The 569,742-nt window shown below is 42.4% G+C and overlaps 17 protein-coding genes, 2 long non-coding RNA genes and 5 pseudogenes across 34 annotated transcripts; 16 read left to right on the plus strand and 8 right to left on the minus strand.

The window, feature by feature from the left end:
- Window positions 1-129,518: 129,518 nt before the first annotated feature.
- Window positions 129,519-134,169, minus strand: LOC145349823 (uncharacterized). The gene is made up of 3 exons (XR_013888146.1): window positions 134,010-134,169; window positions 133,175-133,197; window positions 129,519-129,777 (listed from the first exon to the last, which is right to left on the minus strand). It is a non-coding gene; the product is annotated as an uncharacterized LOC145349823 (long non-coding RNA).
- Window positions 134,170-140,507: 6,338 nt separating this feature from the next.
- Window positions 140,508-262,447, minus strand: pikfyve (phosphoinositide kinase, FYVE finger containing). Of its 5 annotated transcripts, none has more exons than XM_080198392.1 (42): window positions 262,291-262,447; window positions 240,121-240,301; window positions 238,624-238,812; window positions 227,161-227,279; window positions 225,449-225,620; window positions 221,155-221,362; window positions 214,313-214,402; window positions 211,896-212,034; window positions 210,107-210,264; window positions 208,788-208,899; window positions 204,981-205,128; window positions 199,198-199,365; window positions 198,078-198,140; window positions 194,787-194,916; window positions 194,036-194,216; window positions 193,233-193,307; window positions 193,009-193,116; window positions 192,660-192,800; window positions 191,913-192,039; window positions 189,238-190,457; window positions 187,506-187,606; window positions 184,289-184,360; window positions 179,507-179,678; window positions 179,199-179,377; window positions 178,125-178,238; window positions 177,930-178,038; window positions 177,651-177,805; window positions 175,710-175,800; window positions 174,476-174,536; window positions 172,793-172,948; window positions 168,399-168,519; window positions 166,896-166,991; window positions 166,727-166,810; window positions 165,293-165,384; window positions 164,940-165,104; window positions 162,612-162,668; window positions 158,232-158,408; window positions 156,241-156,344; window positions 150,474-150,602; window positions 149,799-150,060; window positions 148,399-148,473; window positions 140,508-141,792 (listed from the first exon to the last, which is right to left on the minus strand). In XM_080198392.1, the coding sequence occupies exons 2-42, from the start codon at window positions 240,290-240,292 to the stop codon at window positions 141,677-141,679; spliced, it is 6,408 nt and encodes a 2,135-aa protein (XP_080054518.1). In that variant the 5' UTR covers window positions 240,293-240,301; window positions 262,291-262,447; the 3' UTR covers window positions 140,508-141,676. The 5 variants fall into 5 exon arrangements, with proteins under 5 accessions (XP_080054518.1, XP_080054516.1, XP_080054517.1 ...); XM_080198390.1 differs by having other exon boundaries at window positions 238,618-238,812; XM_080198391.1 differs by lacking the exon at window positions 262,291-262,447 and adding an exon at window positions 255,022-255,104 and having other exon boundaries at window positions 238,618-238,812.
- An 8,335-nt stretch (window positions 262,448-270,782) lies between these two features.
- idh1 (isocitrate dehydrogenase (NADP(+)) 1) lies at window positions 270,783-297,997 on the plus strand. Its single transcript, XM_080198395.1, has 9 exons — window positions 270,783-270,890; window positions 273,250-273,389; window positions 275,662-275,953; window positions 290,531-290,636; window positions 291,832-292,009; window positions 292,414-292,565; window positions 292,966-293,106; window positions 294,228-294,390; window positions 296,902-297,997. Exons 2-9 carry the CDS (start codon window positions 273,265-273,267, stop codon window positions 296,993-296,995), a joined length of 1,251 nt encoding a protein of 416 aa, XP_080054521.1. The 5' UTR covers window positions 270,783-270,890; window positions 273,250-273,264; the 3' UTR covers window positions 296,996-297,997.
- Window positions 297,998-298,110: 113 nt separating this feature from the next.
- Window positions 298,111-338,498, minus strand: LOC145349827 (uncharacterized). The gene is made up of 9 exons (XM_080198397.1): window positions 338,419-338,498; window positions 332,156-332,306; window positions 328,016-328,191; window positions 327,520-327,624; window positions 318,413-318,486; window positions 317,477-317,718; window positions 310,534-313,209; window positions 305,775-305,910; window positions 298,111-300,577 (listed from the first exon to the last, which is right to left on the minus strand). The coding sequence occupies exons 2-9, from the start codon at window positions 332,295-332,297 to the stop codon at window positions 300,433-300,435; spliced, it is 3,696 nt and encodes a 1,231-aa protein (XP_080054523.1). The 5' UTR covers window positions 332,298-332,306; window positions 338,419-338,498; the 3' UTR covers window positions 298,111-300,432.
- A 7,834-nt stretch (window positions 338,499-346,332) lies between these two features.
- Window positions 346,333-350,783, plus strand: LOC145349645 (uncharacterized). Its single transcript, XR_013888131.1, has 3 exons — window positions 346,333-346,447; window positions 347,055-347,136; window positions 350,700-350,783. It is a non-coding gene; the product is annotated as an uncharacterized LOC145349645 (long non-coding RNA).
- A 2,642-nt stretch (window positions 350,784-353,425) lies between these two features.
- On the plus strand, window positions 353,426-371,141 carry c9h2orf80 (chromosome 9 C2orf80 homolog). The gene is made up of 5 exons (XM_080198398.1): window positions 353,426-353,507; window positions 358,538-358,615; window positions 362,989-363,073; window positions 365,476-365,585; window positions 370,989-371,141. The coding sequence occupies exons 1-5, from the start codon at window positions 353,460-353,462 to the stop codon at window positions 371,067-371,069; spliced, it is 402 nt and encodes a 133-aa protein (XP_080054524.1). The 5' UTR covers window positions 353,426-353,459; the 3' UTR covers window positions 371,070-371,141.
- A 2,774-nt stretch (window positions 371,142-373,915) lies between these two features.
- Window positions 373,916-442,587, plus strand: LOC145349829 (gamma-crystallin S-1-like). 3 transcript variants are annotated; one of them, XM_080198401.1, is made up of 4 exons: window positions 439,962-439,970; window positions 440,078-440,306; window positions 440,456-440,466; window positions 442,312-442,587. In XM_080198401.1, exons 1-4 carry the CDS (start codon window positions 439,962-439,964, stop codon window positions 442,585-442,587), a joined length of 525 nt encoding a protein of 174 aa, XP_080054527.1. The 3 variants fall into 3 exon arrangements, with proteins under 3 accessions (XP_080054525.1, XP_080054527.1, XP_080054526.1); XM_080198399.1 differs by lacking the exons at window positions 439,962-439,970; window positions 440,456-440,466 and adding an exon at window positions 373,916-374,394 and having other exon boundaries at window positions 440,078-440,320; XM_080198400.1 differs by lacking the exon at window positions 440,456-440,466 and having other exon boundaries at window positions 440,078-440,320.
- Window positions 429,567-432,990, plus strand: LOC145349830 (gamma-crystallin S-1-like). Of its 2 annotated transcripts, none has more exons than XM_080198403.1 (3): window positions 429,567-429,575; window positions 429,673-429,919; window positions 432,722-432,990. In XM_080198403.1, the coding sequence occupies exons 1-3, from the start codon at window positions 429,567-429,569 to the stop codon at window positions 432,988-432,990; spliced, it is 525 nt and encodes a 174-aa protein (XP_080054529.1). The 2 variants fall into 2 exon arrangements, with proteins under 2 accessions (XP_080054529.1, XP_080054528.1); XM_080198402.1 differs by having other exon boundaries at window positions 429,673-429,915; window positions 432,715-432,990.
- A 3,331-nt stretch (window positions 442,588-445,918) lies between the features above and the next one.
- LOC145349831 (gamma-crystallin S-1-like) lies at window positions 445,919-449,452 on the plus strand. 3 transcript variants are annotated; one of them, XM_080198406.1, is made up of 3 exons: window positions 445,919-445,927; window positions 448,230-448,476; window positions 449,184-449,452. In XM_080198406.1, the coding sequence occupies exons 1-3, from the start codon at window positions 445,919-445,921 to the stop codon at window positions 449,450-449,452; spliced, it is 525 nt and encodes a 174-aa protein (XP_080054532.1). The 3 variants fall into 3 exon arrangements, with proteins under 3 accessions (XP_080054532.1, XP_080054531.1, XP_080054530.1); XM_080198405.1 differs by lacking the exon at window positions 445,919-445,927 and adding an exon at window positions 448,117-448,125; XM_080198404.1 differs by lacking the exon at window positions 445,919-445,927 and adding an exon at window positions 448,117-448,125 and having other exon boundaries at window positions 448,230-448,472; window positions 449,177-449,452.
- A 7,910-nt stretch (window positions 449,453-457,362) lies between these two features.
- Window positions 457,363-460,608, plus strand: LOC145349833 (gamma-crystallin S-1-like). Of its 3 annotated transcripts, none has more exons than XM_080198410.1 (3): window positions 457,363-457,371; window positions 457,463-457,709; window positions 460,340-460,608. In XM_080198410.1, exons 1-3 carry the CDS (start codon window positions 457,363-457,365, stop codon window positions 460,606-460,608), a joined length of 525 nt encoding a protein of 174 aa, XP_080054536.1. The 3 variants fall into 3 exon arrangements, with proteins under 3 accessions (XP_080054536.1, XP_080054534.1, XP_080054533.1); XM_080198408.1 differs by having other exon boundaries at window positions 457,463-457,705; window positions 460,333-460,608; XM_080198407.1 differs by lacking the exon at window positions 457,363-457,371 and having other exon boundaries at window positions 457,448-457,709.
- Window positions 460,609-466,646: 6,038 nt separating this feature from the next.
- On the minus strand, window positions 466,647-471,294 carry LOC145349766 (gamma-crystallin S-1 pseudogene; annotated as a pseudogene).
- Window positions 471,295-472,411: 1,117 nt separating this feature from the next.
- LOC145349834 (gamma-crystallin S-1-like) lies at window positions 472,412-473,442 on the plus strand. The gene is made up of 2 exons (XM_080198411.1): window positions 472,412-472,558; window positions 473,167-473,442. The coding sequence occupies exons 1-2, from the start codon at window positions 472,412-472,414 to the stop codon at window positions 473,440-473,442; spliced, it is 423 nt and encodes a 140-aa protein (XP_080054537.1).
- Window positions 473,443-477,147: 3,705 nt separating this feature from the next.
- Window positions 477,148-479,201, minus strand: LOC145349835 (gamma-crystallin S-1-like). Its single transcript, XM_080198412.1, has 2 exons — window positions 479,055-479,201; window positions 477,148-477,423 (listed from the first exon to the last, which is right to left on the minus strand). The coding sequence occupies exons 1-2, from the start codon at window positions 479,199-479,201 to the stop codon at window positions 477,148-477,150; spliced, it is 423 nt and encodes a 140-aa protein (XP_080054538.1).
- A 4,648-nt stretch (window positions 479,202-483,849) lies between these two features.
- LOC145349836 (gamma-crystallin S-1-like) lies at window positions 483,850-494,454 on the plus strand. The gene is made up of 3 exons (XM_080198413.1): window positions 483,850-483,867; window positions 492,304-492,546; window positions 494,179-494,454. Exons 1-3 carry the CDS (start codon window positions 483,850-483,852, stop codon window positions 494,452-494,454), a joined length of 537 nt encoding a protein of 178 aa, XP_080054539.1.
- Window positions 485,028-487,986, minus strand: LOC145349640 (gamma-crystallin S-1 pseudogene; annotated as a pseudogene).
- Window positions 494,455-499,195: 4,741 nt separating the features above from the next.
- LOC145349768 (gamma-crystallin S-1 pseudogene) lies at window positions 499,196-508,524 on the minus strand (annotated as a pseudogene).
- LOC145349726 (gamma-crystallin S-1 pseudogene) lies at window positions 501,344-504,991 on the plus strand (annotated as a pseudogene).
- A 3,981-nt stretch (window positions 508,525-512,505) lies between the features above and the next one.
- Window positions 512,506-516,197, plus strand: LOC145349837 (gamma-crystallin S-1-like). 4 transcript variants are annotated; one of them, XM_080198416.1, is made up of 3 exons: window positions 512,506-512,523; window positions 514,970-515,216; window positions 515,929-516,197. In XM_080198416.1, exons 1-3 carry the CDS (start codon window positions 512,506-512,508, stop codon window positions 516,195-516,197), a joined length of 534 nt encoding a protein of 177 aa, XP_080054542.1. The 4 variants fall into 4 exon arrangements, with proteins under 4 accessions (XP_080054542.1, XP_080054543.1, XP_080054541.1 ...); XM_080198417.1 differs by lacking the exon at window positions 512,506-512,523 and adding an exon at window positions 513,957-513,971; XM_080198415.1 differs by lacking the exon at window positions 512,506-512,523 and adding an exon at window positions 513,957-513,971 and having other exon boundaries at window positions 514,970-515,212; window positions 515,922-516,197.
- Window positions 516,198-521,584: 5,387 nt separating this feature from the next.
- LOC145349839 (gamma-crystallin M2-like) lies at window positions 521,585-524,223 on the plus strand. Its single transcript, XM_080198418.1, has 2 exons — window positions 521,585-521,704; window positions 523,948-524,223. The coding sequence occupies exons 1-2, from the start codon at window positions 521,585-521,587 to the stop codon at window positions 524,221-524,223; spliced, it is 396 nt and encodes a 131-aa protein (XP_080054544.1).
- An 8,905-nt stretch (window positions 524,224-533,128) lies between these two features.
- On the plus strand, window positions 533,129-534,414 carry LOC145349850 (gamma-crystallin S-1-like). Its single transcript, XM_080198441.1, has 2 exons — window positions 533,129-533,275; window positions 534,139-534,414. Exons 1-2 carry the CDS (start codon window positions 533,129-533,131, stop codon window positions 534,412-534,414), a joined length of 423 nt encoding a protein of 140 aa, XP_080054567.1.
- Window positions 534,415-539,549: 5,135 nt separating this feature from the next.
- LOC145349851 (gamma-crystallin S-1-like) lies at window positions 539,550-540,643 on the minus strand. The gene is made up of 2 exons (XM_080198442.1): window positions 540,497-540,643; window positions 539,550-539,825 (listed from the first exon to the last, which is right to left on the minus strand). Exons 1-2 carry the CDS (start codon window positions 540,641-540,643, stop codon window positions 539,550-539,552), a joined length of 423 nt encoding a protein of 140 aa, XP_080054568.1.
- A 1,718-nt stretch (window positions 540,644-542,361) lies between these two features.
- LOC145349770 (gamma-crystallin S-1-like) lies at window positions 542,362-546,595 on the plus strand. The gene is made up of 4 exons (XM_080198311.1): window positions 542,362-542,385; window positions 545,266-545,295; window positions 545,381-545,623; window positions 546,320-546,595. The coding sequence occupies exons 1-4, from the start codon at window positions 542,362-542,364 to the stop codon at window positions 546,593-546,595; spliced, it is 573 nt and encodes a 190-aa protein (XP_080054437.1).
- Window positions 546,596-550,129: 3,534 nt separating this feature from the next.
- On the plus strand, window positions 550,130-553,745 carry LOC145349841 (gamma-crystallin S-1-like). 2 transcript variants are annotated; one of them, XM_080198424.1, is made up of 3 exons: window positions 550,130-550,141; window positions 552,533-552,779; window positions 553,477-553,745. In XM_080198424.1, the coding sequence occupies exons 1-3, from the start codon at window positions 550,130-550,132 to the stop codon at window positions 553,743-553,745; spliced, it is 528 nt and encodes a 175-aa protein (XP_080054550.1). The 2 variants fall into 2 exon arrangements, with proteins under 2 accessions (XP_080054550.1, XP_080054549.1); XM_080198423.1 differs by lacking the exon at window positions 550,130-550,141 and adding an exon at window positions 551,461-551,478 and having other exon boundaries at window positions 552,533-552,775; window positions 553,470-553,745.
- Window positions 553,746-558,781: 5,036 nt separating this feature from the next.
- On the plus strand, window positions 558,782-564,964 carry LOC145349771 (gamma-crystallin S-1 pseudogene; annotated as a pseudogene).
- Window positions 564,965-569,742: the final 4,778 nt, after the last annotated feature.

Below are 569,742 nucleotides of genomic sequence, written 5' to 3' on the forward strand. Positions count from 1 at the left end.
GGCATATGTTTAAGATGAGAGGGGAGAGATACAAAAGAGTCCAGAGGAGCAATTATTTTACTCAGAGGGTGGTAAATGGCTGGAACGAGTTGCCAGAGGTAGTAGTAGAATTTAATTTTAAAAAGCAGTTACATGGGTAAGATTGGGTGAAATGCAGGCAATTGGGAATAGCTTAAAAAAGGTAGAAACTGGGTGGCGTGGACAAGGTGGGCTAAAGGGCCTGTTTCCATGCTGTAAACCTCTATGACTTTATACGAGTGGCTCTTAAAGCAATCATGCAACTGCTTAAGTATTAATATATTCCCAGCATATAGACAATGCAAATAAGTTTTTTTATCTCTACAGTCATTATACAAATAGTACACACCCCAAACATTTTGGTCTGATTTCATTTTGATTTGATTTATTACTGCCACATGTATTAACACACAGTGAAAAGTATTGTTTCTTGCAGGCTATACAGACAAAACATACCATTCATAGACAAGGAAATGAGAAAGTGTAGAATGTACTGTTACAGTTACGTAGCTAAGGTGTAGAGAAAGATCAACTTAATGCAAGGTAAGTCCATTCAAAAGCGGGGAAGAAACTGTCGGTAGGTATATGACTATAACTTTTGTATCTTTTTCCCGAAGGAAGGAGGTGGAAGAGAGAATGTCCAGGGTGTGTGCAGTCCTTAATTATGCTGGCTGCTTTGCCGAGGCAGTGGGAAGTGTGGACACAGTCAATGGATGGGAGGCTGATTTGTGTGATGGATTGGGCTCTATTCACGATCTTTTGTAGTTCCTTGCCGCCTTGGGCAGAGCAGGAGCCATACCAAACTGTGATACAACTAGAAAGAATGCTTTCTATGGTGCATCTGTAAAAGTTGGAGAGAGTCGTAGCTGATGCGCCAAATTTCCTTAGTCCTCTGAGAATGTAGAGGTATTGGTGGGTTTTCTTAACTACAGTTTCCGCGTGTCCAGGACAGGTTGTCGGTGATCCGGACACCTAAAAATGTGAAGCTCTTGACCCTTTCTACTTCATCTCTATTGATGTAGACAGGGGCATGTTCTCCTTTACACTTCCTGAAGTCGATGACAATCTCCTTTGTTTTGTTGACATTGAGGGAGAGATTATTGTTGCCGCACCAGTTCACCAGATTCTCTCTCTCATTTCTGTACTGTCTCATCATTGTTTGAGATCCGACCCGTTACAATGGTGTTGTCAGCAAACTTGAAAATCAAATCGGAGGGGAATTTGGCCACACAGTCACAAGTGTATAAGGAGTATAGCAGGGGGCTGAGAACACAGCCTTGTGGGGTACTGGTGTTGAGGATTATCGTGGAAGAGCTGTTGTCTATCCTTATTGATTGTGGTCTGAGTCAAGTAGTTCGGGATCCAGTCACAGAAGGAGGTGCCAAGGCCCAGGCCACGGAGTTTGGAGGCGTGTTTTGTGGGAATAATAGTGTTGAAGGCTAAGCTGTAGCCAATAAATAGGAGTCTGACATAGGTGTCCTTGTTATCTATATAGTCCAGGGTTGAGTGCAGGGCCAGGGAGATGGTATCTGCTGTGGACCTGTTGCAGCGGTAGGCAAACTGTAGTGGATCCAGGTAGTCCTGGAGGCTGGAACTGATTCGTGCCATGACTAACCTTTCGAAGCACTTTATAATGATGGATGTCAGAGCCACTGGCCAATAGTCATTAAGGCACGCTGCTTGGTTTTTCTTAGGGACTGAGATGATTGTCGTCTTCTTGAAGCAGATAGGGATCTCAGATTGTTGTAAAGAGAGGTTGAAGATGTCTGTGAATATCCCCGCCAGCTGATCCACACAGGATCCGAGTGCACGTCCGGGTACCTCATCCGGGCCAGTCACTTTCAGTGGGTTGACCTTCAAGAAAGTTGCTCAGACATCTACAATGGTGACCCCAGATACAGGTTCATCCAGGATGGAGGGCATCTCTCATTGACCTCTTGCTCAAAAAGGGCGTTGAACGCATTGAATTCTGAATGCGTTGGAGCCGGTGATTTTATATGCCTTCATCTTGTAGCCTGTTATGTCTTGCATAACTTGCCATAGTCGGCAGGGCTGGGTGTGGCTAGCCTGGGACTCTAGCTTGGCCTGGTACTGTCTTTTGGCATTTTTAATGGATCTCCTTAGATCCTGGCTTCCTTGTATAGGTCAGTGTCGCCTGCCTTGAACGCCTCAGATCTGGACTTCAGCAAGCAGTGGATATCCCTGATGATCCATGGTTTCCGAATGGGGAACACAGGGATTTGCTTCCTTGGTACACAGTCTTTTAATGAGGTCAGTTACTGTAATGGTGTCCTCATTCAGGCTGGTCACAGAAATGGGGAATTCCTTCAATTTCAACTAGTGACAATGAAGGAATGGTCTTAAAGGTTTGCCAGATTTAACACCACGTTGGAACTCACTGTGAAGAAGAGTGGTGAGTAGGTCAGTATTTTATTGTACAAGATGGATGGCTGTGTAGGTGATATACTGGTCAGGCAATGAAAATCCCTTGAAGATCCCAGCATGGTGGCACAGTGGTTAGCACTCCTGTCTCTCAGCACCAGAGATCCGAGTTCAATTCCCAGTTTGAGTCACTGTGTGTGGAGTTTGCACATTTGCCCTTATCTGTGTGGGGTTTCCTCCCACAGTCCAAAGATGTGTGGGTTAGGTGGATTGGCCATGCTAAATTACCCCTTAGTGTCGGGGTACTAGCTAGGGTAAATGTATTGGGTTATAGGGATAGGGCCTGGGTTGGATTGTGGTCAGTGCAGACTCGATGGCTGAATAGCCTCCTTCTATATTGTATGATTTTATGATTCTATGATTCTAAAAAGCTACATATGTTGAAATAACAAAAGCACTTGATGTCTCTTTCAAACTGTGAGAGATTACCATGGTTGAGAAGATCTAGGAATATGGCAGCTTACAAATAAACAAAGTCAGGGACAGAATCTTTCTCGAAGACTTGGGGATCATCACCACTGAGCTCCCCGGCACTGGATTGCGGGTACCCCAAAGATGGATTGTGGAATCCCTCCAGGAATGTTACAGGCAAGGATTTGCCCACCAGTGGTGCCAACTTCCTCTGGGAATCATCTGAAAATACAATTTAAACTGCAAACTTCTGGTGGTTCTGACTGACTTACACAATGAAGTTACTCCAAAAGAGAGTTAGAAGAATTAAATAGTTTTCTAATTTCCGGGTAAGCATTGTAAAGATCCAGCCCAAACCCCTCAAAGGCCTACACCACATAAACCTCCTCCCACACTCCAACAACACCCACCCCCACAAATCCACAGGCTGCTAATCCATCCCCCACCCTATCATGAGAATTCACACCCCCTCCACCACCCCCCCCACATACTCCCAGATCTCACCTGTTCCCCCCGACCTTGCAAGCCTGATCTAAACCCCCCCCCCTCACCCTGACTATACTGACCCGACACCGGCCCCATGGTTCAGACCCAAATCACCTGACACCTCCACCCATGAGACCTGACCTGACACCTGCCAACTCGAGTACCCGACGTGACCTGACCTCAAAACACACTCCCTGCCCACGAGCTGACATCCCCACAACCAGGCCCAAATCATCCTGCACCCTCCCCCCCCTCCCCACTCCCACAGCCATGGGAATGGTGAGAGAAGCAGGAAGGCCAGCGATAGGAGCGGGCAGCCAGCGGGGGATGGTTGGCACTGTGGTGAGGGGGATCGGGGCTGCGGGGGGGGAGGGGGGGGTGTAATCGGAATGGGGGGTTGGAGGTCACGGCGGGCAGTGGGGAGGGCAGGGGGGGAGGATCTGGGAACGGTTGGGGAGCTGGCGATCAGGCCATGGGGTGGTAGATAGTCAGCGATGAGGGTGTTGTGGGGCTGGCCAGCGATTGAGCCAGCAGTGCGGGGCCGCTGAGCGTACACCGATCGCAGCACTGACAGATCGGCGCACGCGCAGTGGCTCACTCAGCGCACCGATTTCAATCTCTCCAGGTGGAACAGGCCCCAGCCCTTGAAATTTAACAATATTCACTCTGGTGGCCTCTGCAGTGCACAGAGTCTGGGAGACACTTCTCTGAACTTCCACTAAATTCCTCCAGTTTTCACACGAATTCAACACCATAGGCAGACGTTTGCCAACACGTCTGCCTGAGGTTCGTGAGATCCCACCCAAGGCCAATAGAGAATCCTGTTCACCCAGCCATCGGGTGGGCATGCGGTAAAATTCCAGCCTTAGAATTTTTTTGGGAGAATTCCACCTAATATCCTTGATCACACCTTCCCCCATATTCCTTTAGCTCCTAGATCTCCATCTGATTCTTTCTTGAAATCACAGCATTTTAGCCTTTCTGTGGTAGTAAATTCCATAGATTCACCCTCTGGGTGAAGAAACTTCAGTTCACCTCAGTCTTAAAATGTTTATCCTTTATCCTCAAATTATGATCCCCTTGTTTTGAACTCCCCGGAATGTTCTTTCTGAATCTATTTGTCTGGTTAACTAATGTCCTTTAAGGATTGAAATCCCTTACAGTCTGGTCTGTATGCGATTCTACACTCACAGCTCGATTCTTAGACTCTGAAGTGGTCAAGAAAAACAGTTATTAAGAAGGCAGAGCAATTATACATTCTCCCTGTGTCTGCGTGAGTTTCCTCCAGTTTTTTCCCCCCACAGTTCAAAGCGGTTAGGTTGATTGGCCAGGCTAAATTGACCCTAGTGTCACGGGGGATTAGCAGGGTAAATATGTGGGGTTAAGGGAATAGGGTCTGGGTGGGATTGTGATTGGTACAGGCTTGATGGGCCGAATGGCCCCTTCCGCACTGTAGGGATTCTAATGATTCTTGGGGTAATTAGGGATAGGCAATAACTGTTAGCTTCAGCTACGTTCACATCGTGTAAATGAATAAAATAAAGTATTAAAATTCAACATCTTAACTGACACCCATTGCAATACAATTTGAGAAAACCACTCAGAGACCAAGGGCGGAGTTTTCCTGCCTACCATGGGAATCGTAGCTGGTGGGACACAGATCACGAAAAGGTCGTTGACCTTGGTTGGGATTTTCCGGTTTTGGGGTGAACACAGCTGGAAAATCTCGCCCAAAAGCGTTTACACTTTGGGTACGATTGTTCATTCAAGATCAAATCACAGACCAAATTGTGTGTGTTTTGGAAAGATTTCTTTCTTGCGCGCGAGCTTATGCTCAGATCTGTCCTGAACTGACACAATCAGGTAGCATTATATAATATCATTCTGAAAAGTGATTTAAAAAAAAATTATTTCTTAGGTCAAAGAGGGACATTTGATGCAGTTTGATTAACGCAGCTGAAAGTAAATCATCATGGAAAGTACTAAAGGCAAGAAGAATTGGATTCGGCTGGTAATTGTGTGTAAGTGGCTCAATGCATGATTACCTCAGCGTCTTCATGGTAATCCAGGCAGAACATGAATCTTGTGCAGCCTGTTAATTTTTTGAAGAGTGGCGTACGCTCAGCACTAAGTACGTGCAGGGTGACTGTAGGACCCAACGGGAGCACAAATGCAAGGCTAACACCACATAAAGATAATCAACGCTACTTAGAATTGACTGAACCTCTTAAAGGCTAAGTGCATTTTGGCTGGAACTGCTTTAAGAACAGCCTCTGAGCAGAAAGAGGAGTGGAGCTGGTGCAACAGGTCAGAGAGTGTGGTTCTCCTATACAGCCATCACAGCCTGTTGCAGGAGATGGACAAAAGAGATCCCTCCACTCAGGAAGTGGTTTCTCCAAAGAGTCCTCCAGAGAGATATTACACAGGCAGCAGATGCAGATGACTGATGGAAATCAGTGCCAGTGGTCTAATTCTACCTGAATGCAGTGTCACAAAACAGTCAATGAGCTCACACAAGTGATCAAAGTCAACGAAAGCATTTTCCCGTGACAATCCCTTACAAATGAAACACTAGCCTCACACACCATTCACCGACCTCAACAGGCACTGTCACACGGTAAAGAACAGGTGTGGGAGCCTGAAGTACAAGAGGAGGAAGAGACTGAAGGTGAAACCACACCAACACCTGCTGTCAAAAATCGCAGCTACCAGCTCAGATCCTGGCACTGTGCCAATAATAGTGGGTAGCATAGAGACATAATGAATCACTAGGTGTGATTGACTTACAGCTAGGTCAGAGGGAAAGGACAATGTGGCTATAAACTCTTTGGACGGCATGAGTTTTGTCACTGAAGACTAAGAGGAAGATTTTGATCAGACATTGGTGAAAAGTTGTTGGACATGTACACAAAATGCTCGATGTGTAGACAGGCCTGCCAGAAAGCCTATAATTACTGTCAAGAAGTAAAGAAAGATTGTCATAATAGAAAGGAATGGCAGCCTCCAGGCCTGACATTGCACTGAGATCATAGCCCATCTTTTGCAACAATTTCTTCGGATCACTTGTGGACCAACCATCGCGCAGCACCTCAAGATCATTGTCTCAACTTCCGTTAAAATACCCAAATCTGAACACTGGAAACCGGAAATAAAAATAGAAAATGCTGGAAACTTGCAGCAGATCAGACTGTGGACAGGGAAACAGAGGCTGGGATCAATGAACCTTTGGCTGGTCCATCAAGCTTTCCATCCCATCCACAGAGGTCCCTGCTGAGGATATAATTGGATAATCCTGATCAGAGTTTCAATGACCTTTTGCCATGGAATTTAAGATTGTTGCTATAGAGATCATGGCTGGGAATCCAAGGTCTTTCTGTGATGTACCTTTAAGGTATATCACTTCTGCCGGACTGCTGTTTATTGCCAAACAGCGTGTAATGTGCGTACTTATGTATCATTGGCAGATGATAGGAGCAGTCCCAGAGACCAAATCTATTAATTAGCCTCCCGGATATTGTTGTATAGCGTTTCCACTCTTTCAAGAGAAGGAACCCACTTAATTACGTCAACAATCCTTGTCACGTGGTTGGTGTGTTTGCCTTAAGTCTCAGTCCGCCTGCCGTTCCTGGTTTAAACTGGTACTGCTCCAATGATTGGGACAGCACTGCAAAGGAGCAATTGGCCAGGAAAATCGGAAGGCTGTCAAATTGGGAATGAACAGGAATGATTAGTTTCCATTTGATCTGATCTGATTTGATTTATTATTATTACGCTTTGGGATACAGTGAAAGTATTGCTACTTGCATGCTATACAAACATACTGTTCACAGAATACACAGGGAAGGAGGAAAGGAGAGGGCGTAGAATATAGCATTAGTCATAGCTAGGGTGTAGAGAAAGATCAACTTAATATAAGGTAGGTCCATTCAAAAGTCTGATGGCAGCAGAGAAGAAATTGTTCTTGAGTCGGTTGGTACGTGATCTCAGACTTCTGTATCTTTTTCCCAATTGAAGAAGGTGGAAGAGAGAATGTCCGGGTTGCATGGGGTCCTTGTTATGCTGGCTGCTTTTCAGCAGGAAGTGTAGACAGAGTCAATTGATGGGAGGGCGGTGAGTTTGAGTGATGGATTGGGCTTTGTTCACAACTCGATGTAGCCGCTTGCAGTCTTGCACAGAGCAGGAGCCATACCAAGCTGCGATGAATTTGGAAAGGATACTTCCTATGGTCCATCTGTAAAAATTGGTGAGGGTCGTAGCAGACATGCGGGATGAATGGAATATTGCCTGGTTTGGAGATAAAATTAGTACGAGAAATGGTTATTTTGTGGTAGATTTTATTTCTCTGTCGTGACTGTGACAGTCTATACGGGGGGGGGAAGAGAAGGTGTGTATCTGGTTGTAGCCTGGAGTTTTGGGGATGTGGTCAGCAGAATTATAATTGAGTAAGGTGATCACAGATAATCCAGATGGAATGGAGATCTGCCAGCTATCATCCTCCTCCTGAACAGCTCAGCAAATATACCTCGTCACATATTTCAGCATTAAAACAACAGATAGCATCCTGCGGGGTTTCTCACAATCACGGAACAGCAGTATGTACCTTCATTGCCTGTACCCCTCTATTCAAAGACAGCACAATGAACACTCCTCTCCTGGCATAAGGAACGCCGGCTACTTCTCTGATTGATAGCGATAATTCATATGATATCTGCACCAACCTAGAAAGATCACCACACAAAAGAAATCATGGCCAAAGTCGCCTTCGTAACCATTGGCAGCATCATCCTTGTCCTGTTCTGAGGCTGTAAATCTCCTTCTGAGAAGTGGCAAGGTTCTGAATGCACCACATTCGTAAAGTGCAGATATTGCATTGTTTGCTTCAGGAAAATAAGGGAAGTGATTCTGGGAGATGGTAGGTGGAAAAGAGCTGAGGCTGAGAGCCTTTACCTCCCTCCTCTGCCCTCTACAAGCACCATGCCTCTTTTTTGCTGCCTCTGTTTTATCTCTCTCTCATGTTACAGTCCAAGGAAAATTACACCTTGAGCATGGTGACTGGAAGCAGATGGTGGGCTCAAAGTCTTTGCAGCCACACCTGAGACCTTCTCCAAATGCAGCACCATTCTCTGCAGACTTCACTAACTTTAACCAATTCTGCAAACTACCAAGAACTTCCACAAATTCAAACAACAATAGTAGAGATAAAGCTATAACTAACCTGGAAGGAGAGTCATAGAATAGAATCCTACAATGGAGGAGGAGGCCATTCAGCTCCATCGATTCTGCACCAACTCTCTCCCAGAGTATCTTTCCCAGACCTGCCCCACATCCTATCCCCATAACCCCACACATTTGCGCCGCAAATCTCCCCGAACCTACACATCTTTGTGACACTGAGCAACAACTTAACCTGGCCAATCCACTTGCACATCTTTGGGCTGTGGGAGGAAACCCACGCAGGCACAGGGAGAACGTGCAGACTCCATGCCAACAGTCACCCAAGGCCGGAATTAAACCCGAGTCCCTGGCACTGTGAGGTGGCTGGGCTAAATCACTGTGTCACAAGCAGTCAATGATCCCTTTAAATATTACAGTTGGAAGATCTTTCCACTTATTGATTACATGTTCAACTGTATCTGTTTACAAGAGGGCATTACCTGGAGTAGCAAGATTGAAAATGAGAGTGTTGGCACTAAAACAGTAGTGGACACCGATTGACGTCAAAGAGGTGAATTTTCTGCCCACCACGGGAATTGTAGCTGGTGAGGGGTGGACCATGGAAAGGTCTGTTGACCTCAGGTGAGATTTTCTGCTTTCGGGGCAAGCGAGCCGGAATATCTTGCCCAAGATCTATGTTCTCTGTATGCTTCCACTACATAGTCCTAAAACCCACATTAGTATCATCATTAAGGTGCCCTTTGATGCGAAGTGCATGTGTGGCAGAGGTACCATTTTGGTATTCGAATGGCATCCGTAGTGCTGAAGGATATGGGCACTGTGCTGTCCAATTTTGCAGCCAGAAATTGTTAACCTCTGAGTCAATCCATCACCCATGAGTAACATTAGTTTAAATGAAAGAGCAGAGAAAGATTTGTTAATTCTGCTGGGGTTCAGTAGATGATTGATTGAAAAAGTTTTTTTGTTGTTGTGTATTACATTGTTTTACAAAAGTCCAAAAGAACATTGAGTTATTCTTGAGAAGTTTCGATTTTCTTGGATGAAACACCTATCTAAGGGAATTAAAACTTTTTCAGTCATGTCATGCTTTAGTAATGAAAGTCCAAAGTCATTCTTGAAAGGTTTGGATTTTCTTTCTTGCAATTCTTATCATGAAATTACAACATTCTCTGCCATGTGCTGCTCTTCCTAATGAAAGTCCCAAAAAATTGAATCACTATTGAAAATCTTTGATTTTGTTTTACTTTCCAATTAGTTAAAACTTATTCCTGTCACGTACTTCTTATAAATCATTGAGAAAGTTCATGGAAACTCAGTTTGTGAGGAATATAATTCACAATTAAAATTCTGGAACAGATTACATTCATTTCAGATGAATAACACTGGAAAACCAACACAAGAGTGAACACACGGCCAGTGACTGCTGCAACATTTAAACTGGTGTAAATTTTTTTCATTCATTTGTGGGACATGGGCATTGCTGGCTGGGCAGCATGTATTGCCCATCCCTAGTTGCCCCTGTTCAAAGGACAACTGAGAGTCAACCACGTTGCTGTGGCTCTGGAGTTACATATAGGCCAGACACTATTTGTACAGTGTAACTAATAAATACATGTCACCTCCATACTGACTGGCCTATCAAATGTCACATTTGTCCTTGAGGAGACGGGAATCAGGAAGGGGACTATGTTGACTGCTTGAATCTCTGAACTTCCCACAAGGTATGCTGTATGCCATGGTTTCTGAGGTAATCCACCAATTCCCTTGATGTGAACTGAGTTCCATTATCGCAAACTAATTGTTCCGGTTTTCCAAATTGTGTAAATACATCATCCAGTCATTCCATGGTCTTTTCAGTAATTGTTGACTTCATCATCATGACTTGGGGCCATTTGGAATGTGCACCTACAAGGATGAGCAACATTTATCATTTAATTGGTCCTGCAAAATCAATACATGGTCTTTGCCAAGCTTGTCTCAGCCAAACCCATGGCTGAAGTGGTTGAAGAGATGAAGTGTTTCATATCCTAGCACAAGATTAATACTGTCCTACTCTGCCTTCAATCTGTCAGTCTAGTCCTGGCCACCAGAAATAGCTGCTTGCCAGTTCTTTCACACGTATGACTCCTGGATAACCTTTGTGGAATTCATCCAGTATACAACTCCACAAGCATGCAGGGACGATCACCTGAATTCCTCGGAGTATTCTGTTTTGTACAGCTAATTCAGTCCCCTTGTTCAGCACGGCTTGAATTCTAGTTTCCTCCTCTGTTTATCCAGTGCTTTTCCTTTCAAGATCGTGTCCAAGTCCTTCCCCATCGCTAGATTTGACCTCAGACATCTTTGCACTTGAGACTCTGTAATGGTTACACTATCAACCGGAGAAAAGTAGATGTTCAGATAGGTCCACTATGATTCCACTTTGTTGCGAATTGGCAAACATGATAGAGCATTGGTGTTCCCATGTTACTCAGATCTTCTGTATTTTATCTTGTAATTATGCGCTGATGTGGAACCATCTCTGCAAATGACTCACAGCTAGAGACAGTATTCTTTTGTATGGATCAAATATCATTGTTAGAGGCTGTGGCCTGTTAACAAGATAAAATATCTTCCATACGGGTAGTGATAAAACCTCTTGATTCCAAAAATTACACTTAGGGCTTCCATTCCTGATCATTTAGTTCAGCATTGTCAACCTTCTCAAAATGAAAGCCATTGGTCTTTTATCTCCATTTGGCATTATATTTGAGACAATTGTACCCACCCCATAGGGTGATACATCACAGGCAAGTTGTATTCTCAAATTAGGGTCAAAATAACTGGCGTATTTTTGACTTCATTATCTGCATTTTCGCAGACTTTTGGCAAAGTCTATTGTTGGTTCACACATAATAATGTATGGAATGGTTTTAATAATATAGCGAAATTTGGGATAGATTTTCCATTGTAATTGATTAATCCTAAAATAGATCTCGGTTATAAAATATTCTGTGGTGCAGGAGCATCTAAAATCACAGCCATTTTCTTAGGTTTCACCTGGAGCTCATCTTTATCAATTACACGGCCCAGATAGCTTATTGATGGCTAGAAAAAATTGCATCATTCTTTCATGTGCTCCTCCAGAACCTCCATTATTTGTTCTGACTATTTTTACTAGAAAATTCATCGCCAGTTTTATCTTCTACTGTAGTAAATTTGAGTGGTCAGCTCACTTATTCAGCAAAGAAAAAAAGGATGAAAAAGTTGCCATACCGTGGGTTCCTTAACCAGTCCGTGGTTTATTAGACAAGTGTTGCTTGCTTACAGTCCAGGATAGAAGAGAGGGAAAATCTTCCAAGTCCCTCTGATGATACATCCACATGATCATGTTACACACTACACAGAGACATATTGGTTTACAATACGTTACAGATACAAACTCCTGTTCTTCCACATACCCCAATGCCACATCTCAAAGCAGCAGGCATAGAGAGAATGAGGGAGAAGGCAGATGCAAATCAAACCAGAAACTACAATCACTGCCATAGAGTGAAGGATTTACCAGAACTTTAATGAAGTGGATCAGTCTGGATTTGTGACCAGTATAGTGAAGAATAAAAGACAACATCTTGTACAGATTGAAATGAAATAGTGAGAAGGATCAGGATAATATTTGTCTCTACAAGAAGAAAACCATTGATGGAATTGACCAGTTATCCGGGTGATCACCATGATGACCTGAACAGAGAGCCAGTGGCCTCTGAAGATCCACACACACGACTCGAACAAGTTCGAGAGAGAGCACGGAGAACTTGAATCCTTCCAGAAAGCTGATAACAAATTGAGGGAGACTGGTAAAACCAGCACAACAGTTATCTCTGTGAACTGGGGATGAAGGCAGAGACTTCAGGGGGAGATATAGGATGATGTAATTAATATATTTTGTAGCGTCAGACAATTGGGGGAGATGTAGTGCAAAGATTCATGTTAAATATGTAAATAGACAGGCTGCGTTATCAGTGGCGTAAGATAATATGAAAACAGAGCATACTGAAAAATAGTTTAATATGAAACCTCATGCTAAGCCTTGAATTGTATGTGTGAGTAAAAGGTTGAATAAAAGGCAAAGAACAAGAGTAAAGAAAATTACAGCACAGGAACAGGCCCTTCGGCCCTCCAAGCCTGCACTGACCATGATGCCTGATTTAACTAAAACCCTCTACCCTTCCGGGGACCATATCCCTCTATTCCCATCCTGTTCATGTACTTGTCAAGACGCCCTTTGAAACTACCGTATCCACTTCCACTACTGCCCCTGGCAGTCAGTTCCAGGCACCCACCTCTGTAAAAAATCTGCCTCATACATCTCCTTTAAACCTTGCCCCTCGCACCTTAAACCGTGTCCCCAAGTAATTGATTCTTCCACCCTGGGAAAAACTTCTGACTATCCACTCTGTCCATGCCTCTCATAATCTTGTGGACTTCTATCAGGTCTCCCCTCAACCTCCGTTGCTCTAGTGAGAAGAAACCAAGTTTCTCCAACCTCCATACCAGGGCAACATCCTGGTAAATCTTTTCTGTACCCTCTCCAAAGCCTCCACATCTTTCTGGTAGTGTGGCGACCAGAATTGAACATTGTATTCCAAGTGCAGCCTAACTAAGGTTCTATAAAGCTGCAACATGACTTGCCAAGTTTTAAACTCAACACCCCGGCCAATGAAGGCAAGCATGCTGTATGCCTTCTTGACTACCTTCTCCACCTGCATTGCCACTTTCAGTGACCTGTGTACCTGTACACCCAGATCCCTCTGCCTATCTTAAGGGTTCTGCCATTTACTGTATATTTTCTATCAGTATTAGACCTTCCAAAATGCAGCACTTCACATTTGTCTGGATTAACCTCTGTCATGTCTCCGCCCAAGTCTCCAACTGATCTATATCCTGCTGTATCCTCTGATGGTCCTCATCGCTATCTGCAAATCCACCAACCTTTGTGTCGTCCGCAAACTTACTAATCAAACCAGTTACATTTTCCTCCAAATCATTTATATATACTACAAACAGCAAAGGTCCCAGCACTGATCCCTGAGGAACACCACTTGTCACAGCCCTCCATTCAGAAATGCAGCCTTCCTCTGTCTTCTTTGACCGAGCCAGTTTTGTAACCAGCTCACCTCTGATCCCATGCGACTTCACCTTCTGCACCAGTCTGCGATGAGGGACCTTGTCAAAAGATCATACTGAAGTCCATGTAGGCAACATCCACTGCCCTACCCTCAATCATCTTCATCACTTCCTTGAAAAACTCGATCAAGCTCGTGAGACACAAGCTCCCCTTCACAAAACTATGTTGCCTCTCACTAATACCTGTTTCCAAGTGGGAATAAATCCTGTCTCGAAGAATTTTCTGTAATAATTTCCCTACCACTGATGTAAAGCTCACAGGCCTATAATTACCTGGATTGTTAAAGTTTACTAAGAGCCTTGCCTCTAGCTGTCTCAATCGATCCAGGCTAGAATAATCTCTTCTAAGGCCCACAGTGATGACGAAAGATGCTTGAGGATTTTCAATTTCCAAACATCCACATTTCAGCCTAACACCGATTCAAATTTTGGATCCACTGCTCATCCTTCCCACCCACATATCATTTGTATCTGATAATCACTGGCAAAACAACAAATTATAAAACTGTGCTCTCGTGGAGAACCTTCTACTGACAGTGAACGGTGCCAGGTTTAAATCAAAGCCCTCCACTTACATTTGTTAATTATACATAGTCCTGCAGCCAATTAATGTATGCAATTTACTTAGATTTAAAGGGATTGAATTAGCTTCCAACATGGGAACAATTTTCAGAACATGATTAAAATTCCTAAATTTGATCGATGACATTCAAAACACCGAGATCCAAAAAGCAAAAACAACAATTGGAAATTTGCATCTTTGTCTAAGGTCTGATGTAAGCTATGATCACCTACTCAGCACTTTGTATTTACTGCATATCTGACATGTATTTATTTATCAATTCTGCAAATAGAGTGTGGGATGATTTACTGGATGAATACTGTTTCAAATATTGTAATTCCTGGTAGAATATTAATTTCATGAATTTAAATGCATCTTTTCTAAAATACGTTGCAACATTAACCTTTTCTATTACAATTATATTTGCATACCCTTGTAAATATTATGAGGTTAAGAGTTGTTTCCCTTCATTTTCAGGGACTCAGGTCATAATAATGAAACCTGCCAATGCGTACCATTGTTGTGGCAGGCAGCAGGCAAACCGTATGCTGCCTCTTCATTAGAACAATTATTGTATTTAACCTAGAAGGACCTGCACAAATGGCTAACAATGTACAATACTAGCACGTGTCCTAAATAACCTTTAACTGGTAAAGGTCATCAGACTATCTTAGAACAAAGCTGTACTCATTGAAAAGAGACTGCTCAACATTTTCTCATAAGATGATTTCTCCATCCCGGGTTTCACCCTAGTGAACATCCTCTGAACCACTTCCAACACAAAGTGCCTGTGTAAGTGAGGAGGCCAATACTGTACTCTAGGTGCAGCATCACCAATGTCCTCTACACTTGGTAAAAGACCCCCATGTTTTTGGTTTCATTGTAAGGGAGATGGATTCTAACATTTTCTTTTCATTCCCAATTACTTGTTTTTGTTTCTTCATTCATGAAATGTGGATATCACTGGCTGGATCAGTATTATTGCCCATCCCTAAGGGCAGTTAAGAGTCAACCACATTGCTATGACTCTGGAGTTACATGTAGGCCAGACCAGATAAGGACAGCAGATTTCCTCCTCTGAAGGGCATTGTTGAACCAGATGGATTTTTATGGTCATCCTTAGACTTTTAATTCCAGATTTTTATTGAATTCAAATTTCATCATCTGCTGTGGTGGGATTTGAACCCTGTATTACCCTGGGATTCTGCATTACTAGTCCAGTGACAATCGCACTACACCACTGCTTCCCTGCATGTACTCACATGCCAATGCTATGTGATTCATGTATGAAGATATCCATATCTACACCAAAACATTCTGCAGTCTCTCTTTTGGAAAACTAAATACACTGCATCTACTGGTTCCCCTTTACCCACCCTGTTTGTTACACCTCAAAGAATTCTAATAAATTGATCAATTATGGCTTTTCATTCATACACCCACATTGGCTCTACTTGATTGCATTATGATTGTCTAAATGTTCTGGTAATACTTTAAAGGACAAGGCTTGGTCACCTCACCATCAACCCTCTCACATATCTCAACACACCTCTATCGCTCAAGACTTAGGTCAAATAACCCACTTCATCCTCACACACCTTCTAGTGATATCAACTCTCAGCAATCACTTCTTGTTTACCTCATACTTCCAGATCTTCAACGGAAGGTGCAATGGCCAAATGCTGTGGAGAATATTCACTGAAAAGTTTCCGTCTCTCTTGCAGGACAAGTTGCCTAAAATAGAATGTACAAAGACAACCCAGTGGGACAGACATGGCTTCAGCCTCTGAAACCAAGGGATGTGATGGTGCGCTGCCTCGTGGGGCCTCTGCAACAAAACCACTAAGATTCAACAACATCAAGAGCATTCGAGATTGCGACATGTTACTGCCTCCTCAACTCGACTTTATCCTGCTAAAGCACAAGTTGCAGATGGTGTAACCGTGAACCTCTTTCTTTACATTACTCTCTCCCTTCCTCCTCTCTGCTCCATATTTCCGTTACTGACAACCAAACCCCCAACCTTGTGCAGACCAGGGTGACTGAATCCTTTATCGTCTCTGGATGCGTCAGCTCAGAAATAGAATTCAAATCAAGCCAGGGTACTTCTGCAAAATTTGCAGTGGCAGCTGAGAATGACAAGCACCTGAGCTGTAAGTTGGAAGCCTGGCCCTTTAAGTAGCATTTGTGGGGAAGATGCTCCCTCAGGCAGCTGAACGCATGTTAAACTATGAAAGATTAACACAGTCTAATGTTTAACAATGCGCGTCAAATTAGCCAGAACACTTTTCATCATCACCCAACCACTCCTGAATCTTCCCTGACACACAATGCACGTCCATCACGAGGCACCTTGCAGATGATGCCAGAAGTGACCAGAATCTCAATACAGGTCATTTTCTGCCTTTGGGGTTTCAGTTGTGGTGGCATCAGCTGTGCTATGGGTGACACAAAGACAGCAGTGCTAACCACAGTGCCAGGGACCCGCATTCAATTCCCAGCTTGAGCGGTTGTCTGCGCAGAGTTTGCACATTCTCCCCATGTCTGCGTGGGTTTCCTCCGGTTTCCTCCCACAGTCCGAAAATTGTGCTGGTTAGGTACATTGGCCATGCTAAATTCTCCCTTAGTGTACCCAAACAGGTGCCAGTGCGTGGTGGCTCGGGGATTTTCATAGCAATTTCATTGCAGTGTTAACGTAAGCCTAGTTGTGACACCAACATAAAAACTTATTCACAAGGGTTTTACTGCCTCGCTTGGCCCGAAACCGTAAAATCCCACTTGAGGTTAACATAAGAACATAAGAAATAGGAGCAGGAGTAGGCCATCCAGCCCTTCGAGCCTGCCCCGCCATTCAATAAGATCATGGCTGATCTGTCGCTGCTCAGTTCCACTTTCCCGCCCTCTCCCCATAACCCTTAATCCCCTCTCCTATCAAAAACCCATCAACCCGCGTCTTAAAAATATTTAGCGAGGCAGCCTCCACCACTTCAACGGGCAGAGAATTCCAGAGATTCACCACCCTTTGAGTGAAGAAGTTCCTCCTCAACTCCGTTCTAAACCGCCCCCCTTTTATCTTGAGGCTGTGCCCCCTAGTCCTATTGTCTTTTTTGAGCGGGAAGAGTCTTTCCACCTCTATCCTATCCATCCCATTCATCATCTTATACGTCTCAATGAGATCTCCTCTCATTCTTCTAAACTCTAACGAGTACAAGCCCAGTTTATTCAGCCTCTCCTCATAGCTCAACCCCCTCAACTCCGGTATCAGCCTAGTAAACCTCCTCTGCACTCCCTCCAAGGCCAAAATATATTTGCGCAGGTGCGGCGCCCAAAAATGCACACAGTACTCCAGTTGCGGCCTCACCAATGCCCTATACAGCTGCAGCAAGACCTCCCTACTTTTATATTCAATCCCCCTCGCTATGAAGGCCAGCATCCCATTCGCCTTCCTGACCACCTGCTGCACCTGCAAGCTGGGTTTTTGCGACTCATGCACAAGGACCCCGAGGTCCCTCTGCACTGTCGCCTGCTGCAGTTTTTCGCCTCGTAAGTAATAGTCCTTCCTACCATTTTTCCTACCAAAGTGGACCACCTCACACTTGCCAACATTAAATTCCATTTGCCATTTCCTGGCCCATTCGCCCAGCCTATCTAGATCCTTCTGCAGACTCTCAACACCCTCCGCACAATTTGCCGTTCCCCCAATCTTGGTGTCATCAGCAAATTTCGACACTCTACACTTGGTTCCCTCCTCCAGATCATCTATATAAATGGTAAAAAGCTGAGGCCCCAGCACCGACCCCTGGGGCACTCCACTAGTCACCATCCGCCAATCCAAATAGCACCCGTTGACCCCCACTCTCTGCCTCCTATTTGACAACCAATCCTCTATCCACGCTAACACCCTACCCCCAACTCCATGTCCCTCAACCTTCTGCAATAACCTCTTGTGAGGCACTTTGTCAAACGCCTTCTGAAAATCTAGAAAGACCACATCCACCGGCTCTCCTCTATCCACCGCCCTAGACACATCCTCATAGAACTCAGTAAATTTGTCAGACACGACTTCCCTTTAATGAAACCGTGCTGCGTCTGCTCTATCAAGCAATTCCCTTCAAGATGCTTTGCAATTTCCTCCTTAATGACAGATTCTAACATTTTACCTACCACAGACGTTAAACTAACCGGCCTATAATTCCCCGCCTTTTGCCTGGCACCCTTCTTAAACAACGGCGTAACATTAGCCGTTTTCCAATCATCCGGCACTTCCCCGGAATCCAGCGACGTTTGGAAAATAACCACCAAGGCATCCACTATCACCTCCGCCGTTTCTTTCAGAACCCTCGGATGCATTCCATCCGGTCCTGGGGACTTGTCCACAATCAGCCCCTCCAGTCTGTCGAGCACCGCCTTTCTAGTAACAGTAATGTCATTAAGACCCTCCAGTCCTACCACCTTTCCATCGCTAACACCCGGCAAATTATTCACGTCCTCCTCCGTGAAGACAGAAACAAAAAAGTTATTCAATACCTTAGCCATATCCCCATCCCCTACCACTAGGTCCCCTTTCTCATCCTCTAAAGGACCAACATTCACCCTAGCCAGCCTCTTCCTTTTTATATATTTATAAAAACTCTTGCTATCCTTTTTTATATTAAGCGCTAGCCCAGCTTCATAGTTTCTCCTACCCTTCCTTATCAACTTCTTTGTCAATCTTTGTTGACATTTAAACCTCTCCCAATCCTCTTCTCGCCCACTACTCTTAGCTACTCTAAATTCCTCCGCTTTTAGTTTAACACTTTCCTTCACCTCCTTCGTTATCCACGGCTTATTACCTCTCCTCCTACTATCCTTTTTGACCATCGGAATAAATTTCCGTTGAGCACCAAGAAAGATCTCCTTAAAGATCCTCCACTGCTCCTCAACAGACCCTCCCTCCAACGCGCTCTCCCAGTCCACATTCGCCAATTCTTCTCTCATCCTACCGTACTCCCCTCTATTCAAACAAAGGACGCGTGTCCGGGAACCCACTTTCTCCTCCTCCATCTGCACCAGAAACTCCACCATACAATGATCACTCTCCCCAAGAGGATCCTTCACCACAAGGTCCCTAATTCTACCCGCTTCATTACATAGCACCAGATCCAAGATAGCTCGCTCCCTCGTCGGCTCCAACACACACTGTTCGAGGAAACTATCCCGGCAGCATTCCAAGAACTCTTCCTCGAGCCCCCCACGTCCAACATGGGTCGACCAATCAATATGCAGATTCAAATCCCCCATAACTACGGCCGTCCCATTCCTGCACGCCGCACTTATTTGCGCGTTAACAGTCCGCCCCATCTCCAGATCATTATTCGGGGGCCTATAGACGACACCCACCAGCGTCTTCCTCCCTTTGCTGTTCCTAATCTCCACCCACAACGATTCCACCCTCTGCTCCTTGGCTCCAATATCATCCCTTGCTACCACCGTGATGCTATCCTTAATCAGTAGAGCTACGCCCCCCCCTTTTCCCTCCTGCCTATCCTTCCTAAACACTTGATAGCCCTGTACATTTAGCTCCCAGTCCCTGTCACCCTGCAGCCACGTCTCTGTAATGGCCACCAGATCATATCCATTTGTGTCGATCTGCGCCATCAGCTCATCCACTTTATTCCGAATGCTTCGTGCATTCAGATAAAGTGCTTTCATCCCAGCCTTCACCTGGACCTTATTTGCCGCAACGCCACCAACTATACTCACGCCCCCTACTCCCTCTATTATTGGGACATCCTCGGCCTCTTCCCTTACATGTACACTCTCCTTAACTTTAGACCTCGTAAGGTCACCTACCCTCACACCCTCCCCCCCCCTAATTAGTTTAAAGCCCTGTCTACAGTCCTCTTTACTCGATTCGCCAGCACTCTGGTCCCAGCACGGTTCAGACCAACCCCATCCCTCCCGAACAGGTCCCACCTACCCCAATACTGGTGCCAATGCCCCATAAATTCAAACCCATTCCTCCCACACCAATCCCTGAGCCACCCATTCACTTCCTTAATCCTGTCAACCCTACGCCCATCTGCACACGGTTCAGGCAGTAGCCCAGAGATAACCACCTTGTCGGTTCTACTTTTTAATTCCATTCCAAGCTTTTCATACTCCCTCCCCAGATCCTCAGTCTGCATTTTGCTTACGTCGCCGGTACCCACATGTACCACAACGACCGGATTCTCACTCTTCCACTCCAGGTTCCTCTGCAGCCCAGCTGCGACATCCCGTACCCGAGCACCAGGCAGACAACACACCCTTCTGTGCACTTTGTCATTGTGACAAAGGACAGTGTCAATACCCTTCACCCCACTATCCCCAATAACTACTACGTTCCTTTTCCCTTTCTCTTTGCCTATGTCCTGCTGCAGCATTGTACCGTGTGCAGTTTGCTCACCAACCTCACCTGCCTCGTTCTCGTCCAGCCTGGAAGCAAGAACCTCAAACCTGTTATGCAGATTAAGAGGCTGAGGCCTCCGCTCCTCACCCCCCTTCCTCTTCCCAGTAGCCCCCTCTTGTCCCTGACCCTTAGAGTTAGCCAGTCTAGGGGGGGTGGATGTCACTTGCACCCCATTGACAATGGCACCCTCTCTCCCCTTGATGAGCCTCAGTGTCTGTAGCTCAGAGGCCAGCTCATTTACCCTGAGCTGGAGCTCCTCCAGCAACCTGCACTTACTGCAGACATGGTCACTGGGATGAACCCTGGGGTCCACCAGTTCCCACATCATACAGAAACCACACATCACATGCCCCTCCATTATTCACTGTAGTAGTTTTGAAAAATTTTTTTTTTGTTTTTTTTGTTTTTCAAACGAACTCACTTGGCCTTTTTTCTTTCAAGCCCTTTTTGATATTAAGCCCTAGTAGCTCACTCTGCTTCCCTCTCACTCCGCTGCCCGCTCAGACGCTGCCCGCTGTCTACACCAGGCCTCCTTTTAAACCTGGCGCTGATTTAAATCTGATGGCCCACAACTGCCTGCTAACAGACCTTCCCATTTTCTGCTCCTCGCCCACTTCGATTCCTGTGGTGGGTAGGGCAGTAAAATTCTGGCCATAGAGCCCAGTTTCCTAGCTGGACTGTCTCTCTTGTTGTACTTCGATTCATGCAAATTGAAATGTAACTATCAATTAAAGTTTTTGAACTTATACCACAGCTCAAAAAGTCTGTAGCCAAAATTTATCATATCACCGAATCAAATATTCCCTTTCCATCCCACTGCAATCCATCCATTAGACTTTTAAAGCCTTTAATACACTGCATTCTGACAGCAGACAAAAGGAGCTGAACAATGCAGTTCACTTTGATTGGTTTTATTGTTCCGCATCTATTCAAAAGGTGGTAAAGCCTGTTTCGAAGGAAAATTGGAAGCATTTCTTTCCACAATGCCATTTTGTTCATAAATGGTATGAATTACAAGTCCTATGACATCAATTCTATGTCTGCGCGCAACACCTCATTTGCCTTCAATAACTTAACTGGTTATACAGCCTTTGCAAAGCTTGACTATGCTTCCATATTTAGGGAGATCAAGTCACACTTTCCTGGAAAGGAAAAAGTTTATCACCAAGTCGTTGACCATTCTCAGCCACCTCTCACCTCCAAACCCCCCACGTTTCTTGACTTTATAACATCAGTTTATTAGTGCACAGTGACCATCTGAACTTGCGTCTCTTGTTCTTTCAACATTCTTCATTTACAAAATGACATCTTTGCTTCTCTGTACAGACACACCATCTGTCTCCTGCTCGGAATTATTTTGTGTTAGGATTGTTATGCTGTACAACCCCTGACCTCTCTCAGTCCACCCTTCCCTGTGCACTCTTAAAGCATTTAACACTCAGCCTTGGTTTCACCATGCCATCACTTGCCTAATTATTATATTTTTATCCTTTTTAGGTTTGGTCCTTCAGTTTGGTTTTGAAATATTTTTAAAAGAGGGCGTACAGAGAGACTCAAAGAGAGCTCCTTTGATCTGATCAAGCCTTCCGTCAGCATATGGACTTTACTGTGATTGCTGACAATGACCCCAATAATCCAAATTTCACAATCCACCACCAGAAGTGTGATGGATCAGGATTGAAGTGTATCTGTTGACAAGTGTCTGTCTACAGAAAGTCAGTATCAGGTATAGCAAATAATAACAAAGATAAATGGAATGTTAGCATTTATTGCAAAGAGACTGGAGTATAAAAGTAGGGAAGTGTTGTTGCAATTGTATAAGGTCTTGGTGAGACAACAGAGAGTCATAACAGTGCAGCACGAGGCCATTTGGCCCATTGAGCCTGCACTGACAACAATCCCACCCAGGCCCTATCCCTATAACATCACATATTTCACCTACTAATCCCCCTGACATTCAGGTGCAATTTAGCATGCCCAATCGACCTAACAAGCACATCCTTGGAATGTGGGAGGTAACCGAAGCACTCAGAAGAAACCCACACAGACATGGGGAAAATGTGCAAACTGCACACAGACAGTCACTCAAGGCTGGAATTGAACCTGGGTGTCTAGCACTGAGGCAGCAGTGCTGAGCACTGTGCCACCCTGGAAGGGTGACATTGGTATATCCACCTGAGGAGGCAGGCGAGACCTTGCTTTCATCCTGATCTGAAAGATGACACTCCAGCTGGATTATCAGTCCTGATCTTTGTGCTCAAGCCCTCATGTGGGACTTGAACCCAGCATCTTGCTACGAGAGGACACAGGTTTAAGGTGCCGGGGAGCAGGTACAGAGGAGATGTCGGGGTAAGTTTTTCACTCAGAGGGTGGTAAGTGAGTGGAATCGGCTGCCGTCGGTGGTGGTGGAGGCGAACTCATTGAGGTCTTTTAAGAGACTTCTGGATGAGTACATGGGATTTAATGGGATTGAGGGTTATAGATAGGCCTGGTAGGTAGGGATATGATCGGTGCAACTTGTGGGCTGAAGGGCCTGTTTGTGCTGTAGTGTTCTATCTTGTGATTCATCTGGAGTATTGTGTCCAATGTTGGTCTCCTTATTTGAGGAAGGATGTGGTAGCGTTGGAGGCGATTCAGAGGAGGTTCACCAGATTGATTCCTGGGATGAAAGGATTGATGTTATGAAGTGACTTGTTTGGGCTTACACTCACTGGAGTTTAGAAGGATGAGGGGGGATCGGATCGAAGTATATAAAATACTAAAAGGGAGTGATAAAGTAAACATAGATCAAATGTTCCCTCTTACGGGGCAATCTAGAACAAGAGGTCACAGGGTATGGGTTGAGAGGCAGTAGATTTAAACCCGAGATGAGGAGGAATTATTTCTCACAGAGGGTGATAAATTTGTGGAACTAGCTGCTCCACAGCGCGATAGAGTCTGAATTATTTAATGGTTTCAAGGAGGAGATAGATATATTTTTGATTTAAAAAATGGTTTAAAGGAATATGGGGAACAGGTGGATTTGACACCAGGAAGAAATCAGCCATCAAATGGCAGAGCAGGTTGGAAAGGCTGAATTCTTGACTTCTGCTCCTAATTCCTCTGTTCCTACGATATACAACCTACCCGAGGTATTAGAACAGCCTCTGTTCCTACGATATACAACCTACCCGAGGTATTAGAACAGCCTCTGTTCCTACGATATACAACCTACCCGAGGTATTAGAACAGCCTCTGTTCCTACGATATACAACCTACCCGAGGTATTAGAACAGCCTCTGTTCCTACGATATACAACCTACCCGAGGTATTAGAACAGCCTCTGTTCCTACGATATACAACCTACCCGAGGTATTAGAACAGCCTCTGTTCCTACGATATACAACCTACCCGAGGTATTAGAACAGCCTCTGTTCCTACGATATACAACCTACCCGAGGTATTAGAACAGCCTCTGTTCCTACGATATACAACCTACCCGAGGTATTAGAAGAGGTCAGGAACTCCAAATGTCAACGTGCATGCACACATTAGGAGCAACCCTCTTTTGGCCAAGTATGGGCCAGCATGGAGATGGAAAATGGTACAAAAACCTGGGTCAGCTGGTCAGGGGTGTAGCGTCATTGTTAGCAGGTGTGCCAGGCAGGGTATAGAGCGAGCGGACAGGGAGAAATCACAAAGGAAGAAGGTCTAAAATGAAGAGTCCCAGACAAGGGCCAGGGACAGGAAGATGTTCCATTTAAGTTAGTCTGCTAGCCCGCTAGGGTAGAGGTAGGATCTGCACGTGGTGAGACAAAGGGCGTAAGTGAGCCATAGTCAGGGGGTATGCTGGAAAGAGAGGCTCACAAATAAATTCTGCTGCAGAGGATTTAGGTGAGGATTTTGATGGGCTATGCTACAGGAGACTGACGGGTATGCCTTATGAAGTCTGCCAGAAAGCCTGATGCCAATGTTAAGGATCATGGAGGATTCCAGCACAACTTGGTACATGGCTCTGCACCGAGCTTAGAGCCCATTCTTTCTCACATGGAACTGATAGTCAACTTCAATAATATGCTCAACCACAATGTGGATGACCCTTCATCATGAACAGCCATAGAATCAGAGAGGCTCACAGCATGGAACCAGGCCCATCAGCCCAACTTATCCATGCCGCCCTTTTTTGTTTAATTTAAAACCCCCAAGCCAATCCCAAATGCCTGTGTTTGGCCCATATCCCTCTATACCCACGTAACTGTCTAAACACTTTTTAAAAGACAAAATTGTACTCGCCTCTACTACTACCTCTGGCAACTTGTTCCAGACACTCACCACCCTCTGTATGAAAAATTGCCCTTCTGTACCCTTTTGTATCTCTCCCCTATGCCCTCTAGTTTTAAACTCCCCTATCTTTGGGAAAAGATATTGACTATCTAGCTGATCTATGCCCCTCATTATTTCATAGACCTCTATAAGATCACCCCATAAACCTCCTATGCTCCAGAGAAAATAGTCCCAGTCTATTCAGCCTCTCCTTATAACTCAAACCATCAAATCCTGGTAGCATCCTAGTAAATCTTTTCTATACTTTTTCTAGTTTAATAATATCCTTTCTAAAATACGGTGAACAGAACTGTACATAGTATCCTTACCTTATGTCTTGTGGCCTTACCAATGTCTTGTTCAACTTCAACAAGACGTCCCAACTCCTGTATTCAATGTTCTGACCAATGAAACCTAGCATGCCGAATGCCTTCTTCACCACTCTGTCCACCTGTGACTCCACTTTCAAGGAGCTATGATCTCTGTTCTATAACTCTCCCCTTCAGCCTACCATTAACCAAGTCCTGTCCTGTCTGATCTACCAGGATGTATCACCTTGCATTTATCTAAATAAACTCCATCTGCCATTCATCAGCCCACTGGCCCAATTGATCAAGATCTCATTGCAATGCTAATAACCTTCTTCACTGTCCACTGTGCCACCAATCTTGGTGTCATCTGCAAACTTATTAACCATGTCTCCTAAATTCTTACCCAAATCATTTATATTAATGACAAATAACAGTGGACCCAGCACTGATCCCTGAGGCACACCATTGGTCACAGGCCTCCAGTTTGAAAAACAGCCCTCTACAACCACCCTCTGGCTTCTGTCATCAAGCTAATTTTGTCTCCAATTGGCTACCTCATCCTGGATCCTGTGATATTTAACCTTATGTAACAACCTACCATATGGGACTTTGTCAAAGGCCTTGCTAAAGTCCATGTAGACAACATCAGCTGCATTATCCTCATCTACCTTCTTGGTTACCCCTTCAAAAAACGCAATTAAATTTGAGAGACATAATTTTCCACTCTCAAAGCTATGCTGTCTCTAATCAGTCGTTGCGTCTCAAAATGCCTGTAGATTCTCTCTCTCAAACTTACCTTCTCAATTTATCTACTACAGATGTGAGGCTCACTGGTCTGTAGTTCCCAGACTTTTCCCTGTAGCCCTTGTTAAACAAAGGCACCACATTTGCCACTCTCCAATCTCAGGCACCTCACCTGTGACTATCGATGATTCAAATATTTCTGCTAGGGGACCCGCAATTTCCTCCCTCGCCTCCCACAACGTTCTGCGATACACTTCATCAGGTCCCGGGGATTTATCTACCTTGATGCGCTCTAAGACTTCCAGCATCTCCTTCTCTGTTACATGTACACTCCTCAAGACATCACTATTTATTTCCCCAAGTTCCCTATGCTTTTCTCAACAGTGATGAAAGGTCATCTGGATTTGAAACGTCGCTTCTATTCTCTCTCCACAGATACGGTCAGACCTGCTAAGATGTTCCAGCATTTTCTGTTTTTGTTTCAGGTTCCATATTGTGTCCATTTAGTCGGGCAACATGGTCAGTGCAGGCTTAGTGGGCCGAAGGGACTGTTCTTGTGCTGTAATTTTCTTTGTTCCAGCATCCACAGTATTTTGCTTTTATCTTAGTTTTCAAGGATGTTGGCAAGATTCATGAAGGTCATAGATAGGATGAGCGCACAGAGTCTTTTTTCCCCAGGGAAGGGGAATTGAAAACTAGAGGGCATCTGTTTGAGGTGAGAGGGGAAAGATTTAAAAGGGACCCAAGGGGCAACTCTTTCGTGTATGTGGTGCATATACAGAGAAAGTGGTTGAAGCAGGTTCAACAGCAACATTTAAAAAGCATTTGGATAAGTACACGGATGGGAAAGAATTGGGGGATTATGGGCCAAAGGGACTAGCTGGGAGGGTACCATGGTCAGCATGGGCCATTTGGGTCAAGGGCCTGTTCCCACGCGCTATAATGTCATGACTCAATGACTGGAGGACTTCAACAATGAGGAAAGATCGAGTTGGCTGGAACTTTTTTTCTTTCAAACAGGGGAGGAGGAGGAGGAGGAGTGGGCTGGATAAAATGAATAAATAAGGATATTCTCTTTAGCAAAGAGACTGGATTTAAAATAATTGGTAGAAGGATTAAGGGAAGTTAAGGAGGATCTTTGATGATGTGAAGGTTTGGAACTAACTTTCTGAAAGAGTAATAGAGATAGAAACCCTCACTGCATTTAAATAGTTCTTGGATATGGAAACGCAAGAACCTACAAGACAACAGTCCAAGAGCAAGATACTGGGAGAAGGCAATACAGGCACAATGGACAAATGGCCTCCTTCTGTGCTGTACATTTCTATATGATTCTATGAATTTTTAGTAATTTGATTAACCACAAGAATTTGTGTGATTCCTTCTATACCACCCACCGACAGTCATGACGAGGGTCTAGTTACAGGCTCTCTGAAAACTACTGCTGGCTTTCCTAAGCCTTCAAGGCTGCCTCATTAGCTCACTTTCCTAGGCAATTATTAATGAAGGCACAAATTAAGCTGATTCAGGAACAAGTGCATTAATCAGCAAGCTGTAGTTTCAGCCTCCTCTGTTCGTAACAGTGGTTATTATGGAATAAGATAGTAAGTTAAAGAAGTTGAACAGAGTTATGACAGTACCAGCACTGATAAGTGTGGCGGTAAGCAAAGGCTCGACTGGAGAGTTCAAGTAGAGGGAATAAAAAACAAGAGTTTGGTTACAGTGTCAGTTGCCCCAATTTCCATCCCTTCTACCAGATCCTTTAAAAAAAGCAGTACAATTGTTTCAAATTGTTTAAAGTTTATTTATTAGGGTCACAAGTAGGCTTACATTAATACTGCAATGAAATTACTGTGAAAATCCCACACTTCTGCACCTGCTTGGGTACACGGGGTGAGAATTTAGCCTGGCCAATGCACCCTAACCAGCACATCTTTCACACTGTGGGAGGAAAGCGGAGGTAACCCACACAGACATGGGGAGAATGTGTAAACTCCGTACAGACAGTGACCCAAGCCAGAAATTGAACCTGGGTCCCTGGCGCTGTGAGGCAGCAGTGTTAATCACTGTCACCGTACAGCCCCGTGTGTGTGCCCTTTCATTAATTGAATTCCAACATACTTCAGTTTGATGCAACATGCTGCAAGTAGACAGATAACAATTTGCCTGTAATAATATGTGGTGGTGGTGGCATCACTCCCCAGCTACCTTACTGCCAATGTTTAACCAATGATGTGTACCTGTAAAATTATTCCACTCTCAGTCTCTACTCAAGGCAAAGGGAATTTCTTAGATAATCCATGCATTGACTAAGTGTCTTTCTGCCCAGAGAGTCCTTTCAGAGCATCACACTTTTTTCCCCTACTTTCACCTTCATTCAGCTTCTGTGACTAGTTTTCACTCCAACAACTGACCCCAGCAAATACACTTCTGGATGCCTTTCCCACTTGTTGCATGAGTAACAACATAGAGTTTAACAAACTGTTGCAATTTTCTTAGTCAATATTTTAACATCATTAGAATCTGTTCATGAAGGGATTAAAGATCTGGGCTTGCAATTGAAAGCAAATGGAACGATATATGTAATTTTTCAAACTAGGCAGGCTGTATTTTTTTTTAATTCATTTGTGGTACACGGGCATCACTGCTGGCCAGCATTTATTACCCATCCCTAGTTGTCCTTGAACTGGGTGGCTTGCTAGGTTATTTCAGAGGGCAGTTGAAATTCAACCACATTGCTGTGGGTGTGGAGTCACATGTAGACCAGACCAGGTAAGAACAAATTTCCTTCCCTAAAGGACATTAGTGAACCAGATGGGCTTTTACAACAATGGTTTCACGGTCATCAGTAGATTCTTAATTCCAGATTTTTTTTATTGAATTCAAATTCCACCATCTGCTGTGACAGGATTCGAACCTGAATCCCCAGAACATTAGCTGAGTTTATGAATTAATAGTCTAGCAATAATATCACTACACCATCGTCTTCCCGAGGCGCAATAAACGTGTTTATACATTTCTGGCATTTAACAAAGGCATAAGCCTATAATTACAGCAGGATCTGAGATTGAGGAGGATGTAGAGGAGAATGATTTTACACAGTGAGTTAAAATGATCTGAAAGGGTATTGGAAGCAGATTCAATATATTGTCCTAACATTGGGAAGATATAGAGGCGGTGGGGATTGTGCAGAGAAGATTAACAAGGATTATACCAGAAATGCACAGGCATACATTTCAGGAAAGGATTGACGGGCTGAGTCTCTTAACAAGAGAAGCCTGAGGGTGATCTAAGAGAGCTCTTTAAAATTCTGAAAGATTTTAATGGAATGGATACAGAGAGAATATTAGCTCCTGTGGGGAAGGGCATCAATATAAGATAGGCAGCAAGAAATCTAATAGGGAATTCAGAAGAAATGTCTTCATCCAAAGAGGATGTGGAAGTTGCTTGCACGGCAAACAATTTAGGTGTATTTAAGGGAAAACTAGATGGCCACAATGGAAGATGGCAGGAGTCTCAAGTGAAATATAAACACTGGCATGGATTCTTTGAAAAGAAACAAAGAAATCTCACAACACCAGCTTATAGTCCAACAAGTTTATTTGTAGCAAATGTCCCAAGCTTTCAGAACACGTTCCTTCGTCAAGTACAGCCACCCAATGAAGGAACATGTTCTGAAAGCTGAGATGTTTGCTACAAATAAACGTGTTGGATTTTAAGCTGATGTTGAGAGATTTCTTTCTGTTTTATCCTGGTCCAACGCCGGCATCTCCACATCACGGACTGGTTGGACCAGGTGGTCAGTTTCTGTGCCATATATTCTATGTAATCCTATGTAATAGCAATTCTCAAGCAGGAACTGGATATATACTTCAAAAAAAAAGGAGAAATTTGCAGCATTATAAAAGGAAAGAATGTGTGAGTGGGATTAACTTCGTAGCTCTTGGAGAAATCTCTTAATAAAGAAAAGAGAGTGAACAATATAAAACAGGACGTGTGAATTGGAAGGAGGCTAAGAGATGGGATCAGAGGGGATTTAGCCACAATAAAATGGAGCCAAAGATTGACATGAAAAAAACTGCAAATCTCTAAGGAGAAGTTTCAGTTACAAGCTAGGGACATTGAGGGACACCCCCACCCCTCCACACCCCTGCAGTCAGAGGGTCAAAGGGGAGTTGGAGGGTTGGTGGAGTCAGAATTTTGAGGGACAGTGGGGAGTCAGGGGAGGTCAGTGGGAGATTTGCCCTGGGGGGGGTGGGGGGGGGGGGTGCGAGCGGGGGGGTGTGGAGGGAGCTGCTATCAGTTGTGGTTAGCAAAAAGACACCTTTTGGCATTAGCCATCTGCTAGCAAAAACACAAGAAACGGTTGACCGATGGGGAAGTTATCAAGCAGGCTACGCTGGCTGACACCTTACTCTTTGATTTTAAAGTTTGTGAATAAGTTATGCCAGTCATCAAGGACATGCCACTTGGTACTTTAATAACAGCCAGAAGGGTGGAATTGTTGTCCTAAGATGTGTCTCAGCAAATATCAGGCTGTGAAAGTTTCTCACTGCAGTTTGATGAGTCAACAGACATGATGGATACGGCCCAGCTGAATGTTTCCATTCACATGGCATTCAAAGATGCAGCAACAAGGGACTTCCTCACGCTTTTGCTACTCAGAGAGAGGACCAGAGGTGAGGATGTCTACAGCGAATTTAAAAGGATGCAATTGAGAAAAACACTCTGACAAAGTAACTGGTTTCGATCACAACTGATGACGTATCCTCAAAGCTGGGTGTCAATGCAGGCTTTGTTGCACTTTGTAGAAATGATCCTGTTTTCCCCCTCCTTTGTCAATTCCTACTGTGTTATCCACAAACAAATGCCAGCAGGCAAGGTTATTGACTCTCTTTATGTGATGACAGTTGTTGTCAAGATCGTCAACTTAATTTGTCACAGAGCTCTGTGACATCGCTCGTTCGAATCATTAAATCGATGAGCTTGATGGCACCTACAGCGAGCGAATCCTCTTGCAGGTGTGAGCTGGTTAAGGGAAAAGCCTCCAGAGATTTTTTGACCTGCTCCCTGAAATCGTCTCCTTTCTTAAATCAAGAAACGAGGTGCACAGCGAGCTGTCAGATAATGTACGGTTACTGGGCTTAGTGTTTCCTACAGACCCAAGCGCAGAATTGAACTGTGAACTGCAGGGGAGGGACAGAGAGGTGTAACTCGTGATCAGTGCAGCGATCGTGTTCAAGCTGAAACTGGGCCTGCGGTTCTCCCAGTTAAAGAACAAAATTATTTCCCCAAATCTAAAGAAAATTCAACATCAGATCAAACAGGAAGGGTTCCAGCCAAACAAATTCTGTGACCCCCCCCCCACCGAACAAATTGGAAAAGGAGTTAAAGAGATGATTTCAGGAGTTAGACAAGATGGAACAAATCATTTCAGGGACAAATCTTAGCGGCCTTTCACACCCCACTCCTACTGTAGCGAGGACAGAGAATTTTTCACCCAGCAACGTCTCAGTTCACCGCAGTGGGACCAGAAAGCCCCGCTGGTGTGAAGGGAGGTAAGATTCCATCCTACGTTTGTCTCAAATCCTTTTCTTCAAGTGAACATTGGGAGAAGTGACAGCAGAATTTCAGCAGGTGTTCAGACAAAGCAGTGGAATTGAGAGTGTCACAGTGCTTAGCACTGCTGCCTCACAGTGCCAGCTTGGGTCTCTGTCTTGCGGAGTCTGCATGTTCTCCCCACGTCTGTGTGGGTTTCCTCCCACAGTCTGAAAGATATGCTGATTAGGCGCACTGGCTGTACTAACTTCCCCCTCAGGGCATCTTAACAAGTGCCGGAGTGTGGCGACTAGGGGATTTTCATAACAACTTCAGTGTAATGTTAATGAAAGCCTACTTGTGACACAAGATAAATAAGCATTAAGCATAATGGAGAGATAGTGCAGCCTGCAGCAAACTATTACTTACGTGGCGAAAAACTGCAGCAGGCGACGGTGCAGAGGGACCTCGGGGTCCTTGTGCATGAGTCGCAAAAACCCAGCCTGCAGGTGCAGCAGGTGGTCAGGAAGGCGAATGGGATGCTGGCCTTCATAGCGAGGGGGATTGAATATAAAAGTAGGGAGGTCTTGCTGCAGCTGTATAGGGCATTGGTGAGGCCGCAGCTGGAGTACTGTGTGCAGTTTTGGGCGCCGCACCTGCGCAAGGATATTTTGGCCTTGGAGGGAGTGCAGAGGAGGTTTACTAGTCTGATACCAGAGTTGAGGGGGTTGAGCTATGAGGAGAGGCTGAATAAACTAGGCTTGTACTCGTTAGAGTTTAGAAGAATGAGGGGAGATCTCATTGAGACGTATAAGATGATGAATGGGATGGATAGGATAGAGGTGGAAAGACTCTTCCCGCTCAAAAAAGACAGTAGGACTAGGGGGCACAGCCTCAAGATAAAGGGGGGGCAGTTCAGAACGGAGTTGAGGAGGAACTTCTTCACTCAAAGGGTGGTGAATCTCTGGAATTCTCTGCCCGTTGAAGTGGTGGAGGCTGCCTCGCTAAATATTTTTAAGAAGCGGGTTGATGGGTTTTTGATAAGAGAGGGGATTAAGGGTTATGGGGAGAGGGCGGGAAAGTGGAGCTGAGCCACGACAGATCAGCCATGATCTTGTTGAATGGCGGGGCAGGCTCGAGGGGCCAGATGGCCTACTCCTGCTCCTATTTCTTATGTTCTTATGTTCTTAAACCAGCCCCATCTACGTATTTGCTCTGCGAGTCTGCTCCGAAGCAGGAAGTATGGGCTGTTTCATGTTTCACCTAACAGCAAGACTCTCGTTATGTGCAATGCTGCCTGTGTGTGCATGGTCTACCCACCAGAGTGATGGGCCAAAGGATACCCGTCGTCACCCAATAGCCATTCTTTGGTTGCTGTGGTGCCCAAAATGCAGAATACACAGTCAGAATGAAGGCACCAGGTCTGCTGCCAAGATCCCAGGCATTGACACGTATGATCATTACACACCTGCTGTTGTTGAAGGAGTGGAATCCCTTTGAGCTCTGGTACATCGGAAAGTTGACATTTGGTGCCCAGCAAGGAAATGTGCACGCACTCACTGGTACCCTGCAATCCTCATAAAGCCCTGTGATCACCCAGCCTAATGCTCCCTGGCAAGAAAGAATGAAACGTGTTCAATTCCCTTGGATTACAGAAGCAACCTCACTTCATCCTCAGCAATTTATTTTTTGCTGATGTCTATGACAATATTGTTACGTGTGACTGCCGCACAGTCCTGGTGGAGGCAAAAGCCCACCGTGACAATGAGGACAGCCGCCATCTTGTTGTATTCACCCTATCGTTGTGCCAAATTGAATAGATCCAGCATTTCAAATTTGGGCAAGCGCACAGACATGGGGAGAATGTGCAGACTCTGCACAGTGACCCAAGGCAGAATCGAGCCCATGTCCCGGCACGGTAGCACAGTAGTTAGCACTGCTGCTTCACACTCCAGGGTTCTGGGTTCAATTCCCGGCTCGGGTCACTGTCTGTGTGGAGTTTGCACGTTCTCCTCATGTCTGCGTGGGTTTCCTCCCACAGTCCAAACATGTGCGGGTTAGGTTGATTGGCCATGCTGAGAAATTGCCCCTTAGAGTCCAGGGATGCATAGGTTAGAGGGATTAGTGGGTATAATATGTAGGGATATGAGGGTAGGGCCTGGATGGGATTGTGTTCGGTGCAGGCTCGATGGGCCGAAGGGCCTCTTTCTGCACTGTGGGGTTCTATGGCTCCCTAGCGCTGAGAGGCAGCAGTGCTAACCACTTGCCACTGTGCCGTACCTCAGATATTAATCTGGTGAAGCTGTACTCAGGAGTAGGTACATACTGAATAGGGAAAGCAGCACACTATAGACAAACTGACACAATCCCACAACCAGATGATCAGATCAAAGCTCTGCAGTTGTGCCACACTGAGTCATAAATACTGGTGATGTGTTCAATTGTTCGATGTTTGATAGCATGTCTGTTGACTGTTCATAGTGGTGTGTGTTGTGAGTCAAGCCCGTGGGTGTGGTTATGGAGAAAAAATACAGAATTGTAAGCCTGAGAAAGCAGAAATTTTAGTAGAATTGAAATAATGTTCCTATTCACACAGAAAACTGGTACGCATCATCAGAGGTGAAAAGACAAATAGGCAGGTAAACAATTAACAGGAGGTAGGGTTTGCTTCAATATCCCCATCCTCATGGTGGGCAGCAGCATGTCAGCGAAAAAGACAACGCAACAAGGCTAAAGTGTTTGCAACAATCTTCAACCATACGTGATGAGCGTTGATCCATCTTCACCTCCTCCTGAGGGTCCCCCCCCCCAGCACAGGTGTCAGTCTTCAGTCAATATGAATCACTCTTCTTCAAGGAATGCCCTGTGTGTTGGACACACACAAAAGATTATGAACTCTGACAACATCTCAACCGCGGTGCTGAAGACTCATGCTCCAAACTAGCTGCATTTCATGCTAAGTTGTTTCAATGTTAGCAGATATTGTGAAAAATTATTGAGGTAACTTTTACAGACACATCATAGAAAGCATCCTTTTTGGATGTACCACAGCTTGTATGGCTCCTGCTTTTACCAAGACTGCAAGAAACTACAAAGGGTTGTGAATGTAGTCCAGTCCATCACACAAACCAACCTCCATCCTTTGAGTTTGTCTACACATCCTGCTGTCTCGGAAAAGCAGCCAGCATAATCATGGACCCCATGCACCCTGGACATTCCCTCTTCCACCTTTTTCCATCAGGAAAAAGATCCAAAAGTCTGAGGCCGTGTACCAACTGACTCAAGAACAGCTTCTTCCCTGCAGCCGTCAGACTTTTGATTGGACCTACCTTATATTAAGCTGATCTTTCTCTACACCTCAGCTATGATGATAATATTGCAGTCTGCACCCTCTCCTTTCTTTCTCCCCGTGTATTTCCTGAACGAGAAAATGCTGGAAAATCTCAGCAGGTCTGGCAGCATCTGTAAGGTGAGAAAAAGAGCTGACCCTTTGTCATGCGGACTCAAAACATCAGCTCTTTTCTCTCCTTACCAGACCTGCTGAGATTTTCCAGCATTTTGTCTCAGATTCCAGCATCTGCAGTTCTTGCGCAAGTTCCAAGAAAAAAAAAGGCAATTGGAAAGCAGTCTTTGTCCCTCAAACAGAAATCAAAGGCTCAGGAGAGGGAATTGACTGAGGCCTAGGGATAGCTTGGACCTCACTTCATGGAGCACTGCAGGCAGACAAAGCAATGGAGACAGGGATGGAAACATAGGTTCAGAATTCAGGCCACAACAACAACATCTAGCTCAGTTGTTGAAGAGACAGTAATCCTTTTCCCCTCAGTGATGACTCTAACGGACCTGCATCCCGAATACCAGCAAACTCGCACTAGTTTCTTTTGGGTCAAACCAAGTAAACAAACTCAAATTACATTAGGACAAAGTTAAAGGGCAACTCCCCAAAAGGAAGGGGAATGGCCCGAACAAAAACAAACGTACAGAGGAAACTTAAACTCCCACGAGACCTTACCAGAGCGTACAGAGTGATCCCGGTCAGCCATCAGGCTGCATCAGGTGTGCTCATTAGGGGGAGTGCAGGTGCAGTGAATGTGACCAATCAGGGGCCCACTGACAATGAAAGCTTCTGAGTGGCTGCCTTCAGCTGAGTGTCACTCATCCCTCAGGATGCTGATTGGCTGCCATTCAATAGGCTGCTGTGCCCAAGAACATAGAACATAGAACATTACAGCGCAGAACAGGCCCTTCGGCCCACGATGTTGCGCCGACCAGTTACAAAAACAATGACCCACTAGCCTATACCAATCCCTTTTCGTCCATAAACCTATCCAGAGATCTCTTAAACGCCCCCAAACTAGACGCATCTACAACTGCAGCAGGCAGGGCATTCCAATCCCTCACCACCCGCTGGGTAAAGAACCTACCCCTGACATCCGTCCTGTAGCTACCCCCCCTTAATTTAAAGTCATGCCCCCTCGTGCTAGCTTTCTCCATCCGAGGAAAAAGGCTATCACTATCCACCCTATCTAAACCCCTAATCATCTTATATGTTTCAATAAGATCCCCTCTTAGCCGCCTTCTTCCCAACGAAAACAACCCTAGATCCCTCAGTCTCTCCTCATAGGACCTCCCCACCATACCAGGCAACATCCTAGTAAACCTCCTCTGCACCCTCTCCAACGCCTCCACATCCTTCTTGTAATGCGGGGACCAGAACTGCACACAGTACTCCAAGTGCGGCCGCACTAGAGTAGTGTACAGTTGCAACATTACACTGCGACTCCTAAATTCAATCCCCCTACCAATAAACGCCAAGACACCGTACGCCTTCTTGACAACCTTATCTACTTGATTCCCAACTTTCAGGGATCTATGTACACACACACCTAGATCCCTCTGTTCATCCACACTATTCAAAGTCCTCCCGTTAGCCCTATACTCGACACATCTGTTGCTCCTACCAAAGTGAATTACCTCACACTTCTCCGCATTAAATTCCATCCGCCACCTCTCGGCCCAGCTCTGCAACCTATCTAAGTCTCCCTGCAGACTATGACACCCTTCCTCACAATCTACCACACCTCCAACTTTGGTGTCATCAGCAAATTTACTAATCCACCCAACTATACCCTCATCCAGATCATTAATAAAAATTACAAACAACAGTGGCCCCAAAACAGATCCCTGAGGCACACCACTCGTAACTGCACTCCATGATGAATATTTACCATCCACCACCACCCTCTGTCTCCTATCTGATAGCCAATTCCTGATCCAACTTCCTAGATTACCCACAATCCCATACATCTGCATTTTCTGCAGAAGCCTACCATGGTGAACCTTATCGAACGCCTTACTAAAATCCATGTATACCACGTCAACTGCCTTACCCCCATCCACCTCTTTGGTCACCTTCTCAAAAAACTCAATAAGGTTAGTAAGGCACGACCTACCTGCTACAAAACCATGCTGACTATTTCTAATCAATTCATTACACTCCAAATAACTATAAATCCTATCCCTAATAATTTTTTCTAAAACCTTGCCCACAACAGAAGTAAGACTCACCGGTCTATAATTCCCGGCAAAGTCTCTGTTCCCCTTCTTAAACAATGGGACAACATTCGCTATCCTCCAATCCTCCGGGACTACACCAGAGACCAATGACGACCTGAGAGACCAATGACGACCTGAAAGAGGGGGTGGGTGTAACACTCAGGGCTCCCATTCAAGAGAGGGAACGATCACAAGCTGGGGTTGTGCATGTCAGCAGGGCAGCAGTGAGGACAGTACGTTCAAGGGATGGACGGATTGTGTATCTGCATTATCCAGATCCATGGGGGCATGAGATGAGCGGGCAGTCATGTCTGTGTCTGTGTGTGTGTGTGTGTGTGTGTGTGTGTGGGCATGGGGGGAGGGATCGAGGGGGAAGGGGCGCATGGCGGGGAAGGATCCAGGGGAGGGATCCAGGGCGGGGCGGGGAGGGATCCAGGGCGGGGCGGGGCGGGGGGGCATGTCGGGGAGGGATGCGGGGGGGGGTGGCGCACAGGGGGAGGGATGCAGGGGGGCGCATAGGGGGAGGGATCGGGGGGGGGGGGCGCACGGGGGGGGAGGGATCGGGGTGGCATATCGGGGGGGCGCATGGGGGGGAGGGATCCAGGGGAGGGGGGGCGCACGGGGGAAGGGATCGGGGGGGGCGCGTGGCGGGGGAGGGATCGGGGTGCATATGGGGGGGGAGGGATCGGGGGGCGCGGCGGGAGGGATCGGGGGGGCATATGGGTGGAGGGATCGGGGGGGGGCGCGCGTGGGGGGAGGGCATATGGGTGGAGGGATCGGGGGGAGCAGATTGGGGGAGATATGCGGGGAGGGGGGTACATATGGGGGGTGGGGGCTTGGTTTTGCGAGCCTGCAATGAGGCCTGGAAGGTCTCTGTGGGGGATTGTGGGGGCCAGCAATGAGGTCAGCGGTGTGTGTGTGTGTGTGTGGTTTTGATGACATTGATTTGGATGTTGGGAGGTCTTTTCCGTGATCTCCCAGCGATGTGCACATGCGCGGGTTTCCACATTTCCCCCCTCATCCCGCTGATTTCTTTGCCACCAACACCGGAGCATTTAATGAGATTCACTACTGGACCCTCCGCGTTGCACAGAGTGCGGAGATTCGGGTGAGAAGCTGAACTATCAAAACCGTCGCAATCTGGAACAGTTTTGTCGCCAATTCAGCGTTTTTGGGAGAATTGCCCCTGTCGATTCGAATAGTTTCCCAGATACATAAATAAAAATTCTGTTTATTACAGACTTACTATATCTCTGTTGAAAGAATGTTTCCATGGTGAGTGATAAGAGTCTCTGGTTAATTAGGGCATGAATTGTATTAAAGCCTGTAAATATATTTGTCGTTTTAGTGGTCTGTCAATGATGATTGCTGCAGAGTGCTGTTACAGGCCCTACATTGTTTGCTTGTCGTGAATTTTTTTTCAAAAGGGCTGGTGACAAATTTAACATCCTATCACAGGACCCATTCTGTTTGGAATCATTATGCTAAGTGTTACTTCTGATTGCAAACGCAATGACTAGTTTTCAGCATTATACTGAAAAAATGGGATCCTTTCTGCGGGTTTTGGAGAGATCAGAAATTACTGGGGAGATCAAAGCAATTTCCGTGCATAAATTAAGGTGAATTTGCTCTTGGGTTAATTTGGAAACCAGGTCAAACATTGGCTCGAGCAAAGCATAATACTGTTAAAGAACTGCTTTTAGCGTTAGGTATGAGTAAAAAGAGTTGGGAGAAAGCCCCAAATCATAACAAGAAGAACATGTTCTTCCCTGCCATCATTGGACGCACCCTTGGATGATAAATCCAAGTTGATTAGAATGCAAGTATTTGCAATACTACCTACATTCAGCCAAATTCCCCTTTCATGTGGATTATATCTGTATACCTTACATACAGGCAATGGATGAAAGCACCCATTTTCATTCGGATTTGAAGACACCAAACTAGAATGTAGATTGAACCTTACAGTTCAGGAAGAGGCCCATCGAGTCTGCACCGACCACAATCCCAACCAGGCCCTACCCCCATAGTCCTACATATTTTACCTGCTAATCCTTAGGACACTAAGGGGTAATTTTTAGCATAGCCAATCAACCTAACCTGCACATCTTTGGACTTTGGAATATGTTTAGAAACCTCAAGTTTTCATTTCTTTCTCATATTCCGTCTGAAGGTTATATTCATTTCCTCATTTTTAGCAGTTGTTGGTCTCATTTTGCTCTATTTTTCTCAGAACATATGAACATAAGAACATAAGAAATAGGAGCAGGAGTAGGCCATCCAGCCCTTCGAGCCTGCCCCGCCATTCAATAAGGTCATGGCTGATCTGTCGTGGCTCAGTTCCACTTTCCCGCCCTCTCCCCATAACCCTTAATCCCCTCTCTCATCAAAAACCCATCAACCCGCGTCTTAAAAATATTTAGCGAGGCAGCCTCCACCACTTCAACGGGCAGAGAATTCCAGAGATTCACCACCCTTTGAGTGAAGAAGTTCCTCCTCAACTCCGTTCTAAACCGCCCCCCTTTTATCTTGAGGCTGTTCCCCCTAGTCCTACTGTCTTTTTTGAGTGGGAAGAGTCTTTCCACCTCTATCCTATCCATCCCATTCATCATCTTATACGTCTCAATGAGATCTCCCCTCATTCTTCTAAACTCTAACGAGTACAACCCCAGTTTATTCAGCCTTTCCTCATAGCTCAACCCCCTCAACTCCGGTATCAGCCTAGTAAACCTCCTCTGCACTCCCTCCAAGGCCAAAATATCTTTGCGCAGGTGCGGTACCCAAAACTGCACACAGTACTCCAGCTGCGGCCTCACCAATGCCCTATACAGCTGCAGCAAGACCTCCCTACTTTTATATTCAATCCCCCTCGCTATGAAGGCCAGCATCCCATTCGCCTTCCTGACCACCTGCTGCACCTGCAAGCTGGGTTTTTGCGACTCATGCAAGACTAAGGAAAATTGGCATATCCATGACGACTCCCACCAACTTGTACAGATGCACCACAGAAAGCATTCTTTCTGGTTGTATCGCAGCTTGGTATGGGCTCCTGCTCTGCCCAAGACCGCAAAAAAACTACAAAGGGTCGTGAACATAGCTTAGTCCATCGCTCAAACCAGCCTCCCATCCATTGACTCTGTCTACACTTCCTGCTCCTCGGAAAAGCAGCCAGCATACCCACACACCCTGGACATACTCTCTTTTACCGGTTTCCATTGGGAAAAAGTATGAGGTCACGTACCAACCAACTCAATAACAGCTACTTCCCTGCTACATCAGACTTTTGAATGGACTTATCTCATATTAAGTTGATCTTTCTCTACACCCTAGCTATGACTGTAACAGTACATTCTGCATTTTCCTCTTTCCCTATCTATGAACGGTATGCTTTGTCTGTATAGCGCCCAAGAAACAATACTTTTCACTGTATGCTAATATATGTGACAATAATAAATCAAATCAAAATGATAGGAAAATATCAATTATTTGCTGCCTGGACCTTGCCTTTAATCAGGCTTTGACTCAAAAAGACCAAGTAGCAATTTGCAAACATTGACAGTTAAGGCTGCACACCTTAAGATGAATTAATTGTAATTTATGCAATAACTGGACATGTAAATTGATTGATTTTTCACAACATTACATCCAATTGTGCATTCAGTATTGGCATAATGCTGTTAGCTGAAAATTTTGAGCCTTTGTTTTAATCTCCTCAGTTCTTTTTCAGACAGTGCATTATATCCTAAATCTTTTCAGTCTGTAGCAATTGCAGTGTGAAGTGGTGAGAGGGCAGAAAAACAGGCAGTTGCGAAAGCAAAACGGTAAAATGAAAGGGCACAATAATATTATCCTCTACAAAAGCGCGGCACCAACATTAGAGTATTCAATTATAATGAAGCAAATGGTGTAAGTAATGGGGGATCTTTAAAGAAAAGCTGAAGTGGTAGAGTCAATCTATTCATTACATCACTTATCTATACGTGGGCTACAAACTGCCACACAGTCAATTGCACCAAATTTGTACTAATGTATCATAAGTGAGGCTTCTAATGCTCTACAGAATTAGGATTTCATGATTCATCTCATCTGCATATCGCTTCAACAGCCATCCAAGCAAGTTCCATGGAGACTCTGAGTGTCGCGGTTACTATTTAAGTGTACGAATCTACAAATCCATTGTCCAAAGGTTGACATTTGACTGCTCATTAGTCATTTTATCTTACTCTACGCGATTGTCTTCTGTTGGAGTATCTGAGATGAATAGACAAAGACAACGGTAGGTGAAGCAAAGGAAAAACTCACACCTTTCAGAGAAACTGATCTCTAAACTTTCCATGAGAAGACTGGACACAGAGGTGATTGACCGCTAAGTCATAAGATCATAAAAGCATAAGAGATAGGAGTAGACTTAGGCCACTCGGCCCAATGAGTCTGCTCCACCATTCAATCATGGCTGATAAATTTCTCATCCCCATTCTTTTGCCTTTTTCCCCATCACCTTTGATCCCCTTATCAATCAAGAACCTCTCTGTCTCTGCCTCAGATATACTCAATGACCTGGCCTCCACAGCCTTCTGTGGCAATGAATTCCATTAATTCATCATTAAAGCACGCAATACAGTGCCATACAGCAGATTTGTGAGAAAAGATGTAGCTCATGAAATAAAAAGGACATTAGCAATGTGGATACAAAACTGACTGAATAATAAGAAGCAGAGAGTAATGGTCAATGAATATTTTTCAGGCTGGGGAAAAAAAAATATATGTAGAGAGAATACAATATTCTGGGCAATAATAATAGGAGCATAGGGCAGAAGAACAAGGAGGTTGTGCTGAATTTATACAAGGCAATAATTAGATCTCAGCTGGAATATTGTGTACAGTTCTGGGTGCTGACATATAGGATGGATGTGAAAGCACTGGAGAGAGTACAGAAGAGGTTTACAAGAACAGTTTTGGGGATAAGAATTTCAATTACGATTTGATTTGACTTAGTACTGACATATGTATTAGTATTCAGTGAAAAGCACTGTTATGGTTTTATTCTTTATGTTGGCACAGTGGTTAGCACTGCTGCCTCACAGTGCCAGGGACCTGCGTTCGATTCCAGACTCAGGTGACTGTGTGGAGTCTGCACATTCTCCCCATATCTGTGTGGGTTTCCTCTGGGCACTCCAGTTTTCTCTCAAGCACTAAAGATGTGAAGGTTAGACTATATTAAATTGCCCTTCATGTTCAAAGGTGTATAGGTGATGTGGGTTAGCCACAGTAAATGTGCAGGAATAGCTTGCAGGACGGACCTGGGTAGGATGCTCTTTCGGAGAGTTGGTGCAGACTCGATTGGTTGAATGGCCTTCTTCTGCACTGTAGGGATTTTATATCAGCTGTGACAAAGTCCTGGAGACTGAGGTAGATCTTAACACTACATACCTCCATATCCAGCAGCTACCTGACAGGCTCTGAACACGTTCCATGGGTGACAGGTCTGCAGGAATAGACATCCAACTGCGCAGTGATGTTGGGCTTACGAAGCCAGATGTTTCCCAACTCTGTAGTCCCAACCCAGGACAGGAAACTGAGACCGGTGTTTCAGGGTCAATAACCTTTAATCAGAACTCAGAAAAAATTAAATATGTAACATTTTTATGCAAGTACAGAGGCAGGAAAAGGAGGGAGGAATGAAGAAAAAGATGGGTCAATGATAGGGTGAAAGGCAGGAGTAATTAAATGTCAAAAGGGATGAGCGTGCAAGACAAAAAAAGATGGAGCGGAACAAGTAAAGAAAGGAAAAATTGGTCCAGAGGAGGTGTCAATGGCATAGCAGAATCAATACCAACAGCAATCTGAAAAAATGGGTGCAAAATCAACATGAGTGGAGAATGGTTGATGCAAGAGGAGGACATTAAGAAGCATTAGTACGGGAAGTGACATTCACAGAACTGATGCATTAGAAATAAGGAGAATGGAATTTAAGACAGGTTATAGATGATTGTCATGATTTGGGTAAAATGAACAGCATTTGACAGGAAAGGATAAGAATTTAACAGTGAAAGAATGAGTGAATACGGTCAAATCGAAGAAAATTGTTAAAAGGTTAAAGTTAACGTGGTATAAATAGAGATAAATAGGTTTGATCCAATATCTAATATCTAATGCACCAGTGATATGACCAAGCTGGGAAACTAAGTATTCTAGGGTGCTTGACATTTTAAAAATGATGTATGGGGAGACAAGTCCCGATAACAAAAGCTGACATAAGAATGGTATCATGGGAAGATCTTGCTTTGGAAAAGCAGTACTAATATTGATAAGAAATCACAAGAGGCAGTGAACAATGATTAGAGTGGAAACCGTACTGAAGGACAAGCAATAAATCAAAAAACAAGAGGAGCTTGTAACAAGTTGGATAACAAGAACACTTACATCAGAGTTCTATTTACTTTTCCTACAAAATGCATCTCCAAACTCAATGGCCAAGGGCTCAGTTCCTCCCTCTGTGACTAGATTCTAGACTTAACCCACAGACCACAATCAGTATCAATAGGCAGCGACACCTCCTCCACAATTATCCTCAATACAGGGGCCCTATAAGGCTGTGTCCTCAGCCCCTTATTATACTTCTTATACACTTATGGCTGTGTGGTCAAATTCCACTCCAACTCCATTTTCAAGTTTGCTGATGATACCACCGTATTTGGGTCAAATCTTAAACAAACAATGATGAGATGGAGTACAGGGAAGAGGTAAAGAATCTGACGCATTGGCGCAACAACAATACTTTCTCCCTCAATCTCAGTGAAACAAAAGAGATAGTCATCGACTTCAGCAAACATAGTAGAGGACATATCTCTGTCTACATCAAAAGGGATCAAGTGGAAATGGTGGAAAGCTTCAAGTTTCTCAATTTCTCTCCACTCTGATGTAGGAAATTTGGCACGTCCAATACAACTCTCACCAAATTTTACAATGCACCATAGAAAGCATTCTTTCTGGTTGTACCACAACTTGGTATGGCTCCTGCTCTGCCCAAGACTGCACAGAATTACAAAGGGTTGTCAACGTAGCTCAGTCCATCATGCAAACCATTCTCATTCATTGGCTCTGTCTACCTGCCCACTGCCTCAGAAAAGCAGCCAGTATTATCAAAGATCCACACAACTCGGACATGTTCTCTTCCACCTACTTCCATCTGGAAAAAGATTCAGAAGCCTAAGATCATCAATCAATTCAAAAACAGCTTCTTCCCTGCTGCCATCAGGCTTTTGAATGGATCTACCATATATTAAGCTGATCTTTTTCTACACCCTAGCTATGACTGTACGACTATATTTTGCAGCCTCTCCTTTCCTTTTCCCCCTATGTACCCTATAACGGTATGTTTTGTCAGTATAGTGCACAAGAAACAATCATTTTCACTGTATCCCGATACATGTGACAATAATAAATCAAATCAAAGGCAATGCAATAATTGAGAGGGAATTTAGTCCTGATACAGTGTGAACAAACTAAGGCTGCTTGGAAGATGAATGCTTTTGAGAATGTTTCCTACAGCAATAAATCAGGAAAACAATGAAACAGGGCTTTTTAAAATCCTGTCTTGAGTAGTAAGATAGGGTTTATCATTAATGCCATAGTATGGGATCCTCTGAGAAACAGTGATCATAACATAGGATTTGGCATCAAGTACGAAAGTGGCATATGTAAAGTCTAAAGCTGGAGCACTAAGCTTATTTAAAACCAAATCAATGGAAAATAGGGACTGAGCAGGAAAGTAGAAGTGAGTTTGAAGATCAGCCAAACTTTTATTGAATGGCAGATTAGACTTGAGTTGTCATATTGGCCAACCCTGCTCAATCCTGGCCAAAGAATTGGGATCTGAAGTGAAGGCAATGCGAGAGGAACACAGAGTGGTGCAAGTGGAGATTTGTTGACATGGGAGTGTAAATATTTTGGTCTCTCCCAAGTAAAATGGTTACAGCTAGAACATTATGTCCGGAACCTCTCTCCTGAAAAAAAAAGTCAACCTTCTGAGAAGTATGACACCTTGACTGGTAGAGACTTCCCCGGGGTTGCTGGAAATTATCAGGTGCAGTAAAGGTGTGTGATCACCACCTCCTACATCGAGCAGCGACTACAGATGACTATGGCTGCAAGTCACCACATAATTGATGCCAGATCTCCCCTTCTGCCTGTAAAGAACACTTCTCAATGTCTCCTCACTAAGGTCATCAATGATCAATGACTTTAATGGTGTTTAACTGTCTATTCATTGCTGACGATCTTGCTGTACTCAACTCCAGCCTCACACTTTTCAATCTTCTTCTGCTCCTACCTGAATTATTTGCATAAAGAGTGCCAAAAATGACCCTGAGAAACTACCATCCCAGTTGATAGACGGGAATGTCAAAATCCTGAAGCGTATACACAGGCAGTCAGGAGCAAGTTGAAGTCAGTATCGGCTGAGTGATGATGAGAGAATACAAGAAAAGGGAAATAAGCCTCCAAAACCTCATTCTCAAATTGTTGCAATCATTACTCCAACTTCCAGAAATGCAGGGGACAGGGAACTCCTCATCTCCAATTCGCTCCAACAGCACTGAACGTTTCAGATTCTAGCTCAGCACATTGACAACAACAGTTGCAAACTCAGGGCTGGAGCACCACTAACACTCAGCACTGTCAGCTGCCTGGGGACTCGCCAAGCACATTGCTGGAAAAGCAAAATGTCATCGAGAATTAATGATTAGAAGTAGCATCCATCGTCAGAGGAAATGCTTACCCCAATTTAATGCTAAACAACATTTCCAAAAAGAGCGTGGAACTGGGGCATGTTCGGTAATGTCACAAAAGTTGTGCCAGCCTATCCTCTCTGAAATCAGAAATCCTTATCTCTGCAATGTTTTTGCAGTCAAATCTCGTGGTTTTACAAACACCTCTGCGAGATTATCTTTAATGAAATCCAATCTGTTTCTGTCAGAAGTAATTGAGAATTGAGGCTGTTCTTGTCAACAGGAGCCACATGGATTAGTGACGAGTGAATTAGTCAGTCAGTCAGTGATGTTGTTTTAAGGATTAATGTTGGTCGCAACGTCAGAACTTCCCTGTGTTTCCTTGAATTTTGCAAAGGGATCTTCTATGTCCATTGAAGAGGTGAGATGGAGTCTTGGTGTAACATCTCATCTGAAAGATGACACCTCCAAAAGTGCATCAATCCCTCAGCTCTCCAGTGAAGTGCTTAAGTTTCGGGAGTGGAGCTTGAATGCAGAACCTTCTGAGTCAGTGGTCAATCTTTTACCACCAAACCCAGGCTTGAGGCCATTGTGGGATATGGCGCATAAATCATCCGAGTTCTCAAAGATCCTTTGTCCCTTCCTCATGGGTGCAGAAAAGCAGCAACTGTTGCATCGTAATAACAGATCCAGACTCCATCACAAATTCTAAGAATGGAGTCACCAGCAACATTGGGGGAAGGCTTATCTGCCCCTTTACTTATGTGGAGGTGGAAGGACATAGTCTCCCCATTACAACAGTGAAGGAAATCAGACCAGTGCCCTACCACTCCAATTTGTCAAGAAGAAACCATTTAAGGACACAAGAATAAAATCAATTGATGTTGATCCTCTCCCTGCGAGGATTAAAAGGTCGGAAGGGAGAAGGTAACTGATTTTCTTTGGACCTGATTACTCCTCCTAGTGTAGTTCTGGGGATTTTCCAATGACTCTTAACTGGGAAGTATTTTGCAGAGGTTTGAGAAGGTGTATTTGCAGGAACTCCCAGGCAGATCCAGAACCGAACCAAGTTCACCCACCCATTGAGAAGTTATAGTTAGAAGACTCACCCCTTCCTACTGGCCTGAGTAAATGAGGCAGAATCTTGATGTAAGTGGCATGATGTAGCACCCTAAACTATAGCACCAACAGACAATCCCATCCAAGCTAGAATGTGATAGAATTTTGGATCTTACTTTATTTATAACATATTATGGTTGTTGCTGATTTATGCATTTACTTTGATAGAAATCTTTACTCAGAGAGAGATTCTGCAGTTATCTGGAAACAAAATGATGACAATATCAATTTCAATGATTTGAGTCGGAGAAATGGGGCAGAATTGATTCAACAAGGTCAAGATTAATTTCAAAAAGGTCAAGCGGCCACATCTACAGTCAAAATAATTTGCAAAAGTAAAAATCAACTTAAAAATGGACATTTATATCAGCTGTCCCACTATATGGGGGATGTCCCAAAGCACTTTACAAGTATTGAATTCTCTTTGAAGAGTAATTGCTTTGAAAATGTTTAAAAAATGCCACAGCTGATTTGCACAGAGCAATGTCCTACAAACAGTAACAACATATATTACTGGAGAATCGGTTTATCAGATGTTGAGTGAGGGGTAAATGGTGCTGCCAGTGAACATGGAGGTCACAGGCCACGCTGTGCCTGTGAGGTCACTGTCCTCCCAGCGCTTGGGTGGGGGGTCACTGTCCTCCCAGCGCTTGGGTGGGGGGTCACTGTCCTCCCAGCGCTTGGGTGGGGGGTCACTGTCCTCCCAGCGCTTGGGTGGGGGGTCACTGTCCTCCCAGCGCTTGGGTGGGGGGTCACTGTCCTCCCAGTGCTTGGGGTGGGGGGTCACTGCTGTGAAGATCGGTGCAGAGAGTTGTGTGGGAATCGGTGCGGACAATGCTCAGGGAGCTAAGTGTGCACAGTGCCGTGCAGTTGATTGTGGGCAGTCCTGTGGAGTTCAGTGTTAACAGGTCTCAAGGAGATCAATGTCAATGTTGCAGACGGAGCTCAGTGTGGACAGTGCTGTGGGGATCAGCGTGATGTGGAGATGCCGGCGTTGGACTGGGGTAAACACAGCAAGAAGTCTCACAACACCAGGTTAAAGTCCAACAGGACAGTGCTGCGGGGGTCAGTGCGGACAGTGCTGCGGGGGTCAGTGCGGACAGTGCTGCGGGGGTCAGTGCGGACAGTGCTGTCAAGGTTAGTGCATTGACCCTGGTCATAGATTTTTGTTTGTATTGCCTTTGAAAAACTCAGTTTTCCCGGTGTCCATGGCGATTGCTATGTTGTAGGGTATCTATTGCCTGCGTGAACTACCAAGTATTGATTTCTTTATGTGCCTTGTTCCTCCCACTGTATTTGCAATCAGTCATTGGTCAGAGCTCATTTCAGTGAAGTACAACCACTAACAGTGCATGTTTTGAGTTATTGAATGAGGCAATCTCACCAATTTACAAAAAGCTTGCAAGATAACAGCCTGTTCTTTTCAAAGGCATGCGTCTCAAATTAATGTCTGTTTCTTTGCGTTTGTGGTATTTAAAACGAGGCAGAGTAGTAGTGAATTCTGAGGATTGTTTTCAAACTGGCAAGTGTCACCGTTCGTTTACTTGGAAAGCGATTACATCAACATTCATGTTGGGAAGTACTTTGGAGTATTCGTATATTTGAAACTCCCAGCAGATTTGATCCTGCAAAATGAAATGAGATTCCCAAGGACTCTGTGTAATTAACTGATAGAAGTCAGAATAAAAACCTTCATGTTGGTGAAAGCATATGAGAAATTATTGTATCCCAACAGGCCAGAGATTGTCAAGAAAGTGAGAAAATCCCAAAGGATTGCCTAATGAAATAAAACAATCAACCATTTAAGATGATTAGGTTAACTGTCTCCCATTTTTGCTTGCTGGTTTGGAAATTTGCTTTTATGTTTTGGCCATTAAAAATAGGAAAACCAAATGTGTGGCAACCAATTTTGGAACTAAACGTGAACATAATTAATTCCAAATATCTGGGATTAAGAATCTACTGAATGGAACCATTGTCGATTGTTGGAAAACCTCTTCTAGTTCACTAATGTCCTTTTGGGAAGGAAATCTGCCGTCTTTACCTGGTCTGGCCTTCGTGTGACTCCAGAGCCACAGCAGTGTGGTTGTCTCTCAACTGCCCACTGAAATGTCTTTGCAAGCCACTTCAATGGCCGACTTGAACTGCTGCACTCTGTGATGCGGGTATAACCACATTGGTGTCAGTGACGGAGTTCCAGGAGTTTGACTCGGCAACCGCGAAAGAACAACAAAATATTTCCAAAATATTTTGGTAGCTCTGCCACCTTAGCAGCTGTAACAATGCTTCAAGAAGGCACCCCACCACCATTTTCTCAATGACAACTAGCGATGGACAATAAATGCTGACCACGCTCGTGCCCCACAGGATTACACCATCCACAGAACTACATTCACCCTTCCTCATTTGATATGGCTTCATGTGTTCTGTAGCTCTTGCATTCTGCAAACAATGCAGTATCATGTTTTTGATTCTTGATCTTAACAAGTCTTGATTGGTCCAGAACATTGCCTGTGATGGCACAACAGTTAGTGTATGTAAAAGGTCAAAGGCCATTACAATCTCTTGAAGTAGTGGAGGGGTTGATGAGCTTTCTGGTAACGGGAGATGACATAATGCATCCCCATGAGCTATGTATATCCCTGGCTGTGTTCAAAAGTATATGCATAAGGCACCAATGTCAGTGCCCATCATTGTATTCTAATAGACCCAATCAGAGAAATTGCTTTGTCTTCCTTAAAACACTCTAAAGGAGGTTTGTGGTCAATTATGATAGTGAAGTATCACCAATGTTGACAACATTTTTTAATACCACGTGTATCGGCCAGCTAGGACTTCCTTTGCAATTTGAGAATACCCTTTTTCAGCATTTAAAAGAAGTCTTGATATGTATCCAAAGAGTCTCTCTGATCCATCATCCACCCTATGGGATGACACAGCTCCCACCCATAACACTCATGCATCACAGTGAGAACCTATTTTTTGGTGGGGCCAAATATATTAACAGGCACGATGATTGAAATGCTTGTTTTACTTGGTTGAAAGGCTCCTTTTGTGGTATTTTCTAGTACCACCTCTGTCATTTTTTCCAATAGTGCTGGCACCTTTGCATGTAATGTTGATATATTTGGATGAACTGCCCATGGTAGTTGGTTAGCCCAAAGAAAGACTTGAGTTCTGAAGTGTTTCTTGGGAATGGTGCTTCTTTAATACCTCTCAGTTTGTACTCTATATGATGTAACATGTGCTCTTCCACTCTATCATCTATTATTAGCTTCCTCCTGCCTTTTAAATCTCTTCAAACCTTTGTCCAGGTTGGCTGCATGATTTTCCTCAGTGGATCCTGTTATCAAAATGTGGTCTAGATCAATCCTGCATTGAAAAATGACACAATCTGATGAGACCCCAAATGTCAGATGTATGTACAATACAACTCTTCGTTTGTGTGCATGGTGACATACTCGCTTGATCTATCATCCACCTCTAATCGTTGGCATGCGTGGTTCATGTCCATTGGTATACATCAGACCACTAGCCAAATTGCATACAAGTCCTCTATTTTGGGGTTGGGTACTATCTAGCTTCGGAGCCTGGTTTATTGTCAGCTTGTATTATCTGCATAGACAGGTGCCCTTTTCTGGTTTCATTACTGGTACAATAGATGCTGCCCATTCAGAGAATTGCACAGGCTTAATGGTGCTCAAGTCTTCAAAATGTTTAGGCTCTGTTTCAAACTTTTCAAAGGCCCAGGTCTAGCGCCAAAGAATCTCATTCAGGATCTTCACCTTTAAATCTTTGGTCTTCCTCAACTCTTCTTGAAATACTTGGTATCTTCTGAGGACTTTATGCAGGACCCCCTTTATTTACTTAAAACATTCCCAGCCAGTTCAATTTGATCTCCTGGAGTCAGTCACGTCTCATCAAACTCCGTCCTTGACCCGAAACCACAATCAGCTGTAGCTGAGCAGACTGATGTCTGTAGCTTACAGGAGCCATGGTCATTCCTATGATTTGGGTAGCTTCACCATTGTGGCTAGCTTGGCTGTGGTGTTCTTTAACCTCAGGGGTTTAATCCCCCTTGGAGATACCGATTATGTTTGTTCTCCAATGACCATGGCTGAGGCCCCCATGCCCGCCTCCGCCTTCAGTGGACGGCCATTCACCAATAACACCACTGTCATTGGGGGTACCTTACCCACCTTTAGGATATTCATTGACAAAATGATTGGCTCACCTTCGGGACGACTCTCCACATTATGTGCTGGAGCTGGATTCTTCACCTTGCTTGTGCTGCTTGTTTCTGCACTTGTGCCTTACATTCTTGATGGAAAGTTAAGGAAACTTGAAGGCGAAAGAAGTGTTTGGCACCAAAAGGAAAGCTAAACTTCTTGTTGCAGCAGAGTCAATTTTGCATTTTACATCAAGCTACGGTTACGTCATCAGTATCACAGATAATACTCCTGCGACAACACACATAAAGCATTGTTACTGCAATCGATGAAATTTTACAAGGGAATCTACAAAACAATGGGTTGAATCATCCGGTATGCAAGTACAAAGGCAATTTTGACAGAAAATGTGTACCAGCCACGCACTGCTTTGAACGATAATAATTCAACTTCCTGAATTGTTACCTGGAAGCTAAGTCAGATTATTAAGCAGAATGAAATAGCCCTAATGGAAATTAAACTGTGGAAAATGAACACTTCTGTTACTGAATGTGTTCAACTGCAGACTCGGTGTCAAAGTAAAGACGTGACTTGAGAAATCCTTGCGGACTGGGGGTTTTTGTGAAACAAGTCATCAAAAGGAAGGGAAAAAAAATGTACTGGTGGGCCACAAGTTTCCATCAAGGTTCCCCTGAGTAAAGTAGGTCAAAGAAATGAAGCAAGGTTTCCAGTCCTGATCTTTATCCAGTGAAATCAGCTGGACAGTGTGCATGCGTAATCACCAATTAAGGAAAGAATCAGACTGTGCTTCATTTGTATACCGTGGATTTTTACTTGGAGCCAGCATATTTGGTCACAGACTTTGTCCCTTCTACAAAGCTCCTCCAGCCATCAATAGGTACACAGTGGTCTGGATATCCCAGCCGATTGGGCACTTGCTGTAATGGGCCAGGTGGGAAGCTCAAAAATATCACTTCCAAAGGACTTCATGAAGTTCGTGGCCGTGAGGAGGAGATGGCAGTATTGGCATGAACCAGCTTCATCGATTTGTACACATGGATAAGTTATCTCACCTTCCTCCACATTCTCCACGTCTAACTGCACTCTTACTGAAGATCTTTCTACTCGTCAAACATTTTCATCCAATTTCAGACAGTAAACACAGCTGGCAATTAAGAATTATACTTTGTCATGCTTAAGTATTTTCAATTGTAAAAGTTACACTAATTCTTTTTGTTATATTTTAAATGTTAAATTAAGTTTGTTTTAATAAAACTTCCTAGTAAGTCAATAAGCAGAATACCTTACGCTCAGACTAATGCCAAGATCAAAAAAAGTTGGGGTCTAGGCTAACTTCAGAACATACCTTGACACCATGGAAGAATTTTCAAAAGTGTCTTCTTCAGTAAACAAAGAACAGTACAGCACGGGAACAGGCCCTTCAGCCCACCAGGACTGTGCCAATACAGATGCCTCTATTATTTTCTTGCCTTTACATTGTCCATATCCCTCTATTCCCCACTCATTCATGTACCTATCCAGATGCCTCTCAAACATTGCGTAGAATCTGCTTCCACCACCTCCTCCAGCAGCGTGTTCCAGGCATTCACCACCCTCTGTGTGAAAAGCTTGCTCCTTGCATCTCTTTTCAACTTTCCCTTCCTCACTTTCAACCTATGCCCCCGAGTAATTGACCTTTTAAACATTCACCTTGCTGTTTGCTGCCTCCGGAGATGCACTTCACAGAAGAATTAGAATTGGCAACAGCACTTAGAGATCATCTCTGAGAATAAGCCACAGTCTAATATTAAAGAACAAAGAAGAACAAAGAACAAAGAACAACCCAGCACGGGAAACAGGCCCTTCGGCCCAACGAGCCCGCGCCGCCGCATCACCCTACACCTATTCTACCCTGCATGTCTACGAATGGGACCCTACTCAGTCAGATTCAGGGAAGAAATAGTGTCAATTTGGTGGAAACCGATTAGCCTAAGAGCACATCTTTGGGGTGTGGGAGAAAACCGGAGCGCCCGGAGGAAACCCACGCAACCACAGGGAGAATGCGCAAACTCCCACAGACACAGGCCCAAATCCATGTATCTGCACAGCTAGCAGTGCTAGTCACTGAGCTGTTGTGGAGCCCGTCTATCGGTCCAGGATCAAGCACACACACCGACATGAAGTACTAGGCCACTCCTGGACTTCCAAGAGCAGCCCACGCACGACCCGCCGTGTGCATGCCCCTCGCTTGACACGAGGTGGACCTCCACTTGTGGAATAAAGACAAAAAATATTAATCATACAGCCTGCCCTTCCGGTGTCTCCCGAGGTTTAACCCTATTTAATAGCCCCTACCATATCCCTCCATTCTCGTTTCACTCATGTGCCTATCTAACTGCATCTTAAACAAGTCCAACGTTCCTGCCTCCACCACCCTACTCGGTAGCGCATTCCAGACCCCCACAACTCTCTGCGTAAAGAACCTTCCTCTTACCTCCAAATTATACCTCCCCCCCCTCACCCTTAAGTGATGACCTCTCGTGTTCGTACCCAGTCTAGGGAGCAGTCTCTCCCTATTAACTCTATCTATTCCCTTCAGTATCTTATATACCTCTATCATGTCCCCTCTCAATCTCCGTCTTTCCAAGGAGAATAGCCCCAGTCTCTTCAATCTCTCCTCGTAACCCAGTCCCCCCATGCCAGGCAACATCCTGGTAAACCTCCTCTGCACCCTTTCCAGAGACTCCACGTCCTTCCGGTAGTAAGGTGACCAGAACTGGACGCAGTACTCCAAATGCGGTCTAACCAACGTTCTGTATAACTGAAGCATTAGACGGCAGCTTTTATACTCTAAGCCCCTTCCTATAAAGGCTAACATCCCATAAGCCTTCCTAACAACGTTCTCCACTTGTGACGCAACCTTCATGGATTTGTGAACCTGCACTCCCAGGTCCCTCTGTACGTCTATACTCCTAATCGGCCTACCTTTTATCACATTGCTCCTCTCTGCATTATTCCTTCCAAAATGCATCACCTCGCATTTGTCAGGATTAAATGCCATCTGCCACCTATCTGCCCACTGCACCAACCTATATCCTGTTGTATCACCTGACAATCCAGTTCTGTACCCGCCAACCCTGCCATCTTGGTGTCATCAGCAAACTTGCTGATCACACCACCTACGCCCTCTTCTAAGTCATTTATGTAGACTACAAAGAGGAGAGGTCCCAGTACCGAGCCCTGCGGCACACCACTGGTCACTGGCCTCCAGCCTGACAAGGTACCCTCCACAACTACCCTCTGTCTCCTATTTCCCAACCAGTTCTCAATCCACCTAGCTACCTGGCCTCGTATCCCATGCGCCTTAACCTTTTCTACCAGCCTACCGTGAGGGACTTTGTCAAACGCCTTACTGAAATCCATATAGATGACATCAACGGCTCTTCCATCGTCAACCGTTTTTGTCACCTCCTCAAAGAATTCCACCAGATTCGTAAGGCAAGACCTCCCTCTAACAAAGCCATGTTGCGTAACCCTAATCAGATCGCAACGCTCCAAATGCTCATACATCCTACCCCTAAGTATTTTTTCCATTAACTTCCCTACCACCGACGTATTAGTGGTGGTGCCTTGTTTTCATTGTTTTTCTGTGTTCCAGATGGAAAGTGAACAATCTTCAATTAAATGGCACCAAGTGTCCCTTTCAAACATCTACTTGGAACCCTATGTTGCATCCCCTGGTCCCAACCATCTTCCACCTTCCCCCTTTTCTTCCTCCTACCCTTCTGACTCCTGAACTTGACCCTCTAATTGGTGGCTGATGATTGCCAGATTATGGAGCACATTGCAAGTTACCAGAAATCTGGAGTCCCCCTTTTCCTCCTCCAACAACTGGTGATGCTCTGCCTGGCCTCATCATCTCCAATTACTCCTCCAGACAAAGGGGGCACTCATAGCAAGATCCCAATAACCAACCATTTTATTCTCCTGGTGATTCATACAGGGTGTCCAATAAGATACAATGCCACAGCACTCATTTTCTTTAAATAAAGTCCTTTGAAAATTGCAAAAAAAAGATTTTGACAGAGTGTTTGCGAAGTCTTGACAAAGTGTCAAAGAAAGTCTTCCAGTGTGCATCAAGGGTCCTCTTCTAATGTAGTACATTAAGTTGATTTCAATCAGTGATGTACATTGAAAGTTGAGCCTGACTTGAAGAGGCACTTGCAATCCTGAACAATGACTTGTTTACTCCTCTATCCGCTTGCCGTTAGATTTCAGCCTGTACACAACTGCATTACAATTCACAATTCAGGATACAAACTCTGTGGTGGCAAAGTGGTTAGCACGGCACCAGGGACCCGGTTCAATTCCAGCCTCAGGTCACTGTCTATGTGGAGCCTACGTGTTCTCTCCACGTCCGCATGGATTTCCTCCGGATGCTCCAGTTCCCTCTCTCAGTCTAAAGATGTGCAGATTAGGTGGATTGGCCGTGCTAAATTGCCCCTTAGAGTCAGTGGGACTAGCAGGGCAAATAAGTGGGGTTAGAGGGATAGGGCCTGAGTGGGATTGTTGTCAGTGCAGGTTCGATGGGCCAAATGGCCTCCTTCTGCACTGTAGGGATTCTACAATTCTATGATCCTGGAATGTTAAACCAAGTTTAAAGGGATGAGCCTCATGAGGAAAAGCATTTCAAAAAGGGGCCCAAACGTTGAAACGCTTCTGAAATCAACCCCCATCTTAACCCTACCTTAACATGTAGGAGAACCAAAGCAAGGGAGATGTATTCAGGCAGAGAGCTTTATCGCCAGACACAAAAGATGGAGAAGATTGGACATATTATAATTATGCTCTTAAAGTACTTGCACAATATTTTATGCAACCTTTTAGACAAGAGTATTTGTCCTAGAGTTTCAATAATGCCCGTCGCCATGAGAACATTCACAGAAAATTCTAGAGCAGAATGTCCTAAAGGCTTGACAAAAAATTGCTGAACATTCAACACCATTTCAAAAGACAATCCTAGGAGATGGTCAATAACATGGTAGATAAGAGCTGAAGCAAGACAAGGGATTTTCAGAAGGTAATCCCCAAACTGCAGATAGAAATTGAGTGCAGAGTGTGCCACTAATGGAGAACAGAGTGAGGTTAGCAGCAGGATATGCACCGGAGAAGGAAGTAGGAAGGAAAGTGAATATGGCGGGGACAGAGCTGGAGAAGGTTACTGAGGTAGGGTGGGGATCAAGGCTACAGAAAATCTGAGGCATTCATTTTGCATTAAGTTCCCAAAGTTAACACCGTTCCAACTTTTCTGACAATGATTGCTTTAACAAAGGTTTGATATCAAGGTTAAATAACACATTCTGTATAGTTAACTCTGAATAACTCACAATGCATCTGTGCTGAGAGACAGTCTAAGCAGCTTCTGCTACTGTATCCTGGAACCATAAGAGAGCTCCTTGGGGATACCTGATATAAACTGGCATATAAATGTAAAGAAGCTAAGAAAAGTCACAATTGTAACATAGGTTAAGAAGAATGGCGTGAAAGTTGACCTGAACAACATATGGAGAAATCGTAGTGGGCAGTAGGCAGACAATGCAAAGGTCCATTGACCACAGGTGGGATTTTCTATTTTTGGGGTAAGTGCAGCCAGAAAATCCCATCCTGCCTTCTACACAAAACATCACACTTTGGGATGTCATTTGAGAGTATTTTCACCCTTAATAAACTTGTATATGTTTAGCATCTAGGCCAAGAATTCACATTTCAACACACAGGTGAGGACTGCAACCTAATTCCATCATTACTCTAGCACAGGGACTTGATTCAATGCACTAGACTTTGGAGAGTCAATTAGCAATAAGGTTTTGGATGACTGAGAATGTATAAGTTGTCGAACTTGGAAAATCAGCATAAAACTGAGCATTGAAATTATGAACCCAATAGGTGACCATTTTGCCAGTGGGGGTGAGGCGTTGTAACCATCTTTTACACAAAGCAGTACAGTTGGGAAAATGGTAATTTTTGTAAAAGGTCTGTGGAATTAATAATTGTTTCTAAGAATGTCTGAAAAAGACCTTTAAGAGTTTGCATTAATTGTTAAAGGAATTCTGGAAAGTTAAACAAGCAAGATACCACATTTCCATTTATTATGCTCTATTGGGAAATCAGTATTCCCTTTGAAGATCAAACTGTTTTAGGTTGAGTTATAAGGACAGGCTGGTTGGACTGTGACTTTTTTCTCTGGAGCATGGGAGCTTGGGGGTGATCTTATAGAGGTCTATAAATTAATGAGAGGCATCGATAAGGTAGATAATCAACATCTTCTCCCAAAGGTAGGGGAGACTAAAACTAGAGGGCATAGATTTAAGGTGAGAGGGGAGAGATACAGAGTGTGGGAGAGTCATTTTGCAAATCCTGCTTTAACAAAACCACCAGGAGTTCGGCTAGTTTATATGTGAATTTGGCACATAGAATCCTTTTGGGAGAATTGTGGCTATTATTTGCAATAATTGTGGAAATCGGTGGCTGGACCTCAGAGATTGCATAAAAACCTTTAAGGCAAAGGCAACCTAAAGGGAGAGGTGTAAATCCTGAAAGCGAAATCTTGATGGAAACGGTGGAGGGAAAGCATAATTTAAAAGAAGAATTGAAGGTATGACTTTTGAAGTCACTTGTGTGGAAGCCGGAGTTTCTGTTACTAACAGTACTAGAATTATCTAGGGGGATTTTGAGGATAAATCCACGAACATTCACTTGGGTTCAAAGTGACGTTTGTCTTACATAAGAAATAGGAGCAGGAGTAGGCCATCTAGCCCTTCGAGCCTGCCCCGCCATTCAATAAGATCATGGCTGATCTATCGTGGCTCAGTTCCACTTTCCCGCCCTCTCCCCATAACCCTTAATCCCCTCTCTTATCAGAAACCCATCAACCCGCGACTTAAAAATATTTAGCGAGGCAGCCTCCACCACTTCAACGGGCAGAGAATTCCAGAGATTCACCACCCTTTGAGTGAAGAAGTTCCTCCTCAACTCCGTTCTAAACCGCCCCCCCCTTTATCTTGAGGCTGTGCCCCCTGGTCCTACTGTCCTTTCTGAGCGGGAAGAGTCTCTCCACCTCTATCCTATCCATCCCATTCATCATCTTATACGTCTCAATGAGATCTCCCCTCATCCTTCTAAACTCTAACGAGTACAAGCCTAGTTTATTCAGCCTCTCCTCATAGCTCAACCCCCTCAACTCCGGCATCAGCCTAGTAAACCTCCTCTGCACTCCCTCCAAGGCCAAAATATCCTTGCGTAAGTACGGCGCTCAAAACTGCACACACTACTCCAGCTGTGGCCTCACCAATGCCCTATATAGCCGCAGCAAGACCTCCCTACTTTTATATTCAATCCCCCTCGCTATGAAGGCCAGCATCCCATTCGCCTTCCTAACCACCTGCTGCACCTGCAGGCTGGGTTTTTGCGATTCACGCACAAGGACCCAAGATTACTGCAGCATCTTGTAGCTTAGCTTGTAATCTGTGTTCATCTTAAAATCTGTGTGTAATTGTTAAACTAAGGGAGGGGAGTAAAGGAGTATTGTATAGTAATCCAGCTTTTCATGTTCAATAAATGCCCTGTGACATTCTTCTTCCACATCTTATGAAAAAATGTAGAAATTACAGTGTGAAATCTCCCCATCTTGCCCGCCACAGAAATCGTAGCGGGCGAGACACGAACCATGCAAAGGTCCATTGACCTCAGGTGGGATTTTCTGGTCTTGGGGTGGGCACAGTCAGAAAATCTTGTCCACAGTCTCTTGGGCCAGGATTGCATTCTGGGATCTTCCCATCCCGTTATAACATCAACTGAGGTCATTAAGCAAACTTGAGTTGAAGATAAATGCAGCCAACTTCAAGAGAACTCTCCTCAGTTTTGATTTGGAGAAGGATTTTCACTCAGTATCTAAACTTAGTGAGGAGCGAGTGGAAATGTATATCCTGTCGTTTGAGAAAATTGTCACATACTGAATTGACCAAAGTAATATTAGATTGTGCTCTTACGCTGTGTTCTGGTAGGGAAGATTTTTCTTTCAGCACAGCACTTGTGTATTTACAAGGAAGTAAATAATACGATATTAGAAATTTGACTAAAAGAACAATAGGCCAGATCTATGAGAATTTGCCAGGGAAAATATTTGATATGTGGTGTATGCTGATGAAGGTGGAACAGGGCTTCAATAACCTTAGGAAAATAATGTTGGCGAAGAGATTCAAAGAGAGTGTCCCCTTGGGTTAAGGACCCATCTGTAATATAATGGAAGTGTTGGTATGAGATGATTCTATAAGAACATAAGAAATAGGAGCAGGAGTAGGCCATCTAGCCCTTCGAGCCTGCCCCGCCATTCAATAAGATCATGGCTGATCTGCAGTGGATCAGTTCCACTTTCCCGCTTTCTCCCCATAACTCTTAATTCCCTTGTCTATCAGAAATCTATCTACCCGTGACTTAAATATATTCAACGAGGTAGCCTCCACCACTTCAACGGGCAGAGAATTCCAGAGATTCACCACCCTTTGAGTGAAGAAGTTCCTCCTCATTTCTTCTGAGTTCATTCACGATTAGTAACAGGCAACACTTTGGAATGCTCCAGAGAAACTGGAATGGAAGGAACGTTATTGAGAAGAGGTCAGATCCCATTGAGAAAGGGCTGAAAGTAAAGTCCCAGGTCCTACTTGCATTAGTTAAAGTAAAAAATTTGAGGACAGGTTTAGTTGGAGTCCTCAGGCTGCTTTTGTCACAAGAAAAGGCACATGAAGATGGAATGCTGAATGTTAACACCAAGTCTGTCCCATTTGTCCAGTCAAGGGCTGATATTGTGCTGACCGTTAGAATTCGTGACAAGCAGGGAATCTATCCTATATTCACAGAAAGGATGAATGAGGTGATGGAAAGCTATCAAGGATTAAAAGCAAATTACTGCGGATGCTGGAATCTGAAACCAAAAGAGAAAAATGCTGGAAAATCTCAGCAGGTCTGGCAGCATCTGTAAGGAAAGAAAAAAAAAGCTGACATTTCGAGTCCAGATGACCCTTTGTCAAAGGCGTAGAAAGTGGGAGATATTTATACTGCAGGGTCAGGGAATGAAAGATGAGTCACAGCCACAGAAACAAGGGGAAAGGCTAAGAGGTGCTAATGGCAGAGGAGCTGAAATCAGAGGGTGTAATCAGAAGATCAATGAAGTGTCCCCATGTTCATCTGATGATACAGGACAATCAATTATTATCCTTAGAGATACGGGATCAGCAGTTACTGATGTTAGCTGGAAACATGAAACTGTCTCCAAAAGGTTTGCTGAGTAAAAAGGTATTGATTTGGGATATTGATACAAATTGTTTATTTGTTCCTTTTAATTTAAAAGTGGGTTTAGTTTCTCATTCTCTTTCTATGAGTGTTGTTCCTCCTTTACATCTTGAAGATGTTTATTTCCTATCAGGAAACAACTTGGCAAGTTATAAAGTATTGCTGTCTCCAGTCATTTTGAGAAAGCCCATTGATGCTGTTGAAACTAAAATTGTACAGGAGAAGCTGAGTGACTGGAAAGAATCCCTCACATTCTATAAACCTACTGCTAGTTAAAGGAGAGAGGAAAGCAAAAGGAAGTGAAGAAAACTTGTGAACTGAATAAAAAGGAATATTGACCTTGCTTAGTTCAACATTCACACAATCTTAAACGTTAAAGAGGGTTTTACTCCACAGAAAAATGAACAGCTTGCACAGTAGGAGATGGTGTTAAACCGGCATCTCTTGGAAAATAAACCTGAAGGGTTATCATGGTGAAGAACTTAAAGTTAAAAATGATCCAGAAATTAAACATGCGGACAATTCAATTGTTATGTAGGATGGTCACAGAATCATAGAATCGTAGAGGTTTACAGCATGGGACCAGGCCCTTCGGCCCAACTTATCCATGCCACCCTTTTTTCTAAACCATTAAGCTATAACCCCAGTTGCCCGTGTTTGGCCCATATCCCTCTATACCCAACTTACCTATGTAACTGTCTAAATGCTTTTTAAAAAGACAAAATTGTAACTGCCTCTACTACTACCTCTGGTAGCTTGTTCCAGACACTCACCACCCTCTGTGTGAAAATATATGACTCAGATATTTGTCGACTGGAAATATTTTTCAGAGACTTGGGGCACAGTCTTACAACCTTGTCCCATCTGACTTTCAAAGGGGCGAGGTGGTTAAGGTCAAGCAGGAGGTTAAAAAAAATTGGGTTTGTGCTCAGCTTTCTACTTCCCCTTCCCGATCTTACCAACACAGTTTTGCCAGCGAAATCAGCTAAGTGGATTTAAATATTAATGACATTATTTGAATGTGATTAACAAAACCCAGATACTATCGTCCGGGCTCACTTGTCTCTAGCACCTCACCAGCCAAGGTTCTCCCCGACAAGAATCACATATGGTCCTCAGCATATCAATGTTTCTCCGACCATTTCAAGTGAAATTTATCTTTAAGTTTGAAGAATCATTTGCCGGGTAATTTCTGGTGCTTCTGAGCTATGTTAAAATAAAAGCTTCGAAGAGTAGAATCTTGTCAGTCATTTCTTCTCTTGGGGTCAATCGGTAAATTTGGTTGTTTTGGTTTCCGATTCCGGATTTTGACAGGGTAAAGCTGAAGCGGAAGCTGCCCATTTTGGCGATGGATTTGGCGGGTTGTATGTGATCATTGCAGTTTTTAAAATGCAAACTCTTCCTCGCAATCAAATTGAACAAAATGTTGCCCCAAAATAATGCTTTAGAAGCTGCTCATCTTACTGATATTAGTTACTAACAATACGGTTGAGTGTTAGCCATCGCTATACATTAGGCTATTTTTTTGTTGTTGATAAATTCCTTACTTAATAAATTTTCTTGAATAACTAATGTGCTAATATTGAAGCAATTATAATTCACCACTTCACCTTAAACCTCTCCCCAGAATAGCCTAATTTCAGCCTAAAATTAATCAACACAGTTTAAAGGTAAAGTGATTTTTGGGGACGAATTTTACCATCTCACCTGCTCTGATTTCCGTGGCGGACCATGGAAAAGGTCCGTTGACCTCAGTGGGATTTTCCGGTTTCAGGGCGAGCAAGTCTGGAAAATCCCATCAGTGGTGCCTGTATCTTTAAGACAGGAGAAGAGGGTCACCTGGCTTGAGGGACCAATGGGAGCCGAGAGTGAGTGATCATCCCAGAGGGTGGAGTCCTCTCTCAAGCATATCTGGAAGCCATGTAGTGAGCCTGTAAGGCTCCAAGGCAGCCTAGGGCTGTAAAGCCCTGCACATAATTTCTCTTTATTAATAAATACCTCTTTCATTCCTAACAAAGCATGAAGTGCCTTGGCAATGCCAAAAGCGAGCCACTACATAATGAAAGAGTTATATGCAAGAAATGTTTCAGCATCATCAGTTATTTCCATAAGTGCATTCCTATCACTTTAAGCACACTTTTCCTGTTGAAACTGCAGGAAAATGGTAGCAAATCACAGGCTTTGTACGAGAGGATACTGATTCATTTATCAATGATCACAAATCTCATATCCCCAGGTGAACTCTTTTTACAGAAGGTAGACTGAAATAGCATTCTATCCATATTAGTGCTTAGTAATTAAGTTATTTACACAGAATTCATGAATGAACTATGTGAACTTCTGCAGTGAGAACATATATTTCCCTACATTCAAAACAATGAAAATGTAATATTTTCTGCCCTAAACGTTGGCTCACCTTTCCTCACGCAACCCTTTCAATATGAGTCATTTCAGACTTTCAGAATGTAGACCTCTTATTTTTTATTTTGCTGCTGGCTATCAAAGTTACAAACTTCTGAGTAATAAAAATTGATGATTGAGAAAGATTGCCTTTGTGAATCTGCCCCAGTATGATTTTGTCTGGTATCTGATCTGCCATAATTGCTAGCTTTGAAACCTCAAGACACTATGTTAACATGGGGAGGGGCGGTCACCTATATGGTGAATTAAAAAGTTAAAGGAGACGGTAGAAGTGCACATTAATGATAAGGATTTTCAACTAGTTAAAGGAGCCGAGGGCTCAGGAGGGGTTAGTAAAGTTTCCAGACCATGTAATAGAACAGAGAGTATGGATAATAGCAGGAATTAACCTCAGGCAGAGCAAATAAGGTGACAAGTATGAGAAGGGGGGGTGGTCATAGCAGGACTGAGAGTGTTGTACCTACATGTGCACAGTGTACGTAACAAGGTACATTCAGTAACTTGGCCTCCACAGGTTTCCGTGGTACAGCATTCCACAGGTTCACTACCCTTTGAGTTAAGACATTTTTCCGCATCTCAGTCCTAAATGGTCCACCCCTGTATCCTGAGTCTGTGCCTCCTGGTTCTAGATTCCCCAATCAGGGAAAACATTCTCCCTGCATCTAGTCTGTCCAGCCCTGTTAGAATTTTATACATTTGAATCAGACTGCTTCTCATCTTTCTAAACTCGAGTGAACACAGGCCCAGTCGAACAAATCTCTCCTTATAGGATAGTCCCCTCAACCCCGTATCAGCCTAGTGAACCTTCGCTACACTCCCTCTATGGCAAATATATCCTTTCTTAGATAGGGTGACCAAAACTGTATGCAATACTCCAGGTGTGGTCTCACCAAGGCTCTGTATAACTGAACTCAAATCTTCTTGCAATGAGGGCCAACATACCATCTGTCTTTCTAATTGATAACAGCATTTGCCTCTCCATTTTCACTGACTGTTGTATAAGGATAGGCAGTGCTTTCAACACTTTTCTCAGCCTTTATCATCATTATTTACATTCCCTTTGTCGAATTTCACAGCCCCCAACCATCACCCACACTCCCATAGAATAAATTTAAGAATCATAGAAAAATCATAGAATCCTTACAGTGCAGGGGGCCATTCAGCCCATCGAATCTGCACTGACCACAATCTCACCCAGGTCCTATCCCCATAACCTCACGTATTTACCCTGCTAATCCCCCTGCGCTAAGGGGCAATTTAGTTTGATTTTCTTTATCTTCAGCTCTGAAGAAGGGCCACCCCAGACTCAAAACATTGGCACTTCTCTCTCTCCACATCTGCTGTCAGGTCTGTTGAGATTTTTCAACATCTTTGTTTTCATTTCTAAGTAGTGATGTTGAGCTGGGACTGCGAACAACCTGTTCAGCACACGGGCAGACAGACTTCCTGGAGGTAATGTCAAATCAGCTGGGATGGGTGTTTGAGGTCACGATGGCACCACTCCAGCCAGATGTACACCTGGCACCCTCTGACTGGCATTACATACACCTGGCACACTGGCATTATGTACACCTGGTGTACTCTGACTGGCATTACATACACCTAGCACACACTGACTGGCATTACATACACTTGGTGTACTCTGGCATTACATACACCTGGCACACACTGGCATTATGTACACCTGGCACACTGGCTGGCATTACGTACACCTGGCATACTCTGACTGGCATTACATACACCTAGCACACTGTGGCTGATGTTATATAGACCTGGCACACCTTGACTGGCATTCCTCTGAGCAGGAGCTGAACTGACACGTGGCTTGTGCCAGAACCGGTTAGAAATGCAGGTAATGCAACATTCTTGAATCGGGGGTATTGTGAAGTCCCCGATCGTGCCTCAGTTCTGTTGAGATAAATGGGTTTTGAAAGTTGAAAGCCTCTGAGACAAGCAAAGACTTCAATTAACACCACCAATGTCAGAAAATGAAATGTGATAATTAGTGGCAGCTGTACCGCAGAGAATGACAGCGACAGAGGGGATAAAATGATCATGCAAAGTGTGCATAGCAAATGGAAAAGTGGAAAGGATGTAAATCAAACTGTAGATACATTATTATTTATTCTGCACTAATGCCAAAGGGAAGTTTCACCCCCACTGGGGTGAAACCTGTCCCCAAAGAGATACCATGCCCACCACCACCCCCCCCCCAACCCCCAAAAGAAAGAAATCTCACAACACCAGCTTAAAATCCAATAAACCTGTTGAACTTTAACCTGGTGTTGAGAGATTTCTTTGTTTTACCCCAGTCCAACGCCGGCATCTCCACATCATGACCCCCAAAGAGATACAGAGGGTTCCTTGCACTATGGGCAGGATTTAATGAGCGGGGTTTTACTGCCTCGCTAGTCTCGAAACTATAAAATCCCACTCGAGGTCAACGGACCTTCCTATCTCCGCCCCTCGCCCGCTCTGATTCTCGTGGTGGACGGGCTGATAAAGTTCTGGCCTATTTCTTTGGAATGGCCACACACACGTGTATATATACACACACACACACACACACACACACACACACGTACACACACCTTTCTCTTGGTCCCAGTAGAACATAACCTTTAACTTCCCAATGAGATCTGCTAATGTGTGCCCACCAGTCCATTTTAAAGTTGTCCATTGCTGAAAAGGTTGCTTTCATATTAAAACTGGCTCATGTTAACATGACACTGAATTAACGTTTCGTGGAATTAAGCGAAGGAAATCAATGGCACAGTGGAAAGGAGGAGGAATTAATTCGGAAGAGAAAAGTTTTGAGAAGGTACAAAGGATCAGATGTAATGGTGAAGAAATAATAAGAAGTGGGGGTGGCGGGTACACACTGAAGTAGCTGTCAAATGTAAACTTGATTTTCAATCTGGAAGGTGACCAAACCTTGTGTCACTGGGTGAGTGCAATTTTCCAGGTTTCAGACAATCCTACTGTATGAAACAAAATTCCCATTAATATCAGGCAGCTGCTAGCAAAGCACTTAGAAACATTAGTCATGTATAATTGAAATTATAATCTGCCCATCATTAATTAGACAGCAATCACTCCAACTGTGGTGAATGCACCACTTCATATTAAGTACTGCTTGTATTAATAGCTGCTTGATGCTTAGTGATCTTGCAAATGTTGCCATTTTTAAAGAACACATCAAGTATTACAAAGAGAACTATTCTGTTTCATGAGCTGGATGGATGAGAACGCTTGGCTTAATATTCAAAACATGAAGGTGATCAGTGCTGGAGAAGCGTTGATCATTTCAGTACTATATCATCACAGGCAAAATGACTATTTCTACTTTATGTTGATCCTGATTGGAATTGTGAATCAGTAGCTTGATTAAGAAGGAACTTCAGCTGGATGATTGAACAGCCAAGTATTCAATCGATCGGAATGTTTTCGTTATAGCTGCCTCAAGATTGGGAGCTTTGACAAAAAGGTGTTTCGTTGAGATAGGCAACATTATAGCCTTCTCAGGTCAATTGCTGTTACTGGGCAACAGCACACAAACTCAACAGTGTGACAAGCTAGTTCCTTTTATAACGTATCGAGACGGCCAGCTCACCCTCTGTGAAAACGGAAGTCTTGCATCTGTGTCCATTACGTCTACAACATATTAAGCAGTCTTCTTTGAAATCCAAACCTTGATGTTGTCTCCTTGGGAAAATGCAGTCATAGCAATAATTGTAATTCATGGAAAGCATTTAGTCTCAAATCAGGGGGAGTACTTAATCAACTTTAAAGCAAGGACCTTGTCTGCCATTATTTATCCTGGAGGCATTTGTTCCTCTGTCATTTATACTGCTGTCTAACCACTGCAATGTTACGAAGGGCGGGTCCTTAAATTTAAGAAAAACAGAAATTGCCAGAAATACGTATGTTTGAGCCCTGGGTGGCACAGTGGTTAGCACTGCTACCTCATAACGCCAGGGACCCAGGTTTGATTCGCAATTTGGATCACTTGCTGTTCAGAGTCTGCACATTCTCCCCATATCTGTGTGGGTTTCCTCTGGGTGCTCCGGTTTCATAGAACCATAGAACACTACAGCACAGAAACAGGCCTTTTGGCCCTTCTTGGCTGTGCCAAACCATTTTTCTGCCTAGTCCCACTGACCTGCACCTGGACCATATCCCTCCACACCCCTCTCATCCATGTCCCTGTCCAGGTTTTTCTTAAATGTTAAAAGCGAGCCCGCTTTCACCACTTCATCCGGCAGCTCATTCCACACTCCCACCACTCTCTGTGTGAAGAACCCTCCCCCCCCGCAATATGCCCTTTAAACTTTTCCCCCTTCACCCTTAACCCATGTCCTCTCGCTTTTTTTCCTCCTACAATCTGAAAGACGTACCGGTTAGATGCATTGGGAATGCTAAATTCTTCCTTAGTGTACCCGAACAGGTGCCAGACTGCGGCAGAGGGGGAATTTTCACAGTAGCTTCATTGCAGTGTTAATGTAAGCCTATCTGTGATTCAGTAAGAAGTCTCACAACACCAGGTTAAAATCCAACAGGTTTATTTGGTACCATGAGCTTTTGAAGAGCTGTTCCTTCGTCAGGTAAGTGGAGAGTTATTCACAAACAAAGCATATATATATATATATATAGACACAGACTCAATTTACAAGAAAAATGGTTGGAATGTGAGTCTTAACAGGTAATCAATTTTTTACAGGTGCAGACAATGCGAGTGGAGCGAGAGTTAAGCACAAGTTAAAGAGGTGTGAATTGTCTCAAGCCAGGATTGTTAGTAAGATTTTGCAAACCCAGATAAATCGTGGGGATTACAGGTAGTGTGACATGAACCCAAGATCCCGGCACTAATAAATAAACTTTAAGCTTTGATGATAGCTGATCCACAAGGAATTCTTCAAAAATTAAAAATTTATTTTCATGACCTCTCAGGATTGTTGTACGTTTTCACTCCAGGGCTCATTACTGTAAACAACTTGCATGGCCTGTAGTTACAGTTCTATTCAAGTCTTAATTGCGTCATAGGAACCCTGACTTTAACATATTTATGGCATCAATGCCTCCCTGAGCTGAAGAAAACCCAAAAGTGAAAATGTTGATGGATTTTTTTTTATTCATTCGTGGGACGTGGGTGTCGCTGGCTGGCCAGCATTTATTGCCCATCCCTAATTGCCTTTGAACTGAATGGTTTTCTAGGCCATTTCAGAGGGCAGTTGAGAGTCAACCACATTGCTGTGGCTCTGGAATCACATGTACGCCAGCCCAGGTAAGGCCAACAGATTTTCTTCCCTAAAGGACATTAGCAAACCAGGTGGGTTTTTTTAATATTCAACAATGATTTCATATTCATCAGTAGATTCTTAATTCAAGTTTTTTTTTAATGGAATTTCAATTCCATTGTCTGCCATAGCAGGATTCAGCCACAACTCCAGGTCATTAACCGAGTCTCTGGATTAATAATCTTGCGATAATATCACTGGACCATTGTCCTCCCTTGTGTGTAAGAATTAAGCAGTTAATACAGTACCACTATTTTCACCCTCTTCATGTAACTGGAACATTGGACATGGGGGCAGAAGTGGGCCATTTCTCCCTCTGAACCTGCATTGTCATTCAATAAGATCATGGTTGATCTGGTTGTGGTTTCAGCCCCATTTTGCCATCTACCCCTCCATAACTCTTGATCGTTAGAAATTGGTTTAAGTCTACCTCAAATGCATTCACTGGCTTAGCCTCCACTCCTTACTAATAAGCCTCCGAGTGTATGATTTCTTCTCATCTTTGTCTTAAACAGCAGAATACTTACTCTTAAACGGTGCCCTCTGGTTCTCTTCTCTCCCACAAGTGGAAACATCCCCTTGGTATCCACTCTATCAAATCCCCTCATGATCTTTTTGTTTCAATAAGATCCCCTTTCATTCCAATGTGTCCCCAATCTGTTCAACCTTTCTTCATAAGATATGCCCCTCATCCCAGGAATGAGACAAGTGAACCTTTCCTGCATTGCTTCTAATGTGGTTAATTTTTTTTTTCTCTAATAAGGAGACCAAAAGCGGACAAAGAATTCCTGATGTGGTCTCACTAAGACCCTGTTAGTCTCAGTAAAACTTCTCCACTTTGAGGACACACATATTCCTCCATCCCACTGAGTCCTGCAATCTCTTTCCATTTCAACAATATACTGCTTTACTATTTTTCTTGGCAATTTAGCATGGCCAATGCGCCTAACCTGCACATCTTTGGACTGTGGAAGGAAACTGGATACAGGGCAAACATGCAAACTCCACACAGAGTTCCCAAGGCTAGAATCAAACCCGGGTGCCTGATGCTGTGAGACAGCAATGATAACCCATGTCATCCATCTTCTTCCTGTTAGCTACCCAATCCCTTATCCATGTTAATATGGTACCCCTCATGTGTAAGTGCACACATTCACATTTTTTCCACATTCTACTCTATCAAATTTTAGTCTCCTCACTTAACCTGTCTATATCCTTTTGCAGACTCACTTCCTCCTCTTGACAACTCACTTCCCTAACTGTGTCACCAGCAAATTTAGCTATCATACATTCGATCTCTTCATCCAAATCATTGAAGTAGCTTGTAAATTTAGTTGACGCCGCAGCAATGCTCCTTCCATTAGTTACAGTTTGTCAACCCAAAAAAGACCAATTTCCCATTTATCCCTCGTCTTAGAACAACAGAACCATAGAATCCCTACAGTGCAGAAAGGGCCCATCGAGTCTGCACTGACTCTCTGATGCATTAACCATGGCTAATCCCCCTAACCTACACATCTTTGGACACTGAGGAGCAATTTAGCATGGCCAATGCACCTAAAACACACATCTTTGGACTGGGGAAGGAAACTGGACATGGGGCGAACATGCAAACTCCACACAGAGTTCCCAAGGCTAGAATCAAACCCAGGTCCCTGGTGCCGTGAGACAGTAATGATAATCCATGTCATCCATCTTCTTCCTGTTAGCTACCCAATCCTTTATCCATGTTAATATGGTACTCCTCACACCAAGTAATCTTATCTTGTGTAGTAGTAACCTTTAATATGGCACTTCAAATGCCTTCTGGAAATCCAGGTATATCACATCTACAGGTTCCCCTTTAATCACTTTGCTAGTTACTTCCTCAGGAATCTCTGATAAATTAATTAAACATGAGCTCCCTTTCATAATCCCATGTCATGCTTGGGAGGTTTAAATCAGAACTATTGTGTCTATTCATGCTGTGAAATATAGACCTCACTCTAAAAATAGAGTATTAAATTAAAAGCTGATGCGTTTAGAGTAGCTAAGAGTAGTGGGCGAGAAGAGGATTGGGAGAGATTTAAATATCAACGAAGAAGTTGATAAAGAAAGGAAGGATAGACTATGAATCTAGGCTAGCGCTAAATATAAAAACGGATAGTAAGAATTTTTATAAATATATAAAAAGGAAGAGGCTGGCTAGGGTGAATGTTGGACCCTTAGAGGATGAGAGGGGGGACTTAGTGGTGGGAGATGAGGAAATGGCTGAGGCCTTGAATAACTTTTTTGCTTCGGTCTTCACGGAGGAGGACGTGAATAGTTTGCCGGGTGTTAACGATGGAAAGATGGTAGGAGTGGAAGGCCTGAATGAGTTCATTGTTATTAGAGAGGCAGTGCTCGACAGACTAGAGGGACTGATGGTGGACAAGTCCCCAGGACCGGATGGAATACATCCAAGGGCTCTGAAGGAACTGGCAGAGGTGATAGTGGATGCCTTGGTGATTATTTTCCAAACCTCGCTGGATTCCGTGGAAGTGCCGGAAGATTGGAAAACGACTGATGTTACGCCACTGTTTAAAAAGGGTAGCAGGCAAAAGGCAAGGAATTATAGGCCGGTTAGTTTAACGTCTGTTGTAGGAAAAATGCTTGAATTTGTAACCAAAGAGAAAATAGTGAGGCATCTTGAGAAGAATTGTTTGATAGAGCAGACGCAGCACGGTTTCGTTAAGGGGAAGTCGTGTCTGACGAATTTATTGGAATTCTATGAGGACGTATCTAGTGCGGTGGACGGAGGGGAACCGGTGGATGTGGTGTTTCTGGATTTTCAGAAGGCGTTTGACAAGGTGCCTCACAAGAGGTTATTACAGAAGGTCAGGGGGCATGGAGTTGGGGGTAAGGCGTTAGCGTGGATAGAGGATTGGCTGTCAAATAGGAGGCAGAGAGTGGGTGTCAATGGGTGCTATTCGGATTGGCGGTTGGTGACTAGTGGAGTGCCCCAGGGGTCGGTGCTGGGGCCTCAGCTATTTACCATTTATATAGATGATCTGGAGGAGGGAGCCGAGTGTAAGGTGTCGAAATTTGCTGATGACACAAAGATAAGTGGAACAGCAAATTGTGCGGAGGGTGTAGAAAGTCTGCAGAGGGATCTAGATAGGCTGAACGAGTGGGTGAGGACCTGGCAGATGGAATACAATGTTGGCAAGTGTGAGGTTATCCACTTTGGCAGGAATAATAGTAGGAAGGACTACTACTTACAGGGCGAAAAGCTGCAGCATGCTACGGTGCAGAAGGACCTGGGGATCTTTGTGCATGAGTCGCAAAAACCCAGCCTACAGGTGCAGCAGGTGGTCAGGAAGGCAAATGGGATACTGGCCTACATAGCGAGGGGGATTGAATATAAAAGTAGGGAGGTCTTGCTGCAACTGTACAGAGCACCGGTGAGGCCGCAGCTGGAGTACTGTGTGCAGTTTTGGTTGCCGCACTTACGCAAGGATATTTTGGCCTTGGAGGGAGTGCAGAGGAGGTTCACTAAGCTGATACCGGAGTTGAGGGGGTTGAGCTATGAGGAGAGGCTGAATAGACTGGGCTTGTACTCGTTGGAGTTTAGAAGGATGAGGGGAGATCTCATTGAGACGTATAAGATGATGAAAGGGATGGATAGGGTAGAAGTGGAGAGGTTCTTCCCGCTCAGAAAGGACAGCAGGACTAGGGGGCACAGCCTCAAGATAAGGTGGTGGGGGGGGGTGGGGGGGGAGCAGTTTAGAACAGAGTTGAGGAGGAACTTCTTCACTCAAAGGGTGGTGAATCTCTGGAATTCTCTGCCTGTTGAAGTGGTGAAGGCTACCTCGCTAAACATATTTAAGATGTGGGTAGATAGTCCCCTTGCCTACCAAAAACCTAAGGGTTATGGGGGGAAAGCGGGAAAGTGGAACTGAGCCACTTCAGATCAGCCATGATCTTATTGAATGGCGGGGCAGGCTCGAGGGGCTAGATGGCCTGCTCCTTGTTCTTATGTTCTTACTTGCAATCTTACTGAATCAAATGTACAATATTATAGCCACGCTATTCAAATTATTATAACACCTACCATTAAACATTGGGTCCAGCCTCAACTTGTGTCCAATTCTGGGCACATCACTTCAACAAGGCTCAGAAGAAATTTCAGTGGATATTTGGAGAAGTTGAGGCTGCTTAGAATCATAGAATCCCTACAGTGCAGAAAGAGGCCATTCAGCCCATCGAGTCTGCACCAACAACAATCCCACCCAGGCGTTCTCCCTTTAACCCCCCATATTTACCCCTCCAGCATGGCCAATCAACCTAACCCACACACGTTTGGACTGGGGAGAAAACCGGAAAACCTGGAGGAAACCCACACAGACATGGGGAGAACGTGCACATTGCACACAGACAGTGGCCCAAGCCAGGAATCGAACCCAGGTCTGTGGAGCTGTGTGGCAGCAGTGCTAGTCACTGTGCCACTATGCTGCCCATCCATTGAAAGGAAAATGTTGAAAGGAGATGTGACAGACGTTCGAAATCATGAAGGATCTACAATAATTTTGTTCAGATAAATTGAGTTACAAAGTAAGATTTAAGAAGTCTGAGAGATCATAATTTAAAAATCACTGGGGAGAATTCTATGAATCTTGCAGCAAGTTTGCTGGAGGGTTGGGGGATAGTAAAATTCTCCAAATATCTTTCCCATTACCTACATATCCCCCAAACTGGCTGTAATTTTCTCAGGCTGCCTCAGGATTCATAGATTACTTAAGCATCATGAACAGGTACACAAGGTAATCAAAAACGCAAATGAAATGCTGTCCTTTAAATCTCAAGTGCTAGAATACAAGACATAGGATGTTAGACCACATCTGGAGTGCCGTAAACAGGTCAGAATAATGCACCACGTAAAGGAAGCATTGACCTTGGAGCGAGTGCAAAATAGGTTCACCAGAAAGATTCCTGGACCAAGTCAGGATGAGAGATTACACAGACTTTTGCTACATTTCCTTGAAATCAAGGTAAAAGGGTGATTTGATTGAAGTTTTCAAGATATTAAGGGAAACAGATAAGGGAGATTTCCATTGATTTGGAGCCTAGGAAAATAGTCCAAAAATTACTTTTCTACTGTGAGACTAGGAAATATTTCTACATCAAAGGAACTCTCTTCAGCAAATGACAATCAATGTTACATCAATTGTAAATTATAAATACAAAATTAATAGATTTTTCTTAACCAACAGTATTGAGAGATAGAACAAAGGCATGGAGTTACACCACAGATTAGCCGTGATTTCATCAAAAGGCAGAACAGGCTCAGGAGATTAAATGGCTTACTTTGTTCCTAATTCCCTCCAAGATCATTAATACTTCCCCCCTGTAGCTAACCTGCTCACAGGAACCCAACTCTGGTCCGATTCCATTTTGTAAAGATTCCTCCTGCCACAGAATTATTCTCAACTGTCCCAGGATTCTGAAGTCCTACCTCTTCTGCACCTTGCCTCTTATCATAGAATCCTTACAGTGCAGAAGGAGGTCATTTGGCCCATCAAGCCTGCACTGATAACAATCCTACCCAGGACCTATCTCCGTAACCCCATGTATTTACCCTGCTAACTACCCCGACATTAAGGAGCAATGTAGCACTGCCAATCAACCCAACCCGCACACCCTTTGGAGTGTGGGAGGAAACCAGAGCACCCAGAGGAAACACACACAGACATGAGGAAAATGAGCAAACTCTACACAGACAGTGACCCAAGGCTGGAATTGAACCCAGGTCCCAGGTGCTGTGAGGCAGCAGTGCTAACAACAGATCATACAGCTCTCACGTTGGAGGTAGCAGAGTTTGCCCTCACCCCAAACTAACGCATCATTAACAACTGTTACACACACTTCACTGTAATCTCCTATACTGCCCTCTGCTGTCACCTCACTCGATGGTATTCAATGCTGAATATTGGTTTGAAAGCATATCAGGAAGCATTCCTGCTCTGCTGTCTCTCCCCACTCTCCCAGATGGCCACCTAATTGCTATCCTGAATTTTATTTTGTTCTGGAGGCAACTGCCCCCCTGAATCTGTAATGTGAGAAACATTCTGCCAGCTGTGTGCTAATATGATGGAGGAAAGAGGTAGCGATCAGAGTTACATGGTTTCCTGATGCGGAAACTACAGAAGAGTGGAACAAGGTTGGGCCAATTGCAAGAAATGGGAATCTTACCTTACCTGCACTGGTCAGGTCTTCCCAAATTGTTGTTGGATCTGTGGTATCAAACTCAAATTTCTTGCAGTCTCCTATGACTGGTGCTGCGCTATCTAATAGAGCAATCATCCTACAGTTTGTTCCTTCTGGAACCTTTACCCACAGCACCGTTTATGATGCAGGTGACTCCAACAAAAGACTTTTTTTTTGCAGTGGCAGCTGTTATTCACTATTCACTAAAAGACCTCAAATTTAAGAGATACAAGTTGCTTTAAATTGCACGAGTCCCACTAAATTTCCCGTATCATAGAATCGCTACAGTACAGAAGGAGGCCCATCGAGTCTATACTGAACACCTCCCACCCAGGCCCTATCTCTGTAACCCCACATATTAACCCTGCTAATTCCCCTGACACCAGGGGTAACCTGGCATGGCCAATCAACCTGACCCGCACATCCTTGGAGTGTGGGAGGCAACCAGAGCACCCAGAGTAAACCCACACAGACACAGGAAAAATGTGCAAACTCCACACAGGCAACGACCTGAGGCCACAATTGAACCCAGGTCCCTGGCGCTGTGAAGCAGTGTTAACCACTGTGTTCCCACCCTCCCAGAATTCAGCTGCCAATTAAAAGTGAGAGTAGTATTAATAGGTTGCCCTCACTATTTAAATAAGATACATACCTTAACGTGATGCATCTCAAAATTTAGGCAGATGTTTCAGCCACTTGGTGCCCATAGATGCAAGATTAAATTGCTTGCATTTCTTTTTAACTTATTAAAATTGGTAACTATGCTCAATTTTGACACATCCAACACTTGTCTGAACAATCACATTTTCCTTCTTCAGTTTTCTGCTGTTTTTCTTGCAATATCTTCTGGCACAATCCTATTAAAACTCTATTAACTCTTGGGTGGTTACCAAATTCGTATGTCAACTGAAAATCTCACCTGGGAGCCTATCAAAGGTCATTGAAATCTCAGAACAAATTACTGATTTTGCAGGAAGTGCAAAGCCTCACCTTTACTGCAATAATGAATCCCAAAGCTTTAATATCCAGTGATACTGATATTTTACAACTCCCTATATACTGTATTATGCATAAAATATTGTTTACCTTTCATTTTATAAGTTCTATTGCAAGTCTAAAAACTAATTAACAATGCCACAAACTTCCTTTTTGACATTTCAACGGCAGGGTTTTCATTTTAATGTTTGAAGATACCATTAATAATCCAAAATGTAAAGCCATACCCAGCACTGGGGTAGATATATTGCACGTTATTACGTAAACTCAGTTCCTGAATAGTAACTGGTGATTTCTTTATTTGTTGTAAAGTAGAATGTTCACTACAAACTGGTTGAAGCAATCAGTAACATTACACAAACAACACCAAAGACAAATACGCACTATGGCAATTCTTTGGGCAGAATTTTCCCACCAAGGGAATTGTAGCAGGCAGAAGAGAAAATTTGGTTCAAAGGTCGGTTGACCTTGGGTAGGGATTTCCAGCCTTGGGGCAGGTGCAGCTGGAAAATCCCACCCTTTTGTCTCTCGAGTTGAACTTCAATTCATTCAATTCTACAGTGGCACAGTGGCTAACACCGCAGCCTCACAGCAACAGAGACCCAGGTTCGCTTCCAGACTCGGGTCACTATCTGTGTGGAGTTTGCACGTTCTCCGCACGTCTGCACGAGTTTCCTATGGATGTTCCAGTTTCTTCCCACAGTCCAAAGATGTGTGAATTAGGTTGTTTGGCCATGCTAAACTGACCCTTTGTTACATGGGGTTGCGGAGATAGGGCCTGGGTGGGATTGGTGTTGGCAGGCATGATGGGCTGAATGGCCTCCTTCTGCACTGTAGGGATTCTATGATGCTACCACTCTACAGAATTATAATTTCCTCAAGAGCATTTCACATCACTTATAGCAGCATGACACTCTTAAGATGCTGGCATGGTACATAGTAAATGTAGGAAAAATATGACCAACATGGATAGAGCAGGGTCAGGAATGGTTGTTGCAGCTCCCGGGGTTCAAATGCTTTAGTCGGAGTAGAGGAGGAGGTAGAAGCGGGGGAGGGGTAGCATTATTGGTCAAGGACTGTATCACAGAGTCAGAGAGGAAGTTTGATGAGGACTTGTCTGTTGAGGTAGTATGGGCGGAGATTAGAAGTAGGAGAGGAGAGGTCACCCTGTTGGGAGTCTTTTATAGACCTCCTAAAAGTTCTAGAGAGGTTGAGGAAAGGATTGCGGAGACGATCCTGGTTAGGAGTGAAAGTAATAGGGTAATTGTTATGGGGGACTTTAACTTTACTAATATTGATTGGAATTGCTATAGCTCTAGCTCGTTAGAGGGGTCAGTTTTTGTACAAAGCGTGCAGGAGGGTTTTTTGAGTCAGTATGTAGATAAGCCAACTAGAGGTGAGGCTATATTGGATTTGGTGCTGGGAAATGAGCCAGACCAGGTGCTAGACTTGGAAGTTGGTGTGCATTTTGGTGATAGTGACCACAATTCGGTTACATTCACCTTAGTGATGGAAAGGGATAGGCATGAACCTCAGGCCAGTAGTTTTAGCTGGGGGAAGGGTAATTATGAGGCCATTAGGAGAGAATTAGGAAGCATAGGTTGGACTAGGAGATTACAGGGACTGGGAACGTCTGAAATGTGGAGTTTTTTCAAGGAGCAGCTACTGCGAGTCTGTGATAGGTATGTCCCTGTCAGGCAAGGAGGAATTGGTAGGGCTAGGGAACCGTGGTGCACTAAAAAAGTTGATTTGTTGGTTAAAAAGAAAAAGGAGGCTTATGTTCGGATGAGACTTGAGGGCTCGGGTAGTGCACTAGAAAACTTTAGATTGGCTAGGAGGGAGTTGAAGAGTGAGTTAAGAAGGGCTAAAAGAGGACATGAGAAGACTTTGGCTGATAGGATTAAGGAGAATCCTAAGGCGTTCTATAGATATGTCAAGAACAGAAGGTTGGTTAGGGCAAGATTAGGGCCAGTTATAGACAGCAGAGGGAAGTTATGTGTGGAACCGGAAGAGATTGGAGAGGCATTGAACCAATATATCTCTTCGGTGTTCACGCAGGGCAACAAGAATATAGCTGAGGAGGACACTGGGTTGCAGGGGAGTAGAATAGACAGTATTACAGTTGATAAGGAGGATGTGCTGGATATTCTTGAGGGATTGAAGATAGATAAGTCCCCTGGTCCAGATGGGATTTACCCTAGGATTCTCTGGGAGGCAAGAGAAGTGATTGCAGAGCCTCTGGCTCTGATCTTCAGGTCGTCGTTGGCCTCTGGTATAGTACTGGAAGATTGGAGGTTAGCGAATGTTGTCCCATTGTTTAAGAAGGGGAACAGAGACTTCCCCGGGAATTATAGACCGGTGAGTCTCACTTCTGTTGTGGGCAAGGTTTTAGAAAAAATTATTAGGGATAGGATTTATAGTTATTTGGAGAGTAATGAATTGATTGGAGATAGTCAGCATGGTTTTGTAGCGGGTAGGTCGTGCCTTACTAACCTTATTGAGTTTTTTGAGAAAGTGACCAAAGAGGTGGATGGGGGTAAGGCAGTTGACGTGGTATATATGGATTTTAGTAAGGCGTTTGATAAGGTTCACCATGGTAGGCTTCTGCAGAAAATGCAGATGTATGGGATTGAGGGTAATCTAGGAAATTGGATCAGGAATTGGCTAGCAGATAGGAGACAGAGGGTGGTGGTTGATGGTAAATATTCGTCATGGAGTTTGGTTACGAGTGGTGTGCCTCAGGGATCTGTTTTGGGGCCACTGCTGTTTGTAATTTTTATTAATGATCTGGATGAGGGTATAGTTGGGTGGATTAGTAAATTTGCTGATGACACCAAAGTCGGAGGTGTGGTAGATTGTGAGGAAGGGTGTCATAGTTTGCAGGAAGACTTGGACAGGTTGCAGAGCTGGGCCAAGAGGTGGCGGATGGAGTTTAATGCGGAGAAGCGTGAGGTAATTCACTTTGGTAGGAATAACAGATGTGTTGAGTATAGGGCTAACGGGAGGACTTTGAATAGTGTGGATGAACAGAGGGATCTAGGTGTATGTGTACATAGATCCCTGAAAGTAGGGAATCAAGTAGATAGGGTTGTTAAGAAGGCATACGGTGTCTTGGCGTTTATTGGTAGGGGGATTGAATTTAGGAGTCGCAGCGTCATGTTGCAACTGTACACAACTCTGGTGCGGCCGCACTTGGAGTATTGTGCGCAGTTCTGGTCCCCACATTACAGGAAGGATGTGGAGGCTTTGGAGAGGGTGCAGAGGAGGTTTACCAGGATGTTGCCTGGTATGGAGGGGAGGTCCTATGAGGAGAGACTGAGGGATTTGGGGTTGTTTTCGCTGGAAAGAAGGCGGCTAAGAGGGGATCTTATTGAAACATATAAGATGATTAGAGGTTTAGATAGGGTGGACAGTGATAGCCTTTTTCCTCGGATGGAGAAAGCTAGCACGAGGGGGCATGGCTTTAAATTAAGGGGGGGTAGTTATAGGACGGATGTCAGGGGTAGGTTCTTTACCCAGAGGGTGGTGAGGGATTGGAATGCCCTGCCTGCTGCGGTTGTAAATGCGCCTAGTTTGGGGGCATTTAAGAGATCCGTGGATAGGTTTATGGACGAAAAGGGATTGGTTTAGGTTAGAGGGTCATTGTTTTTTTAACTGGTCGGTGCAACATCGTGGGCCGAAGGGTCTGTTCTGCGCTGTAATGTTCTATGTTCTACGCTCTTATTGTCTTGCTATACGTCTCTCCTGTCACTATCTCTTCCCCCTTGCTGCTCTCATTCGCTTCTCCCCCTGTCCATTTTCTTTCCTTTCCCTTTCTCTCTTTCAGGAAGTAGGGTGTGGGTGCCGCAGAGAAAGGAACCAGCAAAACTGGCAAACTGTATTTCAGCTGGATTACAAGGAAACTATGACCGACAGTCCGGGATGCCTACAGTACAAGTCTCTATCGCTTGCAATTACTCAACCCCATCACCCTTAGCTTTGCCACTTGTCTCTCTCTTTCATAAGAGCCTCACACTTGAACCACTGTTTCTATCTCCTTCTCCCACTCACATCTCCTAATGATGTACAGTGTGAGGCAGTTCCCCCTCAGCACGCCTTCCCTTGGAAAGGCTGGGTGGCTTTTCAAAACAACGTCAAATTAGGAATCAGAAACATATCCTATCTTCCGGTTGATACATTTTCTGAAGTTTACAAAGCACAAAGAAATGCAATGCAGATACGCAGTCACGACAAACTGTTCTTTTTTCTTCCCAGGGATAAAAGCATCCCCAACTGTTTAAAAAAAAACTCTCAATAAACTTTACGCGAACTGAGCTTGACTTCAAATAATTTCAAAACAAAATCTGAAGAGAAACTGCAATAAGGTGTAGAAAACGATTCAGCAGTTAGCTGACTAGCTGATAGCATTGCACCCTGGAAAGCTAGTGCACTGCATTTGCTAGGATGGACAATCTACGAGGGCAGCACCGTGATACAGTGGTTAGCACTGTTGCCTCATAGCGCCAAGCACTTGGGTTCAATTACCAGCTTGGGTGACCGTCTGTGTGGAGTTTGCACGTTCTCCCCATCTCTGCGTGGGTTTTCTCCGGGTGCTCTGGTTTCCTTCTGAAAGACATGCTGGTTAGGTGCATTGTCCGCGCTAAATTCTCCCTCAATGTACCCGAACAGGCACCAGACGTGGCAACTAGAGGACTTTCACAGTAACTTCATTGCGCAAGCTGATTTGTGACACTAATAAAATAAACTTATAAAAACCTTGAGTTAACAAAGTCACAGTTAAAAAAGAAATGTATTATTCTAGAAATAAGGGCAGGAAAACTCCCACTCATCCATTCAGCCTGTCCCATCCTAACCTGGTGCAAATATGCAACACCTCCCCCTCTCCTTGCCAGCTTTAATTGTCTCACATACTCACGGCACAGAATGGTGACCTAATCCAGAGATTGAGAATTATCTGGGAAAAAAAGTATTCCTGACATTTAACCTGTTTTGCACTCAGGCCAGGATCTGCACTAAAATGGAGCGCTGCACTCAGCACTTCCCCTTTACATGGGAGCAGTTTGTGTTTCACCCAAACATAGTTCACAGAAGCCTTTTAAATCATCAGCTACCCTCACCTGAAGTTGGATTTTTGTATCCCAAGAGAGGGCAACACAACGTGTGCAGTGTAGACCTGGGTAAGAGCTGTAGACCTGTGTATTTCTTTTGATAGTCACATTACCCCTTTGGGAAGGTAAGGTGCCCCTTTGGATCTGGTCCAGGATATTTTTGGGGGACATCAGGTTTGGAGGAGATAAATTGCCCTTTGAAATTGTTAAAATTAGGCAGGAATGCGTACAAGGTCCACAGATTTTCATAAAACTGGCACTGGAGTGCGGCGACTAGGGGATTTTCACAGTAACTTCATTGCTGTGTTAATGTAAGCCAACTCGTGACACTAATAAATAAACTTGAACTCATGATCATGGATGATTAATATCATTCATGATGATTATGTTCCTCTATATCTTTCCCATGGACCCAAAAAACACACGCAGTAGTGCAGTGAAACACAACTGTTTATTGACTCTGAACAAATAGATTTAGTCCTTGAACTATCCAGGACATCATATCTCTTTCCATAGACGTGATATTCTCCATAATCATTAGTTCAAGTTCATTTACTAGTGCCACAAGTAGGCTTACATTCACACTGCAATGAAGTACTTGCGAAAATCCCCTCCTCACCACAGTCCGGCACCAGTTCGGGTACACTGAGGGAGAATTTAGCATGGCCAATAACTTAACCAGCATGTCTTTCAGAGTGTGGGAGGAAACTGAAGCACCCGGAGGAAACCCACGCAGACATGGGGACAATGTGCAGACTCTCTCAGCTGAGAAAATGGAGCAATCTCATTGAATTTCTGAACTACAGAATTCATAGTACACCTGATAGACACAAGAAATATGATAGTTTTTTTTATTATAACTGCATATATTTTAATTAAGATACATGCATTTATTTATCCAAATCAATCTATTCAACCGCCTTGTTTATTCCAGAAATTAACAAATCTTGTCATTGTACTTTTGAACGATTAAACAATTTCATTTAAATTGGAAATTGTAATTACTGTCCTACATATTGAAAATCCTTCAAGATTAGGATGAAGTTAGCTGCAAAAAGTAGAGGACCAATTCATTTCCGTAAAACCAACTCTGAAAATCTGAAGGTATAAAGATTGAGGGTATAACAGGATGAGATTGTTATTCTTTATTGTGTTCTATTCTGTTGAGTTCATTGCCATGGCAGTGTCAATATACCAGAAATAACTTCAGATATTTTTGCCTGGAGCTTTCAAGCTGTAAAGTGTCAGAGCTCGAAACATCAAGGCACCTCTCACCATTATCAACTTCAATATGCAGCATTAAGCAGCACAATATATTCCATTAATGCTCCATCAAGATAAGTGCAAAGCTCATGAGCTCATGCAGTTGTTCCTAGCCTGTTATTACTGCTGCATTATGGAGTCATAACGATGTTCAAGGGGGGCCATTTGGTTCATCAATTCCATGCTCTGTAGAGCAATCCAATCAGTCCCATTCACCTAGACACACCTAAAAAAATAGGGGGGAGGAGGCCATTTGGCCCTTCAAGCTTGCTCTACCATTCATCACGATCATGGCTGATCGTCTAACTCAATAGCCTAATCCTGCTTTCCCCCCATAACCTTTGATCCCATTCACCCAAGCGCTGCATCTAACCAGCTCTTGGATACATTCAATGTTTTGGTATCAACTACTTCCTGTGGTAATGAATTCCACTGGCTCACCACTCTTTAGGTGAAGAAATGACTCCTCATCTCTGTCCTAAACGGTCTACCCTGAATCCCCTGGCCCTGTTTGAAGCTCCATTTTAGAACCATTTATTACCTCCATAACTACCACCCTCAAAGGCAGCAAGTTCCAGGTCATTCGCAGTCGCTGCACAAAATAATCTCTTCCTCACACCACCTCCCCCACCCTACCCCAATATCTCTTGTCCACAAGCTTCAATCTGTGCCCCCTAATCATTTTACTGAAAATGAAATGTCACACTGTCCCAGAGAACCACAAGCTGCTCTCCTCTTTGAGAGCAAACTAACCAGTGGTGGCTTAATCTGAGGGTCACCACACCTAGGCAAGGGGCAAGCTCACGAAGGCATGGATAACCTCAGCCACCTTTTCTTTATCCAGTATACATAATACACAGCACGTGGACTGCAGTGTTTCAGTTCAGCAGCTCACAACCACCTTCTCAAAGGCAACTAGGGATAGGCAATCAATGCTGATCAGGCAACAACACCCATATCCCATGATTGAATGGAAAAAACGCTGTTCCAGTACAGATACAACATTCACATTTATCCAGCAGTGTGGAAAATTGCCCAGGTACGTCCTGTTCACAAAAAGCGCAATAAATCCAACCCGGCAGAATGATAGAAGGGCTTGTCGAAAGCATTATCAAGCAACACTTACTTTACAATAACCTGCTCACTGACACTCAGTTTGGATTCCACCAGGAACACTCAGCCCCTGACCTCATTATAATCTTGGGTCAAACGTGGTTAAGAAAGCTGAACTTGAGATGAGTTGAGAGTGACTGCCCTGAACCTCAAAGCAGCATCTGACCCAGTGCGGCATCAAGGAGCCCTGGCAAAACTGAATTCAATGGGAATCAAAGGGCAAAACCTTCCACAGGTTGGAATCATACACAGCCCAAAGGAAGATGGTTGCTGCAGTTGGAGCTCAATCATCTCAGCTCCAGGATGTCACTGCAGGAGTTCCCCAGGACAGTGTCCCAGACCCAACCACTTTCAGCTGCTTCATCAATGACTTTCCTTCCATCATAAGGACAGAAGTGGGGATGTTCACTGATGAATGCACTGAAACAGTCTGGGTCTATGTGCAGAAAGACCTGGACAACATTCAGGCTGGAGCTAAGTAGCAGCAAGTATCATTCACACCTGACAAGTGCCAGCCAATATCCATCTGCAACAAGAGAGAACCTAATCATTGCTCCTTGATTTTCAATGCCATTACCATCACTGAAACTCCCACTATCAACATTCTCACGGTCACAATCGACCGGAAACTGAACTCAATCAACCATATAAATATTGTGTCTACAGGTCAGAGGCTGGGGATTCTGTTATAACCTCCTGAAACCCCAAAGCCCATCTACCAGGCACAAGTCAAGAATGCGATGGGATATTCTCCACTTGCCTGGATGAGTGCAGCTCCAACTACATGAAAGAAGCTCAACAACTTCCAGGACAAAGCAGCCCACTTGAATGGCACCCCTTTCCACCACCAATGCAGAGTGGCAGCAGTGTGTACCATCTACAAGATGCCCTGCAGTATCTCACCAAACCTCTTTCTGCAGTAACTACCAAACTCGCAACCTGTACCGCCTAAAACGGCAAAAGTAGCAGATGCATGGGAACAGCACCACATGCAAGTCCCCCTCCAAACCTCACAACACCCTGGTTTGAAAAGGTGTCGGCGTTCCTTCTTTGCCACTAGATCAAAACCATTGCTGACAGCATTGTGGATATACCTACATCACGTGAACTGCAGCAGGTCGAGAAGGTGACCCTCCACAATCTTCTCATTGGCATTTGGGGGTGGAGAATAAATTTTGGCCGAGCCAGTGATACCCACATCCTGTGAAAGAATTAAAAAACACCATGAGAAATCAAGTTATATTAAGGGTAGAATGGACAGAGCAGAATTGTGACATTCAACACCATTTATTCCAGAAAGATCCAGTAACAAACAGGCTCAAGTCAAGGAGCAGATTCCTACAAACCGTCTATTCCCTAGACTGTAACCACCAGAGCTGCCGCCTTGTTGATTGGTCGACATATTGACAGATGAAGGCATTTCAGTTGTCCAGTGACCAAGAAGAATCCCTCCCATCAATAACCAGTAGGCCACCGTGGAATGCTTGGCTGTGTTTCACAGAAATGAAAAATGGGGGATGCAACTAAAATGAATGCTGTCAACTGTGGTGGTGTGAGGCTTGGAGGGAGATTTATAGGTGGTACTGTTCCCATGTATCTGCTACTTTTGTCATTTTAGATGGTACAGGTTGTGAGTTTGGTAGTTACTGCAGAAAGAGGCCTGATGAGTTCCTACAGTGCATCCTGTAGATGGTACACCGCTCTGCAGGGCCATGCAAACCTGAAGATCTGAAAGCCTTCAACCCTCAAACCTGTGTGGAACAGTGTCAAGGGAAGGTGTAGTGACACAAGGGGGAGAAATTTATCACAAAATACAACTAAATTGGATAAACACAGATGGCCTTTACAAATCTGTGCTGGCTCTCCAAGTGTCTGTTGATTAGTTTTTCCTTGATTGCCCATCAGTGGTGTTATCCTGACTGGCCTACATATTCTAGGAGCCTTTCTGAACCACATTTGTCACTCTCCAATCCTCTGGGCACCTCTGCTGTATCTAAGAAAGATTGGAAGATTATGCTGAGTCTTTCCTTTATCTCCACTTCCTGGGGTGAGGGCCCTCTGGACCTGGTGGTTTGCTGATTCTAAGCATTCCCAGTGTACCTTGCCTTTTAATTTTCACTCCATCCATTACTTACGCCATCTCTGCTTTTTCTGATATGTTGTCAGCATCCTCTTCCTTTTTTTCAGTTTATTTATTATTGCAAGTAGGCTTACATTAACACTGCAATGAAGTTACTGCGAAAATCCCCGAGTCACCAAACTCTGGTGCCTGTTCAGGTACACTGAGAGAAAATTTAGCACGGCCAATGCACCCTAACCTTCATGTCTTTCAGACTGTGGGAGGAAACCAGAGCACCCGGAGGAAACACAAGCAGGCATGGGGAGAACATGCAGACTCCGCATAGACAGTGACCCAGGTTGGGAATCGAACTCATGTCCCTGCTGCTGTGAGGCAGCAGTGCTCACCACTGGGCCACCTCACCCTGGTAAACACTCATTAAATTTTCTCACCTTGCCCTGAACATCAAAATATAAAATCACCCTTTTGGCCCCGAATAGGACCCACCCAGCCTCTCACTACACAATTACTAGTTACACGCCAATTGAAGATTTTTGGACTTCCTTTTATGTTCACTTCCATTCTATTCTCTTCTCGCTTCATCAATCTTATTTTCATGAGTGCATAGATAATTTGTTGGCCAATATTTGGTGTAAAAATTGTGACTTTCTGCAGCATTTACGGTAAATATTTGAGAAGGATCTATCATGCGTGATAATTTCTTTGTGAAATATAAAAATATATTTCAGGATAATGACCCTACAAGGGGGAGGTGATGGCGCTGAATTACTAAACTAGTAATTCAGAGACCCAAGCTCAGAGGATATGAGCTCAGATCGCACCATGGCAGCTGGTGAATTTAAATTCAATTAATAAAATCTGGAATGAAAAGCTGGTCATAGAGGTTTACAGCGTGGAAACAGGCCCTTTGGCCCAACTTGTCCATGCCTCCCTTTCTTTTTAATCCCTAAGCTTGTCCCAATTGCCCGCATTTGGCCCATATCTCTCTATACCCATCTTACCCATGTAACTGTCTTAATGCTTTTTAAAAGACAAAATTTTCCCATTTCTACTACTATCTCTGGCAGCTTGTTCCAGACACTCACCACCCTCTGTGTGAAACAATTGCCCCTTTGGACACTTTTGTATCTCTCCCCTCACTTTAAACCTATGCTGTCTAGTTTTAGATTCCCCTACATTTGGGAAAAAATGTTGGCTATCTAGCTGATCTATGCCCCTCATTATAGATCTCTATAAGATGACCCTAAGCCTCTTAGGTTCCAGAGAAAAAAATCCCAGTCTTTCCAGCCTGTCCTTATAACTCAAACCATCAAGGCCTGGGAAATCTTTTCTGCACTCTTTCTAGTTTAATAATATCCTTTCTATAATAGGATGACCAGAACTGTACACAGATTCCAAGTGTGGCTTCATCAATGTCTTGTACAACTTCAACAAGATGTCCCAACTCCTGAGCTGTTGTCAAGTGCTGTAAGAACTTTCCTGCTTCACTAATGTTCTTTAAGAAAGAGAGGCTAAATTGGTTAGGATTATATTTTCACTGCAGTTTAGAAGTGTAAGAGGGGATCTCACAGAAACTTATAAAATTCTAACAAAATTAGACACGGTCAATTCAGAAAGAATGTTCCTGATGATGGTGGGGCGGGGGGCGGGGGGAGGAGTCCAGAACTAGGGGTTATAGTTTGAGGATAAGGGGTAAATCTTTTAGAACTGAGATGAGGAGAAATTTCTTCACCCAGAGGGTGGTGAATGTGTGGAATTCACTCCCACAGAAAGTAGCTGAGGCCAAAACATTATCCGATTTCATCTTGAAATCAGGCATAGTTCTTAGGGCTAAAGGGATCAAGGGATATGGGGGAAGGGGGGAAAATCAGGATATTGAATTTGATGATCAGCCATGATCAAAATTAACATAGGAGCAGGCGCAAAAGGCCAAATGGCTTAATCCTGCTTCTAGTTTCTATGGGCGGGGATTTTATGGCCTCGCTCAAGCAAGACTGGAAAATCGCGCCCAAAGTCAATGGATATTTCCGTTGTCTTGCCCTGGCCTGTTCCAATTCCGTGGCGGACGGAAAGATAGAATTCTGGCCTATGTTTCTATATAAAATCTGCCATCCTTTCTTGGTCTGGCCTGGGTGTGACCAGTCCCACAACAACGTGGTTGACTCTTAACTGCCCCCTGAAGTTGTCTAGCAAGCTTCTCAATTCAAAGGCAATTAGGGAGAGGCAACAAATGTTGACTTTGCCAGTGGTGCCCACATTCCATGACAGCAGCTTGGAAGTAAGTCTCACCTATGAGAGCTCTTGGCCAACCAACTGGCCAGCAGATTTCATTTATTATTGTCACATATATTAGTATACAGCCAAAAGTATTGTTTCTTGCACGCTATACAGACAAAACATTCCATTCATAGAGAAGGAAAGAAGTGAGTGCAGAACGTAGTGTTAAGGTCACCGCTAGGAGGTAGAGAAAGATCAATTTAATGCAAGGTAAGTCCATTCAAAAGTAGGGAAGAAGCTGTTCTTGTGTCAGTTGGGATGTGACCTCAGACTTTTGTATCTTTTTCCCCGACAGAAGAGAGAATATCCAGGGTGTGTGGAGTCCTTAATTATGCTGCCTGCTTTGCGAAGGCAGTGGGAAGTGTAGACAGAGTCAATGGATGGGAGGCTGGTTTGTGTGATGGATTGGGCTACATTCACGACCTTTTATAGTCTGTTGCAGTCTTGGGCAGAGCAGGAGCCCATACCAAGCTGTGACACAACCAGAAAGAAAGAATGCTTTCTATGGTACATCTGTAAAAGTTGGTGAGAGTCATAGCCGACATGTTAAATTTCCTTTGTCTTCTAAGAAAGTAGAGGCGTTGGTGGGCATTCTTAACTATAGTGTCGGCGTGGGGGGGACCAGGACAGGTTGGTGGTGACTTGGACACCTAAAAAACTTGAAGCTCTCGACCCTTTCTACTTTGTCCCTGTTGATGTAGACAGGGGCGTGTCCTCCTTTACGCTTCTTGACATGCATCCAAATGAATACAGGGCACCCACCCATAAAAGTGGTACCTGCCTCCCTTGGCCAGCCACCAGGTCAAGCAGTGACAGCTACCAGGCTGCACACTTAGTTTGGGCCATTCTCATCACAGGTTTAATGCCAAACAGCGAGAGGCGGAGGCCCTGTAGTGGCCACTAATTGACTAATAAAAGGGCCTCAATTAGCCCAAGGGCGGGTGAGCCTCCCTCCTCACATATCCCGTCCCGCTTGTAAAAGTTCAATAGGCAGGCGGGCACTACGAATAGCACCCATGGCACAACTGCCCAAACGTACGGTCCCTCCCGCCTGCGTAGCCAAGCCAGGGGTCATAAAATCCAGCTGTGAGTGTGGCGAGCTGGTTGTTTTCAAAATAGGTGCATCGCATTTTCATTCTGATCATCATGACCAGCCAATGGACTTCCATTCCGATAACAAAATTAAGTGCCACACAGTTGGCACTTAAGAATTCATTTTGTTTGCATTCTAATAGAAATATTCTTTTTCTGAAAAAATGATAGCAATTGCATTGAAATTGGATTTTTGTAAATATTCAAACTTTGACATTAATTCACCACTAATCATTGGACTGAAAAATGATCCAAACCAGAACATGTCACAGACTAATATATTATTCACTTTGTTCCACTGTTTTGTACAGAGAATGCATAATCCATTGCCTCCTGGGGCCTTTTGAATCAGATCAGTTCTGGCAAAGTGGAATGACACTTTACGTTGAACATTGTTTTCAGCCATATCTTAATCAATTTACTGTAGCCTCTGATGCAAGTGAAATCAAACTCTTCCGTGAGATGGATTTCTGATTACCTGAACTTACCTTCTGTCAAATAATAAGACACGATGTTGTTGAGGATCTGAAACCAATTGGCTTACTCCATTTGCAGATGCCGGGGTCATAATTCATAATATGCTTTCCCTGGTTCTGTTAGAATTGGCCAGTTTGTAAATTTGGTTCCGGTGCTGTGCAGTGTGTCAGGCCAAGCAGCTGGCATAATGCCAGCTGCCCCGACACTCAGCAGGGAGTGGATCAGCATCTACAGGAGGGCACGTGGTGCAGCAGCCTTCTGTTTTTAAAGGCAGTCTCTCCTTAAAAGGGAGCTGCACTGAATCGCAAAGGTTGCTGCCAAATACTACTGGTGCAACTGTAAAGAAGGAAAGTGGAACACCTGGACTGGGAGGACAAGGTGACAGCTGCAACACGGGAGGCCTTTATGGGCAGGAGAATAGATGCCATGGTCCCACAGATACCTCAGACAGTATTTAATTCAATCAATAATTCAATAGTCAGTCAACTGTTCACTAGCTGATTCAATTACTGGTTCACTTATTCATTGATTAATTCTTCTACTTATTCAATTTTTTCATTAAATTAACAATTTGGCTTAGAATCATTCATTTCATATCAGTTCATTTGTTAGACAATGATTCAGTTGTGAACTATTGACCCATTCCATCAATCATTGGCATATTCAATAAATGATTCACCTTTTAATCATCAATCCAAACCTTCATTCAATTATACATTCAAATCTTCAGTAGTTCATTCAATCATCATCCATCCTTTCATTCAATCTATGACTAATGAGATCATGTATACCACCACTGATTTCAGCATTCAGGATTCCACAACTGATTGGATTTTTCATGCATTCACTTTCCAGTTAAACATTCCTCCATTCATCATTCACTCCATCAATCTATTTAATTAGGACTGTGATCCAAGATTTTCTGGTTGACAAAGCACAAAATGGCTGAAGAAATAGGAGCAGGAGTAGGCCATCTGGCCCTTCGAGCCTGCCCCGCCATTCAATAAGATCATGGCTGATCTGTCGTGGCTCAGTTCCACTTTCCGGCCCTCTCCCCATAACCCTTAATCTCCTCTCATCAAAAACCCATCAACCCGCTTCTTGAAAATATTTAGCGAGGCAGCCTCCACCACTTCAACGGGTAGAGAATTCCAGAGATTCACCACCCTTTGAGTGAAGAAGTTCCTCCTCAACTCTGTTCTAAAACGCCCCCCCTTTATCTTGAGGCTGTGCCCCCTAGTCCTACTGTCTTTTTTGAGCGGGAAGAGTCTCTCCACCTCTATCCTATCCATCCCATTCATCATCTTATACGTCTCAATGAGATCTCCCCTCATTCTTCTAAACTCCAACGATTACAAGCCTAGTTTATTCAGCCTCTCCTCATAGCTCAATCCCCTCAACTCCGGTATCAGCCTAGTAAACCTCCTCTGCACTCCCTCCAAGGCCAAAATATCTTTGCGCAGGTGCAGCGCCCAAAACTGCACACAGTACTCCAGCTGCGGCCTCACCAATGCCCTATACAGCTGCAGCAAGACCTCCCTACTTTTATATTCAATCCCCTTCGCTATGAAGGCCAGCATCCCATTCGCCTTCCTGACCACCTGCTGCACCTGCAAGCTGGGTTTTTGCGACTCATGCACAAGGACCCCGAGGTCCCTCTGCACCGTCGCCTGCTGCAGTTTTTCGCCCCGTAAGTAATAGTCCTTCCTACCATTCTTCCTACCAAAGTGGACCACCTCACACTTGCCAACATTAAATTCCATTTGCCATTTCCTGGCCCATTCGCCCAGCCTATCTAGATCCTTCTGCAGACTCTCCACACCCTCCGCACAATTTGCCGTTCCCCCAATCTTGGTGTCATCCGCAAATTTCGACACCCTACACTCAGTTCCCTCCTCCAGATCATCTATATAAATGGTAAAAAGCTGAGGTCCCAGCACCGACCCCTGGGGCACTCCACTAGTCACCATCCGCCAATCCGAATAGCACCCGTTGACCCCCACTCTCTGCCTCCTATTTGACAACCAATCCTCTATCCACGCTAACACCCTACCCCCAACTCCATGTCCCTCGACCTTCTGCAATAACCTCTTATGAGGTACTTTGTCAAACGCCTTCTGAAAATCCAGAAAGACCACATCCACCGGCTCTCCTCTATCCACCGCCCTCGACACATCCTCATAGAACTCCAGTAAATTTGTCAGACACGACTTCCCTTTAATGAAACCGTGCTGCGTCTGCTCTATCAAGCAATTCCCTTCAAGATGCCTCGCAATTTCCTCCTTAATGACGGATTCTAACATTTTACCTACCACAGACGTTAAACTAACCGGCCTATAATTCCCAAATGAAACTGAGAGTCAAGAGACTGATCCACACAATATGGTAGCTGTAACATCATGACAGGGGTGCCCCCTGCACTGTTCCCTTCCCATGGCCATGTTAACCTTAATGAGGGGCAACAGTCAAAGAAAGATATATCCAGAGCAATAAGGACAAAATATTATCCGGGAAAATTCCTCTTTCAGACAATCAAATCTGGTTGGAGATCACACTGAACAAGTGTGAACTATAAACATGGGCCACTCTGAGAATATGCAATCCCTGCATCAGTCAAAGGCCCCCAAAATGAAACACAAACATTAAAGTCTATTTCTTAGTGTCACAAGTAGGCTTACATTAACACTGCAATGGAATTACTGTGAAAATCCCCCAGTCGCCACACTCCGATGCCCGTTCAGGGGAGAATTTAGTATGGCCAATTCACCTAGCCAGCACATCTTTTGGACTGTGGAAGGAAAGTGGAGCACCCGGAGGAAACCCACGCAGTCACGGGGAGAACATGTAGACTCCGCACAGGCAGTGACCCAAGCCAGCAATCAAACCTTGGCACTGTGAGGCAGCGGTGCTAACCACTCTGCCACTATGCTACCCCTTGCAGCCTTTTGTCCATTTTGTTATCGTTCTAACATCATGTATTCAGGAAGAAATTGTTCTTAAAATGAAATCCAATCTTGAATTTTTAGCTGTGATCCAAGTAAAATCCCAATCCCTGTCAAAATTAGACTTACAAGATAGTTCAACCAAACTAGTTCAAAGGGACTGACTTTCAGATTTCTGGCAGAAAATCTCTAAATTCTGAATTTTCAAGGCCAACATTCAACCTATACTGGCCCTGTCTCGCCAAGACCAGGTCCAATGTGTTTCTCCATACTTCTCTAATTGTTACTAAAAGGGTTAATGATCACACAAGTTTAAAAATCACATAAGCTGCAAACTGTACCTGAGTCACACAGGGAAAGCTATGTGAAAAGAACAGGTCTTGTTTAAAGCAGACCCAGATAAGAGTCAAGGACCATTCAATTGAATGAGGTGAGGCTGCAGCTCATGTTTGTCCATTAGAACAAGGACCAATGGAAAAGGGAGGTTGATATACGTTGATCACAGATATTGCATCATTACTGCTTGATGATGTAATTAGGAAGACATGCACAAATTATAACTGGACAACTAAACCCTTATGTTGCTTGATGTAACCTTAATATATGAGTGGATAGAGATAACTCCTATACTTTGGTATATGATAATTACTCGTACTCAAATTTGAAATTATAATTGCTTATGTATTTCTGAATTCAGCACTCTGACCAGTTTTAAGAATTTAGTCAGGGTCCTGTAGCTGCAATTAACCAATAAGTCACATCACAACCTGCACATCTTTTGGACTGTGGAAGGAAACCTAAGCAGACATGGGGAGAACATGCAGACTCCACACACTCATCCAGGGCTGGAATCAAACCCAGGTCTCTGGTGCTGTAAAGCAGCAGTGCTAACCACTTTGCCATTGTCTTTCCTATTACCATTCTGTTCACTTTGTAAATCTGTTTTGCATCACTGCCTCTATATTAAATTATAATGGAGACAGAACTGTATACAGTACATCGAGAGTGCTCTGACAAGGTTCTATACAAGTTTAACACAACTTCTCAGATTTTCAATTCTATTCTTCTTAAGGCGCCTTGTTTTCACCTTGCTAATTTAACAGGCTGGTCCTAAATTTCACAGCCGATCCTTCAACTTTTGTGAAGCATTCATGTTTATCATGGGGAATAAGGTCAAAGACAGGATAAGTGCCTGAAAAGTTAACTTTTCTTCTTCTTCAGCAGATGATGAGAGGTCGACTGTAAAATTCCAGCCTTCTTGATAGATGGACAATTCAGAAAAACTCTCTCTTTCCCATAACGGGCTCTGCTGCTATTTTCCAGCACTGCACCACCTTGTGGTTCTTCTTCCAGCAGATGGAAGCATCGCACAGGACAGAACGACTTGTATTGAGACAGCATCTTTGGATAAGAGTTCCAGAATACTGAACCAATGAGGAGGAAATAACTCTACGTGTCCACGTGACTGGAGGTCACTAGCAGAGACAGTCAACATCAGCGGAGGTAAGGTGATTAATCCATTTGATCCAGAGTGTTGTCATTTTCCTTGAGCATTGTGCCAGAAGTTGTTCAGTAGTATAGATGGGTAGAGATAGAGTGACTGCAAGCAGGCTTTTTCCAGAGGCTAGGGGAGAAAAAAAAACCAGAGGGCATGGGTTAAGGGTAAAGGGGGAAAAGTTTAAAGGAAATATTAGAGGGGGGGCTTCTTCACACACAGTGGTGGGAGTGTGGAATGAGCTGCCAGATGAAGTGGTAAATGTGGGTTCACTTTTAATGTTTAAGAAAATCTTGGACAGGGACATGGATGAGAGGGGTGTGGAGGGATATGGTCCAGGTGCAGGTCAGTGGGACTAGGCAAAAAATGGTTCTGCACAGACAAGAAGGGCCAAAGGGCCTGTTTCTGTGCTGTAGTGTTCTATGGTTCTAGAAGAGTGAGTATTGCAATAGTTTGGGCCTAGAGGTGTTGCTCTTGGAGCCATGTTGACTTACCTGAGCCAGGTAAATGTCTGATCAATCGTGGGCAGCACAGTGGTTAGTACTGCTGCCTCACAATGCCAAGGACCCAGGTTCAGATCCAGCCTCAGGTGGCTGTGTGGAGTCTGTACATTCTCCCCATGTCTGCATGGGCTCCCTCCGGGTGCTCCAGTTTCCTCCTACGTCCAAAGATGTGCAGGTTAGGTTGATTGGCCATGGTAAATCGATCCTTAATGTCAGGGGAATCAGCAGGGTAAATAGGTGGGATCATAGAGATAGGGCTTGGGTGGGATTGCTGTTGTTGCAGGTTTAATGGGCTGAGTGGCCTCCATTTGCATTGTAGCAATTCTATGAATCATGAGTTCAGAATTTTTATGTTGACGATCCAGATAATTCTAGAGCTGTTGAAGGTTAAAGGAAGATGAATGCAGTCATTTCTGAGCACCTTGGTGGCATGAATGTTACTTGCCGGTTATTAGTCAAGTCTGGACCTTACCTGTGTTTGCATGGACTGCTTTAACGTTATAGGAGTTGTGAATAGACCAAAACACCATGGCATCGTCATTGAACTGTCAACCATGGCATAGTTGATAGCATTCTTACCTCTGAGGTTGTGAGAAGTCACACTTCAGAGACTTAGGCACAAAAATCTAGACTACTGTCGAGTGCAGTACTGAGTGAGTGCTGCACTGTCAGAGGAGACAGTAAAGTGACTGTCTCTCATGGTGAACATTAAAAAGTCCACATGATATTATTTCAAAGAACAAGGGTGCTACCCTTGGTGTTTTATTTCTGAATCAACATCATTGAAAGAGATAACGTGGTTATTATCATGTTGCTATTTGTAGAAGCTCGCTATTAGCAAGTAGCCTTCTGCATTTCCCACATTACTAGAGTGACAACACTTCAAAAGTACTTCATCAGCCTATAAAGCACTTTGGAAATGCTGATGTTGTAAAAGATGACATATATATCCGAACCTTTCTGCGATCGTTGACCTTTTAGCAAAGGTAACGTAATTCATGAAACAGCTGGAAATGGTTGAGTTAAGGATGCTTTCCTTAAGGAATTCTTATGGTGATTAGTCTCTGACAAAGATCATCGTTTTAGGTATATCTCAAACAATTGGGGTGAGATTTTTCCAGCCACATTCGCCCCAAAACCAGAAAGTTCCGCCCAAGATCATAAAATAACAGAATCCAGCAGTGCAGAAGGAGGCCACTCCACCGTCAAGTCTGTACCAACCACAATTCCACCCAGGCCCTATCCCCACAACCCCATGCATTTACCCTAGCTAGTCCCCCCCAACACTAAGAGACAACTTATCATGGCCAATCTACCTAACCCGCACATCTTCGAACAGTGGGAGGAAACTGGAGCACCCAGAGAAAACCCACGCAGACACGGGGAGAATGTGCAAACTCCACACTGACCCAAGTCAGGAATCAAACCTGTGTCCCTGGCACTGAGGCAGCAGTGCTAACCCACTGTGCCACCCTGCAAAGGTCAATGGATCTCTGCCTCCTGCCTGCAACGATTCCTATGGCAGGTGGGACAGGAAAATTTGCCCCCCCCGCTTCCGCCTCACCTTGATTTCAGTTTTGCCAGGGTTCCTTTGTGCCTCATTCAATGGGATTTGAATTCTGGGCATTCCGGTGTAGTACCATATTCTACTGAATGAATCCTGTAGACAAGTCTTCTGCTATACATTAGGGGAGTGGCATAGTGGGGTTGTCACTGGACGAGTAATCCACGGCAATCCTCTGGGGACTTGGGTTTGAATCCCACCAGGGCAGATGGTGACATTCAATAAAAATCTGAGTCATTTCTGAGCATTTAGTTGGCATGACTGTTACTTGCCAATTATCAGGCAAGTTTGGATCTTATCCAAATTCAATTAAAAGTCCATTAAATGACCATGAAATGTTTGTCATTAAAAACCCATCTGGTTCACTAAAGCCCTTTACCTGGTCTGGCCTACATGTGAACACAGTAAGAAGTCTCACAACACCAGATTAAAGTCCAACAGATTTATTTAGTAGCACAAGCTTTCAGAGTGTTGGACACTCCGAGAGCTTGTGTTAACAAATAAACCTGTTGGACATTAAGCTGGTATTGAGAGACTTCTTACTGTGCTTATCCCAGTCCAAAGCTGGTATCTTCACGTCATGGCTACATGTGAGCCACAGGAACGAGATTGACCCTTAAATGCCTAGTAAGCCATTCTGTTGTATCAAGTCAAAGTCAATAAAAAGGAACAAAACCGGACCAACCACCTGGTATCAATCTAGGCAAACCCAGCCCTGTCAACCCTGCAAAATCCTCCTTACTAACGTATAGAATCACAGAATGATAAAATTCTACAGTGCAGAAAGCCATTCAGCCCATCGAGTCTGCACCTACCAGAATCCTGCCCAGGTCTTATCGCCATAACCCCATGCACTTATGCTAGCTAGTCCCCATGACACTAAGGGACAATTTTACCATGACCAATCCACTTAACCCACACATTTTTAGAGTGTGGGAGGAAACCAGAGCACCCGGAGGCAACCCACGCAGATATGGGGAGAATGTTCCCCCCACCCCCACCAGATTCAGCTGATGAATCTTTCATATTGAAGACCATTTAGGAGGAAATACTGAGGCTGCCAAGGGCACAGAATGTACTCTAGATGGGGAGGGGGGAGGGGCGGTTCAATATCCATCCATGAGGTGCCATGGACCATCAGCAGCAGTAGAATTATGCTCAACCCACAATCTGTAACCTCATGGTTTTGCATAACCTCACTCCACCATCACCCTGTGCCTAGCCAGGGAGTGAACCCTGCTTCAATGAAGAGTGCAGGAGGGCATGCCAGGAGCAAGACCAGTCATACCGAAAAGTGAAGCATCAACTTGAAGTTCTTGACTCTTTCACTCTTCACAGAAGCTGTGGCAGCACAGCTTGGGGTGACACAGTAGCACAGTAGGTTAGCACTGCTGCTTCACAGCTCCAGGAGCCTGGGTTTGATTCCCGGCTCAGGTCACTGTCTGTGTGAAGTTTGCACATTCTCCTCGTGTCTGCGTGGGTTTCCTCCTGGTACTCCAGTTTCCTCCCACAGTCTAAAGATGTGTGGGTTATGTTGATTGGCCATGATAAAATTGCCATTACTGTCCTGAGATGCGTAGGTTAGCGAGATTAGTGGGTAAATATGTAGGGATATGGGATAAGGCCTGGGTGGGATTGTGGTCAGTACAGACTCGATGGGCCGAATGGCCTCTTCTGCGCTGTAGGGTTCTATGATTCCTAAGCTGCCAGACCTACTAAATTTTTCCAGCATTTTCTGTTTTTATTTCAGATTCATCATGATGACTTCTTCTCCCAGACGAGTATTTTCCTTAACGTGTTTTATTTTCCGTGGCTAATTTCCCACATCACATTGTCGTCACTGCAGTGGTTCAAAAGTCATAGATTTCACAGAAATCATTCTGAGTCAGTCTTACTCTGCAGGTCAGCTGGAATATGCTTAAATATGATGGACACTGTCACTTATTCCTGTGAGTGCAGACACAACAGCAGACTTGCTGACTGACACACTGCCACAATAAATACAAGGTACAAAACGTTGCATACGTTTTTGCAATTGACAATCTCTCATTTACCCAGCTGTGGGGTATGAATGTGCGGCTGCAAAAAAACATTAATGAATAACTTAGAGCCACTTTAAACCTCAAATTGGGACCCATAAGCATTTAAAAATAGGAAATTTTAACCCTTAAGAGTGCAGCAAGTTCAAAAGCCAGCTTTCTCAAGAAAAGATTTTAGCACAAAATTGTGTGATCAAGAATTTTCGAAGCACTGTTATAATGTTACTGAGACATTGGGAGTAGCATTCACACTGGAAGTTAAATGGTAAGATTAACATTAAAATTAAACGAGCAAAATATTGAGGATGCAAGAAATCCGGAATATGACTCTTCTTCGGAGCTGAAGCGAAGTGAAAATGTGATGGATTTTATATTGTTGACAATGCGGGGGGGGGGGGGGGCGGGTGTGTGTGTGTGTGTGGAGTGAAATGGGTCAGGGATTGGCTGGAGAGAGATAAAGTCAAAGATGTTTCATTCACATTGTCACTTACTCTTCTAAACTCCAACAGATACAAGTCTAGCCTGTCCAACCTCTCCTCATAAGACAACCTGCCCATTCTTGGGTTAGTTTTGTAAACCTTTTCTGAACCGCTTCCCCCAGTGCATTTACATACTTCATCAAATAGGGAGACCGTACTCCAGATGTGATTTCACCAATGCTCCATACAACTGAAGCATAATCTCTCTACCTTTGCATAGAATACAGAATCCCTACAGTACAGAAGGAGGCTAGTCAGCCTATCAAGTCTGCACTGACCACAATCCCACCCAGGCTCTATTCCTGCAAACCAAAACATTTGCTCTGCTGATCCCCCTGATTCTAGAGTCAATTTAACATCTCAATCCATCTCAATTCTCCTCTCAATAAATGATAACATGCTATTGGATGTCCGAATTACTTGCTCTACCTATATACTAGCCTTTTGTGATTCATGCATTAGGACACCCAGATTCCTCTGCACATTAGAGCTCTGCAATCTCTCACATGCTTTTTTTATTCTTCCTGCCAAAATGGAAAAATTCACATTTTCTAACATTATGTTCCATTTGCTAAGTCTTTGTCCAATCACAACTTATCTATGCCCTATTGTAGCCTCCTTATGTCCTCTTCACAGCTTATTTTCCAACATACCTTTGCGTCATCAGCAAATTTAGCAACATTTGGTCTCTCGAAGACAGACAGTAGGAAAATTTGTGATTTCTTTAAAATGTTTGTAGTATCTGTACCTATTTTTATGTTTGGAAAGGATGTTTAAGAGTTTGAAACAATTGTAAAGGGGTGAATTGTAATTTTCTTGATTAGTAAGAGATACTGACCCAAATGACCCACATACCTCTGACCTGCAAACAATAGCAACAGGAAGGAAGTTAAAATCAGAAACTGTATGGCTGGCAGACACAAGGGAAAGCTGCAGACACATTTTCTCACGTTATACTCCATTTGCCAGGTCTTTGCTTACTCATTTAACCTATCTGTATCTTTTTTAGCCTCACTTATGTTCTCTTCACAAATTACTTCCCTACCTCCTTTGTATCATCAGCAAATTTAGCAATCCATACATTTAGGCCCTTCATTCAGGTCATCCATATAAATTGTAAAAAGTTGAAACCCCTACAGCTTACATCTTGCCAACCAAAAAAAACCCATTTTTGCCTAATCACTGTTTTTTGTCAACTAGCCAATCTCCTATATATTTGATTTATTATTGTCACATGTATTAGTATGCAGTGAAAAGTATTGTTTCTTGCAGACAAAGCCTATCACACAGAGAAGGAGATGAGAGAGTGCAGAATGTAGTGTTACAGTCATGGCTAGGGTGTAGAGAAAGATCAACTTAATGCAAGGTAAGCCCATTCAAAAGTCTGATGGCACCAGGGAAGCAGCTGTTCTTGAGTCTATTAATAAGCGACCTCCAACTTTTGTGTCTTTTTCCCAAAGGAAGAAGGTGGAAGAGAAGAGTGTCGAGAAGGATCAACTTGTAGAATGTAGGGTGTAGAGGGCCAACATAATGTAAGGTAGGTCCATTCAAATGTCTGATGGCAGCAAGGAAGAAACTATTCTTGAGTCAGTTGATACGTGATCTCAGACTTTTTCCCAATGGAATGAGTTTAAAGTTTACTTATAAAGTTTATTTATTAGTCACAAGTAGGCTTACATGAGCACTGCAATGAAGTTACTGTGAAAATCCCCTTGTCGCCACACTCCAGCACCTGTTAGGGTACACTGAGGGAGAATTTAGCGTGGCCAATGCACCTAACCAGCACATCTTTCGATGCAGAAGGTGGAAGAGAGTATGTCCGGGGTACATGGGGTCCTTAAGTATGCTACATGCTATTATGTTAACCTCTACACGATGAGCTTTTATTTTTTGCAATAATCTTTGATATGGCAACTTAACAAATGTCTTCTGGAAATCTAACTACAGTACATCCACAGGTTCCCCTTTATCCACAACAAATTACATAAGAACATATGTGGCTAAGAGTAGTGGGCGAGAAGAGGATTGGGAGAGGTTTAAATATCAACAAAGAATGACGAAGAAGTTGATAAAGAAAGGAAGGATAAACTATGAATCTAGGCTAGCTAAATATAAAAAAGGACAGTAAGAGCTTTTATAAAAAGGAGGCTGGCTAGGGTGAATGTTGGACCCTTACAGGATGGGAGGGGGGATTTAGTGGTGGGAGATGAGGAAATGGCTGAGGCCTTGAATAAGTTTTTTGCTTCGGTCTTTACGGAGGAGGACGCGAATAGTTTGCCGGGTGTTAACGATGGAAAGATGGTAGGAGTAGAGGGCCTGAATGAGATCATTGTTACTAGAGAGGCAGTGCTCGACAGACTGGAGGGACTGATGGTGGACAAGTCCCCAGGACCAGATGGAAGGCATCCAAGGGTTCTGAAGGAAATGGCAGAGGTGATAGCGGATGCCTTGGTGATTATTTTCCAAACCTCGCTAGATTCCGGGGATGGGCCGGAAGATTGGAAAACGACTAATGTTACGCTGCTGTTTAAAAAGGGTAGCAGGCAAAAGGCAGGGAATTATAGGCCGGTTAGTTTAACGTCTGTTGTAGGATAAATGCTTGAATCCGTCATCAAAGAAGAAATAGCGAGGCATCTTGAGAAGAATTGTTTGATAGAGCAGATGCAGTACGGATTCGTTAAGGGGAAGTCGTTTCTGACGAATTTATTGGAGTTCTATGAGGATGTGTCTAGTGCGGTGCATAGGGGGGAAATGGTGGATGTGGTGTTTCTCGATTTTCAGAAGACGTTTGACAAGGTGCCACACAAAAGGTTGTTACAGAAGGTTAGGGGGCATAGAGTTGGGGGTAGGGTGTTAGCGTGGATAGGGGATTGGCTGTCAAATAGGAGGCAGAGAGTGGGTGTCAATGGGTGCTATTTGGATTGGCGATTGGTGACTAGTGGAGTGCCCCAGGGGTCGGTACTGGGGCCTCAGCTATTTACCATTTATATAGATGATCTGGAGGAGGGAACCGAGTGTAAGGTGTCGAAATTTGCTGATGACACAAAGCGGAACAGCAAATTGTGCGGAGGGTGTGGAAAGTCTGCAGAGGGATCTAGATAGACTGAGCGAGTGGGCGAGGACCTGGCAGATGGAATACAATGTTGCCAAGTGTGAGGTTATCCACTTTGGTAGGAAGGACTACTACTTACAGGGCGAAAAGCTGCAGCATGCTACAGTGCAGAGGGACCTGGGGGTCCTTGTGCATGAGTTGCAAAAACCCAGCCTACAGGCGCAGCAGGTGGTCAGGAAGGCAAATGGGATGCTGGCCTTCATAGTGAGGGGGATTGAATATAAAAGTAGGGAGGTCTTGCTGCAACTGTACAGGGCACTGGTGAGGCCGCAGCTGGAGTACTGTGTGCAGTTTTGGTCGCCGCTCTTGCACGAGGATATTTTGGCCTTGGGGGGAGTGCAGAGGAGGTTCACTAGGCAGATACTGGAGTTGAGGGGGTTGGGCTATGAGGAGAGGCTGAATAGACTGGGCTTGTACTCATTAGAGTTTAGAAGGATGAGGGGAGATCTTATTGAGATGTATAAGATGATGAATGGGATGGATAGGATAGAGGTGGAGAGGTTCTTCCTGCTCAGAAAGGACAGTAGGCCTAGAGGGCACAGCCTCAAGATAAGGGGGGAGCAGTTTAGAACAGAGTTGAGGAGGAACTTCTTCACTCAAAGGGTGGTGAATCTCTGGAATTCTCTGCCCGTTGAAGTGGTGGAGGCTACCTCGCTAAATATATTTAAGTCACGGGTAGATAGGTTTTTGACAGACAAGGGAATTAAGGGTTATGGGGAGAAAGCAGGAAAGTGGAACTGAGCCACTTCAGATCAGCCATGATCTTATTGAATGGCAGGGCAGGCTCGAAGGGCTAGATGGCCTACTCCTGCTCCTATTTCTTATGTTCTTATGAATTCAAATTTAACCATCTGCCATGGTGGGATTCATATTCAAGTCCCCAGAGCATCACCCTGTGTCGCTAGATTACTAATCCAGTGACAATACCATTACATGACTGTCTTGTCTATTGAATGAACTCACCAAGACTGCCTGATTTTTCCAATTTCTTACTGGATTAGAATACTTTACAATTATTACTACTTTTCTGACAAGCTCTCACTATTTTTCTTCATACTCCATCCCATCACACCACTTCCACAAGTGATTCTAGCATTATTCATTTCTCATTTCCACATCCTGATCCCCTGAACTTAAGTCACCTTCTCTATTAAGTTAATACAATCACTAATTAACAAAGCCACTCCTCCACCTTTCCCTGCCCACCTCAAATGCCATCTATCCTTAAATATTCAGGTCTCAATCTGTGTCATCCTGCAGCCATCTAATGGCAATCAGCTCATGCATATTTATTTCTATTTGCACTATCGCTTCTTCTGTTTTATTTTGAATGTGATGTGTATTTAGATACAGAGGATGTGATCTTGAGCCTGCCCTGCAATAACCCTTATGGACCGAAGATGGCTCTATCCCATATCATCAATGATTGGCTAGCCCCTGTATCCCTTCTATTTTCCTGCTCTTTCCAGAAAACAGGGATACGCTTTCCCCTCGTATGAAATCTTCAACTATCTACTTAAAGTGCCTGTCAGAATTTCCTTGGGCAGGTAATGAATACATTCCCACCTCGCTGGCTCATACCAATTCTTCCTTTTCTGCCCGTACGGAGGTTTGTCTTGCTCTGTAGTCCCAAACCCCACAGCGCTTTTACTTACTGAACACTTCTAAGTTCCTATCATTGCCGTGGCTTTCTCATTTTACTTCCAATGATTTGATCTTGTCTCTTCCGTCTTGTTACAATGGTAACATTCTACTTTTCTTCCTTCGCCAACTTTCCATTGGACCAAGGACAACCTGGTCCTTGATACTAACACTTTTAACCATCACTACATTTTCTATATCTCCAGACTCTTCTGATTTCTTTACGCCTCTTTTTCTATACTTAACCGTCTGTGTGGGATGTCATGCATATCAGATAAAACATCAGCCTCCCTCAGCTTTTGATTTTGTCTTTCATCTAAATGTGTCTTGATAGTTACTGGAACACTTTCTAAATTCCTCCACAATCATAACCCCTCTTACGCTTTCAAAAGTCTTGCCTAACTTCAGTGCCCTAGAATTTCTTTTTCTCTTGCGGACTCTACAGAAGTTTGATTAGGTCTCTTTTTTTATAGCCCTAAACTTCAACTGAGAAGCTTCAGGGACAAGCTCATTTGCATTTAATAGTCTCTTTTCTGCAACTTCGTAATCTCCTCTGATAGATTAGCATACACATTCAAAACTGTGCCCGACAAAACACTCCATAACAACATAGTCCAAGCTTCTCTTGGTCAATTCAATTTCATAGCTATCTTCTCAAATGAGGTGAAAAATCCGTCAACTCCATCATCTGAAAATCTGGGCAGTAACCAAAGGTTCTTATTGAATCAAAGTCAGCATCTGAATCACTATCTTTCCTTTCTCCCTTTATTTGAGGTTTTAGTTTAGACAGTTCATACTTTTTGCCTTTGTTCTCACTGAAGCTCTATGGACTTTGCTGAGTGGCACTCAGAGCATTTCACAGATAGTGGTAATATGTTCTGTAGCATGGATGTGCAGCGCAATGAACTCTTGCATGAGGGCAATAAGGAAGAGTATCACTGCTGCTCCCTAAATGAGATTGAATGGGATGAGCCTCAGGAAGATGTTGTGAATGTGGATGAGCCTCTACTGTATGCCAAGATCATGGAAACATACATCAGGGACAATCCCATTTGCAGGGTGTCTGCCCAAGGCTGAGGAACTTGAATGATGACCATTCTCCCATTACCAGGTTTGCCTGCTCACAATGTCTACTAATCCCTGATAGCCTCTCCCATGGCATGGTGATTCAGTATGTTACTGATGATCTCTCATTTCTTACCATTCTTGTTTGATGCCAATTTATGCAACAGAGAACAGGAAGCCCACAAGAGTTTGGTTCAAACTTTATAGATGACCTTCATAACTGCTGTTTGGAGCAGTACGGTGGCGCAGTGGTTAACATTGCTGCTTCACAATGCCAGGGACATGGGTTCAATTCCCAGTTTGGGTCAATGTCTGTGTCTAGTCTGCACATTCTCCCCATGTCTGCATGGGTTTTCGCCAGGTGCTCCGGTTTCCTTCCACAGTCCAAAAGATGTGCTGGTTAAATGGATTGGCCATGCTAAATTCTCCCTCAGTGTACCCAAACGGGTGCTGGAGTGTGAGCACTAGGGGAAATTCACAATAACTTCATTGCAGTGTTGACATAAGCTACTTGTGACACTAATGAATAAACTTAAGCTAACGGCAATGGCTGTGGCAATAAAGCGAGGTCAGAATACAGATCAACATCAGAATACAACATCACTCGATGTTGTTCTCCGTGGCAGATCATAAAACATGAAAGTATTTTAGCATCACCCGTATAACTGACCTTTAAATTGTGAAACTTCATAGCATCCCTAAAATGCAGAAGGAGGCCATTCAGCCCATTGAGTCTGCAATGACCACAATCCCTCCCAGGCACTATTCCCATAACCCCACATATTTACCCTGCTAATCCCCCTGACACTCAGGGGCAATTTAAATTAGCCAATCAACCTAACCTGCACAACTTTGGACTGTGGTAGGAAACCGGAGCACTTGGAGGAAACCCACACAGACATGGGGAGAACGTGCAAACTCTACACAGACAGTGACCCGAGGCTGGAATTGTCCTTGGAGCAGCGATGCAGCAGTGTTAACCTTGCCGACCCAACTTGTTCATCTTGGATTCAAGGAAACTCTAGATTGAGTTAAAAAAATTCTTCTAAACCTCTCGTTCAAGAGGTGCATTAACTGTTGGCACACAAGTATTTCTCTGACATTTCTATAATAAGCGGACTGAATGCCAAAGCTACTTAAAAAAACTGCGGATTATACTTCCAACAAGGGCGATCATTTTAACAAAATGATTGACAAAAAGGATCATTGAAATGAAGAGACATTAACAGCAGCAGGCTGCTTTCAAATTGAACATCAACGACCAGACGAAACCAGAATGTACAAAGTAAATTTGTGTTATTAAAATAGGAAAAGTCACATGTAAGTGTGCTCTTTTGCACATTAAGGACTATAATTCTCCTCCAGTTGCTGGATTAACAATGGGGGTAAGATTTCTGCCTTTTCATGTGATGCTGCCATTAACCCACTCATGTTTTGCAGAATGGCCCTTACTATTTACACAAGGTAACAAACAGTAAAATTAGTGATTGTTCGGTTAGTGCCACGGAGAGGGAGGGAGGGAAGTTGAACAATGGATTACAGAGCCTCACATATTTCTTAGTGAGGGAGTAGCAACTGCAAGGCTGTTGTTTGGAGGAGTCCCACGGCCGTCAGGCACAGGAAGATGGTGTTGGCAACGCACGGCACCCACACCAACACTGCAAGGGGAGCAGTCGCAGTGGAAGGTCTGGGGCAGAAATCTGTAGCCGTGGGTGGCAGGGTCCATGGCATAGCCCTATCTCTGTGGACCATATCTAAGGGCCTCAGGAGAATGCAGCAGACACAGCGGGTCATGGCTGTGGGCTTCCAGAGCATGGCCCAGTCACAGAGCAAGCTGCCTCCAAATCCAATCAGTTTCCTAACTGAAAACAGGTGCTGGCTGAAACGCTTAAAAGTATAGTTGGTGTTCTCTGTGAAGCTTGTGTGTTCTCAAATACCAGAAAATCTCTACAAACTCTACGATTCGAGATAATTGGCAGTAGGCGTAGCGGGGACACGAGGAAGAACTTTTTTATGCAAAGGATAATGGGTGTGTTGTAGGGCAATGTAACTGAATTATTCAAGAGTGGGTGCAGTGAGGAGTCTCACAACACCAGCAGGTTTATTTGGAATCACGAGCTTTCGGAGCACTGTTCCTTCATCAGGTGAATGGACTATTTGACTCACCTGACGAAGGAGCTGTGCTCCGAAAGCTTGTGATACCAAATAAACCTGCTGGACTTTAACTTGGCGTTGAGAGACTTTTTATTGTGCCTACTCCAATCCTACGCTGCATATCATGGCTACCATTAGAGAGCGGACACAGTTCCCATTTGCTAAATATTGCTACAAAGTGATGCAGTCCAAAAATCATTGTCGATACGATTAAACCAGAAGGCTCTCTCAGCTCGTCACAGGTTGTCACTCTCCCTGCAAAAGGGAAGAACAGCTAAAGTGCTCTGAGAAGTAAAAATTACAAGTTCCACCCACACGGATTATGAAGTGCACCTGCCTGTGGATATCAAGCTGTGGAGTGTGTGACGCACGAGTGATTACTGGATCAATTCACTGTGGTCTCATTCACATAGAAACACGAAGGTGCTTTGAAGATAGTCAGAAAGGCATGGATTCAAATTATTCAAAATAAACGATAAATAAACGTACGTAAATAAGGAAATTTGTGCACCACCTTATCATTTATCTTAACAATCACAAAGCAGGAAAAGGCTTGCAGTAATTTTGAATAAATCAGGAGTTTGCGACATGTCAGAGATGTAACCACTTTCAGACCTTAAGAATTTTTACAATTTTTATGTACTCACCATTTTTATCTACTTTCTGAAAGTTTAAAGTACTGCAATAATTTGAAAGAACTGTTGTTAATGAGAATTCAATTAGCATTACAAATATTGCTACAGGGAGTCAAACAACCCACACATTAAGTACTTAAAAAGACGTTATTCTGAAAATATTAGTTTTGAATTTCGTTAAAAGATTGATAGCTTTATAAAAAAGGTATTTGCCAGATATTTGCAGTGATTGAATTTGGACATGAATTCTGAACTCTAGGCCAGTAATTCTGGGGAATATCCCAAAGATGTTCTGGGGAATAATTTCCCCGCCCCTCTGGATATTCCCAAATAAGGGTGACACAACAATTGTCCAGGAAGTTTTGATAAGTAACAGCACCCCCACTGGGAACCAGTCCTATAATACAATTTAAATGGCAAACTTCAGATGGTTCCCACAGCCACACAGCAGTAAGTTTATGTACTTATTATTGTCACAAATAGGCTTACATTAACACTGCAATGAAGTTAATGTGAAAATACCCGAGTCACCATACTCCAGTGCCTATTTGGGTTCACCGAGGGAGAATTTAGCACGGCCAATGCACCTAACCAGCACGTCTTTCGGACTGTGGGAGGAAACCGGAGCACTCGGAGGAAATCTACACAGACACGGGGAGGATGTGCAAACTCCACACAGACAGTGACCCAAGCCTGGCACTGTGAGGCAGCAGTGCTAACCACTGTGCCACCATGTCCCCCCCACCTACCCAGAAACAGTTCAAAGAATTGAAGCTACTTCTTGCTCCTGGGTAACTATCGCATTGACCTCTCATGACCCCTCCTTATGACTCAACAATCCCCCCCCCCCCATCCCTCACTCTACTCTGAGTACACACCCACACTACAAATATTCATAGTGCCTCCTGTCAACTCGCCCCCTCCACAGCCCTGAATACACCCCCTCAAGGGGCCCCCAGCTTCAATCCTTCTTCACTTGTAAAAACATTCCTGTATGAATACTTGCATTGCTGAAATCCAAGCTTACCTCACTTTCTTTTGAAGAGACAGGAGTTTTTGCCTGTCAGGATGTTGTGTACTGCTTTCATTTTCAATGTGAAGTTACAGGCTTGTAAACAAGTAAAAATAAAGACATCAAATATGTTGAACGACAGAAGTGTCTGTGGGTAACAGCTAATTGTCATTGGCTGCCGCTTCTCTAAGTTTCATTTATTAGTGTCACAAGTAGGCTTACTTTAACACTGAGTTACTGTGAAAATCCCCTAGTCGCCACAATCCAGCGCCTGTTCAGGTACACTGAGGGAGAATTTAGCACGGCCAATGTATCCTAACCAGCACCTCTTTCGGACTGGGAGGAAACTGGAACACCTGGAGAAAACCCACGCAGAGATGGGGAGAACGTGCAGGCTCCTCACAGACAGTCATCCAGGCCGTAAGGGAGCACAGTGAAGTTTTACCAGGCTGATTCCTGAGACGGCGGGTCTGTCATATGGGAAGATAGTAAGTCAGTTAGGATTATATTCACTAGAGTTTAAAAAAGTGGGAAGGGATCTCATAGAAACTTATAAAATTCCAACAGGGTAAGACAGGGTAGCTTCATAAAGAATCTCCCAGTGGCGGGGGAATCCAGAACCAGGGGTCGTGGTTGGAGGATAAGGGATAGAACCTTTCAAAGCTGAGGTGGGGAGGAATTTCTTCACCCAGAGGGTGGGGAATGTGTGGAGTTCACTCCCACAGAAAGTAACTCAGGCCAAAACATTGTCTGATTTCAAGAAGAAATTAGATATAGCTCTTGGGACTAAAGGGATCGAGGGATTTGGCGGGAGTGGGGGGGCAGGGAGGATCAGGGTATTGAATTCGATGATCAGCCATGATCAAAAATGACAGAACAGGCTCGAAGGGCAGAATGGTCTGCTCCTGCTTCTAGTTTCAATGTTTCTATAAAACGAATCACGCCACTTGCTCAAGGCAGGGGTGGGGACATGGGAACAGCAGCGTGGGTTACTCCCATAGAAGATATCAACTTTAAAAAGACGCTGAAGTGAACAAGGATCAGGAGTTATATAATTAACTAACAGATGGTGCTCTGTGTCTGAGCCTGAGCCTGCGCTATTAACGTGGGAAACGTTCTCATGGCGTTCAAGTGGGAACAATGTCATCTGAATGTTTTAATCCTCTCCTGAGTATTGGCATTTTCAGATATATTTGTGCATCTCTTAATTAGTGGCTGTCGTATCTCGGTGCATCAGGGCAATTGTAACTGGCACATATTGCATCAACGCACAGCGATATCAAAGCCTCGTCCCTGCTATTTTCAACAAACTTCAAATCACAGTCGGATCCATGAAAATATCCAACTTGTTAGAAATCCCAACATGGAATGCGGACGGCAGCCGAGTTTAATGATCATATCTGTCCCATCCTGTGACAAAATACAGAGTTAAAATACAGACCAGCACAAGCTGTAAACCTTTGCTGCAAGTATATTGCAGGATCACAGTGCAGGGGGGAGTGCAACCTTGCAAAGGTTAATGGTGCCTTGGAGCAGTTTACCTGTAATCTGAGGCACATTGTTGCAAATGTTCAAGTTGGAAGTGCCTACAAGGGCAGCACAGTGGTTCGCACTGCTGCTCCACAGCACCCAGGACCAGGGTTTGATTCCCAGCTTGGGTCATTGTCTGTGTGGGATTCCTCCGGGTGATCCGGCTTCCTCCCCCCAGTTCGAAAGACGTGCTGGTTAGGGTGCATTGCATTCCATAGAACCCTACAGTGCAGAGAGAGGCCCTTCGGCCCATCGAGTCTGCACCAAACACAATCCCACCCAGGCCCTACTCCCATATCCCTACATATTATACCCACTAATCCCTCTAACCTCCACTACCCTGGACACTAAGGAACAATTTCTTCGCATAGTCAATCAACCTAATCGACACACTGTGGGAGGAAACCAGAGTACCCAGAGGAAACCCACACAGACACGAGGAGAATGTGCAAACTCCACACAGTGACCCGAGCTGAGAATCGAACCCAGGACCCTGGAGCTGTGAAGCAGCAGTGCTAACCCACTGTGCTACCATGCCGCTAGCATTAGTTTGGTCATTAATTGCATTAATTTAGTTAGCATTAATTTAGCATCGGTCATGCTAAATTCTCCTTCAGTGAACCTGAACAGGTGCCGGAATGTGACGACTAGGGTAATCTCACAGGAACTTCATTGTAGTGTTAATGTAAGCCTACTTGTGACACCAATAAATAAACTTAAGATCCAAACAGTGGTGAGCTTGAAGGGGTCTGAATCTCTACAGTGCAGCAGGGAGCAATTCAGCTCATCAATCCTGTACTGACAACAGTCCCACCTATTCCTGTAACCCCACATATTTACCCTGCTAATCCTCCTGGCACTAACAGTCAATTTAACATGGCCAATCAATCTAACTCGCATAATTTTGGAGAGTGGGAGAGAGATGGAGCCCCCAAAGGAAACCCATACAGACATGTGGAGAATGTACAGACTCCATACAGAGTGACCCAAGCTGGGAATCGAACCCAGGTCCCTGGCACTGTGAGGCAGCAGTACTAACCTCTGTGCCACTCAGACTGGAGTGACAATCCTGCTGATTGACTCACTTCCTTATTCCAAAGATGTGGAGACCACTTCTGGTATCCCCATTAACATGAGCTGAGATCACCTACTTCAGAACAGGTCCAGTGTTGAGTTTTGGAACTGCCTCTCAGCATTGTGCACTGCCACAATAGTTCGCCAGTCTCTTCAGCTGATGATTATCAACCTCTGCGTACGTCAGTAGCCTCCATCAGAGCATCTTCAGATGTGCTCTCTGCAGCACCTCTTGTTCTCACCCTTCATTGCTCAAACTCAAGATTCACTAGGCATGACAATGCAGTCACTTACTGATCAATATTCTCTCCCTCTCCCTGAAATCTGCTGTTGAATATATAATTGTCCGTAAGTAACATTAGTCGAGGATTCAAAGGCCTCCAAAATTTCACGCAGTTGGTTTTTCTGGTCCTTAGTAAGGTCTTGGGTGCAGTACAGTTTCCAGCACTCTTTCCTTCTGTTCTGACTTGTTCAAGTTTCTTGTTTAACTCTGTTAGTTTCATTATTCTGCTATTGAGACTGGAAGGATTTCTAATTCATTCTCAAATCTCTCAGATACAAAGTCTGAGATCGCATACCAACTGACTCAGAAACAGCTTCTTCCCTCTTGCCGTCAGACTTTTGAACGGACCTACTGCGCAATAAGTTGACCGTTCTCTACACCCTAGCTATGACCGTAACACTACATTCTGCACTCTCCCATTTCCTTCTCTATGAACGGTATGCTTTGACTGCATAGCACACAAGAAACAATACTTCTCACCGTATACTAATACATGTGACAATAATAAATCAAATCAATCTCTAAATCTAATCTGAGTTTCTACAGGGGAAAAAGTAGGATTAGGATGTTGCATTGGATGATCAGCCATGATCGTAATGAATGGTGGAGCAGGTTCGAAGGGCCAAATGGCCTCTTCCTGCTCCTATGTTTCTATGGGAACAGATACTGGAATATTTAAATTCACACTGACTCACCCAGCAATCAATGTGTTGTACAAAATTGCAGACTGAAGGTTTAATTATTCTCTTTTGTTTTTTTGCTAATTTGCTCACCTAATGAAGGAGCAGTGCTCCGAAAGCTCATGATTCCAAATAAACCTGTTGGACTTTAACCTTCTTGCTGTGCCCACCCCTGTCCAGTGCCAGCATCTCCACATCAAAAAAATAGTATTAAAAACCTATACTGGAGAAGTGTTGAAGAAAGATGCGTAAGTACCATTTGTGGCAATTTCAAAATCGCTGATGATACTGCCAATTACCACGACTCAACAAGTTGTCAATAAGCAGTTTGAGTGGAAACATTTTCTACTTCAAGTAAGTAGATAACACTGCTGTAACCACAGGACAAGTTAAGAATTATACCAGAAATGATCCAATACTGTCAGAAATTATGGACATGGTACCTTGTGGTACGACCACAGGACCAATTCTTGTTTTGCAATCACCCGAAGACCTGAACTATCTGCCCAAGCTGGTTGTCTCCTCTGGGGAATGAGGATCATCACTTCACCACTATTAAGGAAACCAGTATTAAGTTAACTACACAAAGGTCACTGTGGTATATTAAGGATGAAGGAGGAAGGCAGAAGTCATTTTTGGTGGCCAAGATTCGATACCAAAATTGAGGAGAACTGGGGGGATGTGTTCACCTTGTGCAGTAGTTCAGAACCTGCTACCACTAGTGCCATTACACAGCATGGCATAGGGCAGCACCATAGGGTGCCATAGTGGCAAGTGGTTAGCACTGCTGCCTTACAGTGCTAGGGGCTCGGTTTCAATTCCACCCTTGGGTGACTGTGTGGGACTTGCTTGTTCTCCCCGTGCCTGTGGGGGTTTTCTCTGGGTGCTCCACTTTCCTCCCACAGTAAGTAGATGTACAGGTTTGGTGGAATGGTCATACTGAATTGCCCCTTAGTGTCCAAAGATGTGTAGGTTAGGGGGATTAGTCGGGTATGTACGTGGGGTTACAGTGATAGGACCTGGGTGAGATTGGTTGTACAAGAGGTGATGCAGACCTGGTGGGCCAAATGGCCTCCTTCTGCACTGTAGGGATTCTATGATTTTCTATGATTACATCCTTGGGAGTGGCCAGGAGAACCAAGGCATAGAGTTCACATAGATTATGCCAGAGCTTTCAAAGAATGTATATTTCTCATTGTGGTCTACACTCGCTCAAATTGACCTGAATTCGCTACTATAAAAAGATGATCTTCGGAGAGAACAATAGAAAGACAGTGAGATTTCTGGAAGATTTTGTCGCCCTGAACAATTTGTTAGCGACAACAGGCCACAGTTCATTTCGCAAGAATTCACAAGCCATTTAAAAAAGAATGGAATTCAACACATCCAATCTGCTCCTTATCATCCTGCCACAAACAGGCTGGCAGAACAGTTTGTACAGACAATGAAACATCTGTTGACAGTACCGAGAGAGCTATATTCTTGTCCTAATGAATGAGCCTATTCCTGATACTGCACACAAATACCATACATTCAACAACCCAAGGTTTTCCAGCATTGCTCATGTTAAAATATCAGTTACCACAGTTTGATTTGCTTAAGCCGCCCAAGCTGAGAGAAATCGTCGAGAAGAAACAGCAAGGTCATGGTATATGACGTGAGAACAGGGCTAAGTTTGTGTTTTTCATAGGGGTCAAAAAGTGTTCTTACACTGCCAGTGAGAAGTGGATATCTGCCATCATCTTCGCACAGCTTGGACTGGTTTCCTGCTCTGCCCAAGACCACAAAGAACTACAAAAGGTCGTGAATGTAACCCAATCCGTCTGGCAAACCAGCCTCTCATCCATTGACTCTGTCTACACTTCCCACTGGTTCAGCAAAGCAGCCAGCATAATTAAGGACCCCACGCACCCTGGACATTCTCTCTTCCATCTTCTTCCGTTGGGTAAAAGATACAAAAGTCTGAGGTCACGTACCAACTGACTCAAGGAAAGCTTCTTCCCTGTTGCTGTCAGACTTTTGAATGGACCTACCTTGTATTAAGTTCTTTCGCTACGACTGTAACACTACATTCTACACTCTCTCGTTTCCTTCTCTGTGAACAGTATATTTTGTCTATATAGCATGCAAGCAACAGTTTTCACTATATGTTAATGTGTGACAATAATAAATCAAATCAAAATCAAATAAACCAGAGAAAATAAGAAAGGAGAAGACATGTAGGCCAACCTTTGGCAACTGGAACCAATTTGCCAGGAACAGAATCAACTTTTCAGTAAAGACTAAAAAGCAGATTCCTCAAATATCAGTCACCATCAAATCTGATGCATGAACAACAGCACCCCAGACTAGACCCCGAAATGTTGTTATGGTCTGGTTAGCAACCCGTAATTTTTTTTTTAAAATATAGGTGACATTTGGAATCCCAGTTACTCAACTAGAAAATAAGGCTCCAAGATTCCATGTTTTAAATAATCAGAAGAATTTTTACTATATCCACAAACACTAACTATCTATCCTATGCTCTAATAGCCAAAATCAACAGGAGGTAAACATGAATTAACAGGCAAACTGTGGATGCTATCAATAGGGAAAGAATTCCAAAATACAATCAAAACAGAACCTACAAATTCTCTCAGCAGCCCATCCAAATGTCAAGGATCATTGAGAGTCACAAAGATTCTTCAAATTCTATCTTCCTCGGAGGAAGGTCTCAGCTTGGCCTTTAGAGACTTGGCCACTAATTCCCTTCAGCAGAAGCTCCCATTCAAACTGAAGACCATCTTACTTCTTCAGCCTCCATTGAGTTGTCAGGTAATAGGATGCCAAATCTGACTGCTCACCTCCCAGTATTCAATCACTGCTCCTGATAATAAACTTGGTGAAGAGCGGCGGCACGGTGGTGCAGTGGTTAGCACTACTGCCTCACAGCACCAGGGTCTCGGCTTCGATTCCCGGTTTGGGTCACTGTCTGTATACAGTTTGCACGTTGCCACTGTGACCTGTATATCTGTACACCCAGATCCCTCTGCCTATCAATACTTTAAGGGTTCTGCCATTTACTGTATATTTCCCATCTGTATTAGACCTTCCAAACTGCATCACCTCACATTTATTCAGATTAAACTCCATCTGCCATCTCTCCGCCCAAGTCTCAAACTGATCTATAACCTGCTGTATCCTTTGATAATCCTCATCGCTATCCACAACTCCACCAATCTTTGTGCCACCTGCAAACTTACTAATCAAACCAATTATATTTTCTTCCAAATCACTTATATGTATCACAAACAGCAAAGGTCCCAGCGCTGATCCCTGAGGAATGCCACTAGCCACAGCTCTCCATTCAGAAACACAACCTTCCATTGCTACCCTCTGTCTTCTATGACTGAGCCAGTTCTGTATCCACCTTGCCAGCTCATCTCTGATCCCGTGCGACTTCACCTTCTGCACCAGTCTGCCACGAGGGACCTTGTCAAAGGCCTTCCTGAAGTGTAAGATATATAGGTTAGAGGGATTAGTGGGGTAAATGTGTGTAGTTATGGGGATAGGGCAGGGGCTGGGCTTTGGTAAGATGGAGATATAATGAATGGAGCTGGGCCAGTTAGGCTGAAATGAAAAACCGTAGCTGAACAATGGGCTAACTGGAAATGGTTTGGAAACAGTCAAGGTATATTCCCTTCAAAGAGAAAAGTAGAGCAAATGAATCCAGAGCTCCCTGGATGAAAAAAATACACATATAAAGAAGAGAAAAATACAACTGAGAACCACGAGGGATACACAAGGTTCAGAGGGGAGGTGAAAAAGCACGCTAGAAAAGTGAAAAGGAATTATGAGGAAAGACTGACAGCCAACATAAAGGATAGTGCCAAAGTCTTCTATAAGCATGTAAATAGCAGAAGGGGGAACAGGGCTGAATAGGGATTAAAAGGGAATTTATACTTGGAGGTTGGTGGCACAGCTGAGATAGTAAATGAATACTTTGCATCTGTATTCACCAAGGAGGGAGATGTTACCCAGGCCACAGAACAGACAAGAAAACTCTGTCCCTAGAAGGGTTCAAAATTGATAAGGAGGAAGCGTTGAATAGACTGTAGGTACTGAAAGTTGACAAGGCACCAGGACCAGGTGAGATGTCTCCAAGGATATTGAAGGAAGCAAAAGTGGAAATTGCAGGGGCACTGGCCATAATTTTCCAGTCTTCTCTAGGCTCAGGTGCCAGAGGACTGGAGAATTGTAATTGTTACGCCCTTTTCCCAAAATATGTTCTTATGATAACCAGGCCAGTCAGTTTAAAATCAATAATGGGCAATCTTCTAGAAATAATAATTTGGGATAGAATTAGTGTCACGTGGAAAAACATGGGCTAATTAGGAAGAGCCAGCATGGATTTATTTCTAAAGGGGAAGTCATATTTAACTAACTTGGAGTTTTTTTTTTGAGGTGGTAACAGAAGGGGTCATTGAGGGTAATGCTGTTGTTGTGGTGTACATGGAGTTTCAGAAAGTATTCGATACAGTGCCACACAACAGACCTATGAGAAAAGATATGGAGGAAAAAGGGCAAGAGCAATGTGGATATAAATAGACTGATGAATAGGAAGTAGAGAGTAAACAGCCAATGGATATTTTTCAGGCTGGATGAAGGTTTGTAGTGATGCTGTTGGAAACTTTGCTTTTCCTGATGCACATTAATGATCTAGATCTTGCTGTGCAGGAGACAATTTAAAAGTTTGTGAATGACACAGAACTTGGAAGTATTGTAAACTGCGAAAAGGACAATACAGAACTTCAGAAGGACATAGGTAATTTGGTAGAGTGGACAGATAGGTGGCAGATAGAGTTCAATGAGTGAGGTGATGAAATTCGGCAGGAAGAACACGGAAAAACAATTTAAAATAAGGAGTAAAATTCTCAAAGGAGTGCAGGAACAGAGGCACTTACGTGCATAGATCATTGAAGGTGGCAGGGCAGATGGAGAGCAGTTAATAAAACATGTAGTATGCTAGGATTTTTTAATAAGGACAAGGATTACAAGAGCAACTAGGTTATGTTGAACTTTTACAAGATACTAGTTAGACCTCAGCTGGAATATTGTGTACAGTTCTGGCTGCCGCACTATAAGGATGTGAACGCTGTGGGGAGAATGTGGAAAAGGATGAGAAACTTCAGTTATAAGGATAGACTGGAGAGGTTGGAACTGTTCTCCTTGGAGAGAAAAAAGTTAAGCAGAGATATAATAGATATGTTAAAACTCCTGAGGACAGAGTAAAAAGGAAGAGTTCCTGCTCATAAGAATCAAGAACGAGAGGCATAGATTTAAGACGATTTGCAAAAGCAAACGTGATGATAAAAAACTTTCACACAGTGAGTAGTTGGGTGTGGCATGCACTGTCTGGAAATGTGGTGGAGGCATCCAACAGGGCAATAGATGATTATTTGAATAGCAATAATGTGCAGGAATACGGGGAAAAGGCAGGAGAATGGCACCAAGTCATGATGCTTGTTCGGAGAGCTAGTACAAACACAATGGGCCAAATGGCCTCCTTCAGCATCGTAACAAATCAAGAGTTTTGTGCAGTACGCTATAACATTTACAAAAAAGATACACCCATACACAGAAGACGGCACATGGGACATGTCAATTTTTATACTTAATCACCTTTTTATCTTATTTCAGGTTAAATAGTATGTACTTGTGGTGCCATAGTCACTTCAGCTGGAGTGATTTAGGTGGTGGCATCAGTCCAGATGTGGGAGGTCATGTGGATAACATCACTGAGTCAATCAAAAAGCATTGGGTTTGAGTCCCGCCCCAGGACTCAGGGTTAAGGGCTGTGCATTCATACCAATCAAACAGCTTGAGTATCAACTTGCTTATCCTTCCGACACACACGACGTCTGGAGGCAAGAGTGGGAGATGTTCCTGGTCGGCCACATAGTGGAAAGAATGTTGGAGCCTCCACCATTGCTATCCATAACTCCAGATTACAATATACATGTATACATTGCCACAGCATTTCAGACTGCAAGTGTCAGCCTTGTGTGTGCATTGGCAAGAGCATTCAAACAATCTGGAACCTGGGGCTGAAATATAAGTACACAAACTGCATGAGTTTTATGAAAAAAAAATCTATAGAATCCTAGAATCCCCTCCAGTGCAGGAGACCATTTGGCCCATCGGGTCTGCACCAACACTCCAACAGAGCATCTTATCCAGGCCCTATATTTACCCCTATATTAATCCCCCCCAACCTAGACATCTTGGGACAATAAGGGGCAATTTAGCACGGCCAATCCATTTAATCCGCACATCTTTGGACTGTGGGAGGAAACCGGAATCCCATGCAGACACAGGGAGGAGGTGAAAATTCCACATAGTCACCCAAGACTGGAATCAAACCCAGGTCTTTGGTGCTATGAGGCAGCAGTGCTCGCCACTGTGCCAACAAAAAGAGACATTGATTGGTGAAATGTCATTTGATTTCCTCTAGTTATCATGTCACCATTTTCTTTGGTTGGTAAACAGTTGGGACAGAAGTAACATTGAAAATTTAAGGTAGTTATTTCACAGAAAAGCCAGAAATTAAACACCATCATATTCTCGAGAAACCAGAGTATAAAATATAGTTTAAATTTTATTTATTAGTGTCATAAGTAGGCTTACATTAACACCGCAATGAAGTTACTGTGAAAATCCCTGAGCCACACTCTGTCCAGAGAATTTAGCATGGCCAATGCAACTAACCAGCACATCTTTCAGACTGTGGGAGGAAACTGGAGCAGCTGGAGGAAACTCACGCAGAGAATATGCAGACTCCACACAGACAGTGACCTAAGCCGGGAATCAAACCCAAGTCCCTGTTGTAATGAGGCAGCAGTGCCAACCACTGTGCAACCATGTTGCCAAAGCTAGGTATGATTTCATACCCTTTAAGAAAGAAAGAAAGAATGCACAGAAGATTTAACAAGATATACAGTGGAGCAAAGCTACTGCTTCAAGTTTAATCATCAGTATAATCAAAGCTAAAAGTATGACCAGAGACAATTGTGCAGCATTACAGTTCCCACTCTGAAAATAAAAGATTAAAACTGCATCAATGAACAAACATAGGAATCTAATTTTATTAAACCCGTTTGCTTCTCGTGAATTCAAGGATAATTTTATTAAACGGGGATTGTGTAATTTCTCCCTCTATAATAGGAACTAAATTACACAATTAATTCAGAAACAACAATTACATTTATTTCACCATTTTAAATTTGCACTTGAATTTTTAGAATTTGGCGGGGAGGTAATGTTAGACCATCTTTAACTTAACTGATCCCATCTATTGAAGGACTTTGACACAATGATCAAAAATTCGAGCTTGGGTACGATGGGTAGAGAGGGATATGGGCCAAATGCGGGCTATTGGGATTAGCTTAGGGGTTTTAAAAAAAGGGCAGCATGGACAAGTTGGGCCGAAGGGCCTGTTTCCACGTTGTAAACCTCTGACTCTAACCCCAATCTGAGAAGCCATGTGGGGCCCTGGCCATTGCCTAAGGCCCTTCCTCTGCAGGTTGCCCCTCAACAACATCCCCCTCATCCGAGAAGATGCAGCACTCGCAACATTTTGCACCCACGTCACCGTTCTGACTGCTAAACTTGGGCTGAAACTTGGCCCCACCGGGTTAATACAAGCCGATGTAAACATATTGATATTCTTATAACACAAACTTAAGTACCTGATTAATAAACATGGGGAAAAAAGGCTGAAGCTCTGAGACTCTTGAAACCATATGGCATCCTAGCAGAATTTTAATAAGTAAATGGATTAGGAATTGAATACTAAAACGAGTCGAAGTATTCCAATACTGAGTACATTTCCTAGTGCAGCTCCAAATAAAGAATTCATGAAAAATGCACTAATACAAGTTGACCTACACTAAGGTCTATCTTGAGGTTTAAGCCCCCATAAAGCATTATCCCACCTTATTTCATCAATACATCCTACTTCATACCCCCTCACAGACTTACCTACCTTCATTTAAATATCATCAGTTCTGTCGAGATGTTTGTAGACGGGCTTACGTCATAGAATCCCTACAGTGCAGAAAGAGGCCATTTGGCCCATCAAGTCTGCACCGACCACAATCCCACCCAGGCCCTGCCCCATATCCCTACACATTTACCCACGAATCCCTCTAACCTACGCATCTCAGGACACTAAGGGCCCGATTTTACCATTTGGAGTCTAAGGGCTGGATCCAGGCATTGTACAGATTCAAGCCCAGAATCCTCTGTGCGGCACACCTATACACTTTTTGCCAGTTCCAGTCCGATTTGCACTGTGGATGGGGCTTACGCTGCTGGAATGATCGGAGCTCTGAACTGCACATGCACATTAGGGGAAAAAAAAAATCTGAAGCAGCGCGCCCAGGCAGGAAAGAAAGAAAGAAAGCAGAGAGAGCAGCTCTCTGACACATGAAAGAGTTAGCAATAATTATATCTGCTCTTGTTAGAGAAAATACTGTTCTAACAATCTGATAACGCCATTAAACTCAAAGCTTTTGTCAAAAGGTCACACTTGCAACTATTTCAACTGTCTGCTTTTGTCTCAGTAATGAATGAGAGCTGCTTGGGTTATTTTGGGCTGATTGTGTCTACTTGCAGGGCTCAAGTGAAAAATATAATTTGCATTTCTGAGAAACTTCGTCCACACAGAACAAAGTACATCCATTTCATTCTGAGCGTCCGTTCGTTCCTGTTGTCAGAGACGTCTCACCATCAACATATTATAAAATAAATTTCTAACAAACCCAGTACTTATAGCATATATCCTGAAGCAACAGTTGTTTAGAAGAAATTTCTAGTCCCAGGAACATCTAGGATATACTTAAACAGTGTCAGAAATTTAATATTTTAGATCAAATGAATGTAATGATAGTTTATGCAGGAAAAGTTTATTAACTTTATAGAAAGTGTAGCAATATTTTGAAAAGAGATGCTTTTTACTGTTAAAGGATTCAAATATTTCAATTCCTATCTTTTAACAGTAAAGCTGATGAATGGTTTATGTCCTCCTCCCTCAACCAGAGATCCATCCTCCCCCCGACAACAGAGATCCATCTGAGCCTCGCTCCCACCCCCCTCTCTGGTGGACACCAGTAGAACAGTGTGAAACCCAGTCACTTTAGCCATGGCTCCAAGTCTGTGGCCAGGAAGTTGCTGCAGGCTCTCGAAGGACTGAAGATGGTCAGGGAGGATGGTGGAGGAAGACCAGCGATTGAGGCAGGTTGGGGATGTGGTCTGCCAAGGGGAGCTGGCCTTCCGGGTAAAGGTGGGGGGGCGGTGGTTCTGATCCTGAGGGGGGTGGGGTCAGCAGGGGGTGGAGCGCTCTGCCAGGGGGTCAGCCTCCTGTCAGGGGGGCAGGGGTGTTCTGCCAGGGTGAGGGGAGGGAGGGATTGCCACTGCTGGGGGGGCATGGGCTGGATGTTGGGGTGCTCTGAGGAGGATGGTCGAGAAGGATGGTGGCCGCAGACAGATTTCACAAGGACAGAGCTCGCTTCGGAGGTTCCCCTGCAGAATAGAAATCCACTTCGGATTTTTATTTTGCAGGTCGCTTACAGCGCAGATCCGGAAAGGACCAGAAGGTGGTAAAGTGGGATTTGGTGGGACAGTTGGGCGCGTGGTTTGTTAAATCAATTTACACGCGTGCTAATTCATTTAAACCATCGGGCTGCCTGATTGGGACACGGACCAGATTGGGTGTCAGTAAAGTCACGAATTGCTCAGATTTGGGTACAGATCGCATTAAAAGCCCGATGCCAAATTTACTGCGATTTTGTGCCTGAAAATGGATGCAAATTGTTGGTGAAATCGGGCCCTAAGGGTCAATTTTGGACTGTGGGAGTGAACCGCAGCACCCTGAGGAAACCCACACAGACACGAGAAGAATGTGCAATGTATTCTGAGTTTGTGTGGTTTTAGGCTAAATTGCAGACAGACTGACTAAATAAAGTGATGCAATTTAAGTAAGCCCAGGCTTTGGACAAAATGGGATTACCTATTACAGGAAAAACAGCTATGTTTTGATTTCAGGGGCAATTTTCTGACCTCGCTGTCCCTGGTGTCAAACGGTTTGCCAGTCCAGATCTAAAATTCAGTTCCGCACCTGGCATCAAATGTTTTGCAACTGTCCCAGTCTCTTTTTAACGGGGCAAACCGGATCACACCCAGAAAGGATGAGAGGCAGATTGAAGTAGCATTTAAACAAGCAGAGCCTGTTCAATATCTAGCTCCCAGGGTTTTCCAACATTTGGTTGCAGCAGCAGACCACTGGGAATCACTGCTGGTCTCCACGAGCAGAGACCCGGCGCAATGGCCAGACTAGTGGGGCTCGGAGGCATGGAACCCCGGATGGTCAGGGGCATGGCTGGAAATGATCCATCTGGCAGCGTCCATCTGGCACGCTGGCAACACTCACCAGGCACCCTGGTTGTCCCAACTGGGCATTGCCAGTGTGCCAAGGGCCCAGCTGGCAGAGATATTCGCAGACATCTTCAACCTCTCTTTACAACTATTTGAAGTCCCTAATTGCTTCAAGAAGATGACCATCATCCCAATATCTAAGAAAAACCAAGCAGCGAGCCTTAAAGACTATTGTCCAATGGATCTGAATCCATCATTATGAAGTACTTCAAAAGGCTAGTCACGGCACAAATCAATTTGCCTCGGCTCCTCCCTCTGTGACTGGTTCCTGAACTTTCTAACCCACAGACCACAATCAGTAAGGATAGGCAACAACATCTCCTCAATGATCATCCTCAATACTGGTGCCCCACAAGGCTATCTCTCAGCCTCCTACTATACTCCTCACACACCTATAACTGTGTGGCCATCAAACAGGGATGAAATAGAAAGGGTCGAGAGCTTCAGGTTTTTAGGTGTCCAGATCATCAACATTCTGTCCTGGTCTCCTATGCTGACACTACAGTTAAGAAAACCCCACCAACGCCTCTACTTTCTCAGAAGACTAAGGAAATTTGGCATTTCAGCTACAACTTTCACCAACTTTTACAGATGCATCATAAAAAGCATCTGTTCTCATTGTATCACAGCATAGTATGGCTCCTGCTCTGCCCAAGACCACAAGGAACTACAAAAGGTCATGAATGTAGGCCAATCCATCATGCAAATCATCTACTGACTGTCTATACTTCTCGCTGCCTTGGCAAAGCGGCCAGCATAATTAAGAACCCCATGCAGCCCAGACATTCTCTTCCACCTTCTTCCTTTGGGAAAAAGGATGGAAAAGTCTGAGGTCACGTACCAATTGACTCAAGAACAGCTTTGTCCTTGCTGCCAGACTTTTGAACGGTCCTACTTTGCATTAAGTTCATATTTCTCTACACCTTAGCTATGACTGTAACACTGCATTCTGCACTCTCTCATTTCCTTCTCTTTGAATGGTGTGCCCTGTCTGTATAGCGCGCAAGAAACAATACTTTTCACTGTGTTAATATGTGATAATAATAAATCAAATCAAAAGGGGCAATGCCAAGAGGGTTAGTCCCCATCTCGGGGGGGGGAAGGGTATCTATGCAGAGGGACCATGCAACGTTGGAGCATAAGGCAGTGGGAGGGGGGGGGGAGCAAGTCGAGGGTCATGAAGGGGGATCCATTGGGGTGGTGGCACTGGAAAAATGCTCAGAGCCAGTGCAGACTCGATGGCTGAAAGAACACCTACAATGCAGAAGAAGGTCAATGAGCTCCTGTATCCCAAAGTTCTCTCAGTATTTCAATTGTCATTCCAGTTGTAAAGATGATTTCCTTTCTATCAATCCACATTTTCATTCAGGTGAGAGAGAATTTAAAAATCACAGTGTGTCAACTGTTAACATATATTTAAACAGTGAAGACTTGGGGAAAACTGGAATTCATTAAGGAAGCAATTAATCAGATTTCTGTTTTGAAGTAAATCCCAATATTTGAACTTATATTCCTTTGAAGATGAAGTATGATTTAATATTCATATCAGGAGGGAAAGACTGGTACACTTCCAAGAATTAAAAACAGAAAATGCCCACTGAGTGCTGATCTTTCTCTATTAACACATTCCACCCCCTTACCTTGATGCCACTATTAGAACTTCTTCAGTCCTTAATGCCACCATTAACACCCCTTTGTCTTGTGTCCATGAAATCTTTGTCAGTTTCTCCTCATCTTCTGTTCACCCATCCATGCTGCCTTTAGTTAACGTGTGACTCTCTAAATGACTCTGTATACAGTGCCTCAGAATCTGATCCAGCAATTTTCCCACTACCAAGGTCATGCTGACTTGCCTAAGATTATGGCTGAAGGGTTACGCCTTTCTCTTTTTAATCAATGGTACATGTTAACAGTTCTCTAGTATAATGTCTGTTGGCAGAGTGGATTGGGAAATGATGGTTACAGCCTCTTATTTCTTGCTTTGCTTACTGGCCTAGGAATCATTTCATCTTCTCTTGGTTTTCCTACTTTTGATCTCAATTTTGCCTCTGTATTCTACTTTGGGGTGGTTCGGTGGCACAGTGGTTAGCACAGCTGCCCCAGGGACCTGGGTTCAATTCCAGCCTCAGGTCACTGCCCAAAGATGTACAGTTTGGGTTGATTGGCCAGGCTAAATTGACCCTAGTGTCAGAGCAGGGTAAACATGTGGGGTTATGAGAAATGGTTTGGGTGGGATTGTGGTCGGTGCAGGCTTGATAGGCCGAATGGCTTCCGTCTGCACTGTACGGATTCTATGATATCAATCAATGGACTGCTCAGATAGGAACTAACAAATGGAATTCAATCCAGGGAAGAGTAAGATAATGTAATTAAGAAAGCAAACAAGACATGGGATTACACAATAAATCATAGAATTCTGAAGTGTTCGCTTGCAGATCCTGAAGATAGTAGGCTACATAGATAAATGCGGTCAAGGTGGCAAATAGAATTCTTACCTTCATTAGCAGAAGCCTAAAACATAAAAGCAGGCAGGTTATGCTCAAACTGTGCAAAGCTAATTAGACCACAAAGAAGATTACATACAGGGGTATTCACCACATTACACAATCACACTGCACACAAGGCATTTACAAGGATTTGCCAGGTCTAGAGAAGAGCAAACAATAACTAAAAGGCACAGATTTAAAGTAATTATTAGCAGCTTCCCTTCAGCACATATAAAACACTTAAATATACAATTGAGATGCCGTACCTGAGAGTGCTGCAAACAGCCACAAGTTAAGTTTTGACTGGATTACTCTTTCAGCTAGCACCCAATGGGCCAAATAATAGTCTTCCATGGCATACATCTTTCTCAGGTTCTTCAGATGAGGAAAGGTGATGAATATAGTAAGAGTTAAAACAAAGAGTACGTAAAGCAAATTGTAAGATATACCAAAATGAATTTTGCTTTAATTTTCAGTGATGTTGCCCTGACTGACACCCAATTGCCCTCAAGGTGGTACTGAGCTGTTCGAGTCCATATGGTGTAGGTACAGGCACAGCGCTGTTAGAGAGGAAGTTCCAGGTTTTTGACCTAGCATTGAAGGAACAGCAATATAGTTCAAGTTAGGCTGGTGTGACTTGGAAGAGAACTTGCAAGTGGAAGTGTTCCTGTGTGCCTGCTGCCCTTCATCTACACAGTAGAGGTTACAGATATGGATGGCGCTGTCAAAGGAGGATGATGGACAGGGACTCTAATTGGCAAGAGAGCAAAATGCTAGGTACAGCAGAAGTCCTAACTTGGAAGTCCAGATACCATCAACTGCTCTAACGAAGTCATCCAAAGTCATTTATTCTCTTCCCACAGATGCTGTCAGACCTGATTTTCCAGCATTTGTACCATAATAGAACATGATCTGACTGGTTTTAATATCTAGACAGATAGTCTTAAGTTACACAAGTCATGCATCATGAGAGATTCTGGGCAGCACACCATGGGAAAATATACTTGCAGTGTAGATTTACCAGATTGATCATAAAACTCTACCGTATAGGCCATTCAGCCCATCACATCTACACTAGCAACAATCCTGCCAAGGCCCTAACCTCCTAACCGACATGTATTTATCTAGCCAATTCCCCAGACATTAAGGAGCAATTTTGTATGGCTGATCAACCCAACCTGCACATCTTTAGACTGTGGGAGGAAACTGGAACACCCAGAGGAAACCCACACAGGGAAAATGTGCAAATGCACACAGACAGGGATCCAAGATGGGAATTGAACCCGAGTCCCTAGCACTGAGGCAGCACTGCTAACCATTATGCCACCCCCAAAAGGTAGACGAGGACAGGTATCACAAGCTAGAATCACATTCCCTTAAGTTAGGAGTTTTGAGGGCAACATTCCACAATGTAAGGTGTTACTGAGCCCTATTATATCAGACACTCTGTGCTAGAGCCCTATGAACATTTAAATAGGCTCAAAAACTTTGGTTTGTCTGAGTAGCTGAGGATTTTAAACAGAATTAAATCAGTTAGAGCTTGGTAAGTAGGAAATTATTTATTCTGTAGTTTTGCTCATCTGAAGTATGAAAGATTTTCATTATGCTACCAAGTCTGCAATGTCAGCATGCTTGCTTTTAATACGCACAATCACCAGATCCTTGGTATCACAGAACTGAATGGAATCAAGTCTTCACTTGATTATAATCCATAAATGAGTGCTCCAATGTGCTTGACTCATTTCATGACAGTGATCTGGGGCACAAGTGGATGAAAATGTTCCAAGACATTTCCATGGCAACGCAATATTTGTTCAAAAGGCACAATCTGCAGAAAACACTTAGACAAAATTTGCACTGATAAATATTCCAACTATTAAATCAGTTTGCAAAATTGCTTTAAGTGCACTTTACTTCAGATGTGCCATAAGTCAGGTTAAGCAACGAGATGCACTTCGGAGCACAGATGACTGAAAAATTCATGGTCCCCCAACATCCCATCTAATCAGATTTTTACTTCCTTGAGTTTACATGACTTATGCTTTAGTTTAATTATTAGTGTCACAAGTAGTCTTACATTACAGCAATGAACTTACTGTGAATACCCCTTAGTCACCACACTCTGGTATCTGTTCAGGTACACTGAGGGAAAATTTAGCATGTCCAGTGCACCTAACCAGCACATCTTTTGGACTGTGGGAAAAAAAACAGATTATCTGGAGGAAACCCACGCTGACACAAGAATGTGCAGACTTTCCACAGCGACCCAAGTTGGAAATCGAACCCAGGTCCCTGGCGCTGTGAGGTAGCAATGCTAACCACTATTCCTAAAAGCATGCTGTTAACAGCTCGTGGATTAAGCTGGGGCTAGCCAGAACAGAAACTGTCTAGTATTGAAAAAAATGAAAATGTTTCAATCTTACTTCTGTAAATTTAATGTGCAGCTGTACTTGAGCGATTAAACATTATTCTAAAATAAAAAAGGGACCAGACAACTTGAATCTGTTTATATCCAACTGACTGTCTAGAGGATATAAATTAGCTGATGGAAAAACAAAGCTGAGTTTTTGTAGCTTAAGTTCCACTTGATCAAGTACGTAAATAAATTTGTAGTTCCAATTGACTCCCCGTCAGTGGAAGTATTGTCCTATTATTCTAATCCCTTTTATCAGTTTAACCCTTACAATTAGATCATTCACCGATATTACATTTGACAAATGTCACTCCCTTTGTAAATGGATTCTAAAGAGACCTAAAGGAACAAACCATTTCAGCTTGGCCAGAGTCAGAGGACAACAACGCTTGACTGAAAATGAGGGGGCAAGAGGGGAAATTCAAAACTAACTTGCAACAATACATTTGGGATGCAGAACAAATAACTTTAGACATAGCTGTCAGCAACGTTTCCATATGTAGTTTCCAACTGGATTTGTGCATCATATATCTCCTTGTAGACAAAGGGAAATTTTATAAACAGGGCAACAACTTTTGTAGCATACACCTGCCAGGCCGTATCCTGATGCCATTACAGATTACTGACTGTTCAGTTACATGTGCATAGTCAAGAAAGGGAGACTGGTTGAAAATCCCACACATTTGCAGGGCACCTTCCCCCAACTCCTCCAAAAGATGAGGCAGGGGTTAGTGTAAGGCATCTTATGGACAAAAAATTCAGTACAATAGTGAAAATCTGTTCATTATCAAACTGCTTTGAGAATATTGCAGTTAGATAGCTCCATCTACTGGGCAACTGAGCTGATGTTCCCTCTAAAAATTGAATAAACTATTTCAGTCTCGGCATTTACATTAAGTAGCATTATTTTCTGTCCATGCAACTTTATCCAGACTAGAATCCATGAAATTCTGGGATGTGCCTTCCCAGCTTAATTAACTAGGGGGCAAATATCACCAGAGCCAATCTCTTGGACATGTCTTGATATTGTAATGGCAGAATCTCAGCTTAGCAACAGGTCAAATATTCTCAACTACCTACTTCAAAACTTTAAGTATAAATAATTGCTTATTCAAAGTACTGCACTCAATCCATTAGGAGGAAAGACAGAACATATCGAAAGCTTTTTAGCAAATGCTTCATTTGCTTACAGTAAGGTCAATGATTCTGTTCATTCAACTGAGAGGAATGTGGTGGCATTTTGCCATGAATTAAGTCAACTGTTGTTGAAACAAAGATTATCAATGAAATAGAAATGGAATTTCACAGGATTCAGAACCTACAGAATCCAAAAGAGTAACAAGCTCAGTCAATTCAATAAAGCATCACTACTAATGATGCAAGTGAATTAAAGCACATGATTTCACGCACCCCATTTCCACACTTACAGAATGCCACCTCCTTTGCAAATCACCCTCATCAAAAAAGGTATCCTTCAACCACATGCAGTAAAATTGAGTTATTCAGTATGCTCCAGGAATGATAGTTTATCAAAAATGAGTTAACAGCAAATTACTTCATTACATGGATTTCTCTTTAGAAAGCCTCAAAGACATCTGCAAGACACCTTCCCCCAACCCCTCCAAAAAGATAAGGCAGCCTTGTGCACCTTGTATAAGATGCCATCTCTGCTTGCAGAATTCCCTCAGGCTTTAATCAAATAACCATCCCCATCATCCTGTAAACTTTGTCAATTCCAACATCTCATCTCACCACTTCTTCCTACAACATATCCATCCTCATTCCATATCACTGCACCCTAACCCCAACAGCTTACCTGCCATTGCTTTTACCCTTCACCAACTGAGGCAAGTAAATGTTTTCAGTTTAATTGAATACGAGTTGTTTAAACCATTTCCCCACCCCCAAGTGATGCCATCTAAACCTGAAATCAAATGCCCATTGCCAACAAAAATACCAAAAAGGTGCCTTATGTCTCCACTCTATAGATGCAACCCTCAACCTGAACAAAACAACCTAGACTGAAAAATCATGCAGCTTTGGTATGAATGAATAATTAGGATACAAATTTGTGACTGCTTATTTCATTTTCAGAGGAGCCAAATTTTCACATCTATTTGCAAATGCATTTCACTGAGACACAGGCCATTCCTGTCAAATCCAAAAAATTTGCATTGATACTGCAGTACAAAACAATGCAGAAAATGGGGCAAAGAGCAGCACCCACCATCAAAAACTGGAGATAAGCAGAAATCGAAGGCACGCACAAAAAAAGTAAAGTGGAACCAAATGCTGGAACCATTCAGGTCAGGTCTAGCAATACGAGAGGAGGATTAGTGTTTCAAACCGGCAATCTCAGCAGCAAAAAGTGTGTTAACTGATTAGTCCAACAGATGTTCAGGATGAGTTAAACTTGATGAACGACTCTTAACTTCACCCAACTTGGATAATTTAATTACATGGCTCACAGTTCCACCTGGAACTAACAAAAACCCTTTAATTATTACATCCATGTGTCATTTCTGCATAAGCAGCACATTGGTGATCATGAAAATAAAAACCATCCTCCTGTTTGAAACAAAACCAACAATTCAACCTAGATCCCATGAATAACTGGAAGTAATTCTTTCCATAAAGAAGTGGCATACCTTGCATATTCTCTGCTCAGTTCAGAAATGGCTTCTTTTGTTTTGCATTTAGCTTAATAATTTATTTCAATTTAGAACACCAATCTGGCAAACGAGCCTCAAATAACGGTGCAGTCACTTCAGGCAATACTGTATAAACTACAAAGGAACTTAGCTGGATCGATGGTACTACTGATTATTAAGTGCAAACTGCTCATAATTACATACAGGGAGGTGATCACTGGCCACAGCCACCGATATCAGCAGAATGCACATTGCAGGAACTCATCTCAATAAAACTGTATATATTTAAATATCAACCACCCTTCGTCACAAAAGGAATCTAAGTATCTGATATATGTGAAATCAGATGCCCAATACAATTAGAGCAACCAGCATGTTCTCAATGCCCGTGTTAGTGCTACACATTTCCGAATTGTTTGGAAAACAATCAAGCAAGATACAAATTAGTTTTCCCATTTTATTTTGCAACTACTGTACATAAAGGCACAGTACCACAACAGATCAATGTACAAGATCTTCTCATGACCAGCATCCGAGGTGCCTCTGAGCCAATGGTCTTAGAAAAAGATGTATAAACAGAAGTGTCAAAGTCCATTTGCCATGTAAGATTTAACAAAGCCTGGTCAGTACTGCATCTTCAGCAGTCGTTCACCTGGACCTCTGCCTCATCTTTCGCCTTTTACGCTTCAGCCTGCAAGAGAGTCAGGAACATTAGTTGGATGAAAAAAACAGGTCAAGGGGGCAACTGTGATCTGGGAAGGTGGATAGAGGAGCAGCAATAGAATGCACTGAGCAAAGCTAAGTCAGCATCTTCTCATATCAAAGTGGGAGTCAAATCCAAAAGTAAATGATCAACCTGAATCAAGATTCCCAAGTCCCTTTGCATTTCCGATTTCTGGATTCTCTTCCCATTTGGAAAATAGTCCACACTCAAATTCTGCCTATAAGTGCATAATCTCACTTTTCTACTTTACATTCCATGCCACTTCTTTGTCCACCCTAACATGTCAATCCCTCTGCAGCCTCCATGTCTCCTCAATACTATCTGTCCCGCCACCTATCTTTGCATCACCTGCAAATGTAGCCACGTGCTCAGTTAGAATCATAGAACCCCTACAGTGCAGAAGACCAGTCAGCCCATCGAGTCTGCACTGACCACAATCCCACCCAGCCCCTATCCCCACGTATTTACCCTGCCAGTGTCCTTGATACTTAAGACAATTTTAGCATGGCCAATCAATCTAACCTGCACATCTTTGGACTGTGGGAGGAAACTGGAACACCCAGTGGAAACCCATGCAGACATAGGGAGAATGTGCAGACTTCTCAAAACAGCAATCCAAGCTGGACTGCTCAAGTTTCTTCACCTAGATCAATAATGAATTTGGCCAGAAGCTAATAGACGATAGTAGTTAGCTTCTCAGTACCTGGAACTTGGGTGTCCGTTTGGAGTTTGCACGAGTTTCCTCCGTGCTCCAGTTTCCTCCCAAAGTCCAAAGATTTTACTTATCTACTAGACACAAGCAGGCTTACATTAACACGGCAATGAAATTACTGTGAAAATCCCCTTGTCGCCACACTCCAGTGCCTCTTCAGATGAGTAGCTTAGGTGGATTGGCTATGATAAATGTGCAAGTTTATGAGGGTAGGGCCAGGGATTGTCTATCTTTTGAAGTCAACGCGAATTGATGGGCCAGATTGTGTCTTTCTGCACTGTAGGGATTCACCCCAGGTCAAATGAAGGGTATGGTTGTGAATATTGGTTTAATCATAAACAGTGACAGGAACTGAAATGGAGTTAGTTTCTAGGAAACAGTTCGGAAAAGGGGCTGACAACAGTGGCTTTAGTCTTCCCAATTTCTAATTGCAGGAAAATTCTCCTCCCCCAGTGTTGTCATCACAAAAGCTTGCATATCCTTGTAAAAACTAAACAGTTAAATACTTCAACATGACCTGCAATTAATGACAGAGCCACAACCCCCATTCAAAAGGAGCAGGTAGAGTTGGATACTAAGAGTAGTAATTCAACTATTACAAAAGGAAGACATTTGAGGGCAGCCTATTCAAGTCTGATCATGACTAACCTATGAATTCCATTTACTCACTCCACCTCCATACCATTACCTCAAAAATACACAAAGACCACTTAGATTGCCATTATCATGTCTGCTAGAAACACATCTATCACACTTGAATAGTCGAAGAAACTGTAAAGTTACACCATCCGTTCTGGATACCATCAGAGGAAACGGCTTCTTTCACCACCATAAATCTCACTGCCCATGACACTGTGTGCAAACAGGTTGTTCCTTTTCATTGCAGCTTGATGAACACTTCCAAATCAATTCCTTATTGCATGAGCACAACATCTTAGAGAGGATATTTTGGCCCTGCATGGAGTTCAACACAGGTTTACAAGAATGCTACCTGGACTCAAGGGATTAAGTCACTAGGAAAGATTAGGCGAATTAGGCCATTATTTCCTAAATTCAGAAGGTTGAGGGTGTGATCTGATAGAAGTCTACAAAATATTTACAGGAAAGGACAGATTGGTTAAGGACAAACTGCTCCATTAGTTGTAGGCTCCAGAACAAGAGGTCATAAATCTAAAAATTATGTTTCTCCATTCAAGAGAGATGTTAGAAAACATTTCTACTTGCAGAGTGCCGAAAGTTTGGAATTCTCTTCCTCAAACAGCAGTGGATACTGGTTCAATTGTTAGCTTTAAGTGGGAGATAGACTTTTATTGAGTGTGGTATCAAGGGACATGGGCCTAGGGCAGGTACATGGAGTTAGGCCTCAGATCAGCCATAGAATCCCTACAGTGCAGGTAGTAACCATTTAAGAACATAAGAAATAGGAGCAGGAGTAGGCCATCTGGCCCCTCGAGCCTGCCCCGCCATTCAATAAGATCATGGCTGATCTGTTGTGGCTCAGCTCCACATTCCCGCCCTCTCCCCATAACCCTTAATCCCCTCTCATCAAAAACCCATCAACCCACGTCTTAAAAACATTTAGCGAGGTAGCCTCCACCACTTCAACGGGCAGAGAATTCCAGAGATTCACCATCCTTTGAGTGAAGAAGTTCCTCCTCAACTCCATTCTAAACCGCCCCCCCTTTATTTTGAGGCTGTGCCCCTTAGTCCTACTGTCCTTTGAGTGGGAAGAGTCTCTCCACCTCTATCCTATCCATCCCATTCATCATCTTATACGTCTCAATGAGATCTCCCCTCATTCTTCTAAACTCTAACGAGTACAAGCCTAGTTTATTCAGCCTCTCCTCATAGCTCAACCCCCTCAACTCCGGCATCAGTAAACCTCCTCTGCACTCCCTCCAAGGCTAAAATATCCTTGCGTAAGTACAGCGCCCAAAACTGCACACAGTACTCCAGCTGTGGCCTTACCAATGCCCTATATAGCCACAGCAAGACCTCCCTACTTTTATATTCAATCCCCCTCGCTATGAAGGCCAGCATCCCATTTGCCTTCCTGACCACCTGGCCCATCAACAATAATCCCACCCAGGCCCCATCCCTGTAACCCTGTGTATTTAACCTGCTAATCCCCCTGACACACTAAGAGACAACTTATCATGGCCCATCCTACTTAACACATACCTTTGGAAGTGTGGGAGGAAACCCCCACAGACATGGAGAGAACTTTCAAACTTTGTGGACATTGACCAAAGATCAAAATTGAATCTGGGTCCCTGGCACCGTGAGGCAAAAGTGGCAATTACTGTGCCACCGTTTCGTGATCTTACTGAATGGTGGGTGGGCTTGAGGGACTAAATGGCCTAATCCTGCTGTTATTAGCTGCTATAACTGCTTGCTAAGCCATAAATGCAGGTGGCAAGCAATAGATTTAAGAGATAAACAAGGGAAATTTACTGGACTGATAGCTTGCAATCCACCCATTTGAAAGTGCATCACAACTGCTAAATGCTCAGAATTACACACACAGGAGGATAATCAGTAGCCAGGCAGCACTTGCAACTGAGAAAAACACAAACAACTGCACAAGACAAAGTTTTTCAGCACACATCACTCCATTGAATAGGAACTGCAATACATTTTCACATTACATACCTGCGCATGCGCTTCTTCCGCCACTGAAAAAAGAAAAAAAGATTGAAGTTGACAATTTAGAACAACAAAATCCCTTCAGTGGAGATGGGGACATTGAGCCCATACCAACCTTCTGAAAGAGCATCTTACTTATTCAAGCCCATCCCTGTAACCCCACAGATTTACCATGGCCAATCCACCTAACCTACAACATTTGGGTCATGGGAGAACATGCAAACTCCACACAGTCACCGACACTGGAAATCAAACCCAGGCCACTGGTGTGGAGATGCAGCAGTGCTAACAAATGTGCCACCATGCTGCCCAACTTGTACTGGGACACAAGTGAGCTTTGTTATAGCTACCAACAACCTTCAGTGCAACCAGTATTGGCAATACCACCCAGCCTTTAGGGCAATTGGAAAGGAATAATAGGGAAACCATACTGTAGTACTTAAGACCCATGCTGGGCTACATCTGACTGAATGAACAACTCCAGAAACAGATTAGTCTTTCAAATGCACAAATGAAGGTTTTGGCAAAATGAAGCAATGCATTTCTTGCCAGCATTTAGTAAACAATTGGTAGAAACTTGCAGCTATGGAGAGGGGAAAGAACCCCAGCCCAGCATGAGGGGGAGCAGATACATCCCCTTAACCCCGCATGGCTCCCAGAGCTGGGGCAGAGCGACAGGAGGCAATGCTGGAAGCTGGGATCGGCGGGGCCGAAGGCTGTGCGACGCCCGGAGGCCCACCTCCCCACCCGCATCCTCGGTAACTAGGCCCCAAGCCCTCACCTTCCATTCGATTTTCTCTTTTTTTGAAAAAAAAACGTTTAAACAGCCAGCGACGCTTACCTTCGCTCTCATGTCGCCAAGGATCTGTAAAAGGAAGAGAGGGGAAAGGTTAGTGCCGGCCGATGGCTGGTTTTAGTAGCCGATGCGGATCGGATTGTGCCGGGCCGCCAAACGCTCACCTCAAGACCCCAGAACCGAAAGGAAGAGGCGCGCTCGAGCCGCCTGGATATACAGGCCCCACGCGTGCGCAGAGAGCGAGAGAGAGAGAGAGAGAGCGACGGGCAGCGCCGCCTCCTCCCCGGCTGCACCTGCAGAGGGAGCTGCTGAGCAGCTGCACCCAAGCCCCGCCCCCAAACTAAAGCAAAACCCTGCGGATGCCAGAAACCTGAAACAAAACCAGAGAACCTCAGCCAGCATCTGGGGTAAACACAGTAACAAGTCTCACAACATCAGGTTAAAGTCCAACCAGTTTATTTGGTAGCAAAAGTCACTAGCTTTCGGAGTTTGCCCCGACGAAGGAGCAAACCCCGAAAGCTAGTGGTTTTCACTACCAAATAAACCTGTTGGACTTTAACCTGGTGCTGTGAGACTTCTTACAGCATCTGGGGACACAGAATAGAACTCTACAGATTCTGTCAGACGTGCTGAGATTTTCCAGCATCTCTGTCCCTGTCCCTGCACGTACCTGTATTTTGCTGCGGCTTACACTTTGGTTAGATTTCTGCTCCTCACCCTTCAGTTGAAAAAAAAAGCATTTGCGTTGTAACTTGCTGGATATGGGAGACTAACCGGGCATCTTTACGGTTCCAACACCGCATGCCCTGGCAAAACGTACCATTTCCAGGCCCAGGTAGCGGACAATCGCAGGGGCCCGTCCATCCTGACCGTCTGCCCCTCTACTGTGGCTACATGGGGGCCAGGTGTTCCTGGAGAGGGACCATGCGGTGTCCATGGACGCAATTGATGCCTTCCACGCCCGTTGGGGTGCATTATCAACCCTAATAATCACATTTTAATTTGATGTTTTTAAGTTTCCTTTGTACTTTGATTTTGTTCGGGCTGTTCTCCCTCTTTTTGGGGAGCTGCCCCTTTTACTTTGTCCTGATTAAGCTCAAGTTTGTTTACTTGGTTTGGCTTAAAAGAGGCCAACACTGCATGTATCCCCTTAAACAATGTATTGAAAAAAATAGAAAAATCCAAACGGTCAATAGGAGCCACATTAAATACAAAAAGAAATATGAAGACCAAAGATTGGATTGAGAAAGAAAAATAAAATCTAAATGTTTAAAATCTTGAATAACAACAGAACGCCATTTGAGGAGCACAGTGAGTGCCAGAGAAGAATCACAGAGTTATTCCGGTGCTTAAGGAGACTACTTAGCTCATTGTGTCTGCAATTGCTCTCCGAATCAGCATTATAAGTTAGCGCTATTCATAGAATCCTTACAGTGCAGAAGGTGGCCATTTGGCCCATTGAGCCGGCACCAACAATCCTACTAGACCTTATCCCTGTAATACCATGTATTTACCTCACTAATCCCCCTGACATAAAAGGGCAATTTAGCATGGCCAATCAACCTAACCTGCACCTTTGCCTTTTCCTCAACTCCTGCACATTGTTTCAATTCAATTAATCATCTAATGCCCTCTTGAATGTCTTAGTTGAACTTACCTCCACCACACTTCCAGACAGTGCATTCCAGATCCAAACCACTCACTGTGTGAATTTTTTTTTTCACACATTGCATTTGCTTTCTTTGCAAATTGCTTTAATTCTCTGTCCTTTCATTCTTGATCCTTTTCGAATTATGAAGAGTTTCTTCCTATTTACTCTGTCCAGCACCTCCTAGCTTTTAACATCTCTGTCCTAGCCTTCTCCTCTTAGCCATCTTCTCTCCAAGGAGAGCAATTCCAACCTCTCTCTCACTCCTAGAACCAACCTTGTACACCTGTTCTGCAGTAGTCAAGATGTGGGGCAGAAAATAAATCAGGAGATAGAAAAGGCATATAAAACAGGCAATATTACAATAATCATGGAGGATTTCAATATGCAGGTAGATTGGGAAAATCAGGTAGGTAATAGATCTCAAAAAAAGGAATTTGTGGAATGTCTAAGAGATGGTTTGTTTGGAGCAGCTTTTGGGGCCTTACCACGGAACAGGCAGTTCTGAATTTCTGCTGTGTATTGAGGCAGACTTGATTAGGGAACTTAAGCTGAAGGAACCCTTAGGGAGCAGTGACCACAATATGATATTTACCCTGCAGCTTGAGAGGGAGAAGCTGGAATCAGATGGAACGGAATTACAATTAAATAATGTTAACTACAAAGACATGAGAGGGGAACTGGCCAGAGTTGACTGTAAAGGGAGTTGAGCAGGGAAGACAGTGGAACAACAAGGGCAGGAGTTTTTGGGAGTTATTCAGGAGGCACAACAGAAATTCGTCCCAAGGAGGAAGAAACATGCTAAGGGGAGGACAAGGCATCCATGGCTGACGAGGGAAATCAAGGACAGCATAAAAGCAAAAGAAAAAGCATACAAAGTGGCAAGGGTTAGTGGGAAGCCAGAAGTATTAGTGGGTTAGTGGGAAGCCAGAAGTGTTTGGGAAGCATTTCAAATTAAAAAAGCAATTGGGGGGGGTGGGGAGGAAGATGAAATGTGAGTTAAGCTAGCTAGTAATATAGAAGAAGATTTTAAAAAAGTTTCTTTCAATATATAAAAGGTTAAGAGAGGCAAAAATAGCCATTGGACTAGTGGAAAATGAGGTCGGAGAAATAATAATAGGAAACAAAGCAATGGCAGAGGAACTGAATAGTTACTTTGCATCAGTCTTCATGGTGAAAGACACCAGTGGGATGCCAAAGCTCCAGGAGAGTCAGCCGGCATTGGTGAATGTAGTGGTCATCACTCAAGAGAAGGTTCTGGGAAAACTGGAATGTCTGAAGGTGGATAAATCACCAGGATCAGATTGACTACACTCCAGGGTTCTAAAGGTGATAGCTGAGGAAATTATGGAGGCATTGGTGGTAATCTTTCAGGAATCACTGGAGGCAGGGAGGATCCCAGAGGACTGGAAAGTAGCTAATGCAACACCGCTGTTTAGGAAAGAAGGGTGGCAGCAGATGGGAAATTATAATCCGGTTAGCCTGACTTCAGTCATTGGCAAGATTTGAGAGTTCATTATTAGAGATGGGATCGTGAAGTACTTGGAAGTACCTCCCAGTTACTATATAAAATATGGGCAGGATATTGAGCCCATACACTTTGAGATTGCCAGCAGCAGCTCAAGATCTGGAGAAACCTGGAAATTGCAAATCTCGTTAATACATATGTTAAATGTAATTAAAGACTCCCTCGCCAGATTCTTCCCACCTTACAAGATTTTTAAAGCTTGCCAATGTGACGTTTACAACAGAATTACCCATATGTGAACATAGAGGGGATCCACCACACCAACCCCCCCCCCCACCCCCCCCCCCCCCCCCGCCCAAAGCGGCACAAAGGTCAGTATAGACCTCAAGATTCTGCCCATATTTTTTAAACTTAAGTAAGGCTAATTATGATGGTATAAAAGCTAAGGTGGCTAAAGTAAATTGGCAAACTAAAGTGACAAACGCTTAAGAGGATGTTTCAGAATGCACAGAGTAGTCACCAGAGAAGTGGTACTGAGTAAACTACTGGAGCTGCAGGTTGTTAAGAGCCAGGGTCCTGATGGACTTCATCCTAGGGTCTTAAAAGAAATGTATAGCAAGATAGTTGATGTATTGGTTTTAATTTTCCAAAGATGCCTGGATTCAGGGAAGGTCCCATTAGATTGGAAAATTGCAGAGGTAACTCCATGGGGGTGGGGGAGGGGTATTAATTTTTGTTTGTGATCTTTCCCTGTAAGAACGGTCCCCTGATCTCAGTGGAGTCATTTCCTAGCTCTAAGAGTCCTCGCCTTGCTAGAGTGACTAAACCACGCACACATCTTTTTTTTTGACAGTTAAAGTGACAAGATCCGGAGAGAAAACTGACCAGTGGAGCTGGAAACTGGCTCCACTGGCCAGAACTGACACTCCGCCAAATTCGCCAATGATTCTGCCCCCATTCCTCTCTCCCTCAAACTGAATATAAAATTCAATCATATTACGGTCACGGCTTCCTAGGGTCGCCTTCACTATGAGATCATTAATTATGCCCATCCCACTGGACAAATCCAAGTCTAGTACAGCCTGCTGTCTTGTTGACTCCAGAGCACGCTGCTCCAAGAAATTATCCTCAACTTCTCCTCTAGGCTACCTATGCTCATCCGATTTTTCCAATCTATATGCATGTTAAAATCGTCAATGGTTATCTCTGTACCTTTTTGACAAGCTCCGATTATTTCTTCCTTTCTCTTCACCCTACCATGTGGTTACAGTTAGCAGGCCTGTACATGACTTCCACAAGTGATTTCTTTTTACCTTTTTCATTTCTACCCAAAATGTTTCCACATCCTGGTTTCCTGAACTTATATCTTACCTCCGTATTGTGCTAACATTATCTTTAACGGAGCCGTCTCTCCGCCTTTTCCTCGTTTCCTGTCATTCCTAAATATCCTGATCTCTTCCATATTCAGGTCTCAATCCACACCCTGCTGCAACATGTCTCCAGAATGAGTATCAAATCGTACTCATTCATTTCTATATGCTCATTCAGTTCATCTGTTTGGTTTTGAATGCTATAAGCATTCAGATAAGGTTTTAGTTTTATCATTTTTTAAAAGATAACCTCTAGTCTCATCTGTTGATTTACTGTTAGATTTGTGCTCACTATCCCTCCATCAACACAATCTGTTTTTCATTTTTTGTAATATCTTTCCCTTGTCTCTGCTTTTTGATTTACCACATTTTCCCAAATTTAAGCCTTTGCCCCCATGATTTAGTTGAAAACCCTCTCTATTTCCCTAGTTATATGGCACACATGAACACCAGCATGTTTGGGTGGATCATTCCAAAGGTACGGATTCCACTTGCCCCGGTACTGGTGTCGGTGTACCATGAACCAAAACCCACTTCTCCCACACCAATCTTTTGAGTCACACATTCAAAGACTGTGAATGATTGGTCCTATGCCTATTTGCATGTGGCTCAGATAATCATCCAGAGATTATGACCTTTGAAGTTCTGCTTCTTAATTTATCACACTGACCATGTAAAATCTCCTTCTTTGTCCTGTCAATGTCATTCGTACCTACATGGACTTGACCCCGACAACTGTGTCCTCCCACTTTAAGTTTGTCTCCAGCCTTGAGTAGGTGTCCCGAATCTTGGCACTGGGCAGGCAACATTGCCATCTGAACTCATGCTTTTTGCTGCAGAGAACAGTGTCAATCTCTTTGAATGTACCATCCCCTGCTACCACTACATTCATTTTTGTTCCCCCGCACTTGAATGGCTTTCTGTACTAGCCATTCATGGCTTTCCATGATGCCATGTTCAGTTAGCTCACCCACACTGCAACTTCCATTTCACCCAAATAAGCTAAAAAGACCTCAAACCTAATGGACAGTTTTCACAGTAACATCATTGCAGTGTTAATGAAAACCTACTTGTAACACTAAATAAACAAACTTTAACCAAATGCAAAGGTTGAGACTTCTGTGCTCCATCCCTCAGAGTCCTCTTATTTGCCGCACTTACAGTCAGATTCTCCTATATTTGACCAAATCAATAGACTCTGCCTTTAGAGGTGCAACTGTCTCCACCTCTTTGATATGTCACAATATCTGTAGTTCAGCCTTTAGCTTAAACTCTGAGCCAAAGCTGCTCAAACTTCAAACATTTAACTGCAGATACGTTTATCCTGGATCAAAATGACATCCAGTAGCTCCCACATGCTGCAGCTGCAACACATCACCTGTCCTGCCATCTTTAATGTGTTCTAATTAATTGTTTTATTCAATTATTTATTTTACTTCTTTTTAAATTAACCGTACCACCCGTTGTTAGATTATGTTGAACCTTAGGGATAGGCAAAACCGTAGTCACTTACTAGAAACTTGCCAAACAAGTTTCCTATTCTGAAGCAGATTAAAGCCATTCCCTGCAGGATAAGAAAAACAGGAAACAAAAGCAAAGAGTATCTCCTTCTTTCCTTACTCCCCTAACTATCCAATTCCCAACACTCTATTCTAAATCGCACCACTAGTGCAAGAGTGGGGTTATTGACACAGAATTAAAGCAACCAGCAGAAAACCCACAAGTGAGTTTGAAATATTTATCCTTTCAACATTTGAAAAATCCAGCCAAATTTAAATAATTTGAATTAAAACAAAACCCTGGAAAAACTCTGCAGGTCTAATAACATCTGTGGACAGAGGAGCAGAGTTAATGTTTTGAGTTTAACATGACTCATCTTTGGAACTGCTGGGCTTTTCCAGCAGCTTGTTTTTATTTCAGATCTCCAGCATCCACAGTATTTATTTCAAATCAATAATTTGTTTCATAATCTCACAAAATCAAGCAATTTAATAAATCGACACTACATGTGGCCTAAATAATAAATGGCATATTGTGAAAAATGCACCAACATAGCATTGTTCTTCATATTTTATTGTAATATCCATTAGCACAGTTATTTCCAGAAGTACCAACATGGTCTCAAATAACAACACATTTTGAGCATTATAAAATACCTTGTAGAATTTAAAGATTTATTATACATTAGTGCACCAGAAAGAGTTTTGGTGATATTTATTTTGTCTTAGACAATCCTCTAAAATGAATTTTATCTCATAGTGAATTCAAATTCCAGATGTGTTGGACACTGCATCTGTTTCCAAACATGATCAAAAACAGCTTTTCAAAGTGCATCACTAACAGTTGTCAAATTAGCCTGAATTATAATTCTTTCAAGTTACTTGTTATATAAAGACACTTGCATGAATTTGGAATGCAAAAAACCCAAATCACAATTTGCCAGTTTCAGCATTTTCTATTTACAAATCTACCTGTACCCGTGTTAGAAAAAAGATTTACAAAGTGCACCACTGGGAAAAATACTGCAGGATTAAAATTCATGGCAACAGTTCTGAAATTTGAATATGTGATTCTAATTCTGCAGCTTTGCCGTTACATATTGCAATGGGAGTGTTACATCAACACTGAAACCTGTTCAATCTTCTATTTACAGGCAGTATATCTTAATATATGAACACTGAGATAACAAGTATTTTTATAGATCACACAGTCTGGCAATCTATGTACAATACCCCATTTAATACATGCTTTCCCTATAGCTTGCAAAGGTATTATAAAGAGCATCTACAGTGTAAGTATACATACATTGAAAAAAAATTTGAGATAAGCACTTTGTGCTTTTTGTAAAGTAAACCCTCAACGACTTGCAGTATCTAATTATGCTTTATTTTAAGCATGTCAAAGTGGAAATACAGTTCAAGTTTTGCAGGCCTCATTCATCTCCCTTAAATAGGGCCGTTTATGAAACAGTAGTTTTCGTCCACACAAAATAAACCTAAAAATTAAAGAGTTTGTTTTCCCACTGAAACTGGCAAGTTCTCTTTCTGTTCTGATGTAATACTGTAATGAAACCCATTGTATATACAGTGTTTTCTGACTCAGTGCTGTCCATGGAATCAGCTTCCTTTCAAATAAACAATCCACATACGCGCCCTTTCCGTGGCATATCTTCAGTAATGTTGTTAGGCAGTTTAACCCATCAATGTCCAGAATGCTGTCCGTCTTTTCAGCAGCTCACACCCAGGCCTGTCCAGTGTTCTGGGACTTTCAGGAAATATTTGTCCATTGCTTCACAGAACCTAGTTCTATAAAGTTCTGGAGAAACCACAGTTGGCATTTTCCCTGCGTGAGAAAATAGCAATATTGTAATAGTTGTTTAGCAGTACAGAATTTTAGTATTGCTGAAAGAAGACATTTTGTTGAGGCTTTTCATTTTGCACTCATCAGGGCGATCGCAAGAATACCGATATGAAAGGAGGGTATTGATTGGTTGGCAAGTTGATTCTACTTAGTCCAGCTGGAGAATGCACCAGTTAATGTTGACTGACAGTTAACAGTTACTGTTTAAAATTGAAACTAGGCAGCTTGACTCTGGTAGGCTAAGGCATCGCCCTGTGGAATTAACCAGTGAATGGATTTCACTATTTTGTTTATTGAAACAGGCACAATCTGGACATATGTCCTTTTTATCTGCAACAGACAGGGCCTTGTCTATTAATATGTGTAGCTCTCAGTACACGCAATGTGCCACACTGCGAACTCAACTGACAATCTTAAATTGGTAGTCAGTGTAATTTTGAGCATTATTTAGCAAATGTTGTCAAATTGCAGCATTTCATCTAATATTGGACACTATGAGCAGGATTTTAGGTCCTCACTTGTCCTAAAACAGTAAAATCCTGCCTGAGGTCAACAGACCTTTCCATGGTCCGCCTCTCGTCTGCTCTGATTCCTGTGGCGGGCAGGATGGTAAAATTCCAGCCTATATTTTGCAAGCACAGACTGTTTGGGTTCGGTCTGTACTTTGCCCATTGTGAACAGTGTAGGGGACATGCTGTTTGATACAATTTGCCATTCTTTTTCACAATGGCAATGAAATTCATATATGACATTACTCATTTGTGAGATAGACAGAATGTGTTTTGACATTTCTAGTCTACTCACAAATGCTCAACTTCAGAAAGCCATTGATATTTGTGCTACAGAACTATTTCATGGCAATTTAGACCCCTCACCATTGCATGCCTAAATATTCATTGAGTTTACAAACTCAGTAACTCAGAGTTGAGCTCAGCTTTAACACCACCTAAATGCCCAAATTGATGGTGTTGCCATGGGATTTTTTTCTAGACTCAGCTCTCATAATCATCTTTCTTGGGTTCATGGAATGACGTCGATAGAATGACATCTGACCTACTCCTAGCACATTTCCAATATACGCATTATACTTTTGCTATATTTAGACTTGCAGCAGCATGTAATAATTTCCTCATAAGTCTTACTGGGCTCCATCTTGCATTCAAATTCACCGTTGAAATTGAGCAGTTAGATTAACTCCTTTTCCTTGACACACTAGTTAAGAAATCTGCCAGGGGGTTCTTCACCACGGGTTACCGCTAGTCTATATTCACTGGCTAATACACGGATTGAGATTCTTACACATCTATACGCTATAAGATTGGGTTTATCAGCAATCTCATAAATAGGTCTGAACCATTTTTTCACTGTTCAAGCATGAAGTTGAAATAGGACGCTGCACTGATCCGATCATTCTGCGCTGTATATCATAAGAATGGGTCTAAGGCCATCACATTCAGCCCTGAAAAAGTCTACCTCTGATTATCCAGGAAGGGAAAGGTATCTGAAAAAATTTGAGCAGCAGGTGAGGCTAGCTGTTTCACGCTGTTACTATGAAGTAACAACACAGGTGATATTCACCGTTAATAGGCTGCTGCCATCAAGCCAAACAGACATTCTGCCTATCACAGTGAATAATACGCTATATGAATTTCAACACCCATGCGATGCTCAGTATGTGGGCAGCACATCTTAAAGACTGGTGGATCATATCAACCAGCATGTCCTTCCCGCCGTTCGCAATGGGAAAGGTAGACTGTACCCAATCAGTTTGTTATTGGAAAACACAAAACGCAGTGTCCAACATTAAGTATGATTCTGCAATTAGACACCATTTGAGAAATAATCCTCAGTGTGCTAAACATTATGCTGACAACTAATTTCTGATTGCTGGATGGGGTCATGTTTGGTGCATGTGTGTACTGGAATCTACATAGACTGGGCCCTGTCCTTTGCAGAAAGAAAGAATATGTATATACATTGCATCAAGTTAAACTAAGCAATACAAGTGACAGCCATTTGCTGGTTCATTCCTCAGGGCAATGTCTTTAAATTTCAAACCATGCTTGGCAATTAACTGTCAGTCACCATCAGCTGGTGACTGACATCTCTATGGCAATGCCACTACTAAACAGAGTCCACTTGCCAACAAATCAGCACCTTCTTCTCATACAGTATAAAGTTGTTGTTTCACTTGACATTGGCATTCTTGTGGATTGTCCTGCTGAGTGCAAGAGGAAAAGCTACAAATGGATTTTTTCAGTGATACTATTGTGATGTTTTATAAACTGACATGGGACAAGGTTTTCACTGTTCAACATAAGAAAACTAATATCAGAGGGAAGGTATTTAACTGGCTTTAATATCTATAGATCTGAAATTATTACAAGTTAAAAGAAAAAAGTCTCACTACCTAATAAATTTTAAGCTAATCTGCATCATACATTGCATAGATACAGAAAAGGTTGCCAAAATAATAGACTTAGGTATTTAATAAGAACATAAGAAATAGGAGCAGGAGTAGGCCATCCAGCCCTTCGAGCCTGCCCCGCCATTCAATAAGATCATGGCTGATCTGTCGTGTCTCAGTTCCACATTCCCGCCCTCTCCTCATAACCCTTAATCCCCTCGCCTATCAAAAACCTATCAACCCGCGTCTTAAAAATATTTAGTGAGGCAGCCTCCACCACTTCAATGGGCAGAGAATTCCAGAGATTCACCACCCTTTGAGTGAAGAAGTTCCTCCTCAACTCCGTTCTAAACCACCCCCCCTTTATCTTGAGACTGTGCCCCCTAGTCCTACTGTCCTTTCTGAGTGGGAAGAGCCTCTCCACCTCTATCCTATCCAACCCATTCATCATCTTATATGTCTCAATGAGATCTCCCCTCATTCTTCTAAACTCTAACGAGTACAAGCCTAGTTTATTCAGCCTCTCCTCATAGCTCAACCCCCTCAACTCCGGTATCAGCCTAGTAAACCTCCTCTGCACTCCCTCCAAGGCCAAAATATCCTTGCGTAAGTACGGCGACCAAAACTGCACACAGTACTCCAGCTGCGGCCTCACCAATGCCCTATACAGCCGCAGCAAGACCTCCCTACTTTTATATTCAATCCCCCTCGCTATGAAGGCCAGCATCCCATTCGCCTTCCTGACCACCTGCTGCACCTGCAGGCTGGGTTTTTGCGACTCATGCACAAGGACCCCGAGGTCCCTCTGCACCGTCGCATACTGCAGTTTTTCGCCCCGTAAGTAATAGTCCTTCCTACCATTATTCCTACCAAAGTGGACCACCTCGCACTTGCCAACATTAAATTCCATTTGCCATTTCCTGGCCCATTCGCCCAGCCTATCTAGATCCTTCTGCAGACTCTCCTCACCCTCCGCGCAATTTGCCGTTCCACCAATCTAGGTGTCATTAGCAAATTTCGACACCATACACTCGGTTCCCTCCTCCAGATCATCTATATAAATGGTAAATTTACTATTCATTACTACTGTACTTTATAATGCAAGTACCACAAGTTTCTTTACACTTTCTACAAGCTTTGTATAATAATTTATTTCACACACTGAAAAAAAGTGATGAGATTATAGGAATTTCCAAAGGATTACATGCTAATATATAAATGGAACCACAGTGTCAGAATTACAAAGTGAGAAATTGCATCATCAAACCCACTCGTGCAGTGAACCAGACAGAGTTTAGATCACGGAGACCAAGGTCTTATGTTGAGTATAAGCAGACTCCTATTTACTGACTACAGCTCAGCCTTCAACACCATTATTCCCACGAAACTCATCTCCAAACTTCATGGCCTGGGCCTCGGCACCTCCCTCTGTGACTGCATCCTGAACTTCCTAACTCACAGATCACAATTAGTAAGGATAGGCAACAACACCTCCTCCACGATCATCCTCAACACCGGTGCTCCACAAGGTTGTGTTCTCAGCCCCCTACTACATTCCTTAAATACCTATGACTGTGTGGCCAAATTCCACTCCAATTCGATTTTCAAGTTTGCTGGCGACACCACTGTAGGGAGTCGGATCTCAAACAATGATGAGAGTGTACAGGAATAAGATAGAAAATCTGGTGAATTGCTGCAGCAATAATAATCTCTCCCTCAACATCAACAAAATGAAGGGGATTGTCATTGACTCCAGGAAGCGTAAAAGAGAACATGCCCCTGTCTACATCAACAGGGATGGAGTAGAAAGGGTCGAGAGCTTCAAGTTTCTAGGTGTCCAGATCACCAATAACCTGTCATGGTCCCCCCCATGCCGACACTATAGTTAAGAAAGCCCCACCAATGTCTCTACTTTCTCAGAAGACGAAGGAAATTTGGCATGTCAGCTATGACTCTCATCAACTTTTACAGATGCATCATAGAAAGCATTCTTTCTGGTTGTATCACAGCTTGGTACGGTTCCTGCTCTGCGCAAGACTGCAAGGAACTACAAAAGGTTGTGAATGTAGCCCAATCCATCACACACTCCATCCACTGGTTCTGCCTACACTTCCCCCTGCCCTGGCAAAGCAGCCAGCATAATTAAGGACCCCATGCAACCTGGAAATTCTCTTTTCACCTTCTTCTGTCAGGAAAATGATACTAAAGTCTGAAGTCACGTACCAACCGACTCAAGAGCAGCTTCTTCCCTGTTGCTGTTAGACTTTTAAATGGACCTACCTTGCATTAAGTTGATCTTTTTCTACACCCTAGCTATGACTGTAACACTACATTCTGCAACGTCTCGTTTCCTTCTCTATGAACAGTTTGCTTTGTTTGTATAGTGCTCAAGAAACAATACTTTTCATTGTATGCTAATATATGTGACAATAATAAATCAAATCAAATCAGAGTAACAGGCTATTCAGCACAATCAATGTTTACATTCCATTCAAATTTTCAATTAATTTTTGCCAATATCTGTCACACAAAGACATGATTATTTTAAAAATTTCCTTACAGGCTCTGGCAAGAGTTGCTTAAAAACTTGACTAGCACTCCTTAAATTCTAGACGGAGGGTAACAATCATAATTAATACTTTCAAGTAAAAAGTCTAAAAATTAACCTGCATGAAGGCAGTCAAGCAAAATACAATGTCAACACTATGATAAAAAACTGAAGTGTTTTGGTCTAACTTTATGGTATAGCATTACTAATTGAATTCTGTCACAGTATTCATAGGCCAGCACATCAATAGGACATTATTCAACCTGCATTGCTCTGAAGGAATGTTAAGCTGGAAGAAATAGATCGGCCTTGGACGAAGAGTATAAATTCCAATAGCTTAACAAGATGGTGCTGGAGCATGGCAATTCTTGTCAGCATACCCTCTAATTCTATTTCTTACTCTTGTTCTGTGCTTTTAAAACTTTATTCTAACTCCTTTAAACTCTCTAACATTGCTTTTACTTTTTCTGCATCCAGCTGTGACTGGAGTACTACATTCTGCACTCCCTCCTTTCTCACTCTATGTACAGTATGCTTTGCCTGTATAGCACGCCAGAAACAATACCTTTCACTGTATACTAAGATATGTGACAATAATAAATCAAATCAAAATAATGTAATTAATGGAAAAGGTATTTTTTTGGTCAGACATGCTTCAAAAAGAAGTTTGAAGGAATGGGGAGCTAGAACTCACCCATGGTAGTAATGTAAAATATGAAAGCTGAAACAATTCACACTGTAAGGGAGGCTGAGAAGATCAAAAACATATCATTCACACAAACAGTGCAGCACGCAGACAATCCCCACAAGACTAGCCTACAGAGCATGGATTGTTTAACGGATGATGTTTTAACTGATGATAATTTATGGTTAAATGCAACACAAGTATAACAACCTGAATTAAATGAAATGCAAGATTCAGAGCAGTGAGCGTGTTGCTGTTATATTTATAACTGTGACACAGAACGGCAAAAGATCTTAGGGCGGCACGGTAGCACAGTGATTAGCACTGCTGCTTCACAGCTCCAGGGACCTGGTTTGATTCCCAGTTTGGATCACTGTCTGTGTAGAGTTTGCACATTCTCCTCATGTCTGCGTGGGTTTTTTCCGGGTGCTCCAGTTTCCTCCCACAGTCCAAAGATGTGCGGGTTAGACTGATTGGACATGCAAAAATTGCACCTTTGTATCCTGAGATGCATAGGTTAGAGGGATTAATGGGTAAAATATATAGGGATATGGGGATAGGACCTGGGTGGAATTGTGGTTAGCGCAGACTCGATTAGCCAAATGGCCTCTTCCTGTACTGTAGGGTTTCTATGATTCTTTTACTGGGCAGCAAGAACAAACAGTAAATGGTTCCGAGTAAGCTCAGAAAGTTAGAGTATGGTCAAACTACATGATACTTTGCTGAAAGTTGGAATGATATGCACAGCACTTCATGATTTATCAACAAGATCATGTTCTTGGAAAAGGAAAACAGGTAAATATGAAAATATAATTAGAACAAAAACACTTCTTTGCTTCCCAGCTACATTTTTCTTCAAGGCCTATAATCTTGTAGAATATTTTGTCATTCTTTTTTTCAATAACTTGTACACAATGGCTATGAAAAACTGTTTACATACAGACTTACCTTGTCCACCTAAGATTCCTGTAGATTTTACAACCATTTCAAGTTTTTTATCCCAAGTAAAAGTCCTGATATAATCTAAATAAACCAAAAGAAGTGAGTCAGGAAGGGGGTTTGAGGAAAATAAACCACAAGTTTTCTTTGCATTTTTACTGTTCCTGCAAAATGAATAAAAAAAAACAGTTGAATTTGCAGTGCATTATGTACAATGGAAAAAAATGAAGATAGACCAGAAGTGGGCAGAGGCTGAGGCGTGATTTGCAAAGTGGATCGGAAGGCAAATTAGTGTCAGAGCAGTAGGAATCATGCAAGAATCAGACAGAGGAGATTCATGACAAACATGTTCCCACAAAGGAGTGGAACTCCCATGTCTACAATCCTTGGTCAAAGAGCATAAATGATAGGATAAGACAGATAATTGAAGTTTATGGCCATGACTAAGATCGCAATACTGCAGGAAGTCCAGATGGGCAGATAAAGTGGGAAGCGGAATTCAATCCACAGATGTGAGAGATAATACCTTGTTTTGCCCTACCACCTCCAAGGGAATATTCAATAAATGGTCAGAATGGAGAAGTGCAGAGTAATAGAGGATTTCGGGAGTGCTTGTCCATAATTGCCTGAAGGTGGCAGTACAGGAAACAAGGTGGAGGGTGACAAATGGGATACTTTCCTGTATGAGCAGAGGCACAGAATACTAAAGCAGGGAGTTTAAGTAAGAACTATATGAAACACAGATAAAACCATAGTGTTGTACACAGTTCTGTCATTGCTGTATACAAATGATATGATCACACAGGAGCAGGTATGGAGGTGATTTATGAAGATATTGCTCAGACTGGAGAATTCTAGATATGGGGTTTGGCTGGATTTGGATAGGCTTGGGTTGTTTTCTTTGGAATTAAGGATGCTGAGGGAAGATTTATTAGACGTAAGTAAAATAACAAAGTGTTTTTCCTCCTGAAGTAGCATTGTCAATAATCAAGGGCATAGATTGAATTAAGTGGCAGAATAATTGGAGAAGTTTCATTCAGGCGATGGTCCACACTTAGTATAATGGACCAAGAAATGGGAAGTGAGGTTAGACTGAATGGTTAGGTTTTGGCTGGCACAGATACAGTGGGCAGAGTGGCCTCCCTCTGTGCTGTAGATTTTCTATTTTACTCCACTGTGAGTTCCTATCTCTTTTCATACTGAAATCAGCTAGTTATAAAATGGTTATTGAGAAAGGACAAGTCATCTTCCCCGAGTGAGAGAAGAGTTATCATCCTGTACCACTGTGTTCACCTCATTGTATTCTCTCCCTCTTGTAGTGATAACCATGTCCACATTCTGCGGTGGTGAATGGTGCTGTGGTAAATTAAGTATGTTCAGGACCATAAACTACTTTCTATTCCACTTACCAATAATTCCAACAACCAATTCATTTGTAATGTCATCTCTGCCCACAAGCAGGGAGTAATCAATGATGAGATGGCTCGACAGAAAATATGCATCACTATGAATGGATGCTCGCAGCACTGCCTTGCAGTGTGATCGAATATAAAGAGGGTTATCACGAATCATTTTTAATAGGTTTTCGTCTAGTAATACAACATCACACGTCTCTTTTCCAGTTTCAGTTTTAACATTTCGATTCCTTAAAGAACCTTTTAAATCAAAAACCTGCAGGAAAAATAAATTAGTTAAGCTCAAAAATGTAAAGGTTTGGATTCAAAAAATAAATAAAAACTCATAGTCCAGTGCTGGAACCACAACATTTAAAATGCTACCTGGATTGGTCATTAGTTTGTCATACAAGATAATCCAAAGGTTGTATGTTATCAGTACTGTTTTTCCACTTTAAACTTGGTGACCTTTAGAAATATCACGCCACTCCTATTCAATGGCTCAGAATCAACTAGAAACTCTAACCATTATATTGCATTTCTATATAGGTAGGGCACATAATTAGGTCACAGGAATCATCTTCATTTCCCAATTCTTTACTAATATCTAGTTTACAATGTTTTATTAAATAATTTTGAAGTAAAACAACATTTGAATATAAACTAGAATCATTTGCTCATGCCACATACCTGAGCCATTTTTCTCCCATAAAAGAGATTCTCCATAACTAACAGATCAAGTTTCTTCTCTGTATTATTCTGAGAGTTTTTGTAACCAATACGATACACCCCTAGAATTTTTGCTAATGCAGTAGGTCTCTGTATTTTGAAGAGGAAAAAAAAATAAATTGAATACCCAATTTAAAGCAAGTGATTTGATACTATGTAAGAAATAGGAGTAGGCTATACAACCTTTTAAGCTTCCTCTACCATTCAATAAAATCATAGGTGATCTGCATCAACACTACTTTCCCGCCTTAACCCCTAAAACATATTATTTTCTGAGTGCCCCAAAATATTTTGAGCTCTGTGTTGAAGATTCTTAAATATTGAACATCTACAGAGTGCTGGGGTAGAGTGTACCAAAGATTCACCACGCTCTGAGTGAAGGAATCTTTCCCCATCTCAGTCCAAAGTGGTCAACTCTTTATTCTTACTTTATTTCTAGTTCCAGACTCTCTGGCCAGGGAATGCAGCCTCCGCGCTGTCAAATCCTCTCAAAATTTTGTACGTTTCAATGACATACTCTTTTTATGAACTCCAAAGAATATTAAATCTCTCCTCATAGGGTAATTGCATTATCCCAGCAATCAATCTTGTGAACTAAGGAAAATAAACTGCATACAGTTCTCCAGGTACAGTATCACCAAAGCTCTATATGATTGCAGCAAGACTGCCTTAGTCTTGTACACCCAACTCCTCGCAATAAAGTCACACTTCCTAGTTTGTGCATCATTATGTTTAACTTTGTGAATCGTGTATAAAGATACCCATGTAACTTTGCACAATAACATTTACTGGTCTCTTGCTTTTTAAAAAATATTTCCTAATTTTCTTACTGAAATGCATAATCTCACATTTGTCACATTGTACTTCATCCATTCATCACCCTCTGACACACGCGCTTAACCAGTCTGTATTTCTCTACAGCCTCTTTGAATTATCTTCACACTTTACTTTCTCTAATTATGTGTCATCAGCAAACTTGGATACATTATATTCAGCGCCCTCATCTAATTCACTGATATATATTGTACATAGCTGAGATCCGAACATTGACCTGTGCAGCACCCACAACATACAACCTGCCAATTCATAAGTTATCCTTTTATTCTGACATAAATGCAAAAAATTGTGGATGCTGGAAATCTGAAAATGCCTGAAGAACTCAGTAGGTCTAACAAAATTTGTGGAGAGCGAAACCGTAGTGGGCGGAATCTTACCGGTGAGGGATGGTGAAAATCAGAAATTGCGATTTCACTGGCAAGATTTGCAATTTCTGGGTTGTGCTGGATCTTGAGCCCCTACCACTGATCCCATGGACAGAATGGGTGGGCTCAAGATTGCCCATAATGTTTCAAGTCCATGTGACTCTGCTCCGCTCTGATTAAGAGTCATAGGGACTCAAAGCATTGGGTGGAACTTTACAACTTCACTGCACCCACGCGGGCGGGGGTGGGGGTGGGGGGTGTGGGGGGGTGGGGGGGAGAAGGAGGGAGCAGAGACCCGCTAGTTCCGCACGTGAGCGTCCCTTCGAGCAACCATCGGACATCGCGTGCCACCGATGACTCCAGCTTCAAAAGGAGACAGTGCAACACCTGTGCCATTTATTGCAGGACCTGGCACCTAGGAGCACCCACTCCCAGTGGCTGTGGAAGTGATGGCCACTTTAAACCTTTACGCCACTGGGTCCTTCCTGACCTCCAGTGGAGACCTTTGTGGCATTTCCTAACTATCCTCCACAAGACACAAATTCCCTATTTGTCCAGGCTGGCCAATTTGACCCAGGCCCAGCAGGAAATCTTGGTTGCAAGATTTGAGGCCATTGTAAGGATGCCAAATGTGTCGGGGGCTATAGACTGCACTCACATTGCCCTCAAGACCCTGATCAAGAATCCAGCAAGATTTGTGAACAGTAAGGGCGTCCATTCAATGAATGTGCAATTGATGTGTAACCATCAGCTGAATATCACGCACATGTGCGCCAGGCACCCTGACAGCGTGCATGAGCGCTTCATATTGAGGAATTCTGATGTCCCGAAGGTCTTTGAGGGGGAGCCCAAGGTACAGGGAGAGGTCATGGAGAACATGGGGTACCTGTTTCGGATTGGCTGACGGTGCACATGCAGAGGCCTGAGACTGATTCAGAGACCCAATACAATAAGGCCCACGTTGCCACCCATTCAATAATGGAGCGATGTATAGGACTCCTCAAAGTGCAGTTCAGCTGCCTGGACCGCTCTGGTGGGGCTCTTGAAATAGCTCCCTGATAGTGTCCCTCATCGTGGTGGTATGCAGTGCTCTACACAACCTAGTGCAGCAGTGAGATCGTTTTGAGGAGGGAGATGTGGAGACTGACCAGCAGGGCATTGCTGAGGAGAAGGCTGTCCAGCAGAAGGAGGAGGAAAAAGAGGATGATGATGAGAAGCAACAGCACCCAGGGATTTGAGGGCTGGCAGCAGCAAGGATCAGGCATGCGCAGTGAGGGAGGCCCTGATCACCACGCACTTTGGTCACAAGGGGTCTGTGTTGCTGCACATGGGTTCCATTCCCCACCCTGCACCCTTGGAATCCCTCGTGGGTTCTGGAGATGTCATAGCACATGCTGTAAGTTGCTGTCAATGCATGCCACCTGCTGTAGCCAGTGAATATTTGAGCCTGTAGCAGTGCATTGAGGGGCCTTCCCCATTGACTTGCAGTCGGTCCAGCATTGCTGCCAGTCCCTCCTGCATTCCCTGGCTCATTGCTGAATCCCCAGCAGCTGAGGGAAAAGTGATCGCAAAGACCCAGTATGTAACCTGGAGCCAGCTGAGCCCTTGCATCCAGGAAGCCTTCATGTGCCAGAGTCCTAGGACATTCCCTCCTCCACCCGATGTACATCAACAGATATGTCATGCGCACCAGAGAGTGACCCAGAAGCCCCATCACTAACTCGACCCACCGATGTGAGAATCTCTGGGATGGTGAGTTGCAAGGTGGAAAGCTGACATAAATCTGGAGCCGGTCTCAAAGGTCCCTTCACCCGCTTCCTCTGAGCTGTCAGGGGCAGGATGGGTAGAAGCAGCAGCAGGGGCCGTGATGCCAGATGGCCTGGGTGCATTGGGGTCCCTTCCTGCATCAATGGATGCAAGGTTAAGAGAGGGAGAGGTCTATGGGCTGCATACAACTCGCGAGATTTCTAAGTAAGTGGAGGATTGGCAAGCGCTCATTTCTACGCTCCAGCTCAACCATGCTGTTGCTAATGGTCTGCATGCCCTCTCTCATGCAAGCTCCAGTGCCCACTCCTCAAGAGGTGGGGGCACCCAGATCTCAGGCACACCAAACTGTCTTCGCCCTCTCCCAGTATTATGGGCATTCTTTGGTGGGGACAGAAGGAACCATGTAAAATCTGATGGCATGAATCCTGCAGTGTTTTAGAGGGTGGCCCTCAGAGGGCAAGAGTTGTGATACTCTTGGGTGGAAGAAAGGTGGTGCTTGGGGATCGGGGGTTGAAAGCATGCAGTGTGCTGGAGGTGGGAGGATCTGGGGGTCATGTAGGGGGAAGATGCTAGATGAGGTAAAATATTCAACCTTGCTGCCTGGATGAGGTCATTCAGTTTCCTGCGGCACTGTTCCCGGTTCTCTTGGCCAGTGCCCTGGCACTAATGCCACCACCTCCCAGGCTGCACTTCCATTGCTTCCCCTGGGACGGTGTACTGCCTTGCCTCCAGCAACCTGGCAGGATCAACATTGGAAAATCTGGGGGGCTGTCTTCCTTGACGCCATCTTCCTGTATTGCCAGCCTGTCCGTCTGTCCATCCTTTGGGTTTTTATGGAGCTCTCCCTTGTTAGAGCAGCCTAGCTGCAGGCAATTTGGGCAAGTCATGTGCCTGTTAGAGCATTCCAGCAAGTTTAAAGCCGTTTCATTGGAGGGGAGGCCAAGTCAGCACTTGCAGGTATGCTGATGGTGGTGGTGGTGATGGTTGGGGGGGCTGTCAGATTTTTCTCCTGCTTTTCCAGTGCATGCGTAGTTTGTGGCACTGGTGTGAGTTGCTGGTGTGCAGCGAATTAGGCCCCGCACACTGCCTCTAGTGGCCAGAAATGGTACATTTTCAAAGGCTGAGTGCATATGATTGGGTGTGAAAACTCACCCAAGAAATGGATCAGTAACTCTCCTGTTTTCACCTTAGCTGGACTCTTGTTTCCCTCTCCACAAATGCTGACAAACCTGCTGCGTTTTTCCAACATTTATTGTCTTTATTCCGACTCTATTTTTTGTCCTTGAACCAATCCTCATGCTAAACTAATACATTACCTACAATTGTCTTGCATAACAATCTTTTGTGTGGCAATGGATCAAATGTCTTCTGAAAGACATTTGCCAAACATAATTTTCCCCTGATAAAATTGTGCTGACTTTGCCTAGTTGTATAATCAATTTCTAAGCACCCTTTTATCATGCCTGATAAACTAGCACTTTCCCAATTTCCAAGGTCAGGCTAGCTGTCTTCCCTCTTTTCGCTTTCCCTCCTATCCTAAATAGTTGTGTTACATTTGGTACCTTCCAACCTGGGGAATAGGATAAATTATTTTGGAAGTTTTAAGTTGCAATCTCTAGAAAAGTAAGTTTGGAAACAATGATGTATGCTTCTATCCAATCAATTAGCTTCTACATACATTTTAGCAACTTTTTGGTTGTATCCATTTCCCGAAATTGCTTTCAGTTCAAAGAATGAAACGGTCCACAAACACATCTCCGCCAGATGGTGCATTTGTCTGGTAATATTGCATTCAGATACTGTAATTTCTTGAGGTTGCAGATTTGAACTAATGTCAGACCATGAACTTTGTCCTCCATTTTCATTTTTGCTTTCTTGCCAAGAGCCAGACTGAAACTTGTTTTTTTTATGTTTTTGCTTTAGGACAGAGCTGTTTATCATTCTGGCGTTCGCACACATACTGATAAACGTATGTTGCAAATAGCTTGCCGAATATTAAAGATAGAAGGATGGTAGGAGATGAGGTCCTTAACGCAATTACTGTCACTAGAGAGGTGGTGCTTGATAGACTAACGGGTCTGAAGGTAGACAAGTCCCCGGGACCAGATGGAATGCACCCCAGGGTTCTGAAAGAAATGGCTGAGGTGATAGCGGTTGCCTTAGTAATTATTTATCAAAATTTGCTGGATTCTGGGGAAGTGCCGGAAGATTGGAAAACAGCTAATGTTACGCCGCTGTTTAAAAAAGGTAGCAAAGTAGATGCTGGGAGGAACGCAAGTTTCCCAATATGGCTCACCCTCCAACTTCCCCCTGCAGACAAGCAAGTACCTGCATCTATAGCTCTCCAAGATGGTCAAAATCAGATGCTCAAACTGTCTGAATAAGTCTTGATGAACCAACATTCAACTACTTCAGCATGACTTCTTTTAAATTATTACAGTGCTAGTGCTTTTAAAAGAACATTATGAGGTAAACTTGTGCATCTAGCACATAAAAACGACAGTAGTGTAGTGAATGGAGATTACCGCCACACATAAACAAAGTCTGTCATTCCCAATCTAATCAGAACAATAAGAAAGACTTTATTGTGAAGTTCCCATTGGGTTACAATCCACCGACCGCAACTGGGGCAAGGACTCTAAGAAAACAGATATCCTGATTTCTTGTTATAACATAGATTCAAAAGTCTGTACGAGTAACAGAATTAGCAGGAAAATTAGAAACATCCACCCCCATGCCCCACTTTCAACCTCACTTACCTTTTGTTGAACAGCAGTTGTGATATAATTAAAATAATGAGGCGCAAAGTCCAGGAACGACTGGACTTCTAGGCGAGGCATCTGCTTCAGAATAAAGCGGTCATCTAGAAAAGATTTTTTTTTAAAATGGTAAAAGTTGCACAGAGGGTTTTTACAGCACTTTAAAGTCAAGGCAAAGCACCTTACAACTGGAATAAAGTCTTCTAAAAAAAACACTAAGATTTCTTAACAAAAACATAAATTTTGAATGCAATATTACAACTACACCTTCAATTAAATGCAGAGTACTGCAATTTCTCTTATTTTGCTTCAACATAGTATGACTGTCAATTGGGTCTTGCCCAAAGAATAATCACTTAAACCAGCTGCAAGGCACCGCTATGGTTCGTATTGATGATATATCACTAGATGAACAATGGCTTGTTGGCTTGTTTTCCAGTGAAATTGGGTTTTCAACTCAAGGTGAAGTTAACTGTAGATACACTTTCTGTGTAGTTATGGTGAACGAAGGAGGTGACCAGTCATTATTTCCCCATTCTGGAGGAGTCCACTATCATTCGTATCATGTGTATCATGTGTATGGTACACATCACATGGAATGGCCATAATGAACTTACTGCCAAAATTCACAATGATTTTTAAAAAATCACATATGTTCCAAAAATAAAAGCTTTCAAAAATCTACAAAACAAACATAGAAATCTCTTAATTGTAAGACAGAAAGGAATAAACGATTATGCCAATATGACTTAATGAAACAAGTCAAGAGAAGGCATGTGTGGATCAGTTTGCACCTTATGGACCGAATGGCAAGTTTGTGTGCTCTAATTTCCATGCAATATGTAACATGCAAGAATTTGGGCATCTCAGACGTCAGTTTCTATGGTATTCCACAAATTTATTTGCTTCTAAACATTTATGAATATTTTGAATTCCTATTGAATTCTTGTCCCTCTGCTCCAACATCCTCAATTCTATGAATGCATAGGACTTGGGTCTTTTTCACCAATTATCCAAACATTTGGGCTGCACAGTGGCACTATAGTCAGCATTGCTGCCTCACAGCACCGGGAACCCGGGTTCGATTCTGGCCTCAGGTGACAGTGTGAGTGGAGTTTGCACATTCTCCCTGTGTCTGCATGGGTTTCCTCCAGATGCTCCGGTTTCCTCCCACACTTCAAAGATGCGTGTGTTTGATGTATTGGCCATGATAAATTGCCCCTTAGTGTCAGGAGGATTAGCAAGGTAAATACATGGGATTTCAGGGGTAGGGCTTGGGTGGGACTGTTGTTGGTGCAGGTTTGATGGACTGAATGGCCTCCTTCTGCACCATATTGATTCTATACTTCTCTGCTATATGTACAATTGTTTTATGCAATCTTTTAAATTAAATACTACATTGCAAACAATTGCAAGGTGTTATTTAAAGAGCAGGATCTTTGCCAAACATCTTGGCAAACATTTCTTCCGCAACCAACATCACTAAATCAAATTAAATAGTTATCTTATCTCATTTGCTGCTTGTGGGACCTTGCTATATGCCAAGTGGTTTCCGCATTTATCTGCTTAACACAGTAGCTAATATACTTCAAAATTTAGACACAAATACTTTGGTTCAGCGTGATGTCATGAAAGACATTAGAGATATACAATTTGTAATTTTAAAAGATTCAGCAGAAATAATGCAAATTTAAACCACAAAATTGTCTTAATTTTAAAAAGTTCTCAGTTTATAAGTATTACATTTTTTTGTAAGGATCTCTGAAATTTAAAATGTTTTGTACTCTCAGTGTTCAGTTTTGTAAAAATTTTACTGTTTTACATTTATTTTATCTGAAGTGTACTTTGCTACACTGTTCAGATACAAAGTCCAGCACAAGGTACTTTCTATATTGTACTAGTAACTGATTTACTGACTATTTACATACCTGTTTCAATAAAAATGTCCCAGACTCTTTATTCCACTTTACTGAATCAGCAAATTATTTTACCTTCTGTAGCATAAAAAGCAGCTCCTGATTTGCCTCCTCGGGCTTGCCAAGGCACACAGTGAGACAGAGATCGGATGAAATCATCTTCGTTGCTTGCCAAAATCACTTCTCGCATTTTGTGGAATTCTTCAGCATAATAAATCCGACAGTAAAACTTAGCGTTAGCATCTGAAAATTCTGTACAAAAGAAAGAAACTTCGTTATAAACAAACCTTGGTTACTGGCAATTGCTGTCAGATTTTCTTTTAAGTACCTGATGGTTTTGCTCTCTGTTTGGCTAAAGACTAACCCATTACCGCCATCAACAGTGCTATCCAGTGGTAATTACAAAGCATCAACCTTCTCACTGATGCAGAGTTCTGCCAAATCCACAAAGCTCCTGACTTCATTAAAGTCTTATTCCAATGAAGGAGCTGAACACAAGGAGGGTGAGAGGGACTGTCCTTGATTACAAGGCAGCATTTTACTGAGTACAGCATTAAGGAGCTCTGGCAAAGTTAAATGCTCAACTTCAGGAGGAATCAAGCAGAAAGCTCTCCACTGCTTGGAATCATACCGAACACAAAAAAAAAGGCTGTGATTGTGAGAAGCCCATCACCTCAGCTCCAGAACATTGCCACAGGATTTCCTTAGGTAAAGCCTAATTTTGTTTAGGGGCTTCGACAATGATCTTCCTTCCACCATATGATCAGAAGTGAGGATGTTTGCTGATAATTGCACAATGTTCAGCTTCATTTGGTACTCCTCAGTTAATAAAGAAGTCTGTGCCAACATATAGGAAGATTTGTAGAATATCAGGCTTGGGTTGCTAAGTGATAAGTAATGTTTGTGTCACACAAGGGCTGGGAAATGACCATCTAACCATTGCTTCTTGACATTCAATGGCACTAACATCACTGAATCCCCTACAATCAACATCCTGGGGATTACTACTGTTCAGAAACTGAACTGGGCCAGAATGTGGCTGCAAGAACAGATCAGAGGCTGGGAATTCTGCAGCAAGCAGCTCTCTGACCAACTCCCCAAAGATCTATCAACCATCTACAAAGCACAAATGAGGAGTGTGATGAATTATTCTCCACTTGCCTTGATGAATGCAACACCAACAACACTTAAGATGTCACATCATTCAAGATAAAGCAGCCCACTTGAATGACAACCCACCAACAGCTTCAATATTCACTTTTGTCCTCCACCACCAATGCACAGTGGCAACAAGGCGGTATTATCTGCAAGATGCACGACAGCAGATCACCAAGGTGCTGTTAAGGCACCTTCCAAACCTTTATTCTATCCTCCAAGCCATTCAGCATCCTGATTTGGAACTATATCGCCGTTCCTTCACTGTCAAGGGATCAATCCTGGAACTCCCTCCCTAAGAGCACTGTGGGTATACCTACACCACATCAACAGCAACAGTTCAAGGCAGCAACTCATCACTTTCTCAAGGCATTTTAGAAATTGGGAACAAATTTAGGTCTAGCCAATGACAATCACATCCCGTGAACAAATTTTGAAAATGGAGAAATTAAAGATACTTATGCAGAGGTCTAGTGTAAGAGTTTGACCCAGTGAAAATAATAATTTTGGCATATTTTCATGAAGCCAGCAGAATTGGATCAATTCTAGAAGGCTAAAATCATCAAAAATATAAATTCTGTGTATGAAAGGTGGGCCAGCATTTACATTAATTGAGCAGGCACATTACTGAACTGGAAGTATATAAAATTGTGCAAGAAGCCGCATGCATGCCCTGATGTCATTGCACTCAAGTGCAATATAATGGTCAGTGTGCACGTGAGAGTCTGAAGTGCATTTGCTGATAAATAAGCCGGCAACTGCAATTAAGCCCATTAAAGCAATTGAAGGTAATATCACGTGGCCCGTCTACGTTTTATTGTTGGCAGAAGGCCAATTGGACTGGCAGCCTTGCATTTTTGCAACAAACATATTCCAGGCAGGATAAAATGTCCAGGGTGATGCAAAATAAAAGATGTTCCAAGCCTGAGGTCCTATGAGATCTGTCAGCTGTTTCAATTGCAATGTAAATACCGTTTGCAGCATTTCTTTGAGCTCATTTCATTTATATAGCACTGCAGCTCCCCGAGGCAACTCCACACCAGCCTTCAGGGAGCTCAGTGGAAACATCCACCCTCACTCTGCTCGATGCCAACCTCCTTCCACCCTGCAGCACTGAGCCTTCTCAGCAGGCATTTCATGTCACCTGCCAATTAACTGGCCAGCCAGCATCAATCACAGTTGGGGTCCAATTGCAGCCAGAAACACCTATTCTTTCACTTCCGGGATCACATGTGCCCGACAAGCTCAAAATTCAGGCTGTGGTGTTACAATTGAGCGTCATGGGCCATCTCTAATTATCCTCAAGAAGTTGATGGTGAGCTGCCTTCCTGAACTGCTGAAATCCACGAGGTGTAGGTATACAGCCATAGTGCTGTTAGGGAGGGAATTCCAGGATTTTGACCCAGTGACAGTGGCAATATATTTCCAAGTCAGGATGGTGAGTGGCTTGGAAGGGACATTCTAGGTGGTGATGTTCCTATGCTGCTCTTGCATTTCTAGGTGGTGGCGGCTGTGGATTTGAAAAGATAGCAATGCTTCAGTTGTTTCATGGAATCAGCAAAGTCCAAAATGTTGCTAATCAGCTATTTTACCACCAGGTACATTCAAAAAGTTACTCTTTCACTTGCAGTATTTTGGTGCATCTAGCAAATGCAACAGAACTTGTGGAATGTAGGTGGAAATACTCATGAAATGTGGTTAAACTAATTGCAGTATAAGATGGTATTAGTTTTTTTCCCCCAGTAGTATAATATTTGAATATTATTCACTACATACGCAACTTCATGACAAAAAGATGTCTGAGCTGTCAAATTCTGCCTGATAAGGCTCTTGTCAAGTACCTTGGGGTGTTTCACTGTGTGAAAACGTGCTACATAAATGAAAGCTGTTCTGTTAAAAACAAATTGCACTAAAGAGAACCTTATATATACAAAGCTACCTTCACAACATCTGAACACCCCAAAGCTCTTTGTACCTAATTAAGTATTTCAAGTGTAGTTAATGTTTAATAAAACTGTCAGTTAACTTGCACATTGCAATCTGCCACAAACCAGGCTATGATGAGATAATCTGTTTGTTGAAAGATCAACCTTTTGGCAAAGATCAAGTGTCTTGGCAGGGAGCCAACGAGGTTAAATTGAGGCTTCACCTGATGCAATTTTTTAAAGCCATCTGGGCATCTTTGGCTAAGATGAAGGGCAGATCGAGCCCAGGAAAGGGTGTAATGCCTCATCCTATCAGCTTGGATCTTGTTGATCGAGCCCAAGATGGAATGTATATCCTGTCTTGTCAGCTTGGATCTGGTTTGTCCCTCACGCGTGGACTCTGATTGGGATTATTGATTTTTTTGATGCGGAATAAAGTACCAAAAAAAATTGGGCAGGACACAGGAGAGCTCTCCCACTTTCTTTCAAATTGTGTCATGAGATTCTGAGGGAGGAGATGGGTTTAATGTCTCATCCAAAAGATGGCACCTTTGACAATGCAGCATCCCTTCACTATCAACCTGGATTATGTTCTTCGGTTAAGGCTGACACCTAAGCCTAAGGACTGGAAGGTAATGTGGAAGAAATTAAAATTAATACTAAAGCGGAGTGGAGTGTAACTGGGATAGAATGAATTTTCCAAGGAGTGCTGTAGATGGGTTGGATGTTATAAACAAAAATGCCAAGTCAAGATTTCTCCTCATGAAATTGTACAACTAAAGTCATCAGTCTTAAAGCAGCTTCAAATGTTAAATCATTTGTCAAGAGAAGTAAATAGTCAATTTATCTAAATTTTCCAACAGCAAACCCTCTTACAGTCCACCAAATAGTTGTTGAAGTAGGAATACTTAAGTAAATTATTCCAAATTACAGCTGAAAGGGATCTTCAGATAAACATTTTGTATCAAATTTACAAATGAAACTAATCATTACCTCTATCTCAAAACAGACAGTTTTAAAGTTTGCTTTTTCAGCAACTACATTATGTTGCAATGTGTTTGTGCGTATTGGGAATAACACATACTAGCAAATTGTCAAAGGCAATATTCAAGCCTAATCACTAACAGCAGATGAATTCAGAAAATACCAGAAAGCGAGAGTGGGAATTTCATTTCACTCAAGGCAACTGTAGCATTTCCAAAGCAGTCCCAGTTGAAGTTAACTAATTTGCCATAAATCAAGAATCTACTTATTATGTATCCCTCATGTCAAATCATGTTGTGCATTTACAAGTTGGTTATTAAAAGTGTAAGCTGAATATATTTGACAGTGAAGCATGCTTCAGAAAGCTTAACAGATCATTAACAAAACTTACGTAGCTCCACATGTGGATTTCCAAGTTGCTTCTTTTGTTTGTCTCCATCACCATCATCTAAAATAAAACAACACTGAACCACTTAACGAGTGCTGGCTAGACAATTTTAAACCTTCTTTAGTATGTTGCTCATATATTGTTCTATAAGATAATTTTTTGGTTGAAATGAGAAGATGATGATCAGAAGAACACTAAGTTCCAGATAATATCACCCTTCAATTTCATATGCATTTACACTGCAAATCTGCTATTTGGTGAAGTGTTATTGCAACCAATACTTCCACATAATAGTTGTCACTTGAAGACATATTTCGGGGAAGTCTGAAGGTGAAAACAGTTCATTGGTCAAACCAAGTGAACAGGTGACCTACATGCATCATTCAAGTTAATAAAAATGGTTAGTGATGTACCATAGGTCCCTAAAGCCACATTTATATGTTGATATATTTGTTTTCATATGCCTGCTCAAGAAAGACTGCGATAAAAAGAAAGTACAAACTTCAGCCATATGTTCAATTACTGGTTTAGTTTCAGTCACTTACATAAAACAACAATGATCTGTTAGTGGTTTATGTATCTAATCTGAATTAGGTGAACAGCATCAGTATAGTTGTTACTGCAATTATATAGATATAAAGTAACTCACTCTTAACAGCAAGTCTAAATTCACAATAAATAACTGGCATCTAAGCTAAATTTTTTTCTCATCTAATACATTGCGTACTGCATTCACTCAGATACGAAAATTACTTTCTGTATAATAGGACACATGGGGCAGGACTTTACGGCCTCATTCATCCCGAAACCATAAAATCCTGCTCAAAGTCAATGAATCTTTCCATTGTCCACCCCTCGCCCGCTCCAATTCTCTTGGAGGGCGGGACGGTAAAATTACGGTCTTGGAGACCAAACTTTGAAAAAGTGTTATCAACTTAATCCGAAAATATAGCTGATGGACTTAGAGGCACACTGATTTTTTAAAAAAAACTTTTGCACGCTATGTTTTAGACACAAATATGCGTATTTTGAAACAAAATTTCTCCTCTTTGTTTGAAAAAGTATGATCTTCAAGCCTATTTGGCTGCCCAGTCCTCTTGAAACAGACATAAGTGTTCAGTTTCCACGTGTAGTGGTAGAAGCCACAAAGTATGGCTGTGTAACTCAAGTGCTCCGAAGGAAGCTAAAGCTTAAAGCCACATGAAAATGCTTCTAATCTTGACTTATTATATGTTTTCAATTGTATATATTAAAAATATAACTTTATATAGATATACACCAGTTTGGTAAAGAATGTTGTGTGTTATCAATTACGTACCTGAAGAAAATCATGCATAGAAAATCTGAACATCTTATTTTTAATTCTGCTAATAATTTTGTCATACAAATGTAATGCTTTTGAAATTAGTTTTAATACATTGCGTTGCCTTGCACTGATACAAACTGTGTCTTTCGACACCAGAGGAACTGTCATTTCACTGTCAAATTTCAAAAGTTTAAGGGTTGCAACAGTAAAAACACGTACTTTGACTGTTATGTAAAACGTGATCAGTAAACTTTCTACAGGAACTAATGAAAATGCCGGAGACATATTTCATCATTGTACGTAAAATACTGCAGCCAGTCTTACGATGTGCACAGGTTCCCATGTTTCCTCATTTCAGGTCTCAACCTTTTACTATACTAGAGTTAATTTATGTGGAGAATTGCAGGAGTAAACCATCTTCTATTGAGAACCAATGAAATAAATATTTCAGTGGAGGCAAGTTTGTTTCACATGGATTTCAGAGGGTTAAACAGACTTGTCTATCTTTAAATAGGCTTTAAGTGCCAAGTTAGTGGATAAACAAATTCAACATTTTATTGGGAAAGGATGAACAGCTGAACAGTTTAAGCATTCCGATAATCAAACTCGAGAGAGAATGTGTAAACAGGTATTTAAAACTAACAAGTGTTTTTGGGGTGCTAATAATATAGGTTATTAAGCACACCAATTCATACAAGTTGCTTGTAACAAATGACCCAAGATAGCACCTTTCACACCATTAAATAACCAAATACATTGTGCATTACATAATTACGTTACCATTAAAGCAACTACCTCATACACAACACCCAGCTGTTTAGGCAGAGTGGCTCTCGTTATAGAAAGCTTGTCAACAGCAGCACTGATGAGGGAAAATAAGAGTCTCTTTCAGTAATGGCATTTCCAAAAACAAAACTTAATGGAATAAGGAAAAGTTAATATTATCAGCAATGTAGAAGTCCAAATGGTAAATGAATTGTCATTCTAAAAGTTTTAGTGAGTCAGTGACCAGAGTTTAACAGTACCTTGCGACTCTGCAGCTTGATTCTCTGCCCCTTCTTTCCCTGATTGAGAGACCTGGTAATAAGCACTATCTGCACCTCGCAAAGTTTCTTTTCTCTGAATGGACAGATCAGGGCTTTTACCCCCTGAACCTCGGAAAAATGACAAAACGCCAGATGTCTTTCTTGCTAGAAAAGAGCAAGAACATTTCTTTTTATAGTTTCTAAATGAATTCCTATCCGCTTTTGCTAACAACTACAAGAAGCGAGCCAGTGGTAGCAAAGAAATGAAAGCTGTGATGCTGCTGAGCTGTTTATGCTATAATGCACTACAAAGCAGGTACTGCATTTAAACAAGCCTTTAGCAATAAACTTACATGTCTGTTCAGAGTCACTGTTGCGATTTCCTTGCCCACTGTTGTTTTCCAAATGCCTTGCAGGGCTATTGGTCTTTGGTCTGTCAACGTTACTGAAACATAGTCAACATAAGAGAAACATTCCATACCAGTACTTCTTTAAATATATATATAAAAAAGCTTAATTGTACAATATATTTCAATCTCTTTTCATGAATAAAAAAGATCAGATTTAGTACAGACACCTGTCCCAGCATTTTGTCATGATGTGGAGATACCGGCATTGGACTGGGGTAAACGCAGTTAAGAAGTCTCACAACACCAGGTTAAAGTCCAACAGGTTTATTTGGTAGCAAAAGCCACAAGCTTTTGGAGTGCTGGCTACCCCTTCATCAGTGAGTCAACTTTGTAGCAAACAATCTGTTCTAGATACCTTTCAGAAGTTTTATTCAGTTGGTTTATAACAAAGACTGTAACTTTCCCACTGTTAAGGCACCAAAGGTAAAAAGAGTTTCCCACTATGCTTCACAAGGAAGGTATTAAACAGAAACAATGGGATATTGGTAGAATTTAATACCACTGTAAAAGGGGAAGAACTTGAGAATGAGCAACACCATGGACCCATAACTTCCTCAGAGTGGAAATCAATATCAGATTGCCACTCTGTCCCCAACTACCTATGTGATTTTTCTTCTGGTCCTAACTCACCCGACCATCTGACTCGAGGTGGGCGAGATCCAGGCAGTGCAGCACATCCTCGAAGCCCAACACCGAAGTCCAGCTCTGTCAAAGTGAAGGAGGACACACCTCCTTTAAGTGCTAGCTGCCATAACCAGATACATTAAAGATCCCACTGAAATTTAAAGGTCCTTAACAGGCCAGTAAGAATGTACATGTTGGAGGTTGGGAGGGGGTCAGGGTCAGATTGTTCAGGGTGTGGGGGGGATGGGGTGAAGATCATGGATCAGACTGTGCAAGGGATGCGGGGAAGTCAAGTGGGCCTGTTGGAACTATTCAAAGTTTACAATTCAAATCGCATATTCGGATGGTTTCTAGTGCGCGGCAATTGCATTTCTGGGAAACAGCTATGCAAATTTTACCTGTGAAGTTCCCAGTGGGAATCCCTAGTGCATCTTTAGACTCCCCACCCAGCCACAATCTGGTGCTAGAAAATATGCCCAATATAAACTGGGTGGAAATTCACAGCAATCATTTTATTTTGGAGCCTTTAATGTAACAGAATATTTCAAAGTGCTTTACAAAGAAACAAAATCTAAACAACAAAGCTGGTCTAATTCAAATGATGGATCACTTAGCAAGGAATAATGTTGTTGAAGAATCCGGACACCATTGAGTTTGATATCATCAGTAAATACAAGAATTTTGCCTCCACAGTCTTTTCTCTGACTCCCAACTACCCCACCCCACCCATACCCCCCGCCCCATCCGAATTACTTTGCCTGTTGTACTCCTTCGTCATTCCCATTCGTCATAGATTCTCGTCCAAGATCTTCCACAGCATTTTTGTATTCCTTGCAGCTGCGGAAAATATTGATAAGTTAATGGCCATTATTTACACAATATTTGTGAAGAAGAACAGCACTATAGAAACCAAGCACAGTACCTGAGTGCAAATGCAATGATTGAACTTGGCTCTTTCTCACATACAGTAATTGGTACACGTTCATGTTCCCACATAAGATAATGCTTATCTGGATCACTATGAAAGAAGTAAAAAGTCATGGTCACACAACCATACCAAAATCCTTTAATATGGTATATATAACATGGTCCTGACTATTGCCTCAGAATTTCCTTTCTTGAGTACTGTTGTCAAATGGACAAAGCCTGAGAAATTAGGCCCAACATAAAACTGGACATTTTAAATTAATATTGCTAAAAACTGCTTCTATGAGATTACCACCGATCAAAAGTCAACAGGACACATAATAGAACTATCTTGCATATCGAAGAGGGTAGTTCACCTTAACAATAGGGAAGTCATCGTTACTCGAACTCAGACTTCTTACATATTGGATAGAGAGGATCATACTTTACAATGGAAGAGTCGTTATACCCCAAAACTCATCAGGAGGTACTTAGCCAGAGGACATTATGATTGTATATGCCCTAGCATCAACCAGACTCCTGCTGTTAAAGAGATATCTACAACTAGGATGACTGGGTGTTGTGGCCCCATCCTGTCACCCCATTGGCCAAAAGCAACATTCGAAGAAGTAAGGAGAAGAATAAAAACAGCCATATTCAACACAAACTCCAGAGTAGACGTCACCAAACCTACTGCAATAGCGCAAGAGGGCATGCAAGATCCACCTTTATGCTAAGAGGACTCTGACTTTATCTGTCACCTTCAGCTCAGTGAAGCGAATCCAATAGCCCAAATCAATTTCACCAGAATAGCTAGTATCTATTTCTCAGGCAATTAGCCTAGTTTGGAGAAAGTTAACTTAATCTATTTGGAAAATTGTTTCTTTAATCCGCGAGTGCTTTTATAAAGATAATTTTGAATCACAGTCCTTTGTCTGTCTCAAAGTAAAAGCACTTGAGCAAATGTGACATTCAGATTGAAGTAGAATATTTTACAGGCAACAGTACTTAGTATAGTGCCAGAATGCACTATTAAAAATACTACTGAGTTCACAAAGGACTTGAGTTTTGTTGTATTTATTTGATTTTATTAGCAACTGGCTATGTTTCATTCTGAATCTTGGGTCATTTCTAATTCTTCATGTACTTTCTCTTTATGTAACTGTGAATGAAGAATTATCATAAATTGGGATTACGAGGCCTGGTGTTTGCGTCACTGTGATCAGCATCATGATATCAGCTTTCACTTATTTGTAGATGTGTTTTCAAAGAATTATACCAGAGTTCGGGTAATTGAAGCATTGCAACAAACAGAAATATGTTTGTACCTCATAATAAAAGTCTCCTTTTCAGAAAAAGAAAACTCAATTCCTGTATTCAAGTTTTCATTTCATCACTGCAAAGTAGGAACTCACCAAAATTTAGCAATGAATTCAAAATGGCATCAAACACATCAGGAAGTGAAAAAAATGAAACATTTTGATTTGACTTAAATCATATTGATAAGAACAAAACTTACAATGGGAAAGGAATGGAGTTATAACTGCTTCCAGGAAGTAAGTTTGCGAAAATAGCCTTCATAGTTGATTTTTCTTTCACTTGACTATCAGTGGAGCCCATAAGGTGTCCATCATATACATCTGCAAGTATTAAAGTAGTCTTTTAAAACTCTTTACATTCTAAATCATAACATGTTGCCCCAGCCAGAAGATCAGAAGGAAAATATATATCTACATCAATCTGACTACTCTATAAAATTATTTAATTTTTTTAAAAATAATTTTGAAATGGACAAGGTTTTACCCTGGCTAGCCATTACTTGGACCAAAAGAACTTCAAACCTTCAGAAACTAGCAGGGACCTTGTTACCTTTAAAGAGATGCTAATGCCATTGGTGATGGCAGAAAATTACATTCCAAAGAAACACACCAACACCCTTAACATTTTGAAAGCAGCCAATACCTCAGAATACCAGATGTGGGAAAATAGATCCTTTACCTAAAATGTAAGAGAATTAGTGGGAGGTCTGTCACTTGACATCCCCCGTGCTGCTTGAATCTGTCATATTACCGTGGAACCGAATCCAGCTGTCTACCATTGTACCATCAAACAAATAGCAGCAAAAAGAGCTCTGTCCAGCTAAATGCCAAGCACTCATCGATACTGTGAACTACTGCAACTGTAGAAATTTCTCATTGGCTTGAGGATAAGGGCTGCAGGGGGGTAGAACAAGGGTACATTTGAGACTTCTGGGTGGGATTTTTCATGTTCCTCATGGTGTATTTTGCAGCAGCACAGACAGCCTGCCATTGACAGGAAAAAGAAGTTCCTGCCACTATCAATGGGATTTCTGTTCCACGTTGCCAGGAAACCCATGGTGGGGCTTAGCCAAGGATACAGAGGTACAGCCTCTGTATCTGTGCCTTCAAGACAAATTCATCATGAAGTGCCTTCTTCCATTGTGGAAGCCCTTTACTGTGGAAAGACAGATCACCTTGCAACAGTCATCCTGCAACACACTAAAAGAATATGCCATTGAATTTTTGATTCTGGTCTTACATGAAACCACAGCTCTTATTTTTATAATGGTCTTTCCCTGAATCTCTTTCTTTCCTTTATTCCTCTAATTGTATGAATGCAAAAATGTTGCAAAATCCCTTCCTACGGTGTTTGCGTGCGTGTGGCGAAATAAACCAACTCTCTTACTTTACTTTATCTTGAGTTTGCTCTGGGACTATTAACAGAGGATTGGATCACACTAAACTGAAGGGTTGAGGAAAATACACCCTCACATGAAATCAAAACATCTTTTTGTTTACAGACAGGTAGTGAGAAGAAATCAGAGTTGTTTAAATTAATCTTCCTCCTGTCTGCAACCATGTAAACACAAGGAGATTGAAGAATGTCAAAGTCTCGACTGTACTCTTGTTCTACCCCCCTGTAGCCCTTATCCCCAAGCCTTCGGGAAATTTCTACCGAAAAGAACTATTTCACAAAAGTGAACTAAAGATGTAGGATGAGTTCTTTGCCTCCAGGCTATTTCTTGCTGTTCAACAAGCCAAGTGAATCAATAAATTACTTTACTTGAACATAGCATTTTATTATCCACGACAGCCCACAAAAACTAAAATCATTGGTTCTAGTAAAATGAGTAGGGCATTGACAGGATGCAGAAACACAAATTTGTCAATTTACTGCATTACAAGCTTCTTTAACGAAATTACAGGCTGTACTGGAAAACTTTCATTATTACTTATTTTGCATCCTTTTATTTGGTCCAGAGACACAAGACTGCGAACACTTAGAAGGACAAATACATCAAATTACATAAACATAGTTTAGTTGAGATTACATATATAAATTATCAACTGAATCCTTCAATTAAAACAGATCCCCACCAATTGCTCTTTTTTCCAACTATTGGTTATTAATTATTGTTGCCGTACTTACGCAAGGATATTTTGGCCTTGGAGGGAGTGCAGAGGAGGTTTACTAGGCTGATACCAGAGTTGAGGGGGTTGAGCTATGAGGAGAGGCTGAATAAACTAGGCTTGTACGCGTTAGAGTTTAGAAGAATGAGGGGAGATCTCATTGAGACGTATAAGATGATGAATGGGATGGATAGGATAGAGGTGGAGAGGCTCTTCCCACTCAGAAAGGACAGCAGGACTAGGGGGCACAGCCTCAAGAAAAAGGGGGGGGGGAGCGGATTAGAACGGAGTTGAGGAGGAACTTCTTCACTCAAAGGATGGTGAATCTCTGGAATTCTCTGCCCGTTGAGGTGGTGGAGGCTGCCTCGCTAAATACTTTTAAGACGCGGGTTGGTGGGTTTTTGATAAGCGAGGGGATTAAGGGTTATGGGGAGAGGGCGGGACTGTGGAACTGAGACACAACAGATCAGCCATGATCTTATTGAATGGCGGGGCAGGCTCGAAGGGCTGGATGGCCTACTCCTGCTCCTATTTCTTATGTTCTTATTAATGGAAAATAAAAATTCTGCCTACTGTGTTCATGTCTCAGTAATCAAACCAGTTAAATCGTATGTTTATATAAGATTCATAAAAGCTATACTATAAGTACAAGAACAGATCAGAGGTTAAGAATCCTGTGGTGAGCAACTCATCTCTTGACTCCCCTAAGCCTGCCACCATCTAAAAGATACAGGTCAGAAGCGTGATGGAATATTCTCCACTTGGATGAATGCAATTCCAACAGCGCTCAAGATGCTCAATACCATCGAGGACAAAGCACTGCATTTGATTGGCGTTCCATCTACAAACAATCATTCCCTTCACCAATAATGCACAGTGACAGCCATGTGCGCCACCCAAAAGATGCACTGCAAGATCTCACCAAGGATCCTAAGGCAACATCTTCCAAAATCACAGATACTATATTCTAGAAGGACAAGAGCAGCAGACACATGGGAAAACCACTACCTGGAAGCTCTCCTGCAAGCCACTCACCATCCTGACTTGGAAATATACTGCCATTCCTTCATTGGCGCTGTGTTAAAATCCTGGAACTCCTCCTGTGGAACAGCACTGTGGGAGTACCTACACCACATGGATTGCAGCGGTTCAGGAAAGCAACTCACCACCAATTTCTCAAGGGTAATTCGGGAAAGGTGATAAATGCTGGCCTAGCCAGCAAAACCCACATCCCATGAATGAGTAAAACAAAACACTCCAACCTTAATTCAGAATTTCAGGGAGTTTCAGGCACAAGGGAATTACCCATTTGAATCCAAATGTCCCAGGCAAATCCCACTTAGTGCTTTGGGACTTAAGAGGTCCTGAGCCCATTTTGGGGAGGGTACCTTTGAGGTACAGCCATTTGGAGGTCAGAAGTTCTGAGCCATAGCAATACAAATATGCAGAGCGTGAAAAGAATTCATAATTAAAAAGTATGAAGTCAATATTATTGAAGGTTTTGCCAATTTGTTTTTAAACTTAAGAATTTACAAAGCTCAACCTGTTTTTACCATCAAACATGGTGAGCAACTTAGTTACACAATAAGTGATTTTAGCAAAGGGAAAGTAAAAATAAGCCAAGGCTATTGAACATGAACTTAATAAAAGATAAAAAGGCTAAATTCCAAAATATTTCTCCGTTTCAAACCAGAAAAAACTCTTCTAAAAATGACTAAGTGCGAGGTGATTGTGATCTGATTCCCGTCGGACAAGCGTCCATTCTCACCCCAAAATGATACGGTCATTTTTGGGAAAATTCTGTCCTGATTCTTTTGCTACTTTAACCAACATGAACACATAAATGCATTCCCTTATTTCATGAAAATTCCTCCCTTGTTAACTAGCCCACCTGCCAAGTTCTCATTAGAGGCTTTGCAGTTCCCGGGCCCATAAAACAGCTGAAAATAACGTTAAAGATTTGGCTTGTCACTTTATGTAATCAGATGAAACTTTAAAGATCCACTACAAATTCAAAGTGAAGCTGGCTTGTTTGTTTTTGCATTGAAATAGGACCCAATTTCACGTTGGCTGATGAATCAATGAAGATGCATGGGGATCAAGAAAAAAGAAAGGTTTTACTTAAAAGTGAACTGGGTACTTGGCCTGAATGTTGGGGGGCATATTCCTTTTTGTACAGTGCTGAATTACTGCATCAAATTGACTGCCAAATGGAGAAGTTCCAAAAGTGTAATGAGTAGCATTCTAGAGAAGCAGGTAGAAGAACTGCTGTCACCTGAACAACATCTCAAAGTGACCGAGGCAGCCTATTCAGCCAATCTCTTAAATATAAAAGACCACAAACAGGAGAGGAAATAGAACTGTTTAGAGAGAAAACAAAAGAATTGAGGAACACCATCATGAAAGCAAGTTTCCAGCAGGTTTTTGTTTTTATTCCTTATTCATGTCACTGACACAGCAAAGGAATTTATGAATTACTTACCTTCAGCATTGTTGGTATCTTGGTCACTGATAATGGACACTGTTGGAATATTGGGCCCAGCAGACAGTTGCTCTGTGCATACATCAGGAGAGGAGGGTAACTGGGAGTTGGTATTGTTTGTAGAGTTAGCTGCCATACTAGTCAATAAGCGATCTTCTGTAAAACAGAATTTATTTTTCATCACAACAGTTACAAAAGTTTGAGATCACAAAAGCTAGTGCTAAGTTTCATCAACTCTTTTATTACATTTGCAAATTACTTTGAAACGCTCAAAATAAAAAAAAATCAAAATAATGAGGTTCAACTTATGCTTGCAGATTTTTTCCATCTAATAACTAAGTACACATTTCATTTAAAAGTGCATATATATCACTGCATAATAGAGGAAAAGACAGCTGAGATAATCATTCTATAGTGAACACAATACAACTCAGTTTCAGATCACATTGAAGATGTTTTGGGAACAGACCAAAAGGTGGTCTCACAACCTTTTGTATACACAAAACTTTGTGTCATGCAATAAAACATACATGTGCACCCTCAATTCTCAATGACAGTTAGTGTAAATATGTCACTGTGAATTATTGCCAAGCAAAGGGGAGGAGGTTTCCGATAGGAGGAAACCAAGAAAGTGAACAACTTTGGCCAGTTAAAAAACAGAAATAAGGCAAAACACATGCTGGCACAGATAGTAGATCATGCCAAGGGGAACCTTCCCATTCTTTCCACCCGAAAGAAATTGATGGTGAAAATGGGAATACAACAATTCAGAAAAATTTTACTTCACACATAAATATGAATAACTTTTGGGCAGTTTAGTTGTCAATTAAATTTACACTTCAACCTTCCAAATCTAGGTCTCAGGCAATCTTTACCAAACAACAACAGACTAGAAAGTTGTATTTGAACATGTGGACACTATAGTTATGAAAGCCCACCAATGCCTCTACTTTCTCAAGAGACCAAGGAAGCTTGGCATGTCCGCTACGACTCTCACCAACTTTTACAGATGCAACATAGAAAACATGCTTTCTGATTGTATCACAACTTGCTATGGCTCCTGCTCTGTTCAAGGTCATAAGAAACTACAAAGGGTGGCAAATGAAGCCCAGTCCATCACTCAAACCAGTCTCCCATCCACTAACTATACTTCCTGCTGCCTCAGAAAAGCTGAGATATTCATTCTATAGTGAACACAATACAACTCAGTTTCAGATCACATTGAAGATGTTTTGGGAACAGACAAAAAGGTGATCTCACAACCTTTTGTATACACAAAGAACCCCATACACCCCGGAAATTCTTTCTTTCACCTTCTTCTGTCAAGAAAAAGTTACAAAAATCTGAGATCACGTATCAATCAATTCAAGACCAGCTTCTTTCCTGCTGCTATCAAACTTTTGAATGGACCTAACTCGCATTAAATTGATCTTTCTCTACACCCTAACTATAACTGTAATACTACATTCTGCTCTCTCGTTTCCTTCCCTATGCACTGTATGCTTTGTCTGTATAGTGTGCAAGAAATAAAATTTTTCATTGTATACTAATACGTGTGACAATAACAAACCAAAACAAATAAAATCAGATTTGAAAAATCTGTGTTGATTGTGGTACTTGTTTTAAGTTCAGACACAATAAGGATTTTATAAACTGATCAGATTTTGAAAATGACCATACAACCTTTGTCTCCATTCGGTAATCCTGAAGAAGAATTGCGTGGAGAAGCATCCAGTACATTGCTCTGTGAAAGACAACAATGACAAGCCATTAAACAATGCACAGTGGCACAATGGTTGGCACTGCTACCTCACAGCCCCAGGGACCTGGATTCAATTCCAGCCTTGGGTGACTGTACGGAGTTGCATGTTCTCCCCGTGTCTGTGTGCGTTTACACCAGGTACTCGGCTCCCTTCCACAGCTCAAAGATGTGCAGGTTAAACTGATTGGCCATGCTAAATTGCCCCTTGGTGACCGAGTATGCATAAGTTAGGGGGATCAGCAGGGTTAATAAATGGGGATATGGGGATAGGGCCCCAGTTAAACGCTCTTGAAGAGTTGGTGTAGAGGGGCCAAGTAGCCTACTTCTGCACTATTGGAATTCTATGAAAAGGAAGCAAAAATAAATGTTTTTAAGATCCAAAAATAAATGTTTTTAAGATCCACAGATAATCAGGTCAACAGTATGTTCAATAGAAGTGTTACGAATATGAGGTTATAAGATGGTTATGTTCAAACTCTTTCAATTTAAGGTGAAACAGATGACTCTGGAAGTTGTAACAATGGACAGGGAGCTCAGGGTAAGACTTAGCGTTCAGGTATGAAATTGGAAGATGAGTCCTAGTGAAGCCAGGAGAAGAAATAACTAATGTTGGCTTTACTGCTAGAACTCATTTGAGAATTTCCAGAAGACAGAGGGAAAAGGCCTTTGACAGTTGCTGAACAATACAACTAAGTAAAAAAAAGGGAAACAACCCATTGGAAGTGGGACTGTTTAAAGAAATTCCGCATGATGCAAGATACATCGAAAAATCCTTCAGCTACTCCAATCATTGGAAAGTAAGGATGAGACGTGTGAAATTAGACAATTCTGGAAATACTCGGTGGGTCTGGCAGAATCTTCAGAGAGGGAAACAGTTAGCCCTTCAGGTCGATGACCTTTTAATCAAGTCACTGACCTGAAATATGAATGCATTTTACTGCTGAGTATTTCAGCATTTCCCATCTTTATTTTAGATTTCCAGTACCTGCAATATTTTAGTTTTTTATTAATGGGAATCTCAGTCTCAAATTCAGAAAAATCACTATTGCATTGCTGGCAACAACTTTTTGGGGTCAGTAAAGAACCTCAATAAACTAGGAACTGAGTGCTTATTAATGTATTCATATTAACTCAATCAATCAAGAAATTGAATACCTTGGTTTCTTCAGTTGATCTCAATCTGCCTGGACTTGGTGGTACTGTTGGTCGCTTCCGTCCTTTCTCTTGTTGAAATAGATCCTGTAGCCTACAAGAAACGATTTTTAAAAATACCGGTGCTGTACTACAAAATTTAACAGTATCTATTTTGTTATCCCTAAATGAGGAGATAGTAGTGTCAATGGACTAACGATTCATTAGTGCATGCTAATATTATGGAGACATGGGTTCAAATTTCACCAAGGTGGAATTTATATTCAAATTCATTAAAAAAAAAATCTGGAATTGAAAGCCAGTCTCAATGATGATAATTATAAGTCAGGATTTTATATGCCCACTGCAGGTGTGGTGAGCTATTCAAACATCCACTGACTTTGGTGGGACTAGAAGATCTCACCAAGAGAGGCCAGAAGATTTTCACCCATGAAACTAACATCAATTATAGTGAAAATTCATCTGGTTCACTAATGTCGTTCAAGGATGGAAATCTGCTATCCTTCCCTGGTCTGGCCTGCATGTGACTCCAGGCTCTCAGTAATGTGGTTGACTTTTAACTGGCCTCTGAAATGGCTGAGCAAGTCACTCAGTTGAAGAGCAATTAGGGATGGGCAACAAATGCTGGTTTTGCCAGCGATGCTCAATCCCATGAGAAAATTTAAAAAAATGAACCTTTAATGCAAATTAAGACATACCAAACTTTTAGTAATTGCATCAATTAAATTAGACATAGAGCATAGAACAGTACAGGCCCTTCGGCCCTCAACGTTGTGCTGAGCTATGTCCAAACCCAAAATCTAGCTATCCCACTCCCTATCATTCTGGTGCGCTCCATGCGCCTATCCAATAGCCCTTGAAAGTTCCTGAAGTGTCCGATTCCACTATCACATCAGGCAATCTATTCCACACCCCAACCACACTCAGTGAAGAATCTACCTCAGACATCCTTCCTCAATCTTCCACTATGAACCTTTTAGTTATGCCCCCAGGTAACATCGGAGGAAATAGTCTCTGCACGTCCACTCTATCTATCCCTCTTATCATCTTATAAACCTCTATTAAGTCACCTCTCATCCCCCTCTGTTCTAAAGAGAAAAGCCCCAGCTCCCTCAACCTTTCCTCATAAGGCCTACCCTCCAAACGAGGCAGCATCCTGGTAAATCTCCTCTACACTCTCTCCAATGCTTCCACATCCTCCTTATAGTGAGGTGACCAGAACTGAACACAATATTCCAAATGTGGTCTCACCAACATCTGGTATAATTGCAGCATAACCCCACGGGCCCTAAACCCAAACCCTCTGTTAATAAACGCTAATACACTATAAGCCTTCTTCACGGCTCTATCTATTTGAGTGGCAACCTTCAGAGATCTGTGGATATGAACCCCAAGATCTCTCTATTCCTCCACATTCCTCAGAACCCTGCGGTGACCCTGTAATCTGCATTCAAGTTTGTCCTATCAAAATGAATCACCTTGCACTTATCAGGGTTAAACTCCATCTGCCACTTTTCGGCCCAGCTTTGCATCCTATCAATGTCTCTTCGCAGCCTGCAAGAGCCCTCCACCTCATCCACTACTCCACCAATCTTGGTGTCATCAGCAAATTTACTAACCCACCCTTCAGCCCCCTCTTCCAAATCATTGATAAATTGTCATAGACATTTGTCAATTAAATATTATTTTAATCTTATTGTAATAATCAGGTGGCATGATGACATACAACATACCTTGTAAGTAGCAGGCTGTAATTACCTTTAGTTATTGATTATCACTTTTCAAATTTATCTGGTCTAACCTGGTGTTTCATGATGTAATCATCACATTCCTACTATGGCATGACTAACCTTTGTCACTATACATAACACAATTGTCTGCTATTAAAATCCATCACTATCGATATACAAATATTTGAAGTGATCACAGAAACCTCAACCGCACCTGTTATTCCAAGCCTGCAATAGTTCACACAGATTCTGTTTCTTGGTAATTAGGCAATCATCCACAAATAGCAACTGTTGAGGGTTGTCGATTGGGGAGGACATTAATCTTGCCTGAGTTTTCTCAAACCAGTTTCGAAACTCTGCCTCTTCCATCTGTGTCAACAGATAAAACATTTCAGCCTCCAGAATGAATTATTTCAATTATAAGGAAGTTGGCAAGATTTTGAGCATTATTTTACACATGATATGATCAAACTGGTGTGAAAAAGATAGTTACTTCTTTTTGTGCAAACAAATCTTCAATTTTTTCTTCTCTTGTTTTGTTGAAGGTATCGGTTTTCAGGGACACAAGGCGATCATCTACTGCTGAATAGATTTGTGATACCCTGAATAATAGCAGATTTTTTGTTAGTAATCATCTTAATCAAACTATCCAGAGAGCAATTGTTTACCAATTTGGGTTCAAACTTACTTTTGCGAAAAATCCTTCAAATCTTGAATAATCAATTGCTTTGACGGCATTTGATGTTTGATGTATATTTCTAGTGGTGGAAGGCAAATTTCAAGCATCCTGATGGGGGCAAAACTGGTAGAACAGAAAGTTAATATATTTGTCAATCAACGACAGAAATAACAAATCAGTTGCAAAATTAGTAGCTGGAAAATTATGCAAACATGCAATTATTCCACTAAAGTAATTCACTCAAAAAAACAGGAAAAATAAATAAGCTGAACATAGAAATTATATTTTGTAATTTCCATTTGAAGTCAGGATTTTAGTTGGTGAGTAGAAATATTTTTAGAAAATGGTCATTCCTTGTTAACATTAGGTGGAAGGGGTGCATTCCAATTTCCTCTCATACTGTTACCCTTTCTGGCTGGAACAAAACAGTGAATTTGGGTCCTTTCAACTTTGGTGGGCCAAATAGCCTCCTACTGCACTGTAGGAATGCTATGGTTCTATGATTCTTCATTACAATTCTAATCTGTTCACAAGGACCTTTTACTGAAGCTTTAGAAATTCAGGATGAGCAGTCAATTCCCATTCTTTACAAGATATTGAAATTAACTAGGATGCCACCACTCGCCTCAATATCAGAAGATTGGGTAATTATACAGCTATCATATTTTGTAGGCAATTAATAAGTCAGGTCACATCAGGCCAGTAATCACTCTGAACAAAAGATGTGGTGCATCACAAGTTATTGACAAAGCACATCAAGTAGCAAAAATCACAGGACAAAAATGAATAAATGAAACTTGTATCCATACGCGAGTTAATTCCTGAATGTGCTTGTTCACATGATTGGCATGAAACTTTAATAGGAACATTTTACATCTTCCATTATGAGAAATCATCTTTTCAGCATTAAAAGTATATATATATTTATAATATATAATTTTATATATATTTTATTTATTTGTGTGCATATATATACAGTTTCCTAAACATTCTAAGAAGTTTCATTAAGGTAAACTTTGATTAAGAAACCTTGATAATGAGCACAACATACCAATATAGAATAGAGCAGTCTCTTTTATTTACCTGAAAGATGCAACCATCTGATTGTAGGAGAAATACTGGTGATAATCATGATGCATAGAGTGACCACAAGGTTCTGCATTTGCTCTACGGGTATACTGATGGCCATAGAATCTTAACTCTAAGTACTTGGCAAAGGACATGGACCAAGAATCCCTGGAGAGTGGAACCACTGGAGTCACCTGCAAGAATACACAATACATGATACGTACTGCAAAAATATAAATCTACACACACTGCACTAAAATCTGGCAGAATACTATTTAACTTTATGAAATGGTTATCTTCAATGAGTGATTATGCTGATGTACCTGTTTACATATTCTGCACCAAGAGTATGTTAAGATTGTGTGTTGATAACCAGGAACAGGAGAATCCAGCTCTTTTAATACAATTTGTACACAGCCATTACCATGCACAAAACGGCGTATATGATGCACCATAGGTGTTTCACAGAACATGCTTGGACACTGATAGGAGGGTCTGCAAAAAAAACCCAAAATATAGAAATATATATACATTAAATATTTAAAGTCATAAAGGTTTTATGATTCATCATTCATTTTTATCCTTTGATATTTAGGACTTTGTTAGTATTTCAAGATCCCATTCTGTGATTGTCAACTTTTTCATAAAACTGCATAGCATTAAATGTTTTCAAGTATGCTTAAAAAAAAGTTCAGTTGTGTCTGTTTAACAAGGATTGAAGTCAGAAATGGTGCAACTTAATTCAGTAATCAAATGATATGTACGCAAACCAGTAATCCCTCATTTCTATTAAATAAATTTCTAATTCTAGTAATCACTTAAATTTATGATGTAAAGTTTAATAATTTATTGTAACGTAAGCAAACCATGCCAATCATCCTGGCCTATCAGCTATTACAAATGTTTGATGTGTTGTATATACATTGTTCAATAAACTAATATTTCTTGCACTTGTTATTTTATGCACTTGAATTCAATTCAAGTGCATAAAATTCACTTTTCAATGAATTCAGAATCTGCAACCATTAACTTAAACCACCAAATAACCTCACTAAAACACTGGTGAGCTCTTAAACCAGAACTTGCAACAATACATATGAGTGCTGTAAAAGTAAAAAGAAAACAATCAAACTATTGATTTTGCATCAAAATGCAATGTTTTAAAATTTCAAACACACACAAGAACAAATCAATCATATCATACTTCAGTATGAGTGATAGACTAAAACTAATTAAGATCTAAACTCAAGAATCACTGAATTTATGAGGTATCAGTATCAGCTGAGCAATGAATAGACGCCACGGGCAGAAGTGTTCATGAGCACGCAACAGTTACTTGTAGGACTAAATACTTGAGGATATCTATAACAACGCAAACTAAGCTAATTGAAGAGTTGTAAAAATAGCTGAAATTTGTTGGTTACAATTTACATTCGAGAATCCTGTCAATCACTGGAGCAATTCTGAATTTACAGCCATTTACAGACAATTTAATCACAAATTTTAGGTCACCAACACTAGAATTATGTTGGCTATTAATTTGAGCTCCATAATAAGGTATCATTAAGCAAAACCCAAAAAATGCATATAATCATGCAAGTTATTTTATTCAATCATGATTAACTGCTTTCTAGTTGTAATTTTGATGGTCACATCAACACAGGAATATCCTGTTTCATTGCATATTAGATCATCCGTAGGGTGTGAAGAACGTGGTGAGTAATAAACTGGTCGCATCAATGGGATATGGCATGTGTCTCCATCAGCTCTCCACAGAAGTAACTGAGCTAATCTAATTCACTGCCCTTCCCCAGTAGCAAAGCATTTTTAAAATTCATTTTTGAAAATCAAGACTTATCTACCTCAACCATAATCTCATGCAATGTATTTGTGGTTCTAACCAATTGTTGTATAAAAACGTTCTTTTCCATTAAATGTTCAATCCATCATTTAAAATCTCTGATCCTTGACATTTCTTTCAATAAAAGCAAGTTCTCTCTGTCCAGAGCCACCATGATTTAGAAAATTTCTACCAAATCTCCTCCAAGACAAGCAGACCCAGCATCCCAAAACTATCCACATAACTGAAGTCCCTCATCTGGAACCATTCTCAAAAAGCTTTTTTGTCTTCACATCCTTTCCAAAGTGTAGTGCACAGAATAGAACTTAATACACCAGTTGGAGGTCAAACCAGTGTTTTACAAAGGTTCATCATAATTTTCTTACTTTTAAACCTAAGTATCTTTTAAAACCAATTTCTCAACTTGCTCTACACCTTTGATAATTTGTGCCCATTTTGCTACACCCCTTTTAGAATTGTACCTTTCACTGCAGATCGATTCTCCTCATCCTTCCTAACAAATTGTAACATTTTTCTACATTAAATTTCATTTGCCACATGTGTCTATTCCAGTGGCCTATACCCTCCTGGTACCACTATCTCTTCACAGTTCACAATATTTACAAGTTGTGCCATGTGCAAATTCTGAAATTGCAGCCTATGCACCCACTTTATAGTCATTAATGTAGGGAAAGAAAAGCAGTGGTCCTAGTACTGATCATTGGGGAACCCTACTTACACCCAATAAACAATCATTCACCAATATTGTTTTCTGTCACTCAATCAACCTTATTTCCGTGCTGCCACTTTCCTTATATTCTACACAAAAACAGAAAATGCTGGAAAATCTTAGCAGGTCTGACAAAGAATCAACCTGACTTGAAACACTGGCACTTTTCTCTCTCCACAGATGCTGTCAGATCTGCTGAGATTTTCCAGCATTTACTGTTTTTGTTTCAAATTCTAGCATCCACAATATTTTGCTTTTATATTATCATACTGGTTTCAACTTTTCTGGAAAGCCCATTATGCGGCACTCTTATCAAACTCATTTTGGAAGTCTGTGTACACGATGAACATCAACACTCTCCTTTGCTTCAAAGAACTCAACCAAGTTATGCACAATTTTTCCATAATAAATCTGTGCTGGTTTTCTTTAATTAATCTGCATCTATCCAAGGAACTGTTAATTTTGCCCCAGATTCCGTCTATCAGTTTTCCCACCATTGATGGGTCTGCAGTTTCTAGGTTTATCCTTACTTGCTTTTTTGAACAACGGTGTAACACTTGGAATTTTCCAATCCTATGGCAGTCCCCTGCTTCTACACAGGATTGGAGGATCATGGCCAGTGCCTCCCTGATTTCCACTCAGACACCCTTCATATTCCTCTGATGCATCAACTTTAAGGGCAGCTGGACTTTCCAATACTGCTCTTGATAAATTTTTAGCTCACTCAATGTTTCACCGACCTCCTCTCAATGATGTTAGCATCTGATGAGGTGGCAGGAGAGGGTACAATTATAACATTTAAAATACACTTGGATAGGTACATAAATGGGAAAGGTTAGAAGGATGTGGGCCAAACACGGGCAAATGGGGCTAGTTTAGTTTAGGAAACCTGGTCAGCAGGTCAGGAAACAGGCTGTTTCCATGCTGCACATCTCTGTCTCTCTATGTCTCGGATACAAAGTACTCACTTGGTATTCCAATTGTGCCTCTCCTCCATACATCGATCCTCTTTCCCCAATTGGTTTCACACCTCTTACAATATTTTGCTATTTCTATATCAATGGAAGCCTGTTTAGATTCCTTCTCACATTAATTGTCAGTCTCTTCTCATACTCTTTCGGTCTCCCATTTAATTTTTCATTTCCTCTTTTAATTTTCAATACTCAGCCTTATAGTATTAACTTCACAACTGCCGTGCACACCCTTTTTCAGTTTCAACGTACCCTCTCTCAATTTCTTCATTCAGGGAGTTCTGGCTTTGATTGCTTTTCCTTTCCCCCCTCATATTGTGTCTAATACATCTTCTCTTTAAAAGGTGGATTATTGTTCCATTACAGTTTCATCTGACAATCTTTGATTCTAATTTTCCCAGGACATACCCATTCTCTGAAATTGGCTCTCCTACAATTAAGTACTTGCACTTCAAATTGTTCCTTGTCCTTTTCCACTAATGATATACTGTTCCCCAAATGTTCCTCTAACACTTGCTCCACTCAAACTACCTCATTCCCAGAACAGAGCCAGCAATGTTTCCTGTCTTGTTGGGCTTGGAACATACTAATCAAGAAAGCACTTCAAGAACTCTTCCCCTTCTTTGCCTTTTATACTATTGCAATCCCAGTCTGTATTAGGACAATTGAAGCCCTTCATTGTTGCTACTTTATTGTTTTGTACGTCTCCAATTTGTGCGCAAACTTACTTCTCTGTCATTCCCACTAGTTGGAGGTGACAAAAAAGTATGGCTCATTAATGGGACCTGAAGGGGTGATCTGTCACAGAGTTGGGTTTCTTCTCACTTGGCTCCAGATAAAGGTGACATAAGCAGCAAAAATCAGTTACAATTTTGAATTTGTTATAAATACAGTCTCCACATCAGTAACATTTGCAGCATGCTGTATATGACAATACAAAGGCAGGTCTTTCATTTTTGCTGCAAATCTGCGTTCACAAGTGAGGCAAATTAATTTTATAAAGGTAAATTCCTACAGACGCTGGGACCTGAAAAAACATACAATTCTGGAAAATCTCAGTAGGTCTGACAGCATCTATGGAGAGAGAACAGATCTTATTTTATACGTGCCTTATCCAAGATTATTGCCAGATTAAACTGAAATGGAATTCCAAAAACAAAAGATTTTTCCCCGTTTCAATATCTATTCTGGTCAGAATGCTTCTCAATGATATATTTGATATTGCTATAAACTGTCAATTTATTGTAGTCAAAGTAGTAATGTTAAAACTGATTACTACACACTTTGAAGACAAGTATGTAGATGAGCATGCTGGATGCTGTATAATCATAGCTTTTTGTTTAAAAAAGGGAACTAAGCACACAAACAGGATATTGGACCAGTGCAACTTCAGTTTCAGGCACTATTTTAAGAACGTTAATCTTGCTGCTAAACTTGAGTTTCAGTGCTCGAGGACAGACTTTATGTAGAATTTAATGCAAATAATCTAAATTCTGGATTTATCTGTAGATCTGTTAATAAAACAAACAAATTAGTAAAATTGGTAGAAAACCACCACACTCACCTGAAGCAATATCTTTCTAAAAATATTCCCAACGTTAGATCATTTTTTCCATAAAACTCCATTGTGACGATCCTACAAGCGCAAGTGCAACCACCATGATCAATAATTAAAGCATATTTGATAAAATTAAATCAGAAATAATTAGTCACTTAAAGTAGTAATTCTACAGGTGCATATTTAAATACATATTGGAACAATTCAAAGCAATATTTTTAAGTTTAGCAATTCATAACAGTGTTACAATAAATTGTTTCTCAGATCTATAAAAAAGGAGAAATAATTGTAAATTTATCATTTCATTCATCCTGTATAATTTATTGGCAAACGTGTTTTCATTTAAATCTTGACTTGGAGATTCAAGGAAAACTTTTATTAAAACTTTTCAATATTGTGGGATCAAGTTATATCCAATCAAAATGAGTTCGGAAAGGCTAACCACAGAATTAATGAAATGCTCAATAACATTGGGAATTTACAAGAACTTTAAATGAAAGTAAATCTTAGATAACAGTTAATGCATACCATCTGCTATTCATAAATGCGAATGTTTCATACCAACTTACTAGCAATTGGAAATGTCTCAAACTTGTGAAAGAATGTCACTTACGCTCATTATATTTCTCATTAAAAAAAGAGGCCTTTTTTGACACCATAAATTGAGTGTGCAAGCAGGCGGGTTGTACTTTAGTCATTGTTTCATTGATGCCTCCACTTCATGGTTTGGCTGTCACCTGAGTCAGAAGTCAATCAGTTCAAACCCTATTCCAAAATCTTCAGCACTTAAGATAACACGTGAGGGCAATATTGAATTATGTGTGACACTTGTTTGTGGTGCTACCTTTCAGATTAGACATTAATCAAAGGCCTGCATAGAAACTCTACAGTGCAGAAAGAGGCTATTTGGTCCATCAAGCCTGCACCAACACTTCAAAAGAGCATCATTAAACAAAGACCATTGCAAAATGCACTTGGTTGAAATGATTCCAATGTGTGTGGTGATAAATTATCCCATAAAATCCCTACAGTTCAGAAGGAGGCCATTTGGCCCATCTAGTCTGCACCCCCTCCCTATCCCTGTAACCTCAAGCCACTTACCATGGCTAATCCACCTAACCTATACACCTTTGAACTAGGGACAACTTGGAGATCCAGAGGATACTCACTCTGACATAGGCAGAATGTGCAAACTCTGCACAGTCACTCATAGTTAGAATCAAATCCAGGTCCGTGGCACTGTGAGGCTGCAGTGCTAACCACTGTGCCACTTCTCTCTCTATAACTTATACCATAAATAGATATCAGTGCAGCTACATCAGGATAATCAGGAGCATTCCAAGAACAATACTCATTAGACCATATTAATGTAAGGCTCTGACACGAGGCCTACATGTGAATGGCCCAACCGTCATGTTCATAATAAGAACTGCCTTTATTCATGTCATTTAAGTGGAAATGAAGGCAACTATTTAGGTAAGATTCTGAGTGAGACAACATGGAACTGAGGGACACGATGGGAGATACTTGAAAGGATGGGGGTGGGGAGCATGTTACCCTTGGAAGAATATGGATCATTGAATCACATGCAAGAGCCAATCAGTACCTGGAGCATTGAGGGAGAAAAGCAAAACATACTTACAAAGATGCATATTACATATAGTGGTTGAACACCAATGCCACCATCGTGGATTTAGAACATCATTTTTTTCTTATTCTACCACTATGTCTTTGTGCATCCCCAACATCCAAAGCAGAGGTGAAGGCATCCTCTGAATGCTTGAGGCTTGGAGGGCTCCAGCCTGCTAAGAGTCTCTTGTCTGGGGACAGATGCACCATCCTCAAGGCTGGAATCGATAGGGTCATGGCTGAAGGGATTTTGGCGAAGCTGGACATCCTTAGAATATTGAGTGTAGTCGCTGAGGAGTCTTGTTGATGTTCCTCCTCCTTGTAAGCGCTCAAGGCTCCCTCCTCAACTCTCTGAGGAGACACCAGGAATGTCAATGTGACTCAAATCCTCTCTCATCTAGCCATTGCTGCAACACACCCATGGCTAGAGTGATGAAGTGCAGGTAAGAGCTCCAAACCCACAGAGACTGTGTGTCATGCTGGACCTGGGTCGTCAAGATGGCTGCTACCCTTCCAATGAAGACTGTGATATATTCTCATGCCGGAGCCATGACATCAGACAGAACATGGACTGGCTCTTCTATTCTTCATTCCACTCTACTGATGGTTCCTGACAATTCTGCCTGATGTTTGCCTGCCTGCCATTGCATCTCCAGTATTTCTCTCTGAGCTTATCCGAGATGCTTGTCATCAGGCTCAGACTCAGCAAGGGCCTAGTCTCCAGCAGTCCTCCGAGTGTGCTGAGCAGCTGGCAGTCTCTCCAAGGAGGCCTCACTGAACTGTGGCGCTGAGGCTTCAAATCCTTTATCGTCATTGTGAACCTGAACCACAGAACACCTGGGCTGCAGAGAATGAACATGCTCTGCAAATGTGGTGCCAGAACCTTTAACATTATTAGGTAACAGCAGGACTGACAAATCATTGCCCACCCTACTGTAAGCTCCTCACTGACGCACAAATAACGAACTGAAATTTGGAAGCTCTGATGCAAAACCTACCCCGCTGTCCAGCAGGAATCACACACCAGGTTCCTGCCTGCGACAAATTTAGTCTCTGGAATGGAAAAACCCACCCAAAATGACAAAAACAAAATTTTTAATAACAATTTTCACTCAGCTCTACAGTTCTCATTTTGTGAAACTTTTGTCAGCTGGTGAGTTTTACACCGTTACACAAACATTTCTTAAAATTTGATGTTTATAATACATGACTGGTACAATGATACTGCAAGAATTGTTCTTACCATGTTACTTACTTCACAATATAGATTAAACAACTTATTGCAAGGAAATGGCAAATAGCATACTGCGTTGTTATGCAAAAAACAAACAATTATCGACAACAGGATTTCCACAACAATTTTTCCTGCATTGAAACATTATTGCCAACATTTGAACTGCATTTAAAATTAGGAAAAAAGAACATGTGTGGGTGCTGTCAAATAAAGGACAAGCGGGAGGAGGCAGGGGACCAAACAGCACTGATTTTTTTTTGCAGTGCAAATACACAGTACAAAAATAACCAGTACAGACCTCAAAGTTATAGGTTATGTTTTATCCAACTATTTATATCACAAGGCAAAATGGTTACTCACCACGGACTAACGCATGGATTAGGTGCATTGCTCGACTGCACAGAGGAGCTACTGAAGAGAACACAAAGCTTCTGATGATTTGCAGGGCTCAAACAGTCCACCTTAAAAACAAAAATAGATCTGACCAGCACATTCCTCTTGTATGCCAAAAACACTGCATCCATTCTAATGGATCATACAGATGGTCGTGCGCTGAATACAAAAAGCATTTCACTCATACCAGTGATTAACTCATAACCTGCCATTGTTTGGTCCACACATTCATCCAATGGGTCCCTGGGCTTTATCACTCAAACGTTTATTGATCATGATTATTTTAGTGTCAGGTCAGTCATTATATGAACCAAACATTAACTGACCTTTTCTCTACGTGTGGGTATGAAACTAGTTTATGATTGCTTCTCCTGATAATATAAAATACCTGCTCCCAAAGCAGTTTCATTGCAAGCAACATTTTGTACAGCTAGTTAAAAGTATTTTGATCCCTATGAGTACTCACGTTTTTGGCACAACTTTTCCTAATGCGCAAGTGAAATAAAGATATTTTTACACTCATATTCGTAAGTAGTTTGTCAGAAGAGCACAACAATAATATGGGAAATTTTACAGGTCAGGAAGGACGAGGTGGAATAGTTTATCCTTATCGCAAAGAGTTTCATTAGTGCTTTTGAAAGGAGCATGTTCTGAAGCAGAGACAGAAACCTGATTGGAGGAGTTCAAAATTGGAGTTTTCCGGAAAAGATTGGCTTGAATTTAGGAGGTAATAACATGCTCGAGGATTTTGGAGAAGAAAAATTTGATATGAGGCAATATCTTGCAAGAAAGATATGGTCAGCAGCCAATTTTTTGAAGAGTGGTGTGATGACAGTAGATTAAAAAGAGGGACAGAACCTGGACAGAGAGAACTATTAAAAATATCAGTTAACATGGGGATAGGAAAGAACTTTGGTGTTCAGCAGTGTAACAGGATCAAGAGTTGAGGAAGCAGTTGATTAGTCTCATGGGGAGCACATGGGGAGATAGATCAGAAGATACCAATTCAGGGTGACGGCAAGGGAGTGCATCAAAGGAATTTTAACCTAATTAGCTACGGGAAAGGGCAAAGACAGCTTCTCTGATGATCTTGATATTTGTAATGAAGAAGTCCATGAGTTCTTTGCACTTGTTGCTGAATGAGAGGGTAGAGGAGATAGGAAAGAAGTTTCTGAAATAAAAATGCTGGAAATAGTCAGCAGGCCAGACAACACATGTAGAGAGAGGAACAGTGTTAACTTTTCAGGTCAATGATCTTCCATCAAAACTGGGTAAAGTTAGAAATGTAGTAGGCTTCAAGTGAAAGGGTTGGAAGGTGGGGAAAAAAAGGATGTGGAAGACAGGAGACAGTAATGACAAAATAGTGGTGGTGTATAGTCAAAAGGAATGAAAGGTCATTATTCTGAAACATTGGGTGGAATTTTCCCGTCTGGTCTGCCTGCCACAGGAATCGCAGCGGGTGGGACACAGACCAAGCAACAGTCCATTGACCTTGGGCAGAAAAATCCTGCCCAGTAACTCTGTTTCTCTCGCCACAAACGCTACCAAATGTGAAGCGTATTTCCAGTTTTTTTTAATCATTTACTCAGTAAGCAATGATATGGATCTGCCCAGCACTCTCCTAATCTGGGTAGCTGGTTATTGGGAACTTAAACATTTGACCTTGAAGCTACTTTTTAAGAAAAAAAAACATCCTTACCTTTGATGCCCACATTAACTCATTCTGGATTTGTCCTCGCTGACTTTCTTCTTCTCCATCTTTCATCACTGTTTTACTGCTGTCTTCTTTGCTCTGCGTAAAAGGATCTATTACTTTGTTCTTTATTCTACCACCTCGAGCTCTATAATCAGCTAACAGCTTTGACAAGCTTTGGTTACTTCCTAAGGAATGAGTTATTCTGGCACTCAGCAGATCATGTGATGGAAGAATTTGAGTCGACTTTGCCTGAACATTGCCATTCAGTCCCTGAAGGTTTGTCAAGTCCTTCAGCAGTTGTTTCTTTCTCCTGAATTCGATTTCCTTTATATCTTTGTGTAAGAGAGGGGACCAATAGACCTGTTCTGGGAAGTAGTCTCTGGTGGGACATTTCATACCTTTGTCAGTCAATAGGAAAGGCTCTCTGAAAGTAATGAAAGGAGATATGCATAGAATGACATCTTTCAGTTCCTGCTTGAATGCAACAGAGTAGGATTTCAGCCTATCTTCAGAGGAAGTAACATGTTCAGTAACGAACAGGTCTGTATCATCCTGAAGGGGGTCACGGAAAAGTTTAGGCCTGTTTCCCACTGACTGATCATCAGAATCATTTAACGATCTGGGATGCTCATGTAAGAATGTGTGGTAAGTGTCTGGAGGTGTTTGATCTTTCTTACTTTCAGACATCAGTGAGTCAATTATGGATGCATGAACAGAAGATGTCATAGGAGGATCAAGAAAAGGGGTCTCAAAATCTGGAGGAGCGCTATCAGGTGTGAGTCCCTCAGGTTTTACAAAAATACTATCCCGGGAAACACTTCTTCTCAACAGCTTCTCCTCCTCACAATATGTATTTTCTTTCAGGCAGTCAAAACTGGTAGCTGGAGCAAATTCAGACCCCAAGGAGACATCTTCGATTGGAGCATCAGAGTCTTTGGAAAAACTACCAATCTTCTCATCATTAAACAAGTCTTGCCCATCACTTTCAGCAGCCTCTTCATCAATAATGGAATGGATTGATCCACTTTTAGATAAACTTGGAGGCATCGCAAACTCATCCATAAGAAAAGAAAGTTCCAGCTGAGAATGATAAGCTACACAGACCATGAATATGAGAATTTCTTTCACCCTTGCTAATTCATATTCTGAAGCACCTCTCAGCTTTACAGTACATCCCAGATGTTGGGGACAACCTTCAAAAAACATGAGTGTCTTTGTGTGACCTGGTGGGGAAAAATGCAAACAAATTCAAGACATTTCAAAATTATATATCTGCCTGTTTAGTCACATTCAGGAGCAAAGACAGTCACAAATAAAAATTGCCAACCAACATTTTTCTTTCTGACCTGATATATTTTGAAACTTCTCCTGGTATTTGTATTTTTTAAAAATATTGCTTTGGGTGTTGCCTCTTGCCGTAATACTAAAGTACTTCAGCGTGAGACTTGATACAGCAGAATGAAAGATTACTTAACACTGCAAGGCATAAATCCTATTTGTAGGTGGATTTAAGGCAAGAATAGGCACATTGCCACATCCTATGGATTTCTATACTTGCTGTTTGTGCCATAATTTGGACTGCAAATACTGCAAACAGTGAAAATGCTGGTTTATGTGCAGCAACCACTGACTAGCAACAAGTAGCTTGCTCCTACAACTCAACTTACCCGAAAAATTATAAATTGCCAGCTATGACTAGCAAAATTCAATGTTCCTACAAACACAGCAGTTTTAAAATATTAAGAGGGTTATAATATTTTAACAGAACATGATAATGTAACTCAGTGAATTATAATAATCTCACAATAGTACTAAGGTTTCATTTATTTTTGAATTAATCAAAACATTTCCAAATTAGGGAAAAGAATAAGGAAACAAATAGTGGTTCTGGGGCTATTTGAAAGGCACTGAGATAGTTGGATCAGTAAACCTTTGATTCAATATCTAGTCTATGCCAAGTTTTTTATTACACTATAAATACTTCATCTTTAAAGACAGAGAGAGAATATTTTCGGGGAAAGCGAACAGTTGGTCGGGAATATCCTTGGAACATCATCAGAAATTACACTCTCCACACACTACCATTCATTTATCGTAGTCAGCTGGGCTCTTCCTCAGTGACAATTCACGTTCATGGATAGCCAGGGTATAAACAAGGTGCGATAACACAAATGCAGAAACAACCTGAAGCACTTCACCCTTGAATGGCCTCCATGTGTTGGGAATACCTTTGGAGAAATAACTTTCAATGCCTTCTGTTCAAAGGGAGCGATGGTGTAGATGATGATGTGTCATAACTTGGTCAAGTTTCCAAAGTGGGGACCCACCTGGTAGCTACTAAATCCAAAGCTCTTCCCATCTCTTTGGCTGTGACTCAGCTGCAAGGCCACTAAATTGGCAACATACTTCCAAGTTAGAACTTGCATTTCTAATTGCTAGCCAATGACACCTAGTCTGATAAGGGTAGGTGAATAATGGGTTGTACCGGGGGGTAAAATGTGATACAGAAAACATGCCAAGTGAGCATATGGTAAAAGTTTGACTGCCACAGCTTCCTAAGCTGAAATCGTCTAACAATATTCAGTTGTCTAGCTCCATGATAGGAAATAAGTCCACAAGCACTCATCAAATTTCATCAAGTCTACCTTCAGGACAGTAAAAGATATGAAGTTACTTACCACTGGGTAACTGGAATGGTTGAAGGAAAAATTTATGGCACGTTCCAAGGCGAGGCTTTGTAAGAAGTTGGTCCATTGACATAACCAAATCACCCTGTGTAACACGACTCACTCGCTCCAGGACTTGCTATGCGTGAAAAACAAATGGGATGTTCATGGTCATCAATTTCCATAAAAACAAATATTGAAATCTCACCATTCCCTCCCCTTGCCAATGTTCAACTTCTGCACTGGGCTCAACAAATTCCCCATCTAAAGGTCAAACTTGTAAAACAATGGTCTATGCAAACTTTCAGAAGTATGGCTTTTACAAGTTACAATGCAATATTTTTGATTTGTATTTACTTAGAGTTTATCATTGTCTAAGTGTGTACGCACAATTCACAACAGTGTCCCTAGGCTAGCCAAAGGAAATTCAACTAGGATTCCACCTCCTGATCAGTAATATTTTTCCAAATAAGCTTTGAAACAGGAATAAAATAGTAACAGTCAAGATGCAGTGAAGGTCTTGAAAATGCCACTGAAAAGGTATCTCTCAAAAAAGGAATTAAGTTTACAGAATTTCAAGATCACTGAAATGTTTAACCAATGACACCAAATTCAAATGTAATTTGAATTACACTTACACAGCAGTTGGTTTTTCTTATAAGAGATGCAAAAAACCGAAGACCTTATAGATTTGCATGTGCAACATAATGACAGAAAGTCAAGAAGTTAAACGCTAACTTATAAAATTGGGGAACTCACTTGTTTTACGTTAATAACTAAGGTGATGCCATTTTCTAGAAGCATGTCTTGAGCAATACGAGAAACCGTCTTTTCCACAAGAACCAGATTTGGTCGAACGTCCACTATTCGCTGTACATAGTTCTTCAGGAATTCTCTTTCCTAAGTACAACGATGAAGGTCTGTGTTAATCTCCAGTATGAAGACATTTAACATGATAAAGATCAGAAAACCATACTGGCATTGTCTTACCAATTATCCTTGTACAATATAATTCAACTAATTTTCATTCAGATGCAGACTAGTTTTTGGGAATAATAGTAGCAAACTTTATCCATGAATGATCTTTAACACAATCGAAGACACAAACCTGTAGGACAATAGGATCAATGCATGTAAACTTGGTCTCCTCTCGATAGAGGTATTCAATGGAGCACTTCAGCAGCAGAATCTTTGGATTTTTAATGTGAGGATTCATCTGTGGAATTTTAAAAGCATTGTTATAGTAAAAGAATGTCACTGAACACAAACATAACCTCAATGAAATTGTAAAATGTGAATTATAATTAGCAAAAGACTTAAATTTATCATTACCTTCTTATGGGCAATGTTCTTGGTACAAACAAACCCATTAACAACTGCGGAATCAAACTTTTTACCACCTGGTATCTGCAAAGGAAAGAGCAAATGAAATATAATCGTGGGTTACATTTCATGTTAAACAAGCAAATGATTTTAAGGTATTTGGATTTAAAACTAGTTCTAACATGAAATCCCTGTTTTAAAAGGGCAAAAAGATTATGAGAAAACAGGATTTGCATCTAAATAGGATCTTTTACATCTCCAAAACTTCATTGGGAGCAAAGCAATTTAAACTGTGGTCACTGTTGTAATGCGAGTTTGCAGCAGTCAATTTGCACGCAGAAAGCTCATATAAAGAGCACTGCAATAATGAATAGACTTTTTTTGTGAGAAGTTAACTGAGGGATAAACATTGACCAGGGACCAGGGCATCTGGGATCCCACTTCTGCTCTTCTTTGAAATGGTGTCATGGGATCTTTTATGTCCACAGATGGGGTCTCAGTTTAACGTCTCGCCTGAAAGCCATCACCTCTAACAGTACAGCATTGGATCTACAGTTTCAATTTTTGTGCTCAAGTCCTGCAGTCAGACTTGAACACAGAATCTCCTGATTCATAGGCAAGTGTGCTACTAACTGAGCCACAGCTGAGGCCTACTGACAAAAACAAAAGCAATTAGAAGTTTCAGCCGGTAGACAGGGTTTTTTTTAAAAGAAAGGTGCTTGTGTTGACATGAAGCTTTGTAAACGGAGCATAAATTTTCATGTTGATGCGTGCATGTAGATGTGATGTAACTCAGCTTCAGCAAACTGTACCTTTTTTATATGAACAAATTGACGGATATCCATGTCATCATCATTGTTCTTGACATCAGGACGCACAGTCTGTACAACCTGACGGACGACAGGAACAATTATATCTCTCCAGGATAATGAGAGAGACTCACTGTAGAGCAGTTGCTGCAACAAGGCCATCATATGGCTATGGTTAGCTGAACTGTGTGTAAAAACAGGAGAAAAGAGAAATAAGTGTATATTTCCTGCTGCAACAAACATGCTACTTGCTAACTTAAAAGAAGCAATTCCTTTTTAAATTAGTGATAACTCAAGTTCTGGCTTTCAAAATATTACACAAATGAAAAACGTTTCCTGAATATACTCTAAAATAGAAATGACAAAAAATGGACAACTATAAATTAGCTATTGTTTTTCCATGTATATAAATCATTTACACAAATTAATTATTACTCACAACTTTAAATGCTAGCTCGAGTTCTTGTAGACTAATCAAGTTAAATAGATGTTAAACAGATTAATATTTAAAATATTCAAATGAAATTTGATTTTCCTTTTGTTTCTACTGTGGACAGATAAGTTACCAAGCATTTTAAGCAGTACTTCATGCATTTTAAACATAAGAGCTGCATTCTTTGGTAACAGATCTGATGTCACATACCACGCATCTATTATTTCACACTTCGGCCCCACATTCAGCGAAGCTAGCTTTTATTCTTAAAAATGCAAAAGCTGCAATAGACCACATTATAATTTTAACAGCTGCACTTACAGTAGTCTCTCCATTGCTTGTTTCTCTCCATTTTCCTCCCTAAGGTGTTCCAGTGAGCTGTGATGCCACCCAAGTGGTGTAAAAAGGAGATCTTTGGATTTTTCTTCAACTCGACGATTAAAGAGAGATTCTGGAGGCAAAGTACAGGCATAATTTAAACTATATCTTTCAACAATTCAGAAGGAAATTGCAAGAATCAAGAGCTTTATTTTTTTCAGTACATTATAATAATGTTTATCCAGTAATCACAAAATAGATTAAATGGTCTTCACCACATTACTGTTTACAGGAGCTGGCTACTAAATTTCCTGTATTACAACAATTAACACTGACTGCACTTCAAAGTACTTAAAACTTTGGGACGTCTGGTAGTCACAAAAGGCACTACATAAATGCAAGTATTTTGTTATCTTTATACCATGCTGCTGATTAAAAAACACAGGAAATAGTTTAATGTGACACATAAATATTTTTCAGTACAATGGGGAGAGAGCAGGGGTATGGCATTGAGATAGAGGACCAATCATGATCATACTGAATACAGGAGCAGCCTCAAAACTGCCAAATCACTGATACTTGCTCCTATTTTCTATGTTTCTTCTAGAATGGGTTAAAATACAGCTTTGATATGCAGAGCCCATGATTTTCTCTTTACTGTTCCGAAAAACATCTGTTGGTGAGCACAAAAACAGAATTTCTATTTCCACTAACTTTGTTCTGGACTATAATTGAATTTTAAAGATACAATGAATAACCAGAGTTTAGAAATTACTGCCAATATTACCAGACAAGTATCTATGGCATTGTGTGTTTGTTGGCAATATAAACACTTAGCTGTTTATCAACATTTACTATAGAAATTCAACAATAGAATTTTTTTTTGGTTTTTGCATACAAATTATCTGGTTCTGGCATAAGAACATAAGAAATAGGAGCAGGAGTAGGCCATCTGGCCCTTCGAGCCTGCCCCACCATTCAATAAGATCATGGCTGATCTGTCGTGTCTCAATTCCACATTCCCGCCCTCTCCCCATAACCCTTAATCCCCTTGCCTATCAAAAACCTATCAACCCACGTCTTAAATATATTTAGCGAGGCAGTTTCCACCACTTCAACGGGCAGAGAATTCCAGAGATTCACCACCCTTTGAGTGAAGAAGTTCCTCCTCAACTCCGTTCTAAACCGCACCCCCTTTATCTTGAGGCTGTGCCCTCTAGTCCTACTGTCCTTTCTGAGCGGGAAGAGTCTCTCCACCTCTATCCTATCCATCCCATCCATCATCTTATATGTCTCAATGAGATCTCCCCTCATTCTTCTAAACTCTAACAATTACAAGCCTAGTTTATTCAGCCTCTCCTCATAGTTCAACCCCCTCAACTCCAGTATCAGCCTAGTAAACCTCCTCTGCACTCCCTCCAAAGCCAAAATATCCTTTCGTAAGTGTGGCGACCAAAACTGCACACAGTACTCCAGCTGCGGCCTCACCAATGCCCTGTACAGTTGCAGCAAGACCTCCCTACTTTTATATTCAATCCCCCTTGCTATGAAGGCCAGCATCCCATTTGCCTTCCTGACCACCTGCTGCACCTGCAGGCTGGGTTTTTGCGACTCATGCACAAGGACCCCGAGGTCCCTCTGCACTGTCGCATGCTGCAGTTTTTCGCCATGTAAGTAATAGTCCTTCCTACCATTATTCCTACCAAAGTGGACAACTTCACACTTGCCAACATTAAATTCCATTTGCCAGTTCCTGGCCCATTCGCCCAGCCTATCTAGATCCCTCTGCAGACTTTCCACACCCTCCGCACAATTTGCCGTTCCACCAATCTTGGTGTCATCAGCAAATTTTGACACCATACACTTGGTTCCCTCCTCCAGGTCATCTATATAAATGATAAACAGCTGAGGCCCCAGCACCGACCCCTGGGGCACTCCACTAGTCACCAACCGCCAATCCAAATAGCACCTATTGACACCCACTCTCTGCCTCCTATTTGACAGCCAATCCCCTATCCACGCTAACACCCTACCCCCAACTCCATGCCCCCTGACCTTCTGTAATAACCACTTTTGCGGCACCTTATCAAACGCCTTCTGAAAATCAAGAAACACCACATCCACCGGCTCTCCTCTATCCACTGCCCTAGACACATCCTCATAGAACTCCAATAAATTCGTCAGACACGACTTCCCCTTAACGAAACCGTGCTGCGTCTGCTCTATCAAACAATTCTCCTCAAGATGCCTCGCTATTTTCTCCTTGATCATGGATTCTAACATCTTACCTACAACAGACGTTAAACTAACCGGCCTATAATTCCCTGCCTTTTGCCTGCCACCCTTCTTAAACAACGGCGTAATATTAGCCGTTTTCCAATCTTCTGGCACTTCCCCGGAATCCAGCGATGTTTGGAAAATAATCACCAAGGCATCCACTATCACCTCCGCCATTTCTTTCAGAACCCTTGGATGCATTCCATCCGGTCCTGGGGACTTGTCCACAATCAGTCCCTCCAGTCTTTTCAGCACTGCCTCTCTAGTAACAATAATGTCATTCAGGCCCTCCACTCCTACCATCTTTCCATCGCTAACACCCGGCAAATTATTCACGTCCTCCTCCGTGAAGACCGATACAAAAAAGTTATTCAAGGCCTCAGCCATTTCCCCATCCCCTACCACTAAGTCCCCCCCTCTCATCCTCTAAGGGTCCAATGTTCACCCTAGTCAGCCTCTTCCTTAAGCATGAGGCTTAATTGATAAGCAAAGTAAGAATTGTCATTTTTAAGTCATCTTACCATATCTTCAGGATGCTTTAAACTGTTTCACAGCCATTGAATTGTTTTTGAAGTACAATTATTGCTAATCAGGCAAATACAGCAGTTAGCCGTGTATAGTGAAATCACTCAAACAACAAATGACAGGTAACCTGCATTTTTAGTGACATTGAAGGAACGTTTTTTCAGACACTTTAAGAGACTCTACTTTTAAATAGGATCAGGATATTTATTGTATTCATCTGGAAAGTAGGGAGAAACTTTTCCTCTTTTAAAAAAAGAAGTAACTTCTCTCAGTATCAGCCTAGACAAAGTCTGGATTTTTTTGGATGGACTTCAACCTGTTTTAGAGGTAGGAGCGTGACCAATTAAATTTACACACAAGAACAAAGAGCAGTACATTTTGCAAAATTTTACTTAAACCTCTCAGCCATTTAAAGCAAGTCATGGTTACAGTTCCCTCGATCAAATATTCTAGTTATTAAGTCATGAATTTTACACCTAAGCTTTTACTTACCTTTAATAAAAGCATCACTTATACCAATGACTTGCTGGATTCCATCCTCAGATACCAAGAACTCTGTCAAAGGACATAAATTTATATGGGTTAGCCAGCATCCGAACATTTGTCATTCACATTATAAAGCCCACATGCCTGCAAGTCACTATTAGAATTGAAATCAGCATTTCTTAAACAATGTTTATAGCAATGAAACCAAGTCCGTTTATTAACATAAAATAAAAATTTGTGTACTTTTGTTCTGAAATTGAGTGTTCAAAAACGTAAAATACTAAACCATTTAGCCTTAGCTATGTCCCAACTGGTCGGAACAAAGATTTGTGTGCAATGGTTGGCTATCAAGAAGAACACATAGAAAATACCAGACAAAACTTGGTATATTAGAAGAACAAAGGAAACTTGCAATATCAAAATCATATAGATGCATATTACTCAGCAAATTACAGCACTTTGCAGCAACAACAACATTGGCTAAGGGAAGCTGAAATACAAGGAGATATTTAAACAACAGCAGCATTGTGATGGTTGATAAATGTAGCTTAAAATTGACAGGCAAGGGCAAGATGAAAAAGATAAACCAGAATAGGAACATAAAACAGTATAATGTAGGTATCCAGCTTAGCAAAAAGACAATAAATGACGTTATCTGCAAAGTGCTAGGTAAGTCAGAGTGCAAAAGCTGGTCGCAAAGCAGGTATTAAAAACAAATATTACCATGCAGAAATCTGGAAAACAAAGGTTACAGCACTGATGATTATATATATATTTTTGTAGAGGGAGTGGGGATAAAGCCGTGGAGGGGGAGATTTATGAAAGGGGAAGAAAAATAATCAGGACTGTTTCATTGGCAAGCCAAGGTGCAAAGACAGTCCAGTATTCAGAGGCAGCAGGTTCACTTTTTCAACAAAAAAAGCAGCATCTTTTTAAATGAAAGTTTTTCTCAAGTAAAAACTAGGGCTCAAAACTCTACACTAACCATAAGACGGCAACCATTGCTTAACTTTCAGTCAAATATGCTTTTGCTTGGGCATTATCTTCTTCCAAAACATTGGAGTAAAGAACTAAACTTCATTCCTACCACTGTCTCTTTCATTGCTTTTCCTTTTCCCTTCCATACCTTTCTGATCTGCTGGATGTGTTGGGACATACGGGTACTTGGAATGTTTCTTGATATGAAAGTTGACATTGTCCAGTTCCACATTTAGGCTGATAGAAGCTGCAGAGTCGCTGTCCACAACTGACTGAAAGCTGCTTACTGATGTACGCTTGCTAGGGCTGGAAAAGCCTGTAAAAAATTATGATGACTGTGTTCGTGGAAATTCAAGCAAAGCACTTTCAGCCTATGACATGCAAATTGTGTACCAAGCCAGGTTATGGCTTGTTTATTTTTAATTTAACACTAAACACTTGGTATTCAATTCTGAATCTGTTTGTTGTGACCCAATGTAGCCTGTATCACAGCAGTGGCTAATCTATGGCATAGGTGCCAATGGAAGCAATTTTAATTTTCATTTTCATGCAAAGTGAAAATAATTTTTAAAAATCTTAATTTGTCCAAGGTATTTAGCAGCACTCCACAATTCATGCATGGCATGACATGTAGCCATATTTGCACTTGAAGTCTGTGTTTTGATTAGCTCGTATGTTGGAAACCCTCTTAGTTAGATGGCTCTGGAATTGGAATGGGAAAATTAATGACTTTGAACAGGCAGAGATAGACACTATAAACAGGAAATCCATAAATCTCACTGATGTCGGCATGTAACAGTCTGGTAAGTGTATACTTAATGGCACAATTTCAAAATGATTTGCCATCACTTATGTCATTCTTATTTTTCTAATGTAATAGATTATGTAGCTGCATTAAAAATTAAAATGTCATCATGTCTTGTTGGCATCCACGTTCTTGTTCATCTCCTTTACCACAGTTCTGAAGCTCTTCTTTCCTCAATACAGTAGTTTACATTGATCACTCAACTATTTAATGCATGTATGCTTTGACTGCAATTTATTTCTGTAACACGTATACCAGTATTGGAAAACTGCATGCTAGTGTAAAGCTCTAACCATTTCCCTAGTTCAGTTTAGCAGCTTCCTCTAGACTTCAAAGCACAAGAAAGTTCTCCACATCAAAGAATACAAGAAGCTATTTTCATGACCAGAATAACCTTACAGATTACCTATATGTTGTGAAGTATCCAAAGCACTACAGTAAGGGGAAGGCGCAAGAACACAGGGTGAACACCTTTTAAAAATTAAATTTATAGTAACAATTTTGTCACTTACATAAATACTTCATAAATCTATGGCAGGACAACAGTACAAATAACAGGAACGAAAGACCTCACAACTATGACCACTGCAGATATAAATACACCCACACAGTACTAAATAGCACGTATTCTGTATTTTGAGCAACTATATTCCTACCATTCACCACAAACAATGCTCAATTAACAAAACTGAAAATAGTATAACTTTACAATACATTCTATGCTATATTAGAAGTAAAAATTGTCCACTGAAGAAAATAATCATGTTCAAAATGGACTGATTTGAACTCTTGGCTGCACTGTAAAACAGACCATTAAAAGTGTGCCAATTGTAATGGAGCTTGTTTTTTTTATGTTTATACATTTAATAAATAGAATATACCAAACAGCACATGGGACAGAGGAATCTTGCTGATTCTGCACAAGTACAAAATGGGAAGTGGAAAAAAAACAATAAAATGATTAAGCAACCACTAATCAATGTTAGAATTTAGCAGTGGACAGCAAACACACACATAAATACCCATTGTTCAAGTACCAGAGAAGCTATACAAGGCAATTTTTAAAAACTTTTTTTAAAGCCTCCCACTTAAGCATGGCAATAGATAGACTTCTAAATCATTTAAGAAATGAAGCACAAACAATGTAAATGTACCATTACCAATAGAACATGCTCAATGGACATTACTTCACAAGCAAATTCTCATATGTACACATTGGGGGGAGGGGGGTGATCCTCCCAAAAAAAATTCTGTGTCGAACTTTCATAAAAACTGGAGTAAATCACACTTTTTTCAGTGGGAGTTTCAAAATGAATCTCCCACACTCTGTGCACTGCAGAGTGCATTCATGTAAATCCTCTTGAAATTCAATGGGTGGGGTCTATTCCAGCCAGAGAGGCCGGCAGCATATCTGTCAGCACCCAAGATCGGCGCATGCGATGTGGCCCGTCTGCTGGCCTCTCCACTGCTGGCCAGCTTTGTAACCCCAGCATCGCCGGCCCTCCCTGCGCCTCCCCATGCCCCTCCCAGCCTGCCTCAATATGCCAGCCTCAACCAATATCCCTGCCAAGCCCTGATCTCCAATCCCCTCCACTCCATCCCCGCAGTCCCGACACTCCTTCCTCCAGCAATCTACTCCCCCCTCCCTCCACCACACCCCAATAGCCAGCCCCAATCACCAGTGCATGACAAACTTTCTGGTGAGACCTACACTTTGGGCTATGAAAAGTGCTTCAAGTTAAAGAATGGGGAGGACCAAATGAAGGGTGATTTAGAAAAGTAAAAAGAGAAAAGACCCAAGTTCAATTCCAGCCTAGGTTGACAGTGTGTGTGGAGTTTGCATGTTCTCCCCATGTCTGTGTGGGTTTCCTCTGGGGCTCTGGCTTCCTCTCAGTCCAAAGACGTGCAGGTTAGGTGGATTGGCCATGGTAAATTGCCCCTTAAGTGTCCCAAAATGTGTAGTTGGGATGGATTAGCCATGAGAAACGTGTGGGGTTATGAGGATAAGGCGGAGGAGGGGGCTTGGGTAAGATACTCTGTCAGAGTTGGGGATATCTCAATGGGCCAAATGGCCTCTTTTGTACTATAGGGATTCTATGAAAAATCGAGGCAATAGAGCAGTATAGCTATTTATAGTAATGACATGCAGCATGGGACAGAGGTCCAGCAAAGAAGCGTGGATAAATAAAAGCTTGTAACTGAATGCACAAAGCATTCATATCAAACTAGATGAACTTGCGCCACAAATAAAAATAAACTGATTTGATAAAATTATCAATGCAGACACAACTGCAAGGTGATTAAGGTTCAGAAATAAATATCCCAGAGTTCACAACATTGGAAAAGGCAAGCAAAATGGAACAGGAGCAGTAATCCTGATGATAAAGGATAACGCAGATTAGTAGTAATGAAAGATCATGGCCAGAAGATCCAGCATTAGAACTAGTACGGGAGGAGGTTAAGAATAACAGAGGTCAGAAAATTCTGATGGGAGTAGTTTACCGGCCCTTAACCATTAGTTATACCACTGGACAGAGCATTAAACAAGAAATAATTGAAGCTTGCCACAAAGGCAATGTAATAATTGTCGGAAACTTAACTTCATCTAGTTTGGTCAAATCAATTTGGCAAAAGTTATCTGGAAGGTGAGTTTTTAGAGTGCTTTCGCAACAGCTTCCTAGGACAACAGGCTGTGAAACCACATAGTCACAAAACTAGTTATGACTGTAATTGTGCAATGAACTAGGATTAATTAATAATCTCATAGTGAAGGATTCTCTGTGAAAGAGTAATTGTGATACAAATTCCATATTAAGTTTGACAATAATATTTTTGACTCCAAAACAAGAATAATAAACTTAAAGCCAATTATATAGGAATGAGGGAAAAGCTAGCTAAATTTGATTGGGTAAATAGACTAAAAGGTACGACCTTAAATAGTGCAAAACATTTAAAGGAATGAATCAAAATGTTCAACAAAACTATGTTTCATTAAAAAAAAGAGAAATATCCATTCATGGCTTACAAGGGAAGCTAAGGATAGCATTAGATTAAAAGAAGGGGGTTATAATGTTGTGAAGATGATTACTATGACAAAGGGGTGGGAGAATTTTAGAAGCCAAGTATAGATGACCAAAAAGTTAATAAAAAGGGAGGAAAAATAGAATTAACTAAAAGACTGTAGACAAAACATGAAAATGCTGGCAAATGTCAGCAGGTCTCAGCATCTGCGGAGAGAGAACAGAGCTACTGTGTTGAATCTGGATGACCCTTCCAGTCACTTTGCCAGCATTTTCTGTTTCTTGTTTCAGATTCCAGCATCTGCAGTGTTTTGCTTTTATCTGAGCAGTCTGTAGAGCTTTGACCAATGTGTATGTAGGAAGAGAGCCAGTAAATGTAAATGCTGGTCCATTAGAGACAGAGACAGAAACAGAATAATTATCATGGCGCATGAAGAAATGGCAGAGGTGTTGAACAAATATCTTGCATCCATCTTCAAATTGAAAGACCCAAATTACATACTAGAAATACAGGGTAAGCAAGGAGCTCATTAGAGTGAGGAACTTAAAAAAAAAATTAATATCCAAACAAAAATGTGGATGAAAATTTAGGGGACTAAACACCAACAAATCCCCAGGACTTGATGGCCTACATCTCGGACTCTAAAAGAGGTTGCAGCCAAAATAGTGGATGCACTAGTTATAATTTTACAAAATTTCTTAAATTCTACAACGATCCCTGCAAATTGGAGGTTAGAAACTATGACACTGCTATTCAAAAAAGTAGAGTGAAAAGAAAAACAGGAAATTAGAGGTCAGTTAGTCTGACATCTATCATGAGGGGAAGCAGTAGCATAGCGGTATTGTCACAGGACAGACACTCCAGAGACCCAGGGAAATGCTCCGGGACGCGGACTACGATCCCACTACAGCAGATTGTGGACTTCGAATTAAAATAAAAATCCGGAATTGAAAGTCTAAAGATGACGACAAAACCATTGTTGATTATTGTATAGACCTATCTGGGTCACTAAGTCTTTTAGGAAATTTGCCGTCTTCACCCGGTCTGGCCTACATGTGACTCTGGACCACAGCAATGCCATTGACTCTAAATGTCCAAGCAAACTACTCAGTAGTTACTGAAGGCTAATTAGGGGTGGGCGATAAATGCTGGCACAGCCAGTGACGCCCATATCCCATGAGTGAAGCTTTTAAAAAAAAATAATCAGCAAAATGCGAGAGTCTACTATTAATAAAATCAGCAAAATGTTAGATCCATTATTAAGGGAATCTTAACAATGCACTTAGGAAATCAAAGTGTGGTTATTCAGAGTTAAAATGGCTTTACGAAACTGAAATCACATTTGACAAATTTATAGGAGTTCTTTTGGATGGATTTCCAAAAGACATTCAATGAGCTATCACACCAAAGATTATTAAGCAATATGAGGACTCATTACAAAGGATTAATAATTTTGGACTGAGATGAGGATACTTCGTTTATCAAAAGGGTTGTGAATCTTTGGCATTTTCTATCCCAGAGGGTGCTCAATTGTTGATAATTAAGGTTGGGACAGATATATTTTAGGTCTCCCAGATAGGGAAAACAGGCAGAAAACAGAATCGAGGATAGTAATCAAGATAATCTGCATGGAGGAGCAGATGTAAGGACCCATATGATCTACTTGTGTTCTTATTTTTAATGTTCTCACACAAGTACTATAAGCTCTTGAATACAGTACTCAAGAGGTCCACTAAGCAGGTTGATAAGGAATTCATTCTGTTTGGTGTAACTGATCGATAAATAACAGTTATTATAACTGGCCGTAACAAATTTCATAAATGTGCTCCACCAATTTCACAGATGCAGAAGCATCCTAAGTGCTCCCAGAATGTATACCGACTAACATTTTTTCCAAAAGTTCCTGTTTCGCCCTGTCTTTTGCGGGAAAAAGTTTAACTTGACAAGTACCATTAAATAATTGTTTTGTACGTTCTTCAAATTGATTGTTTTCTCTACGGGCAGCAAAAATACTCAGATGTGATTGAAATGTACGCTCTCACTTTTTTCCACTCTCAGTATAAGGGATTAACTTCACCTGCTGCAGCTTCAGAAATGTGACTTACTTTGCATGATTTCTTCTCCATCATCCTGCATCTGCTCAGTGTCACTGTCATCAAACTTGATGTCCTTAAACCATGATGGTTCAGAGTTGCCTTCGACCGAATTTATTGAATCGCTGTCCGGAGAGGGTGTTTCAGAAAATTCTGTGCTCTGAAATTCAGACATTGGTTTTTGAAACCAAAATGGAGAAGAAAACATCTCTTCCTGTACAAAACTCAAATCTTGATATGTTATATGGCATGTAAAAATATGTTATTTGAAACTTGTTTATAAGTGTCTCTGTGCAAATGGAAAACCTCAGATACTACGTTTAACACAGACTAACTTTTCTCAGTATGAAACCTGGATATACAGAAAAAAATTTCCTGTTGTTCAATAACTTCCTTAGATACTACTTTCAATTCTCTAATTTTTTTATTGTTTAACAGGGAAGTTTGAAATTTAATACCTCCAAGTAGGTATTACGGGAATGCAGTAGAAAAAAAATGATAAAAGAATAAAATGCACACACTGTGTAGCAAATCAACTAACAATCAAGAACAACCAAAGGGTAAGTTTCAACACAAGTGATTTGGCTAAAATCCTACACAAAACTGAACAAGAATGCATTGGGAATAGAAGAAAATTCACATGGTGAGGGCTAGTTATCATCTCACTGCTTTAGTTATGATTCCTCGTCCCCAAACCCCAAGGGCATCATCACCAGCCATTCTTTTCCTGCCAACTCCACACAAACGGCAGTTTTGCAGAGTGATCAGGTCCGAGGCTAACTTCCCATCTGTGAGCCTCATCACTCTTTCCACCATGTGGAAGGAAATCCCAGGATGCAGAGGGCAGGTTCCAATTTCATCCACCAAAAGGTGGTTGTAACACTCTCCTTTACAACCAAGTCTGATCCAGAACTGATCTGACGTAAGTTTGATCTTGGAGCCTGAGTGGCACATTTGGGGAGTGTCTGCCTCATTAAAGTCTCTCACCACATTTGCTGCAATGCTGCCAACCTTTTGTGCTCTTGCAATGGCAGGTTATCTTTTGGTGGCAAGAAAACCATTTGGAACTCATCATGCACTTGGGATGAACATTTGGAAAATGGTTTGGAGTTGGGGCACATTTGGTAAGATTGGCATATATCCTGCTTCACTAGAATTCCACGCTGAAGAGCAAAATTCCAGTTTTCTCTCCCGACCTCCTATTTGAAGCGCTGAAAACAAGTTGGCCACGCCTGCTTTTCAAAGCTAACATTAAGTTTACAATGAGCAAAATGGTGCCAAGAGGGCCATTTGACGTGGAAGAATGTGCTTTCCAGGCTTTCCCCTGAACTTATAGATTTGTGAACAGGCGCATTTGTCTGACAGTGAAAACAAATCTGCTTAGCTAAAGTTCATTTATTAGTTTACAAAAGAAAATATCATTGAATAAGATGAATACAGCCAACACTTGGTTGCAGTAGAGGCTTGAACTGTACTGAACAGTCAGGATACTTTGTTTGTCTTCCTCTGCCTCACATGGTTCATATCATTTAGATATTTTTCAGTTTTATTTGTCTCTCAGATATACTTAGAATATATGATTGTTAGTATTGCTGTAAAAAGGCATGTATAGTTTTCCAATTACTGAATAGCAAAATTTAATTACGATACAAAACAATTTGTTTTCATATGGTGCATTTAATGTAAGGAACCATTGCAAGGCACTTCACAGTAGCATTATGAAACAAAGTATGACACCAGGCACACAGAGACATGAGGCCAGATGACCAAAAGCTTGGTCAAAGAAGCAGGTTTTAAATGGGTGGCTTAAAAGGAGGAAAGTGTGGTTAAAAAGATGGAGGGGGTAGAGAGGCATGCCGAAGTTTGGGGCCTAAGCAACTAAAAGCAAAGCCTTCAATGGTGGAGCAATTAAAATTGAAAATGCACAGGAAGCCAAAATTAGAGGCGAACAGATATCTTAAAAATTGAGAGGCTGGAGGAATTAACACAAATAGGGAGAGAGCAAAAGCAAGGGAAATTTGAAAACAAGGATGAGAATTTTCAAGTTGAGACACTGCCGTATGCAGATCTATGAGCACAAAGGTGATGGGGAACCAAACTTGCTGCAAGTTAAAAACGCAGCCTTCAGGTTTTGAATGACCTCAAGTTGAGAGAAGGTTGTATGTGAGGCACTAGCCAGGAGTGCATTGGAATATTTGAGTTAAAGGTAACAACAACATGAATGGGGGCTTTAGTAGCAAACAAGCTGACACCGTGGAAGTCCAGCCTTGTTACAGACGTGGATTGAAACAGCCTTAGGGGCAGCACTAATATAGCAGTTCATCTTAGGATCAAATGTGTCATCAGGGTTGCGAACGAACTGTCTTAATCTCAGACTCTTGCCAGGGCAGGCAATAGGGTCATGGAATCGTTCCAACAGGAGCCTATTCAGCCCATCATGTCTGCACCAGCTCTCCAAATAAGCATTGTAATTTTGTGCCATTCTCAGACAGTAGCTAGGGAATGACCGCAAATAATGGCTTCAGTGTTACCAATATTTAATTGAAGGAAACTTCTGCTCATCCAGGATTGGATGTGAGAGAAGCAAGCAGTCTAATAATTTAGCAACCTAGGAGTCAAGAGAGATGGTTCTGAGATAGAGTTGGGTGTTTGCAGTGTACATGTGAAAACTAACACTGTATCTTCACAGAAATAGAAAGGGACCAAAGAGTGATCCTTGGAGGACATGTAAGATAATGGTTGGGTTACTGAAGGGTAAGCCATTGCATTGTTTATGATTTACATAGATGATTTGGAGTTGGGGACCAGGCATAGTGAGTCAAAATTGGCAGATGACACTAAAATGGGTGACACAGCAAAGTGTGCAGAGGACACTGTAAGTCTGCAGAGGGTTATAGATAGTCTAAGTGAGTGGGCGTGGGTCTGGCAGATGGAGTACAATGTTGGTAAATGTGAGGTCATCCATTTTGGTAGGAATAACAGCAATTATTCTAAACTATTATTTAAATGGTTAAAAATTGCAGCATGCTGCTGTGCAGAGGGACATAGAATGTAGAACGTAAAATAGGAGTTCAGGCCACAAGGGCTCAGACCTCATGAGTCTGGGGACCACAGCTGTTTTTTAATTGAGCGCTCGAGTAGACAGAATCAGTAAAAGCAGAAAACAATGGCTGCTGAGGGTGAGGCATGGCTGAGTTCATGACCGGGTAGAGTCTCCCTATCTCCAGTCCTGCAGTTGGGAACTAAAGCTGAGCAATGGGCTGCAGTTGGGTTGGGGCCAATTCCATTGGTAACTGGGCCTCAGGTTGGGTGAGAGATCCAGCCATCCTCCACCAGCGGCAGCCCAATCCCAGAGCAGAGGTGGCACCAGGAAGAAGGCCCAGTGCAGGAGGGCACACTGCAGGGCTCAATGAAAGCAGCAGCTATTGGCTGCAGCCCCTGTATCACCCAATCACCAAAAGTGAGAGTCATCTGAAACATAATAGAAATCACTATCAGATCAGATTTGGCGCCATATTATAGAAAGATAAGCTGAGTTCAGGGAAAAAAAATTAAGGCTGCATTTTGTAATTCACAAGTCAGAATTCTGTCTCATCCCAGCGGCAAGAGCAGAAAACAGATTGGAAGGATCTGAACATAGTGTTTGGGAATAGATCAGAAGGTATTAGTACAATTAAGGACTTCAGAGATAAGGATAAGTTAAATAAACTATCAACTACATATATTTATTATATATACACATAATAACCACACTGTTCATTGTTGTAGTGTAACCAGAAATTGGCAGTGTCGAAGTAGGCAAATGCTATATTCACTTACCTGCAAAGGCCTGTATAAGGCATATTCATCCCTAAAGAGCTGATCATGATGGGTTACACAATCAAACCATCGTCCATCCACTAATGCCTGACCAATAGCAATTGCCTGTGCTCTGAAAAAGATATACTGAATGAAAGAAAAGTTGTCATAACACAAATACACACAAAACAGCACCTTGCATTAGAGTGTTACATTACAAATTTCCAAAGTATGGCTCAATCTTCTATAAATGAAAAGAAAACGTGGAGTATTATTCTGTGACAGGTTAATGTCTCTGAGACACGCTGGGCACTTTGACATGGCAGAAACTCTATTCTCAAGCACAAAACACAGTATAAAATTTTAGATTTGAGGAAAAGAGGACAAACTCACATTTAATATTTTCATTCTAAAGCACTGCTTTTAATTTTGCATGAAGCTGACTTTGAGAACAAATAGAACTAAAATGAAATTGTTACAACTGCTCACAAATCATAATTAAAATGGAATGTAATTTCAGTTGCAAACTGTATCTTCACAATAAAATAAGCTGAAGTGGAGTAAGAAATAAAAATAAGAAAAAAAAATGGATCCAGACAGCATGTTGTGTTTACCAGTGAAGTTTCAAAAAAGAACAAGTTCGAAATGCAGTGATTAGACAGATAAGCTAATGCAACACAGATTTTGCACTGAAGATGGCACGAATGTGAATAACTAGTTAAGCTGTTTTACAAAGTGTATGGTCAGGAAAGTAACATCGACAAGTCATCAGGAGCACTTCCTGCTCTTCTTTACAAAGAGCTACAGGCACTTTAGGATCCAATTTAACCACCAGAACAGCTTCACTTTCACAAGAAACCAAAAGCAGGTAAGGAAAAGCTGTCTCAAAGTAAAAGTTGTATTTAAAGCTAGTGTATGTTAGAGTTGAACTCAGAAAGCATACAGGTTTACCACAGAGGGACTCACTATGGGGACACACTAGGAAGGTGCATAGCTTAGAACAGTCACTTTCTTCACAGGACAGGGGACTCAAATCCATAGCCTTTGGGTGCTCCAAAACGCCACATGGCTCAAATATCTATTAACCTTAAACTGATAAAAATATCACATCAAGAATTAGAAGTAAAACCTGGTTATTTTGTGACAGAAGGAAAAAGATGCTCACAAGAGAAATGCAAATAAAGCAGCTCAGTCTCTTTTTCCTCAAACAGGCTTTCTCACCAAAAGAAAGAACAGGGAGATAAATTTTGTATTTGCATTATTAGATCACTTCTCCACTGATTCATGTGTAAAACTGTAGATACATTTTGGTACATCTCAATTTCAACTATGCAAATTACCGTGTGGTTACATGTCCATTTCTAATCAACCAGTTCACCAATTCCTTTCCCACTATGCAATTAGGATAAGTTCGCAACCAGTATCGATGATCCTGAAACTCCATGCCAGTACTGTGATGGCATATTTTCTTCCACAGGTCTTTAAGTTGCACAGAGTCCTAAAATGTAAATTAAAAATTCAAGATTAATTTTAAAGTAACAAAAATATTTCCTCATGTCTTCATGTCACAGTAGATTAATTATCAATGAAAAGGGCTTGTATTTACAGAGTATATTTCATGTGCACTGGATGTCTCACAGCCAATAAAGTATATTTGAGCTGTAGTCACTGTTGTAATAAAGAAACAAGTCGCAGTCTGTTTGCACACAAGGGCCCAAAAACAGCAATGTGATAATCACCAGAAAATTGGTTTTTCTGAAGTTGGTAAAAAGATAAATATTGACCATGGCATCTTTTACATCCACCCGAACGTCAGTTTAGCATCTCAAAAATAGTGCAGCAATAGACTGTGCTACAGCATAAGTACTGAATTGAAGTGTCAAGACTTTGTGCACCCAAGACCCGAAGTGGGACCTGAATCCATAACCTTCTGACTCATCAAGTGAGCTATGGCTGTCACGCAAAAACAAGGCAAGGAAATGTCATTAAAGTTTTATCACTGCAGTTTCCAATAGAGACTGCACATCTTTAGCCAGGTTTTTAAAAGAGATACAGAGGGAAGTTATTTTCAGAGATCGATATGAAATACTATGGGAAGGTTCTGGCTGGATCAGGATGGTCATGTCAGCTTGGAGATAAGAGTCAGCCTATAGGCTGTGTGGGTTGTGGGGTGGGGGGGTGTGGGAGGGGAGGGGAGGGTGGAGAATCCCATGGAGGGCTGTTGGGGAATGAAGGGGTTGGTGGTTGATCAGTGGGGGAAGAAAATAGGAGAGTTCTCCTGTGGCAGGCGGGACTGGGGTGTCCCGTACTGGAATAGATCTGGGTATTTAAATAGTTACACCAGTGTTAGAGGAGGTTTTATTTCTTCAAACTTTTCCTGAGTAACTAGCAAACCCCTGGCACAACCTTCTGAGGTTGGCTATTTAAATTGTGTTGTTGCGTAGTTCCCAACAAAGTGCAATTGTCATGGGAAAGTTAGCACTTCTGGACAATTGTCGCATAAACACTTACTGGGGAACTTCCAAGAAGGATTCCCCAGCACATTTTTGGGGCACTCCCAAATCTGATGCTAGACAGCCAGGAAGTTATGAGCCTATATGTCAGCACACAAATATATTTGGACATGTTGGGGACTAAAGAAGCAAGAATGATTTAAGTAATGGAAGTAGACAAAGAGGAAAAGACTGCATTTATTACCACAGAAAATTGCATTGCACTACATCAGACAAAATTCTGTGGGAGGCACAGTGGCTCGCCATGCTGCCTCACAGTACCAGGGACCTGGGGTCAGTTTCAGTCTTGGATGACTGTACGTGACGTTTGCATGTTCTCCGCATGTCTGCATTTCTTCTGGGTGCTCTGGTTTCCTCCAACAGTCCAAAGGTGCACAGGATGGATTGGCCACGGTAAATTGCTCCTCAGTATCCCAAAATGTGTAGATTAGGAGCATTGGTGAGGTAAATGTGTGCGATTACGGGAATAGTATGGGAGGTGGCCCTGGGCAAGATGATCTGTCAAAGAGATGGTGCAGACTCAAAGGGCCACTGCAGGGATTCTATGATTCGTGATTCTGACTCTGATATGTTCTCTAACTTCCAGAAACCATTAAAATCCAAGTTGCATGAGTACCAGAAGAATTTTTCTTTCATCTTCATTGGGGTCTGTTTTAACATATGCTCGAGAGGCCTGAGGACTAATAGAGCTGTCATATGAAGGAACCATGGGTGAAGCTGACCGGTCCAAAGAAAGATTGGTGATGCTTGCAGACCTGTCATAAAAAGGAAAATAAAATCATCATGAAGGTGAAGAGACTTGAAACTTCTTCACTCAAAATTATACAAGTCTGAGCCAAAACAAATCTATCACCCTTACCAGATTTGATGACCTGTTTTCTTGCAACTTTCTTTCTCACATAAGTGTATGTTCTCCAGTGACGCTAATTTGTTTCTCAGCGAAATAAGTGAATATGCAGCATAATGCAAACAAAACTGCTCCAAATCAACTATAGTGAACATCACGGTAACTGCCATGCATATTTGCTCATTCCAAAAAGGGGTAGAATGAAAATTATTGGACTAGCATATGAAGATGTTTCCTGGTACAGCAGCTTTATTTCTTTCTTATCTTCTGCTCTCTTGAAAGTGTTAACACTTTCGCCTTAAATCACTTCATTACTATTCTACACCAGAGATAAAAAAGAATGAGAACAGGTTTTCTAAACTGTGGCAATCAACAGATTAATTTCATGCTGCATCTATCCTTGTCCAATTCAGAAGACCATTTATTTTTCACAATATTTCCACATTTCATGCTTAGATGAATGGAGGTCAGTCACAATGCTGCAACCGTTTTACAGCATGAGGTCAGTTAACTCAGTATGGACAGAGAGCAAACACAATCAGTCTTGCCTTTGGTAACTTTACTAACTTGTTGGATAAGTCATCAGGCCACTAAGTACACTCAAAAATACTAGTGTGCGTCACTTTGACCATGTTGAAAACATTGGTCAAAAAGCAAATTACTTTGGCAGAAATACTGGGATCACTCCAAATAATTTGTTTCACAGATTTTCTGCAGATTAACATTTTTGTGAAATGCACAAGATAAAGGAACTTTTAATATTTTCAAATCATATCCTTCATCTTACATGATAAGGACATTAAAACAAAACGCAAGTCACAAGGCAATTCTCCAGCCAGAAAACATATCCCAAAGATTACTCAGTGGAGCAGACACACTATTTTGTTCTGCAAAATGTATCCTTTCAATACAAGTTTAATACAAGCTGTAGATTTACACTGAGAGTTTATAGGAACAATAATTCCAAACTGAACCCTATTCTCAAGGCAGATGGAAGGTTTTTTAAATTGATCAAAACCTTAAGTTCATCCAGCCCTCCAGTAAAAACCAAAGCAGCATTTTTTTTATGGTGGAATTTAAGGGACAAAAACTTGTGAAGCAACAAACAAGTTCAGAATCTCACATTCATCAAAGACAGCTTATTGGTGTTAGTGCACTGAAGCACCTTGCATGAATCAGCTGACGGGGAAATTCTTCCTTAAAGAGTCCAACTGCAAATGACAGCAGAAGCCACTTATGGATATTGTAGGAATACGCAAGGAGCATTCCTCCGGTCTCCAATTCCACAAACATTGCAGCTACTCTAAACTCATTAGGTTATTACATAATTCAAGTAAATGGTCAAACCAAATAAAAAAAGCACGTAAATATTTCCACTCGGTGTTATAGGTCCAGGATATCTGAAGTTATCACCATATTAAAATAAAGAAAATGAAAATAAAATGTTCTAATTTTTTTGAATTTAAAGGACAAAAAACAACCCAAAAAGGGAAAAGATACTTAAGCAGATACAAGTCATGACAGTTAAAAAGCTCGAAACAGGACAGCACCTCATACTGAAAACGCTCACTTTTTCCATTCCCCCTTGCTACACTTTCCTTATTCTTCAAAATACTCTTCAACAGAACTGTTAATTCAGTACTAATCTATTGTTCCATTAACCATATGAATAAAGGGGGGGCGGTTTAGAAAGGAGTTGAGGAGCAACTTCTTCACTCAAAGGGTGGTGAATCTCTGGACTTCTCTGCCCGTTGAAGTGGTGGAGGCTGCCTCGCTAAATATTTTTAAGACGCGGGTTGATGGGTTTTTGATAAGCGAGGGGATTAAGGGTTATGGGGAGAGGGCAGGAATGTGGAACTGAGCCACGACAGATCAGCCATGATCTTATTGAATGGCGGGGCAGGCTCGAAGGGCTAGATGGCCTACTCCTGCTCCTATTTCTTATGTTCTTATGTTCTAAAACAACAATGTAAGGCCAGTACATTCTTACTGGTCACATTTTCAAGGTGCCTTTTAGAATGGCTGTAAGATTTTTTAAAAAGTATTGAATTCTGTATTTTTAAACTTTCCCTTAAATGAATTATGGGAACTTGCAAATTTATTTCAATATTTGTTCCACCAGTTTGGCTGACAGCTAACAGCCAAAAACATTAAAAACATTGTTTAAAAGAATGTTAGAAACATACCTTTTCCGTGCAGGTGACTTTCCTACATCTTCTTGCACAGTGGTGAGGCGACTTGACATAGTATTACTCTGTGAATCCTGGTGGCCCAAGCTGATTTAAAGGAAAAGATAATGTAATCAATTCCAAAATTAAATTTTTACTGCCCTATCTTAACAGCAAAGTTTAAAATTTAACAGATGCATTGCATGCGCTTAAAACTATAGCTCAAAAACTGCTTGCTTTCCTGCAATCATTTCATGAATCTGTTTCAAACTCAACTGATGTTACTTACACAAAATCAATTTGCCAAATTAAACAGCACATTACCACACAAAGCAGTTTATCCTTGTTATCATATTGTATACAAGATCCATTCAAATCATGTATTTTGATGACCAGCACATCTTCAGCAACATCAGTTACTGAGAACATCTTAGCTGCTTTTTTGGCTGTGGGATTCTTTACTTCAAATCTATACAGTATAAAAGGGTCTTATTAAAACAGTGTCAATGTTCTTCCTTTTTCCTTCCCTTCAGAAGAAAACTACCTAAAGGACTAACCTAAGAATTTCACATCATAACACCTTGATCATGGAGAAAAAAATAAAGAAATGAATATTGATGGCAAGGGAATAAGTAGATATGGAACAGGAGTATAAAAAGTTCGTCAAGTAAAATGGAGAACATCATGTTAAAAATTGGTTAAGATGTCTGTACAGCAATACATGTAAGGCCCTATTTTGCCATTGCGTCCAGGCGCAAAAACGTGGTAAAGTCAGATGTGAGGCCATTAACATGATCCACATCCGCACAGGTGGCCACAACCAAAATGGGCACAACGGCGATTTAAATGCATTTGCATGTATTTCAATTGAATAAATGAACTGCCCACCCAACTCTATTAGCATTTCCCCGTTTACTGCCGCCTTCGCCGATCCAGAATCACGCCGAAATGAACTTGCTGAATAAAGCTCTGAATCAGGGTTTTTTTTTGGGGGGGGGGGTGTGCGTGTGTGTGTGTGTGTGTGTGTGTGTGTGTGTGTGTGTGGTGTGGTCAGATCATTCTCTGGTTTGGGGGAGAAAGAGGGGAAGGGGAGGGGAGTGAGACCAGATCGTTGTCTGGTCGTGGGTGGGTGGGGGTCAGATGTATCTGTGGTTTGAGGGGGGAGATGGCTGATCGTTGTCTGGTAGCAGATGGTGGCGGGGGGGGAAGGAGGCAGGTCAGATGTTCTCCGGGTTGGTGGTGGGGGTGGGGGTGGGGGGAGGCGGTGAGGTCACACCATTCTCTGAAGGGGTGGGGAGAAGGTTGAGTGAGCCCAGGCCATTCTCTTGCGGGGGGGGGGGGGGGGGGGGGGGGGGGGGCAGAGAGAGAGAGGAGAAGAGATGGATCTCTGGTAGGAGAGATGGGGTAGGGGAGCCTGCTGCCGCTCTGTGGGCGATCAGTGGAGGGTAAGGGGGAGGCAGGAGTCAGAGTCGATCTGGGTAGCGGAGAAGGGGGACAGTGATGTCTTTGGGGACCATCACTCCCGCTTTTTGCTCCCAGGCTGCTTTCTCCGGCTCAGGAGCGATCTGACACAGGTGCGCTTTTTCAAATTTTTTTCCAACAGCGCGCGCGCAGTTCAGAGCTCTCACGGTTTCGGCTGCACTAAGCCCCACCCACAACATGAATAGGACCCCCAATTTCTTTTTTTCAGGCTGAGCGCATATGGGAGCGCCTGAAAGCAGATGATTTCTACGTTGGATCTGAATTACGTCAGCACTTAGAATGAAAATGGTAAAACCAGGCCCGTAGCGTCCATAATAAAATAGGGCAAAGATTTGAGTAAAGATCACAGGACCCACAAAAGGGTCGAGGGATGGGGGGGTGGAGGTTGGAGAGCTAGCGTTGCTGGCCAGTCCTGCGACCCCTGCAATCAGGAGGCAGTGCAGGGCCCCCGCACATGCGTTGATCTCGACAACGACAGATTGGTGCATGCGCAGTGGCTGGCTCAGCGTGCCGATTTCAGCCTCTGTATCTCTCTTGTTGGAGACGGTCATTGCCTGGCACTTGTGTAGCATGAGTGTTACTTGCCACTTGTCAGCCCAAGCCTGGGTATTGTTCAGGTCTTGCTGCATTTGGACATGGACTGCTTCAGTATTTGAGGAGTAGTTAATGATACTGAGCATTGTACAGTCATCAGCAAACATCACTATTTCTGACCTTATGATTGTAGGAAAGTTATTGATGGTTCAAACTACCCTGAGGAACTCCTGCAGTGATGTCCTGGAGCTGAGATGATTGACCTCCAATCACCACAATCATTTTCCTTTGTGCCAGGTAAGACTCCAACCAGCGGAGGGTTTCCCCCATTGACACCAGTTCTGTTACGGCTCTTTGATGCCATGCTTGGTCAAATGCTGTCTTGGTGTCAAGGACAGCACGTTCTGGAGCAAAAGTCTTCAATACTATTCCTGGAATATTTTCAGGACCCATAGCCATTGCAATATCCAGCAGCTTCAGCCATTTCTTGATATCATGTGGAATGAATCAAATCACTGAAGACTGACATCTGTGATGCTGGGGATCTCTGGACAAAACAGAGATGGATCATCCACTGGGCATTTCTGGTTCAAGATTATTGTGAATTCTTCAGCCTCATCCTTTGCAGTCCCCCATCTCTGAGGATGGGAATATTTGTGGAGACTTCTCCTTCAGTGAGTTGTTTAATCGTCCAATACCATTCATGGCTGGATGTGGCAGGACTGCAGATCTTAGTTCTGTTGTTCTTGAGTGTAGCTATTGGCTGTATCTTTTGTTTTCAGTGATCATCTCCACACTTATTGGAAGTTCAGTTGGGGGCTAATTGGCTTGGGCTCAATTGACCATTGAGAACCTACTGAAAATGTTTGGCCAACAATGATAATGTGTCTTCAGGTAAATGTACCATCTCTCACTATTTGGTGTCATCCTTACTTTTGTGCCATCTATAATCTTCTTTCCAATCTGAAACAGTGATTTCTAGTCATTGTAGCCAGCTGAGTTTTGTGCTTCTTGCTTGTTTGTTGATAACTTCTCCTTTGTCTTTCTGGGCATTCCTCTTCACCTCTTTATCTTTATTTACAAAGGCAGTGTTTTCTCTTTCAATGTTCTGCTGAAATACCATGGTGTCACAAACCCCGCTGATGTCATCTGCGTCCCAACCTGGAATACCGATTCACGCTGGTGTATAATTTTATTTACAGGAATGGTGTAAAGGAGTCATGCGCAAGGCCCAGTGAGAGTAGTAACCAGCCTAACTGAAAACTATTTGGAATAATAAAAAGCTTTCCATGAAAATAAAAGATTCTAAAAGTGCAAATGTACTTTTCATCCTCCATCATCCAATATGGTGGTGGAGCCTGGAACCTAAATGCATTTGATACCAGATGTCTTCAAAAGATTCTTAGTTGAGCAAACACTACTAAAGAAAACTCAGAACAGCCTCCAGTTTCATCTATCATCTGCAGGTGTGTGACTAGCTTGGCCATCTCACAAACTTCTATCATGATCTGCCCATCTGACCGTGCAGTATGCTCCGACTAGGCTGGTTAATAGATTCTGGAACACTGGTTGTGGACTGAAGAGAATGGAGTGTTTTGTCTGTTTCAATAATCCCCAGACACAGGTGCTACTAAGTCAAAGTAAGTAATCATCAAAAGGAATGATGGTCATACCTTTAAGACACCACAGCGTACTGCACAGCTCCCACTTGTGTGAAAATTAAATGACAGTAAGACATCAACTGTAATAATTAGCTTGGATTTTGTGCCCAGCATCAAAGGAACAACTTTTGCCACTCATCTCATTGACAACTACCCAGACTTTTCAGTCTTGTCAATGGACATTATCACTAATTCACTTTCTCTTTCAGCATGACCATTCTACGTGGAATCTGCAGCAGTTTTGACCGTGGCAAGTCGCAGCCAGGGTTTTTTAAAATCAGATTGAGGAGTCCGACAAGACAAAGTCTAAACAAGAAAGTATAAACTAGGAATTATAAATTAGATTCAAATCATGTACAGAAAGCAAAATAGGATTAAGGGACAGAATAATGGACAAAATAACTAAACAGTTGGTTTCTTATACATCTCTGACATTAACTTTCTTCTGAGGAAATAACAGCACACATTTATAAAATTAATTTTAAGTGCCAGGGAGATTGTTTGCCAGCAATTATCATTTACCATTCAATAAAAAATCACTCTTAAATGGAACAGCTGTAATTTTTCCACCTGAGTTTTGAGCCGAACTAATGGAAAAATATCCAAAGTTCAGGACATGGCATTGACTTCATCGTCAAGATACTTGGCAACTATTACAAAAGAGTATCTCCATTTTAATAATATTTACAAACAATGGAACTGTTGCTATATCATACAGCTTGTTGAATTGTTATCATTGTGTTTACATAATGACATGAAGCTTTCTGATTGTAAATTTTTAAAATATTTATTTCCAGAGGTCAAAATGAGCCTACAGATTGCTGAAGAACTCCCTTACATCAGTTTAGCCTTTCAAATACTGTATTGCCAATATGAAACCTTGTAGCCTGTGTCAGATCTGACCATCCACCTGAGTCAAAAAGTCTTGACAGAGGCTGTTGCTGAAGGCTGGAAGATCTGAGGACTACACTGTGGGTCATGTAATCTCTACCCTAATCTTGTGAATTATCAATGCTATGAAGAGCAACGGGGGAAACCATATAGTAATCTTTATGCTGGACTGAAAGATATTTCACGTGTTTGCAGCAGATCTTCTGGAATTCTCTATCTTTTGGAAGAAGCCATTGTAAGCCTCCTGCTGAAAAGGAGTTTGGGGCTGCTCCCACAAATGGAAGGCTCCACTTTGTGGCTGGATTAATTTTTAGCTGAGATCATCCACTAGTGTGTCAGCACCCCTGCAAAGTACTCTGCAGAATGATCTTTGGAATTCCAGCTGTCCAGTAACAATTGAAATGCGTGTACCTTTGTCAATATAAAATAGCCATTATTACCTACAGAACAGTCCCATTATAACTTGCACAGAAAATTCTATCATTCCTACGCATTAAGTGAAATATAGATCATTTATGTTCATGTCTGTGAAAAATGCTGCTGAAGAATGTTTGTCCAAAGCAACGGTTTTCATGGAGATTGTAAAGATTTTAGAAAATGGTGCAAAGGGCACAAAAAGGATTATTGACATGAAGTATTATACACAAATAATACTTCATGCAAATATTGGATTGTAACTGGGAGACAACCATGAATCTGCAATCCAGCTGGAGATAGTTGTGTCCAGAACATACTGTAAATAGGATTTCTCTAGATTACTGGCAATGTTTTGTCCTGGGCAAGCTCAACTGATATCTGAAAGGATTCTTTCATACTCATACTGAGTGTTGTGTCTCTAAGGCTAATCTCTAAAAGAACCTACAAGTTTTGCTTGTGCTTCATTTCCAAAACAACATTCATCCGATCCTCACAGAAGTAAACTTGACCACATTTTCTGAAGGTTTGAAGGGCATTTTAGTGAAACAATGCTAATTTTTCACTCAGCAATATTTTCAGAGGCAACACTGCTCACCAACCTTGCATCCAGCACTTTTCATATTCAACCACTGCAGCACTCTAATCATTTGATGAATATTAACATTAGCCTATATCCGCTACTCTACCATAGGAGCTGTTGTTTTAAATGTTGAGTAATATCATCGAACAGAATAATGCAGTGAATATTAGTACATCAAAAAAACGATTTATTGATAAACCCTACTTTATGTGCAAGTGTAAACTCAATGAAAAAGGGAAAATCTTTCCTTGAAAATTTTCATTGGGACAGCTGGCAAATTACAGGAAATATGCTGGACTGAGTTAACAGAATCAGTCTGATTACAGGGAAAAACAAAGTCTTTTCAATGAAAGAGAAAGAATTACTAGAGAGAACAGAGAAGAACACTAAACAACCCAAAGACTGTATTCTAAGCCAGAGAAAGCAACCCCATCAGGGTGCCTTTCTTTCTGAAGAACAGGAAATTTTAAACTTAAATGCAAATGTTGATTTGAATGAAGAAAATTGAAGAAGGAACAATTCACACACTAATGACCATGAAACAATGGAGTTCAGTTTCCTTCCAATAATGATATGCACGTAAAACCAAATCTGCAATGATGACAACATATTCAGTGAATTGCTAGACAGAGAAAACAAGGATTGTTCACTTAGCTTACTGACACTGAATTTAAAAATACAAATCAAGGGGCCTGTACTGTACAAAGCGAAAATAATGTGTGATACGCTGCATCCAAACATCAATAACTGTTTTTCCTTCACAGTATATCTCAAATCATTCACATCACAAAACATTTGCTCTGAATTCTTAAAAAAACAACTGTAGTTAACTTGGCTCAGTTTTGGCTGCTCTTAAATACAATGCAAACACCTTGCAAAGGCTTTCCATAAAATGTTTTGGAGAACTTTACTCATTGTAAGAGAGAGCTATGGAGCAATTTTCCACTTTCAGAAATCTGTCAAAACAAATAATCCAAAATTAAGCACAACTTCTACCACAAGGGAGAAAATTTTAGATCAAACTACATGCAATAACTGAATGAGTGGTTTCTGTCGCATCAACACTGGTCTATTATTTAAATCGTTTAGCATTATAACCAAAACAAGAGTGTCATTTAATCATCAAATTAAATCACCATGAATCGGCACGTTAGAAACTATACTGAGATTACAGAAATATATTTCTTATGTCATTTGTAGCAACCAGGAATGAGGCTTTCACCAGTTTCCCCTGGACCCGAAGCCATATTGCATTTGTAAAAGACAGTTAAAATATGAACCCATACTTTTCATACCTCTGCCATGCAAGGTCCTCTTCCAAAAATATATTTCTGATGACTTTTCTTCCACTTACAGGAGTTCTAGGTTCACCCGGATCCAAAATGGATACAGAGTACATTGAGTCAGTCAAGACATTTAGATCTTCACCAATGGAGCTGCTGTCTGTGGAATGTGCATAGTTCAAAGCTATTTTACGACAATAAGTGCATGCTCGAAGATCACCTAAAAAGAAAATTGTGAATAGTTTAGAATCATTTCCAGGAAAAAGTATACATTTGAAAAAATTCACAAATCTACACTGCAGCTCAAATGAAGTTTTAAAGGCAAGCACTCGCTTTCCATGTTTACAAGATAATATGCCTTTTCGAAACAAGTGTTATTTATTATTACATATGGCAAACTGAGCACATGAATAATGCTTCACACCACAGGCAATATTGCTTCACACATGAGATAAGTTTAGTGGCTGAATTTTATTAATTATATTTCTTGTATATCAGTTCTGAAGCTATATATGACGTTTCCGACCACCTGCAGCCTACAGTACAATAGTAAATTAACAAATATAACAAACAGCAGCCCTTAGTACCAAGAATGATTTTAAAGACTGGAAGATTAAAATTCTTACATTTACTATACATACTTGTACAGAAACCAACCCTTTACTTTTTTTGCTATAAACCGCATCTAAAAGTTGACTCTAGGTTTTTTTAGGGACCAAACAGTGTTGCGATTATTAATTATTTACAGATTATTACTAAGATACATAGAGGAACCTTTAGGTTTTCCCTCTGTCAATTTGAGCAGCAACACCCCCTCCAAATGACAAGACTGATGTGTACCACAATGATTTATCACAATGTTTTTGAGAAAGAATATCAAGAATGCAGCTCGATTTAAAATAAAAGTTGAATTACCAAGACTAATAATTGTGCAGCAACAAGAGTTTTAATGTTACCCAGAAAATAATTAAGAGACTGGTGAAAGATATTGAATGAACTTAAACAGTGCTGAAGAATTCAATGCACCAGCAGAGTAAGACCAAGCAAGTGGCCTCACCTGAAGAAAAAAGTAGCAGAATGCACTAACATGCACTGACAAATTGTAATATTACAATTATCACTCATGGAGCTACCTCATTCAACACCCTCAAAAAAACAAAGAAAGATGGTATTCCAGAATTCAAGGTCAATGCAGGATGGTGTGCAAAATTCGTGAGATGGCATGATTTAGTATTCAATCTGAAAATGAAAATGTTATGGCGTCAGCCACTTGAGTGTAATGATAAAATCAGACATTCCAACATTTTATTATTTGACCTCCACTGTAAGACACCTATTGATACTGATTAGTTTCAGCATGCTAGAAAATTAAGATTGTGGTGCACTGTCGTAAAGACAATAGGTCACAGGAAGTTGCAATTCATATTGGTTCCATCTTGGCAGATGGCATAAATTTAAAACAGATGGTGATACTCAAGCACAATAATCTCCCCCAAAGAGAAATTTCAGAGAGGCTTTGACATCTATGTTCATGAGAAAGGCTGAACAGATGAAGGCTGCTGCAAGAAATTGATTAAAGAAGTGTGCAACATGAGACCAAGAGGATTATGAAAAAAAACTTGCTAATCTGGGACATGTTCAAATCCCACCTTATGAACAATGTAGGCAGTGATGTGAAGTCAATCGACACCAACATGGCAGCAATTCCCAGGAGTCTTAGGAGTGCTGTTTAGCCCTGAGAATTGAATCCCTCAAGGGCAAAAAATGTGGAACAACTGAATGTTGGAAGGGAAAAAAAACAACTACAAAAGGATGTAAATATGTGGGCACAAGCAGAATTGTGTGAATGGATCTAAGCATGGGATGAACTTGATCCCAATATTGGCCAAAAATCATCACAAAATTGCGGAATAATGAATGCACACGGCAGGACCGAGGATGATTACATGTGGAATGATGCTACTGAATTTAATGGTGATTGGTTCTTGATTAATAAGGGGATCAGGGGTTATGGGAAAAAGGTAGGAGAATGGGGATGAGAAAAATATCAGCCATGACTGATTGGCGGAACAGGCTTAATGGACCAAGTGGCTTAAGTCTGCTCCTATATCTTACAGCCTTATCGTGAAGGCGAAGAAGACCTATAAGAAGATGTTATACAATCAGGTTGGTGTGATTAATTGTTCAGTGATTCAAATAATGATCAAAAGTGATTCTGAAGGATTTCAATGTGAAGTATTATGGTTAATTCATTATGGTATGTACTTATATTGTGTTGGATGAAATGTATATAGTTTATGACGTTATAAAATAATGTTAGAGAATTAGTATTAAATATTCAGCGTTGTTCATTTTTATTCTATTCCATTTTGAGGGTCTTTTTCAGCTCAAATCTAGCACAGATGTCAATCCCCAAAAGCACTACCTGTATGAAAATCAATGACTTTTGGCCAAAAAGACTGGTCTCAAAAACTTAACTTTTATAAGATAGAACATAGAACACTACAGCACAGACAAGCCCTTCGGCCCACGAGTTGCGCCGATCACATCAACACCTACCAACCTACAGACCTATCTATAATCCTCAATCTCATTAAACCCCATATACTCATCCAGAAGTCTTTTAAAAGACCCCAGCGAGTTCGCCTCCACCACCACTGACGGCAGCCGATTCCATTCACTCACCACCCTCTGAGTGAAAAACTTACCCCTAACATCACTTCTGAACTTCCCTCCCTGCACCTTAAATCTGTATCCTCTCGTAGCAACCATTTCAACCCGGGGAAATAGCCTCTGAGAGTCCACCCTATCTATTCCTCTCAACATTTTGTAAACTTCTATCAGGTCGCCTCTCAACCTTCGTCTCTCCAGGGAAAAGAGTCCCAGCTCCCTCAACCTAACTTCATAAGGCATGCCTCCCAGTCCAGGCAACATCCTTGTAAATCTCCTCTGTACCCTCTCAATAGCTTCTACATCTTTCCTATAGTGAGGCGACCAGAACTGCGCACAATACTCTAAATGAGGCCTGACAAGGGTCTTATAAAGTTGCAGCATTACCTCCCGACTCCTAAACTCAATCCCTCGATTAATGAAGGCCAGTACACCATACGCCTTCTTGACCACCTCCTCCACCTGCGAGGCCGATTTAAGAGTCCTGTGGACCCGGACCCCAAGATCCTTCTGCTCTTCAACACTACTCAGACTCCTGCCCTTGATAGTGTACTCGTTCATCCCGTTGGTTCTGCCAAAATGGACGACTACACATTTATCCGCGTTGAAGTCCATCTGCCACTTCTCCGCCCAGTCCTGCATCCTATCTATGTCCTGCTGCAACTTTTGCCATCCTTCCAGACCATCCACAACACCACCGACCTTAGTGTCATCAGCAAACTTACTTACCCATCCCTCCACTTCCTCATCCAGATCATTTGTGAAAATGACAAACAACAAGGGTCCCAGAACAGATCCTTGAGGCACTCCGCTGGTGACTGACCTCCATTCAGAAAAAGCCCCATCCACAACCACTCTCTGCCTTCTGCAGGCAAGCCAGTTCTGAATCCACAAGGCCAAAGGCCCTTGGATCCCATGCCCTCTCACCTTCTCAAGAAGTCTTGCATGGGGGACCTTATCAAACGCCTTGCTGAAGTCCATGTACACTATGTCCACGGCACTTCCTTCGTCAATGTGTTCAGTCACATTATCGAAGAACTCAACTAGGCTTGTAAGGCACGACCTGCCCTTGACAATCCATGCTGACTATTCCTGATCATGTCAAACCTCTCCAAATGTTCGTAAATCTTGTCCCTCAGAAGCCTCTCCATCAGCTTACCAACCACTGAGGTCAGACTCACCGGTCGGTAATTTCCCGGGCTATCTCTGTTCCCTTTCTTGAAAATAGGAACTACATCCGCAATCCTCCAATCCTCCGGAACCTCTCCCGTCTCCATTGACGACGCAAAGATCATCGCCAGGGGCTCTGCAATCTCTTCCCTCACCTCCCACAGTATCCTGGGGTACATCCCATCTGGTCCAGGCGACTTATCTACCATTAATTCAACAACTTGTTTCCTGGTTAAATTTTGCCACAATTTTTTTCGAAGAATATTTCAATCACGCTCGATCATTTCTCTTTCCACCCACGAAAGAAACTAATACCATATTCCTGGCTTGTCGGTTATACTTATCCTGTTATTTAACCCATCATAATATACTAATCTTAACCCATCACAATATATCAAACTATCACTGGTTCTCTTGAGTTGTTTAAATAGATCAATCGCTGAAATTGACTTTGACATTTACATACCAGCATAACCCATGAATTTTCCAGGAATTTCCTGATTGCAACAGCGGCTACAGAAAATCTGTCCACATAAACGGCAGTGATGTCGGCGTCTAAAAGTGGTAAACTTCTCATTACAGTCATAACACTCCTTACACTGACTATCTGGCATCCAGTACTGCTTCAAGTCGGTATCCTGTATTGCAAAGTAGAAGTAATAATCAAGGGTTCAATGGTTTTGAACTATTAAAGCACAATAGAACTAAACATTATGAATCCCAAGTGCTAATTAATATCCACTTTAACCTTCCCTCCCCTCCATTTTTTCTTTTCTATTTTAGCATTTCAGAATACTTAGCTGGAAATCCATTATAATCCACAATAGAGTGACAGATCTGGTGATGCTCGAAACCAATTTGACTACTTAAAAGTCAGGCATTACTGGAACTTAGATAATGACAATATAGCTTGGGTACATGCATACTTTCAAAAAGATGTAACATAATATACATGCCTACCTTATGCAGTAGTAATTTACTTTTAGTAAAGTCAATTTACCTAGTATGGTAACTACACAAGTACTGTCAAAATATCAAACATACTCTCTTTAATTTATTACACAAAAACAGAAACAGCTGCATCAATCTATTCTGAAGACAAGTCAGTGCACATCATGAAGCTGAAATCCACTATTTAAATTCTAATAAATGGCCCTACTAACCCAAAAAGCTCTAAATTGGTGCCTAAATAAATGTTATTTCTTACAAAAGTGAAGACATCATTGGGCATTAAAATTTGATTAACAGTATTGAATGTGGGACAAAAATGTGTGTCCTCAAATTCTTCATATTTATCTTAACTCTTTTGCATCCCTGAGGAACATAAGGCAATAAAACAGATCACTATTCTGTCTCAGGGTTTTGTACCATGATCTTCTAGGTGCATGTGAACTGCAACCGCATCTGTCACTGTATTTCTTGGAATTACTCTTGGTCACATTTTGGGTTCTTCTCTCCCTTAGCTTTCAATTTCATGTCCACTCTTGGATCTGTGTGTCATGCGCACTCAGAATAAGGCCAAAGACAATTCATCTTCTCTCCTGGACTGTTATCCTCAAAAGTGACATTTACAGTCCCTGAAACATAACTCGAAGAAAATCAACTTGCTCTTCTCGAAGGCAGCCTACAATGGTCGACCTAATTCTGTTCAGGGTAATTATACAGATAAAGTTACCAAGGACACATGTAACATCACAGCACTTGTTACAAATGTTTCTGGTCCCACTTATTGGGAAGCTTGGCAAAGATCTTTCTGTCCAAATGTTTGATGTTGCCCCACAAGATCAAATAAATTCAGGATGGCAGTCAAGTTCTCTTTTCCAGTTCATGTAATTCTGAACAAACACTGCTCTGGCTTGTCAATCTCAGGTAGCTATGGTGGATCTCTGTTCTTCTATTGACCGTTTAACAGAAATGCATTGCTCACCTCCTCTTAAAGTCCTACAGTTGGTAACAAACTTGCTGCCAGATCTCCTGAATATTTCCTTTGTTTTACATTTGCTACAACCTTGTCTTTGGTGATTAAAGTCTCTCGTTAGTTTCTATGTAATGGTTCAGAGGGTCCTTACTTATCCCCACTTTTTGCATCAATTACTGCCCCATGAGCTTGTTTCTCCCTTTGGGATTTGTGCTGCAGTAAGTTCATAAACTTAAATCGTTGTTTACTACATACTGTACCTGGCTTTTTCCCTCCATGATTTCTTTCAAGCGCTTTAGAACTGTAGTAAGGCTCCTCAGTTGTACGGCTGTCCGAGGATCATGGCTTCCCATTGACACATCTGGTTTTCTATGACCATCTAATTAATAAATCAAAAGCGTTAACAAGTCATAATTTTTTAAAAAAAAACTAACTTTGATTACAACAGTACTTAAATTTCCTTTTTTTTTAAGTTGAGCTGTTACAGAGCTGAATGTTTTGCAACTTTCCTTATAGTCTGGCATTTATGCTATTTGGAAATAATATGCATGATATAAGGCACAGAAACAGGTCACTCAGCCCAACCAGTCCATGCCAGTGTTTCTGCTCCAGTCCAGTCATTATTTCTTCTTTTACCTCAACCATAACCCTCTATTTCTTTCTTTCTCATGGGTTTGTCAAGGTTCCATTTAAATGCATCAATACTATTAGCTTCAACTACTTCCTGTGGTAGTGTGTTCCACATTCTCACCAGTTTTTGGGTGAAAAAGTTTCTTCTGACTTCCCTGCTGAATCAGCGACTCACTCATATTGATGGCCTTTAGCTATGTTCTTACTCACTGATGGACAACTGCACGGCCTAACCAAGGTGGATACAAGATGTGGCATAACTTCTCCCCTTTTTAAGACAGTTCCTCTGGAAATAAAGCTGAATGCTTGTTTTTTATGTCTTGTCAATAGCACAGTTGCTGTAATTGTGCTCAAAGGTCCCTTTGCTCCTTTACCACCTAGACTTGCATCTTCCAAGTAATAAATGACCTTCTCTCCTGGACTGTTATCCTCAAAAGTGACATTTGCAGTCCCTGAAACATACTCAAAATGTACCACCTCACTTTTGTTTCTAACCTCATTTGCCAGGTTCTTGCCCATTTTGAAAGTTTCTTTCCATAATTTGTTGCGGTCCCCCTCAGTCCTATTTGGTACCACGTTCAAATTTAGAAAATTTGTTCTCGATTCCAAAGTCCAGTTTGTTAATGTAAAATGTGAATAGCAGTGGTCTCTACACTGCCCTTGCGGAAGACTACTTCCCACCTCCTGCACTCTGAATTACTATGCTTTAGCCCCACTCTCGGCTTTCTGTTTTGCATACTTGCTCACTGTGGCAGATACGAGCTAAATCAATGCTCCCATTCACTGTTAATTTCAAAGTTAGGCTGTTGCCCACATGAAAGCTTTGTAACCTTAGATTATTGCTGGATACTTCATATCACCTTAGCTGATCGATACCTCCATCATTTCACCTCCCTAGGTGGGAAGACACCCTTTATATATCCTTGTTGGAGCTAAAAAGATATTCGGACACAGCATTCACGAGTAATGGATCATTTACTGCTGCCTTACCGATAAAGAGAGAACTGGAGAATCCCTAAGGCTTCTTCAGTCTATTCAGCTCAATTGTGTACAGCCAGGCTTTCTTGTAGGGCATATCTTACAACTTCTAGTAAAGATAATTGTTTCTAGCCACGTAACTTATTTGCACGTGGTACAAAGAGGTAGGCCTGAGACAATAGCTATTTAATCGCGTCCCATCAGTATTGTCACAAACGTAACGTAGATGGATGGAATGTCCGTTCAGATAATGGTCACTTAATTGTGTCTGAATTACAGTTTTGGTGCTAATAGTAAGGACATTCAGCTGTTTCCTCTTGATAGATATAGTAAAACATCCACCTTTTGTCTGTGCTGTCTATTTAATGTATATGCAGTGACAGCCAAGCCAGAATGAGGGTGGTGCTGCTGACGTGCTGATTTTCCTGGCTCCCTGGCCGACCCCTGCTGAGCTCAGTTCTCCTCTCCCACAGCCTCACACCAATTGTTGCTAAGTTGGAAAACACATCTTCTGTAATGTAACCACTGTGAACCTGTACCTTACCAGGAACAAAAATAAGTTGCCTCAAAGCAAAGTTTATTTCAAAGAATAATATTACAACTTTTTTAGCATTGAGAACTGAAGAAAAGCAGAATTTAAAAACTTTAATTTCTCCTGCATATCTTAGGGCATTTTGTTTGTAAACAAAATTATGGAAAGCATACTGCTGCAAATCGTGGGAGTTCGAGGGAGTACGCATCACATGTTAATTTTATACATATATATTTTTCAATGTTTAATCAAGTAATAGGCATAATCTGGGGATTCACTTGTTTTACTTATGAGAGCAACTGTGTTTGCTTGGAGAGTGTATTTCTGTAAGTAAAAAAAATTTGTAAGCATGCAAAGACTATACTCCAGTTCTGTGACATCTAGGGGAACGTCACAGTAACTTCATCGCAGTGTTAATGTAAGCCTTATGTGTGACTAATAAATAACCGTCACTACCTGGCTAAATGAAATACTCCAAAGTGCAACATAAGTTTTAAGACATATTGTACAATACTAATTAAGAGCAATTGCATGCAAATGGGCTAAAGATCTTTTGGGGAGGGGAGGGGAGGGGGGGTCCATAAAAAGATTAAGTATCATTTCAGGTGAGAAAACTGCTGTGATTTGTGCCAGCCTGGGGTCACAATCTTCCCTTACTTGGGAGGGGGCTGAGTTTGGTGAGGGGCAAGGACTAAACATGCCAGCAAGGCCAACTTCACAGAGATCAGGTGCTATTGTTAAAAGGTGCCACAATCTGAAAGTGAAATTGAAGACCTCTGCTTCCCCCCCCTCTCAGGCATCAGGACCCCTTCTCCCCTCCCTGAAGTCATCCTGCCAGACCCCCTCTCCATCCCCAAACATGGATTGCTAGTCTGATCTCCTCTTCCCCCTGCCCTGAATATACATGACTGGTATCGGGGCCCTCACAATGGGTTCCCCTTGCTGCCTAGTATGCTTCATGCCCCCTGCATGCCCTGCCCCCAGGTTCTACCACTAGGTCCCTGGCATAACCAATCTGGTGCCAGGGCACCGGATAGGTACTGCCCAAAATGTTGCCGACTGTCTGGGGGCTTCAATGGCCTCTGAGCCCCTGGCATAGCCAACACATGTGCCGACACTATAGTTAAGAAAGCCCACCAATGCCTCTACTTTCTCAGAAGACTAAGGAAATTTGCCATGCCAGCTATGACTCATCAACTTTTACAGATACATCATAGAAAGCATTCTTTCTAGTTCTTTCACAGATTGGTATGGCTCCTGCTCTGCCCAAGACGGCAAAAAAACTACAAGAGGTCACGAATGTAGTCCAATTCATCATGCAAACCAGCCTCCCGTCCACAGATTCTGTCTACACCACTCATTGCCTTGGTAAAGCAGCAAGCGTAATTAAGGACCCCACACACCCCGGACATTCTCTCTTCTACCTTCTTCTGTCGGGAAGAAGATACAAAAGTCTGAGGTCATGTACCAACCGACTTACGAACAGCTTCTTCCCTGCTGCTGTCAGACTTTTGAATAGATCTATCTTGCACTAAGTTGATCTTTCTCTACACCCTAGTTATGACTGTAACACTGCATTCTGCACTTTCTTCTTTCCTTCTCTATGAACAGTATGCTCTGTCTGTATAGCACGCCAAAAAAAAATACTTTTCACTGCATATTAATACACATGACAATAATAAATCAAATCTGGTCTCTGCTTGTGGAGACCAATAGAGGTTCATGCTGGGTTCCCACTGCACGTGAGAGTCAGAGAATCCCATGAGCAGTGAGAATCCAGCTTGAAATTAACTACAGATGTTTAAATGCTTGGGGCACGAAAGTGGGGAGAATTTCAAAGGGGGTTTTCATCAGTGCTAAATGCACTAATCTTCTCCCCTGCAATTCTCTGATCTTCCATGGCCCCAGCGCAACTGTGCCGAGCGTGCGGGGTTGGAAAATTGCCCCCTTGCTTTCTGTCGGAATGGAAAAGAAAGTTATCTTAAGAATGGAACACGGTAACTACTCCCCCCATTGAAGATGCAGATTTCACAGATGTCATCCTTGAGTCATACAGCATTCAGGTGGGAGGGAGAGAGAGCGAGAGAGAGGGGAGAGAGAGCAAGACAGGGCTAGAGAGAGTAAATCTATCATCCAAGAAAATAAGTAGACTTGGTAATAACATGCCACAATGACCAATGTGAAAAAAAGATCATAGTTTCCTTTTCATACATGATTTTAAAAGGTGAAATGGGAGATATCGATCTTTACCAGGTTTCAAAATGAAGAATAATGCCAAGGCTGTTCTGTAAATCAGTCAGAAATCATGGATTTTATGGCAAAAGGTTCTGAAATTTACAAGATGAAAGCACCAGGCAAGGATAATAGGAAAGAACTTGCCCAGTTTCCAGTACAATAATATGCATTTTATGATTCCATGATTCTATAGATTCAGAGGCATATGGGCCAAATGAAGGCAAATGAGGTTAGCTTGGATGGGCATTTTGGTCAGCATGGACCAGTTTGGGCCAAAGGGCCTGTCTCTGTGCCATAGATTGTACGATTTATACAGCACGTTTAAAATGGTACAACATCCCAAGGTGCTTCACAATAGCATTAACAGACAAAATTTGAAACTGAGCTATATAAGGAGACTTGAAACCAGGTGACCAAAAGCTGAATCAAATAATTTAGTTTTAAAGATGATCCTGCAAGAAGAGCAAGATACAGTGACAGAGAAAATTGGGAAGGAATTCCAGAGCTTAGATTCAAGACAGCTGAAAGACTGCTGCAAACGGTGAGGTAATGGAAATACAAGATTTTGTAGTATTGTGTACTTAAGCAGAACTGCTCAAACATTGAGACTTCAGAGACCTTTAGGCTATGCAAGTACTACATAATTTTCTCTTCTTTAGTTCTAACTGGGGAACTAGAAACATCAAATCATAGGCCTGAAAGAAGCTATCCATCCCACTGAGTGCATGTTTCCTCCTTCAAAGAGCAATCCCAAGTATTCTCTCACATCTTTTCCATGTCCCGGCAGCTCTTTCATGTTCTAATATTTACACAATTTTGTTTTGAAAGCAATTAATGAATCTGCTTCTACCACCCTATTAGGTCAAGCATTCAAAATTCTAATCACTCATTGTGTAGAATAAGTTTTTCCTTGTATTGCCTCTGGTTCTTTTGTCAATCACTTAAACCTGTGCCCTATGTGCCATGATGTGGAGATGCTGGCGTTGGACTGGGGCCAATGTTCCCTATGTGCCAGACAGGAGTATGTTGGAATAGTCGAGTATGGAGGTAACAAAAGTCTACATAAATGACTTGGAAGAGGGCGTAGGTGGTGTGATCAGCAAGTTTGCTGATGACACCAAGATGGCAGGGTTGGCGGGTACGGAACTGGATTGTCAGGTGATACAACAGGATATAGATAGGTTGGTGCTGTGGGCAGATAGGTGGCAGATGGCATTTAATCCTGACAAATGCGAGGTGATGCATTTTGGACGGAATAATGCAGAGAGGAGCTATGTGATAAAAGGTAGGCCGATTAGGAGTATAGACATACAGAGGGACCTGGAAATGCAGGTTCACAAATCCATGAAGGTTGCGTCACAAGTGGAGAAGGTTGTTAGGAAGGCTTATGGGATGTTAGCCTTTATAGGAAGGGGCATAGAGTATAAAAGCTGCCGTCTAATGCTTCAGTTGTACAGAACGTTGGTTAGACCGCATTTGGAGTACTGCGTCCAGTTCTGGACACCTTATTACCGGAAGGACGTGGAGTCTCTGGAAAGGGTGCAGAGGAGGTTTACCAGGATGTTGCCTGGCATGGGGGGACTGGGTTACGAGGAGAGGTTGAAGAAACTGGGACTATTCTCCTTGGAAAGACGGAGATTGAGAGGGGACATGATAGAAGTATATAAGATACTGAAGGGAACAGATAGAGTTAATAGTGAGAGACTGCTCCCTAGACTGGGTACGAACACGAGAGGTCATCATTTAAGGGTGAGGGGGGAGAGGTATAATTTGGAGGTGAGAAGAAGGTTCTTTACGCAGAGAGTTGTGGGGGTCTGGAACGCGCTACCGAGTAGGGTGGTGGAGGCAGGAACGTTGGACTCGTTTAAGATGCAGTTAGATAGGCACATGAGTGAAACGAGAATGGAGGGATATGGTAGGCGCTATTAAATAGGGTTAAACCTCGGGAGACACCGGAAAGGCAGGCTGTAAGATTAATATTTTTGTCTTTATTCCACAGGTGGAGGTCCACCTCGTGTCAAACGAGGGGCATGCACACGGCGGGTCGTGCGTGGGCTGCTCTTGGAAGTTCCAGGAGTGGCTGAGTACTTCATGTCGGTGTGTGTGCTTGATCCTGGACCGGTAGACGGGCGCCGCAACAGCTCAGTGACTAGCACTGCTGGCTGTGCAGACACATGGATTTGGGCCTGTGTCTGTGGGAGTTTGCGCATTCTCCCTGTGGTTGCGTGGGTTTCCTCTGGGCGCTCCGGTTTCCTCCCACACCCCAAAGATGTGCTCTTAGGCTAATCGGTTTTTACCAAATTGACACTATTTCTTCCCTGAATCTGACTGAGTAGGGTTCCATTCGTAGACATGCAGAGTAGAATAGGTGTAGGGCGATGCGGCAGCACGGGCTCGTTGGGCCGAAGGGCCTATTTCCCGTGCTGGGTTGTTCTTTGTATGTTCTTTGTATAAAAACATAGATGACGGTTTCAGCAGCCAATAAGCTGAAGGAGTGGAGTCAAGCAATACTTGGAGGTGAAAATTGGTGATGAGTCACAAGTAAATCAGTTAAAAACCAAAAACATAGCCAAAGTACCGCAAATGTAATATGTATATACACACAAACATCAAGAAGACAATTACAATTAAAAGGGCATACACTTGTAGAAAAAAAAAGAAATGTTTAAAATACATTTAACAAAGACAAGATTACAGAGAACTAAAATAGCCACACATTGGCAAACCTCCATACATTAGTGCACACAGTTTCAACTAGGGAAATATTAGAGAATCCCAAGCTGATACCTGCTGCATTCTTTTTTTAACCACTGCAGATCACATTTCTGCTTGGGGGGATCTGGGTATGTCCTGGTTCGGGATCTTTTTTACAAAGCGTGTGATTAGGGTTTAGAATGTATTGCATGAGTGTGTATTGGAGGCAGGTTCAGTTGAAGCAAGCAAAAGGAAATCAGATAGATGTGAAAAGGAAGAATGTTAAACATTACAGGGAGAAGGCAAGGGATTGGTGTAGAGTGCGTTGTTCATTTGGAGCCGAGCAATGCAAACAAATGAGCCAAACGGCGTCCTTCTGCACTGTGATTCTGTGACCTTAGTCCTTCTGTTACCTGTCTCTGTAGTGCTCATATTGGCTACAGCATCTGCTAGTTTCTGGAGTTTGGCTCCTTTCTTGAAATATTACTGCCCTCAATATCTTATTTGTTAGTAGTTACGCTGTGCTTTCTTTTGCATTAAATTTTCCTCTCGCTACTCTAGACGATAAGAGGTCTCCCTTTTCTTCTATATTCTATTGGCCTATGTTATAGGCATCCCACTTCTGATTGTGGGTCTCGTGGTGCACTGCTCAATTTTTTTTTAAACCCTTTTGTTCTTTCTCGCCTAGCTTTGTATGTTATTCACTCTCTATCTTTCCTTAAACCATTGCCTGTAAGTTAATCTACTGACATTTGAAGGTTGTGCTTTTTAAAATCTAATTTGGTTTTCAAATTTTTGATGAAATTGTTTTTTGTTTTAGGCTTTCTGATTTCATAGGATTTCAAGGCTCTGTTAAGAAAGACAAATTAGAAAACTATAAATCAAGAACTATCACAGCCAAAGGACAATCACAGCTTTCCAATCTTCCTTTGTTAAATTATTCTCTTTGGTTAGTGTTTTAAGCATAGGGAGAGGTGAAGAGTCAGGGAATTAGGGTTAGGGTTGGGGATACGGATACGGTTATGTACATATAATATTGTATTTTTATCTATATATAATACTGTATTTTTAAAATGAGGAAAAGACTGTATCTATTGATGCTGTCAATTATAAAAGACTACAAGGTCATGGTGACCTTACTGCACATTCCTGTTATTATTCTATACATGAATAAATCTAAAAGTAAGTTTTATACCGCACATAGAACACTACAGCACAAACAGGCCCTTCGGCCCACAAGTTGCGCCGATCATATCCATACCTACCAGGCCTATCTATAACTCTCAATCCCATTAAATCCCAAGTACTCATCCAGAAGTCTCTTAGAAGTCCCCAACGAGTTTGCAGACCCCTATGAGTTTGCAACATTGGGTCAAATCTCCCAACAACTGACAACTGTCATCTCCAGCAGGAAAAATGGTAAAAATTCCATTGGGTGGGTCAGCATAACTCAATTTGCCCAGAGGTATACGGAGCTGGAGAATAACCTGAAGAATAGACTCTATTTTTTGCTTTTCTAAGGAGGAAGCAGAACACACTGATGTTTCTAGCAATTGTTGCCACAAATAGAAGGTCGTCTTTAATCCAGTAACATTCCAAACCACCCTCAGTGCTCATATAAGCTCAGGTTTCAGTTCACAATTAACCTCTAACTAAAAGGCACAAACCAAAAAGTTGTAAAGAGCCACAAATGGTAACACAGTCTCGCTCTGGGGAGCCAGTCTTACTGAAAACTCCTTAATCTGGTCGGGAATTGGCATCTGCAAACTGGCCCCTTAATTTAAATGAGAACCATACTCATAGCATAGGATAACAATGTGCTCCCAAATAATTCTTAGCTACCGATGGGATACCTGAAATAGACTTTCACAACAAGCTGTGGAAGGTCATTAGTATTTTGTAACCTCAGAGAAATAACACTCAAGCACGATAGAGAATCCGTCTCATTTTAAAAGAAGAATTAATTGGAAAAATGCTCGAAAGGAAAAAGCATATTCCTATTTGGCAACCTATTGCCTACTTCATGATTTACCCTGTAGGTTCAGTTAATAGCCTATTGGTATATATTTTATGTCAATTTTACATATTTATTTTAGATTGTTCACCATCTTTTTTTTAAGAACTTACAGTGAATAAAAACAGTGCAGAAGTTTGTCTATAGTTTTAGAAAATTGCATACATTTTACAGTATCATGTTTTATCATGCTTAAGGTCCAAACTAAGTATATTTGTGGACTAATCTGCTTAACTGAGTCAACTAAGTGTTTTTCTAAAACTTAATGAGATCCATGCTATCCTTGTCCTGGTTCTGTGTTTGCAGCGATCACAAACTTGTTTCAAAATTCTTTTTGGTTTAATAATTTTTTCCCCTTCACTTCCCCTTTCAAGTTTTGTCTCAAGCGCCCTTCCTACCTAGTACCACATTCAATGACAAGAGTCGGAAAAAAAAAGGTATAAACTAGTCACGTCTGTGTAGCTAATCCTTTATGAATTGAAACTTTTTTTAAAATTAGCATTTCAAACAAGAAAGTACAGACATTGCTCAATGCAATAAAGAAAAACTTACATCCTGTCAAAGAATTGATTTAACGACAGAACTTCTGCATTTTGTCACGGAAGACTTCACTATTTTGAAAATTTTCAATGCCATAACCACTAAAAGATTTCTACATGTTTCATACTCACCTTTTAAAACCAAAAATGAGTTAACAAGCACATAACAATTGTTAGGAGTAAGTTTCTCTAACAACAAACTTGCATTGTGACACAAACAGTAACTTGCTTTAATCAATAACCATATCCAGGACAGAGCAACCCATTTGATTGGCACCTTATCCACAAACAATCACTCCTTCCCCAACTAATGCACAGTAGCAACAGTGTATACTATCTACAAGAGGCAAGGTGCCAACTCTCCCTTTTCTCACTGGGGTATGGTCAGGTAAAGTGTCCCACTCCAACTACCTCACAAATTCTCCTCTCATCTTCCCTGGGGTTTGGGAAGTGAAGCAGAACATAAACTGTCCTCATCTCCAAATTTATCTAATGGAGGAGGTTGTGGGGAGAGTATTGACTTTGAAGAAGCGTTAAAAGCAATGGGAGACCCCAAAAGCAACAGAAGAGCCCAGGCAAACAAAGTTCCCTTACTGAGGAATTGGGGTAGGCGAAGAATGGCACAAGAGGTGCTGGGGGATGAACATCATGTGAAAGGAAGGATAGCACGTAGTAGGGAAGGGTACGTCGTGTGCCAAGGGAATGGGATAGTATAGGAAGTATGGAATGGTGACGGAGATGATTTAGTAGGAAGGAATGGAATGGGGGTGATATGACAGGGATGAAAGGAATGTAGCGGTATAGCATGAAAGTGTTAAGATGGGGATTTAAAAGAATTGCTGTTGCAATAAAAGCAAAAATTTCAATACATTCATCCTTTTGAGCCTGCACCAACAACAATACCACCCAGGCCTAATCTCCATAACCCCACATGTTTTTCCTGCTAAACCCCTGACACCAAGGGGCAATTTAGCATGGCCAATCCAACAAACCCACACATCTTCAGCTGGATATTAATAACTCAGAATGTTAACAAAATTTCAAGAATAAGTTTCTTTTTTGATCTGCTTACATAAGAAGCATTCACTTAAGATACCTGAACATTTTACTTTCAAAATTCTACAGTTAAGTATGGAAAGATTTTAGTTTATCTGTCTCACAAATGCAATGGAGGCATGATAAATATCATTAACACTAGAGAAACATTCCATGAAGCAATTTTGTTGGCAAGTCCCAACTTTCTTAACACATTTATGCAGCACCATAAAACCCAGAATTCACATCTGAATTTCTATCTAAAATTGTAAATGACAACTTTCTGTACTATTATTTTGTTTAAGTGGTATGAATTGTTTAAGAATAGAATTATTGCAACAATTGAATAATTACATTCTGTAAGGTATCTGATTCCATTGCAACTAACATTCAAAAGGCTATTTAAAAGCCAGCAGGAAGAAGTTCATTTATTCCACTCACGTTGCTGGATTCATAGTAGTTCAGTGAACACAAGTTGCTATTTGCATTCCTATACACAGCGAAGAAAGGGACTTCATTGCAAGAACATAGTTGAAATTTTGAGCACATACAATCAGCAGTAATAAAGCACAGAACAGCAGGATGCATCACAGAGCTATTTTAATCATGCAACACAGCTACCAGCTATAGTTTATGTGGCAGTAGAAATTTGTGATAAGAAACATTTCTGGTCAACAAGTCTGAAAGTTACAGGGCAAGCAAAGGTGCATCTCCTTAATCAGACTGAAGAATTCTTGCTGCAGCAGATTATCTAAATCAGGAAGTGTAAATTTTAATACTTAATTCCATTCAAAATCATGTACAGAAAGCAAAATAGCAGGAGAAAGACAAACAAGATTGAGAGTGGTAACTAAGACAGAACACAAAAGTAAACAATATTTCATTTTAATTTTTCAAAATCTTCAGTAATTAAAGTCTGAAAAAATAAGATTTGATGCTTGAAAATCTACTCATCACTGCCAGATTCTATTTGGCAGTATTCAATAATTATCACACTGTTAGCTTGTATGCAATTTACAGCATTTGCTAGATTAAGTTAGTTCATTAGACTTTTTGTTACCTGCACCTTGTGATTTGACTATTGACGCACTAGATGCTCTTCGTGGTTTCTCCCCTTTGCGTTGGTTTTTGTAGGTTGGTGATGATCTTAAATATGCTCGATCATCAACTTGATGGTTGGACCAATTTACTTCTGCACCATGTGGTTCACTTGGGAGCGATTCTGTTCTGTACGAGGTATTTGGTCTCCCGTCATCTAATGTTGGGTTGAGGAGAGATGTAAGGAAACAAAATAATTCTTTTTTACAGAATTTTCCAAAATGCATCCAAAGCAACAATTCTGATTTCATAACAAATATACAGCTCTATACAAAAAACACTGCCAAAGTAATCATTGTAGTATCCATGTCCAATTGCTTTTTTCAATCACTTATTCTTGCCGCCCATACTCAAGACAGTATTCCCAAAAATCAGGATTGAACAGTTGGTTGTGGTATCAATGACACTATTCCTAGTTCAATTACTAAAAGATGTAGAGAATAACATGTACCAATAATGCCACTCCTTACTCTTAGCACTTCACTTCAGTAAGTATTGCATAACCCTAACTTTCATTAAGGGACAGGTTGAATACAGTATGGGAGAGACTGGAAGAAGAACAAAATATAGAAACTTTGTTGAAAGACTATTCCACATGTTGAATCTGCATTTTTTTTTGTAGTAACTGAGACAATACCAGAATGTGAGATAGTAAGCCTACAATCTGTTGACTTTAGCCTTGAAAAGCATGATGAAATAAGAAATAGTTTCTTCCTATTGTCATAGGCTGATGATTAGTCATCAAGATGCCTTACCCCAATGGTTGACCACTCACTCAATCACTCCTTGTCTACACCTTCTACTGCAACATGGAGATAAGGGGTGGGTTGACTTGACTTCCTTTGTTTTGAAGATGCTCAACACCTCATTGACCACCCCATCATTCAGAAAGTCCAGTCTCAATATTAAATTTTCTACCAACCCTCAATTTACTGTAGACATTGCAGACAGCAGTCACATTATTAGGCTGTAAAGCAACCAGGACCAGGGATAGGGCAGATTCCAGAAGAGAACTAGACAGCAGTGGCCACAGGAGAAATGGATCTGTGTCTGAACAGGGAAAACCCCAGGCCAGGTACAGCCTAGGGCTGACAAACACAGGAAATACTAGATAGGCTTGACCCAAGAACAAAGATATCTCAGGTGCAGTGCAAGTTTCCTTCAAGGCTCCAATCAAGTGAAATGGGAAGACACACTATCCAGGGTGAAATAATTCTTGTTCAGTACTGTAAATATACTAAAGCTCATATAGGTGCTAACCCTTGTGCAAAATGTAGTAAAAGTCACTGTGCCATACTGGAGCCACATCAATCATTTGAAAAGGAAGAAAACACATTTTTGTGATTATTGGCAGAAGCTTAGAATCAATCTCAAGACTTGGACACATTGTTTTCAGTGCCTCGTCAAATCAACAGACTTCTGCTTGCACTTAAGTGTGCTTATAAGAAAAATGCATGCTTCTCACCTTTGTTAAAACGGAAAAGGCTGACAAAGGAGCTATAGGCCGATCTGAAGGGAGGTTCATCTTGATCAGGAGTCAGTGGTTTAAAATGGGTGAGGTGAGATGGACTTGCAGGAGAGCGAGACTGCTCATTCCCAAAATCCAGAGCTGATGTGGCCTTTTCCTCTGCTGCCATCCCAAACACCTGGAATAAAAATATTAAACTCCATGAAAATTTAAAATGGAACAAATTTTCAACTTCCATGCCAATCATGGTTCAGTTTGCAGTATTCTCACCTCTGACTCAGAAAGTCATGGATTCAAGTTTCACGCCAGAGACTTGAGCCTAAAATCTAGATTAATATTCCAGTGCAATGAGAGAGTATGACACGGTTAGAAATTCCAGCTTTCAGATGAGATGCTAAATCAAAACCCCATCTGTTACCTGAAGACCTTGAGAGGAATCTTTGTATCCTCACTGGCTAAAGGGGACCTCACGGTATGGAGATGCCAGCGTTGGACACAGTGAGAAGCCTCACAACACCAGGTTAAAGTCCAACAGGCTACCAAATAAACCTGTTGGACTTTAACGTGGTGATGTGAGACTTCTTATAAACAGAGGTCCCAGATGATTGGAGAAGAGCCAATGTTGTTCCTGTGTTTAAGAAGGGTAGCAAAAATAATCCAGGTAAATACAGGCCTGTGAGCCTTACATCAGTGGTAGGGAAATTATTGGAGAGGATTCTTCGAGACAGGATTTATTCCCATTTGGAAACAAGTGGACGTATTAGTGAGAGGCAACATGGTTTGGTGAAGTGGAGGTTGTGTCTCACGAACTTGATTGGGTTTTTTGAGAAAGTGACAAAGATGATTGATGAGGGTGGGGCAGTAGATGTTGTCTATATGGACGTCAGTAAGGCCTTTGACAAAGTCCCTCATGGCAGACTGGTGCAGAAGGTGAATCGCATGGGATCATAGGTAAGCTGGCAAGGTGGATACAAAACTGGCTCGGTCAAAGAAGACAGAGGATAGCAGTGGAAGGATGCGTTTCTGAATGGAGAGCTGTGACAAGTGGTGTTCCTCAGGGATCAGCGCTGGGACCTTTGCTGTTTGTAATATATATATAAATAATTTGGAGGAAAACATAACTGGATCGATTAGTAAGTTTATAGCCGACACAAAGATTGTGGATAGTGATGAGGATTGATGGCAGATGGAGTTTAATCCAGACAAATGTGAGGTGATACATTTTGGAAGCTGTAATACAGATAGGAAATATACAGTAAATGGCAGAACCCTTAAGAGTATTGATAGGCAAAGGGGTGTGGGTTACAGGTACAGAGGTCACTGAAAATGGCAATGCAAGCGGAGAAGGTAGTCAAGAAGGCATAAGGCATGCTTGTCTTCATTGGCCAGGGTACTGAGTTTAAAACTTGGCAAGTCATGTTGCAGCTTTATAGAACCTTAGTTAGGCCGCACTTGGAATATAGTGTTCAATTCTGGTCACCACACTACTAGAAGGATGTGGAGGCATTGGAGAGGGTACAGAAAAGATTTACCAGGATGTTGCCTCGTATGGAGAACATTAACTATGAGAGGTTGAAGAAACTTGCTTTGTTCTCACTAGAGCGACGGAGATTGAGGGGAGAACTGTTGGAAGTCTACAAGATTATGAGAGGCATGGACAGAGTAGATAGTCAGAAGCTTTTTCCCAGGGTGGAAGAGTCAATTACTAGGGAGCATAGGTTTAAGGTGCAAGAGGCAAGGTTTAAAGGAGATGTACAAGGCAGATTTTTTACACAGAGAGTGGTGGGTGCCTGGAACTCGCTGCCGGGGAAGTAGTGCAAGCGGATATGGTAATGACTTTTAAGGGCGTCTTGACAAATACACAAAAGGATGGGAAGAGAGGGATATGGTCCCTGGAAAGGTCAGGGGTTTTAGTTAAGTCAGGCAGCATGGTCAGTGCGGGGTTGGAGGGCTGAAGGGCCTGTAATTTTCTTTGTTCTTTGACAGTTCCTATGATAATATTTTGAAAAAGGACAAGGGAGTTATCACCAATGTCATGGCATCAATAAACATCACAGAAACAGATCATCTGGGAATTAACAATTGCTGTTTGTGGGAGTATAATTTCATAGAATCTCTGCAATGCAGAAAGCCATTGGCCCATCGAATCTGTACTGACTACAATCCCACCCAGGCCCTATTCCTGTAACACATTACCCTGCTGATCCTCCTGACACTAGGGTCAATTTAGCATGGCCAATCCACCTGATTCTTACATCTTTGGACTGTGGGAGGAAACTGGAGAAGACGAAGGAAACCCAAGCAGACACAGGGAGAAAGTGCAAACTCCACACTGACAGTGACCTGAGGCCAGAATTGAACCTGGGACCTTGGCACTAAGGCAGTAGTGCTAACCATTATGCACTGTGCCACTCAAATATGCTTTATGCAAATTAGTTGCCTCATTACCGACAGTATTACACTTTGAAATGTTTCATTGAGAAAATGCATTGGGATATCCGCCAGACATGAAAGGCACTTGACGATTGCAAGACTTCCTTTCTTTCAGTACTCTCCAGTGACATCTGTGCAAATACAGTTCTTGGTATTTGAAATGTAGTAAATGTACTCTGAGCCAGTCAGGTAATATGAAAGCACAGCATTGTTGCACTCTTACATAATAAAACAAATTAAAAACAAAAAAGGTGGGTGTGTCTAAATAACACTGACAGTTTATTTACTGATTGATTAACCTAAATAGATTGCAAAGATCTCTGGCTTGATGACTCAGTTTGAGTGGCGCTAGGGATGTTGCAAATTAAACTCTGTGCCCTTATCTTAGGGGAAGAAAAAATTAGCTCAGATTCCTGTCCTCATCAGATTTTGATCTGATTTTGGCCCTATCGTCACGCTGGGAATGCCTTCCATCTTGTCATGTGGCACTACCACGATGCTAAATGGGAAAGACACAGAACAGAGCTGAGCTCCAATGAGGCCCTGTGAGACATACACAGCAGTGAAACTGTACATGACCACAATCTGTAATATAAAGGTTTAATATACCCCTCCCTCTACTACTGCCATCAAGCCAGGAGATCAACCCAGGTTCAATGAGCAAAGTATGAGGCATATACCAACTTAGTAAAACTACAAACAGGACTAAAGGCATGCTGAATGCCAGAAGCAGCATATTAAAGACAAAGTTCAGTGACCCCAAAAGCACTGGATCACCAAAACTGCTACAGTCACAAAACAGGGGGCCCCAAAAATATCCTCAGCCTCAATGATGGAGCAACCGAGCACATCTGTGTAAAAGATGAGGCCGAAGAATTTGCAACCATCTTAAGTCGGAAATACTGAGTGGATAATTCACCTTGGCCTCCTTCTGAGGTTAGTACCATTATAGATGCAAATGGGCAGATAATTCAATTCACTCCACATGACATCAAGAAACAACAAAACATATTAAATACAGCAAAGGCTCTGGGCCCTGAAAACATCCTGACAGTAATTTTGAAGATGTGCTCCAGAACTAATCACACCCCTAGCCACCTTTCTCCAATGCAGTTGTAACACTGACATCTCCCCTAAAATGCACAATATTGTTCAGCTGTGTCCTGATGAGGAAACCTTTTAATCGCAAAATATAAAAAAAACAGAAGTGAAAGACACAAGGGTTGTGGTAAGTTAAAATACATGTAAAACATCACAGCACTAGGGCAGGTTAGGGGCCTACTGCCCAATTAAAAGGTTTCATCCAATAATGTAAATATCATATGACATAGAGCAAGTACATTAGAAGTCCCAATTCAGTACAATGAGTATAACACCATTGAGACGTGTCTACAAAATGGAAAGACAACTGGGAGAAAAGTATTTCATGAAATGTCTTTAGAAAAGGAAGGAAAATTAGATTAAAGAGAACCATATTGGCAAGGGACATTATTACAGGACTAGGCATTTAAAGATTTACGGGTAAAATTGAAAAATAGAGAAAGATACAAGATTTTGGTTTTATTGACCGCTAGATACTAGGCTAGATAAACACAGAGGTCAGAGAAGTTATAATGGGAGACTTCTATGCACCTATAGACAGTGGGAAGCAGTACAACAAGAACCAAAGGCAGTGATTTTATTTCACAACATTTAGGACAGTATTCTGGAACAATTGTTCTTAAAGTTAAAGTTTATTTATTAGTCACAAGACTTACATTAACGCTGCAATGAAGTTAGTGTGAAGTTCCCCTAGTCACCATAGTTCGGCACCCGTTCAGATCAATAGACCTAACCAGCATGTCTTTCAGAATGTGGGAGGGAACCACAGCATCCAGAGGAAACCCATACAGGAACAGGGAGAACGTGCAAACTCCACACAGACAGTGAACTAAGCAAGGAATCGAACCCGGATCCCTAGCACTGTGAAGCAGCAGTGCTAACCATTGTGCTACCAATTCTTGAATCAACAAGAAAGCAAGCCATCTTAGATTTAATGATGAACAAGTAGCCTTTATTAGTAAATAATCTAACAATAAGTGAACATTCAGCTATCAGTGATCATAACATAATAGAATTCAACATTAGGGTTGAGAAAGAGGAGGTAGAATCACAAGCTAAAGTTTTAAATTTAGGCAAGGTTGACTTTGGAGGGATGAAGCACAAATTTACCTCACAGGTTGGGCAGACTATCAACAGGTAAAATTACTGATGAACAGTAGGAGGTGTCAAAAAATTTGGTAGAATACAAGACCTGTACCTCTGAAGGGCAAGACATATGTCTGTAATTAAACAACCCAACAACCTTGATCAACATGGAATATCAGACACAGCAAATAACAGAAATGATTGATATGAAGGCAATAAAACAGTGAAGATCCCACAGGCTTGGGCAGCTACAAAAAGAACAGCAGAAAAGTGCAAATGAAGTGGTAAAAGCTTCATGTTTTTACAAATATGTCAAGGAAAACACGGACCCCTTAAAGACAGTTTCAGGTAGGAGGACACACACACACAATGAAGTACCAGGAATACAAGGAAACTAAAAACATTCAAAGAAAGGAACTACAATTAAAGTCAAAGAATGGTGACCAAGAAACTGATGAGATTGAAGATTAAAACCTTCCAGGATCCAATGATTTCCAGCCCAGGATATTAAAAGCAGTAGGTGAGGAAATTGTTGGTGCATTATGTCAGTTTTCCAAAACACACTAATCAGGAATTGTCTCCTTAGTTTGGAAAACTGCTTACACCACCCCATAACTTAAAGAAGGGTAGAAGAGATAACTAAGAAATTACAGGCCTTTCAGCCCAATACCAGTTCTGAGGAAGTTACTACAATCTGTCATTTGAAACAAAGTAAGTGGGCATTTGGACAAATAAGAGCTGACCATAGCAAGGCAGTAAGGATTTATGATCACAAGCCATGTCCAATGAAGCCAGTTGAAAATTTTGAGTGAATAATCAACATGGCAGGTAAGGTGCCTGCAGATGTCATTTTTACAGATTTCCAGAAGGCAAGCAATCAGAATTAAAAATGAGAGCAGAGAATAGGAGCCATCTATGTGGTAGCAGCAAAGATTATATTACTAAATAAAACAATGGAATACTTCACAGCTTTGTGAAAGTCCCTTGTCACCTTGATTCATAATCTTAGCTAAAATAAAACGTGAATGCAATGAAAACACATTTCCGTCTGACATTATAATGCAACAAAACCACATGTGTAAAAGCCCAATTGGGAGTTAAATAGCTGGGACCAATTAACAGATGTTCAATCTTGCAAAAGACTTTCAAAACAGGACTAAACATTTATACTTAGTGCATTAGCTGCATGAATAAAGCTAATTTCTCCATAAACAAAGACCAGTAAATTCCTTTGAAATCAAGAAAGCCATCAATTTTTAACATGCATTTGAAAGAATACTTCTGTTACTTTTTAAAATGCATTAAAAATGAAATCCCAATTTGATGTGACAAAATATTTAATCAAACTCAATTAGTAAAAACAAAACATGTGCGCGCTTTTGTGCGTGTGGAGTTCAAAGACACATGGACTTTTCTTTCAAATCCAAAAAATATTGACTGCATATTACGAAAGCATAATTGAAATGCCTTGCTAATTCTACATTCACCTAGCTTCCACTCTTAGAAAAAAACTACCACATCATAGGAGGCATGTACAAAATTTCTGGTGGACAGGGGATGGGGATTTGGTGGGGGAGGAGGGCTGGAGGTGCACAGTTAAAGTAGTTTATGAACTTTTGGTCCAATAGCTATTCAAACTTAAAGAGGTGCATCAGAAAGTTTATAACCATGTTGGAACGCTGTCCATTGAGTCACTGTCAGTGCAGAGTCTGCAAGCTCTCCCCGTGTCTGCGTGGGTTTCTTCCAGGTGCTCTGTTTTCCTATCACAATCCAAAAGGTGTGCTAGTTAGATGCACTGGCCATGCTAAATTCTCCCGAGAGTCAGTGCAGGCTCACATGACAACACCATCCACCAGGTACATGGTACATATTCTTGCAACTCGGCCAATGTTGTCTACCTGACATGATACAGTAAAGGATGTCCTGAAGCATGGTACATTGGGGAGACCATGCAGATGCTATGACAATGGAGGAATGAACACCACTCAATAGTCACCAGGCAAGAGTGTTTTCTCCCTGTTGGGGAACACCTTAGCGGTCACGGGCATTCGGCCTCTGATCTTTGGATAAGCGTTCTCCAAGGTGGCCTTCACGACACACTTTGTACCTCCTTCCCAGTAAAACAATCCAGGCTGCCTTTCAATCTTCAACAATTAACTCACTCAAGTTTGTTGTTAGCAGATTTCAGGTCACATGACACTCTTCATTTCTCCATTTTATCCTATATTAAACACAGTCCCAAAACTAATAACCTTATAAAACTTCACATTTGTAACAACAGGGAGAATCCATTCCCTTTGGTGGAAACATGCAGAATCAGAGTACACCAATTTAAGGTAACTGGCAAAAGAAGCAACAACGGCATAAGGAAAAACTTTTTACGCAGTGAGTGGCTAAGATCTGAAGTGTACTGAGTATGGCTGAGGAAATTTCAATCGGGACATTCAAAAGGGAATTGGATTTGAAAAGAAGAGCCAAACAGAGCTACATGGAAAAGACAGGACAGTAGCACTGGGTGAATTGCACCTGCAACGGGCCTTCATGGACTCGACAGGCCAAACGGCCTTCTCCTGAGCTACAACTGTTCTTTGATTCTATGATCAAAGTGAGTAACCACGCAATTCCCCACATTACATTCCATCTGGCTTCTTGTTGCCCACATATCTGCCTATATCTCTTTGCAGCCTCTATGTGTCCTCCTCACAGTTTACATTCCCATCTAACTTAGTACAGTAAGCAAACTTAAATACATTGAGTCCTTGTCTTGCATATTAACCTTGTGTGGCATCTGATCAAATCGAAGTATACCATATGTATTGGTTCCCCTTCATTAACCCCACTTGTTACACTTCAAAAAGCTAATACATTTGTCAAACACAATTTCCATTTGTAAAACCATGTCAACTTTGTCTGATCATACAATGATTTTCTAAAAGATTTTCGTGACAAACTTCTTAAATATACATGCGCTCAGACTGAACAAATAAGTTCAGGTCAGCGTGAAATTTAGCCAACGCAAAGATAATGTCACTTAGAGTTCAGGGGCAAGCAAGGTTCACTGTTACGCGTGCATGAGGCCTGCTGTGACCAATGGGCACCACAGAGGCGGTGTGTGCAATCAGCCCAAAAAATAACATTTTAATCTGGTTTGCTAAGTTTATTTTAAAAGTTTTGTCTTGTTACAGTGCCCGAGTTGATTAATTTGTCCATTCTTTAATTTTATTGGTGCTCAAACATGTATAACTAGATAGTCCCGACTGTCTGCCCACTTCTGTGGTTACATTCATGCCTGGATATTCCTGAAGAGGGAGCACACGGTGTCATAAGAACATAAGAAATAGGAGCAGGAGTAGGCCATCTAGCCCTTCGAGCCTGCCCCGCCATTCAATAAGATCATGGCTGATCTGTCGTGGCTCAGTTCCACATTCCCGCCCTCTCCCAATAACCCTTAATCCCCTCGCTTATCAAAAACCCATCAACCCGCGTCTTAAAAATATTTAGCGAAGCAGCCTCCACCACCTCAACGGGCAGAGAATTCCAGAGATTCACCACCCTTTGAGTGAAGAAGTTCCTCCTCAGCTCCGTTCTAAACCACCCCCCCTTTATCTTGAGGCTGTGCCCCCTAGTCCTACTGTCCTTTCTGAGCGGGAAGAGTCTCTCCACCTCTATCCTATCCATCCCATTCATCATCTTATACGTCTCAATGAGATCTCCCCTCATTCTTCTAAACTCTAACAAGTACAAGCCTAGTTTATTCAGCCTCTCCTCATAGCTCAACCCCCTCAACTCCGGTATCAGCCTAGTAAACCTCCTCCGCACTCCCTCCAAGGCCAAAATATCCTTGCGTAAGTACGGCGACCAAAACTGCACACAGTACTCCAGCTGCGGCCTCACCAATGCCCTATACAGCCGCAGCAAGACCTCCCTACTTTTATATTCAATCCCCCTCGCTATGAAGGCCAGCATCCCATTCGCCTTCCTGACCACCTGCTGCACCTGCAGGCTGGGTTTTTGCGACTCATGCACAAGGACCCCGAGGTCCCTCTGCACTGTCGCATGCTGCAGTTTTTCGCCATGTAAGTAATAGTCCTTCCTACCATTATTCCTACCAAAGTGGACCACCTCGCACTTGCCAACATTAAATTCCATTTGCCAGTTCCTGGCCCAGTCGCCCAGCCTATCTAGATCCTTCTGCAGACTCTCCACACCCTCCGCGCAATTTGCCGTTCCACCAATCTTGGTGTCATCAGCAAATTTTGACACCATACACTTGGTTCCCTCCTCCAGATCATCTATATAAATGGTAAATAGCTGAGGCCCCAGCACCAACCCCTGGGGCACTCCACTAGTCACCAACCACCAATCCGAATAGCACCCATTAATCCCCACTCTCTGCCTCCGATGCTACACTTGAGACTTTCCACAACTGGTGGGCAATGGAGTGGCTGAACTGCATTAACAGTCTTGGAAACACCATTTTGATTTGTTTCAATAAGTTAACTTTGAAAGTTTTGCTTTTTGTTACATTGCCCCTTTAAAGGGCTGTCAAGTCAATTAATTTAGTTGGTTATTTTGCTTTATTGGTTCAAAAAGAGCATATAACTGAACAGTTACTGACACTACTGTGGATCGTAGAGTTAAAACTATATATTTGACAGTTCATCATAGAATAGAATCCCTACCGTGCAGAAGGCGGCCATTCGACCCATCATGTCCACACTGACCACAATCACACCCAGGCTCTCTTCCCGTAACCCCATGTATTTATCCATGATCCTCCCCCTGACACTAAGGGGCAATTTAGCACGGCCAATCAACCTAACCCGCACATCTCTGGACTGTGGGAGGAAACCGGAGCACCTGGAGGAAACTCACGCAGGCACAGGGAGAACATGCAAACTCCACACATAGTCACTTGAAGCCGGAATTGAACCTGGGTCCCTGGTGCAGTGAGGCAGAAGTGCTATCACTGTGCCGTGCTTCACTTTGAAAATAAGTCTGAAAGTGAGTAGAGACTGACTCCTTTTTTATCAACTGGCTGTCAGAAGTTTCATAACAGGAACATTTAAGTCCTTGAGCCTGTCCAACCATTCAATGAGAACAGGATTGATACTTACCCTTCTTGCCCCAAATTCTTCAACATAAATCTATCAATCTTGGTTTAGAATTCACCAATCTTGCATCAATTGCCATTTGAAGAAGTGGATCCCAAACTTCTGGCACACATTGCATATGAAAGCTATCTTTAATTTCACCCCTCAAAGGTGTCTATTTTTTTTAGACGATGCCACCTAACCCAAGACTTCCCAGCCAACCAGCAGAAATAGTTTATCTCTATTTACCCTATTTGTTCTCCTTAAAATATTGATCAAGTCACCCCAGAATCTTCTAAATTCCTTAGAATACAACTCTAATACGTTATAATCACTCCTGGAAATTTAACTGTGCAGGGCTTTAGAGTAATGTGTACAACTTTGATGGCCTTATTTGAAAAAGATATAATTGCATTAGAAGCAGGACAGAGAAGGTTCACTTGAGTCATTCCTGGGATGAAGAGATTATGTTATGAAGAAAGGCTCCAGATGGGGCGTATATCTATTGGAGTTTAGAAGAATGAGAGGTGATCTTATTGAAACATATATGAACCTGAGGGGACTTGATAGAATACCAAGAGCATGTTTTCACTTGTGGCAGGATTAGAATGAGACAAGGAGGAGTTTTTCCTCTGAGGATTGTTAAATCTGTGGAATTCTCTTCCCAGAAAGTATTGGGGACCAGATCATTGAATTTATTCAAGACCGCGTTAGATTTTTGATAGGCAAATGAGCCAAAGTTTATGGGGCAAAGACAGGAAAGAGTCCATGATCTTATAGAATGGCAGAGCAGGCGTGAAGCTTGGACTGGCCTATTCCTGGTTACAAATCTGAATGTTTTCCTCAGAGTCCAGAAACCATCTGATAAGTCTACACAGCATTCCCTCCAAGGCCAATATATCCTCCCTAAGAGTATGGTGTACAGAATTGCTCACAATATTCCAGGAGTGGTCTAACCAGGATTTTGTATCCCTGAAGCATGAATTCTACCCATGTATTACAGCCCTTTAATGTAAAGATAGACATGTAATTATACCTGTAATTATTTTCTGTACCTGTTTGTAACATTTTAATGATTGACATACCTGGATACCTAACTTTTCATTGGTTAACAAAACATATGGGTCCCTGGACTTCAAGAAAATTGAGGCATTAATTAGAAAAGCAGGGAAATGGGTGGCATGTTGGCAAGTAGGCAGAACGGTGGTTAACACTGCTGCCTCACAGTGCAACGGACCTGGGTTCAATTCCAACCTTGGGTGATTGTATGGCCTTTGCAATTCTCCCCATATTTGCATGGGCTTCCACAGTATAAAGATGTGCAGGATTGGCCAGGGTAAATTGCCCCTTAGCGTCCCAAGATGTTAGGAGGATTAGCAAGGTAACTGCATTGGGTTAACAGGGATTGGGTGGTGAGGATCCTGGTTAAGATGTGCTATTGGAGAATCAGGTCTCCTTCTGCATTGTAGGGATAAGTTATGCTGAACTTTAAAAAAAGCTTTGGTTATGCTCCAACAGGAGTATTCAATCTAGTTCTGGTCACAACACTTTAGGAAGGATGTGGAGGTCCTTGAGATGGTGCAGAAAATATTTACCAGAACGGTCCCGCTGACGGGGGATTTTAGTTACGATTGAAAAAGTTAGAGTTGTTCTCCTTGAAGCAGGGAGATTGAAAGGAGATTTGAAAGAGGTGCACAATACTCACAGGTTTGGAGAAGGTGGACAGGGGAAAGCTGTTCCCATGAGCTGATATACAAAGAGGACACAGATTTCAGGTTCTGGGCAAAACATTTGGGGAAAGGTGAGGAAGAATTTTTTTTACGCAAAGAGGAGCAATGACCTGGAACTCACTGGCCATGAGGGTGGAAGTGGAATCAATGATTTCAAAAGAAAATTGACAGGCAATTGAAATAAATAACTGCAGAGTTATGGGGATCAAGCAAGGGAGTGAAATTGACCAGACTGCTCTGCAGAGGGCCAGCACGCACTTAAACAAATCAACCGCATTCCCCAAGACAAAAGTAGAGGGTCCACTGGTGCGCAGTATCTGCAAGATGCGCTGCAGCAATTGGCAAGGGCTACTCTGACAGCACCTTTCAATCCCACGATCTTTCCCACCTAAAAGGGCAGGTGGCGTTTGGAACACCAAAACCTGCAAATTCTTCTCCAAGTCACATACCATTTTAATTTAGACCTACATAGTTATTCATTGTTGCTGGGTCCCAAAGTGGATCACAATGAACTGAATTGTTTCTCTCCCTCTCCTAATAACATTTCTACCATATTTGAGATGCACGAGGAAGGCAACGTACCATATTTTGGTATGGGGCTCTCAATCCTGATTGCAAATGATGCTATTTGTCCCAAGAAAAGGAATTTGTGGAAGAGTTTTTTTTGGAGCAGCTTGTGACAAAGCGTACTAGGGAACAGGCAATTCTGGATTTGATGGTGTGCAATGAGGCAGACTTGCTTAGGGAAGGAACCGTTAGGGAGCACGTGACCATGATATGATAGAATTTAGCCTGCAGTTTGAGAGAGAAAAGCTGGAGTCAGATGTAACAATATTACAATTAAATACAGGTAACTACAAAGTCATGAGGGAGGAGTTGACCAGAGTAGTTTGGAAAAGGAGCCTAGCAGGGAAGACAGTGGAACAGCAATGGCAGGAGTTCTTGAGAGTTATTCGGGAGGCTCAACAGAAATTCATCCCAAGGAAGAGGAAACATGCTAAAGGGAGGATGAGACATCTCTGGCTGAGGAGGGAACTCAAGGATAGCATAAAAGCAAAAGAAAAAGCATACAAAATGTCAAGAATTAGTGGGAATTCAGAGGATTGGGAAGATAGAAAGAGTCTTTTTCAATATAAAAGGTAAGAGAGAGACAAAAATAGCAATTGGACCACTGGACAATGAGGCTGGAGAAGTAATAATAGGAAACAAAGCAATGGCAGAGGAGCTGAATACTTACTTTGCATCAGTCTTCATGGTGGAAGACACCAGTGGAATGAAAAAGCTCCAGGAGAATCAGGGGGCACAAGAGAATGTAGTGGACATCACTAAGGAGAAGGTTCTGGGGAAACTGAAAGGTCTGAAGATGGATAAATCATCTGGATCAGATAGACTACACCCCAGGGTCCTAAGACACAGCAGAGGAAATTGTGGAGGCATTGGTGGTGATCTTTCAGGAATCACTGGAGGCAGGGGGGTACTAAAGAACTGGAAAGTAACTAATATAATATGACTGTTTAAGAAGGGAGGAAAGCAGTAGATGGGAAATTATAGGCCAGTTAGCCTGACTTCGGTCATTGGCAAGATTTTAGAATCCATTATTACAGATGAGATCACAGAGTACTTGGAAGTGCATGATAAAATAGAACCAAGTCAGCACGGTTTTCTTAAGGGGAGGTCATGTCTGACAAATCTGTTAAGAGTTCTTTGAGAAGGTAACAAGGAAGTTAGATAAAGGAGAACCAGCGAACGTGATTTAGTTAGATTTCCAGAAGGCCTTTGACAAGGTGCAACATAGGAGACTGTTAAATAAGTTAAGTGTCCATGGTGTTAAGGGTAAGATCCTAGCATGGATAGAGGATTGGCTGACTGGCAGAAGGCAGAGTGGGGATAAAGAGGTCTTTTTCAGGATGGCAGCCGGTGACTAGCGGTGTGCCTCAGGGGTCAGTGCAGGGACCACAACTTTTCACAAGATATATTAACAGTTTGGAGGAAGGAACTGAAGGCACTGTTGCAAACTTTTGCAGATGATACAAAGATATGTAAAGGGGACAGTATTGAGGAATTGGGGGGCTGCAGAAGGATTTGGACAGGTTAGGAGAGCGGGCAAAGAAGTGGCAGATGGAATACAATGTGGAAAAGTGTAAGGTTATGCACTTTGGAAGGAGGAATGGAGGCACAGACCATTTTCTAATGGGAAAATGCTTAGGAAATCAGAAACACAAAAGGACTTGGGAGTCCTTGTTCAAGATTCTCCTGAGGTTAATGCACAGGTTTAGTCACCAGTTAGGAAGGCAATGCAATGTTAGCATTCATGCCAAGAGGGCTGGGATACAAGAGCAAGGATGTACTTCTAAGTCTGTATAAGGCTCTGGTCAGACCCCATTTGGAGTATTGTGAGCAGCGTTGGGCCCCAAATCTAAGAGAGAATGTGCTGACCTTGGGAAGGTTGCAGAGGAGATTCACAAGAATGATCCCTGGAATTAAGAGCTTGTCACATGAGGAACATTTGAGGACTCTGGGTCTGTACTTGTTGGACTTTGGAAGAATGACGGGGATCTTATTGAGACTTACAGGATACTGCGAGGCCTGGATAGAGGGGACGTGGAGAGGATGTTTCCACTAGTAGGAAAAACTAGAACGAGAGGGCACAACCTCAGGCTAAAGGGACGATTCTTTAAAACAGAGATGAGGAGGAATTTCTTCAGCCAGAGTGGTGAACCTGTGGAACTCTGCCGCAGAAGGCTGTGGAGGCCAGGTCATTGAGTCTCTTTAAGACAGAGATTGATAGGTTCTTGATTAATAAGAAGATCATGGGTTATGGAAAAAAGGCAGGAGAATGGGGATGAAAAAAAATATCAGCCATGATTGAATGGCAGAGCACACTCAATAGGCCAAGTGGCCTAATTCTGCTCCTATGTCTTATGGCCTTATTTGCCCCCGCTAATTATTGGATCCCAACGACCACCCCAACCTTCCACCCAGCTATGGACAGCCTCTTGCTCTAAGTAGTTGTACTGGTTAAGGATTTTTACTAATCCCAGACAAACTGTTAGGTAAGTCAAGTTGTAAAATTCAAAACATAATATAGTCAGCCATAGTTATGGTAACTTACTATGCACAGAAGTCATTACATGGTGTTAAACAACTCATGCTCTTTTGTATTTGCCATATATGGAAAAGTGTCTCAGAATTCTATAAGCTGGAGGATAAAATGGAAAACATGGGTAAAAGAAATGTTATAGGTTTTGAATGAAATGATGAAACTGGTATAGCAAGCTAGTTAGGTGATCAATGGCATTGTAACTGAAGGAGCAGTTACTGATGGTGCAGAGTGAGAGAGAGAAGAATGAACTAAAACATATACTTTGATGCAGAGGTTGCATATGATTGAAGGATACCAATGTAGATTAGGTCAAGATCAGAAACAGAAAATCCTGGAAACATGTGTCAATCACCTGTTGTATCCAGAGATGCTGTTTCTGCAGTTTCAAATTTCCATGCTTTACTGATGTTTTGTGTATTTCTTATTTAGGTTAAGCCATAGCCTTAGAGAAATCTGAAAACAAAGACAGAAATTCTGAGTTTAATTTGAAGAGACAGTCAGTGGAAGTTAGCGAGGACAAGATATTGGGAATGCTGGACACAGTATGGCGAGGACAAAAGGTCACAGCAGTCTAAATGAATTGTAATTTGCACATGGTAAGGCAGGAAAAGGGACCAAAGGAGTGCTTTATCAAACGAGGTATAATTTTTAAAAGGATTAGGGTATTAATGACGCCAAAATAGTTTAAAATCATCTCACCTCATTTGATGCATTTATATATCTACACTATTTGAAAATTTTGTCAAATTCCTGAATAACCAATCACAGCAGTAGTGATGTTTTCATCAATAACAGGTGATGGAAACAATTATTAATGAAATATTAATCATATGCTTTTGTTTAATAGTTCTCCAGTGAACATGGTAGGGAAATCCGTAAAAGCATTTTCTTAAATCAGAAAAGTCATATTTGCAGTGTTACAAATAAAGCTCCTAAAAGTTGAAGATTTGTAAACGCTTAAAATTTCTACTGTTCCAAGTACATTCAATTTCTTATATAATAAATTGTAAGGCATCATAAGACACTTGTGTACATGAATTCTTGCTGAATATGGAAAATAAATTAGATGAACATTTTATTAAGATTTTTCAGTAGCTTCATCACTTACAGTGTCAATTAACAGACGGGAACCGAAGTGTCAAACTGTGAGTTATATATTAATAAAGATGATGATTTGACCCACTTTAACACAACTATTAGAAGAAACAACTATTGCAGCATCCAGGTTTCTTAGAATGGTGACTCTGGCCTAAATGTAACTTCAGATCCACAGCAATGTGGTTGATTCACAACTACCTTCCAACGGCAACTAGGAATGGGCAATAAATACTGGCCAGTCAGCAACACCCATGTCCCACTGATTAATTTATAAAAGCAGTTACAATATTTAACAGCAGTCTGATCAGAGTGCTGGATGGATATAACATTCCATCCTCAAAATTTATACACTACCAATTTTATAATATAATTTTCCATGCTAATTGAATATGCCTATGTTGATTAGACCAATATTAGCAATGCTGGATTGCCCCAAAGTCACTAACTAGTGAACAGTTCTACAATGCATTCCTAACTTAAGGAAGAGGTGTATGGGGTGTCAGGGAGGGTAGTACCTCTGGTGGGGGAACATGTCGCATCCTTTTCAGGGTGGTTTGTCCACCCTCTGTCCCCACCTGGCACTCAGCTCTCACCAGTGGCTCCCCATAGCTGTTTGCATGCAACAGCAGCCACAACCCGAGCAACAGCTTCGACAAGCCAGCTAAACCAGGTGAGGGTAGCCAACGGGTCTCAACCCTCGGTGAGATAGGGAGATGTCTTTCCCAGCACGTGAAGACAGAGTCTGGCGGATTGAGCAGACGAGACCAATGGAAGGTCCAAAGGTCAAGAAGATGGTGTCTGCAAGCGTCATGGAACGTGAAGAGCAGGACAAGGTACAGAAGACGCCCTGGTCATCCACTGCGGCTAGTCCCACCTCCAGCCATTGTGACTGGAGGTCTTGCCACTGGATCGAGATGGGAATTGGGAAGAAAGAGTGAAGCTAACACTGCGCAACTCTCCCTCACTTTAATATAAATCAAGCTCTACTCTCGACACCATCATTGTCATCATCCTGTTCAACCTTTGAAGTCCTGTGGCAGTGGGTGAGCGACGAAGCAGCAGGTGCGAATACATTGAGAGCTGTAATCACGGACCTGCGGCTCAGGTCTAATGGTGGATCTCCGCTGACCGAAGCAGCAGTGAAACTTGGCGTCTACCTGAGTGACTGAGCAGTCCTCTTCAGGAATGCACTGCTCACCTCTGTGGAATGAGGGTGCCCGAAACAATGCCTGCTTCACTACACCCTGGCCAGTTTACCGCGGGTGGTGGTGATCCCATCTTGCAGTTGAACAAACAAAATAAAACACAAGGTGACACCACTCATCACTGGCACTTGGAACGTGCGCATGCATCTGGACGACCCTACAGCAGACAGGACAGAGAGAAGAATTGCCTTAGTTGCCAGACAGCTTGCAAGATACAACATTGACATTGCAGCCCTGCATGAAACTCATCTTGCCAACGTAGGTCAGTTGTCTGAAACTGGAGGCGGATACACTTTTTTCTGGAGCAGTCGCAGCAGTAACAAGCGTCGTGATGCTGGAGTGGGAATCGCCGTCAGTAGTCACCTTGTTCGGAAACTTGCTAGTCTACCCAAGGGTGTGAACGACCGGCTTATGACATTTCTGTAGCGGAAGCTGTACAGAAGTCAAACCACCCTGATCAGCACCTATGCTCCCACAATGAACAACCCGGATGAGATGAAAGACAAGTTCTAAAAAGAACTCGACACCTTATTATCATCAGTGAACAATACTGACAAGCTGACGATTTCAATGCAAGAATAGGGTGTGACTCTGCAATCTGCTCAATCCGCCGATGTCTGTCTTCACATGCTGGGATAAACACCTCAGAGGGTTGAGACCTGTCAGCTACCCTCACCTGGTTGAGCCGGCTTGTCGAAGCTGTTGGGAGGCATGGAGTGGGCAAGTATAACAGGTCTTAATGAAGGCCTATGCAGCACACGACCTTCTCATCACCAACACAACTTTCCGTCTGCCTACCCGTAACAAGACCTCCTGGATGCAGCCCTGCACTAAGTATTGGCTTCTTAGTGGACTATGTCATTATCAGGAGAAAAGACAGGCAGGATGTCAGACTGACCAAAATCATGTGTGGTACTGACTGCTGGACAGATCACAGGCTCATTGTCTCCAAAACGAGGCTCCACACCAGACCCAAGAGGCGACCACAAGAAAGCAAGGTAATGAAAAGAATCAATGCGGCCAAGCTAAAGAACCCCAACATAGTTTCAGCACTGGCTGAAGACTTAGAAATCAAGCTTGCTGACCTACACCTCGCAGGCAGCGCTGAGGATGACTGGGAATGCTTCAGGGATGCTATCCATCCATCTGCGCTGAAGATGCTCGGACCCTCTACCTGCAAGCAGCATCATTGGTTCAATGAGAATGATGAGGAGATACAGGCTCTACTTGTTGAAAAGCACCGTCTTCATCGGACCTGTCAGAATGACCTACCTTCAGCTGCCAAGAAAAATGCTTCTACCACCGCTCGTGTAAAATAAACTGCGTAAAATGCAGGATGCCTGGCTGAGCACCAAGGCAGATGAAATACAGGGATACGCTGACAGAAATGACTTGAAATGGTTCTATGAAGCCCTCAACACTCTCTACAGACCTCAATCCTTTGGGAGCTCCCCTCTCCTGAGTACTGATGGTACAACTCTCATTACAGAGAAAGCTCAGATCCTGCAGAGATGGGCTGAACACTTTGAAGCCGTCCTCAACCGACTGTCATCTATTAACGATGAATCAATAGACAGGATTCCCCAGGTCGATATCAACAGCGCCATGGATGACCCACCGGTAGGAACCAAAGTCACAAAAACTGTCAGCCAGCTATCCAGTGGCAAAGCCCCAGAGATCTACAAAGCTGCTGGTCCTGTACTTATCGAGAAGCTCACCGAGTTGTTCCATGCCCTTTGGAATAAAAGATCCATTCCTCAGGAACTTTAAGATGCTTCCATCGTACACCTCTACAAGAAGGTGGTCAATCGGCAAGTATGCGACAACTATCAAGGAATCTCGCTGCTCTCCATCACAGGAAAACCCCTCACAAGAGTCCTACTAAATCGTCTGGTCACTCATCTGGAGCTGGGCCTACTTCCAGAGTCACAGTATGGCTTCCGCAAAGGTCACAGGACTACTGGCATGATATTTGCTGCACGCTAACTTCAGAAGTGTCAGGAGCAGAATCGCGAGCTCTACACAACCATTGTTGACCTCGTGAAAGTCTTCAACACTAAGCTGACAAGACCTGTGGAGGATCATGTCAAAGTTCGGCTGCTCCCCAAATTCATTTAGATGGTACACCAGTTCCATGATGGCCAAAGTACTAGATGGTGGAGAATCCTCTGGAGGCATTCCCTGTCACTAATGGTGTCACAGTAAAAAGTCTGACAACACCAGGTTTTAGTCCAACCTATTTATTTGATAATATTCTCACAAGCTTTCGAGGAAGAGGGTAACCCCTCGAAAGCTTGTGAGAATATTATCAAATAAATAGGTTGGACTAAAACCTGGTGTTGTCAGACTTTTTACTGTGTTTACGCCAGTCCAACGCCGGCATACCCACATCATGACTAATGGTGTCAAACAGGGCTGTGTACTCACACCCACACTGTTGAGCATGATGTTTACTGCCATGTTGAATGGTGCCTTCCAGGACAGTGTTGCTGGAATCAGCCTCATGTACAGAGTGGATGGGAAGCTTTTCAACTTGAGGAAACTTCAAGCTACTACCAAAGTGAAGGAGACTGTTCTGAGAGATTTCCTCTTTGCCAATGACTGCACCTTGTATACTGGCTCAGAGCCAGAGATGCAAGTCCGTATGGACAAATTTTCCACGGCTTGTGACAACTTTGGACTCACCATCAACATTAAAAAGACCGAAGTCATGCACCAGCCTGCTCCTCATGCACTGTACACAGAACCCATAATCAAAGGGCAGAACGTATAGGCAGTGGACCAGTTCACTTATCTTGGCACTACCCTCCTGTATCCCTGTGAAACGTGGACTGCGTATCAAAGGCATGCAAGACAGCTCAATCATTTCCACATGACTTGTCTTCGCAGAATATTACACATCAGATGACAAGACAAAGTACCAGACACCGAAGTTCTCTCTAGAGCAAGTCTATCATCAGTTCACACACTGCTGATGGAATTGCAGACCAGGTGGGCAGGGCATGTCATCCATATGCCAGACGAGCGCATACCCAAGCAGCTCCTTTTTGGGGAACTCTCTGCTGGAAGATGCTCGCATGGAGGGCAGAAGAAACATTACAAAGACACACTCAAGGCCTCCCTGAAGTTGCTTGACATAGACACAACCACTTGGGAAACACTGGCACAAAACCACGCTATCTGGCATCCACAAGGGCCATCAAGCTTATGGAGCAAGGTGCATTGCTGAAGCACGAGCTGCACAAGTCCAGAGCCACCAGCGCAACAACTACACTGCCTACACAAGTCTGTCCAATATGTGCCAGGACATTCCGTGCTCAAATTGGCCTGATCAGTCATCTTCGGACACATTGCATCCAGCCTCAAAATAGCCAATGGTGTCGAGGTCCTCATCAACAACGACGGACGAACAATAACAATCTAAGGAAGCACCACAAGTATAATTGGCTGAACATGTGGTTCAGTCAAACTTTGAAAAAAACCCTGAAATTAAGGCTGAATCACAATATTATTGCTAAAAATTAGTTCTGGGAAAAGCAGCAGCCATAGAAGGTTTAAGCAATGGATCTGACACCACTAAATTTCTTTCAACATACCTCTAATTAGTCCAAAATCATGTACGTCAGCAATTTTGGCACGATTACAGTGGTTAGTTCTGCTGCCTCAAAGCGCCATGGATCGGGTTTGATCCGGTCTTGTATGACTATCTGTCTGGAGTTTGCACATTTCCCTGTGTTTGCATGGATTTCCCCTGGGTGCTCCAGTTTCCTCCCACACGCCAAAGATGTACAGGTTAGGTTGGTTGGCCATGGTAAATTGCTCCTTAGCTTCAGGGGGATCAGCAGGGTAAATACGTGGAGTTACAGGGATAGGGCCTGGTGGGATTGTTATTAGTGCAGGCTCGGAGGCCGAATGAATCCTTACCGTGCAGAAGGAGGCCAATGATTCTATGAAATTTCCTTCACCTGTCAACATAGATTTTATTCATTTTACTTTTTTCAGATCCTTTCTCTCTTAATGAACTCACCTGTCCCTCGCCACATTTTAGAAATACATGTAAACTGACCTGATGAATTTCCAAATCTAAGCTATTAATGTAATTTGAAAACAGTAATGGTCCAAGCAAGCGTCAATAGATGAAACACTCATTGCTTCCACCCTCACTCCACCACCCCTTGATCAAGCTACACATTTGACAGTTTTTTTAGCCTATTTCAATTTTTATCTTAAATTCACATAACTTTAAGTTTTGTGTCGTGAGCATAATCATTCTTCTGGAAGCCTAGGGCATATTACAGCCTATATAAGATGTAGCAATGGGAGGAGCAGAAGATGAAGTTGTTGTGAGGAGTGCCGCCACCACCATCCCTAGTCTAGTCATTTGTCCTTGTCCCCTACTCTAAATTTTGGATTACTTTATTTCCCAATTCTTAGTTGGCTGTAGTTCTACACATCAGGATAGCATTTTCTCAGAACAGCAGCAAATCCTGTCCACTATTTCAACTCTGGCACAAAGTGTCTCCATTACAAAACAAAAACTGTAATATGCAAAAATACACCAGTCTTCACTGACGCTGGAGACAACATGCGCAAGTGTCCAAAACTATGGTCTGTGGATCATGCCATGAATCTGGGAAATCTGGACCAAAGCCCAGGCAAGAAAGTTATATGTACACAGAGTTTTTTTAAAAATGATTATTCCTGTTTGGATTTTGGATGTTTCGGAATGGCTGCTCTTGCCTCACAAACATATCCGAAATGTAAAAATCTGAGAGGCGTTTGGTTGGCAGCTTGCTGTATATATAAAGTTTGTGTTTAAGGTGGCACACTCCCTCATAAACACCTCAGTGGGCGGCGACTACCAAAGGGCTTCAAAGCCTTTTGTGCTCAGCTTTGGCCATCTGCGCATCAGCCTGAAGGTTACGGATGATCACTGGGCAACAGTTGCATTAAAACAGCGGATAAAAATGAGCTGAATTCGAGCTGGAAAGTGGTACAAGTACCCCGCCTTTTAAAAAAAAATCCACCACTGGCAGCAAACAGCGAGATCAGGAACTGATCATGAGACTGAGCTCAGTCACCTCATCCTCACACACATGAAGGGAAGCCAACATAAACAAACTTATTGAACAGCTATCAGTAATGGTAAACACACAGCCCCAGACCCTGACCCGCCTGCAGACCGGCGGGGGAGGGGGGGGAAGGGGGGTTGCCCGCTGCCTCCCCCCCCATCGGGAGGCAGACAGGGTGATGGTGATGAAAACACACTGACATCCTGAGGCCTGAGCGGCCCCCGGGGCTCTTCCGCCGGCACTCACCTCTCAGCAGCTCCACACCCACCCAGAGAGAGCGGCCGCTGCCCTCCTCCTGCTGCCGGCCCCCTCCCCCGGGAACCGCTCATTCACAACATCACAGCAGCTCAACCCTCCTCACGGCAACATCAACCGTTGCACACCCGGTGACAGGCCACCGGCAACGTCGCCCCGGCAGCAGCGTGCGCGCCCACCCCCACGTCCCGGCAGCAGCGTGCGCGCCCACCCCCACGTCCCGGCAGCAGCGTGCGCGCCCCCCACCCCCGCCGCCCCGGCAGCAGCGTGCGCGCCCCCACGCCCACGTCCCGGCAGCAGCGTGCGCGCCCCACACAGCAGCGTACGCATCTCCAAACCGGTTATCGTCAGCGTGCGCGTGTGTCCAGCAGCGTCCGGTCTGCTTCTCCCTTGCTTCGCCTCGCCCGAGCCGGGGTTGCCTCTCTCTCTCGCCCCGCCCCAGCCGGGGCTGCCCCTCTTTCCCTGCGCCCCAGCCTGGACTGGCTCTCTGTCGCCCCGCCCCAGCCGGGGCTTGCCCCTCTCTCGCCTCACCCCGCCCCAACCTGGTCAATGGGATAAACTGAAGCGCACCAAGTACTCGAGTGGGATTTTCCTGTACCTCCGTATAGGGAAGAAGCGCCTAAATTGTCGGTGATGATTTTAATTCAGCCTTGAATAATGGGATAGATTTTCCAGCAGCTATCTAAAATGCAACTAAAAGTTATGTTTATTTATTAGTGTCAGTAGTTGCCCCTTCAGATAAATATGTGAGCTTAATGAGGTAGGGCCTGGGTGGGATTGTTGTGTGCAGGCTTGCTGGGCTGAATGGCTTTTTTCTGCACCAAAGGGATTCTATTGATTCTAAGGAGGCTTATATTAACACTGCAATGAAGTTACTGTGAAAATCCCCTAGTAATCACACTGTGGTACCTGTTCAGGTTCACTGAGGGAGAATTTAGCATAGCCAATACTCCTAACCAACACATCTTCTGGACTATGGGAGGAAACCCACACAGTCAGAAGGAAAACGTGCAGATCCTGTGTAGAAGACTTCTTACTGTGTTTACCCCAGTCCAACGCCAGTATCTCCACATCATAGAATCCTACAGTGCAGAAGGACACCACTTGGCCCATCAAGTCTGCACCAACCACAATCCCACCCAGGCACTATCCTCCAACACCATCCCCTCCCCCCCAATGTAGGGTGTTTTGGCTTAATTTCAGACTGTCCGGATTCTGATTAGAGAGTTTATAACACAAAAAGCAAACAGAGCATTAAGAAAGACTGAACTGTCACTTAGCAACCAGGGCCATCTTTAGGTTAGAATTTGAGTTTAGTTTTTAGCTTGACTCAAAGCAGTTGGTACTAGGTAGCTGGAGAGGAAACATCTCTCACAGGGGCTACGAACAGTAGAGCAATGGGAAGAAAGCAAGTCCCAGAAGCTAAATAGTTCTCGCAACCAGCAATAAAAGTGAATTGTCAGGAAGACTGAAGTTCAAGGGATAAAAGGAACTGTGTAAATTAAACAAAGTACTATTCCCTTGTTAAAGAAAGGGGCAGAGAGAAGCTCCCAGTTAAAGACAGAGCTGACAGGTGCAGACCTCATGGAGTTGACTAGCAAGAAGCCAGATAATGAAGCAGCCCTAAGATTGGTGACCTTAGTACAACCAAGAAGCAGTAGTGTTCTATTGGCATGTTTGAGTACCTGAGAGATTGTGTGGAAGCTTGCATGCACATAGAATTATAGAAACCCTACAGTGCAGAAAGAGACCATTTGCATCATCGAGTCTGAACTGACCACAAACCCACCCAGGCCTCACTCCCACACATTTACCCACCAATCCCTCTAACCTATACATCGCAGGACACTAAGGGGCAATTTTTAGCATGGCCAATTATCCTAACCTACACATCTTTGGTCTGTGGGAGGAAACCAGAGCACTCGGAGGAAACCCACGCAGACATGAGAATGTGCAATCTCCACACAGACAGTGACCCAAGCTGGAAATTGAACCCAGGTTCCTGGAGCTGTGAAGCAGCAGTGCTAACCACTGTGCTGCCCCATATAAATTCAAGGCAGAGAAATATTGAATGGAGACTTCAAAATCCTGGAAGTGGATCCTCTCTGAAAATTGCTGTGGGGAAAGCATTGTTTTGGAGAAGATTTTAAGACTTGTCTTTCTGAGAGTGGATTTTGGGGACACCTGTGTAGAAATCAGAGTTCCAGTGAGACCAATTGGCCCCCAGAGTGATAAGCATCTGGGGGAATTTGTTGAGAAATTCACAGAAATTTGATTGGGCATCTGCCACTTGGTTTCGGAGTGGAGTGTGTCTGACCATAGTTGGCCTGTTGGTTTACAGGGACTGTGTAAGACCTTGCATCCAGTAGTAACATCAGCTGGGATTACAACGGTGTGTGTGCATATGTGCATCTCATGTAAATGAGTGAGTGGGTGTTTGTAAGACAAATTTTCTCAGGTATCCCCTGGGGTGCTCTGTATTTGTTTAACCTCACTTAACCAATACATAGACTGTGAAAGACAGTATATAGTTAAAGAACAAAAAGGAATTTATTTGCTAATGCATGCTTCAGGACAGAGACACAGTCAATGAGGTTGACTGTCCTCTGAGCTAATATTGCTAGATAAAATTATTATATTATTCTGAACATTGCAATATCCCACCCAGTCTTGTCAATCAGACTGGAGGGTCCAATCACAATATTATTACCTTAGCCAATAATGCTTCACCTGTCAACAAGAATAGGAGATCATTAGGGGTGAGTTCCTTCCCCTTTACCTAGAATACCAATCCACGTCATTACCAGTGGCCAAGGCCACTATTAACATCTGTGATTTTTAATTGGTGAAAGGAGTCACCTCCTTTATCAGCTTGAGAGACTGCTCCAGCCTTGCTACCCATGAACGAATTTACTCCCTTAAACAGCAGACCTATGATTACGTTTGCCTTTCAGATATCCATATACAGATAAGAGAAGCTGCCTTTCTGTGCTCCATTGTATTAAACAGAATTTGGTCTGGCTACCACCATGTTTCCCATCATGCTGCATTCAGAATGAAGTTGGCCAAGGCGCACAATATACATTTATTGAAAATACAGTTTAAGCTTATAACACTTGATTATACAGTTGGTTATACAGTTTATAATACCTTTGCATATTTTGTTCCAGGCACATTGTGAATTCTCACTATATATAAGGCACTTTATAATTATCTTAACCCAGTCTATTTATTAGTGTAAAACTAAAATGAAGGGCCTCGTATTGAATTCAATACTACCCCCCATCAGTGTTGTTCTGTTTACATTTTGGGTGTTGGGAAAATGAATGTTTATTTTTTTCTTACCCTGTCTTGTATCTATTCTTGAAAGTCAAAGCACTCCTTTAAAACACATCCCGTTGAAGTTAGTTGAAAGGTGGAAAAAAGGGGAGCCTTCCAAACATCGCTCCATTGTCTGTAATATTCTGCTGAATGGTTCTAATATGACATTTAATTGACCTAATAGCCTGACACCACTCCTGCTAGAATGCAAATGGCACCCTCCAATGCCAGTTGTCAGGCATTCCCAGCTCTGGTGTTGCCGCCAAAGGAAATCTTAAAATTCTGCACTATATCTGCTTTTGCCGATCAGAAAGTCTCTAAGCAAATACACATCAGTGCAGGCACGCTCGCCTTGTACTGTGGCCATTCACACGTACACAGCTTTTCCTACCAGTGATTTTATCAGAACATGCCTGTAAGCCTTTCCACTGCAGCCAGAACTGGTTTGTGCTGCCACAGATGGTTAGCATGCATGGGTGATAACACTGAATTCAACCTTTAATATATTCATGACCTAGCCTCCACTGCTTTCTATAGCTGATCATCCACCAGAGATTAATGATTTTCTGGGGAAAAATAACCTCATCGCTGTTTAAAATGAGAGAACTCTTATTTTTAAAACATGCCTTCGAGTTTCTAGATTTTCCCTGAGGGGAAACATTGGTCCACAACTTCCTGGTTCCCTAGCATCATATTTGTGGGGGTAACCCAATGATGGACAGGGGAATCTCTCCAGGAAATTCCCATGTAAGAGCTAACGTCCCCTGGACAATTGCATTCTGCCTGGAACCGTCTGACAAAGTGATTCAAATCACTAACTTCGGATGGTTCAGCCAGTTTAGCTCTGATAGTTACTCTGAAAGGATTACGTTATGATGAGGAGGCTGTTCCTCTTTAAGATGTAATACTAAATTCCCCAAAGAGAAATATCTCAGCTTGTAATCTGTTAAAAATGTGTGGGAAGATGCACTGTCCTTCAGTAACATTTAATGGTTCACTAACGGAAAATTAGTGAGCTTGAAAATGAACATTTAACAATTTATTTAACTAACAGGGAACTTTAACTAAACAAATGCATACTGAATAAAATACAATTCTAGAATGCTGTTCAAATAAATATAACATTCATTAACCAAAAATTATAGAATTCTGTCACTCTCAAAATATACAATCAGGTTTTGTGGCTTTTGGATTTCTTTTTGATTGGTTACCTTTCAGTGGTGAAGGCAGGGTGGAGAGCTGCTCTCCCTCTCAACCTGAGAGGTAGCAGTCACTAATGCTCATTTCCCTGTTGTACTCTCTCTTATACCTGTAATGACCTATCAATTTTCCTACAACAGGATTGGTCCAACTTTTTCAGCATCATCAAATTCAAATCTTATAGGTTCTTGGTAGCTGAGTACTTGCTTTAAATCGATTGGGCAAAATTCAAAATTCCCCTTTCTAAATAAAGAAGTTACATTTGCTATTTTACAATCTAATGGAACCTTCCTCAAATCTAGGAAATTTTGGAAAATGAAAACAATGCATCAACTATCTCATTAGCCTTTTTTTTAGAACTTAGTGTTGAAAAGTTGAACGGAGTAATTTAGATTGGTCTTTGTAGAATTGTAAAATGCTAGGGAGAAAGCATTGTATGGTTTTTTTTGTGCTTAGAAAATTTTTAAAAAAAGCAAGTAGAGGGAGTGCCCAAGTGAAACATTTGTGTCAGACGGCCAGGAAGCAGGGTTGCCAAGGCAACAGGCTTTCAGGTATTTGATTTACTTAAATTCGGTCTATCAGTTTGAATTAGGCACTTGGATACCAAGAGCCTAATAATTTAAATTTGAAGGTTTTGGCAACCAAGGACCAATCATATTGTGGGGATATTGATATGTATTCACAGGTATAAAAGGAATGGGACAGTACAACAGAGGAGGAGAGCATCTGCCACAGCTCACAGCCCTACTTTCCATTATCAATTCCCCAGACACACTTTCTAAAGGACCAACATTCACTTTAATTGTTTTCTTATTTAAATATCTATAGAAATTCCTACTATCCTTTTTATTTCCAGCTAGCTTTTTCCCGTATTCTAGTTTTTCCTCCTTATCAATCATTTTTGCTATTCTTTGATGTTCTTTCTATTTGTTCCAATCTTCTGACCTGCCACTCGTTGTTACAGAAATATATGATATTTCTTTAACTTTAATACTGTCTTTAAATGTTTTAGTTAACCGAGGAATAAAGGCTTTGTATTTATTGGAATTAGTCCATTCTGTATATTCCGAAATACCCTTTTAAACATCTGTTATCGAACATCTAATTATCTACCCTTAAGTACATTTGCCAGTTCACACTGGCTAACTCTGCTTTCATGCCCTCATAATTGCCCTAATTTAAGTTTTAAAAAAACTAGTCTAGGACGCACTTTTCTCTCCCTCAAGCTGAATGTAAAATTCAATCATATTATGATTGCTACTGCTTAGGGGTACCTTCATTATGAGGTTATCAATTAATCCTATCATTGCACAATACTGGCTGTAATATAGTCTGCTCTCTGGTTGCCTCCAGAATGTGCTGGTCTACCAAACCATCTCAAAAATATTCTACGCTACCTTTGCCAATCTGATTTTTCCAATCTATACGTGGATTAAAATCCTCCACAATTGTCGCTGTACCTTTCCAACGAGCTCTAATTATCTCTTCATATATATTGTCCCTACCATGTATTTACAATTCCGGGGTCTGTACACCACTCCCACAAGTGATTTATTGCTTTTTTCGTTCCTTTCTCAAACCAAACTGTTTCTGCATTCTGGTTTCCTGAAGTTAGGCTATTCTTCTCTAATGTGTTAACGCCATCATTACTTAAGAGTTACTCCTCCACCTTTTCCTAGTTACAGATGGTTAAATGCCACAAATGAAACTTATAAGGACAAACAACATTCATTTTTTGAAGAAAAGGCCTCAGCATTTTGGAACAGGTGCTTACTAAAGCAATAATGGAATCCACAGCTATCGCTGAGAAGTAGCTCATAATCTTAACCCGCGTCGTGGCACAGAGAATCGCTCAAGCAAAAAATCACATCCACTTGCTGAGGAGCTGACAATGTTGTGCTTTTGAAATTATGATGAAAATGTTTGAAGAGCAAAAGGCCAAGGAACTGAAAAAATACAAATGTCAAATGGCAGATTGATTTAAAATCAGGAGACAGGTTTGCAGCGCATTGATTGGCTGCACAACAATGACTCTGCCATTTGATGAATTCACATGTATTTCTGAAGTATTCCAATCCTGCCTGTGGAATAAGGAAATAAGAAGTTTTCTGTTTTGTAAAGAGCTCAAGGTAATAACATTGGATAGTGTTTCATGCTTATATTATTTTGTTCACGAAAAAAGCTGACTTAATGTAAACACAACTTTACTATGAAAAATAATGTTCATCTCCAATAACTCATGACAGAGCAACTTGCTACACACGTGGGTTACAACTCTAGTGGGATTATTGCAGATAAACTGCCACCTTCGGCCCATTAAAACTATTATTAGGGAGGTTCATTAAAATTTCATCAGGCAACAGAGGTCATAAACTGCCTTTGGAGACATTTTGGTCTGAACCCTCCGACTAATTCAGCTGTACTTTTTTTCTCTGCTGCACTGTAAGTGTCGGGCTCAAGTAGCACAAGCTTCTGAAACAAAGCTGGAGTTTAAGCAATGTTTTAGTTTAGTTATTATAGTGTCACAAGTCAGCTTACATTAACACTAGCAATGAAGTTACTGTGAACCTCCTCTGAGCCCTTAGGGATCAACACTGATACGTGCTGAATGAAAGTACCTCCCTGAATTATTGCTCAACACCAGCAACAAGTTTCACATTATGTGCTTAGCACAATCAATTTCATACAGAAAAAATGCTTACGGTGCATCCCAGGACCTTATGTAACATGCTTCAGAAGCAAAAAAAATGTTTATTTCCAATAACTCATGACAGAATAACTTACCCGTAGGTTCCAAGTCTCGTTAATGAGAATATTGCAACTAGACTGCCAGCCTCGGAGCCAACAAAGCTACTACTAGGCGAGCTCATTAATACTTCATCAGACAACTTCCTCAAACCCATAAGACTCTCATGGCTTGATGAGAATATTATTCACTGCAATGCCAACATACAATGGAGAGCCAATCTGCACAGTAGGGCCATTGTGAGCGTTATGCATAGAATCCCTACAGTGCTGAAGGAGGTAATTTGGTCCAAGCGTGCACGATGGCATAGTGGTTAGCTTCCTCACAGCGTCAGGGTTCTGGCTTGGGTGACCACGCAGTCTGCAGCTATGGATTTCCTCCGGGTGCTCCGATTGCCTCCCACAATCCAAAAAGGTGTGCTGGTTGACGCACTGGCCGTGTTAAATTGTCCCTCTGCGCTGGACTGTGGCGACCAGGGGATTTTCACAGTAACTTCATTGCCTTGTTAATAGAAGTCTACTTGCGACGCTAATGTTATCCGTGTGTATATGGCATGAGCTGCCAGAAGTGGTTGATGCTGTCTGTGTTTCATATGCTCTGCCTGAGGCCAGAACTCTTCATTCACCTGACGAAGAGGGGAACCTCGAAAGCTTGTGAGTTTGCTATCAAATAAATCGGTTGGACTTACACCTGGTGTGGTCAGACTTCTTACTTAGAAGTGGTTGAGGCAGGTTCAATCGCAACATTTGAAAAGCATTTGGTCAAGTACACGAATGGGAAAGAATTGGGGGGGATTTGGGACCAGCCGGGAGGGCACCATGGTCTGCATGGAAGGGCCTGTTTCCACGCAGTATTGCTCTACAACTATGCAGATACGGTCTATCCCATTCAATGTTTCTGCTGCCGGAGGAGTGGGGAGGAGGGTTGACATGTAAATTCCTCACCGTTGGACTGTAAGATGTACGCCCGGCCCCGGTAAGCGCCAGAGCGCACCCAACTCCTTGTCCTCCCGGCTGAGCCCGGGACTGAGGGGACTGACCGTTAGGGCGCTCGAGCCACCAACCGCCAGCTCGAGCCAGCGGCTCGCCGCCACGGCAACCCTAGGTGGTGCCTCGCCATTGGACAGGAGGCGCGAGACCCGCCCCAGGCCTGGCCGCTGATTGGAGGGTGCCGTGGATCACGTGAGGTGGGGGCGGGACGACGGTGCCGGGCTGGAGCTGTCACTGTCAGTCAGTGGCTGCAGGAGGAGGAGGAGGAGTGGTGCTAGTGGTCGACATCGCTGTCCGGAGGGGGTGGATTTGAAGTAAACGCATTATTGACACAGGTGAGGGATATTCCTCCCTTCTCGAATTGTCTTTCTCCTGCGCTCGCTTTCGGTGCCGTGCCGTATGGAAGCGCTGTCACTTTAAAATAGCTCGGAAATGAATCGACTCCTTTGTGGCAGCTTGGAACAAGCCCGGCCGCTGATGCCCCGAAGGGGCTTCCCTATTGCGCCGATGATTCCTACGGGCTTTTTAAACATTTGTCCTTGTAAATGACCCCAGATTAACTGTTGCTGTTTATTGTCATCGAGTTCCCCCCCCCCCACCACCTTTTATCTCGAACAGTAGCCCCCCGGTCATGAATTTTAGGTGTTTCCTGGCACACCCCTGGAGCTCACATAGCATTGTAATGGGAAGGAGGAGAAGGGGGGAGGAGAGGAGGACTGTCTCATAGCAAAGTACATGATCTGTGAATCAAGGGGTAAAGAAAAATTCTTCAATTGTACTAAGAATGCTGTGGGTTTGTTTTCACACGCTATAAGCGTGATTTTTTTTTAAACACTTTTGGGCTGTCTGCCACTTATTCAAATAGAAACGCAAGAACTCAGTTTGTTTATCTATTAGTGTCACGAGTGGGCTTATACATTGGGGGAGAATTTAGCAATGCACCTCACCAACTCATCTCTTGGGAGGAAACCCAGGCAGAACCGGGGAGACTTTGTACAGACAGTGACCCAAGCTGGGAATCAAACCTGGGTCCCTGGCGCTGTGAGGCAGCAGTGCTAACCACTGTGCTGCCCATAGGAGCAGGAATCAATCATTTGGCCCTTCAAGCCATTAATTTAAATCATGGCTAATTGTCTATCTCAGTCACACCTTCTTGCATCTCTCCTGTGTCTCGTAGTTCATTTAGTGCCCAGAAATCTACCAATCTCTGTCTTGGGTATAGTCAGTAATTGAACACCTACAGCTCTGGTAGAGAATTCTGAAGATTCTCGACCCTTTGAAAACATTTCTCATCTCAATCCTAACATTCTCAGTAGACTGGACAGAATCCACTTTATGGCAGGGAAAATTACAGGGGTTTCAAAAGCTCCTCCTCTCTCTCCTTGCTCATTCGCTCGTATTTCCTAATAACTGATTATTCAGAGGGCTTTTATTTGGCATGTGGCATGAGTGTCGCACTGACAATTCAAAAATGTGCAGGTTAGGTGGATTGGCCCAAGATGTGCTTGTGTAGGTTAGATACGGTAAATGTGTGGGATTACAGGGATGGGGCAGGGGAGAGGGCCTCGGTAGGAGAATTTCTGTGGAATCGATGGACTGAATGGCCTGTTTATGCACTATAGGGATCCTAAGATTCTGACTGGGATTCTCCTGAAAAATGTCTAAGTTCCCAATTTGTGTGAAAACAGGAGTAACTCCAGCTGACTCTTTTTTTAGTGTGACTTTCAGACTGAACCTCTATGAACAGGTCCTAGTAGGATTCCCTTTGAAAAGCAGGGCTGGGGCCTATTCCCACCCAAGAGGCCAGCAGCATAGTGCTGAGTAGGCCGATCTGTCAGCACTGAGATCAGCACATGCACAGCGGCTTGCATTGTCGACCGCTGCAATCTCCCCATCACTGGCCTTGCAGAAACCCCCTTCCTCAGATCACTGGCATCCTACACCTTTCTGGGCAAGCCCCAAAGTTCCCCCCCTCCCCCCCAACAGTCCTGACCTCCCAACCATCCCTCTTCCCCGCCCCCCGCCCCCCCCAAACCTGGATGGCCAGCCCATCCTCCGTCTGCCTGTGATCCCAGGGTGGCATTGCACTCTGTCATAGGTCCTGCCACTGGGCAATGCTGGGGAGCAGCTGGCACAGTGCAAAGGGCACCCTGACCCTTGACTTCCCTTGAGGTTGGGGGGGGGCCTTCAATGCCTTCCCTTCACTCCAGTGGCATCAGCTGCCTTTTTCCCATTAATGGGGAGCAGTTGTAAACCCTGCTGGAGGGAACCACGCTAGTGGGCCCAGCAACTTCAGCCCCTACTAGAGCAGTGCAGTGGGCTGGGGACAATCACCCCCTCTGTAATGGGACACAAACCCTAGCAATGTAATAGATTAAATGGAAGATACTGAGACAGCTGCATTAAATCATTAAGATGGGTGAATGCCTTGGAGCATGAAAGGTCTTTGGAAGTTGTAGAACCAGTTTTTGAGTTCAGCAGGGTGAAAAACTAGTTTGGAGTACAAATTTTATCATGTGAACTTTATAATTGACACAAAATGTTGAAATTTGCAATCTGGTTCAGGATGATTTTCCAAGGCTGGTACAGTATCTTGATTTAATGAGTAATAGTGATTATTGTACATGTATATCACTGTGGGAAATTTACTCTAAATTGATTATTTTGTCATCAATGGCTATTTCTTTTCTGCAGAAACAAGACAAAAAGATGTCATGCAAAAAGATCATAGTTGGTTCTGTGGTGGAAATGAAAGGGGATGAGATGACCAGAGTTATATGGGAACTGATCAAAGAAAAACTCCTCTTCCCTTACATGGAGATAGACCTGCACAGGTTGTAATTCAAAGAGCATTAAAAACATATGGCTTGTACTAATTGTTTATTTTTATTGGCTTAACAAAATTGAAAGTGAATAAAATCTTTTGGCTTCAAAAATGCTACTTGTACTCCTGCATATTTACATTTTGGAACCTAACTAAAATAAACATTATTATTGAACTTTTAACCAATAACAACTTCCTATTGCCATTTCATAAAATAGGGAATGCTGATTGCACAATTCAGTGTGGTTGAGGCACTTGAGTTAACGTGCAGACTAAACCTTGAAAAATTGTTGAATCAGAGCTACTGAAAATACGTGCAGTAATTGTTTCAAATTTAAAATTTTTCAATAAATATTCAACTTTATCATGTTTACCTTCTGAACATGTTTTGAGTGCCTTGAAGTATTTTTAGAATTCTCCAAGTATTTGCAAGATAATATGTAGTATACGTACTTAAATAAAATACTGTTTTCTTAACCTTTGGCTCTATACTTTTCCAAGAGTGTTAAATACTGCTGAGTATTAATTGTCTCAAAGCTATTGACAAGCCTTTTGTATGTGCTGTGTCAGATGATATTTTCAGAAACTTATAGTTGAGCCTCATTCTTACTGTCCCCTGATATCCACGTTCAGCACACTTCCTTTAAGTGTTACAGGAAAGGACTCAGTAGTGGGTCACCATTGATGTGTTCTTATATAAATTTCATTGCAGGAAGGCCAATTTTAATGTCTTCCCTTCCCCAACTATACCATACTATCCTGCTTGACTTTTGCTAACTCTATACAAACTAAAAATTGAATGAGTATTTGTCATCCCAGTTAACCTGATAGGTGCATCAAATTATTAATGGGTGAGTAGAAAGGTTTATAATTTCCCTACAAGCAACTGACTTCCATTAATTGGTAAACCTAGCCTGTGTTTCATCGGAAACTCGAAGAAATGTGTTAGTGATTCTTTGCAGTTGTTGGCTTTTATTAAAAAATGATGGCGATAATGCAAACATTTTTTTTGAAGTATATGGAAATATAACAAATAAAATTGAAACAAAATAAATGTTATGTCTTTTAAATAGAAAGTTATCAGCATCATGTACACTAGTGGACTTGATGTCCTTGGAAGGTGTTTCATGTCATGGCCAAAGAGGTTGATAGTGATAGAAGGATTTACAAATTTCCTCACTATTCCCATAAGAAAAAAATTGCGCAAAGATATGTAAAACAAACATGGTGGCTGCCATAACCAATATTACCATAGTGAGTTGCAGTATAAGCAGTAGCCTGAAATGATATATCTGAGGAAAGAAGGTAGCTGATGTCGCATTACAGAAGAGATGCTGTCTTAAATAAAAATAAACAGTTGAAGGAATATGGCGGGATGTATGTGGGGGGGGATTGGGGTTGGCGATTGATTGGGAGGGTTGTGATTAGGGGCAATGACTGGGGGTTGGGTCTGCAATGTACAGGGGTGTGGAGGAAGTAAACAATTTTGCTCAGTACACTTGGAGATCTAGCAGACAGCTTCTCAGTGTAAATGGACTCTGTCCACTCCCCGTACTGGCAAGAGCCACACTTTGCCTCATTTTTTCTTCTAAGTGCCATAAGATTGTGGCTGGGAGCTCACCCAAAAATTGGTTGATCACCCCCTTGGATGTTTGGAGCCAGCGTTGCAGGAGCCTAGTAATAGCCCACTTATCAAATTTCATACTTGTATGAGGAAAGGAATAAACACTTTTTTTATATGTAATGGCTGATTAACAAGAAGAAAAATAAAATCAAGGCAATTTTAAAATAAACGAGCTAAGTGTTTGGTTTCAGGGCTTTTGTCCTCCTGTTTCCATACACAAAAATGCCCTGGAAACCTTTTGGACTATGAAACTTTTTTTTTGATGTGTGGTATAAACAAAATTAATATACATCGATAATTTTTATACTGAAACATGGGACTTGGAGTAGCTAATTCTCTGGAACCAATCTTCAGTTGCAAATAGAAAGTGAGAATTTTCCTTTAGATTTTTATTTAAGTTTTAAATTTTTTGGTTAACTTAAGTTCAGTCTGAAAAACAAAATTCAGTCACTTGAACGGATGCAGAAATTCTTTTTCATAAATTTGTAACCATCCTGAGAGTGTTTTATTGAAGCAATAATACTTTGCAATTTGGTGCACTTTTAAATGAGAAGTGCAGAAATATTTTTTAGAAAAAAAAACATCAATATGAAATATGTTTCAAACAGATTTTTTTATTAAAAAAACGTAGTCATGAATTAACTTTTTTTCATTTAAGTTATGACTTGGGAATTGAGAACCGTGATGCTACGAATGATCAAGTGACCATCGATGCTGCTGAAGCTATTAAAAAATATAATGTAGGAATAAAATGTGCCACCATTACTCCTGATGAGAGCAGAGTAACGGAATTCAAGCTAAAGAAAATGTGGAAATCACCAAACGGGACCATCCGTAACATACTTGGTGGCACGGTGTTTCGCGAAGCGATCATCTGTGAAAATATTCCGAGGCTGGTATCTGGCTGGATCAAGCCAATTATCATTGGACGTCATGCATATGGTGACCAAGTAAGATGAAATAACAATCTTGAAATCATGGTTTTAAATTTCTTTCTAAAAAGAACTTTGTCACGTTAAGCTATTTTGATAATCTTTGAAAAAGGAAAACTTTGAAGCTAACTTTATTTAAGATCTCGTTGTCGATAACTGCATATACGTTGTGTTACCTGGTTTAGTGTTTTGAACGTTGTCTGAAGAATATATAGCATTTACCCCAGAATTTCTACCAAGGCCTCGGTGTAACCAATCATTGAAAACAGACCCAAAAGTTTTGTATGGTTCCTTTGTTTCTTCTCCTGGGCTATTTGTATTAGAATGTCTTCATGGAGCCATTTAGCTTTCTAATGGTCAGAAAGCATAGTAGCCCTTTCTTCCAATGTCAATATGTTATACAACAACAACCAAGAAAGTACCCCTTAGGTTCTGAATCTTTGACTACAATACAACTACTGACCTGGAACTAAAGTTGTAAAGTAATTGGAGCACCTGTTCGTTTGTAACCAAAATGGATCACAATCTGAAAACCCTTTTGATTTAGCAAAAGATTTCACTCCTGCGCTAACGTTAGCAAGCTGCTGTAATTACTCGTACTTATATTTGAGAATAACTACTCAAATGCGAGTTTCCAATCTCCAGTGTAAATAGGTCTTCAACTTTTCTCTTTTTTTCTTTTTGGCCGAGGAATAAATGTTATTCAAATAGGACATAGGGAAGTTCATGCATAGAATAATGGATTTCGTTGAACTTTCTCAGTACGTGGCACATGGCTCCCTTGATTTACATGAAGGAAGGATACTCAATTGTCTATGGAAACGTGCCATTTTGATTCGTTGGTAGTTGGATGCTGTGATGACCTAGATTATGAGTGCATTCCATACATCTTCAGTGATTAACTGAAAACTCAATGCTTTGGACTGGCATAAATGTAAATCTGGAAATGAGCAACATAAAACTCAATTAGTATTTATTTTTATTGTGTTGGATACCTTCAGATTGACAACTGGACAAGTCTGAAACACAGTCTTATGGTTTAATCCGTGATATCATGATGGCAGCCAATATGATGGTTTTCAAAAGGAAGGAAATTATAACTTTCTCACGATATGACGTGTGTTTAAAATATATTCCCATATTAAGTGAAAAGTGCCAATAGGATGCTTCATATTTCTCATATTCACTTCTCTCTCCCTTTGTCATTCTCATTTCCATGTGTTGTCCATTTGCTTTGTGATGATTGTAATATATCAGAAACTGCAACATAGTTTGTAGACAGACCACTCTTTTTACTTAATACCCTTAAATATACACCTTCCAATATCTCCTTTGTAAATCATTTATAAACATTTTGCTCTGTTAGTTTTTACTTTTAATAGCGTGGAATGGCTAATGGTCTCCTTGTCCCTGTTTATGTACAGACAATAGGGATATCAGTACAATGCAAAAATGGAAATACATTACCTGTCAAGTTTTACATTTATGCAAAATTCATTTGAAGTAAAGAGCAAAATTAATCTGATGGTGTGTTCTTATTTACCACTTGTTTCTTCTGGTAAAATGTGGACAGGCACCACTTAATAGTTTTAAACTTGCAGCATATACCGATATTTGTGCAGAATCTGCAAACTATGTTGCAACAGTGTACAAATGATCCTAATGTGCCAAAAGAATTATGAAATAAATGTGAACTTTGCTTTGCAATGTGATTTGTATATTGTGCAATCAAATTGGAGACGAAGGCAACAAATCCAGTGAGCTATTCTTGGTTTTATGTGAATAGTGTAAATTTTACTCTCTATGCAAACCTACAATTTTTAGTTTCATTGATATCTGATTATTACTTAGAAGAAATATTTATTCTTAAAATGTTTTTTCCACTTTAATCTTTCTCCCTAATTTTCCCCATGGTTTGTATCATCCTGTATCTTTCTTGAGCACTTTATTTTCTCTCTGCTTTCTTATTTCTCTATTACATCATTTTCCTTTTACTAGCTTTGCTTCTTCTTACATTTTTACTTGGCTTGCTTTTTACCTTTTCTCTCTTTCGTCATCCTCAGAGTAAAAATTCACCTTTCCTGAGGTAACACTGGATGCTATAGAAATATAGAAGCATAGAAAATCGGAGTAGACCATTTGACCATAGGACCATAAAACAGGAGCAGAATTAGGCCTCTCAGCTCATCAGGTCTGCTCCGCCGTTCAATCATGAGTGATATTTTTCTTATCCCCATTCTCCTCCTTTTCCCTATAACTCCTGATCCCCTTATTAATCAAAAGTCTATCTATTGTCTTAAGACACTCAATGACCTGGCCGCCACAGCCTTCTGCGGCAAAGAATTCTACAGATTCACCACTTTGGCTGAAGAAATTCCTCCTCATCTCTGTCTTAAAGGATCGTCCCTTTAGCCTGAGGTTGTGCCCTCTGGTTCTAGTTTTTCCTACTACTGGAAACATTGTCTCCACGTCTACTCTTTCCAGGCCTCGCAGTATTTTGTAAGTTTCAATAAGATCTCCCCTCATCTTTCCAAACTCCAACAAGTACAGACCCAGAGTCCTCAACCGTTCCTCATACGACAAGCTCTTCATTCCAGGGATTGTTTTTGTGAACCACCTCTAGACCCTTTCCAAGGCCAGCACATCCTTCCTTAGATATGGGACCCAAAACTGCGCGTAATACTCCGAATGAGGTCTGACCAGAGCCTTACACAACTTCAGAAGTACATCCCTGCTCTTGTATTCTAGCCCTCTCGACATGAATGCTAACATTGCATTTGCCTTCCTACCTGCCAATTGAATCTGCACATTAACCTTAAGGGAATCTTGAACAACGACTCCCAAGTCCCATTATGTTTCTGATTTCCAAGGCATTTTCGCATTTAGAAAATAGCCTCCATTCCTCCTTCCAAAGTGCATAACCTCACACTTTTCCACATTGTAATCCATTTGCCGTTTCTCTGCCCACTCTTTTAACCTGTCCAAGTCATTCTGTAGCCCCCCTGCTTCCTCAATACTACATATCTTTGTATCATCTGCAAAGTTAGCAACAGTGCCTTCAGTTCCTTCCTCCAAATTGTTCATGTATATTGTGAAAAGTTGTGGTCCCAGCACTGACCCCTGAGGCACACCACTAGTCACCAGATGCCATCCTGAAAAAGACTCCTTTATCCCCACTCTCTGCCTTCTGCCAGTCAGTCAATCCTCTATCCATGCCAGGAGCTTACTCTTAACATCATGGGCACTTAATTTACTTAACAGTCTGCTATGTTGCACCGTGTCACAGGCCTTCTGGAAATCTAAATAAATCATGTCCGCTGGTTCTCCTTTATTTAACTTCCTTGTTACCTTCTCAAAGAACTCTTAACGGATTTGTCAGACATGACTTCCCCTTGAGAAAGCCATGTTGCCTGAGAAGTACTGCAATCTCACCTTTAATAACGGACTGTAAAATCTTGCCAATGACTGAAGTCAGGCTAAGGTGGCCTATAATTTCCTGTCTGCTGCCTCCCTCCTTAAACAGCGGTGTTACATTACCTACTTTCCAGTTCTCTTGGTACCCTCCCTGCCTCTAATGATTCCTGAAAGATCACCACTACTGCCTCCACAATTTCCTCAGCTATTTCTTTGAGAACCTTAGGGTGTAATCCATCTGGTCTTGGTGATTTAGTCACCTTCAGACCTTTCAGTTTCCCCAGAACTTTCTCCTTAGTGATGGCCACTGCAATCACCTGTGCCCCCAACTCTCCTGGAGCTCTGGCATCTCACTGGTGTCTTCCGTAGTGAAGACTGATGCATAGTAACTATTTAGTTCTTCTGCCATTGCTTTGTTTCCTATTATTACTTCTCCAGCTTCATTTTCCAGTGGTCCAATGAGCTTTTTGCCCCTCTTACCTTTTATACATTGAAAAAACTCTTTCTTTTCTTTTATATTACTAGCTAGCTTACATTCATATTTCATCTTCTCCCCCCCTGTTATTGCTTTTTTAATTGTCCTCTGCTCTCTTTTAAAGACTTCCCAATCCTCTGGCTTCCCACTAATCCTTGCCACTTTGTATGCTTTTTCTTTTGCTTTAATACTCTCGTTGACTTCCCTCACTAAGTTTCCTTGTCCTTGGGATGAATTTCTGTTGTGCCTGCCGAATAACTTTCAAAAACTCCTGCTATTACTGTTCCACTGTCTTCCCTGCTCGGCTCCCTTTCCAATCAACTCTGGCCAGTTTCTCCCTCATGACTTTATAATACCATTACATCTGATTCAGCTTCTCCCTCTCAAACTGCAGGGTAAATTCTTATTGTGGTCACTTTTCCCTGAAGTTCTGCTTTCTAATTTAGCTCCTAGCTGTTCATATTCCCTTAGACCCTTCAAACCTACTGTGCCCTTCATTATGATTATGGCTGATCATCCAACTAAGTAATCAAGTCTGCCTCGTTACACATCACTATATCCAAAATTGCCTGTTCCCTAATAGGGTGTGTCACAAGCTGCTCCAAAAAAAACCATCTGTTAGACATTCCACAAATTCCTTTTTTTGGGATCCACTACCTACCTGATTTTCCCAGTCCATTATATGATTATTTAATACTGCCTTTTTTATATGCCTTTTCTATCTCCTGATTTATTTTCTGCCCCGCATCCTGACTACTACTAGGGGGTCTGTACATAATTCCCACCAGGGTCTTTTTACCTTCACAATTCCTGAATTCTACTACCCACAGAGATTCTATGCCTTCTGATCCTGTATTACTACTTGCTATCGATTTAACTTCATTCCTTACTACCAATGCAACCCCGCCCCCTTTTGCCCATCTGCCTGTCCTTCCAATAGGACACATATCCTTGGATATTTAGATCCCAGCCCTGATTCCCTTGCAGCCACGTCTCTGTGATGCTCACAACATCGTCCTAGCCAATATCAATGTGCGCACATAGCTCGTTTACCTTGTTACATATACTACGTGCATTTAGGTACAACACCCTCAGTCATGCATTGACCACCTCCCTTCTCATACTTGTCATCTTTTTGGCTCTGTGTGAGGTTAGATTCTTGCCATCTTCTATATCCTCTGTTCTATTACGTGGTCTGGAAACTTTACTAACTTCTCCTGAGCCCTCAGCTCCACTAACCTGGATTTCTACCCTCTCTAACTTTGATTTTCTAATTCTCCGTACAACTGAACCCTGCACCCCCCACCCCACCCCATTATTTAGTTTAAAGCCCTATCTACAGCCCTCGTTATATGTTTTGCCAAGACTCTGGTCCCAGCAACATTCTGCCCTCTTACCCTATACTGGTGCCAATGTCCCATGAATTCAAACCCATTCCTGCGACACCAATCTTTGAACCATGCATTTACCTCCTTAAACTTATTGACCCTGTGTCAATTATCTTGTGGCTCAGGTAATAATCCAGACGTTATTACCTTTTTGGTTCTGCTTTCTAATTTAGCTCCTAGCTGTTCATACTCCCTTAGGCCCTTCAAGCCCACTCTGCCTTTCATTATGATTATGGCTGATCATCCAACTAAGTAACCTGCTCCTGCTTTATCCCCATGTCCTTGGATCCCTTTAGCCCAAAGAGATATTTCTAACTCAGACTGTCACTCTGGTTTGGACTGCCCCATTGTCAAGAACATCCTATATCTACCCTGTCTAGTCCTGTTAGGATTTCATACGTTCCTATGAGATGCCCCTTATTTTTCTAAACTCAAATGAATATAATTCTAATTAACTCCATCTTTCTTTGTACTTCGGTCCTGCCATCCCAGTACGGTAAACTTTGCTGCACTCCCTCCATAGCAAGAACATCCTTCCATAGATAAGGAGACCAAAACTGCATATTCCTGATGTGGTTTCACCAAGGCTTGTATAATTGCAGCAAGGTATGCTCCTGTACTCAAATCCTTTTGCTATGAAAGTCACATACCATTTGCCTTCTTCACTGCCTGCTACACCTGAATGCTCATTTTTAGTGACTGGTGAACAACGATACTGGGATCTCGTTGTCCCTCTCTCAATCTATAGCCATTCAGATAACTTGTCTGAAAGCAAAATATTATGGATGCTGGAATCTGAAACAAAAAATGCTGGAAAATCTCAGCAGGTCTGACAGCATCTGTGGAGAGATAAAAGAGCAAAAAGTTTGAGTTTGGATGGCCCTTTGTCAGAGTTAATAATCTTTCTTCCTATTTTTGCTACCAAAGTGGATAACCTCACATTTATCCACAATATACTGCATCTGCCATGCGTGTGCCTACTCAGTCAACTTGTCCAAATCGCATGAAGCATCTCTGCATCCTCCCCACAGCTCATCCTCCCACTCAGCTTTGTGTCATCTGCAAGTTTGGAGATATTACGTTTAGTTCCCCCATCTAAATCATTAATATATATTACGAATAGCAGGGGTCCTAGCACTGATCCTTACAGTACATCATTAATCACAGTCTGCCATTTGGAAAAAGACCTGTTTATTCTTACTCTTTGTTTCCTATCTGCCAACCAGTTTTCTATCCAACTCAGTATACTACCCCCCAATCTCATGTGCTTTAATTTTACATGCTAATCTCTTTTGTTGGACATTGTCGAAAGTTTTCTGAAAATTCAAATAAACTATTTCCAATGATTCTCCCTCAACAAGCCTATTAGTTGCATCCTCGAAGAATTCTAGTAGATTAGAATGATTTCCTTTTTGTAAATCCATGATGATTCTATCAATTCCTGCCACTGTTTTCCAAACGCTCTGCTGTTAAATCTTTCATAATGGACTCTTGCATTTTCCCCACAACTGATGGCAGGCTGACTAGTCAATGATTCTGTGTTTCCCTCTACTTCTCTTTTTAAATAGTAGGGTTACATTAGCTACCATCTGATCTATAGAAAATGTTTCAGAGTCTATAGAACTTTGGAAGATGACTACAAATGCATCCACTATTTCCATTGCCACTTCCTTAAATACTCTGGGACATAAATTATCAGGCCTGGTGATTTATTGACTTTCAATCCCATCAATTTCACCAACACTATTTCCCTAATACAAATTTCCTTTAGTTCCTCTCTCTCACTAAACCCTGTGGTCTCCATCATTGCTGGTGCATTATTTGTGTCCTCTTTTGTGAATACAGAACCAAAGTAGGTATTTAGTTGGTCAGCCATTTCATAGAATCACAGAAACCCTATGGTGCAGAAAGAGGCCGTTCAGCCCATCGAGTCTGCACCGACCACAATCCCACCCAGGCCCTACCCCCAAATCCCTACATATTTTACCCACTAATCCCTCTAACCTACACATCTCAGGACACTAAGGTGCAATTTTAGCATGGCCAATCAACCTAACCCGCACAGCTTTGGACTGTGGGAGGAAATCGGAGGAAACCCACGCAGACACGAGGAGAATGTGCAAACTCCATATAGACAGTGACCCAAGCTGGGAATCGAACCCAGGTCCCTGGAGCTAACCACTGTGCTACCGTGCCGCCTAATTCCTTTCCCATTTATAAATTCCCCTGTTTCTGAATGAAAGAGACCTACATTTGTCTTCATCAATTTTTTTCTCTCCATATACCTATAGAAGCTTTTATATTCACTTCAAGCTTACTGTTGTATTCTAGTTTTCCCTCCTTAATCCATTTGTCCTCCTCTGCTCAATTCTAAACTGCTCCCAATTTTCCAGCCTGCTGTTTTTTTTTTCTGCCTAAGTCGTATGCCTCCTAGATTTAATACCATCTCTAATTTCCCTTGTAAGTGATGGTTTGGCCATTTTATTTTTACACCAAATAGGAATGAACAATTGTTGCAATTCACCCATGTATTCTTTGAATGTTTACCATTGCCTCACCACTGACTTCCCTTTACATAACGTTCCCCAATCTATCGTAAGAAAACTCGTGCCTTGTGCCATCGTAATTTCCTTTATTTAGATTCAAGATCAGATTAGTCTCAGAATCAACTATGTCACTCTCCATCTTGATGAAGAATTCTATCATGATATGATCGCTCGTAACATGAAGTGTGTAATGCATAATGTTTCATGTACATGAGATGACTTGTCTGTAAAAACAGTATTGAGAGGCAGTGGAGCAATAAAATAATTGGAGGGAAGTCCTAGCTAAATAAACTCAGGATTAGAGCAGAAAGTAAGGCAAATCTCCATCTTCTCATCTTGCTCTCCAGTAAATAGAGATGAGAAAAAGGAGATGGGATGGTAAGGCTTAAAAGGAAGTGAAAATGCCAAGTCATTTCTCATAAAATGATCTCCCTCATGTCAGTTTTCATTTATTATGCTCTAATGAAGTATCTTGGGACACTTTCCTATCTTAGTTATGCTATTAAATGAAATTGTTATTCCTTTTTTTAATTAAGTTGAAAATGCTTGTTAGAAAGGAAGATTGAGGCTGGAACATTGACTCAATTCAGCAACTGTGTGATACTTCAATGGAACGATGCTTTAGATATTCCAGAGGAAGGGACCAAACAGATTTAAAATATTTTATTCAAACTAACCTTGCATATCACAGAGAGTGTGCTGAAGTTTGCAGCAAGTTGAAGGTCCCACTGCTGGGACTGGAAGCGGGATACACTGTTGCTTGGGCTGGAGGAGGGTTGAGGACTGGAATTCTGTGATGGCTGACCAATTAATTAAGAAATCGCTGAAAGTGGTGATACTATATTTAAAAGGCTGCCAGCATTTACTGACATTGAGTGGACCAAAAAGAAGCCTTTAATGGAAGGCCTGTCCAGAAATGGCAGAAGGAAGATCCCAGGTGGCCCCACAATAATGTGTCCCTGCAAGTTCTTCTCCAGGCAGTGGGTCCTCTTTCTCCAAGATGGAAGGAAGAGACCTGCCCATGGGGCCAAGCAACTCAAAATGGAGATTGCAGAGAAGGTCAAGAGCCTTGGGGAGGTCCTTTGAACCTGGCTGCACTGCTGCAAGAAGCTTAATGACTTAATGTGATCAGTGAAAGTGAATGCACCACGCATTGCTTTCCTTGTCATGCCTTGAAGGTGAGTTTGCTAGGAAATGAATTCCAACCTAGTCAGTGACAGAGGGGCCAGGCAGCACATTACCCGTAATACATACACCACCATATTGATGGAATGCATCGATCCATCAGAGCCTTCCCTGGTGTGATGACAGGTGGGATTCCTGCATTTCTGGAGTTGACCTTCAATCTCCCTGTAGGCCTCAGACAGCTAGATTGTCAAGATTATTAAAAGCCATGGAACATCAAGGTCAGCAGCCTGCCTTTATATTAGTTGTCAGCGCAGGGGATGCACAATGCAGAAGCACATGTTAGAGATTTAAGAAGAGCACTTACTTGCACTTTGGGTTCACAGGTTAATATTTTGTTAAAATATGCTGGCGGCAAATTTTTTAATCAGCATTAAGTGTGCGATGTGGCTATGCAAGAGGTTGCCTTGCATTCTTTGTAGGCTACTGAGACATAGATGGCGTGTAGTGGTGATGTCACTTAACAGAGGCTCAGGCCAGCCCTCTGGGAACCTGAGCTCAAATCCCATCAACTGTTGATGGAATTTAATTTAAATAATTAAACATAGGAATGCAGGCCATTCAACCCCTCCAGCCCTCTGACCTGCTTTGCCGTACAACCAGATCATGGCTGATAATCTACCTCAACACCATCTTCCCACACTATCCCTGTTCTCCCTTGATGTCATTGGAATCTAGAAATGTTGCAATTCCTGCGTTGAATATACTCAAAGACTGAGTGTCAACAGCCCTCCAGGATAGGAAATGCCAAAGATTTACCACCTCTGACTGAAGAAATTCTTCCTCATCTTGGTTTTAAATGGCCAACCTCTTATTCTGACACAGTTACCTGGTTCTTGACCCAAGCCTAGGGAAACATTCTTCCTGCATCTACCCTATCAAGCCCTGTAAGAATTTTGTACAGTTCAATAAGGTCACCTCTCATTCTTCTAAACTTCAGAGAAAATAAGGCCAGTTTTCTTCATCTCTTCTGATAGAACAATCCTGTCATCCCAGGGACTCTTCTGGTAAGCTTTCATTGCACTTGTCTATGGCCAGTATATGCTTCCATTAGGCAAGGAGACCTAAACTGAACACTGTACTCCAGATGTGGAGTGGGATTTGTTGCACAACCCACTGCATGTTTTGTGGTGACCACAGTAAAAAGTCTGACAACACCAGGTTTTAGTCCAACCTATTTATTTGATAATATACTCACAAGCTTTCGGGTTAGCCCCTTCGTCAGGTGAATGGAGAGTTCTGGCCTCAGACAGAGCATATAAAGCACAGACAGTTTAGAGATTACTGATTAGAATGCGAATCCTTACACCTAACCTGCTGTTCAAGACCTGGCCAGAGGTGGCCCACCATTGGCTGGTGGTGGGATCTTCTGATCCCACAGTTGCCAACGGGCTTTCCTGTTGAGTGCAGCCCTCACTGCACCTCAGCCAGGGTGTACTGGACTGAATGGCTGGAAAGTTCCAGCCAAGATCTCACCAAGCATCAATACAACTGCAGCGAGACTACTACTCCTATATTTGAATCCTCTTGTAAAAAGGCTAACATTTGTATTTGAAAAATTTAAAATTGGAAGTTATTCTCAGTAATGGTGACCATGAAACTTTCATTGATTGTTGTAAAAACCCATTTGGTTCACATAATGCCTTATAAGGAAAGAAATCTGCCTTCCATACCTGGCCTCAGTGATTCCAGAACCACAGATTGTGGTTGAGTCTTAACTGCCCTAAAGTGACCCATCAAGCTCCTCAGTTCAAGGCAATTAGGGATGGGCACCAAATGTTGGTTTTATCTGTGACACCAGCATCCCATGAAAGAATGAAAACATTCCCTGGCTCTGTCATACTAGTACTTTTAATGTTTAATTACTACTCGTAAATAGCTTGGCTAGTTTTGTTTTAATCTGGGTTTTTGGGCTGCTTAACTTTTATTATTCTCGCTCTACTGGAACTAGAGTTGTTAGTAAAGACAGAAATGCAGATTATGTCTTAAATGGGGAGAGAATGGGAAATGTTGATATCCAAAGAAACTCAGGTTTTGTTGTTCATAAGCCACTGAAAGCTAACATGCAAGTGCAATGGGCAGTTACTAAGGCAAATCACATGTTAGCCTTAATTGCAAGGGGCTTGGAGTGCAGGAGTAAGTCTTGTTGCATAGGGCCTTTGTGAGACCACACCTGGGGTATTGTGTGCAAAATCTACGTGTCAAAAAAAAGATATGCTGGCCATAGAGAATATGCAACAAAGGTTCAGCAGACCAATCCCAGGATGGTGAGCTTGTCCAATGATGATTGAGGAGACTGGACCTGTATTCTATAGAGTTTAGAAAACAGCTTGACACGTATATGCAGGAAAGATGCTCCCACTGAATGGGGGTCGAGATGTTGGCCACACACATCTCTATCAAAGACAGTCACCTCAGCACTTCACTGTACCACAAGCGTTGGACTGGGGTAAGCACAGTAAGAACTCTCACAACATCAGCTTAAATTCCAGCAGGTTTATTTGGTAGCACAAGCCACAAGCTTTCGGAGCACCGCTCCTTCATCGCAAAACCCAGCTTGCAGGTGCAGCAGGTGGTCAGGAAGGCGAATGGGATGCTGGCCTTCATCGCGAGGGGGATTGAATATAAAAGTAGGGAGGTCTTGCTGCGGCTGTATAAGGTGTTGGTGAGGCCGCAGCTGGAGTACTGTGTGCAGTTTTGGGCGCCGTACTTACGCAAGGATATTTTAGCCTTGGAGGGAGTGCAGAGGAGGTTTACTAGGCTGATGCCGGAGTTGAGGGGGTTGAGCTATGAGGAGAGGCTGAATAGAGTAGGCTTGTACTCGTTAGAGTTTAGAAGAATGAGGGGAGATCTCATTGAGACGTATAAGATGATGAATGGGATGGATAGGATAGAGGTGGAGAGACTCTTCCCGCTCAGAAAGGATAGTAGGACTAGGGGGCATAGCCTCAAGATAAAGGGGGGGCGGTTTAGAACAGAGTTGAGGAGGAACTTCTTCACTCAAAGGGTGGTGAATCTCTGGAATTCTCTGCCCGTTGAAGTGGTGGAGGCTGCCTCGCTAAATATTTTTAAGACGCGGGTTGATGGGTTTTTGATGAGAGAGGGGATTAAGGGTTATGGGGAGAGGGCGGGAATGTGGAACTGAGCCATGACAGATCAGCCATGATCTTGTTGAATGGCGGGGCAGGCTCGAAGGGCTAGTTGGCCTACTCCTGCTCCTATTTCTTATGTTCTTATGAGTGGAGTCGTGTTCACAAACAGGGCATATAAAGATGCAAACTCAATTTACAAGATAATAGTTGGAATGTGAGTCTTTACAGGTAATCAAGTCTTAAAAGTACAATGTGAATGGAGAGAAGGTTAAGCACAGATTAAAGAGATGTGTGAATTATCTCCAGCAAGACATTAAGTGAGATTTTGCAAGTTCAGTCAAGTCATGGGGGTTACAGATAGTGACATGAACCCAAGATTCTGGTTGAGACTGCCCTCATGTGTGCAGAACTTGGCTATCAGTTTCTGTTCAGCGATTCTGTGTTGTGTGTCGTGAAGGCCATCTTGGGTAACGCTTACCCAAAGATCAGAAGCTGAATGCCTGTGACTGCTGAAGTGTTCCCTAACAGGAAGAGAACGCTCCTGCCTGTGATTGTCGAGCGGTGTTCATTCATCTGTTGTTGTAGTGTTTGCTTGGTCTCCCCAATGTACCATGCCTCGGGACATCCTTTCCTGCAGTGTATCAGGTAGACAACATTGGCTGAGTTACAAGAGTATATATCATGTACTTGGTGGATGGTGTTCTCACATGAGATAATGGCATCCGTATCGATGATCTGGCACATCTTGCAGAGGTTGCTGTGGTAGGGTTGTGTGGTGTTATGATCACTGTTCTCCTGAAGGCTGGGTAGTTTGCTGTGAACAATGGTCTGTTTGAAGTTGTGCAGTTATTTGAAGGCAAGAAATGGGGATGGTCTTGGTGAGATGTTCGTCGTCTTCAATGGCATATTGAAGGCTCCGGAGAAGATGTCGTAGCTTCTCCGCTCCATGGAAGTACTGGATGACAAAGGGTACTCTGTCCGCCGTGTTCCGTGTTTGTCTTCTGAGGAGGCTGGTGCTGTTTTTCGCCGTGGCGCATCAGAACTGTCAATCGATGAGTCGAGTGCCATATCCTGTTCTTATGAGGGCATCTTTCAGCATCTGGAGGTGTCTGTCGCGATCCTCCTCATCTGAGCAGATCCTGTGCATATGGAGGGCTTGTCCGGAGGGGATGGCTTCTTTAACGTATTTAGGGTGGAAGCCGGGGAAGTGGAGCATCGTGAGGTTATCTGTGGGCTTGCGGCACTGTGAAGTGCTGAGGTGACCATCCTTGATGGAGATGTGTGTGTCCAAGAATGCAACTGATTCTGGAGAGTAGTCCATGGTGAGTCTGATGGTGGGATGGAACTTGTTGATGTCATCATATAGTTGTTTCAGTGATTGTTCACCATGAATCCAAAGGAAGAAAATGTCATCAATGTATCTAGTGTATAGCATCGGTTGAAGGTCCTATGTGGTGAAGAAGTCTTGTTCGAACCTGTGCATGAAAATGTTGTCATATTGAAATGCAAATTTGGTCCCCATGTGCCTGGATGAAGAATTAGTTGTTGAAGGTGAAGACGTTGTGGTCCAGGATGAAGCAGATGAGTTGTAAAATTGCATCTGGAGATTGGCAGTTGGTGTTGAATGCTGCTGCAACTGCCTCAGTAATGCCATTGTTCTGTGGGATGCTGGTTTAGGGTGCCAAGACATCAACTGTGACAAGGAGTGCTCCTGGTTCAATTGCTCCAAATGTGCTGAGTTTCTGTTGGAAGTCCATAGTGTCGCGACAAAAGCTGGGGGTTCTTTGTACAATGGGTTTCAGGATACCCTCAACGTGGCCGGAGAGGTTCTCGCACAGGGTCCCATTGCCTGATACGGTGGGATGACCAGGTGTGTTGGCCTTGTGTGTCTTCGGGAGGCAGTGGAGATCTCCAACATGGGGAGTATGTGGAATGAGAGCAGGGAGGGTGCTCTGAGGGTCTGAATCAAAGATGTTGTTCAGTCTGAGTTGACGGATGTGTTCTTTGGTCAGATCTGTGGGTAACCGTCTATAATGTTCCTCATTGTTCAATTGTCGGTACACATCTTTGCAGTAATCTGTTCTGTTCAGTATGATGGTGGCCTCCTTTGTCTGGTTTGATGACAATGTTGCAATTGGTCTTGAACCAGAAGATATAGTCTCAGAATAATGGAGTTTTTAGGACTGAGATGAGACATTTCTTCAGTCAGAGGATAGTAAATCTTCAAAATTTTCTACCTTGGAGCGCTGTGGAGACTCCAATTGGTAGATTTCTAGATACCAATGACATTAAGGAATTTGGGATGGTGTGAAAAAATGACATTATTAGAAGATCAGCCATGATCTAGTTAAATGTTGGAACAGGCCCCAGGAACAGAATGACCTACTCCTGCTCCTATAGTTTAACAATATACTGAATGTGGTTTGTAGAACTTAAAGTGTAAACATTTACGTTGTTGATTCAAACTTGTTCATAAATATATATTTTGTTCATAGTACAGAGCTACAGACTTTGTTGTACCTGGTCCTGGTACAGTTGAAATTAAGTACACACCTGACCATGATGCTGAGCCAATCACATGTACTGTTCATCGTTTTACAGGTAAGGTTTGCTTGATGGGAAGATGTGTTCTTTATGAACTCCATATTTTTACATGTTCTGCATTATGCATGTTAAGTGATTCTTTAAGTTGAGTAGGTTGTGTTGAATTTCAAATGTGCAGTCACTGTTGATGTTTAACTGGCAGATAAGATTGAAACAGATTCATAAGAACATAAGAAATCGGAGCAGGAGTAGGCCATCTAGCCCCTCGAGCCTGCCCTGCCATTCAATAAGATCATGGCTGATCTGAAGTGGCTCAGTTCCACTTTCCCGCTTTCTCCCCATAACCCTTAATCACCTTGCCTACCAAAAACCTATCTACCCGCGTCTTAAATATATTTAGGGAGGTAGCCTCCACCACTTCAACGGGCAGAGAATTCCAGAGATTCACCACCCTTTGAGTGAAGAAGTTCCTCCTCAACTCTATTCTAAACTGCCCCCCCCCTCTTATCTTGAGGCTGTGCCCTCTAGCCCTGCTGTCCTTTCTGAGCGAAAGGATTCAATAACTTGTACGTCCTTGCTTCAAGCATCTTACACTGACAATATCACTATGTAGTTTTTATGTTTTGAAAGAAACAAAATAATAAAATTCATTTTTCAAAGTGTACATATAGGGATACCTTGGTTAGGATAGATGTAGAAAACATGCAAAAATGCATACGATTGTTGCAATGCACAAAACTGTTTCATGGTTATAAATAGGGTTCATTTTCACTTTTATTTTTGTTTTTATTCTAATTCAATCAAATCAAATCAAGTCCAATTCAGAGTCTCAACAAGTTGAGACATTCCTGATCCAAGCTGACAAGACAGGGCTCTCACCTCCTCTCTTGGGCTTGATCTACATGATCCAAGCTGATTGGGGTAGGCATAGCTCCTCCTCCAAGGCTTGATCTCATTTGCATATTAGCCAAAAGGCCGAGATGCCGCTTTTAAAAATTGCTTCAAATGCAGCTAAAATGTAACCTAATGACTTCAACCAAGCACAGCATGTCAATACTACACTTGATCTTAGCCAAAAGCCCGAATAGCAATTTATAAACAGGAAAGGAGTGAGCTGAAATGGGATCTAGAAAATGAAGGGTTCTTTTGACATTAGGTGTAAGAGCCAAAAATAATGATTGACAAATACAAAGTAAAACTTTTGTTACATGCAACTTTGTAAGAAGGTCACTAAAACTGCTTTCTGTTGCAGATGGAGGAGGAGTTGCTTTGGGAATGTACAACACTGACTCCTCTATTAGGGACTTTGCTCATAGCTCCTTCCAGCAAGCGCTTGCTAAAGGTTGGCCATTATACATGAGCACAAAGAATACCATCTTGAAGAGATATGACGGACGATTCAAGGACATATTCCAGGAAATCTATGAAAAGTAACATTTTAAAAATAGCCATTCAAAAATATTTTTCTTTCCCTTCCTGCCCAATCACTTTTCTGCTACTTCGTTATTTTCCTTGCCTGCAATAAATCTTAGAAGGCTCTTCAATTGCAAAGAGGATGGACAGTTTGGACTGAGATTTACTTGCTCGTGTAATTCCATGATTAGTGAAAAAGAAACATGATTATGGTGACTGTGATCCATAAAGGAGGTTATGGATCAAACTGGCTAGCTCACCAACTTTAGTAAGAAACATGTAACAGGAGACAACAAGAGGAGGACAGCGTAAATATAAATATTTGGAAAGCTTAATTTTGTGGTATAGTTGTTGAAGTCAGAGGGCTAATTGTACATCTTTCAAAATGCTTTTTTGAATCAAGCATTGCTTTCTCTTGCAGTCAATACAAAGCACGGTTTGAAGCTAAAGGAATCTGGTATGAGCACAGACTAATTGATGATATGGTAGCTCAAGCACTAAAATCTGAGGGAGGCTTCATTTGGGCCTGTAAGAATTATGATGGTGATGTACAATCTGATTCCATTGCTCAAGGTAATTTTGCCAATGATAACTACATTTATCTACAACTGACTATGGTTGATGACGTATAGTAAACATCTAATTCTACTGATGATTTTATAGATTAACCTATTGTTTATTTAACAGAATTTATAAAAAAGATGGCAAATTCAGAAATGGTCTTGCAATTCCAGACTTCCCATTTTCAAGTGAATCCAACAGATGAAGAAATAAATTGACAGATTTGTTAGAAAATTCAAGAATTATTGAGAAAATTGCCTCCAGTTCTTGTCTCTACTCTCTGTCTCTGTATTTGACGGAAAATTAGGAGCTATTACTCCAGTCCATGTTTTTAACTTATTATTCATACTGAAATATGGATTCTTTATTTGAATTTTTTTGTTTTATAAGATATTTTTCTAATTGTGTGCAGGATATGGCTCACTGGGAATGATGACTAGTGTGTTGATTTGTCCTGATGGTAAGACAGTAGAAGCTGAGGCAGCCCATGGTACTGTGACACGCCATTACCGGATGCATCAGCAGGGCAAGGAAACCTCAACCAACCCAATTGGTAAAATTATTTTGCCTTTTCTTGTACAAATTTAATTATGAGTAATTATTAATTTTAAGAAATATAAAGTAATTTTCAAGCTTAAAACCAGAGGTCATTTGTTTCTGTGTCATCTTTGTTAGAGCTGTCCATATCTATGTTTTCCTTCAAAGCTTCAATGATTTGTCTTCAGAATTTTCTGTAGTAAAGCATTCTGTGCCGTCAACACCTGGCTAAGGAAATTTCTCCTAATCCTTATCACTATTTTACAACTATTTTAAATTGATGACTGCCCAAGAAATAGCTTTTCTTTCATCATGTGATCAAAGTGCTGTATCATTTTATGAACAGTATATTATCTCACCTGTCTATTGTCACTTCAAATCTCTGACCGCTTTATCTTCCAGGCAATCCACAACACCTTTAACTGGATTATACTCCTTCTCCCTCCAGCTTCTTCACAAATGCCTCATTTTTTACTGGCTAATTTTCAAACTCTAAATTTTTGCATTGCCGAAACTGCTCACTTCAACAATGTCATCTGCAGAACTAACTCGTGCTGCTACTAAATTTCTTATCCATTCTTTTGATTTGTTCAATATTTTCATTGCTGATCTTTTATCCTTTCAATACTTTTCAGACTCATCTGCCTGTATATTGTCCTAGTGATTACCTGTCTGAATTATTCTGAATAACTGTTACTAATGATTGAATTTCAACTCCTTGCCTTCATCTATAATCTTTTCCTTGGTCTCATTATTTTGACATTGCAACTTCCTCTAATCTCGCACTCCTTCCCATACTCTGAGTATACCTCTGTCTGCCTTGCTGTTTCTGCCCTCTCTTCAGCCAATGACAGTAAACGCTAATACCTAGAACCCCGTAAAATCATTGGCTTCATTTCTTGCCAGCCTATAAAATATGTGGCCACCTCTCCCTTTGTCGCACAGCACTACTTGTTTTATTTTTTCTTTTGTGAGCTGTGAAACACCCAAGAATATTTTTCTGCACTTAGCGTGCTTCAATAATGGTGCAGTGTATAGCAGTCTGTTGAATCGTAACATTTAATTAAAATTACTTTAGTTGCCCTGTGTATTGATTTTAATGCAAGTTTTTCCTTTCCCTCCTTAAATTGCTTTAAGCTTCTATCTTTGCTTGGACTCGAGGACTATCTCATCGGGCAAAGCTGGATGATAACTCTGCACTGCAAACCTTCTGTGCCTTATTAGAAGAAGTTTGTATAGAAACGATTGAATCTGGTTTCATGACTAAGGATTTGGCTGCCTGTATCAAAGGTTTACCAAAGTAAGTGTAAACACTGCTCGGGATAAAGAAATTTAAAAAATCTTGTTTTCTTGATAGGACTAGTCTATTCTGGATTGCTAATTTTGAATCTTAGTACATAGATGGTTAACACTGCCTGCTGAATCATAATTGGTATAATTTGATAGGAACATTCATTATTGTCTAATATGATGGCAGTAATTTGTTCCTGTTGGGATTAAAGATAAATATATTGTCTGTTCAATTCGGATCCCCTTATTATATTCTGTCTGAAATAGTGTTAATAATTGCTTGAACAAGTGTTAAGTTCCTAAAATCATAGGTTAATGTAGGTACAAACAGATCAATGGGTTTCTCAAACAAATTTTACCATTCAATTCAGATAGTCAATATCAGGAGAAACCAGACTTTGGGGACTTGAGATCTACTTTATCAACTGTTATTCTAATAAGATCTACCAGTGCAGTCTTCCCACCAGCCCCTGCAGGGTCATTCAAACATGTTACACAAGATATACTTTAATACTACCTGCCTATTGATAGAATGAAGCAAAATGCACTAAGCACACTCTTGAATACTATTATGCAAAGATTTCCTTCCCTAAAGGGTGTTATTAATGGAGGTGGGTTTTTACAACATTCTGCAACTGTTGTGGTCATTGGTTCCAAAATTTTAACCTAGTTTAATTCATTGCTGCATGATGGGATTTAAACTCCTGTCCTCCAGACCATTTAATCCAGGCTTCTGGATTACAAATCGTGTAACATATGCTTCTGTACCCAAAGTCGCAAAGGTTTAATATGTAATATTCAGTTGCTAACCCAGTTAACAGGGAAAAGTATTCTATATAAGTACTAACTTCATTCTGCTTTCAATGCATTGGAAGCATCCTATGTTGGATTTCTATTTGCCCTCTGAATTGAGTATATTTCAGAGGACATTTTAAGAGTCAACCACATTGTTGTGGATCTAAAGGTACATGTAGGCAAAACTAGATAAAGGGGACAGATTTTCTTCCCTCAAGGAAGGAACCAGATGGGTCTTTCCAGCAATCAGCATTAGTGTCATGGTTATTGGAATTTTAATTCCAGATATTAAAAATTGAATTGAATTCAAATTTCTGTATCTACCATGGTGGGACATCCTTGTTCAGTTTGGGTTCCACCCAGGTCATTTTGCTTCTAACCTCATTCCAGTCTTGGTTCAAACATGAACAAAAGAGCTGAACTCCAGAGTTGAGGTAAAAGTGATTGCCCTTGATAATATGGCCAAATTTGATCAAATGTGGCATCAAGTACAAAGCTGGTAAAACGATTTAATGGGATTCAGGAAAAAAAACACTCTACACTAGTTGGAGTCATACCTAGCATAAAGATAGCTTTTTGAGTCAATCATCTTTGCAGAAGCTCCTCAGGGAAGCATCCTAGGCCGAACTTCTTCAGTTATTGCAACAATGACCTTTCCATCCTGAAGTCAGAAGTGGGGATGTTTGCTGATCATTACAAGGGGCAGTATCATTCACAACTTGAAGCAATTTATGTCTAAATGCAGCAAAACCTGGACAAAATCCAGGTTTGGGTTGATAAGTGACATTTGCTCCCACACGTATGCCACAAGAGAATCTAACAATTGTCCCTTGACGTTCAGTGGCATTACAGTCTTTGAATCCCCCACTATTAACATCCGTTAACTAGAAATCAATGGCTTCATTTCTTGTCCTCCTATAAACTTCACTTCTGTGGCTATACATGCTGATCAGAGGCTCAGAATTTTGCAGTAAATAACTCACCACCTGCCTTCCAATCTACATAGCACAGGAAATGAGTGGTCCCTGCTTACCTAGATAACAGGCACCAGAGTATGGCAACTAAGGGAATTTCACAGTAACTTCATTGTGGTGTTAATGTAAGCCTTACTATGTGACTTTCGATAAACTTTTAATAAACTTTAGATAGGTGCAGCTTCAGTAACATTCAAGAAGTTTAACATTGTTCAGGACAATGCAGCCCGCTTAATTGGTATCCCCTCCACAAATATTCACTCCCTTACAACTAACACAGTGGCAGCAGTGTGCACCATCTATACAATGCACTGCAGGAACTCGAGGCATCCTAGACAGCATCTTCCAAATCCATGTCTACTACCACTGACTAGAACAATGACACGCACTGGAACATTGTCACCTGGAAGTTCCCCTCAGAAATATATTGCTGTTCCTTCAGTCGCTGGATCAAAATGCTGGAACTCATTCCCTAACCTCTGTGGGCATAAATACACCACATGGACAGTAGGGATTCAAGAAGACAGTTCACCATTACTTTCTCCAGGGCAATTAAGGATAGCCAATACATTGCCTAGCCAGTGATGCAGCATCCTCTGAATTAAAATATTCACTGGTTTAAAATGCACACAAAAATTTGGTACAAATTTGATGGTAAATTAGATTGTCGATTTTTTAAATGTAAAAATAAACTAACTTTTTTTAACATTTATTATTGACAAATATTCACTAATTTTATTCTGTTTTTGAAGTGTGCAACGCTCTGACTATCTGAACACTTTCCAATTCATGGACAAGCTTGCAGAAAATCTTAAACTGAAGCTGGTATCATCACACAAGCTTTAAAGTTGGCTATGTATTGTAGAAGGTACACGGCAATATTAAATATGGGCTGTTCAACATATTGAATGGCTGAATCTCTTCAAAAGAAATGAGGGAGTCAAATCTAACTGTTATATTGATGAAAGAGCCATTATCTGAAAAGTTTACTCCATATTTAGATAAAACTTCAAACACCCATTGTTGAACAATAATATTGAGCAGTTTGAAAAGTTGCTGCTAGCTTTGATCATGACTTTCTTTTAGATTGTGTTTTTCCTGAGATTACTAAATTAAATAATCAAGTATGTTTATGTAATGAACTTACATAGCCTGCCAGATGCACCATTTAAAGTGTCTTTTAATGTCTACACAGAGTTTGGAAAAATCTAAAATTTTCCAGGAATTAATGAATGTAATGTGTTTTCAAACTATATTCACAATGTACTTCAAATTTAAAGCCTTAAAAGGGAAAACTTTATTCAAAGCATTCCCACATTTCAAAGTATTTGACCCTGGAGAATGATTTTATTGAAAAGAAAATGACTTTCTTTCTAGCCATTTATTGCAAAACAACTCCAGCGTTCCTAGATAGGGGGTGTAACTCAAATTAGTGAAGACAAAGCTATTCTGGCATTCCTCAAGACTCTGGAGAACCCTGCCAACAGATAAAAATGCTAATTTCTAAGCTTGTAGCTTAAACCAGAAATCCACTCTGTTATCAACAAAGTGGACTAAAAATGTTATGACTTTTGCCTGGAATCTTGCAACAATTCTCATTCTTCTGTCAGTCTAACAGAAATACTACCACAAATGCAAGTTCCTTAAATAAAATGAGGGAATGCTTTGAACAAAGAATAAACCTTTTTGATGTACAAGGGCTTTACTGCCATTTTGATGACGTCTATTTTCACATTTGCAAAATAGTTGCAAACAATTTTCCTTGTGAAACTGCTAAAATGATTTACTAATGTTAATACAAGTTGTCATTTGAACATTTATTACACAAATAAAATTTACTTAAAAACATCTTCCACTGCTGTTAATTTAGCAAAGTAAAATTGCCACTTGAAGACCCAAGATATCTTGACTTGACATGAATTTTATCAATCCCCTAACCTTTGTACTGAAAAATGTTTTTTTAGACTTAATATGTACTTAAATGAGGATTTAAAAATGGAAGGGCATGAATGTAGTTCTTTGCTTCATTGAGGATAAATTTCAATGTTTAAATCCTCCAAATATTTTTAAACTAGATATTCCAGTTTTGCTGAAAATGGAAGAATTCTTAATTTTTATTTTCTCTAACACTTGTAAAACTTTCGGATCAACCAGCTATGATCATATATGTTACTTAAAGCCATCGGTATAATTACAAAAAAAACACATGGATGGTCAATAACAATTCCAATGGAATGCATGTTCAATAATGTGCCCTCTATCAGCAAATTTCTTCTGGCACTTTCAGAATGTTAATTAATCATTTGATATTATGTGGAATTGCACTGTTCTGATGTACAAATTATCCCCACTGCATTTTTATAATCTGATTTTTTTTGGAGATAAATACTTGATTTAAAATTGATGAGAGAATGTGAAAATTTGATAGACTGCCACGCAACCAGTCTCTCTTACTCTTCCTAATTTAATTCACTTATAATTGGAAGTTGGAAACAAATGTAGCTTTTATTTTAAATATGGATTCTGTACGAGTACCTTTCCTCTTCAATGAATATGCCTACAAATTAGCTTAATTTGAAAAGAAAGCTCTTGCAATGCACCAACAAATATTTTAATTTTACAACACTTACTTACCTGATGCATGTGCAAAGTGCAGTGAGTTTTTTTTGAAAAGGTGGTCTAGGGTGTCTTACAGGTGTTCCAATAATAGCGCAAAGCAATGATTGAAATTTTTAAGCTATTATGTCTACATGAATGAAAATCAAATGAGTTGCCATTTTTGAAAGCTGATAAATTCTAAATTTCTAGATGCAATTTGCAATCAGAACTCATAAGTTTCTTTATGAATTATTGCACTCAGTCTAGTCACTGCATGAAAAAATATATTATGGAAAATACACAATGGGAATGGCAAATTTAGTGATGTATGAAATGTGTAATTTTAAAAGCATTATAATCAAATTAAGACAATTAAAAATTTCAATTACATCAATAACTTGTAATTCAAAAAAATCATTGGGTGAACTTGTACATTACTGGTGTGAAACAAATCTTCTGAACTATATATTGTAGTGGTGATTCAATGTATTATCACAGAGTGATACAGGCATAAGAGTTTATTCAGTTTCAACTATTCACAAAGCAGAAAAGCACGAAAATATATACTTTAAAAAAAATCACTGCAATGAATAGTTGTTATATCAACTAAGATCAATTAACAATTTTAAGTAAAATATGTATAAATATGTAAAGTGAAAATTTCTTAAGTGAAGAACAAATTTGCATATCTGGTATGACAATTTTAAGTGGCAGAATTGTGAAGGCATTGCAGCAACTTTTAGCCGTGTGGTTCCTCCTGTTCCAAAAGTTTTATTAATTAAACAAGTAATGAGGTGTTTTTCAGACACCTTGCTCATCAGAAAGTCACAATAGTACAAATGAAAAACTGACTAGGATGGTCACTGTGGCTGCCATAAGATTCTCTGGGTCCATTGCTAGGCAGCCAGAGCTGGGCAGTAAACCTTGTTAAGATGGAAATCAGGATCTTAATGCCAAACCAGGTCCTGGAAATGCTATAAGGAATAATACTGGCTAGAGCATATGCCCAGTTCCATCTAGTGATACAACTGAAGCAGCCTAGGTGGTAACTTTTACTGAGGATGTGGAAGTACTTAGCAGGCATGCTCCTTCAGGTTTTCAATCACACACCCCTCCCACTGGACCAAAGACTTTTCTAATGTCAAGAGGCTGCCTGCTATTGCAGCTTATGTTATCAGAACTGAGAGGTTCCTGCCCTAACATGCAAATTTGTAGCCTGTAGTCCTAACGTTCATAATGCTGGCCTTCAAAGTAGACCAGGCACACACCCCCGACTCTGAACAAATAGGCAACCAATGGGCATGTTGTGCTCCTCAGATGCTCCATGAAATCACCAATTATTCTGATCAAGTTGATACTTTCTGAACAGATTTAAGTGTCCATGAACATTATACTGTAATTATATATTTTATGGTACTTCCACCATGAAAACAGCAATTTAATTTATTCTATTGTCATTCAGATATCAAACCCATGATGCACTTCTAAGATTTTAACTTGGACACAGAATCACAGTTTTAGGTTACTTCCTTGAAATAACTGGAAAGTTCTACTGTGCCAAAGTTATATAATCTATATGAGCAATAACATCATCATCATCTATGGTACACATGACAATTTCAGAGAAATTATAAAAATACAGGAATAAAGTGCTGCTTTTCTGAAATTTTGGTTGGAAATTGAAATTATGAAATAAAGTCAACTAAAGCCTTTTCCCCACGTGCTTTTTTGTTTTGAACGCTGCATCTTTTCTTTATTTTCTTTCCACTTTTAAATACAGGTGAACGCAGAAACCTCGAGTCTGTGAACTCATCCCCTCGACGCAGTTTTCTGCAAAAGAAAAAATGAGTTTTACACATTAGTACCTTACTGTCATGAGTTATTTTTGCATCAAAAAGGGTGCCTATGCATATAAAATATTTCTTGAAAAAGATATCCTGCAAAACTCCTGAATTTAAAAGTTAAAACGAATTACAAATCATTTATCCATTGAGAAAAAACAATGAAATCTAATTCACTATAATCAAAAGGTAAAATGCTGAACCACCTAATATTAAAATGAATTTGTACTGATTGGGCGAAGACAGCTATATCTAAAAATCAAGCGGATCTAAATATTGCCTACCCCAGAAGGGATGACATAATGCTATTATACATTTCTACTGTTAGTGGTCACAGCACGAGACTAAACTGAACATTTTTGACCTCCTCTCTGATTCAGCAACAGAATTGGGAAATATAATACAACAGCATTTTGCCTTTCCTTAACAAGCACAAATACAACTAGTCATTCTTCTCATTGCTGTTTGTAGGGATTTGCTGTACACAAACAATTGCTACATTCGTACATATATAGATGTCACTGTGCCTTAATGTAACCCACAGTTTGAAGCTCAAAACACTTGAGAAACGACTGCACAAACTCTGTCACAGTTAAATTACTCTTCAAATTTCATACACTGCCGCTTTGTGACCTGTAACAGATCCTTCTTCCACCTTAGTCCTATTTTCCAAACTGACCTCCTTAGAGACATCTACTTCATATAACCTTCAAGAAATCATTCGTCAAACCAAAGAGAAAAAACTTGCACTTAGTGCATTTCATGCTTTTCTTAGAGTAGTGCCTCATGTAGGGCTTCAGGTCAATTCAAAAAAACAGCACCTACAACACAGCAGCCTTCTTTCTACTGCACTGGAGCATATGTGTATAATATGTATCCATGTCTCTGGAGTGGAGCTTGGATTTTTGCCTCTGGAACACAAGATTTTGCCACTTCTTCCAACTCCACCCTCTCTCTCCCTGCCCATCATGACTCAGCATCCTTTCCTTTATTTTTGTCCCTCCCTTATCTCAAAAAAGGCTTTCTATGTTAAAGAGTCTATAGAAACAGAACTTGTTTATAGGATTGTGGATTCATGAGGAACCCAGACAAATACTACCTGTACATTTTCAAATGTTGAAGAGGTCCCTTCCATTTTGATCTTGGCAAGTTCACATGTATTGTTTCCATGAGAATTGAAAAGAGAGATATACTAATAGATTCCAGGAGATAAGCCTTCCAGCATTTATACATTTTATGAAGCAGATTTTATTAATTTGGCATTGCATTATTTGGAAGGCAGGCACTCTGTTCCATTTCATGGTAGATAAATGTGCTTTCTATATTGAATAATCATTAATGCACACACACTTAAATTTTCCCAGAAATTATGCTGGGGAGGGAAGGAATTTTTGCTTATAAAAAGGACAAAAAATAATCTCTATTCAATGCAGTTTATCTGATTGTATAAATATTGACTGTTTCTAGGAACTTCTTCCAATTGGCTGCACTTGTTTCAATTCAAAACACTTTTTCCTCCTGCAATAACTGGCTAAACGTCACTGGACTTAACACAGAAGATCTAGAGTTGAAGCTAATCACTTTTTAATTTCATCATCCTTGCTTCTAAAACATGTATTCAATATTGCTAAATGCATTCCATGATCTTGTAAAATAACATTCCGCAAAGAATTTTGCAGAGAAGTCATTTTGCTCATGAATTGAGAGAATATTTTTCTCCATGGAAGCTGGCACTCCCCACATATTTTTATTTATTTCTTCCTTCTCAAACATCTGTCCACTTCTCTTTAAAAAGTTAATCACTAGTTGAAAAATATTTATCCTGACTTATAAAATTCCTAATTGTAAATGCCCAGTTATGCAAGAAATTGAAAACTATTTCAATAGTACATGATCAAAAGATATTTTTATTATAATAACCCAATCCAATATATTTAATCCAAATGTTTCTCCCATCCCATCATTTTTATTTCAATGATCTTGCCAACTAACACCACGTTAGATGATGACAATGTGCAAAATCTACATACAATATTGTCTTTTTCTCTATAAAAATAATTACAGAATTGTGGAAGGTTGATTCCATAACAGTGCCTATGTTTTCATACAATACTAATTTTGATGCATGAAATGTAATGGGCTGGATTCTCTGATCTCGTCTGTGTCTGCCCCGCTGCAAGTGAGAACAGAGAATATGGTGTTCCAGCCAAAACACTGTGATGTAGAATTGCTGGTGTTGGACTGAGGTAGACGCAGTAAGTAGTCTCACAACACCAGTTTAAGGTCCAACAGGTTTATTTGGTAACACGAGCTTGTGGAGCATTGCCCCTTCATCAGGTGAGTGAAGAGTTCAGTTCAGAAACAGGGCACATATAGACACAAGCTCAATTACAAGATAATGATTGGAATGCAAGTTGTAAAGGTAATCAAGCCTTTACAGGTGCAGACAACGTGAGTGGAGGAAGGGTTAAGCACAGGTTAAAGAGATGTGAATTGTCTCCAGCCAGGAATTAGTGAGATTTTACAAGCCCAGACAAGTTGTGGGGGTTACAGATAGTATAACATGAACCCAAGATCCCAATTGGGGCCATCCTCATATGTGTGGAACTTGGTTATCAGTTTCTGCTCAGACGCTACGACAACGGATGAATAGACACCGCTCGACAATCACCAGATAGGGTGTTCCCTTCCTGTTGGGGAACACTTCAGCAGTCAAGAGCATTCAGCCTCCGATCTTCAGGTAAGCGTTCTCCAAGGCACACGATAACACAGAATCGCTGAGCAGAAATTAATAGCCTAGTTCCCCACACAAGGACGGCCTCAACCGGGATCTTGGGTTCATGTCAAGCTACGACATCTTCTCCGGAGCCTTCAACATGTCATTGATGAAGACGAGCATCTCGCCAAGCCCATCCCCACACCCTCACTTCTTGCCTTCAAACAACCACACAACCTCAAACAGACCATTGTTCGCAGCAAACTACCCAGCCTTCAGAAGAACAGTGACCATGACACCACACAACCCTGCCACAGCAACCTCTGCAAAACATGCCGGATCATCGACACGGATGCCATGTTCTCACGTGAGAACACCATCCACCAGTTGCACAGTACGTACCCTTGCGACCCAGCTGACGTTGGCTACTTGATATGTTACAGGAAAGGATGTCCCGAGGCATGGTACACTGGGGAGACCATGCTACGACAACGGATGGAATGAACACCGCCCGACAATCATCAAGCAGGAGTGTTCCCTTCCAGTTGGGGAACATCTCAGCAGTCACGGGCGCTCAGCCTCTGATTTTCGGGTAAGCATTCTCGGTGGCCTTCATAACACACAATGCAGAATCGTTGAGCAGAAACTGGTAGCCAAGTTCCGCACACGAGGACAGCCTCACCAAGATCTTGGGTTCATAACACACTACCTGTAATCCCCCTGACTTGCCTGGGCTTGCAAAATCTCACTAACTGTCCTGGATGGAGACAATGCACATCTCTTTAACTTGTGCTTGGCCCTCTCTCCACTCACATTGTCTGTGCCTTTAAGACTTGATCACCTGTAAAGACTTGCATTCCAACCATTATCTTGTAATTTAATTTTGTGTATGTGTCCTGTTTGTGAACTGAACTCTTCACTCACCTGATGAAGGGGCAACGCTCCAAAAGCTCACGCTACCAAATAAACCTGTTGGACTTTAACCTGCTGTTGAGAGATTACTTACTTTCAGCAACACTGGAAAATCCCAACCGTGAACAAGATCAAAGGTTTTCAGCCAATGTTTCTGAAGTAAAATGCAACTATATTTTGTTTTAAAAAGTGCGGACTTTGAAGAGAGAAAGCTGCATGACATGGAACAGTAAAAGATTTGGGGTTCAAAATATACAAGGAACATCTCAAGGAGAAAAGGCCATAATTAAAAGCCCAAACGAAGCTGGGTTTTATACTATGAGGCATGGAATATAAATTGCAGATGTAATTACAAATGTATATGAACTGTAGTTAAAATCAGTTAAACCTTTCTGTGCTGTTTTGAGCCTCACTGTTTGAATGGGGCGGAGAAAAGAAAGAGTTCAAAGATTTACTAGGATGTATTAGGAAATGTAAAGATTATGTAAAACAGGGTGATTTTGTGGAGCTGCTTAAAATCGTGGAAGGATGAAATACAGTAGGTAGAAATAAACTTTCAGCAACAGAGAGGTCTGGAATGAGGCTATGGGAACATTCACTGCAGAGAGGCTATTCGGCCCACTGAGTCTGAACCGACTCTCCAAAACAGCATCCCACCGAGGCCCTCCCCTCTGCCCTATCCCTGTAAACCCATGCATTTACCATGCCTGATCAATCTAACCTTCACACCTTTGGAGACTAAGAGGCAATTTAGTACAGCCAATCCATCTAACCAACAAATCTTTGGACTGTGGGAGTAAACCCACAGTCATAGAATCATAGAACCCTACAGTGCAGAAAGAGGCCCTTTGGCTCATTGAGTCTGCACCGAACACAATCCCACCCAGGCTCTACCCCCATATCCCTACATATTATACCCACTAATCCCTCTAACCTATGCATCCCTGGACACTAAGGGGCAATTTAGCATGGCCAATCAACCTAACCTGCACATCTTTGGACTGTGGGAGGAAACCGGAGCACCTGGAGGAAACCCACGCAGACACAGGGAGAACATGCAAACTCCACACAGACAGGGACCTGAGCCGGGAATCAAACCTGGGACCCAGGAGCTGTGAAGCAGCAGTGCTAACCACTGTGCCACCGCGTCCACACACATGCCGGAATTCTACTGCCCTGCCTGCCACAGAATTGGAGCAGGTGTGGGGCAGTCAACAGAAATGTCCGTTAATCTTGTGCAGGAATTACCAGTCTCATTCAAGCGAGGCCATAAAATCCTGCCCAGGCAGTCACTCAAGGCTGAAGTGAGCTCAGGTCCCTGACGGTGAGGTAGCAATGCTAACCGCTGTGCCACTGGGTGGACTATTTGGCCGCATGACATATATGTAGAAGGAAAAGATAACTTTTCGTTTACATGTAATGCACTTTTATTCAACTAGAGTTGAAATCTTAATGTAAAAGGATGAGAGGTGAAACATTATTCTTAATCTGAATTTGCTATTTGAAAGAATTTGACTTTTGAAATAGCCAAAGTAATCAACAAAATTCAATCAGATACCTGTGGAGTGGTGGTTCTTTGTAATTTAATACTGCAGTAGTTTGCCGTTTACCACGTAGACAGTGGTGTGACTGATGTGCGAGTTTGCTGGGAGTTACATTTGTCACATCTTTCAGGACTTCACATCCTTTTCTCTCTGAAAGAAATGGGAAAGAAAATCTCACTTTGTGATTGAAAAATAAATGAATTGACAAGAGTATGATCCTCAAATCCTCAAACTGGTATGAGTCAGACAGTTCTGTTGAAAAAAACTTAAGGCAACTTTAGTTTATATACATCAATGCCAAAGTAAGAGATGAGAAAGAAACATCAAAGTGTGAAGTCTGAAAACAAAAAATATCGGAAATTTGGTTGCAGTCTTTCTTCCCGGAAATAAGATCATGAAGTTTGTCAGTTCTTCCTATCCTTGGAGTACTGCGTCCAGTTCTGGTCGCCGTACTACCGGAAGGATGTAGAGATCCTGGAGAGAGTGCAGAGGAGATTTACCAGGATGCTGCCTGGTATGGAAGGGCTGTCTTACGAGGAAAGATTGAACGAACTTGGGCTGTTTTCCCTTGAGAGACGTCGGCTGAGGGGGGATCTAATAGAGGTGTATAAGATTATGAAGGGGATAGATAGAGTAAATGGTGGTAAGCTTTTTCCGCTATTAGAAATGGATAGAACGAGGGGTCACGGGCTTAGGGTGAGGGGGGCTAGGTATAAGACAAATATTAGAGGGCAGTTTTTCACGCAAAGGGTAGTGGGGGTGTGGAATGCACTGCCAAGTAAGGTGGTGGAAGCAGGCACGCTAGGGTTGTTTAAGAGTAACTTAGACAGCCACATGAGCGGGCTACATATAGGGGGATATAGCAGGCCTTACTAAACATTGTAGGCTTGGGATTACGTTTTTGCCTCAGGGATGTTACAGTCTTTGCCTGTTTAATAATGAATTTTTTGTCTCCACAGGCATTTAAGTCCAGCAAGGGGCATGCATGCGGCAGGTTGTAGTGGGCTGCTCTTGGACGTTGCTTCGGGAGTTGCCTATTGCTTCATGTCGTTAGTGTGCTTAAACTGGACCATCTTGAGGGCAACATGACAGCTCAGAGACTATCTCTGTTGCTGTGCGGACACATGGATTTGGGCCTGTGTCTGTGGGAGTTTGCACGTTCTCCCTGTGGTTGCGTGGGTTTCCTCCAGGTACTCCGGTTTCCTCCCACATCCCAAAGATGTGCTTTTAGGCTGATTGATTGGGTAACAAATTGTCCCTATATTGGACCTCCCTGATCCTCGCACATTAGGCGTAGACTAAGATCATGAATAGGTCACTGAGACAGTGGGACGGCGGCGCGGGCTTGTTGGGCCGAAGGGCCTGTTTCCCATGCTGTGTTGTTCTTTGTTCAATCAAATTTCTCGAATAACATTCCTGCTATGTCAAATTTACAGTGCAGGAGGCCGCCATTTGGCCCATCGAACCTGTACTGACAACAATCTCAATCAGGCCCTATCCCTGTAACCCCACATATTTACCCTTCTAATCGCCCTGACATTAAGGGGCAATCATGGCCAATCAATCTAACCCCCACATACATGAATTATTAGAGAGGTGGAGAGATTCTTCCCGCTTAGAAAGGATAGCAGGACCTGAGGGCACAGCCTCGGGGGGGGGGGGCAGTTTAGATCGGAGTTGAGGAGGAACTTCTTCACTCAAAAGGTGGTGAATCTCTGGAATTCTCTGCCCGTTGAAGTGGTGGAGGCTACCTCGCTAGATATATTTAAGTCACGGGTAGATAGGTTTTTGACAGACAAGGGCATTAAGGGTTATGAGGAGAGAGCGGGAGAGTGGAACTGATCCACTTCAGATCAGCCATGATCTTATTGAATGGCGGGGCAGGCTCGAAGGGCTAGATGGCCTACTCCTGCTCCTATTTCTTATGTTCCTATGTTCTTATGAATTACTGTGTGGAACTTCTGAATTTTGTTCAATGCTCCAGGTACCACTCTATCTGACAATGTTTCTCAGAGGTGGAGAAGTTAGAATCTAGTCTTTTCTATTGAACTGAGCTTGTTTCACAGTTCTGAAAATTGTTCAATACTGCAAACAGATATCGTGGGAAAACACAGACAAGATCTGCTACGACATGAGTATACATCTTGAAACCAGAGTTAATGTTAACTACAGTCTAAAGTGTTAACTGAAATAAATCTGCCCCAATTGGGCTTGGATATCCCAGAGCTATGAATAAAAATGAGTGAAATGACTAATGGAAAATCTGGAGGAGATCTATTTTGGTCCTCATAACTACAGCAGAATTCTCAGAAAAATGTACTTTTTCCAAGTACAAAAGTTTTAAAATTTATAGGTACCTTTTTAAAATAAACATACTAACAGAGCAGGAGTAGATTATTCAGCCTGTGGGGCCTGCTCCATTTAATAAGATCATGGCTGATTGGACAGTAACTTCAAAATGCATCCTGCCCAACCCGATAACCTACTGCTCCCTTGCTTTTGCTTACCGAAAATCTATCCAACTCGGCTTAAAAATACTCAAAGTTTGAAAAAGCCGTTTTGGTATAGTGATTGAAATCTATTTATTGCAATTTTGTCCCATGAAGACAAAAGTAAGATTATCTACTTTGGATTGAAGAGGGATAGAAGAGGATACACTATAAATGGTGAAAAGCTCGAAACAGTGGAAGTTCAATGTGTCTGGGGGTTCCAGGTACAAATATCATTAAAATGAAAGATATGAAATTTAAATAACAATAAAACAAAGAAATGCTAGCATTCATCTCTAGGACAGTTCTTGGCACCATGCCTTAGGTTCGTGAGATTACCCTTGGAAGAAGCAGTTTGTGGATTTCTTTGTCACTAAGACTGAGATGATAAAAATCAGCTGCCTCTGCTGTGCTTGCTCGCTGCCTCAACAGCACACTTGCCAAACTTCCTATAATGCTGTTGCTCACCTCAGCCCTGAACCTGCATATTTCCCTAGTTTCTCTCCTATCCCATTTCATTCCGAGCTCACTCTGTCCATAAGGCTTCTACCAGTGATCTTATTCCCAGTAAAATGCCAATTGCCCGACTTCTCCTGGCCCCCAGGTTAGCCAATACAGTGAACAATTTTCTCTTGTCCCCCTGTATTAATGATTATCTCTGTAAACAATGACTGTGTCAACTGTATCAAGTAACTTTCTCTTTTAAAACTGCATTTTACGGATTCTTTCTTGTGTGGTCCACTTGAATTCTTAATTTGTTTTTTGTTGTTCTGTGGCCCTTGTCTGACTGTCTAAATACATGGCTAAACCAAGCATTCACCAAAACCAAATTGTATTTCGAGAGAATATACCATTCCTCTGAACCTTACTTTCTGCTTGCACTATCGAATTAATTTTAACTGATAAATATTTTCCCACAGTTTCAGCACTGACTACGTTTGCAGAGGATTGTTCTATTGTCAAGTTATAGAGCTTTACAGCGTCAAAAATGGTGTTGGCCATCAAGAACCTATCGATTCTAATCCCATTTTCCAGCATTTGGTCTGTGGCCTTGTATATTATGGCATTTCAAAGGTTCATCTAAATATTGTGAAAGTTCCTGCCTTTACCATCCTTTCAGACAGAGATTCCCAGTGCCCTACAGTGAAAAACCTTTTCCTCAAATCCCCTCAATCTCCTGCTCTTACTTTAAATCAATGCCCCTGGTTATTGACCCTCTACCAAGCGGAAGAGGTCCTTCCTATCTACTTCTATGTCCCTCATAATTTTGTACACCTTGATCATGTTCTCCCAGCGTCTCTGCTCTAGAGGAAACAACCTCAACATTGTCATATTTTCCAGAGCACAGAGTTGAATTATGTTAACAGTTAACTATTTGATTTCCAATTTAGATTGCGTGCTGCTCTGAGAATTCTTCAATCTGATTGTTGACATCACTTTTCTATCCTATTCACAAATGTGCCAAGATTCCCTGAATTGGGAATTGTGCTGAATGACAAATATATTGAATCGGCACTCTTAAGCTGTCACAAGAAAGTTCATGAAAAGTCTGTGGCTCGTTTTAAGAATAAACAGCAAGCAGTGTGCCTTTGTTGCTGATCAGAAAAGTCGCATCAATCTAAGTATGGCACCAGTACACTGTACTGTTCAATGGGAATGATGCATTGTTATAGATGTCATCTTTCAGAGGAGACATTTGTTAGAAGCCGTGTCTAGTATTTTTTTTTCCAGAGGGCACTTACCTTTGTGCAGATCCCTTTAAAGGCATAATTCTCATGAATTTCACTGCACTTGGGCAACTGAGTGGATGAAGACCTGGGAAAGTTCCCCAAAAAGGTCCCACAAGCTTTGATGGATGAATAGTTATTTCAGTGTCAAAGCCCTACAACTCTACTACCTCTTCTCACTATCTCCCCCACCTCCCATTTTCCTCCATTTTCTTGTGTACACCAAGCCTCAATGTTATTCTGCTCCAATCACTCCATGCAGCTTGCAAGCACATTATGTTCACCATCGTGTAAAGGAAACTCTCAGTAATTCATTTGACCATTTAATGGTCATAATATATTTAAGAGGAAACACTACTTCACATCCATCTTATTCAACCTCTTCATAATTTCAAGCATCAAAATCTTATCTTCTTGGATCAGTTTTCCAAAGAAAGAGTGCCAACTCATTATTGATAGATTCACCTACAGAAGTCAGTCAGTCATTGTGAAGTACCATTAATACATACTATGCAAGTGAATATCAGCTAATTGCTTGACCAAAGATAAAGGCATACCTTGAACTTTTGAACACTGTGCACTTGAAAGATCCACTGCAATATTGTCTTCTCTTGGTAGCTGCAAGACAGTTTCACTGGAGCCACTTATGCAGTATTTTCCATCAACTTTGCATTCCATTTCTGAAATAGCCAGCCAATCAATTTTGTGAGTGTTCTGTTCACACTCTATTTGCTCTTTCTTGACTTTACACTGCAATGCTTTTTTCACTGGTAGAATTGATTGCGTTGGGCTTTTTTCAATATTTTTGTGCACAATAATTGTTCTATCCAATCTCTTCTTTATATTGCTATTGTTTTCTGGAGAAACACATGCAATTTGGTTGCAACTTTTATTGTTCTCCTTCTCTACACAATTCAAATGCTGATTTACACCCGGGATGATTAGGTACTGCTCTTTATCTTCATTTTCCACAGTTAGATTACATGAACTTTCAACATTCATTGGTATTTTATTTGCCACAAATGTCCTTTGGTCAGCTATTTCCTTTATATAATCTTGTGGTGGGTCAGAGGTTCCACTGCTCCCTTCTGTACTGGGACAATGTTCAGTTATCACATACTGTTCTTTATCTTTCTCCTCTTTAGTTAGCTTAGACAAACTTTCTTTAGTACTCCTATGTTTTGATACCACAAATGTTCTTCTGTCAGCCTTGCACTTTTCTATGCTAAGATCCTTTTGTACAGTATGAGAATTTTTATTGCCTTCTTCAAGATTACCCAGACAAAATTTATTGCCTATTACCATTTCTTGCAGCTGTCTGCATTTTTCCCACTTGGATGATTTTTTGTGTCTTGTAGGCACTGCAATCATCTTTTGGTTATCTTCATTAGTTGCATTACCAACTTCTAGGTTACCTAAACGCTCCATTTCATGTTCTTCTTTCCTTTTCTGCGATATTACTGAATTTGGTGGACATTCTTTAACAGTCTTGTGTTGTTCAGAGAATACAGATCTCCTTTGGCTAACCTTACCTTTATTACCAGTGTTTTCTTCTGAAGCATTACAAGTCCTGAAAATGTCTTCTAAACTATCTGAATACTCATTTGTGGCCACTGCACTCTGCTCTCTAAGTTTTTTTTGTCCCACCAACTTCAATGAGTTATCTGTAATAGTCTTGAGCTTTTCTGCTCTTCGGTTAGCTTTGCCTTTAATACCAATATTTTCTTCTGGAGCACTACAAGTCCTGGAACCCTCTTCTGAACGATCTGGATATTTACCTGTTAATATTACATTCTGCTTTCTAAGTTTCTCCTGTCCAATTGATTTAGGCGAGTTCTCCTTAATGCTTTCGTGCTCTCTTGTCACCACAAAAGTCCGTCGGCTAGTGTTCTTGTTATTTATATTTCCATAATCTTCTATATCTGAATGTTCAGCCATCTCCACATCATGTTCTGCCCCTTTCTGTATAACTGGATTAGATGTACTTTCTTTAATATTGTTGTACTTTCTAAGTTTCTTCTGCCCAATTGATATAGGCAAACTATCTTTAATGTTCTTGTGCTCCTTTGTCACCACAAATGTCCGTCGGCTAGTGTTCTTGTTATTTATAGTTCCATAATTTTCTATATCTGGCTGTTTGGCCATCTCCATATCATGTTCTGCCCTTGTCTGTATAATTGGATTAGATGTATTTTCTTTAACATTGTGGGACTTCGACACAATAAATGTCCCTTGGCCAACATTTTCTTTTACATTACAAAGCTGTTCTTGCAAAGTATTTGAAATTCCATTGCTCTCTTCCACATTTTTTAGATGTTCGTTTAACTCCATTTCATGATAATCTCCACTAGCTTCTGGTACAAATAAATTAGATGTGCTGTCTTTAACGCTCTTACGAACTCTGCAATTTTTTTTCTCATCTGTTTCCTTCATATTCCAAGCATTTTCTTTTGAAGCACTTACAACCTGGCTATACTCCTCCTGATTGTCTGGAATATTTACTTCTTGAGCAAGCCAATCATTTGGTCCATTGTTTGGAATACTTATATTGGGTTCTTCATTATTTATAAAGTCTTGGTCAAAGACAGAAAATTCATCAGAACATTTTTTTTCTTTCTTTTCACACACCCGAGAGTCAATATTGCAATTTCTTTTCGCACTGTTGGAATTATTTTTCTTTGCTCGTTTAACTTTTCGCAGTGTTTCCACATTCTTTGAAAATGTTTCAGTTTCCATCTTATTTCCTTCAGCCTTTTTCATTCTGCATTTTGTAGATTTAGTTGCAACAGTAACAATTTCTACTGCTTCACTGGATGTTAGATCCATTTCTCCATCAAAGATAGTCATTTCAGGTTTCTGCTCTTGAGTGAATAGATCAGTGCTGCCCTTTTTAAAATCAGAACATTGTGAAGTACAGTGCACAGGAGTAATTCTAACTTGTGACCCAACCAAACTTGTCCCGTTATAGTCAGAGGTGTCACTGATTTTAGAATTTCTTGAACAAGACTCTCTTGGCAAGCAAGTACTGTTCTTCTCCATTAATTCCATAGGCACTTTAGAACTTCGAGAGCATGAATCTTTCTTCCTTAAGGTAATATTTTGGCTTGCAAATATAGTTTCACTCAACCGAGTGTCAGGCATTCGTTCAGTGAATGATATTTGTGGAATACGAACGCTATTCCCAGCAGATGTTCTAGAATTCTGAGGAAAGCAGGTATGCTTTGAAACACGATCTGAAATAAATAAAACCAAGTACTTCTTTTTAAAAAGGGAAAGAAGAAACATTTTTTACCTAATTGCATACTGAACAGCAGAACAAAGGTGGGATTTTATATTCTCCCATTTGGAGAACTAGGAAGCCAGGAGGGCACTTAATCAGGTAGAATGGTGGCTGGTGGCACGCGGGAACAATGCCTCTGCTGGTATAAAACCAGTGCCAGCTGGGCCTGTCACATTACTCTAAGCAAACCTATGCACGTTGGTTGTGGTCTCCTGGGGTGGTGAAGGTCCTTCATTTAAAAGTCACACAGTGCCTGACTAAAGGACTTGGCATCAGAAAGATCAGGAGGGCCCACTGAGAGCCAAGCCTTGCTGCTGACCACCTCCATACTCCCTTTAGAGACCCCTCCCACTATCTCTTACCTCTGTCCTGTGTCCCATTACAATCTTGGAGCACAGTACCCATAGCAGCCACTGCCTCCTTTGTGGCACTACTGAGTAAATGAGGTGCTGGTTTGAATTCTTCAGCACTGTTCAGCAAGGGGGACTTCCAAAGATTCAGGACACCAGCACTGGGAAAGCTCTCTGGTAGCTTCATTGCTCGATTGCCTCCCTTTGGGCCCATTAGAAGCAAAGTGGGTCTCTTGCCAGCTCTGTTCGGTAAAGAAAATACCTAATTTTGTCAGCTGTCTCTCAGTTGGCTCAACTGAGTACCCAGGTAGATAAGGTTGTTAAGAAGGCGTGTGGTGTGTTAGCTTTTATTGGTAGAGGAATTGCATTTCGGAGCCGTGAGATCATGTTGCAACTGTACAAAACTCTGGTGTGGCCGCACTTGGAGTATTGTGTACAGATCTGGTTGCCACATTATAAGAAAGATGTGGAAGCATTGGAAAGGGTGCAGAGCAGGTTTACCAGGATTTTGCCTGGTATGGTGGGAAGGTCTTATGAGGAAAGGCTGAAGGACTTGAGGTTGTTTTCATTAGAGAGAAGAAGGTTAAGAGGTGACCTAATTGAGGTATACAAGATGATCAGAGGGTGAGACAGGGTGGATAGTGAGAGCCTTTTTCCTCGGATGGTGATGGCTAACACGAGGGGACATAGCTTTAAATTGAGGGGTGGTAATTATAGGACGTATGTCAGAGGTAGGTTCTTCACTCAGAGGGTAGTAAGGGCATGGAATGCCCTGCCTGCAGCAGTTGTGGACTCACCAACTTTAAGGGCATTCAAATGGTCATTGGATAGGCATATGGGTAACATTGGAATAGTTTAGGTTAGGGGGTCATTAGATTCATTCCATTGGTTGGCGCAACATCGAGGGCCGAAGGGCCTGTACTGCGCTGTAATGTTCTATGTTTCTATGAGTCAGAAAGTTGTGAGTTCAAGTCCCACCTTCATGATTTCAGCCTACAAAAACAATCCAAACTGACATCGAGTGCAGTACTGATATTTGGATGAGAGGTCAAGAGAGCATATAAATCCTCGTTCAGCGGGCATACAAGATCCTTTGGTACTATTTTGATGAGGAACAGTGGAGTTATCCCCAGTCCTGGCCAAAATCTTTCAATTAATGTCACTAAAAACGGATGACCTAATCATCACCACAATGCTGCTTGTTTGTGGGAGCTGGTCACATGAAAATTAACAACTGCATTTTCTACATTACAACAGCAAAAACAATCCCAAGGTCATACGGTACTAAATAAATGCAATTTTCATTTCAACAATAACTTGCACCTTTATAATGTAGAAAATGCTGCAAAGTGCCTCACAAGAGTTGGAATCAGAAATTAATGGCCATCAGCTAAAGAAAGAGAGATCATGGAACATAGAACATTACAGCGCAGTACAGGCCCTTCGGCCCTCGATGTTGCGCCAACCAGTGGAACCAATCTAATGACCCTCTAACCTAAACTATTCCAATGTTATCCATATGCCTATCCACTGACCATTTGAACACCCTTAAAGTTGGTGAGTCCACAACTGCTGCAGGCAGGGCATTCCACGCCCTTACGACCCTCTGAGTAAAGAACCTACCTCTGACATCTGTCCTATAATTATCACCCCACAATTTAAAGCTATGTCCCCTCGTGTTAGCCATCACCATCCGAGGAAAAAGGCTCTCACTGTCCACCCTATCTGGTCCTCTAATCATCTTGTGTGCCTCAATTAGGTCACCTCTTAACCTTCTTCTAACGAAAACAACCTCAAGTCCCTCAGCCTTTCCTCATAAGACCTTCCCACCACACCAGGCAACATCCTGGTAAACGTCCTCTGCACCCTTTCCAATGCTTCCACATCTTTCTTATAATGCGGTGACCAGAACTATACGCAATACTCCAAGTGCGGCCGCACCAGAGTTCTGTACAGTTGCAACATGATCTCGTGGCTCCGAAATGCAATTCCTCTACCAATAAAAGCTAACACACCGCACACCTTCTTAACAACCTTATCAACCTGGGTGTCAACTTTCAGGGATCTATGCACATGTACACCGTGATCTCTCTGCTTGTCGACACTACCAAGAGTCCTTCCATTAGCCCTATATTCTGTATCAGGAGGCCTGACCAACACATTGGTCAAACTATTGAGTTTTAAGCAGGGTTTTAAAAGCAGAGAGAGAATAAGCTGGACAGAGAATTCCAGAGCATAGGCTATAAGCAACTGAAGTCACAGTTGCCAATGGTAGAATGAAAGAGGGATGGCCTATTGGTTAGAATCAGGATTCAAGCTCAGGTAAGACTACACAGCTGGATAGATTAGCTAGGTCATGATCTAGATGAGAGTGTAAAAATTGACAGCACAGTGGAGACAGGGAAAGCAGGAGCCAGTTCCATTATATCCTTGCAAGAACAAGGGTCGTAGGCAATTCAGCCTTGCTGTAGGATAGTTTATAGTCAGCTGAGTATTGCATGAAATGAAATTTACTGAATGTGGCAGAGGGGCAACTTGACAGAAGAATATTAGAATAGCTAAGCCTGAAAGTCAGAAGGCATGTTTGAAGGTCACAGGAGCAGGCGGGCTTAAGTATGGGGTCAAGGACAATAATTACAGAAATGGAAATAACTGGTATTTATAATGGAAAAAACATAATATCAGAAGTTTAGTTTGGGATTGAGGACAGCTGGAAGGGAGGCAGATGGAATTTGTGGAAAGGATACAGAGTTTGTGGTGAAGAGCTAAAGACAATAGCTTCACTCCGATGTTTAATTACTTAATGCTTTAGTACTTACAGTTGATCCAAGACTGGACGCTTGACAAGCAGTCTGATAACATGGATATAATGGAAATGGTCAGGAAAGGTACATGTGTAACATTGTTGTAAACACCCACCGCATAGATGTGAAAGAGGAGGAGGGCAGGGATAGATTATTGAGGACTCTGGAGGCAGGAGGAGGTATTTCATTCATATGGGATGTGACATAACTATTGGCTTGGACAATCGTTCAGGACTATGAATTTTAGTACATTTGAAACTGCTTTAATACAAAATACAAAACTGCAATTATCCTTAGTGTTACAGAAATTCTCAACTATCTTTGGCTTGCTGTTATATAAACTCACACCTTTGATTCAAAGATATATCTTGAAAGGTTTCAGTTGTCAGATTCCTTCACCAGCTCTATCCTCAATTAAGTTCAACAAATGCATTGCATTGCAGTGAATGGATGCAAAATATAAAGCCTCACAAGTCTGATCAATCTCAATCATATAAAAATATGATTCTCACACTGTTACATGTCATACTTAAGAAGCTTCAATAATTTCCCCACCAATGCAGTGAAGAATTATTGGGATTGTATAATATTTTCTTGGGGATATAGTGTCCTCACTCCAGCTTAAGGGACAGAACAACAAACTTCCTCTGACGTGCCTGAATTCATTCAGAGCTCCCAAAAATAATTTCAAAGGAAAATATGGTGGCTGTTTTGGTCCAGAGAGCTATAAGAGAGTAGCTTTCCAAAGACACAATAAAGGAGATGGATTCAGAATATACTCTCAACCTACTGAGTTTCTCAACTGAGTCAGGGACTCTGAAGAAGAATCAAGGCAAGGCCAAAACAGAAGGCTCTCACCACCAGCCCCCCACCCCCACCCTTAAAAACTCAGCAATAAGCAAGGATTATGTGGATAAATTACTCTCATTTAATTCTTCCAGAACTGCATTTACTCAAGTTCTAGTTTGGTGCTAGTATTGCTTAGAATGTACATAGACAACAGGTGTGGTAAGTGAATGTCAGCAGGAGTATTTAGATAGAAAAAAGACATTTAAATTGTACTTGCCTTGACTAGAACGTCCAACCTCAGTTTGCTCTCCGATGTCTGGGTCATTGCTTGAAACATTTTCATGGAAATTTGCAGTAAAGGCTTGACATGTAGGTGCACCAGTTGAAGGTGTAGAATCCTCTACTGAAGTTGCTAAAGCTTGTTTCAAGGAATCAATCGTGTCATCCTGGATGTTGCTGGCTTGATACCTTTCTTCAATTTTAAACTTAGGTGGGACTCCTGATGGTAACCTTGTGTTTCTGTAATCAAAACAGGCATCCAGCTGGTCAATTTATCAACTGAACGCATTTTATTTTCTTTTGCATTTGCTTTTCACCCAAGGAAGAACACAACTTAATTCTTTTACACTATACTTGGTCTTCCCCAACCACCTATCAGGATGGATTTGTCTAATGAAAGACCACTTTTCATAATGGGAAAGGGTGTGAAATCAGATGATTTTAACTGAATTTTCATTCAGATTAGCATAAAAGCTATCTACTGTTGATGACAGTACATCAGGGGATTTGCTGACCTCAGCTAGGTGCTTTACCAAGAGGAAAAATACCCAGAACCAATCAAGAAAGCAGCCAAAACTTGCACAGTTTGATGCTTATCTTCTTAAGCTGGTGTAGGAGAAGGAGATAAAGAAATCAGTGAGGGTCAGTTAAAACTAAAAAAAAGTAACTCATTTCACAAGAAGCAATCTTGACTTCAGTATTCTCATACAATAGGAATGGTATACCTGAACTACTTCCATCAGTTATTACTATTTTCTAATTTAACTCCCCTATAGTTGAATTGCACAAGTTAACATCTCACCTGAGCTTAAGAGCCATAAATTCATGCAGTGTCAATTATTATTGATCTTTTTCTTTAAACTTCTTTAAAAATGTAATTGGCAGATCATTTGACTTTCTTTTAAACAGTATCATAATTTCATTGATTACTTACAAATTAGAGCCGGAATCTTCACTGACACTATTACTTCTTTGGAATAACATACCATTCCATTGATGTTCTTGAAACTACATTGAAAGAAGTAAATGCTTCAGTGGGGAGAATACAAACACATGCACTAAATGGTTAGTCTAATTTTTATTAATTTAATCAGATTATGTAATAAGTATTCTGGAGTTAAAAGAAATACCTATCAATCAGCTCAACAGGTGAGGGGATGGAGAAAGAACAGCAGGAAGGATTCAACACCCCATCACAAAGCAGAGCAAAAGTTAAGCCAACTACCTAAACATGACCACCACTCAACATACTTGCATGCCTAATACATGAAACTGGGGGCTTAATTATCACTACGGAAGATTGCGGAACAACACAAGACAATATTAATGAACTAACACAAGGTATGTAATTGGCAAATAAATTTCAATAAGCATGTTAAAAAAGACTGAGCCAATTTCCCAAAGGAAAGAGAAAATGTTGATTTGGCTGACTTTAAATATTGTGCATAATTCTGGTCTCCATTTTAAAACAAAGATATAGAAGAGCCATAGAGGATGCAAAAAAAAATGAGCTGAAAGGTCGTGCTCGTCAGGAAATACTGAACAGGCAGGAACATCTTTATCCAGCAAAATCTTGGGTTTAACCTGATAGAGGCCTTTATGATTTTTCTTATGAAAGGTTGAGAAGATGCTTCGACTGTTGGGGAAATCAAGATCATGGGACACAGACACAAGCGTCATATCCTTCCTATGCTGTGGTGTACAGAAATGGATGAATACTCCAGTTCACCCAAACCAGTATTTTGAACAATTTTATCATAACTTCTTTAATTTTGTATAAATGTCCCATGTGATAAAGCTTTGTTAAACGCTCTCTCAACCCACCCTGTCACTTTCAATGATTTGTACATGAACACCCACAAGTCAGTGTTGTAGTGACACAACATCTAAAAGATGCGCTGCAACAACACACTAAGGGTCTTTAGATGGCATCTTCCAAACTCATGCCTTGACAACAAGGATAAGGGCAGATGATACATGGGAACACCACCTCCAAGTCCCTGTAATGTCATTCCATTACTGTAACTGTATCAAAATTCAGGAACTCCCTCCCTTAAAGTACTGAGGGTGCATCTACACATGGACAGCAGCAATTCAAGGACAGCTGGCTATCAACTCCCAAGTGCAAGTGGGAATGGGCATCGAGTGCCGGCCCAGTCAGTGATTATCACTTCCAGTGAAATAATTAAAAAAGGAATACAAGGTTAGCAGTGCTCCTGTCTTTTAAACAGCAGCTGAGGAAGACTAACCAAGGCTGAAAAGATTAGAATGTGTATTAAATACATTCTGTATGCAGCTTACCAGAGCCTATTATTCATCCTCTAGTGAGGTGGAATTTTTGGACTCTGTATGGGCTGCATTAGACATACACAGATACGACAAGTTTAAGTACCAAATTGATGACTGCATGCAGCTTTATAAAATTGTACATTAAAATATTTCAAAATAGGTTTGGAAAGTTTGAGCTCACTTGACATTAATTTTTAAAGAAAAATTTAGATCTCAAAAGCAAATACAAAGAACAAAGAACAAAAATCAGCCCAGGAAACAGGCCCTTCGGCCCAACGAGCCCGTGTCGCCATCTCAACACCACCTGTCCACCTCTCTACCCACGACCCCTGTCTAATTTTTATGGCCATCCAGATTGAGGGAAACTGATTTAGGGACAATTTATTCCTGCCAATCAGCCTAACAGCACATCTTTGGGGTGTGGGAGGAAACCAGAGCACCCGGAGAAAACCCACGCAAGCACGGGGAGAATGCGCAAACTCCCACAGACACCGGCCCAAATCCATGTGTCTGCACAGCAATCAGCGATAGTCACTGAGCTGTCGTCTTGCCCAGTATCTTGTCCAGTTTAGGCACACACTAACGACATGAAGCACTAGGCCAATCTCGAACAACCAAGAGCAGCCCCAGTACGACCCATCGCGTGTATGCCCCTCGTTGGACACGAGGTGGACCGACTTAAAACCTGTGAATGAAAAGAAAAAACATTATTATCATACTATACCCATTTACATTACCAGGGACGCCCCAATGCTAATGACCCTTATCTAAAAGGATCTCCTATATCCACCCATCTCCAACTCAATCATGTGCCTGTCTAAGTTACTCTTAAAGGACTCTAGCATGTTTGCCTCCACCACCTTACTTGGCAGAGCATTCCATACCCCCCACTACCCTCTGTGAAAAACCTCCCTCTAATATCTGTGTTGTACCTCTCCCCCCTCACCTTAAGTCCATGGCCCCTTGTCCTACGTGTCTCTATCATAGGAAATAGCTTACCTCTGTTTACTCTATCTATACCCTTCATAATCTTATATACCTCTATTAGATCCCCCCTCAGTCGGCGTCTTTCAAGGGAAAAGAGGCCCAATTTCTTCAATCTTTCCTCATACCCCAGTCCTTCCACACCAGGCAACATCCTGGTAAACCTTCTCTGCACTCTCTCCAGAGTCTCCACGTCCTTCCGGTAGTAAGGCGACCAGGACTAGACACAGCACTCCAAACGCGGCCTAACCAACGTTCTGTACAACTGCAACATTAGACTCCAGCTCTTATATTCTATACCCCTTCCTATAAAGGCTAACATACCATAGGCTTTCTTCACCACACTCTCCACTTGCACTGCCACCTTCAAAGACTTGTGCACTTGCACCCCCAGGTCTCGCTGCGATTCTATACCCCTTACGGGCTTACCCTTTATCATATAACTTCCCCCTACATTATTCCAGCCAAAATGCATCACCTCACATTTATCCGGATTAAACTCCATTTGCCATGTATCTGCCCAATCAACCATCCCATCAATATCCTGCTGTATTGCCAGACACTGCTCCTCACTGCCCACCAATCCAGCCATCTTGGTGTCATCAGCAAATTTGCTGATCACACCACCTACTCCCTCTTCCAAATCATTTATATACACTACAAAGAGAAGAGGTCCCAGTACTGAGCCCTGCGGCACACCACTAGTGACAGACCTCCAGCTAGAAAAAGACCCCTCCACTACTACTCTCTGAGTCCTCTTTGCAAGCCAGTTCTCTACCCAATAGATCATATTGGAACTTTATAAACTGATTGTTAGACTTCAGCTGGATTATTGTGGGAAATTCTGGGAACAATATTTCAGGAAAGATGTATAGACCTTAGAAAGCACACAAAGGTTTAGCAGGAATTTATCAGGAGTCAAGACTTCAGTTATGAGGAAGTTAGAAAAGTTAGATCCAGAGTGGTAGACTGTGTATGGAACCAAAAGAGATGGAGGAGATACTAAATGGGTTTTTTGCATCCATATTTACTGAGGAAACGGGCATGGAGTCTACGGAAATTGGGCAAACAGGTAGGGAGGTCATGGAACCTTTACAGATTAAAGAGGAGGTGGTGTGGCTGTCTTGAGGATAAATCCCAGGACCGGACAGGGTATTCCCACGGACCTTAAGGGAGGCTAGTGTTGAACTTGCAGGGGCCCTGGCAGACATATTTAAAATGTCAATATTCATGGGAGAGGTGCCGGATGATTGGAGGGTGGCTCATGTTGTTCTGTTGTTTAAAAAAGGTTCCAAAAGAAATCTGGGAAATTACAGGCCAGTAAGTTTGACATCGGTGGTTGGCAAGTTATTGAAAGGTGTGATAAGGGATAGGATCTACAAATATTTGGATAGACAGTGACTTATTAGGGAGAGTCAACATGGCTTTGTGCGTGGTAGGTCATGTCTGATCAATCTATTAGAGTTTTTCGAGAAGGTCACCAGGAAAGTGGATGAAGGGAAGTCTGTGGATGTTGTCTACCTGGATTTCAGCAAGGCCTTTGACAAGGTCCCTCACGGGAGGTTAGTTAGGAAGGTTCAGTCGCTAGGTATAGATGGGGAGGTTGTAAATTGGATTAGACACTGGTTCAATGAAAGAAGCCAGAGAGTGGTTGTGGAGGATTGCTTCTCTGAGTGGAGGCCTGTGACTAGTGGAGTGCTGCAGGGATCTGTGTTGGGTCCATTGTTGTCTGTCATCTATATCAATGATCTGGATGATAATGTGGTAAATTGGAACAGCAAATTTGCTGATGACACAAAGATTGGAGGTGTAGTCGACAGTGAGAAAGGTTTTCAAAGCTTGCAGAGGGACTTGGACCAACTAGAAAAATGGGCTGAAAAATGGCAAACGGAATTCAACGCAGACAAGTGAGAGGTATTACACTTTGGAAGGACAAACCAAAGTAGAACGTGCAGGCTAAATGGTAGGACTCTGAAGAGTGCAGTTGAACAGAGGGATCTGGGAATACAGGTACAGAATTCCCTAAAAGTGACGTCACAGGTGGATAGGGTCGTAAAGAGTGCTTTTGGTACACTGGCCTTTATAAATCAGAATATCGAGTATAAAAGTTTGAGTGTTATGGTAAGGTTATATAAGGCATTGGTGAGGCTGAACTTAGAGTATTGTGTACAGTTTTGGTCACCTAGTTACAGGAAGGATGTAAATAAGGTTGAAAGAGTGCAGAGAAGATTCACAAAGATGTCGCCGGGACTTGAGAAGCTGAATTACAGAGAGATTGAATAGGTTAGGACTTTATTCCCTGGAGCGTAGAAGAATGAGGGGAGATTTGATAGAGGTGTACAAGATTTTGATGGATATAGATAGAGTGAATGCAAGCAGGCTTTTTCCACTGAGGCTAGGGGAGAAAAAAAACCAGAGGGCATAGGTTAAGGGTGACAGGAGAAAAGTTTAAAGAGAATATTAGGGCGGGGAGGGGGTGGTGCTTCTTCACGCAGAGAGTGGTGGGAGTGTGGAATGAGCTGCCGGATAAAGTGGTAAATGCGGGGTCACTTTTAACATTTAGGGAAAACTTGGATGGGTTCGTGGATGAGTTCGTGGATGAGTGGCGTGTGGAGGGATATGGTTCAAGTGCAGGTCAGTGGGACTAGGCAAAAAATGGTTCAGCACAGATAAGAAGGGCCAAAAAGCCTGTTTCTGAGCTGTAATTTTCTATGGTTCTATGGTTTTATGTTCTTCCTGAACAAAGCAGCAGGTTAAGAGGTGATCTAATAGATGTTTTCAAGATGAGGGGTTTTGATAATTTTAAACTTTCTCTAATTCATCTAGCCAATAACCAGAGATCACAGATTTAAAATCACTGGCATAAGATTACAACAGATTTTTTTTGCCCCCAACCTAATTGCCAGGATTTGGAACACTGCCTGAATAGGTGGTGGAAGGCAATTCTGTAAATAACTTTAATAAAAGGAGTTGGGATAGGTACTCAAGGATGCAGAACTTTACAGGGCTAGAGAGAAAAGGAGGGATATATGGGAATATGTATGACTATCCTTTTAAAGAGGCAGTACAGGCATGATGTTCCCTCTTCTGAGCTGTATGATTCTATGAACATTTCATCACAAGAGGGTATTCAAACCATTGTTATTATTGCACTACCACCTCAGAAGGACATTGGTCCTCATCAACAGCAGTTAAACCACAACCATACAGATTTGGTTCACTAATGCTCTTAAGGCAAGGAAATCGCCATCCTTACCTGATCTAACCTATCTGTGATTCCAGTACCACAAATTGGGGTGGACTCTATCTGTCTTCTGAAATCTTACCTAGCAAGCCATCCAAATCACCACAGAAAAGTCAGAAAGGACTGTAAAGTGGACACTCAGCACTGACCAAGGCACTGAAAACAACAACAAACCCAGTCCTGTTGATTCTGCAAAATCCTCCTGACTAACATCTGGAGGCTTGGGCCAAAATTGGGAGTGCTGTCCAACACCTACTCAACAGCCTGACAGTCACATTTACCAAATATGCCAATATCTCAGACACCATCTTTATATCCCTGGGCATATCCTGTCCATGGCAGGGAAAACCCAGCAGATGTGGTGGTGGTGATATGCAGTTAGAAGGCAGGTTCCCTGGAAGTCATCAACATTGACTCCAGATCCCACTGTCATGAGCAAGGAAAATTTCAAATGGATAACTGTCTACCACTCTCCCTCAGTTGATAAATCAGTCCTCCTTCATGTTGAACACGAAACTTAGAAACTGCACTGAGGGTAGCAAGGACACAAAATACACTTAAGATGAGGGATTTCAAAAGTGGCTCACTAGCACCTCTGGACAAAACTGAACAAGTTTTGAAGGACAGGACTACCAGATTGAGTCTGTGATAGGTGATGAGGTTTTTGATTTGATTTATTGTCATATGTACTAACATACAGTGAGAAGTATTGTTTCTTGTGTGCTATACAAAGCATACTGTTCATAGAGAAGGAAATGAGGGAGTGCAGAATGTGTTAGTCATAGCTAGGGTGCAGAGAAAGATCAAAATGCAAGGCAAGTCCATTCAAAAATCTAACAGCAGCCGAGAAAAAGCTGTTCTTGATTGGTTGGTATGAGTCCTCAGGCTTCTGTATCTTTTTCCCGAAGGAAGGTGGTGGAAGAGAGAATGCCTGGGGTGTGTGGGATTCTTAATTATTTAAGAATCCCACACACCCGAAGCAGTGGGAAGCGGAGACAAAGTCAGTAAATGGGAGGCTGGTTTGCGTGATGGATTGGGCTACATTCATGATCTTTTGTAGTTCCTTGCAGTTCTGGGCAGAGCAGGGGCCACACCAAGCTCTGACACAACCAGAAAGAGTGCTTTCTATGGTGCATCTATAAAAGTTGGTGAGAGTCACAGCTAACATGCCAAATTTTCTTAGTCTTCTGAGAAAGAGGCGTTGGTGGGCTTCCTTAACTATAGTGTTGGCATGGGGGGACCAAGACAGGTTGTTGGTGATCTGGAGACCTAAAAACTTTAAGTTTTTGACCCTTTCTATTTCATCCCCCATTGATGTAGACAGGGACATGTTCTCCACTATGCTTCCTGAAGTCAAGGACAATCTCCTTCATTTTGTTGACATTGAGGAAAAGATTATTGTTGACACACCCATTCACCAGATTCTCTATCTCATTTCTGTACTCTGTCTCATCATTGTTTGAGATCCAACTGATTACGGTGGTGTCGTCAGCAAACTTGAAAATCTAATTTGAAGGAATTTGGCCACACAGTCATAGGTGTATAAGGACTAATAGTAAGGGACCAAGAATACAGCCTTCTGGTGGGATACCGGTGTTGAGGATGATCATGGAGGAGGTGCTGTTGCCTATCCTTACTGATTGTAGTCTGAGAGTTAAGCAGCTCAGGATCCAGTCAGAGGGAGGTGCCAAGGCCCAGGCCACGGAGTTTGGAGATGAGTTTCATGGAAATAATGGTGTTGAAGGCTGAGCTGTAATCAATAAATAGGAGTCTGACATAGGTGTCCTTGTTATCTAGGTGTTTCAGGATTGAGTGCAGGGCCAGGGAGATGGAGTCTGCTGCAGACATGTTGCGGCGGTAGGCAAACAGTAGTGGATCCGGGTAGTCGGGGAGGCTGGAATGGATTTGTGCCATGACTAGCCAACAAAATGGAACAACCTATCTAACCTCACAAATCTACCCTGTGCTGATGTATCTGTCCATGACAGCACCATTAGGGGTGACCAGTGCACAGTTCTTGTGCAGATGAAGGGTTGTGCAGCACTGAACAAAATGAAAAAGACTGGGGTTAGATTTAGCTCAAAACTGGACATCCATTGCATGCCATCATCAGCAACAGCATTGTATTCAACCACAATCTGTAATCTCATGGCCCATCATATCCCTCACTCTACCATTACCAAAGACCAACCCTGGTTCAGTGACCGCAGAAAAGCATGCCAAAAGCAGCAACACAAGAACAAAAAAATCGGGAGCAGGAATAGGCTCTTTGAGGCTTTTCAGCCATTCGATAAGATCATGCCTGATCAGATGGTGGTCTCAACTCCACTTTCTTGTCAACTTTGTTTATCGATCAAGAGTCTATCTCACCCAGCCTTGAATATATTCAATGACCCAGATCCATGCTCTCTGAAGAAGAGAATTCCACAATCTAATGATGTTCTGACAGAAAAAAAATCCTCATCTTAGTTTTAAATGGGGACATTTAAAATACTTAAAATTTTAAAATATTTAAACTTTTAAAATTTCTTTTTTTTTAAAGCAGTGTTCCCTCACTCTGGAGTCCACACAACAGAAATTATTTCTCAGCATCCACCTTTTAAGTCCAGTCAGGATCTTATACGATTCAGCATGATATCCTTCTAAACTCCATTGGATGTAGGCCCAGCCTGCCCAAACCTTCCTCGTGAGATTCCTTCACCCCAGGAATTAGACAAGAGAACCTTATCTGCATTGGTTTGAATGCATTTATATTCTTTCTTAAGGAAGGAGACTAAAAATTGTACACAGTACTCCAGATACAGTCTCAATAAATCTGTGAAACTGCAGAAAAACATCCCAACTTATATACTTAATTCCACTGCAATAAATTCCAACATTTCCTAATCACTTGCTGTACCCACACATCAACTTTTTGTGATTCATATACCTCTGTACAGGAGAGATCTACATCTTGTTCTACTTAAATAACACACTGCTTTTCTATTCTTCCTGCCAAAATGGAATATAATGTGGGAAAATGTGAATTTGTCCATCTGCCATTTTCTTGCCCACTCATCTAATTCCCTTCATGGGCTCCATGTTTTCTTACACCAGGTACATCTACATCAGAGGGGTTGTAGCAGTTCAAAATAGCAACTCACCATCGTCTGCAAGGACAATTACAGATGAGCAACAAATGTTGGCCTTTTCAGCGATACAACGATCCCATGAAAGAATTAAAAAATTCTTACTTTCAAGTAGACGCCCAATTCTATAATTAATAAAGTTTCCACTGAATTTGCTTCCACTGCACTTCCACTCATTGAATAAATGTTTCTCATCTCTGCTCCCCTTTCCGTCCCTCCCTCAATTATCTTAACTTCGCTTCTGCATTAAGTAATAGCAGGCCATTAATTCATTATTATATTTTTTAGATTTCAGCTAAAATAATTTGGCTGCTATACGTTGTTTGATACTGTACCTGGGTTCTATCAAAAATCTACAACAGGTTGTAAAGAAACTGGATAAAGATAAATTCTTACATCACATTCACAGGTATTGATGGCAGCTGACAAGTAATCAGTAGCATCTGAGAAGCAGCTTTTTATCTTCATCAAGAATCCCTCCAAGGTTGAAAGTTTAGTATTCTGTTCTCAAAAGACACAAATTCAGATATCTTTTTGTCAGTAAATGTTAAATCCACACTCAAAGCTCAAATTCATTACATTTACACATACTCCTACTGCTTTAAAGCCTATCCCTTTGGCCACACTTTCAATTATCAGTCTTAGTTTCTGATATGTCTACCAGCACCTTTGTTTCTGGAGTTCGTAGTACAGACTGACCTTCTATGCTCATACAAGGCCGATGGATTTTCAGGCTGGAAGCAGCATTCTGACTCCAACATGCAAGAAGCCAGATAAAATAAACCAAAAAGTATCTAGCTGAGAAAAGGAAAACTCAGATGGATCTCAAGAACTGCTCAATTACAATCCCAAATTAAATAAACTGAGGCAGTTGGTAATATGCTCTTATTACCTGAGTAGTTAATCTTTGTTGAAGCATAACTATGTCATAATTTTGAGTGCATATTTCTTTTTGAAGAATTACTTTTTCTTGTTCAGCCATTCTGTATTTTTTCTTCTCTTCAGCAAGGGCCAATGCCAAAGCTTTGTTGTTATTTTTAAGTGAGATCTTCATCATTGATGAGTTGTCTAAAAGAGAAAAAATATCTACTTTGGACCAAGTGCAGAATGCAATTTAGAAATTGTTTCTTCCAATGTCTGAATGGTTTACTGTAGTAGCAGTTGTTTAACCATGCTTGTAGGAAGGCAAAGTGGTGAATTTAGAACAATTAAAAGTTGAACTCATTGCTGAACTGACGTGAAATGTACTATTATTTCTAAGAAAAAGAACAGAATTTAAGGAAGAACAACAAGTCTATCTTAAATCTTCCTATATGTGCATGGCGTTTGGCACAAATCAATTCTTTTAATTTTATTGAAAGCAGAGAAAAAGGAACACAAGGTTGGGAGACAGTCACAATAGCAAACTCTAACTAGTGGGCAGCTCAAACTGCCTAACCTTCAAAGTGATACTTTACTTAAATAGGACTTTTATATAAATTGTATTAGTGGTGCCACTCGTGGGATTGCTTTCAAAGTTTCACACATATTTCTTTACTAAACTAGATGTGAGAATAGTAACCTAATCAGCTGCAGAAACATATCTACATTAAATTGGGGGCAATAATTTTTCTAACCACAAGGGCAATAGGAAATATTGAGCTGATTAGAGATTTATTATGAATATTTTAATCAGGCTATCATGGTCTGACATGCATTATCAAGACCTGTACTGAAAACTTTTAGTTTGATCTTTCAAAGAATGCAAGTGGGAAGCGGTAGGTTGGGGCAGCGATGCAAGAAAGACTGTGGCAAGGAAGGAAATGAACAGCAGGATAGTGCAGCGAACGCAACGTGGTAGAGGATTGGGGCAGGTTCGGGAGAAGCACTGTGTAGGATGGGGTGTAACTGCTGTGAGGCACATTTTCTTCTGCAATCTCAATGCATTACAAGTCCATAATCCTTTCCCTATTACACTATATCACTCAACATCAGAACTGAAATAAAAGAGAAAGAGAGAGAAAGACATGAGGAGTTAAATACAAGGGAGTAAAGAGGCAACATATCCAGGTGATGCAGACTATTGAGCAGTGACAAAGACTGACAAGTAAAACATTAACCAGTTTTTCCCACTTGTTGTGTGCCATGCCATAGAAAAAGCAACAATAATTAAAATCTGTGTACTTTTTTCCATCTTTTTCTAAGAGAATTTTCTAGCTCTATATTTAAATTGACAGTTGCTTGTGTAAACCGATGATGTTCAAATTAATCCTTCCTGCTTGTTGAGGTCCTGACTGAAAAGGTGTAAATACAATGTGACAATTTCCATTACAAAAATCTGAAGGTGAGAATTTATACGAACTTGCATAAAAATAATTGGCCACAATACTACATTTGGGCTTCAAGATTTTAAGTAAAATATGGTGTGACCCTCCCTCTGCTGGTACTAACTGGAAACGTAGTAACTAATTAAGACTGATGACAATTCAGAAAGAAGTTAACATATAAAATTTAATGCACAGTGTGCAGTGATTCACTTTGATAGAAAGATTGATAGAAGGTGATCTAAACTAAACAATATTAAAGCAAGATATAGGAGCAGAGGGGGTGTTTGTAGAGGAGTTTTTAGAAAGTGGCAGAAGTTAGTGTCAAAAAGCAAATGAGATCCCTGGCTTTATAAATTGAGGAACTTAGCAGGGAATTTATGAAATAATTTATAAGATACTGGTCAGGATCCAACCGTCATATTGTGGTCAATTCTGGGAACACATTTTACGTCAATGCTTTACAATGGGTGCTGAGCAGAATTACTAGAATTATCAGGTACTGTTATCTGGATAGGCTACAGAAACTAAGGTTGCTCTTCTCAGAGGTGATAAGATTAAGGGGAAACTTGAAAATATTCAAAATTATGAGGTGTTTTTGAAGAGTAAACAAGAGAAACAGTTTCCAGTGGGAAAAGGTCAATAATCAGAGAGCACAGATTTAAGAGTACAGGCAAAAGAACCTTCACTGTCGCCAGATCCTCAGGACAACAGGTCACCACCAACTTCTCAAGGGCAACAGGGACAGGGAAATTTACAATTGTCCAGACTTTCTTCACAAGACAGCCTGCCCATTCCAGGTATTTATCCAGTAAACCTTCTCTGAACTGCTTATCCTAAATAAGGAGACCAATGTATACACAGTACGCCAGGTGTGAGTCTCACCAATACCCTGTATAACTGAAGCATAGTCTCCCCAATGCTGTATTCAATTCCCCTTGAATAAACTATAACATTGTAGTAGCTTCGCCAATTATTAACCTTTTGCAATTTATGCACTAGGACACCCAGATCCCTCTGCGTCTCAGAGCTCAAGACCTTAGCTTCGGATAATACAACAGCTCGACTCCAAACACATTAAGCCTTCACCAAACAGACTGATTGAACCTATCCAATTTCTATAAGCATTGTTTCTACTTTTCTTGTAACTAATCTTTGTGTGTGTATTACTGACCATCTTTACCTCAGTAACTTCCAGAGCAATGATGTGAAATAAGCTAATCTTTTCCTTTTCAAGTATAATAAGAAATAGGAGCAGGAGTAGGCCATCCAGCCCTTCGAGCCTGCCCCGCCACTCAACAAGATCATGGCTGATCTGTGGTAGCTCAGTTCCACATTCCCGCCCTCTCCCCATAACCCTTAATCCCCTCTCTTATCAAGAACCCATCAACCCGCTTCTTAAAAATATTTAGCGAGGCAGCCTCCACCACTTCAACGGGCAGAGAATTCCAGAGATTCACCACCCTTTGAGTGAAGAAGTTCCTCCTCAACTCCGTTCTAAACCGCCTCCCCTTTATCTTGAGGCTGTGCCCCCTAGTCCTACTGTCTTTTTTGAGCGGGAAGAGTCTCTCCACCTCTATCCTATCCATCCCATTCATCATCTTATACGTCTCAATGAGATCTCCCCTCATTCTTCTAAACTCTAACGAGTACAAGCCCAGTTTATTCAGCCTCTCCTCATAGCTCAATCCCCTCAACTCCGGTATCAGCCTAGTAAACCTCCTCTGCACTCCCTCCAGGGCCAAAATATCCTTGCGCAGGTGCGGCGCCCAAAACTGCACACAGTACTCCAGCTGCGGCCTCACCAATGCCCTATACAGCTGCAGCAAGACCTCCCTACTTTTATATTCAATCCCCCTCGCTATGAAGGCCAGCATCCCATTCGCCTTCCTGACCACCTGCTGCACCTGCAAGCTGGGTTTTTGCGACTCATGCACAAGGACCCCGAGGTCCCTCTGCACCGTCGCCTGCTGCAGTTTTTCGCCACGTAAGTAATAGTCCTTCCTACCATTCTTCCTACCAAAGTGGACCACCTCACACTTGCCAACATTAAATTCCATTTGCCATTTCCTGGCCCATTCGCCCAGCCTATCTAGATCCTTCTGCAGACTCTCCACACCCTCCGCACAATTTGCCTTTCCCCCAATCTTGGTGTCATCAGCAAATTTCGACACCCTGCACTCGGTTCCCTCCTCCAGATCATCTATATAAATGGTAAATAGCTGAGGCCCCAGCACCGACCCCTGGGGCACCCCACTAGTCACCAACCGCCAATCCGAATAGCACCCATTGACCCCCACTCTCTGCCTCCTATTTGACAACCAATCCTCTATCCACGCTAACACCCTACCCCCAACTCCATGCTGCTGGGTTCATTTTAAATTGAATTACTCACTCCAAGAGTAAAATATACAAGTGGACACATATATATGTATGTATACACACACACACACACACACACAAAACATATTGGTCATGGATAACTTTGTGGAAACACTTTTCAAAAGAATCTGGGAGAGTAATTCTCACTTATATTTTGCTCAGTTTTATTTAGATAATTTAAAACTGAAAATACAATTTTATTAAATTGAATACTTAAGTACCACCAAATTTTAAATCAGAATAACTTGAATGCAAATACCAACAGATTGTTGCATAAGTGGGTCGAGCAAGGTCAGGTTTGCTAGGTGTGCAGAAAATAGCAGAGTCAAGGAAAACAGAACACTTACTAAGAATCTTGGTCTTAATCTTAGAGATCAGAGATGCATTGTATTTTGTCTTTTTTAAAATACCATTGCGTTTTTCCTTCATTTTGCCAGAGAAGTCCAAATGGCTGGTGTTTACAGTCACATTCATCACGTCACTTTCCATAATTTAAACCTGAAAGAAAAATATAGCACATAATTCTACTCTCATAAAATAAACAATAAAATGATACACTCATTATAAATATTAATGACAATTCTACTTGTCCATACAATTACAGAATACACAACACAGCCAATCAATAACCGTGCTTATGACCCACACACCTTTCCTGACATAATGATGGCAGTGCGAAGTCCCATGAACTGAAAGCACGCCTATCTGAAAGAGGGGCAGATTTTCATAAAAAATGTTAAAAGTGATTTCAAACAATTTATAGGAAGGAATGCAGGAACAGGGAGTTGGCCATATATGTCTTCTAGCTCCTTCCGCTATTAAATGAGACACCTGATCTGTGACCTAACACCAAATACTTGTCTTTGCCCCATATCCTTTAATAAATTTGCTAAGTGATTTGAGTAATTTCTATTTGCAGAAATGAGTTCCAAACTCCTTTTCACCCCTTGCCTGTAAAGGTGTTTTCCTCCTCAAACTAGGCAAGCCTTGTTGGTTATATTTTATAACTGTTCACTGACATCAACCCCAGCCATTCCTACCCCAGTCTCTGAACTTCCAGCACTTCTAGTGTCTGGAGCAAATTCCATTCTAACCTTGTAGGCTCAAGCGGATGACCTGACAGTTGCCTCCACCGAACTCATTTGTCACAGTTTTGCCCACTTAATCTATCAAGATCTTTGTAAGTTTATGCTCACTTCTATATTCCTGGAAATAATTCACAATTGTTTTGAATAATTTTCCGGGGGGGGGGGGGGGTGGAAGGAATGCACAGAATTTCTATTAGAAGGTTGCAAAAGGGAAGAGAGGGCCAGCTTGTCCTTTTCTTTCCCCCAAAAATGTAGTTTATTCAAAAATTGTGAATATGTGTTACAATTCATAATTGGCAACACGAAGTGCAACACAGATCAGCTTCTTTCAATGAGTGTCTGATTACACTAACTATTACAGTTATAATTACAATGTACCATCATTGCATGTCAAACCTTTCCCAGCTTCTTGGTAGGAGGGCCTCAAAAGCTGCCTTTCCCTATTGAGTCCTTTATAATTGCTTCTCGAACATTAATGCTTCTGTAAGGCAAAGTTCAGAACTTGCATCCCCAATACAGATGTTGGGATGTCTTGTTGAAATTGTACAAGACATTGTTAAGGCCGTGCTTGGAATACTGTGTGCAATTCTGGTCACCCTACATAGAAAGGATATTATTAAACTAGAAAGAGCGCAGGCAAGATTTAGTAGGATGCTACCAGGACTTGATGAATTGAATTATAAGGAGAGGCTGAATAGATGAGGACATTTTTCTCTGGAGCATAGAAGGCTGAGGGATGACCTATTGAGGTCTATAAAATAATGACGGGCATAGACAAGGCAGATAGTCAATATCTTTTCCCAAAGGTAGGGGAATCTAAAACTAGAGGACATAGGTTTAAAGTGAGAGGGGAGAGATACAGAAGTATCCAAAGGGGCAATTTTTTCACACAGAGGATGTTGAGTGTCTGGAACAAGCTGCCAGAGGAGTACAAGAGACGGGTACAATTTTATCTTTTAAAAAGCATTTAGATAGTTACATGGGTAGAGGGATTATGGGCTAAATGCAGGCAATTGGGATTGTCTTAGGAGTTTAAAAAAAATAAGGGCAGCATGGACAAGTTGGGCTGAAGGGCCTGTTTCCATGCTGTAAATCTCTGACTCTCATTATTTACCATCTATAGTAATGACACACATGACAGCAAGGTAATGTATCCAAGTTTGCTGATGATGAAGTGGGAAAGTAAGCAGTAAACATACAAACAAATATATGCTGTCGGAGGAACTGGCCTCTCGAGATTGCACTGCCATTCAATAATGTGGAGATGCCGGCATTGGACAGGGGTGGGCACAGTAAGAAGTCTCACTACACCACGTTAAAGTCCAATAGGTTTGTTTGGAATCATGAGCTTTTGGAGCACTGCTCCTTCATCAGGTGAGTCAAGGGGCATCAAGACTCGAAATGTTGGCTCTATTCTATCCTGAGATGCTTTCAAACCTGCTGAGATTTTCCAAAATTTTTTATTTTTACTCCAGATGTGGTCTTATCAGTACTCTATATAACTGAAGCACAACCTCCCCACTTTTGTATTCAATTCCTCTCACATTAAATAATAATTCAAATAGCTTTCTTAATTACTTGCTGTAACTGTATACTAACCTTTTGTTATTCATGTACCAAGACATCCAGATCCTTCTCACTATTTACATAATATGGTATTTTATTCATCCTGCCAAAATGTACAATTTCATATTTTTCCACATTATATGCCATTGGTCAGATCTCTGCCCACTCATTTAACTGATTTATTTATTTTTGTTACCTTACGTCACAACTTACTTTCCTATCTAATCTTGTATCATCAGATTTGACAATCACTCCATTCATCAGTCATTTGGTAAATTGTAAACAGCTCAGGTCCCAACAACGATCCCTGTCACTCACTACTCGTTACATCTTGCCAACCTGAGAAAGGCTCATTTATGCTTACTCTATGCTTCCTGCCATTCGGCAAATCTCCTATCGATGCCAATATGTTATCTGCAACAAGTATTTTATTTTCCACAATAACCTTTGATATGGCACTTTATCAAATGCGTTCTGGAAGTCTAAGTACAGTACATCCATCAATTCCTCTTTATCCACAGAATAGGTTATTCCCTCAAAGAATTCCAATAAGTTGGTAAACATGATTTCCCTTTACCAAACCATGATCACTCTGCCTGATTTCTTGAACTTATCTAAATGCCCTGTTATAACTTCTTTAGGAATAGCTTCTAACATTTTCCCTCTGACAGGGTGTTAGGCTAACTGTGGTCTCCTATTTTCAGCCTCCCTGTTTTTGAGTAATGGAGTTACATTTGCTATCTTCCAATCTAAAGGGACCTATTTTGGAAAGAATTATAAGGGATAGGATTTATAATCATCTAGAGGGAAATAAATTGATTAGGGATAGTCAACACGGTTTTGTGAAGGATATGTCGTGCCTCACAAACCTTATTCAGTTTTTTGAAAAGGTGACCAAAGAAGTGGATAAGGGTAAGGCAGTTGACGTGGTGTATATGGATTTTAGCAAAGCGTTTGATAAGGTTCCCCATGGTAGGCATTGCACAAAATGCAGATGCATTGGATTGAGGATGATTTAGCTGTTTGGATCAGGAATTGGCTAGCTGACAGAAGACAGAGGGTGGTGGTTGATGGGAAATATTCAACCTGGAGTTCAGTTACAGATCCTCAAGAATCTGTTTTGGGGCCACTGCTGTTTGTCATTTTTATAAATGACCTAGATGAGGGTGTAGAAGGATGGATTAGTAAATTTGCTGACGACACCAAAGTTGGAGGAGTTGTAGACAGTGAGGATGGATGTTACAGTTTGCAGAGGGGCATAGATAAGCTGCAGACCTGGGCCGAGAGGTGGCAGATGGAGTTTAATATGGAAAAGTGTGAGGTGATTCACTTTGGTAAGGGTAACAGGAGTACAGAATATAGGGCTAATGGAAGGACTCTTAGTAGTGTTGACGAGCAGAGAGATCTCGGGATACATGTGCATAGCTCCCTGAAAGTTGGCACCCAGGTTGATAAGGTTGTTAAGAAGGCGTACGGCGTGTTAGCTTTTATTGGTAGAGGGATTACATTTTGGAGCCATGAGGTCATATTACAACTGTACAAAACTCTGGAGCGGCCGCACTTGGAGTATTGCGTACAGTTCTGGTCGCCGCATTACAAGAAAGATGTGGAGGCATTGGAAAGGGTGCAGAAGAGGTTTACCAGGATGTTGCCTGGTAATGGTGGGAAGGTCTTATGAGGAAAGGTTGAGGGACTTGAGGTTATTTTCATTAGAGAGAAGGTTACGAGATGACCTCATTAAGGCATACAAGATGATCAGAGGATTGGATAGGGTGGACAGTGAGAGCCTTTTTCCTCGGATGGTGATGGCTAACACGAGGGGACATAGCTTTAAATTAAGGGGTGGTAATTATAGGACGGATGTCAGAGGTAGATTCTTCACTCAGAGGGTAGTAAGGTCGTGGAATGCCCTGCCTGCAGCAGTTGTGGACTCGCCAACTTTAAGGGTGTTCAAACGGTCAGTGGATAGGCATATGGATAACATTGGAACAGTTTAGGTTAGAGGGACATTAGATTGGTTCCACCGGTCGATGCAACATTGAGGGCCAAAGGGCCTGTACTACGCTGCGCTAGGTTCTATTTTGATTTATTATTGTCACTTGTATTAACACAGTGAAAAGTATTGTTTCTTGCGCACTACACAGACAAAACATACCATTCATAGAGAAGGAAACAAGTCAGTGCAGAATGTAGTGTTACAGTCATAGCTAGGGTGTAGAGAAAGATCAACTTAATTCAAGGTAAGTCCATTCAAAAGTTTGACAGCAGCAGGGAAGTGGTTGAGTCAGTTGGTACATGACTTCAAGACTTTTGTATCTTGTTCCCGAAGGAAGAAGGTGGAAGACAGAATGTCTGGGGTGCATGGGGTCTTTAATTATGCTGGCTGCGTTGCTGAGGCAGCAGGAAGTGCAGACAGAATCAGTGGATGGGAGCTGGTTGCTTGATGGACTGGGCTACATTCATGACCTTTTGTAGTTCCTTGCGGTCTTGGGCAGAGCAGGAGACATACCAAGCTGTGATACAACCAGAAAGAATGCTTTCTATGATGCATCTGTAAAAGTTGGTGAGAGTCGTAGCTGACATGCCAAATTTCCTTAGTCTTCTGAGAAAGTAGAGATCTTGGTGGTCTTTCTTAACCATGGGGGGGACCAGGACAGGTTGTTGGTGATCTGGACACTAAAAACTTGAAGCTCTCAACCCTTTCTACTTCGTCCCCATTGATGTAGACAGGGGCATGTTCTCCTTTACGCTTCCTGAAGTCAATGACAATCTCCTTTGTTTGCTGACATCAAGGGAAAGATTATTGTTGCTGCACCAGTTCACCAGATTCTCCATCTCCTTCCTGTACTCTGTCTCATCATTATTTCAGATCTGACCCACTGTGATGTTGTCGTCAGCAAACTTGAAAATCGAATTGGAGGGGAATTTGGCCAGTCATACATGTGTAAGGAGTATAGTAGGGGGCTGAGAACAGGGTTGTGGGGCACCAATGTTGAGGAAGGTCATGAAAGAGGTGTTGTTGCCTATCCTTCTGATTGTGGACTAAGTTAGGAAATTTAGGATCCAGTTGCAGACAGAGGTGCTGAGGCCCAAGCCACTGAGTTTCGTGGAAATAATGGTGTTGAAGGCTGAGCTGTAGTTAATAAATAGGAGTCTGACATAGGTGTTCTTGTTGTCTAAGTGTTCCAGGGTTAAGTGCAGGGCCAGGGAGATGGCATTTGCTGTGGACCTGTTGCGACAGTAGGCAAACTGTAGTGGATCCAGGCAGTCCAGGAGGCTGGAACTGTTTTGTGTCATGACGAGCCCTTCAAAGCACTTCATAATGATGGATGTCAGAGCCACCAGCTTCTGGGATCTTACATATATCCTCTACAGTAAAACAAGAGAATGCTAGAAAAGAGTTGGGCATGTGCCATGGACCCAGTACTCCACCCGTGTAGCTCCTCCTGATGCATTTCCAGTTGGTGTTCAAGCTAATGCCACAAGATCTCATTGACGCACTGGTGGTTATCATTGCTATCTCACAGCACCAGAGACCTAGGTTCAATTTTCAGCCTTAGGTGATTGTGGAGTTTGCACGTTCCTCCAGTGTTTGCGTGGGTTCCAACTGGCTGTTCCAGTTTCTCCTCTCAGTCAAAAAAAACATGGGTTAGGTGGACTGGCTGTGGTAAATTGCCCCTCAGTGCCAGGGAGATTAGCGGGGTAAATATGTGGGGTTACAGGGATAAGGTCTGGGTGGAACTGTTGTCGGTGCAGACTCAATGGGCCAAATGGCCTCTTTCTGCATTGAAGGGATTCTATGATTCTACCTAGCTGGTCTGGCAACATCTGTAGGTAGTTGATCTTGTTTTAGATCATTTACACTATTTTGTTTATTTCCTCTATTCTGAAGATTGACACAAGATACCTACTCAATCTAACTGTTATTGCAGACCAATCTGAAGAGTGATATTTACCTTTACAAACACCAAGATGAAGGCTCTGTGATTGAATCTCTCACACACGCCAAATCTCGCCCTCTTCAGTTTTCTTTCTTGTTTCCCCCCCCCCCCCCGGCTTTGTTTTGCTCTCCTTCCCCTCTCTCGCTTTAGACCGACCCTCCTCGCCTCTTGCCCCCAACCCAGCTCCTCCTCTCTGTTGCCCCAGTCCAGTTCCCTACCTTCAATTCAGTCCAGTCTGCCTTGCTCAAGGCCAGTCCTGCTCGCTCCCTTGCCCCACTCCTCTCTCTCGTCACCCCAGTCTCATCTCTCTCTCCCCCGCGGTGTTTCTCTCTCCCCGGTGTGTTTCTCTCACTCTCTCCCCGGTGTGTTTCTCTCACTCTCTCCCCGGTGTTTCTCTCTCCCCGGTGTGTTTCTCTCACTCTCTCCCTGGTGTTTTTCTCTCACTCTCTCCCCGGTGTGTTTCTCTCACTCTCTCCCCGGTGTGTTTCTCTCACTCTCTCCCCGGTGTGTTTCTCTCACTCTCTCCCCGGTGTGTTTCTCTCACTCTCTCCCCGGTGTATTTCTCTCACTCTCTCCCCGGTGTATTTCTCTCACTCTCTCCCCGGTGTGTTTCTCTCACTCTCTCCCCGGTGTGTTTCTCTCACTCTCTCCCCGGTGTGTTTCTCTCACTCTCTCCCCGGTGTGTTTCTCTCACTCTCTCCCCGGTGTATTTCTCTCACTCTCTCCCTGGTGTGTTTCTCTCCCCGGTATGTTTCTCTCCCCGGTGTTTTTCTCTCCCCGGTGTATTTCTCTCACTCTCTCCCCGGTGTGTTTCTCTCACTCTCTCCCCGGTGTATTTCTCTCACTCTCTCCCTGGTGTATTTCTCTCACTCTCTCCCCGGTGTGTTTCTCTCACTCTCTCCCCGGTGTATTTCTCTCACTCTCTCCCCGGTGTGTTTCTCTCACTCTCTCCCCGGTGTGTTTCTCTCACTCTCTCCCCGGTGTATTTCTCTCACTCTCTCCCCGGTGTTTTTCTCTCCCCGGTGTGTTTCTCTCACTCTCTCCCCGGTGTGTTTCTCTCACTCTCTCCCCGGTGTGTTTCTCTCACTCTCTCCCCGGTGTGTTTCTCTCACTCTCTCCCCGGTGTGTTTCTCTCACTCTCTCCCCGGTGTGTTTCTCTCCGCCGCCGGTTGGAATTTTCCCTGCGCGCGGCGCGAGCCCAAAATTAAAAAACAACAATGGCCCTGATTGGTGAGGCAGAGCGCACGCGCAACCGGCTGCCGGGAGCGGACACTTTCATTGGTCCATCGGGCGCAGGGACTGGGACACGTGGCGGCCTGTCCGCTCTTTCTATTGGTCTGCCTCTGGAGAGAGCGCGATGTGTCAGGGGCGGGGGAGGGGGGGAGGGGGCCGACGGAGGGGCGGGGCGGGGCGGAGCGGCGGAAGGAGGGGGCGGGGCGGAGGGAGGAGGGGGCGGGGCAAGGCGGCGGGAGGGCGGGGCAGGGCGGCGGACAGACACTCCCGATTGGCTCACATGGTACTCAGGCCCAGCCTGGCGGTTGGGACGAACCGGAAATGCGTCAAGAGGTGTGTGGCGCATGTGTATTTCAGCCTTTCCAGCTGGCAGTTGATGGTGAGGGTTGTGTGGTGTTTAAAAGCAAATTACTGCGGATACTGGAATCCGTAACTGGAAGAGAAAATGCTGGGAAATCTCAGCAGGTCTGGTAGTATCTGTTAGGAGAGAAAAGAGCTGAGATTTCGAGTCCAGATGACCGTTTGTCGAAGTTAGGAGACATGCTGCTGTGGCTGTGTAGAGTTTGTTTTGTTCTCTAGCCATACCATTAGGGAAGCCATGGCCTAGTAGCTAATTGGTGGGTTATTAATCCAGAAACTCTGGGGACCTGGGTTCAAATCCCCTCATGGCAGATGATGGAATTTGAATTCAACAATATCTGCAGATTACACTGCCCCGAGTGGCTTGATCCAAAGCCATAACCTTTCCATTCAGATCCCACACTTGTTGGGGAATGTGTTGGAAGGCGGGGGGGGTTCCTGGTTAGCTTAGTTAAGAGCTGGTCAGGTGCTTTATCTATATCATGGGTTCAAATCCTATATTAAGTAATATGACCGTTCCTTGAATTTTTTTTCAATTTCTTTTCGCTGCTATTGATTTTTTTTTCCAATGCCTTTAAACTAATCAGCTCTGAGTTCATTGGATTTGGGAAGCTTATTTCATAAAAACAAGAAAACGCAAGAGTGGCGCAGTGGTTGGTACTGCTGCCTCACAGTGCCTGGGATGGGGTGTTGTGAGACTTCTTACTGTTTTTACCCCAGTCCAACGCTGGCATCTCCACATCACATGGTTCAATTCCAGCCTTGGTCACTATGGAGTTTGCATGTTCTTGCCATATCTGTGTGGGTTTCCTCTGGATCCCCCATGTCCTTCCCACAGCCTAAAAGATGTGCAGGTTAGGTGGATTGGCCATGCTAAATTACACCCTAGTGTCAGGGGGATTAGGTTAAATAGGCCCTATCCCTGTAATCCTAAGTGCATTTATTGCTGGTGCAGGCTTGATAGGCTGAGTCCTCCTGCGCTCTGTCATTTTAGGAGTAGGCCATTCAGCCCCTTGAACTTGCTCTGCCATTCAATAAGATCATGGCTGATCTGTGGTCTAACTCTATGTACCTGCCTTAGGCCCAAATCTCCTAATTCCCCTGCTCAATAAAAAAGTCTTTCAGATTTAAATCTAGCAATTGAATCAGCATCCACTGCTGTTTGATGAAGAGAATTCCAAATGTCCACCACCCTCTGTGTGCAGAAGTGTTTTCTAACATCTCACCTGAACAGCTTGGCCCTAATTTTTAGATTACGGTCCCTGGTTCTAGAGCCTCCAACTAGTGGAAACAATTTATCCTTTTCCACCCTGTCCTTTGCTGTAAATATTTTGTAGCCTTCTATCAGATCACCCCTCAACTTTCTGTATTTGAGAATAAAGGCCTAATTTGTCCAATCTCTCCTTGTAACTTTAACCCTGAAGTCCAGGGATAATTCTTGTAAACCTGCATTGAACTTCCTCCAGAGCCAAAACACACTTCCTATGTTGTGGTTGTGAGAAGTAGTGTAATTTTTAAGGCTGCAAGAGCCAACAGTACAATCAGCAGTGATGGACGAGTTCAGCAGCATACAGAAAGGGGGAGGCACATGACAGACAGTTAACTAGGTTACACGAAACAGATAACCACAGTGATGAGATTAAGCGCAAAATGGGAGTTGAGAGAGTGTTAATTGAAGGAATGACACAATACAAGCCATTTACAGTGTTTAAAGTTAACAAGGTTAACAGCCAAATAAGGGGGAATAACACAATACAAGCCATCACAATGTTTGAAAAACAGTATAAAATGTGCTGCAAATCTATGTAAGGTGTGCCTATTTTGACTAGACACCCGGTCTTGCAAGAACGACAAATAAAATCTTGCTCCTTCAGAACTTGACTTGACTAAATTGTTTAACTGTGAGCTGTGTTTCTCACATGGTGCCATACCTGTTCCCAGTATGCTAAATGATCTCTAAGTAGGGTTTCATAATCCTGTCTGAGCATTCCCCTGTTTGGACGGAATTTCACATTGGCCCGAAGCCAAGACCCCCCTCCCCAGGTCAGGTGCCCCACAGCATGAGCCGTCTGACGGAAATGTCCTCCGTGCCTTTTTCCAGCGCGCGGAGGCGTTTCCTGTACGGGCTGCTGCTGCACACCTTCCACTACCACATCCTTGCCCGTCGCCCGGACACACCTTGGCGGGCCGTGTTGCTGCCAGGCGGCGGAGGTCCCCAATGGAGGTCGCTCTACGGAGGGATCTCCCCCAATTACCTCGGGGACCTGGGGTGGAAGGTGCTGCATGTGGCACAACCGTAGGATTCACTGGTTCGCGGGCTCCTGAGACTTCTTTCTGTGGCCTTGAGGAGTCCGTGGACCATGTCTACGTTTTGTGTTATAGGTTGCACTCCCTTTTTGATTTCCTGAAGAACCTTTTATTGATGTTCCGTTTGCATTTCAGTCCCATGCTCCTGATCTACGGACACCCGGTGCGGAGAGGGGAGGGTCGGGATGCCGATCTCCTCGTGAACCTGCTCCTGGGCCTGGTGAGACGCGCCATCAACAGGTCCAGGCAGCGGGCGATTGACGGAGCCATCCATCCCGACTGTCCGCCCCTCTACCGCGGCTACATTCACGGCCGGGTGTCCTGGAGAGGGAGCACGCAGTGTCCGTGGGCACAGTTGAGGCCTTCCGTGCCCGTTGGGCACCGCCGGGGCTGAGGTGCCTTATAGACCCTGACAATCACATTTTGATTTGACGTGTCTTAAGTTTCCTTTGTACTTTTTGTTTCTGTTTGGGCCGTTCCCCCTCCTTTTGGGGAGCTGCCCCCTTTTTCTTTGTCCGAATGTAATTTAAGTTTGTTTGCTTGGTTCGACCCGAAAGACTGAACCACAAATCTCATTGGATATCCACTGAATTTAACTTTGTGCCTTTTATAAAGTACCCTGATCTATCCTTTTTCGATCTGAAATGGATGACTTCACACATTTACGTTACAATACATTTGCCACAACTTGGCCCATTCAACCAATTTATCAATATTCTGATGTAGTTTTGTGCTGTTCTTATTGGACAATGCTGTCCAATTTTGTGTCACCTACACATTTGGACATTTGACTTCTTATGCCATTATCTGAGTCATTACTGAACATTAAAAATAACCCCAAGACATCCCTGCAAGATATCACTAGTCACATCCTGCCAATTTGAGTAATTAGCTATTACGCAGATCTTTGTTGCTCAACAAATTTCCTATCCATTTCAGCAATCTACCTTCAATTCCGCGAGCTGCCACCTTAGCTATAAATCACTTGTGAGGGACTTTATCTAAAGTCTTGTGGAAGTCCATATAAAGGATATTCATCGACTTCCCTCTGTCCACCATCTGTGTCACTTCTTCACAGAATTCTGTGAGGTTTGTCAGACATGACCCACCCTTCATGATGCCATGCTGACTCTTCCCTGGTTAACTGAAATTTCTCAGTGATGAATTACCCTACCTTTGATTAATGACTCCAACAATTTCTCCACCACAAACGTTAAGCTAACTGGTCTGTAATTTCCTGGTTTCCCTCTGTCACCCTTCTTAAAAAGCGGAATGACAGAAGCCACCAGGTACGACTCCTGAATGTAGCGAACTCTGAAAGGTTTTAGTTAGGACTCTGGTAATGTGTTCTGTCTACTTGAACATGATGGAAACCATCAGGTCCTGGGGATTTGTCACTCTTTAGTTTCCCCATTACTGATGATACACTTAAAATAATTCTACTTAGACCCTGTCTCTGATCCTCTGTTAGTTTCCTTGGTATGGCAAGCTTTCCTCCCTTTTGCCAGAATCATTGACAACATTCCTACCCTCAGTCTTCAGTGGGCCAATACTGCTTTTAACCAGTCACTTCTCCTTTATGTAACGATAAATTCTGTTCTCATTTATGTCCCTTGTAAGTTTTCTTACATAGTCTCTTTTTGCCACTCTTATAAGCCTCTTTGTTGGTCTTTATATTTTCCCATTCTGTGAGATCTGTACTTTACATTTGTATAAACTGTTCCTTTTAATTTTATGCTGTCCCTAACATCCTTAGAAGGCCATGGCTGTATATTTTGTGAGACGGAACTTTTCCTTCTCATGTGCATAAACTGCTTCTGAATAGCATTAAGTGTTTCTTCAAATACCCTCCACTGTTCCTCAGTTGTTCTACCCATGAGCATAATGTCCCAATATATTGTGAACAATCGTTACCTCATCCCACTAAAGTCTGCCCTGATCAAATCCAAAATTTTAGTATCCGATCTTTGCTTATCTTTTACAAATGCTACACTAAACTTGATCATGTTAAGATCATTGTTTGACAAGCAATAAAGGCCTAATTTGTCCAATCTCTCCTTGCAACTTTAACCCTGAAGTCCAGGGATAATTCTTGTAAACCTGCATTGAACTTCTTCCAGGGCCAAAACATCCTTCCTAAGGTGTTGTGCCTGTCCCTGTTCCCAGTCTGCTAAATGATGTCTAACTAAGGTTTTGTACAACTGTATCCCTATACTTGGGCCCTTTATATATGAAGGCTAGCATTCCGTTAGCTATTTTCTGCACCGGTTTGTGGCATTTTAAGGAGCTATGCACCTGAACCACAAATCTCGTTGAACAACTAGGTCGCTAATTAAATCAGGTTCGTTTCTCAGCATCAGATCCAGTAATACCTGACCCCTTGTCACATCCAAGACATGCTGCCATAGGAAACTACCCTGGATACACTCCAGAAATTCATAACCTTTCTGGCAGGTACTTGTCTGTTCTTCTTTGTCTATGTTAAGATTAAAATCACCCACCAGTACTACTCTGTTTTTACTCAATAGTGGCCTAATTTCAGCATTTATATGGTCTAGAACTTCCAAGCTACCACCAGATGGTCTATATATGACAGCTATTGTGGTTTTGGTTCCTTTATGCTTCCTCAGTTCCGCCCATAGGGTCCCAACTGGAAGCTTTTCTCTAATTACATCCTTCCTCACCTTAGAAGTGATTCTGTTATTGATCAGAAATGCTACTCATTCCCTCTGGTTCTCCTCTGTCCCTTCTATATACTATATAACCTGGTATGTTTAGTTCCTAGTTCTGACCATTCTGCACCCCTGTCTCAGTAATGGCTACTAAATCATCGTTACCAATTTGAATCTGTTCTTGCAGCTCATTCAGTTTGTTCCTTACACTCCATGCATTAATGTAAAGAATTCTAATTTTGGCTGTTCACTCTCATCCCCCAGTACCTTTTTTTTTATTGTCTCTATCTCCTGACACACTCAATACACCTTCTGTATTTTCGCCGTTCTTTACATTTAAACTGGCCTTGCTGGTTGTCCTATTGGCTTCTATTTTCTCTTTACATACTGACCTGCTGCTCCGATTCCCACCCTCTGCTATTTAAGTTAAACCTTCCCGAATGGCACTAGCAAACTTCCCTCATTTTTTTCATTATTTACTCATCAGAAACACGTTTTGGAGAGAAAACAGTTGATTAAAAAAGAACAGAATCTGCCATCAGACCTGCTGAGATTTTCCAGCACATTCTGTTTTTTTTCAGGTTCCACCATCCACAGTAATATGCTTTTATTTTTGTTGATAAACATTACATGGACTAGATACAGGAACTATTCTAGGTTAAGGACTGAACAGACCTAAGAATGGGTAATTAACTTTATTGTTCATCTTTGTTAAGCCAACTTGTTTATATTGATGCAAGCAACTGATACTACTTGTGATATGTTTGCTGTGTGCATTTGAGACTTCTCCAAGCATTTGGTTGAAATGTCTGAAAACTACCCTATATTTATAAAATCAATATCTCTTAGTTGTCATCTATTTGAAGGTAACTTGGCAAACTAATTAATTGGGAATACAATTCTGTGAGAGACGTGTATGTAATTTAAATCCAAGGTGCCTGTTGCCATTTGTGTTTACACCAAGGTTTCCTAGCAACAAGAAAAGTACTTTGGTTTTTTTTGGATTGAGTTCAGAAACCAGAGTATCGTCTTTCAGAAGTACGGAAATTGCAGACGCTATGAAGAAGGCATCCTCTTAGTATTTATCCTGCAAACACTTTCTGATATCAGTCACTCTAAATTACATTTCTAGAAGCCTATATTCATTTTTAGGGATAGAACTGCTGTGATCCTGGAACCATTCCGTATTTGAGAGAAATATTATTCAGGTAACCTGCAATTGCTTTCAAGATTTTAAATTTGAGAAGAGCAATGTCCATGTATGAACAACATTGAAATTGGCTTGTCAGCATTCCCAGTTGTCTGTGGTAAGCTTTGCGGTATTACTCTAAGTAAAGAAACCTAAACTTCATTGCAGAGGATGAGCTAACGAATATAATACCTGGTCTTTGTGCGCAGAGTGACTTTAGCAGAACAGGAATGTCACTGAAAGTGGAAGAAAGGAGAATAAAGAAAGAAATTGAAAGATTATTGTACGTATCAAATGGGAACTCCCTCGCTAAATGTTGTGTTTTATGTGTGTGCTTAAACAGCAGCTTAAGGTGAGAGAGAGGGGAGAAAACGTTTAATTTGAAGGTTTTCAGAATGATTAATCATTTCTAATTTTCACATCTTGCATTAATTAGTGTGCTGAAAGTTTACATACAGATGCTGACAGTCCTCTAGTGCTTAATAAAAGTGGAAATTCTTCCCGTGTGAAGTCTGACAAGATCACTGACAAAATATTTGACCAACCTGGTTGTTAACAACTGAACTTATTCTTGCTGTGAACATCGTTATTATGCATACTTTCTACCAGTGGTCACTGATAGCAATCGAGATGGCCCTTTGTATGATTATTTACATGTAATTTCTCATCTTTTTAGGGCAGGAACCAATTATGGTCCCACAGTTTGTTACTTAATGCAGCATAGACTAAGAATCAAACCCTTTTTTTGTCTGTATTACTTACAGTTATGTAGGTCAGTAAAGCACAATGATATTTTATAAATCATAAAACTGTGTTTTTAATGAGAACATTGGAGTTATTGTCACTTGCTGTCCTTCTCTCATGTAATCAGCATCTGTTTCTGTACAAAGGAAAAATTATATTGGCACTAGACTTCGTGAAAACAGCTTCGATCCCAAGGGGAAAATGGAGTCAACATACTTCAATGATTTGGTAAAGCTATAAACAATAGAGACAATTACTACTAACTAGTTAATTTGGAAACAATGTTGATTTGTTTGAATATTCCTTTATCAAAAATTCACAAAAAGAAACATTATTCAGGTAACATGCCCTTATTTCCAAGTTTTCTTGAAAATCTGCTTGAAACCCTTTTTTTTATTCATTCATGGGACATGGGCTTTGCTGGCTGGCCAGCATTTATAACCCATCCCTAGTTTCCTGAGGGCAGCTGAGAGTCAACCACATTTCTATGGCTCTGGAGTCACATGTAGACCAGTCCAGGTAAGGATGGCAGATTTCCTTCCCTAAAGGACATTAGTGAGCCAGATAGGTCTTTACGACAATCAACAATGGTTTCGTGGTCATCAGTAGGTTCTTAATTTCAGATATTTTTATTGAATTCCAGTCTCAACATCTGCCACGGCGAGATTCGAACCCAGACCCCCAGAACATTAACTGAGTTTCTGAATTAATTGTCTAGTGATAATACCAACGAGACCATTGCCTCCCCTAAATATCTTACTGAGAATGCAGGAATTAATAGCCAAACAATATTTATAAAATGTGCCAAACTGATCCTTAACCTTAATTCCTTGTCAGAAACCATATGTAGTTCACCATTCAGTATGTGCTTGTAGTTAGTTGTGCCTAGTGACTTCCTGAGTTGTCAACTGTTTCAGCATTTACATTAGCAAGAGTACTCAGTGAATTAATTAATCTAAGTAATTATTAAAAGAGACAATGTCAATAGCTAACAATCCTTTATTAACCTTAAAATGATAGTGAGCAACACAAAAATTAATAGGGTTAACTGATGAACAAAATAACAGATTAGAAAGGCAGTTCAGTGATATCACTATTTGAGCATGAATTGCTTGCTGAAATTCATATATTGATGAAGATAGTGAAGGACTATGCCACTTGGATAATGACAAGCCAACAGAACACTTGATAATTTTTCAAGTAGATCCATGTTTATGTGCTTGTAGTCAGCCACATGTCCAGCACTATTAATGATTGCACTCTTGTGAATGCAAGTTGGTGAACTTGTTGCCTAGTTTTTCTTCGGAATGGTGAAAGCTTACGGAGACACCAGAGATGAACCTCTGTCGTTAATGCTAACTATTCTCCTGGAACGTCACCTGGATAAATTCATCTTCCACACTGGTATTTTTACTTGAACTGGCTGTCTTAAATCTCGCCGCTGAATCCATGAAAACCTGCACCTCACAGTGGCATGCTTTTATCTGCCAGCTGTTATGACCTCAAATCTGTTATCCCAAATGAGATTTGTTAAAATTCCAGATAAGATACCCCGAGTGTTTCTGATTTCCTTCCATTATTTGGCTGTCGATAGTACAGTCTTAGCAATGTGGATGTCCCGTTGTTTAATTTCAGATCTTAACTCAAATGGCCTGTTTTGATATTCACATATTATCCCTCCTCACAGTTGGGATTGCTTCGTTAATCAATAATACTCCCTGCATCCTACCTTTTTATCCCACTCTCTATCCTGCAAGAATCTTTATATCCAGGAATGCTGAGCTGCCATTTTTGCCCCTCCTTAAGCCATATTTCCCTTATAGCGATGATATCATGCTTCTCTGGATCTATCTGTGCCCTCAGTTTACTGGCTTTATTTCCATCCCTCGCACTCTTCTAATCCCTTTCACTGTTTTCCCCATGACTCAAGTAAGTACAAGATATTCTTCATTTTGGTGATATTCATCAAGATGAGGGTCACCAGAAACTTAGCTCTCCAATTATTAACATCTCACATTTAGCAAATTCAGATACAGCACAGGCTCAATCCAGGGTAAAGTTTCCACCATTTTGTCCAACAGCATATTAGCTACAAGTCCAAGCGTTATTTAATTCTGCCTTGGTACTATTGTTAAATTACCTTGTACACAAAAAACTACTGAAATTAAAACATTGAAAATGAGCTCCTTTCATGAGACTGTAAACCGTGCAAGAATACAGTTCCATGAGCTCTCAAATTTTATCCAAATGTTAGTTTCACCGACAAAGATAGTAATTGTTAGCAGCTATTTAATCATGGGTGTCTGATCCTGTCTACACCCCATGTCGTCACCAGATAGCAAGCAGGATTGCTTTCACCTCTGGAGTATATGTACAACAAAGCTAATTTAAGTTTAATCCCATAAACAAATACATTGTAACATTAGTAAAGTACAGATTATGCACACCCTGTGACAGAGCTAATAAAACTCCCTGACATTTCCACTTCTAATCAATTATGCAATATGTAATTTGATGTGTCCTCCCAAAGAAAGGTAATTGCTGATTAAAAATGAATGCAATAATTAGGAAACAGAATTCATTCTATATACGCTGCATTTACAGGAAGAAACTTACAGTACTTAAAAAAAGTAAAAGCAAAATGTGAGTTGGTTACTAGTTTAAATTATAGCAGTGCCAGCCGTGTAGAATGCCTTCAAGCGCCCAGGAAACTTCAATCTCCATCCACTTAGTCACTTTTTTTGGACCTAACTAGCCATAAAAACTCAAAATCTTGTAAATTTTCTCTTGTGGCCATCTATATTAATCCTCTTCCATTCTGTTTTCCCATAGATCTCAGCAAAAGCTTCCCACTTTGGTATCATTCCATCACTGTCCAAGGGTTCCAAACCAACCTTGAGCTAAAACTATTATTAATTACAATCTTCTCTTCATACCACTATCAGCCGAAATAGATTATCCATTCTGAATTGGTTTGTAACTTATGGAGACAGCATCAATTGGAAAATGGGGGCTTTAAACAGTTTCTTAGATCAAGGCAACAGATCACTTCCGTTGATCATGGCACATGAGCTACAGATGAGAAATATTGGCTGCCACATTGGGCTTAATTTTCATAACATACGTAATTTATTTGTGATTGTACAATACAATAAATTTATTGGTCTTTTATTATTTTAAAGTATTACTTATAAAATTTTCACATAAACTCAGATCTACTGTAGAATCACACAATTCCTACAGTACAGAAGGAGGTAATTTGGCCCATCAACTCTGCACCAACTTTTCGAAAGAACATCTTATCCCGGCCCACGCGCCTCTATCCTACCCCCCTGCACGTTTTCCTACCTACACATCTTGCCATCCTAAGGGGCAATTTAACACGGCCAGTGCACCTAACCTGCACATCTTTGGACTGTGGGAGGAAATTGGAGCACCCGGAGGAACATACACAGATACAGGAAGACCATACAAACTACACACAGATGATGGTGGCAATATTTTCCCAGCGCTAGAATTGTACATTAATATTCAGGGGAAAAATGTATATATGTTAAAAGGGCAGCTGTGTTTACAGTATTGTGATATGAACATGGTCGAAGTCAAATGTTGATTGAATAAAGAGTTTAGCCAAGCGCTAATCATTCTGTTCCACATTTAATTGACTTTCCAAGAGCAATCACTCTAACTGTGCATGATAACAGCAAGCAGTTTATAAACATGATACAGAGATAGTCCTATTGAATGGATTAAACAAATTTAAAAATAATCTCATAATCTTTATTACACAGGCACATTATGATTTAGCGATCAGTGTTGCTTTGCTTTGGCTAAATGAAGAGGAAGATCAGGAAGTTCTTAAAAATAAGAAAATGTGAGTACAATCTATCACAGATAAAAGATCTGTCAGTAACTTATATTTCATTATCAGATAGAACACGTTTTACTAATCAAATTATTAAACAAACAAGTGTTATATTTTCTTAGTTGAAGAAAAGCCAAGAAGAAAGAAGTCTCAAAACATTATGCAATACAAAAAAAACTGTTAGTGTTGTGCTAAAAGCAGGCTCCCAAAAGAGGGAACTAGTGAGGATATATTGTTTGAATTATTTTAAATTGTTAATTACTTTTTAAAAATTACTTTCGTGGGATATGGGCATCGTTGGCTAAGCCAGCATTTAGTGTCCATCCTTAATTGCTCTTGAGAAGGTGGTGATGAACTGCATTCTTGAACCACTGCAGTCCCTGAGACGTAGTTACACCCTTGGTGCTGTTAGGGAGGGAATTCCAGGATTTTGATCCAGTGACAGTGAAGGAAGAGCAATATACTTCCAAGTTTGGATGGTGAGAAGCTTGGAGGGGAATTTCCACGTTGTAGTGTTCCTATACATTTGCTGCTCTTGTCTTTATAGCTGATAGATACCACGGGTTTGGGAGGAGCTGTTAAAGGAGCCTTCATGATTTGCTGCAGTGCATCTTGTAAACATTGCATATTGATGGTGGAGGGACTGAATGTTTAAGGTGGTAGGTAGGGTGCCAATCTAGCAGGCTGCTTTATGTTGGGTGGTGTCAAGTTTTTTTGAGTGTGGTTAAAGCTGCACTTATCTAGGCAAGTGGAGAATATTCCATCACACCCCTGACTTGTGCCTGGTGGATGGTGGACAAGCTTTAGGGAGTCAGGAGGTGAATTATTTGCCTCCGACCTGGTCTTTTACAGAAAGAAGTCTCAGAACACTAGGTTGAAGTCCACCAGGTTTACTTGGCAGCACAAGCTTTTGGAGTGCTGCTCCTTCATCAGGTGAGTGAGGAGTTGTGTTCACAAACAGGGCATATACAGACACAAACTCAATTTACAAGATAATGGTTAGAATGTGAGTCTTTACAGCTAATCAAGTCTTAAAGGTACAGACAATGTGAGTGGAAAGAGGGTTAAGCATAAGTTAAAAAGATCTGTGTTGTCTCCGGCCAGGACAGTTAGTGAGATTTTGCAAACCCAGGCAAGTCGTGGGGGTTACAGATAGTGTGACATGAACCCAAGATCCCAGTTGAGGCCGTCCTCGTGTGCTGAACTTGGCTATCAATTTCTGCTCAGTGATTCTGTGTCGTGTGTTGTGAAGGCCGTCTTGGAGAACACTTACCGGAAGATCAGAGGCTGAATGCACTTGACTGCTCAAGTGTTCTCTGACTGGAAGGGAGCACTCCTACCTGGTGATTGTTGAGTGGTGTTCATTTATCCATTGTTGTAGCATCTGCATGTTCTTCCCAGTGTAGAGACATCCTTTCCTGCAGCGTATCAGGTAGACAATGTTGGCTGAGTCGCAAGAGTATGTACCATGTATCTGATGGATGGTGTTCTCATGTCAGATAATGGCATCCGTGTCGATGATCCGGGGCACATCTTGCAGAGGTTGCTGTGGCAGGGTTGTGTGGTGTCATGGTCACTTCTCCTGAAGACTGGGTAGTTTGCTGCGGACAATGGTCTGTTTGAGGTTGTGTGGTTGTTTGAAGGCAAGAAGAGGGAGTGTGAAGATGGCCTGGGTGAGATGTTTGTCTTCATCGATAACATGTTGAAGGCTTCAACCACCACAACCATTTTCCTTTATTCTAATTATGAGTCCAACCAGTGGAGGATTCCCCCCCCCCCCCCCCCCCGATAAATTTCTACTGAGTGAATAACAGTAAATTTCTATTGAGTGAATAACCTGTTTATCTCAGAATGTAGATTTATGGACGAACCACACCTCCACAGCTTTTATTGCAATGAAAGAGTTCTGGGATCTAAGTAGTTTATAATGTAGTTTAGTTGGCTGTTGCAATGTGTCAATCCTGAAGCACATTAAAAGTAGATATTGTATTGTTTTACATAAATGCTGCTGTAAATAATGTGTTGTCTGGGCAAAAGCATTTAGAATGATGTTAGGATACCTTGTATACACTAATTGATATGTTGGTACAAATTTAATCTGAATGTGAAAACTGGTTTCATTGCAATTTATTTAATGCAAGTGACATACTCTCAGAATCATAGAAACCTTACAGTGCAGAAGGAGGCCATTTGGCCCTTTGAGTCTGTACCAACAACAATCCCACTCAGGCCCTATCCCATAATCCCACATATTTACCCCATTCGTTCTTCTAACCTACACATCCTGGGACACCAAATTTAGCATGGCCCATGCACCTAACCCGCATATCTTTTGGACTGTGGGAGGAAACCGGAACACGCAAAGGAAACCCATGTGGACACGGGCAGAATGTGCAAACGCAGACAGCGACCTAAGTCAGGAATCAAACCCAGGTCCTTGTTGCTGTGAGGCAACAGTGCTAATCACTGTGCCACCGTGCCAACCGATTGTCTCTAATTGTCACTCCTTTGCACATCTGTCAGTGTACAAACTCCATGTATAGGGATCTGAAGTTGTTTAGCACATTCTACAATGCAGAATATGATGCTATTCTGAAACGGGTATTATACTTCTAATCTAGGCCTGATTCCACCCCATGTTCCTAGGGTCATTTCAAGTCATGCTGGCTCAAAGTACCCAAATGAAATGGAAAGAGAAGCAATGATCCTTTCTTCTTTTGCTGGAATTCTGGTGGCAAGTCAACTTTAATTTAGTGGACAGATGTATAATATTTTTTATTGTGATGAGCCTGAATGTTACATTCATAGATACAGAACTAAATTAGTTTAAGGAATTTCTCTTCTGTAATTCTCTCAGTCATCCAACTCCATCATAATTTATGATCTGAAGTGATCTTAAACAATCTTTTTGTTGTGGATCATCCACCTTCTGTTCAGTGTTTGCCTCTTCTTCCCCAAGGGATCTATTTCTAAAAAGAACAAAATAAAAAGAAGTGTAAGCTTTATTCTTTTAAGTGAACCCTCCAGAGAACCACCGATTCAAAAATCTTTTCTAAATTGGACGTTAATATGGCTGTCAGCTTGGAGGGAGATTAACCTCAGAAGTGCATGAGACACTGAGGACTGGACCTTCCCATCTTGAGTTGGGATGGAATAGAGGCAGGATAACCAAACAATGGCAGCTGATTAGCATGCCTCCTGCCTTTGTTTCCAGCAGTAAGAAGTCTCACAGCACCAGGTTAAAGTCCAACCAGTTTATTTTTGATAATAAACCCACAAGCTTTTGGAAACGCTGTTCCTTCGTCAGGTGTGTGGAAGGTTCTGATTAGAGAAGGGCATGTAAAGACACACACAGTTTACAGAATACTGATTAGAATGCAAGTCTTTATAGCTGACCTGCTATTCAAGTCTTAAAGATGCAGACAATGTGAGTGGAGATTGCATTAGCATAGGTTAAAGGGATGTGTATTGTCTCCAGACATGACAGTTAGTGAGATTTTGCAAGCCCAGGCAAGTCATGGGGGTTACAGATAGTGCAACATGAACCCAGGATCTCAGCTGAGGCCGTCCTTGTGTGCAGAACTTGGCTATCAGTCTCTGCTCAGGCACTCTGCGTTGTCATGTGTCGTGAAGGCCGCCTTGGAGTACGCTTACCTGAAGATCAGAGGCCGAATGCCCGTGACCGCTGAAGTGTTCCCCAACAGGAAGGGAACAGTCTTGCCTGGTGATTGTCGAGCGATGTTCATTCATCCGTTGTCGTAGCGTCTGCATGGTCTCCCCAATGTACCATGTCTCGGGACATCCTTTCCTGCAGCGTATTAGGTAGACAATGTTGGCTGAGTTGCAAGAGTATGTACCGTGTACCTGGTGGGTGGTGTTCTCACGTGAGATGATGTCATCCATGTCAATGATCCAGCATGTCTTGCAGAGGTTGCTGTGGCAGGATTGTGTGGTATTGTGGTTACTGTTCTGAGGGCTGGGTAGTTTGCTATGATGTGGGTATGCCGGCGTTGGACTGGCATAAACACAGTAAAAAGTCTGACAACACCAGGTTTTAGTCCAACCTATTTATTTGATAATATACTCACAAGCTTTCGAGGGACACCCTCTTCGTCAGGTGAATGGAGAGTTCTGGCCTCAGACAGAGCATATAAAGCACAGACAGTTTAGAGATTACTGTCACCTGACGAAGAGGGTGTCCCTCGAAAGCTTGTGAGTATATTATCAAATAAATAGTTTGGACTAAAACCTGGTGTTGTCAGACTTTTTACTAGTTTGCTATGAGCAACAGTCTGTTTGAGGTTGTGCAGTTGTTTGAAGGCAAGAAGTGGGGGTGTGGGGATGGCCCTGGCGAGATGTTCATTTTCATCAATGATATGTTGAAGACTCCGGAGAAGATGTCGTAGCTTCTCCACTCCAGGGAAGTACTGGACGATGAAGGGTACTCTGTCCACTGTGTTCCGTGTTTGTCTTCTGAGGAGGTCGGTGCAGTTTTTTGCTGTGGCATGTCAGAACTGTCGATCGATGAGTTGAGCGCCATATCCTGTTCTTATGAGGGCATCTTTCAGCGTCTGGAGGTGTCTGTCACGATCCTCCTCATCTGAGCAGATCCTGTGTATTCGGAGGGCTTGTCCGTTGGGGATGGCTTCTTTAACGTGTTTAGGGTGTAAGCTGGAGAAGTGGAGCATTGTGAGGTTATCTGTGGGTTTGCAGTAGAGTGAGGTGCTGAGGTGACTGTCCTTGATGGAGATGCGTGTGTCCAAGAATGTAACCGATTCCGGTGAGTAGTCCATGAAGAGTCTGATGGTGGGATGGAACTTGTTGATGTCATCATATAGATGTTTCAGTGATTGCCATGAATCCAAGGGAAGAAAATGTCATCGATGTATCTAATGTATAGCATCGGTTGAAGGTCCTGTGCGGTGAAGAAGTCTTGTTTGAGCCTGTGCATGAAGATGTTGGCATATTGAGGTGCGAATTTGGTTCCAGCACCAGCTGTTTGGTGTGGCTCAAGAAAGGGCATGAAAGTCAAACTGAGACTGTGCCTATCAAAGCTTCAATTAAACTAATTCAACTGTTTCCCAGGGATTGGTATTGGGACTCCTGCTTTTCCTGATATGTGTTGATATATTTTGTTGTTTTAAAGTTTGTGGATGTCACAAAACTTGGAAGTATTGTATGACGGCAGTGCAGATCTTCAAAAGGACATGAACAGTTAGTGGAGTGGGCAGATAGGTGACAGATGAACCTCAATGCAGAGAAGTGTGAGCTGAAGCATTTTGGAAGAACATGGAGAGGCAATATAAAATGAAATGTGAGGGTGCAGGAGCAGGGGGATTGGATGTATATGAGCAATGATCATTAAAGGTAGCAAGACCGATGGAAAGAGCAGTTAATAAAACATACAGCATTCTGGGCTTTATTCATAGGGGCATAGAATACAAGAGCAATAAGAGGTTATGCTGAACTTGTACAAAATACTACTTAGCCCTCAGTGAAATATTGTATACTGTTCTGGGCTCAACTGTACAGGAAGGATGTGAATGCATTGGAGAGAGTGCGGAAGGCGTTTACGAGAATTGTTCCAAGGATGAGAAACTTCAGTTATGAGGATAGATTGAAGAGGTTGGGACTCCTTGAAGAGAAGAAGGCTGAGAGGAGATTGGATAGTGATGTTCAAAATCATGAGGGAGCTGGACAGAGTAGATATGGAGAAACTGTTACCGTTTGTAAAATGATCAAGAATGAGAGGGCGCAGATTTAATGTGAATTGCAAAAGAGGCAAATGTGATGTGAGAATAAATTTTTCACACAACGTGTGGTTCAGCTCTGGAATGCACTGCCTGGAAATGTGGTGGAGGCAGGTTCAATTGAGGCATTCAAGAGAGCATTAGATGATTAATTGAATAGAAAAAACGTGCAGGGGGTATGGGGAAAGGGCAGGGGAATGGCACCAAGTCATGATCTTTATTTGAAGAACTGGTGCAGACATAGGAATTAGGAGCAGAAGTGGGCAATTCAGTTCTTCGAGCCTGCTCCGCCATTCAGTCAGATCATGCCTGATCTCAAATCCACCTCCCCACCTGTTCCCAATATCCCTTTAACCCATTTTTAAAATCAGATTTATATCTCTCTCCTTCTTGAAACCATTCAGTGATTCAAACTGCACCGTACTATGTGGCAGCGAGTTCCATAGATTCACCATCCTCTGCGAGAAGTACTTCCTCCTCATCTCAGTTTTAAAGCTACCACCTCTTAATCTATACCTGTGACCTCTTGTTCTAGATTGCCCCCAGGGAGAAACATTTAGTTTACGGTTTATTTCTAAATCCCTTTTAGTATTTTATATACCTTGATCAGACCCTCTCTCATCCTTCTAAACTCCAGCGAGTATAAGACCAAACTGTTTAATCTCACCTAATACATCAACCCTTTCATTCCCAGAATCAATCTGGTGAACCTCCTCTGAACTGCCTCCAATGCCACCACATCCTTCCCCAAATAAAGAGACCAAAACTGGACACAATACTCTAGATACAGTCACACCAACACCCTGTACAATCGCAACTACACTTCTCCGTTTTTATACTGCAGGCCTTTTGCAATAAATGCCAACATTCTATTTGCCTTTTTTATTGTATTCTATACCTGCATACAAACTTTCTGTGATTCATCAACACAGCCACCCAGATCCTTCTGCCCAGATGCATTTTGAATCTGTTTTCTGTTTAGATAATTTGCCTTTCTATTCTTTCAGCCAAAATGGATAACCTTACAGTTATCTACATTAATTTTTAATTTTTTAAAACTTTTCTGAGCATTATTATGAACATGGAAAACAAGTAGCTAAGCCAGAGACTGAGCTTCCCAGCAATAGGAACTGATTCGGAATTATGGAATTTACAAATGCTTGAATTTGCAAGTTTCATGGGCAGAATTTGCTAGTTCCTGGCTGATTTGTTAGTGGAGTGCTCTATCATGAGGGAGACAAGTGGAATGGTTTATCTGTATTGGAGACATAGAGCAAATGGAAAGTCTATTTTTTTGGATCATCCATGTACCTTCAGCAAAGAATATTTGTAGCATATAAAGATGCAACAGAATATCAAAAATCTAATGTGAGCAACCAAGAATCTGTTTTGATAATGCACTATGACTGCTTTGGAAATTCAGACAGCTCAGTCTTGCTACCTGTTATTAAAATAATACTACTGCAATATTACAGATGCTGTATTTGTTTCCTAATATTGTAATCAAAACATTTTCAGCAATCGATATATTAATATCTGTGAATCATTGCTGAAAATTATTGTTAAAATGTGAAATGAGAGGAATGCATAGATATAGCGAATATTACAAAGAGCAAAGAAAAGTACATTCCTTCGGCCCTCAAAGCCTGTGCCAATCATGATGCCCTAACTAAACTGAAAAGAACCTTCTGCCCTTGCTTGGTCCGTATCCCTCTATTCCCTCCCTATTCATGTAATCAATCATCCAGATGCCTCTTAAGTGTTGCTAATGTGCCTGCTTCCAACACCTCCTCTGGCAGCATGTTCCAGGCACCCACCACTCACTCACTGTGTGAAAAACCTTCCCTCACACGTCTCCCTTAAACTTTCTCCCTCTCATCTTGAACCTGTGCCCTCTTGTAAATGACACTTTATTCATATTGCTTAGCTTATTTCAATCTTGTATTTTTATCATGAAATGCTCCTGTAGCCCTTTGAAAGGATTTAGTTAACTTTATTTAAAATCTGTTTTCAGAACAGTATACCACTAGAAGACATCCTCAAGGTTTACAGATATAAACCCTCAGTTACTCAGTTCTGTAGGACAGTTACGGTAAGATATCTTATGCATGGATAAAAGCAAAAATAATTTGCAATGACTGTATTCTTGATCATTCTATAGTTCTTAACTATATTTCAATCATTAGCTGCAGGAGTATATTTGTCTTTTAAGTTTTTGAGCCTTTGCATTAATTGCAAAATCGAGTACATTATTAAACAGTTAGATATTGTGACATTATGGATCAAATAATATATAAATTGTTATGTATTTTTCATGTGTTTGTTATGAAAATTTGGCTTTAAAACTCAAAAACATGCATCATTATTTAGTACTGCCACTAGGTTGTACTCTTTGACCACAGAACACACAATCCTTTACTGCAGTTGACTCTAACGTAGAGGCACAGATCAAACCCTTGTGTAACTGTTGGTTTCAATCTATTCCTTTAATGCTTCTCATTGACTTGAGTAATCTTTTCATTCCTCTGAACTGTTAGTGGTTGAAACATGTGTAAATTGTTGTAGCTGTTATCACTTCTGTCACTTTGCTCTATGTAAATATACATGTGGAGGCAACTTCTGGCAATCATGTTAATTGGTATTATTAATTCATTCAGTAATTCAGTGTGATTAATCTTGTATTGATTTCTGGACAGCAGTATTGTAGGGTGATTTAGATGCTGGTTTACCCAAAATTAAGGGAACAGTAGATGACTCTCACACATGTCTCAGTTATCCTACTGTAAATCTATTTAATATCCTTTTTAGAAAGCATGTTCAAAATCTCTGTGACTAGCTACAATGAATCCTGCATGCCAATGCCAAGTTTTCAGGGAATTTTCATAATGATTTAGTCACGCAGGATTCAAACCTCCTGTTCAGGACAGATGGCTAAATGACATATCCTTGCACCAACTAGAGCAGTTACTGGGACATCTAAAGGGATTCTGAAACTGTTTTTTCTTCCCTAACCAACCTGGGAGGTCAATATAAGGTGCTGCTAAGTGGGCTTGGAAATGATTGGAAATAGAACCCTTAGTGGAAGTGGACCTGGTTATTGAAGAATCTGCAATTCAACTTTAAGGATTAGTACTTAAAGATTCTTATATGCTGGTTGCTTTGAAAGTTTGTTGAAGATTATTCTTAATGCATTCCCTGAGGATTTAAATGGTACTCTTTGCAAACTTCCATCACTACCTCCTTAATCTGTCTACCGGCTCCAATCATTCCATACATAAACATTACTGTTTCTGACTCCCAATAACATGTACCACATCATAGTAACCAGGCTTCACAATACTTTTCCTGTTCAACACACAATAGAACAAAAATAAAATGCATGTTACAATTTTACTTTGCAAATACACGGATAAAATCAGTGCAGTATTATCTTCACATTTGTGATCTCCCCATGTGGTATGAAATTGAGGAAGGTAAAAGGCAGGGGTACCAGTGGCACAGAGCATGGGATGATCAACATCATCACCATTATGTTCCTCTTCGTTATCTTCCAAAAACATTGATATCCATCATTATCATTATCAAGATTTTCCAGCACTGGTCTACTGTCCTCGGGGTGAGAGAGGTAGCACTCAGCATAAACTGACTCAATTTGGCTCTGACAACTACGTTTGGTAGCTGCCTTCCTGCAAGTCCAGCTCCAATATACATACTGGAGATTGAGGGAGGCGAGGGCGGGGGCTGGGCCTGAGAATGGTCGGGGGGGCCAGCGATCAGGCTGTGGGGGGAGGGTGCTATCAGTGTGGGGCCACTGCACATGTGCCGAACTCGGCACTGTCAGATCAGTACATGTAGTAGCCCCTCCGCGCATTGATTTCAGCCTCTTCAGCAGGAATAGGCCCCATCCCCTGAGATTTAATGATTTAACTAACACTGGTGGCCTCTGTGGTGCACAGAGTTTGACAGATTTTTCTCTGAACTCCCACTGAAAAATTCAGCATGAATTACTCCAGTTTTCACACAAATTCAACACTTAGAATTGTTTTGGGAGAATTCTGGCCCATTTCAGGGTGCGTGATGTCCTTAATTATGCTGGCTGCTTTTCCAAGGCAGCAGGAAGTGTAGACAGAGTTAATAGATGGGAGGTTGGTTTGCGTGATAGTGGATGTGCTAGCAATGATTTTCCAATGGTCCCACCAGATTGCAAGTTGGCAAATGCAGTACCATTTTTCAAGAAAAGAGAGAAACAGAGAAAAAACAGGGAATTACAGGCCAGTTGGCCTAACACCATTGTTTGGGAAAATGCTGAAATGTGTAATTAAGGAAGTCTTAACAATGCAAATAGAAAAGTGTTGCTAGATTTTCAAAAGGCATTTGATAATGTGCCACACAAAAGGCAAGATGATATCAAAAAAGCTTATGGAGTTGGTGGCAATAGCATGAATAGAGAATTGGTTAATGGACAGGATACAAAAAACGGGCAGAAATGACAAGTTGGCAGGCTATGCTGCAAGTGGAGTGCTGCAAGAATCAGTCTTCTGTCCTCAGCTATTTACGATCTACGTTAATAACTCAGATGAAGAGACAAAGAATAATATATCTAAGTTTACTGATAATGCAAAGCTAGTTGGGAAGGTGAGCTGTGGGAAGGACACGGAGAGGCTGCTAAGAGATGTAAGCAGGTTAGGTGAATGGGCTCCAAGATGGCAGATGCAGTGTAATGTGGGGAAGTGTGATTTCATTTCATTTTGGCTGTAATAATAGAAAAGTAGAATATTCTTGAAAGGTGTGAAACTTGTAAATATTGATGTTCAGAGAGACTTGGGTATGCTTGTAGAAAAAGAAGTGGAAAGTTAGCATGCAGTTACAGCAAATAATTAGGAAGGCAAATAGAATGTTGACTTTGTTTGCAAAGGATTGGAGTACAGAAATTGAGGAATTTTGCTATAGTTGTACGGGGCTTTGGTAGATGACATCTGGAATACTATGTGCAGTTTTTGCCTCCATATTTAAGGAAGCATGTGCTTGCATTGGAGATGATATGGCAGTGGTCCATCTATTAGATTGGGCCCTGGGATGAGAGGATTGACCTGTGATGACAGGCTTAGTAAATTGGGCCTATATTTACTGAACTTTAGAAGAATAAGAGGTGATTTCATTGAAGCATGCATGATTCTGAAAGAACTTGAGAAGATAAGTGCTGAGAGATTTTTTTTTCAGCTGGTTGGTGAATCTAAGACACGGGCACAAACTCGAGATAAAGGGCTGATCATTTAGGACTGATGAGAAATTGTTTCACTCAAAGGGTTGTGTATCTTTGGAATTCTCTATCCCCATTCACCTGACACCATGATTTCAGGCAGCCCTGTTATCAATAATCTGCATTCCTGCTTGTCAGCTGTGAAAATGTTAAAGTGACCTGGTCATTTTAATCTCCATGCTGTCCTGTCGTACCCACCACCCCTGTCAGTTGGCAGGATTTTAAATCATTGGAGCGCTCCATTCTACTGCAGAGATTTCCCTTTCTCCCTGACAGAAGCTGCAGGTTTTGTATCCGTGCACCGTGGGCACTGCCAAAGTGCATGCCTTAAAGGGGGTGCTGTGTAGCGGGTCTGAAGGGGAAGGGGGCCTGGGGGAGGGTGGCTGAGTGGGTGGTGTAATGGAGAGGAATTGAAGGGCATCTGAGTAGGGGTTGGATTGGATCACCCTCATGCCTATGTAATGTGGGAGGCAGGGTTTACCCATTGTTTGGGGGTGGATGCCCTCTTTGGTAAGGGGTTTGTTGGTGATTCTCCCCTAATCAGTGGGTGGGGCACCTTTTTTTGTGGTGGGGGGCCTATCTCTGAGCATTGGCGCCCTTTAAAAATGGCCACCGGGTCTCGGAATAGCAAGTTGCTCAAAATGAGCTGATCAGCATCTCTCAGATTGGTGAATTCCATCTGAAAGACGGTGCTAATGCTAACGGGATACACTCTTGTTTTTCCAACGGCACGGACACTTAGTCCCAACTCATGGAATTTTACCAGACATCAGAAGAGATGAATCTGATTCATTTTTCTTCTTGTTTTTCATGAGATATCCAATGGAGATTTGAAATCTTTGCATATGATGTCTGAGTTACTAAGTCTGTCTGAGCAGACTTTGAGTCTTCAAAGAAGCATGGTGCAATATCTCAGTTGTTGCCAATGAGTAATATTTGCCCAGATGATTTCCTTTGTTTCAAGTATTTCCGATGTGTCTAGTTAATACTCCTGTCTCGTTTTCATCATTAATAATAACTAACATAAATCAATTTCAAATATTGATTTAATATTTCAAGTTAGTATACCTTGGTGTGTCGTGTTGGCTAGTCTAATCTGTCAGAATGAATTAATCATTTCCTTAGACATACGTGAAGATGCTGCAATATATGTTTGAGAGATTAGATTTTCAGAGGCCGTGTAACCTTTTATTTTTCTTTTCCAGAGACATGTTCATTCATCTAGTCTGTCGCTGCATCCTTTTGCGATGCTGACTGCAGCCTGTTCAGGAAAACATCCTAGAAGACAAGGCGAGTGAGGGTAGTGTGGAAATTAAGTTGTAATTCCAGCTATGGCCAAATATTTAATTCACTTTGTTCTGCAAGATTGAAAAATGCTGACTTCAAATAAAGCACCATGGAGTTGCTGGGTCTTGTGAAACTATAGTTAAAAGCAGTTAAAAACTGCAGATGCTGATGTGAAAATTAAGTTATAACAACAACAAAGCAACTCTGTCAGCAAGAATGGAAAAAAAAAACTTAGCAAGCAAGGCCTCATTTGAGGTCAGCTGTTGCGCATTCAGGGAAAGAGACTAATCTAACCTTGTGTCAGTTTCATAAACACTGCCTTGGCCACAGGATGAAACAAAGACAAGTTACCATGACAATTATCAAAAAACAAGATATGTTGACATATTACGTTAATGAAGGACAGTTTTCTATTGGATAAGGGCAAAAAGCTATGCTATGATTGGTGGACTATGTATGCAAATGAAGGATTAGAAAGTGGCTCGTTTCTCATTTGCTGTAATTAATTATAGCTGCTCAGTATTTGTATGAATCAACAGAACATTATAATAAAATTCACTGTATCTGTTCTCCTTGCTAGCAAGTGATAAAAGCTTAGGAGATTTGAGTACTCACCGTGCATTGTCTGGTTAATCCTCAACAGTAGTCTTTTCCCAAGTTCTTCCCAGTTAAATCAAAGAAATTTCTTGAACTGAATTCACAGTCAAGTTCTCAAACTGCCAGGGGTGAGGTATGAACACATGATCTTTGGGCAATTAGTCCAGTAACAGAACCAGAAAACTATTGAACCTCTTGTTGTGAAGCTGTGTTTGGAATTTGATGTTGATGAAGGTGTAAAAAATTGTGCAAATGCTAGACGAAAAAAAACATTGTGTGGTCCCTTTAAAAGCTTGTTTTATTTCCGTGTTTGGACGTTTAAATGTACAGACAGAGTCCAACAGAAACCATTTGTATCAAAAAGTCAAGCAATAGTCTTGACAAAGACAACCTGTTTTTTTTTTAATTTTTCCCAATCAGTTTAAAGCAGGCAGCACTCAGCTACCAGGAACCTATAACATTTGAATTTGATAGTGTTGACAAAATCACACTAGTCCTATTGTAGGAAAATTGATAGGTCATCACGGGTATAAAAGAAAATGCAAGGGGGCAAAACGGCAGTTAGCAACTGCCATTTCTCAAGTCTCGAGAGGGAGAGAGCAGCTTTTCACCCTGCCAGCTTCAAATATCTCTTAAGATAATGTACCATGTAATCAGCAAAAAGCACCAAATCAAAAAGAACTTACAGAGAAATCAACTGAGATACTCCAGAAATACACAAAACCTGGTTATATACTTTTTTTGAAAGTGACTAAATACTGTCATTACTTTTTTAAAGTTAATGAATGGATATTGTATTTATTTGAACAGCATTCCATTCGAATCTTATTTTATTTGGTATGTTATTTTTTTTTGTTAAAGGTCCCTGTTTGTTAAATAAATAAATTGTTAAATGTTCATTTTAAAATGAGTGTCCATTAGTTACCCACTAAACGTTACTGAAGGACAGTTCACCTTCCTACATACTTCTAACAGATTACGAGGTGAGGTATTCCTCTTTGGGGGATTCGGCACTACTCCTCAAAAGGGGATCAACCTCCGCATCATAACACTCTAAATTGCTACTGTCATTCGCATTATGTTTTGCCAAGTATTGGCATTTTGCATTTGCTATGGAGGGACAAAATGTGCAGTCACAGTAAAGTCAAAAGAAGGATTTCAGCCCTCGATGAGAATTAAGCCAAGAGTTGTATTGATTTATACTATGTTTACAGTCATAGAATAGAATCATAGAATCTCTACAGTGATGAAGGTGGCCATTTGGCTCATTGAGCCTGCACTGACACAGTCCCATCCAGGCCTAACCCCGTAACCGCACATATTTACCCTGCTAATTAATCCCTGACATTAAGGGGCAATTTTAACATGGTCAATCCAATTAACCCCCACATCTTTGTACAGTGGGAAGAAATCGGAGCACCCAGAGGAAACCTATGTAGTCAGGGGCAGACTCCACACGGACAGTCACCTGAGGCTGGAATTGAACCTGGGTTCCTGATGCTGTGAGGCAGCAGTGCTGACCCACTGTGCCACCGTGCCGCCATTTGAAAATTCTAAAGGTTCAATCTGTCATTTTTGACTTCCCATATAAGCAATGTGTAATTTAACTTCTCCTTTCCAGAAATCTTTTCAAACGCCACTCAGGTTGCTCAGGGCAATTAGGGAGAGGGGATAACTTGCATGTGGTTATAACATGTAGCTACAACCAGTCACTGGGAAGTGGCATCAGTGCAAATCTCAAACGGTGTTTGTCAGTGTAACTCATTTGTCTTACTTTTAGGTGTTCATTGTCTTTTTCTCTTCAACAGTTATCAACTCAAAAGGAGGGAAAATTGCCGCAAAACAGAACTTCAAGTATCCATCTATAACAAACCAATTAGTTAACCAGCCTGGTGCTATTGGTACACAGCAGAATGCAGTATGTACAATTAATACAAAGAACTTTCAGGAACAATTATAGTTTTTACCAGACTGATTCGCAAAATAGCAGGACTGACATATGAAAAGAGACTGGATCGACTGGCCTTGTACTCACTGGAGCTCAGAAGAATGAGAGGGGATTTCATAGAAACGTATAAAATCCTGATATGACTGGACAGTCTAGATGCTGGAAGAATGTTCCTGATGTTGGGGAAGTCCAGAATTAGGGGATCACAGTCTAAGAATAAGGGGTGAGCCATTTAGGATTGAGATGAGGAAGAGCTTCTCTACTTAGAGACTTGTGAACCTGTGGAATTCTCTACCACTGAAAGCTGTTCGGCCAATTCATTAGATATGTTCAATATGGGAGCTGAACATGGCCCTTGCAGCTAAAAGGATCAATGTGTATGGAGAGAAAGTGGGAGTGGGATATTGCAAGTGCATGTTCAACCATGATCATATTGAATGGTGGTGGAAGCTCGAAGGCCTACGGCTGCATCTATTTTCTATGTTTAAGGGAGTTGCAATTGTTACAAGTTTTAGAAGGGTGACTGAGGTGTAGTCTCATCAGCCATGATAAATTAACATCTGTTGATCCCCCACTTTTGCATACCAGGTCAAGTTTATGTACAAATGAACGCTGACCAGATAATGCACCACTGATTGAGCCATTTGTGTGAAGAAAACAATCTACTGGAATCATGTTGGCCAAAATTCTCTGGCCGTTCACATCAGCCTTATTCTCCAGTACTGCCGTTAGCGCACCCCAGCCTGCAGGTTTCCCACCGGTGCAGAGTAATATCAATGGGAATTCTCTGATGGGACCGGAGAAACCTACTGCTAGCAAACTACGTGCCACCTCCCACCAGCAGGAAACGTGTGGCTGGGAGGCTGTAGAATCTTGTCCATCGTGTTTTCTTTTAGGCAGTTTGTTTAAAAGATAGTGGAGATGTGAATATGAGCAAAATGTTATTAAAGCATTGTAATAATGGTTGTGGAACCCTGTATTGTCGAACAGGACCCAAGTGACCAGCCTGAAGAAGAGAAATTAAAAGAAGAGAAAAGCCTCTAACTAGAGTTAGAAGAAGTAAATGATCAGTTTGCTATCATTAATGAAAACAGCCTCATACCTCAAAGGAAAAACAATCCCAGTGCTCAGGAATTTATCACAGCAATTTCTTTGAAGTTAAAAAGCAATTAACATTTGAAATGAAAGCAATCTTCGTAAAAAGCAAACCTTTTCTCCCCATGTCTCATATATTCGAAATACAATTTGTTTCTAAAAATGATTGAATTTACAACGCTTGAATATTGTGAAAATCTGCGTATTTGCAATTTATAACTGTGGTGTTAAATTATAATCAGGGATTGATGGGGGAGGGTGCTGTAATGGATATGCAAGACAGTTGGTGATTTGACAAAGTAGAGAAGTGTGCAATGTATACCTATGGTTGGATAAGATCAGGGTTGTGTACTGGATGGGGGTTGTGTAATACAGATGGCAAATAGGGGCATGTCTAATTGATATGCTCAGTGGGACATTTGTAATGTACACGTAAGATGGGGTGTGTAATGGATAGATAAGATGAGCAATGTGTACTGAATGGGGATTGTGTAACAGATGGAAAATAGGAATATGTGTAATTAATATGTAAGATGGGGGGCATGTGTGATGGATGTATCAGATGGGGGGTGTTTTTAATGGATAGGTGAAATGAGGGTGTGTGTCATGGATATCTCAGATGGGAGTATGTGTAATGAATATTTCAAATGCAGATGTGAGTAATGGATATGTAAGATAGTTGTGTGTGTAATGGAGATGTAAGATGGAGGTGTGTGTAATGGATATATGAGGCAGGGGCATGCGTGATGGATGTGTGCGATGGAGCGTATGTAATTGATATGTAAGCTGGGGATGTGTGTAATGGATGTAAAATGGTAGCATGTGTAATGGATTTGTAAGATGTAATGGACATGTCAGATGGAGATGTATGTAATGGATAGGTAAGATGGGAATGTGTGTAATGGGTATGTAAGATGTGGACATGTGTAATGGATATGTGAAATGGGGGTCCGTGTAATTGATATGTGAGTTAGGGCCATGTGTATTGGTTATGCAAGGTTAGAGCATGTGTACTGGATATGTAAGAAGGGATAGGGACTGGGGGTGTGGAGTCAGGAGGAGGGCTATTTGACATAATTCCTACTATGTGCCCTTTTCTTGGATACTCCTGTATGTATTTTGTATGTTCCTAGTTTGAATTTTTGAGATGGTTAATGCTTGCATCCAGTGATAAGTTTTCCAACAGGTTTCAAAGTCTTCTGTCTTAGGGGAATGGGTCACCTCCATTGGCCTGGGTTTTGCTTCAGAAATACAAAGGGGACCTTGTGCACTCCCTTGGAATTTGATTTCTGCACTCACAGGGAGTATTAGCTATTAGCATCTCTTTAGAGTTAACAAGGTTCTGTGTTTTTTTTTGAAGGCTAGAAATTCCTTTTGTGTGAGCTGTAGCCAGTCATGGCTCCAGTCGTGTGTAAAGCTTTTGCCTGTAATATATTTTTAAAATAATTATATAAAGTAATCTGGATGCTATAGAGAGATATATATATAAATATATTTTCATGCCTTCTTGGCCTGGAACACATAGAAGCAGACATAGAAGCCGGAGTAGGCCAGTCGGCCTTTTGAGACTGCTAAGCCATTCATTGTGATCATGACTGACCATTAAATTCATTAGCCTGATCCCCTCCCCTCATATCCCTTGATGTCTTTAGCCCCAAGAGCTATATCTAATTCCTTCTTAAAATTAGACAACGTTTTGGCCTCAATTGCTTTCTGTGGTGGTGAATTCCACACATTCAGCACTCTGTGGGTGAACAAACTTAGAACAATTGTATCCCAGGCTCACTTATAACGTTTAATTTAAATATAATTTCAAACGAGGTTGATCTCCCTGGAAATCCAGTGCTGGTAAGATTGCAAGAAGCGAGAAACCGGGCGTGAATCTGATCTGTTGGCTCTCCCGCGATCTTACCAGCTCACCCCACCCATCAACCGACAGGCTGAGAAGGTAAGATCGCCCCCTGAATGTACAGAGCTGTCAGAGATAGTCGCTAAGATGAGCTTACGTTAAAAGCAGAGAGAAGTCATGTGACCCAGCTCTTGGGTCTAAAAGATACTGGATTTGAAGTAACTATCAGAGACAGACTGTCATTGGGATAAAACGGACATCAGAAACTCTCTCATTTAAGCTGAGTTGTTTGTGATGTGAAAATCCACTGGACTGATTGCTGGGTTCTTAAAGGAGAATTCTGAACCAACACCATCGTCCACAGAATCAAAGAGAATCAACCAGCCACAACTCTGCGATGAGAAACTCAAATACCTGCAGCTGCTGTGAAAAGTGACTCCGTGGCTGTAACAAACAACCAGACAATCTCTGATTTTTTTTTCCCTCCAACTTTAATTTTTATTTGGCTAAGTTTTAAGATCTGATACTTTGCAGCATTTTCTTTCTTTTGTTATTTTGCATTTTTGGGGGTTTTGTATGTGTTGTTTTAACATTAGTGGGTGGTTGAATACATTTATACATTTTAAAGCTTTTGTTAATAGTTTCTGTATCTTTACCTGTGTGAGTATTAGCAATAAAACTAACTCTGCTAGTTAACTGGCTGGCTTTTTCTTACACCAAACCCCACACAATTTAAGTACCTCTATTGAATTGGCAATATGGCCTTCTTAAATTCAGACTCTTGTTATAACCAACCCAGGAGTGGGACAAAGAGAGGGTTCAGTTCACCCCACCCTAACTTGGTCATTTTTCTAAACTTGGAACCTTGTGGTACAAAGCCAGCCACCAAACACAATGTATACCTAAATATCATAAATTTACTGTATTCTGAAAGAACAATTTCCAGACTTTTACTAAAATGTCTAGTAGCAGTTATATGTGAGTTAATATAAAGTGAATATTTTCCTTGGAGATTGAGAGGAGGTTTGATGGAGGTGTACATTATGTTATATTTAGAAAGGGGCGATAGGTAAAAACTGTGGGACAAAGAGAGGGTTCAGTTCACCCCACCCTAACTTGGTCATTTTTCTAAACTTGGAACCTTGTGGTACAAAGCCAGCCACCAAACACAATGTATACCTAAATATCATAAATTTACTGTATTCTGAAAGAACAATTTCCAGACTTTTACTAAAATGTCTAGTAGCAGTTATATGTGAGTTAATATAAAGTGAATATTTTCCTTGGAGATTGAGAGGAGGTTTGATGGAGGTGTACATTATGTTATATTTAGAAAGGGGCGATAGGTAAAAACTGTTCCCATTAGCTGACAGTGTAAGGATTAGGAGGCAACGATTTAAGGTTGACAACTTCAGGCACCCTCATAAGCAGTGAGCTTCAGGTTATAAGCACTTACTGCAATATAAAGTTCTTCATATATCCCCTGCATCTTTTTATCAATGTTGAAAATATGATATAATAGTCTGGCCTACTAGGCTGAAATTTCCGGGCCCTTTGAGATAGGCTGGGAGTCTGGAGGGCAGGATGTCGGGTAGAAGGTCAATGTCTTCATTTTGCTTTCTGATGTTCCTGACGGCAGCTGACATGGAGGGAGACATCGTGCCTGAACAAAGCAAGAAGAAAATTAAACCAATTAAGTAGCTAATTGTTAGCAATTTTACAGGGTTTTCTTTGAGTTTTGTGAATGGAGCATGGGATCCATGGAGTTTTAGAGACTCACCTGGCATAAACAGACAGTAAGCAAGTGGGAGTTCGATACTGGCTCTCTCCGGCAAACATGAAGCAAGTCAGCATGGAATGGGGGGGGGGGTGGGAGCAGCATAGGCAGCAGATGAACAAAGTATGGAGGAAGGTGCCAGCCTTGCAATGGTGTTCTGCCAATGCCATTGGGGCAGTAGCACTTCAACAGAAAAAGCAGGGGATGGGCCCGTTTGAATAAGAGGACTTGGAAATGGGAAAAAGCCACCTGCCACTGGCTTCATTCATCCAGGCTTTATGGCCTGCAGTGAGAAGGAGGGGGAGAAGCAGAGAATGGAGGGAAGTACAGCCACTTACAGCACAAGAGCAATGGCTTTGACCAACAGGAGGTACAGCCTCAAGGTGGGGATGTAGGAAAAGGATCCAGGGAGGCATGCAACAGCCTCCTGTACAGAGAAGAGGCTGCCTTCCAGAGAGGGTCCTCCATCAATTACCTTCAAATCTCTGAGTGACAGTGTCGTAGCAGACTGCACTTGTTAAGGGAGGCCAACGTTGAACTGTGTGTCAGGATGGAGGACAAGCTGAATCCAATGGGACATGTTGGTCACCTATTGCTAGTGGAATTGAAGATCATAATGGCATTCAATCTCTATCCCTCTGTATGTTTTCAGGGATCCATGTGGGATTTCACATTCAATGGCACGTTGATGCATCAAAATGATGACCAATGCTTCGTTCAAGAGGCCTGGTAAATGTATTCCTTTCTGCACTGACATGTTGAAGCCCAGAGCACCATTGGGCTTATGACCATCATTGTATTCCCACAGGTGAGGTTCTGATTGACAATGCGCATATGGGTATTAAGGCTCTAACAGGTCTGTCAGTGGCCTTCATCAGGAAGTACTTCTACTCCATCAGTGTTTGACTGATCCATAACCGCTGCAGAAAGATTCTTTAGGTGTGTTTCTCAGGGATCAGCCAAGAGGTTTCAGTAGTACCAGGTGCTACAGCTTCTCTGATCCACCTTCAGGGATGGATACGAGGCAACAAATAGTTTACACTCAGAATATGGCTAATAATACCTGCGAGGAATATATGAATTGATGCAGGGGCAAGTGAAGTGCATATCAAACATTTCATTTCTGAAGATGCAATTCACTTGCCTTGTGATAGGTTACAGATCAGAAACTCCCAGGTATAACATGAAACCAGACTAGACCCCAATCGTTTTCTATTTTGGAATGTGAAGGTAAAGAGGGGTGATTCTCCCAAAAAAATTCTAAGTGTTGAATTCAAGTAAAAACCGGAGTAAATCTCACTAGTTTTTTCAGAGGGAATTTAAAAAAGAATCTCTGACTCTTTGTGCACTGCAGAGTATCACAGCACTAATCCCGTTGAAAATCAGGGGACAGGACCTATCCCACTGGAGAGGCCAGCAGCATAGTGCTGAGATCGGCGCATGCACAATGTTCCCACACTGCTGGCCTCCCGATTAATGGACTGCTCGATCATTTGGACAGCCCCGTGACCCCCGGAACAGCACCCCTCTCACCCCCCCAGTGCGTGATTGCGGGCCCCCTGAATATGTCCAGGCCAGCCTTGACCCTATCCTGGCCTCCCCAGCTCTGATCTCCTGATCCCTGCCCCCTCCCCAGCCCCAACCCCCTCCACCCCCAGCAGGCTGGACCCCCCAATCCCAATGACCAGCCTAGATCACTGGCCTCCCTCTCTTCCCCATCGATCCCGAATGCAGAGTCACAGTGGGACCCCACAACACCTACTGATTGCCCCCAGATGCGTTGCCCCCGCACTGGCCCTGCTCTCATTAGGCTCCACCCCCTTAGCACTGCCCCATGCCTGATGGGCAGTGCCAAGGTACCAGCACCCAGCTCTCTCGTGGGCGCTGATTGCCTCCTTTCATTCCAACGGGATCGGGCCGCCAGCTCTCCGCAAGTGGGGAGCTACTGAAAACCGCACTGGAGTGAAACACTGCAAATGGTGGGGGGAGATGCTTCAGGCCCTGAGATTTCAGTTCAATGACAAAGAGTCATCTAGACTCGAAACATTGGTTCTATTCTCTCTCCACAGATGCTGTCAGACCTGCTGAGATTTTCCAGCATTTTTCTCTGTTTGTTTCAGGTCCCAACATGCACAGCATTTGTCTTACACTGAGCTGATTTTTCTCTGCATTCTAGCTATGATTGTAACACAACATCCAGCACCCCTTCCTTTCCTTGTCTATGTATAGTAATATGGTATGCATTGTCTGTGTAGCGCGCAAGAAACAATACTTTTCACTGTATACTAATAATACATGTGACAGTAGTAAATCAAATCAAAAATCAAAACAGAGGATATCTAATTTTCAAATGTGAACATTCATGCCTTGTTGACAGTTCCATACTTTTTCCACTAATATCTTTATAATAACATAAGAAATGGGAGCCGGAGTCGGCCATCTAGCCCTTCGAGCCTGCCCCGCCATTCAATAAGATCATGGCTGATCTGAAGTGGATCAGTTCCACTTACCCGCCTGCTCCCCATAACCCTGAATTCCCTTATCGATCAGAAATCTATCTACCCGTGACTTAAACATATTCAGCGAGGTAGCCTCCACCACTTCAATGGGCAGAGAATTCCAGTCACTCACCACCCTTTGAGTGAAGAAGTTCCTCCTCAACTCTGTTCTAAACTGCCCCCCCCCCCGCTCCTTATTTTGAGGCTGTGCCCTCTAGTTCTGCTATCCTTTCTAAGCAGGAAGAATCTCTCTACGTCTACCCTATCTAGCCCCTTCATTATCTTATACGTCTCTATAAGATCCCCCCCTCAGCCTTCTAAACTTCAGTGAGTACAGACCCAGTCTATTTAATCTCTCCTCATAGGCTAACCTCCTCATCTCCGGTATCAGCCTAGTGAACCTCCTCTGCACTCCCTCCAAGGCCAATATATCCTTCCGCAAGTGTGGCGACCAAAACTGCACACAGTACTCCAGCTGTGGCCTCACCAGTGCCCTGTACAGTTGCAGCAAGACCTCCCTGCTTTTATATTCTATCCCCCTCGCTATAAAGGCCAACATCCCATTCGCCTTCTTGATCACCTGCTGCACCTGCAGACTGGGTTTTTGCGATTCGTGCACAAGGACCCCCAGGTTCCTCTGCACCGTAGCATGCTGCAGCTTTTCGCCCTTTAAATAATAATCCCTCCTGCTATTATTTCTACCAAAGTGGATAACCTCACATTTGCTAACGTTATATTCCATTTGCCAGGTCCTCGCCCACTCACAGTGAGTGAGTGATGCCACATGATCTCCACTTAATTCTGAATGCACGTAAAGTAAGGTTCAGAGCCTCACAGCCATCATGTTGAGCCTTCAACAGGCTTTGACTTTATAGTTTAATTGATTTGCACAACAGAAATAGGGTGGTAGGGGTATGGCGTGGTCACTAAACTGGTAGTCCACAAGCCTACGGCAATGCGCTGTGGCCCTGAGTTCGAATCCCACCATAGTAGATGGTTAACTTTGAATCTGAATTGAATAAAATTGAACGGATGAGCGGAAAAAAAGTTACACATGAGGCGCGATGAGGATTGAGAAGCATCCGCCTTGTTGCCCTGTTACAGTACTCAATGTGAAACGTTGTGAAATTAAGAAAACAAATTGTTTGCCAAGCACTTATTTCATGAGGGCACTGCCCCATGAAAATGAATTATAGCATGGTTGAATGCTTTCATTCAGACGAGACACAACTAATGCCCAGTTGTCACACACTGTTGACTCAAAATTCCTTTTGTCCGAGAAATTTATGTGCTGCTGTACGTGGGCCAAAACAAAACGCTTCTTTCGACACAAATGTTAACGACAAAGTATCAAAAAATTGTGAAAGTGGATTTTCCGTTATGATGAAACAGGATTTATTTTCCATGCTTTGAGAGCATGCTGGCCATATAAAGGATAGGTTTTAGAATAACAAGTGGAGAATCCCCGGGTTCTTATTGATCGAGTTGTATAAAAGAGGCCAGTACTCTGCTGCAAGTGAGCTGAAACTGAGCGTCACACGTATCGACAAGATGGGAAAGGTAAGTTTTAATTGCCTTTGGATTTATTTCAAATGAGTTTCTCTGAATGTGTGCCATCGCAGCTAAAACAAGGCTACTTTTGCAGATCATCTTTTACGAGGACAGGAACTTCCAGGGTCAGCACTATGAGTGCAGCAGTGACTGTCCCGACCTGTCCCCTTACTTCAGTCGCTGTAACTCTGTCCGTGTGGAGAGTGACTTGTGGGTGATGTACGAGAGACCCAATTACACGGGATACCAGTATGTTCTGAGCAGGGGAGAATATCCTGACTACCAGCGCTGGATAGGGTTCAATGACTGCATCAAGTCATGTCGCTCCTTCCCACCCGTAAGTTTCAGTTTCTTGAAGGAGTTTTGGCTCTTTCTCCATTTGGTGAATTTCGCCTTTATTCTAATGATTTGTTGATGATTTCTTTCTACCAGATGTAGAGCACCCTGCAGTGTGATGAATGGTATTAAACGCTGAAGGAATTGCATTTGGAATATAACCACAGGAACAGACCCGTTTAGCTTCACAAACTTGTTCTTCCATTCAAAGAATTCATGGCTGATCTGCAAACTAACTCCACATTGCTTGGATTTCGCCTATACCCCTTAACACCTTTGGTTAACAAAGATCGATCAGTCGCAGATTTAAAATTAACTATTGGGGTTGAATTTTCCTTTCCCACCCGCCATGGGAACCATAGCGGGGATGGGTGGACCATCGGACCTCGGACAATCCCACCCGGGATCTACCCTTTAATTACTGTTTGTGGAAGAGATTCCTAAGCTTCCACAATGCTTTGTGTTTCCTAATTTTAAGTCATTCCTAATTGGAAACGTTCAATTCTAATCTTTAGATTATGCCTCCACGCTCCCTTCCTGTCCTAGACACCCCAGCCGACAGAAATAGATTTTCAGTATCTAACCTTAATATCTAGAAAACTTTGATCAAATCAATCCTTAACCTTCTTAATTTCAGGGAATGCAAATTTAGTTTGTTTAATCTCTTTGTAATCTCTGGGATTTTGGTAAACTTTCACCAAAGGCCAGTTTATCTTTCAGAATGTTATGGTGGCAAGATCACCTCACAGTACTCAGGTAAGGGTGAGGTGGAGCTTTGTGTAGATGAATCATATCAAGTCCCTAAATGCAAAGATCAGCATCTCATTAGTTTTGATAATTATTTTTTGTACCAAGTCATCACATCATACTGCGCTATGTAACTGGATTCTGAAAATAGGGTGACATGGTGGCACACTGGTCAGCACAGCTGCCTCACAGCGCAAAGGGAGCATGTTCAATTCCCGGTTTGGGTCACTGTCTGTGCAGAGTCTGCATGTTCTCCCCGTGTCTGCGCGAGTTTCCTCCAGGTGCTCCGGTTCCCTCCCACAGTCCAAAAGACGTGCTGATTAGGTGCATTGGCCATGCTAAACTCCCTCAGTATATCTGAACAGGCGCTGGAGTGTAGCAACTAGTGATTTTTAACAATAGCTTCACTGCAGTGTCAATGTAGCAATTTTGCATTAGTTTAATGATTTTCAAAATTCAACAGACCAGTGATGTTTCCTGCAGAATTAAAGAAAGTGAAATCCTATAATTAAGAATCTGAACAAGGTGACGATTATTAGTATGATTTCAATCAGCCTCTCTGGTTCAGAAATTGAACAATTTGATCCATGGAGTCACATGAAGAGACCCGGTGAATACTGGAAATTCAGTGACTAGGGAGCATCCAATTATTGGACCTTTTGCTATCTAATGGATTGCTAAATATTTTAAAAGTGCAGTCTTAGTTCAGAAATAAAGTTTTGATAACTCCAATTTCTACATATTCTTCTTACTTTTCTTTGTTTCTCTCTTAATCCAACTTTTCTTCCCTACCCCCCCCCCTTATTTCTCTTCCTAACTCTTACTCACCGTCCTTCTCAGTAGCTTCATGAGACTGAGAACTGACAGTGCTGTGCTGAGAGTAACGATGCATCAGGGATCTTAACGAACAACATTATGGGGGAGATTTTCCCATCACAGCCCCCACAGGAATTGTAATGGCCGGACATGGACCATTGACCTCAGGCGGAATTTTCCAACCTAGGGGCAGGCGTGGACAGAAAATCCCACTCCATATCTCACTAACCAATAAGGATTGAGAAAGAAGTAGAGGAACGATAATGAATGGGAGTGGGAGAATGGTGAGTCAAACCAAAGTGAAATAAAGAGAGGAAAAGAAAAAGTGAACGAAGAGGAAAAGGGAAAGTTTGAAAAATTGTAAAATATTCTTAAAATCTCTAAGAATTTATTACATTCTAGAATATGATTGAACAAATTAAATTGTTTCCTTTCTGAGGCAGAGTGGTTGACGCATAGCTTCAACAAAGATCACATTGTTGAAAAGGTACTTTTGCGGTTGAGTTTCACTTCTAACTTAATGAGATGAGTTTAATGAAAAATTGATCTGTGGATTGGGAAACTTCTTAAAAATAACAAGAAAGTGAAAGGCGAGATGCAAATTGCGCGAATCAATTGGCAGAACGGAAGAAATAGGTTTAAGTTTATTAATTAGTGTCACAAGTAGGCTTATATTAACACTGCAATGAAGTTATAAAGCAGCATGAGCATGACCTGGGGATTCACAGATCATAGTCTAGCTTTTAATCCCCTGAATGTGCTCACTGATTTGTGCTTTAATAATGGAGTGCACTATTAGCATGATGTTACTTTTAAAATGTTCAATCCATTGTTTTGGATGGACTTTGCATGAGCATATTGATTTACTTATATTAGTATTTTTGGCAGCAACTTTTGCAGTAAGATTAACGTTTTTCAAAATTCAGTAGACCAGTGATGGATCCTACAGAATGAGGATTTACGAGATGCCTGACTTTGGGGGACAGATGATGGAATTCATGGATGACTGTCCCTCTGTCTACGATCGTTCCCGTTACCGTGAGATTCACTCCTGCCATGTGATGGACGGTTACTGGACCTTCTATGAACTTCCCAACTACAGAGGCCGACAGTACTTCATGAGACCCGGAGAATACAGGAGAAACGGTGACTGGGAAGCAACCTGCCCAACAATTGGATCCTTCTGCCGTGTAATGGATTTCTAAATATTTTAAGAGCTCAGTGTTAGTTCAGAAATAAACAGTTTTGATTGCTTCAATTATAAGTCTTCTATTCATTTCTTGCAAAATAATGTCAGTATTTCTCAATTCTTAGGGTACCTGAGCAGAAATCTTAAAGTGTTACAAAGCCTAATTAGGTGCCAACACTTTTTTCTATTTTGGCAATAGTGTGAGGATCTGGTGTTTCACTCCAGGTGTGATTCTATCAACACACTCAGAAGCTTTTATCAAAACAAGCTTTATTTAACAATGAAGTTTCACTATAACAAATGAATTGGCTTAACTTTTACCAATTGAAGTGCTTAAACTAGATACAATTCTCAACTGCTAACTTATCTCTATTAGTTCCAATTCAAGCAATATTCCTCATAGACATTAATTCCTTTTCAAAGTCAGTTAGAAAACAATACTGGCTTATGCATTGTTACTTGTAACAATCCCAGAGCCTTTGAAAACCCCTGGAGAGAGGGAGAGTCAGAGAGACATCTGTCTTCTGACAGCTTTAAAACAGCCTCCACAGAGAGAGGGAGAGTTAGAGAAAGAGGCAGAGATGCATTTGTGCTTCTTGCAGACCCAAAGCAAAACTGCTTGCTTTTCTATGTAATCTTACCTCCTTCCCTTCATATGACTTTGTCAATCAACCTAAAGAAAAACCCTACTCTGAAACCCCAGGGGAAAAACCAAAAATAAACAAGCATGCGCTAATTCAGATTTAAACAAACACCCCATTAGCTAAAATGATTAATCTGAATTCTTAGCATAGAGCTGTCTAGTGGAGACAAATTGGCACTATGTAAGCAAAGCTGAATTTTAAATATAACCCTTACAAGAAGCATGATAAAAATACATTTCTTAAAAGCACAGTATCAACACACAATCTTTCTAACAATGCGTTAAGTTCTGCATCTAGACCTCATTCCATTTCCACTACACTGAATCTTGTCCTACCTAATTTGTGGTCTTGTAGATTACGTTGAATTAGTTGAGCCAGTATGGCTTTGGACCAGTGAGCAGCAGTTGGGCTGTTCCCTGAACCCTCTGGGAAATTCCAGTCTGCCTCTGACATTATGGGGTGAATCTTCCTGCTCCGCCCACCACTGGAATTGGAGTGGGCCAGGGGCGCACCATGGAAAGGTTCATTGACCTTGGGTGGGATATTCTGGTTTCATGGCGGGCGCAGCTGGTAAATCCTGTCCCATGCCTCAATAGGCAGTTAAAGAACCTTAATTGGCTCTCACAGGTTCTCTGGCAAAGTTAATAAAAATGCAGTATGGAAGCTGTATGCACTTACTGTTCTGGCTTTAGCTGGATGATGCAGTGAGGATGGAGCAAAAGAGGGCACCGAGATATTAATGTGCGAGCAATCTATGTGCGTTCAAAGTGTTAATTATAAAGAGTGTGGTGTGGAACTCGCACAGTTGAATGGCTACAGGGGGCCTAAGTTTGTGCAAGGCTAGCATCCCATAAGGCCAGCCTGCATCTCTTATAAGGTATATTTTGATTGCAGCAGGGGGCAGGAAGAACCTTAGAAAATGGCATTACAGATCAGATAAGGTGCCCCAGCACCCTCCGATGCAGTGCGAGAGGCCTTGGTGCAGGACGAGAGAGAGAGAGAGAGAGAGACGTCCTTTTCTTTCAGTGGACCAGGATGTCCTTCAGCGGTTACTGAGAAGGCAATTGATGCTGGAGGCCATTGCAGTTAATGTCAGCAGTCCAGCGCCGTGAACCTCGGAGCTGTGTGGAAAGAAATTTAAAAATTGGCATGGGTGATATAAAAGGGAGTTGGAGAATAAAGGCAATATCAGCTTAGCCAGGAGTTTTCCCTTCTCAGTAGTTTTCTTCCTCTCAGCTTCACAATTCTTGTTCCATCTGGATGTCCCCTCCTGGTCTCTTATCCTCCTTTCATAGAGAATTGCTAGCCAAAGCAGAACATTGGCTATCTCAATTTCTCCGCTTCCCTTGTTCACTCTAACTTACCTTCCTCTGGATCTGAATTAGTTCTCTCAGATCCAACCCTAACATTATCATTAGTTCCTCACAGCCATTTCCACTTTCATCCCAAAATCCACAAACAGGACTCTCCTGTTATAGAACTGATTTGTCTCTCCCCTTCCAATCCTTTTTGATTTGATTTAATTTGACTTATTATTGTCCAGTCACAGAGGGAGGAACCAAGCCCCAGACTTGTTGGTAATCGCATTCCATCAGGGTAATTCAGGTCTAACACTTGTCTATCAGCATGACAAAATTCAGATTCCTTCCAATATCTATTCTGTCTTGATAGAAATATTTTTTTCTTCTGCCCCCAGTAGCATATCTCTAATATACAACTGGATTATTTGACTATCCCTGTCCAGTAGAGTTCTTAACTTTCCATGAGCTCCTGTACACAATTTATACAAAATTCGCTGCTCATTTTTTCTCTATTTTTTCCGTATTTTATGCTAAAGATAAAGATACCCACGATAAACATCTTGACTACTATTGATTCAGACATTGATCAACCTCATGGCGTGGATTTCTTTATGTGATGGAAGTGCCTTCAAAGCATTTTTTTTCCTTTTTGTTTAGTGTAGAAAGAGGCCATTTGGCCCATCAAGTTTGCACCAACAACAATCCCATCCTATCCCGTAACCCCACGTATTTACTCTGCTAATCCCCCTAAAACTAAGAGACAATTTAGCATAGACAATCCACCTAACCTGCACATCTTTGGAGTGTGGGAGGAAACCGGAGCATCCGGAGGAAACCCATGCAGACACGGAGAGAATGTGCAAACTCCACACACACAGTCCTTCGAGGCCAGAATTGAACCTGGATCCCTGGTGCTGTGAGGCAGCAATTCTACGGTAGCACAGTGGTTAGCACTGTTGCTTCACAGTGCCAGGGACCTGGGTTTGATTCCTGGCTTGGGTCACTGTCTGTGTGGAGTTTGCATGTTCTCCCCATGTCTGTGTGGGTTTCCTCTGGGTGCTCTGGCTTCCTCCCACATTCTGAAAGACATGCTGGTTAGGTGCATTGACCCAAACAGGTGCTGGACTGTGGTGACAAGGGGAATTTCATTGCAGTGTTAATGTAAGCCTTACTTGCGACTAATAAACTTTAACTTTAACCACTGTGCAGCCCCCATTTAAGAGAACATGTTGACTTATTTAAGAAAGCATGGTCTGTCCATTAAATAAAAAACATTATATTTAATTTGACTTCAAATAATCGTGGCAGGACAATCCAGATAAGGAATAGGTCATTCACATGACTAATTGTGAAAATTGATTTTATTCTGTCTGGGTTTAAATAATAGCCCAAGACAGCAGAAACTAAGAATGCCTTGAGTCATTTTAGGCTTTTCTTACTTTAAAATAACTATCCATTCAACTTGTCAAGCCTGGGTGTGCCTCGCTAAAACGGCTAATGTGGATGAGTTGGTAGATTGTGTTCACAGAATTGATTTGAAGCATTCTTGGATCTTCGCATTAACTTTGCCTTTTCCAGATTTCAGTAGGAATGTTGAAAATGTCATTTTCCTACAATGTACACACGGCTAGAAGAAGCATTAGTACAGTGCTTCGTTCAAAGCTATTGCATTTTTATGTTTTGGCGGTACATCAGTTTGCAGAGCGAATTAAATCAAATTAAAACATTGGTTTTCCAAAATATGTGAATCTAACTAAAAATTTTTGGTTCATCTCTTGGCTGACTGATAGGAATCTTTTTGTACCTAAACACAATGATTAACTCTAGCCTTGAGACAAACTGCTATCAAGCCTTTCTGGATTTGAATTAATTATCCAACATCCTAGATCTTCTGGCGTGAGCGAGTCTCCAAACAAAAGGCTGGAACCAAATATAAAACTCATTCGAAGAATAGGTATTAATTTTGACTGGGGTGATAATATAAATTGGGTGATGATTAGTCATCAGTTGTACATTTCTCTAGATTAGAATTTCTACCTGCTTTATTCATTTTAAACCCCAGGATGTATCCATTAGTAAAAGCAGCACAATCTTTCAGTGACAACTCTGCTTATTTCAATGTTATCACCTTTGAAACCAGAATCCTTGCCAACTTTCCTTACTAGCCTCCATAGCTCTATAAATAGCAACTTGTCTGCCACATTAACATTGTGTTCCACACTTATCCACACCTTATCCTTTGACCATCACAGTGTACTCATAAACCAGTGCATTCAATTTAAAATTCTCATATATATACAAACTCTTCCATATCTAATTTATATTTCAACTGTTGCTTGTTGTGCAGTGCTCACTCCATTCCTCTAATGGTGACAGAGCCTTGGTGCTATTGTCCAGACTGCTCATTCTAACTACACTTCTACCTACCTTTGCAAGCCTTCCAAAAATCTCATTCTTCATATATTTGAGTGCTCCTGCTTTTACTTGGTAACTCATTCTTCTTTATAGAACCCCTACAATGCAGAAGGAAGCCACTTAGCCTATTAAGCCTGCACCAACATTCCCACACAGGCCCTATTGCCAGAACCACACAGATTTGCCCTGCTAATCCCTCTGCCATAGAGGGACAACTTAGCACAGCCAATCAACCTAACCTGCACATCTTTAGACTGTGGGAGGAAACTGGAGCACCCGAAGGAAAACTACGCAGACACGGGGAGAATGTGCAAACTCTACACAGACAGTCACCCGGGGGTGGAAGTGAACCCGGATCCTTGGTGCCGTGAGGCTGCAGTGCTAACCACTGTGCCACCTTTGGACTATTGCTATATTAAATGGGTCATGTAAGAAACAAGGCATTACTTATTCAAGTCATACTAATTTGTCTCAACAGTGAGACTGAGACTTCTGCTTTTTATTCTCTCAGTTTATCTCCAGTATTTTTTCCAGATAGGCAATATGCAAACCACTAAAACACCATGTGAATATCATGGAGGCTGTGTTTCCTGCCAATGGCATGCATACACAGATCTAGTATTTCGCCTCACCATTGATAGTGACAGAGTCGGCAAATGAAACAGATCAAATTCTAGACAATAGACATCAACAGGAAGCTGTGAGCAAGTCTTAGAGACTGGAATCTTACATTTAACAATAATTAGAAACACAAGTCTTGTAAATCCAGGCCTTTCAGCAATATTCCTGCCTAAGTACAGTTGTTTCTTGCAGTGAAACTGTCTGGAATTACATTAAAAACAATGACATTTTGATCTGAAATCTGTTCCTTGCGCTGGGACAGGGCTTCACGGGATCAGCCCTTTCTTAAGAGAGATCTGCAATTTGTTCCGGAGTTGTTTCACTTCTTTCTATAGTGCTTTCCCTTTAGACTTGTCCTTTGACTTAGCCAATCTTAACCAAAATCTGGCAGAATGTTGGTTCTGGCACAAAGAACAGAGTGTTTTCCACTGAAGGCGCCAGCTCATTACGATTAAATTTTACTCCCATGAGTTTTATACCACTCCAGCGATGCATTGCCTCCGATTTACCCACTGTGTAATGACTTCACTGCTGCAAGCACTGGGAAGCTCCATACAAACGGCTCCCCAGCTTTTGATCCACAACGACTGCAGGGAATGGCAGCCAAGGAACCCACTTCAAGGGAACTCTCATAGACTGCTCCAGATAGGGGTGGGAAAACCTATACCCCACTCCAGATGACAACAGTCCACTGGGGTCACCACCCCTGCCTGGGATGCAGTGGCAGCCCTGGTCAGTGCAAACACACTCCAGTAGAGGATGGGGCATCAGTTTCGAAGAAGATGAATGATTTTCTTCAATCAGCCAGGCTAAGTGAACCACCCCCAGTCTCCCATTGGACCCCCTTGCACGCCCAACCCCCTTGCACGCCCAACCCCCTTGCACGCCCAACCCCCTTGCGCGCCCAACCCTTTTTCTCACTCAGCCACATTGGCTGCCCCTCCGTCTCATGGGCCCCTGAGGACGCAAAGAGAAGAGGAGGATAGCCTGGTACCCTCCAACTGGGGGTCTCTGGGTATCTCCGGCTCATCTGACACCCCTCCCCCTGTGAGTGACATGCCTTCAGCCCCTGACACCGAGAAGGGCAACTGTCCGACATCCACACTGTCTGAAAGCAGGGCTGGACCCGCCAAGGTCCCGGCCTCCCGCCAAGCTCATCTCAGGTAAAAAAAGCTGTGGAAGTCAGCGGGCTGCTTCAACCTCAGATATGAACCTTGGGAGATACCTTGACATCGTGGGAGGGTGAAGAAGATTAAGAAACCGTAGGGACTGAGTGGGTACAGCGGGATATAGGCACTGGTGTAGATAGGTCAACATTTTGTTCTAAATGTTTGGTAATAAATTTCACTTTGTTCACCCACAGGGCCTCCACGCTGTCTATTCATTGCAACCAAACCTGGGGATACCACCATGCTCATCCTTGTGAAGAATGACATAGCTATGTCCCTTTCACCCTCTTGCCAGCCCCCACTAACGAAGGGTTAGGATTAACCCTTAGCTGCAACAGGACAGTTAGTGAGATTTTGCAAGCCCAGCGGGGGGTTACAGGTAGTGTGACATGAACCCAAGATCCCCGTTGAGGCTGTCCTCGTGTGTGCGGAACTTGGCTATCAGCCTCTGCTCAGCGACTCTGCATTATCGTGTGTTGTGAAGGCTGCCTTGGAGAACGCTTACCCGAAGATCAGAGGCCGAATGCCCGTGACCACTGAAGTGTTCGTCAACAGGAAGGGAACAGTCTTTCCTGGTGATTGTTGAGTGATGTTCATTTATCCGTTGTAGTGTCTGCATGGTCCCCCCAATGTACCATGTCTCGGGACATCCTTTCCTGCAGTGTATCAGGTAGACAATGTTGGCCGAGTTGCAAGTGTATGTACTGTGTACCTGGTGGATGGTGTTCTCATGTGAGATGATGGCATCCGTGTCTATGATCCGGCAACTCTTGCAGAGGTTGCTGTGGCAGGGTTGTGTGGTGTTGTGGTCACTGTTCTCCTGAAGGCTGGGTAGTTTGCTGCGGACAATGGTCTGTTTGAGGTTGTGCAGTTGTTTGAAGGCAAGAAGTGGGGGTGTGGGGATGGCCCTGGCGAGATGTTCATTTTCAGCAATGACATGTTCAAGACTCCGGAGAAGATGTCGTAGCTTCTCCGCTCCAGGGAAGTACTGGATGATGAAGCGTACTCTGTCCACTGTGTTCCGTGTTTGTCTTCTGAGGAGGTTGGTGTGGTTTTTTGCTGTGGTGCATCGGAACTGTTGATCGATGAGTTGAGCGCCATATCCTGTTCTTATGAGGGCATCTTTCAGCGCCTGGAGGTGTCTGTTGCGATCCTCCTCATCTGAGCAGATCCTGTGTATTCGGAGGGCTTGTCCTTAGGGGATGGCTTCTTTAACGTGTTTAGGGTGTAAGCTGGGGAAGTGGAGCATTGTGAGGTTATCTGTGGGTTTGAAGTCGAGTGAGGTGCTCAGGTGACCGTCCTTGATGGAGATGCGTGTGTCCAAGAATGTAACCGATTCCGGTGAGTAGTCCATGAAGAGTCTGATGGTGGGATGGAACTTGTTGATGTCATCATATAGATGTTTCAGTGATTGTTGACCATGAGTCCAAAGGAAGAAAATATCATCGATGTATCTAGTGTATAGCATCGGTTGAAGATTCTGTGCGGCCAAAATCTCACTAACTGTCCTGTCTGGGGACAATACACATCTCTTTAATCTATACTTAATGCTCTCTCCACCCACATTGTCTGTACCTTTAAGACTTGATTACCTGTAAAGACTCACATTCCAACCATTATTTTGTAAATTGTGTTTGTGTCTTTATATGCCCTGTTTGCGGTTGGACGAAGCAGTGCTCTGAAAGCTAGTGGCTTTTGCTATCAAATAAACCTGTTGGACTTTAACCTGGTTTTGTGAGACTTCTTGCTGTGTTTACCCCAGTCCAACGCCAGCATCTCCACATATGGACAGGAACCCATGGAGGAGAAACAGGAAGCACTGCCTGCAAACCAGCCTTCACAACTGCTTTAGAGCAAAAGGTGCCCGACTTGAAGGGAAGGCAATCCCAGCAAGTGACCCCTCCCACCCCCTCTCCCTGAAATGGCAATTCTGGGACTCTCACCCCTGGCCCCAAGGTGAACATATCCCCCAAGTCCTCTCCAGTGCCCCTTGAACAGTGCTGCCTGCCTGAGCGCCCAGCTCTGAAACCCTCCTCATTCATACAGTTCACAATTATGTATACCTGTTGTAAGTGGTTTCAACGTGACGTCATGCCGATACCAGCTGAATATCCAGTGAGGGGGGACGTCCTGAAGAGAGTCCATGCTGATGTATTAAAATGAGCTTTCTGTGGTCCCACTGTGTGTTTCAAACTGCTCTCCTGTGAGGGGCCGAGAAGATTTGAACTCGGAAACTCGCCAGTATGAATTGTGCCCTCTGGATTTTGAGTGTGCACCGCCACTCCCACAGACAGAGAGTGTGGCTCAAAACCACCTCCACTGTTTTTGTGGCTGTCACATTTTGCTGTCAATAAAAGCTTTTTGGCAGGCTGGGAGCAGTGGTGTTAGGCAGATGTGCTGATTACTGCACATACGCATCTCAGCGGCCAATTCCATTGCCAGGATATAATGAAGACAAAGCAGATAGTTTCACTTGCTAATGCCACAGGAAAATAAGCCATTGCATATGCATCTGAATGCTAATTAGATCTCATATTGCACAATTTGCATAAACAATTTTGAGACTTCAGTTAGATGGCCACTTTTTAACTTGAGGTATTATAGAACTGTGGCCTAATTACAACAATTGCCTTTAATTTTTGCCATAACCAGCAAATAGTTTTAAAAAAACAACTACAAAGGGATACTTTCTGTGTAGGTCAGAGAATAGGTAGATACCCTGTAAGCTTGATTTAAAATTTTTGGTTTTGAAGTTGATAACTAACAGTTGGGTCACTGAAAATCGGATACCTACGTTTAATGGCATTTTTAAGAAGGATAAGGGAATGTAAGGGGCATACAAGTAACAAAACTGGTACACTTGGCAAGAAGATCACTTCTTTCTTATCTAGACAGAGGTGGTCAGTGCCAGGGTGACAGACTGGCAGTGCCAGGGTTCCAGGCTGGCAGTTCCAATGTTCCAGACTGGCAGTGCCAAGGTTCCAGGCTGGAAGTTCCAAGGTTCCAGACTGGCAGTGCCAGGGTCCCAGGCTGGCACTGCTCAAGGGGCACTGCCAGCCCCTATCCCCGAACACCCAGGGGGCCTCAATGGCCTCCAGTCCCACTGGCAAAGACATCACATCAGGTCCCTGTTGCTGGGGACCATCTGTAATCCTCACCGGTGAAGATCTCCATTGGTAAGGTCAGAAAGTGAAGTGAGACTGGACAATAATGCTCACTAATCACATATAAATTCTTGGGCGTGGGTCTGATTATTTCAGCAAAAGTGGCCTGGGAGGATCCCAAACAGCCCGATGCCGGGCACGATTTGCATTTTTAGCCTCCCACTTAAATTTCCCACCCCGCTACACTAATCAACCAATGCAACGAGGCAGAAAGATCATGCCCAAAATGTGAAACTCCAGGTGAACTTCATATCTGTTGGTTGGTCACAAAGCTCTACTAAAAAAGCTCTGAGTTATGTGTAGACTATGGGTTATGTGTAGAATCCTTGTCACACAGAGAAAGGATTGTGTGGTTGGCAGATACCTGCCTGGGAAGCTCGAATTACTAGGTAGAAATTTGAAAGATTTTGTACACACTCATTTTTGAATAGTTGACAGGAGTTGGCATGGCAATCATGTTTTAATGAGGAGATGCCAGCGTTGGACTGGGGTAAATACAGTAAGAAGTCTCACAAAACCAGGTTAAAGTCCAACAGGTTTAATTGGTGGCAAAAGCCACTAGCTTTCGGAGCGCTTTGTCAGGTGAGTGGGAGTTCTAATCACAAACAGGGCGTATAAAGACACAAACTCAATTTACAAAATGATGATTGGAATGCAAGTCTTTACAGGTAATCAAGTCTTAAAGATATAGACAATGTGAGTGGCGAGAGTGTTAAGCACAGGTTAAAGAGATGTGTATTGTCTCCAGACAGGGCAGTTATGAGATTTTGCAAGCCCAGGCAAGTCGTGGGGGTTTTCAGATAGTGTGATATGAACCCAAGATCCCGGTTGAGGCCGTCCTCATGTGTGCAGAACGTGAATGCTTCCACTGCCAACTGTGTCTCAGTGCACCAGTGTTGAAAACATTCACAACTCTATTGCGATCTATTTATACCACGGTAACCATATTTACTCTGCCAACTGTGCTTTCCCTGCCAATGACAAACATTGTGTCAACAGTATTAAACATAGCTCTCTTGATAGAAACATGACCTTGTGCTGTTTGTGTTTGCTGACCCAATTATAAAAATGATGGCTTCCAATAACTATGTCTGTCACAGTCTCGATGTTCATTGCCAAACATGTGCACTACGCTTTCATTGACTGATAATGAATCAAGGTATTGTTGCCAAATGATAAACAGCCAGCTACACTACTGTTTAAAACATGATTGTCTCACAACACCAGGATAAAGTCCAACAGACTTATTTAGTAGCAAATGCCACTAGCTTTCGGAGTGCTGCCACTTCGTCAGGTGGGTGGGAGTTCTAAACACAAACAGGGCATATAAAGATACAAACTCAATTTACAAAATGATGGTTGGAATGCGAGTCTTTACAGGTAATCAACTCTTAAAGGTACAGACAATATGAATAGAGAGAGCATTAAGCACAGGTTGAAGAGATGTGTATTGTCTCCAGACAGGTCAGTTGGCCACGTTCTGCACACATGAGGACAGCCTCAACCGGGATCTTGGGTTCATATCACACTATCTGAAAACCCCCACGACGATTTTGCAAGCCCAGGCAAGTCGTGGGGGTTTTCAGATAGTGTGATATGAACCCAAGATCCCGGTTGAGGCTGTCCTCATGTGTGCAGAACGTGGCCAACTGACCTGTCTGGAGACAATACACATCTCTTCAACCTGTGCTTAATGCTCTCTCCATTCATATTGTCTGTACCTTTAAGAGTTGATTACCTGTAAAGACTCGCATTCCAACCATCATTTTGTAAATTGAGTTTGTATCTTTATATGCCCTGTTTGTGTTTAGAACTCCCACCCACCTGACGAAGGGGCAGCGCTCCGAAAGCTAGTGGCATTTGCTACTAAATAAGTCTGTTGGACTTTATCCTGGTGTTGTGAGACAATCATGTTTTAAACAGTAGTGTAGCTGGCTGTTTATCATTTGGCAACAATACCTTGATTCATTATCAGTCAATGAAAGCGTAGTGCACATGTTTGGCAATGAACATCGAGACTGTGACAGACATAGTTATTGGAAGCCATCATTTTTATAATTGGGTCAGCAAACACAAACAGCACAAGGTCATGTTTCTATCAAGAGAGCTATGTTTAATACTGTTGACACAATGTTTGTCATTGGCAGGGAAAGCACAGTTGGCAGAGTAAATATGGTTACCATGGTATAAATAGATCGCAATAGAGTTGTGAATGTTTTCAACACTGGTGCACTGAGACACAGTTGGCAGTGGAAGCATTAATTGAAAAATAACAACACTTTTGGAAGCCTAATGAAGGTAACCATTGCCATCAATGCATTTTCATAGTGCTTTACATTGAAGGGATGAATAATTCTAGTTTTGCGATTGTACAATCATACAATCCCTACAGTGCAGAAGAGGCCATTTGGCCCATCGAGTTTGCACAGACTCTCTGACAGAGTATCTTACCCAGATCTTCTCCCCTGCCTTATCCCAATAACCCCACACATTCCCCGTGGCTAATGGGACACTAAGGGGCAATTTAGCATGGCCGATCCGCTTAACCTGCACATTTTTTGGATCGTGGGAGGAAACTGGAGCATCTGGGGAAAACCCATGCAGACACGGAGAGAATGTGCAAACTCCATGCAGTGACCCAAACTGGGAATCGAATCTGGGTCCCTGGAGCGTGAGACGGCAGTGCTAACCATGGCACCAACACTGCAACGAATAATTTAGACTCAGTGATCAGTTTTTATTTCAACACTGCAGGGATGTGGAAATGAGAGAGTGCTGGCGTAGAGAATAGGAAGAAAATCAAATACCTGCAAAAATAATGGGCTTGATTTCCAATGTTGTCCAGTACTAACCAACACAGTATGCAGTACTCTAACCAAATTATTTGGAATGGGCACGGTATTAACTTAACATGGTCTTATTCAAAAAATGCAGCATTTTCGTAATGCTGAAACGTTGAAATGTTGTGTAAGCAATGCCACGCACATCACTAAGTCCTTTGTTAATATTAAGCTTGTCAATAAAAAAGAACAAAGCCACTTTTTCTGGTGCACTGTCATATGCTATGTTACAAAACCCTGTCACATGCGGTCCGTTGCTTTTCTGCTGCCGATTTCGGAGGGGGAGAAACAATTTTTAAATTGCAATATTTTGTTTGCAGAACTTTCCAAGCATTTAAAGACACTTCACGAGGCCGGATCTCGTGGCCCTTCCCAGTGGTGGGATGTCCGCTCCCACTTAAGGCGATTCCCTCGCATAACTGGTTGCAGCATGGGCCAGCCACACTAAACACCATAGACAATGCTCTATTGTGGAAGATGCTCCCAGCTCATATTGAAAGTGGATGCAAAATATGGGTTGAAAATTGATAAAGAGGAGGTTTTAGATAAGTTGATTGCGCTTAAAATCGATAAGTCACCAGAACCATGTGAATGCACTCAAGGGTACAGAGGAAAGTGGCATATGCTACAGTGAGATTGAGAAAGACAGTGCCCGATTTGAGGTTATTTTCAATGGCACAGTGGTTAGCACTGCTGCCTCACAGGGCCAGGGATCCTTAGGGCAAGGACCTGGTCCCATACAGTTCTCCCTTGCCAAAGAGCAGCTTGTGCAGCTTTCAAAATGTTCTCCATCTCTGGCTCTATCCGCTGCAAAATTAAATACTCTAAGACCTTGCAGTACACAGAGAACAGAAATTCTGGTTGGCAATTTGAAGTTAAGTTTGGATCTTTGCCTGGTTTTAGGAGACTAAATGACTTTGGACACGCGCCAGGGTTTAGGCAACCTTCCTCACAGATAACGCTGTGAGGAGCTGAGCCAGCCAGCAGGGAACACGTCAGCCAAGATGTTTGAGGAACTCAGGAAGAGTGTTTTCAGAGCCAGCAGCAATGCCAGGCTTGGTTTTTTTTTTAGTGGCACGTCATCCAACTCTGCTGGAGTGAAGGGGTCAGGACTTGATCTGAAGTTGTAATGACTTTGGAAGTCTCTCCGTTCAGTTTTATTTGTTTTTCCACTTCTTTCTCTAGGGGTGCCTTTCCTATCTGAAAGAGGTGGATCATTACTTTGTGAGCATTGACAGTTTGATGTTACTACTTGCTGGACTGCTCCATGGGAGTGTAGGATCCTCTGGCATTTCTGGCTGGGAATGGGTGGAGTTTAAATCTTTGATGGTCTCATCCCAGCTTGCTGGGTGGACAGAGTCCACGGACTCCGTCAAATGATCGGCTGCATCAACATCACCAATTTCCTCTTAGCGTTGAAGGAGAGAAGCACAGTCCTCTTTGAGGCAGCGAGTGTACATTGGGGTGTATGCCTGCTCAATGGAGATATGGTTCATTACCACACTTTATTTCAGTGCCTTGCAGCGTTCATCCCCATTGGCTTTGTGTAGTTTCCAGATGGTCTAGCATATCGGTTTCCTCCTGAAAACCTCTAGAATCCTCCCTCCAGGATTTAGTAGTACCATCAAACTATAAATCCAAGATAAGGTGCAAATGGGTGATGAGACAAGTGCCCAGAGTAAACAATCCAACAGACTTCCCCAGGGATTTGTTTCCATCATAGAATCCTACAGAAGGAGGCCCGTCAGCCCATCAAACTTGCAATCCCAGCCTTATCCCTGTGACCCTGCGCATTTCCCCTGCTAGTCCCCCTGACACTAAGGGGCAATCTATCACGGCCAATCCGCCTAACCTACACGTCTTTGGAATGTGGGAGGAAACCAGGCCACCCGGAGAAAACTCACGGAGACAAATGGAGAGTGTGCAAACTCCACACAGACAGTCACCGGAGGCTGGGATCGAACCCGGATCCCCGGCGCTGTGAGGCAGCAGTGCTAACCACTGTGCCATTGTGCCGCCCTCTCGATATCAATGATCTGCCTCCAGCCCTGCCTTGGAAGTTCACCTGTGCTGACAATATCTGCTGTGTCTTTTGAGCTCAGGCATTTTCTAAACTGGAGGCAACACTAAGCAACAAATCTGACGAACCATTGTAAGACTTCCTGTACTGCCTTCAGCCCAGCAGCAGCAAAACGGCATGGTGGCACAGTGGTTAGCACGATTGCTTCACAGCTCCAGGGTCCTGGGTTCGATTCCTGGTTTGGGTCACTGTCTGTGTGGAGTTTGCGCATTCTCCTCGTGTCTGCGTGGGTTTCCACCAGGTGTTCCAGTTTCCTCCCACACTCCAAAGATGTGTGGGTTAGGTTGATTGGCCATGTTAAAATTGCCCCTTAGTGCCCAGGGATGCGTAGGTTAGAGGGATTAGTGGGTAGAATATGTAGGGATATGGGGGTAGGGCCTGGTTGGGATTGTGTTCAGTGCAGACTTGATGGGCTGAAGGGCCTCTTTCTGCACTGTATGATTCTATGAAAACAGTCTCATGTATTTTCCACCTCCACAATGCCTGTCCCAAGAGGGGACTCTTAACATCTCCTTGAATGACAAGAGACTGAACCATTAACAACATCCCTTTTCTCTCGGTGTTACCCTTGATAAACACTGACATACACCAAATATCTGAGCAAGACAGCAGCAAAGACTAAAATGCAAAATAATCCCCTCAGCAAACTTGCTGCCTCTTCATGGGATGCAGATGCTCAAACCTTAAGGGGAGCTCTTGCGATTGCCTACTTGTCTGGAAAAAACACACATCTCTTTAACCTGTGCTGAGTGCTCTCTCCACTCTCATTGTCTGTACCTTTAAGACTTGATTAGCTGTACATTCCAATCATTATTCATGTAAATTGAGTTTGTGTCTTTGTGCCCTGTTTGTGATCATAACTCCCTGACGAAAGAACAGTGCGCTCTGAAAGCTTGAGGTGTTTGCTACAAATAAACCTGTTGGACTTTAAGCTGGTGTTGTGAGACTTCTTTCTGTTTTTACCTCAGTTCAACCCCAGCATCTCCACATCATGATTGCCTACTTGACCCAGAGGACTGTGCACAGTATCGTTCACTTCACCCCCTACCAGTCATGCAGTTATCCAGCTCAACACAACAATGTATATTATTATAAGGTGGAGGTAGAACTCTCTGTCCGCCACCCCCCACCCAACCTGAGAACGAACACCAAAACCCCTAAAGTGAAGCACCTCACCTCATAATCTGTAAAAATGAGTGTGAAGTAGTACGATCTCCTCTTCAGTAACGGTTTGTGGTTAAATCAAAATACCTCCCTGACATTCTTGCTCTAAAATCAATAAGTAACAATTTATTTCTCTAACTAGCAGTGAAAAGTTAACTAATCTATTAACAAACTGAATAAAACATGATTCTAATGGAATGCTGTTCAGATAAATACAGTTCCCACTTATTAACAAAAAAGTAGAATTTTAGTCATTCTCTAAATTACAACCAGGTTTTGTGTCTTCTGGAATACTCTGGGCCTTCTCTGTTGATTCGTGTTTCTTCTTTGTTACTTTTGCTATCGAGGTGGTGCTTTTTCTTAAGATATAAATGAAATGATGAGAGTGAGTAGTTGTCTCTCTCTCTCTCTCTGGAGCTCAGAGCTGAACTAAGAGCTATTACTCTGGCAGGTGGCAGTTGTTCACTCTCTTTGTCTCACTGCCCTCTTTCTTTTATACTAGTGATGACATATCAATATCCCCCACAATAGGATTGGTCCGAGGTTGCCAAAACCATTAGATTTCAATTTAATAGGTTCTTGGTATCTATGTGCCTAATTCAAATTGATAAGCCAAATTCAAATTCTTCAAATGCTTGAAAGCCTGTTGACTTGGCAACACTGCTGCTTGGCCTTCTGATACAAATGTTTCAGTACCCTCTCTGTACTTTCTTTTTTTTAACTTTCTAAGTACAGAAAAAGTACCACCTTTTAAAGGGACCATACAATGAGTTTTCCCTAGCATTTTACAATTTCATAAACACCAATCTACAATTACTCTCCTCAACTTTGCAACAGTATCATCTCAGGAATCTTCTGATCCACTCAATCCCCTTAGTTCTGAGTCCTGTTTAACATCCTGCCCCCTCACATAAGAAGAGAGATTGAAAGAAGAAAGCTCCTGGAGAAAGTTTACATCAATATAAGTTTTCCACGTTAACCAGGACCGAGCCAATCCATCTGCTTCCCGCCTCCCATCACGCCAGCCTGTTTCACTAAGACCACCATGCCAAGGAATAACAGCAGATGCCCCATGGCAGCAGGAATGGAGCCAACACGACACTATTATATAAAAATAGAAAAACATAAGAATTAGGAGCAGGAGTAAGTAAATCAGTCCCTTGAACCTGCTCCATCATTCAATATGATCATGGCTGATCTCATCTCGGCCTTTGGAGAGAGTGCGGAAAAGGTTTACCAGGGTGTTTCCTGGTCTGGAGGGCATTAGCTATGAGGAGAGATTGAATGAAGTGTGATTGTTCTCTCTGGAAAGGTTAGAGGGATTAGCGGGTATAATATGTAGGGATATGGGGGTAGGGCCTGGGTGGGATTGTGTTCGGTGCAGACTCGATGGGCTGAAGGGCCTCCTTCTGCACTGTAGGGTTCTATGAAAACAGTCTCATGTATTTTCCACCTCCACAATCCCTGCGCCAAGAGGGGACTCTCAACATCTCCTTGAATGACAAGAGACTGACCATTAACAACATCCCTTTTCTCTCGGTGATGCCCTTGATAAACACTGACATACACCAAATATCTGAGCAAGACAGCAGCAATCTTCATCTTCCTGCTTGTTTTCCATAACCCATCATCCCACCATTAATTAAAAACTTGTCTTATTCCTCCTTAAATTTGTTTAGTGCTCTGGTACACACTACAATCTGAGGTCGAGAATTCCACAGATTCACCGATGAAATAATTTCCTCTCATTTCTGTTTTATACCGACATCCTTCAACTTATGGCTTCTCATTCTAGACCATCCAACAAGGGGAAACATCCACTCTAAATCTACCTGTCAATCTTCTTTTGCATCTTATATGTGTCAATTAGATCTCCTCTCATTCCTCTAAACGGAATATAGGCCTAAACTGCTCAATCTCTCTTCGTAAGACAAGTCCTTTCTCATTGGAATCGATCTAGTGAACCTTCACTGATGTGCCTCTAATGCACTTACATCCTTCCTCAAGTAAGGGGACCAAAGCTGTGCACAGTATTTCAGATGATGTCTCAACAATGCGCTATATGGTTACAACAGCACTTGCCTATTTCTACATTCCAAAAGCCACTTCCTCATCACGGATCCCACAGCCCACCCAGCTGGCTTCAACCTGCCATGGCAAGATTGGGCAATCGCCAACCGTTTCCGCACTGGTCGAGGACTTGGTGCAGTAAGTGGGGCCTTGCAGGGAACCTGGACTGCAGCTAAGGTGCAATGATTCACATCACTGAAGGCTTTCCGCTGACTGAGTTCAGCGTCAGAGAGCTTCATTTCATCGCAGGAAACTTGCCTGGCTTGCTGATTAGTGCACACGCTGAAAATAAGCAGAAGGAAGTAAGGGTGGAAATTGCGAAGGCGATCGCTTTAATCTTCTATTCCTCCTTAGATACCAGGATGGCATCAGGATTGCGGAATATTACACACTTGCTCAGAAAAGAGTACAAGATTGAGCTCAGTAACCACAAGCCAATCCGTTTAACCCTAGTGATACGAAAGCTATCGGAGATGATAATCAAGACAAAATTATTGACCACTTGGCTAACTGTAGTCACTCTGGGAAAGCCAGGGATGATCTGCAAGGGCAAATCTTGCTTGATGAACTTGCCTGAAGTTTTTGCTGAGATACTAGGGAGGGTTGATTGACAGTAATGAGGTTGATGTGGTGTACACAGACATCCAAAAGGCATTTGATAAAGTGCCACACTCAAGACTTACCAGAAAAAAATAGAGCCCATTAAATAAAAGGGGCAGTAGGGGCATGGATTATAAATCGGCTGGGATACTGGAAACAGAGAGCAGTGATGAACAGACATTTTTCGGACTGGAGGAAGTTATTCAGTGGGATTCTCCAGGGGTCAATGTTGGGATCACTGCTTTTCTTGACAAATATTAATGGCCTAGACTTGATTATACAGGAAACAGTTTCAAAACTTCCACATGATAGAAAACTTGGAAGAATTGTGAGCACCACCTCGATAACGATACCTTCATGATCGAGGTGGTGCTTTTTCTTAAGGTATAAATGAAATGATGAGAGCGAGTAGTTGTCTCTCTCTCTCTCTCTGGAGCTGAGAGCTGAACTAAGAGCTATTACTCTGGCAGGTGGCAGTTGTTCACTCTCCTTGTCTCACTGCCCTCTTTCTTTTATACTAGTGATGACATATCAATATCCCCCACAATAGGATTGCTCCGAGGTTGCCAAAACCATTAGATTTCAATTTAATAGGTTCTTGGTATCTATGTGTCTAATTCAAATTGATAAGCCAAATTCAAATTCTTCAAATGCTTGAAAGCCTGTTGCCTTGGTCACACTGCTGCTTGGCCTTCTGATACAAATGTTTCAGTACCCTCTCTGTACTTTCTTTTTTTTAACTTTCTAAGTACAGAAAAAGTACCACCTTTTAAAGGGACCATACAATGAGTTTTCCCTAGCATTTTACAATTTTACAAACACCAATCTACAATTACTCTCCTCAACTTTGCAACAATATCATCTCAGGAATCTTCTGATCCACTCAACCCCCTTAGTTCTGAGTCCTGTTTAACATCCTGCCCCCTCACATAAGAAGAGAGATTGAAAGAAGAAAGCTCCTGGAGAAAGTTTACATCAATGTAAATTTTCCACGTTAACCAGGACCGAGCCAATCCATCTGCTTCCCACCTCCCATCACGCCAGCCTGCATCACTAAGACCACCATGCCAAGGAGTAACAGCAGATGCCCCATGGCAGCAGGAATGGAGCCAACACGACACTATTATACAAAAATATAAAATATAAGAATTAGGAGCAGGAGTAAGTAAATCAGTCCCTTGAACCTGCTCCATCATTCAATATGATCATGGCTGATCTCATCTCGGCCTTTGGAGAGAGTGCAGAAAAGGTTTACCAGGGTGTTTCCTGGTCTGGAGGGCATTAGCTATGAGGAGAGATTGAATGAAGTGTGATTGTTCTCTCTGGAAAGGTTAGAGGGATTAATGGGTATAATATGTAGGGATATGGGGGTAGGGCCTGGGTGGGATTGTGTTCGGTGCAGACTCGATGGGCTGAAGGGCCTCTTTCTGCACTGTAGGGTTCTGTGAAAACAGTCTCATGTATTTTCCACCTCCACAATCCCTGCGCCAAGAGGGGACTCTCAACATCTCCTTGAATGACAAGAGACTGACCATTAACAACATCCCTTTTCTCTCGGTGATGCCCTTGATAAACACTGACATACACCAAATATCTGAGCAAGACAGCAGCAATCTTCATCTTCCTGCTTGTTTTCCATAACCCATCATCCCACCATTAATTAAAAACTTGTCTTACTCCTCCTTAAATTTGTTTAGTGCTCTGGTACACACTACAATCTGAGGTCGAGAATTCCACAGATTCACCGATGAAATAATTTCCTCTCATTTCTGTTTTATACCGACATCCTTCAACTTATGGCTTCTCATTCTAGACCGTCCAACAAGGGGAAACATCCACTCTACATCTACCTGTCAATCTTCTTTCGCATCTTATATGCGTCAATTAGATCTCCTCTCATTCCTCTAAACGGAGTATAGGCCTAAACTGCTCAATCTCTCTTCGTAAGACAAGTCCTTTCTCATTGGAATCGATCTAGTGAACCTTCACTGATGTGCCTCTAATGCACTTACATCCTTCCTCAAGTAAAGGGACCAAAGCTGTGCACAGTATTTCAGATGATGTCTCAACAATGCGCTATATGGTTACAACAGCACTTGCCTATTTCTACACTCCAAAAGCCACTTCCTCATCACGGATCCCACAGCCCGCCCAGCTGGCTTCAACCTGCCATGGCAAGATTGGGCAATCGCCAACCGTTTCCGCACTGGTCGAGGACTTGGTGCAGTAAGTGGGGCCTTGCAGGGAACCTGGACTGCAGCTAAGGTGCAATGATTCACATCACTGAAGGCTTTCTGCTGACTGAGTTCAGTGTCAGAGAGCTTCGTTTCATCGCAGGAAACTTGCCTGGCTTGCTGATTAGTGCACATGCTGAAAATAAGCAGAAGGAAGTGAGGGTGGAAATTGCGAAGGCGCTAGCTTTAATCTTCTATTCCTCCTTAGATACCAGGATGGCATCAGGATTGCAGAATATTACACACTTGCTCAGAAAAGAGTACAAGATTGAGCTCAGTAACCACAAGCCAATCCGTTTAACCCTAGTGATACGAAAGCTATCGGAGATGATAATCAAGACAAAATTATTGACCACTTGGCTAACTGTAGTCACTCTGGGAAAGCCAGGGATGATCTGCAAGGGCAAATCTTGCTTGATGAACTTGCCTGAAGTTTTTGCTGAGATACTAGGGAGGGTTGATTGACAGTAATGAGGTTGATGCTGTGTATACGGACATCCAAAAGGCATTTGATAAAGTGCCACACTCAAGACTTGCCAGAAAAAAATAGAGCCCATTAAATAAAAGGGGCAGTAGGGGCATGGATTATAAATCGGCTGGGATACTGGAAACAGAGAGCAGTGATGAACAGACATTTTTCGGACTGGAGGAAGTTATTCAGTGGGATTCTCCAGGAGTCAATGTTGGGATCACTGCTTTTCTTGACAAATATTAATGGCCTAGACTTGATTATACAGGAAACAGTTTCAAAACTTCCACATGATAGAAAAACTGGAAGAATTGTGAGCACCACCTCGATAACGATACCTTCGCGATCGAGGTGGTGCTTTTTCTTAAGATATAAATGAAATGATGAGAGCGAGTAGTTGTCTCTCTCTCTCTCTCTGGAGCTGAGAGCTGAACTAAGAGCTATTACTCTGGCAGGTGGCAGTTGTTCACTCTCCTTGTCTCACTGCCCTCTTTCTTTTATACTAGTGATGACATATCAATATCCCCCACAATAGGATTGGTCCGAGGTTGCCAAAACCATTAGATTTCAATTTAATAGGTTCTTGGTATCTATGTGCCTAATTCAAATTGATAAGCCAAATTCAAATTCTTCAAATGCTTGAAAGCCTGTTGCCTTGGTCACACTGCTGCTTGGCCTTCTGATACAAATGTTTCAGTACCCTCTCTGTACTTTCTTTTTTTTAACTTTCAAAGCACAGAAAATGTACCACCTTTTAAAGGGGCCATACAATGAGTTTTCCCTAGCATTTTACAATTTCATAAACACCAATCAACAATTACTCTCCTCAACTTTGCAACAGTATCATCTCAGGAATCTTCTGATCCACTCAACCCCCTTAGTTCTGAGTCCTGTTTAACATCCTGCCCCCTCACATAAGAAGAGAGATTGAAAGAAGAAAGCTCCTGGAGAAAGTTTACATCAATGTAAGTTTTCCACGTTAACCAGGACCGAGCCAATCCATCTGCTTCCCACCTCCCATCACGCCATCCTGTTTCACTAAGACCACCATGCCAAGGAATAACAGCAGATGCCCCATGGCAGCAGGAATGGAGCCAACACGACACTATTATATAAAAATAGAAAAACATAAGAATTAGGAGCAGGAGTAAGTAAATCAGTCCCTTGAACCTGCTCCATCATTGAATATGATCATGGCTGATCTCATCTCGGCCTTTGGAGAGAGTGCAGAAAAGGTTTACCAGGGTGTTTCCTGGTCTGGAGGGCATTAGCTATGAGGAGAGATTGAATAAGTTGGGATTGTTCTCTCTGAACATAAGAACATAAGAAATATGAGCAGGAGTAGGCTAACTAGCCCTTTGAGCCTGCCCTGCCATTCAATAAGATCATGGCTGATCTGTCGTGGCTCAGTTCCACATTCCCGCCCTCTCCCCATAACCCTTAATCCCCTCTCTTATCAAAAACCCATCAACCCGCGTCTTAAAAATATTTAGCAAGGCAGCCTCCACCACCTCAACGGGCAGAGAATTCCAGAGATTCACCATCCTTTGAGTGAAGAAGTTCCTCCTCAACTCCGTTCTAAACCACCCCCCCTTTATCTTGAGGCTGTGCCCCCTAGTCCTACTGTCCTTCCTGAGCGGGAAGAGTCTCTCCACCTCTATCCTATCCATCCCATTCAACATCTTGTACGTCTCAATGAGATCTCCCCTCATTCTTCTAAACTCTAACGAGTACAAGCCTAGTTTATTCAGCCTCTCCTCATAGCTCAATCCCCTCAACTCCGGCATTAGCCCAGTAAACCTCCTCTGCACTCCCTCCAAGGCCAAAATATCCTTGCGTAAGTGCGGTGACCAAAACTGCACACAGTACTCCAGCTGCGGCCTCACCAATGCCCTATACAGCTGCACAAAGACCTCCCTACTTTTATATTCAATCCCCCTCGCGATGAAGGCCAGCATCCCATTCGCCTTCCTGACCACCTGCTGCACCTGCAGGCTGGGTTTTTGCCACTCATGCACAAGGACCCCGAGGTCCCTCTGCACCGTCGCCTGCTGCAGTTTTTCGCCACGTGAGTAATAGTCCTTCCTACCATTATTCCTACCAAAGTGGACCACCTCACACTTGCCAACATTAAATTCCATTTGCCATTTCCTGGCCCAGTCGCCCAGCCTATCTAGATCCTTCTGCAGACTCTCCACACCCTCCGCACAAATTGCCTTTCCCCCAATCTTGGTGTCATCAGCAAATTTCGACACCATACACTCGGTTCCCTCCTCCAGATCATCTATATAAATGGTAAATAGCTGAGGCCCCAGCACCGACCCCTGGGGCACTCCACTAGTCACCATCCGCCAATCCGAATAGCACCCATTGACCCCCACTCTCTGCCTCCTATTTGACAGCCAATCCCCTATCCACGCTAACACCCTACCCCCAACTCCATGCCCCCTGACCTTCTGTAATAACCTCTTGTGAGGCACCTTATCAAACGCCTTCTGAAAATCAAGAAACACTACATCCACCGGCTCTCCTCTATCCACCGCCCTAGACACATCCTCATAGAACTCCAATAAATTCGTCCGACAAGACTTCCCCTTAACGAAACCGTGTTGCGTCTGCTCTACCAAACAATTCTCCTCAAGATGCCTCGCTATTTTCTCCTTGATCACGGATTCTAGCATTTTACCTACAACAGACGTTAAACTAACCGGCCTATAATTCCCCGCCTTTTGCCTGCCACCCTTCTTAAACAACGGCATAATATTAACCGTTTTCCAATCTTCCGGCACTTCCCCGGAATCCAGTGACGTCTGGAAAATAACCACCAAGGCATCCACTATCACCTCCGCCATTTCTATCAGAACCATTGGATGCATTCCATCCGGTCCTGGGGACTTGTCCACAATCAGTTCTTCCAGTCTATCAAGCACTGCCTCTCTGGTAACAATAATTTCATGTTCATTGGAGTTTCCTCTGGAAAGGTTAGAGGGATTAGTGGGTATAATATGTAGGGATATGGGGGTAGGGCCTGGGTGGGATTGTGTTCGGTGCAGACTCGATGGGCTGAAGGGCCTCTTTCTGCACTGTAGGGTTCTATGAGAACAGTCTCATGTATTTTCCACCTCCACAATCCCTGCGCCAAGAGGAGACTCTCAACATCTCCTTGAACGACAAGAGACTGAATCATTAACAACATCCCTTTTCTCTCGGTGTTGCCCTTGATAAACACTGACATACACCAAATATCTGAGCAAGACAGCAGCAATCTTCATCTTCCTGCTTGTTTTCCATAACCCATCATCCCACCATTAATTAAAAACTTGTCTTATTCCTCCTTAAATTTGTTTAGTGCTCTGGTACACACTACAATCTGAGGTCGAGAATTCCACAGATTTACCGATGAAATAATTTCCTCTCATTTCTGTTTTATACCGACATCCTTCAACTTATGGCTTCTCATTCTAGACCGTCCAACAAGGGGAAACATCCACTCTACATCTACCTGTCAATCTTCTTTCGCATCTTATATGCGTCAATTAGATCTCCTCTCATTCCTCTAAACGGAGTATAGGCCTAAACTGCTCAATCTCTCTTCGTAAGACAAGTCCTTTCCCATTGGAATCGATCTAGTGACCCTTCACTGATGTGCCTCTAATGCACTTACATCCTTCCTCAAGTAAGGGGACCAAAGCTGTGCACAGTATTTCAGATGATGTCTCAACAATGCGCTATATGGTTACAACAGCACTTGCCTATTTCTACACTCCAAAAGCCACTTCCTCATCACGGATCCCACAGGCCGCCCAGCTGGCTTCAACCTGCCATGGCAAGATTGGGCAATCGCCAACCGTTTCCGCACTGGTCGAGGACTTGGTGCAGTAAGTGGGGCCTTGCAGGGAACCTGGACTGCAGCTAAGGTGCAATGATTCACATCACTGAAGGCTTTCCGCTGACTGAGTTCAGTGTCAGAGAGCTTCGTTTCATCGCAGGAAACTTGCCTGGCTTGCTGATTAGTGCACACGCTGAAAATAAGCAGAAGGAAGTGAGGGTGGAAATTGCGAAGGCGCTAGCTTTAATCTTCTATTCCTCCTTAGATACCAGGATGGCATCAGGATTGCGGAATATTACACACTTGCTCAGAAAAGAGTACAAGATTGAGCTCAGTAACCACAAGCCAATCCGTTTAACCCTAGTGATACGAAAGCTTTCGGAGATGATATTCAAGACAACATTATTGACCACTTGGCTAACTGTAGTCACTCTGGGAAAGCCAGGGATGATCTGCAAGGGCAAATCTTGCTTGATGAACTTGCCTGAAGTTTTTGCTGAGATACTAGGGAGGGTTGATTGACAGTAATGAGGTTGATGCTGTGTATACGGACATCCAAAAGGCATTTGATAAAGTGCCACACTCAAGACTTGCCAGAAAAAAATAGAGCCCATTAAATAAAAGGGGCAGTAGGGGCATGGATTATAAATCGGCTGGGATACTGGAAACAGAGAGCAGTGATGAACAGACATTTTTCGGACTGGAGGAAGTTATTCAGTGGGATTCTCCAGGAGTCAATGTTGGGATCACTGCTTTTCTTGACAAATATTAATGGCCTAGACTTGATTATACAGGAAACAGTTTCAAAACTTCCACATGATAGAAAAACTGGAAGAATTGTGAGCACCACCTCGATAACGATACCTTCGCGATCGAGGTGGTGCTTTTTCTTAAGATATAAATGAAATGATGAGAGCGAGTAGTTGTCTCTCTCTCTCTCTCTGGAGCTGAGAGCTGAACTAAGAGCTATTACTCTGGCAGGTGGCAGTTGTTCACTCTCCTTGTCTCACTGCCCTCTTTCTTTTATACTAGTGATGACATATCAATATCCCCCACAATAGGATTGGTCCGAGGTTGCCAAAACCATTAGATTTCAATTTAATAGGTTCTTGGTATCTATGTGCCTAATTCAAATTGATAAGCCAAATTCAAATTCTTCAAATGCTTGAAAGCCTGTTGCCTTGGTCACACTGCTGCTTGGCCTTCTGATACAAATGTTTCAGTACCCTCTCTGTACTTTCTTTTTTTTAACTTTCAAAGCACAGAAAATGTACCACCTTTTAAAGGGGCCATACAATGAGTTTTCCCTAGCATTTTACAATTTCATAAACACCAATCAACAATTACTCTCCTCAACTTTGCAACAGTATCATCTCAGGAATCTTCTGATCCACTCAACCCCCTTAGTTCTGAGTCCTGTTTAACATCCTGCCCCCTCACATAAGAAGAGAGATTGAAAGAAGAAAGCTCCTGGAGAAAGTTTACATCAATGTAAGTTTTCCACGTTAACCAGGACCGAGCCAATCCATCTGCTTCCCACCTCCCATCACACCATCCTGTTTCACTAAGACCACCATGCCAAGGAATAACAGCAGATGCCCCATGGCAGCAGGAATGGAGCCAACACGACACTATTATATAAAAATAGAAAAACATAAGAATTAGGAGCAGGAGTAAGTAAATCAGTCCCTTGAACCTGCTCCATCATTGAATATGATCATGGCTGATCTCATCTCGGCCTTTGGGGAGAGTGCAGAAAAGGTTTACCAGGGTGTTTCCTGGTCTGGAGGGCATTAGCTATGAGGAGAGATTGAATAAGTTGGGATTGTTCTCTCTGAACATAAGAACATAAGAAATATGAGCAGGAGTAGGCTAACTAGCCCTTTGAGCCTGCCCTGCCATTCAATAAGATCATGGCTGATCTGTCGTGGCTCAGTTCCACATTCCCGCCCTCTCCCCATAACCCTTAATCCCCTCTCTTATCAAAAACCCATCAACCCGCGTCTTAAAAATATTTAGCAAGGCAGCCTCCACCACCTCAACGGGCAGAGAATTCCAGAGATTCACCATCCTTTGAGTGAAGAAGTTCCTCCTCAACTCCGTTCTAAACAACCCCCGCTTTATCTTGAGGCTGTGCCCCCTAGTCCTACTGTCCTTCCTGAGCGGGAAGAGTCTCTCCACCTCTATCCTATCCATCCCATTCAACATCTTGTACGTCTCAATGAGATCTCCCCTCATTCTTCTAAACTCTAACGAGTACAAGCCTAGTTTATTCAGCCTCTCCTCATAGCTCAATCCCCTCAACTCCGGCATTAGCCCAGTAAACCTCCTCTGCACTCCCTCCAAGGCCAAAATATCCTTGCGTAAGTGCGGTGACCAAAACTGCACACAGTACTCCAGCTGCGGCCTCACCAATGCCCTATACAGCTGCACAAAGACCTCCCTACTTTTATATTCAATCCCCCTCGCGATGAAGGCCAGCATCCCATTCGCCTTCCTGACCACCTGCTGCACCTGCAGGCTGGGTTTTTGCGACTCATGCACAAGGACCCCGAGGTCCCTCTGCACCGTCGCCTGCTGCAGTTTTTCGCCACGTGAGTAATAGTCCTTCCTACCATTATTCCTACCAAAGTGGACCACCTCACACTTGCCAACATTAAATTCCATTTGCCATTTCCTGGCCCAGTCGCCCAGCCTATCTAGATCCTTCTGCAGACTCTCCACACCCTCCGCACAAATTGCCTTTCCCCCAATCTTGGTGTCATCAGCAAATTTCGACACCATACACTCGGTTCCCTCCTCCAGATCATCTATATAAATGGTAAATAGCTGAGGCCCCAGCACCGACCCCTGGGGCACTCCACTAGTCACCAACCGCAAATCCGAATAGCACCCATTGACCCCCACTCTCTGCCTCCTATTTGACAGCCAATCCCCTATCCACGCTAACACCCTACCCCCAACTCCATGCCCCCTGACCTTCCGTAATAACCTCTTGTGAGGCACCTTATCAAACGCCTTCTGAAAATCAAGTAACACTACATCCACCGGCTCTCCTCTATCCACCGCCCTAGACACATCCTCATAGAACTCCAATAAATTCGTCAGACACGACTTCCCCTTAACGAAACCGTGTTGCGTCTGCTCTACCAAACAATTCTCCTCAAGATGCCTCGCTATTTTCTCCTTGATCACGGATTCTAGCATTTTACCTACAACAGACGTTAAACTAACCGGCCTATAATTCCCCGCCTTTTGCCTGCCACCCTTCTTAAACAACGGCATAACATTAGCCGTTTTCCAATCTTCCGGCACTTCCCCGGAATCCAGTGACGTCTGGAAAATAACCACCAAGGCATCCACTATCACCTCCGCCATTTCTATCAGAACCATTGGATGCATTCCATCCGGTCCTGGGGACTTGTCCACAATCAGTTCCTCCAGTCTATCAAGCACCGCCTCTCTGGTAACAATAATTTCATGTTCATTGGAGTTTCCTCTGGAAAGGTTAGAGGGGTTAGTGGGTATAATATGTAGGGATATGGGGGTAGGGCCTGGGTGGGATTGTGTTCGGTGCAGACTCGATGGGCTGAAGGGCCTCTTTCTGCACTGTAGGGTTCTATGAAAACAGTCTCATGTATTTTCCACCTCCACAATCCCTGCGCCAAGAGGAGACTCTCAACATCTCCTTGAATGACAAGAGACTGACCATTAACAACATCGCTTTTCTCTCGGTGATGCCCTTGATAAACACTGACATACACCAAATATCTGAGCAAGACAGCAGCAATCTTCATCTTCCTGCTTTTTTTCCATAACCCATCATCCCACCATTAACTAAAAACTTGTCTTACTCCTCCTTAAATTTGTTTAGTGCTCTGGTACACACTACAATCTGAGGTCGAGAATTCCACAGATTCACCGATGAAATAATTTCCTCTCATTTCTGTTTTATACCGACATCCTTCAACTTATGGCTTCTCATTCTAGACCGTCCAACAAGGGGAAACATCCACTCTACATCTACCTGTCAATCTTCTTTTGCATCTTATATGCGTCAATTAGATCTCCTCTCATTCCTCTAAACGGAGTATAGGCCTAAACTGCTCAATCACTCTTCATAAGACAAGTCCTTTCTCATTGGAATCGATCTAGTGAACCTTCACTGATGTGCCTCTAATGCACTTACATCCTTCCTCAAGTAAGGGGACCAAAGCTGTGCACAGTATTTCAGATGATGTCTCAACAATGCGCTATATGGTTACAACAGCACTTGCCTATTTCTACACTCCAAAAGCCACTTCCTCATCACGGATCCCACAGGCCGCCCAGCTGGCTTCAACCTGCCATGGCAAGATTGGGCAATCGCCAACCGTTTCCGCACTGGTCGAGGACTTGGTGCAGTAAGTGGGGCTTTGCAGGGAACCTGGACTGCAGCTAAGGTGCAATGATTCACATCACTGAAGGCTTTCCGCTGACTGAGTTCAGTGTCAGAGAGCTTCATTTCATCGCAGGAAACTTGCCTGGCTTGCTGATTAGTGCACACGCTGCAAATAAGCAGAAGGAAGTGAGGGTGGAAATTGCGAAGGCGCTAGCTTTAATCTTCTATTCCTCCTTAGATACCAGGATGGCATCAGGATTGCGGAATATTACACACTTGCTCAGAAAAGAGTGCAAGATTGAGCTCAGTAACCACAAGCCAATCCGTTTAACCCTAGTGATACGAAAGCTATCGGAGATGATAATCAAGACAAAATTATTGACCACTTGGCTAACTGTAGTCACTCTGGGAAAGCCAGGGATGATCTGCAAGGGCAAATCTTGCTTGATGAACTTGCCTGAAGTTTTTGCTGAGATACTAGGGAGGGTTGATTGACAGTAATGAGGTTGATGTGGTGTACACGGACATCCAAAAGGCATTTGATAAAGTGCCACACTCAAGACTTACCAGAAAAAAATAGAGCCCATTAAATAAAAGGGGCAGTAGGGGCATGGATTATAAATCGGCTGGGATACTGGAAACAGAGAGCAGTGATGAACAGAGATTTTTTGGACTGGAGGAAGTTACTCAGTGGGATTCTCCAGGGGTCAATGTTGGGATCACTGCTTTTCTTGACAAATTTTAATGGCCTAGACTTGATTATACAGGAAACAATTTCAAAACTTGCGCATGATAGAAAACGCGGAAGAATTGTGAGCACCACCTCGATAACGATACCTTCGCTATCGAGGTGCTGGTTTTTCTTAAGGTATAAATGAAATGATGAGAGCGAGTAGTTGTCTCTCTCTCTGGAGCTGAGAGCTGAACTAAGAGCTATTACTCTGGCAGGTGGCAGTTGTTCACTCTCCTTGTCTCACTGCCCTCTTTCTTTTATACTAGTGATGACATATCAATATCCCCCACAATAGGATTGGTCCGAGGTTGCCAAAACCATTAGATTTCAATTTAATAGGTTCTTGGTATCTATGTGCCTAATTCAAATTGATAAGCCAAATTCAAATTCTTCAAATGCTTGAAAGCCCATTGCCTTGGTCACACTGCTGCTTGGCCTTCTGATCCAAATGTTTCAGTACCCTCTCTGTACTTTCTTTTTTTTAACTTTCAAAGCACAGAAAATGTACCACCTTTTAAAGGGGCCATACAATGAGTTTTCCCTAGCATTTTACAATTTTACAAACACCAATCTACAATTACTCTCCTCAACTTTGCAACAGTATCATCTCAGGAATCTTCTGATCCACTCAACCCCCTTAGTTCTGAGTCCTGTTTAACATCCTGCCCCCTCACATAAGAAGAGAGATTGAAAGAAGAAAGCTCCTGGAGAAAGTTTACATCAATGTAAGTTTTCCACGTTAACCAGGACCGAGCCAATCCATCTGCTTCCCGCCTCCCATCACGCCAGCCTGTTTCACTAAGACCACCATGCCAAGGAATAACAGCAGATGCCCCATGGCAGCAGGAATGGAGCCAACACGACACTATTATACAAAAACATAAAAACATAAGAATTAGGAGCAGGAGTAAGTAAATCAGTCGCTTGAACCTGCTCCATCATTCAATATGATCATGGCTGATCTCATCTTGGCCTTTGGAGAGAGTGCAGAAAAGGTTTACCAGGGTGTTTCCTGGTCTGGAGGGCATTAGCTATGAGGAGAGATTGAATAAAGTGGGATTGTTCTCTCTGAACATAAGAACATAAGAAATAGGAGCAGGAGTCGGCCATCTAGCCCCTCGAGCCTGCCCCACCATTCAATAAGATCATGGCTGATCTGTCGTGGCTCGGTTTCACATTCCCGCGCTCTCCCCCTAACCCTCCGCACAAATTGCCGTTCCACCAATCTTGGTGTCATCAGCAAATTTCGACACCATACATTCGGTTCCCTCCTCCAGATCATCTATATAAATGGTAAATAGCTGAGGCCTTAGCACCGACCCCTGGGGCACTCCACTAGTCACCAACCGCCAATCCGAATAGCACCCATTGACCCCCACTCTCTGCCTCCTATTCGACAGCCAATCCTCTATCCACGCTAACACCCTACCCCCAACTCCATGCCCCCTGACCTTCTGTAATAACCTCTTGTGAGGCACCTTGTCAAACGCCTTCTGAAAATCAAGAAACTCTACATCCACCGGCTCTCCTCTATCCACCGCCCTAGACACATCCTCATAGAACTCCAATAAATTTGTCAGACACGACTTCCCCTTAAGGAAACCGTGCTGCATCTGCTCTATCAAACAATTCTCCTCAAGATGCCTCGCAATTTTCTCCTTGATCACGGATTCTAACATTTTTCCTACAACAGACGTTAAACTAACCGGCCTATAATTCCCCGCCTTTTGCCTGCCACCCTTCTTAAACAACGGCATAACATTAGCCGTTTTGCAAACTTCTGGCACTTCCCCGGAATCCAGTGACGTTTGGAAAATAATCACCAAGGCATCCACTATCACCTCCGCCATTTCTATCAGAACCCTTGGATGCATTCCATCCGGTCCTGGGGACTTGTCCACAATCAGTTCCTCCAGTCTATCAAGCACCGCCTCTCTGGTAACAATAATTTCATGTTCATTGGAGTTTCCTCTGGAAAGGTTAGAGGGATTAGTGGGTATAATATGTAGGGATATGGGGGTAGGGCCTGGGTGGGATTGTGTTCGGTGCAGACTCGATGGGCTGAAGGGCCTCTTTCTGCACTGTAGGGTTCTATGAAAACAGTCTCATGTATTTTCCACCTCCACAATCCCTGCGCCAAGAGGGGACTCTCAACATCTCCTTGAACGACAAGAGACTGACCATTAACAACATCCCTTTTCTCTCGGTGTTGCCCTTGATAAACACTGACATACACCAAATATCTGAGCAAGACAGCAGCAATCTTCATCTTCCTGCTTGTTTTCCATAACCCATCATCCCACCATTAATTAAAAACTTGTCTTACTCCTCCTTAAATTTGTTTAGTGCTCTGGTACACACTACAATCTGAGGTCGAGAATTCCACAGATTCACCGATGAAATAATTTCCTCTCATTTCTGTTTTATACCGACATCCTTTAACTTATGGCTTCTCATTCTAGACCGTCCAACAAGGGGAAACATCCACTCTACATCTACCTGTCAATCTTCTTTCGCATCTTATATGCGTCAATTAGATCTCCTCTCATTCCTCTAATCGGAGTATAGGCCTAAACTGCTCAATCTCTCTTCATAAGACAAGTCCTTTCTCAATGGAATCGATCTAGTGAACTTTCACTGATGTGCCTCTAATGCACTTACATCCTTCCTCAAGTAAGGGGACCAAAGCTGTGCACAGTATTTCAGATGATGTCTCAACAATGCGCTATATGGTTACACAGTAAAAAGTCTGACAACACCAGGTTTTAGTCCAACCTATTTATTTGATAATATTCTCACTAGCTTTCGAGGGGACAGCCTCTTCGTCAGGTGAATGGAGAGTTCTGGCCTCAGACAGAGCATATAAAGCACAGACAGTTTAGAGATTACTGATTAAAATGCGAATCCTTACACCTAACCTGCTGTTCAAGACCTGAAGTGGCTGATAATGTGAGTGGTAGGAGCACTGATCACAGTTTAAAGAGATGTGTATTGTCTCCAGACAGTACAGTAAGTGAGGTTTTGCAAACCCAGGCAAGTCACGGGGGTTACAGATAGAGGCTGTCCCCTCGAAAGCTAGTGAGAATATTATCAAATAAATAGGTTGGACTAAAACCTGGTGTTGTCAGAAGTCGCACTATCTGTAACCCCCGTGACTTGCCTGGGTTTGCAAAACCTCACTTACTGTACTGTCTGGAGACAATACACATCTCTTTAAACTGTGATCAGTGCACCTACCACTCACATTATCAGCCACTTCAGGTCTTGAACAGCAGGTTACGTGTAAGGATTCGCATTTTAATCAGTAATCTCTAAACTGTCTGTGCTTTATATGCTCTGTCTGAGGCCAGAACTCTCCATTCACCTGACGAAGAGGCTGTCCCCTCGAAAGCTAGTGAGAATATTATCAAATAAATAGGTTGGACTAAAACCTGGTGTTGTCAGACTTTTTACTGTGTTTACGCCAGTCCAACGCCGGCATACCCACATCATGACTATATGGTTACAACAGCACTTGCCTATTTCTACACTCCAAAAGCCACTTCCTCATCACGGATCCCACAGCCCGCCCAGCTGGCTTCAACCTGCCATGGCAAGATTGGGCAATTGCCAACCGTTTCTGCACTGGTCGAGGACTTGGTGCAGTAAGTGGGGCTTTGCAGGGAACCTGGACTGCAGCTAAGGTGCAATGATTCACATCACTGAAGGCTTTCCGCTGACTGAGTTCAGCGTCAGAGAGCTTCATTTCATCGCAGGAAACTTGCCTGGCTTGCTGATTAGTGCACACGCTGAAAATAAGCAGAAGGAAGTGAGGGTGGAAATTGCGAAGACGCTAGCTTTAATCTTCTATTCCTCCTTAGATACCAGGATGGCATCAGGATTGCGGAATATTACACACTTGCTCAGAAAAGAGTACAAGATTGAGCTCAGTAACCACAAGCCAATCCGTTTAACCCTAGTGATACGAAAGCTATCGGAGATGATAATCAAGACAACATTATTGACCACTTGGCTAACTGTAGTCACTCTAGGAAAGCCAGGGATGACCTGCAAGGACAAATCTTGCTTGATGAACTTGCCTGAAGTTTTTTCAATCAACTAGGGAGGGTTGATTGACAGTAATGTGGTTGATGTGGTGTACACGGACATCCAAAAGGCATTTGATAAAGTGCCACACTCAAGAGTTGCCAGAAAAAAATAGAGCCCATTAAATAAAAGGGGCAGTAGGGGCATGGATTATAAATCGGCTGGGATACTGGAAACAGAGAGCAGTGATGAACAGACATTTTTCGGACTGGAGGAAGTTATTCAGTGGGATTCTCCAGGAGTCAATGTTGGGATCACTGCTTTTCTTGACAAATATTAATGGCCTAGACTTGATTATACAGGAAACAGTTTCAAAACTTGCGCATGATAGAAAACTTGGAAGAATTGTGAGCACCACCTCGATAACGATACCTTCGCGATCGAGGTGGTGCTTTTTCTTAAGCTATAAATGAAATGATGAGAGCGAGTAGTTGTCTCTCTCTCTCTCTCTCTCTGGAGCTGAGAGCTGAACTAAGAGCTATTACTCTGGCAGGTGGCAGTTGTTCACTCTCCTTGTCTCACTGCCCTCTTTCTTTTATACTAGTGATGACATATCAATATCCCCCACAATAGGATTGGTCCGAGGTTGCCAAAACCATTAGATTTCAATTTAATAGGTTCTTGGTATCTATGTGTCTAATTCAAATTGGTCACACTGCTGCTTGGTCTTCTGATACAAATGTTTCAGTACCCTCTCTGTACTTTCTTTTTTTAACTTTGTAAGCACAGAAAATGTACCACTTTTAAAGGGACCATACAATGAGTTTTCCCTAGCATTTTACAATTTCATAAACACCAATCTACAATTACTCTCCTCAACTTTGCAACAATATCACCTCAGGAATCTTCTGATCCACTCAACCCCCTTAGTTCTGAGTCCTGTTTAACATCCTGCCCCCTCACATAAGAAGAGAGATTGAAAGAAGAAAGCTCCTGGAGAAAGTTTACATCAATGTAAGTTTTCCACGTTAACCAGGACCGAGCCAATCCATCTGCTTCCCACCTCCCATCACGCCAGCCTGTTTCACTAAGACCACCATGCCAAGGAATAACAGCAGATGCCCCATGGCAGCAGGAATGGAGCCAACACGACACTATTATACAAAAATATAAAATATAAGAATTAGGAGCAGGAGTAAGTAAATCAGTCCCTTGAACCTGCTCCATCATTGAATATGATCATGGCTGATCTCATCTCGGCCTTTGGAGAGAGTGCGGAAAAGGTTTACCAGGGTGTTTCCTGGTCTGGAGGGCATTAGCTATGAGGAGTGATTGAATAAAGTGGGATTGTTCTCTCTGGAAAGGTTAGAGGGATTAGCGGGTATAATATGTAGGGATATGGGGGTAGGGCCTGGGTGGGATTGTGTTCGGTGCAGACTCGATGGGCTGAAGGGCCTCTTTCTGCACTGTAGGGTTCTATGAAAACAGTCTCATGTATTTTCCACCTCCACAATCCCTGCGCCAAGAGGAGACTCTCAACATCTCCTTGAATGACAAGAGACTGAATCATTAACAACATCCCTTTTCTCTCGGTGATGCCCTTGATAAACACTGACATACACCAAATATCTGAGCAAAACAGCAGCAATCTTCATCTTCCTGCTTTTTTTCCATAACCCATCATCCCACCATTAATTAAAAACTTGTCTTACTCCTCCTTAAATTTGTTTAGTGCTCTGGTACACACTACAATCTGAGGTCGAGAATTCCACAGATTCACCGATGAAATAATTTCCTCTCATTTCTGTTTTATACCGACATCCTTCAACTTATGGCTTCTCATTCTAGACCGTCCAACAAGGGGAAACATCCACTCTACATCTACCTGTCAATCTTCTTTTGCATCTTATATGCGTCAATTAGATCTCCTCTCATTCCTCTAAACGGAGTATAGGCCTAAACTGCTCAATCTCTCTTCGTAAGACAAGTCCTTTCTCATTGGAATCGATCTAGTGAACCTTCACTGATGTGCCTCTGATGCACTTACATCCTTCCTCAAGTAAGGGGACCAAAGCTGTGCACAGTATTTCAGATGATGTCTCAACAATGCGCTATATGGTTACAACAGCACTTGCCTATTTCTACACTCCAAAAGCCACTTCCTCATCACGGATCCCACAGGCCGCCCAGCTGGCTTCAACCTGCCATGGCAAGATTGGGCAATCGCCAACCGTTTCCGCACTGGTCGAGGACTTGGTGCAGTAAGTGGGGCCTTGCAGGGAACCTGGACTGCAGCTAAGGTGCAATGATTCACATCACTGAAGGCTTTCCGCTGACTGAGTTCAGCGTCAGAGAGCTTCATTTCATCGCAGGAAACTTGCCTGGCTTGCTGATTAGTGCACACGCTGAAAATAAGCAGAAGGAAGTGAGGATGGAAATTGCGAAGGCGCTAGCTTTAATCTTCTATTCCTCCTTAGATACCAGGATGGCATCAGGATTGTGGAATATTACACACTTGCTCAGAAAAGAGTACAAGATTGAGCTCAGTAACCACAAGCCAATCCGTTTAACCCTAGTGATACGAAAGCTTTCGGAGATGATAATCAAGACAACATTATTGACCACTTGGCTAACTGTAGTCACTCTGGGAAAGCCAGGGATGATCTGCAAGGGCAAATCTTGCTTGATGAACTTGCCTGAAGTTTTTGCTGAGATACTAGGGAGGGTTGATTGACAGTAATGAGGTTGATGCTGTGTACACGGACATCCAAAAGGCATTTGATAAAGTGCCACACTCAAGACTTACCAGAAAAAAATAGAGCCCATTAAATAAAAGGGGCAGTAGGGGCATGGATTATAAATCGGCTGGGATACTGGAAACAGAGAGCAGTGATGAACAGACATTTTTCGGACTGGAGGAAGTTATTCAGTGGGATTCTCCAGGGGTCAATGTTGGGATCACTGCTTTTCTTGACAAATTTTAATGGCCTAGACTTGATTATACAGGAAACAGTTTCAAAACTTCCGCATGATAGAAAAACTGGAAGAATTGTGAGCACCACCTCGATAACGATACCTTCGTGATCGAGGTGGTGCTTTTTCTTAAGGTATAAATGAAATGATGAGAGCGAGTAGTTGTCTCTCTCTCTCTCTCTCTCTCTGGAGCTGAGAGCTGAACTAAGAGCTATTACTCTGGCAGGTGGCAGTTGTTCACTCTCCTTGTCTCACTGCCCTCTTTCTTTTATACTAGTGATGACATATCAATATCCCCCACAATAGGATTGGTCCGAGGTTGCCAAAACCATTAGATTTCAATTTAATAGGTTCTTGGTATCTATGTGCCTAATTCAAATTGATAAGCCAAATTCAAATTCTTCAAATGCTTGAAAGCCTGTTGCCTTGGTCACACTGCTGCTTGGCCTTCTGATACAAATGTTTCAGTACCCTCTCTGTACTTTCTTTTTTTTAACTTTCAAAGCACAGAAAATGTACCACCTTTTAAAGGGGCCATACAATGAGTTTTCCCTAGCATTTTACAATTTCATAAACACCAATCTACAATTACTCTCCTCAACTTTGCAACAATATCATCTCAGGAATCTTCTGATCCACTCAATCCCCTTAGTTCTGAGTCCTGTTTAACATCCTGCCCCCTCACATAAGAAGAGAGATTGAAAGAAGAAAGCTCCTGGAGAAAGTTTACATCAATGTAAGTTTTCCACGTTAACCAGGACCGAGCCAATCCATCTGCTTCCCACCTCCCATCATGCCAGCCTGTTTCACTAAAACCACCATGCCATGGAATAACAGCAGATGCCCCATGGCAGCAGGAATGGAGCCAACACGACACTATTATATAAAAATATAAAAACATAAGAATTAGGAGCAGGAGTAAGTAACTCAGTCCCTTGAACCTGCTCCATCATTCAATATGATCATGGCTGATCTCATCTCGGCCTTTGGAGAGAGTGCGGAAAAGGTTTACCAGGGTGTTTCCTGGTCTGGAGGGCATTAGCTATGAGGAGAGATTGAATAAAGTGGGACTGTTCTCTCTGAACATAAGAACATAAGAAATAGGAGCAGGAGTAGGCTAACTAGCCCTTTGAGCCTGCCCTGCCATTCAATAAGATCATGGCTGATCTGTCGTGGCCCAGTTCCACATTCCCGCCCTCTCCCCATAACCCTTAATCCCCTCTCTTATCAAAAACCCATCACCCCTGTCTTAAAAATATTTAGTGAGGTAGCCTCCACCACCACAACGGGCAGAGAATTCCAAAGATTCACCACCCTTTGAGTGAAGAAGTTCCTCCTCAACTCCGTTCTAAACCACCCCCCCTTTATCTTGAGGCTGTGCCCCCTAGTCCTACTGTCCTTCCTGAGCAGGAAGAGTCTCTCCACCTCTATCCTATCCATCCCATTCTTCATCTTATACGTCTCAATGAGATCTCCCCTCATTCTTCTAAACTCTAACAAGTACAAGCCTAGTTTATTCAGCCTCTCCTCATAGCTCAACCCCCTCAACTCCAGTATCAGCCTAGTAAACCTCCTCTGCACTCCCTCCAAGGCCAAAATATCCTTGCGTAAGTGTGGCGACCAAAACTGCACACAGTACTCCAGCTGCGGCCTCGCCAATGCCCTATACAGCCGCAGCAAGACCTCCCTACTTTTATATTCAATCCCCCTCGCTATGAAGGCCAGCATCCCATTCGCCTTCCTGACCACCTGCTGCACCTGCAGGCTGGGTTTTTGCGACTCATGCACAAGGACCCCCGGGTCCTTCTGCACCGTAGCATGCTGCAGCTTTTCGCCATGTAAGTAATAGTCCTTCCTACCATTATTCCTACCAAAGTGGACCACCTCACACTTGCCAACATTAAATTCCATTTGCCAGTTCCTGGCCCATTCGCCCAGCCTATCTAGATCCCTCTGCAGACTCTCCACACCCTCCGCACAATTTGCCGTTCCACCAATCTTGGTGTCATCAGCAAATTTCGACACCATACACTCGGTTCCCTCCTCCAGATCATCTATATAAATGGTAAATAGCTGAGGCCCCAGCACCGACCCCTGGGGCACTCCACTAGTCACCAATCGCCAATCCGAATAGCACCCATTGACCCCCACTCTCTGCCTCCTATTTGACAGCCAATCCTCTATCCATGCTAATACCCTACCCCCAACTCCATGCCCCCGACCTTCTGTAATAACCTCTTGTGAGGTACCTTATCAAACGCCTTCTGAAAATCAAGAAGCACTACATCCACCGGCTCTCCTCTATCCACCGCCCTAGACACATCCTCATAGAACTCCAATAAATTCGTCAGACACGACTTCCCCTTAACGAAACCGTGATGCGTCTGCTCTATCAAACAATTCTCCTCAAGATGCCTCACTATTTTCTCCTTGATCACGGATTCTAACATTTTTCCTACAACAGACGTTAAACTAACCAGCCTATAATTCCCCGCCATTTCCCTGCCGCCCTTCTTAAACAACGGCATAATATTAGCCATTTTCCAATCTTCCGGCACTTCCCCGGAATCCAGCGACGTCTGGAAAATAACCACCAAGGAATCCACTATCACCTCTGCCATTTCTTTCAGAACCATTGGATGAATTCCATCCGGTCCTGGGGACTTGTCCACAATCAGTTCCTCCAGTCTGTTGAGCACCGCCTCTCTAGTAACAATAATGTCATTTTCATTGGAATTTCCTCTGGAAAGGTTAGAGGGATTAGTGGGTATAATATGTAGGGATATGGGGGTAGGGCCTGGGTGGGATTGTGTTCGGTGCAGGCTCGATGGGCTGAAGGGCCTCTTTCTGCTCTGTAGGGTTCTATGAAAACAGTCTCATGTATTTTCCACCTCCACAATCCCTGCGCCAAGAGGGGACTCTCAACATCTCCTTGAATGACAAGAGACTGACCATTAACAACATCCCTTTTCTCTTGGTGATGCCCTTGATAAACACTGACATACACCAAATATCTGAGCAAGACAGCAGCAATCTTCATCTTCCTGCTTGTTTTCCATAACCCATCATCCCACCATTAATTAAAAACTTGTCTTACTCCTCCTTAAATTTGTTTAGTGCTCTGGTACACACTACAATCTGAGGTCGAGAATTCCACAGATTCACCGATGAAATAATTTCCTCTCATTTCTGTTTTATACCGACATCCTTCAACTTATGGCTTCTCATTCTAGACCGTCCAACAAGGGGAAACATCCACTCTACATCTACCTGTCAATCTTCTTTTGCATCTTATATGCGTCAATTAGATCTCCTCTCATTCCTCTAAACGGAGTATAGGCCTAAACTGCTCAATCTCTCTTCGTAAGACAAGTCCTTTCTCATTGGAATCGATCTAGTGAACCTTCACTGATGTGCCTCTGATGCACTTACATCCTTCCTCAAGTAAGGGGACCAAAGCTGTGCACAGTATTTCAGATGATGTCTCAACAATGCGCTATATGGTTACAACAGCACTTGCCTATTTCTACACTCCAAAAGCCACTTCCTCATCACGGATCCCACAGGCCGCCCAGCTGGCTTCAACCTGCCATGGCAAGATTGGGCAATCGTCAACCGTTTCCGCACTGGTCGAGGACTTGGTGCAGTAAGTGGGGCTTTGCAGGGAACCTGGACTGCAGCTAAGGTGCAATGATTCACATCACTGAAGGCTTTCCGCTGACTGAGTTCAGCGTCAGAGAGCTTCATTTCATCGCAGGAAACTTGCCTGGCTTGCTGATTAGTGCACACGCTGAAAATAAGCAGAAGGAAGTGAGGGTGGAAATTGCGAAGGCGCTAGCTTTAATCTCCTATTCCTCCTTAGATACCAGGATGGCATCAGGATTGCGGAATATTACACACTTGCTCAGAAAAGAGTACAAGATTGAGCTCAGTAACCACAAGCCAATCCGTTTAACCCTAGTGATACGAAAGCTATCGGAGATGATATTCAAGACAACATTATTGACCACTTGGCTAACTGTAGTCACTCTGGGAAAGCCAGGGATGATCTGCAAGGGCAAATCTTGCTTGATGAACTTGCCTGAAGTTTTTGCTGAGATACTAGGGAGGGTTGATTGACAGTAATGAGGTTGATGTGGTGTACACAGATATCCAAAAGGCATTTGATAAAGTGCCACACTCAAGACTTGCCAGAAAAAAATAGAGCCCATTAAATAAAAGGGGCAGTAGGGGCATGGATTATAAATCGGCTGGGATACTGGAAACAGAGAGCAGTGATGAACAGACATTTTTCGGACTGGAGGAAGTTATTCAGTGGGATTCTCCAGGGGTCAATGTTGGGATCACTGCTTTTCTTGACAAATATTAATGGCCTAGACTTGATTATACAGGAAACAGTTTCAAAACTTCCACATGATAGAAAACTTGGAAGAATTCTGAGCACCACCTCAATAACGATACCTTTGCGATCGAGGTGGTGCTTTTTCTTAAGGTATAAATGAAATGATGAGAGCGAGTAGTTGTCTCTCTCTCTCTCTCTGGAGCTGAGAGCTGAACTAAGAGCTATTACTCTGGCAGGTGGCAGTTGTTCACTCTCCTTGTCTCACTGCCCTCTTTCTTTTATACTAGTGATGACATATCAATATCCCCCACAATAGGATTGCTCCGAGGTTGCCAAAACCATTAGATTTCAATTTAATAGGTTCTTGGTATCTATGTGCCTAATTCAAATTGATAAGCCAAATTCAAATTCTTCAAATGCTTGAAAGCCTGTTGCCTTGGTCACACTGCTGCTTGGCCTTCTGATACAAATGTTTCAGTACCCTCTCTGTACTTTCTTTTTTTTAACTTTCTAAGCACAGAAAAAGTACCACCTTTTAAAGGGACCATACAATGAGTTTTCCCTAGCATTTTACAATTTTACAAACACCAATCTACAATTACTCTCCTCAACTTTGCAACAATATCATCTCAGGAATCTTCTGATCCACTCAACCCCCTTAGTTCTGAGTCCTGTTTAACATCCTGCCCCCTCACATAAGAAGAGAGATTGAAAGAAGAAAGCTCCTGGAGAAAGTTTACATCAATGTAAGTTTTCCACGTTAACCAGGACCGAGCCAATCCATCTGCTTCCCACCTCCCATCACGCCAGCCTGCATCACTAAGACCCCCATGCCAAGGAGTAACAGCAGATGCCCCATGGCAGCAGGAATGGAGCCAACACGACACTATTATACAAAAATATAAAATATAAGAATTAGGAGCAGGAGTAAGTAAATGAGTCCCTTGAACCTGCTCCATCATTCAATATGATCATGGCTGATCTCATCTCGGCCTTTGGAGAGAGTGCGGAAAAGGTTTACCAGGGTGTTTCCTGGTCTGGAGGGCATTAGCTATGAGGAGAGATTGAATAAAGTGGGATTGTTCTCTCTGGAAAGGTTAGAGGGATTACCGGGTATAATATGTAGGGATATGGGGGTAGGGCCTGGGTGGGATTGTGTTCGGTGCAGACTCGATGGGCTGAAGGGCCTCTTTCTGCACTGTAGGGTTCTATGAAAACACTCTCATGTATTTTCCACCTCCACAATCCCTGCGCCAAGAGGGGACTCTCAACATCTCCTTGAACGACAAGAGACTGACCATTAACAACATCCCTTTTCTCTCGGTGTTGCCCTTGATAAACACTGACATACACCAAATATCTGAGCAAGACAGCAGCAATCTTCATCTTCCTGCTTGTTTTCCATAACCCATCATCCCACCATTAATTAAAAACTTGTCTTACTCCTCCTTAAATTTGTTTAGTGCTCTGGTACACACTACAATCTGAGGTCGAGAATTCCACAGATTCACCGATGAAATAATTTCCTCTCATTTCTGTTTTATACCGACATCCTTCAACTTATGGCTTCTCATTCTAGACCGTCCAACAAGGGGAAACATCCACTCTACATCTACCTGTCAATCTTCTTTCGCATCTTATATGCGTCAATTAGATCTCCTCTCATTCCTCTAAACGGAGTATAGGCCTAAACTGCTCAATCTCTCTTCGTAAGACAAGTCCTTTCTCATTGGAATTGATCTAGTGAACCTTCACTGATGTGCCTCTAATGCACTTACATCCTTCCTCAAGTAAGGGGACCAAAGCTGTGCACAGTATTTCAGATGATGTCTCAACAATGCGCTATATGGTTACAACAGCACTTGCCTATTTCTACATTCCAAAAGCCACTTCCTCATCACGGATCCCACAGCCCACCCAGCTGGCTTCAACCTGCCATGGCAAGATTGGGCAATCGCCAACCGTTTCCGCACTGGTCGAGGACTTGGTGCAGTAAGTGGGGCCTTGCAGGGAACCTGGACTGCAGCTAAGGTGCAATGATTCACATCACTGAAGGCTTTCCGCTGACTGAGTTCAGCGTCAGAGAGCTTCATTTCATCGCAGGAAACTTGCCTGGCTTGCTGATTAGTGCACACGCTGAAAATAAGCAGAAGGAAGTGAGGATGGAAATTGCGAAGGCGCTAGCTTTAATCTTCTATTCCTCCTTAGATACCAGGATGGCATCAGGATTGCGGAATATTACACACTTGCTCAGAAAAGAGTACAAGATTGAGCTCAGTAACCACAAGCCAATCCGTTTAACCCTAGTGATACAAAAGCTATCGGAGATGATAATCAAGACAAAATTATTGACCACTTGGCTAACTGTAGTCACTCTGGGAAAGCCAGGGATGATCTGCAAGGGCAAATCTTGCTTGATGAACTTGCCTGAAGTTTTTGCTGAGATACTAGGGAGGGTTGATTGACAGTAATGAGGTTGATGCTGTGTACACGGACATCCAAAAGGCATTTGATAAAGTGCCACACTCAAGACTTACCAGAAAAAAATAGAGCCCATTAAATAAAAGGGGCAGTAGGGGCATGGATTATAAATCGGGGATTGAGTGGATCAGAAGATACCTGAGGTGATATTGTTGCAAAGTTGAGGAGAGTAATTGTAGATTGGTGTTTGTAAAATTGTAAAATGCTAGGGAAAACTCATTGTATGGTCCCTTTAAAAGGTGGTACTTTTTCTGTGCTTAGAAAGTTAAAAAAAAGAAAGCACAGAGAGGGTACTGAAACATTTGTATCAGAAGGCCAAGCAGCAGTGTGACCAAGGCAACAGGCTTTCAAGCATTTGAAGAATTTGAATTTGGCTTTTCAATTTGAATTAGGCACATAGATACCAAGAACCTATTAAATTGAAATCTAATGGTTTTGGCAACCTCGGACCGATCCTATTGTGGGGGATATTGATATGTCATCACTAGTATAAAAGAAAGAGGGCAGTGAGACAAGGAGAGTGAACAACTGCCACCTGCCAGAGTAATAGCTCTTAGTTCAGCTCTCAGCTCCAGAGAGAGAGAGAGAGAGAGACAACTACTCGCTCTCATCATTTCATTTATACCTTAAGAAAAAGCACCACCTCGATCGTGAAGGTATCGCTATCGAGGTGGTGCTCACAATTCTTCCAAGTTTTCTATCATGTGGAAGTTTTGAGACAGTTTCCTGTGTAATCAAGTCTCGGCCATTAATATTTGTCAAGAAAAGCAGTGATCCCAACATTGACCCCTGGAGAATCCCACTGAATAACTTCCTCCAGTCCGAAAAATGTCTGTTCATCACTGCTCTGTTTCCAGTATCCCAGCCGATTTATAATCCATGCCCCTACTGCCCCTTTTATTTAATGGGCTCTATTTTTTTCTGGTAAGTCTTGAGTGTGGCACTTCATCAAATGCCTTTTGGATGTCCATGTACACAGCATCAACCACATTACTGTCAATCAACCCTCCCTAGTATCTCAGCAAAAACTTCAGGCAAGTTCATCAAGCAAGATTTGCCCTTGCAGATCATCCCTGGCTTTCCCAGAGTGACTACAGTTAGCCAAGTGGTCAATAATGTTGTCTTGAATATCATCTCCGATAGCTTTCGTATCACTAGGGTTAAACGGATTGGCTTGTGGTTACTGAGCTCAATCTTGTACTCTTTTCTGAGCAAGTGTGTAATATTCCGCAATCCTGATGCCATCCTGGTATCTAAGGAGGAAAAGAAGATTAAAGCTAGCGCCTTCGCAATTTCCATCCTCACTTCCTTCTGCTTATTTTCAGCGTGTGCACTAATCAGCAAGCCAGGCAAGTTTCCTGCGATGAAATGAAGCTCTCTGACGCTGAACTCAGTCAGCGGAAAGCCTTCAGTGATGTGAATCATTGCACCTTAGCTGCAGTCCAGGTTCCCTGCAAGGCCCCACTTACTGCACCAAGTCCTCGACCAGTGCGGAAACGGTTGGCAATTGCCCAATCTTGCCATGGCAGGTTGAAGCCAGCTGGGTGGGCTGTGGGGTCCGTGATGAGGAAGTGGCTTTTGGAATGTAGAAATAGGCAAGTGCTGTTGTAACCATATAGCGCATTGTTGAGACATCATCTGAAATACTGTGCACAGCTTTGGTCCCCTTACTTGAGGAAGGATGTAAGTGCATTAGAGGCACATCAGTGAAGGTTCACTAGATCGATTCCAATGAGAAAGGACTTGTCTTACGAAGAGAGATTGAGCAGTTTAGGCCTATACTCCGTTTAGAGGAATGAGAGGAGATCTAATTGACGCATATAAGATGCAAAAGAAGATTGACAGGTAGATGTAGAGTGGATGTTTCCCCTTGTTGGACGGTCTAGAATGAGAAGCCGTAAATTAAAGGATGTAGGTACAAAACAGAAATGAGAGGAAATTATTTCATCGGTGAATCTGTGGAATTCTCGACCTCAGATTGTAGTGTGTACCAGAGCACTAAACAAATTTAAGGAGGAGTAAGACGAGTTTTTAATTGATGGTGGGATGATGGGTTATGGAAATCAAGCAGGAAGATGAAGATTGCTGCTGTCTTGCTCAGATATTTGGTGTATGTCAGTGTTTATCAAGGGCATCACCGAGAGAAAAGGGATGTTGTTAATGATTCAGTCTCTTGTCATTCAAGGAGATGTTGAGAGTCCCCTCTTGGCGCAGGGATTGTGGAGGTGGAAAATACATGAGAGTGTTTTCATAGAACCCTACAGTGCAGAAAGAGGCCCTTCAGCCCATCGAGTCTGCACCGAACACAATCCCACCCAGGCCAAGCAGCAGTGTGACCAAGGCAACAGGCTTTCAAGCATTTGAAGAATTTGGTTATACAGGAAACAATTTCAAAACTTGCTCATGATACAAAATTTGGAAGAATTGTGAACTTTTAGGAGGATGTGCATGTTGGTGGATTGGCCATGCTAACTTGCCCCGTAGTGATCCAAGATATGTAGGTTAGTGGGATTAGCCATGGGAAATGTGTGTGGTTACAGTGATGGGGGAGGTGATTCTTGGGTAGTGATAAAGGGCATAGATTGGCTGATGTAATGGGTGGGCTAGTGGCAGAGAAGTGTGAGATGGTTCATTTTGGTAGGAATAACAAGGAGAGGCAGCATAAAATAATGGCTAGATCTCTAAAAGGGGTGCATAAAGAAAGGGACTTGCAGGTATATGAGTACAAATAATGGCAGGGCAAGTTGGGAAATGGTTAACAAAATGTGGGATTCTTGCCTTTATACATATGAGCATACAATAAAGTTTGTAATCCTTTATAAACACTCGTTCAGCTTGAATTGGAATATCACATCCACTTCTGGACTCCATATTTTATGAAAGATGTGAAGACATTAGAGAGGGTGCAGAAAAGATTCATGAGGATGGTCCCAGGGAAGAGAAACTTTAGTTACCTGGATAGACTGGAAAAGCTGAGTCTGTTCTCGGAAGAAATGGTACAGAGAAGATTTGATGGAAATGTTCAAAATCATAAGTTTAGAGAGCGTCGATAAAGAGAAAATCTTTCATTGGGTGGAAGGGTAGGGAACCAGAAGACAGTGATTTAAATAAAAGGTACTTTTGCATTAACTAACTAACGCGATTGAGATACATATTAAGGCTTTATTCGCTGTGTGCCACACTTCTGTCCAAGACTGCAAGAAACTACAAAGGATTGTGAACGTAGCCCAGTCCCTCACAGAAACCAGCCCCCCACCATCCAATGACTCTGTCTACGCTTCCCACTGCCTTGGAAAAGCAGCTGGGATAATGAAGGATGCCACGCACCCCGGACACACTCTTTTCCACCTTCTTCTGCTGGGTGAAAGATACCAAAGTTTGTGATCACAGACTCAAGAACAGCTTCTTCCCTGCTGCCGTCAGATTTTTGAATGGATCTACCTTATATTCAGTTGATCTTTCCCTACACCCAAGCTATGACTGTTACACTACATTCTGCACCCTCTCCTTTCCTTCTCTATGAACGGTATGCTTTGTTTGTATATCATGCAAGAAACAATACTTTTCATTATATAGTAATACACGTGAAATCAAAACTTCAAAACTTCTGGCAGATTTCTAACATGACACAAATGATTACCAAGTTCCTCTCCAGTTGGGCTTACCTCTCACACTACTTTAGATTAAAAATTACAGTATCCTTTGAAAATCATTTCACAAGTTTTCTGTATCTAATTTTCACCAGCAAGGCCCACCTTGGGTGAGTCCTTGACTGTTTGGGTCCTTTCCTTTTAAACAGTAAACCACTCCCATGAGCATCCTGCTTGGTTATTAACACAAAAACAGATCACTTTGCTCCCAGAGCAATGGCTCCTCCTCTCAGCTGTCCCTTTTTTATGCAAGATTGTGTAAAAATGTTGGAACCATCTCCCCATTTCAATGGCTTTCTGTTCAAGTATCCCCCCACCACCTCCGCCCCCCCAGAAGCCAGGTCACAAGTGCGTGTCTCTGAGCTGAAATGTTTCTGGTCTTTTTCTGTTTCATTTTAAGTAACAGGAGAAATGTTAAAAGAGAATTATTTTGTAAAGTGGGCACCCCTAGGTGAGAAATAGCAGTGAATAAAACACTAAGACAAAAGCAAATTACTGTGGATTCTGGAATCTGAAACTAAAACAGCAAATGCTCTGATGAAGAGTCATCCAGACTTGAAATGTTAGCTCTCTTTTCTCTACACAGATGCTGTAAGATCTGCTGAGATTTTTCAACATTTTCTGTTTTTGCTTGTAAACACAATATTCAAAAAGTCTTTGCAAGTTCTTTGCAAAAGTCTTGCTGCAACTGTACAGGGTACTGGTGAGGCCGCAGCTGGAGTACTGTGTGCAGTTTTGGTCGCCACACTTGCGCAAGGATATATTGGCCTTGGAGGGAGTGCAGAGGAGGTTCACTAGGCTGATACCGGAGATGAGGGGATTGGACTGTGAAGAGAGACTAAGTAGACTGGGTCTGTACTCGTTGGAGTTTAGAAGGATGAGGGGGGATCTTATAGAGACGTATAAGATAATGAAGCGGGTGGATAGGGTAGAGGTAGAGAGATTCTTCCCGCTTAGAAAGGATAGCAGGACTAGAGGGCACAGCCTCAAGATAAGGGGGGTGCAGTTTAGGACGGAGTTGAGGAGGAACTTCTTCACTCAAAGGGTGGTGAATCCCTGGAATTCTCTGCCCGTTGAAGTGGTGGAGGCTGCCTCGCTAAATATATTTAAGTCACAGGTAGATAGGTTTTTGACAGACAAGGGAATTAAGGGATACGGGGAGAAAGCGGGAAAGTGGAACTGATCCACTTCAAATCAGCCATGATCTTATTGAATGGTGGGGCAGGCTCGAAGGGCGAGATGGCCTACTCCTGCTCCTATTTCTTATGTTCTTAAAACAAACGATTGTAACTCGAGTGAAGTTATCTAGCCTACAACCAGCTAGGCAGTAATAAATCAGATATCCAATCCAATACCACTCATTTTCCAAATAGTCATAAAAGTGAAGATTTGCTCCTTTGACACGTCCCTCTGAGTGAAACTAAAATAGTGTATATAATTGCACTCAGCATCTGGAGAGTTTCTGCCTGGGACTTTGTGTTACCTATTCAACTATTGCCATTCCATCTCAATCTTCAAACAATGCAACAGGTCAATGTTATTGTCACAAAGCTCCTGGACAATCAACGATGAATTAAAACTTGATTAGTTTTTCAGAGGCACAATGATTCCTCGAGACCTTTTGGAGCCTTGATAAGTGATATCAATTCTCTTCTGGTTGCTGTAACCTGGGAGCGATACCACCTGGGGTGTGACTGTTTTAGTGCTGTCTGAGATGTAGTTATTTGTATTTTGTCCTGTCTGCCTGCAGTGAGTGTGTGCGTAGATCGGAATAGCAGTAGCATTTCGGGCGCGACAAGCTCCATCCACAGGCTTCTACAGCGTAATTCAGAATTGCTGATATGTTTTCGGGCTGAGTGCGTATGGGGGTGCCGGACAACGGGGCAAAAAGTCAAGTCTGAAGCACTCCCAGATTCAGCACTTCGAATCAAAATGGTAAAATCGGGCCCGATATGTACAGGAAACGATTAAAGTTAAAACACACAGGACAATGGATCCATATAATGTGATCAAAACCAGAACTGTAACCAATTCAAAATAACAATCTGAGGAGCTTATCGAAATGTAACACTTTGTTACGTGAAAAAGTGTAAGAATCTGTAAGAACTGATGATTAACAGAGTGGCTCGGAAATAAGCTGTAGATGCAGCCAAGAGTTCTGCTCTCCCTTATGCATTTTGAATAAAGCCATTTTCGTTGAAGTTCTACATGGTCTCAAGAGAGTCAGTTCATTCATTCCCTCTAATAATAGGGGACTTGGAGAATTCAACCCTGGGCCCGCTAATAGTATGTTAAATAGTATTTAAATACTAGCCCCTCCTCCCAGCCCATTTGCAGCGCTGTGCAGAAGCTTCCAGAAATCCGGGCCTCGGAGACACAAATGTGGCACAAACGTCCACAGGAATCCTACAAGTCGGCCAATACGCAGTTCTCCTGGCCCATTGCGCTAAAACATTAGCTCAGCGGTTGGGAAAATCACCCTCACCACCTCTGGAAAGCAGATTAAAGTTCAGATTTTCACTAGGTTGGGTCCTCAGATGAAACAAAGACTTGTTTCCACTCGGAGCCAATTGCAGACAGGAACAGAGGGAGGTCAGATGATATGAGGGATTAATGTGGACCCCTGCATGGCAGCCGTCACTGAGGCTCCTGTATATTCAGGGGTGAGGGGATTGGCAGTTTGTACCAAAACCTTGCACTTTATCAAAGGGAACCAACATGTCACAGGGGCACTCAAGGGGTTGGCAGCCCTTGTTTCATCCATACCAACCTGAATCCAATGCCATGGGATATATCCTCTTCCAAGAGATTACCTCTTCATGCAATAGGGGCACCTGTCTGTATGGAACAGGAACTGGGGTTGATCCTGGCTCCAAAACAACAGGTGGAACTCTCCCCAAAAAATTTTAAGTGTTGAATTTGTGGGAAAACTGGAGTAATTCGTGCTTTTTTTTCAGTGGGAGTTCACAATAGAATCTCCTACACTGTGCAATGCAGCATCATCTCCCTCGCTTCCTCTTCTTGCTTCTCTTTTACCTCCTGCTCCTCACCCTTGAGCTGGCTCCCTCACCACCCTCAAAGTTAACATTACCCAGGCCAATATTTTCAGCAACCCCCTCCCTTTATTCCGACGATAGGCTTGCCCCAAAACTTCAGCGCGTAAGACGTAAAACCAATGAAATATACATAGGGCAGCACAGCGGCACAATGGTTAGTGCTGTTGCTTCACAGTGCCGGGGACCTGGGTTTGATTCCAGCCTTGGGTCATTTTCTTTGTGGAGTTTGGATGTTGTCTGTGTGGATACTCTGTTTTCTCCCACAGTCCAAAGATGTATAGGTTAATTAACCCTTAGTATCTATAAAGGTGTAGCTTAGGTGGATTAGCTTTGGTTGTGGGGTTACGGAGAAAGTTGGGGGTGGGTGGGATGGTGGTGGGCCTGGGAAAGATGCTGTTTGAAGAGTAGGTGCAGACTTGATGGGCTGAATGGTCTCCTTCTGCACTGTAGGGGTTCTAAAGACAATGTTTCATTGATGGCCCATTCCTCCTGAAGGGTCCAATCAACAGTAAAAATGTACAGAACTAAAGTCTATAATTACATGTTCATCTTCCCTGTCCAAGGTGCCACAAATAATGGGCTGCATTTTCTGATCCCCTCTAAGAATGGCGGCGCCCACCTCTGATTGGGCCTGTTTCCCTATCTTTAATTGGATAGCAGACTTGAAGTAGATCTTATGATTGGTCAACTTGGGGAAGATCAGCAGGATGGCGCCCTGAGTAACATTGGAACGTGAAGCTAAGCATAAGGACAGAAGATACTGCCTTTAAATTCTGAAATAATTTCCCCCCATTTTATTGACAATATACTGGATATAACATTGTAACCAAATCTATATAAATGTATTTAGTAATGCATTGAACTAATTGAAATTTATTAAATGTGTTGATACATTTTAAAATAATTAATTTTGTCAAATTTAATAATGACGTTCGTTTAAAATCTTGGGTTAGGCTTTGAAAAATGTAATATTTTAATCTTGCTTTTAATCTGATGTGTTAAATAATGTTTTCTGCAATTAATGATTGAGAACAAAATTGATTCACAGTAGAATGGAGATTATGAAGATAATACCATAGGAAGCATTTCCTAATCATCTGTGTGCACGGTAGCACAGTGGTTAGCACTGCTGCCTCACAGCGCCGGGAACCTTGGTTCAATTCCTGTCTTGGATCATTATCTGTGTGGGCTCTGTGTCTGAATGGATTTCCTCTGGGTGCTCTGGTTTCCTCCCACAGTCCAAAAGACATGCTGGAGAGGTGTATTGGCCATATTAAGTTCCCCCTTGGTCTACCTGAACAGGCACTGGAGTGCGGTGACTTGAGGATTTTCACAATAACTTCATTGCAGTGTTAATGTAGACCCATTTATGACTAATAAATAAATAAACTTTTAGCTTATAATGAAAACAATCTGGCTTTTTAAGCTATATCTAATAGCCAGACCTTTGGTTAAAGAAGAAATCAGGAAGTTTTAATTGGAAGTACTGTTATTATATGTAAGTGTAAGGAAAACATTAAAATACTTTCATTAGACTCAGCATTGAAACATGTGTGCTTTGGATGACCCCAGCTCTTTGAGGCTCTGTGAAATGTTATCCTCTCATCTTCCCTTTGTCAAAGGACAATAAAAACGAGTGAAGGCAAAATGAAAAGAGTGAATGGTACATTTGTTAGTATGAATGCTGGTGTTTCTCTGAAACGTATATCACATGGCTTTGTTCCTGCTTTTGCTGAGCCGCAGATCTGGCATTAAAATAACAAAAGTATTCTGTACGGTGGTCTTTCCACGTAGTGTATAAATACCAAACCGTACAAAGCAATAGCAATTGAATCCCACTGCAACGTCAACATGGGAAAGGTTGAGCTGCCCATTGCGCTTTGCACATTATTTTAACTGTTTTATAAGAAGCCAATGCTGTTCAAACAATGGGTTCATTTATATTTCTTTTCCACAGATTATCTTTTACGAGGACAGCAACTTCCAGGGTCGGCACTATGAGTGCAGCACTGACTGTGGGGATCTATCCCCTTATTTCAGCCGCTGTAACTCCATCCGTGTGGAGAGTGACTGGTGGGTGCTGTACGAGAGACCCAATTACATGGGATACCAGTATGTTCTGAGCAGGGGAGAATATCCTGACTACCAGCGCTGGATGGGATTCAATGATAACATCAGGTCATGTCGCACCTACCCCTACGTAAGTTACAGCTTTATTGTCTCACCAGATGTAAAACATTTTGTTCTGTGATTTATCTTGTTGGAGCATTGATAATTTTTTGTTGCCGGCAGTCCATTCAATAAACTTCTTCTCTAATTTCTTTATTCTTTTTCACTGAAAATCTTCTATTTAACGTGGCAATTTATAGCCCAAAATGAATTCACATTTTAAATTAAAAGCTAGCTTTACATTATTTGTGAACAGTTATATTTAAGGTGTTAGAATAGAATATTGCTCTGAATTGTCACTGTCAGAAGTCTTGAAATTATGATTAATCTGGTAGTAATTGGAAGGATTGGTAAACACCAGTTAGTATAATAAACCACAGCAATTTATTGACAAGAATAAGGAGCTCTATGCCTAAATATAGCATGATTTCAAGAAGAAACTAGATAGAGCTCTTGGGGCTATGTGGGGGGTAAGGGTGAATCAGGATGTTGAATTCGATGATCAGCCATGATCAAAATGAATGGGGGAGCAGGCTTGAAGGGCCAAATGGCCTTCTCCTGTTTCTAGTTTCTATGTTTCTTGTACTTTCACGATGATAACTCTTCTCTCGGGCCTACTATGGGTGAAAAAGCCCACACTCTGCACCAAGATTCCCATGTTTGTTCCCCTTTGGGCATTCAGGTTACATGACTCTCCCAGTGTACGGCCCTTAAAGGGACCAGTTACTACAGTCTGGTTGCAGGCTGGTTAGTCATGGAATGTGTTTAATTGTAATTGTTCAGGATTAGTAGTTATCTGTGTCCCGGTTACAAAGGGGAACGATGTACTGGAGAAAGATCTTTGCTGCATATGGACTGGTTAGTTCAGGGGTGTGCCACCTATGGTTTGTGAGCTACTTACCGATGAATGCTCTGGCCCAAACAACTGTCCAATTTGTGTTTACGTTTCTTATCCTCTGGCTTGTGTGTCTTAGAGTCATTGAGTCAAACAGTGCAGAAAAGGCCCTTCAGCCCATTAAGTCTGCACCGATAATATCTGTCACTAAAGGTGCACTAATCACATTTTCCTACAATTGTCCCAAATCCATGAATATTACGATACTTCAAGTGCTCATCCAAATATTTTAAAAATTGTTAGATTCCCAGGCTCGATTCGCATTCCAGGCAGCATTCCACATTCTGAGTAAAAATGTCTTTTCTTAAATCTCCTCCGAATCTCCTCTCCTTTACCCTAAACTGTGCCCCCTCGTGGTTCACCCCTCATCCAAGCAGCTTCCTGTTCACCTTGTCTATATCCTTCATAATCTTATGCATCTCAGTCATGACCCCCTTAACTTTCTCCGCTCTGAAGAAAACAGGTAGCATGGTAGTTAGCACTGCTGCCTTACAGTGCCAGGAGCCTGGGTTCAACTGCTGGCTTGACTCACTGTCTGTGCAGAGTCTGCACATTCTCCCCATGTCTGTGTGGGTTTCCTTTGGTTTCCTCCCACAGTCTGAAAAACTTGCTGGTTAGGTGCATTGGCCATGTAAATTTTCCCTCAATGTAGCTGAACAGGGGCTGGAGTGTGGTGACTGGGGGATTTTCACAGTAAGCTCATTACAGCGTTAATGTAAGCCTACTTGTGACACTAATAAATAAACTTGAAAATTTTAAACAATCCAAGCCTATCCAGTCTCTCCTTACAGCTCAAAAGCATCTCTGGCAACACCTTGGTGATTCTCCTCTGTACCGCCTCTACAGAAATCACATCCTTCCTATAATGAGGTGATCAGAACTGCGCACAGTATTCCAGCTGTGGCCTAACCAATGTTCTGTACAGTTCCAACATTACCTTCTTGGTCTTATACTTTATGCTATGACTGATTAAATCAAGTGCCCCATAGCCTTCTTGTGGTTCAGGTTTTGCAGGTCTTGAGGTTTCACAAGGATCATTCCTACCGCTGGCACTCCCTGGTAGATGATCCTAACTTGGAAACTCATGATCCTGTTGATGACTCGAGACATGCAAACAAGAAGAACATTGATTTGAGTCTTTTGGCTGGCCCCTAAAGATCCACAATAATCACTGCGCACAGTCACAAAAAATACATGGAAATCTTGGAATGATCCCTTTTGTTAAGTACCACGGTTTTGCTCCTTTAATATTAAAGAGAAAGGATTTAAAACACAACATTTATGCCACTTTACTGAGAGGATTCGTCAAAATCCTGCCAGAAAAATCTCCCGGTTATGAAAGTAAAGCTCCTGAAAACTGTGTGCTCTTCAAAACTACTGGATTGTTGTAAAAATATATCTAGCCGATAATGACTGGAATTCTCTGGCTGTTCATGCCGGGGGGATTCTCCAGTCCTGCCGGTAGTGCACCTCCGCCTGTGGATTTTCCACTGGTGCGGAATTATGTCATTGGAAGTTCCCATTGACAGCAGCGGGACCCGAGAATCCCACCGTTGGCAAGTAGCACACCACAGCTATCATATCCTAACACAATCAAAAGTTCCAGGCAGGGATTTTCCGGACTCTTCCTGTGGGAGTGTTTTCCAGCAGCAAGAGGTGGCTCGTCATTGGCCACAGGTGGGATCTTCCAGTTCCGCCAATGTTTTTCTGGCTTGTCCTCCTTACCACCAGGGAGCCTAGTGGATTGTCTTCGGCAGGACTGGAAGATCTTGTCAGTGGGAAGGGCTGGAAAATCCAGTATTTGAATAGTTTGCTTATTACCCGTTTTCATGTTTAATAACTGAATCCATTGCTTGATCTTGTTAACTTCAGCAATATGTTTTCCTGAATTACGCTATCTCTACATTAAGAGCCACACTGTTATTTAAATTACAGTACAGAGGTGATTCCTACAAAATGAGGATTTACGAGAGGCCTGACTTTGGGGGACAGATGATGGAATTCATGGATGACTGTCCCTCTGTCTACGATCGTTTCCGTTACCGTGACATTCACTCCTGCCATGTGATGGACGGTTACTGGATCTTCTATGAACATCCCAACTACAGAGGCCGACAGTACTTCATGAGACCTGGAGAGTACAGGAGATTCAGCGACTGGGGTGCATCTTGTTCAACTATCGGATCCTTCAGGCGCATGCGGGATTTCTAGATGGCTGCTGAAATGCTGAATATTATTTTGCTGAAACACCGCTGAGCAGAATAAAATAAGTTTCATTGTATTATCATCATTATTAATTGTGTTCTGATTCTGATACAAGTATATAGAACATTGTCCCCCACATTTTTCCAGTGTGATCCCATTTTAATGCCTCAGGGCAAGATTTTCCAGCTGCAATCACCCCAGTGTTGGGACTGCTGTGGGGGGGGGGGGGATCAGGGTGGGCTAGAGGGCTGTTGTGGAGGGTTGGGATTGGCCCAGTGACAGCTGGGAGGACAACCATCGGAGGGGTTGGAGGGCAGTGTTGCATCGTGGGGCTGGCCAGCGAACAAACTGGTCAGCAACTGGGAGGCCAACAGGGTGGGGCTACGTCACATATGCCGATCTCGGCTCCGACAGATTGGTGCACATGCTCAGCGCTGTGCTGCCAACCTCTTGGGTGGGAATAGGCCTCACCCACAGATTTTCAGTGTGAATCTTCCTGAGGCACTCTGCACTGCACAGAGTGGGGGGGAGGATTCATGGTGAAAATCCTGCTGGAAAAAAAAAACAGTTAGTCTGGTTTTTATGCAAATTTCCCCGAGATCGCGCCTTCTGGATCAGTCTTTAATGCAGTCAAACACTTCTGGATGTCGAGATATGCCGCATCCACAGGTTCCCCACCATCCACCTCAAAGGACTCAAACAGGTTTATTATAGCATGACTTACCCTTCATAAAACCACGCTGACATAGGTGGATTGAGCTTTGTCTCTCCAAATGCTCACTCATCTCTTCCTTAATCATTGATTCCAGAAACTTCCCCACCACAGATGTCAAGCTAACTAGCCTATACTTTCCTACTTTTTGCCTCTCTCCTTCTATAAATAAGGACGTCACAATAGCGTGCTTCCAATGCACCGGGGGCCTTCCCAGAATCCAAGGAATTTTGAAATATCATAACCAAAGGAATTACGATCAAAGGATGTGGAGGGAAGGCAGGATCAGGCTATTGATTTTGCTGATTAGCCAAGATCAGGATGAATGGTGGAGCATTCTCGGAGGGCAGAATGGACTACTCCTGCTTCTAGTTTCTATGTAACACGTGATAACAAGCTGAATGCCTTCAAGCTGTCTGCTCTCCCTTGCTTCCTCCCTCCCTCCTTGCCCCATGACTGGAGCACCCACCAGGATTTTGCTCTGCCCTCACTGCAATTCACTCTGATTCCTCCCATCGTGACTCCCTCACCCAGGCCTCCCCGCAGCTTTTCTCCATCCTTCCAGCTGCAACTTATTGCTGTAGGACATCTAGAAAACTGTGCTTCCCGTGCGGGAGATAATCTTCTCCCACACACAGAAAATATCTCAAGACCATAAGAAGTAGGAGCAGGAGTAGGCCACCTAGCCCCTTGAGCCTGCCCCGCCATTCAATAAGATCGTGGCTGATCTGAAGTGGATCAGTTCCACTTACCCGCCTGCTCCCCATAACCCTTAATTCCCTTATCGATCAGAAATCTATTTATCTGTGACTGAAGCTATAATTAGCAAGACAAAATTTAAACGTTGAACATGCAGTAGATGGTGTCAATTTAGGAAACAGAGGGATTCAGGTCTGTCATTCATTCAGCTTTAACTGCAGAGAGCGGATCAGTCTCAGATTGACACAAATCCTTGTCTTGTAGCTGTGACATTTAAATTATTAGATAGCCTATCGACTGAATAGGTTAAATTTTATAATCTTCCTTTCAAGAATGTTTCCAGAAGGTATATAACATCCTTCAGTGTAGGTGAACTTGTTAACCTTTGGGAGAATGTTACGAGTCTTCTGAGATTGATAAAAAGACATAATCTCTAAAATTGGATCCTCTTCTTCACTGTAAAATTACATTTGGAACTAATTAGCTTAAATATCAGTTCCCTTAAATCCAGGAAAACTTGGACTCGTAACTAAGTGACACATTTTTGACTGCCTGTATCTGTCAGCTGTAGCTGTACAAATATATTATCCTTTATAACCATTCCCCCCCACTCTGAAATATATTTTACAGTAGGAGCAACATTTTTGTACACATACTTGGCAAAGAATCCCTAGACTTTCTACCACTAGAAGCAATTAAGGAAGAGTTTCTATTGAGCCATCTGTGTGACATTTTGTAGTTCAATTTTTTTAGTGTCATTCACTTCACAAACAATGGCACAGCGGTTAGCACTGCTGCCTCATAGCGCCAGGGACCTGGATTCCATCCTTGGCTTGAGTCACTGTCTATGTGGAGTTTGCACGTTCTCTCTGTGTCTGCATGGATTTCCTCTGGGTGCTCCAGTTTCCTCCCACAGTCCAAAAGACGAGCTGGTTAGGTGCATTGGCCGTGCTAACTTCTCCCTCAGTGTAACCGAACAGGCATCAAAGTGTGGCGACTAAGGGATTTTCACAGTAACTTCATTGCAGTGTTAATGTAAGCCTAGTTGAGACTAATAAATAAATTCTGGTATCTCAGATGACCTTCAAATTAATGATGCACAGGCAGGTAGATATATCAAATTGCTCTCTTATTTCCTCAGGCCTTTGTTAATAAAGGACTTTCACACAGGTCTAGATAAGACAGTATTTCCTTCTTAATGAGGTGTCTCCCAACTTGCGTTCTTGATGGTCTGTCCTCTGTAGCCTTTCATGGTTTAATTCACATTAATGTTTCCTCTTAAGATATTCTGCCTGACTACTAACTCCAGTTTGAAGGAACATTGAAGGCAATGCTTGGAATGTTTGCCTTTGGTAAATTATTTGACAGCTTATAAGTTCTAACAGATGCCTCTTTATTTGAGTAACACCTTGTATTGGTTCCTCATGCTTCTGTTCAGACAGTGCGATTGCTTTGCTAAAAGTTAACATATAAAAAGTCACGCTTAATTTAAATGGGAATTTACAAAAAGTTTCAGAGGGTCTCATTGAAAGTTATAAAAAGGTTTCTAGAAAAGATTGAAAATTAACTGAATTTTTGAAATAATTCTTCAAAAAGATTAAAGAGTAACAATTAGACCACCGTTTGAATCGGAACTGTCAGACGTCTGCTGATTTTATGTAAATAAAGATTCTGTGCAGTAGCCATCTTCCATAGCGCGTGGAACGTGGTAAAGGAAGAAAAATACAACAGACGCTGGAGATCTGAAATAAAAACAAAAAGTTCTGGAAGAGCTCAGCAGCTGTGGAGAGAGTTTAAAGTTTATTAATTAGCATCCTAAGAAGGCTTACATTGACACTGCAGTGAAGTTACTGTGAAAATCCCCTAATCGCAACACACTGGCACCTGTTCAGGTACACTGAGTGAGAATTTAGTACAGCCAATGCACCCTAACCAACACTTAGGAGGAAACGGAAAACCTGGAGAAAACCCATGCAGACATGGGGAGAATGTACAGACTCCACACAGACAGTGACCCAAGCCAGGAATCGAATGTGGGTCCCTGGCATGGTGAGGCAGGAATGCTAACAACTGCAGAGTAAACATTTTGAGTTCATTCTGACTGCTCTTCTGGGCTTTGGTGCGGTTCTAAAGAAGAGTCACATTGGGCTCGTAACTTTCAGTGGAATTTTCTTGAGACCACGATGTGGGGATAGGAAAGACAGTGACCAGAATTTTCCTGTCCCACCTGCCACAGGAATTGTAGCGTGGGGGAGACACAGATAATGCAAAGGTCCATTGACCTCAGGTAGGATTTTCTGGTATTGGGACAAGCGCTGCTGGAAAATCCCACCCAACGTGACTTTGTGATTTTAAGGGGCGTCTTGACAAACACATGAATAGGATGGGAATAGAGGGTTATGGTCCTGGGAATTATGGTCTTGATGATATGTAAATGTATTCAACCTCTCATGGTGGGAATCCATTATACATTGGTGGCTGGGTGGGGACAATGAGAAACCCTTTCAAGGTTCAAACCATTTGGAGACTCCCATTGGATTCTCCTCTCATACTGGCTTTCCCACTGTTGGGTTTTTTCAGAGGCTAAGTATTGAGCTTAACTTTAGTTAATACAAAGATTCACAACTACAGTGTCCTGGCGAAAAACATTTCTTTATGGACCAACATATACTGGGAGAAAAGTACTGCACAATCAAACTGTTCTCTGAAATTACATCACATTAACAATGCAATTACACAACTTACAAAAAACATTTTACCTCCCTCTAGCTCATCATGAGCCAATCATCATTAGTACAGGTCAATCATCATTAGTAAATGTCTTGCACCTTGGCCAATTATAGTCAGTTCTCTGACAGCATGGGAACAATAGGTTCTAACAGCTTCTGTCTGACTTTACCATAGCCACCTGTTCTGAACTCTTATCTAGTTTAATACTTTGCCTATTCAGTAAGCTGCCTGAAGCCACTAGCTTGTCCTTGCTCAGTGAATGCCACCTTAACTGAGCTATCTAGTACCCATGCTGATAAGAGCAATTCTTCTTGTTATAAGGAATATGGTTCACTTTACTGGCCTATTTCCCATGATGCCTTCAAACCCTGAGCCATTAGCCAAGATGTATGCCAGTTCAATAATACACTTTCAAAAATACATGTTTAAGTTTGCTAACTGTGGTTGTATGTGTTTCTATGCAAACAGTGTCTCTGTAATCTTCATTAGTGTTTTAAATCTCTGAGTATTTTAAAGTCCTCTAATACCCACTGGACAGATAATTTTGGCCACTGAATTTTTCCAGGATTTTTTGTTCCATATTTTAGCTGAAAAATGCCACCTTCCACCTTCTTCCATCAGGACAAAGATACAAAAGTCTGAAGTCAATCAACTCAAGAACAGCTTTATCCCTGCTGACATTTGGATGGACCTACCTCGCACCAAGTTGATCTTTGTCTACACCCTAACTATGACTGTAACACTACATTCTTCACTCTCTCCTTTCTTTCTCTATGAATGGCATGCTTTGCCTGTATAGCAAGCAAAAAACAATACCTTTCCTTGAATACTAATACAAGTGACAATAATAAATCAAATCAAATCAGAATAGAAATTGTTTTTCATCTTGCATTCTTCAGGACATTTCACAAGAATACTGGTGTCAAGAGAAAATACAGCTATTATGAAGGGTAAATCATGTTTCATTAATTTGTTGGAGTTCTTTGAAGAAGTAAAAGGGCAAGTGGATAGTGGGAATTCTCTAGATGTGGTATTTGTGGACTTCCAGAAGGCATTTGATAAGGTGCCACACAAAAGGTTGATGCACAAGGTAAGATAATGAGGGGTCAGGGGTAATTTATTAGCTTGGATAGAAAACTGGCTAATTAACAGAAGGCAGAGAGTCAGGATAAATGGGTCTTTTTCTGGTTGGCAAGACGTAACTAGCAATGTGCCACAGGATTTGGTTCTTAGGCCCCAGCTATTTATAATTTATATTAATGACTTGGATGCAAGGATAGAAAGTACTCTCGCTAAATTTGCAGATAACATTAAAATATGTGGGGCAGCAAGCTGTAATGAGGAAATAAGAAATTTAAGAATGGATATAGACAAGTTTAGATGAATGGGCCAAAATGTGGCAGATGGAGTTTGATGTGGATAAGCGCGAGGTTATCCATTTTGGTTGGTAAAAATGGAAAGGCAACTTTGTGATGCAGAGGGATCTGGGTGCCCTTGTGCATGAATCACAGAAAACTGGTATGCAGGTGCAATCAGTAATAAGGGAAGCAAATGGAATTTTAACATTTATAACGAATGAATAGAGTATAAAAGTAAGGAAGTGTTGTTGCAACTATACAAGACATTGGTGAGACTGTACCTGGAATATTGCGCACAGTTCTGGTCTCTTATTTGAGGAAGGACTGGCATTAGACACAGTTCGGTGTGGGTTCACTTGATTGATTCCAGAGATGAGGGGTTTGTCTTATGAAGAGAAATTGAACAGTTTAGGCCTATACTGTCTAGAGTTTAGAAGAACGACAGTAGATCTAATTGAGGTATAGAAGATGATAAAAGGTATTGCAACGTAGACATAGGGCCTGATATTACCATTGTGTTTTGCCCAAAACATGGTAAACTCGGGCATGGGGCCATTAACACAATCTGTGCCCGTGTCCGTGTGGATGCCCACTTTACCAACGCCCGAAAATGGCTGTGATCCAAATTGCACCCGAAACGGGCCCAGTGGCAATCTAAATGGCATTTGCACGCATTTAAATTAAATTAATATGCTGACCAAAACCAAATATCTACTTTTGGTTTTGGTAAATACAGAGGAAAAAGTAGAAGTTTTAAGGAAAGAAACAAGGAACGCAAATTAATTAAGCAAATTAATACAAAATAAAGTATGATCTCTGGGCTCACATGAGTAGCAAGAGGTCCCTGTTTCAAATCCCAAACGAGCCCTCACTTCTTGAGTGGCACGGTGGTTACCACAGCACCAGGAACCTGTGTTCAATTCCCGGCTCGGGTTACTGTCTGTGTGGAGTCTGCACGTTCTACCCGTGTCTGCGGTTTCCTCCCACAGTCAGAAAGAATTTAAGATTGGCCATACTAAATTTTCCCTCAGTGTACCCGAACGGGTGCTGGAGTGTGGCGACTAGGGGATTTTCACAGTAACTTCACTGCAGTGTTAATGGAAGACGATTTGTGACACTAATAAAATAAACCTTATAAAAACTCTTGATCATTTTTAAAAGATTAGACATTCAACGTTTTGAATGAACGTCATGTCACTAGATTTGAGAAGCATCATGAACTCTCCTTCAGTTGTTCAGTGACAGAATAATTGAAATGAGGTCAAAGCAAAATGAAAAGATCTGATGACTGGTCTTTAAATATATCTACAGGAGTAGCATTTGCATTGTATGGGACTTCTCTATTGTGTTTTTTGCTGATGTATAGCTCTGAGTCATCAGAATAATAATGCGTTCTGTACATTGACCTTGTAGTGCAGACTATAAATACCGTTCTGTAGAAAACAGAGACACATTCAGCAAGCAACTGAGAACTCAAAATGGGAAAGGTAACCTTCACACTTTTAGTTCACATGTGACATTTTCCATTTGTCTTCCATGCTGAAGTACCTCACCTTGTTAAATTATTGATTTATAATTGAATTGCTTTCTGCAGATCATCTTTTACGAGGACAAGAACTTCCAGGGTCGGCACTATGAGTGCAGCACTGACTGTGCTGACCTGCACTCATATTTCAGTCGCTGTAACTCCATCCGTGTGGACAGTGACTGGTGGGTGCTGTACGAGAAACCCAATTACATGGGATACCAGTATGTTCTGAGCAGGGGAGAATATCCTGAGTACCAGCGCTGGATGGGATTCAATGACAGCATCAGGTCATGTCGCACCTACCCATATGTAAGACACAAACTTGACTAAATCGTTTGATGGTTATACAACTCATTTTGCTTTAGCACTGTTGTGTCGTCTCTTGATTTATGAGGTTCTCTTAAACAGGGACAGCTTCTTTATCCAACGATTATATCAAAGAAGTTTTAATACCGGTCGTATACATCAAACACAAACTAATAGCTTACATTGATTTCAGACATTGTCACAGTGATACTGATATTCTATACTTGCCACATACTCCAATAACTTTTTCTATTCCTGCTATTGATCTTATGGCAAGACGTAATTAACATGAGGATTCAACCAGCTAGCTCTTCTCCAACTTGCCTGCAAAGTGCTAGAGAAAGGGTAAATTGTTAAATATGGCAGCAGCTCCACTGGGGGCTGACAGTTACTAATCTACTGGAGTAAAATAACTAATACCGAGATGAAAATACAAAGACATCTGATGTCGCATCAGACCCAGTTACCATGCATGTAAAAAAATCAATAGTTGCACTATTCTACTCACCGCTGAGGTTCTGTATACTTTCAATAACTCAGAGATCTGCACTTTCTATTCAGAATAAACATACAGATGGAGCAAAGACAAATTAAGTCTGTTACAAATTAAATGCTGTTACTTTTACAACAGCCCTGTTATTCCTGTGATGTGGTCTGCTTTATATTAGTCTGTATAGATAGGATTTTCCAGCCCTTCCTGCTGGTGGGATTTTCCAGTCCCGCCAAAGGCACCACCTCCTCCCGCTCCAGCAGCATATTCCCCCGTGGCAGCATGGGCGAGTTACGCTATATACCATAGACATTAGCGACAGGACTGGAAGATCCCACGGTCGGCCAATTGCGAACTGACTGCCTGGAAAACACACCACTGGGGAATGGAAACTCTCACCCTATATTCTCAGTCTCATCGCAGATATGATCTTATTTAATGTTTGGCAGCAAAATTGAAGGCCATGTGATAAAAGCAACAGAAGCCGCATGGATACAAAATTGGTTACGGGATAGAAAACATGGCTGTTGTTTGGAGAGGAGAGAGATATTCGTTGGCATTCTGGGGAGCTTTGATACTTAGGCCACTGTCGTTTTTGATTATTTACTTACCGAACGCGAAGTACCTAAGCCATGCAGTTTCTTCTGGTTCTGCTCTATTGAGTGTGGATAGGCCTCTGCTGAATCTGTGGATTGGATATTCTTCTCTGGTGTGATGCATAGTGAATTTGGGCCTTTATAATTTGAATGTAAGCTCCTACCTTCATTTTTATGTGATGAACAAAAGAGACTGACTGCCTTTAACTGCCCTCTCTCTCTCAGATGTTGACAGACTGACTTGTTTATGAGTTTCAGGGATATCTTTAGGAATGCTTGAATCTTAATTCTACGAATAACCTCCTCTCTCAAAGCCCTCCCCCTCTCAAAAGCCATCTCCAATGCAATGTGGATCATGCATGTTTTGTATCCAGATAGAAAAGCTGGTTAGTTATCCTTTAAATAACTTAATTCCATATGAAACTAAATAGGCAATTAAAGTATAACCATTTATAAAATATTCTGAACACCCTCCTAGGACTATCAATCTATCCACTGTCAGCAGAAACGCTTCTGCCATTGTCTACAAATGTGAATACCTTGAACTTTCTTCCCAGTCACCTTTAACAATCAAAGTTTAACCAGGTTTAGTCAGTCGAATTTAGAAGGAGTCAGACGATCCTTTCTCATTCCTCCATTTCACCAAAAATTAAATATACCATTCAAAAGTAAAAACTCATGAACTTAATGGGTTTCACGTTCACTGTCTGATAGGCTGATAGATAGTGTTTCAGTCATCAACTTCGAAAGGTAATTGGCTAAACACTTGAAGGTGTAAAATTGAAGGAGTTTGGGGGAAAGGTTGTGAACATTAGACTAACTGAATTGCGATTTGATTAAGTCTGACGGGCTGAATGGCCTCTTACTTCTGCTGTACTATTCTCAGATTCTCTCACTCTCTATTCCAGTACCGAGATGGAAACTACAGAATGAGGATTTACGAGAGGCCTGACTTTGGGGGACAGATGATGGAATTCATGGATGACTGTCCCTCTGTCTACGATCGTTTCCGTTACCGTGACATTCACTCCTGCCAAGTGATGGACGGTTACTGGATCTTCTATGAACATCCCAACTACAGAGGCCGACAGTACTTCATGAGACCCGGAGAATACAAGAGATTCAGCGACTGGGGAAGCTCTTGTTCAACAATTGGATCTTTCAGACGCATGATGGATTACTAGATAACTGTTGTAAAACACATTACTTTGAATCGCCAATGATTTTCTGAACACAAATAAAGTATCCATCTCTGAGCTGTCAGCTTACGGAAGTTTTTGAATTTTCATGTAAACCATTTGGGAGCTTTTCGAATAATTTTAGTAGCAATTTGACTTAGATATAATTGAAATCAATAGTTAAAGATTATATGAAATATCAATTCCTATAAATGATAGTTAGAAAGGATAAACAAATTGGCTTACTGATGGTTGCACAATTTTCCACACCATTTGCAACTCCTCAGATACTGAAGCAGTCCATGCCCGTATGTAGCAAGATCTGGGCAACATTCAGATTGGGCGGAAAAGTGGCAAATAACATTCACGCTATACAGGCAATGACCATCTCCAATGAGGGAGATTCCAACCATCTCCCCATGACATTCAATGGCATTACCATCACTGAATCCTCAACCATCAACATCCTGGGGGTGTGTGTTAACATTGAGCAGATATTGAGTTGGACCAGCCATATAAATACTGTGGCTCCAAGAGCAAGTCAGAGGCTGGGAATTCTACAGAGGTTAACTCACCTCCTGACACTCCAAACCCCATCCACCATCTACAGGGCACAAGTCAGGAGTGCAATGGAATACTCTCCATTTGCACAGCTGAGTGCTACTCCAACAGCACTCAAGGAGCTTGACGCCATTCAGGGCAAAGCAACCCACTTTAATGACAGCCCACCTACCACCTTTAGCATTGACTTCTCCCACCCCTGATGGTAGGAGCCGTGTGTACCATCTTTGAAGGTGCAATGCAACAACTCATCAAAGCTCCTTTGACAGTGACTTCCAAACCCATGACCTCTACAGTCTAGAAGCAGGCAGGTGGGGCCGTGATCACCTGGAAGTTCTCCTCCAAGCCACAAGCCATCCCAACTTGGAACTTTTCCTTCACTGGGTCAAAATTCTGGAACTTTCACTTTGTGGGTGTATCTACATGGACAACAGGGGTTCAGGAAAGCAGCTCACAGCCGTCTTCTCAAGGGCAATTAGGGATGAACAATAAATCCTTGTCTAGCCAGCAATGCCCACATCCCATGAATGAAGAAAAATCTTTAGTTTGTCACATCTCAAGATATTTAAAATTATACACCAGTCAAATAGGTACATGGTATCATTGTGTTTACAGTCTGTGACGGGCACTTTAAAAATGTTTCCCCGCAGTTACCCATGAACACTATATTTGTATATGAGTGTGGTTATTTTACCCTTGGAGTGAATAATTCAATTTTTAAAGTAACCCAGTCTTTTGACTTGGAAAGGAAGGAATAGTTTAGTTCGCTTATTTTATTTATCTAGAAGTTACTTAAGAAAAGATAAAGTTACTAACAAATGCACACACAAAGCTCCTGCGGGACAGAGACCTCGGGCGTTCTGTCCTCACCCGACGTACATTACCAGATGTGCTGTGCTCACCAGACAGTGACCCAGTTGCCTGACCAATAACTTGACCCGCTGATGTGAACGTCTCTGAGATGGTGAACTGTGAGGTGGAAGCTGACGCAAAACTGACACTGGCCTTGGAGGTGCCTTCATTGGCTTCCTCCGAGGAGTCTTCTGAGCTGTCGGGACAAAAATAGCCATTGGACCACTGGAAAATGAAGCTGGAGAAGTAATAATAGGAAACAAAGCAATGGCAGAGGAACTGAACAGTTACTTTGTGTCAGTCTTCATGGTGGAAGACACCAACGGGAGCCAGAGCTCCGGGAGAATCAGGGGGCACAGGTGAAAGTAGTGGACATCGCCAAAGAGAAGATTCTGGGGTAACTGAAAAGTCTGAAGGTGGATAAATTACCTGGGCCAGATGGACTACACTCCAGGGTTCTAAAAGAGATAGCTGAGGAAATGGTGGAGGCATTGGTGATAATCTTTCAGGAATCACCGGAGGCAGAGAGGGTTGCAGAGGACTGGAAAGTAGCTAATGTAACACTGCTGTTTAAGAAAGGAGGGAGGCAGCAGGCAGGAAATTATAGCCCAGTTAACCTGACTTCGATCTTTGGGAACAGTTTAGAGTCCATTATTAAAGATGAGATTGCAGAGTACTTGGAAGTGCATGATAAAGTAGGACTGAGTCAGCACGGCTTTAAGGAGCAGTCATGTCTGACAAATCTGTTAGAGTTCTTGGAGAAGGTAACAAGGAAGTTAGATAAAGGAGAACCAGTGAACGTGGTTTATTTAGATTTCCAGAAGGCCTTTGACAAGGTGCTGCATAGGAGACTGTTAAATAAGTTAAGTGTCCATGGTGTTAAGATGGTGGCATGGATAGAGGATTGGCTGACTGGCAGTAGGCGGAGAGTGGGGGTAAAGGGATCTTTTTAAGGATGGCAGCCGGTGACTAGTGGTGTGCCTCAGGGGTCAGTGCTGGGAACTCAACTTTTCACAATGTACGTGAACAATTTGGAGGAAGGAACTGAGGACACTGTTGCCAAGTTTGCAGATGATAGAAAAATATGTAGAGGGACCTGTAGTATTGAGGAAGCAGGGGGGCTGCAGAGGGACTTGGACAGGTTAGGAGAGCGGGCGAAGAAGTGGCAGATGGAATACAGTGTGGAAAAGTGTGAGGTTATGCATTTTGGAAGGAGGAATAGAGGCACAGACCATTTTCTGAATGGGGAAATGTTTAGGAAATCAGAAACACAAAGGGTCTTGGGAATCCTTGTTCAAGATTGTCTTAAGATTAACATGCAGGTTCACTTGGTAGTTAGGGAGGCAAATGCAATGTTAGCATTCATGTCAAGAGGGCTAGAATACAAAAGAAGCAATGTACTTCTGAGGTTGTGTAGGATTCTGGTCAGATCCCACCTGGAGTATTATGAGCTGGGGTGGCCTCATATCGAAGGAAGGATGTGCTGGCCTTGGAAACGGTACAGAGAAGGTTCATAAGAATGATCCTTGGAATGAAGAGTTTGTCATATGAGGAATGGTTGAGGACTCTGGGTCTGTACTCATTGCAGTTTAGAAAGAAGAGGCTGGATATACTGCGAGGCCTGGATAGAGGGGACGTGGAGAGGATGTTTCCACTAGTAGGAAAAACTAGAACCAGAGGGCACAACCTCAGGCTAAAGGGACAATCCTTTAAAACAGAGATGAGGAGGAATTTCTTCAGCCAGAGAGTGGTGAATCTGTGGAACTCTTTGCCGCAGAAGGCTGTGGAGGCCGGGTCATTGAGTGTCTTTAGGACAGAGATAGATAGGTTCTTGATTAATAAGGGGTTCAGAGATTATGGGGAAAAGGCAGGAGAATGGGGATGAGAAAAATATCAGCCATGATTGAATGATGGAGGAGACTCGATGGACCGAGTGGCCTAATTCAACTCCTATATTTTATGATCTTATAGTCTTATGAGTGCAAGGGAGGGACAGGGAGATATCTCCAATGATTGAATTGGCAGGCACCTTGTCAAATGCCTTCTGGAAGTCTAGGTACATCATATCTACAGGCTCTCCACTTGCAGGTTGTGTCCTCAAAAAACTCAAGCAATTTTGTTAAGATGACTTTCCCTTCATAAAACCATGCTGACAATGGTGGATTGAGCTTTACCTTTCCAAATGCTCATTCATCTCCTTCTTAATGATTGATTCTGGAAACTTCCCCACCACAGAGGTCAAGCTGGCTGGCCAATAGTTTCCTATTTTTGATTAGGAGTATCACATTAGCGTGTTTCCAATCCACCAGGGCCTTACCAGAATCCAAGGCATTTTGAAATATCACAATCAGTGCATCCAGTATCTCTGCTGTCATTTCCTTTAACACCCTAGGGTCCAGAGCATCAGGTCCAGAGACTTATCTGCCTTTAATTCCATTAGTTGATTCACTACCTTTTCCCCAGTTATGATTATTTCACCAAGTTGCATTAACTACAGCTTTTGGAAAACCTTCATTATTCTCTACCGTGAAGCCAGAGGCTTGGTTTAGATTATTGGTTTAGTGACTCTGCCATCTCTGCATTCCCCATTAATACCTCACCAGTATTGTCCTCTAAAGGGCCAACTTTTACTTGAGCTATTCTCTTCGTCTTTGTATACTTGTGGAAGTTTTTGGTATCTGCGTTTATTTCTTCTGCTAATTTCCTTTCGTAGTTCAACTTAGCTCTTTTGATTCGATTTTTAGTAGCCTTCTTAGTCTCCAGTGGTGGGAAGGGCCCATCCTGTTCCACTGACCAGTCACCACACACCTCAAGTTGGGCAACTCCTACTAATAAGATGCTAACCATACCCCCACCCCCCCACCCCTCCCATGGTCCAAATGCTTCAATGAGTGCTTGGAACTCTGCTCAATAAGTGGATGGAACCCATCACACAAGGCACACAAACAAAACAAACAAAAAGGAAGAAGATGCCAACTCTTTGACTGACAAGTTGGAATGTCGGGGTCATCTGTAGGGGACTGACAGCCAACATGCAACTGGTCAATAACATGCACAGGACAACTGTGATCGAGTGCAACTTGATAGGCTGACATAACTTCCCTTTCAGAAACCAGGCTCGTTCAGAATGGGTCACTGAAAGAAAAGCAGGACATTTTCATTGGACGGGGAGGAGTTCAGAGCAACTGTATGAGCAAGGGGTCAACTTCACCTCCACCTGCTACCCTCAATGATCGAAATTCTGACAAATCCATCCACTCTCAACCCAAACCATTGATGACTGCCACAATATCCAGGTGCCCCTTGGCACATGGAATGAAGTTTATGTTTTATTTATTCGTATCATAAGTAGGCTTACATTAACACTGCAATGAAATTACTGTGAAAATCCCCTTGTCACGCCACTCCAATGTCTGTTTGGGTACACTGAGGGAGAATTTAGCATGGCCAATGCACCTAACTCACACATCGCTAACAGTCAGTAACCATATTGTATCACAATATATGATAAGTACCTACTGGTTTTAGCGACACTTTGCAGAACTAATTCTTCAGCATTGTGGCATTAGCTTTTCCTCTGTCTGGGGATCAGTTTAACTGAGATTGATAATTTTCCTAATGCAGTTTAAAACCTCTTTCAATAAATTGGGCATTTTGGTCCATGTGTGGGTGACAAGTGCAGAGAAATTTCCTGACCATTAAAAGCATCAGGTCACATCTACAATCTGAATGCAGACTTTCCTTTTTTTTAACAAAAATATGAATAATGCAGGCGCAATTGTTATTCAGATTTCTAATCAATAAAAATACCTAACTCAGCAGAGTTGTGCTGGAGTATTTTGTTCATAGAAACAACGCAAGCTCTCATTCTTGGACTTGTTACAGAACAATGACGGTGTCAAAGGCAAAAATGAGAGAATTAGTGATGCGGCTTTTAAAATGAATACAGGTTTTTCTCTTCTACAATGGATGTGCCACCGAGATGTTTTTCTGCTGACTTTCGATCGTGGACCATTAGAATAACAAAGGTACAACCCAGGAAGGTGTTACTGTCTGTTATATAAATACGAAGCTGTGTGGGATAGAGCAACGAGCAGCCAATAGCTTAACTGCGAGGTCAAAATGGGAAAGGCAAGACTTTTCCAATTTATATGTTGTAATGTAATTATTTATTTTAAGATTGCTAAATTATTAATTGAAATTATTTCTTTATTGTCCACGCTTCTCTCTTCTAGATCTTCTTTTACGAGGACAGGAACTTCCAGGGTCGGCACTATGAGTGCAGCACTGACTGTCCCGACCTGTCCCCTTACTTCAGTCGCTGTAACTCCATCCGCGTGGAGAGTGACTGGTGGGTGCTGTACGAGAGACCCAATTACATGGGATACCAGTATGTTCTGAGGAGGGGAGATTATCCTGACTACCAGCGCTGGATGGGATTCAGTGACAGTATTGGCTCATGTCGCTCCTACCCATACGTAAGTTACAAATATAAATTGTAAATTATTTTCTCACATGTTTTTTGTTTAACATTACGTGTTAATATTAACGACATTTACGACACTGTTACCAGTCTCTATTTAAATATTTATAATAGTAAGACCAGGTCCACCCAGATCCAGCAAGGGTATCCTGCCCAAAATTCAGCTCAAGGGCCATCTACGAAAAACTTACTTCTTTCCAAATGAGAGGCTATGGTGTAGTGGTGTTGTCAGCAGAGACCTAGGACAAGATCTGGGGACCGGGGTTCACAATCCCATCACAGTAGGTGGTGAAATTTGAATTCAATAAAAAAAATTTGGAATTAGAAGTCCTATGATGTCCATGAAACAATTCTAGTAAAAACCCATCTGGTTCACTAATGCCCTTTCGGGAAGGAAATCTGCCGTCCTTACCTGGGCTGGTCTTCATATGACTCCAGGGCAACGTGGTTGACCCTTAAATACCCTCTGAAATGGAGGGCAGTTAGGACTGGGCAATAAATGTTGGCCCAGCCAGTGATGTGCACATATATTAGACATGCATCGTTAAGCACGAGTTGAGACACAAATTCATTATTTGTGCCTTATTTCCTTATCAATAAATTGATTGTATAAAACACCCGTTGTATAAGCTATCTATAATACAGCACGCACATTTTCATGCTTATAAGTTGAAGATAAATTAAAATGTTCTATTCCAGTACCGAGGTGGAAACTACAGGATGAGGATTTACGAGAGGCCTGACTTTGGGGGACAGATGATGGAATTCATGGATGACTGTCCCTCTGTCTACGATCGTTTCCGTTACCGTGACATTCACTCCTGCCAAGTGATGGACGGTTACTGGATCTTCTATGAACATCCCAACTACAGAGGCCGACAGTACTTCCTGAGACCCGGTGAATATAGGAGATACGGTGACTGGGGCAGCTACAACTCAATGATCGGATCTTTCCGACGCATGAGAGACTTATAAAATGGTGCTGAAAGTCTGACCTTATCTGAAATATTTTAAAGCATAAATAAAATACAATTTACTTGACTAATACTTTGCATAAGTAATTCATTAAACTGTTCTATGATTAAGATATTAAATAACATTCGGATTGAGGAAGTGAAGGGAATAATCTTGTAATTTATATAACTGGTCTTGCTGAGGCCACATCTGGAGTATAGTGTGCAGTTTGGGTTTCTTTACCTAAGAAAGGGTATACTTGCCACAGAGGCAGTGCAGCAAATGTTCACCAAACTGTTTGTGGGATGACAGGATTATCATCTGAGGAGAGAGCGGGTGGCCTGGGTCTGTATTCACTGGAATTTAGAATAACGAGAGGGGATCTAATTGACACGTATGAAATTCTGACAGGGCTGAACAGATTGGATGTAACAAAATTGTTTCCTCTAGCTAGTGGGTCTAAAACAGGGAGTGACAGTCTCAGGTTATAGGGTAGGCCATTTAGGACTGAGATGAGGAGAAATGTCCTCACTCAGAGGGTGGCGAACCTTTGGAATTCTCTACTACAGAAGCTGTGGTGAGCAAGACACTGAATATAATTAAGAAGGAATGAGAAAGATTTCTGGACTCTAAAAATGTCAGTAGGTACAGGTAAATCGTGGCAGTATAGCATTGAGATAGAGGATCAGTCATGATCATATTGGATGGTGGAGTAATATCAAAGGGCTGAATGGCCTACACCCTGCTCCTATTTTCTATGTTTCTCTGTTTCTTTATTAATCATTTGGTTAAATAGAATTGCTGAACAAAGAGACATGCCATCAAAGGTTTTTGTCTTGCACTCACTAGGATAACTCAACAAAAACTTTCTTACAGTTGCCAACAAATCCCACACTGCAAATTAAATTGTTGTTCTTCCTGCTACAGTTGGAAAATTCTTCCAAGCTGTTCTGATGAGCGTGATGACTGTCCTGAGGTGTGCCTCAGGGATCAGCACTGGGTCCGTTGTTATTTGTCATTTATATTAATGATTTGGATGAGAATATGGGAGGCATGGTTAGTAACTTTGCAGATGACACCAAGGTTGGTGGGGCATAATGGACAGTGAAAAAGGTTATCTCGGATTGCAACGGGATCTTGGTCAATTGGGCCAGTGGGCTGACGAATGGCAGATGGAATTTAATTTAGATAACTGCAAAGTGATGATTTTGGTAGATTGAATCTTGGCAGGACTTACTCAGTTAATGGTAGGGCACTGGGGAGAGTTACAGAACAAAGAGATCTAGGGGTACGTGTTCATAGCTCCTTGAAAGTGGAGTCACACAAGTAGATAGAGTGCATTCAGCATGTTTGGTTTCATTGGTCAGAACATTGAATACAGGAGTTGGGATGTCTTGTTGAAGACATTAGTAAGGCTTAAAATACTGTGTACAGTTCCGGTCACCCTATTATAGAAAGGATATTATTAAACTAGAAAGAGTGCAGAAAAGATTTACTAGGATGCGATCGGGACTTGATGGTTTGAGTTATAAGGAGGGGCTGGATAGACTGGGACTTTTTTCTCTGGAGCGCAGGAGGCTGAGGGGTGATCTTAAAGAGGTCGATAAAATAATGAGGGGAACAGATGAGCTAGATAGTCAATACCTTTTTCCAGAGGTAGGGGAGTCTAAAACTAGAGGACATAGGATTAAGGTGAGGGGGGAGAGATACAGAAGTGTCCAGAGGGGCAATTTTTTCACACAAAAGGTGGTGAGTGTCTGGAACAAGCTGCCAGAGGTAGGAGTAGAGACAGGTACAATTTTGTCTTTTAAAAAGCATTTAGATAATTACATGAGTAAGATGGGTTTGGAAGGGATATCGGCCAAATGCAGGCAAGTGGGATTTGCTTAGGGGTTTAAAAAAGAGGGCAGCATTGACAAGTTGGGCCAAAGGGCCTGTTTCCAAGCTGTAAACCTCTATGACTCTATGGCTCTGAGTGCAAGATGAAAAGCTTTGATGGCATGTCTCTTTTTCAGCAAAATACATCATCCTTGCATATGCACCCACCTGTAAGACATTTCACCTCAAAATGGCCATAGTATTGTACCTTTGGTCACTCCTGATTGATCCAAGTTATAACAACGTGCGAGCAATCAAATTTCTGATCAATAACAGATCAAAACCAGCTGCCAAATGCTACACTATGGGACACATAATCGGCATGAATTGAGGAATCAAATTTCCCAATGCTTAATTTAAAGCTACACTTAGCAAAGCAGCAACTTCCAAAGGAATGACCAATTAAACAGCTTTAATAATATTTTCCAAGCTGTTTAAATGAGCCTCTGCACAGTATTTAGCAACTACAAAATCTATATAACACAATCATAGAATCTTACAATCCTACAGGGCAGAAGAAAGCCATTCGGCCCATCGAGCCTGCACTGACAACAATCCCACATACGTAATCCCACATATTTACCCTGCTAATCCCCGGACACTAGAGTTAATTTAGCATGGCCAATCAACCTAATCCGCACACATTTGGAGTGTGTGAGGAAGCCTGACCACCCGGAGGAAACCCATTCAGACACAGGGAGAATGTGCAAAGTCCACACAGACAGTCACCCGAGGCTGGATTTGAACCTGTGTCCCTGGCGCTGTGAGGCTAACCGCTGTGCCAGCGCACCACCCATATAGCATAATAATTACATCAAGTAAATATATCGTAATATCTTAAAAAAATCAAACATCAATATGATTTCAACAGTACTCTAGTCTTTTTCCATCAGTACCATTAGGCCAGGGGCAGGCTGAATGATGAAGGGGTGGGGTAGAGGGAACAGGATATGGAATATGTCCCCACCTCCCATATAACACAGCCCACTGATACTAGATCTCTACATATCCTTAATGCCAGACCCAGATATCACCATTATCTAAATCCTGGGCCTTGCCAATGAACAGGAACTGAGCTAAACCAGCCATGGAAATACTGTGGATACAAGAGCAGCTCAAAGGCTGGGAACTCAGGATCACAGAATTGCTATGGGTCGATAGGAGACTGATGCTCTCCAAATGCGGATTATGGGGCGGCTCTCCCAGCTCTCTAAGCTGCTCGAGCAGCCAGGAGACATCAGCGGAAGCTGTTTCGCGGGCCTCCTGCTGGGCATCAGGGCTTCTGCAGAGAGCTGTAGACGCTGAGATAATCAGTAAGGGAGTCGCAGGAATCCCGCTAGGGCACTCTGCACATTTATTTTGTAAATCGTGCTGGAAACAAATAATGGGAATGTGTGGGGGGGGGAGTTTCTTCTCGAGGCTCTGTATAGCTACTAATGCTAATACAAAAACTCAAAATGCAGTGTACTGATGTTGAAGATGTGGCTTTATTTATTGAATGGGAGAATGATTTGAAGAAGGCCTAAACTCAAAGTATAGAATGTGGGCAGCTGGATATCAGTCTGAAGAACAATGTGAAGGCAATTATACATTTCCAAAATCATATTGCCTACTTTCTGGTGGGAAACATTAATACAAATCAGTCAATAATCATCCTGTCATTAACTCCAGCCAATAACAAAACATCATGATCTAATGGGATTTTGTTTGTTATTATATTCCTGACGTTACCTCCCTTCTGTTGCCCAGCAATACGGGACGCTGGACAGTGAAATGATTCCTGCTGATTTGAACCCACGTGTCACTTGTCCGACTCTGATAAATTCTTCATGTCTGCTCGACACTGCGTTAACTCTCAGAGTTGTATGACTACATTCATAAGGCCAGTGTTGGTAGCCATCTTGATCCTGACCACTGCTGATAGCATCACTGCTTTCAGTGGAACTATTGTCCCTTCCCTCTCCCTGTATTCTGTCACTGATTGAAGTTTCACAAAATGTAACCAAAAGCAAGACACATCCATCTTGTGACTTCAAATTACATGTTTTAAATGAGAAGTATTTGTTAATTATACAGAGCTGTCTTCTACAGTAACAACCCTGGCTGGCTTACGTTCCCATAATCCAAGATCATTCATTCTAAAGTTAGTATCGTGTTAGTGTTCCGAAATCTATAGTTATGTGTTTATTAGCCTAATTCACCTCCACTACATCAGTTCCCCCTTGGCCAAAGACCAACTAAGGCCACTAAATTCATGTATCTAAATAATCTTAGTCCTTAGTAAGTGTTTCGACTTCAGAATCTCCTTATCCTATCTGCTGTCGCTAATGCTGTTCCTCCTGTAGATTTAGAAAGTTACACATTTCCAATATAATCCCTTCCAGGGTCGCTGTTCCTGGAGAGCCTATCCAGCCTGAGAGTCAACCATCCTAGGTAAATGGTTCAGGTTCTTTGAGTTTCCTTCTTGATGTGTACAACCAGATTAGTTATGTTTACTGAACTGTCTGGAATGTAAGTGCAACAAGCTGATCCAAGAACTGCACATAAAGTCATAGAGTCATAAAGGTTTACAGCATGGAAACAGGCCCCTCAGCCCAACTTGTCCACGCTGCCCTTTTTTATTAAAACCCCTAGGCTAATCCCAATTGCCCGCATTTGGCCCATATCCTTCTATACCCATCTTACCCATGTAACTATCTAAATGCTTTTTAAAAAACAAAATTGTACCTGCCTCTACTATACCACTGGCAGCTTGTTCCAGACACTCACCACCCTCTCTGAAAAAATTGCCCCTCTGGACACTTTTGTATCTCTCTCCTCTCATCTCAAACCTATGCCCTCTAATTTTAGACTCCCTTACCTTTGGGAAAAGATAATGACTATCTAGCTGATCTGTGCCCCTCATTATTTTATAGACTTCTATACGATCATCCCTCAGCTTCCTACACTCCAGAGAGAAAAAGTCCCAGTCTATCCAACCTCTCCTTATAACTCAATCCATCAAGTCCTGGTAGCATCCTAGTCATTCTTTTCTGCACTCTTTCTAGTTTGATAATGTCCTTTCTATAATAGAGTGACCAGAACTGTACACAGTATTTTAAGTGTGGCCTTACCAATGTCTTATGCAGCTTTAACAAGACGTCCCAGTTCCTGTATTCAATGTTCTGACGAATGAAACCAAGCATGCTGAATGCCATCTTCAGTATTCTATCTACCTGTGACTCCACTTTCAAGGAGCTATGAACATGTACCCCTAGTTCTCTTTGTTCTGTAACTCTCCCCAAAGCCCTACCATTAACTATTAAGTCCTGCCCTGGTTCAGTCTACCAAAATGCATCACCATCAACATGTCCCTCCCCTTGCTGCCAAGATGCAATCCAATGTAATTATAACCCTGCTGTATGCATGACAACCATCTCACTATTGATCATCGCCAGAGCAGCTTCTGTATTGGCAGCTTGTTCCCAGTGTAGCGCATAATTATCTCTCACTTCTTAAAACTTTCCTTATGAAATGGGTTCCCTGGTCTAAATCTAATTGAGGAGACATACCTCACCTGGGTATCACCTCATTTATTAATATTAAAGCCATTGTTTAGACTGTAGCAGCTCTGCATGGCAATGCCTCTACCCACTGAATAAACTGATCAATAATTACCAGGTAACAGGTCTTTCCTTGCGCTCTGGGTAAGGGCCCTGTAACTTTTCCCATGGTCATTTAGGCTGTGGTTGATTACCCATCTTGACCTTGCAGGGACAACTTGGTTCCGCTAGGGTGCACTGCAGGCACCTTTGACAAGATTGTGCACGCAGTCCCTGGCCGTGTGTACTAATCCATGATATGCCTCCAATTAGGTCTATTGTGAGGTTACTCTACCTTCCCTTCTCCATACGCTGTCTTGACCTCTCTGTCCACCATGTTATTCCCATTCCTGTTTCTCTTCCTCTGATGCCCATCCCGGTATCTGTTTCACATCAATGTCCGTGACTTCCCGGGCTTGCGCTGCTGTTTGGATTCCTTCCAAATTCTGTTGTAACAGGTTTTTAAGCTGCCTTATCTGCTCTACTGTTGTCTTCTTGGAACAGGGTGGAAATCGTCTGATGGGCCTGTATTTTTATTACTGCAGCTTCTGAGGGAATGTGAGCTGCCTGAAGTAAATTCCTGTTTAGATGTTCATGCTGGATATATTTCCTATTAGGTGTTACAAATCCCCTTCTTCCCCAAGCTGTCATGGGCTACACCAAAGGTGAATCAGCTGTCTGAAGACATTTATTCATTTTCCTTTACTCCTTTCTAAAGCATTAGTCAAAGCTGACAACTCTGCCACCTGTGCTGAACTGCTCCCTGGGATTTGTTCTCCTGTAATCACTGATCCTTCAACATTCATGCTGTGCGGGGGTTGGCCATTGGCATACTCCCTGGCTCCATTTACTTACAGATTAATCACTCCCCCCCCACTGTGAGTGGTTTCTTTGCTGACCCCATTCGCTCGCTCCTTCTGTCTCTTCCGCTATACATCCATGTTCCGTTATGAACTGAACACAGCTCAATGTTCCAGGGTACAGATACTATAGGAAAGATAGAACAGGAGGTAAGAGAGGAGGGGGAGTTGCACTTTTGATCAGGGAAAACATCACGCCTGTAATGAGACGGGATATATCCAAGGGTTCGGCCACTGAGATTACATGGGTAGAACTGAGAAATAAGAAGGGAGAGATCACTTTGATAGGGTTGTGTAATAGGCCCCCAAATAATCAGCGGGAAAATGTGGAGCAAATATGTAAGGGGATTACAGATAGCTCCAAGAAAAATACAGTGGTAATAGTGGAGGATTTTAATTTTCCCAACATTGACTGGGATGGCCATAGTATGGGAGGCTTGGATGGAGAGAAATTTGTTGAATGTATTCTGGAAGAATTTCTCATTCAGTATGTGGATGGCCCGACTAGAGAGGGTCATCCACACACTGATGGCCCTCAATCTATTGCTGTGCGTGGTGTGGAATCAACTCAGAAATCTTATCACCGTTCATGCCGGCAGGATTTTCCCATCCCGCTGCAGTGAACGCAGATTTGGCTGGCCTCCGAATTTGCCGAGCTCATTGCATTGGGAGCATGGCGTAAACGGCAAGTAAGATCGCACTCTGAGTCTCTGCTGCTCCAGTCTAACCAATCCTTTGTCATGGCTAAAAATCTCGACCATAGCAGCAGCTTCGTAAACCCCCTTTCTGCCCTGTCTAGTTAGTCTGATCACCAATGTTTGCACGCATAACCACCTAAGGTCAAAATGAACATAATGAAACAAAAGATAGATTCAACCAGAGTTTTGGCAGTTTTGTGAAATAAACCTAGGCTGGGATTCTTCGATCTCCAGCGAGTATTTGATTCTCCATTCACTGCAGCGGGACTGGAGAATCCCAGTCGCGGGGTGAGGATGGAGAATTCTGGCTCTAATCTCTAAAATGCATGCTGATCATTCCCGATATCATGTGTGCTCTTTAACTGTTGAACTGCTTTTATAGTTTTCCCATTTGTACATAATGTATGAACTCCTTTCCAGGTTCATGCTTTGCCACATGGTTCAGTATCACGGTAGTAGGTTTGCCCTTGTTTTTTGTAGCTAAATGATTAGAACAGCAAAAGCAACCTATGTTACAGTTGCTGGTCTTTGTCCCCAGTTTAATCAACTTGGGAGCCACACACACACTGCACTGTTTGAAATACAATCGGGTGACTTTACTGAAATAATTCTTTCAAAAGTAAAATTAGAACCCTGACACAGGGAGAATAAAGCACACATATTCTTTCTTTCTTTTTCACGTAACAATTAAAATGGTGGAAAAGCACAAAGGGAAAGAATTGTTGGTTGTACATTATAGATTTCAGGTGTTTTCTACAGAGGGTGTGACATGGGTTTTGTTCATTTTTGCTGACTTTCAGTGCAGAAACATTATAATGACAAAGTGGAAGTCAAAGCCACCTTTCTGTCCACTATATAAATACCAACCTGCATGAAGCAGTGAAACACTCAGTAAGCTGCGAAACTAACTCAAAATGGGAAAGGTAAGGTGAACTAGTATTTTGTTACATTGCACTCAATTGTTAAACATCTTTTAGTTTCAGAAATTGATTCACATTCATGTACTTTCCACAGATTATCTTTTACGAGGACAGGAACTTCCAGGGTCGGCACTATGAGTACAGCAGTGACTGTCCCGACCTGTCCCCTTACTTCAGTTGCTGTAACTCTGTCCGTGTCATGAGTGACTGGTGGGTGATGTATGAGAGACCCAATTACATGGGATACCAGTATGTTCTGAGCAGGGGAGATTATCCTGACTACCAGCGCTGGATGGGATTCAACGACAACATCAGGTCATGTCGCTCCTATCCATATGTAAGTTAACAATTTGATGTTTTGTGTCCATAGAAATGTAAGATGGAAAAGGCTGATTTGCCATTCGAAACTCTTCTGTCATTTAAGTAAATTACGGTTGCCCTGTCTCTAACATTCATCTAGGCTCTGGAACCTTTAATCCCTTGTCTAATAAAAGACAATCAATCTCAATTTTGAAAATTTCAATTGCCCTTGAATGAACAATTTGTCATAAGAACATAAGAAATAGGAGCAGGAGTAGGCCACCTAGCCCCTCGAGCCTGCCCCGCCATTCAGTAAGATCATGGCTGATCTAATACTGGTTCAGTTCCACTTACCCGCCTGCTCCCCATAACCCTTAATTCCCTTATCGATCAGAAATCTATCTACCTGTGGCTTAAACACATTTAACGAGGTAGCCTCCACTACTTCATTGAGCAGAGAATCCCCAAAGATTCACTACCCTCTGGGAGAAGAAGTTCCTTCTCAACTCTGTTCTAAATTGTCTCCCCCTTATTTTGAGGCTGTGCCCTCTAGTTCTTGTTTCCTTTCTAAGTGGAAATAATCTCTCTGCTTCTACCCTGCCTAGCCCCTTCATTATCTTATATGTCTCTATAAGATCCCCCCTCAGCCTTCTAAACTCCAATGAGCACTGGCCCAATCTACTCAATCTCTCCTTGTAAGCTAACCCCTCATCTCCAGTGTCAGCCTGGTGAACCTTCTCTGCACTCCCTCCAAAGCCAATATATCCTTTCGCAAATAAAGGGACCAAAATTGCACACAGTACTCTAGTTGCGGCCTCACCTGCCTGACGATAGAGGTCTGGATTGCCAATATCCTTTTTGCGTTTTCTGATATCATCTGAGTGGCTCGGTTTTTCATGTTTATAGCTGTACCTCCTGCTTCTGCACTTCCCACCAGAGGAACTACTTTTTCTCTATCCCATCAATTTATTTAATCATTTTGAAGTAAAGTTAAAGTTTATTTATTAGTCACAAGTAAGGCTTCCATTAACGCTGCAATGAAGTTACTGTGAAATTAAATTGTGTTAAACGCAACTTAATCTTCTATTCAACAAAATACCAGCCGAGTCTATGCAATCCACCCTTACAGTTTAACCCTTTTAACCCTAACGTCATTCTGTACTTCATTCACAGGGCCATACTTCCTTTCTTCATGATTGTGTCCAGATTTGAAGGCTGTACTTCAGGTAGTGTCTCACCGTGACTCTGTACAGCTGTGACACAACTCTCATCTTTTTGTAATCCAAATCCCTTGAGGCAAAGGGCAGTATTCAACTCCCCATGGGGAGACAGTGGCGTCACTGGGAAATTCAGAGGCACAGGCCGTGTGGACATGGGTTTGTGGCAGCTGGTGGAATTTGAATTCCCTTCTAAGCATCTCACCTGACTTGGAAAGGTTTTGCCAACCCTTCATCATTGCTGGGTCAAAATCTTGGAGCTCCCCCCCCCCCCACCTTAACAGCATTGTGGGTGTACCTACATCACATGGATGGTTCATGAAAGCAACTCACCAACACCCTCTCAAGGGTAATTGGGAATGAGCAATTAAAATGCGGGTCAAACCAACATCTCATGAAAAGAAAAAAAAACTTCACCTGCCAAATTTCTGCTACTCAATTAACCCATTTGTATCCCTTTGCAGACTCTCTACCCCCTCGTGACAACTTACTTTCCCAGCTTGGTCTCATTGGCAACTTTAACTGCCACACATTCAGCTCCTTCAACTAAGTCATTGCTGTGGATTGTAAATCATTGAGGCCCAGCACTGATTCCTGTGGCACTCCACTGATTATAGTTTTACACTACCCTATTTAGCCCTACTCTGTGCTTCCTGTTAGCTGGGGAAGAGAATTCCAAAGACTAGCAATCTTCGGAGAGAAGAAATTCCTCCTTATCCCAATCTTTTTAAATCTTCCCCTGTGAATACGGTCCCTCTGTTTTTCCACCCTCCCCTCTGAAATCCCACTTTGATTATATTGGCTAATCGAGCAGTTTCTCCCAAAGGGTGCAATCTTATCGGCAGTTCATGCCACACTGCAGCGAAGGTGGAGAATTTGGAGGAAATCTGTTTCCTCTGTTTCTTTAATACCGTGTGCTGCAATTTTCCAGATTAGTTAGTTGTGTGTTTCTTCACCAAGTGACTTTTGAAAGTGATCCGGTGGAAATAATTCAGTCCGCCGTGTTCTTGGAATGGCACATAGATGCAAACCTAATTTTTTTTCAATAATGGAGAAACCAGTAGATCTGAGAAACCAATCTCTTGTGTAGACCAACTGGAATTTCTCTAACATCTGGGGGAGTTTTCCTGTCCCGCCAGCTGTAGGAATTGGAGTGGGCGCATGGCGGAACATGCAACATGTCCTTGGGTGGGATTTTCCAGTTTTGGGGTGAGCATGGCCTGAAAATCCTGTTCATTGTTGCTGTTTTGTTCAATAAAATTAATCAAGAGGTGCATGATGAACATAAGCATCTGCAGCATGTAGCTGGTTAAGAAGATTTTATGAAATTGCGTTAACTTTGCTTTCATTATTAGTGGTATTATTTAAACATAATAAACTCTCACATCTCCTCCTCACTGAAGATATCATTATAAATATGAGGTCTAATAGTATCTTTGTCTTCCAGTACCGAGGTGGAACCTATAGGATGAGGATTTACGTGAGGCCTGACTTTGGGGGACAGATGATGGAATTCATGGATGACTGTCCCTCTGTCTACGATCGTTTCCGTTACCGTGATATTCATTCCTGCCATGTGATGGACGGTTACTGGATCTTCTATGAACATCCCAACTACAGAGGCCGACAGTACTTCATGAGACCCGGGGAATACAGGAGATACGGTGACTGGGGTGGCTACAGCTCAACTATCGGATCTTTCAGACGCATGAGGGATTTCTAGACTGCTGTAAAATATGATGTTATTCTTGCTGAAGTATTTGTGAACATTAATAAAATACCTTCGCTTTGACTAAGAGCTATTTTAATTCATTTTGTCTTGCATTCTCTTACAATCATCTATAAACTACAATATCCTCATCTGATTCTTGTCTGAGGAATGGGGAAATGAGTTGAGGCCAGCATAGATCAGCCATGACCATATTGAATGGCAGGGTAGGCTTGAAAGGCCTGGTGGTCGACTCCACCTTCTATCTCTTGTCTCCCTTTGATGTTAAGTAGTGCATTTGTTTCAGCGAATGAGTATGTTCAAACACAACATCAGATGATGTAGAAATACATAGATATTCTTTAAGTTGGTATCTTGCATTCTTAAAATGCAACCTCCTGGAATCGAACTCCGGTGCTGTGGGGCAGCAGTGCTAACCCCACTGTGCCAAAGTCAAAAGGAATGTCAATGTCAAAGTGCAATCTTTTTTTATTCATCGCTTGGAAGTTTATGCATTTGGATCCAGATGGATTAATTGGTCTTGAGATTTTTGCTGAATGTGTGAAGGTGGTTCGATCGTCTTATTTATTTAGGGACAGCATGATGTTCTTGAGCAATATTTGCAATCTCCTATTGGATGATTCATTGGAAGGGGACAGTAGCTGGGGATCATGATGTATGTTAGTATCATCAGTGGAAAATAGCAGCAGGACTTAGCCATTGACCCTGTTTCATCATTCAGTAAGATTATGGCTGGTCTCTATTCTTCTTCCCCTAGGTTTCATAAATAGTCTTGGCAAGGAAAAATCCACCCTGTTGCAGGTTTTGATGTCAGCTTTCCTATTGGTCACAACGTTACCCTCTAAGTAGCCAGTCCAAGTCATGGAGTTCTCGTAAATGGGATGGCACAGTGGCGCAGCGCCTCGCACTGCTGCCTCACAGCGCCAGAGACCCGGGTTTGATTCACGGATTGAGTCACTGCTGTGCGGAGTCTGCATGTCCTCCCTATGTCTGTGTGGGTTTTCTCTGGGTGCTTTGATTTTCTCCCACAGTTGGAAGACATGCTGGTTAGGTGGCCATGCCAAATTGCTAGCTAGGGCAAATGCATGGCGTTAGTACATAGAACTTTATAGCACAAACAGGCCCTTCGGCCCACAAGTTGCACCGATCATATCCATACCTACCAGGCCTATCTATAACCCTCAATCCCATTAAATCCCATGTACTCACCCAGAAGTCTCTTAAAAGACCCCAGCGAGTTCACGTCTACCGCCACAGACGGCAGCCGATTCCACTCACTCACCACCCTCTGAGTGAAAAACTTACCCCTGACATCTCCTCTGTACCTGCTCCCCAGCACCTTAAACCTGTGCCCTCTCGTAGCGACCATTTCAGCCCTGGGAAATAGCCTCCGAGAATCCACCCTATCTATATCCGATACCGAGTTATTGGGATAGGGCCTGGATGGGATTGTGATTGGTGGAGACTTGCTGGGCTGAAGACCCTCGTTCTGTACATTAGGATTCTATTCTATGATTAAACGGACTCTGGAGAACCATAGTTTGTGATTAGCCAGAGTGCAAGATTCAGAAATACACAAGGAATAGTCTCAAATTTGGTTACAAGTAATACACCAATCTCTATCCACTCAGAGTTATTGAATGAGGCTACATCATTCAGATATTAAAACCTATCACAATCACCTTACACTTGCTTAATTATAATATCCAATCAGAGTGAAGACTTAATCCATGGTTACAAGTTATTATTGTCCCAGCTTGTGTCTGGTTTGGTATATCATTCCCCTTTTCCAGTTACAGATGTCTGAGTTAATGAATTTTCTCAGACTAATGGCTTTGGTGCTTATCTGTGAAGACTTGTACAAGAAGATCTTTCTTCATAGTAGCTTATTTATTTTAAACTTGTGTGATTATTAATCCTCCCATATCCATTCCAATTTTAAGATTCATTTGGTGAGAGATTTTTCCATACTTTGTCACTGGATGCACAAGGAGCAATTCCTAACTCCCCCTGAACAGCTAGGTTCGATTTTAAAATCAAGGTTCCCAAACGCTGGAACTCCAACATATTCCAAACAGTGGGAGGAGGGTTTTTTTTTTAAAACTTCAGTTGTGGGATATGGCCGTCGCTGGCTGGGACAGTATTTATTGCCCCTCCCTAGTTGCCTTCGAGAAGGTGGTGGTGAGCTGCCTTCTTGAATCGCTGCAGTCCGTGTGCTGTGGGTGGACCCACAATGACACACAATGTCTCTCCGCTGCCATTGAGCATTTTGGGTCTCACCTAAGGTCCAAGCAAAAACAGCAGAAGCACCTATTTAGATGCAGCACAACTGGCAAGTCCTCCTGCAGGCCATACAGAATGCGAGGAGGCAATACCATACCACCCACTGAGCCTGCTTTGTCATTCAATGTTATCCCGTTTGACCTTGGGTTTCAACTCCACTTTCCCATCTTCTCATCATATCCCCAGATTCCTTGAGACCAAAAATCGGTCTATCTCAGGCTTAGATATCCTCAATGGTGGAGCATCCACACCCCTCTGAAGTAGAGAATTCCAAGATTTATGGGGATACAGGGAAGAGGCAGAGGAGTGGGGCGAGCTGACACGGGCACAGTTGGCGAAGTGACCTCTCCTTTGGTACTGTAATCGTTTTATGATTCTATTGAGCAATTTAAATGCCTGATTTAGGACCCATCGGGGAAATTGGATTGCGATGGATTCCTGCGTGGTTGCAGTGCCCTGAGGAACAGTAACAGTTTAAAAAAATGATTCTCATTAAAATCCTTCCTGCTGTAGTAGGGGGGGGCAGTTATTGTGATCACATTGTGCGCCCCTCAAATGTGCAAAGCTCTGATGGAGAATATTAGTGCAGCAAATGAATCTTAGTGAGGCTTACATTCAGGCTGCTAGAGATTCTCTCAGCTGGTACCCATCTGCCTGCGAGTCTGGGATTAAAAATGGGACCAGACGGAATAACATCATGGAATCCCCACAGTGCAGAAGGAGGCCATTTGACCCATTGCGTCTGCTCCGACAATAATCCCACCCAAATCCTATCCCCATAAACCCATGTATTTACCTGTAACGCTAAGCACTGCAAATTCAAACTAACACACACATCTTTCAGCTGTGGGAGGAAACCGGAGCACCTGGGGGAAACCCACACAGATACGGGGAGAATGTGCAAACTCCACACAGACAGTCAGCCAAGGCTGGAATTAAACCTGGCACTGTGAGGTAGAACTGCTAACAACTGTAACACCGTGCACCAATGAATTTCTATTTTGTAAATACTATTAACATTTGCTTATGATTTGTAGCACAAAACGAGACCAGTTAACCCAAGAAGTCTATTCAGTCCTATAACACTATCATCTATCTGCATCTCATTCTACTGCCATATCCTTCTATTCCTTATTCTATTCCCTCTCGTCATTCTGGTTATATTTTCCTCACAAACTCTTCCCATTCCATATAAACACAGGCAATAAAGCCAATACATTCCAGGCCATCACAGATATATTTGAGTGAAAGTCTCAAATTCCATCACCCTGTTACCTGTGAAGTTATTCTTATCTTCAGTCCACTTACACACAATGAGATGCAAGAAAGATGTTATAGTTCCTGATTTGCTGATTCCACCAGCAGCTCAGTTTAAACTTATCTTGTGGTGTCACAAGTGGGCTTACATTAATACTGCAATTAAATTATTGTGAAAATTCCCTAGTCGCCGCACTCCAGTGCCTGTTCGGGTACACTGAGGGAGAATTTAGCATGGCCAATGCACCTAACTAGCACGTCTTTCATATTGTGGAAGGAAACTCGAGCCCTTGGAGGAATCCCACACTGACACGAGAACACTGAGCAGACTCCGTGCAGACAGTGACCCAAGCTGAGAATCGAACCTGGGTCCCTGATGTTGTGAGGCACCAGTGCTCAGGGCATCTAAACAGTCACTCTCATTCCCATACTACCCACATGGAGAAATGAGATCATATTAATTTAAGTTTTAAACGGTTTTTAAACAAATATTTTTTGATGAGATTTGGCCACTGCTGGCTAGGTCAACATTTATTGCCTATCCCTCACTGCGCTTGAGAAGGTGCTGGTGAGCCATCTTCTTGAACCACTGCAGTCCCTGTTTATTTTGAAACCTCCTGTTTGTATTTCTGCTGTGACCAATGTTTCCATTTTTACTGTGAAACATTGCATCGAAGTTGTACTCTGGTAATCAGGTGAGAATATAAAGCACAGGTCCTGTCCCTGTTACTAAATTATCTCAGCTTTACTCTCATGAGGTGACTCATCAGATGTTCCTTTCTAACTACTAGCTTCTACTTTTATTACAAATGTCAAACGTATAATCGATACTTCCATTACAAGTTTGCTTTTATCTCTATTCCAGGTGGAAACTACAGGATGAGGATTTACGAGAGGCCTGACTTTGGGGGAGAGATGATGGAATTCATGGATGACTGTCCCTCTGTCTACGATCGTTTCCGTTACCGTGACATTCACTCCTGCCATGTGATGGACGGTTACTGGATCTTCTATGAACATCCCAGCTACAGAGGCCGACAGTACTTCATGAGACCCGGAGAATACAGGAGATACAGTGACTGGGGCGGCTACAACTCAACTATCGGATCTTTCAGACGCATAACGCAAGCTAGGGTTGGCTCTCCTTGGAGCACAAAGTTCAGGGAGATTTTAATAAAGATGTTCAAAATCACAAAGCGTTTTGATAGAGGAAGTAAGAATAAAGTGTTTCCAGTGGCAGGAGGGTTGTAAACCCAAATTTAAATGGCAAACTAACCAGAGGGGAAGTGAGGAGAATATATTTTTAACACAGAAAATGTGAACACCTGGAAAGGTGTTGGAAGCAGATTGAATCATAACTTTCAAAAGGGAATTAGATAATAGTGGCCCAGCTCAGATGGAACAACCTTGCCTCAGAGTCAGAGGTACTTCAGCACAACGATGCAGGCTGACACTGCAGTGCAGTCCTGAGGGAGTGCTGCATTGCTAAAGACACCACCTTTCACATGAGATGGTGCACCGTGATCCTGATTGCCTTTTGAGATGGAAATAGAAGAGCCCTCAGCACGATTTTGAACAAGAACGGTAGAATTAATCCCAGCGCCCTGGCCAAAATTTATCCTTCACTCAATGTCACCAGAAAAACTGTTTCTGAATAACAGGTTATGAGATGGTAAACTGAAGTAAAGAACAAAACCATATAGTAACACAACCAACAATAAGACCAGTCGTGGTCTTATTTGGAACAAGCTCAAAGGGCTGAGTGGACTATTCCTAATCCTACGTTTTTATTCCTTTCTATCCTGTTCTTTTCAATCACATTTGTGGGAGTTGCTGTGGATAAGTTTGCTGCTGTATTTCCTATATTACAACAGAGACGTTGCTTCAAAGATATTCCATTGGCTAGGAAGCATTTTGGCTGTAGAAGGCACCACATTAATGCAGCTTTTCTTCATCTGGAAATGGAGAAAATTGCTGGTTTCTGGGGCAATGACAGGGAAGTAGAAATATCTAGTTGGCGCAGAGGCTGAGAGGCAAATTTTACCATCCTGCCAACCACGGGAGTCAGATGAGGGGCGGCCCATGGAATGGTCTGTTACGCTCAGGAGGGATTTTCTGGTTTTGGGGTGAGTGAGGTCGAAAAATCCCACCCTTAGATTTTCATTATCATCAGATTGCTTCATCTAATGGTCAAATGGACTGAACTTGTGTAAAATTTTCAACGTCAGCTCCCTGGAATGGAAAATGAGAGAGGGTGCATGATGGGAAGAAGTCTCCATATTTGCCCTAAATGTGCCTTTTCTCATCCTGGACATTTCTTTGAAACTATTGTCTCAGGAATCCTTTACCCATCCCATTCAATAACTTAACACTGCACACAATTACTCTGACAATCCAAACACAAACCAGTTGAGAGAAAAAGCAGTGAGGTTATGTATATTTATTCTGCTGACACATGGTCAAAAAACAAAACCGTATTTGTCATTAATATTCTAATAATACATCATGCGTCTGAAAGATCCGATAGTTGAGTTGTAGCCGCCCCAGTCACTGTATCTCCTGTATTCTCCGGGTCTCAGGAAGTACTGTCGGCCTCTGTAGTTGGGATGTTCATAGAAGATCCAGTAACCGTCCATCACATGGCAGGAGTGAATGTCACGGTAACGGAAACGATCGTAGACAGAGGGACAGTCATCCATGAATTCCATCATCTGTCCCCCAAAGTCAGGCCTCTCGTAAATCCTCATCCTGTAGTTTCCATCTCGGTACTGGAATAGAAATAAGAACATATTTGTAATGTGGTATTAATTACACATGGGAAAGAGGTTATAGAAATGGAGCTGGTTCATTAAAATATTAGCAAATAGCTGAAGGATCATCTCATTAACAATTAGAGTGGAATTGAGACAATTGAATAATGTGAATAGGAGGCTTGGATTATATTTACACCTGAGTAACAATGAGAAACATTTGCATATTTTATACAGTTAAAAAGGATAAATATAAAGAAGATGAAGACAACTTCACAGATAATGAGGTGATGGAATGGGAGCCATTCTCTCAGCAATGTCTGTGATTGTCTGGAATATGTTAGATTAGTGTTCTGTTCTTCTAGGGATTGTGAAGAGTTGATGAGGGCAATGTAACCAAGGGAATGAAATGATTAGAAGTGTTAGAGTGCAGCAATGTGCAAGTTTGGTGGCTTTGTGTGATCTCATTGATGTACTTTTGATGTAAAATAGTGCAGGACTAGGAGTCTCTATGTGACACATATTGTGATATTTCAATACAAAACTGGCCTTACATTGTAACAAACCTAGTTAGAACGATGGAATATTCCACAAGGTAACAACTGCATTTTACATTAATGATTCCGATCCAACAGATTCTTAGTCTAATATGATGTTCTAAACAACAAGTTTAATAAGCACCTATTCAGATCGCATGTGCATTTAATATAAAATATTCTGCTTGGGGATATGCAGAATATTTGAATAAATTCTCTTAGTGAGTCAATGTGGTGCTGGAATTATTAACACGAATAGAAAAGATTCCACTGATACACTGTAGGGGAAGCGAGTAAGTGTGAGGAGAGAAAAGAAATATAAGGATCTGCTCAGTGTCGACATAGAGCTGGAAGATAGTTAAGATGACCACATAGACTTAACTGATTGGAATTATATTGCGGAATGGCCTACGTGCTATTAATTCCTTGTAATTAAATTATCCAATCATTGCCAAATTCTAATCGCCTTTAACTGACGATGTTTATGAGAGATAAACTGATCTGCTCTCATTTAGTTCCCAGTCTTGGAGGCAGCCTCGGGCCAATCGAAGGCCAAATTCAGCATTAGCACACATGAAAATTTTATAGAATCCCTACAGTGCAGAAGTGGCCATTTGGCCCATCGAGTCTGCAGCAACCTTCTGATGGTGCTTCTTACCAAGGCCATCTCCCTCATCCTATCCCTTTAAACCCACACATTTCCCATGGGTAATCCACTGAATCTACACATCCTGGGGTACAAATGGGTAATTTATTGTGTTCAATCATCCAGGCTATGCATCTTTGGGATGTGGAAGGAAACTGGAGCACCTGGAGGAAACCCACCCAGACACGGGGAGAATGTGCAATCTTCACACAGACACCTGAGGCTGGAACTGAACTCGGGTCCTTGGAGCTGTGAGGCAGTAGTGCTAACCATGCTGATGCACAAATACCCTCCAGAGGCATTTACACATTTGAGGGGCAGATCAATGGATTCGAGTGGACCCTGGGGATGGGGGATATTAACTGTTTAAAGAGGCTGTGATCACAATGACTGTGGAGTCAAACAATGAGCCTGACTCTCCAAAGGACAACTCGAAATCTGTTCATGTGAACTATTTCTGAGCAGTTTCTGCTTAAGACACTGCAGCCACTTAAGAATTCTTCACAACAAAAACTCCACCCAGGGCACCTAAACTGGGTCTTAGACATCTCCTTCACATTTTACATCACCTAACCCTGTTTTTAGGGGGCCAACAGCATTGCCTGAAAAATTACTTGACCCAATTTCAAGGAGCAATGAACTCCAATTTATACCAATGCAGATTTATAACCTCAAGAAATTGGTTTGTATCTTCACTATTAGACTGGATTTGTACCAAACATGGTATCTCCCTAAACTTAGCTACTTTGCACAATGAACATTTCCTCACCCTCAATCTGAGCAGAATCTGTAAACAGCCAACTTACATATGGGTAGGTGCGACATGAGCCGATGCTGTCATTGAATCCCATCCAGCGCTGGTAGTCAGGATAATCTCCCCTGCTCAGAACATACTGGTATCCCATGTAATTGGGTCTCTCATACACCACCCACCAGTCACTCATGACACGGATGGAGTTACAGCGACTGAAGTAAGGGGACAGGTCGGGACAGTCACTGCTGTACTCATAGTGCCGACCCTGGAAGTTCCTGTCCTCATAAAAGATAATCTGTGGAAAGAGACAAGAGAAATGAATAAGTTTGAGAATCCAGCGAGAGTGATCGAGAACTCACACATCCTGTACAAAATCACACTGCTTCTCACCTTTGCCATGTTGATCTCACAGTTAGATGAGTAACTGATCTAACACAGCAACATGCTCTACAGTGTGGTATATATATGCTGCACAAAATGACCACTCGACTCTGTTCTCTTGTTATTCTAATGATTTGGTGCTGAACGTCAGCAAAAAGAGAACAAAACACATCACTTGACATGTTGCTTGACATGTCACTGATCCTCTTCACTTTGCTTTCTCTTCATTTTCATTGAGGTGTGAAAACAAAGAGGGAGAGTCCATCGTGCTTTCCACATTCCAACTGTTTTCAAACAGCAATGGTTACAAAATCCATTCTCAAAAACTTATTTCCAAAATCCACCCAGCCAGCTCGGTTTCTAAATGAAGCAAAATCTGCTTCAGTTGCTTTGCTCATTGACGGAACTACTTCCAGTGGCAGCACAACTGGAAATGGATTTGGTTCTCGGAGTTGAATTAAACTAAGGTGCACATCGAGGTGATGGTGCGTGTGAATGAAGATGAGTGATTTTTATTGGTGATGTGCAGGGACACCGTCTACTATCTGTCTCTTTTCAGACTCTGTCATGATGCACCTACACAAACTGATTACAAACACCAGTGGAATTTCTGTACAGAGACCTTCAGGACCCCCCAGCTGCCCCAGACCAGCCCACCCAGCTGCTCCTGTCCCCTACATGTCCTCTGCCTGAGAGAGGAATCCACCCCCTGGGGTGATTAACCACTCTCCATCCCAATTGCTCTCTCAAGGCAGGTGATCCTCTTCTGCTGTGTTGCCATAAAAGGGAAAATCGCCATAAATCACCATATAGAGACTTACAAGATAATGAAGGGGCACGATAGGGTAGAGACAGAGAGAGAATCTTTCCACTTAGAAAGGAAACCAGAACTAGAGGACACAGCCTCAAAATAAGAGGGGGAAGGGGCAGTTTAGAGCAGAGTTGAGGAGGAACTTCTTCACTCAAAGGGTGGTGAATCTTTGGAATTCTCTGCCCACTGAAGTGGTGGAGGCTATCTTGTTGGATATGTTTAAGTCACGAGTAGATAGATTTCTGATCAATAAGGGAATTAAGGGTTATGAGGAGCAGGCGGGAAACTGGAACTGATCCACTTCAGATCAGCCATGATCTTATTGAATGGCTCGAAGGGATAGATGGCCAACTCCTGTTCCTATTTCTTATGTTCTTATCACCAGAGATTCCCTCTCTGATTTTCTTTCTTATTGTACATTGCTTTCACTGTTAAAGTATCGAGTAATAATGTTCACAAATTTTATTACCGTTGAATGAAAGTGACCTTGGCAGCACAGACACACAGTTGACTGAGTGTCAGAAAGCAGAGTGTTAGTGAAGTGCTGGTTTTCACATTTGAGGTTAATACCTGGTGGGATTCTCTAGGGGTGGGTTTTGGGACCAGTGATTTTCTTGATCTGTGTTAATGACCAAGACTCAGTTTGCAGGGCAGAAATTCAAAATTTGAAGAGTGCAAACACTTTGGACATGGAGTTATTTGGTCATACATTACAGAGGTTACGCAGCATGCTGTAAACCAACATGAACCTTGAGAGCTGCTCTGATGAGAACTGCAGGGTTCATGAAGAGCAAACCAGGCAACTGAACCATTGATTCAGAACAGCAACACCCCAGTCTGTATTATCACACACTGGCTCACAGTGTAACTTTCACAGTGTACATGTTACACAGGTGTCCATGGGTTACACAGTGGAATCATCAGCCACGTCATCATGGGATAGAATTTGATGCCCAGAAACCAGCCTTTGATTTGCTGTGATCGTTCCAATGGAGTTTTCACAGTACAGTGACAGAAAGTACAGAGATTGTGAGAGTTCTCAGTACAGCAGACACTGAACTACATGATTTCCATGGAATCATAGAATGATTGCACCATTGAAAGAGGCAATTCTGCCCATCTTTTCTATGCCCACCCTCAGCAAGAGCAGCTCACTGAGACAAACTCAACTGTCTCTTTCACTACAAATAATGATTGAATTCTCTTTGAAAACATCCACTACAAGATTTCCTCTTGTTGTCATTATTTCCTTTACCAATCATGTTAAATCAGTGTCGTCCAGGTCTCAATCAATCTTCCAATGGGAATCGTTCTGCTCCATCTATTCTGTCTCGATCCCCCATGACATCATTCAGCAAATCTCTTCTCCAAGGAGAATATCTCCAATTACACATCTTACAGAGAATTATAGTTTGCATCTTCCTATTTAAATATAAATACTGATGTCTTTAGCAGGTATAAGCATGCACGGTAATATCATTGGTGGTTTCGACTTTTGTGTGTTTCTATCAGGGACCAGTGTAACCAGCTGTAATGTCCTACCAATGTTCCACGTGGTAGATTAAAAAAAGGAAAATATTGTGGTTTGCACACACAGAATTAGTCTAACAGTAACGGGCTTATTCCAAACAGACCGGTGTGTACAGAATACAAAGTGAAAGTAAAACAGCCATCTGTGCAAACACCCTAACGACATCACCATCAAATCATGTAATCACCTCGATGTGCACCTTAGTTTAATTCAACTCTGAGAATCAAATCCATTTCCAGTTGTGCTGCCACTGGAAGTAGTTCCGTCAATGAGCAAAGCAACTGAAGCAGATTTTGCTTCATTTAGAAACCGAGCTGGCTGGGTGGATTTTGGAAATAAGTTTTTGAGAATGGATTTTGTAACCATTGCTGTTTGAAAACAGTTGGAATGTGGAAAGCACGATGGACTCTCCCTCTTTGTTTTCACACCTCAATGAAAATGAAGAGAAAGCAAAGTGAAGAGAATCAGTGACATGTCAAGCAACATGTCAAGTGATGTGTTTTGTTCTCTTTTTGCTGACGTTCAGCACCAAATCATTTGAATAACAAGAGAACAGAGTCGAGTGGTCATTTTGTGCAGCATATATATACCACACTGTAGAGCATGTTGCTGTGTTAGATCAGTTACTCATCTAACTGTGAGATCAACATGGCAAAGGTAAGAAGCAGTGTGATTTTGTACAGGATGTGTGAGTTCTCGATCACTCTCGCTGGATTCTCAAACTTATTCATTTCTCTTGTCTCTTTCCACAGATTATCTTTTACGAGGACAGGAACTTCCAGGGTCGGCACTATGAGTACAGCAGTGACTGTCCCGACCTGTCCCCTTACTTCAGTCGCTGTAACTCCATGCGTGTCATGAGTGACTGGTGGGTGCTGTACGAGAGACCCAATTACATGGGATACCAGTATGTTCTGAGCAGGGGAGATTATCCTGACTACCAGCGCTGGATGGGATTCAATGACAGCATCGGCTCATGTCGCACCTACCCATATGTAAGTTGGCTGTTTACAGATTCTGCTCAGATTGAGGGTGAGGAAGAATCAATTGAGTGAAACACCTAAGATTCGATAGTTATTCTTCCATTTTCATAGTAAAGATGCCCAGCCAAATTCTTGAGGATATAAATCTGTACTGGTAGAAATTGGAACTCATTGCTCCTTGAAATTGTGTCAAGTAATTTTTCAGGCATTACTGATGGCCACCTGAAAGAGGATGAGGTAATTTAAAATGTGAATGAGATGTCTAAGTCCCAGCTTTATTTGCCCTGGGGGAAGTTTGATATCAAATCCATAGAATCCCCACAGTGTAGAACGAGGTCATTCAGTCCATCGAGTCTGCACACACCACAGTCCCACCCAGGCTCTATTCCCATAACCCCACATATTGACCTTGCTAATACACAAATGTTTCTCACTGTTAATCAGGTGTAAAAATAATCCAAGTCTCCTATTCATGTTATTCAATTGTCTCAACTCCACTCTGATTGTTAATGGGATGGTCCTTCAGCTATTCCCTTCCAATGAACCAGCTCCATTTCTATAACCTCTTTCCCATGTGTAATTAATACTACATTACAAATATGTTTTTATTTCTATTCCAGTACCGAGGTGGAAACTACAGGATGAGGATTTACGAGAGGCCTGACTTTGGGGGACAGATGATGGAATTCAGGGATGACTGTCCCTCTGTCTACGATCGTTTCCGTTACCGTGACATTCACTCCTGCCATGTGATGGACGGTTACTGGATCTTCTATGAACATCCCAACTACAGAGGCCGACAGTACTTCATGAGACCCGGAGAATACAGGAGATACGGTGACTGGGGCGGCTACAACTCAACTATCGGATCTTTCAGACGCATGATGTATTATTAGAATATTCATGACAAATACGGTTTTGTTTTCGACCATGTGTCAGTAGAATAAATATACATAACCTCACTGCTTTTTCTCTCAACTGGTTTGTGTTTGGATTGTCAGAGTAATTGTGTGCAGTGTTAAGTTATTGAATGGGATGGGTAAAGAATTCCTGAGACAATAGTTTCAAAGAAATGTCCAGGATGAGAAAAGGCACATTTAGGGCAAATATGGAGACTTCTTCCCATCATGCACCCTCTCTCATGTTCCATTCCAGGGAGCTGAGGTTGAAAATTTTACACAAATTCAGTCCATGACAGTGACTATTAGATGAAGCAGTTTGATGGTAATTAAAACCTAACTCTGTCCCAATTAAATATTTATACTTCCCTGCCATTTCCCCAGAAACCTGCAAAATTCTCCACTTCCAAACAAATAAAGATTTCATCGATATCGTGCCTTCGACAGTCATTGGTTCGTCCAAAGGGTCCACATCCAAGGAAGTATTTCTTTCCTGTCTTTTTAGGAGAGCTTTTCTACTTTCGCAAAGACCACAACAAACCCTCAAAACCGGTACAGTTCGGCTTGTTCATCTCTCCATATAGAAATATGGTAAAGAGAGGAGGAATCCAACACAGCATCCTCAGTGTACCTGGGGCTTCAACAAAAAGAACAAGGAACAGGATGGGGGAAAAGAGGATAAAGACATGGAAACGTGGCAAAGTGGGTCACACCATTGCGTACATTATATTAGAGGCTGTGCTATATAGCCTGTGGAAATCCTTGTAGGATTAAGTCAGACACGTTCTCCCCTTAGAGATGTGGGTTTCCTCCGGGTGCTCTGGTTTCCCCCCACGCTCTAAAGATCATAGAATCCCTACAGTCCAGAAGGAAGCCATTCAGCCCATCGAGCCTGCACCAATCACAATCCCACCCAGGCTAGTTCCTTTGACACTAAGGGGCAATTTATCATGGCCAATCCACCCAATCCGCACATCTTTGGACTGTGGGAGGAAACCAGATCATCTGGAGGAAATCCAGACATTGGGAGAACTTGCAGACTCCGCACAGACAGTGGCCCAAGCCAGGAATCGCACCCAGGTCCCTGGTGCTGTGAGGCAGCAATGCTAACCACTGCACCACCGTGTAGGTTAGGTTGATTGACCATAATAAATTGCCCCTAAGTATTAGCGTTACCACTTAGGGTAAATATGTGGGATTATGGGGATAGGATCTGGGTGGGTTTGTTGTCAGTGCAGGCTCAATGGGCCAAATGGCCTCCTTCTACACTGTAGATTCCATGATTCTGAGAATCTCTCAAAAAACAGGGGTGTGTGTTTCATAGTGAGAGACAGGGTCTAACACAGTGGCAGAGCCCGGCTGCACTGAGATCGGGACGCCCCATCAACGGGAAAATAACCTCTCCACGGACCCCATCACGATGTTCACAGGGGCTCCCACCCCATCGCCATCGCCCAGCCCTGCTGAGAGAGCTGGAACGCCTCCTTGTGAGAATAAGGAAAAGAAGGAGGAGCAGGTGATCAGCCTGGGACACCAGGTGGCCGAAGGAGAGAATGTTTTTGGAGTTTGCCACACCTTTGCTTCTTTCAGCGATAATTTTGTCCACGTAACAGACCTGTCCGGCAAAGAAACCATCTACTGTGTCACTTGAAGCTGAAGGCAGACAGAGACGAGTCCTCCCCATATGCTGCCATCTTGGCCACTCAGGGCGTGTCTCAGACATTGCAAGGGGTTGGATATCCAAGAGCTACACATCAAACTGTGTGTGTGTCACTGGAGGCAATAGAGCGAATGCTGCTAAACCCGGTGCCAAGGATAAAGTCACTGAGTTACAGATATCTGAAAAAGGAGGATCTCACTGTATCATATTGTTAATACAGTTGCTGAAAAGATAATAAGGAGGCAGCACGAAAGATATCACCCAATCCGAACCACCCAAATATCAAACCCATGCTCCATAAGGCTGGGTGGGGAATCTGGGTTACCCTGACTGAGAGAGAGCCAAAAACAAACTAAATCTTCCTTTCAACTCACAGACCATCTTCCACACTGAGTGTCAATGATAGATGGATTCTCACATTTGACAGGCACCTTCTTCACAGTAAGGAGAAATAAATATCAACTTGGCATCTTTCCTAATTCAGATCATTTTTGTTTGGCAAATTTTAGACTTCGGGCAGAATGCCAGCACAATGGTTAGCCCTGCTGCCTCACAGCGCCAGGAATCCAGGTTCGATTCCTGCCTTGGGTCACTGTCTGTGTGGAGTTTGCCTGTTCTCCCTGTGTCTGTGTGGGTTTCCTTCAGGTGCTCTGGTTTCCTCCCTCAGCCCAAAGGTGAACGGGTTAGGTTGATTGGCCGTGCTAAATTGACCCTAGTGTCAGGAGGATTAGCAGGGTTAATACGTTACAGGATGAGGGCCTGGGAGGGATCATTGTTGGGCTGAATGGCCTGTTTCTGCACTGTGGGGATTGTATGATTGTATTATTCTCTCAGCATGTTGAGTCAGCACAGAGTCCAGCGCCATTCGAATTGTAATAATTCATTTCAACATTGAGTGTCTAGGATTCTTAACAAACTCCCTCTCTGTTTTACAGACAATTTTACTTCAAGCTGGCACTGCTGTTCCAAACAAACCAGAGGGGAGATGAGGAGAATATATTTTTACACAGAAATTTGTCAAGAATACACAACCTGAAAGGGTGGTGGAAACAGATTTAACCTTTCAAAAGAGCATGAGATAATAGTGTCCCAGCTCAGATGGAACAGGCTGGCCTCGGACTCAGAGGTTGTGAGTTTAATTCCTGCTCCTGCACTTCAGCCCAACAATGCAGACTGACACTGCAGTGCAGTGCTGAGGGAGTGCTGCATTGCTAAAGACACCACCTTTCACTAGAGATTTTACATCAAGGTCCTGCTTGCATTTGGAGTTGGACATAAAATATTCCACAGCACGGTTTCAAGGAAGATCAGGAGAATTAATCCCAGTGCCCTGGCTAATATTTATCCCTCACTCAGAAAAACATAAGAGGCTGTGAGGACAGACGGTGAAGTAGAGATCACAACGAGAGCAGCCATGATCTTATTTAATGGTGGAAGAGGCTGAATGGACTATTCCTGATCCTATGTTCCTATTTGTTTCTCTCCTGTCATTTTCAATCACATTGCTATTTGTTGCTGTCTACAAATTGCCTGTTGTGTTTCCAACATTACCACAGAGACATCATTTCAAAGAGATTTCATTGGATGGGAAGCATTTTGGGACATCAGTTGCTGCAGAACGCACTATATAAACGCATGTCTTTTTTTATTTGGTTTTGGAAAATTTGCCGGTTTCCGGGGCAATGACAGCAAAGTAGAAATATTTGGTTGGCACAGAGACTAAGATTTTCATTCTCATCAAGTTGGTTCATCTGAATTTGTGTGAAATTTTCAGCTTCAATTCCAGGAATGGAAACTGAGACAGGGTGCATGACGGGAAGAAGTCTCCATATTTGTCCAAAATTTATCTTTTCTCATCCTGGACATTTCTCTGAAACTACTGTCTCAGGGATTCTTTCCCAATCCCATTCACTAACTTAACACAATTACTCTGACAAACTAAACACAAATCAATTGAGAGAAAAAGCAGTGAGGTTATGTATATTTATTCTGCTGACACATATGTTCGAAAAACAAAACCAAATTTGTCATTCATGAATATTCTAATAATACATCATGCGTCTGAAAGATCCGATAGTTGAGTTGTAGCCGCCCCAGTCACTGTATCTCCTGTATTCTCCGGGTCTCAGGAAGTACTGTCGGCCTTTGTAGTTGGGATGTTCATAGAAGATCCAGTAACCGTCCATCACATGGCAGGAGTGAATGTCACGGTAACGGAAACGATCGTAGACAGAGGGACAGTCATCCATGAATTCCATCATCTGTCCCCCAAAGTCAGGCCTCTCGTAAATCCTCATTCTGTAGTTTCCACCTCGGTACTGGAATAGAAATAAAAGCATATTTGTAATGTAGTATTAATTACACATGGGAAAGAGGTTATAGAAATGGAGCTGGTTCATTAGAAGGGAATAGCTGAAGAACCATCTCATTAACAATCAGAGTGGAGTTGAGACAATTGAATAACATGAATAGGAGACTTGGATTAATTTTACACCTGATTAACAGTGAGACACGTTTGCATATGATACATAGTTAAAAAGGATAAGTATAAGGAAGATGAAGGTAACTTCATAGATAATGGGGTGATGGAATGTGAGCCATTCACTTAGCAATGTCTGTGATTGATTGGAATATGTTAGATTAGTCTGTGCTTTTATGGGGAATGGGAAGAGTTGATGAGGACAATGTAACCACGGGAATGAGATTGGAAGTGTTTGAGTGCAGCAATGCACATTTCTGTTGGGTTCATGTTATTACCCTGATCTCACTGATGTATCTTTGATGTAATATGAAGTGAGACTGGAAGTGTCTATGTGGCACACACTGCGATATTTCTATACAAAACTGGCCTTATGGTGTAACAAAACGCATTAAAACAAGAAAGTATTCCACAAGGTAACATAACAATTTACATTGATTCTGACCCAACAGAATCTCAGTCTAATACGATGTTGTTAAAATTAATTTAATAGGCTCCTATTCAGATCAAATATATATTTAAGAGAAAGGACTCTTGTTGGTGTGTACAGGATACATGAACTGAACTACAAACTGAGTCGATGTAATGCTGGAATTATTAACACTAATAGAAAATATTCTATAGATTCATTTAAGGGGAAGTGAGGCAAGTCTGAGAGAGAAGAAATACAAAGATCTGCTCCTGGTGTTCGACACAAGACTGGAGGATAGTCGTGTGGAGCATAAATGTGACCACATTGACTTAACTGATTGGAGTTGTTGAGTACAGTGGCCTGTCTATATGCTTTTAATTCATTGTGACTAAATTATCCAATCATTGCCAAATTCTAATAGTCTTTAACTGATGGTGTTTATGAGGGAGAAACTGATCTGCTCTCGTTTAGTTCCCAGTCTTGGAGGCAGCTACGTGCCAATCTAAGGCCCAAATTCAGCATCAGCACTCATTAACAGTTGATGCACAAATACCCCCCAGAGGCAGTTTACGCATTTGAGGGGCAAAGCAATGGATTTGAGTGGACACTGGGGATGGGGATATGAAGTGTTTGGAGAGGCTGTGATCACAATGACTGTGGATCAGACAATCACCCGGACTCTCCGAAGGACAACAGGAAATCTCTCCAGAGAAACAGTCTCTGTTTAGGACACTGCAACTGTGTAAGAATCCAACTCAATCAAACTTCTCCCAGGGCACCTAAAACTGGGTCTTAGGCATCTCATTTACATTTTAAATTAACTAATTATGTTTTTAGGTGGCCTACAGCAGTGCCTGAAAAATTACTTGACCCAATTTCGAGAAGAATGTATTCCAATTTCTACCAATGCAGATTTATACCCTCAAGAATGTGGCTGGGTATATTTACTGTTAGATTGGATTTGTGACAAACTAACTAACTCCCAAAACTTAGCTACTTTGCACAAAGAAAATTTCCTTCATTTCAATCTGAGCAGAATCTGTAAACAGCCAACTTACATATGGGTAGGTGCGACATGAGCCGATGCTGTCATTGAATCCCATCCAGCGCTGGTAGTCAGGATAATCTCCCCTGCTCAGAACATACTGGTATCCCATGTAATTGGGTCTCTCGTACACCACCCACCAGTCACTCATGACACGCATGGAGTTACAACGACTGAAGTAAGGGGACAGGTCGGGACAGTCACTGTTGTACTCATAGTGCCGACCCTGGAAGTTCCTGTCCTCGTAAAAGATAATCTGTGGAAAGAGACAAGAGAAATGAATAAGTTTGAGAATCCAGCGAGAGTGATCGAGAACTCACACATCCTGTACAAAATCACACTGCTTCTTACCTTTGCCATGTTGATCTCACAGTTAGATGAGCAACTGATCTAACACAGCAACATGCTCTACAGTGTGGTATATATATGCTGCACAAAATGACCACTCGACTCTGTTCTCTTGTTATTCAAATGATTTGGTGCTGAACGTCAGCAAAAAGAGAACAAAACACATCACTTGACATGTTGCTTGACATGTCACTGATTCTCTTCACTTTGCTTTCTCTTCATTTTCATTGAGGTGTGAAAACAAAGAGGGAGAGTCCATCGTGCTTTCCACATTCCAACTGTTTTCAAACAGCAATGGTTACAAAATCCATTTTCAAAAACTTATTTCCAAAATCCACCCAGCCAGCTCGGTTTCTAAATGAAGCAAAAGAGAAAAACCTGCACTAACTATATTGCTGGTCATGATAACTACTTCTGAACTTTCAGACTCCATCTCCAATGTTATTTTTCATTATTTGGGGTTTTTATTGATAATCTTCCACATAACAAACTTGTCAGCAAAATTGTGGACCATGGGGTGAAAGGGACAGTGGCTGTTGGAGCACAATGTTAGCTGAGTGGTAGGAGATAGAGAGTAATGATGACCTTTGTCACAATGGAGACAGATATATGGTGGGGTTCCCCAAGCAACAGAGTTAGAACAGTAACTTATCTTGATCAATATTAATGACCTGAACATCAGTGTATAGGGCATCATTTCAAAGTTGGTCGATGGCGCAAAACTTGGGAACTTGATTTTGACTTAATTTGATTTATTATTGTCACATGTATCAATGTACAGTGAAAAGTGTTTTTTCTTGCAAACTGTACAGACGAAGCATACCGTACATCGAGAAGCAAAGGAGAGGGTGCAGAATGTAATGTTACAGTCACAGATCGAGTGTAGAGAAAGATCAGTAAGGTCAGCCCATTCAAAAATCTGATGGCAGCAAGGAAGCAGCTGTTCTTGAGTTGGTTGGTCAGTGATTGCAGACTTTTGTATCTTTTTCCCGACGGAAGAAGGTGGAAGAGAGAATGTCCGGGGTGCATGAGGTCCTTAATTATGCCGGCTGCTTTTCAAAGGCAATGAGAAGTGTAGAGATGTCAATGGATGGGAGGCTGATTTGTTTGATAGAATGGGCTTCGTTCACAACCCTTTGTAGTTTCCTGCAGAGTTGGACAGAGCTGGAGCCGTTCCAAGTTATGACGCAATCAGAAAGATTGTTTTTTCTCTGTAAAGATTGGCGAGAGTTGTAGTGGACATGCCAAATTTCCTTAGCCCCCTGAGAAGCTTTGCTGGGTTTTCTTAAATATAATGTCAGTGTTGAGGGACCAGTCCAGGTTGTTGTTGACCTGGACACCTCGAAACATGAAGCTCTCGACCATTTCCATTTCACCCCCATTGATTTAGACAGTGGCCTGTCCCCCACTGTGCTTCCTGTGAACTGTGAGAAGGAAAGTATTAAATTTCAAATGACCTTATTCAGGATGATGGAATGGGTAGTTGAGTGCCAGATGGAATTTAATGCAGAAAGACTGTGACATGATTCAATTTGGTGGGAAGAACTTGGCGAGGCAAATATAAAATCCAGCATTCCCTTCATAAGAGGCTGTCGGAGCAGAGGGATCTGGGGGTGCATTTGCTGAAATCATTGAAGGTGGTAGGGCAGATAGAGAAAGAACTTTCTGAAGCTGAGTAACTTGCAATGTCGGGCAACCACCAAATAGATTAACAAATGAATGGTTTATTAGGGCACAGAGAGTGATATAAATGTCACCACACTCCATGACACCAGATTCCTAATTGGGAAGGAAAATCCACTCTCAGCTACAGGACTCACACACTCCAGGCAAATTGACCCTCCAAGTGATGTAATAAAGGTGCACAGTATCACATCCATCTCCCTTTAGTTCCCAATTAACACATTTCAATCATAATTGAACTATTACAATATTGCACAACAAATGGATCTCATTCACAGTCCCTTATCGGGTAAACCAGTCCCAGGGCTTCCTAATCTTTTGGGACAATCAAAATTCACTCGCAGCTGATCCAGCAATAGAGGGAACTTAGGTTTGTACCTCAGTAGGTGAAGTCCCAACCTGCAAAGGTGCGTCAGTGCAGAAACTTCTCCAGTTCCCACTGGAACATCATTTGGCTCTTTCTCGGGTTAGCTTGTTGCTGCATTATTTACACCCAGAGGAATATCATTGACGGACATACTAAGGGCAGACTGCCCCACTGGTTCTGTGTGTGATTCTCTTCTTCTCAAATGGCCTGGGTGTTTCTTCACCCTTTTTCCGTGGACATCAATTGACCTTGACCACTCCAGGGACCCAGTTCAGACAAGCAGCATAATTCTTTACAGATACCAAGTCATCCACTTCAAAAGTTCTCTCTGTTTTTCTCAAATTGTGATGTTTCTCCTGTGTGTTCAGTTTTGCCTTCACCCTCCTCGCCAAATTCAGAAATACCAGACCCAACCTTGCTCTGTGGTGACATGAGGAGTTGTTCTGTGGGTGATCAGGAAATGAGCCAGTTTGGTTTGTAGAGGGGCTGGTGACTGTTTTTTCATTGTGGTTTTCAAGATTCCAACTCCTCTCTGCCATTACTGTACATGTAACTGTACGTGTACATTGGATAGCCCTGGTGAGATGTTCGTTTTCATCAATGATATGTTGAAGACTCCGGAGAAGATGTCGTAGCTTCTCCGCTCCGGGGAAGTACTGGATGGTGAAGGGTACTCTGTCCACCGTGTCCCGTGTTTGTCTTCTGAGGAAGTCGGTGCGGTTTTTCGCTGTGGCGCATCGGAACTGTCAATCGATGAGTCGAGCACCATATCCTGTTCTTATGAGGGCATCCTTCAGCGTCTGGAGGTGTCTGTTACGACCCTCCTCATCTGAGCAGATCTTGATTTGATGAGATTTGATGGAGATGTTTAAACTCTTGAGTAGAGTGGAAGGAGAGATTGTTCCTGCTCATTAAAGGGTCAGGAACGAGACGGCACAGATTTAAGATTACTTGCAAAAGAAGTAAATGTGATGCGAGAAAAATCTTTTTCATATGAGGAGTAGTTTGGCTCTGGGATGCAAGGCCTGAAAGTATGGTGAAGGTATGTTCAGTTGAGGCTTTCAAGAGTATTTATTGAAGAGAAACAAAATGCAGGAGGACAGGGGAAAGGCAGGGTAATGGCAGAAGGTTATAATCTTCCTTTGCAGAGACAGCGCAGGCATGACGGGCCAAATGGTCTCCTTTTACATTGTAACCATTCGGAGATTTGGTGAATCATTTTTTTCTTTGTGTTCAAGGCAAGATCAACCCATTGAATTGACTTTAGGATGGATGGTGAGGATCTGAAATGATGAAGAAGAGGTTTGCTGGAATGGTACCTTAGATATAGGATTTCAATTACCCACAGACAGTAGAAAGCTGGGGCTGATTCTCCGTCGAGCAGAGAAAGTTCAGCAGAGATTTTAATAAAGGTGCTGAAAATCATGAAGCTTTTTGATCAAATGTCTGAAATAGCAGGAGGACGGGATAAACACAGGACACAGATCGAATGTAATTGACACGAGTGTTAGAGGGGGGATGAGGAGAATTGTCTTTCACATGGAATATTGTCGTGATCTGGAATATGCCACCTAAACGGACAATGGAAGCAGTTTCAATCAGAGCTTTAAGAAGGGAATTAGATAGTAAAACCATGGCTCAGTCTTGCTTCCCAGTCAGATCTTGTGACTTTATGAGTGGGATTTTTCAGCCACGCTCATCTCAAACCCAGAAAAGGTCACCTGAGGTCAACAGACTTTTGGATTGTCCGCACCCTCCCCCCACCCGCTCCAATTCCTGTGGCAGGCGAGACAGGGATATTCCAACCCAAGAGTTGCTCCAACACTTGGGCTGAAAAATCCAGGCTGTCACTGACCAGTTTAGTCCAGAGGGAGTGCTGCATTGTCAGTGATGATGGCTGCGGTTTGCTAAACTGGTCTGTGCTGGAAATCTCCCGTCTCATGGTGACGGAAGGAGCCTTGGTTGAGTGCCAAATTCTCCATTCTCTCTGTCAGCAATGGTGGGGCAAATGAGACTGGAGAATCCTGGCCAGTATTTTTCAGATGAGACATTACACAAGGTCCTGTTTACCCCTTCAGGTGGACATAAAATATACCACAGCAATAATTTTGAAAAATAGGAGGCATTAAACTCAATGTCCTGGTCAATATTTATGACTCAAATAATGTTACAAATCAAAAACGTTTGTGTCATTTTCCATCTCATTGTTGTTTGTGAGAGTTTGCTGTGTGTAAATTACTGCTGTGTTTTCCACATCACAACAGTGGCTCTGCTGCAAAATGACTCCAGTTAATGTAAAGCCCTTAGGGACATCTTTCTAATTGGAAAGGGGGAGAATTTGCAGCTTAATGTGGGGCAGTGGCAGGAGGAACTATTAGGTTGGGTGTTTCAAAGAGGGCTGGTGGACTGAATGGTGTCCAGTTCTACTGTACTGACATGAAATCAAATCATCTTATGGAATTAGTCAAGTATTTCTTTGATTGGCAGCTTTAAGAGGAATTATTATTCGAGGTTGTTTGGTGCCAGTCACTTTATTGGAGATATTTAGCAAGCTGCCTTGTTTGAGTTAGGATCTGTCTGAAATCTTTAAAAAGAGATATACAACTCAGACTGCTTCAGTGGATGATGAGAAAAAGGCAAGAAATGTTCCATGTCACCAATAACTTCAATCAGAGTTTAGAGCAGCAAGTACAATTCATTAATTTTACACCAATCAAGCATTGATATAAGCTTTCAGGGAAGGAATCTTTTATTGCTCTCACTTCTTTGTGATATTAATTTTGAGTAAGTCAGTCCAATATCAAGTGGAGAGTGTGTTCCAACATAAAAGGAGGCCATTCAGCCCATTGTATCTGCACTGGCTCTCCAAAGGACCAGGGTGACTTTGTGCCAGAGAAGAGCCTTTATAAAATGGATTGGAATAAAGCGGCCAATAGCAGAGAAGCTCTGGGACAGGTTGGTGAGAGTGGCTTCAGCAAGAAGGTCAGATGTGCGTGAACCCAGATGTACTGAGATTTTATCATTCATGGCAGCTTTCTTCAATCAATTTTTCATGTGTTAATGTAGAGTACAAAGCTCTCACTGCTATCACTCCCAACATTGTGATAAAACTCAAACCCAGAAGAGGACAGACATTGGTTAATTATTTAACTTTTGATGTGTCTGACTTCCATGTTCCAGATTCAGAAGTTTCAGGAACTGAGTTTCTGACTCGGTTTCGAGAGGAGATTTCGATTTGTAATATCATGAAATTGGTTTATTTTGTGTGGGGAAGGAATTGTGGAAGGAAGGCAACCGAGGCACCCCACCCACCTGCTCCTCCAACCCCCATCTGCCCCACCAGAGACTGTACGTCATGCACTGGACATCTCATCATCGGAGAACTCATTTTCAGTGTGGAAGCAACTCATCCTCAACCCTGAGGGAGTGTCAAAGAGAAAATCTCCTCCCATTCAGTATTTGAACACTAAACACAATTTATCTGACAATCCAAACACAAATCAATTGAGAGAAAAAGTAGTTCAGTTCTGTATCTTTATTCTGCTAACTCATAGTCAGAAAAGCAAAACCACATTTCTCAAGAACAATCTAGAACATGCGTCTGAAAGATCCGATCATTGAGTTGTAGCCGCCCCAGTCACTGTATCTCCTGTATTCTCCGGGTCTCAGGAAGTACTGTCGGCCTCTGTAGTTGGGATGTTCATAAAAGGTCCAGTAACCGTCCATCACTTGGCAGGAGTGAACTTCACGGTAATGGAAACGATCGTAGACAGAGGGACAGTCATCCATGAATTCCATCATCTGTCCCCCAAAGTCAGGCTTCTCGTAAATCCTCAGTCTGTAGTTTCCACCTCGGTACTGGAATATAAATAAAAGCATATTTGAGATGAAGGAACCAATTAGACATTTGAAATATGTTCTAAAAATGCTGGTTGCTTAGAAGGGAACATTTAAGGATCATTTGATGATCAATTTGAGTAAAGCTGATGAAATTTAGCAATGAGAATGGCACCTTTGGTTCACATTTTCACCTTATTCACAGTGAGAATAATTTTATTTCTTTACATTGGAAATATTGGTCATAGCAAAAGTACGATTGCCTCATACAGGTGGGAGTTGCCTTAAATCAGTAAAAGTCTGTTTCTATTCGATGAATATTATCTTTTCTCTCTATCTGGGTGTTGTGTGAATATCAGTTTATTCCACCTGACCCTGTCCTTGTCCTGGGCTGTGTGTGGGATAAACACACCATGAGTTCTAACAGCTTTCCTGCTGAGTGTTAATACAGTTTACAAGCAGATAATGGAGTGATGGAATTGAAGTAATTCACTCAGCCATTGGCTGTGATGTTCAGCAACACCTTTCTCAGTGACTGGGAGTTGACCATTTGTTCTTCTGGGTCAGGGAAATGTTGATCAGAGCAATATAACCAAAGGAATAAAATGATTGGAAGGGTTTGAGTGCTGGGGGCTCATTTTGTTACTCTGTTTTCACTTTAATACATCTTTGATGAAGTGTGACATGTGAATAGAATTTATATTGCCCGCGGACAGAATTTGAGGCACATTTATAATACAAAACATGCCTTGCCTTGTAACACGGGCTGGAAGAAGAAAGTAGCCCACAAGGTAACAATAACCATCTCAAGAAGCAATGTGTACCAATTTCTACCAATACAGATTTATACCCTCAAGAACTTGACTGTGTAACTTTACTGTTAGACTGTAATTGTGACAAATAGAATAACTATCTAATCTTAGGCGTTTCACACAATTGATTCTTCCTCGCTCTCAATCTGAGCAGAATCTGTAAACAGCCAACTTACATATGGGTAGGTGCGACATGAGCCGATGCTGTCATTGAATCCCATCCAGCGCTGGTAGTCAGGATAATCTCCCCTGCTCAGAACATACTGGTATCCCATGTAATTGGGTCTCTCGTACACCACCCACCAGTCACTCATGACACGCATGGAATTACAGCGACTGAAGTGAGGGGACAGGTCGGGACAGTCACTGCTGTACTCATAGTGCCGACCCTGGAAGTTCCTGTCCTCGTAAAAGATAATCTGTGGAAAGAGACAAGAGAAATGAATAAGTTTGAGAATCCAGCGAGAGTGATCGAGAACTCACACATCCTGTACAAAATCACACTGCTTCTTACCTTTGCCATGTTGATCTCACAGTTAGATGAGTAACTGATCTAACACAGCAACATGCTCTACAGTGTGGTATATATATGCTGCACAAAATGACCACTCGGCTCTTTTCTCTTGTTATTCAAATGATTTGGTGCTGAACGTCAGCAAAAAGAGAACAAAACACATCACTTGACATGTTGCTTGACATGTCACTGATTCTCTTCACTTTGCTTTCTCTTCATTTTCATTGAGGTGTGAAAACAAAGAGGGAGAGTCCATCGTGCTTTCCACATTCCAACTGTTTTCAAACAGCAATGCCCAAGCCTCCCCCCCAAAATTCTTGGCCAAAAAACATATGTCCCCAACTCTTCCAGCTATGTGGGCCAGGGTGGCAGCGTGCATCCGGAGTACAAGAGTACAGCTAGGAGTCAGATTTGAGTTGCTCCGGGACAGGATCCCAGTCTACACAACAGCGAGTCGTCATCCTCCAGCCTTCAACCAAGACTCGCAACCATTGCCAGCCCAGGCACATTAATAGGGTTGGATGTTTCTGGAGGAACGGGTGGTGGGATGACAGGCGCAGGGGGAAGGGTGATGTGGTGGTTTGCGAGCTCAGGTCGGTTTGGAGGGGGAGTAGCGGCTGCACTTGCCCCTGGGGTCTGGTAGATGTAGGGAAGGTGGGGCAGGCGCTCTGAAACACAGGCTGAATCTGCAAGGCTCAACAGACAGCACCTCCATGTTTGGGAGTTGGGAACACTGAGCTGTGGGGGAGGGGTGGGTGAGGGGCGGGTGGCTGGGGGTTAGTGGCGGGGACAGAATCAGAGACACATTGTCACAGCGTGATGCGCAATCAACACTTTATTGCGCTCTTAATATAAATAATTACCAAACCCTGATTGTAACAATAGTCTATACCATCACATTCCAGGTTGCAGTATGGCTCCTGTGTGTGTGCCCTGGGTTTCACACAGGAATTATTAGCCAGGTGATCAGATAGCGAATGTCATCCAGTGGGCAACCTTTGAGTTGCCGCTAAATCAGTTACGGTCAAATGCAGTTGGCACGCTGGAGAACCACAGGATGAGGGCATCAAGGCAGCTGTTGTTTCACCATGTGCTCAGGGTGTTACCAAGGTAAGCTGCTGTGTCTGTAGCTTGTTGAAGCCATTACTATTTATTTACAGCTGCTACGAACATGTTGGGAACTCTGCACAAGGTCGGACCTTCTGCTTGCTGTGGACTTCTGCTACTCAGTCATGTGATGTTAAACCATCATTACATTACCATCATGTGCTCCACATGTGCTTCTCTTTACTTGACAGTTGTTAGGATCCCAGACATTAATCTGCATAATTTCATAGACTCTTGGGATGATTATAGCACAGGAAGAGGCCATTCGGCCTGACATGTCCGCGCCTACTCTACACATGAACAACTCACCTAGTCAACACTCTGCTGCTATTTCCCCATTGCCCACACACAATTCAAAGAGTTATCCAATTCCCTTTGAAAGCCTTGATTGAAACTGCTTCCACCACCCTCTCAGGTACAGCCTCCAGATCCAAACCACTTGCTGTGTGAAAGAGCTTTTCCACCTGTTGCTGCTATTTCTTTCACCAACTCCCTTAAATCAGTGCCGTCTGGTTCTCAATCCTTCTGCTAATAGTTTATCTCGATTTCTCATGATCAGGAACCCCTCTGTCAAATCTCCACTCAATCCTCTCTTCTCTAAGGAGAACATTTCCCATTTGTACACATGGCTGGAGTTCCTCATTCCTGGAAACAGTCTAGCGAATCATTTTTGAAGCCTCTACTGCTTTCACACCTTGTCTAAAGAATGTAACCAGAATTCAACAAATACTTCAATCAAGATCAAAGCATTTGTGTCATGTGACCCTCCAAGATAGGTGGATTGATCAAGCTAAATTGTCCCTTCCCCCCCCGCAGATATGTGGCCTAGTGGAATAAACAGAGTAAATATGTAAGGTTATGGGGTTAGGGAAGAGGGGAGGTGGGTCTGGATAAGGTGTTCTTTTAGAAAGTTGTTGCAAATGATGGGCTGAATGGCCTCCTTCTGCACTAAAGGGATTCTATGACTAGCAATAATCCTTGGAGTGAAGAAGTTCCATCAGTATGTTTATGAATGGCATTTCATAGCAGTTACTCTCCATAATTGTTCTGGCTCTAACCGTTCTCCATACATTGCCAGTGTCAGTGCAACAGGTCAAACTTTGAACCCAGAAAGACATCTGATTATCTCGAATTAAGCACATGGTCCTCCAGAGCTGGCATTACGATAACAGGTCTGAGATATTAAGGAAATCTCAGGGGAGAAAAGATGAGTTAAGTTGTGCGGATGATGTATTATTAAGGGGAGCAAGAAATAGGTTAGAAAGTTATTGTTACAAGAGTTACATTGTGCCTATCCTGGGATGAGAAAGATGAAGATGCTCGTGTAGTTATATGTGGTGGCCCGGGACAGATACCGAGATAGAGAATCTAGTCAAACAATGTGACGCATGTCAAATGCAGCTGAAATTGCCATCTGTACCCTTGGGAGTGGCCAGGTTGCCCATGGGTGCGACTATTCATCGGTTTTGTAGCTAACTCATGGACATCATGTTCCCGCTGATTATAGGTGTGCAGTCCAAATGGTGGGACATACATAAAGCAAAGTCCACAAGCTAATCAGCAACAGTCAACAAATTGCCACAGACATTTGTCACACAGGGATTGCCTGAGGTACCAGCACCTGATTTTGGGATTTCTTTCGCTCGTAAAGAATTCCAGCATTTCATGGGATCCAACATTATAATAAATATTTGAACTGCTCCCTACCGGCTCCAAATGGACTGGCTGAGAGAGTCATCCAAATATTCAAAACCGCAATGAAGAAAGAGTCACCAGCCCCTCTACAAACCAAACTGGCCCACTTCCTGATCACCCACAGAACAACTTCTCAAGTTACCTCAGGTTTTACACCTACCAAGCTCCTAATGATGTGGAGATGCTGGCGTTGGACTGGGGTAAACACAGTGAGAAGTCTCACAACACCAGGGTAAAGTCTCACAACACCAGGTTAAAGTCCCTAATTGGTTGAACTTTAACCTGGTGTTGTGAAGCTCCTAATGGACAGACATATTAGAGCAAGGTTGGACCTGGTATTTCTGAATTTGGTGAGGAGGGTAGATGCAAAACCGAACACACAGGAGAAACATCGCAATTAGACAAAAACAGAGAGAACATTTGAGGTGGTTGACTTGGTATCTGTAAAGAATTATGGTGCTGGTGTGAATTGGCTCCCTGGAATGGTCAAGGTCAGAACAAGCCCAGTGACGGATGGAATAGATGTTCACGGAAAAAGGGTGAAAAAACACCCAGACCATTTGTGAAGAAGAGAATCACACACAGATCCAGTGGCCCCTAGTATGTCCGTCAGTGATATTGTTCCGGATGTAAATAATGCAGCAACAAGCTAACCCGAGAAAGAGCCAAATGATGTTCCACTGGAACTGGAGAAGTTTCTGCACTGACACACCTTCGCAGGTCAAGACTTCACCCACTGAGGTACAAACCTAAGTTCCCTCTATTGCTGGATCAGCTGCTTGTGAATTTTGATTGTCCCAAAAGATTAGGAAGCCCTGGGACTGGTTTACCTGATAAGGGACTGTGAATGAGATCCATTTGTTGTGCAATATTGTAATCGTTCAATTATTATTGAAATGTGTTAATTGGGAACTAAAGGGAGATGGATGTGATATTGTGCACCTTTAAAAGGCAGGCTATTACATCACTTGGAGGGTCAATTTGCCTGGAGTGTGTGAGTCCTGTAGCTGAGAGTGGATTTTCCTTCCCAATTAGGAATCTGGTGTCATGGAGTGTGGTGACATTTATATCACTCTCTTTGCCCTAATAAACCATTCATTTGTTAATCTATCTGGTGGTTGCCCGACATTGCAAGTTACTCAGCTTCAGAAAGTGCTTTCTCTATCTGCCCTACCACCTTCAATGATTTCAGCAAATGCACCCCCAGATCCCTCTGCTCCGACAGCCTCTTATGAAGGGAATGCTGGATTTTATATTTGCCTCGCTAACTTCTTCCCACCAAATTGAATCATGTCACAGTCTTTCTGCATTAAATTCCATCTGGCACTCAACTACCCATTCCGTCATCCTGAATAAGGTCATTTGAAGTTTAACACTTTCCTTCTCACAGTTCACAGGAAGCACAGTGGGGGACAGGCCACTGTCTAAATCAATGGGGGTGAAATGGAAATGGTCGGGAGCTTCATGTTTCGAGGTGTCCAGGTCAACAACAACCTGGACTGGTCCCTCAACACTGACATTATATTTAAGAAAACCCAGCAAAGCTTCTCAGGGGGCTAAGGAAATTTGGCATGTCCACTACAACTCTCACCAATCTTTACAGAGAAAAAAACAATCTTTCTGATTGCGTCATAACTTGGAACGGCTCCAGCTCTGTCCAACTCTGCAGGAAACTACAAAGGGTTGTGAATGAAGCCCAGTCTATCAAACAAATCAGCCTCCCATCCATTGACATCTCTACACTTCTCACTGCCTTTGAAAAGCAGCCGGCATAATTAAGGACCTCACGCACCCCGGACATTCTCTCTTCCACCTTCTTCCGTCGGGAAAAAGATACAAAAGTCTGCGATCAGTGACCAACCAACTCAAGAACAGCTGCTTCCTTGCTGCCATCAGATTTTTGAATGGGCCGACCTTACTGATCTTTCTCTACACTCTAGCTGTGACTGTAACATTACATTCTGCACCCTCTCCTTTGCTTCTCGATGTACGGTATGCTTCGTCTGTACAGTTTGCAAGAAAAAACACTTCTCACTGTACATTGATACATGTGACAATAATAAATCAAATTAAATCAAAATCAAGTTCCCAAGTTTTGTGTCATCTACAAATTTTGCCCTATACACTGATGTTCAGGTCATTAATGTTGATCAAGATAAGTTACTGTTCTAACTCTGTTGCCTGGGGAACCCCACCATATATCTGTCCCCATTGTGACAAAGGTCATCATTACTCTCTATCTCCTACCACTCAGCTAACATTGTGCTCCAACAGCCACTGTCCCTTTCACCCCATGGTCCACAATTTTGCTGACAAGTTTGTTATGTGGAAGATTATCAGTGAAAACCATAAATAATAAAAAATAACATTGGAGATGGAGTTTGAAAGTTGAAAAGTACTTATCAGGATGAACAACACAGTTACTGCAGGTTTTTCTCTTTTGCTTCATTTAGAAACTGAGCTGGCTGGGTGGATTGTGGAAATAACTTTTTGAAAATGGATTTTGTAACCATTGCTGTGTGAAAACAGTTGGAATGTGGAAAGCACGATGGACTCTCCCTCTTTGTTTTCACACCTCAATGAAAATGAAGAGAAAGCAAAGTGAAGAGAATCAGTGACATGTCAAGCAACATGTCAAGTGATGTGTTTTGTTCTCTTTTTGCTGACGTTCAGCACCAAATCATTTGAATAACAAGAGAACAGAGTCGAGTGGTCATTTTGTGCAGCATATATATACCACACTGTAGAGCATGTTGCTGTGTTAGATCAGTTACTCATCTAACTGTGAGATCAACATGGCAAAGGTAAGAAGCAGTGTGATTTTGTGCAGGATGTGTGAGTTCTCGATCACTCTCGCTGGATTCTCAAACTTATTCATTTCTCTTGTCTCTTTCCACAGATTATCTTTTACGAGGACAAGAACTTCCAGGGTCGGCACTATGAGTACAGCAGTGACTGTCCCGACCTGTCCCCTTACATCAGTCGTTGTAACTCCATGCGTGTCATGAGTGACTGGTGGGTGCTGTACGAGAGACCCAATTACATGGGATACCAGTATGTTCTGAGCAGGGGAGAATATCCTGACTACCAGCGGTGGATGGGATTCAATGACAGCATCGGCTCATGTCGCACCTACCCGTATGTAAGTTGGCTGTTTACAGATTCTGCTCAGATTGAGGGCGAGGAAATGTTCATTGTGCAAAGTAGCTAAGTTTTGGGAGTTAGTTAGTTTGCCACAAATCCAATCTAACAGCAAACAAACCAATTACATTCTTGAGGGTATAAATCTGCATTGGTAGAAATTGGAATACATTCTTCTTGAAATTGAGTCAAGTAATTTTTCAGGCTGTGCTGCTGGCCACCTAAAAACAGAGATAGGTAATTTAAAATGTAAATGAGATGCCTAAGACCCAGCTTTAGGTGCCCTGGGAGAAGTTTGATTGAGTTGGATTCTTAAACAGTTGCAGTGTCCTAAACAGAGACTGTTTCTCGGAAGAGATTTCCTGTTGTCCTTCGGAGAGTCCGGGTGATTGTCTGATCCACAGTCATTGTGATCACAGCCTCTCCAAACACTTCATATCCCCATCCCCAGTGTCCACTCAAATCCATTGCTTTGCCCCTCAAATGCGTAAACTGCCTCTGGGGGGTATTTGTGCATCAACTGTTAATGAGTGCTGATGCAGAATTTGGGCCTTAGATTGGCACGTAGCTGCCTCCAAGACTGGGAACTAAACGAGAGCAGATCAGTTTCTCCCTCATAAACACCATCAGTTAAAAACTATTAGAATTTGGCAATGATTGGATAATTTAGTCACAATGAATTAAAAGCATATAGACAGGCCATGGACTCAACAACTCCAATCAGTTAAGTCAATGTGGTCACATTTATGCTCCACACGACTATCCTCCAGTCTTGTGTCGAACACCAGGAGCAGATCTTTGTATTTCTTCTCTCTCCTCAGACTTGCCTCACTTCCCCTTAAATGAATCTATAGAATATTTTCTATTAGTGTTAATAATTCCAGCATTACATCGACTCAATTCATAGTTCAGTTCATGAATCCTATACACACCAACAAGAGTCCTTTCTCTTAAATATATATTCGATCTGAATAGGAGCCTATTAAATTAATTTTAACAACATCACATTAGGCTGATATTCTACAGGATCAGAATCAATGTAAATTGCTATGTTACCTTGTGGAATACTTTCTTGTTTTAACGCGTTTTGTTACACCATAAGGCCAGTTTTGTATAGAAATATCGCAGTGTGTGCCACATAGACACTTCCAGTCTCACTTCATATTACATCAAAGATACATCAGTGAGATCAGGGTAATAACATGAACCCAACAGAAATGTGCATTGCTGCACTCAAACATTTCCAATCTCATTCCCGTGGTTACATTGTCCTCATCAACTCTTCCCATTCCCCATAAAAGCACAGACTAATCTAACATATTCCAATCAATCACAGACATTTCTAAATGAATGGCTCACATTCCATCACCCCATTATCTATGAAGTTATCTTCATCTTCCTTATACTTATCCTTTTTAACTATGTATCATATGCAAATGTTTCTCACTGTTAATCAGGTGTAAAAATAACCCAAGTCTCCTATTCATGTTATTCAATTGTCTCAACTCCACTCTGATTGTTAATGAGATGGTCCTTCAGCTATTCCCTTCTAATGAACCAGCTCCATTTCTATAACCTCTTTCCCATGTGTAATTAATACTACATTACAAATATGTTTTTATTTCTATTCCAGTACCGAGGTGGAAACTACAGGATGAGGATTTACGAGAGGCCTGACTTTGGGGGACAGATGATGGAATTCATGGATGACTGTCCCTCTGTCTACGATCGTTTCCGTTACCGTGACATTCACTCCTGCCAAGTGATGGACGGTTACTGGATCTTCTATGAACATCCCAACTACAGAGGCCAACAGTACTTCCTGAGACCCGGAGAATACAGGAGATACAGTGACTGGGGCGGCTACAACTCAACTATCGGATCTTTCAGACGCATGATGTATTATTAGAATATTCATGAATGATAAATATGGTTTTGTTTTTCGACTATGTGTCAGCAGAATAAATATACATAACCTCACTGCTTTTTCTCTCAATTGATTTGTGTTTGGTTTGTCAGAGTAATTGTGTTAAGTTATTGAAAGGGATTGAGAAAGAATCCCTGAGACAGTAGCTTCAGAGAGATGTCCAGGATGAGAAAAGATAAATTTTGGACAAATATGGAGACTTCTTCCCGTCATGCACCCTGTCTCAGTTTCCATTCCTGGAATTGAAGCTGAAAATTTCACACAAATTCAGATGAACCAACTTGATGAGAATGAAAATCTTAGTCTCTGTGCCAACCAAATATTTCTACTTCGCTGTCATTGCCCCGGAAACCGGCAAATTTTCCAAAACCAAATAAAAAAAGACATGCGTTTATATAGTGCGTTCTGCAGCAACTGATGTCCCAAAATGCTTCACAGCCAATGAAATCTCTTTGAAATGATGTCTCTGTGGTAATGTTGGAAACACAACAGGCAATTTGTAGACAGCAACAAATAGCAATGTGATTGAAAATGACAGGAGAGAAACAAATAGGAACATAGGATCAGGAATAGTCCATTCAGCCTCTTCCACCATTAAATAAGATCATGGCTGCTCTCGTTGTGATCTCTACTTCACCGTCTGTCCTCACAGCCTCTTATATTTTTCTGAGTGAGGGATAAATATTAGCCAGGGCACTGGGATTAATTCTCCTGCTCTTCCTCGAAACCGTGCTGTGGAATATTTTATGTCCAACTCCAAATGCAAACAGGACCTTGGTGTAAAATCTCTAGTGAAAGGTGGTGTCTTCAGCAATGCAGCACTCCCTCAGCACTGCACTGCAGTGTCAGTCTGCATTGTTGGGCTGAAGTGCAGGAGCAGGAATTAAACTCACAACCTCTGAGTCCGAGGCCAGCCTGTTCCATCTGAGCTGGGACACTATTATCTCATGCTCTTTTGAAAGGTTAAATCTGCTTCCACCACCCTTTCAGGTTGTGTATTCTTGACAATTTTCTGTGTAAAAATATACTCTCCTCGTCTCCCCTCTGGTTTGTTTGCCATTTATCTTGTATTTGTGTTGTCTGGTTTACAACCCTCCAGCCACTAGAAAAAAATTATTCTCATTTCCTCTGTCAAAAGGCTTTGTGATTTTGAACATCTTTATTAAAATTTCTCCTAACTTTCTGTGCTCCAAGGAGAGCCAATCCTAGCTTTCCAATGTCTCCATTTCAGAGATATCGACCAGTAGCAGTTACATTTCAATTATTTACGATATTCCAGCTGAAGACAACCTTATGTCTTGTAAATGTTCAGCATAACCTCCTTGATTTTTATTCCATGCCACTATCAGTAAATCCCAGAATACGATAGACTTTATTCACCACTCTCTCCACCTGTCCTGCCACATTCAATGATCTAATCAACAATATACGCAGCTCCCTCTGCTGCTTATTTATTTTATATTCTTCCTTCTCACACGTCTCCGTATTGAACTTCATCTGCCATCTATCTGCCCACTCCTCCTGCTTGAGTGTGTTCTTTTGAATTTCGACACTGTTATCGTCACTGCTTATAATACTTGCAGTTTTCATGTCATCCGCAAACATTGAAATTTTTCCCTGCGTGCCAAGATCGAGTTCATTAATATATATCAGAAAAAGCAAGATTCCCAATCCTGATCCATGGGGAATACAACCACAAACCTTCCTTCAGCATGAAAAATACCCATTGACCATTCCCCACTGCTTCCTATTATTCTGATAATTTTGTATTCACATTGCTCCTGTCCCTTTTATTCCATGAGCCATGGCTTTTCTCACAAGCTTTGTGGTGTTGTATCAAATGACTTCTGAAAGTCCATGTGTATCACATCAAAAGCATGACCCCCATCGACCCTTTCTGTAACTGCTGATTAAATATCAGCAAGTTGTTTAAACATCATTTCTTCTTTAAAAGTCTGTGTGGGCTCTTCCCAATAAAACCATATTTTTCCATGTGACTGACGTAACTCCTCCAATTCCAGTCTGCCTTCAGTAAATTCCCTTTATTTACAAACTCTATTCACTCCCAGCGTGTTTCTGTTACACTGTGAGAATCCAGAATTCCAGAGGACGTGACACTTCTATTTTTATACACAGTTGAGGCTCCCTAATTGGGCAGCCAATTCTGATTTGAATCAGGGACATCTTTTAATGCCAACCAAATAAAGGAAATCAAATTAACTCAGGGACAACTCAAAAAGGGCAGCTCTCGACAAGGAGAACCGTCTGAAACAAAAGACAAAGCGGAAATGAAACTTAAAACATCAAATTAAAATATGATTGAAGGGGTCAATAATACCCCCCAGCCTCTGCGGTGCTCAATGGGTGTGGAGGGCATTAACAGTGCCCTCGGACAGACTTGAATCAGGGAGTTCCTACTCCAAGAGGCTAACCTCATCTGACTGGTTGAAGTGATTCCAGTGACTACTAATTCTTTCCTGAATAATTGTTTCTAGAAGTTTGCCAATCCCTGGTATTAACTGACAGGCCTGTAATTGCTGGGGCTCGCTTTACAATCTACAGAAGACTGGAAGCTTACGGCCAGCACCCCTACAATTTCCATTCTCACTTCCTTCAGTATCTTTGGATGTATCCCCTCTGGTCCCAGTGCCTTGTCAACTTTCAGTCCTGGCAGAGGTGGCACGGTAACAGTGTGGTTAGCACTGCTGCCTCACAGTGCCAGGGACCCAGGTTCAAATCCAGCCTTGGGTGATTCGCCCTTGGTCCAGACCTTAGAGATTTAATGCATCTCTGCTTAAGGATCATAACGTTATCTCGGACTTGAAGACTGAGTTTGATCTTCCCTACTCAGTGAGATCTCTTTCTGAAGTTTCACCCCAATCCTGTGGGGAACCTGCAAGGCTTTTGCAAAGGAGTTTGGTCATTTCACATTCAGACAAGAAAAGATGTGAAATACTGGAACAGCAGTGCCAGCTTGAAGGAAAATTGTCTGTAAAACAGAGAGGGAGTTTGTTAAGAATCCTAGACACTCAATGTTGAAATGAATTATTACAATTCGAATGGCACTGGACTCTGTGCTGACTCAACATGCTGAGAGAATAATACAATCATACAATCCCCACAGTGCAGAAACAGGCCACTCGGCCCAACAATGATCCCTCCCAGGCCCTCATCCTGTAACGTATTAACCCTGCTAATCCCCCTGATAATAGGGTCAATTTAGCACGGCCAATCAACCTAACCCGCTCACCTTTGGGCTGAGGGAGGAAACCAGAGCACCTGAAGGAAACCCACACAGACACAGGGAGAACAGGCAAACTCCACACAGACAGTGACCCAAGGCAGGAATCGAACCCGGATTCCTGGCACTGTGAGGCAGCAGGGCTAACCATTGTGCTGGCATGCTGCCCGAAGTCTAAAGTTTGCCAAACAAAAACGATCTGAATTAGGAAAGATGCCAAGTTGACATTTATTTCTCCTTACTGAGAAGAAGGTGCCTGTCAAATGTGAGAATCCATCTATCATTGACACTCAGTGTGGAAGATGGTCTGTGAGTTGAAAGGAAGATTTAGTTTGACTTTGGCTCTCTCTCAGTCAGGGTAACCCAGATTCCCCACCCAGTCTTATGGAGCATGGGTTTGATATTTGGGCAGTTATGATTGGGTGACATCTGTGCGGAGTCCACAAGTTCTCCCCATGTCTGGATTTCCTCCAGATGACCTGGTTTCCTCCCACAGTCCAAAGATGTGCGGGTTGGGTGGGTTGGCCATGATAAATTGCCCCTTTGTGTCAAAGGAACAAGCCTGGCTGGGATTGTGATTGGTGCAGGCTCGATGGGCTGAATGGCTTCCTTCTGGACTGTAGGGATTCTATGATCTTTAGAGCGTGGGGGGAAACCAGAGCACCCGGAGGAAACCCACATCTCTAAGGGGAGAACGTGTCTGACTTAATCCTACAAGGATTTCCACAGGCTATATAGCACAGCCTCTAATATAATGTACACAATGGTGTGACCCACTTTGCCACGTTTCCATGTCTTTATCCTCTTTTCCCCCATCCTGTTCCTTGTTTTTTTTGTTGAAGCCCCAGGTACACTGAGGATGCTGTGTTGGATTCCTCCTCTCTTTACCATATTTCTATATGGAGAGATGAACAAGCCGAACTGTACCGGTTTTGAGGGTTTGTTGTGGTCTTTGCAAAAGTAGAAAAGCTCTCCGAAAAAGACAGGAGAGAAATACTTCCTTGGATGTGGACCCTTTGGACTAACCAATGACTGTCGAAGGCACGATATCGATGAAATCTTTATTTGTTTGGAAGTGGAGAATTTTGCAGGTTTCTGGGGAAATGGCAGGGAAGTATAAATATTTAATTGGGACAGAGTTAGGTTTTAATTACCATCAAACTGCTTCATCTAATAGTCACTGTCATGGACGGAATTTGTGTAAAATTTTCAACCTCAGCTCCCTGGAATGGAACATGAGAGAGGGTGCATGATGGGAAGAAGTCTCCATATTTGCCCTAAATGTGCCTTTTCTCATCCTGGACATTTCTTTGAAACTATTGTCTCAGGAATTCTTTACCCATCCCATTCAATAACTTAACACTGCACACAATTACTCTGACAATCCAAACACAAACCAGTTGAGAGAAAAAGCAGTGAGGTTATGTATATTTATTCTGCTGACACATGGTCGAAAACAAAACCGTATTTGTCATGAATATTCTAATAATACATCATGCGTCTGAAAGATCCGATAGTTGAGTTGTAGCCGCCCCAGTCACCGTATCTCCTGTATTCTCCGGGTCTCATGAAGTACTGTCGGCCTCTGTAGTTGGGATGTTCATAGAAGATCCAGTAACCGTCCATCACTTGGCAGGAGTGAATGTCACGGTAACGGAAACGATCGTAGACAGAGGGACAGTCATCCATGAATTCCATCATCTGTCCCCCAAAGTCAGGCCTCTCGTAAATCCTCATCCTGTAGTTTCCACCTCGGTACTGGAATAGAGGTGAAAACATATTTGTAATGTGGTATTAATTACACATGGGAAAGAGGTTATAGAAATGGAGCTGGTTCATTAGAAGGGAATAGCTGAAGGACCATCCCATTAACAATCAGAGTGGAGTTGAGACAATTGAATAACATGAATAGGAGACTTGGATTATTTTTACACCTGATTAACAGTGAGAAACATTTGTGTATTAGCAAGGTCAATATGTGGGGTTATGGGAATAGGGCCTGGGTGGGACTGTGGTGCGTGCAGACTCGATGGACTGAATGACCTCGTTCTACACTGTGGGGATTCTATGGATTCGATATCAAACTTCCCCCAGGGTGAATAAAGCTGGGACTTAGACATCTCATTCACATTTTAAATTACCTCATCCTCTTTCAGGTGGCCATCAGTAATGCCTGAAAAATTACTTGACACAATTTCAAGGGGCAATGAGTCCCAATTTCTACCAGTACAGATTTATATCCTCAAGAAGTTGGCTGTGTATCTTTACTATGAAAATGGAAGAATAACTATCTAATCTTAGGTGTTTCACTCAATTGATTCTTCCTCGCCCTCAATCTGAGCAGAATCTGTAAACAGCCAACTTACATATGGGTAGGTGCGACATGAGCCGATGCTGTCATTGAATCCCATCCAGTGCTGGTAGTTAGGATAATCTCCCCTGCTCAGAACATACTGGTATCCCATGTAATTGGGTCTCTCGTACAGCACCCACCAGTCACTCATGACACGCATGGAGTTACAGCGACTGAAGTAAGGGGACAGGTCGGGACAGTCACTGCTGTACTCATAGTGCCGACCCTGGAAGTTCCTGTCCTCGTAAAAGATAATCTGTGGAAAGAGACAAGAGAAATGAATAAGTTTGAGAATCCAGTGAGAGTGATCGAGAACTCACACATCCTGTACAAAATCACACTGCTTCTTACCTTTGCCATGTTGATCTCACAGTTAGATGAGTAACTGATCTAACACAGCAACATGCTCTACAGTGTGGTATATATATGCTGCACAAAATGACCACTCGACTCTGTTCTCTTGTTATTCTAATGATTTGGTGCTGAACGTCAGCAAAAAGAGAACAAAACACATCACTTGACGTGTTGCTTGACATGTCACTGATTCTCTTCACTTTGCTTTCTCTTCATTTTCATTGAGGTGTGAAAACAAAGAGGGAGAGTCCATCGTGCTTTCCACATTCCAACTGTTTTCAAACAGCAATGGTTACAAAATCCATTTTCAAAAACTTATTTCCAAAATCCACCCAGCCAGCTCGGTTTCTAAATGAAGCAAAATCTGCTTCAGTTGCTTTGCTCATTGACGGAACTACTTCCAGTGGCAGCACAACTGGAAATGGATTTGATTCTCAGAGTTGAATTAAACTAAGGTGCACATCGAGGTGATTACATGATTTGATGGTGATGTCGTTAGGGTGTTTGCACAGATGGCTGTTTTACTTTCACTTTGTATTCTGTACACGCCGGTCTGTTTGGAATAAACCCGTTACTGTTAGACTGATTCTGTGTGTGCAAACCACATTATTTTCCTTTTTTTAATCTACCACGTGGAACATTGGTAGGACATTACAGCTGGTTACACTGGTCCCTGATAGAAACACACAAAAGTCGAAACCACCAATGATATTACCGTGCATGCTTATACCTGCTAAAGACATCAGTATTTATATTTAAATAGGAAGATGCAAACTATAATTCTCTGTAAGATGTGTAATTGGGGATATTCTCCTTGGAGAAGAGATTTGCTGAATGATGTCGTGGGGGATCGAGACAGAATAGATGGAGCAGAATGATTCCCATTGGAAGATTGATTGAGACCTGGACGACACTGATTTAACATGATTGGTAAAGGAAATAATGACAACAAGAGGAAATCTTGTAGTGGATGTTTTCAAAGAGAATTCAATCATTATTTGTAGTGAAAGAGACAGTTGAGTTTGTCTCAGTGAGCTGCTCTTGCTGAGGGTGGGCATAGAAAAGATGGGCAGAATTGCCTCTTTCAATGGTGCAATCATTCTATGATTCCATGGAAATCATGTAGTTCAGTGTCTGCTGTACTGAGAACTCTCACAATCTCTGTACTTTCTGTCACTGTACTGTGAAAACTCCATTGGAACGATCACAGCAAATCAAAGGCTGGTTTCTGGGCATCAAATTCTATCCCATGATGATGTGGCTGATGATTCCACTGTGTAACCCATGGACACCTGTGTAACATGTACACTGTGAAAGTTACACTGTGAGCCAGTGTGTGATAATACAGACTGGGGTGTTGCTGTTCTGAATCAATGGTTCAGTTGCCTGGTTTGTTCTACATGAACCCTGCAGTTCTCATCAGAGCAGCTCTCAAGGTTCATGTTGGCTTACAGCATGCTGCGTAACCTCTGTAATGTATGACCAAATAACTCCATTTCCAAAGTGTTTGCACTCTTCAAATTTTGAATTTCTGCCCTGCAAACTGAGTCTTGGTCATTAACACAGATCAAGAAAATCACTGGTCCCAAAACCCATCCCTAGAGAATCCCACCAGGTATTAACCTCAAATGTGGAAACCAGCACTTCACTAACACTCTGCTTTCTGACACTCAGCCAACTGTGTGTCTGTGCTGCCAAGGTCACTTTCATCCAACGGTAATAAAATTTGTGAACATTATTACTCGATACTTTAACAGTGAAAGCAATGTACAATAAGAAAGAAAATCAGAGAGGGAATCTCTGGTGATAAGAACATAAGAAATAGGAACAGGAGTTGGCCATCTATCCCTTCAAGCCTGCCCCACCATTCAATAAGATCATGGCTGATCTGAAGTGGATCAGTTCCAGTTTCCCGCCTGCTTCTCATAACCCTTAATTCCCTTATTGATGAGAAATCTATCTACTCGTGACTTAAACATATCCAACAAGATAGCCTCCACCACTTCAGTGAGCAGAGAATTCCAAAGATTCACCACCCTTTGAGTGAAGAAGTTCCTCCTCAACTCTGCTCTAAACTGCCCCTTCCCCCCCTTATTTTGAGGCTGTGTCCTCTAGTTCTGGTTTCCTTTCTAAGTGGAAAGATTCTCTCTCTGTCTCTACCCTATCGTGCCCCTTCATTATCTTGTAAGTCTCTATATGGTGATTTATGGCGATTTTCCCTTTTATGGCAACACAGCAGAAAAGGACCACCTGCCTTGAGAGAGCAATTGGGATGGAGAGTGGTTAATCACCCCAGGGGGTGGATTCCTCTCTCAGGCAGAGGACATGTAGGGGACAGGAGCAGCTGGGTGGGCTGGTCTGGGGCAGCTGGGGGGTCCTGAAGGTCTCTGTACAGAAATTCCACTGGTGTTTGTAATCAGTTTGTGTAGGTGCATCATGACAGAGTCTGAAAAGAGACAGATAGTAGACGGTGTCCCTGCACATCACCAATAAAAATCACCCATCTTCATTCACACGCACCATCACCTCGATGTGCACCTTAGTTTAATTCAACTCCGAGAACCAAATCCATTTCCAGTTGTGCTGCCACTGGAAGTAGTTCCGTCAATGAGCAAAGCAACTGAAGCAGATTTTGCTTCATTTAGAAACCGAGCTGGCTGGGTGGATTTTGGAAATAAGTTTTTGAAAATGGATTTTGTAACCATTGCTGTTTGAAAACAGTTGGAATGTGGAAAGCACGATGGACTCTCCCTCTTTGTTTTCACACCTCAATGAAAATGAAGAGAAAGCAAAGTGAAGAGAATCAGTGACATGTCAAGCAACATGTCAAGTGATGTGTTTTGTTCTCTTTTTGCTGACGTTCAGCACCAAATCATTTGAATAACAAGAGAAAAGAGCCGAGTGGTCATTTTGTGCAGCATATATATACCACACTGTAGAGCATGTTGCTGTGTTAGATCAGTTACTCATCTAACTGTGAGATCAACATGGCAAAGGTAAGAAGCAGTGTGATTTTGTACAGGATGTGTGAGTTCTCGATCACTCTCGCTGGATTCTCAAACTTATTCATTTCTCTTGTCTCTTTCCACAGATTATCTTTTACGAGGACAGGAACTTCCAGGGTCGGCACTATGAGTACAGCAGTGACTGTCCCGACCTGTCCCCTTACTTCAGTCGTTGTAACTCCATCCGTGTCATGAGTGACTGGTGGGTGCTGTACGAGAGACCCAATTACATGGGATACCAGTATGTTCTGAGCAGGGGAGATTATCCTGACTACCAGCACTGGATGGGATTCAATGACAGCATTGGCTCATGTCGCACCTACCCATATGTAAGTTGGCTGTTTACAGATTCTGCTCAGATTGAGAGCGAGGAAGAATCAATTGTGTGAAACGCCTAAGATTAGATACTTATTCTATTTGTCACAATTACAGTCTAACAGTAAAGTTACACAGTCAAGTTCTTGAGGGTATAAATCTGTATTGGTAGAAATTGGTACACATTGCTTCTTGAGATGGTTATTGTTAACTTGTGGGCTACTTTCTTCTTCCAGCCCGTGTTACAAGGCAAGGCATGTTTTGTATTATAAATGTGCCTCAAATTCTGTCCGCGGGCAATATAAATTCTATTCACATGTCACACTTCATCAAAGATGTATTAAAGTGAAAACAGAGTAACAAAATGAGGCCCCAGCACTCAAACCCTTCCAATCATTTTATTCCTTTGGTTATATTGCTCTGATCAACATTTCCCTGACCCAGAAGAACAAATGGTCAACTCCCAGTCACTGAGAAAGGTGTTGCTGAACATCACAGCCAATGGCTGAGTGAATTACTTCAATTCCATCACTCCATTATCTGCTTGTAAACTGTATTAACACTCAGCAGGAAAGCTGTTAGAACTCATGGTGTGTTTATTCCACACACAGCCCAGGACAAGGACAGGGTCAGGTGGAATAAACTGATATTCACACAACACCCAGATAGAGAGACAAGATAATATTCATCGAATAGAAACAGACTTTTACTGATTTAAGGCAACTCCCACCTGTATGAAGCAATCGTACTTTTGCTATGACCAATATTTCCAATATAAAGAAATAAAATTATTCTCACTGTGAATAAGGTGAAAATGTGAACCAAAGGTGCCATTCTCATTGCTAAATTTCATCAGCTTTACTCGAATTGATCATCAAATGATCCTTAAATGTTCCCTTCTAAGCAACCAGCATTTTTAGAACATATTTCAAATGTCTAATTGGTTCCTTCCTCTCAAACATGTTTTTATTTCTATTCCAGTACCGAGGTGGAATCTACAGACTGAGGATTTACGAGAGGCCTGACTTTGGGGGACAGATGATGGAATTCATGGATGACTGTCCCTCTGTCTACGATCGTTTCCGTTACCGTGACATTCACTCCTGCCAAGTGATGGACGGTTACTGGATCTTTTATGAACATCCCAACTACAGAGGCCGACAGTACTTCCTGAGACCCGGAGAATACAGGAGATACAGTGACTGGGGCGGCTACAACTCAATGATCGGATCTTTCAGACGCATGTTCTAGATTGTTCTTGAGAAATGTGGTTTTGCTTTTCTGACTATGAGTTAGCAGAATAAAGATACAGAACTTAACCGCATTTTCTCTCAATTGATTTGTGTTTGGATTGTCAGATAAATTGTGTTTAGTGTTCAAATACTGAATGGGAGGAGATTTTCTCTTTGACACTCCCTCAGGGTTGAGGATGAGTTGCTTCCACACTGAAAGTGAGTTCTCAGATGATGAGATGTCCAGTGCATGACGTACAGTCTCTGGTGGGGCAGATGGGGGTTTGAGGAGCAGGTGGGTGGGGTGCCTCGGTTGCCTTCCTTCCACAATTCCTTCCCCACACGAAATAAACCAATTTCATGATATTACAAATCGAAATCTCCTCTCGAAACCGAGTCAGAAACTCAGTTCCTGAAACTTCTGAATCTGGAACATGGAAGTCAGACACATCAAAAGTTAAATAATTAACCAATGTCTGTCCTCTTCTGGGTTTGAGTTTTATCACAATGTTGGGAGTGATAGCAGTGAGAGCTTTGTACTCTACATTAACACATGAAAAATTGATTGAAGAAAGCTGCCATGAATGATAAAATCTCAGTACATCTGGGTTCACGCACATCTGACCTTCTTGCTGAAGCGACTCTCACCAACCTGTCCCAGAGCTTCTCTGCTATTGGCCGCTTTATTCCAATCCATTTTATAAAGGCTCTTCTCTGGCACAAAGTCACCCTGGTCCTTTGGAGAGCCAGTGCAGATACAATGGGCTGAATGGCCTCCTTTTGTGTTGGAACACACTCTCCACTTGATATTGGACTGACTTACTCAAAATTAATGTCACAAAGAAGTGAGAGCAATAAAAGATTCCTTTCCTGAAGGCTTATATCAATGCTTGATTGGTGTAAAATTAATGAATTGTACTCGCTGCTCTAAACTCTGATTGAAGTTATTGGTGACATGGAACATTTCTTGCCTTTTCCTCACCATCCACTGAAGCACTCTGAGTTGTGTATCTCTTTTTAAAGATTTCAGACAGATCCTAACTCAAATAAGGCAGCTTGCTAAATATCTCCAATAAAGTGACTGGCACCAAACAACCTCGAATAATAATTCCTCTTAAAGCTGCCAATCAAAGAAATACTTGACTAATTCCATAGGATGATTTGATTTCATGTCAGTACAGTAGAACTGGACACCATTCAGTCCACCAGCCCTCTTTGAAACACCCAACCTAATAGTTCTTCTTGCCATTTCTCCACATTAAGCTGCAAATTCTCCCCCTTTCCAATTAGAAAGATGTCCCTAAGGGCTTTACATTAACTGGAGTCATTTTGCAGCAGAGCCACTGTTGTGATGTGGAAAACACAGCAGTAATTTACACACAGCAAACACCCATAATGTGACTGATCATGACAGAAACATCTTTCCTTTCTGACATTATTTGAGTCATAAATATTGACCAGAACACTGGGGTCAATTCCTCTGCTCTTTTTTAAGAAGTTTGCTGTGTGATTTTTATGCCCACCTGAAGAGGCAAAGAGGACCTTGTGTAATATCTCATCTGAAAGATATTGGCCGGGATTCTCCCGTCCCATTTGCCCCACCGTCGCTGACAGAGAGAATGGAGAGTTTGGTGTTCATCCAAACTCCATTCACTGCAGTGAAACTGGAGAATCCCAGCCATGGGCGCTGTTGACGAATCCCAGCCATCATCACTGACAATGCAGCACTCCCTCCGGACTGAACTGGTCACTGTCAGCCCAGAGTTTTTAGCTCAAGTGCTGGAGCAACTAATGGGTGGAAAATCCCTTTCCCACCCTCTACAGGAATCGTGGAGATGGACCATCCAAAGATCCATTGAACTTAGGCTGCCTTTTCTGGTTTTGGGACAAGCGTGGCCAGAAAATCCCACTCCTAACCTCACAAACTCTGACTGGGAAGTAAGACGGAGCCATGGCTTTACTACCTAATTCCCTTCTTCAAGCTCTGATTGAACCTGCTTGCATCATCCGTTTAGGTAATGTGTTTTAGATCATGACAACATTCCGTGTAAAAGACATTTCTCCTTAATTCCCCTCTAATTCTTGTGTCAATTCCTTTCAGTCTGTGTCCTGTGTTAGTCCTCCTGCTACTTGAGCCATTCAATCGAAAGACTTCAAGAATTTCAGCACCTTTATGAAAATCTCCTCTGAACTTTCTCTGCTCGATGGAGAATCTGTCCCAGCTTTCGAATGTTTCCGTGTCATTCAAATCCTATATCTAAGGTACCATTCCAGTAAATCATTCACCTGTTTAAACCCTCACCATCCATCTAAATTGAATTCAATGGGTTGATCTTGTCTTGAACATAAAGAAAAAATAATTCCCAGAATCTCCGAACTGTCAGAATGTAAAAGGAGACCATTTGGCCCATCATGTCTGCACTGACTCTCCAAAGGGACATTATAACTTAATGCCATTACCCTGCCTTCCCCCTGTACCCCTGCACACTGTTTCTATTCAATAATTATTCTTGAAAGTCTTGATTAAACATACCTTCACCATTCTTCCAGGCAGTGTATTCCACACCAGAATTGCTCCTTGTGTGAAAATGCTTTTCCTCAGGTCACATTTGTTTCTTTTGCAAATCACTTCCCTCTCATTCTTGATCCTTTCATGAGCAGGAACAGTTTCCCCCTCTACTCTGTCCAGGCCCCTCAAGAATTTGAACATTGTCATCAAATCCCCTCTCAGCCTTCTTCTTTCTATGGAGTCCAACCTCTCTAATTTGTCCACCTAACTGATGTTTCTCATCCCTGGAACCAGTTCTGTAAATCTCTCCCACATTCTCTCCAATGTATTCACATCCTTTCTACACTGTGGCATCTGCAACTGGACGCAATGGTCCAGCTGAAGCCTAGCTAATGTCTGGTCCAAGTTCAGCATAACCTGTTATTGCTCTTGTACGCTATGCCCCTTTTAATAAAACCAAGGTGGCCGTGAAGACAGCAGTTAATTAACTGCCACCGTCAATAATCTATACACAGATACGCAACGTTCCCTCTCCTCCCGCGCCCATTATTGTCTCTCCATCTTCTTCCTTCCAAAATGTATCACCAAAATATTGCACCCCAGGCAACATCCTGGTGAATCTCCAGCGCAATCACATCCTTCCCAGAATGTGGCAACCAGAACTGCACACACTACTCCAGCTGTGGCCTTACTAAAGTTCTATACAATTCCAACATGACTTCCTTGCTTTTGTAATCTATGCCTTGATAAAGACAAGTGTCCCATAAGTCTTTTTCACCACCCCATTAACATGTCTTCAGAGATTATTAAACAAAAGGTTTCTTTGTTCCTCAGAATGCCTTTCATTGAAGATTCCCTTGTCAAATTACTCCTTCCAAAATGTATCACTTCACACTTTTCAAGGTTAAATTCTATTGGCCGCTTATCTGCCAATTCAACCATCCCCTTGCCCAAGATATTCAATATCGCTGTTTTAACTTGGCCAATCTTTGTGTCATCCACAAACGAAGTACCCTACCCCTGACATTGTGATCTATTTCATTTATAGAAATGGGGGGTCAATCCCTGTGGTATGCCACTGGACCTTGGCCTTCTGTCACTAACACAGCTTTCTGACATCATGCTCTACCTCCTACAACTGAGCCAATTTTGAATCCACCTTGTCAAATTACCCTGTATCCCACGTGCATTTGTAGAGTGACAGAGGATCATCCTGACATGAAATGTGGGCTCTATTCTCCCCCCTCACAGATGCTGTCAGACCTGCTGAGATTCTCCAGCACTTTCTGTTTTTGTGGGAGATCTACAAAGGTGGAGAATGTAAGCACTGGTGAGAAATTAAACGTTCTGGTGAGATTGGGTGTCACGTAGTGGAATTAATATTTAGGTGGGTTGTTGAGAAAACTATAGAATCTGTTTTGGTTACATTTGTCATTTACTCTGTGGTGTGATGTAACTGACCACAGTTCATCAGTTAGTTAATATATACTCAATGTTACCTTACAAGATTCATATTGTAAATTATGTTATCTTTTTGAACTTGTCTAGTAAATTCAGTTTTTGTTTGTTCAAAACCTGTGAAATCTTGTGGCTTTATTTCGAAACTAGATGTCTTAAATCTCACCTTTTCCATAGTTAGAAACAAGTGTTACTGCTCCCTATTCAGATTCCCTCTCCCATGTCCTGTGGTCTGGGCAAGGATTGTAACAATAGTCTATACCATCACATTCCAGGTTGCAGTATGGCTCCTGTGTGTGTGCCCTGGGTTTCACACAGGAATTATTAGCCAGGTGATCAGATAGCGAATGTCATCCAGTGGGCAACCTTTGAGTTGCCGCTAAATCAGTCACGGTCAAATGCAGTTGGCACACTGGAGAAGCACAGAATGAGGGCATCAAGGCAGCTGTTGTTTCACCATGTGCTCAGGGTGTTACCAAGGTAAGCTGCTGTGTCTGTAGCTTGTTGAAGCCATTACTATTTATTTACAGCTGCTACGAACATGTTGGGAACTCTGCACAAGGTTGGACCTTCTGCGTGCTGTGGACTTCTGCTACTCAGTCATGTGATGTTAAACCATCATTACATTACCATCATGTGTTCCACATGTGCTTCTCTTTACTTGCCAGCTGTTAGGACTCAGACATTTAATCTTCATGAACCTTAGGTTGATTATAGCACAGGAAGAGGCCATTCGGCCTGACATGTCGGTGCCTACTCTACATATGAACAACTCACCTAGGCACACTCCGCTGCTATTTCCCCATTGCCCACACACAATTCAAAGAGTTATCCAATTCCCTTTGAAAGCCTTGATTGAAACTGCTTCCACCACCCTCTCGGGTGCAGCTTTCCAGGCCATAGAATCATAGAACCCTACAGTGCAGAAAGAGGCCCTTCGGCCCATTGAGTCTGCACCGAACACAATCCCACCCAGGCCCTATCCCCATATCCCTACATATTATACCCACTAATCCCTCTAACCTTGCATCCCTGGACACTAAGGGGCAATTTCTAAGCGTGGCCAATCAACCTAACCTGCACATCTTTGGACTGTGGGAGGAAACCGGAGTACCCGGAGGAAACCCACACAGACACGGGGAGAATGTGCAAACTCCACACAGACAGTGACCCGAGCCGGGAATCGAACCCAGGACCCTGGAGCTGTGAAGCAGCAGTGTGAACCCACTGTGCTTCCGTGCCGCCTTAAAGTGGTCCTAACCACTTGCTGTGTGAAAGAGTTTTTCCTCCTGTTGCTGCTATTTCTTTCACCAACTCCCTTAAATCAGTGTCCCATTGTTCTCCATCCTTCCGCTAATAGTTTATCTCGATTTCTCATGATCAGGAACCTCTCTATCAAATCTCCACTTAACCTTCTCTTCTCTAAGGAGAACATTTCCCATCTGTACACATGGCTGAAGTTCCTCATTCCTGGAAATTTGCTAGCATATCATTTTTGAAGCCTCTAAGGTCTTCACGTCTTGTCTAAAGGATGGTGACCAGAATTCAACACAATACTCCGATCGAGACCAAAACATTTTGGTCATGTGACCCTCTGAGATAGGTGGACTGGCCATGCTAATTTGCCCCTTCCTGCCCCAGGATGTGTAGCCTACAGGGTTTAGCAGGGTAAAAGGGTATTTTCACTGGAAATTCAATGCAATGTACTTGTGATTTATAAGTTAACATTCTATATGTGGGGTAATGGGGTTAGGGAAGTGGGGAAGGCAGTGGGTAAGATGTTCTTATTGAGATTTGGTGCGAATGGTAGGCTGAATGGCCTCTTCCTGCACTGTAGGGATTCAATGATTCTATGACTAGCAATCATCTTTGGAGTTCCGTCAGTATGTTTATGGATGGCATTTCGTAGAAATTAGTGACCACAAACCTCAACTGGGCCCATTTAAGGAAGATAAGGCAATTCCTCCCATATCTTCAGTGGGGGTCCAACACTGAGTTCATTCGCCAGCTGCCAAAGAGTAAACTTTTCAGCGTAGGTCGGGCTCACACATCAAACCCAAATTACACATTTCAAAGCCTCATTACAGGAAGGATGTGGAAGCCATTGAAAGGGTGCAGAGGAGATTTACAAGGATGTTGCCTGGATTGGGGAGCATGCCTTATGAGGATAGGTTGAGGGAGCTCGGTGTTTTCTCCTTGGAGAGACGAAGGATGAGAGGAGACCTGATAGAGGTGTATAAGATGTTGAGAGGTATAGATAGGGTGGACTCTCAGAGGATTTTTTTCAGGGCTGAAATGGCTGCCACAAGAGGACACGGGTTTAAGGTGCTGGGGAGTAGGTACAGAGGAGATGTCAGGGGTAAGTTTTTCACTCAGAGGGTGGTGAGTGAGTGGAATCGGTGCCATCGGTGGTGGTGGAGGAGGATTCCATAGGGTCTTTTAAGAGACTTTTGGATGAGTACATGGGACTTAATAAGATAGAGGTTACAGGTAAGCCTAGTAGGTAGGGATTTGTTCAATGCCACTTGTGGGCCGAAGGGCCTGTTTGTGCTGGAGTTTTTCTGTGTTCTAAACTTTTTCAGTGCCTTTCCCTTACCCGAAAGTATACGGCCTCTGAGAGTACCACAAGAAACGTTCTCCGTACATTGCCAGTGTCAGTGCAACAGGCCAAATTTTGAACCCAGAAAGACCCCTGATTATCTTGAATTAAGCACATGGCCCTCCACAGCTGGCATTACGATAACAGGTCTGAGTTATTAAGGACAATCTTAGGTAAGAAAAGGTGAGTTAAATTGTGCGGTTGGTGTATTATTAAGGGGAGCAAAGGTGGAGATTTCCATTTCCACTAGAAAGTTATTGTTACAAGAGTTATATTGTGCTCATCCTGTGGTGACAAAGGTGAAGATGCTCGTGCACTGTTACATGTGATGGCCCAAGATAGCTATCGATATAGAGAGTCTGATGTGTTAAGCAATGTGACCAATGCCAAATGCAGTAGAAATTGCCATCTGTGGTTCTAATATACCCTTGGTAGTGGCCAGGATGCCCATGGGTGCGAGGACACATCAGTTGGCCCATTCATGGACACCGTGTTCCTTCCTCATTGTAGATGCAGAGTACAAATGGTGGGAAATACACAAATTAATGTCCACAGCCTCATCAGCAACGGTCAAGAAATTTCCACAGACATTTGTCACACACGAGTTGCCTGAGGGGCCAGTATCAGATATTGGGACCGCATTCACTCATAAAGAGCTTCAGCATTTCAACCAAAGTTGTCCTACATATTCAGACTGTTCCCTATCACCCTGCTTCAAATGGATAGGCTGAGAGAACCATCCAAACATTCAAAACCATGATGACGAAACAGTCACCAGCCCCTCTACAAAACAAACTGGCCCGTTTCCTGATCACCCACAGAACATCTCCTCATGTCACCACAGGTTTTACACCTACCAATCTCCGAATGGGCAGATGTATTCGAGCAAGGTTGGATCTGGTATTTCTGAATTTGGCGAGGAGGGTGGATGCAAAACTGAACACACAGGAGAAACAAATTGACAAAAATGGAGAGAATATTTAAAGTGGATGATTTGGTATCTGTAAAGAACTATGGTGCTGGTCTGAACTGGAACACTGGAAGGGTCATGGTCAGAACAGGTCCATGGATGAAATAGATGTCCATGGGAAAAGGACGAAGAAACACCCGGACCATTTGGGAAGGAGAGAATCACACACAGAACCAGTGGGGCAGTCTGCCCCTAGTATGTCCGTCAATGATATTCCTCTGGGTGTAAATAATACAGCAACAAGCTAACCCGAGAAAGAGCCAAATGATGTCCTAGTGGGAACTGGAGAAGTTTCTGCACTGACGCACCTTCGCAGGTTGGGACTCACCCACTGAGGTACAGACCTAAGCTCCCTCTATTGCTGGAGCAACTGCTAGTGAATTTTGATGTTTCCAAAGGATCAGGAAGCTCTGGGACTGGTTTACCTGATAAGGGACTGTGATTGAGATCCATTCATTGTGTAATATTGAGTAGTTGAATTGTTATTGAAAAATGTGAAAATCGGGAATATAAAGTGGGGAGGGATGTGATAATGTGTCCCTTTAAGGGGCAAGCTCTCAGAGGGTCATGTGACCGGTTGGTTAATTAACCTGGAGTGTGTGAGTCCTGTAGCTGAGAGTAGATTTTCTTTGCCAGTTAGGAGTCTGGTGTTGTGGAATGCGGTAAACTTTATAATACGCTCATTACGTAGTTACTTACTTTAATAAACAGTTCATTTCTTAAGCTACTTGGTGGCCACCCTACATTGCAAGGTGCTCAACTTTAGCAACTGTTTTCTCAACCTGATCTTCAATGATTTATGCACATGCACCCCCAGATCCCTCTGCTCCTGCTGATGATGTGAATTCTGGATTTTACACTGCCTCGCTACGCACTTCCCACCAACTAATCACATCATTAGTTTTTGAAATAAATCCCATCTGCCACAAAACGCACCCATTCCATCAGCCTGCTGAAAGTTATTTGAAGTTGAATGCTACCCTTCTCGCAGTTCACAATATTCCCAAGTTTTGGAATATAGTGTTCAATTCTGGTCGCCACACTATCAGAAGGATGTGGAGGCTTTGGAGAGGGTCCAGAAAAGATTTACCAGGATGTTGCCTGGTATGGAGGGCATTAGCTACGAGGGGAGGTTGGAGAAACTTGGTTTGTTCTCATGGGAGCGAAGGAGGTTGAGGGGAGACCCGATAGAAGTCTACAAGATTATGAGAGGCATGGACAGAGTGGATAGTCAGAAGTTTTTTCCCAGGGTGGAAGAGTCAATTACTAGGGGGCACAGGTTTAAGGTGCGAGGGGCAAGGTTTAAAGGAGATGGACGAGGCAGATTTTTTTACAGAGAGTACTGGGTGCCTGGAACTCGTTGCCAGGGGAGGTAGTGGAAGCAAATACAGTGGGGACTTTTAAGAGGCACCTTGACAAGTGCATGCATAGAATGGGAATAGAGGGATATGATCCTCGGAAGGGTAGGGGGTTTTAGTTCAGTCAGGCAGCATGGTCGGTGCAGGCTCGGAGGGCCAAAGGGCCTGTTCCTGTGCTGGAATTTTCTTTGTTCTTTGTAAAATTGTTCACAGTATCCTCGGTGAGGTCTAACGAGTGCCTTGTATAGTTTTATATAAGTCTTCGCTCTTTATTTTTTGTTCTTTGTGTCATCTACAAGTTTTGAAATGATGCCCTATACACTGATGTTCAGGTCATTAATATTGATCAAGATAAGTTACTGTTCTAACTCTGTTGCCTGGGGAACCCCACCATATATCTGCCTCCATTGTGACAAAGGTCATCATTACTCTCTATCTCCTACCACTTAGCTAACATTGTGCTCCAACAGCCACTGTCCCTTTCACCCCATGGTCCACAATTTTGCTGACAAGTTTGTTATGTGGAACATTATCAATGAAAACCTCAAATAATGAAAAATAACATTGGAGATGGGGTTTGAAAATACTAAAGTAGTAGTTATCAGGGTAACAACGCAGTCAGGGCAGGTTTTACTTTTTCTCTTTTGCTTCATTTAGAAACCGAGCTGGCTGGGTGGATTTTGGAAATAAGTTTTTGAAAATGGATTTTGTAACCATTGCTGTTTGAAAACAGTTGGAATGTGGAACGCACGATGGACTCTCCCTCTTTGTTTTCACACCTCAATGAAAATGAAGAGAAAGCAAAGTGAAGAGAATCAGTGACATGTCAAGCAACATGTCAAGTGATGTGTTTTGTTCTCTTTTTGCTGACGTTCAGCACCAAATCATTAGAATAACAAGAGAACAGAGTCGAGTGGTCATTTTGTGCAGCATATATATACCACACTGTAGAGCATGTTGCTGTGTTAGATCAGTTACTCATCTAACTGTGAGATCAACATGGCAAAGGTAAGAAGCAGTGTGATTTTGTACAGGATGTGTGAGTTCTCGATCACTCTCGCTGGATTCTCAAACTTATTCATTTCTCTTGTCTCTTTCCACAGATTATCTTTTACGAGGACAGGAACTTCCAGGGTCGGCACTATGAGTACAGCAGTGACTGTCCCGACCTGTCCCCTCACTTCAGTCGTTGTAACTCCATGCGTGTCATGAGTGACTGGTGGGTGGTGTACGAGAGACCCAATTACATGGGATACCAGTATGTTCTGAGCAGGGGAGATTATCCTGACTACCAGCGCTGGATGGGATTCAATGACAACATTGGCTCATGTCGCACCTACCCATATGTAAGTTGGCTGTTTACAGATTCTGCTCAGACTGAGGGTGAGGAAATGTTCATTGTACAAAGTAGTTATGTTTAGGGAGTTACTTAGTTTGTCATTTGTAATAACAGTAAATATATACAGCAGAGTTTTAAAGGTTTTAATGAGCACTGGTAAACATTGGAACTCATTGTTCTTCAAAATTGGGTCAAGGCAATTTTTAGGCAGTGGGAATCCAGAACCACCCCCGTGTAGTTTATTATTTATTAGCATCCTGCCTTCAGCAAGGTACAATGACAATGATCACAGCATCTTGGGAAAGGAAGAAAATCATTCATACATTCCCGAGCGGGCATTGTCCAGTTGTCAATGGCAAATTATCACCTCAGGGAGAAGCCCGACATGAAGACAATACAAAGGTTAATAATTCCTTGATCCACATGGAGAAGATATTATTAATGTGAAGCCAAAAAATAATAACCTGACATTTATATATAATAAACAACCCCCTGTCTGCGTGGGTCTTGTATTTAGTGTGCTCAGTATTTCTGTTTTAACTGAATGCTATTATTTAGAAGTTGCAACTGGTAATCACAGAAGTCAGAGATCTTGTTCATGTTGCCTCAGCTAATTCTTATTGTTAATAGGCTAGTCCCTGCGAACACATTTTTATTACCTCTTTCCCATGTGTAATTAATACTACATTACAAATATGTTTTTATTTCTATTCCAGTACCGAGATGGAAACTACAGGATGAGGATTTACGAGAGGCCTGACTTTGGGGGACAGATGATGGAATTCATGGATGACTGTCCCTCTGTCTACGATCGTTTCCGTTACCGTGACATTCACTCCTGCCATGTGATGGACGGTTACTGGATCTTCTATGAACATCCCAACTACAGAGGCCGACAGTACTTCATGAGACCCGGAGAATACAGGAGATACAGTGACTGGGGCGGCTACAACTCAACTATCGGATCTTTCAGACGCATGAGGGATTATTAGAATATTCATACAAATACGGTTCTGTTTTTCGACCATATGTCAGCAGAATAAATATACATAACCTCACTGCTTTTTCTCTCAACGGATTTGTGTTTGGATTGCCAGAGAAGTTTTCTGTACAATTCAAATGTTGAACGTGTTGGTAAATAATGATAAATGGGTACAATAACTTCTACATGTGCTCAGGTAGAGAACAATTTAATTTAGTTTATTTATTAGTATCACAAATAGGCTTACATTAAGACTGCAATGAAGTTACTGTGAAAATCCCCTAGTTGTCACGTTCTGGCGCCTGTTCGGGTACATTGAGAGAGAACTTAGTGTGGCCAATGCACCAAACCAGCACATCTGTTGGACTGGGGGAGGAAACCGGAGCACCCAGAGGTAACCCATGCAGACATGGGGGAGAATGTGCAGACTTTTCACAGACAGTGACCCAAGCCAGGAATCGAACCCAGGTTCCTGGCGCTATAAAAAGGTACTATGTCACCCTTATTAGGGCACATATGGGATGGTTCTCCCACTATACACCCTCGCCGGGCTTTTACTGCCCTGCCCGCCATGGGAATCGGAGCAGGCTGGGCGCGGACATTGGGAAGGTCCGTTGTCCTCAGGTGGGTTTTCCTGGTCTCGGGATGAATGAGGTGGGAAAATCCCGTCCCTGTCTCACTGTCCATTTCTGTGAAAATTCCTCACAAATTACCTCCATGATCTTGACCACTTGATAATCAATTTTCATCAGAATACAAACACACCTCTGTATGAAATGGGACTGCCCAGGGGGTCAGAAACTCTGAATCTGGTGCATGGAAGCCAAACAATACAATTGTTAAATTTGTTTAATCACAACATGAGGGCAGAAAGCATTGAAAGTTTCAACCTCTGTATGAACACATGAGGAACTGATGAAAAAAGCTTTACTGAACGTTAAGAGCTTAATGCATGTGGTATCATGCGCCCTTTGACCTTTTCTTTGTTCGCCCATTTTCACCAATATCTCCAAGTCCAGGACCTTTTCTGATGTTAACAACTTTTGTCCCAGCTCATCATTACAAACCTGGACCACGAAACCCAGTAAAGCCCTGGCTTGTTCTCCATGTGATAGAAAAGTCTCCGAGACAGGGGTGGTCATTATTAAAGCTCGGGGACAGGCTTCCCCACCACAAAAAATGAAATTGTGCCCCCCCCCACCTTGACCAGGGACCATCACAAATCCCTCACCAAAGAAGAGCATCCACCGCCCCCCCCAACACACAATTAACAGGTAATTACCCCCACACCACACAGGCAGGAGGATGACTGACCCAAACCCTCCTTCCCCCTCAGAACCAACCCCCCCCCCCCAAAAACAGGTCCCCTTCCCCCCAAACATCCTATTCAATCCCCCTTCCTAGGGTAGCACACTCTGGCCCTCTGCACTGCCCAGTGCCTGGTGGGCAGTGCCAAGGTGCCCCTTGGGCAGTGCCAGGGAACCAGGCTGTTGCTTCCAGTCTGGCAATATCCAAGGGGCACCCCCCCCCCCCACAAAACCCAACCCCCTGGGGGAGCCTCCTTGGCCTTTGCTCACTCCAGTTGGGTCAGGCCACCTGATTCCCTTTAGTGGGGAGCAGTTGCAAAACCCACTGGAGCGAACCACTCCTGGCAGGGGGGAGGAAATGGCAGCGGGTGCAAAGACTTCAGTCCTGGGCCCACTCATGAAATGGAAAATCAAATTCTAGTATGGAAATCAGCTCTGCGCCAACGCCATAAATCCGAGCCCCAGAGATGCGTGGAGGCCATGGCTCCCAGTGGGGAGCCCACTAAATAACCTCTGCTGATGTCTCCCAGCCTGTTGTGAGAATCGCCCCCTTTATTTTGACTTTGGGATTCTCCTTGACCATGCTTGCTAATGACATTTCATGGCCTCTTTTAGCCCTCCTAATTCCGAGTTAAAGTTCCTTCCTACTTTCACCGCACTCCTCAAGGGCTTCATCAATGTTTAGGTGCCTAAGCCTACTGAATATTTCCTTTTGACTAAGCTTACAATTTCCCTTGTCATCCATGGTTCCTGAATCCTTCCATTTCTATCCTTTATTTTTGTGGAGATATGCCTGTCCTGCACTTCAATCAACTGGTCTTTAAAAGCCTCCAACACGCCAGATATGGATCTGCCCTCAAATAGCTGCTCCCAATTACACATTTCCTAGTTCATGTCTAATTTGGGTGTTATTGGCCTTCACTCAATTAAGTACCCTTATCTTCTGAGGGCTACCCTTGTCCTTTTCCATGAGGAATCCTTATGGAATTATGGTCACTTTGCCCAAAATACTGCCTCGCTGAAACATCGATCTCCTAGCCTGGCCCATTCCTCAGTACTAAATCTAGTATGACTTATTTGATTTATTATTGTCAAAGTGTTTATTGATTGATTTATTTTATATACAGTGCAAAGTATTGTTTCTTGCGCGCTATACAGACAAAACATAGAGAAAGAAAGGAGATGGTGGAGAACTGTAGTGTTACAGTCATAGCTAGTGTGTAGAGAAAGATCAACTTAATACGAGGTAGGTCCATTTAAAAGTCTGATGGCAGCAGGGAAGAAGCTGTTCTTGTGTTGGTTGGTATGCGTCATCAGGTTTTTGTATCTTTTTCCCTACGGAAGAAGGTGGAAGAGAGAATGTCTGGGGTGTATGGGGTCCTTAATTATGCTGGCTGCTTTTGTGAGGCAGTGGGAAATGTAGACAGTGTCAATGGGTGTGAGGCTGGTTTGTGTGATGGACTGGTCTTTATTCACTATCCTTTGTAGTCGATTGCGGTCTTGGGCAGAGCAGGAGACATGCCAAGCTGTGATTTAACGAGAAAGAATGCTTTCTATGGCGCATCTTTAAAAGTTGATGAGAGTCAGAGTGCACATCTTGTGGGAAGAAACCAGGGCACCCGGAGGAAACCCATGCAGACACGGGGAGAATGTGCAAACTCCACACAGTCACTCAAAGTGGGACTTGAACCCAGGTCCCTGGTGTTGACGAGGCAGCAATGTTAACCACCGTGCTACTCTTCTGTTCAAGATCTCCAAGGTAGGTTTGCAATCTCACATTATTGTTTTCAAGTTGCCTCTAAGAGTTTGGTGCCGTCGGGTTCCATCTATAATTTTCCATGAGGAGATGACAGCATCTCCCTCTGATCAAAGAATTCTGTGCACCGCTGTCTTTTCTCCTTTTGTCCAGTTTTTAATGTGGTCCATCAAATCCTCTTCAAACTTAGCCTTTTATTTTTGAAGATCTTTCACCTTCAAAAGTCACCAGCACCAGACTCTTTTCCTGCTGCCCTCGGGAGATATGCAACTAAAATTTCATCCTGATCCTCGTCATTGTTTTCTACACCTTGTTTCTAGGCCTTTTGACTAAGGTGAAGTGTCAGATCAAAATGGGCTGTAAAGCCTCATACAGTCAGCTTGTTTGTCTCCCTTGTGGGAACCTTGGATTGGAGTATATTGGAATCTGAATTTGATTTTTGGAGCAAGTAAGAAATGGATAAAGGCACAATACTGCGGATGCTGGAATCTGAATCAAAAACAGAAAATGCTGGAAAATCTCAGCAGGTCTGACAGCACCTGTGGAGAGAGAGTACAGCCAATGTACGAGGGCTGCTCTTGGATGTTTCGAGAGTAGCCTAGTGCTTCACGTCGTTAGTGTACGCTTAAACTGGACCAGATGCTGGGCACCACGACAGCTCCGTGACTATCACTGTTTGCTGTGCAGATACATGCATTTGGGCCAGTGTCTGTGGGAGTTTGCGCATTCTCCCCATGCTTGCATGGGTTTTCTCTGGGTGCTCCGGTTTCCTCCCACACCCCAAAGATGTCTGTTAGGCTGATTGGTGTAACAAATTGTCCCTAAATTAGTCTCCCCTCAATCTGGTTTCCAATGTGGAGTGCCATAAGCATAGACAAGGGTCATGGGTGGAGAGGAGACTCACAATGTTGAAATGGTGGCGTGGGCTCGTTGGGCCGAAGGGCCTGTTTCCTGTGCTGTGCTGTTCTTTGTTCTTTTGAGACTGGATTACCCTTTATCAGAGATAAAAGCAAAGAAAATCAGAACAGGTTCATACTATGGGGGTTGGGGGGGTAGAATTGGGCAAAGGGAATGTAAATGATGATGAAGGGTTGGAAAAAGGTGCTAAAAGTGTCCATTAACTTATCAGAATGTCTGAATAACAGAACAGAGGTACAGAGCTAAGGGACCACCTGAGGAATGTGGCATTGCCCTGAAGTGGAAGTGGTGGGGAATATTGGGGAAAGATAGAGCGAGAGTGGAAAAACGGAAATGAGAGTGAAGGCTGGCAGAAATGGATGAATGAGATGAAAAGAAGAAATGAAAGGAAGTAAATGGAAATGGGGTGAAGGTGGTGGGGGGAGATCATGCTCTGAAATTGTTGAACGCAATGTTCAACCCGGCATCAAGAAATGGATTTGGGTTTGCCCAATCCATCCTGAGGGTTGGCTTTGGAACTTTAAGAATGGAATAAAAGATTAAGTCAAAAAATCTTCCTGTTGTTGACACGTCTATTCCAATATTCCCATTTAGTTGCTCCGAACATGAAGACAAAATGTAGGCAATACATTTGCAAGCACGACTCTGTTTAGAATACATGAAACAAGTACGATCTGAGTTGTGTTAATGAGCACCATGCACAATGTAACTGTACATGAAGGCTACAGTGAGATTAATGCCAGCCACAATGTCATGACATGACAGGTTTTGCGAATGGATAATTGCACTATCCCCATCTCATTATATATTGGCCACAAGGTCATAAACAAAGGTACATTATCTGGATATGTATGTCTTCATCTTCAGCGATTTCAGAGCAGGACCACGATGTCACAGCAAATTATTAAAATAGGCCTGGGTGAAACAGGAGCAGTGACTGTTCCAGAAATGCTTTATTCAAACAACAAGCAAGAGGCAGAAAGGCAAATGGAAAAGAATCAATGACACATCAAATGTCTATCAGGTGTTTAACTACAATACATACAACATGCCTTTTGTTGAATTTTGCTGATTTTTCAGGATCGCATCTTTAGAATAACAAAGTACGGGACAGTGAGGCATTTCTGCCTCGTATATAAATACTGTGTGAAGCAGTGAAACATTGTCAATTGGTGGACCAACGGCCAACTCAAAATGGGAAAGGCAAGGATAACTGTGTTTGTACGTGGATTCTTTATTCAGTATCTCTTGATTTGAGGAATTATTAATTTCCAGTTTTATCTCTTTCCACAGATTATCTTTTACGAGGACAGGAACTTCCAGGGTCGGCACTATGAGTGCAGCAGTGACTGTCCCGACCTGTCCCCTTACTTCAGTCGCTGTAACTCCATCCGTGTCATGAGTGACTGGTGGGTGATGTATGAGAGACCCAATTACATGGGATACCAGTATGTTCTGAGCAGGGGAGATTATCCTGAGTACCAGCGCTGGATGGGATTCAACGACAACATCAGGTCATGTCGCACCTACCCATATGTAAGTTACTTTTGATAATTTGTGTGTTTCACTCTAATGAAGGACTAGAAAATAGCAACTTGCTGAATATGTGTGTCATCATAGAATCATAGACTCCCTACAGTGTAGACTGAGACCATTTGGCTCATTGAGTCTTCACCGGCCACAATCCCACTCAGACCCTTTTCCCGTAACCCTGCTAATCCCCCGACACAGAGTTCATTTAGCACGGCCAACAGTACATCTTTGAACATAAGAACATAAGAAATAGGAGCAGGAATAGGCCCTCCAGCCCTTCGAGCCTGCCCTGCCATTCAATAAGATCATGGCTGATCTGTCGTGTCTCAGTTCCACATTCCTGCCCTCTCCCCATAACCCTTAATCCCCTCTCTTATCAAAAACCCATCAACCCGCGTCTTAAAAATATTTAGCGAGGCAGCCTCCACCACTTCAACGGGCAGAGAATTCCAGAGATTCACCACCCTTTGAGTGAAGAAGTTCCTCCTCAACTCCGTTCTAAACCGCCTCCCCTTTATCTTGAGGCTGTGCCCCCTAGTCCTATTATCCTTTCTGAGTGGGAAGAGTCTCTCCACCTCTATCCTATCCATCCCATTCATCATCTTATACGTCTCAATGAGATCTCCCCTCATTCTTCTAAACTCTAACGAGTACAAGCCTAGTTTATTCAGCCTCTCCTCATAGCTCAACCCCCTCAACTCCGGCATCAGCCTAGTAAACCTCCTCTGCACTCCCTCCAGGGCCAAAATATCCTTGAGTAAGTACGGCGCCCAAAACTGCACACAGTACTCCAGCTGCGGCCTCACCAATGCCCTAAACAGTTGCACCAAGACCTCCCTACTTTTATATTCAATCCCCCTCGCTATGAAGGCCAGCATCCCATTCGCCTTCCTGACCACCTGCTGCACCTGCAAGCTGGGTTTTTGCGACTCATGCACAAGGACCCCGAGGTCCCTCTGCACCGTCGCCTGCTGCAGTTTTTCGCCACGTAAGTGATAATCCTTCCAACTGTGGGAGGAAACCGGCGCACCCGGAGAAAACCCATGGAGATACGGGGAGGACGTGCAAACTCTACACAGACAATGTACTAAAGCTTTAGCGGGAATTTTCCAACCCAGCCTGGAAGTGGTGGAGGGTTGATTGATGTAAAATCAGTTCCAGGATTGCTAAAAGTTGGGAAAGGCAGATAGAATCCAAGGAATCTTGTGTAGAATATAGCATGGACTAGGAGGGCGGAATGGTCTGCACATCTACCGAGTGCAATAAACAATTTTACAAGAGCTATTTTTAACTGGAGGGCTAGTGGTTAGATTGGAAGTTTACAATGTAAAAATATCTCCTGCAGTGAGACATAGAACTCAAACATTTAATCATTTACCCCAATGCTTCGACTAACTACAATTTAAAAATATCATATTCATATTGTGGAAATTTTAAATAATGAAACTGAAAACATCCTTTCTGTATGAGTCCATATAGAATCAGTGAAAAATTTATTGTTCTAAACATTTCTCTGTTTTTCTGCATCAGAATTCTTTTTTAGCCACTTGGTGGTTTCCAATAATAGCCAATCGATGTCCAAAGATGTGCAGGTTAGGTGGATTGGCCGTGCTAAATTGTCCCTTACTGTCAGGTGGATTAGGTTACAGAGATAGGGCTTAGGTGGGATTGTCTTCAATGCAGGCTCGATGGGCTGAATGGCCTCCTTGTGTGCGGTCAGGATTCTGTGATTCTGTGAATAGCTTTCTGAATGGATGGTACCAAAGTCACTTGCTGCTTACAAACAGTATCTAGAACATTGGTTCCCAATCTGTGGTCCGCAGGCCACTGTATACTGCAAGTGGTCTATGGAAAAAGAACAGAATTAGGTGTACCTCGTAGGTATCATAATTGATTATGTTATTATTCACAATGCAACTTGCTTCACAAACAACCCTCTACAATATAAATGGCAAAGTATACATGACTGTGCCTCATAAACTATTAGAAATAAGCGCATTTTTAATGCCTGCTGATATTGAAGTTTGACTCCCGCCAGCTATAGGCTATGTAAAGATTAATGTTCAAAAATGGCTTCTTACATTGTCGCCTGCAAAAGCTTTCGATGTTGATCTGTGGTACAGATAAAGAAAAAGGTTGGAAACCACTGATGTAGAACATTCTCTAAGCCCTCCTCCAACCAGGAGGCTGTGTTTTGAGACACTGAAGACTGTTAGTTTTATTACAAATATTTATCTCAATTCCAGTACCGAGGTGGAAACTACAGGATGAGGATTTACGAGAGGCCTGACTTTGGGGGACGGATGATGGAATTCATGGATGACTGTCCCTCTGTCTACGATCGTTTCCGTCACCGTGACATTCACTCCTGCCATGTGATGGACGGTTACTGGATCTTCTATGAACATCCCAACTACAGAGGCCGACAGTACTTCATGAGACCCGGAGAATACAGGAGATACGGTGACTGGGGCGGCTACAACTCAACTATCGGATCTTTCAGACGCATGCGGGATTTCTAGATGGTTGCTTTAAGATACCTTCTTTTTTCTGAAATATTCGAGAGAATAATAAAAATCCTCTTCTTTATACCATCTTGTGTTTTTAATCTCTGAATTCTGAAGGAAATTGCACGGTTAACAATGATATCTCTGAGCACAGGCTATTTTCATTCAAGTGAAAAAGGAGTTTTGCCCTGAATATTTGGTGAACTGAGTTACTGAGAAAGGAATTGAAGATCTAAGATACTAGGAATAAAAGTTCCTTCACTCCAGTGAAAATGAAAGCTGATCAATTCCTTATTTACACTGTTACAAAGCAGATGTGGATCCCCCCCTCCAAAAACTAACACTTAATTACCCGAAGAGGAATACCCCTGACTATAATCTATAAAAAGTGAGTGTGAAATAGTGCAATCTGCTCTTCAGCAACTTTTAGTGGTTAAATCAAGGTAACTCCCTGACACTCTCTCTAAAGTGAACAAGTTAACTAAATTATTAACAAGCCAAATAAATCCCTTCTAACTGTTAACTATTTCTGAACAAAACAAGATTCTCATGGTATGCTGATCCAATAAAAACAATGCCCATTCATTAACAAAAATTTAGAATTTGGTCACTCTTTAAATTACAACCAGGTTTTGTATCGTCTGGAATTTTCTGGGCCTTCTCTGTTGATTCTTCTGTCTGGAACTTCTTTCTTCTTCCTCCTTTCTTCTTTGGTACCTTTGCTTTCTAGATGGTGCTTTGAGTTGAGAGTTGTGAGCTATAGCGGGTGGTAGTTTCTCTCTCTCGTTGTCCCACTGACCCTTCTTTTATACCCGTGATGACATATCAATATCCCCCACAATAGGATTGGCCCTAGATTGCCAAAACCATCAGATTTAAATTTAATATGTTATTGTATCTAAGTGCCTGATTCAAACTATATGGCCAAATTCAAAAATTTGTTGTCTGGGTAAAACTGGCCTTTTGACACTAATGTTTCAGTTTGGGTTCTCTATGTACTTATAGTTTTTTAAAAAATCGGTAAGCCCAGATAAAGCACTACCTTTTAGCAGAACCATGCAATGCTTTTCCCCTTTGCATTTTACAGTTTTTTATAATTTTAAAAATCCCAACTTCGTAATAACATGTATTGAAAGCTGGCAAAAAAATACATAAAGGAAAAATGTAAAGCTCATTAAACCTGGCTTCACACAACTTCAAAAGAATGTGATTCCTTGGAACTTAATCTGTAGAAGATCTACTGTTTTTGAGGGCTTTTGTAAGGCCAATTTTACCAGCAGCCATGCAAGCAAGAAACTTCACTTCGACATCAAAATGCCATGTGGCAGAATTTTCTGTCCTCCCCACTCCCCCCACCCCTCTCATGGTGGCATGTTTTGCAATTATGGAGGTGGATCCCGCCATTGGCTAGTGGCGGGATCTTCCAGTCAAAGAACAAAGAAAATACAGCACAGGAACAGGCCCTCCGGCCCTCCAAGCCTTCACCGACCATACTACCCGACTGAACAAAATCCCCCCTACCCTTCCCGGGACCATATCCCTCTATTCCCATTCTATTCATGTACTTGGCCAGATGCCCCTTAAAACTCACTATCATACCTGTGAGTTCCAGGCATCCACCACCCACTGCCTCGTACGTCTCCATTAAACCTTGCCCCTCACATGTTAAACTATGCCCCTTCCACTCTGTCCGTGCCCCTCATAATCTTGTAGAATTCGATCAGGTCGCCCCTCAATTTCTGTCATTCCAGTGAGAACAAACCAAGCTTCTCCAATCTCTCCTCATAGATAATGCCCTCCATATCAGGCAACATCCTGGTAAATCTTTTCTGTACCCTCTCCAAAGCCTCCACATCCTTCTGGTAGTGCAGCAACCAGAATTGAACTCTATATTCCAAGTACGGCCCAACTAGGGTTCTATAAGATTGCAACTTGACTTGCTAATTTTTAAACTCAATGCCCCGGCTGATGAAGGCAAGCATGCCGAATGCCTTCTTGACTACCTTCTCCACCTGTGTTGCCACTTTCAGTGACCTGTGTACCTGTACACCCGGATCCCTCTGCCTATCAATACCTTTAAGGTTCTGCCATTTACTGCAAATTTCCTATTTTTTTTAGACCTTCTCTAAAGGTCTAAAAGAATTTTGTAACAATTTCTCTACCCAAGTCTCTGACTGATCTATATCCTGCTGTATCGTCTGATAGTCCTCATCATTATCTGCAAATCCACCAACCTTTGTGCCATCTGCAAACTTATTAATCAATCCAGTTACATTTTCCTCTAAATCATTTATATATATTACAAACAGCAAAGGTTCCTGCGCTGATCCCTGAGGAACGCCTCTTGTCCCACCAACGTCAACAGTTTTTTTCCTTGGCTTGGATCTTCTGGGGAACCCACTGTGAGAGGTTGTCATTGGCAGGACTGGAAAATCCTGCCGGTAGGAAGAACTGGAAAATTTAAGCTGCTGCAGATGATGAGAATATATTATTTTTACAATAATACCATAAGATACAGGAGTAGAATTAGGGTATTTAGCCCAACAAGGCTGCCCCACCATTTGATCATGGCTGATATGTTTGTCAACCTCATTTGCCCACCTATTCCCCGTTAGCTTTGATCCCCTTACCAATCATGAACCTATCTAAAATAGAGGATCCATCTCCCCTCCCTATGTCTAGGTCCAACTATGATCACACTACCATCTACCTTTCATTGTTCTGTTTACTAGTTTGATGTGACTTCAGCAAATGTGTAATTTAGAACAATATTGTATGTGACAAAAGGACACTGATTAGTGCACAAAACCAAGAGTGGGCTTCAACCCTGGTTAATAGGCATCATTCTCAACAATATGGTAATGATGTCACCAAATAGATTTGGACAGTGATAAAGGCATACACACTTTGATGTATGGTCTGGAATCTAAGCCACTAGCAATTATCCATCCACACACATTTACACACTCCGTTATAGTTTAAACAACTGACAAAGTTAAAACAGTATGTATGTCTGCATCTTGGCCAGTTTGGGAGTAGATACAGGTCATTACACAGAACTGGAAACTTGCACCACTGAATGATGTGTGATGATAACCATTTGGGAAATGTATAGCATGGAAGCATAGTATAGGGAGCACAAAGAGTTCCGATGCATTGATGTCTTCTGTTGATCCATGATGGAGGGGATTTGTCCAAAAGGGTTTGCACCACAATTCTTCACCCTCCTGATGGAATCTGGGGGTTGTGTGGGCCTCGTGCGCACATCTTCCTCATCTGGTCCAAACTACAGCCTCGTCCTCTGCAGCTGCAGATTCCTCAAACCTAATGCCTTCATCCCCTTCAATGTCCTTCTCATCAGCTCTTCTATGTTGGCACCTGACAAGTCCTCCCCCCCTTTGTAGTGGCAGGTTGTACAGTGTGCAGTGATCCACTGAGACCCTCTGGGGAGTGTGCCAGAGTGCTCCACATGGCATCAGAATGGCATCGTTAAGATCCCTATGGTTTGCTCCACCAGTGTTCAGATGGCAGCCTGAGATTCATTCTGCCTTCTCTCTGCAGGAATCTGAGGCTAACACTCGAGCTTCGGAGTGATGGGTGAAATGAAGTCGCTTAAATACCATTGTGAAACATATCGTTCTAATCATACATTCCTGGGAAGAGTTTTTGTAATGAGATGCAAACATATTGAAATGTCACTCCTGATGTTCCAGGGCGGAAAATCATTAATATCTGAGTGCACAATCACAACCTAGTTTTAATACGGCATAAACCCAGGAGGCGATGCTTTCCACTCTCACCTGCCATGAGTGGGAACGGAAAGCCCAAGCGATAGAATGAGTCCAGCACGGGAAGAGGCCATTCAGTCCATTATAATCATGCCAGCTCTCTGCAAGTGCGAATCCGTTCTTTCACTTCTCCCACCTTTTCTTCATATCCCCGCAAAACGCTCTCTTCAGGTAATGCGCATGTTGTGATATGATGTACAGGAAAGGCAATGATCTAGTGGTATTATCACTGGACTATTAATTCAGAAACCTGGCTAATGTTCTGGGGACAAATCACTCTGCGACAGCTGGTGGAATTTGAATTCAATTAAAAATACAGGGAATTAAGAATCCATCGATGACCATGAAAGCATTGTCGATTGTTGGAAAAATGCATCTGGGTTACTAATGTTCTTCAGGGAATCTGCCGTCCTTACCTGGTCTGGCCTACATGTTTGAGTTGATTTGATTTATTATTATCACATATATTAACATATAGTGAACAGTATTCTTTCTTACGCGCTATACTGTTCATAGAGAAGGAAACGAGAGAGTGCAGAATGTAGTGTTACAGTCATATCTAGGGTGTTGAGACAAATCAATTTAATGCAAGGTAAGTCCATTCAAAAGTCTGACAACAGCAGGGAAGAAGCTGTTCTTGAGTTGGCTGGTATGTGACCTTAGACTTTTGTATCCCTTTCCCGAAGAAAGAAAGTGGAAGAGAGACTGTCCAGGGTGCACGGAGACCTTAATTATGCTGGCTGCTTTGCCAAGGCAGGAGGAAGTGTAGACAGAGTCAATGGATGGGAGCTGGTTTGCGTGATGGACTGGGCTATGTTCACAACCTTTTGTAATTCCTTGCAGTCTTGGGCAGAGCAGGAGCCCATACCAAGCTGTGATACAACCAGAAAGAATGCTTTCTATGGTGCATCTGTAAGAGTTGGTGAGAGTCATAGCTGCCATGCCAAATTTCCTTAGTCTTCTGAGAAAGTAGATGCATTGGTGGGGCTTTCTTAGCTATACTGTTGGCATGGGGGGGACCAGGACAGGTTGTTGGTGAACTGGACACCTAAAAACTTGAATCTCTCGACCTTTTCTACTTTGTCCCCGTTGATGTAGACAGGGGGCATGTTCTCCTTTACACTTCCTGAAGTCGATGACAATCTCCTTCGTTTTGTTGACATTGAGGGAGAGATTATTGTTGCTGCACCAGTTCACCAGATTCTCTCTCTCATTCCTGTACTCTGTCTCATCATTGTTTGAGATCCGACCCGTTACAGTGGTGTCATCAGCAATCTTGAAAATCGAATTGGAGGGGAATTTGGCCACACAGTCATAGGTGTGTAAGGAGGTGTACAGAGGTGTATAAGGAGTATAGTAGGGAGCTAAGAACACAGCCTTGTGGGCACCGGTGTTGAGGATGATCGTAGAGGACGTGTTGTTGCCTATCCTTACTGATTGTGATCTGTGAGTTGGGAAGTTCAGGATCCAGTCGCAGAGGGAAGTGCCAAGGCCCAGACCACAGAGATTGGGGATGAGTTTTGTGGGAATAATGGTGTTGAAGGTTGAGTTGTAGTCAATAAATAGGGGTCTGACATAGGTATCCTTGTAATCTAGGTGTTCCAGGGTTGAGTGCAGGGCCAAGGAAATGGTGAATGCTGTGGACCTGTTGTGGTGGTAGGCAAACTGTGGTGGATCCAAGTAGTCTGGAAGGATGGAATTGATTCATCCCATGACTAGCCTTTAGAAGTACTTCATAATGATGGATGTAATTCCAGAGCCACAGCCATATTGTTGACTCACCACTGCCCTCCAAGGGAAACTAGGGATTGGTAATAAATTGGCAAGTCATTTTGCGACTTTATAGAACCCTAGTTAGGCTGCACTTAGAACATAGTGTTCAATTCTGGTCACCTCACTACCAGAAGGATGTGGAGGCTTTGGAGAGGGTACAGAAAAGATTTACCAGGATGTTGCCCTGGTATGGAGGGCATTAGCTATGAGGAGAGGTTGGAGAAACTTGGCTTCTTCTCACTGGAGCGATGGCAGTTGAGGGGAGACCTGGTAGAAGTCTACAAGATTATGAGAGGCATGGACAGAGTGGATAGTCAGAAGTTTTTTTCCAGGGTGGTAGAGTCAATTAATAGGGGGCATAGGTTTAAGGTGCGAGGGGCAAGTTTTAAAAGAGATGTATGAGGCAGATTTTTTGCACAGAGAGTGGTGAGTGCCTGGAACTTGTTGCCGGGAGGAGGTAGTGGAAGCAGATATGGTAGTGAGTTTTAAGGAGCGCCTTGACAAGTACAGGAATGAGATGGGAATAGAGGGATATGGTCCCCGGAAGGGTAGAGGATTTTAGTTAAGTCAGGCAGCATTGTTGGTGCAGGCTTGGAGGGCCGAAGGGCCTGTTTGTCTGCTGTAATTTTCTTTGTTCTTTATTCTTTTCTTCTTTATGTGAGGTATCCGGCTTCCACTCCCTCCCAGGCAGCACATTCCAGGCCGTTACCATCTTCTAACTGAAAAGATTTTTCCTCAAATCCCCCCTGGATCGCTAATCCCTCACTTTTAACTTGTGCTCCCTCATAACTGACCCTCCAACTAAGGGTTACAGCTGCTCCTTATCCACTCTGTCCATGCCCCTCAGTCAGGTCACCCCTCAGTCTCCTCTGCTCCAGAGAAAACAACCCAAGCCTATCCAGGTGGGTTTTCTTGAGAATGGTTTCATGATGATATTAGACTTTTAAAGAACAAAGACCAACACAGCACAGGAAACAGGCCCTTCGGACCAACAAGCCCACGCCTCCATTTTAACAATTTTAATTCCAGATTTTTATTGAATTCAAATTTCACCATCTGCTGTGGTGGGATACAAACCCAGAGCATTACCCAGCGTCTCTGAATTGCTAGTCTGGTGGCAATACCAGTGCCTGACTCCATTGCTAGATTATGTCCAATGGTCCCAGACAGCCCAGATATCAGAATTATATTTTCATTTACCTGACCTGTCTGTTACCTGAAAATTTCAGTCATCACCATTTAACTTTGTGAATTCAAGGAAACGTAATGCTAATTTGTGTCACCACTCCCCATATAACTTCACCCTTGGAGCTCAGGTAACATTCTGGCAAACCGATTCTGCCGTCTCTCCAAAGCCAGTTTGGTCTTCCTGAGGGCTAATGCTCAAAATTATTCATGTTGCTCCACATGTGTGCCTGGATTCTCCAATCTTCACTACCAGTGTGAACGAAGAATTTAGCACTCAGCCAAAGCTCCGTTCACTGCAGCGGGACTGGAGAATCCTAGCCGCAAGGCGGGGTCAGAGAATTCTGGGCACGATCTCGCCAAAACATTGTGTGGATGGAGCATTAACTTCTACCCACTGTTTTTTTTTAGTCCTCTGGATATTCAGACCATGGGCCCAATTTTACCATTCTAAGTGCTGGGCGGACTTGAAATTGGGAGTGTTTTAGATCTGACGTTTAGACCCGTTCTCAGTCGCCTCCATAAGCATTCTGCCTGAAAAAGATCAGCGATTGTGAATTGTGCTGCAGAAGTCTGTGGGTGGGACTTACAGCACCCGAAATCCTGCAGCTCCGATCGGCGCCTCCAACTGCAAATGCTTACCAAAAGGAGATAAAATGCTGCTCCCCACTTCCCCCTCACTGATCACAGACAGAGTGGCAGTGGACCCCCCCCCACTTCCCCCTCACTGATCTCAGACAGAGTGGCAGTGGACCCCTCCTTCCCCCTCACTGATCTCAGACAGAGTGGCACCCTTCCTCCTCACTCAGCTCAGGCAGAGAGATCCACCCTCCCCTCCCCCTCCACCCTACAGTTACCAGATAGAGTGACCCGCCTCACCCCAACCATGCACCCTCCCACACAAAGCCCCCATCTCCTCCATCCTTCACTTCCTGCCAATTAGAGTAACTCCCCACCACCCTTTTCCTGTACTCCTGCCATTCAACCAAATTCTGAATCAGGCCAATTGTTTGCTTACAATTATTTGAACGTCAGCTTTGATTAACAGTCTTATTTGAAGGATTTTACAACTGTTGGATATCCATATTAATAAAATCCATAGATATTTCCCTGACCTTTCTGGGGAGACCATGCAGATGCTACGACAACGGATGAATGAACACCGCTCGACAATCACTAGGCAGGAGTGTTCCCTTCCTGTTGGCGAACACTTCAGCGGTCACGGGCATTCGGCCTCTGATCTTCGGGTAAGTTTTCTCCAAGGTGGCCTTCACGACACACAACAGCGCAGAGTCGCCGAGCAGAGACCAATAGCCAAGTTCAGCACACATGAAGACGGCCTCAACCGGGATCTTGGGTTCATGTCACACTATCTGTAACTCACACAACTTGCCTCGGCTTGCAAAATCTCACTAACTGTCCTATCTGGAGACAATACACATCTCTTTAACCTGTGTTTAACCCTCTCTCCACTCACATTGTCTGTACCTTTAAGACTTGATTACCTGTAAAGACTCGCATTCCAACTATTATCTTGTAAATTGAGTTTGTGTCTCTATATGCCCTGTTTGTGAACAGAGCTCTTCACTCACCTGATGAAGGAGACTGAGACTCCGAAAGCTAGTGCTGCCAAATGAACATGTTGAACTCTAACCTGGTGTAGTAAGACTTTACAATGTGTTATGCCAACTGTTCAGCATTGCACAGTATTAGGAACACAATGGATTGAAGGTACTGCTACATTCTTCACACAACAATTAAAATGAGTTGGAAGCAAAACACATTCAATGATACATAGGTGTGTTATCCTTTAGTGTATGTGACATGTGTTTTGCTGCTTTTGTGCTGAGTCGTAACTATTGCAATCATTAAAATAACAAAAGTACAGCCCAGGGAGGCAATTCTGTCCAACGTATAAATACCAAGCTGTGTGAAGTGGGGAAACATTCAGTCAGTTAGCCAGCTAACTCTGAGCTCAAAATGGGAAAGGCAAGGATAAACCCGAGTTTATGTATTGAATTTTTCATTAAATGTTGCCTATTGGGCAAGTTGTTAACTTACCTTGTCTTTCTCCACAGATTATCTTTTACGAGGACAGGAACTTCCAGGGTCGGCACTATGAGTGCAGCAGTGACTGTCCCGACCTGTCCCCTTACTTCAGTCGCTGTAACTCCATGCGTGTCATGAGTGACTGGTGGGTGGTGTACGAGAGACCCAATTACATGGGATACCAGTACGTTCTGAGCAGGGGAGATTATCCTGAGTACCAGCGCTGGATGGGATTCAACGACAACATCAGGTCATGTCGCTCCTACCCATATGTAAGTTATCTCCGCTAATATGTCTTTGCTATTCAAACTGTGACTTAAAACGATCAGTCTGCTCAACGTTTGAGTTTGTGAACATCAGCTCTGAAGAGACATCAGCTGTTCTCACAGGTCTGATTTTAACTTTGGTCAGCGCTGGTTAACAGGTAGTGGGTTGTCACATATCCAGCCTGGTTTACCAATCCACTCACATGTCTTCCAGAAGCTAGTAACAGCTCTTGTAATTTTATCGCTGATGTTAAGTTTTACAAGTTGATCCTTAAACCATTAGTTGTGTGAATCAGGAAATTATGTCAGTTCAGCAGCCTATTTCAAAGTACAAGAATATCTGGGATACAATTAGATGCATTAATTTATAATTAATTGGCAAACTGAAAGCGATATTATTGCATTGACATTGTCGAAATAATATCATCTACAGATAAAGTAAGTCGTGAATGGCAACAGTTTGCTGACAGGCGTGTCACTCCATCCATTTTACTGTAATTGTTTAATACATTATAGAAAAGAGAACACTTCTCCCACACAGAGAAACAGAAAAATACTCTGCTCACAATAGGAACCAGGAATAGAGTCAAATTTTTACTGATATTGAACAATTAACATCAGTCCCATTGCACTGTTATACACACTTCACTGATTAACTGTTTAAAGTTAAGTTTACACATTGACTTTTATAAAATCGACTTGTTGGTAACAAGTCTCAAACATTATCAACCTAATGAATCAAATTATTATCTCAACTGTTCTCTCATTGTTGTTATCCAAGCTCCATTATATTTCCCCCTTTGCAATATTTCTCTTTTTCTACACCTATGTACATTTATATTGTCAATTTAACCCTATCTCTATTCCAGTACCAAGGTGGAGACTACAGGATGAGGATTTACGAGAGGCCTGACTTTGGGGGACAGATGATGGAATTCATGGATGACTGTCCCTCTGTCTACGATCGTTTCCGTTACCGTGACATTCACTCCTGCCATGTGATGGACGGTTACTGGATCTTCTATGAACATCCCAACTACAGAGGCCGACAGTACTTCATGAGACCCGGAGAATACAGGAGATACAGTGACTGGGGCGGCTACAACTCAATGATCGGATCTTTCAGACGCATGAGGGATTTCTAATCGCTTGTTGTAAACAGAATTTTGTCATGCTGAAATATTCTGAAACATAATAAATGTGACATCATCAGAACAGATCTTCTATTTGGATTGTGTTTCTATGTCTTTGGGGCTACATCTTATAATTTGGACAGCACAAAAACTGTCATGAAATAAATATTGATTATAAATTGGGTTTAAGAAAAATGTACAGTGAACAACGTTAGTTGCCTTCATTTCAGTTGCTCATTCAATTATGATAGCTGCCCCCATGTTTCATGAAAAATATCCTGTTGTGTATTGAGGCCAGACCATGTAGGGATGGCAGATTTCCTTCCCTAGGGGACATTGATGAACCAGATGGGCTTTTCTGGCAATTGAAAGTGGCTTCATGATCATCAATTAATTCCAGATATTTTTCCCCACGGGGCAGCATGGTGGCACAGTCCCTCACAACACCAGGGACCTGGGTTTGATTCCAAGCTTGGGTGACTGTCTGTGTGGGGTCTGCACATTCTCCCCATGTCTGTGTGGGTTTCGTCCTGGTGCTTTGATTTCCTTCCACAATCCAAAGATGTGCCGGTTAGAATGCCAAATTCTTCCTTTAGAGGCGGGGGACTAGCTTGGGTAAATGCATGGATTTATAGGGATGGGGCCTGGATGGGATAATAGTCAGTGCAGACACAATGGGCCAAATGGCCTCCTTCTGCACTGTAGGATTCTATGATTTCCAGCATTTTCTGTTTTTAATACAGCCTTTCCAGGCACATTATCAAAAATTCATCAACAGTATTGTTTCATTTATTCCAGGGATTCTCTGAGAGCTTCATTTAAAAATTTATTTATTGGGCTATCAAATCGAACACTTATCAGAGGTTGTAAGGGGAGAAATGTTGGCTTCTTGCTTGGGTTTTCTCTGTACTGGGCAAGGAATGAAGTGTAGCCCTGAGACAGATCATCACCAGCTCCTGCAGCAGAGGAAGGGTTGGATGGTGAATCTTTGTCATCACTCTTGCTCTTGTCCCCCTCCACCAGGATGTTGAGTGCCTCCTCTGAGAAGCTGTACAGCTGACTCCTCAGATTTGTATCCTCAGATAATGCTGTGTGCCACAAAAGGCAGTCCACGCCTCCTGTGGAGTTGAATATAAGAAGCTCACATCTGCAGCTCATTATTTCAAACAGGGAGTGGTAGAATCACAGAATCCCTACTGTGCCAAAGGAGGCCATTTGGCCCATTGAGCCTGCACCCACAACCATCCCACCCAGGTCCTATCCCCACAATCCCACACATGTACCCTGCTAATCCCTCCATGTTAAGTGCCCCACACTGAGTCAATCCATCAAATCCACACATCTTTGGACTGCGGGAGGAAACTGGAGCACCCGGAGGAAACCCACACAGGAAAAAGTGCAGAATCCACATAATAGACAGCCACCCGAGGCCAGAACTGAATCTGGTGCTGTGAGGGAGCAGTGCTAACCACTGTGTCACTCCAAATCTGGAGGTGTCTAATTTAGCATCTCCAGGCAGCTTGAAGTGATGATATTCAGCAGTTTAGAGCTAATATTGTGTGAAATTCTCCAACCTTGTCCGGTCCCCCTGCTGTGAGTGGAGATTTGGCTGAGTACCAAATTCTCCGTTCCTCCTGCAAGCGGTGACTGGGCATACGAGGTCAGAGAATTCCAGCCCTTACATCCTCACCCTACACCTTGAAATTAACAAGTCTTATTAGCAGAGTTTCCATTTAGGCCTGTCCCCTGTAACCCTGCCTTCATAAAAATAAAGCTCTTACTAAGCTCAGTAATCTTCTGCTCATGTATCCTGATAAACTGATGGGAAATGTGCAACTTCTGTACGAGTCTCACCACCCCATCACTTGTAGCTCAACAAGACTTCTTTGAGAGGTACGGCAGGGATAATCCAGGATGATTAGAGCGTGATCAAAGCCACCAGGAGTTTGCGGTAGTGGCCCAATAAAATCAATTTGTACGTACTCCAAGGAGTGATAGTGAAGATTGGAAACCTTACAAGCTTCAACAAGTATTTGGATGAGCACTTAAAATATCATAGCATTCAAAGATATGGGACAAGTGGTAGAAAATGGGATTTTAGTGGTGAAGTTTATTTATTAGTCACAAGTAAGGCTTACATTAACACTACAATGAAGTTACTGTGAAATTCCCCTAGTTGCCACAGTCAGGCGCCTGTTCAGGTCAATGCACCTCACCAGCATGTCTTTCAGGAAACCAGAGCACCCAGAGGAAATCCATGCAGACACAGGGAGATTGTGCAAACTCCACACAAGCAGTGACCCAAGGCGGGAATCGAACCCAGGTCACTGGTGCAGTGAGGCAACGGTGCTAAACATTGTGCTACTATGCCGCCCAGTAGATATTGTTGGTGCACATTCAATGGGCTCAACGGCTTTTTCTGAACTTTTTCTCTTTCTCTACTGTAGAGTTGCTATGATATATTTCTATGATATATTTCTATGAACTATATGACTCTGAGGCCAGAATTTTACCACACTGCCTACCATGGAAAGCGGAGCAGGAGCTCCAGAGGAGGAGAATGGAAAGGTCCGTCGATCTTGGGTGGGATTTTCTGATTTTCGGAACAAGCGAAGTTGTAAAATCCCGCCCTATGAGTCTATGAAAGATCTGTATGCCAACTCTATTGACCAATTTGGCAGGTAGTCACTTTTGCAGGTGGCACGATGGCTAAGTGATTAGCACTGCTGCCTCACAATGCCGAGGACCCAGGTTCAATTCTGGCCTCAAGTAACTGTGTGGAGTTTGCAAGTTCTACCCGTGTCTGCATGGGTTTCCACCAGGTGCCCAGGATTCCTCCTGCAGTCCAGAGATGTGTGGGTTAGGTTGATTGGCAACGCTGAATTGACTATTGGCATCAGAGAGATTAGCAGGGTAAATACATGGGGGGTTACTGGGTGGGATTTTTATCAGTACAGGCTCAATGGGCCAAATGGCCTCTTGTGATTCTGAGTGTCTGGAGGAGGCACCGATATTAAAATGCTCGACGAAGACTAGCAGCAGGGTTATGCTGCAGACAAATTAAACATTGACCAACTCTCTAAAACAACAACAGAATTGGAAGGTCACCAGGCTGGGCCAATGATTTCAGAGGAAATTGTTCCCAATGGCCTTTGACTATTCACTGGTGTTGAGTGAAACGATCAGGAGAGGCCCTTCACAAAACTGAGTGACAAACACACAACTGGGAAGTGACACTGAGACTCTTTATACATGAGTACTGAGTAATGTCATACACTGGGCATTTGATATAGATTATGGAAGAGGTTTCTCATTGGCTTGCCACTTGTACTCTGGCAGTACAGCTCATGGTGAATGTATAAATTATTCAGTGCAGTGGTTCAGTGGATTAGAAGCTAGTGATTGGATATGACATGACTATCAACTAGTGTAAAAGACTAGATTTCTATATGCCATCCCATGCTCCTCTTCCACTTTACATATGGATTGGCCATAGAATATTGTGAGTATTTTGTTTTGCGATGAGCTTTGATGTTTCCGTTGTAGATAGCCCCTTCCCCCCACCCCTCTGTCTTTTCAAAATCATTGCTACAGTATCCAACGGTTCCTGGACAAAGGACCTGAGGTTTTGGCTGTTGGGGAAGCAGGCACGGCTTGGGTAGCATCTGTGGGTCAAAATCCTGGAACTCTCTCCGCAACAGCGCCGACACCCCATACCCTGCAGTGGTTCAGGATGGCACTCACCACCACTTTGCCAAGGGCAATTTGGAAAGGGCAATATAAATGCTGGCTTTGCCAATGATTACCATTGAAAATAGTTAAAAAGAAAGATGTTTACTGCACCAGCGGTAAGGACATTAAGTCTGCAAGCTGTGCAAAGTGTGTGGTTCAGGGACATCTGCTCAGGACTAATCAATGTGAATTGGTTAAGCGGGTTCCCATTCGTGTGATAGGATGATTAGCCAGGTCATCCATTTTAAGAATGGATAAATTTCCAGACTCTAAAAGTATTAAGGGATATGGGGAGACCACACGGAAGTATATTGTTGAGACAGAGAGTCAGCCACAATTATAATGAATGGTGGGGCAAGTTGGAAGTGTTGAATGGCCCACTCCAGCTTATATTTTCTATGTTTCTTTATCAGTCTGATCAGGTTGTGCACCATTTATCAGTGTCTTTAAGACTGGGTAAGCTTAAGAGCTTGGCTATAGGCATCAATGCCAATGTTAAAGTTGGGAACATTCAAAGCAGGAGAATGGGAGAAACACGGATCTCTCGGACAGTTGTAGAAATGGAGGGGATTACAGAGAGAGAGAGAAAAGGGTGAGGCACTTAGAAACAAACGGAATTCAATTAAAGTTGAGGTGTTGCTTAACCAGAAGCTGGAGAAGATCACAAGCACATTGGTGATGGGTGACAGGATGTGGATTTGGGGCGGCACGGTAGCACAGTGGTTAGTACTGCCGCTTCATAGCTCCAGGGATCTGGGTTCGATTCCCGGCTCGGATCACTGTCTGTGTGGAGTTTGCACATTCTCCTCGTGTCTGTGTGGGTTTCCTCCGGGTGCTCCGGTTTCCTCCCACAGTCCAAAGATCTGCGGGGTTAGGTTGATTGGCCGTGCTAAAATTGCCCCTTAGTGTCCTGGGATGTGTAGATTCAAGGGATTAGCGGGTAAATGTGTAGGGATATGAGGATAGGGCCTGGGTGGGATTGTGGTGGGTGCAGACTCGAAGGGCCTGTTTTTGCACTGTAGGGTTCTATGATTATCTATGGTGTAAGAAAGGACACAGCCAACAGAATTTCAATGACCTCCAATTCATAGAGGATAGCACAGGGCAAACCAGCCAGGAGCGCATTGCAATAATCAAAATTCCAGTCACAAAGGCCTGGAAGAGGCTCCCAGCAGCAGTTAAGCTGAGACAAGATGGAGTCAGCAATGTTTACAAGTTGGAGCTAAGGCAGTTTTAGTGGTGGGAAGCTCACTTCAGGCTGAAATATCAAACCAACACTGCAAAAAATCTGCTTCAATCCATTGACGTACACTCAACATTCCAGCAATAAATGAGAACCCTGGCAGTGAAGTGAAGGATGTTTTATTGTTTTCAATAATATCCAGCAAAGAAGAATCACACTTGTCAAGAACAATTTAGAAATCCCTCATGCGTCTGAAAGATCCGATCATTGAGTTGTAGCCGCCCCAGTCGCCGTATCTCCTGTATTCTCCGGGTCTCAGGAAGTACTGTCGGCCTCTGTAGCTGGGAAGTTCATAGAAGATCCAGTAACCGTCCATCACATGGCAGGAGTGAATGTCACGGTAACGGAAACGATCGTAGACAGAGGGACAGTCATCCATGAATTCCATCATCCGTCCCCCAAAGTCAGGCCTCTCGTAAATCCTCATCCTGTAGTTTCCACCTCGGTACTGGAATAGAGATAAGAACATATTTGTAATGGACGTAACAAATAGAATGAGCAGCAGGGAATAAATGAAGAGTTGCGGATGATATTTCTGAACAATTGAGTTCATTATCTGTTGGCTAAATTCCCACGCGTCCCTTCTCCATATTGTTAGGGAAGAATGCTGAAAAGTGACCTTAGCGTGGACTCAGGTTGGGCCAGACCGAGAGGCAATTTATTTAAATATGAAAGTTCATTTGTTTTGCACATTGTAACGCGGTATTCTTTCTATCTGACAGATTTAAAACCTTGTAGTTCCCAAGAATGTTTATCATTAAGGCCTTCATTATTCAACCATGCTAGAAATGATATTTTTACATACAAGCTAGACGTAGTTTTTAGCTCAAAATCGTTAAATAATATGAACCAAGGTCTAATAATGTTATTGTATTCTCTTTAAACTTTGGATCTCTGTACAGTTTTCATGGTATTAACATTTAAGTGTAATGAATTATACTTAAGGATGATGATTTGTATTTTTTTTCCAAATTAAGAATGTGCTCCACACACAAAACACTAGTGAAAACAGCTGAAGAGTTTCCACTGTTCAAACCAACAAACTCAACTGGCCTTCTTCATCATGTTTTTTTAATCATCCATCCGATTATATACAAGAAGTCACCAAAGGTAACTTACATATGGGTAGGAGCGACATGAGCCGATGCTGTCGTTGAATCCCATCCAGCGCTGGTACTCAGGATAATCTCCCCTGCTCAGAACATACTGGTATCCCATGTAATTGGGTCTCTCGTACACCACCCACCAGTCACTCATGACACGCATGGAGTTACAGCGACTGAAGTAAGGGGACAGGTCGGGACAGTCAGTGCTGCACTCATAGTGCCGACCCTGGAAGTTCCTGTCCTCGTAAAAGATAATCTGTGGGGAAAGAGACAAGTGAAAACTAATAATTTCTCAAATCAGGACATACTGAATGAAAAATCCTAATGCCACGTATAAACATTGAGTTATTCTTGCCTTTCCCATTCTGTGTTCACTGTTAGTCTAGGAACAGAATGTTTCACTGTTTCACACAGTCTGCTATTTATATGCTGGGCAGGAAAACCTCCCTCAGCTGTACTTTGTTATTCTAATGATTCAGTGCTGAAAATCAGCAAATTTGAACAAAATGCCTGTTGTATTTGTTGCAACAAAATACCTAAAAGACACCTGCTGTGTGAATAATTCATTCCCTTTTGCTTTCATTTCACTTTCATTGTTATTTGAACAAAGCATTCCTAAAATGGTCCCAGCTCCTAAATCACCCAGATTCGTTTAATGAGCACATTTCATTGAAGTAATGATAAATTTATATTACAATATGCAAGGAAGTTCAATTCTAAAAGGGTACACCAACTCTGGGTAAAAATGTTTTTCCTCCCCTCCCCACCCGAACCTCTCTCCTTGAACCTATGTCCCCTCATGAGTAACCCTCCAACGAAAGGGAACAGCTGCTCTCTATTCACTCTGTCCGTGTCCCTCATAATCTTATACAACTCAACCAGGCTGTCCCTCAGTCTTCTCTGCTCTAACAAAAACAACTCAAATCCACCCACTCTCTCTTTATAACTTAAATGTTCCATCCTAGGCAGCATCCTCTGCATCTCTTCTGCGCCTCCTCCAGTGCAATGACATCCTTCCTATAATGTGCTGACCAGAACTGCACTCTAGCCTCACCAAAGTCCTGCACAACTCCAATATGACTTCCCTGCTATGTAATCTATGCCTCGATTGATAAAGCAAAGCGTCCCATATGCCTTTTCCACACGACTAACATGTCCTCCTGCCTTCACAGATCTGTGGACAAACACTTCAAGTTCCTTTTGTTCCAAAGAACTTCCTGGTGTCCTACCATTCATTGAGTACTTCCTTGTCAAATTATTCCTTCCAAGGTGTATCACTTCACACTTTTCAGGGTTAAATTCCACCTGCAACTTATCTGCCCCTTTGACAATTCTGTCGAGATCTTCTTGAAACCCAAGACACTCCAACTCACTGTTAACCACCCAGCCATCCTTTGTGTCATCCACAAACTTATAAATCCTACTCCCCACATAATCATCTATGTCATTTATATAAATTACGGCTAATAGGGGATCCAACACAAATCCCTGTGGTACGCCACTGGACGCTGGATTTCAGTCACTAAACCAGTCTGTCATCACCCTCTGCCTCCTCCATCTGAGTCTATTTTGAATCCACTTTCTCAGATTACCCTGTAACCCATGTGATGGACTGCGCTATGTTCACAGCACTTTGTAGCTTGTTGCTGTCTTGGTCAGAGCATAGCCATACCAAGCTGCGCTACATCCAGAAAGGATGCTTTCTGTGGTAAGAGTCGTAGCAGACATGACAAATTTCCTTAGAGTCCTGAGAAAGTAGAGGCGTTGGCGAGCGTTCTTAACTATAGCGTCAGCATGGAGGGAAAAGGCCAGGTTGTTGGTGATCTGGACACCTAGAAACTTGAAGCTCTCGTCCTTTTCCACTTCACCCCCGTCGAAATGAACGCATGCGTGTCTGAGAAAGTTTGAAAATGGAACTGCACCAGGACCTGGTGGGCGGCACGGTAGCACAGTGGTGAGCACTGCCGCTTCACAGCTCCGGGGTCCTGGGTTCGATTCCCGGCTCGGGTCACTGTCTGTGTGGAGTTTGCACATTCTCCTCGTGTCTGCGTGGGTTTCCTCTGGGTACTCCGGTTTCCTCCCACAGTCCAAAGATGTGCGGGTTAGGTTGATTGGCCATGCTAAGAAATTGCCCCTTAGTGCGTAGGTTAGAGGGATTAGTGAGTATGATATGGGGGTAGGGCCTGGGTGGGATTGTGTTCGGTGCAGACTCGATGGGCCGAAGGGCCTCTTTCTGCACTGTAGGGTTCTACCTGCCCCTCCCAAACAAAACTACCTGAAATTTCAAATTAATTCAAGATAGAATTGCAAATAGTGAAAAACAAGTTGGTCAGCTCGAATGTCATATATTTTATTATGGAGTTCAATGCCTGGTACAGTGATGGATGCTGCTTCCATAGTAACCTTTAAGAAAAAGAGTTACGTAGAGGAACGGAATAACCGGAGGAGCAGGCCCTCTAGCCAGACCTACATGGCTGCTCTGCAATGAACACAAGATTACCTTCACCCATTATCCTTTAACACCTTTTGATGGTAGCACAATGGTTTGCACTGCTGGCTCACAGTGTCAGGAACTTGGCCTTGATTCTAGGCTTGGGTCTCTGCCCGCGCGGAATCTGCCCATTTTCCCCATGTCTGCATGGGGTTCCTCTGGGTGCTCTGGTTTTCCCCCACAGTCCAAAGGATGTGCTGGTTAGATGCATTGGCCCTGCTAAATTCTCCCTCAGTGTACCCGAACAAGTGTGGTGACTAGGGGGTTTTCACAGTAACTTCATTGCAGTGTCAATGTAAACCCACTTGAGACACGAATAAATTAACATAAACTTAATAATAATCTATCAATCTCAGATTTAACATCTACAATAATTTAACTCCAATTGCTGTTTGGGGAAAAGATTCCCAAACTACCATCACCCTCTCTGGCTCAAATTTTAGACCATGTCCTACACTCCCTAAATAGGAGAAATATGTTCTATCTATTTGGCCTACCTGTTCCCCTGAATATCTTGTAAACCTCAGTCAAATTACCCCTTAACCATCGAAATTCAAGGCTCCAAAATCCTGCTACCTATAAAACTCTGGGATTCCAGGCATCATTCTTGTAAAGCTACACTAAAATCCACCCAGGTCCAATTCATTTCTCCAAAGGTGTTTTGCTCGGAATATTCACAATGCTCCACATGAGGTCTAATCCAGAGCTTTGTTAATATTGAGCATGACTTTTACCCACTTTTATTTATGTCCTCTGGATATGAAGGTCATAATTCCATTAGCCTTTTTAATGTATTCTGTACCTGTTGATAACAATTTAATGATCTACATAGATCGTCCCCAATTCTCTTTGGACTTTCATTGTTTCTAGATTTTTACCACATGGAAAGTACACTTTTCTATCCTTTCTGATCCAAATTAAATCCCCTCACCTATGTTGCCTATATCGGATCCATTTGCCACAGGCTCCTGCTTTCTCCTAATCTATTAAAATGTATTTTCATGCTTCCATCAACACTCCTTGGTCCGCCTTGTTGCCCAACAAGGTGCATACACGCTGTGGGTCGTGCGAGGGCTGCTCTTGGATGTTGCTTCGAGAGTTACCTTGTGCTTCACGTGGTTAGTGTACGCTTAAACTGGACCATCTGACGGGCAATACGACAGCTCAGTGACTATCACTGTTTGCTGTGCAGATACATGGATTTGGGCCAGTGCCTGCGGGAGTTTGCGCATTCTCCCCATGCTTGCGTGGGTTTTCTCCGGGTGCTCTGGTTTCCTCCCACACCCCAAAAACATGCTCTTAGGCTGATTGGTGTAACAAATTGTCCCTAAATTAGTCTTCCCTCAATCTTCCCCAATAGCGTAGGCAAAGGTCATAGGTGGAGGAGGGCACTCACAATGTTAAAATGGTGATGCGGGCTCGTTGGGCCAAAGGGCCTATTTCCCGTGCTGTGTTGTTCTTTGTTCTTTGTACTCCTTGTAATAATGCCTATCTTTCTGTCATTGGTAAACGTGAGCATGTGTCTTTTTATTTTATCACCTAGGTTGTTAATAAATACTGAAAATATTTGAGGGTTCAACACAGATTGTTAAGAGTTACCACTGGGTAGATCTTGCCATTCTGAGTAACTGTCCATTATCCCTTCCCTCTTCTCCTGCCATTTAGCCATTCCTTAACAAGGTCAATAATTCACCTCACCCTGCTTTGGTTGACTTTTGGTCAACTTTGAAGGGATTTGATCAAATGCTTTCTGGAAGACCATATTGATAAAATCCATAGACATGTCCATGAGAAGAGGGAAAATAGATACATGCAGTGATTAAAGCTTTAGGTGTTTTGGACCACGATGTGAAATCAGATACCGCTGACAGCCACACATCAGCCAACTATCTAAAGTGGTGTAAATAAAAAAAAGAACTTGTTCTGGATGTATGCATTGTGCCAGTTCTGGAGTCTCCCACAATCATTACATGGACAAATCAGAAACATACCTGACTGAATGTGTCACGTTAACTGCTGGGGAACGTCAGGGTAAATACAGTATCAGGAACACAATGAATACCAATGCTCTTTTGTCTTATTGACTCAACAATTAAAATGAGGTGGAGGCAAAAAACTTTCAGTGATACATAGGTGCCTTTTCTTTAGTCTATGTGACATGTGGTTTACTGCTATTGTGCTACATTCAAACCATCGCAATCATTAAAATAACAAAAGGCAAGCCCAGAGAGGCAATTGTATCCAATGTATAAATACCAAGCTGTGTGAAGCAGAGACATTCAGTCAGTTAGTCAACTAGCTCTGAGCTGAAAATGGGAAAGGCAAGGATAAATCAGAGTTTATGTGTTGCATTAGAATTCTTATTTCTCAAGTTATTAATGAACTAATCACGATCTCCTTCCACAGATTATCTTTTACGAAGACAGGAACTTCCAGGGTCGGCACTATGAGTGCAGCACTGACTGTCCCGACCTGTTCCCTTACTTCAGTCGCTGTAACTCTGCCCGTGTCATGAGTGACTGGTGGGTGCTGTATGAGAAACCCAATTACATGGGATACCAGTATGTTCTGAGCAGGGGAGATTATCCTGACTACCAGCGCTGGATGGGATTCAACGACAACATCAGGTCATGTCGTTCTTACCCATACGTAAGTTTCCTTTCGTGACCTTTGTATATAACCCGGATAGCTGAGTGGAAAATGATAAGCTGTGGGGCAGTTGAGTTTGTTGTTTTGAACTGAAGAAACCCTTTAGCTGTTTTGACCAATATTTTGTGTGTGGAGTATCTAAATGCGCTTAATTTGAAAATGGTAACTAATACAAATTATTTTCTCAAATGTATAATTAATTATACTTAAATATTAAAATCATGAAACTTGTACATGGGTCCATAGTTTAAAGAGAAAGCAATTTTATTATTATAAATTGGTTCACATTATTTAACTATGTTAACTAGTTGTGGGAATTGTCAGGATTGAATGTAAAAATATTCTTTTCATTAAGGTTGAAAAAGTTAGTCCTTATTAAGAGACATTCTTTCAATTTGCAATGTTCTCTTACTCAGTGGGGTGGAAAGATCATCATTTCTTGATCTGGACCAGAAATTAGCATTAATATAAAAATAAATCTGTAATGGCCCAACTGGAATCCAACCTGACAGGAATTATCTAAAGATTTGAGCACGTTTTTGTTTGAAGGAGGGATGCAAGGGCATTTAGTCAACAGATAATGAGCTAAATTGTTCGGTAATATCATTTCCAAGTCTTCATTTATTCCCTGCTCTATAGAAAGCTGCCTTTCCAATTGTTAAGTCCATGTCAAATGTGTTTTTATTTCTATTCCAGTACCGAGGTGGAAACTACAGGATGAGGATTTACGAGAGGCCTGACTTTGGGGGACAGATGATGGAATTCATGGATGACTGTCCCTCTGTCTACGATCGTTTCCGTTACCGTGACATTCACTCCTGCCATGTGATGGACGGTTACTGGATCTTCTATGAACATCCCAACTACAGAGGCCGACAGTACTTCATGAGACCCGGGGAATACAGGAGATACGGTGACTGGGGCGGCTACAACTCAACTATCGGATCTTTCAGACGCATGAGAGATTTCTAGATTGTTCTTGATAAATGTAATTCCCCTCTGTTGGAACATTCTTGAAAATAATAAAACCTCCTGTCATTCACAGTCAAGGTTTTCACTTATTTGTGGATTGTTGTGGAGATCATTAGAAATCTCGAACTAAATTCTCATATTCTCCATTTTACACCTGTAATCTCAGCTCCTGGATATATGAATAAACTTTGTCCATATTATTAATTTAATATGTTAACTCAGTGAAACTGAGAGGCTACTCATCATATTCTTCCAAGTCTCCGTAGATCAGGGAATGGTGCCAGAGAACTGGGACATTGAAATTGTTTTTACAGAAAAACAGTGTAAATCCAGCTGCTATGGCCTTATCATCTTGTGGCGTGGGAGAACCTTTGCCAATATTACCTGGAATCACATTTACAGTTACTTTGCCAAGTGTAGATGAAGGAAACTCAGCAGGGACTTGTTAAAGTCAAATCATGTTTATCCATTTCGACGGAACATTTCTAACAAAATAAGGGATTGGATAGATGAGGGTCATGTGGTAAATATGGATTTCCAAAGGGCAATTGATAAACTGCCACATATTTGGCATGCCGGCAAAATTGAACATAAGAAATAGGAGCAGGAGTAGGCTATCTAGCCCTTCGAGCCTGCCCCACCATTCAATAAGATCATGGCTGATCTGAAGTGGATCAGTTCCACTTTCCCGCTTTCGCCCCATAACCCTTAATTCCCCTGTCTATCAGAAACCTATCTACCCGCGACTTAAATATATTTAGCGAGGCAGCCTCCACCACTTCAACGGGCAGAGAATTCCAGAGATTCACCACCCTTTGAGTGAAGAAGTTCCTCCTCAACTCTGTTTTAAACTGCCCCCCCCCACTTATCTTGAGGCTGTGCCCTCTAGTCCTGCTATTCTTTCTTAGTGGGAAGAACCTCTCTACGTCTACCCTATCCATCCCCTTCATTATCTTATATGTCTCTATAAGATCCCCCCTCATCCTTCTAAACTCCAACGAGTACAGACCCAGTCTATTTAGTCTCTCTTCATAAACTAACCCCCTCATCTCCGGTATCAGCCTAGTGAACCTCCTCTGCACTCCCTCCAAGGCCAATATATCCTTGCGCAAGTGCGGCGACCAAAACTGCACACAGTACTCCAGCTGCGGCCTCACCAGTGCCCTGTACAGTTGCAGCAAGACCTCCCTACTTTTATATTCAATCCCCCCTCACTATAAAGGCCAACATCCCATTCGCCTTCTTGATCACCTGCTGCACCTGCAGACTGGGTTTTTGCGACTTGTGCACAAGGACCCCCAGGTCCCTCTGCACCATAGCATGCTGCAGCTTTTCGCCCTTTAAATAGTAATCCCTCCTACTATTATTTCTACCAAAGTGGATAACCTCACACTTGCTAACGTTATACTCCATGAAGCTGATGAAATAGGAGGGATAGCAGCAATGTGCTTACAAAGTTATCTCAGTGACAGCAAACAGAGAGTAGTTGTGAACTATTACAGATTACCTGAAGTTATACAGTAGGTGCCCTGCATGGGTATGTTGACTTATGGTTAAAAAAAACTAGACTTTGCTGCTGAAAAAACAAAACTTTAAGCTATGAGGGAGCTACAGATAGACTCAGCAAGCTGATTTCAGCCTCTCCAGCGGGAATAGGCCCCGTCCCTGGATTTTCAGTGTGACTCACACTAGTGCCCTTTGTGCTGCACAGACTGTGGGAGATTCCCACAGTGAAAATCCCACTGAAAACAAAAATGGGATTTACAGGAATTCAACACTCAGAATTCTTTGGGAGAATCCCGGCCTTGCCTATCTACTGGTTTCTTGGACAAAGCAGAAAATTGCATGGCTATGTGATGGGAGAAGGTATCCTTTTGTGATTTTCTGACCTCCCTGATTGTAGGGACAAGCCTGTGAGAACTGGTGACCTTTAGCTCCATGTGTTCATATATTTTCAGGATAATAATGTCCATACCATTGATCTAACAAACATTTCTCATGGATTAACATAACAGACTATGACCAATTGGCGGAGTAATGAGTGCATTGCACTTTAACAAGATATGAAATTAAAATATTTAGCTATAAAATCTCACTCCTTGCTTTCTTCACTAATTTCTTATCAACTGCAGGTAGAATTAGGGATCTTCTTGTGAGGGATCCTCTTGGGACGAGTGATCATGGTATGGTTGAATTTCTGATGCAGATGGAGGATGAGAAAGTAGGGTCCCAAACCTGTGTCCTCTGAACAGAGGGGAGTATGATAAGTTGAGGGCGGAATTGGTGAATGTAGATTGGGGGCACAGATTGGTTGGTAGGACGGCTGAGGAACAGTGGAGGATTTTTAAGGAGATCTTTTTCGGTACTCAGCAGAAATATATTCCGATGGTAAAGAAGGAATGTAAGAGAAGAGATACCAGCTGTGGTTATCGAAGGAAGTAAAGGAGAGTATTAAATTAGAAGCTGATGTGTTCAGAGTGGCTAAAAATACTGGGCAATTAGAAGATTGGGAAGGTTTAAAAAACAACGAAGAATGACTAAGAAAGCGATAAAGAAAGGAAAGATAGAGTGTGAAGCTAAACTGGCTCTAAATATAAAAAATGACAGTAAAAGTTTTTACAAATACATAAAGAAGAAGTGACTGGCTAGAGTGAATGTTGGACACTTGGGGGATGAGACGAGGGATTTAGCGGTGGGTAACGAGGAAATGGCTGAGGCTTTAAATAAGTTTTTTGTGTCGGTCTTCATGGAGGACGACACAAATAGCTTGCCGAATGTTAAAGATGAGGTAGGAGATGAGGTCCTTAATGCAATTACTGTCACTAAAGAGGTAGTGCTTGATAGACTAATGGGACTGAAGGTAGACGAGTCCCCAGGACCGGATGGAACGCATCCCAGGGTTCTGAAAGAAATGGCAGAGGTGATAACAGATGCCTTAGTAATTATTTATCAAAATTCGCTGGACTCTGGGCAAGTGCCAGAAGATTGGAAAACGGCTAATGTTACACTGCTGTTTAAAAAAGGTAGCAGGCAAAAGGCAGGGAATTATAGGCCAGTTAGTTTAACGTCTGTAGTTGGAAAAATGCTTGAATCCATCATCAAAGAAGAAATAGCAAGACACCTAGAAAAGAATGGTTTGATCAAGCAGACGCAGCACGGATTTGTTAAGGGGAAGTCGTGTTTAACAAATTTATTGGATTTCTATGAGGATGTGACTAGTGCGGTAGACAGAGGGGAACCGGTGGATGTGGTGTTTCTGGATTTCCAGAACGCGTTCAATAACATGCCTTACAAAAGGTTGCTGCAGACGGTTAGGGTGCAAAGAGTTGGGGGTAAGGTGTTAGCGTGGATTGAGGATTGGTTGTCTAACAGGAAGCAGAGAGTTGGAATCAATGGGTGCTTTTCTGGTTGGCAGTTGGTGACTAGTGGAGTGCCGCAGGGATCGGTACTGGAACCTCAACTGTTTACCATTTATATAGACGATCTGGAGGAGGGGGCTGAGTGTAGGGTACAAAATTTGCTGATGACACGAAGATGAGTGGAAAAGCGAATTGCATGGAGGGTGTGGAAAGTCTGCAGAGGGATCTGGATAGGCTGAGTGAGTGGGCGAGGACCTGGCAGATGGAGTATAACGTTAGCAAATGTGAGGTTATCCACTTTGGTAGAAATAGTAGTAGGAGGGATTATTATTTAAAGGGTGAAAAGCTGCAGCATGCTATGGTGCAGAGGGACCTGGGGGTCCTTGTGCACGAATTGCAAAAACCCAGCCTGCAGGTACAGCAGGTGATCAAGAAGGTGAATGGGATGCTGGCCTTTATAGCGAGGGGGATAGAATATAAAAGCAGAATATAAAATGAAGGAACAAAGACTTTTTTTTAAAAGAAAGAAGAAATTAGAGAAATGCTAATGGATATTTGAAAGCCCACAACACTGTTTTCTGAATTTGGGACAACTCTGACATAAGAAAGCATGCTGTAAACGGCTACCTTAAAATGAAGCTATGTAAGACAAAGAACAAGCAATCAACATAGGTTACTGCTTGGAAATAGAAAGGCTTGATTTCTGTTTTAAAGATGTTATGGAGCAAACTAAATCGAATTAAGTGATTGAGAAGATAGAGGCTGGAATTTAACAGCAAAACGGAGTTGGGATTGAACGGAGTTGGGCTTCCAGCTGGCTACACTCCCTGGGAACATCAATCATACAAGGGATTGTGTTCCTTTTTATTGTGATCTTGGCATTTGTTGGAACTGTGTACCTGCTCAAATGTTGCTGTGCACAGATTATTAAGTCTACACTTGACAGCAGCAAAAATAATGGCAGTTTGTGTACGGAGAAAAGAATATCTCAAATGCCAAATAGCTTTTTGGGACCCAGGAATGCTTACTTAAAACATCCATTTAGTGGCCTGATCTTGCGCTGGCCAAGGGCCAAGAGGGAAGATATGTTAGAAAGGGTTTAGGATAACTTGGGAGTAAAAAGACTAAAAGATCAAAATAGGTTAACCTAGAGTGAAAACAATATAATAAAAGTACAAAGTACCTGGAGTTACTGAGGTACTGTTTGCATAGAAACACATATAGTCACTGCTAGAGAATTTAAACATATATTTTTGAAAATATTATGTTCCATATTAAAAGCATATAACTTGGCCAATTATATGCTGCTCGAAGCATGCTGGGATATAACTAAGTAAGAAGAACCACATTCCTTGAAAACAGTACAGCTACAGAGGGAAGCAGAAGTATCAGTGTGTGTCCCAGACAGCCCAAACTATTCCAGACAGTAGAATGAATAGAGCAATACAACTTCCCAATAAAGAGGTGCTGGGAGACAGAGGGAAATAATTTTATTTACATATTCCCATGTTATCAGAGAGTAGAGTATCATTGGCCAAGGTAAACGATCTATACTAATAATGATTGGCCTTTGTTTAGGGGTGGGCAAGGAGGTGAGGAAATGAGTTTTGAAAAATGTATAATGGTAATACCAAAAGCAATGCAATTTAGAGTAATTTGGGCTCTCTCAAATTGCTCTCCTACACGCACAGACCAAGCTGGACAATAAAGTATGTCTTCAACCAGAATTACTGTCTCTGTGAGTCCTTTGTACTTGCTCTCCCAAAAAGCTCCTACAACTGGTAGAACTAGAGCTTAGTTAATATGGAGTATGAACTTTATCCACTTTTGTTTAAGTCCTCAGGATATAAAGATCATTACTGCATTAGCCCTTTTATTGTACTTTGTACCTGCTGATAACAGTTTAAATACTAAGAGAAGTGGGAAAATAGATACATGCAGTAATTATAGTTTGAGAGGCTTTGGAGCACAATGTAAAATTGGGAGCACTGACAATGCACATCAGCCTATATTTAGTTTGCAAATCAAAAAGAACTTGTTTTGTATATAAATATCTGTGGCCAGTTCTGGAGTCTACTACAACCATTACATGGACAAATTGGAAACATACCCGATTGAATGTGTCACGTTAGCTGTTGGGGAATTTCAGTGCAACTAGAGTATCAGGAAAGAACACCGATGCACTTTTGCGTTACTGACTCAACAATTAAAATGAGTTGGAGGCAAAACACATTCAATGATACAGAGGTGTATTAAAAGCGGTTTTTCTTTAGTGTATGCGACATGTGTTTTGCTGCTTTTGTGCTGAGTTTAAACTATCGCAATCATTAAAATGACAAAAGTACAGCCCAGGGTGGCAATTCTGTCCAACGTATAAATACCAAGCTGTGTGAAGCGGGGAAACATTCAGTCAGTTAGCCAGCTAACTCTGAGCTCAAAATGGGAAAGGCAAGGATAAAACCGAGTTTATGAATTGAATTTTTCATTAAGCATTGCCTATTGATTATATATTACAGTAGAACTCTTCTTGCCAGATTTAACAGTTTGCCGATTAAATATTTGGCGTCTCTTTCCACAGATTATCTTTTACGAGGACAGGAACTTCCAGGGTCGGCACTATGAGTGCAGCAGTGACTGTCCCGACCTGTCCCCTTACTTCAGTCGCTGTAACTCTGTCCGTGTCATGAGTGACTGGTGGGTGCTGTACGAGAGACCCAATTACATGGGATACCAGTATGTTCTGAGCAGGGGAGATTATCCTGAGTACCAGCGCTGGATGGGATTCAACGACAACATCAGGTCATGTCGCTCCTACCCATATGTAAGTTTCCTTTGGTGACTTTTGTATATAACCCGGATGGATGAGTGAAAAATAATAAACTGTGAGGCAGTCGAGTTTGTTGGTTGCAACTGAGGAAACCCTTCAGCTGTTTCCACCAATGTTTTTTGTGTGGAGCAACTAAATATTCTTATTTTGAAACAGAAGCAAACATAAATTATTGTCCTTAATATAATAATTAACTATACTTAAATATCAAAACCATGAAAGATGCACATGGATCAATAGTTTAAAGAGAAAATATTAATATTATTATAAGTTGGTTCATACTATTTAACTACTTAGAGCTAAAAGCCTACTTGTTGAAACTGTTGGTTTGATTGCAAGAATATTCTTTTCAATGAGCTTGTAAAAGTTAAGCCTTATCAAGAAGAACTCTATCCAAATACAATGTTCTATAAAACAGTGAGGTGGAAAATACCATCAATTCCAAATGTGAACCATAAACTAACATTGATTTAAAAACAATTCTGTATGGCTCAACAGGAATCCAACCTCAGATTTCAGCATTTTTTCTAACATTTTGAAGTAAGGACACATGGGAATTTAATCAACAGACAATGTACTCAATTGTTCAGTAATATCATTTGCAACTCTTCATTTATTCCCTGCTCTACAGAAAGCTGCCTTTCTAAGTGTTAAGTCCATTACAAATATGGTTTTATCTCTATTCCAGTACCGAGGTGGAAACTACAGGATGAGGATTTACGAGAGGCCTGACTTTGGGGGACAGATGATGGAATTCATGGATGACTGTCCCTCTGTCTACGATCGTTTCCGTTACCGTGACATTCACTCCTGCCATGTGATGGACGGTTACTGGATCTTCTATGAACATCCCAGCTACAGAGGCCGACAGTACTTCATGAGGCCCGGAGAATACAGGAGATACAGTGACTGGGGCGGCTACAACTCAACTATCGGATCTTTCAGACGCATGAGAGATTTCTAGATTGTTCTTGACAAATGTGATCCCTCTTTGCTGAAATATTTTGGAAAATAATAAAACCTCCCTTCATTCAATGTCCATGTTTTCATTTATTTGTGGATATCATTAGAAATCTCTTGGAACTGAGTTCCCATCTTCTCCATTTTACACCTATAATCTCAGCTCATGAATATATCTCATCGGCAAGATGTAGATTTAAGAATAAGCCTTGTCCATATTATTAATAATTTAATATATTGACTGGGTGAAATTGAGAGGACACTCATTGTATACTTCCAAATCTCCGTAGATATGGAAATGGTGCCAGAGAACTGGAACACTGAAATTGTTTCTACAGAAAAATAGTGTAAATCCAGTCTTATCACTTTGTGGTGTGGGAGAAGCTTTGCTAATATTACCTGAGGTTACATTTACAGTTACTTTGCCGAGTGTAGATTAAGGAAACTCAGCAGGAACGTGTTAAAGCCAAATCATGTTTATCTTTGTCAAAAGCTTTGACAAAGGGTCACCTCGACTCAAAACATCAGCTCTTTTCTCTCCTTTTACAGATGTTGCCAGTCTTGCTGAGGTTTCCCAGTATTTTCTCTTTTGATTTCATGTTTATCTATTTTGATTGAGTGTTTATGATGAAATAACGGATTGGATTGGTGAGGGTCACGTGGTTAATATGGATTTCTAAAGGGTGATTGATAAACTGCCTCATATTAGCCATGCCGGCAAAATTGAAGCTAATGAAATAGGGAGGAAAGCAGATACAAATTCACAAAGTTGGCTGAGGAACAGGAAACTGAGTAGCTGTGAAGTAATACAGAGTCCTTGAAGTTATACAGTGGGTGTCCTGCAGGGATATCATGCCTTCTAGTAAGAAACTAGACTTTGTTTTACAGGGCAGAATTTTAAAAGATGCTGCTGAGGTATTTTAAACTGTGAGGAAGATACAGATAGACTTTAAGAACATATAAAGAGGCTGGTGGAATGAGTGGGCACATGGCCAAGGCATTCAATGCAGAAAATCTGAGTCGATTCCTTTTGTTGGGAAGAGTGAATAGCAGCAATATTAAAGGAAATACAATTTTGAAAGGTTACACGCACTCAGATTTCAAGTCACATACATACACATTATTGAATTGAGCAAGTGGTTAAACAGGCAAATGGGATCCTTAGATTTCTAAAAAGAGGTATGGAAAATAAAGGCAAGGATGTTCTGATGAATTGTTATAAAGCACTGGTTGGGTTTGAACTGAACTCTTGTTTCAAATTCTTGACGAAGGATTTTCTCCTGACAGAAGAGAATGTTTGGAGATGATTTCATGGATGTGTTTAAAATTCTGAGATGTCTGGACAAATTTTATAGAAAGGCTTTGTTTCCTTGGGTGTCCTCTGCTTCTCAAACCATCCACCAATTTAAGGTGATTGACAAAAAGAAGCCAACATGAGGAAAAGCATTTTTAAATGGAGAGTGGTTCCGATCTGGCACTCATTACTGGACAGCATGTTAAAGGTTGCAAGGGAGAACCGTACAGGAAAGGGAAGAGAGTAACTTTGCGATGCTTCATGGAATGAGTGGGGTTTGAGAAATATTCATGATGCTCAAGCACCGACTGGCACCGAAATGTTTTCAAAATCCTTTGTGGTTGGCAGTTCTAAGATTGATTCACCAATGATTGCATGAAGTGAAACAGGGATTAATGCCTATGTGTGTGTATGAGAGAGAGAGGTGTGAAAACAGAGCTGTATCAATGATTAAGGACCACCCCTCCCCAGGCATTAGAGCTGGTACCAGTACAATTATATTGTATATCAATTACTTGGAAGAGAAAATAGAAATATAACTGACTGTAATTCCAAATTGAATCAAGGTAGACTTGCAAATAATGAAAAACAAGTTGGTCAGCTAGAATGTCATGAGATTTGGGAAGTGTGTTAAACACTGGAACTATAAATGAACAATGCAGCAGAGGGAAGGATTTGGGTGTGCTGGTGAATGGCTGTACATCTTGGGTTATGTTGCACGTGGAACTGAAGACAAGTCACACTGGCTGGAATGTTCATGGTTTGCAGAAGCTGCCTGATAGGAAGATAGGAACGGGGGATTTAGGAGCAGGAGTAGATCATGATCTGTGCATAAATAGTGTCATTGCGGATAGAAAGATACTGAATGATACCGGTGAGATTGAGAAAGTCTCAAAGTTGCAAATACTCACTTTGTAACATCAATGGAATTGCAAACACGTAAGTAGTTTATAAATGCATGAAGCTGACCAATTCAGGGGAAAATGATCGCGTTCAGATATTTAATGGAACTGAATTAAACCATCATTGTTTTGGTGGCTTGTCTGAGTCTCTCTCTGTCTCAGGCATTAATATCTGAATTATATTTCATTAAGGAATTCAATGCCTGATAAGGTGATGGAAACCACTTCCATCAAGAAGAGAGTTACAGAGAGGAACAGAATAAAAGGCGGTGGCTATTTAGCTCCTCTGGCCAGTCCCACATGGCTGCTGTGCAGTCAACCCCCAACTGTCTTCACCCATTACTGCTTAACACCTTTGGTTAATGAGAAGCTATCAATCTCAGATTTAACATTTACAGTATGTGGAAGAGATTTCCAGACCTCAGGCACCATGTCTCATTCATTTTTTAGTCCATCGCTGAAACTCTTTAAATAGAATAAATAAGTTGTATTTATTTGGCCCACCTTTTCTGAAAATCTTGGAAATGTCAATCAAGTTTCCCCTTAACCATTTAAATTCAAGGAATTAAAATCCTGCTGTGTATAATATCTCCAGGAGGCCAGGTATCGTTCTGATGAGGTTATTATACAATCTCTCCAGGGCCAATTCATTTGTTCTAAGGTGTTCTGCTCAGATCATTCACAATGCCACACGTGAGGCTCAACTAGAGTTTTGTTAATATGGAGCTGGGCTTTTTCCCAATTTTATTTATACCTTCTAGATATAAAGACCATCATTCCATTGGTCTTTTTATTATTCTCTACCTGTTGGTAAATATTTAATGATTAAAAATATGGTCCCCAATTCTCTTTAGTCTTCCGTTATTTCTAGATTTTTACACATGGAAAGTACACTTTTCAGTCCTTTCAGATCCAAATTGAATCCCTTCACCTATATTGCCTACATTTGCCACAGGTATTTTCCACTTGCATAATCTACTAATTTGTACTTTCATGCTTCCATCAACACTCCATACAATAATGCCGGTCATTGGTAAACTTGAATATGTGGCTTTCTGTGTCATCATCTAGGCTATTAATAAAGACTGCGAGTACTTGAGAGTTCAACGGAAATTGTTAAAAGATTCCACGAGGTACATCTTCCCATCCTGAAGAACTGTCCACTACCTCTTCCCTCTTCTCCTGCCATTCAGTCATTTCCTAAGCAGGTCAATAACTTGCCTTCCCTTGCCTGAACTTCAACTTTGGTTAAGTCACTCTTTGAAGGGATTTTATTTAACACTTTCTGGAAGACCACATTAATAAAAGCCAGAGATATTTCCCAGTCTACTACCTTAGTCACATTTTTAAAACATTCAGACAGATTTGTCAGGTGTGATTAAGGGATTCATGGTGGGGGCATCACCAGCAGATGTGTTTGCTTGAGAATATTTTGTCAATCCAAAGCTCCAATATTCTGCTCTTTAAACAAATAAATTACACTGTTATGAATCAGACTCGCCATATTAATTTAATTAATTAACGTGTATATTCAATGACTATCTGTTGTGATACAGGTTGTTTAACTAGTTTAGCTGTAAATTTGGTGCATTACATGTACTTTTTCCCAGTCCTTTATTAACCACTTGCCAAAGTGTGAGGGAAAGCAGAAACTTTAAAACTCAGCAGTCACTTACCAATGCCTCTGAACCTCAGTTCTCAGGTTTCACTGACTCTTGCTCCCTCTATCAGACCAACCCCGGCCCTCTACAAAAGCAGAACAGCACAACTTCCCTCCACTGCGCCAAACTCGCTCACTTACCACATCTCCAGAGTTCATTAAGTACTCTGCCCAGGTGAACTTCGTGCTCCTTATTTTGTTTGATTCATCAGCAACTGATAAGCCAAAAGAACGAAAGGTTCCGGCCATTTAACCTCAAAACAAAAGGAAAACGCTCACCAGCTTCCAGGGATGAAGGAAATGAATGCAAGTTGACAGTCCCCTCTGCATGGAATGTCCACTTGTTCCAAATATCTAACTTAACTCTGTGTTCACAAAGTATTCGCTTCTTCAATATTCCTTGAATAGGATCACTCCAGATCTTTCTTTCATCATTAATGATTTTTTTTTGAAACCACATTCTAAAAATGTCCTTGATCACACTACCACTGGCCTGTTTAATTTTCTGTTTACTATTCCAAAATGCCTTCAGCTCAACCGAAACTTAGAAACTAATGAAAGGTCCCACACAACAAAGTGACGCTGATTCAAACATGAACTCAATATGAACAATAAAATGTTAATAAATACCATCTATGTAACCAACTAGATACATGCAGTGATTATAGCTGTATGGGCTTTGGAATACAATGTAAAATCAGGTAACACTGATAATTACACATCAGCAAATTAATAAGGTGGTGTGAATAAAAAAAAATTGTTCTGGATAGATACATCTGCCTTGTGGCTAGTTCTGGAGTCCACTACAATCATTACATGAACAAATCGGAAACATACCTGATTGAATGTGCAACGTTAACTACTGGAGAATTGCAATGTAAATACAGTATCAGGAACACAATGAATATCAATGCACTTTTGCCTTATTGACTCAACAATTAAAATGAGGTGAAGGCAAAACACATTGAACTATACATAGGTTAAAATGGTTTTCTTTAGTGTATGTGACATGTGTTTAGTTGCGTTTGTGCTGAGTTCAAACTAGTGCGATCATTAAAATAACATAAGTACAGCCCAGGGAGGCAGTTCTGTCCAACGTACAAATACCAAGCTGTGTGAAGCAGTGAACTATTCAGTCAGTTAGTCAGCTCAAAATAGTCAGTTAGTCAGTTAGTGAGCTCAAAATGGGAAAGGCAAGGACTAATCAGAGTTTTAGAATTCCTATTGCTGGGTTTGAAAAGTTATTAATGAACTAATCAGTGTCTTTTTCCACAGATTATCTTTTACGAGGACAGGAACTTCCAGGGTCGGCACTATGAGTGCAGCACTGACTGTCTCGACCTGTCCCCTTACTTCAGTCGCTGTAACTCCATCCGCGTTGAGGATGACTGGTGGGTGCTGTATGAGAAACCCAATTACATGGGATACCAGTATGTTCTGAGCAGGGGAGATTATCCTGACTACCAGCGTTGGATGGGATTCAACGACAACATCAGGTCATGTCGCTCCTGCCCATATGTAAGTTATCTTTGACAATATATTTTCTATCCAAAATGAGATGTAGAAAACGTGTGCTCAACATCTGACTTTGTGTATTTCAGCTCTGAAGAGGAGACAGCAGCTGTTTTCACAGGTCTGATTTTAACCTTGGCTGGTTGTGGTTAACAGATAGTGGGTTGTGTGCCCATCACATATCCAGCCTGATTTACCAAACCGCTCGTGTTTCTTCCTCTAACAGAAGTTAATAAGAGCCCTTGTGATTCTGTAACCACTGTTGGTACAAGTCGGTAGTTGTGCAAACTGTAAAGTTGCATCTGGGTGTCACGTGAACAGCTTACTGCAAAACAGAGGAACTACAGTTCATACATTCATTTACAATTAACCAGATATTTACATCTGAAAGCCAAATTGACAGTATAAAGTAATAAATTCGTTTACAAATAGATTATGACATGATTGGCTCCAATTTAATGGCAGATATACTTGCACTCAGCCTATTCATTTTACTGTAATTGCTAATACATTATAGAAAGAGAAAGTTACCCCTACACAGAAAACATCTGCTCACAATGGACACCTGAAATAGATTCAGATTGTTGCTGATATTGATAAAGCTCTGCCTGTGTGCACCAACTACTATGAGTCCCATTGCACTCTTACACACACTCTTACACCCTTCCATTGTTTGCTGGAGCAGGTGAGTGAAGGAGCAGAGAGTCAGGTAAGAAATTACCTGTTTAAAACCTGTTTAAATAAGTTTAAAGCATTTTCATGGGCTTTTTAGTGTGTGGTAAGAACTTACCTTGTAGAACTGTTTAAATCATTTAAAAGCATTTTCGCGGGCTTTTTGTGTTTACCGCTTTAAGAATTCAAAGGGAGTGGATAGCAGGGATGTGTGAGTAAGCAGGCTTTTAAACAGCGCCAGGTTTAAAAGGAGGCCTGGTGTAGACAGCGGGCAGCGTCGGAGCGGGCAGAGGAGTGAGAGGGAAGCAGAGTGAGCTACTAGGCCTTAGGAACAAAGGGCTCTGGAGAAAAGGGCCAGGTAAGTTTGCGTTGAAATTGTTTAATATTACTACAGTGAATAATGGAGGGGCATGTGATGTGCTGTTTCTGTATGATGTGGGAGCTGGTGGACCCCAGGGTCCTTCCCAGTGACCATGTCTGCAGTAAGTGCTGGTTGCTGGAGGAGCTCCAGCTCATAGTAGATGAGCTGGCCTCTGAGCTACGGACGCTGAGGCTCATCAGGGGGAGGGAGGGTGCCATTGTCAGTGGGGTGCAAGAGACATCCACCCCCCCCCCCAGACTGGCTAACTCTAAGGGTCAGGGACAAGAGGGGGCTGCTGAGAGGAGGAAGGAGGGTGGGGAGAGGAGGAAGGAGGGCGGGGAGAGGAGGAAGGAGGGCGGGGACTGGAGGAAGGAGGGTGGGGACCGGAGGAATGAGGGTGGGGACAAAGTGCCTCAGCCTCTGTATAACAGGTTTGAGGTTCTTGCTTCCAGTGTGGGCAAGAACAAGGACTGTGAGGTTGGTGAGCAAACTGCACACGGTACAGTGATGCAGACACAGGACAAAGAGAAGGTGAAAAGGAACGTAGTTGTAATTGGGGATAGTGGGGTGAAGGGTATTGACACTGTCCTTTGTCACAATGACAAAGTGCACAGAAGGGTGTGTTGTCTGCCTGGTGCTTGGGTCCAGGGTGTCGCATCTGGGCTGCAGAGGAACCTGGAGTGGGAGGGTTCGAATCCGGTCGTTGTGGTACATGTGGGTGCCAACGACGTAGGCAAAATGCGAAGTGAGGATCTGGGGAGGGAGTATGAAAAGCTGGGAATGGAATTAAAAAGTAGAACCGACAAGGTGGTTATCTCTGGACTAAAGCATTCGGAATAAAGTGGATGAGCTGGTGGCGCAGATCAGCACAAATGGATACGATCTGGTGGCCATTACAGAGACGTGGCTGCAAGGTGACAGGGACTGGGAGCTGAATGTCCAGGGGTATCAAGTGTTTAGGAAGGATAGGCGGAAGGAAAAAGGGGGGTGCGTAGCTCTGCTGATTAAGGATAGCATCAGGGTGGTAGCAAGGGATGATATAGGAACCAAATAGCAGAAAGTGGAATCGTTGTGGGTGGAGACTAGGAACAGCAAAGGGAGGAAGATGCTGGTGGGTGTCGTCTATAGGCCCCCGAATAATGATCTGGAGGTGGGGCGGGCTGTTAACGCGCAAATAAGTGCAGCGTGCAGGAATGGGGTGGCTGTAATTATGGGGGATTTCAATCTACATATTGATTGGTCGACCCATGTTGGACGCGGTGGGCTCGAGGAGGAGTTCTTGGAATGCTGCCGGGATAGTTTCCTGGAACAGTGTGTGTTGGAGCCGACGAGGGTGCGAGCTATCTTGGATCTGGTGTTATGTAATGAGGCGGGTAGAATTAGGGATCTTGCGGTGAAGGATCCTCTTGGGAAGAGTGATCATTGTATGGTGGAGTTTCTGTTGCAGATGGAGGAGGAGAAAGTGGGTTCCCGGACACGCGTCCTTTGTTTGAACAGAGGGGAGTACGGTAGGATGAGAGAGGAATTGGCGAATGTTGATTGGGGGAGCGCGTTGGAAGGTAGATCTGCTGAGGAGCAGTGGAGGATCTTTAAGGAGATCTTTCTTGGTGCTCAGCAGAAATTTATTCCTATGGTTAAAAAGGATCGTAGGAGGAGAGATAATCAGCCGTGGATAACGAAGGAGGTAAAGGAAAGTGTTAAATTAAAAGCGGATGCGTTTAGAGTAGCTAAGAATAGTGGGCGAGAAGAGGATTGGGAGAGGTTTAAATGTCAACAAAGATTGACAAAGAAGTTGATAAAGAAGGGTAGGATAAACTATGAAGCTGGGCTAGCGCTTAATATAAAAAAGGATAGCAAGAGTTTTTATAAATATATAAAAAGGAAGAGGCTGGCTAGGGTGAACGTTGGACCCTTAGAGGATGAGAGGGGGGACTTAGTGGTAGGGGATGGGAAAATGGCTGAGGCCTTGAATAACTTTTTTGTTTCGGTCTTCACAGAGGAGGACGTGAATAATTTGCCGGGTGTTAGTGATGGAAAGATGGTAGGAGTGGAGGGTCTGAATGACATTATTGTTACTAGAGAGGCGGTGCTCGACAGACTGGAGGGACTGATTGTGGACAAGTCCCCAGGACCGGATGGAATACATAAGAACATAAGAACATAAGAAATAGGAGCAGGAGTAGGTCACCTAGCCCTTCGAGCCTGCCCCGCCATTCAATAAGATCATGGCTGATCTGTCGTGGCTCAGTTCCACTTTCCCGCCCTCTCCCCATAACCCTTAATCCCTTCTCTTATCAAGAACCCATCAACCCGCTTCTTAAAAATATTTAGCGAGGCAGCCTCCACCACTTCAACGGGCAGAGAATTCCAGAGATTCACCACCCTTTGAGTGAAGAAGTTCCTCCTCAACTCCGTTCTAAACTGCCTCCCCTTTATCTTGAGGCTGTGCCCCCTAGTCCTACTGTCTTTTTTGAGCGGGAAGAGTCTCTCCACCTCTATCCTATCCATCCCATTCATCATCTTATACGTCTCAATGAGATCTCCCCTCATTCTTCTAAACTCTAACGAGTACAAGCCTAGTTTATTCAGCCTCTCCTCATAGCTCAATCCCCTCAACTCCGGCATCAGCCTAGTAAACCTCCTCTGCACTCCCTCCAAGGCCAAAATATCCTTGTGTAAGTGCGGCGCCCAATACATCCAAGGGTTCTGAAAGAAATGGCGGAGGTGATAGTGGATGCCTTGGTGGTTATTTTCCAAACGTCGCTGGATTCCGGGGAAGTGCCGGAAGATTGGAAAACGGCTAATATTACGCCGTTGTTTAAGAAGGGTGCCAGGCAAAAGGCAGGGAATTATAGGCCGGTTAGTTTAACGTCTGTTGTAGGTAAAATGTTAGAATCCGTGATCAAGGAGAAAATAGCGAGGCATCTTGAGGAGAATTGTTTGGTAGAGCAGACGCAGCACGGTTTCGTTAAGGGGAAGTCGTGTCTGACAAATTTATTGGAGTTCTATGAGGATGTGTGTAGGGCGGTGGATAGAGGAAAGCCGGTGGATGTGGTGTTTCTTGATTTTCAGAAGGCGTTTGACAAGGTACCTCACAAGAGGTTATTGCAGAAGGTCAGGGGGCATGGAGTTGGGGGTAGGGTGTTAGCGTGGATAGAGGATTGGTTGTCAAATAGGAGGCAGAGAGTGGGGGTCAACGGGTGCTATTCGGATTGGTGGTTGGTGACTAGTGGAGTGCCCCAGGGGTCGGTGCTGGGCCCTCAGCTATTTACCATTTATATAGATGATCTGGAGGAGGGAACCGAGTGTATGGTGTCGAAATTTGCTGATGACACCAAGATTGGTGGAACGGCAAATTGTGCGGAGGGTGTGGAGAGTCTGAAGAAGGATCTAGATAGGCTGGGCGAATGGGCCAGGAACTGGCAAATGGAATTTAATGTTGGCAAGTGTGAGGTGGTCCACTTTGGTAGGAAGAATGGTAGGAAGGATTATTACTTACGTGGCGAAAAACTGCAGCAGGCAACGGTGCAGAGGGACCTCGGGGTCCTTGTGCATGAGTCGCAAAAACCCAGCCTGCAGGTGCAGCAGGTGGTCAGGAAGGCGAATGGGATGCTGGCCTTCATAGCGAGGGGGATTGAATATAAAAGTAGGGAGGTCTTGGTGCAGCTGTATAGGGCATTGGTGAGGCCGCAGCTGGAGTACTGTGTGCAGTTTTGGGCGCCGCACCTGCGCAAGGATATTTTGGCCTTGGAGGGAGTGCAGAGGAGGTTTACTAGGCTGATACCAGAGTTGAGGGGGTTGAGCTATGAGGAGAGGCTGGATAAACTAGGCTTGTACTCGTTAGAGTTTAGAAGAATGAGGGGAGATCTCATTGAGACGTATAAGATGATGAATGGGATGGATAGGATAGAGGTGGAGAGGCTCTTCCCGCTCAGAAAGGACAGCAGGACTAGGGGGCACAGCCTCAAGATAAAGGGGGGCGGTTTAGAACGGAGTTGAGGAGGAACTTCTTCACTCAAAGGGTGGTGAATCTCTGGAATTCTCTGCCCGTTGAGGTGGTGGAGGCTGCCTTGCTAAATATTTTTAAGACGCGGGTTGATGGGTTTTTGATAAGCGAGGGGATTAAGGGTTATGGGGAGAGGGCGGGAAAGTGGAACTGATCCACTTCAGATCAGCCATGATCTTATTGAATGGCGGGGCAGGCTTGAGGGGCTAGATGGCCTACTCCTGCTCCTATTTCTTATGTTCTTATGTTCTTACGTTCTTATGAGTAACTGTTTAAATTTACACAGGAGCTGCTTGTTGCCAGCAAGTTTCAAACATTATCAACCTATTGAATCGATGTTAATAAATGGTCTCATTGTTGCCATCTTCTGTTACATTCCTTCCAGCACAATGTTCCGCTTTTAATAGGTATAACAAATGTACATTTGCAGTTTTAAAATTAATATCATCTTATCTCAATTCCAGTGCCAAGGTGGAAACTACAGGGTGAGGATTTACGAGAAGCCTGACTTTGGGGGACAGATGATGGAATTCACGGATAACTGTCCCTTTGTCTACGATTGTTTCCATTCCCATGAGGTTCACTCCTGCCAAGTGATGGGCGGTTACTGGGTCTTCTATGAACATTCCAACTACAGAGGCCGACAGTACTTCCTGAGACCCGGAGAATACAGGAAATACAGCGACTGGGGCGGCAAAGACCCAACTGTCCACTCTTTCAGATGCATAACGGATTTCTAATCTGTTATTGTTAAACATGACCCTATTATGCTGAACCATATGTCAACATAATAAAATGCGTTCTATTACAATGTCACCTTGCTTAAATCACTTATTTTCAGATGCTTGTCGAAATTGTTCCAAACCATGCGTGTATCCAATATTCACATGCAGAATACTTCACCAGTGATGAGATTATCATTACATTGATAAAATGCAGAAGCAGAAAAATTGTAGGCCAAGATTCTGTCAGAAAAGCGTGAACAGGCCCATTATATCATCTCTTCTTGACCTTGCTGAGGTTTGCATATTCAATAGGGGAATCGCCCTTTTGTACAGGAACAAAGAGACTTTTTCCTAGTTTCCTCCAAGAAGGAATACTTCAAGCTTTCCTGAAGTGGCTGTGTTTCAGCTCCCTGGGTCGAACAGTGTCCAGGGTCCCACCAATGAGTCCGGGGACTGGAAAGTCAGAAAGTTGCAAGACCACACCCTCAGCACCTTCTCTTTCTGAGGTTTCTTAAGCACACAAGTAATGAAAGAGGAATCGTACATGAATATTACATGGAATTTAATGTTGGCAAGTGTGAGGTGGTCCACTTTGGTAGGAAGAATGGTAGGAAGGACTATTACTTACGGGGTGAAAAACTGCAGCAGGCGACGGTGCAGAGGGACCTCGGGGTCCTTGTGCATGAGTCGCAAAAACCCAGTTTGCAGGTGCAGCAGGTGGTCAGGAAGGCGAATGGGATGCTGGCCTTCATAGCGAGGGGGATTGAATATAAAAGTAGGGAGGTCTTGCTACAGCTATATAGGGCATTGGTGAGGCCGCAGCTGGAGTACTGTGCGCAGTTTTGGTCGCTGCACTTACGCAAGGATATTTTGGCCTTGGAGGGAGTGCAGAGGAGGTTTACTAGGCTGATGCCGGAGTTGAGGGGGTTGAGCTATGAGGAGAGGCTGAATAAACTAGGCTTGTACTCGTTAGAGTTTAGAAGAATGAGGGGAGATCTTATTGAGACGTATAAGATGATGAATGGGATGGATAGGATAGAGGTGGAGAGACTCTTCCCGCTCAGAAAGGACAGTAGGACTAGGGGGCACAGCCTCAAGATAAAGGGTTTAGAACGGAGTTGAGGAGGAACTTCTTCACTCAAAGGGTGGTGAATCTCTGGAATTCTCTGCCCGTTGAAGTGGTGGAGGCTGCCTCGCTAAATATTTTTAAGACGCGGGTTGATGGGTTTTTGATGAGAGAGGGGATTAAGGGTTATGGGGAGAGGGCGGGAATGTGGAACTGAGCCACGACAGATCAGCCATGATCTTATTGAATGGCGGGGCAGGCTCGAAGGGCTGGATGGCCTACTCCTGCTCCTATTTCTTATGTTCTTATATACTAAAAATGTTGCTCAACATGGGAGCCAAATGGGATGTATGGCTGTCATTAATTCCAGTGGGACTATGCTCAGGGAACAGCACGACATCCCCATGCCACCGAAACACATGGATGGGAGGCCAGAGAACTCCCCCCCACTGTTGCAATTCCCCAGTTTCCTCCTCTAAATCTAGAGAAGACCGAAAGATTTTGGCCAGAGCCTCTGCAATTTCCATTCTAACTTCCTTCAATATCCTAGGATGCATCTCATCCGGTGTCTGGTCAACTTTTAGTTCCAACAGTCTATTCAACACTTCCCCCTTATCAATTTCCTCACCTGCCACAGGTGAGGCCAAAGTATTTTGTGATTTGTCCAGTCCAGCTAAATGGGCAGCATGGCGGCACTGTGGTTAGCATTGCTGCCTCACAGTGCCAGGGACGTGGGTTTGACTCCTGGTTTGGGTCACTGTCTGCACATTCTCCCCATGTCTGTGTGGGTTTCCTCTGCGTGCTCCAGTTTCCTCCCACACTCTGAAAGGCGTGCTGATTAGATGCATTGGCCATGCTAAATTCTCCCTCAGTGTACCCGAACAGGCACCGGAGAGTGACGACTAGGGATTTTCACAGAAACTGCACTGTGCCTTTTAACTTTGACAAAGGACTCGAAACGTCAGCCCTTTTCTCTCCTCACAGACACTGCCAGACCTGCTGCGATTTTCTCATTTCAGGTTCAGCATCTGCCGTAATTTGCTTTTACTTAATGTGCAAGGATGATTACTTTTGGATTAGCATTCTGAGTTGGCGTTTGTTATCACATAGTTGTCAAAAAAAGGTGGTCAGTGACAGGAGTTAAGGAGTGTGCGTGGGGGACTTGTTGATATAGAGCCTAAGTGGAAGAAATTCTTAATTCTTCCTCTTTTCCCTGATTCTCCTCTTCTTCTCCTGCTCCTCAGTGTTTTGCCTAACAGCGGCTTACAAGGGTTGCTCTCATATTTTAGCAAGGTTGTGCAGCTTGCCAGCGCAACTCTTAATAACCACTTAACTGGGTCTGAATGGCATCTCAGCAGCAGACCATTTAGTGGAGTTATTGAGGCAGCGTGCCAAGTGTCTGGGCTCTTAGATTCATTGCTGCAGCATGGCTCTTGTTGTATGCTTGCAGTGTGGGTGCTGAGGATCAGTTCTGAGCCGTGTTGTCAGTAGGTGACTAGTCAGCCGATGTACGGGCTTCGGTTTGCCATGGTGGTTTTAATACAGCTGGCACTGACGACTGGTGCAGGATTAATATGACTATGATTGCTGATAGGGTACCAAACATTGACCAATATGTTCTGCGGCACATTGAGGGAGTGGAATCCCTTTTGTGTGGGCGTGTGACAGAGTTGAAATGGGATATACACACATGTGATCAAAGGCACCCCCCACCAGGGGGATGTTTGCAATCCTTGCAAACCTTGGTGCTCACTCCAGCTATGTGTTTCTGATGAGATGGCTCCCTGTGCATTCAAAGCCTCAGTCACCTCTCTATGTGACAATTTGTGAGGCAGGGCCTTAATCTCAAACGGCATCATGGATGACGCCCGGCAGTCAGCTAAGAGAATAACCTCTGAATCACTTTCTTTAAATATGGCCTCTTGCCCTTCTCCTCCTCCCTCTTCTAGCAGCCTGTTGTGCTCTGTGTGAACGTCTTGCTCTGCCAGTCACACTCAAAGCAAAGGGGAAGGCTTACAACTCCACCCAAACTGGTCTGCACAGGAATATTTAAGTCATCAAAAAGATCTCCAACAACTATCACTCATTGCACTATTGAAATTTTAACCAAGTATAGAAAATACCCAAAATATGTAAAATTGCAGTAGAGGCCAGAGTAAATAAACCAACAATTAATCAGTAAGTGGTATAAATAGAGTTGGTGGGGAATATGTATTCTTTTTAATGTTTTGATCCATTGTGAGATGCTAAGAGAAGCTGAGGTTATAAGAACATAAGAAATAGGAGCAGGAGTAGGCCATCTAGCCCTTCGAGCCTGCCCCGCCATTCAATAAGATCATGGCTGATCTGTCGTGGCTCAGTTCCACTTTCCCGCCCTCTCCCCATAACCCTTAATTCCCTTGTCTAAGTGTGATTGTCTAATTCCCTTGTCTAAGATCAGAAGTGTGGAGATTGAAAACAGGAACATTGACATCAAATTACCTTCACGTGTCGATTGATGTTGTGTTATATCTGCTCTGTATGCTATCAACAAACCTTAGTATTAGTGCCACAAACCTGTCGTCTGGCTCCCCTCCACCATAAAACAGCAGTAGTAAATCCAATATTACACTGCCCCCTACACCCAACATCTTTTACCCAATCCCCCTTTATGTTCTAACTTTCAGGACATTCTGCAGTTAGTGGGGAACTCAGTCCACATCCCAGATTCCATCAGCATGGATGAGGAAACTTTACTGACACGGGTAGATTTTTATCTTCATCAACTGGGAAGAACAAATTACCTCATGAACATGTCAATTCTATAAAGGACACACAATTCACACCATCATTTGGGAAGAAGTGGTATGTAAAAGAGGAAGTTAAATTACTTATTCATTTTGGAGAAAACACAGATGTCAATCAGGTTTAGAGTCTGTGTAAACATTGTGGTTAGGAACAGCGGGATATGCATGAGATGCATTCAAGTATGAAGGAAAATGAAAATAAACACAGATGACAGGCAGCTGAGTAGAAATCTACTGAACTACCAGTAAAAGCTAATTTCAAAGCAGTGCACTTTGAAATGAACAGAGCTCAAGTTTTCTAATGCAACAGAGAGGGTTTTAAAGGTTTCAGCTTCCTGGGAAGCCTCACAGACTTCAAATCAAAGCTTTGTGAATATATTTGAGTTGAGTGCACAGCCATGAAGAATAGAACCACCCCACTCCCCCAGGTGAAATTGACATTTCCTCTCTGTCAGAGGACTTCAAGGGGGTCTCCTTACACCTGCAGCTTCTGACAGGGTGAAAGGAAAGTCTTTGCTGGAGGAAACTCATGCAGCCATTGCAAACCGGGCCATTTAGGTTATGGTTTTGTATTTTGTCATATGGCCTCCGTGGTTTTTCTTCTGTTACCTGTTGCTTTATCAGTGCTCCTGCTTTTGTGTTAGTTTTAAAGTTTTTCTGTTGATTTTCCATCTGTTCATACTGCACAGTTATCTGGAGCTATAAAGGTCACTGCTAACAGATTCTTTTCATGGTCATGCGGTTGAATTAGTTAAGCTGCATTAGCTATTTCCTTATATGGATATACTCTGCTCCTTTCTTTATGCGATCTGCTTGTCCAGTTTGTACTGTGCCATGTTTCACAGCATTGCTATTTTCCCCTTTTTGCACTCTCTCGCCCATCTTCACTCACCAGTCCAGTTTGTGTTCACAAGAGTGACCATCACATAATCCTCATGGAGACAAAGACCCATTCTCACTCTCATGTCGAGTGCTATGACCACCTTACTGGAAGGGATAAACCGATCTAGCAAATGA

This window comes from Carcharhinus amblyrhynchos, chromosome 11, assembly GCF_965287045.1.
Source record: "Carcharhinus amblyrhynchos chromosome 11, sCarAmb.v2.hapA, whole genome shotgun sequence".
Taxonomy (NCBI): Eukaryota; Metazoa; Chordata; class Chondrichthyes; order Carcharhiniformes; family Carcharhinidae; genus Carcharhinus; species Carcharhinus amblyrhynchos.

Coding starts and splice junctions, on each gene's coding strand:
- pikfyve (XM_080198390.1), bottom strand. CDS start 240,292: ATGGCAGCAGAGGAAAAGGCCACATCAGCTCTGGATTTTGGGAATGAG. Junction 212,035..214,312: donor AAGTCACCTGCACGGAAAAG/GTATGTTTCTAA, acceptor TTTTTATGACAG/GTCTGCAAGCATCACCAATC. Junction 194,217..194,786: donor CAAGCAATGGAGAGACTACT/GTAAGTGCAGCT, acceptor TTTTACACACAG/TTCAGCTAACCATAGCCATA.
- idh1 (XM_080198395.1), top strand. CDS start 273,265: ATGTCATGCAAAAAGATCATAGTTGGTTCTGTGGTGGAAATGAAAGGG. Junction 290,637..291,831: donor TACTGTTCATCGTTTTACAG/GTAAGGTTTGCT, acceptor TTTCTGTTGCAG/ATGGAGGAGGAGTTGCTTTG. Junction 294,391..296,901: donor TGTATCAAAGGTTTACCAAA/GTAAGTGTAAAC, acceptor CTGTTTTTGAAG/TGTGCAACGCTCTGACTATC.
- LOC145349827 (XM_080198397.1), bottom strand. CDS start 332,297: ATGGAAAGTGACGTGATGAATGTGACTGTAAACACCAGCCATTTGGAC. Junction 313,210..317,476: donor GGTTGGACGTTCTAGTCAAG/GCAAGTACAATT, acceptor TATTTATTTCAG/ATCGTGTTTCAAAGCATACC. Junction 300,578..305,774: donor AAAGAACCACCACTCCACAG/GTATCTGATTGA, acceptor TTTCTTTTGCAG/AAAACTGCGTCGAGGGGATG.
- c9h2orf80 (XM_080198398.1), top strand. CDS start 353,460: ATGGAAAGAGAAGCAATGATCCTTTCTTCTTTTGCTGGAATTCTGGTG. Junction 358,616..362,988: donor AGTTCTGTAGGACAGTTACG/GTAAGATATCTT, acceptor TTTCTTTTCCAG/AGACATGTTCATTCATCTAG. Junction 363,074..365,475: donor AAAACATCCTAGAAGACAAG/GCGAGTGAGGGT, acceptor TCTCTTCAACAG/TTATCAACTCAAAAGGAGGG.
- LOC145349829 (XM_080198399.1), top strand. Junction 440,321..442,311: donor CATGTCGCACCTACCCATAT/GTAAGACACAAA, acceptor TCTCTATTCCAG/TACCGAGATGGAAACTACAG.
- LOC145349830 (XM_080198402.1), top strand. Junction 429,916..432,714: donor CATGTCGCACCTACCCCTAC/GTAAGTTACAGC, acceptor TTTAAATTACAG/TACAGAGGTGATTCCTACAA.
- LOC145349831 (XM_080198404.1), top strand. Junction 448,473..449,176: donor CATGTCGCTCCTACCCATAC/GTAAGTTACAAA, acceptor GTTCTATTCCAG/TACCGAGGTGGAAACTACAG.
- LOC145349833 (XM_080198407.1), top strand. CDS start 457,448: ATGTACTTTCCACAGATTATCTTTTACGAGGACAGGAACTTCCAGGGT. Junction 457,710..460,339: donor TCGCTCCTATCCATATGTAA/GTTAACAATTTG, acceptor TCCAGTACCGAG/GTGGAACCTATAGGATGAGG.
- LOC145349834 (XM_080198411.1), top strand. CDS start 472,412: ATGCGTGTCATGAGTGACTGGTGGGTGCTGTACGAGAGACCCAATTAC. Junction 472,559..473,166: donor CATGTCGCACCTACCCATAT/GTAAGTTGGCTG, acceptor TTTCTATTCCAG/TACCGAGGTGGAAACTACAG.
- LOC145349835 (XM_080198412.1), bottom strand. CDS start 479,201: ATGCGTGTCATGAGTGACTGGTGGGTGGTGTACGAGAGACCCAATTAC. Junction 477,424..479,054: donor CATGTCGCACCTACCCATAT/GTAAGTTGGCTG, acceptor TTTCTATTCCAG/TACCGAGGTGGAAACTACAG.
- LOC145349836 (XM_080198413.1), top strand. Junction 492,547..494,178: donor CATGTCGCACCTACCCGTAT/GTAAGTTGGCTG, acceptor TTTCTATTCCAG/TACCGAGGTGGAAACTACAG.
- LOC145349837 (XM_080198414.1), top strand. CDS start 514,437: ATGGGGTTTGAAAATACTAAA. Junction 514,458..514,969: donor TGGGGTTTGAAAATACTAAA/GTAGTAGTTATC, acceptor CTCTTTCCACAG/ATTATCTTTTACGAGGACAG. Junction 515,217..515,928: donor TCGCACCTACCCATATGTAA/GTTGGCTGTTTA, acceptor TCCAGTACCGAG/ATGGAAACTACAGGATGAGG.
- LOC145349839 (XM_080198418.1), top strand. CDS start 521,585: ATGTATGAGAGACCCAATTACATGGGATACCAGTATGTTCTGAGCAGG. Junction 521,705..523,947: donor CATGTCGCACCTACCCATAT/GTAAGTTACTTT, acceptor TCTCAATTCCAG/TACCGAGGTGGAAACTACAG.
- LOC145349850 (XM_080198441.1), top strand. CDS start 533,129: ATGCGTGTCATGAGTGACTGGTGGGTGGTGTACGAGAGACCCAATTAC. Junction 533,276..534,138: donor CATGTCGCTCCTACCCATAT/GTAAGTTATCTC, acceptor TCTCTATTCCAG/TACCAAGGTGGAGACTACAG.
- LOC145349851 (XM_080198442.1), bottom strand. CDS start 540,643: ATGCGTGTCATGAGTGACTGGTGGGTGGTGTACGAGAGACCCAATTAC. Junction 539,826..540,496: donor CATGTCGCTCCTACCCATAT/GTAAGTTACCTT, acceptor TCTCTATTCCAG/TACCGAGGTGGAAACTACAG.
- LOC145349770 (XM_080198311.1), top strand. CDS start 542,362: ATGAACGCATGCGTGTCTGAGAAA. Junction 545,296..545,380: donor CTGAGCTGAAAATGGGAAAG/GCAAGGATAAAT, acceptor CTCCTTCCACAG/ATTATCTTTTACGAAGACAG. Junction 545,624..546,319: donor CATGTCGTTCTTACCCATAC/GTAAGTTTCCTT, acceptor TTTCTATTCCAG/TACCGAGGTGGAAACTACAG.
- LOC145349841 (XM_080198423.1), top strand. Junction 552,776..553,469: donor CATGTCGCTCCTACCCATAT/GTAAGTTTCCTT, acceptor TCTCTATTCCAG/TACCGAGGTGGAAACTACAG.